This window comes from Lampetra fluviatilis, chromosome 30 (assembly GCF_964198595.1).
Source record: "Lampetra fluviatilis chromosome 30, kcLamFluv1.1, whole genome shotgun sequence".
NCBI classification, from domain to species: domain Eukaryota; kingdom Metazoa; phylum Chordata; class Hyperoartia; order Petromyzontiformes; family Petromyzontidae; genus Lampetra; species Lampetra fluviatilis.
Window position 1 is genome coordinate 3,768,776 of NC_136304.1, and position 576,716 is coordinate 4,345,491.

The 576,716-nt window shown below is 51.4% G+C and overlaps 6 protein-coding genes, 1 long non-coding RNA gene and 2 other non-coding genes across 13 annotated transcripts; 7 read left to right on the forward strand and 2 right to left on the reverse strand.

Moving 5' to 3' along the window:
• Positions 1 to 7,443: 7,443 nt before the first annotated feature.
• LOC144943348 (homeobox protein SIX6-like) lies at positions 7,444 to 35,829 on the reverse strand. The gene is made up of 2 exons (XM_078870723.1): positions 35,258 to 35,829; positions 7,444 to 7,690 (listed from the first exon to the last, which is right to left on the reverse strand). Exons 1-2 carry the CDS (start codon positions 35,827 to 35,829, stop codon positions 7,444 to 7,446), a joined length of 819 nt encoding a protein of 272 aa, XP_078726849.1.
• A 121,871-nt stretch (positions 35,830 to 157,700) lies between these two features.
• Positions 157,701 to 157,782, forward strand: TRNAS-GCU (transfer RNA serine (anticodon GCU)). Its single transcript has one exon. It is a non-coding gene; the product is annotated as a tRNA-Ser (tRNA).
• Positions 157,783 to 179,562: 21,780 nt separating this feature from the next.
• On the forward strand, positions 179,563 to 201,604 carry LOC144943141 (reticulon-1-A-like). Of its 2 annotated transcripts, XM_078870351.1 has the most exons (8): positions 179,563 to 180,146; positions 188,262 to 188,297; positions 194,160 to 194,367; positions 195,416 to 195,554; positions 197,490 to 197,559; positions 197,775 to 197,821; positions 198,578 to 198,636; positions 200,307 to 201,604. In XM_078870351.1, exons 1-8 carry the CDS (start codon positions 179,927 to 179,929, stop codon positions 200,347 to 200,349), a joined length of 822 nt encoding a protein of 273 aa, XP_078726477.1. In that variant the 5' UTR covers positions 179,563 to 179,926; the 3' UTR covers positions 200,350 to 201,604. The 2 variants fall into 2 exon arrangements, with proteins under 2 accessions (XP_078726477.1, XP_078726479.1); XM_078870353.1 differs by lacking the exon at positions 188,262 to 188,297 and having other exon boundaries at positions 179,565 to 180,146.
• A 15,518-nt stretch (positions 201,605 to 217,122) lies between these two features.
• Positions 217,123 to 404,548, forward strand: LOC144943143 (echinoderm microtubule-associated protein-like 6). 4 transcript variants are annotated; one of them, XM_078870355.1, is made up of 43 exons: positions 217,124 to 217,810; positions 281,566 to 281,725; positions 283,344 to 283,442; positions 287,817 to 287,885; positions 291,599 to 291,784; positions 302,790 to 302,925; positions 310,306 to 310,507; positions 311,036 to 311,173; positions 322,812 to 322,981; positions 323,636 to 323,917; positions 325,577 to 325,822; positions 335,722 to 335,883; positions 339,655 to 339,761; positions 340,630 to 340,748; positions 342,102 to 342,288; positions 343,141 to 343,246; positions 347,145 to 347,238; positions 351,417 to 351,517; positions 352,717 to 352,919; positions 359,609 to 359,720; positions 363,948 to 364,075; positions 366,349 to 366,490; positions 367,859 to 368,011; positions 368,919 to 369,050; positions 369,812 to 369,900; positions 371,106 to 371,282; positions 374,578 to 374,779; positions 375,910 to 376,039; positions 377,229 to 377,307; positions 378,318 to 378,447; positions 381,345 to 381,443; positions 384,754 to 384,774; positions 390,634 to 390,807; positions 391,331 to 391,539; positions 392,696 to 392,853; positions 393,320 to 393,434; positions 394,214 to 394,402; positions 395,052 to 395,224; positions 395,783 to 395,945; positions 396,538 to 396,641; positions 398,292 to 398,445; positions 398,810 to 398,910; positions 400,260 to 404,548. In XM_078870355.1, exons 1-43 carry the CDS (start codon positions 217,614 to 217,616, stop codon positions 400,282 to 400,284), a joined length of 6,123 nt encoding a protein of 2,040 aa, XP_078726481.1. In that variant the 5' UTR covers positions 217,124 to 217,613; the 3' UTR covers positions 400,285 to 404,548. The 4 variants fall into 4 exon arrangements, with proteins under 4 accessions (XP_078726484.1, XP_078726481.1, XP_078726482.1 ...); XM_078870356.1 differs by lacking the exon at positions 384,754 to 384,774; XM_078870357.1 differs by lacking the exons at positions 281,566 to 281,725; positions 283,344 to 283,442; positions 287,817 to 287,885; positions 291,599 to 291,784.
• A 7,950-nt stretch (positions 404,549 to 412,498) lies between these two features.
• Positions 412,499 to 426,744, forward strand: LOC144943349 (calpain-8-like). Its single transcript, XM_078870724.1, has 12 exons — positions 412,499 to 412,675; positions 413,306 to 413,375; positions 414,622 to 414,740; positions 417,300 to 417,433; positions 418,028 to 418,199; positions 418,783 to 418,866; positions 419,690 to 419,775; positions 421,426 to 421,503; positions 422,705 to 422,856; positions 423,800 to 423,999; positions 425,675 to 425,887; positions 426,715 to 426,744. The coding sequence occupies exons 1-12, from the start codon at positions 412,499 to 412,501 to the stop codon at positions 426,742 to 426,744; spliced, it is 1,515 nt and encodes a 504-aa protein (XP_078726850.1).
• A 586-nt stretch (positions 426,745 to 427,330) lies between these two features.
• LOC144943301 (uncharacterized) lies at positions 427,331 to 428,976 on the forward strand. The gene is made up of 3 exons (XR_013639483.1): positions 427,331 to 427,403; positions 428,527 to 428,572; positions 428,923 to 428,976. It is a non-coding gene; the product is annotated as an uncharacterized LOC144943301 (long non-coding RNA).
• A 957-nt stretch (positions 428,977 to 429,933) lies between these two features.
• Positions 429,934 to 434,049, forward strand: LOC144943350 (calpain-1 catalytic subunit-like). The gene is made up of 5 exons (XM_078870725.1): positions 429,934 to 429,984; positions 430,358 to 430,436; positions 431,520 to 431,636; positions 433,071 to 433,126; positions 433,816 to 434,049. The coding sequence occupies exons 1-5, from the start codon at positions 429,934 to 429,936 to the stop codon at positions 433,873 to 433,875; spliced, it is 363 nt and encodes a 120-aa protein (XP_078726851.1). The 3' UTR covers positions 433,876 to 434,049.
• A 25,927-nt stretch (positions 434,050 to 459,976) lies between these two features.
• LOC144943142 (uncharacterized) lies at positions 459,977 to 469,193 on the forward strand. The gene is made up of 4 exons (XM_078870354.1): positions 459,977 to 460,188; positions 462,356 to 462,473; positions 466,619 to 466,901; positions 467,531 to 469,193. The coding sequence occupies exons 2-4, from the start codon at positions 462,396 to 462,398 to the stop codon at positions 467,605 to 467,607; spliced, it is 438 nt and encodes a 145-aa protein (XP_078726480.1). The 5' UTR covers positions 459,977 to 460,188; positions 462,356 to 462,395; the 3' UTR covers positions 467,608 to 469,193.
• Positions 469,194 to 523,762: 54,569 nt separating this feature from the next.
• On the reverse strand, positions 523,763 to 523,868 carry LOC144943367 (U6 spliceosomal RNA). Its single transcript, XR_013639493.1, has one exon. It is a non-coding gene; the product is annotated as a U6 spliceosomal RNA (small nuclear RNA).
• Between the last annotated feature and the right edge of the window lie 52,848 nt (positions 523,869 to 576,716).

The window sequence follows — 576,716 nt, forward strand, 5'->3', positions numbered from 1 at the left end:
CATATACACACACACACACGCTCGCGCACGCAAATACACACGCACACACGCATATACACACACACACATACACACACGCGCGCGCACGCAAATACACACGCACACACGCATATACACACGAATACATACACGCATATACACACACACACACATACACACACGCTCGCGCACGCAAATACACACGCACACACGCACGCATACACACATACACACATACACACACGCGCGCGCACGCAAATACACACGCACACACACGCATATACACACACGCATATACACACGGACACACACACACGTATATACACACGGACACACACACACGCATATACACATGGACACACACACGCGCGCGCCCGTATTCTCTCATCTGCCCGGTTATAGGACGCATCCCTCGCGTTGGGTTTTTAAATCGCTGGAAGAACGATCGCGTCGCATTCCGGAGAATACGGTAGTTGAGCGCAGATGTTCAGTTTGTTTTTCGAGGCATTGGATGGGTTGGCTGAAAGGTTACTACGCAAGACGTTTTTTTTATATTTCGGTCAAATCGCCTTATATTGCTTCTGGCTTGTTTTTGTGACAATTTGAATACGGTACAATTATCCACACTGCATGCCTGGTTCATCTCACTTGGAGCTGTCTGAAATATAACATTGCAGGCATTAGAAGTGTCACCGCCAAAGGCAAAGATAACGATCCCCCGTATAGCCTTAACAGACTGTTGGGGAAAGTGCTGTTCAGCGAGCGCTTATGGAGGGGGGCACGGCACCACGCCCGTCCGCCTTTGTCTCCCGAGTGTCGATGTTTATAACACCGCACCAGATACTCATTTGACCTAGAGGCGGCCTAGGATCGGTTCAAATGATTATTGGTCGTGAGCGGGTATCGAACTCGGGTCGCCGGGTTCGTAGCGCAGTTCGCCATCACCACCAAGACTAGACAAAGACCCCCCGTGTAGCCTTAACAGACTGTAGGGGCAAGTGCCGTTAGCGAGCACCTATGAAGGCCGGAGCGGTACACGAGGGGGAGGGCGGCCAGGATCACGCCCGACCGCCTTTGTCTCCCCAGTGGCGATGTTTGCACACCGCGCCAGGTACTCATTTAAGGCTGAGTCGACCCAGGGAAGGCCCAGGACCGGTTCAGATAATCGTCACCGGTGTTGGCCGTGAGCGGGAATCGAGTCCGGGTTACCGGGTTCATAGCGCAGCGCGCTAACCGCTACACTACCGCTCCCCACCACCATCATCACCACCATCACCACCACCATCATCACCACCACCACCATCACCACCACCATCATCACCACCACGATCATCACCACCACCATCATCACCACCACCATAATCACCACCATCACCACCACCATCATCACCACCACCACCATCACCACCACCATCACCACCACCATCACCATCATCACCACTACAAACCAGCAGCAGCTGCTTTGACGAAGTCGTCCCTTCTCGCGGCCGTCGCCATCCTATCACGGCCCTTGCGATGTCACTCACAATCGATCTCACTCCAGCGCACGAGGCGATCTCATCGCTCCATCTCCGCGGGATGGGGGTGGGGGGGTGTGGGGGTGTGGGGAGCGGGGGATAGCGGTCTCGCTCAGGGGCCGGTAGCCTGCATCTCTAGAGCCGCGTGCGGCTCTTTAAGGGCCGTTTCGTGACCCTTGTTCATTAACGACCGCCACCGTCTCGCATTCATCGCCACAGTGAATCGCGGCTCTTGAAATATTGAGTTGTTTATTTTCGATTTAAAGCTTTCGTGACTGCAGGGATTCATCTTCTTGGTTCTTTCGGTAAAGTCACGTAGAAGGGAAATAATAAAATAATAAAACATTATAAAATACAGTACAATGCTCACGACGTTTCGGCCACAACGCAAGCAGCCGTCCTCAGGTGAAGACCAGGTCTGTCGGAAAGACAGCGTCTGTTCTTCACCTGAGGACGGCTGCTTGGCGTTGTGGCCGAAACGTCGTGAGAATTGTATTTTATTATGTTTTATTTTTATTATTTTATTATTTCCCTTCTACGTGACTTTACCGAAAGAACAAATACGTTGTTTTTTTTCGTTTGTTTTTTACAAAATTCTAACATCGAACTCCCAAAGTTCTCTCCGTCGGCTAACCGCTCCGTCGCCAGCTTGACGCACAGGCCAGCAGCTGCGTGCATCCTGCCCACATCTCACTTCGCTTCTCTCGCGCACTCAACACGGACACTCGTGCGCGCGTGCCCCTTACTCCTCATTGCACCGTCGCTCCTCTTCGCACCGAGTCCGACTTGGATGGCCAGGCGACAGCCGCAGAAACCCCACCCCCCCCTTCCCCACACGTATTCACTCGCTCGCGAAGACGAGAGAACGAGTCGGAGGCGCGAGAAGGATGAGCCACAGGCGAGCGGGGGGAGGCAGCAGCCAGCCAGCCAGCCAATCGGCGCTACCAACGATTGCCCAAGCTTCACGGTTCTCGATATGTTAAGCTATTTTTTTCCATCCACAGTGATATTCATGAGTGTGTACGCATGTGGGATAAAACCGGAGCACCCGGAAAGAGAAAAAAAATCACTCGCGCTTGCGAGAGGGCAAGGAGCTATTGCGTACAGATGGAACATCTTGTGAGTGAAACATTGGCCGTAGCGCATTCTCGTGGCAAGCAGGGTGATGGTGACCGGCTTGGAAATGTTCAAGAGGTCTGCGTGAACGTTGCGAATTATCCCGAAACGGCCTGACGCGAACGTATTCGAGTGACCGCTCAACGTATTCCATCTTCTCTTCATCAACGTCCTCGGCTTTACCTCCTCGCCTAATCATTGGGGAGGTCGTAACGAAACAGGTGGACTTCTCCACAAATCTGGCTGTGTCGCCTGATGAAGCTAGTTGTAATTACTGGCGAAACGTCGTACTCAGATTGCAAATGTTGTGGCTTGGCTCTGCAACACACAGGTGGTGCTGTGCTAGTGACGAATTGGCCACGTTCTGTTTACGTGACAACCCTTACTAGTTGGCTGTGTCGGGTGGTAGGGGCGGGTTTAACAACACATTGATATTCACGTGATCTAACCCAAAAAAAACTATATTATGGAAAAAAAGCGTTTTGGAGGTTCGGGAGTGAACGTCACACAAAGCATCGTGTGCACGCGTGCGACTGGATGCAAATGTGAGTCGGTGCACGCCGCACGCGCCCGATGTTTGTTAAACACGTCCAAGTAATAGAGATTATCTGGCGTGTACGCGCGCGCGTGTGTGTGTGTGTGTCTACGTGGGTGTCTTAATTGTGGGGAGCGGTAGTGTAGCGGTTAGAGCGCTGTGCTATGAACCCGGCGACCCGAGTTCGATTCCCGCTCACGGCCAACACCAGTGACGATTTTCTGAACCGGTCCTGGGCCTCCCCTAGGTCGACTCAGCCTCAAATGAGTACCTGGTGCGGTGTGTAAACATCGCCACCGGGGAGACAAAGGCGGTCGGGCGTGGTGCTGGCCAGCCACCCCCTCGTGTGCCGTGCTAGCCTTCATAGGTGCTCGCTAACAGCACTTGCCCCTACATTCTGTTAAGGCTATATGGGGGAGCTTTATCTTTGTCTTAATTGTAATCGGTACCGCCGTTCCATCCTCAATGCTGTATATATATTTAGATGTAGATAGTAAAGGCATAGATAAATATCCCCCGTATAGCATTAATGGTCTGTTGGGCCAAGTGCTCTCAAGTATCTGTTCAGGCCGGGTGGGTGGCCAGCACCACGCCCAGCCGCATTTGTCTTCCCTCGTGGCGATGTTAACTCATCGCACTCGGTACTCATTTGAGGCTGAGTCGACCCTTGGGGGTCGCTGCGTTCGTCGCTGCCGCTCGCCACACGCCGTGTTGGCGAGCACCGTGAAGTATCCTGAGTGCGAGTGTGCTAACCACTGGGCCACCGCTCCGTCCATCATTTGTTAACCCGTAAAAAACTCTAAGCTATTTTTTCATGTTACCAGGTATCGCCCACTCAGCTATATCGCTCTTTTCAGAAGCGACCTGGCCACTAGTGAAAGCTCAACGAAGTGGCTTATCGCGTGGAACAGTAGAGCAGCCGCATCACTCTAAACGCGCGTGGTCGATTCTAAATGTGGAGGGGAAAGCCGGAGAGACCCAGTGAGGAATCCACGCGACCACCGGGAAGAGAGGCACCGCAAACTCGGGATCGAACCCACGCCCTCCTGTACACCAGGCGAGAGAGGGAGTAGACATCTCATCGCCACCGTTAAAGCTCACATCATCTTAATTCAGCAACAATAAAACAGTGGGGGGGGGGGGGGGGGAGAAGGGGGCGGCGGGGGCGGGGCGGTTACCAATCGTACGCTGCTTTATTGTTGTAACACAACACACGGTGGAGGGGACACGGTTTTCACTCACGCGAGAGAATCAACTTCAGCGGACCAAACAAGAGAATCGTCGTGAATGCCTGCGTCTGTGTGTAGACGAGCAGTCCTCGCGGTGTCTTCATGGACAGACACTGCTAACAGACGGACCGGGGAGTCTTACCCCCGCCACCAACACCGATGCGTCTTGAGTTCGACTTGACGTCGCTCGCCCTTCGCGAACGACAACCTGCCCACGTGCTGCGGTGACGTCACAACAGATCCCCTACCGCGCCGCAGCCAATCGCATCGGCAGGTTTAACACAGCCATTGTGCGTTGTGGCTGTTGTTGTTGTGGTTGCTGTGGTTGCTGTTGTTGCTGCTGCTGTTGCTGCTGCTGCTGATGTGCAGCGTGGATGAATAAAGAGTTGAACGCCGTTATGGTACCCTGCTGATGGAACCCACACGAGTCGAAACCTGTCCATGGGGTTTGCTTGGTTAATCAAATGCAGCTTCGGTGAAATCACGGCAGTGTGGGTGGTAGCCAAGCGTGGAGACACACAAGGGCGGAGTTCGCTTTTGTTGCTTACGTCAGATCCAATTTTTAATTTAACATAGAAGGGTAGGGAATGCGTGTCTCCATTGTGTCAATATGCGTGTCGTTTATGTGTAGATTACGTTGTGCGTGTCAGTGTGCATGTGTGGTGCTGCGTAAGGGGAGCGGTAACCACTACATTACCCGAGTTCGATTCCCGCTCACGGCCGACAACAGTGACGATTATCTGAACCGGTCCTGGGCCTCCCCTAGGTCGACTCAGCCTCAAATGAGTACCTGGTGCGGTGTGTAAACATCGTCACTGGGGAGACAAAGGCGGCCAAGCGTGGTGCTGGCCACGCACCCCCCTCGTGTGCCGTGCCGGCCTTCACAGGTGCTCGCTAACGGCACTTGCCCCAACAGTCTGTTAAGGCTACACGGGAGATCTTTGTCTTTGCGTGTGTGAGCGTGTATGCACGTGCGTGTGTTGTATGTGCCGTGGTATATATATGTGTGTGCGCGCGCGTGTGTTCTGGTGTGTGTATCTTATGCTTCTGTGTGTATAGTGCCACCCATCTCCTTCATGGATGCTCGTTAACAGCACTTTCCCGAACAATTTAAGGTTATACGGGTGATCTTTGTCTTTGTATGTATATGTCCGTACGCGTGTTTGTGTAGTTGTGTGTTGTTGTTGTGTGTGTGTGCGTGTGTATGTGAATAGTGGGAGTGCAGCTACGAACCCGGCGACCCATTCACGGTCCACCAACACCAGTCACGATTATCTGAACCAGTTCTGGGCCTCTCCTAGGTCGACTCAGCCTGAAATGAGTACCTGGTGCGATGTGTGAAATAATCGCCGCGTGGTGATGACCACCCACCCCCTCGTGCGCCACGGTGCCGGCCTTCATAAGGTGTTCGCGAACAGCACTTGCCCCAACAGTCTGTTAAATGCTATACGGGGGATCTTTGTCTTTGCGTGTGTATATTTGTATGTATGTATGTATGCGTGTGTATGTGTGAATACATGTATACAGAATAACACAAGAATTACGAAAGTATATAATTTGACGTCACACTTATTCGTGTATTTCGAAGTGGGCATTTTAGTACTCCGTTGTACGCGTACGTGTGTAAGAGGTGTATTTGTATGTGTACGTGCGTGTATGTGCCACTGGGGATACAAAGACGGCCGGGTGTGGTGCTGACCACCCACCACCTCATGTGCCTTTCATACCCTCATAGCTGCTTGCTTACAGCACTTGCCCCAGCAGGGAATCTTTGCCTTTGTGTATATATATACACATTTATAATTGTGTATGTGTGTACGCATGTGTGTTGACGGACTCGTATACGCATGTAAACATATGCACGTATTCTTTATGTGTGATTCTGTTACAAGCCGCAGTGCGCATCTGATATAATGCATACGGAGGTCTTCCAGATTAAACAGAACTCAACTATAATCATAGCAATTGGTTTATAAAAGAAGAAAAGATAAACAATTATTGTAACAGCGTTTGTAGAGTAGTCATACTGAATATATATTAAAAACGAACCGGGTTGCATGCAGGACGCCTCTGATAAATTCCAAATTAATTCATTCATCCAGTTAATCATTCACGTCTCGAGAGGCCGTCGCTCGCATCAATCTTCGGTTGCTTTCGTTCACGAACGACTCAAAAGTTCTTTCATGGACACAAACACTAATAGAGTCTATAGGGCGGAACATACACCACATTGCCATATATATACTCTCATACACGATGCAAGGTCCTGACACATTACAATTATAACGTAGTTCTACTGTCCGTTCTACACAACGAATCGTATTGTCATCTTCCTCTTCCGTTGTCTACATTAATCGCGTCTCCTTCTTCTCCCGCAGTCGCATTGTTTGCTATAAACAATTGTAGTTGAATATCAACAGCCGTCATACGTGCGCGCGTGTCTGTGTGCTGTGTAAATGATGAAACGTGACTGCCAGAAAGCATAATCATGCTCGCTTCAGATGAGTAAGTGGACAACGTGTTTCCGAGGATCCAGGTCAGAACACCGAGGGAGATGGAGCGAGATCTTGGCGAGGCTCTCATCTTCTGCACGCAATCACTTCCGGTTTCGCCAGACTCAATTTATACACAACCCTTCGCCAATCAGAGGGATAGGGGTTACACATCCATCACCCCGTTCACTCTATATATATACTGTACGTAAGAGCGAGAGAGTCCGTATTTTCTATTATATTTAACTTTCCTATAGCTGTTTGCTCTTTCGATTATGCAGTAGTTTTTGTTGTTGTTGTTTTTAAACAATTATAATTACATATATATGTGCCCCCCAGCTCCTCCCACCCGCCCATACGTCCATTCCTCTGCGCAGGGTATAATTCGAGTCGGGTCATTCCGAGCTTCGCAACCAAAAAAAAACCCCAATCCGTGCCCGGCATACCACATCCAGTATAGCTTTCGCTATGTGGGCCCGTGGCTACCAAGTCCACCGCATTCCCGCCCGCCCATCCCATGACTGCGTCCTCTTTCATCATCATCTTCTTCCCACCACCCCCCTTTTCTCACGGCCTCAGATGTCGGGCTCGCTGGAGTCGCTGTCCGCCCTCGACGCCGCCGAGGGCAGAGCCTCGTCCCTCTCGCTGAGACCCGACAGGCTTGCACGGGGACTCGGCCGCGGGCTCACGGCCGAGCCGCCGACGCCGCCGCCGCCTCCACCCCGGGGACCCCAACTCGGCGGGGGGCTTCGCTCGCCGGGTGACTCGGCCCGCTCGGGCAGGAAGCGCGCCACGCTGTGGGTCACCGTCTGCTGCTGTAACCTGCGAACGAGGGGGGGGGGGGAGGGACAGGGCAGGGGGGTAACGCAAGCGAGAGCGGATGATTAGAACGCGGCTTAAAAAAAAGGTTTCGCAGCTCGTTAAAACGGCGCTTGCCCCCCCTCCCCTCCCCCCCAATGTATTTTTGTTGGCACGGTTCGGCTCGGCACAAATAAATAAATAAATAGAAATCCCTTCGCTGATTTCGGCACGGAGCCGGCCAGGGCTCGCAAGAGCAGCAGCAGCGGCGGCGGCGGCGGCTTTTAGTTGCCCATCGGACAAAGGCGGCGGTCACCGCACCTTCGTGCGCGCTCAGATGCGCTTGTGCGGCCGTCTGGAACGCTCTTCCTTCCGATATTAGGAGGCCGCTGGATTCATGGCACTTTACAATCCAGATTGAAAACTCACGTCTTGAGAAATGCTTTTTGTGTTTAGTTTTGTTGTCCTTCCGCTCCTCCGATTAGCACGGTTGGCAACGTACGGTGCGAAAGAAGTTCAACGTGCGTGCGAACAAGGTGTGCCTCTACACGGGGGAATCTCTGTCTTTGTGTGTTTTGTAGGTGTATGTAAATGGTGGTTCGTGACTGCACTTGCCCCACCAGTCTGTTAATGCTATACGGGTGCCCATTGTCTCTGTATAGTTAAGTGGGGAGCGGCAGTCTATAGCCGTTAGCACAGCGCGTTATAAACCCGGTGACCCGCGTTCGTGTGTATGTGTGTGTATGTGTGTGGATGTGTGTATGTGTGTGTGTATGTGTGTGTGTATGTGTGTGAATGTGTGTATGTGTGTGTGTATGTGTGTGTGTATGTGTGTGTGTGTGTTCGTGTGTGTGTGTGCGTTCGTGTGTGTGTGTGTATGTGTGTATATGTGTGTGTGCGCGTTCGTGTGTGTGTGCGCGTTCATGTGTGTGTGTGTGCGCGTTCGTGTGTGTGTGTGCGAGTTCGTGTGTGTGTGTGCGCGTTCGTGTGTGCGCGTTCGTGTGTGTGTGTGCGAGTTCGTGTGTGTGTGTGCGCGTTCGTGTGTGTGTGTGCGCGTTCGTGTGTGTGTGTGTGCGCGTTCGTGTGTGTGTGCGCGTTCGTGTGTATGTGTGTACGCGTTCGTGTGTGTGTATGTGTGTGCGCGTTCTTGTGTATGTGTGTGTATGTGTGTGTATGTGTGTATGTGTGTGTATGTGTGTGTGTATGTGTGTGTATGTGTGTATGTGTGTGTATGTGTGTGTATGTGTGTGTTTGTGTGTGTATATGTGTGTGTATGTGTATTTGTGTATGTGTGTGCCCATTCGATTCACGTCCATGGCCAACGTCAGTGGCTAATATTTGAACTGGTCCCTATGTCTCATCTAGATCAACTCGGCCTTAAATGAGTACCTTGTGCCGGTGTGTAAACATAGAACTATTAAGTCCTTCATCCAGCAGTGGATTGAGCATGGCTGATGAGGATGATGACGGTGAGTTAGACAAAGACGGCCGGGCGTGCGTAGTGCTGGCCACCCCCCCCCCCCTCCCCCCTCGTGTGCCGTGCCGGCCTTCATAGGCGCTACTCGCGAACATTACTTGCCCCAACAGTCTGCTGAAGGTTATACGGGGGACCTTTGTATTATTGTCTTTGCAGGGAAGAGTGCAGAGACTGACCATAGCGGCAACTCGCCACTCGCGAACGTCAACGTGCCCACGAGGAGCTCTCATTATCATCGTCATCATAGGGAACACAAAGATAAAGGTTCAGCCCTGCAGTTTCTCTGCTGTCGCCACTGCTGACCGTAGGGACTCCACTCAAGGGAGGCTTTGGAGAAGCCGTATTGAAGCTATCTCGTTTGCCTACTCTTCCACGCTGCACGGCAGGTCGTCTTGCGTACAGGTGAGAGAATCCACGATTTACTCCATCGCGCGCAACCTAGCGATCTCCTGGCGTGCTCCGCTCATACGTCCTTGTGGGCAACTGCCGCGCAGGAAATCGAACCGGCGACACGTAATCGTTGCAAATCGAGCGTTCTAACAATCACACGACAGCAGCAGCAGCAGCAAACAGCACCACCACCATCATCGTCGACATCGCCACCACCACCACAGGTGTAAGTCACGCGCGTGCAGGCGTGCGGTGACTATAACAACAATAATAGTTTACTTGTTTATCCGCGAGAGTCGCGTGACTCTTTATCAAGAGGGTCCTTCTGCTGCATTGGGGTTTGTTTTTTAATGTGAAGATGTTTTCATTCAGTTAATGACGAGTGAAGCGTATCATTGTTATGGCACACGTGTGGAGGAAACAGGAGCACCCGGAGAAAACCCACGCCTTGCGCGACGGGGGCAACACTGTATCCCCGTACAGATGGGAACAGATGGAGATTAGTCCACGTGTGCCGTAGCGCCTTCTCCTGGCGAGACAGGAGTATGGCACCTCCTCCTCCTCGGCCCCCTCGCCAAGGGAGATTCACAGCAGCATTTGTGCGTGCGATCCACCGACCCTCGCCTCGGCAGTTGCTGGAGCAAAACCTAACAACAACAACAACAAAAAATCCCACCGAACTATATTTATTTCACCAGGTAAGGCTCACTGAGCTACGTAGCTCGTTTTCAGAAGCGACCTGGCCACAAATGACAGCTCAGCGAAGCGGCTCATCGCGTGGCAATTTCTAGCAGCCAGATACTCCGAACGCGTCGTTTCGAAATGTGGAGGGCGACAACTGGAGGAACCGGAGAAAAATCAACGCGACCGTGGGGAGAGAGAGACACGCAAACTCCAAATATACAGCAGGCGTCAGGGTCGGGATAGAACCCACGACCTCCTGTATACCAGGCGAAGGAATTAACATCTCCTAGCCACCATGATGATGGTGAGAGAGAGAGACACGCAAACTCCAAATATACAGCAGGCGTCTGGGTCGGGATCGAACCCACGACCTACTGTATACCAGGCGAAGTAATTAACATCTCCTAGCCACCGTGTCCACGGACCTCGCCACCACGACACAACGTGCAGGTGCAATAAATGCCCGTCTTTGGTAACTCCACATTTACACAACCTGATATCATCATCACCATCAGCCGTGCTCAATCAACTGCTGGATAAAGATGGTTCCCCTCCCGTCCCCCACCCGAGCCGTTGCCACCTCTCGTGGTCCGCGATTCAACAACAGCAACAACATCATCAGCAGCGGTCGTAATTCGCCACTTCAAGTGACGGCGGCATCGCTGAGGCGCGCTCGCTGTTGAGGTCATCTCAAGTGTCAGCGACCGAGATGGGTGGCCGATTTGCAGCAACTGCCCAGGTGGCGATGGGAACACTCCACGTAGCAGCAGCAGCAGCAGCTTGCGCGAGCGAGCGAGCGGGGTTTCATCGCCAACGCGCAACTCCGCGTGGTCGCGAAGTCCGCCCTGGTGCGTTCAGCTTCCTTTTGGCTGCCGCCACCAACTCCTGCGGGTTCGTCTCGAGCACGTGGCCTGCCCAAGTCCGCTTCGCTTTTCTCAACGGGCAAAACAAAAATGACTCTGACGACGACGATTCATCGCTGGGGGTTCAGGGGTGGTGAGGAGAGAGGCACGGTGCAGTGGTCAGCCCTACGCACTACGAGCCGGGGCCACTTGAGTTGGATACTCGGCCGCGGATAATGTCGGTGGCGAGTGAAAACTTGACCCGGTCTTGGGTGGTCCCCTCGACTAACGCGAGTTGACTAGAATGGTGAAGTATGGTCCAACAACCCTCGCGACCCACACAGCTTGGATAAGACGTTATTATCCAGCAGTGGAACGACAAAGGGTTATTTGACGTCATACATAATATATTATAATTGTATTTGTAATCTAGTCGCGATAAAAAATATACAATTATAGCACGGATGCCATCGGGAGTTGATGACCTCAAGGGGGCAGATTGACACCCCCTGCACGGCATGTTCTGCACGTGATAAGTAACAATTACAACTTGCTGCCACAGCATGCGTGCATAAGACATTTACTACGATAATGAGCCAAGAATGTCTGTGTGTCCCGCGCGTGACGTCACTCCACGTCGGCCAGCCCCCCTCATTAATATTCATGAACAGGTGACGTCCTCCACGTGGACCTCCCCCCCCCCCCTCATTAATTATCATGAGCGGGTGACGTCACTCCACATGTAGCACCCCCCCCCCTCATTAATACTCATGAACAGGTGACGTCACTCCACATGGACCTCCTCCCCTCATTAATAATCATGAGTGGGTGACGTCACTCCACATCGAAAAGCCCCCCACATTAATAAATCATGAACAGGTGACGTCTTCCAAATAGACACACCCCCCCCCAGCCATTAATATTAATTAGCGGCTGACGTCACTCCACATGGGGGGGGCGAGGCGCCTCGTCCCCCCTCCTCAGCGTCAACTCACAACCCTCACTACAAAGGCAGAACCCTCACGTCACGTGATCTCCGTAACGCTGTTGAGACATCGGAGTAAAAAGGACGTCGTGATGAACAAGGGATTACAACCTTTAAATTATATAGGTCTGTGTCACCGCGCCTTTACAAATTGCACACGAATTGATGCAATGAATATCACGTCGCGGTCTGCTTTTCTCTTGCAAGTTTCAGATTTACTGCAATACACTCGTTCTTGGACGGGCACAAGGCTCGTGTGTGTATATATCATGTCACGTGCATTGGCTGCAAGTCAACGGAGGCACCACTGGCTTCAGTAGTCGCGATTAAAGCACCCATCTCGTTTCCCACGCGGTGTCCACACACACTCGCAGTCTTGATACAATGGACTTGCGATGTGTGTTGAACTTCGTTCGCACCGTACGTAGCCAACCGTGTTAATCGGAGGTGCGGGGAGCACGCATGTGAAGGCAGGCACATGCTCATTTCATACAACACATGAATGACGTATGTGTAACATGGAGAGCATATGCACTTGCCCCAACACTCTTGTAAGGATATACGGGGGGTCTGTGTCTTTGCATGGCTGTGGGTTAGTCTCGACGTGCCTCGAACTCAAACGAACGTGATTTCACGACATCATCATCATCGTCATCATCGTCGTCAGCCATGGTTCATCCACTGCTGGACGAAGAGCCGTCTCTTACGGTCTCGGGGTAGCAATAATCCACAGAGCTCTCCGGCACGCGCTCGGCATTCCATCGCTCCATCTCCGCGATGGACGTGAATCTCGGGCGCGTTTTTCGTCTCTCGACCATCGGCAATCGCCATCCCTTCTGGCGGCGTCTTCCTCTGACCCAGCCCGCACCTCCGATTAGCACGCTTGCCCACGTACGGTGCGAAAGAAGTTCAACATGCGTGCAACATAACGTAGCCCGCCAACGTCTCCTCACGGTCCAGAACTATGTCTCTCAACCTGTGTGTGTGGCCTCAAGGTGCACATAGCCTGGCACAAGCGTCGTGGTGACATCACCGCCACTTAGTGGCGAATGGCGGTTGTTGTTGTTGTTGTGTGTGTGTGCGTGCTCGCTATCACATTTGTTCCCTTGGTCTCTCAGTGCAATTCTTTGCGGACTTTTCAGACTGTGTTGAGTGGCCCCACTGGATTCAGCTAGGGCAGGGGTCGGCAACCTACGGCTCCGGAGCCGCATGCGGCTCTTTACGGGCTGCTTCTGGACGATATGTACGTATGTACAGTATGTACTCAGATGCATTGCGGCTCTTGAAATACTGAATTTTGTACCGAATTGGAAAGAAATGGCTCTTCTTGTTATTTTGGTTGCCGACCCCTGAGCTAGGGGATCGACAGTCGTTGAGAAGATCTGGACACAGCCCCCCATCGGTGAGCTCCTCGGGAGAGGCGAGGCTGCGACGGCCGGGTCGTGTAGCGCACCGCGTGCCGTTGTAACGTAGCCTACGCTGCATGAACTGCATTTGTTCACGGACAATGTGTGTCCAAGAATTAATTTCTCACTAGTTAAACAAAGCCTCTTGTACTGCTGCTGCTGCTGCGTTGGCGGTGGCGCATTAGCACGATAAACAACAACATCATTGAACAAGTTTGTCAATAACACGGTGGCTTAACAAGTGAATAAATACACTTCTAATCCACCACGTTTCATATTATTGTACGTAATAAGTTGTCTGTGCCGTGAAGTAGGCCCATTGCCCGAAACTTCGATCGTTATGAATAATGTTCCTTTGAAGGCAGTGCGTCATTGACCATTGCGTTTGTTTTGTGTTCATTGAAATATATAAATATATATATTCCGAGCTCAGTCTCGGACAACTCCGCGTGAGGTTATTCCCTGTGCGTGTATGTTCAACATACATGTCACATGTATGTTTGCGAGACGTATCAGGCTGCTATTACACACGAACTACACACGTGCTCATACTTGTGATGAGTACAGTTGTACTCTGACCGTAGCACACGTGTGTGAGAGAGAGAGAGAGACGTGGGGAGCGGTGGTGCAGCAGTTAGCGCACTGCACGACGAACCCGACGACCCGAGTTCGACTCCCGCTCGCGGCCAACATCAGACGAACACGCGAACCGGTTCTGGGCCTCCCCTAGGTTCGACTCAGCCTCAAATTACAGATCGCACCAGGTCGGAAACATCGCCACTGGGGAGACTAAGGCGGTCGGACGTGGTCACTGACCACCCACCCCCTACACGTGCGCACTGGGGATACAAAGACGGCCGGGAGCAGTGACGTCCGTACCGCCCTTTCCGTGCGCCATGCCCCGCCGGCCTTCATAGGTGCTACTCGCTAACAGCACTTGCTCCGACGGTCTGTGCAGGCTATAGGGGGGACCTTTGTCTTTGGTATGTCTGGCTGCAGGCCACTATCTGTGAACGCACTAACAAGTGCATTTCATACGCACGACTTTCACCGCACTTATGTCGACATAAGTCACGTGTCTTATGTCGACATAAGTCACGTGTCTTATGTCTACACTTCTGACGCTCCATGATCACAAACCTGAGCTCGTCTGACATCAGTGGCGAGTCGATATCTGAGCAAAGGTTGAATACCCACCTACCCACCCACCCACGCACCATTCACTGCACCAATCTGAAATAACCTGCGTGGTGAAGTATGGCCAAAACAACAACAACAACAACCCCCTCCCATTCCTCCATCCCCCCGCATTGAGCAGCGTGGTGAAGTATGGTCGAACACCTCACGTGGCCGACAGAGCAATGGGAGGCCTCCATCCAGCAATGTATTTACAAAGGGGTTGTAGAGTGTTGTGATTGCGTAGTGTACACACACAATAGCACACCGCCGTGAGACAGCGCGCGTGTATGTAACACAAGACAACGACCCCCCTGATAGCCATAACCGACTTTAGGGCCAAGTGCGGTGAGCGAGAAGCTCCTATCAAGGCCGGCACCGCATCCGAGGGGGTGGTGTGGTCAACACCACGCCCGGTCGCCTTTGTCTCCCCAGTGGCGATGCTTACACACCGCACTGGGTACTCATTTGAGGCTGAGTCGACCTAGGGGTGGTCCAGGATCGTCACGAATGTGACGATTATTTGAACGGATGTGCACATGAAGGTTTGTCCCTCTGCAGCATCTCGGCACGCCTTTATCCACGCACAAAGCATCACCATCATCGCACACGACACATTCTCAACAGAAGACGGAGGCTTGTGTTGCCTCCGAAACGTCGTGATTTTCATTTAATTTTTATTTTACTTTTATTAATTCTTTTACCTACGTGAATTTACCGAAAAAACCTAAGAATATAAGATGGCTTCTCGTTCAACACAGGCTGCCACGCGCAGCGTTTAACATATCATCATCAATCCTGACCTATCCACTGCTGGAGGGAACACCCCCCCCCCCGACACCACACCCCCCGACACCACCCCACCTCTCTCACAGTCTTGCTGTGCCATTGCTCCACTCGCGCGATGGGATCCGTCCTCTCGGGGCGGCGCGTTTCTCTCCTTCGTCTCGAACCGAGCGGCCATCAACCAGCCCCCCCAGGTGACGACGGCCTAGGTCACCCACACCCGCGTCCTCGCATTCACGACAATAAACTATGTTTGTTTTTATTTCACCAGCTAAGTGCCATTGATCTAAGCGGCGCTCACAAATGAGAGCTCAACGGAGTGGCTCGTCATCATGCGGCCAAATGTGTCGCAGCAAAATTCGCCAAGCGCACGTTGGTTCTGAATGTGGAGGGGGGGGGGGGACCCGGAGGACCTGGGGTAGATAAAAAACATAGAAACAAAATTTACGCCTTCGACTCGCGCGTGTTCTCTAATCCACGTGGATCGTCGCCTTCCCGCCTCTCGGTGTTCTTCAACGCCACTTGTAACTAAGTCAGATGTAAAAATTTTATCTAAAGCTTTTGTGACTGCAGGGATTCATATTCTTAGTTCTTTCGGTAAAGTCACGTAGAAGGGAAATAATAAATTAATATTAATAATAAACAATAAAAAAAACATCATCAGGTGTGGATTTCACACCTGAAGATGGTTGCTTGTGTTGCAGTCGAAAGGTCGTGAGAATTTTTACTGTTTTATTTTTATTATTTTATTATTTTCCTTCTACGTGACTTTACCGAAAGAACCAAGAATAATAAGTCAGATGTCTTTGGTTGCATTCTCTCACTCTCAATGTCCGCGCTGCTGATCGTCCGTGCCGAAGCACATGTGACGCACATTGCATGCAAAACGTTGCTCATCAGGGCGCATTGCTATGTCCAGTTAATATATACAACAGTCGTCGTGTAGGTACGCGTGTGTTATATTACCATTCCGTGTGGGTGTTCAAGAATGCCTTTGTCATGTATCGACACGTCTACACAAAAACAAAAAGACGTCTCGCACCTTCGTCCACAACACCGTGGCCTTAGAATGAACAATGTATCGATGATAGGGGACGTTTCGGGTAACGGCCCTTATTCATAGCAGATTATACTTGCATACATAGGCACGCACACAGGTCTGTGAGTGGAGCGGTAGGCGGCAATGCGGCAATGGGTGCGCTCCACGGTGAAGTTTGGGTCCCGTCGCTGGAATGTGGGGCCGTCCATAAATGACGTCACGCGATTTTGGACGATTTTTGACTCCCCCCCCACTTCGTCACACGGCATCACAAAAAGTCAGACCCCACCTCAAATATGACGTCACAAAGATGTGGCGCTGCACTCTGATGTTGTAGGAGAAAACATGTATTTGAAAGTATATTTAATTAAGTAGAACGTGTTGTCTATATTTATTTAAAGTTGCGCATTTTGATGTGACGTCACATTTCTCACCCCCCCCTCGTCACACATTGTCACAAATGTCTGACCCCCCCCTCCCCCAGGTGCGTGACGTCATTTATGGACGGCCCCTGTCTCCCCGTGTGTGTGATGATTCATTCCGACTGCGCCTGACAGCGTTGACAAATGCTCACGAGTGAAAATTGGCCAACCAACTGGGTGTAGCGGGACTAACCTCACGACGACACTCGTGTTGAACAGTTCGCAACGCGCACGCCTGAAGGGCGTACACACATATATATGTATCTCGTGCGTGCGCGTGTGAACATCGCCACTGGGGAGACAAAGGCGGTCGGGCGTGCTGCTGGTCACCAACCCTCCACGTGTGCCGTGCCGGCCTTCATAGGCGCTACTCGCTAACAGCACTTGCCCCAACAGGCTGTCGAAGGCTATACGGGGGGATCTTTGTCTTTGTAATGAGCATGATTTGGAGAAGCGTTCCGCTGTTACAACTTTCAACTTCATTCAAATGCACACAGCTGAGAGCCGTGGATCTACACGTGATTATAGCTTGTGTGTATCTACTGTTCACGAATGGAGCGGTAACGCAGTGGTGGGGGGGGGGGGCGGTGGGGGGTTGAGGGCGGGGCTAGGGGGGTTAATGGGGGGGGGGGGCTGGGGGGGTTAATGGGGAGGGGGCTGGGGGGATTGATGGCGGGGCTAGGGGAGGTTAATGGGGGGGGCTGGGGGGTTAATGGGGGGGGGCTGGGGGGGTTGAGGGCGGGGCTAGGGGAGGTTAATGGGGGGGGCTGGGGGGGTTAATGGGGGGGGCTGGGGGGTTGAGGGCGGGGCTAGGGGGGTTAATGGTGGGGCTTGGGGGGGCTAATGGGGGGGCTGGGGGGGTTAATGGGGGGGGGGGGCTGGGGGAGTTGAGGGCGGGGCTAGGGGGGTTAATGGGGGGGGCTGGGGGGGTTAATGGGGGGGGGGCTGGGGGGTTGAGGGCGGGGCTAGGGGGGTCAATGGGGGGGGGAGGGGGGCTGGGGGGGTTGAGGGCGGGGCTAGGGGGGTATCCAACTCCTTGCCCAGACCTCACGCTAGCCAGGCTGCCCCACACCGTAGAGCCGAGCTCGTGTTCTTCTTTTCCGCGGAGGCTCTGCTGTGGCCACCGCGAAGTCTGCGAGGCCACGGGTTTGACGAGTCGCCGGTCTGCGCGTCTCGCTGTGCGAGTGCGGGTCACCAACCCAGAGCAGACCACGGCAACAGAAAATCACGACGCAATGCCCCGATCCACAAATACGAAGGGAGAGACTTGGCAGCGACACGCTGCTCCTGCTCACGCCCTTAACTGAATGGGACATTGCAGCGTGTTGCTCTGCGTCCGTTACATCAGCCGTACGACAACAATAACAACAACAATAACAACAAGAAGAAGAGGAGAAGTGACGATGCCCGGCTTGTTATGGAGCAGGCAGGCGTGGTCCTTGCAGTCATCATCGCCGCGATTCGGGATCCAACTCAGGGTGTCCTCCCCCAGTAGTGACAGGGAACTCTTCCCAACCGCGACCACTTCCTCTGTCTCGCAAGCCTGTTCGCGCCTGCCGTTCATGTATATTCATATTTGTGTGTATTTATAAAATATATTAAGAGTAATCATATGTACGTCTGATGGTGCTCGGGGAGGGGTAGCGTAGTGGTCGGCTGCGCGCTGCGCTACGAACCCGGCCACCCGAGTTCGATTCCCGCTCACGGGCCTACACCACCAGTGGCGATTATTAGAACCGGTCCTGGACCTCCCCTAGGTCGACTCAGCCTCGAATGAGTATCTGGTTCGGTGTGCAAACCATTCACCTCCTCGTGTGCGGTGGCGGCCTTCATAGGTGCTCGTGAACAGCACTTGCCCCAACCGTCTGTTGAGGCTGCATGGGGCATCTTTGCCTTTGGTATATTGACGTCGCGCGATCGCTAGACGGCATCGGCTTGGAGAGGCCTTCATCCAGCAGCGGATTGACCATGGCTGATGACAATGATGATGACTCTCTTAGTAATTTACTCAACGTGTGTATCCCATCTTCTCAAACTCTTCTCTTCGATCCGAACCCCTTGCGAGGTGCGCTAATCGCTGCGCCACCGCTCCTAACTTTCAACGTTTTATTGATATAGCACATACATACATGCAGCCTATAGTACACATATGCACGGTACCGTGTTGGCTGTGCCGTACGCACGCGTGACCCCTGCACAGCATATGTGGTTTGTATTTGCTGTAGGCAATCTGTAGGTCACGTGTGCATTCGTAAGTTTTTGTTGATGGGTACCTTCTCGGGCAGGAATAAAGTTCCACGCCACTCCGAGTCTCGCGCTTAACACTCACGCACAGACACCGATGGCGATCATCAGTGAACCGAGTAACTCGCCTTCCCTCGAGTGTGACGCTGAAATCCATAGCGAAGCAATCGGTTATTATAATTATAATGATTGTGTATATCCTCACTTTGAAAGGCTTGCTTGATGCACTATATATTGCAAAAGAGTCCATACAAACGTCCGGTTATATACGGACGCTATTACACATATTACAAAAAAACATTTGGATACAACGCAGCACAATACGCATTGCTCCGAAATATGTAGGCACCATTGGTGATTGAGAAAAAATAAATTTTCTTAAAGATTTCTACTTAAGATGCGTAAACGTGAGAGTGCTAGGTTCGTCAGAGATGTGCATTTTTGAATAGTTGCAGAGATCGGCTTACATGTAATTGTCATCTGTTAATTACAGTCCACGCCTCTCTATTAGAGCAGATTTCCCACACGGCCGAACGCAATCAGCAGTCACGTCGTGACACGGTCGGACACAGCAGTGGTGGCGGTGGTGGTGGTAGTGGTGGCGGTGGTGTAGTGGTGGTGGTGTTGTGGTGGTAGTGGTGGCGGTAGTAGTGGCGGTGGTGGTGTTAGCAGTGGTGCTGTGGTGTAGTGGTGGTGCTGTGGTGGTGGTGGTAGTGGTGGCGGTGGTGGTGTTAGCGGTGATGCGGTGGTGGTGGTAGTGGTGGCGGTGGTGTGGTGGTGGTGCTGTGGTAGTGGTGGTAGTGGTGGCGGTGGTGGTGTTAGCGGTGGTGCTGTGGTGGTGGTAGTGGTGGCGGTGGTGTAGTGGTGGTGCTGTGGTAGTGGTGGCGGTGGTGGTGTTAGCGGTGATGCGGTGGTGGTGGTAGTGGTGGCGGTGGTGTGGTGGTGGTGCTGTGGTAGTGGTGGTAGTGGTGGCGGTGGTGGTGTTAGCGGTGATGCGGTGGTGGTGGTAGTGGTGGCGGTGGTGTGGTGGTGGTGGTGCTGTGGTAGTGGTGGCGGTGGTGTGGTGGTGGTGGTGCTGTGGTGGTAGTGGTGGCGGTGGTGTGGTGGTGGTGCTGCGGTGGTGGTGCTGTGGTGGTGGTAGTGGTGGCGGTGGTGGTTGTGGCAGCGGTAGCGGTTAACGTTCTGCGCTACGAACCCGGCGTCTCGAGTTGGATTCCCGCTCACGGCCAATAACGATGGCGACTACTTGAACCGGTCGTGGGCCTCCCCTAGGTCGACTTAGCTTTAAATGAGTACCTGGTGCCACCCACCCCTTAGGATTATTCTGTATAATTGTTTTTATTTTATTTTGCATTGTAGCTAGTCATCATTACCATCACGATTAGCGTCATCATTATCATCATCATCATCATCGTCATCATCGGCTATGCTCGATCCACTGCTGGATGACGCTCTTCCCAATGTCATCGCCACCTCTCACGTGCCCTGCACCATTGACAATCGCCCCCCCGCAGTTCGTACACAAACATACATCTACACTCTTAGGTTTTTTCGGTAAAGTCACGTAGGTAAAAAATAAAATGAAAATTAATAAAAGTAATAATAGAAATAAATTAAAATAATAAAATACTTTTATTAATTTAAATTGTATTTTTTACCGACGTGACTTTACCGAAAAAACCTAAGAGTATGAATCCTTGCAGTCACGAAAGCTTCAAATCTTGAACATACATTTGTCTGTCTGTTCTTCAACCTGATGTATTTGTTCGTGTCTTAACCCGCACCTCCGATTAGCAACGGTTGGCTTCGTTGCGGGGCGAAGGAGGTTCAACATACATGTGCCCGCGTGACCCCAGGGTCTGCATTGCACAGCAACACGCGTCTACTGGCAGATGTCCCGCGATGTGCACGCACGCACGGGGAACGGGGGAGTTACCGAGTGTCGATTCATCGCGACCTCGTCCCGTCGGGCACACGGTAAACCATAAAAATTAATGAATAATCTGACGGAAAATGTTACTTTTGCATTTTCCGTCAAGGTGAGAATCTGGTCCCCTTCCAGTTCAACGTGCTCTCGCATGCAGGTTATGAATATACAATTAATAATAACGATGATGATGCTCTTGATTGAAGATTACACTTTTGTATGAAATAATGACGACCGCGATGTATTTCTTTGCTCAAATAAAGTTCCATGAACACAAATACTACACTCGATTCGGCAAAGTCCATTGTATGTTATGATGATAATGATGATGATTTCTGGAGTCATAACCCCGAATGAACTTCGTCAAATATTCACGATAGCTGTCGAGTTTTGCCAGAGTCGCCGATCAAACAAAAACAATCTATAAACGGTGTCTCCAGCATCAAGACTGTTATCGCTTCTCGCAATATATTCCACTTCGTATGATGCACGAACAGACGAAAATATTACGGTGCCGTGGTGGTGAGATGTTATCTCCCTCGCCTGGTATGCAGGAGGACGAAGGTCCGATCGTGACTCTAACGGCTGCTGCTGTATATTTGGAGTTTGCGTGCCTCTCTCCCCACGGTCGCGTGGATTTTTCTCCGGGTCCTCCGGCTTTTTTTAAAATTCCCCTTTACATTTAGAATCAACATCACGCGTTGAGATTATTTGGCTGCTGCGAATTTCCACGCGATAATAAGCCACTTCGTTGAGCTATCATTCGTGGCCAGGTCACTTCTGAAAAAAAGAGCTGTATAGCTCAGCGGGCCTTATCTGGTAAAAAAAAAAGAGTTTAGTTTATAGTTTAGTCTAAAACTATTTTATAGTTCAATAGTGGAGATCCGTGCGGGTGGATGGCATCAGCAGGCGGTCACCCAACATCGGGCGAACAGGAACTCGTCAGCGGCAATGGTAATAATATAAAATATCAGCAACAGCAAGAGTAAACAACAACAATATTAACACCAGCAGCAACAACAACAGCAAATGCGGAAATAATGAACTCCAGAAAGTAATAGCGGTGGAGCAACAACAGCAGAAACAAACAACAACGATGACAACAGCAGCAACATCAACAAATAATAATAACAGCAGTGGAGCAACAACAGCAGCAGCAGCAATAACAAATAACAATAATAGCAACATCAATAACAGCGGCAACAACAATACATCAGCAACAATCAATAACAATAATGACAAGATCAGCAACAGCGATAGCAAATAAAAGAAACATCTGCAACAACAGCAGCGGCAACAATAACAACAGCAGCAGCAACAACAATAACAGCAACATAAATAACAACAACAATGACAACATCAGCAGCATCAACAATAATTAACAACAGCAACAACAACAGCAGCAGCAGCAACAACAATAACAGCAACATAAATAACAACAACAATGACAACATCAGCAGCATCAACAATAATTAACAACAGCAACAACAGCAGCAGCAGCAACAACAATAACAGCAACATAAATAACAACAACAATGACAATATCAGCAGCATCAACAATAATTAACAACAGCAACAACAGCAGCATCAGCAACAACAATAACAGCAACATAAATAACAACAACAATGACAACATCAGCAGCATCAACAATAATTAACAACAGCAACAACAGCAGCAGCAGCAACAACAATAACAGCAACATAAATAACAACAACAATGACAACATCAGCAGCATCAACAATAATTAACAACAGCAACAACAGCAGCAGCAGCAACAACAATAACAGCAACATAAATAACAACAACAATGACAACATCAGCAGCATCAACAATAATTAACAACAGCAACAACAGCAGCAGCAGCAACAACAATAACAGCAACATAAATAACAACAACAAACAACAACAATGACAACATCAGCAGCATCAGCAACAATTAACAACAACAGCAACAACAACAGCAGCAGCAGCAATCATCACACTCCACGTGGATCGGGAATTGAGCCGTGAACGCGGAGTTGACGCATTGGCAGGGCGAGGGTCAATGGTCGCCTGCAGCTGATCGTGAATGTTTCAACCTTTCTGTTGATCCACTGCTGGATGAAGGCCTCTGTCACACGCCGTGTGGGCGACACGGGCGGAGGAGGGAAGGGGTGGTTGTTGTTGTTGTTGTTTAACCGTACTTCACCAACACAGTGCACGGTTTTACTGTGGCAAGAGTGCTCCACTCACGCAAAGTCAACGATTCCCCGTATAGTCTCGAGCAGACTGTTGGGGCAAGTGCTGTGAGCGAGTCGCAATCACCTGTGGCAGTCAGAGCGATGGCTTTGTGGGCAGGGTGTCTCTTGATTGAGGAGGAGCGAGGGACGCGCTGGGGTGGCTTTGAGTGAAAGTGGTTGCAGGTGTGTGTGGGGTTTAGATCAGTTTGGGAGCACCAGTGATTTGACTCGTGAGCACGCCGTGATAATTAATTTGGAGGGAAAGAAACCCGAGGGTGTGACTCAATTAAAGGGCCCATCGCGGAGGCTGTGGGGGCGGAGATTCTATTCCGCTCCTTATCCTCCTCCTCGAAGGGACCGCTGTGCTGGTAGACGTGAGGCTATTGCCGACCACGGAGAGAAACCCGCTCCTCGTCCACGACCCGGGAGCCAGCCGTGTTGGTGGTGGGTCAGCGCCACAACCATCGCCTTGGAGTCCAGCCTAGGACTGATAACCACTTGCTTGGCCGGTGGGCGCGATCTACCGGGACTCTGCAATGGACTGCTCGTCCATTCACCAGTGGGTCGTCTCCGCAACCATCGCTTTTGGAGCCAGTGGGTGGGTCGGCACGTGGAACCACACCCGCTGCTGTCGTGAAGGGAACTCCTCGTGAGGACCGCGGGGGGTGATCCTCTGAGGAGGTGAGATCCTCTGAGGAGGTGAGATCCTCTGAGGAGGTGAGATCCTCTGAGGAGGTGAGATCCTCTGAGGAGGGGCGATCCTCTGAGGAGGGGCGATCCTCTGAGGAGGGGCGATCCTCTGAGGAGGGGCGATCCTCTGAGGAGGTGAGATCCTCTGAGGAGGTGAGATCCTCTGAGGAGGTGAGATCCCCTGAGGAGGTGAGATCCTCTGAGGAGGTGAGATCCTCTGAGGAGGTGAGATCCTCTGAGGAGGTGAGATCCTCTGAGGAGGTGAGATCCTCTGAGGAGGGGCGATCCTCTGAGGAGGGGCGATCCTCTGAGGAGGGGCGATCCTCTGAGGAGGGGCGATCCTCTGAGGAGGGGCGATCCTCTGAGGAGGGGCGATCCTCTGAGGAGGGGCGATCCTCTGAGGAGGGGCGATCCTCTGAGGAGGGGCGATCCTCTGAGGAGGGGCGATCCTCTGAGGAGGGGCGATCCTCTGAGGAGGGGCGATCCTCTGAGGAGGGGCGATCCTCTGAGGAGGTGAGATCCTCTGAGGAGGTGAGATCCTCTGAGGAGGTGAGATCCTCTGAGGAGGTGAGATCCTCTGAGGAGGTGAGATCCTCTGAGGAGGTGAGATCCTCTGAGGAGGTGAGATCCTCTGAGGAGGTGAGATCCTCTGAGGAGGTGAGATCCTCTGAGGAGGTGAGATCCTCTGAGGAGGTGAGATCCTCTGAGGAGGTGAGATCCTCTGAGGAGGTGAGATCCTCTGAGGAGGTGAGATCCTCTGAGGAGGTGAGATCCTCTGAGGAGGTGAGATCCTCTGAGGAGGTGAGATCCTCTGAGGAGGTGAGATCCTCTGAGGAGGTGAGATCCTCTGAGGAGGTGAGATCCTCTGAGGAGGTGAGATCCTCTGAGGAGGTGAGATCCTCTGAGGAGGTGGTGCCTGGGACGTTTTGTTTGGCCCTGTCCAGAGCCAGGCTGATGCTTCGTGCGTGCCTTCGGGGGTTTTTCTGCAGCTTTATCCCATCGGCGTTCGTGGTGGTGGAGGAGATCTGTGAAGCCGTGCTCGTCTGTGTGACTGTGGTGTTTGTTGTGCTGTTGCGGGGGCCCATTTGGGTTGGTGTAATTGCTCGTGATGCGTGCACTTCTCTGGAGAAGCGGCAGGCCTGTTTACCGTTTGACAATTTTAAACTTGTATAGAATTTTAATTCTAAGTAAACACTATAAATCTGGAGTATACCTGCAGTGGTCTTTGTTTAATTCCGCACACGATCATTTGTGGCGTCGCGTGTAACGGGGCCCCACCATCATCTAAACCACAGCGATGCTAGCTGGGGTTGTGGGTATAGACTGAAACCCTCTAAAGCATGTCCCGAAAGGACGCACTGTCAGCACTTATGAAGACCGGGACTACACACGAGGGGGTGGTTAACATCACGCCCTGCTGCCTTTTGTCTCCCTCGTGATTACACACCGTACCAGGTACTAATTTTTGAGGCCGAGTCAACCTAGAGGAGGCCCAGGACCGGTACAGATACTCCTCCGCTGGTGTTGGCTCTGAGCGGGAATCTAACGCAGGCTTTGTACTGCAATGTGCTAACTGCTGCACCACCACTCTAAAACACACACCTGTGTGCAAAGCAACCGATTGAATGTGATCTCTTTTCAGGCCACAGTGGTGGCGTTGACGAATTTGTTGCTTGAAACGTTGCAAACGCAGCAGCGGCATCGCCAAAAGTAATTTAACCACGAGTGATATAAACGATTACATTTTTGCTTTTCAAAGTTAAACTTTACGTGACTCCAATGTGACTTTTGGGTAAACATTGGCAATGTGCATAATTATATATACAATTGTGAACGCTCAGTGTTTTTGCACGCTTAAACTATTTACTTAAAATTAAATTCATTATTGTGATGGAGGCAGTGCACAAACAACGCACACTCGTCTGACAATGTTGCCGTGAAATATAGAAAAATATATTGACGACGTTTTGGACAATGGGCCTTCATTAGAGCTCGTCAACCACAAGCCGTAAAGAACTGTAAACAATGTCATGTGAAGAAGGTGAAAGCGCCCAAAACATCACCCTTCAACATAGTTTACTTTTAAAGCTACTGCGTTGTTGACACGCAAGCGCGTTGAAGGGTTTTTTGTTAACAGACAACATTTTTTTTTTATAACTTTCGCACAGCTCTTGGTTAAGCCAGCTCTGCTGAGCACGGCTGCTACGGTGGCTAGGAGATGTGAACTCCCTCGCCTAGTAGACCGGAGGTCGTGGGTTCGATTCTGACCCAGTAGACGCTTGTATATTCGAAGTTCGTGCGTGTCTCTCCCTGCGTTCGCGTGGATTTTTCTCCGGGTCCTCCGGTTTTTGTTTTTTTGCCTCCTTTAGAATCGACATCACGCGTTTCGAGTATTTGCCTGCCATGAAAACTGCCACGTGATGAGTTCACCCTTTCGTTGAGCTATCGTTTGTGACAGTCGGGTTGCTTCTGAAAAGAGCTGCCTAGGTCAGTGAGCCTCACGTGGTACAAGAGTAAAAAGAACGTGTATTAATGTAAACTTGTAACAGCGCGATTCACTAGCTGCGTGGAGTGAATGTGACAATGTACGCGTGGTGCTGGCCACCCACCCCCCCTACCTCGTGCATCGTGCCGGCCTTAATGGGTGCGGCTTACTAACGGTAACTTGCCCCAACAGTCGGAAGGCTACACGGGGCATCTTTGTCTTTGTGCACCTCGTGTACGCAACTCCTCTGTTTGCGGGCTTAGTCCGCTTACTATCGGCTTTAGCGTCACACTCTTCCGCTAAAGTAACACAAACTATCAAAGGCTATGAGGCCGACAATCTTTGTATTTAATCGAGCATATATACGTGTATACAGTCTATATATGTGTTTACTGTTCCTTAGATGTTACGTAAATCCATTGTGCCTATTCAGCATATGATTGGACATATACCACATATACTTTGTGACAGATATACGATGCATGTGAAATTACTATAAATCACAATTGTATGTATATGATATCATAACGCGTACATGTGGATTTTCATAACAAAGGTCTTGGGGGTATTTCAAACGGCAAAATACAAGCCTTACCCTATCGGACAGTAATTAACAATGGATCAAAATTTATCAAAGGCTACATATTAATAGCCCAATCACTCTTTTGTGTAATATAGTGCGCGTTCGCCCTGTGTGTGTGTGTCTGTGCGTATAAATGGGGGAGCGGTGGTGTAGCGGTTAGCGCTGCGCTACGAACCTGACGACCCGGGTTCGATTCTCGCTCACGGCCAACACCGGTGACGATTATCTGAACCGGTCCTGGGCCTCCCCTATGTGGACTCGGCCTCAAATGAGTACCTGGTGCGGTGTGTAAACATCGCCACTAATGGAGACAAAGGCGGCCGGGCGTGGTGTCGGCCACCCACCCCCTCGTGTGCCGTGCCGGCCTTCATAGGTGCTACTCGCGAACAGCACTTTTCCCCAAAAATATTTTAAAATGCTGTACGAGGGGATCTTTGTGGAACACCAAGTTTTAAATTATATAACAAATAATAACAGTGTTATTCATAAACGCATGATAAAATTATTTTAAAATAAATATATCCGCCAGACGTGTTGTGCAGACCTCTATACGGTATTAACTATGCAATCACTATTCATCATATATAGACACGGAAAAAAACATTGACACGCACAACATGAGCACATCTCGTGCACTATGTATGACCATATGCTTGTAATAATAATAATCACAATGATATCATGCTTTAGGAGGGCCCTGCATTTGTGTAACGCTGGGCAGAATGCCTGCAACTTTAATACTAACAGACTGAAGAATGAACGTGGAAGCTATCATTTATTTACTGGGCCACTGTGGCTCGTACATGTTTTTGTACAGCATTGTTTTATTTATCCGCACGTTACGTACGGACGTGATTGCAGCATTTTATTTTTATGTTTTTTTTTGTTATTGCCGCTGCTGTTGTCGAATGCAGTACTGTGCTGTAGAGTAGGGGGTGGAGTGGTGGGACAGCGGTTAGCGCACTGCGCTACACAAACCCAAGCTTGTGTTTGGTTCCTCACAGTGACAGCGAACATCGGTGGTGAGTGATATCTGAATCGCTCCTCGTCAACCCAAAAATAAACTTTTATATTTTAACAGTTAAGGCCAACTGAGCTGTTCCAGCTCTTTTTTTGTTTTGAAGCGACCTCGCCGTCACAAATGATAGCTCAACGAAAGTGGCTTATCACGTTGGAAACAGAATTAGCAGCACAAATACTCTACAACGCGTGATGTCGATTCCAAATGTGGAGGGGGGAAAACCCGGAGGACCCGGAGAAACAATCCGGGCGACCACGTGGAGAGAGACACACGCAAACTCGAAATATATACAGCAGCAGGCGTCGGGGGTCTGGATCGGACCCACGTGCTCCTGCATACCTGGCGAGGTAGTCAACATCTCCTAGCCACCGCGGCTCGCACTAACCAGTATGGTGAAGTATGGTCAGACGGAACCCACCTGTGCTTGATACGGCCTCATTCGAGCAATAGATTTTGACAAACGGCTGCTGTACACGATGTTGATTATTATGAATAACATATTTAAAAAATACCGCTCGGTTGGTATGATGTCTTCTACTTAGGCATGCATCTGTCCCGTCTGGTCAAAGGTACGGAAGTCCACCGCGGAGATGGAACGGGGGAAGGGGGGTGGACTCGTGTCCAGGAGTTGCTGCTGGGTGGATCTACGCTGCATCGCGTGGCCGTGCCGGATATCGGCGAGATCCTTCACCGAGCAGTGGATTGACCATGGCCGCTGAGGATGTGTTTGTATGCGTTCGTTTCATTCGTACGGACGAGTGTGTAAAAGTGGGAACGCAATGTACACACAGGCTACGGCTGTGTACACACTATTGTGTGTGTGTGTATATATAATTCATATACGTGAAAAGTGGAAACGCTGTGCAAACACTAATGTGTATGTGTGTGTGTATAATTTATACATTGTATGCATATAAAATGGAAGCACTGTGTAAACACACGACGGGTGTGTAAACACACGACGGGTGTGTAAACACGAGTGTGTGTGTGAACTCGTATGTGGGGCGCGGTAGCGTCGTTTACGCAGTGAGTAGCGCACCGCGCTACGAACGCGGCTAGAGGGCCACCGTTAACATCGGCGGCGAGTGATACCTGACCCGATTTCTGAGCCTCCCCTAGGTCGACTCGGCCTTCAAACGAGCACCTGGCTTCGGCGCGAAGACGTCCGCATGTGGAAAGACAAAGACGGCCCGGGTGTGGTGACGTCCATAGCACCCTTTCCCCGCGAGCCATGCCCCGGCCTTCAACAAACAGTTCCGCCTGCAGCGCGTACGGCTACGTGATGATCTTTGCATGCAATTTTGATACCACATGCATTTAACATTGAGACAGTGTGTAAAGAGGCCACGGGTGTGTGTGTGTATATAATTCATACGGGGTACGGTATTGTTGTGGTTAGTGCGCTGGGGTACAAGCCCGGCGACCCGAGCTCGTTCCTGGGCTTCCCCTAAGTCGACTCGGCCTCAAACAATTTCCTGGCGCAATGTGTAAACATCGCCACGAGGGAGACAAAGGCGGCCGGGCGTGGTGCTGGCCCAACCACCCCACCGTGTGTCACAGTGCCGACCTTCATCGGTGCTACTCGCTCACAGCCCTTGCCCCAACAGTCTGTTCAGGCTATGCGGGGGATCTTTGCTATCTCCTGTCAAGGTTTTGTGGCTTGGTTGAGAAGTTGAGATCGTGGTCTGGGATGTGTATGTAGGACCTCATGGATTCAAGAGCCGAATGGCTCATGGCTATACCAAATACATGAAAACTGAAACTGAAAACCGATTCACTTCTTAGTTGTCATAACGTGTATTGTTCGTGCTTTTTGTTTTGCTTTAATTTCTTTAACAATATATATTTTCCTGATTTTGCTTGGTAGGAGGTGTTTCCATTTGCTTGGTAATGGCCGTAAATGGGATTTGATCCTCATAAATAATGAACGTAGAGCGTCATGGGATGTTATTAGCATAAATGACGCTATATAAAATGAAAGTATTATGAGTAAGTATTATATAATTCATACGCTCTGTGAACATACCGCGGAGGCGCGTGCGTGTGTAGACACGCGCGCACGTGTGTGTGTGTGTGTATCTAACCCATACTTCACACGGCTTGTCAGCGCGGCTTGGTGAATGCGCGATTCTCGAAAGGGCCAAACAACAACAATCCCAAGTCTCGCCGTGGGCCCTGCAGCCTCGGGCGCCTGCTGCTTGCTCTGCTGTGGAGCGGTGGTCGCCCCAACCCCAAGCGCTGTCCAGGCTCAGCACCTGCTTGGCTTCCGAGATGGGACGAGATTCAAATTTGGAGATACGCAACTGTGCATCCCAACCCTTATCAACTCTTCCATCTCTCACTGGCCTCGCTGTGTTTGTGCTATGATCAAGGGCCATAGCCCGAAACGTCACGGATTATATATATTGTTTTATTATAAAGCCACCGAATTGCTGAAGAGTGAGTTGAGTTTTTGTACAAAAGTACGTGTGTGTTTGTATATTTAATATTAATGGGAGAACGGTGGCGCAGCAGTTGTCGCGTCGCGCTACGAACCTGGCTACCCGAGTTCGATTCCCGCTCACGGCCAACACCAGTGACGAACATCTGAACCAGTCCTGGTCCTCCTCTAGGTCGACTCAGCCTCATGAGTACCTGGTGCGGTACGTAAACATATCGCCACGGGGGAGACAAAGACGGCCGGGCGTGGTGCTGGTCACAAACACCCTCGTGTGCCATGCCGGCCTTCAAAGGTGCTACTCGCTAACAGCACTTGTCCCAACAGTCTGTTGAGGCTAAACGGGGTATTTTGTTTTACTTTATTTTTGTATCATTAAAATACACAGCTGTTTGTGGCTGAGACGTATTTAACTAGCATCGGCTTTAGCGTCACACGCAAGGAATTGAACTATGGAAGAAAATAATCAGATTTTATTTTCAGCAAATTCATCGCAATCGAATTCGTGCAATGTTGAAGAAAAGTTCCGTATATTAGTTTATTGTTTTCTCGATTATAAAAAAGAAATCTTCATATCGATCTAGCAGCACCCGAACAAAAATCTCCAGGTCCAAACGTCAATAGTCCCAAATATATTAGAGGATCTGATTTTGACAATTTTGGGATTTATTTAAAGTCGAGTTAAAATCATAGGTTGTGCGATAGATATCCCTTTATATAATATGCTTGGCCTCTTTATATATAAGTGCGCGCCATATACATATATACAGTAAACACGCAAATAATATAAGTGCGCGTATTTAAAATGTATCTTTGCCATAAAGAAAACCACGTGTATTTACGGTATATACTTATAAATTACATGATAACATTTTATGAAAATACATTGAGCTATTTATCAGCATTAATGTTAGAATCAGCCAGGCCACGCGTGTGCAAACACCATCGCTCATGTCTGATGCACGGGTGCTATATATGCGACTTTGCGAAGTAAACCACTCACCAACGTGAATTGGAAGCGTTCTAGAGGTGATTCAACGCAAGACATTTCGACGCAATAGTTTTTGTGCAAATTATATTCTTCAACATTTTTTTGTTTTGTATATTATAGTCGTAAGAAAACAAGTGTCCGTTTTATTTTATTTTTATTTTATTATGTTTTATTTTTATTATGTTATTATTTCCCTTCTATGTGACTTTACCGAAAGAACCAAGAATATGAATCCCTGCAGTCACGAAAGCTTTAAATCGAAATTTAAGTGTCCGTTTGTGTTTTCCTTTTAATATGACGAACCCCAAAAAGAAATTACAAATTTAATCGAAAGGAGATAATTTCCACTCCCCACTAAAAATGTTTTACCAAAATGTTAATGCATGTTTTTATTTTATAGACCTACGCTTATTAACGTTTGGGTCTGGTCGTTTAGAATGAGGCCGAGTCCAAATTCGGTTTATATATCAGACGTTCCATGAACTCGTGATGCCGCTCCGCGTGTTTTAAAGGTTGTGACGATGACGCCGATATTAGGAAGTGGGTGAAGCCCATGTCCCGACATTAGGACCATTGGCCGAAACGTCTATTACGCAACCCCGTTATAAGTTTGTATACATCCAAAGACAAAGATCCTCTTTCATATCCTGGGCAGGTTGTTGGGGCAAGTGATGTTGGCGAGCGGCGCCTATGAAGGTCGCCACACACGAGGATGGTGAGTGGCCAGCACCGCACCCGGCCGCCTTTGTCTCCCCAGTGCTGATTATGTTTTACACACCGCACCAGGTACTCATTTAAGGCTGAGTCGACCATGTGCATATATACACATATACACACACACAACAATATCCACTGTTGTATTATAGTAAAACACACACACATTGCTTCCGGCACTAACCAGCAAGGTGAAGTATGTCCACTTAACCGCCAACACCATCACGGAGTGATGCGTGTACGCCTCATCCAGCAGTGGATTAACAATCGGGCGATGTTCTACAGCGGGCAGCTGCTACGCGAAGCCGCGGCCCCCCTGAGTTTGACTCCCACCCAGACGCAAGGGAGCGTACAATGTGCAAGTGCGCACACAACGCATTGAGTGGTAAGCTGCACGTTAAACTAACGCGAGGTGTCAGACTGCGCGAAAGTCACCCGTGTATGCGCACAACTGCGCGTGTGTGTATGCATCTACATAATTAATCATACTATATATTAATGCGCGCAATGTTTGCGTGGTTAATGTATGCCACGTGTATATAAATGCATACACTGTAAACATGCTCTCTGAATGCCATTTTTATGTCACGGCGTGAACACGTGTGTTCAATCACTGTCGTGTACGTGTACATATATGTAACATATATCATATATACACATATATACAAGTACTGTAGGTATATATATAAAGTATGTCAATGTTTAATGCGTAACTAGCGCTGTCGTGTAGACGTTACACTTACCCCGACTTCGTAAAGTGCACGCGTGGGTTTGTAAACATGGCACGAGGAGCGGTGGCGCAGTGATTAGCGCCACTGCAACGACAAACGCGGCCAGACTTTATTTAGAGTCACCGGCTATGTGTGCCCCCACCGAATATTCACGAAGCCCCCCCTGCCCAGCGTGGTGAAGTATGGTCAAACGGCCTCCATAAAGCGGGCGTGGCGTGGGGAAGCAATCACCCAGCAGTGGATTGACTTTGGGCTGTAAATAACAATTATTGCGAGTGTGCTGGATGTAAAATTGTATCATTGTATGGAACGATGACAGTTTAATGTGCATAGCTACTATTGTGTGTGTGTATATAGGGATATGTGTATACACAATTGTGTACATCGGGAAAAATATATATACAATTGTGTATATCGGGATACAATTTTGGAGGAGCGGTTCGTGCACTGCGCGATAAACCCGGCGAGCCGAGTTCGATTGCAGCTCACTATCAACATTGCTGACGACTATGTGAGACGGTCCTGGGCCTCCCCTATGTCAGCTCGGCCTTAAACGAGTACCTGGCACGTTGTGTAAACGTCGCCACTGGAAAGACAAAGGCGGCCGGGCCTGGTGCTCGCTAACAGCCCTTGCCCCAATAGTCTGTTGAGGCTACACGGGGATTATTTGTATTTTATTGTACATACAATTAATTTTATATATATAAACGTAATAGAAGCTGTTACTATATATGTATCAACTGTCCACATGTGTACACGCACAATACTCTTAGTACATATATATATATATTTCTAAAGAGTATACGCACACAACGGACAGTATACACAGTATTGTATATACATTCACATAAAATGTCTAGACACGCATTTGCAATCATTATGATACGCGCATGTAATAACATTCCGCGTAGTTGTAAACACGAATGTCCATATAGGAAACATACAAGTGACGTTCTGAACCAGGTATGTACATACAAACCTGTGCTGTGCACACGGTACACACCGTATACAACTGACGTGTGTCGCACGCACGCCGAATTTTGTCGAAAAAGAACGCACGGGCCACGTGCGCGCAACGAGTTGTCTCGTGCACGCGCGCAAACATTCATGCTAACAGGTAGGTAGAGAACACGCAGTGAACAACGCGTTGCGATTCTAGATTTGAAGCTTTCGTGACTGCAAGGATTCATATTCTTAGGTTTTTTTTCGGTAAAGTCACGTAGGTAAAAAATTTAAATTAATAAAAGTAAAATAAAAAATAAAATAAAAATCACGACGTTTCGGAGGCAACACAAGCCTCCGTCTTCAGGTGGAACCGTCACAGCACGATAGCTGTATCTTGATACAACGCGTTGCGACTTAATACATGCAATGGTGAAGTCGCCCCCGAATAAATTGCCTCGCCGTAGTTGAACCCAAACAAAATAAATCGACGGCGCGCGCGTGGTCCACACACGAATCGCGTTGCGCAATAGACGATCGAGTCAAAGTTGCTCGCGACTTTCGCGTGCTGTAGGGGGGTGGGGGCGTTGGACCCCGAACTCAGCAACTCCGCAACCCCGACTCGTGCACCCGTCACCCCGTACCCAAGCGCGCAACGTGACCACCACGGGAGCATCGGTTTTTTTGGGGGGTTTGACACCGCGATTCGCTCCGATACTCATGCCCGCTCACCGCCCGCCTGATCGCGAGGTTTTCTCAGCTGGTTAAACAAACAAACAAAAAGTAATAACACTGGAAACTTCGTGCGCGTGTGTAAAAAAACTAAAACACAAAGAATAATCACGTTAACGCGCGCGTTGCGATTCAACACCGTGCAAAAAAATACGGCCACGCGCATTTTGTTGTTGTTGTAAAAGGCCCACTTATCCAAAAAACATGCCCAGCGTCGCGACAACATTGGGCATGTAATTCAAACCGTTGGACCAACATTGGCCCGACAACGTCGGGTACCCGAACGTTGCTGCCACAACGTTATCCCAACGTTGGTGCCACAACGTTGCTTCTTCCAACGTTAACCCACAACATTTACCCGGCGCGCGCTTGTCGCAAACAACACCTGGCCGCGCGAAAACAACGTCGGTCCCCTAACGTTGGCCCACAACGTTGCCCCAACGTTCGCCCACAACGTTGCCCCAACGTTCGCCCACAACGTTGCCCCAACGTTCGCCCACAACGTTGCCCCACCGTTTGCCCACAACGTTGGCCCACGACGTTTACGTGGCGCACGCTTGTCAACAGTCGTACAACCACAACACTCGCTGCGCCGCGAAAGCACCGACACACGGACACGCACAAAGCCACCCCCCGCCCCCCCCCCGTGGACGCAAGGCACTCGCACCTGTTCTTGGCCGCCGCCGCACGATCCCTCTGCCGCCGATTCTTGAACCAGTTGCCGACCTGCGTCGGGGTGAGTCCCGTGGCCTGGGCCAGCTCCCGCTTCTTGGCCGGGTTCGGGTACGGGTCCTGCAGGTACCACTCCCGTAGCAGGCTGCGCGTTCGCTCCTTGAAGCAGTGCGTCTTCTGCTCGCCGTCCCAGATCGTGCGCGGCAACGGGAACTTCTTGCGCACGCGGTATTTGTCCACGGGCCCCAGCGGGCGGCCACGGAGCCTCTCGGCCTCGAGGTAGTGCGCCTCGAGCCACATGGCCTGCAGCTTGGCGTGCGACGCCTTGGAGAACTTGTGCCCCTCCAGGATGGCGTACAGGTCGCGGTAGTTGCCCGCGTGGAACGCGACCACGGCTCTGGCTCGTAGGACGGCCTCCTGACGATTGAGGGCCTCCCAGGCGCCGGGTGCCACGGGCAGGGACCAGAGGAAGCGGCCCAGGCGCTCGATGTCGCCGCTTTCTTCCAGAGTCTCGCACACGCTGGCAACCTGCTGGGGGCTAAAGCTCAGCGTCGGTAGCGCGAACATTGGGCGTCGATTTCTTGTTGGTGTGCGTAATCGTTGTTGTTGTTTGTTGTTGGTGTTGGTGTTGGTGGTGGCGACTTTGGTGGTGGTCGTGTTAGTAGGGCATGCACGCTATTGTCGGGATGACTTCCCCCAAAGCTCAAGCCTGGCTGCTGCTGTTGCTCCTGACGATGATGGAGGATGCAGAGCGGACGTGGCCGCCGCCGCTGCTGCTGATGGCGTTGATGGTGGTGTTGATGGTGCTGATGGTGTTGATGGTGGTGTTGATGGTGCCGATGCTAACAGAGAGTCGAGCGCGCGCGCGGCGGCCGACGCTGACCAACAGCCGTTCTCGGCACCGTCCCCTATAACGGCGACAATGCGTCACAGGGAGGCGTGCGATAATGATGATGATGATGATAATGGCTCCTCCCGCGAGGGCAGTGAGCTCGCCGATTGCACGAAAAATGCGCAAACTTTTACGCTGGCATCTCATCTCATATCAGAGGCCCGTATCTCTTCCTCTCTCCCTCCCACCCTCGCGCGCTCTCCCTCCCTCCCTCTCTCTATCGCTCGCTCGCTCGCTCTTTCCCGTCTCCTCCACACACACTCTCTCCCCCTCTCTCGCTCTCCCCAAACAGCGTCGCTGTTTCCGTACGACGCTGCCCCTTAAACGCTTTAACGCGCGTCTCTCCATTGGCTCGCAGTGCCATTTCGGGCTGGTTGTCGTGGAGACGCTGTCAATCAAATCCTCCTATACCCCGCCCTGCCCCCACAACCTCGGTCCCGCTCCTCCCCACCTTAACATCCCATCACCACCGCCACCACCACCATCATCATCATCAGGAGCGCCACCTCCCGCGATGCCGCTGCCAATCAAATTTCCCGACGCGCGCATCCATAACTCGGGGCCTTGGGCGACACAAGCGCGCGTCATCAATGATTATGAGCACCACAACAAGGACAAGGACGACAACAACAACAACGACGACGACAACAACACCGCCGAGAGCGACAATGGTCGCATTGTTCACGTTAAGCGTAGACCGCTGGGGCAAAATCTGTCCCCGATCGTAACGCGCTCGCCAAGTTTTAATGGGTATTTATGCCCGCGTTCACACGCCGCGCGCGAACGATTGTTTGTACAGAGTCGCTACTTAAAGGCTGTTCACACACGCGCACACACACAAGACAAAGATCATCCGTAGAGCCTGAACAGACTTTTGGGGCGAGTAGCCGTTCGCGAGCAGCACCTACGATGAATGCCGCACGCGAGGCGGTGGGTGTGCCAGCACTGTGGCAGGCCGCCTTTGTCTTTCTCGCTGAGTCGACCTAGGGGAGATAATCGTCACTGGTGTTTGACCGTGCGAGCGGGAATCGAACTTGGGTGGCGCGGTTCGTAGCGCGGTGGGTGCCGCCACTCCCCAGACGCACGTACAAGCGCGGCAACACGTGCCGCAGATACGTGCAGCGTTAAGGGTGCGTGCCAATGCTGTTCGTGTACAAGATGTGTGCACATGCAGTGAGTGTACTCCTTGAATACGAGCCCAACCACTTTCCACGTGCGTCTACACCAATGCATGAGCCGTTTGGGAATATATTTGAATGTTTAATGACTGGCGCTGATCGTACTCCATAAGGCGAATACAGTTCTGATCGTCATCATCGTCGTCGTAATGACACGCGTGGACCTTTAACCATTTGACTGATTATGATGTCAGCTGTATGTCGTAAACATTCGCTCGTTGTTTCCGCGGTCTAACAAAAAAATAACTATCAATAACAATAATAGCTCGCATAATACATTGCTTTTTAATTATACAATTGTGCTTTAGCGCACACGGACATGCGTTGATCACAATTTAATATACACAATTACATCCTCCCTACGTGCGCGAAAATTCTTTGGAAACGTTTACTTATATCGAATTGGTGTTTTAGAACAATATGTAAGTCAAGCGTCACGGGACTTCGGCCGCTGTTCATTGCCTTTAGCGTCGCACTCTCGCTGAGTTTGGTTAATTGGGGATGCTGCTGCTGCTGCTGTATTGGCATTGGTGTAGAAGCACAAACAATAACAACAATAAGAACAATAGCAACGACAAAAACTGCTTCCACGTTACGCGCCGCACGCGTCCGATGATTGGTAAACACGCCCGGTCCCTTTCCCCCCACCGTCAAGTTGAAGACGCTCATTCACATTGACGACAGCAACACACACTCAACACATTCGTTAATTACGCAGTGGACTTCAAATTCATAATTGAAACAAAGTAGACAATAGGTGACGTTTCGGGTAATGCCCCTTCTTCACAGCACGCAGAGGGGTGAGAGTGGCAGAGTGAGTGAAGCCAATCAATCAAACCCAACACCCGCTCACGTGCATTGTTAGGGACCCGATGCTAAAATGAGTTGGTTTGGTTATTCTATCCATCATCGAGGATGTTTTGGGTTAGATCGCGTATGATGGATGATATTGGTCAAATTACTATTTGATTTTGATTTCATTTTCTACGTGACTTTACCGAATGAACCAAAGAGTAATTATTGCAGTCACGAAAGCATCGAATCTAGCTTGTGTAACAACTTACACCCGTCACTCACTCGACCAAAAGGGCCGCCTACATGATTGTGATGTGTCGTGATGCGTGCGATCACATCGCTGGGGAAATATAATGGCTCGCTAAAGGTTCACCGCATTATCGCAAAGCGGCGCAAATCGGCGACATTTAAACTAAAAAAATTACATGCAACGCGAGTATAGCAACGTTCTAGACTCTATGCACGACAGCGTAATCGTAACACTCTATGACTCAGTGATTTTTATACTCTAGACTCTATCCGTGACTCAGAAATCGTAATACTCAATAAATTATCCGTGACTCAGCAATCGTAAGGCTCTCGGCTCTATCCGTGACTCAGCAATAAGAACACTCTACATTCTAGAGAGCCTAGGACGACATCCGTGACTCAGCAATAGAATGGCCAGTGTTTGCGTGACTCAGCGAACGCATGGCGATAGATTTGTGGCGAGGCTCCAAAGCTCGCTGGCCTGCGAGGTAACCAGGCAGTACAGCAAGGAAGGGGTCGTGAATTAACCCGTCTGGATAACAATACATTACATCATTGGTACTTTTACGAAGAACACGGAGACATAGCCAGATACATCGCGTAGATTTACATGACGTGCGTTATTTAAAAAAAACACATACGAACACGTGGATACTGCACGTTTACGCACGTGCATCTATATATCACGGGCATATGCACGGATACATCGCACACATGCTTGCTACGCTAAGACATGCATTCGTGCGTTCAATGATAGGACAATTATCCTCCTCGTAGCCTTGCGCAGACTGTTGGGGCAAGTACTGTGAGCGAGTGTGTCGGTGGCCAGTACCACGCGCAGCCGCCTTTGTCTCCCTCGTGGCAATGTCCATACACTCCACCAGGTACTCAATTGAGGCTGATCGTGAATGGGAATCGAACTCGGGGTCGCCGGGCTTCGTAGCGCAGCACGCGAACCGCTACGACACCGCTCCCCCACGCATACGCACAGACGGCATCGCAACGTACGCACATCAACATACGCGCGCGTTATCACGAGCCGCGCGTCCGTTCGTCACGAACGCGCGTGATCACGGAGGCCGCGGGCTCTGGGGGTTGAGGGCGCGCGCGCGTGAATCAGTCGCCCGTCGCGTCTCCGCTCGCTCTCGCCACGGCGACCCGCGGCTCCTATCGCCCGCGCGCATCCACAGGGACCCGGCGCGCGCTATCGCTGTGCGCTTGGCGCGCAAGCCTCTGAATTGCCCGTGCCGGTCATAGGAGGCCTCCTGCTACCGCTACTGACGCACGTGGGTCATCTGTTGCGCTGTAAAATCTATAGCGGCTCGTTCACGCTCTGCGCCCTTGTCCGATCGTTGGCGCGACTACACTTAGCCTAAGAGCTCTGGGAGGCGATTTTTTTTTTTTGGGGGGGGGGGGGGGGGTGTGGGTGGTTTGCACGGCGTGTTGTTCTACGTTCCGCTCACGCGTGTCTCCCTCGATTATACGCAGGAGCGTTGCCGGCTGCTGCCGCTGTTGGTGATTGACGTAGGGCAGAGACGTGGCGCTCGTAGTATGCACGCCAATGCATTACATCGGCCGGCCTCCATCATCGAAACGTCGGGCACCATGTCGAACAACACTGGGGTGCAAATCACGAAGACACACCTTCTGTGGACTTCAGTGTGCACTGGGCTGGGTTCGAGACAAAGGCGGCCGGGCGTGGTGTTGGCCACCCACCCCCTCGTGTATCGTACCGGCCGAATTAATAGGTGCCGGCTAACAGCACAAGCCCCAACAGTCTGTTAAATGCTATACTGGGGATCTTTGTCTTGTTTGAGTGTTGCTGTGTAAACATGTACGTGCACACGTGTATTGAAGTACATGCAATGTCTGTGTATGTGTCTTAGTGTAAACATGTATATGTACATGTGTATTCAAGTACATGCAATGTTTGTGTATGTGTCTTAGTGTAAACATGTGTGTGTACACGTGTTGTTGAAAGTACATGCAATGTCTGTATATGTGTCTTAGTGTAAACATGTATGTGTACACGTGTTGTTGAAAGTACATGCAATGTCTGTGTATGTGTCTTTGTGTAAACATGTACGTCCACACGTGTATTCAAGTACATGCAATGTCTGTGTATGTGTCTTAGTGTAAACATGTATGTGTACACGTGTATTCAAGTACATGCAATGTCTGTGTATGTGTCTTAGTGTAAACATGTACGTGTACACGTGTATTCAAGTACATGCAATGTCTGTGTATGTGTCTTAGTGTAAACATGTACGTGTACACGTGTTGTCAAGTACATGCAATGTCTGTGTATGTGTCTTAGTGTAAACATGTATGTGTACACGTGTTGTCAAGTACATGCAATGTCTGTGTATGTGTCTTAGTGTAAACATGTATGTGTACACGTGTATTCAAGTACATGCAATGTCTGTGTATGTGTCTTAGTGTAAACATGTATGTGTACACGTGTATTCAAGTACATGCAATGTCTGTGTATGTGTCTTTGTGTAAACATGTATGTGTGTATGCATGTATACACGTGTGTGAATGTGAATAGTGTGAATGGATACGTGCACTGCAGTGATAACTCGTGTACGCTCGCATGCATAGGGTATGCCATATTTGGAAGAAATACTATTATTTCATAAATAACATTTCGTTAATAGATACACTGAGTATGGGTGCTCTGCATATACCTATATCTATTAATAATAATATGATTTAATACATTCTATTACGTTATTATCTGTATGCCTGTGAAATAATTTAAACCAATTTCTGCTTTATATTATCGTTATCACGATTTACTCGAGATGCGGACGAACTGACTTTAAACCAAACACGTTCACGGCAAGAAGTGCTCACGGGTTTTATGCAGACTGAGAATCATGATTTAGACTGAAGGAGAAATATCCGATGAGCTACAAATCTCTTTTCACAGATGTCCAAGTAGAGTGCGGATGAGCGAGTTACAAGAGCAATAAAAACACAAAACGATAGGCGTGCAAAACAGAGAAAAGGGTGAGCGAATCATAAATAAAAACATTACTAAAATATATAACTACAAATTACTGAAGTGTAAATTGCGTACAAAGAGGTGGCTCTTGGTTAAACGAGCATTGCCACGGACCATTAGACCCCGTGCACCCGATTGCCGAATAATGTATTGCCCCTAGCGAAGATAATGTTTGCTATCTGCGCGTGGTTAAAGTTCCACGCCTTTTGGCACGTAAGCCTCTATAACCATCACCAGCCAGTGTTTAATGTCGGCCGGAAATCAGAAATCACGGTCCGAGAAGAACTTGATCACAACATTAATGTACCCTGATATGTCCCAGTGTGTGTGTGTATATAGACATCTATTCATAGGGCTACAGGAATATAGGGTACAATAATATAGGATTGTTTACGGATAGACGCCACCTTGTACGTCGGTGGTAATTCCTAATGCCGATAATCCCGACAAGCCAGATAACCGCAGCAGCTTTCCGGAAAATATCGCGGGATAAATTCAGCGACAATCGTCGCGTGTACGGGCGACTCTCTCTCTCTCTCTGACTCACCCTACTTCGCACATCCGCGTCGTCATTTGAATTCACAGCCTTTTAGCAATCCACTGCTAGATGAGGCGTGCCCGCGTTGTAACCGTCTTGGGGGGGTGGAGGGATGTTTGTTTGACCATACTTCACCATGCTTGGTCAGTGTTGTGTTGGTGAATAAAGTATGGGAGGAGGAGGGGGTGGGCAGGAGTGTATTTTAGCACTGCTCGCCACTAACGTTAGCCGTGACTGGGATTCGACCCAGCGTCAAAGCTGCTTCTTATCGCAGTGCGCTAACCACGATGCTCCCACTGCCTCCCCATACACCGTTAGCGTCTTTACAATCACGTGTCTACAATTACACGTGTCTACAATTACACGTGCGTGCGTGCGTGCGCGTGTGTAAGGCAGATGCGTATTTATTTATTTATTAGGTTGGTAGCCAGCTGGCCAGGATTGGACCAAGATGTTCCCCCACTTTTACCCGGGCAACCGGAGAGCCAAACCTTATCACTCACGCAACGAACGATCTGCGTACACATTTAATAACGCGCCAGTAAAACACAACAACATCTATTCATGGAAGGAAAAAAAAACATTACATTTCAATGTTGTTGTTAATCTTGTCAATGATTCTCATGTCGACCGGGACACTGTTCCAGTAGCCAGCCGAGCGGCTAATTTTCGGCAAGAGCATTAGAAGCCAGGGGTTCAAACAGCCGCCAGATTTGACGCAGTAGGGGATTTGAATCGATATCCGTAGTTTTCCTAGAGATGCAATTTTACCCCTAAAACAGGGGTTTATTATTATGCGCGGAACGACACGCGTTCATTCAATGGCCGCAAACGCCTCGATATATAGAGGACCGCAGAGCTGGGGCAACTGTTGACGCCGACTCACTGCCTGGCTCCTGCTGCTGCCTTCACGTTTGTATGCGATCCGTCCTCTCACCGCTGAGCCTTTCTCTCTCTCTCTACGAGAGCGAGCGATTACTCTCTGGCCGCGCATTACAAGCTAACATAATCATTATTGTACAAATGACTGCGTTTGAGCAAACTAGAATACGTAACGGTGACGGAATATGAACTGTTTTTTTGTGTATATCAGGAAGTTAACGAATCTCGCATCGTTTCGGTGAACTGCATTGGTCGCCTACTTATATCTGACGCACACGCATTTCTGCATGTTCAAATGTCGGCGTAAATGGCCCCTTTGTCAATCCACTGCTGGATGAAGGCCTCCCCATGCTCTGTCGGTCATGTAGGAATTGCGTGACCATGCCTCGCCACGCTGGTCAGTGCGGGTTGGTGAACAAGGTAATGAGAAACTTCCTAAGACATCACTCGCTACTGCTGCTAGCCGTGGTCGGGAGTCGAACTCCAAGCACCACGCCACTGTTTCACCACACGCATTGCTATCGGACGCAGAAGAAATCTAAATGTCAATATTTAACCGAAAAAAAATACAATTCACAACTCTGTGAATCCACTGGTAGATGAAAGCCTTCATACGCTTTGTGTTTGATCATTTGCGTTGTTTGACCATACTTCACCACGTTGGTCAATGTGGGTCGGTGAACATATAGGATATATCTGACAGCGCTATAGAGAATCCTGCTTAGACATTGCTTATCTATGAAGGTGGCATATAGGTTAATTTTCGAACGTAAGAGGGGACACGTCCATTGGTGTATATGACGTGCATGGAATATTCCTTAAGGGGTTGTCGGCTGTGGCGATGGGTTGGGAGCTCTACTATATCCATATGCTAAGTGATTCCTATATACATATAAAAGTATGCCGCAGTCCCGCTGAATCCGTCAACATGTATATCCTCCTCCATCCATGAGCGAGACGGCGTCGTGAGTCTGTAAACGGGGTCCAGTATTTGGCTCCTAAAAATCTGAACATTTCTCTGCCCGCCAACGCAGGCCGTGAGCTGCAGAGCTGGTGTAAACAGTTGGATTGAATGTCGTTGCCGCTACGTGCGTGCATAAAAACAACAGAGCCAGGCGACTTCTGCGCATGCAGGCGTTCATACCCATCTGCCGTGTGTGGGGAGCGGTAGTGTAGTAGCGGTTAGCGCGCTGCGCTATGAACCCGGCGACCCGGGTTCGATTCCCGCTCACGGCCAACACCCAGTGACGATTATCTGAACCGGTCCTGGGCCTCCCCTCGGTCGACTCAGCCTCAAATGAGTACCTGGTGCGGTGTTGTAAACATCGCCACTGGGGAGACAAAGGCGGCCGGGCGTGGTTTTGGCCACCCACCTCCTCGCGTACCGTTCTGGCCTTCATAGGTGCTCGCAAACAGCACTTACCCCAACAGTTTTATGATATACGTGAGATCTTTGTCTTTAATATACGTTCACAAAGATTGTGTATACTCTTAAGATAACGTACTAAACTTGCTTGTTTGCCCGTCCTAGGACGGAAGCTGTGATATTTTCGAAAAATTTGAGCAGAGTATAATTGTATCGTGTAAATTTAATGGCAGCGAATCTTGCACGTCATCAAATACTTCACTGCATTTCACTGTAGCACTGTATTAATGGCAGTGATTCTTGCACGAAACTATGTAACTGATCTTCAATTTGTTCAAATTCACTGCTCTGATACATTATTTTCTTCTGCTTTCGGTCGCTGCGTTTGAAATAAATTGGAATTCGTTACGATACCTGGAAAATCACCGAGAAATGTCTATTTTACCATAATGTAGAAGCATAAATTAGACTTACCTTATGTCTCGAGTGCTGAATAAATAAAGACACCAAATCCACTTTGTTGCTGCGTAGAATTATTTATTATATTCACTTTCAATGAACGTCAAACTTAAAGCGAATTTGCGAAAAAAAATATTTCCGCTCGACCTTTGCGTGCGTAAAAATCCACCCGCTCATGAATATTAATGAGAGGGGCGGCATGTGGAGTGACGTCACGCACGTTGCACACAGACATGTTTTGGCTCATTATAGTAATGTTAGAGACATCGTTCCGAGTGTTGAGCAAAGAGTGATCATATGACCAGGAAGGATATTTGACAGGCATCGATAGAAGCGATGGTAGCCGGTTGGTCGAGACTAACAATGGAGCGCAGCCAAATGAAAGACGGGAGCTCACTCCAGAGGACGGCACCATGAAATCAGACCCCGTGCGCTGGAAAGGATGGATTGCTTAGGTACGTCGCAAGACCTCAAGAGATAGCGAAAGCTGGGTGAGGGGGTGGGGGGCTTTATCCACCAGTGAATAGATCATGGTTGCTGCGGATGTTGTTGATGATTATAAGTCTGGGAAGGTTGTCTCAGTGTGTCTGTTTGGCGTTTTTGCATTCGCGGATCAGCAGCATTGACTGTGGGCCACGACGGGGCGGGTGGGTAGTGCAGTTGGTGTCAGTGTGTGCTCGCTTAGAGCACTTGCCCAGACAGTCTCTTAAGGCTATACGGGGGATCTTTGTCTGTGCCGGGGAGCGGTACTGAATTGGTTAGCGCACTTGCGGGGCGCCATGTCTGACTGGACCGTGGGGTTGATTCCCCGGCGGTGCACACACCCAATGAAGATTCACCCAATGCGCGATGGCAGATGGACTCGGCGTGACACACGTGACCAATAAAACCAATACGCAAGGCGAGACCCGCAACAACGGCTCAAATGCACGGCAAACACCAACACTCGGCACGAGACAAGTGCTGCTCGTTATCGCCCATCCCCACGCGAGTCGCCACCGCTCCATCCAAATGGGCAAAAATGAAGCCGCGCCAGCCTCCCCCGACTTTCCGCACACATTCCACGCCTTGCACAGAAACCAGACACACCATGCCATATAGCCTTGTTCGCACCTTTATTTAGCACAAACCCTTGGAAGCAGTCTAGTCGGTGCGACCCGAGTAGAGCAAGAGAAAGCCTCCTGTAACGGCTGCCTACACACCCAGCCGACCAAGCGTCCCTTGCTCGTACCTGCAACCACTGGCACGAATGCTGCGAGCGGCGAAGCGAGGACTCGCGCAAGATGCCCACCGCAAAGAACCGAGGCAAGACGGCCCCCCCTCCTCCTTCACAGGTCTCACCTTTTATCTCCAACTTAAAAGAACCTGGCATCATGTTTTATTGCGTGGCCAATCACGCATCTACCTGTGGCCACATCCAGTTGCCTTTCATCTCCCCCGACCGATTATCTGTGCTTTTCCCAAACCGACTCATCGCGGCTGACCCGGTAATATTTTTGCGCCAAAGTCCAATACACTATTTAGCCAATTGAGGGGCAGATGCAAGTTGGGTTAGCGGGTGTGCAATCTCACCGAATCCCTTCACAAACCGACGATAATAGCTTACCAGTCCCAGGAACGACCTTATCTCTGCCATTGTTTGGCAGTACTCAGAGCTCACGAGCGAGGCCATCGCTGCAGTGTCAAGCAGGATCGGGATGCTCACCCCGTTCACCTGCCCTTCCACTAGCGACATCGTTGTCGACATTCCTGCCACCGACTGCCGCAGCCAGTCGCCTGCAGTCGCCGCGTCCTCGGGCGGCGCTGCAGGCAGCTGTGCGGGTGTGGACACTCGCTCGACGTTATTTTCGTCCATTTGTGTCGGGACCACGTCAAATGCACCCCGAGATGGTCCATTGTCTAGGGGGCGTTGGCGTTTAAATCCGACACTTGCCTCGCGTGGGTGATCTGGGTACATTCTCGCACAGGTAGAATGCACGGGGTGGGGGTGTGTGGTAGTTCTGCGCCTATGCCCCCATCCCCTCCCAATGCGCATCTGTTCAAACTCCGTCTCCAATTGAGACACTCGCCCGGCGAGCCCCCCCCCCCACCATGGAGTGTAGTCCTCCCACCTCGGATGGACTCCCTCCCACTGCGAACTGGAGCTTAGTCACAGTCCTGTGCAATTGGGTCATACTGCCCACGACCTCTGCCCGAAATGCTCCTATCCCGGTCTCCAAGCCCGTCACCCATCCTGGGGTCTCCCTTGGCCCCCCCTCCTTATGGCCCTGGTGGGCTCCTCCTCTTCCTCCTCCGGAAGGATGTTTGCAATGGCCCGCTCCAGTCCCGAATCTCGGACCTGCGCGCGCTCGCATAACAATCTCTCGCACACGCACACACACGCTCGCTCTACAAGGGTGTCAAATGGGAGCATCGGGCAGTTCGCATCTGGCTGCGACCCACACCGTGCTGGTCAAGTACCGCTTGACCTTCTCAGGAGGCCAGATCGTCAATGATCTCGGCGTCGTACCCCGGATGCACGCTCTGCGTTAGCGAGCGCACGTCCTCGGCGCAACGGCAGAGGTCGTCCTCACCGGGCTTGGCAGCGGCTCGCACTCAACGCCGCTTCCGCCTCTTCCACGTCGCACGCGCCGAAGCATCGGCCCAGGCAGTGCGGGATGTGGCCCCAATGCGATCGGGCGGTTGCGGGTAGTGCCTCCACAAAGTTCTGTGGAGGCACTACCAAATGCATGTTTTGGCTGCTGCTGCAGCGCTTGAGCGTCTGACCAGCCATTAATCTCCCTCGCATACGGGACGTTCCGAGCAAATGACCTTATCGTTGCTTGGCCCCCCACTGATGACACCCCCCTCTCTCTCTTGAGTGCACGGGGAATCATGCCGCTTCTAACATCATTACATCGGGGGCTTCATGTCCGACTCGACCGTGGGGTTAATTCCGATGTACCCAATGCACGACGGCAGATGATGCACAGACTCGGTGCCAAACGCGTGACCAACACCAGCAACACGCAGCGCGAGACGCAGCGACCAGCAGCCCACACAAAGAGGCTCGGTGCGAACACTCGGCGCGACAAACGCGGGGTTCGTGATCGCCCGTCCCCGCGTCGGTCCTCGCTGCTCCCTCCCTCCCACTCCGCTGCGCACACCACCCCGGGGGCGACACCACGCACGCCAATGCGCCAACTCAGAGCGTTGTGCTGCGCCGTCCCCCCTCTCACACTCACGACTTGCACAGTGCGCAATACACACACGCGACTTTCACAGTACACGACTTGCAGAGTACACACACACGCACCACAAACTTGCAAGTACGTACACTCACTCCACGCCTTTCACAGTACACACACACACAGGTACCACGACTTGCACAGCAACCGGACACACCACCACGCTGTTATACGGCCTCGCCGACGCTCTTATTTCAGGCACAAACTAGTCCACTAAACAGCAGGCCCGACTGCCTACACACCCCCACAAGAGCAAACTGTTACCTCTCGTGCCCGCAATCGCTTTGCCTCGCGCGGTCGCTACGAACGAAGGCGATGACTGCCGGACGAAGAGAACAATGGAGACAAGATGGCGCCTGTCGGCACGCGCCTCACCTTTTATCACCAACCCCCACTCACAACTTCAAAGGACGCCGCCCACGTGACGCCGCTGAGCCAATCGCGCAGCCTTACCTGTGGCCACATCCGGGGTATTTCATCCCACGCGGGAGCCGTGGTTGCCTTTCATCTTTCCGTGCCCCACCCCACCTGACCCATTGTCTTCGATTCACCACGCCCACCCATCCACACCACGCCCACCAGACACGCCCCGCCCTGCCCTCCCCCTACCACCTGACCCGTTGTCTCCGCTTTGCCCCGCCCACACCCCCACCTGCCCCCACCCGCCCCCACCCACATCCCTGTCTCACCTTCTCACTCTGTTTGGCGAACAATAGAATTGACAATAGAGGCGTTTTGTTTTGTTTTTGGGTTAGATCGCGTAAATATATAAATGTGTCGTTAAACCCGCCACCACCCGACACAGGCAATTAGTGAGGGTTGTCACGTAAACAGAACGTGGAGAGCAAAGCGACGACATTTAAAATCTCTGGTCTGTGTTGCGCTGCTGTAATGCGATCAAAGGTGACATTTGAAATAAAAGTGGACACTTGGAGGTGGGCGTGTCTCTTGCCCATACATGGTGTTATGACGTCGAAAGGGGGCGTCTCTTCGGTACGGAACGAGAGTATAGATATTTATATTCTTAGTTTTTTTTGGTCAAGTCACGTAGGTAAAAAAATAAGAAATAAAATTAATAAAAGTAAAATAAAAAATAAAATTAAAATCACGACGTTTCGGAGGCAACACAAGCTTCCGTCTTCAGGTGGAACCGTCACAGCACGCTTGCTGTATCAAGTAAGAGAAATTCCAAGAAAACCGTCCTTGTATATATACTGGTTGAGGGTGGGAGGAGCCAAGGCAGGCCCCTGGATATTATTATTATACTGGTAGGAACGAAGTGGACCAGACCACCAATAGATTAATGTGTCCGTCCGTCCGTCCATGTATCAAAATCGCCCCCTACTGCAAACACTTGGCATGACCCTGTCCGACAAGATGGCCGCCCGCTCCCCCTGCGATCTGTGAATTAAACAAGATGGCCGTCGCTTCCGGCGCCTCACGGCGAAACTTTGTGATCGACTGACTATGGGCGAACTCATTTATTCTGGTGGGTGAACAGTGGCGGGGAGGGGTGGAGGAGGAATTGATGATAAAAACAAACTTGCACCATCGTTACAGCTGCCGCGACGAGAGATGTGGGAGGAGAAGCGGCGACCGCTGCCTTGCAAGTGAGAGGTGCGTGTGTGTGTGTGCGCGTGTGTGCGCGTGCGTGTGTGTATGTGTGTGCGTGTGTGTGTGCGTGTGTATGCGCGTGTGTGTGCGTGTGTGTTTGCGTGCGTGTGTGTGCGTGTGTATGCGCGTGTGTGTGCGTGTGTATGCGCGTGTGTGTGCGTGTCTGTGTGTGCGTGTGTGCGTGCGTGTGTGTATATGTGTGACTGTGTGCGTGTGTGTGCGTGCGTGTGTGCGTGTCCGGCCCACTCGAGCGGCGTGATGAATGGGCGCTATTGGGCTTCGGATCGTTATTGACGGCGAACTGGAAGCGTAGCAACACAACTTCATTACGTGTGCGTGTGCGTGCGTGCATGTGTGTGTACGTGTGTGTGTGTGCGTTCGTGTGTGTGCGTGTGTACGTGTATGTGCGTGTGTGCGCGTATGTGCGTGTGTGTGTGCGCGTGTGTGTGCGGTCGATATACCTGTACCGGTATTAGTATTATTCCTACCAGCCCACCCCGCAGGGTCCTGTTTATTGTGAGGTTGGTGCGGCTGAAGGCGCTGCTAGGAATGAGCCTTTGTTGTGTAGACTGGTTGAACTGGGAGGTTCCAAGAGTTGTTAAGGTGCGGCTGCTGTAAAGGTAATTTTTATTTTACTTTTATTAATTTTTTTTACCTAAGTGACTTTACCGAAAAAACCTAAGAATATGAATCCTTGCAGTCACAAAAGCTTCAAATCTAGAACGAGAGTATAGAATCAACAATATGGAATCAACAACATGTAGAATCAATAACGTATATAATCAATAACACGTAGAATCAATCATATGTTGAATCAACAAGATGTAATCTAGAACATGTAGAATAAATAACATTTAATCAACGTTAATAAATAACATTGATTAAAGGTTACGATTTATTCCCCATGATTTAATCAATAACATGTAGAATCAATAGCCAGTAATCAATGCCAACGATTCATTCGTGGATCGAGATGGTCACGTGACGGTCAGGTGGCACGCCTCCCTGTCTTTGATTGGCTGAGCGCCGTTGCATTTTTTTTTATTCCAATCAATTTTTATCGTAGGACCCGTGCTCGATTCCCGCTCGCCAGAACAATATCGTCGACGATCATTATCTGAACCGGCCTCAGTCCTCCCCTAGGTCAACTCGGCCTCAAATGAGTACCTGGCAGCGGTGTGTAAACATCGCCACTCAGGGAGACAAAGGCGGCCGGGCGTGGTGCTGGCCACCCACCCCCTCGTGTGCCGTGCCGGCCTTCGTCGGTGCTCGCTAACAGCACTTGCCCCAACAGCCTCTTGAAGGCTATACGGGGGATCTTTGTCTTTGCAGTGGGGGAGCGGTGGTGCAGCGGTTAGCGCGCCTGCGCTACGAACCCCGGCGACCCGAGTTCGATTCCCTCTCACGGCCAACGCCACTGACGGGTTATCTGTACCGACCTTGGGCTTCTCTCCCCTAGGTCGACTTAGCCTCAAATGGCGCGGTGTGTAAACATCGCCACTTGGGAAGACAAAGGGCGTGGGGGGGTTGCTGCTGCTATGAGCATAATCCCAATAGAGTAATTTTGGAAATTTGACAGATTTGAATGGCGCCAGGAGGTCTTTAACGTGAACCGTGAAGCGAGCGGCGCGTGTTATTATTTATCGCAGCATCGACCGTGGGTATTGCGCTCCGCAGGTATTAAACCAGGGCGGCCGCTAGATTAGAACCGTGAACCTCTTGCAGCAGCAACAACAACGACGGCGGCTAACGAGCGGGTGAACGCGCTCGGGCTTGGCGGGCGCTGCGCAGGATTGTCACATCGCAAATGACTCCCCGACCGGGCTCGGGGAGTCACTCATCCAGCAGTGGATTAGTTTCCGCTTGTAACTCGCCGCACTGTACTCGCTCACTCCTCTCGTGAAGAGAGAGAGAGGGGTGGGGGGGACGACGACGACTCGTAAGGGAGTGAGGATGAGCGACGGAAGAGCAGCAAGGCAGCAGCAGCAGCAGCAGGAGCCACGGTCTGCGGTCCCCAACGTATGAAGGTGTTATCGACCAATTCATGAGTGTTAAAGTGTGGGAGGAAACGGGAGCGCCCGGAGAAAGCTCACTGATGATGGTGATGATCATGACGATCTTCGGCTCTGAATTTATAGATGTACGCGTGTACGATTATTTGCCAATTCACTGCTAGATGAGAGCTTCCGCGCGCTGTGTGGGTCGTGAGGTTTCCATTACCATACTTCACCACGCCGGTCAGTGCGGGTTGGGGAAGGACGTAGAGCATAAACGCGGGGATGATTTAGGGCCCATATAAGTACAGCACAACAATGGATTGTTGATGCCCTATCCTCTGATGCCCGGCTTTGTAGAACCGCAATAAATGTTTAAAAACAGAGTGACCCAAAAGTCAAGATACATCCGATTATTTCATTTATTTTAAGACTGGCATCAAAATAGTTTTTATTGTTTTTTCTTTAAGTTATTATTTTATCTATTACCATCGACTAAGAACCACTGACTGAATTGACACAACAGAACAATAATTGATGAATGTTTCCGAGAGTAACACGGCTGTAATGTTACAGCAAGTCCTGAATTCATTTAAAAATATACTTTATGCGTCCATGAATGATAATGGAAGTCAGTTTTAACGTGTCATAAAATAATTTAAACCCCAATGAAATTTGTTCAAATAAATACAATAACCCCTTGCCAGGTGTGGCCAACTTGAAACAGACCAATTGGCAAAACATTCCCCTTGAGGTCTGCAAAGAGCCTAGTGTGTGTATATTTAAGTGTATATATATTGACAGATGTCGGCACAGCACGGAAAATATTAATTATTCTTTGCTACTACTGTGATAGTGCATTCTACGTTACGCCCGTTCGATAGAGCCACATGTGGCGACATTAAATAGCAGCATGCAGCTCAGGAGAGGGCCATTTGGCCACTGCGACAGGGCCTGTTTTCTGGCTTTTGGCCCACGCTGTATATAGCAGCCTGCTTTGTGTACGGTCGGTGGTATTGGTCCAACCTCTGTATGTACGTATGTTACGTTGAACTTCTTTCGCACCGTACGTAGCCAACCGTGCAAATCGGACGAATGTCCGTAGGGGCTCAAACCAAGCTTGGCTTCCGAGAGCTGACGAGTACCAGGGCGCATTCTGCGTTATTTGGTCAGAGGTCCTCACGTGTCGTTTGTGAAACGCGATAAAGGAATATCGATCGGGCGGATCGGAGAGCGTCCACTTAAAGAGGCAACGCCGCGATTGAACCACAGAGCCACGCAGCATGACAAAGGATCCTCGTGAGAGCCGAAGGAATGATAAAGGCAAGAAATGCGCAGCGGAGGGCTTTCAGTAGTTGTGGTGGTGTCGTTTATTTAACCAGGAGATGAAATGTGGACGACCCCTTCGCGACGCGTGACACACACAGCGTTGCCGCTTGCGCAAGGTCGACCTTCAAAAGTCACGTTGAATCACACGGAGAGAATGTTGAAAGTGCAAATTGAAATGGAACGAATATTCACCCCCGGCGTGTGACAATACTTGAATTGCCATTTTTGAATGAGAGAGGCTAAGTTCAAGACGGTCAAGCCACTGACGGCTGAAAGCCAATCCCACGCGGCGGCGACGGCGTTGTTGTTGTTGTTCGTGGAGGGGAAGGAGGGTGGGTGGGTGGGTGGGGAGGGTTGTTCGACCATATTTCACCACGCTCGTCAATGCTGGTGAGTGACGTGGGACGTGGAGACCAATAGCCGCTTCGGAAATCACTCGCCACTGATGTTCGCCGTGGCCGGAAGTGTAAGACTCATGGAAGCGGGTTCAGAGCGCGGTGCAATGTTTCATGGAGAGTTGTTGTTGTTGTTGTTGGTGTTGGTGTTTATTGTTGTTGCTGCCGTTGCGCTCACGGACACCACGGATCTCCCGTGTAGAATAGCCGGGATCACCCGTGCAAAACATCAAATCAACTCCAATTCAGAAGACGCCACCACTGCACCTCTCGATAGCAACAATAATGCAATGTATTTACCTACGATAGCCCAATTGATTATCAAGCCTCATGGTCCATGAGGGTCTTGCTACCTTTGGGGTTGTTTGTCCAATTCCGTTCTTGGGAGTTTGGCGTCGTGTGTGTGGGGGATGGGAACCCGTGAGGCGCTACACTGTAAACGTTGCACAGGTTGATTCAATAATTATATAATCGATTGATTTTCGGCCCAACCCTCCAACACCAGTGGCGAGATGTTAACTACCTCGCCTGGTATACAGGAGGTCGTGGGTTCGATCCCGACCCTGACGCCTGCTGCTGTATATTTGGAGTTTGCGGTGTCTCTCTCTCGGCGGTCGTTTGGATTTTTTCTCCGGATTCCTCCAGGGTTTCCCATCCACATTTAGAATCAACGTCACGCGTTTAAGAGTATTTGTCTGTGATAAATTGCTACGCGATAAGCCACTTCGTTGGGTTATCATTTGTGGCCAGGTCGCTTTTGAAAAATGAGCTACATTGCTCAGTGGGCTATACCGGGTAAAACAAAAATCAGCCGAAACGTCGTGAGAATAATTTTATTATGTTTTATTTTTATTATTTTATTATTTCCCTTCTACGTGACTTTACCGAAAGAACCAAGAAGATGAATCCCTGCAGTCACGAAAGCTTTAAATCGAAATTCAATCCTCTTGCTTAGCTTCTGAGATATACGACGAGATCTGGCACATTGATAGCCCCCCGTATGTATGCGTCTATACGATTCCAGATGTAAATCTCCATGGGTCCCGACGTCAGACTTAATCACAGGTGGTTGAAATCCGGATTCGAACCCAGGCTCAGTGTCGCTGAGCCAGTATTAGCCAACTCGGTAAATTAAAATAAAAAAGCCACCGGGGTTTACTCAACAGCTGCGTTTATTAAAGCCATTAAATTATGACGTTATGTCCAGTATTAGCACAAATGCAACACAGGTACAGAATGCATCATTACCACGGTCTTGCAACAGAAAATGTCTCGCAAAAAAATCAAACTTTGATGAAAATGGCTCTATACTTCAGAGATTATATGTCCATATGGATGTTGAACTTCTTTTGCGACCGTACGTAGCCAAAACGTGCACAATCGGAGGTGCGGGATACACCATGGCAGCGACTCGAACCCAGTGATCGCACGGACGTGTACGCATACATAAAAAAACAAAGATCCCCCGTATAGCCTTAACAGACTGTAGGGGCAAGTGCTGTTAGCGAGCACCTATAAAGGCCGGCGCGGCACGGCACACGAGGGAGTAGGCGGACAACACCACGCCCGACCGCCTTTGTCTCCCCAGTGGTCATGTTTACACGCCGCACCAGGTACTCATTTGAGGCTGAGTCGACCTAGGGGAGGCTCAGGACCGGTTAAGATAATCGTCATTGGTGTTGACCGTGACCGGTAATCGAACCCGGGTCGCTAAACGCTGTCCGAAGTCTAGACACACACACAGGAACAAATATAAAGATTCCCCGTGTCGCCTTTAAGCACACAGTTGGGTAAAGTCCTGAAGGGTGTGGTGGTACATGTTGTTTATGTCGTTTATTGTGAAAATTCGGTCAGTTCCTATGATCACTGTTACATTGCTTTTATGGCTTTATTTTGGTGATTTCGAAAACGTGTTTTGGTTTGGCCATGTTTGTTTGATGTAGTATGGAGTTAGACTGATGGCCTTAATCTACGTTGTCTTGTGGTTGTTGTTGTTTGACTTGCATCCCACTGGGATTTTTGCACGCAGCGTTGGTGTACGGTGCTTTTTCTGCAATATTTTGCTGTCTTTTCCTGGATTTTCTGTTTGCACTTGGTCACATATTCACTTTAAGATGTTTTCGTGTTCATGTTTTTGTTTCATGTTTTTTGTTTGTTGCGGTTGCACCCGATTCAAGAGCCGAATGGCTCACAGGGCTATACCTAATAAATTAAATGAAAACTGAAACTGTTCTCGTGTCGCATCGCAGACGCTGATTATTTCACACCCCCCCCCCACACCAGAGGTCGCAACCGGGTACCCGATACCCGTACCCTACCCGATACCCGGCTGCCCGTACCCGGCCGGGTACGGGTACCCGTTTGCGACCCTGGTGCGGCCGGGTCCAGGTACGGGTAAGCCGTGAGTCACTGGTGAGTAACCGTTTGTCACTCATTTCGGGTAGGGTACGGGTACGGAACGGGTACCCGTACCCGGCCGGGTACGGGTACGGGTACCCATTTGCGACCCTGGTGCGGCCGGGTACGGGTAAGGAATCAAAACCCGTTTGCGACCTCTGCCCCACACACACACACACTGCTCGCGATGGGCGGCATGCTTTTCTTTTAAAGTTCCATCTCGCCTAAACTTCCCGGGTTCAGATGTTAGGTGGCGCTACGATTATAAAACGCGGCCCGTCGGCATGCGAATAGTCGGCACTCGGATTTCAAATGATGTAATGCGGTTTCATGATTTTTTTGTATCCCTTTACCAATCCATTGCGCAATGAATGCCTCCCCAAGCCGTGTTGTGCCACGGATTGGAGGAGGGGCTACGGGGTGGCGGGGAGGGGGGTGTTTGACCATACTTCACCGCGATGGGTAAGGCGTGTTGTTGTGAGGTTGGGGGGAGCCAAGGAGCGGTTGAGAATCGGGCACAAGGAAGCCGTGATACCCATGCACGCAGTGCGTGATTCGAACGCACGCACACTTAACACGCACACGCGCACAAAAGACAAAGATCCCCCCGATAGCCTGTAAAAGAATCTTGAGGCAAGTATGAAGGCCGGCACGGCACACGAGGGGGGTGAGTGGCCAAGCACCACGCCCGGCCGCCTTTGTCTCCACAGTGGCGACGTTTACACACCGCACCAGGTACTCATTTAAGTCAACCTAGGGGAGAGGCCGATGACGGGGTTGGTAGCGCTAACCACTGCGCCACCGCTCGCCCTCCCCCCCCCACCACACAGAAACATCGCAGACACACCCAAGACAAAGATCCCCCGTATAGCCTGTAACAGACTGTTGGGGCAAGTGCTGTTAGCGAGCACCTTTGAAGGCCGGCACGGCACACGAGGGGTGGGTGGCCACTACCACGCCAGGCCGCCTTTGTCCCCTTAGTAGCGATGTGCTCACATCCCACCATATATATATATGCATTTACGTTGAGCTTCTTTCGCGCCGTACATAGCCAACCGTGCTAAATCGGTGGTGGTCGTTTGAGGCTTAGTCGACTTATGGGAGGCCCAGGACCGGTTCGGATAATCGTCACTGGTGTTGGTGGCCGTGAGAGGGGACTACACACACACACTACACACACACACTACACACACACACTACACACACTACACACACACACTACACACACACACTACACACACTACACACACACACTACACACACACACTACACACACTACACACACACACTACACACACTACACACACACTACACACACACACTACACACACACTACACACACTACACACACACACTACACACACACACTACACACACACTACACACACACACTACACACACACACTACACACACACACTACACACACTACACACACACACTACACACACACACTACACACACACACTACACACACACTACACACACTACACACACACACTACACACACACACTACACACACACTACACACACACACTACACACACACACTACACACACACACTACACACACTACACACACTACACACACACTACACACACACACTACACACACACTACACACACTACACACACACACTACACACACACACTACACACACACTACACACACACACTACACACACACACTACACACACACACTACACACACTACACACACACTACACACACACACTACACACACACTACACACACTACACACACACACTACACACACACACTACACACACACTACACACACACACTACACACACACACTACACACACACACTACACACACTACACACACACACTACACACACACACTACACACACACACTACACACACTACACACACACACTACACACACTACACACACACACTACACACACACACTACACACACTACACACACACACTACACACACACACTACACACACACACTACACACACTACACACACACACTACACACACACACTACACACACTACACACACACACTACACACACACACTACACACACACACTACACACACACTACACACACACACTACACACACTACACACACACACTACACACACTACACACACTACACACACTACACACACACACTACACACACTACACACACACACACTACACACACTACACACTACACACACTACACACACACACTACACACACACACTACACATACACACTACACACACACACTACACACACACTACACACACACACTACACACACTACACACACACTACACACACTACACACACACACTACACACACTACACACACTACACACACTACACACACTACACACACACACTACACACACACTACACACACACACTACACACACACTACACACGCTACACACACACACTACACACACTACACACACACTACACACACACACTACACACACACACACTACACACACACTACACACACACTACACACACACACTACACACACACTACACACACACACTACACACACACTACACACACACACTACACACACACTACACACACACACCACACACACAATACACATACACTACACACACACACTACACACACACTACACACACACACTACACACACACACTACACACACACTACACACACACTACACACACACTACACACACACACACTACACACACACACACTACACACACACACACTACACACACTACACACACACTACACACACACACTACACACACACACAACACACACACACTACACACACACACTACACACACTACACACACACACTACACACACACACTACACACACTACACACACACACTACACACACTACACACACACACTACACACACACTACACACACACTACACACACACACACTACACACACTACACACACTACACACACACTACACACACACACTACACACACTACACACACACACTACACACACTACACACACACACTACACACACACACTACACACACACACTACACACACTACACACACACACTACACACACACACTACACACACTACACACACACACTACACACACACACTACACATACACACTACACACACACACTACACACACACTACACACACACACTACACACACTACACACACACTACACACACTACACACACACACTACACACACTACACACACACACACTACACACACACACTACACACACACTACACACACACACTACACACACACTACACACGCTACACACACACACTACACACACTACACACACACTACACACACACACTACACACACACACTACACACACACTACACACACACTACACACACACACTACACACACACTACACACACACTACACACACTACACACACACTACACACACTATACACACACTACACACACACACACTATACACACACTACACACACACACTACACACACACACTACACACACTACACACACACGCTACACTACACACACACGCATACACTACACACACGTTACACACACACACACTACACACACACACACACTACACACACACACTACACAGTACACACACTACACACACGCTACACACACACACGCTACACACACACACTACACACACACTACACAGTACACACACTACACGCACTACACACACACTACACGCACTACACACACACTATACACACACTACACACACACACGCTACACACACACACTACACACACACGCTACACACACACACGCGCCTGAGTTGATATTCCCTCGCCACCCCACCCCCGCCATCAGTATGAGTTCTAAGTGGAGTGGCATGTCACCTGATTAATTACTATCCAGTTAAAGCGCAGACTTTTAATTCAGACCAGGGTCTAGAATTAAGACTTAATCCCTGGGGCGGCGGGGGGCGACATCTGTGCTCAGAATTACTTTGAGGAGGTCATTGTCGCCTGCCGACCTTTACCTCTGTAAGCCCCTTTGATGGAAGAGGGGTGGGTGGTAATGTGGTAGCCTAAATTAACCCCCTGCACCTATCTGTGAACGAAGCGCGGTTTGTCGCAATTGTACGTTACATCACTTCGTCTTCGTCGTTCTTTCGTACAACTCACGGCGTTGGATGCAGAGGCAACAGACTTCAACTTCACATGCAGGTGGTCACGCCCATGCAGACAACGGCGGCAGGGGCCAGCGGAGTTGTGTCATCGCTGTGACGTCTCCTTCGTATTTGTGGATCGGGGCATTGCGTCGTCATACGCCGTGTACGGTCTGTTCTGGATGATCACAGTCGCACACTGCTGGAGAGGTGTTAATTTTATTTTTCAATTTGAGCATCAGCTATCCCCATCTGCTGCCATGGTTTGAACAGTGGATGCGCTTTTGGGTGGGCCATTAGCTTCGTGGAAGATCCCATGGATATTCGTTGCATCACTACTACACGGGAACAGATAATTAAAAAAAATATAATGCGAGTAGAGGACCCGTCGCTCTGCAACGGGAAATCAGAGACAGCTGTCATTGTGATGCTTTTCACACAACTCTCCTGCACTCGGGAGCCCGACAAGTAATCTGCCTTTTTGCGTAATTGTAAAAAAAATAACGAGATAATATTAGTTGCGATGTTTTGATGTATTTTGAAGAATTTAAACAATATTCTAGCGAAAGAAATGCACTGATAGGAGCGCAAATTGGTGAGTTGGAGCGATGATAAACGACACGTCTTCTGTATGAGTTACTCCGATCTCTTCTGTGTCACGATGTCGGAAGAACGTCTTCATCTCCCGCCGTTTAAACTCCAAGTCAATGTTCATTTATTCCACTCACAAAACCCCGCGCAGCCAGTTACCCAGCTAGCTTCGGTGGCAAGGGCGATCAGCAGCCACTCGCGGGCGTCGTCGTTATTGTGTGTGGGGGAGAGGTTTGGTTAGAAAAGGAGCCCAGCCATGCAGCCAGCCAGCCAGGAGACGCAGATGATTGTTTGAGTTGCTCAAATGAGAATGGAGGATCTTCTTGGTTCTTTCGGTAAAGTCACGTAGAAGGGAAGTAATAAAATAATAAAAATAAAACATAATAAAACAATTCTCACGACGTTTCGGCCACAACGCAAGCAGCCGTCCTCAGGCGAAGAAAGAGAATGGAGGAGTTCCTCATCTCGTGAGCCGACGTTGGGCCGCGCGTGCGTGACAATGCGTGGATCGGAGTTTCTCCCGTGTCGCTCACACCGAATGTCACGTGGCCGGCAGGGTTTTCTCTGGGCGACTTTCCATGGACGTGGGCCGTTGTGGGGGGGGGGGGGCTGCGCCTGGCTGGAACTTTTGTGACGCTTGCCCCTTGTTTGTTTTCGACGGAGGGAGGGATTTTGCGGCCGCGTCATCGTCGTCGTCGTCATCATCGTCATCATCACGGCCATTGTGAGCACGAGGTTTTGTTTAATTGAGTGCCTTACTGTAACTGGCGTACTTACACGTATATACATGCATCATTGAATAACTAGAAACATATCCGTGGAAATGAATATCTATTCAATGCAGTAGCGTCGAATTGAGTGTGTTTTTTCTTTTCTTGTGGAAAGTACTTTTATCAAATATGTATGTTCAAACAAAGTGGGATCATAATTTTACGCGCAAGTGTCATCATGCTCGAGATTTAATCGATACGTGTCTCCACGCAACATGCAGGTACCACCATCATCGCCACGCGAAATTCGCTTCCTCGGTGAGTGTATTGCTGTGCAAGTTTTCGATTTTTTTTACAATTCATTAAAAAAACCCATCATCATCAATATCAACAAACCGACAAACGTCATTTCACAAAGTGGCCATCATCTTCATGAACTCCGCGCTCTCTATTCCTTTCCAATCTCGCTTCCCAGCCCCCCTCTCTAACCCCGTACCACCCCCCCCAACCCCCATACCTCACCAAACCCCCCACCCGCCCCCTGTCCCGACGTACCCCCCCCCCCCTGACCACCCCGACACTCTCAGGTGCTCTCCAACCCCCCCCCCCCCAACGAACCGTTCTACGTAAATATTATTGACGGTGAAGAATGGGCGCAAAGTGTCGAGAGGCCTGCCACTCCCGTGTTGGCCACTGTCAATTGTGAATGGAGTAGCACGCCGCCCCCCCCTCAGCGCGTTACCGTCCGTGGGAGCGAAGGGCGTTACCATTTATATTGGCCAAGTAGGGGGGGGGAGGGAATGGGTTGTTGTTGTTGTTGTTGCTGCTGCTGCTGCAGCGGGCGTGCGGGCGGGGGGGCGAACACAAACAAGCCGTGCCAAAGATCCCCCAGGTAGACTTTAACAGACTTGATACAGCTATCGTGCTGTGACGGTTCCACCTGAAGACGGAAGCGTGTGTTGCCTCCGAAACGTCGTGATTTTTATTTTTTATTTTATTTTTTATTTTACTTTTATTAATTTAAAACATTTTTACCTACGTGACTTTACCGAAAAAAACCTAAGAATATGAATCCTTGCAGTCACGAAAGCTTCAAATCTAGAACTTTAACAGACTGTTGGGGCGAGTTCCGGCCTCGCTGACAGACACCACGGCACCACGCCCGTTCCCGCCCCCTTTGTCTCCCCGGTGCTGATGCTGGGCCACTGTGCCAGCTACGAATTTAAGACTGAGTCGACCTTGGGGAGGCCCAGCTACGGTGCGCATGTTTTCTCCGCTGTTATTGGTCGCGAGCGGACATCGAGCTCGGGTGATGGGTAAACCCGTCCCGAGCGACACAGAGAACACGGATTCATGCGCATACACAAGGTGCGCTCGTGTGTTCATCTGAATCAGCGCCCCCTGTGTCATGTTGAACACGGACGTTCACGCGACGTAGAGCATCGATTCAAATCAACATCCTGTATCTGAATTATTACGTGCGCGCGCGTGTGTGCACGTGTGTGCACACGTGTGTTTACACGTGTACACACACGTGTGTTTACACGTGTGTTTACACGTTTGTGTGTGTGTCCCAGCGGTAGTGTAGCGGTTAGCACACTGCGCTACGAACCCGGCGACCTGAGTTCGATTGCCACTCACGGCCAACACCGGTGATGATTATCAGAACCGGTCCTGGGCCTCCCCTAGGTAGACTCAGCCTACAATGAGTACCTGGTGCGGTGTGTAAACATCGCTACTAGGGATACAAAGGCGGTCCGGCGTGGAGCTGGCCACCCACCCCCTCGTGTGCCGTCCCGGCCTTCATAGGTGCTCGCTAACAGCACTTGCCCCAACAGTCTGTTAAGGCTACACGGGGGATTTTTGTTTTTGTGTCCCACGTACTCAGCCTAGGTCGACTCAAACGAGTACCTGGTGCTGTGTGTAAACATCGCCACTAGGGATACAAAGGCGGTCGGGCGCGGCGCTGCCCATCAGCCCCCGCGTGCAATCGTGCCGGCCCTCCACGCTTGTTTTCGCTTTACTTTTCAGGAACGCATCTACCGCGTTAAACGAGGACTTCCTGTCTTTGTTTGTCTCAGCAGGGGACTGTATTTGGTGACATCAGTGTGGCTCTGTTACCTTACAGAGACGCGGTTTTGGTTGTAGCACGGATGGCGATTCACGGATCTGTGAGACTCTCTCACTCACGCGTGCAGCGTCTGTCAAGTAACACAAACCATCATGTCAACTCCGGTCATCCTCACAGCGGCGTTTGGCGAACCATCGGGCACAGACCCATCGATGCGCTTCTGCGGCCGTCTGGAACGCTCTTCCTTCCGACATTGGGAAGGCACCGGAGCTATTCACTCTTAAAGCTAAATTGGGAACTAATTTGTTTAGAACTGCTTTTTGTGTTTAGTTTGTTGTCCTTCCCCCGCACATCGGATAATGATCACGGTTGGCTACGTACGGTGCGAACGAAGTTCAACACACGTACCGTCTATTATTCTCGACATAGATATATAAATACACTGTAATGTAGCTATATTATCGCAGTGTCGTGTCTCCCAATGCAGCAGCAATCGCCTTCCGTTATCTGTTGTGTATGCGTCCAGGTTTGGCCTCGCTGTGTGCGGTAGTAGACGCATGCCAACAGGAAGGCGCACACATCGAAAACGTACGAGTAGCCAGCTGCCTGCCAAGTAGGACACACATTACACACAGTGCACATACAGTACACACAGTACACACACAGTGCACATACAGTACACATGCAGTACACACACAGTACACACAGTACACACACAGTACACACACAGTACACACACAGTGCACGTGCAGTACACACACAGTACACACAGTACACACACAGTGCACATACAGTACACACAGTACACACACAGTACACACACAGTGCACGTTTAGTACACACACACAGTACACACACAGTACACACACAGTGCACACAGTACACACACAGTACACACAGTACACACACAGTACACACACAGTGCACGTTTAGTACACACACACAGTACACACACAGTGCACACACAGTACACGTACAGTACACACACAATACACACAGAGTACAAACAGTACACACACAGTACACACAGAGTACACATACAGTACACACAGTACACACACAGTGCACACACAGTGCACGTGCAGTACACACACAGTGCACACACAGTACAAACACAGTGCACGTGCAGTACACACACAGTACACACACAGTACACACACAGTACACACACAGTACAAACAGTACACGCACAGTACACACACAGTACACGCGCAGTACACACACAGTACACACAGAGTACACACAAAATACACACAGTACACATGCAGTGCACACAGTACACACACAGTACACATACAGTACAAACAGTACACGCACAGTACACATGCAGTACACACACAGTACACACACAGTACACACAGAGTGCACACACAGTACACATGCAGTACACACAGTACAAGTGCAGTACACACACAGTACACACACAGTGCACACACTACACACACAGTACACGTGCAGTACACACACAGTACACACACAGTGCACACACTACACACACAGTACACGTGCAGTACACACACAGTACACACGCAGTGCACACACACAGTACACACACAGTGCACGTGCAGTACACACGCAGTACACACACAGTACACGCACAGTACACACACACACAGTACACACACACACAACATGTTCTCTATGTTGTATGTATGCTGTATGTTCAACTTATTTCGCACCGTACACAGCCAAGCGTGCTCATGGGAGGTGTGTGCTCGAGGTACCGTGAGAGGCGGCTACGGCTCTCCGCTCACTCACTCCACGACCCTCTGCCCGGTCATGGATCCAGGCAGCAGCAGCAGCAGTAAGCGGTGACTCTCCACAGCTTGACCACGCGTCTCCTCCCTACGGTGCGAAATATGTCCAACGCAATACGTTCAGTGAGTAGCTGGCGCGTTGGGTGAAAATCGGCACTGGAAAGACAAAGGCGGCCGGGCGTGGTGCTGGCCACCCACCCCCCTTCGTGTGCCGTGCCGGCCTTCATAGGTGTTTGCGAACAGCACTTTCCGCAACAGCACGTTAAGGCTATACGGGGTGTGGGGGGATCATTGTATTTGTTTGTGGATCTATCTGTCAAGATTGTAGGAGGGTGTGTTGAGTCGATTATCGGTGTTAATCGCCGGCTACACGCGCAAGTGGAAAGGGGTCCATCAGCTTTCGTGCTTAAGGGCTTGCAAGGCTCCTTACGCACTAACGCGCGTCTATTTCCGCTCTTAATCGCTGACGTTTAGATGTTTGACCCCGGAGTGAAACCGCGAGTGTCCGTTGCGGTTAAGCGGTGACCCGCGTACCGCGCCAGCCGAATTCGATTCCCCACACCGCTCACTGGCTGAGCCTCCCCTAGATCGACTCGGCCGTAAATGAGTGCCGAGTGCGGTGTGTGTGTAGAGAGAACGTGGTCGTAGGCGCGTGGCGCTGGCCACCTTCTCCACTTGCATTAGCATGTTAATGTGAGAGATTAGCATGTTAATGTGAGAGATTAACAACGTGTTAATCTCTCACATTAACATGCTAATCTCTCACATTAACATCACTAGCCCCGCCCACGACGTTTATGACCCTTGGGCTACACCCATTTTAAGCCTTTTAAACAGTCTGCCTCAGCAGCTTTCCCACTCGTTTTTCCTCCTGATGACGATCGCTTGTGTTGTGATCGAAACGTCGTAGTTTTTGGTTTGTTTTATTTTTTATTAATTTGAACCTATCTACGTGACTTTACCGAAAGACACAAGGAATATGAATTCCTGCAGTCACGAAAGCTTTAAGTCAAGATTTAATTTGAGATTGATTCCGAATATATGACATCACGGATATAGGACAGCACGAATATATGACATCACGGATACATGACATCACGGATATATGACATCACAGATATATGACATCACGAATATATGACATCACGGATACATGACATCACGGATATATGACATCACGGATACATGACATCACGGATATATGACATCTCAGATACATGACATCACGGATATATGACATCACGGATACATGACATCACGGATACATGACATCACGGATATATGACATCACGGATACATGACATCACGGATATATGACATCACGGATATATGACATCACGGTAAATGCGGTCAGGTTCGGATATCTACTTTACCATTGATGATGTCAGCCTTGGCCAGGTATCGAACTCAGTTTACCAGCTCGACAGAATAGTGAATTAACCACGCCGCCCCGCCACTCCATTACGTATGAATTACTATCTTTGATAATGACAGTGCATATCATCACAGTTGTTTCTTTTTGTTTGCATTTTGACTGCTTGTGTTGTGGTTATTGCAAACATGATCCCTTGTATAAAGGTGTCAGTTTTTGTACCAGTTGAAAGGGTAAAGACCTATTACTATGGTATGAACATGTCGATTTAATGCATTCGTGACTGCAAGGATTCATCTTCTTGGTTCTTTCGGTAAAGTCACGTAGAAGGGAAATAATAAAAATAAAACATAATAAAATAATATAAAATAATTATTTAATATAATATACTTATTTTATTCTGTTTCATTTTTATTACTTTATTATTTCGGTATGAATATTGTTTTAAGTTCTACGTGTGTCTGTAAGTGTTGCGTATTGCATTGAATTCGGGTGTCCCTGGTCTGGGTTACGCAGTGCAGTGCGCTGACCACTGCACCACCGCTTCCTGATTTCGGTAAAATGCATTTTTTTTTGAAAAATAAATTCACGTTGTTGAAGGTTAAGAGTAACATATTAGTGACTCCAGATGTTTGCGTCGTTGCCCGGATGACGGCGGAGCGTGTTCGTCCGCGTGGAAGAACCGACATGAAAACAGATTTGAGAATTTTCTTGGTTCTTTCGATGAAGTCACGCAGATAGAAAATACAAATTTTAAAATAAAGACAACAAACCCACGACGTTTCGATCGCAACACAAGCGGTCGTCATCAGGAAAAGGGAGAATATGAATTCCTACAGTCACGAAAGTTTTACGATTTGCGCATTTTTCATTTTAGAAAAGATGCATTTTTACTGTTTAACGTAAGGGGATGATGCAAGCACACACACACACACCAACCCTTTCAGCAGTTGTAGTCTAAGGGACATTGTAATGACAACGACAACAATGGGCCGTGCCCGAAGGTCATAAACATTCTCCATGAAAATAAATGTTAAACAGATTATGTTGGTGATGACGCTGCCACTAAGAGCACTTGCCCCAATAGCATGTGGAGGCTATACTGGGTGGGTGGGGGGGTCTTTGTTGATGTTTATTTTGCGAACCAGGACCCCCGCTTCCCATAATCGCTGCTAACCGTGGCTGGAAATCGAACTCAGGTAGCCGAATTCGTGTAGACTATAGCGCACTACCCCGACGGTGTGTAAGCATCGCCACCGGGGAGACAAAGGCGGTCGCGCGTGGTGTTGGCCACCCACCCCCCTTTGTGTGCCGTTCCGGCCTTCATAGGTGGTCCCTGACAGCGCCTTCCACCCAGGGTCTGTTACAAGCTACGCGAGGGATTCTAACACGTCGGCTTTGGCGACCAATATCATCCATAATGTAGGAGGATTTCTCCACAAATCTTGCTGTCCGCCTGATGATGCTCGTTGTAATTACTTGCGAAACGTCCTACTCAGATTGCAAATGTTGTGGATTTACTCTCCAACACACCGGTGTGTGCTGTACTAGTAACGAATTGGCATGTTCTGTTTACGTGACAAACCTCACTAATTGGCTGTGTCGGGCGGTGACGGGTTTAATGACACATTTATATTTACGCGATTTAACCCAAAAAACCTATTATATACGGGGGATCTTTGTCTTTGCTGTTGCTGCTGCGTCGGCAGTGATTTGCACAAAAGCATACCGAACACAAACACAAACGTAACGGACTCGTCAACAAAAGCGTTAAAGTAATAAGAAAATAAATACATATTCACTGCGATGTTTAGGGAAGTGCTTCTTCTTTAGAGCAGAGCTATGACAAATACATGCTTGAGAAACACACGCGCGTGCTTGCATTCGAGAGCAATCTTATTGCAACACGAGCGAGCGATGCAAAAATCCGATAAAAAGTTCTACAAGGGCTTTGGAGAGAGAGAGAGAGAAATAGGTCATGCTTATGACGAATCATAATTACTCACAAGGTCCGAAAATAAAATAAAAAATAAAAACTATGGGCGCCCCGAAAAGTACGTTCCGTGCATTGGTTGGTTGCCCTCGCAACAGGGGCATGGTCAACCCTTTAAGTTCCACGTTTGGTTAAAGTGTCGCGCTAAACACTCCCAACGAAAACCCACGATTTTGTAGGGTGCCATCGGCGAACCGGGTATTTGGCCTCGCCAGAGCCGAAACAAAATCGAACAAAGCCCGTTACCGTGTTGCGATTGGCAATGATAATGCTCGAACTACTGCTCACTGCGGAACATGACTTAATAAATAACAGCTTGTGGAATATTGCGTAACGTCCATTGTTATATGCAATGTGTGACTCACCAACAACGCGCGCGCGCGCGCGATTGATAACACTGGTCAACAACAAAAAACACGTTTGTTTCTGGCCTGGAATTTTGCAGCTGTTTTAGACTAATTTCAGGGTGCTGATTCCAAATCTGATCTCAGATTTGCTCTATCAAATCTAATTTTTATGCTATCGGCATACCCCATTGTCATTGATTTTACCCGAAATTAACTCTGTCACTTATGATTGCAAGTTGTTGCGAGTCAGTGACTGCTTTAGTGTTAAAATATGGTGCTGTATCTTTAGGATAGTGTGTTTATAATATAATTTTATGTAGATATCCACATTTATTTAATATTTTTCTTCTGCAGTTTTTATTGAAAATGCAATATTTGATATCTCAAAAACCTGATGTGATAGGTAAAAACTGATGCCAGATTTGGAATCAGCACCCCAAAATTCCCTTAAAACCGTTGGTATACCTTGTGCCAAAAAAAGTGTGTTGACCAGTGTCATTGGATTCGTTTGAATTGGGTCACGTATAAAGAATGCGTGTGTCGTGAACCCTCCTCCACCCGACACAGGCCGAATTAATACAAGTAGCACGTGCATCAATCGTGGTGGGACTTGGGCTGCTTCAATGGAACACTACCGGTGTGTTCCTGGAGAGTAATTTAATTTAAACAAATATTTGCTCGAGGTTTGAGCTCCTGTTAACAACCTGATGAAGCTGAATGCAGTCTCCCGCTGCAACGTCCGCATCAGTGACACCGGGCGTCAACGCTACGTCTGTTCTTCCCCTAGGTCGACTCGGCCTAAAGTGCAGTAGCCAGTGCGGTGCGGTCCGCACGTTGCGATGTGAAGCGATGTGAAGCGATGTCAGGATCGGCCTCTGTGGAGGAGGCTCGTGAAGGACGCTGCCGGGGCAGTCGGCGGCGATCGTCAACTCACGACAACTGAGTGCGGAGGAGCGATGCTCACAACAACGAGCGGGGGCGAGACTAAAACGAGGCAAACCCTATTCACAGTGGGGAGCATACAACTGGTGCATCTCAGTCGGTTAAAGCCGAACGCCTGGGTCTGTGCCACAACCTCCAGCCAGCGACGTCAAAGTGCACCTCGCATCGTGACATCACCATCAGCTTAGCCCCGAATGGCGGTTGTTGTGTGCATATTGTGTGTGTGCGCGTGAAAATGTGTGTGCATTTGCGTGTGTGCATGTTTTATGTGGAGCAGTGTCTCTGCGATACGATCCCGGCGACCCGGGTTCGATTCCCGCTCACGATCGGCACCAATGACGATTATCTGAACCGGTCCTGGGCCTCCCCTAGGTCGACTCAGCCTCAAAGAGAGTACCTGGTGCAGCGTGTAAACATGACCACTGGGGAGACAAAGGCGGTCGTGCGTGGTGTTGTCCACCCACCCACTCGTGTGCCGTGCCGCGCCGGCCTTCACAGGTGCTCGCTAACAGCACTTGCCTCTACAGTCTGTCGATGCTATACGGGTGATCTTTGTCTTTGTCCTTCGCCTGGCATTGATATGCGTGCGTGTTGCTCGGGTTATATTCGTGCGCCACGGCTGTGAGTACGTTACGTGTCAATTAGCAATGGGAAGACAAAGACAGCCCAGTGTGGTGTCTGGATACACCATGCACGCCTTAATAGGCACTCGCTAACAGCGATTCTCGCAACGACAGTGATTCGTCATCATGTGCGTCCGTGTATGGATGCTTGTCCTATTGATATTCAAAGCGTGGCTTTGGACCTCGATCACATTAGCGTATGTATTACGTGTGTTGCATATGTATGTGCGTTGCATATATATATCTGTATATAGAACTCGTACGCGCATATAAATATTCTGCGTATAGCTCAGACTTGGGGCTGTTACCGAGAACCTATGAAAGTCGGCACTGCACACGAGAGGATGAGTGGCCAGCACCACGCCTGGCCGCCTTTGTCTCCACAATGCCCATGTTTACACACCGCACAATAGGCACTCGTTGAAGTCAACCTTTGGGTGAGGCCCACGAATGGTTCAACTATTCCCCATTGTTGTTGACCGCGAGCGGGAATCCAACCCGTGCCCCCAGATGGGCAAGTGTCGTGGGAGATCATCTATGTGAAGGCCGGGGCTGGGTGTACAGCACACACACAGAGATACAAAGACAAATACAAATATTCCCCGTATAGCCTTCACAGACTGTTGGGGAATGTGCCGTTAGCGAGCAGTCGCACCTATGATGGCAGGAACGGCGGACGAGGGGTGGGTGGCCGACACCACGCCCAGCCGTCTTTGTCTCCCCAGTGGCGATGTTTACACACCGCCCCAGGTACTAATTTGAGGCTGAGTCGACCTAGGGGAGGCCCAGGACCGGTTCAGATAATCGTCACTGATGTTGGCCGTGAGCGGGAATCGAACCAGGGTGGCCAGGTTTGTAGCGCAGCGCAGCGCGCTAACCGCTACATTACCGCTCCCCACGTACACAGACACACACGCACAGACGCACAGATACACACACGCACAGACACACAAAGATCCCCCGTATAGCCTTGACAGACTGTAGGGGCAAGTGCTGTTAGCGAGCACCTATGAAGGCCGGAACGGTACACGAGAGGGTGGGTGGCCAGCACCACGCCCGACCGCCTTTGTCTCCCCAGTGGCGATGTTTACACACCGCACCAGGTACTCATTTAAGGCTGAGTCGACCTAGGGGAGGCCCAGGACCGGTTCAGATAATCGTCACTGGTGTTAGCCATGAGCGGGACTCGAACCCGGGTCGCCAGGTTCATAGCGCAGCGCGCTAACCGCTACACGCACAGACACACACACACAGATACGCACAGACACTCACACAGACACACACACACAGACACACACACACAGACACACACGCACAGACACACATACAGACACACACACACAGACACACACACATACACACACACAGACACACACACAGACACACACACAGACACACACACAGACACACAGACACACACGCACAGACACACATACAGACACACACACACAGACACACACACATACACACACACAGACACACACACAGACACACAGACACACATACAGACACACACAGACACACACACATACACACAGACACACACACAGACACACACACAGACACACACACATACACACACACAGACACACACACACAGACACACACACAGACACACACACATACACACACACACAGACACACACACACAGACAGCGCGGCATGCCGGCAGTGCGCGCTCCGGGCAAATGCGGGACTCGGCTCGCGTGTGAACAGCGCGGTCCCTGCGCGCCTCCGTAATCCGCCTCGGCAATTAACGCGCATTCACAAGTCGCCTTGAAGGTCAGGCTGATTAGCGACATCCGATTCCCAACATCTCTTCGGTACCCACCCACCCCCATCCCGCATTAGCGATAGCGCCCCCATCACTCAGACTACCCCCACCCCCCTCCCCCCATTACAAATATAAAGATCCACCGTATAGCCTTGACGTACTTTTGGGGGCAATGCTGTTGGCGAGAAGCCACCTATGAATGCCGGCGAGGCGGGGCAAGGTGGGGGGGGGGGGGGCTAACACCACGCCCGGTCGCCTTTGTCTCTCCAGCGTCGCTGTTTACACACCGCACCAGGTACTCATATGAGGCTGAGTCGACCTAGGGAACGGCCAGGACCGGTTCAAATATAATCGCCACTTTTGTTGGTCGTGAGCGGGAATGATACTCGGATCGTCAGGGTGCATCGCGCCACAAAAACAGATAAAGATCCCCCGTACAGACTTAACAGACTGTTGGGGCAAGTGCTGTTAGCGAGCACCTACGAAGGCCGGGACTGGACACGTGGGTGTGATGTGGCCAGCGCCACGCCCGGCCGCCTTTGTCTCCCTGGCAGTGAAGCTTACACACCGGACCAGGTACTCGTTTTAGGCCGAGCCGACCTAGCGGAGAGCCAGTCCCAGGATCGATTCCGATAATCGTCACTGCTGTTGGTGGCCGTGAGCGCGAATCGAACTCGGGTCGCCGAGTTCGGAGCGCACCGCAACCCCCCCCCCACCCACATTCCAGCCTTTCCCCCCCCCCATGCCACCAACACACACGTGTTATCTTACCACCCACAAGCCTCGACTTAAGCGCGCGGGAAGTCAAATAATAATAATAATGTCATTATTGGCTGTAGTCGTTGTTGTTGTCGTTGTCCAAGGAATTTTTTTTGGGGAGATCTTCTCGCAACAACGGAGAGAGAACGGAGAGACTTTGACTTTTAAACAACTTTTATTGCCACCAACAGCAACAGCACTGGAGGCGATTCCGATATGAAACACACAAAGTCACCAGCAAACAAACAAACGCTATGAATCAACGCGCTGTGGTGCTAAATGCACCGCGCACAACACGAAAGAAAAGTCACGTGGTGGTGGTGTAGGTGGTCATCGCGCACGCCACGGTGACGAGCGAGCGCTTCAGAAGGTGAACACGAGGGTGCCGTCCACGCTGGTACAGAGGGCTTGAGAGTGAGATAGAGAGAGAGTAAGATAGAGAGATAGTGAGAGAGATGAGAGTGAGAAAGGGTGATGCGTGTTTTCACATGGTCGAACAGGACGAGTGTTCACGCGTGCGGTGTTGCGATGTTGTTCATGCACCACGATGGGCCCTGCTAGGGCAGTCAATGGGGGCAGGACAGTAAAATGTAAACAAACTTGGGGGTTCCTATTCTTGGTTCTTTCGGTAAAGTCACGTAGAAGGGAAATAATAAAATAATACAAATATACAACAATACAAAACTACATTTTTTAATTATTTTATATTTGTATTATTTTATTATCTCCCTATATTTTTTATTGTTTTATATTTGTATTATTTTGTTATTTCCCTTCTACGTGACTTTACCGAAAGAACCAATAATATGAATCCCTGCAGTCACGAAAGCTTTAAATCAAAACTTGTGGGTTGTTTGTTTTGTGGTCGATGCTTCTGTTGCTACGTTGCCTGTTGTGGTCGGGCATGTGCAAGCACAGCTGCTACGACTAACAATAAACAACAACAACAAAACACAACTCAGCACGGTACAGCAAATAGGTTGTCACCGCATGGGTTTATGGGTGATGTTTGGGTAATCTCCCATCTCCTCCTGCTTCCACCGTCATCTCCGTGAATTTGTCGTATTCTCGAACACGCTGTCTCGTGCTAAGGATAGCACTTTCTCAATAAACCAATGGAATTAATCACTCATCTCCATGGACATCGTCAGTTACGGTAAATCCACTGCTGGATGATGACCAACCCCCACTCCCCGGCCAATCCCATCAGTCAGACCTCAGAAGCTCAGCACAGAGCTGAGCCCGGTTGGTACCTGAATGGGAGACACTTCCCAGACGTATCACGTGTTGTGGGATTCCGTCCGCGACGTCGTCAAGCTCTCGTAAGGCAAGCAGTTTATATTCTTGAATCTATCTGTGCGGAGCTCTGAGTGTCAAATCCCCCCGCCCCCGCCCTCTGGTGTGCATGGAGCGTTTTTCCACGAGGGGCCCCCTTGCAAAAAATATTTTCAACCTCAAGGGTTTTTTTTGTTGCTGTTGTTACCTGGTTAAATAAAGGTGATTTAAAAAATCCCAAATGTAGCAGGGCCCTCCTGCAGAAAGGGATCTTAAGGCTTCCGTGGTTTAATAAAATACGCGCCAGCATTAATATTTAGCATTGTTAAACATTTATGAAACGTATTACAAATCGTAAAATTATACTTTGGTCGTACGTACATGTCACAGACCCCCGTGGGGGTTATTTCACCCATACTACACCACGTGGGTCAGGGCGCGCGTGGAGTTAAAGCTGGGATCGCAGCCGCGGCATCATAGAAGCACAGTACAACGATGGGTTTTTGATGCATTGCCCTCGCTCGGCTGCCCACCGCGTCATACAACCTACGGCAAAGCCTGTGCTCTGAAGAAGGGCCATTGCCCGAAACGTCGAGAATTATACGCGTTTTTCTTTTAAGGCGGACGTGTTATTTTTTGTCATGCGTGCTGGTCACTAATTTCACCTCGCGGCAATCACCGTTCATTACCAATGACCCCGTGGCTGGCCGCAGCGGCTTTCCATCGGCTTGAGCGTCACACTCTCACAAAAATGTATCCTTAAAAAAAAAGTATGAAACGCCGAGAGAAAAAAATCTATAAAACGTCATGTTTTATATTCAACGTCCTTCAAACTTTCAGAAAGAAACGTTTCGAAATTTTAACAAAACATATAACTAACAAAAATTATGCCCCCCCCCCCACCCCATTATTCTTTGGATGAGGAGTGGGGTAAATTCGTGAATTGTAATTATCCAATTTTGAGCCACCGCTGATAACACATTCGGGGCTTAATTCATCACCCAGAGATTTCCCGGGTCACTGCTCGACCGCAGGGGGTAGCAGCAGACACGCGACTCGTCGCTACAGCGCGAGACCGAAGGCGTCCGTCGTGGCAAGGCCCCACGGGCCAATGGGCGTCCCCAGGTGGCCTTGAGTGCGGCCCCCCAAAAATACACAAAGAGTGACATCCCCCCCTCCCCCACCTCCATCATCATCATCGTCGTGCTGCTGTCAAACCCGCAATGGTTTCAAATGGTGTGGCGGCTCTCTTTTTTTTACGATAAGTGGAAACAAGAAGATGCTCGGTGTATTCGGCACTTTGCTTCGTTCATCATTTCGTAATTTTTTTTAATAATAAATTTTCTTTATGTAAACCCCCACCTCTCGCTCGCTCTCTCGCTCGCTCTCTCGCTCTCTCTCGCTCTGCACGCAGCCCTTCTCGCAGTCTGACGGCCTCCGACGGGCGGCTCTCACACTGACGATGTCTTATCTCTGAAAACGAACGAAGAACACTGGGCGATTGCGATAGTCCATAAAACGTGGGGTGGGTGAGATCGCGTCTTCGTGACAACTCAAACTGCAGGCTGTTGACACCCTCCGAACGATGTCGCCCGTGTGCCTGTGGGTGACTCTTCTGGGACCGAGTTGAGCGGAGCTCGCGATTCCGAGAGGGCGCTACCGCAATTGGCGCCCATGGGCGATGGCGCACGTGCTCGCCGAGATGCATTTCGTGAATCGCCTCCTCCTCCGTCTCCTCCTTCCAGCTGGGGCCGGTGCTTTCCGCCCGGCAAGTGGAGGCAGGCGGCACTTGCCGGAGCTGCGCCTTCGCCACTCTCTCTCTCTCTCTCCCCCTCTCTCCCTCCCTCTCTACCCCTCTCTCTCTCCCTCTCCCTCTCAAGCCGTCCCCGCCCTCCTGCGCTCCACCCATCAAATTAGCAAAACGTGGATTGCGAAGTTGTTTTTTATTCGAGTCCCACCCCAACCCCCCACCCCCTACCCCTACCCCCCACCCCAACCCCCCACCCCACCCACCCACCCCACGCATCGCCCGTCACTCCAGACCGAGAGGCAGCGCGCTCGTCACGAACGCGGTCTTAAAGCCCAACCCTTGACCCCCCCCCCTTGACAGAGGTCACATTAACCCCATGCAACCTCTAAGCGCGCCCCCCCCTCCTCCTTCTGACCTCCCCTCCCCCCACCCCCTTTCTGTCCCGTTTCCTCCCTCAAGCCTCGACGCGCGGAATATAAAGAGGTACTAAGGAGGACTCGAGCCACGGCTGTTAATGACTGTCAATGCGAGGTCAATGATGTCGTCTGAAACAAAGGCGGTCGGCGGGGGTTGGCGCGGGACCCAATCGCTCCCCCGCCTCCGCCGCTCCTGCAAATTAACTCTCGTCTCGGACCCCCCGCGATGGCCCCAGACCCCACCCCCCACCCCCTACCCTCCACCCCCCACCAGGAGCGAGGCATAACAGCGCCGGAGGCAGCCAATGAGCTCTGGGTCTCGTGTAGTTATTGTGTCGTTTTGGTGACCTTTTAAAGGATAGCAACACAAACCCCTAACGGATTCTCAATGTAAATGTGTATCGCTGTAACTCAGCGCGAGGTCCCCCTCCCCCAGTGACTGTCTTAGACTACCACGTGTAGTCTCACAAAAAACAGAAGAATTACACCCAACAGAGTGATACTGTCATCTGAATATTCGCAGTAATATGAATTATTGAACGAACACAAACAAATTATTTCTTGTTATTTTACCAGGTAAGGCCCACGGAGCTGAATATCTATTTTTCCAGAAGCGACGTAGCCACGATTGATAGTTCAACGAAGTTTGCTTATTACGTGGCAATTTATATCAGCCAAATACTCTAAGCGCATAGAACATGCAAACTCCAAATATATGTCTGCCTGTGGCGTTGTCGCCGCAGCTTGGTGTGTTTGTTTAATTGTGGGGTGGTAGTGTAGTAGTGGTTAGCGCGCTGCGCTACGAACCTGGCGACCCGGGTTCGATTCCCGCTCACGGCTAATACCAATGACGATTATCTAAACCGGTCTTGGGCCTCCGCTAGGTCAGCTCAGCCTCAAATGAGTACCTGGTGCGATGTGTAAACATCGCCACTAGGGAGACAAAGGCGGCCGGGCGTGGTGTTGGCCACCCCCTCGTGTGCCGTGCCGGCCTTTATATAGGTGCTCGCTAACAGCACTTGCCCCTACAGTATGTTAAGGCTACACGGGGGGATCTTTGTCTTTGTGTGTTTAATTGAGCTCTTATCTTGTAGATACACCCCTCTACGCTGCGCGTGTCCCGAGCCCGTCTCATCCCGAGATATAATCTCGAAAAAACTTGGAAGTGTTGAAGCGCACCACCGTAATCGCGCGTCGCAGGCCTCCAGTGAACTCCACAAAACAGACAACATTATACATTGTCTCCGTATATATATTATATTTAAATAATCCACCAACCTATTGACCTTACAGGTCAATGCTGTCCATACCCTAATTGTTCCAGCAGGCAAATTCGGGACCAGTTTCGACTGCTTGGGTCTGTGTACAAGTGTGGATATGAATGAATAATTACATCAACATTTCACATGGAAGTACCTTGGGACTCAATGAGACTCATGGAATCTCAAGGGGACGCGACGGGAGCGAGATGCTAACTACTTCGCCTGGTACGCAGGAGGTCATGGGCTCAACCCTGACGCCTGCTGCATATTTGAAGTGTGATCTCAAGACTCCTTTATCAGTAGGGTCCAGAATCGGGATGTTTGACCAAATTCACGAAAGGGTTTTTTGTAACGTGGGAGCGAACCATCAATGAATACACACAATGGGAATGGAAATGTCCTCTTTAGCCTACAACGAACGATCGAAACAAAACAATACAAACGAGACAATACAAAGGAGAAAATAAATAAACACTATCAGGGAAACGGTAACGAAATGAAAAGAGAGAGTCTACGAACTGATTCCTGGGTCAAACTGTTGACCCGTGGGGGTAGGGGTGGAGAGATGGACACATGGAAAAATCACTACATCGCTAATTTATATCCACCTTACTCTACCGTCCAACTCTTTCTCTCCCCCCACCCCCACGCACCCTCCATCCTCCTGTCCTCCTTAATTCCACCAATTAATGAGCTACTTAAGACACAGTGCTTAATTGGGGCCCTTGTGAATCCGGGGTCGACGAGTACTTTTGCCACAAATAACGGCGCCTCGCTCGCGTACAACCACAAATCCACTGATTTAGAACTCTCAATTCGGGCTCCCTCCCCCCGGCTAGCGCCAACTCCCCCCCTCAGCCCCCCCCCCCCACAACCCCCGCCCCTCAGCCCCCCCTCACCCCCCCCGCCCCCCCCCCTCTTACTCGCTGCAGCCCACGCACGAAGCGCCGCATTCCACTCGTCTCTTACCGCGTGCGCTTAATCCCAATTACGCGACGGTTACCACCGCTACGGGCGGGCAAAGAGCGACGCGGGGTTGCCGCCGCGTGCGGACGGACGGACAGACAAAGATCCCCCGTGTAGCCTCTAGCAGACTGCTAGTGGGGGGGGGGGGGGGGCAGGCAAGTGCTGTCAGCAAGCAGTCGCGAACGGTAGACCAGAGGGTGGAGTTGGGGGTGGCCAGCCCTCATGCCCGACCGATTGGTGGGCTCCGCGGTGGCGATGCTTACTGCATACCGCACCGGGTACCCGTTTGAGGCTGAGTCGACCTAGGGAAGGCCCAGGAACCGGTTCAGGTAATCGTCACCGGTGTTGGTGGCCGATGAGCGGGAATCGAACTCGGGCGGTTGGATTCGTAGGCCAGCGTGATAACCGCAGCGCCACCGCTCCCCACGGACAAAGACAAACAAACACACGGACACAAATGTACAAAGACGGACACACAGACAGACAGAGAGATGAATGCGTGCTGCGTGCATTAAACCAAACTAAAACTGAACATTTTGTAAACATTATTTGACCAGGTAAGGCCCGCTGAGCTGTTTTGCTCTTTTTCAGAAGCGAGCTGGCCACAAACGGTGGCTCAACTAAGTGGCTTACCACGTGGGAAATTATTGCAGCCAAATATTATAAACGCGTGTTGTCGGCTTTCGCGACAAATATCATCCATAATAGAGTTTTTTTTTTATTATATCGCGGAAATAGATTTACTGCGTATTGATGAATGTGGAGGGAAACACCGGAGGAGCCGGGAAACATTCCACGCGACCACGGGGGGTGGGTGAACGTGCAAACTACATACTCTTTGGTTCTGTCGGTAAAGTCACGTAGTTAGAAATAAAATAAATCAAAACACGACTTGTTTTGCCTGATGACGACCGCTTGTGTTGCGATCGAAACGTCGTGATTTGTTTTATTTAATTTTTAACTACGTGACTTTACCGAAAGAACCAAGAGTATGGATTCCTGCAGTCACGAAAGCTTCAAATCAAGATGCAAACTACAAATATACAGCAGCAAGCGTCAGGGTCGGGATCGCACCCACGACCTCCTGCATACCAGGCGAGGCAGTTAACATCTCAGCCGGATGGATACACAGACAGACGAGCGGACCCATAGACAGACAGATATAATCATGGATGGACAGACCAAGCAACAGACGGACGCCACGGCGGAATGGACGATGTCAGATTGTCAGCTCTCGCCACCCTACGTTGTGGTACTGACGTTGGACTCAATATCAACGCACATTCCACACGCCGAGTTCAGAGTTATGATCTTTATTTAGACTGCAGCAGGAGGAGGAATCCGATGAGCTCTGAAGCTTTTGTTTGCAGATGTCCAGTATGGAGCGGGTCAGCAAATGACAACAATAAACAGCAGAAGGTCGAATAGTATTACCCCGTTGTGTATACAATATAGATGTATATATGTAGACCTGCGTTATATCCCCCAACACATGCATTATTGTATTGAACTTGTTAAGCCAACCGCGCTAATCAGAGTTGCGGATTAGTACATTAGCCTGTTTGCTGGTAAGATCAATGAAGGTTGTTGTTGTTATTATAAAGCAGCGTTTGTTATTATAGATAACGTTTCGTGGACACCCCCTAACACACACTAACACACACACTAACACACACACACTAGCACACCAACACACTAGCACACCAACACACTAGCACACCAACACACTAGCACACCAACACACTAGCACACCAACACACTAGCACACCAACACACTAGCACACCAACACACTAGCACACCAACACACTAGCACACCAACACACTAGCACACCAACACACTAGCACACCAACACACTAGCACACCAACACACTAGCACACCAACACACTAGCACACCAACACACTAGCACACCAACACACTAGCACACCAACACACTAGCACACCAACACACTAGCACACCAACACACTAGCACACCAACACACTAGCACACCAACACACTAGCACACCAACACACTAGCACACCAACACACTAGCACACCAACACACTAGCACACCAACACACTAGCACACCAACACACTAGCACACCAACACACTAGCACACCAACACACTAGCACACCAACACACTAGCACACCAACACACTAGCACACCAACACACTAGCACACTAGCACGCCAACACACTAGCACACCAACACACTAGCACACCAACACTAGCACACCAACACACTAGCACACCAACACACTAGCACACCAACACACTAGCACACCAACACACTAACAAAGACAAAGATCCCCCGTATAGCCTTAACAGACTGTAGGGACAAATGCTGTTAGCGAGCAGCTATGAAGGCCGGAACGGTACACGAGGGGGTGGGTGGCCAGCACCACGCCCGACCGCCTTTGTCTCCCCAGTAGCTATGTTTACACACCGCACCAGGTACTCATTTAAGGCTGAGTCGACCTAGGGGAGGCCCGGGACCGGTTCAGATAATCGTCACTGGTGTTGGCCGTGAGCGGGAATCGAACCCGTGTCGCCGGGTTCATAGCGCAGCGCCCTAACCGCTACACTACCGCACCCCTTACACACACTAACACACACACTAACACCCCCCCCCCCCCCCGCGTGTGGCGTCTGCAGTGGCTGAGACCCCTTGACCCGGCGGAGCGCCGCGCTGCGCTCCCCTCGCCCCAGCAAAGCGCCACCGCTCCCCCCCTTACACGGCGGCCCGCGTCGTGTCGCCATGACACGACTCGCACCGCCATTGTCACACGCGCGCGTGCCATTTCACAAATTAAAACACACACACACAGAGAGACAAAGGTCCCCCGTATAGACTCAGCAGAATGTTGGGGCAAGTGCTGCTAGGGAACAGCACCTATGAAGGCCGTTGGTCAACAGCCACGGCCGGCCGCCTTTGTCTCCCCGGTGGCGATGTTTATCACACGCCGCACCAGGTACTCATTTGAGGCTGAGTCGACCTAGGTGAGGCCCACTGCAGAGACACGCGCACACAAAGACCAAAGATTCCCCGTACAGCCTTCATCAAAATGTTTGGGAAAAGTGCTGTTAGCAAGAACCTATGAAGGTCGCCACTGCGCACGAGGGGATGGGTGGCCAACACCACGCCTGGCCGCCTTTGTCTTCCCAGTGGCGATGTTTACTCCACACCGCACCAGGCACTCATTTGAGGCTGAGTCGACCTAGGGGAGGCCCAGGACCGGTTCAGATAATCGTCACTGGGTGTTGGCCGCGAGCGGGAATTCAGAGATCTTCACTCAAAACTGCTCTATAGAGCAGTTTTGAGTGAAGATCTCAATACAAAAGTTGTACACCCATGGCTGCCACTGCTATTCAGTGGCCTGAAATCAAATGTATCGCTCCGGATGACCGCTGCAAAGTATGATCTTGAGTTTTGATTATAGTGTGCTGATCTTTAAAGGTGCATTGAAAATTGTTGATACTCCTACTGATACTCCTGCTGTTATGGAGTGACTCATGCTGCCAGCTATGGCTGCAAAGTTTGGTCGTACATGTGTAATAAACGACTGGACCACGATGTCTGGCTCAGTGTCCTTTATTATTCGGTTCGTGCTGTACACCCACACGGCTGTCTTTACTCCGTAGCTTCTCCACGGTGCTGACTCCAATGTCGGCCCGATCCACAACAGCAGCTCCGCTGCTGTTTCTCTCACACAGCCCCCCTTGGCTGTACTCGCTGCTGCACTTCTCCCTCCGCAGCTCTGACAGCTTCTTGCTCTCTCTCTCTCTCTCCGCAGCTCCTCCTGGCAGCCACACCGCTGCCTCTCACAAGCAGCCCCCTCTCTCTCTCTCTCCGCAGCTTCTCCTGGCAGCCACACCGCTGCCTCTAACACGCAGCCCTCCTGGCTGTCTCCTCTGCAGCTGCACACCACTCCGCAGCTTCCTCTTATCTTCGGGGTTGGCTCCCGATGGCCGTCGGCGCCCCCCCTCTCCACACTCGCCCGCGTGGCCTCACTCTTTTCCGCTCACACCCCGACTGCCTTCCCCTTCCGGTTTACCCGCTTAAGGCCCCGAACCTTCCCCCCACGTCACATGACTCCACCCCCCGTGACGTCACATCCGGAAGGTCGCTTACGCCCGCATTACACCACCCTCCCCCGTAGAAAAATCCCAGCCGACCTCGGCTGACCAATAGCAAATCGTAATGCGGCGAACCGAGCTTCCCCCCCTAAAGGACACTAAGCATACAATGTAACAGCAAGAACAACAACAACAACGCAATTAACATCAACGAACGTACAAAAAGCATGCAACAAATACAACTGTAAGAAAAAAATAACAAGACAACAACAATCAACGAAACGTAAGCGATTTGGAACGTGTGCGGGTCGCCGGCCCGTCCCGGACGGTCGGCGGCCCACTCGCAGAACGGGAACGCGATGAAAGCCGAGGAACGACAGGGGGTAATCCCCCTGTCGCAGCTGGAAGTCCACCGCCGTCCCGTGTCCCTAAAGAGTTAGTCTTGGGCTTGTCCTGTGACCGTGCCCGCAGCTGGGTCGGAAGGGCTGCAGGGCTCGAAGGTCCCGCAGACCTGGCAGGCGTCCTCCGAGCAGGGCCCCTCGTCCCCCGCAATGTCACGGCCGGCCTGTCTGGAACAGGTACGACAGGCGCTCTAGCAAAATCAATGGACGCAGGCAGGGGAGAGTCAGCAGCAACAGACCCCGGCAAGGCAACATTGGGGGATGACGCATCATGTAAGGGAGCAACATATGGTTTCAAGCGCGACGTATGCACAACCCAGCGACGAGACCCAATCTGGACGCGTGCTGACTGTGGGTTGGGAACCGCAATGAGGCGTACGGGACCATGCCAGGGTTTGTGCAATTTCGGCGAGGTCCCCGGACGTACCTGTGGACAATGAAGCCAGGCTAGGTCCCCAACCTTCCAAGGGCACTCCCCCTCAGACCGTCGCGCATATCGCTCGTTCCGTGCCTGGGCTTTGGCCGTAGCCACGCGGGCATTCTCCCGCGCCTCCGTGACTCGGCGAACCGTGTCCTGAATGTATTCAGGAAGTGGTTTCCGAGGTCCCTTCACCCCAGTTCCCAATTGCACATCCACCGGCGGCACGTTTTCCCGACCATACATAAGGTAAAACGGCGAATATCCTGTAGCCGCATGAGGCGTCATCCTGTACGCCGAAAGCACCCCGGGGATGTGCAGATCCCAATCTGATTGTTGTTCACTCACGGTATGGCAAAGCATGGCAGACAATGTCCTGTTCAGCCGTTCAACCATACCATCCGTCTGCGGATGGTATGGGGATGTCCGTACTTTCTTAGTCCCAAGGCCCGCGCACACTTCCGCCAATAATTTAGAAGAGAAATTCCTGCCCTGGTCCGTGAGGAGTCTCTCAGGCGCCCCCTTATCCATAATATACCCAAACAAAAAGGCGTCGGTAATGGCCGCGGCCGACTGATCGGGCAACGGCCAGGCCATCGGCCAACGGGAGAGGTACTCAACCCCTACCAGCAAATATTTATTACCCCTCGCCGATGGTGGAAAAGGTCCCAATATGTCCAGTGCCACCAATTCATTGACTCGAGACACCTGAATCGACTGGAGAGGCGGCACGTAAGGATGTTTCGGCGGCTTACGTTGTGCACACGCAGGGCACGCGCGCACGTGCCCTACGACATCTGTCGCCATGCCGTGCCAAAAATAATGACGTTGCAACGTCAACAAGGTCTTCTGCACCCCTAAATGTAAGAGAGTGTCACAATGGAGGGTTCTAATCAACTCGAACCGCAAGGACGTTGGTACCACCAGGCGCCAACGTTCCTGGAACCCCTCCCGCCACATAAGCAGACCATCTCGGAGAGCGGTTTGCGGCCCCACAGCCGTACTCGGACTCCCATTGTCCTTAGCAGACCGCTTCCGCAAGGACACCAATGACTCATCCATCATCTGTTCCCGGATCCAGACAGACCGCGGCAGATTCAAAACCCCGTCAGCCGGTCCCGGTTCCATCGGAGTGTCCGACTTCTCGACGGCCAACGTGAGCGGCTGAGGGGGGTTTGGAATCGGCGAACACCTATGCGTCCCCGACTCACATTTACAAGGGGCGCGCCGCGGTAATCTGGAAAGTGCGTCAGCGTTCGCATGGCGCACTCCCTTCCGATGTTGAATTTGGAAGGAAAATTCCTGTAGCGTGTCCAACCAACGTGCCAACTGTCCGGATGGCTGGTCAATTTTAAGGGCATATTGCAAGGCCGCATGATCCGTACGCACAATAAAAGAACGACCGTAGAGGTATGGTCGAAATTGCCGTAGGAAAAAAACAACCGCCAATAGTTCTCTGCGAGTGACACAGTAGCGGGTTTCTGCAGGAGACAAGACTCGGCTACCATACGCCACGACACGCTCTACACCCCCTTTAGACTGTGATAACACCGCCCCAATACCTGTGTCACTCGCGTCCGTATCAAGAATGAATGGGTGATCGAAATCGGGATAATCCAATGTTGGGGCCGTGGCCAATAGATCACGCAGACTCCGAAAGGCCGCCTCCTCCGGCTGTCCCCAAACAAACTTCCGTCCTTTACCCGTAAGGAGATGCAAAGGCCTCGCAATCGTCGCAAAACCCGGCACGAATCTTCGGTAATACGAGGCAAATCCCAAAAACCGCCGAACATCCCCCACGGTGGCCGGAGTCGGCCAATCCCGGACGCACGCCGTCTTTTCCGGATCCGTGGACACTCCCTCAGCGCTCACAATGTGCCCCAAATAGCGGACGAACCGTTGCAGTAGGTGACATTTCTTTGGTTTGAATTTCAATTTGGCAGAACGCATCCTCGTGAACACTGTCTCCAGCCGCGTCAAATGTTCATCGAATGTGCGGCTGAAGACAATGATATCGTCCAAATATATAAGACATGTCTCCCACTGCAACCCCGTCAAAACGAGCTCCATCAATCTTTGAAATGTAGCAGGGGCCGCATTCAATCCCATCGGGAGACAGTTGAATTGAAATAACCCCTGCGGCGTACGGAATGCGGTTTTCTCCCGTGAGGACTCGTCAAGGGGAAGCTGCCAAAATCCCGAAGAGAGGTCCAGTGTGGAAAAGAACTTAGCCCCCGACAATGCGTCGAGGGAGTCATCCATACGCGGCAGGGGGTACGCATCTGCCACCGATATCTTATTCAATTTGCGGAAATCAACACAAAATCGCAATTTGCCATCCTTCTTCTTAACCAAGACGACTGGAGCGCCCCATGGGCTGTTAGATGGCGATATAATGTCCGCAGCCAACATGTCTTCCACTGCCCCCCGTACGTGTTCTCGCTCCGCAGGACTCATCCGATGCGAATTTAATCGAATAGGGGCAGCATCGCCCGTCTCAATGTGATGGTAAAGCAAGGAAGTGCGGCCCAAATCCAAATCATCGGAGCTGAACACATCGGAATATGTCAACAACAATTTACGCAGCGCACCACGTTGCTCCATGGACAGGGAAGAATTTTCGTCACATAAATGAGCAACCCAACGATCATCCGAACTCCTTGGCTCGGAAACCCCAGCAACAACTCCCCGGCTATGTGGACAATCATGGGTCGCAAACGCCGTAGTGGCATGTGCCACAACCGTACCGGCCGGGACACGGACGTTTTCTCCCCCCGCATTAAGCACCTGTAAAAACGGTAATTGATCCGGCCGGACGATGGTCTGTGCCCCCACTAACGCCAACCCGGTTGTTATCGTGGCGGACGGTGACAACAAGACCCCTACTGCTCCTAGCCGATCAGGCAGGGGCTTCCGATACCGCAAGGGTATAAGCATCTGTGTACCAGGTGGGATGTCCACAGATGCGACGGACAGCGCCTGCACTTGTACGGCCGAAGCAGGTCGCCCCCAGGGCGACGGCAGAAACGAGATTTGACGGCCCCCCGGCAGTTCAATACAATTCTCATTGATTTTGATCAAAATGGGCATCTTAGCCAAAAAATCGGTGCCTAACAAACAAGGAACCGCCAAAGATCTCGATATCAACACAACACCCGAGGCCGACACATCCCCAATATATATCTTAGCATCCACCTGACCCACGATACCCATGCTACCCCCGTTCGCAGCGACGCACGACCCATAAACCGGACGCACAGCCCCCGACGGAATGCCCAACAGATGGAAAATGACATCCGATATAATAGTCGCAGACGCCCCCGAGTCGACCAAAATGCGCACGTCCACACCTTGTATGGACCCCGGTACAGTGGACGAACCCGTAGCGGCCGCGACAACTCTCCGTGCCAATTTGCGCCACTGCGTAACTGAATGACAAGGCCCCGTCGATGGCCTTTCTTTAACAACAACAATAGGATCGCGCAACACAGGTGGTGGGTGAGGTGGAAAGCCTTGCCGAGTGTCTGGTGCGTGCCGACATGCCTGTTTCGGAGGATCTTTAGCCGACTTGACCGGTGCCGAGGCCTCCTGCTGCGGCGGAGCCGGGAAGCGGGCCCAGCAGTCTCTGGCGTAGTGGCCCCTACGCCCGCAGCGGAAACATTCGGCCTCGTTGCGCCGAAGCGCAGGCCTCGCCTCCTGACGGCCCCGTTCTGGTAGCACCGCGCGCGGTCTCGGCCCGCCGCGTCCCGTCCATGGAGCGGAGGCGGCCGTCAGTTGTTGAGGGCCCCGGTCATCCGGAACATAGACGGCCTGCGCAGGGTTCCACCCCAGCGCATCCCCTTCTTTGACGGGCCCCCCCGTCCACGCCGTCACTTGTTTCCAGCGACGGAGGTTGAATTGCGCATCGAGACACTTAGCAGCCGTCCGGGAAGTTAGCTTCTCATGCCCACACACAGGCATGGGGATCCCTAGATCCCGAGACAGCTCCAACATTTTCCCTAATATGAGAGGCTCGAGCAGGTCCTGTGGCGTCTCAGGATAAGCTGCCATGGCCAGCTCCAGCACCGCACCCCTGAACGCCACGGGCGACTCCTCTGGTGCTCGTTGTCGTTGAGCGAATCGCCGATGCGCATCATCTGGTGGCTCATAAGCATCGGCCATTTCTTATCGGTCGTTATGGACCCCACTTCTGACACCAGTGTAATAAACGACTGGACCACGATGTCTGGCTCAGTGTCCTTTATTATTCGGTTCGTGCTGTACACCCACACGGCTGTCTTTACTCCGTAGCTTCTCCACGGTGCTGACTCCAATGTCGGCCCGATCCACAACAGCAGCTCCGCTGCTGTTTCTCTCACACAGCCCCCCTTGGCTGTACTCGCTGCTGCACTTCTCCCTCCGCAGCTCTGACAGCTTCTTGCTCTCTCTCTCTCTCTCCGCAGCTCCTCCTGGCAGCCACACCGCTGCCTCTCACAAGCAGCCCCCTCTCTCTCTCTCTCCGCAGCTTCTCCTGGCAGCCACACCGCTGCCTCTAACACGCAGCCCTCCTGGCTGTCTCCTCTGCAGCTGCACACCACTCCGCAGCTTCCTCTTATCTTCGGGGTTGGCTCCCGATGGCCGTCGGCGCCCCCCCTCTCCACACTCGCCCGCGTGGCCTCACTCTTTTCCGCTCACACCCCGACTGCCTTCCCCTTCCGGTTTACCCGCTTAAGGCCCCGAACCTTCCCCCCACGTCACATGACTCCACCCCCCGTGACGTCACATCCGGAAGGTCGCTTACGCCCGCATTACACATGTTACGAATATCGTTTATTGTTAAACTTGAATCACGGTTCCTATGATCACTGTTACATTGTTTTTATAGCTTTATTTTGGTGATTTGGAAAACGTTTTGGTTTAGCCATATTTGTTTGTTGTAGTACAGAGTTAGACTGATATAAATTGTCTCATGGTTGTTATTGTTTGACTTACATCCCACTGGGATTTTTGCACACAGCGTTGAAATACGGTGCTTTTTTCTGGAAGACTTTGCTGTTTTTTTCCAGAATTTTTAATCGTAGTCGCTTTAAGATGTTCCTTGTTCATGTTTTGTTTGTTGCGGTTCCACCCGAGTCAAGAGCCGCCTGGCTCACAGGGCTATATACCTAATAAATTTAACTGAAAACTCGGGTGTCCTGATTATCTGAACTCGTTCACGTCATTTCGTGAGTACGTATAGAGGACGGTCATATAGGATTGTTGCTATAGTATTGCTATGGACAGACGTATCTTTGACTAGAGCGGGAGTTGCCTTAACTCCGATTAATCCGCGCTGTAGCCTTACGGGAATAAATGGAGTGAAAGTGTAAGCCCGTGCATACACATTTTGTTGTGACGCGACCATGCAATTTCACATGTGAATTCACAGGGGCGTATACACAAAGACAATGACAAAGATCCCCCGGTTAGCGTTAACATACTGTTAGGGCAAGTGCTGTGAGCGAGCACCTACGAAGACCGGCACGGATACACGAGTGGGTGGGTGGCCAGAACCACGCCTGGCCGCCTTTGTCTCCCCCATGTTAATGTCAACGCACTGCACCAGCTACTTATTTAAAGCTGAGCCAAACATAGGGGAGGTATACTAGAGGTCAGGTTCTGATACGGATCACCACTGATGGTAGCCGTGAGCGGGAATCGAACTCGGGGTACGCGAGTCACAGACAAAAATCAATCCGTTTCGCCTTCACCCACTGTTGGGGCAAATGCTGTTCGCGAGTCACAGACCCACACACACACACACGCACACACGCAGACACGCACACACACGCTCTCACGAAACGATAAATACCTAAATACAGCTTGACAAGTGAAAAGCAAGAGTCGTAGGAATTACTGTATGATTCTCTCTCTCCCTCTCTCTTTTTGCGTCTCACAAAAGAACGGATGCCCAGAAAACAAAGATTGGATTAGCATTTGTCGCCAGTAAGTTCCTAGCAAGCGCACTATGCAGGACCTTAATCCGATTCATACTCCCCTCCCCCTCCACCTCACTCCTTTCTTACGAGAAAGACAAAGATCCCCCACATAGGCTTTACGAGACCATAGGGGCAAGTGCTGTTAGCGAGTAGCACCTATGAAGGCCGGAACGACACACGAGGGGGTTTGATGGCCAGGAACACGCACGCACGCCCGGCCGCCTTTGTCTCCCTAAGTGGCGATGTTTACACACCGTACTCATTTGAGGCCGAGTCCACCTCGGGGAGGCACACAAACTCGCCGTGATAATCCTCATCAGCCATGCTCAATCGACTGCTGGATGAACGACTTCCCAAATCCGTCGCCACCTTTCACGATTCTGCCACGTAACAAAGACAAAGGTCCCCCGTGTAGCCCTTAACGGCCTGTTTGGTGGGGCAAGTGCCTGTTAGAACGAGCACCGACTATGAAGCCGGCACGGCTCACGAGGCGGGTGCTCAACACCACTCCGGGCCGCCTTTGCCTCCCCCCACCCCCTCCCCCAGTGCTGAGGTTTACACCCCGCGTGAGTCACAGAATTCCCAGGACCGGTGCAGATATTCGCCACCGTTTGTTGGCCCGCGAGGAGGAATCGAACTCGGCTCGGCGTCTCCCCCCACCCACCCACGCCGTCTCCCCCCACCACCACCCCCACCACCACCCCCACCACCACCCCCCACCACCGAGTTTACACGCCTAGAGTGCAGGCGCTGGTAAGGATACAAAAACGGGCCGGGAGGGTTCAGCGCGACGCCCCATTGTGGCCACCACACACTGCGCTTCCTGTAGTCGCGTCGCGGCCCCGGGAGATGGACAATACAGAGAGCCCCCCTCGGGGGGGGGGGTGGGACCGCCGGCCGCCACCCCATCACTTGAGTCTCCCTAATTGCTGCGATCCTATTAAATAAATAATAACACGGATCTTGGTGAGTGTGCGCGCGCGCGTGCGTGCGTTGGGGTGTGTCGGGAGCGGTGGTGTAGTGGTTAGCGCTATGCTGCGCTACGAACCCGGCGACCCGGGTTCGATTCCCGCTCACGGCCAACACCAAGTGGCGAGTATCTGAACCGGTCCCGGGGCCTCCCCTAGGTCGACCCAGCCTCAAATGAGTACCTGTGCGGTGTGTAAACATCGTCACCGGGGAGACAAAGGCGGCCGGGCGTGGTGTTGGCCACCCACCCCCTCGTGTGCCGTGCCGGCCTTCATAGGTGTTTGCTAACAGCAGCTGCCCCAGCTGTATGGTAAGGCTATACGGGGGATCTTTGTCTTTTGTGTGTCTGCGATGTGTCTGTGCGGTGGTGGGGGGGGGGTAGCTGAGGGCGAGTGGTGGCGCAGTGGTTAGCGCTACCAACCTCGTCCTGGGCCTCTCCCCTAGGTTGGCTCAGCCTTAAATGACTACCTGGTGCGGTGTGTAAACGTCGCCACTGGTGAGACAAAGGCGGCCGAGCGTGGTGCTGGCCACTCACCCACCTCGTGTGCCGTGCCGGCCTTCATAGGTGCTCGCTAACAGCACTTCTTACCCTGACATTCTGTTAAGGCTACACGGGGGGGGGGGGTGAGGGGGTCGGGATCTTGGTGTTTGTGTGTCGCTCTCTGTACGCATCTGCGTGCTTGTGTCCGCATGTGTGTCCGTCATGTCTATGCTCCCGTGCCCACGTGTGCTTGCGCGAGTATCACTCTCGTGTCCCTGTGTGTGCACGCGCGCCTGCATGTGTACGTGCGCACACGCACATTTACGCGCGTGTGTGCAATGTGTGTCATTGTACGTGCCCCCCCCCCCCCACCCTTTATATTGAAACTCTGCTAGGAGCTCTGAGCGAGCGGATGCTGTCGCCGATTATACACGCAGGTCCTGAGCAAGGAGTTAATCCTGGTGGTCTCGGGGTCATTATTTCAGCAAAATGTCCATTGTGACCCATAATCATTTCGTGTAGGGCGCTGCTTCTTGTGCACCGGTATTCATGGGTCGAGAGAAAGTGCCGCATTATACGCTGTTAGGTGGAGGTGTGTGTGCATAGGGGGGGGGGGGTGGGGGAAGAGGGAGCTTACGGCATGTGTGTGAGACTGCGTGTGTGCGGCCGTGCTGTGGCCTTCATAGGTGCTGCTACTTACGAACAGCACTTGCCCCAACAGCACGTTGAGCCTATACGGGGGATGTGCGTCTTCGTGTGCGCGGTAGTGTTAAGGGCACTGTTGTTCCCGCTCACGGCTAACACCAGCGACGATTCATCTGAACCAGTCCTGGGCCACCCCAACGTCGACTCGGCCTCAAATTAAAACCCGATGCGATCTGTATACATGGCCACGAGGAAGACAAAGGCGCCCTCGACGTGGTGTGCTGTGCCCTCGTGTGCCGTTCCGGTCTTCATAGGTGCCACTCGCTAACGCCACTTTCCCCTAACAGTCTGTTAAAATGCTATACGGGGGATCTTTGTCTTTATCTCTGTGTACATACATATGCGTGTGCGAGTAATAAATACACATGTGTGTGATCGTGTGTACGTGAGTGAGAGATATAACGCGTGCGTTCGGAGGCAAGGCGGGGGTTGAATGGCGGAGGGGGGGGAGTTCTGAACTCAGTATAGGCTCCCGGACGAATGTCCTACTCACACCTTGGCGTGAATAATAGACCCAATGTTAGACAGATGAATTACATCGCATTAGGTGGAGGCACACCCCAAGTCTACAATGGGAAGCGAGAGAGAGGGAGAGAGGTGGGCTGGCGTGTGGGGGGGGTGGCGGTGGAAACGAAAACCCACGCCCCCGTGATTTCCGAACGCAAACACCAACACTGGGCACGCGCACCAACCATTCAATTTATCTGCCTTAAAATGTACACGGACACACGCAATTGTCATTCAGATGCCGCTATTTTAATGGCTACGTTACGTGCGGCGTTCTGCCTCTGCACCACTCCCCCCCCACCACCACCACCAACCCGCCGGAACGAATCGCTTGGGTGGTGACAATGCACGAGGAGGTTCCGCGGTTCCAATCAATCTTCCGCTCGCGGTCTGTAAACGACTGTTCTTACAAATTACTTGCGTTCACTCACAATTGCACGTTCAAAGTCCCCCGGGGTCGATGTTTTTATTTTTATTTTTAACCAAGGTAAGGCTCACTGAGCTACATGGCTCGTTTTCAGAAGCGCCCCGGACTCAAATGATAGCCCAACGAAGTGGCTTATCGTTGTGGAAATGCACTGCAGCCACATCCTATAAACGCGCGTTTCGAAATGTGGAGGGGAAAAGGCCGGAGGAGCCGCAGGAAAAAAAATCCACGCGACCACGTGGAGAGAGAGAGCATGCGTCACGGTCGGAATCGAACCCACGACCTCCTGCAAACCAGGCGAGGTAGTTAACATCTCCCAGCCGCCGTAGGCGCCCTAATTAGGCCATTGTGTGCCGGCATCGGTGTCGACGTTTTCCGCATTACCAAAAAAAGAAATTCTCCCAAATTACTCGATTTGATATATATATTAGATGTTTACATACATATCAATCATCGCCCCTTGCTGGTACACTCATTGCCCCGAGTCACTCGAGACGATGAGACTCCCAGCATGGCCTCTTAAAGTCTCACCTGCTGACACAAAACTTTACATGTATAGTATATACTGTAAATAGAGAATATACACTGTGCACAACGTCTCAACGTAACACAAAAAATTTACCGACTTCCGTTCTGCACTTCCACGTAAATATAATTTCGTCTTGATTTGAACTTGCAGAGCATTATTTTACAGCACACCACGCTTTCCGACCTGATGATGGACGCTTGCGTTGCGCCCGAAACGTCGTGATTTATTTTATTTTATACCTACGTGACTTTACCGAAAGAACCAAAGAGTTTGATTTCGTCCTTCCGATTTCCTCCGGTCCATCTGCACTCGTGGCTTTGCGGTCGCGAGACCCCCTCCCGCCCACCCCGCCCCCCAAAGCAGCAGCAGCGGCACGCGTTCACAACCGGCTTTTGTCTCGCTCCGTGTCGTCAGGCGGGTAACAACGCCCGCTCAGCACATCGTGGCGCGAGAGAGAGAGAGACAGAGTGAGCACACTCCCTCCAAACGAACTCGGGGAAATGTTTTTAAATGTAAAATAATGCTCTGCAAGGTCTACTCTACAACTTCCGTTGGTCCGTTCAACACGCAGGCTTTCGCGACCGATATCGTTCATAATAGAGGTTATTTTTTTCTTTTTGGGTTAGATCGCGTAAATATATAAATGTGTCGTTAAAACCCGCCACCACCCGACAAAGCCAACTAGTAAGGGTTGTCACGTAAACAGACCGTGGCCAATTCGTCACTAGTACAGCACACCCGTTGTGTGTTGGAGAGTCAAGCTACAACATTTACAATCTGAGTACGACGTTTCGCCAGTAATCACAACCAGCTTCATCAGGCGACAGCCAGATTTGTTGGCGCCCCTAGCTACATTTGCTGGACTTCAGGCTGAGCGAGGAATCAACGGTCAGAGCCTTTTGTGTGTGTCGTGTTCAGTTTGTCGGCTTTTTCCCTCGCGCACTGGTCAACAAAATAAAAAATAAAAATTCTGGCCTGGACTTTTGCAGCTGTTTTTGACTAATTTCGGGGTGCTGATTCCAAATCCGATCTCAGATTTGCTCTATCACATCTCATTTTATGCTATCGGCATAACCCATTTTCATTGATTTTATCCGAAATTAAATCTGTCACTTATGATTGCAAGTTGTTGCGAGTCAGTGACTGCTTTAGTGTTAAAATATGGTGCTGTATCTTTAGGATAGTGTGTTTATAATATCATTTTATGTAGATATCCACATTTAATAATTTTCTTCTGCATTTTTTATTGAAAATGCAATATTTGATATCTCAAAAACCTGATGCCAGATTTGGAATCAGCACCCCAAAATTACCATAAAACCGTTGGAATACCTTATGCCAGAAAAGTGTGTTGACCAGTGTTAACATTGGTTGGCTACGTACGGCGCGAAAGAAGTTCAACGTACTACATTGTCACGACACGGGCTCGGTTCTCGGCAACGGCTAACACGTGACTTTACCGAGAGAACCAAGAATATGAATCCCTGCAGTCACGAAAGCTTTAGGTCGAAATTTACCCGGTGGGCGAGTGAAGTTTGAACTGGTGTGGTCATCCACGTCACCAAGCTCGTGCTGACCAAACAACCGACAGACGTGGCGAAACATTGCTCTGCCAGTGGGCTGATCACGAGCTGTAGATTATATCACTCAGGATAATGGATAACAAAAAAATTTAAAGATTTTTTTTTATTTTACCAGGTAAGGCCCACTGAGCTATATAACTATTTTTCAGAAGTGACCTGGCCACAAACGATAGCCCAACGAGTGGATTATCACGTAGAATGTATAGCAGACGAATACGCTCTAAACGCGTGTTTCTAAATGTGAAGGTAAAAAAAAAAACGGAGGACCCGGAGAAAAAAATCCACGCGACCACAGGGAGAGAGACACGCAATCTGCAAATATACAACAGGCGTCAGGGTAGGAGTTGAACCCACGACCTCCTGTATACCAGGCGAGGTAGTTAACATCTCGCCACTGTAAGTCACAGCCCTGTCTGTACCCGTCCTGGATGTATGTCCTCCACACGTCGTTGCGAATCGTCGGTGATTATCTGACCATACTTCGCCAAACGCAGCTCAATTGACGGCTTGCCGTGAAGGAGAAGGTACACAAACAGACACAAAATCCAAACATGCCGCGAGTATAAAAAAAAACACACACACCACTAAAGGAAGATCTTTACTAAATTGTTCAAACAAAAACATCTAAATACAAATACCCCACCGACGACGACGATGACGACGACGAGAGAAAGTGCTGCCACTTAAATAAAAACGCTCCGGAGTCGAATTGCAGACATTAATCCCTGATCCCGTGGAACATTAGGAGAGAGCACGGAGCGAGCGCGCGAGCGCGCGCGTGCGTGCGCGCGCGTGCGCGTGCTTCAGACCCCGTGGCGTCCATGCGCGCGCGACACCGCCGGAGTGCGCGCGCCCGCTCCACCCGACACCACCGCTTGATTACCACGCAAAGCTCGACCCCCCCTTACCCCCCCCCTCACCTCACCCCCCCCCCCCCACCCCCGTTTCATTTATTTTAAAAGGGTCTCCGCTCGCGTGTTTTCTCTCCCGTCATGGATTTACCCTCAACAACAATTATTATTTCTTTGTATTCTAATTTTTTTTTCTCTTCCGCTGCTGTTGCTGTCGCTATAACCCGCACTCTCATTTAGTTGCGGGCGTGTGTGTGTGTGGGGGGGTGGGTGGGTGGTGTTATTGAGTGTGCGCGCTCCCTTTTCTTCCGTCGCATGCTGCAAAAACACGTGGACATAGCCGACACTGGAGAAGTACGTTTTGTAATTCTCTCTCTCTCTTAGTCCCTCCTCCACCGCCCACCAAACCACCCCTATCCCCCCCTCCGCCCCCCAGCAAACACCACGCATCGTCGTCGTCGTTATTATTATTTTGCCCCGAGTGACCGAATTGACTTGAGCGAGTGTGTGCTCATAGGCTGGCTGTGGCTTAGCGTGGCCCCGTGAGATATGTGGTGGGAAATGCGCGAGATTACAAGACGGCCACGCTGGGGGGCTGTTGTACACGTGCGTGATAAGTCGGGCACACGTGTGTGTGCGTGTGTGTGTGTGTCTTTGTTTGTGTGTGTGTGTGTGTGTCTTTGTTCGTGTGTGTGCGTCTTGGTGGGTGTGTCTGTGTGTGTCTTTGTGTTGTGTGTCTTGGTGTGTGTGTGTCTGTGTGTGCATGTGTGTGTGTCTTTGTTTGTGTGCGTGTGTGTGTCTTTGTTTGTGTGTGTCTTTGTTTGTGTGTGCGTCTTGGTGTGCGTGTCTGTGTGTGTTTGTGTTGTGTGTCTTGGTGTGTGTGTCTGTGTGTCTGTGTCTTTGTGTGTGTGTGTGGGTGTGTGTCTTTGTTTGTGTGTGTGCGTATTGGTGTGTGTGTCTGTGTGTGTCTTTGTGTTGTGTGTCTTGGTGTGTATGTCTGTGTGTGTGTCTTTGTGTGTGTGTGTGGGTGTGTGTCTTTGTTTGTGGGTGTGTATCTTTGTTTGTGTGTGTGTGTGCGTCTTGGTGTGTGTGTGTCTTTGTTTGTGTGTATGCGTCTTGGTGTGTGTGTCTGTGTGTGTCTTTGTGTTGTGTGTCTTGGTGTGTATGTCTGTGTGTGTGTGTGTGTCTGTGTGTGCACACCTCTGTGTCTGCGTGGCGCTACGAAGTCGTGTTCACGAGATTGTCGTCATGACTTTCCCATGGTTTGGTGTGGCATGCGCAGAGAGAGAGAGAGAGAGAAACTGGAGTCTAATTGAGTTAGCGGGCCAAAAGTCCATGCGTATACTTGGCGAGGACGGTGTATTACCTCTCCGTCTCACGCACGTATCGTGTTCTTTGTTTGTGCCAAACGGGAGCAGCGAGCCTACGATGAGATGCGAGTGAAATGTGTTTCAAACAATATTGCATGTGCGCGATTGTGATTGGGAGTGTGGGGAGCAGTGGTGCAATGATTCGTGCGCTGCGCTGCAAACCCCGACGACCCGAGTTCGATTCCCGTTCACGAGCAATGTAACAGTGACGATTATCTGAACCGATTATGGGCCTCCCCTGGGTCGACTCAGCCTCGAATGAGTACCTGGTGCGGTGTGTAAACATCGCCACTGGGGAGACAAAGGCGGCCGGGCGTGGTGCTGAACACCCACCTCCTCGTGTGCCGTACCGGCCTTTATAGGTGCTCGCTAACAGCACTTGCCCCTACAGTATGTGAAGGCTATACGGGGGATCTTTGTCGTGTGCGCGAGTGAGTGGAGAGCCGTGCGCATCGATTAGCGCGCCGCGCGCTGCGAGACAAATCGGAGCAAACATCCCTCGGGATCGTTCCTGAAAAGGGAGTCGTGGGACTTATTCTTCTTATTGCTATTATTATGATGACACCCTGTAGGGGCGCCGCGGTGGCGAGATGTTAACGACTTCACCTGGCATACAGGAGGTTGTGAGTTCGATCTCGACCCTGATGCCTGCTGTATATTTAGAGTTTGCTTGTCTTGCTCTCTCTCTCTCTCTCTACCCGTGGTCGCGTCGATTCTTCTCCGGGTACTCCGGTTTAAACCCTCCACATTTAGAATCAACATCACGCGTTGAAGAGTATTTGGCTGCTAGAAATGTCCACGTGATGAGCCACTTCGTTGAGCTAACATTTGTGGCCGGGTCGCTTCTGTGAGTAAAGAATAGAAAATTTTAAATTGAAAAAATAAAATAGTAAAAAATAGAAAATAGATAAAATTAAGAAATACGTAAATGATTTGCTTGTGACGAGGGGAGTCGGCGGGTGCGTGCGTAGCGGGTTGTGCACTGCGCTATTGCAACCCCGAGGGCGCCGAGCTCCATTCGCGGCCGAGTGACTTCTCTGACACTTAAACGGCTCCTGCATTGACACCTTTCCGCGTGAACGGTGTCACTGAGCGTGCTCAAAGTCAGCGCGGTGTGTGACCGAAGACGGCCCGGCAGTGCGCGGGCGGTTTGCTCATTAACAGCGCTCATCGTGCTTTGGTACAAGAGGGTTCATCAGACAGCAGATGAAGTGCGCGCGTGTGTATGCGCGTGTGCGTGCGTGTGTGTGTGTGCGCGTGTGTGTGTGTGCGCGTGTGTGTGTATGCGCGTGTGTGTGTATGCGCGTGTGTGTGTGCGTGCGTGTGTGTGTGCGTGTGTGTGCATGCGCGTGTGTGTGTGCGTGCGTGTGTGTGCGCGTGTGTGTGTGTGCGCGTGTGTGTGTGCGCGTGTGTGTGTGTGCGCGTGTGTGTGTGTGCGCGTGTGTGTGTGCGCGTGTGTGTGTGTGCGCGTGTGTGTCTACGTGCGTGCGTGTGTGTCTACGTGCGGTAGTATAGCGGGAGCGGTGGTGTAGCGGTTAGCGCGCTGCGCTACGAATCCGGTGACACGAGTTCGATGCCCGCTCACGGACAACACCAAGTGACGATTATCTGAACCTGTTCGGGACCTCCCCTAGGTCGACTCAGCCTCAAATGAGTAACTGGTGCGGTGTGTAAACATCGCCACTGGGGAGACAAAGGCGGTCGGGCGTGGTGTTGGCCACCCACCTTCTCGTGTGCCGTTCCGGCCTTCATAGGTGCTCGCTAACAGCACTTGCCCCAACAGTCTGTTCAGGCTATACGTGAGCGGGAATCGAACTCGGGTCGCCAGGTTCGTAGCGCAGCGCGCTAACCGCTACACTACCGCTCCCCACGCACACACACAGACAGCACGCATGCCCGAGTCCACAATAGGTACGCTTGTCCCCTTATAAACCATCTCCGTATAGCCTCTTCCCAGGGCAAGATCGCCACGGTGGATGTTATTAGGAAAACAGGATTAGCGTAAAACGGGAGGAAAATAGCGGTATTAAGGGGCCCTGAACAATTTCCCATCTGTGCGGCCACCCCCGTGGAGAGGCCGCGTAAGAGGGATTACCCAAGAGGGGATTACAGCGAGCCCGCCGGCGGCTGGGTTAAACAGCCCCGGCTATTGCTACGAACTCCGTCAACATTATATCGGTGCGCACGAAGACAAAGATTCCACCCCGTGTCGCCTTGAACGGACCGCTGGCGGAAAGCGCTGCTAGCGAGCGCCTATGAAGGCCGGTGCGATGTGGTCAGCGCCACACTCGGCCGCCTTTGTCTCCCTGGTGGCGATGCAACTTGCAGGGCTGCGCCTCTACCTTCAAACCGATCAGAATCACAAACAGATTATTGTCTTCATACCGGGAGAATCCGATGAGCTAAGAAGCTCGTTTTCACAGATGTCGTCACAACAACAACAACAACTAATTCGAAAAGACAACAGGAGTGCAAAGTAAAGGAAAAGTAAACAAATGATTAACTAAATACAAAGACTATTATATTTGTGTTTGTTATCTTACTTGGTAAAGCCCACTGAGCTATTTTATTATTTTACGGAAGCGACCTGGCCACACATGATAGGCCAACGAAACGGCTCATCACGTGCACATTGTACAGCCGCCAAATACTCGAGACGCACGATTCCGAGTGAGTGACGATGATGAATGAATGAGCGCAACAGCACCACGCGCCGACTTGGGACCGCCGCCGATGCTTCGAGACGGATGCCGCTTGGCCAACAATCGGAGTCGCTCGCGCCACGCGATATTAACGACCACGCGACTGAAATCGACGATCGATCCCGGACTCTCGGATGCGATCGACGCAACGCACGTCTCGCCAGACCATGGGGGGGGGGGGGGGGGGGTCGACGAACCTGCGGATACGGAGCCGCGTGCGACATCATCGCATTGCGGTTCTCGAAATGTCATTGAGTTTTGTAACCGAATTCGAAAGAAACAAAAAACGTCTCTTCTTTTACACTATGAGACCTCCTTTACCAGTGGCAAAATATAATAGTAGCCACTTGTAAAGGAGGTCTCATAGTGTAAATGCTTACTCCGAGCTCTCAATACTCTGATAGTGCACTGTTTTTGAGTTGTACGCCTTTTGGTGTCATCTGGTCCAACACCAATGGAGATTAGGCTCTAAGGAAAGCTGTCTCGGGTGTGGACCAATCAACTTCAAAGACAGTGCATATTATTATCATTATCAGAGTTGTTTCTTTTTGTTTGCATTTTGACTACTTGTGTTGTGGTTATTGCAAACATGATGCCTTGTATAAAGGTGTCAGTTTTGTACCAGTTTAAAGGGTAAAAACCTACTATTATGTCTCTTCTTGTTATGTCGGTTGCCCAAGCCCTGAGCTCGATCCAGACGTCTCACAAGAGGCGGCTCGTTAGTGCCGTGAACGCGGAGTCGGTCGCCCAAGGACAACGAGCGCTCCGTGCCATCACCGATCACCGCGCACGCCTCTCCCCGGCAATGCAAAGAGACGAGAGAGAGATCCCGCTCCGTCTCCCCGTGCGTCGTGCCCGCTCCAGTTAACGATATAATGCGTTGCACTGAGAGTTGTTCGCTGTTATGTGCGAGTGTAAATAGAGTGCCCATTATCAATCGGATGTTGGATGGAGGCCTCCCCACGCCTTGTCGGTCGTGCAGGTTGCTTCACCATACTTCACCACGCTGATCAGTGCTAATTGATGAAGGGGGTGCCCTGCCCAGGACCGGTTCAGACATCGTTGTTGGGGCGAGGAGGGCTGTTAGCGAACATCTCAAGGCCCGCAAGGGCGCAATGACGGGTGATGTGGCTAACACCGTTCTCGACCACCTTTGTCTTTACTGCAACGAACCAGGTACTCATTTATGGCCGAGTCGACCTAAGACACGGCCAACGCAACTTCGAATACCACTCAGTCGTGACGTTCTCCTGGGCCAGCAATCGAAGCTGGGTTCGTCGAGCAGTGCGCTAACCACTGCGCCACCGCTCCACTTCCCCGCTCCTGGTTACCAGTTAATTACGCAAACTCTACTCAGCGTCTCCAGATAATCATCACGCCGGCGGACTCGACCTCATGGGTCGCGATTTGGTTGAACACCTGGCAATGTGGCGACGATCCTTCCTCTGCTGATGAGGCCCAGACGGTCGAAACCGGTCCAGATTGTTTCGTCTGCTTAAACAAATTGCGCTTGATCGTACTGGTCTGCAAAGTCAAATCAGCTGATGGACTACAAACAAACTCTTGCTGTACACGTCACATTCTAATATTCATTGCGCGCCTCTTAATTTACACCTGGAGCGCCGATAAGTGAGAGAGAGAGAAAGAGAGCGAGCGCGTGAGTGGGCCGCAGAGAATAGGAGGAATAGAAGGGGAAGGGAGGTGTGGTAAGTGGTGGGGGGGGGGGGGGGGTTGGAAGGGGGTGGGGGAGTTGGTTTGTGGGGGGCCGGGGACTACATTCCCAGTGCGTACGGAGGTGGTCGCGCCGTGTCGTGCCCGCGCACTCGCGCCTGAGCGCGCCGCTCGCCAATCCGTGAAAATGTCATCGCGAAAGCCAAAATCGCGCCCCTGCGTCGCGACTCTCAGATGGCCTCGAGTCACCACCGCAAAGTCGCGGTGGTGGTGGTGATGATGGTGGTGGTTAGCGTCTGTGCGTTCGCGTTAAATTGCCCGCTGCTATTACACCTCCCCCGTGGCACACACACACACGAGGGCGCGCGCGTGCGTGCGTGTGTGTGTGCGTCTGCGCGCGCACCCAATGATTGTGACTAGTTTACACAGCAAGTGCCATCGCGACTACAATACGGGTGTGCGTGGAGCGCGGAAGAGATTAAATCAATTCGTGTGCAGGTGCTAGGTGGATTATTACATCGCAGCGATCGTGGGAGGTGGGGCCGAACGATTTCGGGCAGGAGGCGGGGGGGGGGCATTCATTCAGCAGTTAATTGACCATGGCTGATGATGCCGATGATGATGATAGCTCTGTCACTTCACTGCTTGATCAAGACCACCACTTACCGTGTCGGTTACGGGGGTATGGGGTGGGGGGGGGTTCGCGTCCACCACCACCACGATGATCTACTGGGCATCTGTGAAACTACTGGACCTGGACACGTGTGAAAAAGAGCTTAATAGCTCATCGGATTTCTCTCGTGTAAATAACTATTCTGTTTATGATACGGCAGATCCACGATGATCATGATCATGTCAGACACCCACGATGGTGCTGATTTTGGTGATGTGACAGATACACCCATCATGGTACTGACATGACACCATGATGAAGATGTTGATGATATATCAGGAATATCCATGAAGGTGATTATGAGAATAAATACTGTATCAGACAGAATCACGAGGATCATGGTGGTGATGCCACACACACTTTTACACAAAGTAAAACTATCACGACAAACTTCACAGTCTGAGGTTCGTTCACCATCAATCAAAGGCAAAGATCCCCCTCAAAGCCTGATAAAACCTTACACTACTGTCTCCCCAGCGCTGATGCCTTTACACACCGCGCCATGCACCCATTTGAGGCCGAGTCGACCTAGGCGAGACCCAGCATCGGGTTCAGACAATCGTCACCGGTAATTGGTGGCCGTGAGCGTGAATGGAACTCTGGTCACCGGGCTTCGTCGCTAACCGCTGCACTACCGCTCCCTGCGTCCGTTCTTCCGTGCGTCCGTTCGTGCTTGCGCGCGCGTCCGTCCGTGCGTCCGTGCTTTCGCGCGTGCGTGCGCGTGCGTGCGAATGACCACGCTCGAGCCAGGGAGACGACATCATCGGCGCGTGTGTCGCGGCCTCGTCTCCGCCGCCCCCCCCCCCACCGCTTTGCTCGCGCACCGCGAGAGATGTCGCCACGCGCTCCGCTCTGCGCCGTGAGCGCGTCGCATGCGATGCGGCGGCGTCCGCCTTCAACTTTGCGGCGCTCCGAGAAGACGCCACTCACGGTCGCGCAGTCGCGCGGAGGAATGGGAATAGACTGGGGGCGGAGCGGGGGGGGGGGGGTCGAGGGAAGGGAGGTGAGAGGGGCGGAGTACGAGGTGGTGGAGGGGGGGTGCAGATGGAGGTATCGTGAGGGTTTGTGGAGATGATGGGTGAAGGGGGGGGGGTGCGTGAAAGAGGTCACACGGCTGTTGCACAGTTTGGGTTTAGAGAGGAATGTCTGTGGGGGGGGGGGCGGGGGAGGAGGTGTGCGAGGACAGCAATCTATGGGGGGTGAGGGGGGGGTGAGGTGTGAGTTTGTGGGAATTACGAAGGTGCTGCTGGTGGTGGTGGTTGCGAGTTGGTGGAGAGAGACAGCGAGAGCGAGTGAGCGACTCAGGCGAGATCGCCGATCGTGTAAACTCACTCACGGGAGACGAAGCGTGGCGCGTCCACCTTGCCCCCCCCGCCTCCACCCTCCCTCGCGTCTGCGGATTTTACGCACACGTGGAGGGACGCACGGACGGACGTGCTGGGTTTTTTTTTTAGTGTGTTGGTTGTTGTTGTCGGTGTTGTCACCTCCGTCGCGACAGGCGTCCCTTTGGCTCAAGTCGAGGCGGCAGCGGCCCCGTCGCCTCGGATGCGACAGCGGGCGAGGCGCGGGGCCCGGAGCTCGACAGACAGCCATCACGCCTCGTCAGGGGCGGCCCGACGCTCGGGGGAGGATGTAGGGGGCGAGATGAGAGAGCACGACCGACCCAAGTCGATCGCATTCCTCCTCGCGTCCCTTCGCTCGCCGGCGATGGGATGGGACGCGCGGGAGCGGACGAGCGGCTGCGACCCGGTGACACGAGGCGGTGGCTGAAGCGAGCGGGTTGCGCTACCCCCCCCCCCCATTCCACCCATCCCCCCCCACATCCCCCCACCCCCCTCCGCTACTCTACTGATCGTCCGGGCTTAGGCGCGCACGCACAAACGAACCTTGTGGCGGTACCCCGGGGTACCATACTAACCCCGGCTCTCGCATAATGTCCGCGATGCAGTCATCTTTAGTCTCTGTTGATGGTGGGCGATGCGGCTATCGACTCATCTGGACGAGCTGTACACGATGCAGCACCACTACGGTGCGTACCGCGAGCGTTCAGGGTTTCGGCGCAATCGCCCTCGCTGCGTTTCGACATCGCGGAGTAGCACTGATGTCGGATTGATTCGTACCCCAGTAGCGGGATTAAGTACATCCCTGGATAAAATAGTGTCCCAGAAATAAAGTATTTAATTGCCTCGGCAGTTTTGTATCATTTTATACCCCGGGCTACCGCCATAAGGATCAGGTGTAAAGACGACGACTCGTCGTTACAGCCTCAACAGACTGTTGAGGGCACATGACGGGGTGGGTGGCCAGCAGCACGGCCGCCCTTTGTCTCCACAGCGGCGATGTTTACTACACACCGCACCAGGTAATAATCTGAGGCTGAGTCGACCTAGGGGAGGCCCAGGGACCGGTGAAGGTAATCTTCACTGGGTGTTGGCCGTGAGCCGGAATCGAACTCGCCCGATTCGTAGCGCTACACCGCCCCTCCCGCTACATTACCGCATTAGGACAAAAAACAAAGACCCCCCGTATAGCCTGCTACAGACTGTTGGGGCAAGTGCTGCTAGCGAGCACCTATAAAGGCCGGCACGGCGCACAAAGGGGGTGGGTGGTCAGCACCACGCCCGGCCGTGCATCGTGACCACCCCCTGCTTGACGGTGGTGGTGGTGGTCACGGCGCGTTGGTTCGAACTCGGGAGGTCGTCGTGGGTTCGTAGCGCATCGCGTCTGACCGCTACCACCGCCGCTCTCCGCACGCACGCGCACGGGACGTGAGCGACACGCGGTTTCTCGCGATCTGACGTTTACGATCATGGAAACATTTGTGCGTCTCGTTTTTTTTTCAAAACCGCGAACAGCGATCGGTCTGCTTCTGGGCGCAGTGTCAGTCAACGCGGTGGCTGGCTGTGACTGCTTGTCCCGACTTGTTAGCGTTACCACGGGAACAATTAAATGATGATGACCGTGGCGATAATCGTATCACGATCATCACAAAGATCCCCCGTTATAGGCTGTAACGGACTGTTGGGGCACGTGTTGTTATCCAGCACCTATGAATTCCGGCACGGCACACGAGGGGGTGGGTGGCCAACACCATGCCCGGCCGCCTTTGTCTCCCCAGCGGTTACGTTTACACACCACGACAAGCACTTAGGGGAGGCCCAGGACGGGGTTTAGATAATCGTCACTGGCGTTCGCCGTTAGGCGGGAATCGAACTCGGGTCGCCGGGATTCGTAGCGCAGCGCAGCTCACCTCTCCACTGCCGCTCCCCATAATACACACGCAAACAAACACGTGCGCATGGAATCGAGTTACACACATCTATGCGTACGAACTAAGGTTGTTGCGCAGGTCTTTGTAGCATCGTTACGCAACCACGTGACAGCAAACGGTTACTGGTTTTGCCGCAGATAAATAAATAAATGTCTCGGCCAAATACAGGCACACGTGGTATCGGTTTTCACTGAGACTATCAGTCCGTACATCCTTTGTACGTGAGCGTCACACCGTTGCCTATCTCCTCCCTCTAGCCAGCCAGCCAGGCAGCAAAACTTTTTTCTTTCTTTCTAATATCGTGTGAAGTACGATGGCGATGATACACGGCCGGGGTGGAGGGTGAGTAAGGTGGACACTGAGCAAATGGCTGACAGCCGTGGCCAGCAATATCTGAGACCGGCGTTGAGTGTCTCGTTTAGGTCGACTCAGCCTTAAACCTGGTGAGTCGTGTCAACAGCAACACCGGAGAGACCAAAAGTTGCTGGTCTCGTCGATTCATCGTGGGCCGTGGCGGTCTTCGTGGGTGCTACTCGTTCACAGCACTTGACCCAAACAGTCTGTTGTGGAACTCTGCGAGATACGTGGCGGTGCAATTGTGGTCGGTCCTCACGTTGCTTGCGCGTACGCCTCGGGGAGCGGTAGTGTAGCGGTGTTCAGCACGCTGCCCTACAAAGCCGAGTGTCGCTCGCGACTAATATCAATGGCAAATATCATAACCGGTGCTGGGCCTGCCCTAGGTCAGCCTGAAAAGCCGACTCGAGTTTGCGTGATGGTGTAAACTCCTTGACGACATGGTCAGGGTATTCGTGGCATGTCCGTTGTGTGAGGCTATACAAGGGATCCATGTCGTTGTATGCGCATTTTCACGTGTATATATCAGCATCAACATCAGGCCTGATCGTATACACTGCTGGATGAAGTCATCCCCATGCCGCAGTCACCTCTCAATGCACCGCAGCTCGCTCCTGCACCCGCACTGATGTTACATCGCTCCGAGCCGTGTCCCCCCTCCCACTCCTTTGACTGCCGCTCCGTCATTGGTCTCGACCACTGCCCACCGCGATCACTCACGGGAAAAGAAGGGCACCCCCATGTCTCCGGACCCTCCGAGGGTTTCTCCTCCACGTGAAAAAAATGCCTTTAAAGTATTCAGAGTAATTTGCTGCTGCTATAAATGTCCACACGATAAGCCACTTCGCTGAGCTGTCATTTGTGGCAGCCAGGTTGCTTCTGTAAAGAAAACAAAGTGAATAGCTCAGTGGGCTTGAACCTGGCAAAATGATGAAACAGACCACAGCTTTGTTTTTTTGGTATAATTTTTGGTGATTTGCTCACCTTATCTCTGCTCCACACTCACGCTGTGTTGTTGTACTGATTTTTGTCGTGACCTTGTGACCCGCTCCTACTGGACGTATGTGAAAAAAGAGCTTAATAGCTCATCGGATTCCTCCGCTCTAAACACATATTCTGATTCTGAACAGTAACGTGGAGCCAAGAGTGTTCCATTGTCATGGACGTACACATCTTGAATGATTTCTCTGTCGTGCGTGTGAGAAATGCATCGTGTGATTGTGTATGCATATATATACTGTATCTAACGTATTATTACGTATATGTGTTAAGTGCGTACACGCATTCATTGATAGACTATAGGGATCACACGTGAGTACGTGTGTGAGAATGTGGATGTACGTATACGTGTGGTGTGCGTATACGAATATACATGTGCGTGTATGTGTGGAAATTTTGGAATCTTTTTCTCTCGCGCGCGCGTGTGTTAGTGCGTTGGCGCTTGCGTGAGCGGATGTCTTTACATCGAGATATTAGCCCGGTTGGCTACGTACGGTGCGAAAAAAGTTCAACATACATATATATGTGTATGTGTACGTGTATATGTACCTTCATAGGTGCTCGCTAACAACACTTGCCCCAACAGTCTCTTAAGGCTATACGTGGATCTTTGTCTTTGTGCTAGCAAGGGGGGGGGGGGGTAGCCCACTGCACTAAGTACCCACGCTTCCTGAGTTTGATTCGCGGATACGGTGCACATCGTGGGGAGTGATAGCTACATCGGCCCCTGGCCTGCCCTAGGTTGACTCAGCCTTAAATAAGTGCCCGTTACAGTGTGGACAGCATCAACACTTGGGGAGACAAAGGCGACCGGGGGTGTGTGTTACTGGCTACACCAACGCCCTCATGCGAGGTGTCGGCCTTCATAGGTGCTCGCAAACAGCACTTGCCCCAAAAGCATGTCACGGCTATACGGGTAAGCTTTGTGTATACGGTAGTGTGTGAGTGTACTGGTGTGTATGTGTGTGTGTCGAGCATTCATATCACGTTTGCTCCATCGCACAACTCAAATGTAATCGCATGTGTCCTGGCCCACGCACGCACGCACGCAAGCACACGCAACGCCAAGACAAAGATGCCCCGTATAGCCTCAACACAATGTTGGGGCAAGTGCTGTTAGCGAACACCTATGAAAGGCCGGCACGGCACCCAACGAAAGTGGATTGGAAGCATCACACCTGACCCCCCGCCCCCGTCCCAGTGCTGATGTTTGCACACCGCACCGGAATACTCATCTAAGGCTGAGTCGACATGTAGGAGAGGCTCTGGACTGTTCAAATATTCTCCACTGTTGTCGGTCATGAGCGGGAATTGAACTCGGGTCGCCGGGATTTGTAGCGCAGTGCGCTCGCTCGTCTCGATATGCGCCCGACACTTATCCAAACTCACATCGCACAAATCCATGCCCATCCTACTGCTGAACTATTTTATTTACCAGGTAAGGCCTACTGAGCTATAGAGATATTTTTAAAATCCTTTATATTAAGTTCACTTGCTTGCTTGCTTGCGCGCTTACGACCGTGCAAATCTTTCGGTCGTTTTTTTAACCCACTTCCCGGGATCCAATCGAGCTGACATTTTGCACACAGACTCGTTGTGCGTGACAATTTATTTGCGTGAAATTTTTTCCCAAAATTTTCCACTTTTTAGGAATTTTTTTTTTTCATATTTAATTTAAAATACCAATGTGATAAAAATGAAACTCTTACTCAAGAAAAACAGAAATGAATAATAAAAAAAAACCGATGCCACGCATATAAAGGATTTATAGTGAAAGACTTTGTTTTTACGGGTTAATTTTTTTTACATGCGACCTGGCCACAAACGATAGCATGAACCAAGTGGCTTATCATGTGGACGTTGATAGAAGCCAACTAATCTACCAGCGTTTTGATCCTAAATGTGGAGGCCTCGGAGAAAAATCCACGCAAGAACATGCAAACTTCAAATATACGGCAGCAGGCGGTCAGGGCCGGTATCGACCCCACGACCTCCTGCACACCAGGCGAGGGAGATAACATCACGTCACATCGACTGAGCCACGCGATGCCGAATGCCCCTGGTAATTTTGTGATAGCGGTCAAGGTGGTGAAGCTGTTTGCGGCCGCTCACGCTGTAGATGATGATAATGACGACGACGCTGATGATGATGATAATTACGACGAAGATTGCCGTGATGCCTATTTCGACGACGTTGAATATGTCTCTGTGCTCGTTGTATTATGATGTGTCTTGAACTCACGATTGTGACGATAGCGATGATGATGATGATGATATCCGTAATAATTTCAACTCATCACGTGCCGTATTCGCACGCTCTCAAAACAAATAGAGAATGGGGGAGTCAAGCAACTAGGCGATTAGCCGGCGACAAATCCGCCTTCCCCAAGCTCTGCGATCCTCTATATACTAAAGTTTCATTGGCCAATTAATGCGTGCTTACGTTGTGGGGAGCACCCGGGGAAAATACACGCGCGTGACGGGGGAAACACCGTGTCCCATACAGGTGATGGAACAGATGGAGTCCACCTTTGTCCACCTTTACTGTACCGCCGTTTCCTGGCGACGCCCACGGCGAAGGGAGTTCCGCAAACATTCGTGCGGTGGTCCACCAACCCCCTCGCCGCCTCTCCAGTGCTGGATTACAGAACCACGTGCATAGCCTCCACCGCTCGTTCAACGATCCGTTAATTCGAACCCGTAACGAAAAGCATTATTATTATTATTATAATTTTGACTTTACCAGCTCGCTCACACACGAGACGTATAAGGAACGTGCGTTCACAAATGTGTCCCTGGTGATGGTAATGATGGATATAGATGATGACATACATACCCATGACGACGATGGTGGTGATGGTAGAATGTACCCGTTAGACGACGACACGTGCCACATAATTGAGCCCCGCTGCGGATAACGCAAGTTAATATAAATACACAATAAATAGACAGACGCAACTCCTCTTTCCAGAATGCCTCTCTCTACGTAGTAATAATAATAATAAAGCAAACGAGGTGCGCATGATGATGACGATGATGATGATGATGATGACGATGATGATGCTGATGACGACGTTCAATGACGACCGCTGATGGCGATGATGCGGACAAAGCGTTGATCATCATCATCATTATCGACCTCATCACCATTATTCGAGAGCAGAAAATCTGGCTGGTCGATGTGATACATGTTGGGGACGTGGTGGGGTGGAGGGGGGTCTTAGCTGGGTAGATAAGTCCGTTTGAAGGGGGTCCTCTCTGCTCGGCCAACGATAAGCTCCGTCAGACTCGTAAGGCTGACTTGGTTAAGCGACAGCACGACCGTAACATTAACCCCACGGGAACTCCAGGGGGCTTAGTGGAGGCGCGCTCTCAGTATGTACACGCCCTATCTTGTTGTTCTTTCTTGCCGCGTATTGATTGTTTTCATTCATTCTTTATTCTCTCGTCTTTAGTTGCTGCTGCTGCTGCAGTAGTAAAACTAAATAATGTGTAAGAAAAAAATTGCACCAGATGGTTCGCCACGCGGTGCGCGAAAACGGCGACCCCGTGGGGATACATTCATCCAGCAGTGGAATTAGAGACAATGGATGATGATAATGATGATAGTGGTGGTGCGAGTGTAGTGATGATGCCTTTATATAGCGGTGTATAAGTAATTCATGACGATGAGGGTGCGGACAAGGCTTCACCCAGCAGTGGATAGACAATGGATGATGATTGTGGAGGAGTGAGGAGGCCGTTATAAAGCAGTGGATAAGTAATGAATGATGATGACGACGATGTGGAGATCTCTCCAATTAGCACGGTTGTCTACGTACGGTGCGAAAGAAGTTTAAAACAAACATGCCTCCATACATTCGTCCAACAGTGGATATACGATGGATGACGATGATAGCGGTGATGTGAGCAGGCGGTTTATATTCCCATGGTCCCTGTGATTCTCGTGGTCGAGGGTTTGTGGAAGCGCCGTTCGGCGATTTACCGAGACACGCGAGTTTCAGGGTCGCCTGGGATGTCGTTCCTTCCAAAGCTCAACAGGGATTTTCTTCCTGAGCGTCACAAAGACAAAGATCCCCTGCATAGCCTGAACAGGCTGTTGGGGCAAGTGCTGTTAGCGAGCACCTATGGAGACCGGCACGGCACACTAGGGGGTGGGTGGCCAACACCACGCCCGGCCGCCTTTGTCTCCCCAGCGGCGATGTTTACACACCGCACCAAGTACTCATTTGAGGCCGAGTCGTCCAATGCAGAGGCCCAGCGCCGGATCGGATATTCGTGCATCTGGCATTGGCCGTGAGCGGGAATCGAACTCGGGAACCCGCTGGGTTCGTAGTTCAGCCGGTGCTCACGGCACTGCGCCACCGCTCCCCATTCAGGTCAGGCAGAGAGACAGACACGCGCACACTCCATCACCCCGCAGAGATCTCTCCAATTATGATGTCGCGTGTGCACCAGGGGATGGGGAGGCAGCCGCTGCGCGCCGCGATAAGAGAAGTCAATTTATAAACAGATTAGCGCCGCTCGCGACCACCACAATCGGAGTGAGACACCCTGCCCCCTCTGTTTGGCGACGCGCGACCGCTTCCAATGCCCCAGCCACACTCCCAGCCACACCGCCCAAACCACCCCACACTCCCAGCCACACCGCCCAGACCCCACACCCCACACCGCCCAGACCCCCCCACACTCCGCCCAGACCCCCCCCCCCACACCGCCCAGATCCCCCCCACACTCCCACCCACACCGCCCAGACCCCTCCCTCACACTCCCACCCACTCCGCCCCCCCACACCCACACCGCCCAGACCACCCCACACTCCCACCCACACCGCCCTGACCACCCCCCACACCCCACACCGCCCAGACACCCTCCCCCCACACTCCCACCCACACCGCCCCCCCACACCGCACACCGCCCAGACCCCCCCCACACCCCACGCCCACACCGCCCAGACCCCCCCACACTCCCACCCACACCGCCCTGACCACCCCCCCACACCCTGCGCCTTCACCACCCAGACCCCCCCCCCACACTCCCACCCACACCGCCCTGACCACCCCCCCACACACCCATACCGCTCCACTCCCACCTCGCAGCTTCACCCCGCGGTCAGAGATGAACAGAAATCCGCGGAAGTTCCAATGCCCTGCCGCCTCTGCCCACCCATCCACGCAACTGCTCGGCACCACCCCCGCAAGTCGGAGATGAACAGATATCCGCGGAAGTTGTAATGTTTAGTCACACACCCACCCGACCAGCAAACCCACCGCCCAACCTCCCCCTCTCTCCCCCGCGCGGTCAGAGATGAACAGAAATCCGCGGAAAGTTCCTGCTCACGTGACTGAGTGAATGGCGTAGATTCTTGCCAGCTTCTCGGAGGGAGAGGCACGCGGAATTTCTCACGATGAATGTCGAGTCCACGCTCATGGGTAGAATGAGAAACAACAACTGTGATGTTATGTTGCTGGCCCCAAACAAGATGATTTTCGATGGTGCGTCCTTAGGCGGAAAAAATTCACTCGATGATCAAGGAAAGTTTTGGTGCTTTAGCATATTTTAGATTTTCCAGTTGTCTGCTCACTGTCTTTTTTTTTTGTTAAAGTATGACACTAAAACCGATAGAGTGTGAGTGAAGCTCGCTTCTGATTCATCATTAACAGCCATGATCAATCCACTGCTGGACGCTAAGAGAACGCGGGTTTTGATGAAGTAACAACCCGAATGATAACAGGCGACGTTTCGCGGAATGTCCCTTCTTCAGAGCCATGGCTCAGGTGCTCCATCCGTCAAAATGTCATTGACTGCAGATGATTGCGAACGCCTTGATCAATAAAATATACACTCCCCACAATTATGTTACGATTTGTACTTTTTAGTTTCTGCTGTCTTCTTCCGCACGGCTGATGTGGATGCAGAGGCAACACACTTCAATTTAACACGTTAGTTTTTAGTATATCATTACAATACCCCCCCCCCCGTCGCCTCAAATCGTTGCACCTGATGAGTTAATGATGACGTCATCCTGCTGCTGCTCTATTTAAGACCGGGAGCAAGGGCAGAGCCTCACCATTATGGCGAATTGCCCGATGATGCTGGATGCAATTACCAGCGAAACGTCGTGCTACTCAAAAAAATTGTAAATATTGTGATTTCACGCTTGAACACACCGGTGGGCTAAAGCAGTGAACTATTTGTCTTTTGTCAACGTGACACTTTTTTGCTGATTGGCCGTGTCGGGTGGTGGAGGGTTACGACACATTTATAAATAACGCGATCTAACCCCGAAAACGTTGATTATGAATAACAGACTTCAACTTCACATGCAGGTGGTCAAGTCCAGACAACGGCGTCAGGAGCCAGCGGAGTTGTGCCATCGCTGTGACGTCTCCTTCGTATTTGTGGATCGGGGCATTGCGTCGTCATACGCCGTGTACGGTCTGTTCTGGATGACCACAGTCGCACTCTGCTGCAGAGTTTAACATTTTCCATTTGTAGCGTCAGGTATCCGCATCTGCTGCCATGGTTTGTGCAGTGGATGCGCTTTAGGGTGGACCATGAGCTTCGTGAAAGAAGATCAAAACCCAGGGATATTTTTTTTATATCTGAAACACTGATTAATGGTGATGGTCCAAACATCCAAAGAGCGTTTCAAGTTCAATTTTGTTGAACGAGCTGAGAACTCACGAGACCAGAGGGACAGCAGTTTCGTGTCGCAAGAGTGACTGGGTCACCAACGTGACGAAGGGAAATTAAAACGAACAAAACAAAAGTGCGGCAATTAATTAAATAGCAATCAGAACACAAACACGAATTTAAAAAAACGCTGCGAGCGACAGTTTTCTGGGTAAATAAAGTGCATTGTTGTAATCACAGTCATCGATTCACGATCACCAATTATCACCCGATTTCAAATGATTCTATTTACCTGCCTGGATAAATACGTGTAAACAAATGGGCACAATTGAGGAATGAATGTCTATCTTCCACCCTCATTTGCTCGGCACCGTGATTTGAGAGAACGGCCGTTTTCTCCCTCCACACCACTCCGCTACCCACAGTCCATTTATATCCACCTCCCTCCATCTCCCCACCTCCCACCACCCACCTCTCTCCATCTCCCCACTCTCACAAACTCCCAAAAACCAAATACGGTCATAGCCCGATCTACGACTCCCCCTTGTACGTCGTATTCGCAGATCCGTCGTCACTTTATTAACACCGCCACTCGATTTGCGTCGCGTCAACCCCACACTTACGTCGCTGACAGCATCGTCCGTCTTTTCTCGTTACCCGTCGCCTCTCAGCCTCCACCACCACCACCATCACCACCACCATTACCATCACCACCTACCCTGTAAATCCCTTTGATTAACGTCGTTTCGCTATTCGTCGTTGCACGTTTCAGGAACGCATCGCCGATGTAAACCGGGGTATTACCGTAATATCCCAGAGATGCCCTCCCTCCCTCTCTCTTATCCTCTCTACTTGCCCCCCCCCCACACATCCCCCCACACACCTCCCCCCCACACCCCCCAAACCCCCCACACTCCCCCCCTCCACTCCACCACCCACCTGCAGCCCCGCCCCTACAACGCTGCGCGGATTAAGCCAGCGTCCTGCCCGGTTCGATGAGAGTCCTCCATTGTGTGAAGAGTGGCGGCTCGCTTAATCCACGTTATTCCGGACGCCTGGGATGGGATGTGGGTGGTGGGGAGTGGTGGTGAGGGGGGGGTGGGTGAGGTGGGAGGGGCGGGGGGTAGTGGGGGGTGGGTGGGTGGGAGGGTCGATGGGGGTGCGCTACGTGTGTGTGTGTTCTGGTGGGGAGCGGTGGTGTAGCGGTTAGCGCTACGCTGCGCTACGAAGCCAGTGGTCGGAGTTCGATTCCCGCTCACGGCCAACACCAGGGGCGACTACCTGAACCGATCCTGGGCCTCCCCTAGGTCGACTCAGCCTCAAATGAGTTCCTAGTGTGGTGTCTAAACATCGCCACTGGGGAGACAAAGGCGGCCGGGCGTGACCCTGGCCACACACCCCCTCGTGTTCGGTGCCTACCTTCACAGGTGCTCGTTAACAGCACTTTCCCCAACAGTCTGTTCAGGCTATCCGGGGGATCTTTGTCTTTGCGGTAGCGGGGGGGGGAGGGAGCGTTAGTGTCACGGTTAGCGCTACGCTGCGCTGCGAGCCCGGCTACCCGAGTTCGATTCCAGCTCACGGCGACCAACAACGGTGACGATTTTGGGCTGTTCCACATTGACTCGCTCACAGGCAACTTGGTCAAGCTCTCCTCGACGCTAGCCGAGGTGGCTTCTGCGAAAGAGCGTCAAAGCAACTCAGCGGGGGGCCGTACCTGGTAACACACAAACGAGTTCAGTTTCGTGTTGAAGTTGTGGGTGCGTCGTATAATCCGCTAGGTGCGCGCTTGAATTGATCGACACCGGGACATCTTAGTTTGGGGGTGCGTTTTACATTCTGGGGAGTCTGATAACACTGGTCAACAAAAGCTGTTTGAGACTAATTTCAGGGTGCTGATTCCAAATCTGATCTCAGATTTGCTCTATCACATCTCATTTTTTATGCTATCGGCATACCCCATTTTCATTGATTTTACCCGAAATTAACTCTGTCACTTATGATTGCAAGTTGTTGCGAGTCAGTGACTGCTTTAGTGTTAAAATATGATGCTGTAGTTTTAGGATAGCGTGTCTATAATATCATTTTATGTAGATACCACATTTATTTAATATTTTCTTCTGCAGTTTTTATTGAAAATTCAATATTTGATATCTCAAAAACCTGACGTGATAGACAAAAACTGATGCCATATTTGGAATCAGCACCCCAAAATTACCTTAAAACCGTTGGAATACCTTATGCCAGAAAAAGTGTGTTAACCAGCGTAATTAACAAACCGAAGAGTCCGTCAGTCCGGTAACATTTAGCAGCGTAGGCCGGCTAGACTTACGGAGAGCCCCAAGTTAATGGAGACACATTATGCGATTAGCGTAATGCAATACATGCGATGGCAACAATAGCGTTTAATCAAATTAGTGGAATAAATTAACACGCCGCGATCTTCCACGGCGGATGACACCGAACGCGTGAAATAAATGCGACGCTAATTCGCGCCAACTAAACCCCTGATCCTCGTCCCGCTATTGTGATGGTTGGCACCATCGCGCGACTTACAACTCTGCAAAAAGCGACCAGAACAAAACAATGGACCGGCGTGAAAGAGTCTGTGTGTGTGTGTGTGTCGATGGGGAGCGGTGGCGCAGTGGTTAGCGTGCTGCGCTATGAACCCGGCGATTACCGTTCACGGCCAACATCGGTGACGATTATCTGATTATCGGAATCAGTCTTGGCCTTCCCCTAGGAGGACTCAGCCTTAAATTAGTTACTTTTGCAGTGTGTCCACATTTCCACTCGGGAGACAAAGGCGGCCGGGCGTGTTTTTTGGCCGCACCACCCCAAAATGTGCCGTGCCGGCCTTCATAGGTGCTGCTCGCTAAAGCGTTACGGGAACTCCGATCATCCTCGCTGCAGCAGCGGTCACCACCTCGCGCGCTTTCAGGTGCGCCTCTGTGACCGTCTGGAACGCTCTTCCTTCCGATATTCGGAAGCCACTTGAACTATGCACTTTTAAATCGTCTAATGAAAAAAAATATTGAGAACAGTTTCTTTACGTGATTCGTATGTTTCCCTTCCACCGCACCTCCGATTCACCCGATTTGGCAACACATGCAGCGAAAGAATTTCAACATACATACATGCATACATCATGAGCCCTTCCGGCCTTCATATGTTGCTCGCTAACAGCACTTGCCCCAACAGTGGCTACGTTGATGACGATGGCGGTAGTTGCGTGTCCGAGCGAGATCACTGAACTCTGCAGACACGGATCAAGCTCCCCACTCTCCCACCACTTCCACTACCACCAACCAACCAACCTCCACCACCACCTCCAACACCACCAACCAACCTCCACCACCACCACCTCCACCACCACCAATCAACCACCACCACCAACCAACCACCACCACCTCCACCACCACCACCACCGCCGCCGCCGCCACCACAACCCCCAATCCTTCGCAGCCGCTCAAGATTACGTGGACACTTCTGGAGACGACAGATTAGTGTTAAGGGACACGGGGCTGGCTGCCGGACCCGGGATCGAGACGGAGGATTGGGGGGGGGGGGCGGCTGCGCGGGTGGGGGATGGGCGGCGGGGGGGGGGAGTAGAAGGAGGGGAATGGGGGTGGGGGAGCCAGAACATCTGGGGAGTTCCAATTTCTTGTGCGTAAATTGACAGGCGGGGGTGAGTGGATTTCAGCGCGGGATGTGTGTATGTTGAACGTCGTTCGCAACCTTACATGGCCAACCATGACTAATCGAAGCTGCTTAGCGCACTGCACTCGAAACAAAACCGCCCTTACCTGAGTTCGATTCTCGCTCACAACCGCCACACTTCAGTGGCGAATGACATCCGAATCCGGTTTTGGAGAGCGTCTTCACCAAGCCAACGTCCCCTAACGACGGACGACGAGGCCTGATCGGGTGTTCATCCAGCAGTGGATTCACAAAGGGTGCTGTTCATTGTATGGAGGAGGGAGTGAGAGAGAGAGAGAGAGAAGCAGAGTGTTGTTGGGTCCATGGGGGAGGAGTGGAGATAGAGACGAGAGAGACATGGGGGGGGGGGGAGGGGGGGGTGAAGGGGGTGGAGGGGGGTGAAGCGAGGCGAGGCACGACGGCTGGAATATGGCTTGGACCGAGAAGAGAGGGCTTGTGGATTTGGCATTAGCGAGACCAGGATAAACAGAATGAGGCCCGCAGATAGCAGATTGGACATGCGCCTCTATACCCTGGGTGGACGGGGGGGGGCGGGCAGGGTGAGAAGGGTTTGAGGGGGGGGGCGAGGCGACAGGAGGAGGCGGTGATATCGGCTTGTTTTACAAGCCCGTCTTCATAATCGCCATCAGCAGCGTCCGTGATTAACACACTGCTGGATGAAGGACTCCAAAAGCACGTTGCCATTCCTCGGCGGCGTTCGCGACATAACGCGACCAGTCAGCCGCCGATGAGACGCGGAAGGTGGACACCGGCCCAGAGGGCGTTCGCGTTGACAAACGCTGCGTGATTATATCGGTGCGGAAAGCCCCCGTCGTCGGCTGATAGGCCATGCACATTTGTGTCTCCGGATGTGGAGTCACGGCCGTGTGTGTTTCGTTACTGGGGGTGCCCACACAAAAGTGGAAGGATGTTGGGGATTATTGTTTTTTTTCTTACGACACAAAACATCCTGAAATGTTCCCACATCTCGCTCGCCCTGGCGTGAGTTGGGTTGGTGCTTGGATCGGAGGCTGCTGCCTCGGAATTCCAGGCAGGTTTTGACTGCGACGTGGCCGTGGACCTTGGCAGCACGGCGGTGATGTGTCGACTCTTCACTGTGCGTGGCTCTGAGGGCGTGCGGTGTGGATTTCCTTTGGCTTCCTCGCACGAAAACACCTGTGCGTTGAACCTCTTTCGCACCGTACGTAGGCAAACCGTGCCCGTCGCAAGTCCCAATGGAGCAGGAGCCTCCGTTTGAAAGGAATCGTGTGACCCATTGAGGCTTTAATCGGTAACAAGAACTCATTATGATCACAGACACATGCAATCATTTACATGTTTCTCACCGTGTTCGATGATGATAGCGATGATGATGATGATCATGATGATAATGACGCCTCTGTGTTCGATAGCGACGATCATGATGATAATGGCGATGATTATGATGAAGATAATGATGATGACGATGATGATGGCGATGACGACGATGATGATTATGACGATGATGACGACAATGATGATGACGACGATGATGATGATGACGATGATGATGACGACGATCATGTGGATGACGACAATGATGATGATGACGAAGATGATGATGAGGATGATGGTGATGATGATGATAACGACGATGGTGATGACGACGACGATGATGATGACGACGATGATGATGACGACAATCATGATGGCGACGATGATGATGATGATGATAACGACGATGGTGATGATGACGACGATGATGGCAACGTGATGCTGATAACCTGCACGACGTTGACGACGCCTTCACCTCCCCCTGGTCCCGTGATTGAGAACCCGTCTGCCGCTCTCGCCAATCGATCCGTGACTCAGCGAGAGGGCGGGGCAGGCGGACAACCCAGGCGCCTATAGCCGCATGTCAGTCAGTCGGCTATTGACGATATCACGAGGGTGGCCATGTTACCGTCTCAACCCTTCACACACACCACCCATCTCCACCCACATCGGGCGCCTCTATGAATCGACGTATCCCACACAAGGACAAAGATCACCCGTGTAGCCATAACAGACTGTTTGGGGCAAGTGCTGTTGTTGCAAGCTTGAGGGTGGCCAGCACCACGCCCGGCTGCCGTTGGCTCCCCAACGACGATGTTCACACATCGTGCCAAGTACTCGTTGAATTTGACCCAGGGGAGGCCCAGGACCGGTCCAGATAACAATTCGACTGGTCCGGGTGACCTTGAGCGCGAATCTAACTCGAGTCTCCGAACTCGGGACACGTAGCGCAGCGCGCTCACCGCTACACCAGCGGTTCTCAAACCCGTGCGTCACGTACCCATCCACATCCCCCAAGCCTGTAAGGTGTGAGCACAGAACTGCGGCGTGGCGACCGTGCAGGAGAAATGGTGAATCAGCGCAGGGAACGTCAGCGCCACATTGCGGCGACACGGATCCACACCGTTACACAAATTGCCTTAGAACACACACAAGACACACAACGTGACACAAAAGCCTCGCCAACATCGCGTTGACAAGGGGCGTGTGTGCGTGATATCTCGTTGTGTTGAGTCCTGAAAAACTTAGCTCCAAATGATCATGAGCGTCGTTATCATTATCATGTAAATAACAAAAAAATTACTGTATCCTTCATATGCCTCTCCACGTTATTTAGTTTAAACATAATCCATGTTCTGGCTCGCCGTTGAGCTATCATTTGTGGCCAGGTCGTTTCTGACAAAAAGCTACATCGCTCAGTGGGCCTGAGCTGATAAATAAAAAAATAGTTTAGCTAACGTTTTTGTTTTACTATCATGTTTTTGAATTGCTTGTGGGTTGTGACGTTCTTATCCGCCCCTGCTGGACATCTGTGAAAAAGAGTTTCATAGCTCATCGGATTCCTCAAATATAATTCAACATTCAGATTCTGAAGACAGTCACGACTGGTGCAAAGGCACGATTTACAAAAAAAAAAAACACACATTGTGGACTTCAAAAAGGAGCAAAAATACACGATAGATAACGTTTCGGGCCATGCCCCTTCTTCATTGCATATTACAGACGGGCAGGGGTGGCAATGAACGTGGCGTGTAATCCACCACTGCGGAGGCGAGGGTTAGTGGCCCGCACAAATGCTGTTGTGAAACTCCCTTGCCCTGGTCGTCGAGGAGGAGGCGTGTATGTATGTAGACCTTCTTTTCCACCGTACTTAGTCAACCGTGCAAATCGGAGGTACCACACCCAAGCTCGCCAGAAGGCAGCGGTACAGCACAAGTGGACTAATCGCCATCCGTTGCCATCTGTACGGGGATAGGGTGTTCCCCCTTCGCGCGCAAGGCGTGGGTTTCCTCCGCATGCTCCGGCTTCCTCCCACACGTGTATCATAATTATCATCGTAATAACGAACACAGCTCGTCATTAATTGCCTAAAAATATATTTACAAAAAGACAAAACCCAACGCAGCAGCGGCAAGACCCTCTGACAGCATCAGGACCATAAGAGTCATACAGCTCAGTGTGGCTCTGCTGGATAAGTAGCTTGGTGGGGGGGGGGGGTGGACCTGGTGGTTTTTTATTGAGGGGGGCATCATACCAAAAAGCTTGAGAAGTACTGGCTTAATACCCCAGCAGGGCGCCTGTGACCACGCGCGCGTGCGCGATGATGATGATGATGATGGTCACGTCCCGCGAGCGCGCGTGCGCGAGACGTCGTAATTGAATATGATTTAATCTGGAGATTAGCGACTGAGACGGGACATCACCGCTGGTGGTGGGAGATGGTGGCTGGCCGCGTGGGGTGGGTATAGGGTGGGAGGATGGGTCGTAGCAGTGGTCGTTGTGGTGGTGGGAGGTTGTGGCTGGCTGGGCTGGCTGGGCTGGGATGGGTAGAGTGGGAGGATGGGTCGTAGCAGTGGTAGTTGCGGTGGTGGGAGGTTGTGGCTGGCTGGGCTGGCCGCGTGGGGTGGGTATAGGGAGGGAGGATGGGTCGTAGCAGTGGTCGTTGTGGTGGTTGTGGTTGTTGTGGTGGTGGTGGTTGTGGTGGTGGTTGTTGTGGTGGTGGTTGTTGTGGTGGTGGTGGTGGTTGTTGTGGTGGTGGTTGTTGTGGTGGTTGTTGTGGTGGTGGTTGTTGTGGTGGTGGTTGTTGTGGTGGTTGTTGTGGTGGTGGTGGCGGTTGTTGTGGTGGTGGAGGTTGTGGCTGGGCGGTAGTGGGGGAGGCGGCGAGGGTCGTCGGGGATGCATGGGGATCAGGGAGGGGGGCAGGTGAGGGATGAGCAATGGAATACTCTATATATATTAGACGACGTTTCAGGCAATGGCCCTACTTCATGGCAGATCTATCGATGTGTTGAACCAGAGCAGATGTCTCGATGCTTCGGCAAAGTGACTTCTATATGTATTTGTATACTCCATAGGGCAGAGTTGTCGACGAATGCGTCGAGTTATTTGTGATGGTGTACGGCTGTCGAGGCGGTATCACGCTGCTGTTGTTGTTGTTGTTGATTCATACCCAGGGCTTCATCGCAACTGGAACTGTCCGGAACGCTGTTCGGGGAATCTACTTTCACAACGAGACATCCATCTCGCCTCTCGTTATCGGGATAGGTGTACTTTGGCACGTGGTATCCACCCATGTCGCGAATAACAGAGGAGTATTATGAATATGATATATATTGAACTCTAGTGATGGTGCCTTACGCCGATAATCACGACTGTAAGCCTGCCGAAGCAGCGTTTCCAAAAAAAAAACATCGAGTGAGAAATTAATTTCTGACCATACCACCTTTGCTTCTCCCCTCCCTCCCTCTCTACCCCCCCTCTGCCCCCCCCTCTCTACCCCCCCCTCTACCCCCCTCTCTACCCCCCCCCTCTCTTTACCCCGCCCCCACCTCCCCTCCCATTAAGCAGCAACGAGCAGTGGCATTTTCATTAGGCGATAAGGCGCGACCGCGAATTAAAAGGGCTGATAGAAACAGCCCTGGAGGGGGGAGGGGGGAGATGATGGGGGTGGGAGGGGGGATTGGGGGGGCAGGATGTTGAGGGAGGGGTAAGAAGTAGGAAGCGTCTCCCACAATCAATTACAAAAGCTCCATCCTACATCATCGTCAGCAGCAGTAGCCATGGTCTATCCACTGATGGATTAAAGCCATCCGCCAACTGTTACTATGCCCCCCCCTCCCCACCACCACCACCACCACATGGGATAAGAGAATAATGTTACGTGTTTGACTTCTTTCGCACCGTACGTAGCCAACCGCGTTAATCGGAGGTGCGGGATCTTGGGTGGCGGGGCGGGAGGAACGGGTGGAACGGTCGCTCAGTGATTAGCGAACTGCGCTCTAAAAAAAACAACTTCGACCTGATTTCGATTCCCGGACACTGCGGCCAAAAGTCAGTGGCGAGTGACATCCGAATCCGGGTTTGGACAGCGTCTTCACCAAGCCACACTGGACCGGCGCGGTGAAGTCGGGTCAATCAACTCCCCTCCAAAACAGGGAAAAGTGCATCTTGCAATCCTTATAATACGGCGCTGTTATAATTTTCTTCAAAATACTATTCTTGAAAAAAAAAGTTTTGCTGGCTGGCTGGCTGGCTGTTAGGACGTCACGTCCGGAGGTAGAATGACGGACGGGCGGTCACGTCCAGAAGGACGTGCGCGTTGCTCGTTGTTTCACTTGAACACACACGGGCATTACAAATTCCATCCGCGGACATTCGCTTTGGGGAGAAAATCACACAGCCTCATTTTAATTCGAACGCTCATGAAGTCGTCTTCAAAAACAAGAGGAGAGGGTGGGGGGGGGGGCATTATTGAGCTATTGTCTCCGCGTCAATCCCGAGTTAATAAACCGCCGGCAGAGTCGGTTAAAATGCGAATTTACAAATGTTTAATTACAATAATAATATATACACTCAAACACCGCTAAAAACAATAGAAAGCACGGAGGTCTGATGGTCTCTGTGGAATTATAAAAAAACAGACGCACACGCGCAGCCTCAAATGTCTCTCACGCAATCAGCCGAGACAATGGACCGACACATACAAAACAATTGGTAATGGGCAGTAAAACAAACAAAACATTTACAAGAAAGATGAGTCTATTATGAATGATGAGTCTATTATGAGCTAGCGAGTGTTTCGTCTCGATAAAGATGAGGCGAGAAGCAGACAGAGAGAGAGAGAATTGAGTGAGCGAGCGGCCAAATAAAGATCGCCCCTCTGCCCACCCACCACCACGACTCTGAATTCAAGCGGCGATCGCGTGGCCGCAGTTATTTGACAGTTCGGGTGATGATTCTCCCTCGTTGAGAAATGGGGGCTTCCTGCACCCTTCACGTGGATCGCCTTTCGTTGTCTGTGTCTCTGAGTCCAAGGCGTAATAGCCCGACTTACGTCTACCCCCTCCCCTCCTATACGTCGTTTCGCAAACACGTTGTCACTTTATTTATACCATTACGTGATTTGCGTCGCCTCAACCCCACACTTACGTCGCTGACACGCATCGTCCGTCCTTTCTCGTTATCCGTCGCCTCTCAGCCTTCGCCTCCACCACCACCGACCCTGTAAATTGGTTTCATTGACGTCTGCATCACAAAGCTTCAGTTTGAACTCTATGCGTTGCCTCCCAACGCATCCCCCCCCCCCCCACCGTGCCTCACTACGTTGACTCTTCGGTCCACAGCGCGCCCAAACACTCACCATGGCCTCTCCCCTCCCTCTATCCCCCGCGACTATATAATTCCTCGTCACAGCCATCTCTGAGACACACTTAAGCGGTTGTGCTTTCGCTACGTTGTCCCCACCTGAAGAAGGACGCTTGTGTTGCGCCCGAAACGTCGTGAGTTTATTTATTTGTTTTCACTTATTTAATTTTATTTTTTACCTACGTAACTTTACCGATAAAACCAAAGAGTATAAATCGTTTCAGTCACGAAAGCTTCAAATTGAGAATTAATTGACGTCGTTTCGATATACGTCGTCGGACCTTTCAGGAACGCATCCCCGACGTAAACCGGTGTTCTGCTGTCGTCCTACTCCCCCGACACCTGCGTGTTACGCGTTACAAGTGGGATATACACACGGATAACAAACTAAAACTCAACACGATTCATAATTAGTTTCGGTTTTGGGTGAGATATAATGCCATTATAATGGCTTAATACCTACATGCCATTATAATGACATCACTGTAGACATGCACGGTCTGAACCGCAAACTACTATAACCATGAATCACAATATCCGTCGTCAAAGTTTATACTTAAAAAAATAAAGCTAAACACGGCGGGAGAACAATATATAATCGATGACGGTTCGGGAAATGTCCCTTCCGCACATATAAAAAAGTGCAATTGCGAGAAATCGTCGCATCTTATATATTTCCGTTTCCCCTTTTTTATGGCAGCGTAATTGCCGAATGTGTTTGGTTAATGGAGAATACGGTGTGGCGGTGATTATAAGAGCAAAATAGGCTCCCTTCGTCTGTCTCGGCTCTCTTTCTCTCTCCATCTCTCTCTAAGTTTAACACAGATAACTATCATCCTTCTTAACACAAGACCACGCGAGAGAGAGAGAGAAGATGCGGTGTCATCTATATCAAAAGTCAGCTACGGTTACATTATAATTTCCGAATATAAAAAAGTCAAAATCAAAACCTCACACAGTTATAAATGTTGGCCTGGAGCCACCACCGATTGTGAACGCGTATCGTTCCTGTGCGTATTTTATAAAGTATATATTTTTTCGAGGCTGAAGCGGAAAGCCTAAATTGAGACACCTTCATTGAAGGAGGGCTTGCTCTGTTAATTGCTTCGCATTGTCGCGTGGGCTCGCACGCGCTCGCGTGTGTGTGTCTTTGCGTGTGTGTGTGTCTTTGCGTGTATGTGTGTCTGCTCGTGTGTGTGTCTTTGCGCGTGTGTCTTTGCGCGTGTGTCTTTGCGCGTGTGTCTTTGCGCGTGTGTGTCTTTGCGCGTGTGTGTGTGTCTTTGCGTGTGTGTGTCTTCGCACGTATGTGTGTCTCTTTGCGTGTGTGTGTGTCTTTGCGCGTGTGTGTGTGTTTTTGCGTATGTGTCTTTGCGCGTGTGTGTCTGCTCGTGTGTGTGTCTGTTCGCGTGTGTGTCTTTGCGTGTCTTTGCGTGTGTGTGTGTGGTCGCTTGTGTGCCGAGTGATGTCAATTATAATGATGTTCTCGAAGGGTTACATACGTTTCATAGATATGACCACTAAACAACAACAAAAAACACTTAACAAATTCGTATATGCACATACTATGAATAAGGGATTTTGCCCAAATCGTCGCCTATTTAATATGTATTTCAAGTCGATTTTTCTCCTTTTAAGGCCATAGTGTTATTGATGAATGTGTTAAGTTTGTTGTTGCTGCTAATTGTTCTTGTGTACCACTGCAAACGAAACAACATCACCAAATAAGTTGTTAAATACGCATAAACCATTGCGACTTACTGAGTGAGCGATGCAAATTCTGACGATGTTTTCTGCAGGAGTCCTAGACATATCTACTACATACAGACGATCTTGGCAGTGAGTGAATGATGTAAGTGTTAATGATGTTCTATAGATAGACGACACACCTCTCATGCACGTAAATCACCGTGATTTACGGAGTGACTTTAATTCAAATGATGTCCTGGAAGGGATTACAAATCTGGAATTTGGTGCAAATATATTCCAACCTATTAGGCAATTAATCGCCGTGCATTGATGTTTTTATTAAAACGGCGAGTTTGCTTGCTTAAACAAAATGCTGCTTAATATTTTTTTGGTTAACTTAACACATTCGTCAAACACTGTGGCCTTAAAAAACATACGTGATATGTCTTCTAATAGGCGACGTTTTAGGCAATTATCCTTCTTCATAACACGAATGATTTATGGTCTAGTCATATACGTGCTGCGAAGAAGGGTCATTGTCCGAAACGTCGCCTATCATATATTTGTTCCCCTATAGAGGCCACAGTGTTATTGACGAACGCGTTGAGATGTTTCTTGTTCGTGCTGATGCGCCACTGCCAACGTAGCAGCAGCAGCAAATCATTTGATGATATTGGTGTGGAACGTCAATAGGCTGATAGACAAAAAAACAATATATACAGTGGGTGTGTATTCATTACAACAATTTTTTTTCATTTTACCCGGTAAGGCCCATTGAGCAATGGAGCTCTTTTTCACAAACAACCTGGCCGCAAATGATAACCCAACGAAGTGGCTGATCACGTGGAAATTGACGGCTGCCATAATAGTATAAACGCGTGATCTTGATTCTAAATATGGAAGGCAAAAACAAGAAGACACATGACCACGGGGAGAACACGCAAACTCCAAATATACCAACGATCTCCTGTATACCAGGCGAGGTAGTTAACATCTCGCCACCGCAGTGTCAAGCAAGTTCACAGCTCATCACAGGAGGACTCGCTTCTTTCTTTCTGGCAATCTTCAGGGTCGGGATCGAACCCACGACCTCCTGTATACCAGGCGAGGAAGTTAGCATCTGCTAGCCACCGTGAGAAGAGGCAGAATTGAGTGTTCTTATTTCAAGAATCTCACGTGATTTTGCCCGAATATTTTCGAGGGACAGAGAGAGAGAGAGAATGCGCGTCTGTGTGTGTGTATATATTCAGTCTGGGTCGTATCAACTCAACATTCCGAGCACCACTTTCCAAAAAAACAAAAACTGGAGACTTCTCGAGACTCGGCGAAGGGGCTTCTCCGTGCAAACAAAGCTCGATTACAGGCGGCGTGCCGAGGGGAGATCCGCTCCTGTTAATGGCAACGGGGCTTCACAGGGCTCAGTGGAGGTAGGAATTACGAGGGAAGGACACGAGACTGTTGCCACAAGCCATAGTTCAGTTGCGCGATAGCTTTAAACATTGTTTTAGGAGCAACGCGGCAGGATAATCCTTACTCAAGAAACTCGATGTTGCTTGCACTGTGAGAATGAGACTCCCTTCCTGCAGTGGGCGAGACGTCAAATACCTTGCCTGGTGTACAGGAGGCTGGGGGTTAGTTTTATTATATATTTTTTATTTTTACGATCAGAGGAAACAAGAAGATGCTCGGTGTAGTCGGCACTTTGCTTCGTTCATCATTTCGTTTTTTTTATGCTTTGCTTTATGTAACCCCCTCTTTTTTAATGAAAGATTTGACAAACGATTTCATTTTTCGATTTAAAGCTTTCGTGACTGCAGGGATTCATCTTTTTTGTTCTTTCGGTAAAGTCACGTAGAATGGAAATAATAAAATAATACTAATAAAACACCTGAGGACGGCTGCTTGCGTTGTGGCCGAAACGCCGTGTTAATTATTTTATTATGTTTTGTTTTTATTATTTTATTATTTCAATTCTACGTGACTTTACCGAAAGAACCAAGAAAACGATTTCATGCTCATTCCCGACCCCAATGGCTGTGTATATTTGGAGTTTGCGTGTCCCTCTCCCCCGTGGTCGCGTGGATTTTCCTCCGGATCCTTCGTTTTCCCCATCCACATTTAGAAACACGCGCTTAGAGTGTTTGGCTGCTGTGGATTTCCACGCGATGAGCCACTTTGTTGAGCTGTCGTTCGTGGCCAGCTCGCTTCCGAAAAAGAGCTGCATAGCTCGGTCGGTCTTACCTGTAAAAAAAACATCATAGTTTAGTTTTCCTCTCAAGATTGAACAGTTCATATCTACGTGTGTATGTATGCTGAACGTCTGTCTCACCGTACGTAGCCAACCGTGATGATCGGTGGTGCGGGAAAGTTCGTGTGTGACTGCGGTGTGCGTGTGCATGTGTGTTCGGGGAAACGGTGGCGCAGTGGTTAGCGCCATGAACCCAGCGATCCGGAGTTAGATTCCCACTCACAACCAATAACAGCGGAAAAATACGTGAACCGGTTTCGGACTTTCCCTAAGTCGACTCAGAATTAAAATAGATGTTGATGTTCGGGTCGCCGGGTTGACTACAGAGTGATCTGAACAAAGGCTGCCATCTCCCACTCCAGCTTTAAATGAGTACCTGGTGCGGTGTGCAAACATCAGCGTTGGGGAGACAAAGGCGGCCGGGCCAGGCCGGTCTTAATAGATTCCCCTTAACAGCACTTGCCCCAACAGTTGTGCGTAGGCTACACAAGGGATCCTTGTCTGTGTACGCTCCGTGCGTGTCTTATTTATTTACACGGGAGGCGAGAGTCGGGATGAGATGGTAGAGAAAGAGAGCGAGAGACACACGGAAGGACGGAATGGAAGAAAGACGAGACGGAGAGAGATCGAGTGAGAGAGAGCGAAGGGACAGAGAGAGAAAGAGAGCGAGAGACACACGGAAGGACGGAATGGAAGGAAGACGAGAGACAGAGATAGAGAGAGAGCGAGCGAGCGAGTAAGAGTGCGAAGGGCGTCGGGTCTTGGTGAGATTGGATGAGCAGCAGTGGCGCGTCGTGATAAAATGAAGGGCAACGATAGGGGGGGGGGGATAACGCGAAAAAAATAGGAGGGGGGGGGGGGAGAAATCCGATTATTCCTCTACGGATCTCATTGCAATCCTGGCGCGCGTGCGCGCGCGCGCTTCTTATGCAAATCACGCGCGTCCTACGCGCAGCTCACACTCAGTCGTGTCCTCGCGCACGCGCACGTGCACGCACACGTGCACGGTGCACACGCGTTGTGGGCATATGCAGACACTGGGCTAGGGCGTTTCGCGTGCGGAATGAGCAACGTGCAGCTGCACAGAAGACAAAGATGTCCCCCCGGTGTCGTCGAAGCCGTCTGTTGGGAGCCAGTGCTGTTAGCGACGAAGTCCGGCAGGGCACACCCCCAACCTGCGATGTTTACACACCGCACCAGGTGATCATTGGAGGCTGAGTCGACCTAGGGGAACACCCAGGAACGATTCAGATAATCGTCAGTGGTGTTGGCCCGCGAGCGCGAATCGAACTCGGGATGCCTGGGTCCGTAGCGCAGCGAATCGCTGCACTACCGCCCCCACACAAAGGTCACCCGTATAGCCTTAACAAGCTGTTGGGGCAAGTGTTCTTAGCGAGCACCTCTGAAGGCCGCGGCACGGGACACGAGGGGGTGGGTGGCCAGCACCACGCCCGGCCGCCTTTGTCTCCCGAGTTAACCGCGATGTTTACACACCGCACCAGGAACTCGTTTAAGGCTGTGTCGACATAGGGGAGGCCCAGGACCGGTTCATAAATTCGTCATAGGTGTTGGCCGTGAGCGGGAATTGAACTCGGGTGGCTGGGGTTGTAACGCAGCGCGCTAACCGCTACACCACCGCTCCCGACTATTCACACGAACGCACAGACACACACACACACGCGCGCACGCGGAGTGACAGACACTGGGACAAAGCAGTTGGGACTAAATTAGGATGCCGACTGTCGCGAGTGAGAGACCTGGGCCTGGCCTCCATTGTTGCCTACTGACCTTCGCGCAAGTGACATCTCTCTCCTCTCTCTCTCTCCTCTCTCTCTCTCTCTATTCTCGTGGATCACCGCCGTGGAGCCGTATTGGCGTGAACCCGGGTAACGCGGCTGGCAGGACCGCCTGGGAAATTGCTTTCTCATTTAATAGCGGACGAAGCGCCTTCGAAAAGGGTGCGGGGAACCGACAAAACCGCGCGCGCGCGCGCGTGTTAAAGACGCACGCACGCGCACGCCGTACAATCGCGCAATTTGTTCGCGCGCGCGTGGAGAACGATCGTACAGACACACGAACACTCAACATTACATGCAAAGCCCCCCCCCCTCGCACTCCTTTATAGCCTAAACAGACTGTTGGGGCAAGTGCTGTTATCGAGCACCTACCAATAAAAGTCAGCACGGCACACGAGGGGCTGGGTGGCCAGGACCACGCCCGACCACCACAACCACCACCACCACCACATACACCACCACCACATACACCACCACCACATACACCACCACATACACCGCCACATACACCACCACCACCACATACACCGCCACCGTCACATACACCACCACATACACCACCATCACATACACCACCACCACATACACCACTACATACACCACCACCACCACACACATTTTGGCAATCGAGGGGAATTGAGTCGGGGGGGACCTTTGGCTCACTACACGGGGCGGCTGGGAGCGGTGTCGGTGTGGGGGGGGGGGGTCTTAGCGGGTTAGGGGGGTTAGGGGGTGAGGGGGGTGAGGGGGTTAGGGGGGTGAGGGATTGGGGACACCGGGGTTCCCTGCCGTATAAGAGTCTCTCAATTTTCTCGGCTTTTGTGCTCAGCGGGCGAAGGTCGCGCGCTGTCGAAACGCCGCTGCTGCGTCATCATCGGCAGCGACAGCTCCCATCCTCATCCCCAAGCAATCATCGCCTTAAAGACAAAGATCCCCCGCGTAGCCGACACGGACCTTTGGGGCAAGTGCCGTTCATGAAGGCCGACACGGTGTGGCCACACGAGGGGGTGGTGTGGCCTGGACCACGCCCGCCCGGCCGCCTTTGTCTCCCGCCGGTGCGATGTTTACTACACACAGCGCACCGGGTACTCATTTGAGGCTAAGTCAACCTAGGGGGAGGCCCAGGACCCATTCAGATAATCGTCGCCTTGTCCAGCTACTCACACACGGACACGCACGCGCAGCCCCCACTCTCAATCCACTGCTGGATGAAGGCGTCCTGCCCACGCCGTGTGTCGGCGGGGTGGGGGGGTGTTTGATTTGGCCATACCTCACCACGCTTGGGTCAGTGCGGGTTGGTGGTAAAGGTTTGGGAGTTGGGGCCCCAAGCGGATTGGTTCAGATGTCACTCGCCCGCTGACGTTAGCCGTAGACATCGAGGCACTGCGATTAGCACGGTGAGCTACGTACGGTGCGAAAGAAGTTCAACATAAGTGCTCCTAAATTTCGATTTAAAGCTTTCGTGACTGCAGGGATTCATCTGCTTGGTCCTTTCGGTAAAGTCACGTAGAAGGGAAATAATAAAATTATAAAATTTAAACATAATAAAATACAATTCTCACATATTTTATTATGTTTTTTTTTATTTTAATTTTATTATTTCCCTTCTACGTGACTTTACCGAAAGAACCAAGAAGATAAGTGCTCCTCACCAGTAGCGTAGCGAGCGTGGGGGCAGGGGGTGCCTTGCCCCCCTCCCCACCCCGGACGGGTAAAGCTAAGCATTGTGACACAGCCCCCCTTGACAGCCAACACGAGATGTGTTTTCAACAAGAGCGCAACAGACCAAAACGCTCATTGAGTGAAGACGGAGAGCCCCTCCGACAGCGTTAAATGTTCGAGACCGTGAGCGAAACGATGCGATCCGGCAACGAGGAGTCGCGATTTTTTTACAATATTCGATTCATATTCTTGGTTTTTTGGTAAAGTCACTTAGATAGAAAATGAAAATTGTATTAAAATTTTTTTTAAATAATTGTAATTTAATTTTTATTTTCTATCTGCGTGAGTCTACCGAAAGAACCACGAATATGAATTCCTGCGGTCACGAAAGTTTTAAATCAAAATATTTGATTCGCGAGCCGAATCACATATCGGGGCCCCAACCGACCGATCGCCGCACCGTCTGGGCCGATGAGGATGTCGTTACCTACGCCACTGCGCCTCGCCATCAGCCGCATACACAGTCCCACGGCGTGGTAGAAGATGATACCGCGGCCACGCGCCGTACATTAGGGGAACGCGCGGGAGAGACTCGGGGCTGTTGCAATGGGGGATCTTCGCCTGTCCGAGGATGAGCACATGGCTCCTTCATAAAGAAATCCTTCCCATGGCAAGTGCGTAAAAGTCGTCTTTAAAAACGTACCGTATAGCCTTCACAGACTCTTGGGGCAAGTGCAGGCACAGAGCACACTTTGCATGCACCTACAACGCACAAAGACAAAGGATCCCCGTGTCGACGCAGAGCTTGCAGGCACGTCTGTTGAACTTCGTTCGCACCGTACGCGCGCTAATCGAGGGTACGGGGGAAGGACAACGATCAATTTAGGCTCCACCCCACCCTGCTTACGCCCCGCCCCCTTGCTCTTTAAACCCCGCCCCTTCCTTCCTGCAGACGCAGGTGGGGTCTGGTTCGGGTGGTGGTGGAGGGGTTGAGGTGGTGGCCACCCGTGTAGCGGCAGGACCCTCCTGCCAAGAAGCGAAGTCATAACAGGAAGACTCAGCGCGGCTTACCTGGATGAATCGCACGCTCAGATGAGTCGAGTAAAATCGTCACCGGGGAGATGAAAAGGCGGCCCCGGCTTGGTGTTGTCCACCCTCTCCCTCGTGTGCCGTGTCGGCCTTATCAGGCGTCGTGTTGTCCACCCTCTCCCTCGTGTGCCGTGCCGACCTTCTTCAGGTTCTTGCTGACTGAACAGCACTTGCCATAACAGTCTGCTGAGTTCTAGATTTGAAGTTTTCGTGACTGCAAGGATGCATACTCGTTGGTTCTTTCGGTAAAGTCACGTAGGTGAAAAAATAATAAAATTAAATTAAAATTAAAATAGAAATAACAAAAATTGTGTTTTTTTTATTAGTCTGCTGAGTCTCTCGGTGTGGGGGGGGGGGTCTATGGGCGTCGTTGTGGAACGGGGTGGGTGGTGTAACACCACCAGCCGTAGGTCGGGTGCGGTTGGTTTTCACGACCACAACCGCTCTGGGAGCCGCATTATTACATAATATGTGCAAAGCTATAATTTAACAGGTTTGTAACGAGTTTAAAAAATAATCCCAAAAGTATGTTATTGAACAAACAAGTCGAGTACACACAAAGGGCATGTGTGGGAACTGACACCAGTGTAGTCACAATGCGAAGTGCAATGATTAACATTGTCACCCACATGTTGTATGTTTAACCTGTCTGTGTGCGCTTTCGATAAACTCCACATCCCTGAGCTCGGGACAAGTTGCGTTCAACAGCCAACAGGGTTGACGTTCAATTATAACAACGTTGCGTTGCGTACGTGTAGGTTTGACTTTGCCGCCACGCGGGGAGAACGCGGGTTCGAACCCAGGTTCTCAGCAGTGTCGCGGCTCTGACCAACCAAGCCAGCGACCCGGTCACCTTCCCGTGGAGGGGAAGTTCGGGGTAGAGCCTGGCTCAACGACGGTCGGGAGTGGGAGAGATAGGAGGTAGGTATCTGATGTGAAATTGCATTGTGAATTGTATTGGAATTCATTCTCCATCAGAGAGGTGTTGACCCACATCCGGCAGAGAAGTGTACGTTAATGTGAAATACGATAAAGTTATCTCTGTGTACTCGCTTCATCTCTTTTTGTTTCCTTTTCATTCACTTATCTCCAGCAGTCCACTCCCTCCCTCCCCTCCCCTCCCCACCTTCCCCTTCACGCCCTCCCTCCTCTGTGCACCTCATTCTCCGTTCCATCCGCTTCCACGGTCTATATGCGTCTCGCTAATCCGCGCGGGATTGCAACCCCGACACATCCATAGGGACTAATTGATTTCTGAGAAAGAAATAGAGCGAGCGAGCGAGCGAGGGAGAAACGCGATCGAGACAAACGCACGGGGGAGATCAAGAAAAAGAGACGTGGGCCGAAGAGCGGGTGGGGGAGGATGAGCGAGAGTGGGTGTGTGGATGGGCAGGTGGTTGAGTGAGCAGTTGAGTAATTGAGTGAGTGCTTGGGTGGGTGAGCAAGGGAGTTGGTGGTTGGGTGAGTGAGTGAGTGGTGAGTGAATGAGTGAGTGAGTGAATAAGGCAGTGGTGAGAGAGTGGACGAGAAATTGAGTTTGTCAGTGGGTGTGTATTTGGTTGAGTGAGTCGTTGGGGCGAGGGTTGGTGAGTGAGTGGCTGGGTCGGTAGGTGGGCGAGTTACTGGATGGGTGGGAGAGTGACTGAGTGGCTGGGTGTGAGTGTGCGAGTGAGTGGCTGGGTGTGAGTGTGCGAGTGAGTGGCTGCGTGAGTGAGTGAGTGAGCGAGTGAGTGAGTGGGGTGAGTGGTTGGGCGGGAGGCTGTGGATTTGAGACAGGTTGTCTCGGCTGCGTGAGATTTGACAGCTAATCTCTGGCGGGCCGGGTACGCTTTGAGGAGCCAAGCCTCTTTACTCTGAAATGATCGATAGAGACCCCGACAAAGTGCCATGTCCGCTCGCTACTCTAATTACTTTTTTGCTTGATCACATCTCCGTTTTATTTATTTTTACACACAGTTTCCTGACCCGCCACACTCGCGTGACGTCAATCTTATCCGTGAACGCTGCCACCCCTCCGGGAACTCCTGCGAATCGAGCGAAACGGTCGCCGCCTTCCCGTTCACCAGGACCTCAGTAACGTCCCTCGGCATCGCCCGGTGTGTGACGCCGCAAGCCACTTTAGAGCAACGCGCTTAGCCCTCAATAATGCGAGTTCAATCCCCGGTGAAGCTCGTCGAGCTGAATCGAGTTCAAGGGGAACTCGCGAAACAAAACACCTCGCGAAGGAGACAACGCAGATGATCCCACTGGGGTTTTGATCTTCCACGACAACTTCTCATTGTCCACCTTAAACCGCATCCACTGCACTAGCCATGGCAGTAGAATGCGGATGCCCGATGCACAAATGGACAATTAAAAACTCTGCAATGTCCGACTGCGGTCATCCAGAACAGAGATCGCGGGAGAACGCAGAAGGACGCAATGCCCGATCCACAAATACGAAGGAGACATCACAGCGATGGTACAACTCCACTGCTGCCGACGCGGTGATCTGACTTGACCACCCGAATGTAAACTGCGTCCACATCTGCCGTACCAAAAACAAGTTGAATGTTATCCGTGCTCTCCGCCACCGCCACCACCACCACCACGGCCCATGCGGTGGTGGCGCGCTGAGTAGATCAGAGGGTTCGCAGAATGTCTGCCGAGGCGCCCCAGGTAATTTCCGCAAGGTTCTGTAGCAAGGCAATTCGCGATTTGGTCTTTTTAAAGATTTGTTTCGTGTGGAGCTCGAAGGGTCAGACTTCGATCCGCGATAACCCCGAAGATATTTTTGGGAGTGGGGTCACAGCGCATTGTGCTGCTACATAAGGACGCATCTAGAGTGGCATCTGCTGCAGGCTTGTTCAGGAGGAAAGCGCTTGTGGTGGTTTGGAAGAATGCTGTCAGTCTCCAGCGGCAGAAGTATGCCTCCAGTCACATTGAATCAGATCTTAGCGTATTGGCAACGCTCTCTAGGTGTGTACCCTGCGCGCAGCAAGGGCTATGCCAATGATGCTCATGGTGAAGTGACAATCCTCGTTATATGCAGGCACACCTCGCCGAACGCTGGGGGTTACGTTCCTGGAAAATGCCGTGTTGAACAAAACCGCGTTCGACGAATACTATACCTCGTCGGTAAAATAGGGTTGCGTTCCTGGGTCCGAAATGATCACCCGCTCCCTCTTTCTTTAGCGAATTCTACTTTATTTCCATCCTAGTTATTACGTCAAAGGATGCCGAGTACCTCTCCATTTCTTGTGTGTGTGTGCGCGCACTCGTTTTCAATTTCGCCTCAACACAAAACCCCCGTCTCAATTGCTCACACGCAGCGCTCGCCCGTTGACACGAGGACGTTTTACGATTCGCCATCGAGGCGTCCGCGTGCGCGACTCGCGTCCTCCACGAGTCGACGGCCACGTGCGCACGTTGCATTGCGCCATTTGTGCGTGTTGAGTGCGTTACGTCATCACACGAAACAACAATCGAAATGGTGAAACACATTCCTGCGGAGGGAGCTGGTAGGAACGTTGGGTTGCTCGGTCAATGGCCAGGGTCAACGGCGGCGTGGTGTGTTCCGCAAATATGGCCGACTGTGAGGGCGGGCACAAGCCGGCGTGAGTAGGTTAAACGTTGAGTTTTATAAGGGCACCACGGGGTGACCAGCCCCTCCCCACCCAGCCCCTCCCCACCCTCCCCACCCAGCCCCTCCCCACCCTCCCCACCCAGCCCCTCCCCACCCTCCCCACCCAGCCCCACCTTCCCCACCCAGCCCCTCCCCACCCTCCCCTCCCCACCCAGCCCCTCCCTCCCCACCCAGCCCCTCCCTGCACGACGGACACAATAATCCCCTGTGGGCTGGTGTAACCAGGAGGTTCCTACCAGTATAAATCGTTCTTGCAGTCGATTCATTCACACCTTCCTTACGTGGCACGACCTGTCGTTGCGGAGGCGATAATTTCAGCAGCGTCAAACCGCGTCAAGCTGAAACATCACTGCAGTGAGCCTGACAAAATAAGTATTATTAAAAAAAACTTTTTTTTAAAACACGCTTTCATGAAATGTACCCTACTCGTAATGGCAGAACTCCACGACTCCAGCAAATGGCCAACGTCAGTTGAGCGTGGACAATTTAAGCCGAAACATAACATATAAAAATCGATGTTTAAAAATATTTTTTTTAAATAGAATATAGTATTGTCATCAGTATGACTTAAGTATACTAAGTTTGCAGTTGATACCACATTGGGAAATGGGTTTAAATTGAGTTACAATATTTGAGGATACGACAACAACAACAGACAAAGTGAGTTCATAGAAAGCGTGTAAAAAGATAGTTAAAATTTTTTTAAATTTTTTATGCTAGAATATGGTATTGTCATCAGTATGGCATAAGTATGCCAAGTTTGCAGTTGATACCACATTGGGAAGTGGCTTAAAATTTAGTTACAAGATTTGAGGATACGACAATGACAACGACAACAGACAGAGTGAGTTAAATAAAAAGCTTGTAAAAATACCTCATTCGGTACACCGTGTAAAGGCTGAACGCGTGTTCGGTAAATCCGCGTTGGGCAAGCTTTTCCTGTACAAGCCTTGAGCAGACAATCGTCAAAACTGCTGCTCCTATGAGACAGCTCCGTGTCTCGCCTTCTAAACCGGTCTGTCGCTACTCGAGATCTCTGCAGAGGTGAACTACATCGTATAACGACTTGTTAAGTGCCTCCAGACATGTTCTTGTGCTTGGGAAATTGCACACGCCGGTTCACCACTGGACTGACGGCCTTTCCGCCTGCCTGTGGTTAGTCCTCCTGGACGTCCGTGAAACTACCTGTGAAAAAAGCGCTTTCTAGCTCATCGGATTCCCCAAGTACGAATACTCACTCTGATAGCGATCGTTCCACGCAGCCGTTGAGTGTTTCCACGGCGGCGCTAAGCAATGCGCCACCGTTCACCCTCGTTTTGTTCTGCGTAAGAAGCAGAGGTCGCAACCGGGTACCCGATACCCGGCCGGGTACGGGTACCCGTATGCGACCCTGGTGCGGCCGGGTAGGCCGTGAGTCACTGTTGAGTAACCGTTTGTCACTCATTTCCCAACGTCTTGTCTCTTCTCACAATTCAAGTTCCTAGAATCAACCCACCCGCGCCTGCAACATGGCTTCATCCCAGAGGTCGCAATCGGGTACCCGATACCCGTACCCTACCCGATACCCGGCCGGGTACGGGTAGCCGGGTATCGGGTAGGGTACGGGTACCCGTTTTCGACCCTGGTGCGGCCGGGTACGGGTACGGGTAAGGATTCCAACCCCGTTTGCGACCTCTGGTAAGAAGTAATAACTCCAATTGTAAGCGAGGCTGCTTTACAGGGTGGTGGGTTGGGGCCATGGGAGGGGGGGGGGTTACGGCTCTGTTATCAGATGCTGCAAAAGCATGACCAATTGCTCCAATCCTAAATAATTCAATTAGGTGCTGGCCCTCCCTCTCTCACTCCCTCTCTCGCCACATCTCGGGGGCATATCAAATTAAAACTTTCATTATTGCCTCGCCCCAAAGCGTCAATTACACGGATGCTCTTAATTGACATGAGATTTGGACCTCCGCTGATTCGCGCCTGCGGGTGGGCAGGTCCCGCGCAATCATCTGCGCGTAAAGTGTATATACATATATAAAGATCCCCCGTATAGCCTTGACAGACTGTAGGGGCAAGTGCTGTTAGCGAGCACCTATGATGGCCGTAACGGTACACAAGGGGGGTGAGTGGCCAGCACCACGCCCGGCCGCCTTTGTCTCCCCAGTGGCGATGTTTTTACACCGCACCAGATACTCATTTGAGGCTGAGTCGACCTAGGGGAGGCCCAGGACCGGTTCAGATAATCGTCACTGCTGTTGGCTCGCCGGGTTTATAGCGCAGCGCGCTGACCGCTACACTATGGCTCCCCACATATATATATATGCATATATAGATACATACAACACACACACGTGTGTGTGTATGTATCTATATGTAATGTAGTAACTCCACGGGAGACGACTTCACGGGTAACACACTCTTTATTTTATCAAACTTGGTTACAGGTGACTAACACCTACTTTGTATCTCGGGTGACAAACACCCACTTCGCTACTTGGCGACTAACGCCCACTGAGTTACTCGGATGACCAACATCCACTTAGTACTCGGGTGACAAACACCCACTTAGCTACTTGGCGACTAACGCCCACTGAGTTACTCGGATGACCAACATCCACTTAGTACTCGGGTGACAAACACCCACTTAGCTACTTGGCGACTAACGCCCACTGAGCTACTCGGATGACCAACATCCTCTTAGCTACTTGGCGACTAACGCCACTGAGCTACTCGGATGACCAACATCCACTTAGTACTCGGGTGACAAACATCCACTTAGCTACTCGGCGACTAACGCCACTGAGCTACTCGGATGACCAACATCCACTTAGCTACTCGGCGACTAACGCCACTGAGCTACTCGGCTTCACTAGGTCTTCAGCTCCGTCTTCGGGTCTTCAACTGGGTAACTCTCCCCGAGTGCTCTCGCGCGTCCCCCTTTATACCCCACCTGCGGACGTCGCTGCGAGCACCCACTTATTCGACCAATCGCCGGGTGCTGGCTACGATCCTCTTTTCCCACATCTCATCGTGCCTCACCACTCACTCCGCGCCGCCTCGTCATCTGTCACTCCCGGCGCGCGCGTCCACACCACGCCCACAACGCGTGCCCAACCCCGCACCCCGCGCCGCCCCGTGATCCATCACTGTCACAGTCGGCGCACGTCAATACCACCACTACATCACCCCCTACCACATAGCTCGCAGCCGCCCCGGCTGCTACAAAAATTACAAACCCTCCCTGTGTGCCCCGTAACACAACACAACAACAAGAACAACAACTAAGCTAACAACACAACACGACGCGAACACCACCATCCGCAACCCTCAACCAATGCCACCGCGACAACAGAACAATATATACAAACCGGCGAGTGACAATAGCAATGTGTATACAAAAAAAATAAATGGAAAATTTTTTTTTTTCTTTCGACTCGTGCAGTGTCCCCTTTTCTTCCGAGCGTCCCTACAACGGGACATTATCCCGGCAGAGGGGAACACCGGGCGAGCTCGGTGTAGAGCACAAAAAAAACCCGTCCTCATGAAAATTGTTGAGACCTAGCCCGAGTCCGCCTTGCCGGTCCGTCGTACGGCACCAGACGCGGTTGAACGTCCGGTGGTGCCGGCGGTTCAGGAAGACATCGGCCAGGCATCGAGGACTCGTGCGTGCCCCGGGGTTCAGGCTCTCGATGGTCAGCAGCCGTCAAGCCCGAGGCACCTGGGGGTGGGTCAGGTGGAGACACGTGAGGATCAGCCTGCGACACCTCCCTCCCCGAGTCGACGGTCACATCACACGCCCGGTCGTCACGGCACAGAACGGGGTCACACGGTGCCGCATAGGGCTTCAGTCGGGAGGGGTGCACATACCAACGGCGTTTCCCCCATTTAATCTGTATACTCTGGGGCCGTGCAACCCGCACAATTTCCACCGGTCCCCTCCAAGGTCTCAACAACTTGGGGGACGTAGCCAACGGTGCATGTGGACAATGCAGCCAGGCCTTATCGCCTGGTTTCCAATCATGCGTATGCACCCTCCGCTCATGCAATTTCTCGTTTGCAATTTGCCGCGACCGCGAATTCAACCTTGCCCCCTCCCGCGCTTCAGTAAATTTGGCGATATTAAATTTGATGTGGTCTGCCAATTTAGATTTTGCACGTGGCTGGGAAATCCCCAGTTGGACGTCCATGGCCGGATCGGCCTCCCGCCCATACATAAGAAAAAAATGGGGAAAACCCTGTCGCCGCATGAGGGGCCATTCGATAGGCCGCGAGTACCCCCGGCACCTGTAAGTCCCAATCAACCTGATCGTCGCAGACCTGTTGGCACAACATAGACGTAATCGTTCTGTTCAGACGCTCAACCATCCCGTCAGTCTGCGGGTGGTAGGGGGAAGTACGCACTTTCTTTGTACCCAACAGGTCGCACACCTCGCGCAACAAAACGCTCGAAAAATTCTTCCCTTGATCCGTCAGCAAGCGTTCGGGGGCGCCCTTGTCCAACACATAACCCTGGACAAAGGCGTCCGCCACCGCCGCAGCCGACTGGTTGGCGAGCGGCCATGCCATAGGCCATCGGGTGAAGTATTCCACGCCAACCAGCAGGAACCTATTTCCCCTTGGTGTAACCGGAAAGGGCCCCAAGATGTCCAACGCTACCAATTCGTTTATACGCGAAACCTGAATGGATTGCAGCGGTGGATTAGCCGCCAATGGTGGCGGTTTCCTTTTGGCGCACTCTACGCATCCCTTAAGAATATTCGCCACGTCGTTACCCATCCCCGGCCAATAATAGTCTCGCTGGATTAGGGCGAGCGTTTTGTGAAAACCCAGATGCATGAGCCGTTCATGAGCTGCCAGAACAATCCTACCCCGCATAGCAACAGGCACCACGAGCACGTGACGCCGGGACATGTTGTCCCACCTCATCAACAGGCCCTGTCTGCACACCCAGGAACCGACCCGCGCCTCCCCTTGTTCGGGAGCGCCAACTTTCCGACGCAGCGTAAGTAGGGAGCTGTCGGACATCTGGAGGCGGCCCCACTCAATGAGGGGCAACGACAACAGCGAATCCCTCCCCGTGGGGGCGTCCTCTCCCGGGGTGTCAGTGGCGGCGAGCGCAACTCCCGGGGCGCCGGCGACCGGGGGTTTGCACCGCGCTGATCCCAACAAACATGTGCAGTCCGTGCACGGCGGCAACCGCGACAAGGCGTCCGCGTTTGAGTGCCGCAACCCTTTTCGGTAAATCGTCGTGAATTGGTAGTCTTGAAGGACCTCCAACCATCGGGACAATTGGCCCGATGGCTGCGCCACGCGCATAGCGTATTGTAGAGCCGCATGGTCCGTCCGGACCGTAAAATGACGGCCGTAAAGATACGGCCTGAATTGCTGTGTAAAAAACACAATGGCTAACAATTCACGACGAGTTACGCAATAGCGTTGTTCTGCGGGGGAAAGAACCCTACTACCGTAGGCGACCACCCGTTCAACCCCCCCGACCAACTGTGAGAGCACCCCCCCGATACCCGTATTGCTGGCGTCCGTGTCAAGCAAAAACGGTTGTGTGAAATCGGGGTAACACAAGGGGGGAGCCTGCACCAAAGCGTCACGGAGGGAGCAGAACGCATCCTCCTCCTCTGCCCCCCAGTGAAACCTCACACCCTTAGCCGTCAAAGCGTGCAGGGGCTTGGCTATGGTGGCAAATTGCTTGACAAAACGACGGTAATAGGAGGCAAAACCAATGAAACTACGAACCTCCGTGACCGAGGTTGGCGTTGGCCATGAGCTGACGCAATGCGTCTTAGCAGGGTCCGTCGAGATCCCTGAACGACTCACGATATGGCCCAAATATCTGACAGATTCCCGAAGCAGAAAACATTTAGCCGGTTTAAATTTTAGCTTAGCGGAACGCATCCTGAGGAACACCGCTCTCAGTCGCTGGAGGTGCTCCTCGAAAGTCCGACTAAAGACGATAATATCGTCAAGATAAATCAAACAGGTATCCCATTGGAGGCCTGACAAAACCAATTCCATGAGTCTCTGGAACGTGGCGGGGGCGGAATGTAAGCCCATGGGCAAACGGTTGAATTCAAAAAGGCCCCCAGGTGTGCGGAAAGCAGTTTTAGGTTTAGACTCGTTATCGAGTGGCAATTGCCAAAATCCAGAAAGCAGATCGAGTGTGGAAAAAAACTGCGCTCCCGCCAAGGCATCCAGCGACTCATCCATCCTGGGGAGCGGATACGCATCCGCCATCGAGATTTTGTTTAAGCGGCGGAAATCGACACAAAACCGCAAGGACCCGTCCTGTTTCTTTACTAGGACAATAGGAGCACCCCACGGACTAGAAGAGGGCGAAATGATATCGGCCGCCAACATATCATTAACCGCCGATTGCACATGTTCCTTCTCGGCCGGGCTGAGCCGGAAAGGATTCTGACGAATAGGGGCCGCGTCCCCTGTAGCTATGTGGTGGCGCAACAGGTCAGTGCAGCCGATATCGTACTTATGTTTGCTGAACACGTCAGCAAACTCAATGAGCAAACCCCTCAATGCTCCCAATTGCACCCCGGACAAGTTAGCAGAACCCGCACACAGCGAGTCCAACCACTCAGTCCCCTCATCACTTTGAGGATGCGACTCGACAGTAAAATCTGCTTGAGCCACGAGCCGTTCCTCAACGGGCAGCGGCGCGGCGTGAGCCAGCACCGTTCCCTGCGCAATTACGGCCGGCCGCGACCCCGTATTCAGGACCATTACGAACGGCTCACTGTCCCCTCTCACCATGGTTTGAGCAACCGCTAAGTCGAGGCCCTTACTGGCTCTGTTTGACGGCCCCAACAGCACCCCCTGTGCCTCCGCACCCACCTCGAGTGGCTTCCTGAACCGAAGGGGTACTAACATTTGCGATCCCGGGGGTACCCGTACAGTGTGAGTCGCCAGCGCCTGCACCGTCGCACAAACCGTGCGCACTTTGATAGGGCTCGACAAGAAGGCAACCCGCCGACCTGACGGAAGCTCTATGCAGGCCTGATCAATAAGAATTTTGATGGGCATTTTTGACAAAAAGTCCGTACCTAGCAAACAGGGAACGGCCAGCGATGATGATACAAAAATAGGGCCCGCTAATTTAATGTCCCCAATGCAAATAGTCGCCCGAATCTGGCCGATGATCCCCAGGGATCCCCCATTCGCCGCATAAAATGGCACGTCTACCGGCAGAAGGGGTCTACTTTGGACGGGAAGGATGTTATAAATAAGGTCCGAGATGATGGTGGCCGACGCACCCGTGTCAACAAGCACCCGGACCTCAACCCCGTCAATGAACCCCGTTACCACGGACGACCCGGCTGACGCAGCCACGATCCTGTGGGCCAATTCGGACCACTCGACTGCTTGCGGGCCGCGTACGGACCCCCCCCGCCGAATTGAACCCCCGGCACCCAGCCGCGAACCCCCCACCGCGAAGCGGCGACCCGAATGTGCCGTGTTTGTGGACCGAACGTGTGAGGTGCCGCGACTTGCCGGGTTTTGTTTGGATGACTTGTGGCCCTGGTCGTCGTCCCGACGTGGTCCTGCGGTGCGCGGACGCGGGGCCCGGCACCCGGCTGCGACGTGACCCCGAAGGCCGCAGTTGTAGCAGACGACGGACGTCGTAGGTTTCGGTTGCTCCAGCTTGCGGGGCGAACGTGTGGGCGAACGACCTCCCGTTCTCCACTCCCCCGGACACGGTGCAGCGAAGGCCCGCTCCTGCACCGCAGCTGGCTGAGGTTCGGCGATCGTGGCGGCCAGTGCCGCATTCCCCGGCCATTTGCAGACGACCCCCGGCTTGCGTTTGAGGACCTCGTACGCGTGAATGCTCGTGGCGATCGCCAGGGAGCAGATCTCCATCTCGTCTGCCACGTTGATGGGGACCCCCAACTCGTGGGCCAACACCAGCAGCTGCTCCGTCACCATGGCGTCCTTCCCCTCCTTATCCATGCGGGGAAAAGCCGCGTCCGCCAAGGCGAGCAGTGCCGTGCGGTAGGCTAGCGTCGTTTCCCCAGCCACCTTCCGCCGATCGTAGAACTGGTGGCGGCACGTGGAGGGCGGCCCGAACACCTTCGCCATCAGGTGTAGTGCGGCCTGGAGCGTAGAGCGGGACGACCTTGCAGCAGATGTGAAGGCTGCAAGCGCGTCGTCGTCAAGCATCGCTGGCAACGCACGCAGGGCAGTGGTGTCGGACCACCCCGACATCTCCTGATGAGCGAGGAACCTTCGTTGGAAGGCTCCCCAGTCGCCCCCATCCGCCTTGAACGCCGACAGCGCGGGCAATCTTTGCTGGAGGACCCGATCGTCGTCGACGTCGGAGAGATTTTCCTGCGCTCCGCTGGAGTTGTGTAAAATGTCGGCTCGGTTGTCAGGCGCAAAATGGAGGGCTCCGGCGCGCGCCGATGACGTGGGCTGCGCTGCGCGGAGGTGTCCGGCCACGTGGCGTCCGTCTTTCCCGCCAATCGGTGGCGGCCCCCCAAAAACGGCGGCAACTTCCAGGCTTTTGGCGCGAAGCGCCCTTTGGCGGGAATCCTCCACCGTCGCTTCCTCCACGACCCCCGCAGCCGTTTTTCCGCTCGCCGGAACGGAGATGTCGGCCAAGACAGCGGCGGCGGCGAGTAGCAACTCCGCCAAGCGGGCGTGCGCGTCCTGGAGGCCGGTGTCGGAGGCAAGCGGAGCGTCGGCCATCACCGCGAAGTGCTGCATCGGCGGCAACTCCTCGTCCTGTACTCCCGAGATCGGTGTCCCCGGTACGCAGTCGTCATCCCGACCTCGCTCGTGGGTACGGGTAGTCTTCCTTGTGTCCATACTTCTTGAAGACAGGTTTACTTCTGACGCCAGTTGTAATGTAGTAACTCCACGGGAGACGACTTCACGGGTAACACACTCTTTATTTTATCAAACTTGGTTACAGGTGACTAACACCTACTTTGTATCTCGGGTGACAAACACCCACTTCGCTACTTGGCGACTAACGCCCACTGAGTTACTCGGATGACCAACATCCACTTAGTACTCGGGTGACAAACACCCACTTAGCTACTTGGCGACTAACGCCCACTGAGTTACTCGGATGACCAACATCCACTTAGTACTCGGGTGACAAACACCCACTTAACTACTTGGCGACTAACGCCCACTGAGCTACTCGGATGACCAACATCCTCTTAGCTACTTGGCGACTAACGCCACTGAGCTACTCGGATGACCAACATCCACTTAGTACTCGGGTGACAAACACCCACTTAGCTACTTGGCGACTAACGCCCACTGAGCTACTCGGATGACCAACATCCACTTAGCTACTCGGCGACTAACGCCACTGAGCTACTCGGATGACCAACATCCACTTAGCTACTCGGCGACTAACGCCACTGAGCTACTCGGCTTCACTAGGTCTTCAGCTCCGTCTTCGGGTCTTCAACTGGGTAACTCTCCCCGAGTGCTCTCGCGCGTCCCCCTTTATACCCCACCTGCGGACGTCGCTGCGAGCACCCACTTATTCGACCAATCGCCGGGCGCTGGCTACGATCCTCTTTTCCCACATCTCATCGTGCCTCACCACTCACGCCGCGCCGCCCTGTCATCTCTCCCTCCCGGCGCGCGCGTCCACACCACGCCCACAACGCGTGCCCAACCCCGCACCCCGCGCCGCCCCGTGATCCATCACTGTCACAGTCGGCGCACGTCAATACCACCACTACATATATATGCATATATAGATACATACACACACACGTGTGTGTGTGAACACGGGAGCGGTTAGCGCTACACTACCGCGCTTTGCTATGAACCCGGCCACCCGAGTTCGATTCCCGCTCACGGCCAACACCAGTGACGATTATCTGAACCGGTCTTGGGCCTCCCCGAGGCCGACTCGGCCTCAAATGAGCACCGAGTGCGGTGTGTGTTAAACATCGCCACTGGGGAGACACTCACCTTCGAATGTCCCCTAGCCACAACCCCGATGTAAGGAGCGTCCTCAGTTTTGCGATGGTTGGACCTAATCCATCAATAAGAAGTTGTTGTTTTTTAGCTTCGTGTGGAAGAAAACCGCAGAAGCCCGGAGAAAACCCCACCCCTCACACTCGGGAGGTGACACACAGTCTCGTCACTGTCACCCAGTGCCGGACGAAGCTAGTGCGGGGCCTGTAGCATATTTTATGAAGGGGCCCTAAATAAATAAAACAACACGTAAATATTAAAACACACATTTTAAACTCACATAGTAAAGTAATTGTATTTTTTTCATTTGCTACACAGCCAGATAATACGACAAACGGCTAACCTTAAACACCCAGTCGTTCATAAAAGTTGAAGGCAGTAGAGTACTATAGTAATAGAGCAAGTGCAGAATCACTGAACCGGAATTGATAGCTTGAACGCATTTAGCGCGGAGCCCTTGAAAGTGCGGGGCCCGTAGGTACACATGTAGCTACTACACATGTAGCTACATATATAGCTACGACACATGTAGCTACTACATATGTAGGTAATTTTGCTACGAGCATGATCCGGCACTGCTGACACCTCTCTTCGCCACCTCGGGCTCTCCACAACTGCAACGCACGAACCCGGTCTAAGGGGCCGTCCATAAATGACGTCACGCGATTTTGGACGATTTCTGACCCCCCCCCCCCCCCTAGTCACACGGCGTCACAAAAAGTCAGACATCCCCCTCAAAAATTACGTCACAAAGCTCTGCCCCCCCCCCCAAACCATATTTCCATTTGGAAAATAAAACATGCTTCAAATTAGTATTGTTATAACAATTCCATATTTATTTTGATGTGACGTCATTTCTCACCCCTCCCCCCTCGTCACACTTCGTCATAAATGTCTGACCCCCACCCCCCCCCCCTAGGTGCGTGACGTCATTTATGGACGACCCCTAAGCGGTGAACTCTCTTAACCGCTATGAACCATTGCATTCACCACAATCAAACTTTGTTATTCTACTTTCAGAAATAAATCGGTGCCAAGCGTTTCCCCTGGCTGGCTGGGCTCCTTTCCACCCCAACAGTAAGTCTGTCTGTCTGTTCGTGGCTGCGACCACAAAGCCACCGTGCCTCCACAGCTCAGGACGCCATCTTGGTAGGGGCACGGTGTGTGTGCGTGGGGGGGGGGATGGAATCGATAAAAGGAAAACCGCATTCGGCCCTGTTAATGGACAAATCGTGTTTAATTTGTACAAAAAAATTATTACAGTTGTTTGCTTTCGATTGCGTATCTTTTTTTATCTTGTTGCAGCAATTTAGGCCTACCTCCACAGCCTGTTTTCCTGAACTTTTAACCGAGATTGGAGTGGACCTGCTCGGCTGACTGCAGTCTCTGCCTCGCACGCCTCACCCCCCTTCGACTCCGGGCGTGGCTAACTTACACGTGGGCTGTGATCGTCAGACGGGAGCAATGTATCCTTCTACGCTATCCAACCATAATTTAACATACGATGTATATATATACACACGCACAATATATGTGTATTGTATATACTCTACTGTCGATTCACTGGTCCCCAAATAAACACACACACATATATATATCGCTTATATCCACGCCTCTAGTCAACGCGGTGTTCGTAAGGCATTTGTTTCACGTTGTACATTCGTGCATCTTGTCACCGCAACTTGACCGAGAACGCATTCAAACATTCTGCACGGTATCCGTGCCGCAGCCTAAAAACACATTACAACATTCTGCACGGTATCCATGCCGGAGCCTAAAACACATCAAGACAATTCTGCACGATATCCGTGCCGCAGCCTGTTCACCCCCCACCTACCCCAACCTCCTCATTCCTGAAAGGATGCTGAGGGACCCCCTGTCCTAAAGCTACCAAGCGTCCCGACAGCTTGTAAAAGGCTACAACAGGGCCCACCGGGTCATTGTTTTACGTTGGCGTCGTAGATAACGACTCGGACGTATTGACTCTCAGCAGGGAGCATTGCGCGCGGAGGAATCTTCACTTGTTCCCAAATCCCCTTTCGTCCAGGGCGCCGCCAAACTCTCTGGGCCACGGAATTCCTTCCCCTCGTTTTCAACTCGACAACAAAGACGCTCACCAGCCCCCCCTCGCCCCTTACCCAACAAGAGTCGCGAGGCCTGTTAGCGATTCACCGCATTGCGTGCGTGCGGCGGTGGCTGAACGAGCGTGGAGGGGTGCATAGGGGTGCCTTGCCACCCCCCCACCTACCCCCCTCTCACCCCCTGGTGGGCAAAGCTCCGAGTTGGGCCCCTTGCCAACCACCATGAGATTTGTGTTGTCGACAAACAAACTTGTGTAATGGTGTGTGTGGTTTCGACAAGGGGAGCCGCGATATGTAATAGCCTCTGGGTGCGACCGTGCGAGACAAATCACAATATTGGGGGGGCACCATATGGCCAATTCCTGCACCCCATTAGCTGACGATGTGGCTACTACGCCACTGGGCGTGCAGGAAAGGATTATTGTCAATGATTGCAAGGTTAACACGCATTTAACCCCCCCCCCCCAAACCTGTCTCTCTCTAGGGATGGAACGGAGGTAGACAGAGACGCAATGCAGACGGGACAAAACAAAGGCGAGGCAGTCAAACGAATTTCCGATGCGTAGGAGAGCAACGTGATCACTCCAGAATGGCTGTCTGGGTGTGCCGCTGTGTGTGTGCGTGTCACCACGTCGTGATGGTGAGAGTCTGGGGAGCGGTAGTGTAGCGGTTAGCGCTACGCTGCGCTACAAACCCGGCGACCCGAGTTCGATTCCCGCTCACGACCAACACCGGTGACGATTATCTGAACCGGTCCCGGGCCACCCCTAGGTCGACTCAGTCTCAAATTAGTACCTGTTAGGCGGTGTGTAAACATCGCCACTGGAGAGACAAAGGCGGACGGGCGTGGTGCTGGCCACGCACCCCCTCGAGTGCCGTGCCGACCTTCATATGTGCTCGCTAACAGCACTTTCCCCAACAGTCTGTTACAGGCTATAACGGAGGAGGAGGCGGCAGCGGGGGGGGGGGGATCTTTGTCCCTCGTGTGTCACCACATTTTACGCAAGGGCGGAGGGAATTCCCCGCGCTTGTAGCGACAGCGGCGCTAACGAGGTCCCCGCTGTGCGGTGGAAGCCACGCGGACCGTCCGATGGGTGCGCGCTGTCAAAACAAACCACTTTAGCCCGGCAGCGTGCGTAGCGAACCCGCGCGCGCGCGTTCAGGCTTCTGTCGCATCCTGTGAGCGGGGTTCAGTCGATGCCTCCGACGCGGCATCGCCAAACGACGCCGTGGCATGTCAAGGCGGCAGTGTCGCGTGAAACTCTCACCCCCACCACCACCACCACCTTAGCCGCCCTGAGTTCGATTGCCGGCCACGGCGAACATGGGTGGCAAAGCGAGTCCTCTGCACAGTTGCTGGACACGTTGACGCCGCCCTTCATCCACTCGCAAAGTAGCGGCGTGGTGAAGTAGGGTTCTCACCACCACAACTGGCGCGGTAGTGAGAAGCCCTTCATCCAGCAGTGGGTCGACAAAGGCCGCTCTGCACGAATGAAGACCTTTCAAAACACAATTCGGCCATGAATGTTTTATTGCTTAACGAACCCGGCGACCCGAGTTCGATTCCCGCTCGCGGTCAACGCTAGTGACGAATACCTGAGCCGGCCCTGGGCCTCCCCTAGGTCGACTCAGCCTCAAACGAGTACCTGGATCGGTGGGTAAATATTGCCACTGGGGGGGATACAAAGGCGGCCGGGCGTAGTGCTGACCAACCCACCCCGTCGTGTGCCGTGTCGGCCTTCATAGGCGCTGCTCGCTAACAGCACTTGCCCCAACAGTCTGTTGACGCTATACGGGGGGATCTTTGTCTTTGTTTGTACGTCCTTGCTCTCAAGGATCTCTCACCCCCCCAAACCACCCCTCCCCTCTCCACCAACCCTCCCCCCACCTCATTATAATTGAAGTCGCGCGCGCCTCCCGAAAAAAAAAATCGCGCGCGCGCCCCCCTGTTTATCTGAGTGTCCGGGATTAGCTGCGCCGATATGGCAACGATTATCATCCGATTTAAACGCCACAACGGCGCTCGCCGCGAATTAAACCCCCCCCCCCCCAATAGATATATAGGAGCGCGTCGAGACAGAGGAGGGTCGAGTCCTCCCTCGGAGCGCACCGCCCGATGGCGGGATATCGGGGAACGCTTTGAGAGTAGCGCTAAACGGTTTTTTCCGTTCTTTGTTTTTTAACACTCACAATCCGTTTTCCATTGGCCACGCTTCGTATCCACTGCCCCGGTGAAGGTCACCCCAGCAGCCATGGTCTGTCCACTGCTGCTGGGTTGATGGTCGCCTCATCGCCGTCATCATCATCATCATGATCGTCGTGTGCGTGGTAATGATGATAGTCACCATTTTCATCATCGTCGTCAGCCATGGCGCATGGCCTATCCACCGTTGGATATAGGCACCCCCCCTCCCCCATAATCCTTCGCAGCATCAGCAGCCCGTCGTCGATGTATCCTCATCCAGCAGTGGATTCACACAATGGCGTGTACGTGTACTCTGCCTGTGTGTGTGCTGTATATGCATCAGCCAGTCATCTCAGTCATCTCAGTCAGTCGACCCGTGGCACCTGGTTCTGCCCCGTGACCTCCTGCCAGCGGGCGTTCGACACTTCACGTGGCCTCAAGGTGCACATGGCCTGGCACAAGCTTCGTGGTGACGTCACCGCCACTTAGTGGCGAATGGCGGTTGTTGTTGTGCTGTATATGATTGTCTTTGTACTCGAGGGTAGGTGCTCGGTGAAAGCACTTGCCCCAACAGTCTGGTAAAGGCTATATGGGAGATCTTTGTCTTTGTACTCGGGGCCCCGTGGCGCAGGAGGTGAGCACACTGAGCTATGAACCGGGGCCACCTAAGTTCTATTCCCGTTCGCGGACAACATTGATGACGGACATCTGAACCGAATCCAGGTGTGCGCCGTGCGTCAATATCGGCCACCGGGGAGACAAACGCGGCCAGGTGTGGTTCTCAGCAGTATGCGCCCGCGAACAGAACTTGCCCCAGCCAGCGTATTTGTACACATCTTCACGTGATCGATACACGTGTGGCCTTTCAGGCTGTCGTGGCAAGTGCTGTTAGCGAGCACCTATTAAAGCAGGCACGGCGCCCAGAGAAGTGGTATAGCCAACAACACACCTGACAGCCTTTGTCTTCCTCCAGCGCTTATTGTGCAGACAACAGGTGTTCAGTTAAGACTGAGCCGACCTAGGGGAGCCTCTGAACCAGTTCAGGTATAATGCGCCATACTCTTTGTTTTTTTCGGTAAAGTCACGTCGGTGAAAATAAAATAACATTAAAATGAACGCAACTAAATTAAATCACGACGTTTCGGGCGCAACACAAGCGTCCGTCTTCAGGTGGGGACAAACTAGAATATAGCGCGCCACTCACGTTAGCTGCGATCGAGAATCGAACTCAGGTGACTGGGGTTCATTGGGCAGTTGCGCTAACCGATGCACCACCGCTCCGCACAACACGATGCAAGCGCACACGCGAACGAGCGACATACGCCAGCGCAAAACAAGTACACGCCAACACACAAACAGATAAAGACAAAGGTGCCCCGTATAGCCTTACCAGACTGTTGGGGCAAGTGCTGTTAGCGAGCACCTATGAAGGCAGGCGCGGCACACGAGGGGGTGGGGGGGTGGTCAGCACCACGCCCGGCCGCATTTGTCTTCACTAGGCCGAGTCGACCTAGGGGGAGGCCCAGGACCGGTTCAGATAATCGTCGCAGCGCGCTAACCGCGACACTCCGCCCTCCCCCCCACGTACATTTGCGTACATTGCACAGAAACACACAAGCGCACAAACCACACTCGCAGCACATTGCACGCGTCCACAGACACACCCACACGTCAAAGCCCTCGCACGCACGCATACATCCATTCACTCACACACCAAGATAAAGGCGACCCATGTCGCCTTAACGGGCTGTTGGGGCAAGGTGCTGTTAGCGAGCACCTACGAAGGCCGGTCACGGTGGCCAGCACTCGGGCCGGAGCAGGCGTAGGTATAGAACATCCACCCACACACTCACACACCCACACACTCACACACCCACACACTCACACACTCACACACCCACACACCCACACACTCACACACCCACACACTCACACACCCACACACTCACACACCCACACACTCACACACCCACACACTCACAGATCCACACACTCACACACCCACACACCCACACACCCACACACTCACACGCCCACACACCCACACACTCACACACCCACACACTCACACACTCACAGATCCACACACTCACACACCCACACACCCGCACACTCACACACCCACACACTCACAGATCCACACACCCACACACCCACACACTCACACACCCACACACCCACACACTCACACACCCACACACCCACACACTCACACACCCACACACTCACACACTCACACACCCACACACCCACACACTCACACACACTCACAGATCCACACACTCACACACCCACACACCCACACACTCACACACCCACACACTCACACACTCACAGATCCACACACCCACACACCCACACACTCACACACCCACACACCCACACACTCACACACCCACACACCCACACACTCACACACCCACACACCCACACACCCACACACCCACACACTCACACACCCACACACTCACACACTCACACACCCACACACCCACACACTCACACACCCACACACTCACACACCCACACACTCACAGATCCACACACTCACACACCCACACACCCACACACTCACACACCCACACACCCACACACTCACACACCCACACACCCACACACTCACACACTCACACACTCACACACCCACACACTCAAACACCCACACACTCACACACTCACAGATCCACACACCCACACACCCACACACTCACACACCCACACACCCACACACCCACACACCCACACACCCACACACCCACACACTCACACACTCACACACCCACACACCCACACACTCACACACCCACACACTCACACACCCACACACTCACAGATCCACACACCCACACACTCACACACTCACACACCCACACACTCACACACTCACACACTCACACACCCACACACCCACACACTCACACACCCACACACTCACACACCCACACACTCACACACCCACACACTCACACACCCACACACCCACACACTCACAGATCCACACACTCACACACCCACACACCCACACACCCACACACCCACACACTCACACACCCACACACTCACACACAGCAAGCCCGCGACGCAGCGCGCGCGCGCGCTCGGCACTTGTGCCGCTCCCATTAGGGCGTGCTGAAGTGTTTTACCTTGCAATTAGGATTAGCAGCAATTATCTCACCCGCCGTTAATGGCCTCCGGGCTCGGGGATTAGGACAATATTGTAGCTGTTTGTCGCGAAGTCCCTCCCTCCCTCCCTCTGACCCCTCCTCCAACCCTCTACCTCCCAAACGCCCCCCACAATCAGACACACTTTCTTCTTATCCATAACCTTCCCACAACCCACCCCCCCCCCAAGATCCTAGCCGCCAGACATTTCGCTTTCGATGCATCCGGTGAATGGAATAATTAATCCACGTATTAATTAGTAGGTCCGCGCGTGTCAAAGGGTTACCGAATTAGAAGTGCGGACGGTTTAAGCGGCAGCCTCGGCCACAGACGCCGCGTGAACGGCGAGGTCGCGGTCCGTGACAAAGGGGGGGGGGGGGTGGTGAGGGTGGGGGGATGAGGGTGAGTGGGGGGGTGAGGGTGAGGAGGGGGGGGTGAGGGGAGGCAAATCCGTGCGTGCGCTTACCTCCCTGGTCGCTCCCGGTTTGATGCGCGATGACGACCTAACTCGCGTTCTTCGTTCAGCGTGAGCGAGCGTCCTGACGATCGTCGGCAGCGACTCGTTAGACCAGCCGAGGGCGCTCCTGGGTGAAACGCCGCATGCCCGCGAACTCCGTGCATCCTCGCAGCGGCCTTCTGGCCAAAGGCGGTCAAGGTGCAGACGCCCCTTCTGCGGCCCTGGCTGGGACGCTCTTCCTGCACATGTTTGGAAGCCGCCGGAGCTGTGCACTTTTAAATCATCTAAATTGAAAACGCAGTTTTGTAGAACTGCTTAATGTGTGTTTGGCTTGTTGTTCACTCCCCCACCGACCCCCGCCGCCGCACCTCCGATTAGCGCGGTTGGCTACGTACGGTGCGAAATAAGTTCAACATGTTCTTGGTTCTTTCGGTAAAGTCACGTAGAATGGAAATAATAAAATAATAAAAATAAAACATAATAATATCACGTCGTTTCGGCCACAACGCAAGCAGCCGTCCTCAGGTAAAGAACAGGTCTGTCGAGATAACAGACTCTGTCTTCTCGACAGACCCGCGTTGTGGCCGAAACGTGAGAATAATTTTATTATGTTTTATTTGTATTATTTTATTATTTCCATTCTACGTGACTTTACCGAACGAACCAAGAAGATGAATTCCTGCAGTCACGAAAGCTTCAAATCCAAATTTAAGTTCAACATGAATACAATGATAATATTGATACTATCATCATGACTGTTGAGCCAGCGGTTTACAATCAAAAAAGTTTAAATCCTTTTGGCGGAGTTAACTCAGCCCATCGCCACTTTGTTTGGATGGTCAACAGTGGTTGTCCTGCTGTGGATGAAATTGCCCCCGCCACAGCAATGTGGAATCGCCACGACTGACCTTAAAACGTAACAAGAGCCCAACCTCATTTTGAGTACGACGATGATGCTGCTGCCGATTATAATTTGATAAAAATGATGAAATTCAGCCACTAATTATAATCGTACCATATCAGGGGGGAGGGGAAGAAACAAGTTTTGCTGGATGGCTGCCTGCCTGGATGCCTGGCGCACGACCAAGGAGGCGTGCGTGACAGTGACGTCAGACGCACGTCTGCGTGATGACGTCACCCGCATCCCACGCGGTGACGTCACGCCTCTCCCTCACCCACGCTTCACGCCCGCATGCGGTAGAGAGATGGGTGGAAGGAACGCGAGGTGAGGCTTTCGCGACCCCAATGTTATTCGTAATAAAGGGGTGGGGGTGAGTTAGATCGCGTAAATATAAATGAGTTTTGGAAACAGGAAGACCTCTTCACAATGCTGGTAAATTGCCTGATGAAGCTGATTGTCGTAAATTACCAGCGTCAACGTGACAGTCCCTCGACTTGTAAATGTTGTGGGTTTACTCTCCAGCGCACACCGGAGTGGTGATGCGGTAGATAATTGGCACGTTGTGGTTACCTTGCACAACCTTTACTAATTGGCTGTGTCGGGTGTGGTGGTGGTGGGTGAACGACACATTTATATGTATGCGATCTAACAACAACAAAAACACCTTCTTGGTTCTTTCGGTAAAATCACGTAGAAGGGAAATAATAAATAATAAAAATAAAACATAATATAATAGTGAGAATTGTATTTTATTATGTTTAATTTTTATTATTTTATTATTTGTCTTCTACGTGACTTTACCGAAAGAACCAAGTAGATGAATCTCTGCAGTAACGAAAGCTTTAAATCGAAATTTAACAAACACACCCTTTAATGATGAGATCAGTGGAGCAAAATCAACCGTTATTGTATGGTACTGACACTATGCTCCCAACGCCTTTGCTACCCCTCCTTCACCAATCAGCACTGATTAAATAAGGCCACAAATAAGGTCAAACTCCAATAACAATTGTAGTTGCAGTAGGAACTTGAATGATTGCACGTCCGTAGGACCTGAAGACGACCGCTTGTGTTGCGATCGAAACGTCGTCGTGTGTTTTTGTTATTTTCTTTGAACCTATCTACGTGACTTTACCGAAAGACCCAAAGAATACGATTTCCTGCAGTCACGAAAGCTTTAAGTCAGAAATATCTCCTTCTTTGCTAAACCCAATTCAAAAATCGAATTGTGACCTCGAATCGTGGATCGTTCGCACCGTCCCATGCACATTATGCAATTTCTACAGCAGTATGAGACCTCCTTTACCAGTGGCAAAATATAGTAATCGGTATTTACCCTTTCAACTGCTACAAAAACTGACACCTTTGTACCAGTTGAAAGGGTATTACTATATTTTGCCACTGGTAAAGGAGGTCTCATAGTGTAAATGCTTACCCCGAGCTCTCAATACTCTGATAGTGCGCTGTTTTTGAGTTGTACGCCTTTTGGCGTCATCTGGTCCAACACCAATGGAGACTAGGCTCTAAGAAAAGCTGTCTCGGGTGTGGACCAATCAACTTCAAGGACAGTGCATATCATTATCATCATCAGAGTTTGACTGGTTATTGCAAACATGGTGCCTTGTATAAAGGTGTCAGTTTTTGTACCAGTTGAAAGGGTAAATACCTATTACTATGTTATACAGCAGTATCACCATCCTAATCATCATCATCAGCAGCAGTAACTATGATCAATCCACTGCTGCTGAGCGACCTATCCGAGCCGTCACCATCACTCACGACCCCGTAATGCCATGCGCCTTGCGCCTGCGCGCGAGATGCCGGTGGCATCGCTCCATGAGCGACAATCGCTAAATGTAGATCGATTTTTTGTTGTTGTTGTTGTATTTTCCATTCCGGCAGAATATCAAGGAGCTTGCTGTGAGAGACGCGTTGAAGGGTAAAACTGCAATTCCATCTCCTCGTGACGCTGCGGAAGGCCGACGGGCGAGTCCTTTCGAGACGGTGCGATGCTGCCACCTGCCGTGTAAACAAACGAACGAAGCATCCGCGAGGACAACCAAGGGTGTTGGTGGTGGCCAGAGGTCGCAACCGGGTACCCGATACCCGTACCCTACCCGATACCCGGCTACCCGTACCCGGCCGGGTACGGGTACGGGTAGTCGTTTGCGAACCTGGTGCGGCCGGGTACGGATACGGGTAGGCCGTGAGTCACTGGCGAGTACGGGTACGGGTAGGGAACGGGTACCCATTTGCGACCCTGGTGCGGCCGGGTACGGGTACGGGTAAGGAATCTAAACCCGTTTGCGACCTCTGGTGGTGGCCCTGTGGCTCTTTAAGGACTGTGCTTCGTGGACGTTGTCGTATTCACGCTGAATTGAGGCTCTTGAAATGTTGTGCGGGGTTTTGTAGCGAATTCGAAAAAAAATGCTGTTCTTGCTCCTGGAGATATGTACAAACGACTGGAGAAAGAGCTTCTCGGCTCATCGGATTCCTCAAGTGTTGATACATATTCTGATTGTGGAGACGGTCACGCCCGTGGTACTGGTCACGGTGACGGCTGTACCGATAGCAGCGATGGACAACCACAAATCACTTTGACTCAACACATTCGTAAACAGCACTTGCATTTAACACGGGGAGTGGATTACAGACGACGTTTCGGACCAGTGGCCCTTTCTTCATAGCACATCAGCTATGTGATGCATGAGGGTCAGTGTCCGAAACGTTGCCTTTTATACTGTATAGCGTAGCCGCGAGAAGGTAAGATTCGTCGATTAAGAAAATGCATTGGTGCTTTGAGCCGTTGACACAAAACGGCATTCGCCGGGACGAGAAATTCACCCCAATTATCTTCTCGAATCATTCGACGGCATCTCTCGGTCACACGCACACACATTAGCGCGCACACGGCGTTTTCTGAGACGAATGCCAATTTAGGGAGCGATGCAGTAGTTTGGTGGGCATGTCCCATGGTGGACATGGGCCATGGTGGGCACTGGGTTCGGCTGCACTCTCCTCTGCTCCCCACAACGTTGCAAGAGTTATTAGTGGCAATGTATATTTGTATATGTGTGTGTGTGTGGCATTAAAAGCTAATTACGTGATAATGTACTCAGTTATCGCGCAATCAACTTGCATCATTAATGATATAATTCAATCGCTCTGGAAAGCCTCGCCGAAGGTCTCAATAACTTTCTTTTATTCAGGAGGTATCGTGCTGCAATGGAACGTTTTGTCACAAATTTTCATCCATGAGTGCTTTGGCTTCGCGTGGGCAGAAACCGGAGTGCACAGAGAAACCCCACCACGTGGTCAGAAGGGTAGAACAATCTTGATTTGGAGCTTTCGTGACTGCAGGAATCCAAACTCTTTGGTTCTTTCGTTAAAGTCACGGAGGTTAAAAATAAAATAAATCACGACGTTGCTTTCCCACCTGATGACGGACGCTTGTGTTGCGCCCGAAACGTCGTGATTGATTTTATTTTATACCCACGTGACTTTACCGAAAGAACCAAAGAGTATGGTATAACAGCTCAGAGCTCCCACGCAGATTCAATCCGGCAGACAGAACAATTTCTTTGGACGCAGCCCGTGCACGGGGGACGAGGTGGCCGAGTGGTTAAGGCGATGGACTGCTAATCCATTGTGCTCTGCACGCGTGGGTTCGAATCCCACCTTCGTCGCGAGTATTTTTTACGATTTTTTTTTTTTAGTCGCCAACTGATTTCCGACGCAATAACTTACCGCTAAAAAAAACTCTGCACGGATATATTCAAGAAGCTACCGAAGAACGAATGCCATCCTCCCGTTCCAAGCTTGCATACCAAGCCCACAACAACACCTGGTACGCATTCAAAAGTCAGAAGCCATTAATCCAAGTGATGATGATCCAGGCCTAACCGATAATGGCTTCGCTTTCCCAGCGCTAACGAGATCGGGCGCATTCCGAGTGATGTGGTCGCTTCGTTGAAGACGCTGCGCCAGGCAAGTCTGTACCAGTGAGATTAAAATAAACTTTGTAGCTCTTCATAATAAAGTCTTTTGGGTTAGATCGCGTAAGTATAAATGTGTCGCAACCCTCCACCACCAGACACGGCCAATCAGTCAAAAATGTGTCACGTTAACAAAACGCCAATTCGTTACTTCTTCAGTCCACCGGTGTGTTTGATGAGTACTCAAATCTCAAACTCTGGCTCCATGGGACGATGTTTCGCATTTCAAAAGGCCCACCCACGCCTGTCGATCATCGGGGCTATTCGACCATAGTTCACTACGCGGGTCAGTGCGAGTTAGTTCAGTGTAGGCGGGCGGGCGGGCGGGCAGGAGCGGTTTTAGAAATCACTCGCCACTGACGCTCGCCACGGACGACAATTGCTGTACCCTGGTGAATACGTGGAGTTGAGAACGCCGCCGGCTACACGCAATGTCCCAGTCATATCCAAATTGAAGCGCGCATGAAACGTATCTTGTCATTCATATTACAACGCGTATTGTACTTTAATGAAACCCGATTATTCATGTGTTCATTGTTACGCAGTGTGAATGACTGAATGTTGTTTGCGTGTACATTTTAATCGCTTACTGTGTTTCAATCTCACTTTGGGATTTGCCAAAAGCGACGACGCCGACGATAATAGTATCGATGATGATGATAATGATGTTGTTTGTTTATGACGATCGTGATGATCATGACAGCATCGAGTTGTCTTCATCAAGCAGTGGATAAACCATGGCAGCTGCTTCTGCTACTGCTGGTGAGGCCTTCACCCAGCAGTTGATAGACAATGTACGATGACACCTGACAAACGACTTGTGCTGGTAGGAACCTCCTGGTTACACCAGCCTACAGGGGATTATTGTGTCCGTCGTGCAGGGAGGGGCTGGGTGGAGAGGGAGGGGCTGGGTGGGGAGGGAGGGTGGGGAGGGAGGGTGGGGAGGGGCTGGGTGGTGAGGGTGGGGCTGGGTGGGGAGGGTGGGAGGGGTGGGGCTGGGTGGGGCTGGTCACCCCGTAGTGCCCTTATAAAACTCAACGTTTAACCTACTCACGCCGGCTTGTGCCCGTTCTCACAGTCGGGCATATTTGCGGAATACACCACGCCGCCGTTGACCCTGGCCATTGACCGAGCAACCCAACGTTCCTACCAGCTCCCTCCGCAGGAATGTGTTATTCAAAAGTGGATGACGATTATGACGATACATTAATTAATTATGGTGACATAACCAATCGATGATGATATCGGTTGTTGGTGAGCTATATGCACATTTAGACGTGTGAATATTTCGCTACGAGTACTCGCAGATTAGCAAAATAAAATTGCGTTTTTGCCACGTCTCTGTGCGTGCGCTCTGCACGCACGGTATTATGGCGTTTGCTTTTATTTTAATTGTTATCATTCTAATTCCGATCCTCGCGATTCGGGGGACGAGACACGGACACCGCCTTCGCTGCAATGCAATTCAATTACACTTCGATTCAATTACACTTCATCTCTCCCTCCCTGCCTCTCTCCCTCCCTCCGCCGCAGTGATTCAACGGCAAAGGGTGTCACGCCAAGTCACGCAAATCTGCGTGCATCGCAAAGGGCGTCATCGCGTGCTGTTTCGGGGAGGGAGAGGAGGGCAGGGATTGTGGAGGGATGGAGGGAGATGGGGAGGAGGAGGCATTTTTTAATTTGAACTTTCAAACCACACCACCCCCCACCCCCCCCACCACCAAGCACACAAACGCGGTGCATTTAATCTGCTTTTGTTTTGTATTCTTAGTCTTCCGTGCTTTGAGGAAAACGATGCATCACCGCGGCGGTGTTTGTTGGTGGCGGAGGTGGTGGTGCTGTCACTCGATACGGCGCTCGCACGAGACCCACGAATGAATAGCGCAGTAAAACCCGCGGTCACGGAGACGCGGGCAATTCGAGTCGGTTGGCTGGCACTCAGAAAACTAACAGAAGAACATAAACCGCACGGTAGAATTTTAATTATCCGATGCAGACAGAAGTTTTTTTTTCTTCTTTTTTTTCTCTCTCGCGTGTGTTGGTGTTGTTCATTATTAATTTATTTGTCGTGTTGTGCGTGTGTGCGTTTTCTCTCTCTCTCTCCCCCCCTCTTTCTCCCTACATGCGAGCCGGGCCGTGTGTGTGTGTGTGTTTGGGGTGATTGAATATGAGCCACCAAGCTCACCTTTTCATTATCGTGAACAACATTCCGCCCATTGGAGTCTCACACGCACACACACACAGACAAAGGTCCCCGTTATAGCCTTAACAGACTGGGCAAGTGCTGTTAGTGAGCACCTGTTAAAGCTGGCACGTACACATATGCACAAATACGCAGACTCAGAAATATAGGCACAAACACGTCGACCCAACAACAACAAAAACCGCCTTTAAGCACTCAGTGGCAGTGACGTCACCGCGGCCCTTGTGCCAGGCTAGGTGCACTTTGAGGCCCTGTGAAGTGTTGAAGGCCCGCGAGCAGGCGCTCACAAAACAGATCCAGGTGCCACGGGTTGATCGACCGAGATTACGCGCAGACCCACACATAAATAGGCACAAACACATACACCTGGTAAAATATTCGAAAAAGTGTGTTTAGTTTTATTTGTATATATTTCGAAGTGATGTGTTTACCTTCCCTATACTTTGCACTCCGATTGTGGTTTTGCATTGATTGTTGTTGTAACGCTTCGACCCGCCCCTACTCGACAACTGTGCAAAGTGGCTTCATAGCTCATCGGATTCCTCCAGTATAAAAACATACTTTGATTCGGATGACGCTCTCTCTCTCACACGCACACACACACACACGTGTACACCGAGGCCATGAAGTTTACACGGCCCATCATTAGCAGAGCATACAGAGCTCCCCCGGTGGCTTCCGGTCACAATGACCTCTCGCTCGACTCCGCGCGACGAAAACTATTCTCGTAAGCCCCGTGACAGACGTACAACGGAGGCGGCTGCCTCGCAGACTGACAAATTAAATTTCTCGTAGCGCAGACAAAAGGTGAACGTTGCCCTGCCTGATTCTCTGTCTTGCGCCAGGTGTGCGGGATTAGAGATCCTACGATTGCGGGTGGGTGGGTCGCAGAGGTCACGGGACGGTGATTGCCTTCCAATGTCACCGCGCCTCGCCATCGCTTCCTTCCTTCTGCCCGTTCCCACCTGTGTGTGTTTGTGTGTGTGTTGTAAGGAGCGGTAGTGTAGTGGTTAGCGCGCTGCGCTTTTAACCCGGCGACACGGGTTCGATTCCCTGCTCACGGCCAACACCAGTGACGATTATCTGAACTGGTCCTGGGCCTCCCCTAGGTCGACTCAGCCTCAAATGGGGACCTTTTGCGGTGTATAAACATTGCCACTAGGGAGACAAATGCGGTCGGGCGTGGTGCTGGCCACCCACTCCCTCGTGTACCGTTCCGGCCTTCATAGATGCTCGCTAACAGCACTTGCCCCTACAGTCTGTTAAGGCTATATGGGGGATATTTGTTTGTTTTTTGTATGTCGACCTTTCATCGCACGGTACGTGGCCAACCGAGCTAATCGGAGGTTGAACATTCGGAGCAACACTTGACGTGTCTGCTCTTCTGCGCTCATTATAATCATAACAACAACACACTTCCGAACAGCCATTCGCGAACACAAGTCGCATTATACAGCCAGCCCACTGCTGTCAATCCACTGCTGGATGAAGGCCTCCCCAAAGCCGTGCTCAGCGCGCGTTGGTGATGGGGGAGCGGCCCACGATCAGTTGAGACATCACTCCGCCACTGATTCCAGCCACGCGTGGGTATCGAACTCAGTTCGCTCACCCTCTCCCACTCATCCCACTCATCCCACTCATCCCACTCATCCCACTGACTAACCCCCTCCCCCGCCCCACCGTCACGAACACAAATGAGGTTGGACCAGCATCCCCACAGCTCTCCTCTCATCCTCTCCCCATCGATATCCTCTCCCCAAGATGCCCGCGGGGCTATGTTGCGCGCAGCAGACGGGCAGTTAAGCAAAAATCAATTGATTGTACTGTACTTCTATGCTCTCAGCGCCTTCACCAACCCGTGATAACCGGCGTGGTGCGCAGTATGGGTGAATAACCCCCCCCCCTCCGCCCCCATGACCCACATGGCATGGGGAAGGAGGCCTTCATCCAGCAGTGTAGAGACACAAGATCTGCACATTGCGCCACCAGCCAGTGCGTCGCAGTTGAATTGTTTGGGGGTCATGAGCTGTCCGTCGTGTTTTTAAAAAAATCGATGTCGAGGTAGGGACCGGCGTTTCACATCCATACTCGATCCTCTGCTGGAATGAAGGCCTCCGCTGATGTATTGCGGTCCCACGATGGACGCAACGACCCATATGGTACCTGCGTGCCAGCCGGATCTCATGACTCCATCTCCAAGGTGAACGTCCAGTCGGGTGCGTTACTAAAAATAAAAACAAATTAAAATGTTTTTCTATTTTACCAGGTAAGTCCCACTGAGCCCCATAGCTCTTTTCAGAAGCCACCTGGCCACATAATGATTGCCCAACGAAGTGGGTTGTTGTGTTTGACATTGACAGCAGCCGCATACTCCAAGCGCACGTTTCTAAATGTGGAGGCATAAACGAAACGACACGGAGACATCCACTCGGCCACGGGGAGAGAGAGAGAGACACACACAAACTCCAAAATATACAGCAGCAGGCGTCGTCAGGGTCGGGATCGAACCTACGACCTGCATATCAGACGAGGCAGTTAACATCTCGCCACCGCGGCACCATCGTAATGCCTAAAGCCCACGTGTTAAACCGATCGTAATTTATTCTGACCGTGATGTGTCCTGACCAAGCCCGTTTACCTTTTCTTAACCGTGAATGCGATGTCTGTCCACTGCGGCGTGTGTTCGATTACAATCCACGTGTTCCTCTCATTGCACAAAGTCCAAGTACGCGCCTCCTCCATGCTTCTTCATCGATGATTTTTTTGTTCCATTTTTGTTTGCTGTTTGCCCGCCTTTCTGATCCATGTTACATCAGAGAGTACGCGTTCATTATTAATATTGTTAGTTTCCGAGGACAAACTGCGTGTTGGAAACCATTACGTATGCACGCTGTTTTTTTTTTACTGCTTCGGCTATCGGAGATAAAGTACCCAGGGACATGGAACTCTTTTCAATTGCCCCGTGAAATCGAGAAGGATCGGGATTAGAAATGACCAAAAAAAAAAATCCCCCATCCATACTCGGGCCGTGCCGGCTTATTATTTACTACACAACCAGCCTCCCCGTCGTCTCGATTGCATCGTCTCGCATTTCCCCGGCAGATTTGTCATGCCCCAACCCTGCCCCCGCACTCAAACGTAGATTTGACAAATTCTTCCAAGCGCCCACGTCTTGGATTAAATCCGATCTGTAATCCGACCTCCCCCCCCCACCACGCCCCCCCCCCCACCATCCCTCCCCAACTTCTATTGTGTGGGGCCTACGCGGCACGGTTGTACCCGACACAAAACGCACGTTACGCACAGAGCCGCCCGGATTCTTCCCCGATTCTCTTCGTGAAACCGGAGTCGTTCGCGGCGCGCGTCCGACACACACACACATAACAACAACAACAACAAACATGTTCCAACCGCAAAACTAATAAAGCCCCGACCGCCGTGCAAAGGCGGACCTCGCCCGAGTTCGACTCCTGGTTCTGGCTCGCGTGGTGCGTCCGTCAGGAAAGAGTGGACTTGTCCACGGCCTTTCTCTCTCTCTCTTTCTCTGTACCTCGCCGTCATCACCATCATCACGATCCATGGGGCAGAAAGCCCCGGAGTGGTCCCGCTGCACATTTCGTCATTTGTTGTTTCCGTAATCTTCTCTGTCTTGTGCCCAATACGCTCAAATAGTGGGCCACATCTCTCTGGCACCAATCTCTCATGTCGTCGTCGTCGTCTTCTTCGTCGTCTTTCCGGTTCCTTCCATTCTTCCAAACAACACAACTTTAATTGTCCTGTTGTTGCCCATCCTACACGTGTGTCCGAATAGTGCCAGTTGCCTGCTCATCAATCACTGCATGCATCATTAGCTTGTCTTCTGTGCGCAACATTTTTCTTCTACGTTGGTCGCTCTTTGGATTCAGGTTCGGTGCAGCAGAATCCTTCCGCTGCAACATATTTCGAGTGCCAATATTTTTGTCAGTCTTTGTTAATGGCAAAAGCTCGCTGGCATACAAAAGCTGTGCCGAACACGCATGTTTTTAAGATGTTCAGTTTGTTCTTGGAGCTGACTTGCTTGCTTCTCAAGATGTTTTGCCTTTGCGATCCCCGCTATCATGTCTCTCTCTCTCCCTCTAGGTCGACTCAATTGTAAAAAATAAATAGCTGGCGTGTAAACTTCAGCACTGAGGAAGACAAAGGCTGCCGGGCGTCGTCATGGCCACGCCACCGCGTCGTGCCACCTCTCCCCCCCCCGATCCCCGATCCCGAGTCCTTCACCAAATCCGCACTGACCAGAGTGGTGAAGTATGGTCAAACAATCCCCACAACGGACACAGGCTGAGGATACCTTCATCCGAAGTGCTTGCTAAATAGCGTCGTCTTCAACAAGACCGCATTAGTTCGATTCCCGGCAATGGATAATATCGGTGACGAGTTCAAGCAAAATCGGTATTGGTTTCCCCATCCTCCTCCAATCGACCCGCATTGCCCAGGGTGGTGAAGTATGGTCAAACAACCCCAATGACCGGCACCTATCCAGCTGTGGCCCTGAGTCATTCACCTCTCGCTAACCCCGAGACGGCGGCGGGTTCAGATCGCAGTGCGGTCTGAGCCCCGGATTCGAACCCGGCTCTGTCAGAGGTCTCGGACTCGGCGTGGTGCGTTCGGGTATAGACCCGGAGGCGCGTTGGGGAAACGACGCTCATTTGGCAAAGGTGAGCACGCCCGCACCGTGCGTGCTCGTGCCCGATACGCTTCGTGCGACGCGATGTAAACCCGTGCAAGGTTTTAAGCGCGGCGGATTGGGACTTCTACGTGGAGAGAATTCCTTCGGAAATAGCCGACCCCTGTGCGCGCGCTCTGAAATAGGGAGATATGAGACATGTAGGAGCCCATCCCAGCGCGCTCACACGCGCGGGCCTGGGCAGTAGTTAGTGGCCGATAAGGAGAGTACATTATTGAAATTCTATTCGTTCCGAGGAAGGTCCCTATGGCCAATTTTGGGGAGGGGGAATATTTGGCAGACTAAGTGTGGGGAGAGGCACGCATTGCATTCCGAATGCGTGGAGGGTTGTCGCAGTCGTGCTGATCTATTGCTCCCTCTCTCTCTCTGTTGCGCGTTCGGGATGGATACCGCGTGTTGTTCGGCACGATTTTCGACGTTTCGCTCCACGCGCTGGGACGACTTAAGTCGTCGAAATGCGTAACCTTGCGGTTTTCAAAATGGGGTCAACGCCCTTCAAAGCCACGCAGGCGAAGCGCAGACTGCGGCGTGGATACCGTGCAGAAATAAAATACATTTTAACGTACGTGGGGCAACATCAGCGCAACTTTGGGACAAAAAGAAAACACGCATGCACAACGTGAAACAAATGCCCTACTAACACCGCGTTTATCAGAGCCGTGGACGTGTGGCCTCTGTGTATTGTGACCCTTGTGGCCTCAGTTGTGTTTTTGTGGATGTGGGGTTCTTGATTGGATGGGCGACCATGCAAAACCGCCGCACGGTGGCGAGATGTTAACTACCTCGCCTGGCATGCAGAAAGTCGTGAGCTCTACCCAGGGCAGGATTAAGATTTTGTAGGCCCCCTGGGCTACAGGTACTGTGATGCCCCACCCCCAATAATATTTCCAAAAGGAAAACAAAGTTAAAGAAAAATAAAATGTATTTTGACAAGGCTAACAACAAATAAAATGCAGCATTCACAAATGAAATATATTTTCACTTCATCTCTGGAGGCCCCTCCAGCTGGCGGAGGGCCTGGGTTGCAGCCCCTAAAGCCCCCCGTGCCTTAGTCCGGCCCTGGTTCTACCCCGACCGTGACGCCTGCTGTATATTTGGAGTTTGCATGCCTCTCTTCCCGTGGTCGCGCGGATTTTTATCCGGGTCCTCCGGTGTTTTTTCCACTCGATATTGTTGAGCTATCATTTGTGGCCAGGTCGCTTCTGATAAAGAGCTATAAATCCCAGGGAGCCTTACCTGGTGAAATAAAATGTATTTAATGGTTTCATTTCCATGCGTGCTATACCGCCCCCTACTGTTGTATTTGCAATTTTATTTCTAAACCTCGGCTGGATTAACATGCCTGTATTACTAAACGCAGACAATGGAAATCACCGCAGCGGGGTTGCAAAAGCATTGGACCGATATTGATTGCACCGGGACATTTAACTGATAAATCTACGACCACCACCACCATAATCTATAAACATTACACTATCCACCCGGCTCCTTGCTCCCACACAAGCTTGAAATGCGTTTCACCGTGAACGCCACCACCACCACGAGGGTTGCACAGCGAAAACGAAGTGAACTTGTGAACTTGAAGGCTGTCGGAAAAAAACTTTCGTGCAAGTGGAAGGTCCCGTGCTCGTGGCTGTTCGGCTCGTTAGTTCAGGTTATGGGTTGCCCTACTTACTGTACTAAACTATTTTGTTTTTATTTTGCCAGGTAGGGCCCACTGAGCTATACAGCTATTTTTTTCAGAAGCGAACTGGCTATCACAAATGATAGCTCAACGAAGTGGCTTATAATGTGGACATTGAAAGCAGTAAAATACTCTAAACCTGTGATGTTGATTTTAAATATGGAGGGGAAAGAAAAGTAACGCGACCACGGCAGGACAGACACACAAACTCCAAATATACAGGCATCAGGATCGAACCCGCGACCTTCTGTGTACCAGGCGAGTTAGTTAACATCTCTCCACGGCGGCGTTCTATCAGTTGCTGGTTTGCGAATCGATGTGGGGTATAGTTGGCGGCTCGTGGACAGCTAGCTAAATAGAGCTCGAGTGTGGGATAGGGTTTAGTACGAGTAGCTATCTGGACAGCATTAAAGGTAGCGCGGGTAATAGTAGCTACTTTGTTAGCCTTAGAGCTAGTACTACTGGCGAGCTGGTTAGGGTGAGAGGCAGCGCTAGTACTAGTAGCTTGTTAGTTAAGCTTAGGGGAAGAGCTAGTAGAAGGGCTAGCTGGTTAGGGTTAGCAGTCAGGGTCAGTGATAGTAGCTTATTGGTTATTGAGATAGTAAGAAGTGGAAAGCTGGTTAGGGTAAGGAGTGAGGGCTGGCACAGTGCTAGCATTGTGTTGGTGAGGGGTAGAGCTAGTACCAGCGTCAGCAAGCAAGATAACAAGAAGATAATTTGTTTCGAATTCGGTAAAACAAAAACTCACGACTGAATTTCAAGAGCCGCAATTGCACGCGAATACGAGACGACCTCTGAGCGAGTATGAACGTCTGGTTTGGCCACTCGACTTGAGCAGTGCCGGATTAAGCTAGTGCGGGGCCTGTAGCATATGTTATAAAGGGGCCCTAAATAAAAAAATGAAAACACAATTTTTTTTACTTGCAAAGTAAAGTAATTGTATGTTTTCATTTGCTAAACACCCAGTCGTTCGTAAAAGTTGAAGGCGGTATAGTACTATAGTAATAGTGCAGAATCACTGAACCGGAATTGATAGCTTGAAAGCATTTAGCGCGGGGCCCTTGAAAGTGCCGCAGCATGTGTAGCAGCTACTTGTGCTACCAAGCATAATCCGGCACTGGACTGGAGTCGTCGCCTTCTCGGTGTTTCTGCTCCGCGCATCGACGGAGGAGGCCCTTCCTTCCCCGCGAACCGAGCGGAGGCCACGAGGCGGATCTATTGCGGCCTCTTCACTCGGTTAAATGGCTTCATCATCATCGTCGTCATCCTCGCAGCGGCGTTATCATTCACGAAGCGGCTTTTGGCTGCTCGCCATCGAACAAAGATGGTCACAGCGTCGCGCGCGTTCAGATGCGCTTCTGCGGCCGTCTGGAACGCTCTTCCGATATTAGGAAGCCACTGGAGCTTTGCACCTTTAAATACTCCGGATTGAAAAATAATTTCCTTAGAACGGCTTTTGTGTGTTTACTTTGTTGTCCTTCCCCCGCACCTCCGATACGCGCGGTTGTCTGCGTACGGTGCGAAAGAAGTTCAACATAGATACATACGAACGTCATAGCGGGGGGTGGCGGAGGGGCATCGTGCAGCAAATGTTGTCCTCGATCATTCGCCTTGCGTCGCACCAACAGGGGATTTGCCAAACTAAATAAAAACATCTTAATACAGTGGAGGGGTGATGTGGGGGGGGTAGAGAGAAAGAGAGTGGGGGAAGGGGGGGGATGATGGGACGGCGGGGGGGGGTGCAAATAAAATTATTGTGGGGTTGGAATAGAAGCGAGGCGAGGTTGTGTCGGGATGATACCAGAGGATTGGTGTGTGGGGGGGGGGGGGTAGGCGTGGGGGATAGGGGTGGGGGGGTATTGTCTGCGTTTTGATGTGAGTACGAACACAGATTGCATTGGAATATGCATAGGAATTTTAATAAATGCTTTGAGGAGCGGTGGCGCGGTGATTAGGGCATTGGGCTGTAGCTCAACTCCCTCGTTGTGCGTGGTGGGTGTTCTCCGGGTACTCCGGTTTATGTCCGCACGGGAATAACTGTGAGCCTTGAAACTCAGTGATACTTTCTTGGATAAAGGGCATTATAATTGTTATTTCAAAAAGCACCCTTGTCATTTTCCCACGTGTGGAGTCGTGGTGCATTGGTTAGCGCACTGCGCTATGGATTCGGCGAAAATGTTAGCATCATGCGCAAACGCCCACGTACACACAAGAACAGCCGCCATTCGCCACCAAGTGGCAGCGATGTCACCATAGCGCATGTGCCAGGCTAGGTGTACTTTCAGGCCACGTAATCGAACTCGGATGGCCGGGTTCGTAGCGCAGCGCGCTAACCAATGCACTACCGCTCCTTCCCACACGTACACCCACACGCATTCCATGATACAGACATACGCACACGCGCAATATAAATTTAATGCAGTTTGACCCATCCTTGCACTCATGGCCCGAGAACTCGGTAATCCTTGCGCATTAATTTTAGTGGAAACATTTCCGTGATTGGTTTAATGACCTCCCAAAGTTCACATGATGTCTGCGCCAGGGTATTGTCACGTACAAAACAAAGAGAAAGATCCTCCGCATTGCCTGTAACAGACTGTTGGGGCAAGTGCTGTTAGCGAGCAGCACCTACGAAGGCCGGCACGGCACACGAGGGTGTGGGTTGCCAACACCACGCCCGGCCGCCTTTGTCTTCCTAGTGGCGATGTTTACACACCTCACCAAGTACTCATTTGAAGCTAAGTCAACGTAGGGGAGGCCTATGACCAGTTCAGATAATCGTCACTAGTAGCTGGAATCGAACCCGGGTTGCCAAGTTCGTAGCGCAGCGCGCTAACCGCCACAATTCCACTCCCCCATTGTCACATACAGACACGCCCACGCGCGCGCGTACCGTGAATACAAACTAGCGCGCAGTCACACATCTGCGGGTTTTGCACACACACACACACAGACTTTAGATGAATTCATTCGGTGCGTCTCTATTATTTGAGCTCATCTGTCTGTGCGTACATATTTCCGTAATACGACGCACACAGTCCATAGACCGGAGCATATATTGGTAGCACCTGAGGGGAGAAAAACTTTGGTCGTGTCGATCTATTTAAATTACATGGCAAAATAAGTGTTTTAATTTATTTGATAGCACGTGCCCACATTTAAAAAAAATGGTGATCACGCAATTCAGTGGCTATTGGCCGCGTCGAAATATCAGGATCCATTCGAATTGTTTCGCTCCCGGCCATCTCGTGGAGTCTGGGTAATTTGGTCCTTAGCCAGTTAAGTGTGGACTCGCGTGCATTCGACTGACGATGATGTAGAAAGGGGGCTAGAGTTGAAAATTGATTTTCCCGTAAAACAGAGCCCTGATGTAAATTCTCGTTTTTAAAAAGACGAATTATTTGGTGATATTACTGCGTTGGCAGTGGTGCACAACCACTGCCAACAACGACAACGAAACACATTCATCAATCACACTGTGGCCTTAAACGATGAATATATAATTGACGACGTTTCGGGCAATGGCTCTTCATAGCACCTCCGATTAGCACGATTGGCTATGTACAATGTGAAAGAAGTTCAACATACATCCATAGCACATGGGACAATGATGAGCCATGAAGAAGGGCCGTTTCCCGAAACGTTGCCTAGTGTGTAAATATTTTTCAATTTAAAGCAATGATATTGATGTATAATGCTCACGATTTGTTGTTGATATAGCGCCATCCTATACTCCAGGGCATCTCAGGGCCCTTTACATCCCATCTCAATGCATTTGAAAGGGCAGCCCCAGTGGCAGCTGTCCCTATGCGGCACAATGTGACGAAGCACGTGGCCTGCAAACCGGGCATTAGGGTGCCTGTAGGGGGGCGATGCTTGCTATGTGTGATCCAGATTCAGTAGTTTGTGGGTCATTTTCGCGTTGGGAAAATTTGTATTTTGTTACCAGATAGAAGACGGTTTTAAAACATTCAACTCGCTGCTCTCTAACGGTCGTATCTAAGCAGGGTGGTCCAGTCTGGTTTGTAGTTGGATGGGAGTCCACCTCGAATGTAGGTTGTAGCTCAGAGGTGGCCTGGAGATGAATTCTTGAATCCATCTGCACGGAGCTGTGAATCTAATAACGCAGCACACGCGTGACGCGTTTCCCCCGGGTTCTCCGACTTCCTCCCATATGAAGTGAAGCTCCCATTAATCGATGATGGTCCAACATCCCTCCGTGGCAGGACCTTCACGAAAAAATGCCCTTGAGATTTCAGCGGTGGGCTTTTTTTGTGAATCAATGAGGGAGCAATTCGTGCCGACTAATTTAGGGCAATTACGAATCAACGCGTGCTGCAGTTCTGCGGCGATTAGCACACTGCATTGTGAACCCAGAGAGCGACCTGGGTTCGATTCCGGGCCACGGCTAATATCAGTGGCGAGTCATATCTGAACCGGTCATAGGCTCTCGACACCTCTTGCCTGCATCATCAAGCCGCATTGCCCGACGTGGTGAAATATGGTTAACCAATCCCCACGGCTGACACGGCGTTCGGGACTCTGTTCATCCAGCGGTAGATTGACAAAAGGGGGCTGTGTGAAAAGAAATAGGTCTTAATCCACAGGGCTGTTTTCACTGAACCGTGCGTGGTATTTGTCAAAAGGGGGGGGGAGAGACTCTTTAATCTGGTGCATGAGAGATGATGATGATGTTCATTTCCCGCCCAAGTCCAGACGTTCATAACCCTCAACGCATCCCGAAATCTACAGCCATAGCCACGGTAACCAACCCCCTCACTCCTCATCCCCCCGCCCCCATCTCCCACCCAAACACAACACGATTTAATCTCAATGTATGTAAATCCGTGGAGAGAGGAGAAACAAAAAAATCCTAAAATAAATATATATTTTTAGTTTGAAACAAAATCAACCCCCCCAACCCACGTCCCCCCGCCCTCCCTAACCCACCATTACTCTCCAACCAAAATCTCCGGCCGCGTTCACATCGTGGCGCGTGGCAGGGAAATTGTTTCATTATTCTCGCGGAGACATTAAGCGAGTCTTTACGTTTCCAATTTTAATATTGCCAAGGATTACGCAATTTCCTCGCAGAGCGCTCATTTTAATGTTGACCGCTGATTTTTTTTCTTTCTCTCGTCGTCGTCGTCGCTGCTGCTGTTTAATAATTATGATTAAACGTGAATAAATATTCACGAATAAATATTCACGTTTAATAATAACAGCAGCAGCAGCAGCAGAAACAGCGGCGCCAGCAGCAGCCACCGCTCCGCACACTCCTGGCATTACTCGCGCGGCGCGAACGAGCGCCGCGTGATTATATTCCCGCGGTGAATATTAAACTGATCTCCTCCTCCTGCTGCTGCTGTTGCTGCTGCTCAGTGTAATATCACCTTTTGCCTGCCGCTCCGTCTATCCGAGTGTCTGCGTATGTCACGGGGGGCGGGCGGGGGGGATGGGGGTCAGCAACCAAAATAACAAGAAGGGTAATTTTTTTCCCCTTTCGAATTCGGTACAAAATTCAATATTTACATTTTATTTTGCATGAGAATAAATATTCAGTTACATGTTCACGCACATTACGTGACGAAGGAGTCCGAAAAGAGTCACGTCCGGCTCCAAAGTTGCAGGCTGCCGACCCTGGTCTCTGTGAACCAATTCATGGATTGGCCTCAGTCTGACTGTCCGAGTGGCTGTCTATGTTAACCAATTGATGTATTGGCTTCGTGCTGATTGTATGTCTATCCGCGTCTCTGTCTTTCTAAATCAATTGATCGGCCTATGCCGGCCTTTCTGTCTATTCGTGTGTCTGTCTATACGCGTGTCTCCTCGTCTGTCTGTGTCATTAAATTAATGAATTGACTCTCCGACTGTCGTGACGCATAGTTTGTTCGTCATCATGGTGATGGGAAACATTTTCCTTACTGAGGGCCGAATAGGTTTTTTTGTTTGTTCAAATGCAATTCCTTAGTTGGCAGGCCACACATTGGCACACAGCCCTGCCACCAAAGGTGAAACGCAGTGTGTTGGGTTTTGTGTGTATGTGTGTGTGTGCATTTAAACGTTAAGCAAAACGCCAACGATTTAACAGCCGATCAAAGGTCACCCAGCTGGCCGTTACCGCCAAGGTCGTGTCCAGAAGGCCAGTGTTGTTCATTTCCCCCGCACCTTCAATTAACACGGTTTGCTACGTACGGTGCGAAAGAAGTTCAACATACATACGTACAGACAAGCTACGAGACCCGTTTGTTTTAAAAAAAAAATGCCAGCATCAAGATCATGAAAAAACTATAGACTCTGCACTATCCGCCAAGAATGCAGGTGGTGTCAAAGTGTTTACGCATGAAATAGGCACCCATCACAGGGCACCATCAAGTCTGCATTCGCCACACATCGCACTTGTTGTACAACACGCTTATTGATATTGTGCATTGACTTTGTGCCGTTCGCCTTTTGTCGTTGTCCTCTGGCCTAACGCTGGTGATGAGACAAAGCCGTGAAGGGCACCGTCTCTGGTGCAGGCAAATCACTTTCAAAGGCGATGCGTGCATTGCCAGGCATGTTTGTCAGCATGATGTGTGATTGATGTGGACTTGATGCCTTTTAATAGGTCTCGATGTGGCGCTTCGACATCTTAACACCTCCTGTATTCTTGCGGGGAAGGCGAAAGGCTAAAGCCAATGACTTTAAAACATTTAATAATTTCATCAGACGGCCTCATACCGCCTCCTGTTGGTCACGATGGCTGGGGCCGTCTCTGATAAGATATCGCACGTGGCGGGTCGACATCGACTTGTGCCGAATCCACTGCCGAATGAGGGCCTCCCTGGAGGAAAACAAAAATGTTGACCATACTTCACCACGCTGGTCAGTGCGAGTTGATGAAGGCAGAGAGGGAGCATGGACGGGTTTCAGCATCGTGTCGCTGCTGTGTCGGGCAACTGTGAATGTTGATGCACTGCCCTCTGGTGCCCACCAGAAGAACAGCGGTTGTGGTAATTCAGTCACCGAAGTGACATATTGATCAGAAACAGACAGGCACCCATATAGGTTTTACAACATACGCGCGACCCCTCCGTCACGAGCTAAACACCGTGCGTTCTTATCAATTCCAACACTTTCTGTAACTCGTGAGAAGCTCGTGATAGGGAAAAGTGCATGCAGGCTGGAAATAAAGTCAGGGTAATGGTCAGAGGTGTGGACTCGAGTCATGTGACTTGGACTCGAGTCAGACTCGAGTCATGAATTTGATGACTTGCGACTCGACTTGGACTTGCATAACAATGACTTTGTCCCACCTATGAGATGTGGACTCGAGTCATGTGACTTGGACTCGAGTCAGACTCGAGTCATGAATTTAATGACTTGCGACTCGACTTGGACTTGCATAACAATGACTTTGTCCCACCTCTGGTAATGGTACACTACCACAACAAAGGTGATTTCGAGACGCGCAATGCGCGGTGTTGAAGTGTTCTCCCTGTAACGCGGTTGCTTTTGCGCAGATTTAAATTTGCGCGTGTTCGCTCTGATTTCCGTTCTTTTCATTGTCCTCCCCTATTTTATTTTATTTGCTTGGGATTCTGACCCCGTGATATCCGACTGGACATCTGTGATAAATAACTTTATAGCTCGTCGGATTCCTCGAGTATAAATAGCCAGGGGGAACGGACAGCAACTGCTGAGGGGCCGTCCATAAATGACGTCACGCACCTGGGGGGGGGTCAGACATTTGTGACGATGTGTGACGAGGGAGGGGGGGTGTTTGAGAAATGTGACGTCACATCAAAATTCGCAACTTTAAATAAATATGGAATTAAATTTCGATTTAAAGCTTTCGTGACTGCAGGGATTCATCTTGGAATTGTTATAACAACAGTAATTTTGATTAATTTTCATTATTAACTATTTGATTGTTTAAATTTACTAAGGTCACCTTTTATTTATTCCATGAAGGAGCATTTTGCTTCTCCATGGGAGAATGGAGAAGTATGAATTTAGTAAAATTTTTGAATGATTGTTATTAAATATTTAGATTTTAATGATTCTACAAGGGCTTTTCATTACGTGGAATGAATATGTGATTGTTATAAATTGTACTCTCCATTTTGCTTCGTTCTACTACAAAGTTTCAAGTATTTTTTTTATAGTTTGAATTACTTTTAATATTTTATAATTATAAGAGAATTTCAATATCATATTCTGAACATCTGCAGTTTTAGTTAGACGTTGAATATTTTCAAGTGAATTTCTGCTAAATTTAAGCTTTCCAACGCCTTTTTAATACGTGTTTCTCCTACAAAATCAGAGTACAGCGCCACATTAAATACGCACTACAATGACAATAGTTTAAAGCGACTTGAAGCATGTTTTATTTTCAAAATGGAAATATGGTTTGGGGGGGGGGCAGAGCTTTGTGACGTCATATTTGAGGGGGGGGGGTCTGACTTTTTGTGACGCCGTGTGACGAGGGGGGGTCAAAAATCGTCTAAAATCGCGTGACGTCATTTATGGACGGCCCCTGATGCCATCGAATGGATTTCGAAACTCAAACACACAGTCGTGATGTTTTGTCACTTGCTTTTCAAATGGAAAATAAAGTGACAAACGTGGGCTATACAAGTCCAGTAGCACACAGAGAATGTCCAAACACTGTACAAAGACAAGCATGCCTCCTTATAGCCTGAACAGTCTTTTGGGGCAAGTGCTGTCAGCAAGCACCTGTGAAGGCCGGCACGGGACACAAGGAGGTTGGGTGGCCAGCACCACACCCGGCCACCTTTGTCTCCCTAGCGCCGATGTTTACACACCGCACCAGGTACACATTTGAGGCCGAGTCGACCTAGGGGAGGCCCAAGACCAGTTCATATTTGATCGTCACTTGGTCTTGGCCGTGAGCGGGTTTAAAACTCGCAGTGCAGCGCGCTAACCGCTACGCCACCGCTCCCCATCAACACTGTACACACACATAACAACACACAGCGCCTAATCAGCTGTTTTGAGCCACGGCACGTGTGGCGATGTTGGGTCGTTATAGGGAAGTGGCTTCGGCCACGAAGTTCGCAAAACGTGTAACGCGCGTCCACCAAACACTCGACTAATCTCGTGATTGCTCTCCGCACGAATGATTGTGGCATCAGGACACCATTTGATGAACTAACAAAGCACGTCAAGTTATGCGGCAATTAGGGTTATACATACATGTCAATTTTGATTCATGTTGTTTTTTTCTGACTTTATATGAACGAAAAGACACAAATTCGCCAGTTTTCTCATTTAAAATATGTACATTTCAAAATATCACTGTCCTGGTCACAAAAGCAAAGTTTGTGGGGAATGATAGCCATTTTATGTAGTTGTGAGGCATAATCAATTAGGAAATAACACTTCCTACCCAGGAATAAAAAAAATAATTGTTACACAGTGTAATAGATGTATGTACGTTGAACTTATTTCACACAGTACGTAGCCAACCACGCTAATCTGAGATGCGGGGGGAAGAACAAGAAACTAAACACAAAATGTAGTTCTAAATAAATTCCTTTGTTTCTATCCCATCCACCTTCAATAATCAGTGCATATTATCTGTAGTGACCTGTGGAGCAGACACATGGACATTGCAAACGGCAATGGGATACACAAGTTGAAGGGTGCAAAGAAGCCTGGAGTGGAGTACGATCGCATTTCCAGTTAATACTGGTAGGAACGAAGTGAACCAGCCTACAATAGATTATATCGTCCGTCCGTCCGTCCGATGTCCGATTAGGTGTAGCAACATCGCCCCCTACTGCAAACACTTGGCAGGACAATACAAAAACCTTTAGACTCAGTGAGGCTTTCCTGGCTAAACAAGTGTAACATTCCCTTATAATTCCCTGAGATAGTTTTTAATTAAAACATTTAAATTAAAAATTAACTCACAGTGGCCTAAAGCCTACAGCTAGGCCTAAAGCCTAGAACTAGGCCTCAAACTCTCCCTTCGTATCGTACCCCCGCCATTTCATTTTATTATAGCCATTCATTTGTTCGTTCTTACCAGCCCACCCCGCAGGGACCTGTTTTTGTTCAACCAGGTGGCGATAACTCAAGAGACCAGGATGAGTCTCTTTCGCTTGTTTTCTCAAGAAAGCCTCACGGAGTCTCAAGACCTTTTTTCAGGAGGGTCCCTACTGAGTGTTTTTCGCAGGATGGGAGCGATGCTTAGTGGAATCCCAGTTGCATAACTTGCGGGAAATATTTCTATTGCATTTGTTATGTTTGGCCAATACCAGTTACTGCGTGTTTTAATTGCTTCGTATAATTATGAGAGGAAAGCGGAGAGACCAGAGGAAAGCCCGTGCCTGACAGGGGAAGAGCATACAAACCAAGGGTGGCACAGTCGGGTTTTTTACAATCGGGTTTGTCTTTTTATATTAAACCCGATCATCTGAGATTGGGAGAAATCCGGTTTAATGGGTTCTAATTGCACAACCGCACTTCTCAACGATGGGCTTCATCCATTACAAGCTAAGGAACTCACTGGCGCCCACGATTGTGGAGGAGAAGCTCGTGTTCATCACGACCAACCTGCCCGCCGCATTCTACGACTACCCCGTGCCCGACGGCCCCGAGTACGATAGCAGCACCGACGAGGAAGCAGCCTAAGCCTTGGATCAGAGTTTCGTATTCATTAAACCAGGTTTTAATTCCCCGAAATCAGGTTTAATTGTATTATAGAAAAAACCCGATGCCTGCCGCTGGAAAAATCGGGTTTTTTCCACCCATGACGCAAACACGTGCTTGCCACTGTGAGTCACGAGCGTGAACTACTGCGGGCGCCACTCTGCGACTGCTCACTGGAGACGCCTATTGACGAATGGCTGAATTGCAACGCCTATCAGAATCATTACACGATGTAACACGAATCTTGTCCCTGGGTAGGAAGTGTCTTTATTGCTTATGCCTAAAAAGAATAGAAAATGGCTATTGTTCCACAGAAACGTTGCGTTTGTGACCAGGACTTTATGTGAAGGAATGACACAAATGCTCACCGCGTTTTCTCATTGAAAATAAGTACATTTCAAAATATCAGTGTCCTGGTCACAAAAGCAAAGTTTGTGGGGAATAGTAGCCATTTTCTGTACTTTTGAGGTATAAGCAATTAGGAAATAACACTACCCAGGAACAAAAATTACGTTACAGTGTTACCATCAGCACGGTTGACATTTTCGATTTTGGTGGGGTTTTTTTCATTTAAATCTGACCTGCATAGGTCGTAAGGTGCGTCGTTAGGGGCCGTCCATAAATGACGTCACGCACCTGGGGGGGGGGGGTCAGACATTTGTGACGATGTGTGACGAGGGGGGGGGTTTGAGAAATGTGACGTCACATCAAAATGCGCAACTTTAAATATAAACACGCAAAGTGTGCATTACTGTTTGGTTCTTTCGGCAAATTCTAGATTTGAAGCTTTCGTGACTGCAAGGAATCATATTCTTAGGTTTTTTCGGTAAAGTCACGTAGGTAAAACATCAAAATTAATGAAAATAAAATAAAAACAAAAATCACGACGTTTCGGAGGCAACACAAGTCGGTCCCACCTGATGACGGAGACTTGTGTTGCCTCCGAAACGTCGTGATTTTTGTTTTTGTTTTTATTTTATTTTCATTAATTTTGATGTTTTACCTACGTGACTTTACCGAAAAAACCTAAGAATATCTTTCGGCAAAGTCACGTAGATGAAAAATAAAAATAATAAAATGAAATGAATTTAGTTATTTTCATTTTATTTGTCATCTACGTGACTTTACCGAAAGAACCAAAGAGTATGGATCCTTGCATTCACGAAAACTTCAACTCTAGAATGTATTACTGTTGTTACACCTGCAGTGTGTGACTTTACGGAGAGGCGAGGAGCATTAGAACGAGGGAGCATAGAAGTACAGTACTGTAGAGCACAATGGATGTCGTAATACTTTCAGTGTCACGCCAGTAGGCAGGCTTGCTTGAACCAACACTGAACGGGTCAATGGAATGCATTTACAATTGTGTTTTTTCGCTGATGATTTGAGACGAAATATAATTCAGTTCAGTTTATTTATTAATTGACGAACGTCCAAAGATTACGCCTGTAAATATTTTCGAAGAATAATTCACGCCCGCACCAATGCTAATAGGATGACCGCTTGGACATTTTAAATTAAACACTTATTTTGCATTACATGAATGATTCTACGCCGTCGTGAATTCTACGCGACGGCCATAACAGAGTACACGTACTTACTCTTTGGTTTTTTCGGTAAAGTCACGTAGGTAAAAAATTAAAATAAATGAAAACTAAATTAAATCACGACGTTTCGGGCGCAATACAAGCTTCCTTCTTCAGGTGGGGACAACGTAGCGAAATCACAACCCCACCTGAAGAAGGACGCTTGTGTTGCGCCCGAAACGTCGTGATTTAATTGAGTTGTTTTTATAAAAAAAAAAATTACCGACGTGACTTTACCGAAAAAACCAGAGTAAGAATCCTTGCAGTCACGAAAACTTCAAATCTATAAGTAAACGTACTTATTCAGTGTTTTACATTATCTGTGTTTTACATTATCTCTATGTTATATATTATCTCTGTGTTATATTATCTCTGTGTTTAATATTATACTGCAATGCGGAAACGTGAAGAGGTCGTGGCAGCTACAGGAAGCCTTCATCCAGCAGTGGATTAACCACGGCTGACGATGAGGACACCGATGCGGTGGATGACGCATGCGGATCGGCCCCATCCAGCAGTGGATCGAGCAGCGGATCGAGCATGACGATGACGACACCGATGACGCAGCTCGCCGGGGGGGGGGGATGTTGGCCTGTGACGTCACGTCCGCTTGCGACATTTTTTTTCCTCTCCCGAGCCGATTTCATTTCCTGCGGGGCGCGGCGCATCTCTCTTCACACTCCCCTCCCTCTCTCTCACTCGCCTTTGTATCTCCCTCGTGAACCACCACCACCATCACATCATCGCCAACCACCATCGACGTCGCATTCCCGCCTTTGTCGTCCGTGCGATCCCTTTCGACCATTAACATCGACAACAACAATTCTCCATTTCGGTGGCCGCAGCTTTCGTCCGTTTCCATTTTCTTCGCCGCCGCCGCCGCCGCTGCTGCTGTTGTAGAGGAGCCTCATTTCCGTTTCGTTCCAACCTCCCTCGACTAACTTTCACTCCCGGGCACCGACGTCCGGCTCACCATGAGCGACGAGTCGAAGTCTCTGCTCGAACACGACGACGGCGGCGTCGACGTCTCGACCTCTCGCCCAGGAGCAATGGCAGACGGAGCAGCAGCAGCAGCAGCGACGACGACGCCAACGCCGCCGCCAGCCAAGCATGGCGGACACGGAGCCCCGCTCCCCGACTCCACCCGAGTCATCCCCGCCTGCTCCTCTTCCTCCTGCTCCGCTGCTCACGCAGGTAACGGGGAGTCTCGAGAGAAGGGCAGGGTTGCCCTTCTTCCTTCACCCTCTTGCTGCACCGCTCCCTGTTTCATCGCGCGGTGGCACGATGCGATCCCAACCTGGCCCACCAACCCCGCTGTTGCTGTACGCGTTAGGCCGATGCCTTGTCATCCCTTAAAGACAAGGTTCATTATCCGTAACACATTGCCAACCCCTAAAGATCCCCCCCCCCCCTTTGGAATTCACAATCCCACGAAACCCCACTTGTGTATGTTTCTTAGCCGCCCTCCTGACACCTTTTAAAATTCCATCGGGGGGGGGTCCATTGTAACCAATTAACCGTGGCCCCTCATCCCCTTAATTCCTCGTAAGCCACGATCCGTCTGCTGCTGGCTTGCCAACCACGTAAGTCATCCCGTTGGGATGCAATGCAGCAGTGGAGCCATGCGGTGTCCCCCACGCGGTCCGCTTTACCATACCGCGCACAGAGCCCACCTCTCTTTTTACCCCCTTGGGACCTCGTATCCCCAATGAGATTCCTTATTTTTCGCGTCTTATCCCCTTAAGTCGGGTAGCCCCCCCTTATGTATCCCCTTGTGTGCCCCCCTTTCCACCCTGGCCTCCATGATGGGTGGTGACCACGTGTGGTAGACCCAGAGCTGCTATTGTAGTTGTCTAATCTTTAAGTTATACTTTTGTTTATTAATTATCAGTATTAATCTGTCTTTTTCTTCCACGCGGGGATCAACTGAAATCCGGATATTTACAAACTCGACCAAAAAACACTGAATTAATTGACGCAAATGATGAATGTTCGAATATTACACTGTAATCTTAAAAAAAATCAGTCCTACATTTTAAAAGGGGAGATTCGTGCATGCATTCATGTTAATGGGAGGCGGTTTAAATATTTCGTAAAATTAACTAAATAACCATATGATTAGTTATAATAAATATAATTACCATATGTCCTGACTGTATAGGCCCACCCTGTATTTCCCCAAGGTCTCCATTTGATAAAATATTATTTTGGTTTGAATGCACTTAACTAATCGTACATGCAGCGCATCAATGTGTAAATTTTCTTTGTGTTAGTGTGTAGTAGTAGGCCTACGTTTCTCCATGTAAGGTTATGTATCCCATCGTTTGTTTCCCAATCCATGCCTATAGTTCTCTAAGTCTGGGGGGCGGGTTCTGTGTGTGTGCGGTCATTCTATGGCAATGGTTCTTTTTCACCTGGGGGTGCACGCATACCCTAGGGGTGCGAGATGCCCTTTCTGGGGATGCGAGACATGGCCTGATTTTGTTTAGAAGGTAAATCATCGAACACAAATTAAGCACGGGCGCGTAAGTACAACTACCTTGTTTCATCAAACCCTTTGCATTTATTAACAGATTTTTTTTTTTACAATTGATAACCAAAGCAGGTGCAAGGCCGGATTAAAGGTTAAGAACCACTGTTCTATACGCTGCAGCGTATACAACTGTGTTAAGGTCTGTGCGTGTCTAGGCTTATTGGTCTTCGTGTAAGTCTGTGACTTCTTTATGCAAGTACATCTGGGTCACATTGTAAGTCTGTGCGTCTAGGCAGTTGTGTGTTACAGTAAGTCTGGATCTCTCTGTGAGGTGAAGATTTAAGCACGTGTAAGCTGGTTTGCTGTACCTCTTTAATACCAGATCTCTCTTACAAAAGACCACTGTGCAGGTTGTAGATGGTGCTTGCGGGGGTGTTCACGTTTTAGGCGGTGCGGTGAACTCCATTGTTGTACTCTACTTGTATGTTCCCTGCCCCTCCCCTCCGTACCTTTGACCTTTGTCACACAAACCACACGGACCAGCGTGAGGAAGTATGCTCCAGCTTTCCCCGTCACCCTCAGCACAGTGCCTGCACGCCAACATCCGGCAGTGGATTTTGGTGTATTGCACAACGGATAATAATGTAATTATTATCCATAATTATTATATATTATACGTTGTATTGCCATGCGTTCGTTTGAACCCTGCAGCCGCAAGAGTTTTCTAGATTCTAGATTTGAAGCTTTCGTGACTGCAAGGATTCATACTCTTAGTTCTTTTGGTAAAGTCGCGTAGGTAAAAAATGAAATCTGGCTGTGACGGTCCCACCTGATGACGGAGACTTGTGTTGCCTCCGAAACGTCGTGATTTTATTGTTTTATCTTTATTAATTAAAAAAAAATTTTATTTCATTTTTTACCTACGCGACTTTACCGAAAGAACTAAGAGTATAGATTTCTAGATTCCCCACTTGTAAAAAAGGGAATTTGCGATAATTCGGTGAATCACCAGCGGAGTGAATCATTACCCCTCTTCCACGCGCGAGCGAGTACATTCTTCCAGACTTTGTACAACGAGTGAGCAGTTGCACCATAATTCCGCAGCCAGGCGTATCACCCCACACCCGTCCACAAGACCCAGTATGCTCGTCCTTCCACGTGTCCCACTCCTATCCCGGATCAATCTTCAGGTTGTACCCGCCGTCCACGAAGGGCCTTTATGGACTCGCTTCTGCCGACATCTCTCTAATCTCACTGTACTCGCCTCCACGCACTCTCCTATCTCTCCCCTTTCATCTCACTCGACTCTCCTCCACACCCTTGCCCAACCAACCCAAGGCTTTCTGTCAAAGCCCCCCCCACCACCAGTCAACTTTCACTCATTGGGAGGCTGCTCTGTCACCTTTGCTTCCCCCATGATCTAAAACACCCCGATCCACCCCCCCTCCCCCCAGCAGTTGGTGCTGATGGCTTCTTGTGCCTCGATTCAAGTCCAGTTTCCCCCCTTTTTCTTTCTTTCCTCTGCCCATGCTTTCTGGCTGTCCCCTATATTTGCTCTGTAAAAATACATTTTTTCCACGCCCTCCATCCTGTCCGATCTTGAGCTTTCTTCTTCCCGTCCCTGCACCCACCACCGCCACCACGCCCTTCCCTTCCTTCAAGTCGTCAAGTAGCACCATTCATCTGCCTTTTTGTTCTCTTTCCCAGCAGCCTTCCTCCAGACCTTCCTTCGCCAAGCTTTCACCTCTGAGAAATATCCCCCCACCCTTCCCCACCAATCCACATTTGCCCCTTGTTTAGGATTATTATAATGCGACTTCGCCTCCTTAACCTGCACCACAGCCGCCTAATTTGTCTAGTTTCCTCCATTCCATGCTAAAACTGGCATCTCAAGACCCGCCAGTCGTCTTCACGTATTTTTCCCCTGTCCGAGTCGCAAAACATTTTTTTTGGGCAGCTTGTAGGACACGACACTGCGTACCAGAATTCATAATTCTGCGTTGGCAGGGACAGTGGGGTGCGCAAAGCACACACAACCAAGAACTGAACGCATTCTTCACTAACAGCGCCCTGAAGAGGAAAGGAATAAATAGACGTGGTTTCTGGCAAAAGGCCCTGTTCACAGCAGGGAGATACTAAGGGGTTATTTTGACATCACGTGAACACAAATCGCATTGCCCTTCTTTCTATTTGACCGATTTTAGTGGGATGAGTTTGCGTTTTATCCGCACGAATCGATGGCACTTCCTTGAGACTGTTCAACAAACGATGTTCCCCTTCCCGCCCCCCCCAGTGCCGCATGGTGCAGTATCGTGGCCTTGCCAACATTGCAGGCTCTCTCGCGCGAAAGTGCCGAGTCGGCATTTAAACGCCATTCCGTCGGCCGCAGCGGCTGGCAGCTCTCCGCATCGGGGCGGGAATTAACTCGGCACGCAAGCGCGTGCGAGCGTAGGTGCACAGTGCAACGTCTTTAACATTACGCGTGCCGTCCTGGGCCTCCGTGACTGCACTGTGGAGAAAATCTTAGCAAGTCACAGATTTTTTTTAGTAAAAAATGAACATGTTGCATAAGTACACCGGCACTGGGATGAGAATGGTGGCTGGAGTGGGGTCCTGGCCGTGCCAAGGGTTAAAATTCACTTTGCCAGCCTTCAAAGGCCGCCTCAAAAGTCTTGCGTCTACACAATCCGTGTAGATAGATTGCACGGGAGGGAGAGAAAGAGGGTTTTTTTAAGCATTGTACACCGACTGTTGGGGCAAATGCTGTTAGTGAGCGCCTATCAAGGCCCCCGGCACTTTTGGGTGGACTTCGTAAGGTGCAGTGGTTCTCGCTCGACACTGCGAAAGCGACGATCCCAAGTTCCGTTCCTGACCACGCCCAATGGCAGTGGAGAGTGATCGCCCGCAGCAGTGTTTTGGGCCCTCCTCCTCGAAGACTGACGCAGCCTGGTGGGGGGCGAGTATAATATCGGCTCTTGGGAGATGATGGCGGCCGGGCGTGGTGCTGGCCCCACGGCCCTCTTCGTGAACTGCGCCAGCCTTAACACGTGCTCGCTTAACAGCATTTTCCCTTCAACGGTCCATGAATAGTCCTCTGGGGAATTTTTGTCTTTGTTATTTCATGTTTGTGTTATGTTCCGTGAACGAGTCCAGGCAGCCAAAACATCAACGCTATTACCGTTAAGTGTCCAATTATGTTTTCTGTCTCCCGTATTTATGCAACACTCGCGCACATACACACGTATAATTATACATTTAATGACATTTTTTTTTCCCTCGACTATATTGCGATCGTACTATCCGCAGGTCACGTGATGCCACCTCGTGGTCTGCGTCAGGCTGAAGTGCACTGATTGTTCCGCTGGCACTCGTGGTCACACGTCGTCCTGCTCCGCTGCCACACAAAGGCGCTGCTCTTAACGGCCGTCGGCGACGAGACGGCTCACATCGTACAGGGCGATCCATTTATAGATACCCCCTACAAATAGTATTGAGAAATTCCGATAGAAAAATCGAACTTTTATTTTTACTGCCCTCTACATCTCCCCCCCCCCCCCCTACAAATCTCAATTCACTTATTAAATACGTTTCCTCTCTGTGAGATACAGATCCGTAGCTTGGCCAGAGTTTCCATCGGCATTTGAGAAAACGGCAAGTAAGTGGGCCGAGTCTTTTAAGATGCCCAGTGGGTTATCTATAAATGTATCACCCTGTGTATTGCCCTCCCCCACTCCCTTCCCATGTCTGAAACGGTGTCAACAGCACCGTGCCGCGCAGAGCGACGCTTGGTGTAGCTGAGCGACGCCACCGTTGTCGTCGGATACATGCCAGTGAGTGGCACGACCTTTGCCCGATGATTTGATGCGTGTACATGTGCTTGCGATAACTGAACCTAACTGGCAGCCGTTGTGCAGCAGTAGCCAAAAAGGACTTCTGCCCCAATCCTGTAAAGTCTTGATTTTTTTTTCCTTCGTAAATTGTTTAGTTTTTTCACCTTCGCCCAAGTTTTATTCTCGCTGCGCTATCGCCGTCACATCACGTGACACAACCAGATGTGCGTTCCGAACTCCCGAACGGTTTTGCCCCGCCATGTTCGAGAAGGCCCGCAGAGGGAGCCCTCGTAGAACTACTTCCAAGATCCTTCAAAAGTGATGTTTTTTTTTTATCCACTTTAGCGGGGTGCTGCTGCTGCTGCAACGTTCCCACGCACCCTGGCCCAGACGGGGCTGATGGTTGTGCGGCGGTCAAATCAATAATTCATTAGCAGCGCTGGGATTTAGCCAAGTTAAGCTCTCAACCAAATGTAATGACAATGTGTGCGCGTGTTTTGTGCAGTTGGTCCACTGGGCTGGGGCGCCACCGACTCTACGCTTCAGAGTCTGGATTAATCGACGGCGGCCGAAACCCGGCTGCTAACCCACAGACCGCTGGCGGTGCTGATTTGGCGTCAATGACCCCTGAACCCCCACACACATGGCCACTTCTCTACAGTCGCCACATTCGTTTTGTTTTTTTCACAGGCGGACGATCAGATTGTGGAGGAGACCTCGGCAGCGTGTGCACACTTGTTCAAGAGGAACTTTGCTCCCGCGCCGGCTAGGCTAAGCACATTTAACGCTCCCGCGCCTTCGGTTTGTTCAGCAATGAATGCCGCTGGGCGTTTCCTCTTTATTTTGTTGTTTCTCCACGATGTGCATTTCGGGCACTCAAAGATCCCCTGGGCAACGACCTCGTAGGAGATGGAGCGATGATACGACTCGCGTCCATAACTTTGGTGGATAATCGCATCGACGCACTGTGGGAGGTGCTAGAGAGGCTTGGGAAAGCCTACATCCCGGAGTGGATTGACCAAGGCTGGTGACGATTATTATGATGAAAAATGCGATGGCATTATGGGTATAAATCATAAACTGGTATATCTCACTTGGGCATGGCATGTTGGCAAAATTGTGAAGTGTAATTGAGATATAAATGAGTTGTCCACCTGCTAGATGAGTGAGAATTTTATAAGACCTCTTGTCAATGCGCTGCTGGATGAAGGCCTCCCCCATGCCGTTTTGCCCATGGGGGCTGGTTGACCGTACCCTTCTTCACCATGCTGGTCACCACGGGTGGCCGTAACGGGGGGGGGGGGGGCGTCAGAAAGTTTATTGTGTTTATGCCCGTAGTTTATTGTGCCAGTACCTGTACCATGACTGGCACTGATAAAGGAGGAATGCTCGTAATCTACCACGGGGTCTGAAGTGCTCGGACAAACTGACTTTCCGTCCACGCTAGTGTGGTGATGGTGCATACACTTTGATTTATGCGCTCAAACCATCCCGACTCGTTCCATAAATGAGCCCTCTTTTCAAAATGACACTGAACGTTTATTATTATTTTAATGGTCTTGTCGTTCTTGACTGTGACGTTGCCGATCTTGTGACGCTGTGCCCCTCGTTATCACAGGGCTGTCCTAATATATTTTGTTACCTCCTTAGAGCGTCGTTTGGATGAGACAGGAGCTCTCGTGCTCCCTGCATGCCGCCGGGATTTTATAACGCGATGTAAAAATGACGCAAGATTTTTATCTCGCGTGGCTGCTTGCTTTGCTTTCCCCCCCCCACCACCTCCCGGCAGCCGGCATGCACGTGGCAATGTGGGAAGAGAGCTTTGTACAGTGCACTGTAATCACCCGACCGCACCCCGTGCCCAACCACCTGAGGTGCCGTTCGTTGTGTGACGATCGATGTGACGTTTTTGGCAAGGCCGGGCTGGCTGGCGGGCTGGCAGGCGCCGATACCTGGAGGCAAATTTGTTGGACGCAAACGGGCCGACTATTTTGGTCTGCTGACGGGGTTCGTTTCCCCATTGATTGGCGGCCTAATTGTCCTTGCATGGGTGCAAGGTTAGAATAATAGTTGGACACGCTTCGCTGGGTTTTATAGTTTTTGCTTTTTTAAACAAGGAAGCCTGTGTGTGTGTGTGCGTGCATATGGCCTTCATAGGTGCTCGCTCTAACAGCACTTGCCCCAACAATCTGTTAAAGGCTACACGGGGGATCTTTTTGTCTCGTCTTTGTATGATGTTGCTGCAATACGTTGTGTACAGCACATTCTCGTAGCTCTCACTCGCCGGTGCCATTACAATTGCAGTGCATGCTGCGCAAAAAGACACTTGGGATGCACATCGCGAGAAAAAATGAGACGTATTTGTGCAATATGTATTGTTTTTGAGAAGAGACAGGCATAGGTCGAGCATAGGAAGTTTGGAGAGGAGGGGGGAGGGTCAAGCACAGGTGGTTGGTGGGAGAGAGCTCAACTTGCGGAGCAGCAGAGCGACCTCTTGCCGAGCAAAGATTGACCCGTGCCTTCGGCACCAGTCAATCTTGTTGGATGAGGGGGTGCCCGGAGGGGGGGGCAGAGTGCGATGAGTGAGGTTAGGCAGGGGCGCGAGTCTATTGAAGACCTTGAAAGACGGTGGGTGGTGAGTGCCAACATCAACATTTTGTCTGGCGTTCCAATTGGGAGCCAACGACGGGATGGTAGACTCGCCCTTGATGTGGTCTCGTTTACGCCGGGTCGGGGGGGGAGGGGGTTGGAGTGAGGAGTCTGATTGACAGCGCGCGTTTTTGGATGGTCCTCTGAATGCTCCGGTTTTGACGTCGCCGTTCAAAGCCCGTCCGCGTGCGTGTGTCCGAGCGAGCAGCAGGCCTTTCCCCGCCGTTTCGATCCGCGACGCCCCCCCTCTGTGATGGATTGATCCATTCGATCGTCTGTCGTCGTCGGCGTGGCTGTGGGCGCAGTGCGATGTATATTTTTTTACGGCATTGTGTGTGTGTTTTCTCCAATCTGCAGGTTATGCCTGCCTAGCGCAGTGGCTCAAACCGCAAGGTAACGTCGTCAACGATCTTCTTTAGAAAAAAAAAACACCCCCAAGAGATCTGAGCACGGGTTAATTCCCCCCCCCACGTTGAATCTGTTCACTGTCGGTGGGAGGGGTGGCTCGGTGATGATCACACTAATCCAATCCTCACCTCATCCTTGATATTAACGACTCGCTGTAATCCTGATTAGCTCGCGTCTCTCACCAATGTGCACTGTTCGGTCGAGCACAATCTCCGCTCCTACCGTGGTTTCTTTCTCTTTCGAACGTGTTCGTAAATCTCTGACTGCGCTCTTTGTCGCCTTGCCAATTCAAATTGTTTCTGATGCTTTCCTTTCCCAATTGTTGTTTCGTGTTCTCATGCTTATAATGGAACCGCAAAGTGTCGTGTAGATAATCGTAATAATGTATGTACGGTTGAGCTTCTTTCGCACCGCTCGTAGCCAACCGTGCTAATCGGAGGTGCGGGGAAGGACAACAAACTAACTACAAATAATTATAATTACAACCATGCCCAGTGCACATTTGTGTTCGCTTTGCTTAGTCCATTCCACCGTCGTAGCATATTAGGCACTGACGATCAAGGCTTGTAGACGTCAGTCATGATTGTTAGCCTGTTCAAGCGATCGAACGTGATTTTGGAGTCCCCCAAATCGATTCCCAGAGAAACTCAAAAATTCCACGTGAATTTCTTGAGTGACAGCTGACGTGCAATCGCTTTTGTGATGATGACGGTGATGACGATCGTGATGATTCAAAGTGATCTGCTGCTCAAGTGATAGCGTTGAGGCGTTTGCTTGTATCCTATGTACAGCCCTGAGCCAGGTTTGGAAATTTGACTTGTACGTGGGGGAGCGGTGGCAAGTCTCTCCAAAGAACAACCACCACCGTTGACTTCCCCACAAAGTGGTACTCATTTTATGAACCCTCGGAGGAATGATGGGCTGAGTCCCCGAAAGCAGGATTAGAAACTCGCAACCTTCCGGTTGCTGATTTTTTTATACGACGATTCAAAGTGATCTGGTTGCGAGTTTCTCGCCCTGCTGCTGCTGAGCCACTATTTTTAGCAGCTGAAATTTTGACCCCGACCGAGAGAGGGAGAAAAAAAACTTTAAAAAAATACGTGGTGTTCGCACAAGGAGGGAGGCTTTAGTGGCCTTAAGTGGCGACTCGGCTGTGCGGGAACGCCTCGAGCGCATGACCGATTTACGACTCTGGAGGAATGCGATCAGACCTCCCAACGCCGAAATACCGCTCGCCCGAATCGCGGTGGGGGGGAAAAATTATCTAATCCGCCCGTTTGCTGTTCGGGCCACTTCACCGTCGGTAACCACACCCGCACGCACTGGCTGTTTGGAAAGACCTTCACTGGGTCTCTGGAGTTCACTCGCACGGCCCATCTACCCACCCCCCATTCAGCCCGATCGATGGGTCGATTTGCGACTCCGCGTTTGTGTTGCGTGTTTGCCATCGGCAGTCAAATTGGCGTTTCCAAGTTTAAAGTCGCGCCGAGCGTGAACCCGCTTGCGCTTGGAAGTCGGCAGCGGCGGTTGCGCGCCGCACACACGCACGCACTGCATCGTCTCCGCAGCGCACGTCAAGTAGGCTTTCTCACCTCGCTGGCTCACGGCCACGGAACGATATCCCGGTGAACGAAACGGCATCTTCGTTTCACCGCGCCCGCCGCTGCTCGCAACGATGGAACGCGGCTTGCCCGTTGGGACCAATTGATGCTTTCATGGCACACTCCAGATGCACGGGTTCTCGCGGGAAGGGTTACGTCAGCTATTTATTAATTCAGCGTGGCGAGATGTTATTTCCGTCGCCTGGTACGCAGGAGGGGTCGTGGGTTCAATCCCGACCCTGATGCACGCCTGTAGAGTTTGCTTGTTCTCCCTGTGGTCGTGTGGATTTTTCTCCCAGGTCCTCCGGTTTTTCCCCCTCCACATTTAGAATCGAGTATTTGGCTGCTAAACATTTCCATGCGTTAAGCCAACTTCGTGGAGCTAACCTTTGTGACCTGGACGCTTCTGATAGAGACCTATATAGCTCGTTGGACCTTACCTGGTAAAATATAAATAGTTTAATTTGAAACTTCCCTTCCACGTTTAGAATCAACACGCGTTTAGATTATTTGGCTGCTATAAATTTCCGCATGATAAGCCAATTCTCGTTGAGCTCAGTAGGCCTGAGCTGGTTAAATAGTACTCGTAAAAAAATTTCACGAATCAGCCTAATGGAGATGCAGACGCCCTTTAAGTCGCCGTGCCACCTCACCAACAGCTAAGTGTGGTGCCTTTCAGAAGAACATTGCCATGGACGCTGTCGTGCGTGCTCCCTATCCGTTCAGCTTTAGCTTTTTGTCTTCAGTTGCGTCGCCCCTCCCCGCACCCACCTCCGATGAGCACGGTTGGCTACGTACGGTGCGAAAGAAGTTCAACACACGACATAGAAACAGCTTTCCCCTCCCCCCCCGAGGCTGGCCTTCAGCCATTGGACTTGGCCGTGGACATAAGAGCCGTTGTGTAATGCCTTCCGCGAGAAGAAATGTGTTCCTAATGAGTTGCACTCGCTTAACAAGGTTTTCTTAGAGCCACGCTGTTGGCAAGCGCCCTCCTATCCGCAGCCCCTTTATCCGCTACACCTATTGGCTGGCCCCTAGTCGATCGTTGGTAATGACTTATCCGAATTCCGCCATTTCACAGCTTTCTGTGGATACGAGGAGTCGCCCGAATAGTGGTGGGAATATTCATCATCCTGTGAGCCCACGCTCATTCACCGATAACGAGTCGTCCGGAAGTGGTCTCCCAGAAGTGCAAACGATTCGTCCTGATACGAAGGGTCGCGCAGATGTGGCGACCAAAATCCCATCGTGAGCGTTGACCCGCGTGCAACTGAGAAGCAAGGCTCTTTTGCGGATGGGAGGATCTGCCGACAGCAACCCCTTCACACGTCAATGCAGATATTGGGGTGTTACTTAAATGTTCACGAGATGGCCACAGCCCCCACTCCACAACTCTCCACCCCCGGGCCGTGTGGTAGCTTCGTCCGGCTTGGTATCCAGATCCCCCGTGGGGTGCGGCGACATCCCCCCCCCCTCCCCCCCCCCACTGGCAAATTGGAACAATTAAAGCGAATGTGGCGGCGGTGGTGGCGCGGTGAGAAAGTAAACAAACACGTTTATATATTTTTGTTATTTGTGAGCCAACGACCGCACCCTTGGCGCTAATTTGCGGCGGTGACGCCATCCGTTGCCCGCGTCATGCCGTTGTCCAGAGAAGAGAGGCCCGTACGATCGTTTGCGACCTGTGCCCCCCCAACCGACCTGCGTCGCGCGCACGTGGGCGCACGTGGGCACGTCGATGAGCTGTGGGTGGACGTGCCGAGTGCTGTAGCCGGCCGTTGTCACACCGCCTCCCGGCCGATAGACGGGCCGGACGTGTCGTCGTCGGCGACGTCCCAGCGCGAATGGATGGCCACGATTGCCAGGAAGGGTGGAGAGTCGTTCTCTAGAAGAGCCGAGGATTCGTTGGTGCTGCGGTGGAGCGATGTTAGCTTTTAGCCTGGTATACGGGAGGTTGTGGGTTCGATCCTGTATATTTGCAGTTTGCATGCCTCTCTCCCCTTGGTCACGTGGATCTTTCTCCGGGTCCTCCGGTTTTTCCCTCCACATTTATAAACATGCGTTTAGAGTATTTGGCTGTCGTAAATTTCTAAAAGATAAGCCACTTCGTTGAGCTATCATTTGTGGCCAGGTTGCTTCTGAAAAATAAGCTACATAGCTCAGTGGGCCCTCAACCTAGTAAAATAAAAATAGATTTTAGTTTATAGTTTTAGCTGTCACGAGGGCAGTGCTGCCCAGAATTTCCCGGAGGGGCCCAGAGCTGAAGGCCTGGGGCATAATGCCACCACGTGTTGTACGCCGCCCAGGGTCATTTCCCCCCCCTCTCCCACACCTCTGGACGTCCCAGCTTGAGGGCAACGTCGGCGCAAAGGTGCGGACGGCACCTCTGATTAAGCACGGTTGGCTGCGCGCAATGCGAGAAGTTCAGCGTGCATCCACGCGCGAAGCGCCTGCGGCGTGCATGGGATGCGGCTCCAGCGGCGCCTGAAAGCCCGCCGGCGTGCCTGGGGAAGGAGGGACGCGCGGCTCGCGACCATCGCTCGCTCGCACCGGAGCAGCGTGGGGCTGTCCGCCAAACGGACAGAGCCAGTCGAGGGAGAACGAGGGCGGAGAGAGATAACGGGTTCGCTAAGAGAGTGGCGGCGGCCATGGCCACGCGAGAAAACCTCGTCAAGCACAAACCCTTCCCGCCGGGGGTCTCCGTGCGAGCGCGCGTCTCGCGAGCGCGCGTCTCTCGGGCGCGAGGCTGCGCCATCATGGCACGAATCTTCAACGAGATTGGGCCGGCGCGTGGTGACGGATCTTCCAAAGCGTGCGAGCCCGTCAATGCGACGGGACGGTGGCGATTTGCGAGCCGCGGCCCATTTAGTTGTTGCGGCTTGGGATTTTTTGTTTTTCCCTTCCGCCGTGTCGAGAAAGCCGAGACATTAATAATGCACGCTGAACAAGGTGTAGGGCGCACTCTCGCCGGCGATCGTTTGGCCGCCCGCCAGCTCACCCCGCCGGCTCGCGCCGGAAGTCAAAGCGTAATTAACGGCCGCACTTTCACATCGGCGGTGCGTTGGGGGTTCGGAACGGCGGATTTTATATAGGGGCTGTGTTAGCTTGCGTCATTTTCCACACGACCTGCCACAGAGAAATGTAAATTCACATGGTATTTAAAAATATATATTCTGAGCCGTAATTTTCACCTACAATTTAGTCCGACACCAAAATGTTATGTTTCCGCGGTCTATACGTGACCGGACTGAGCCAGCAAACTGGCGGCACTTGACAACCCGGTATAATCGCAACAAGAGCCTTACGCCTCTGGGAGTCTATGGCTCCGTCGGTCATTGGTGAGCATGCCGAGACCATTGTCTGGCTACACTTGAACCACGGTTAATCGCCAACAACCGTAACCCGGATTCAAACCAAGAGTATCGGCGGTGCGAGTTCGGCGCTCTGACCTCTGACCCCCCGCCCCCCATACCCCCGTTCATGAGCCTTCGATCCACGTGGCGACTTCACGATCCACGTGGCGATGTCACGATCCCCCGGAACGCGACGCAGCCCCACGTTACGTTGCGTGCGAGCCCTCCCCCAGTATAGGATAAGCGCAACAGTTTTCCCAACGTTAGCGACGCGTGAACTGCACGCTGCGTGCATTTGACTATTGTTACTTGGCCCGTCGCGTAACCGCCAAGTCATAACAACCGCGGTGGCGGCGGCAACGGTGGGAGCGGCCTTCATCTCGGTCGTTCAACCCGTGGCACCTTGGTAAAATAAAAATAAACTCGTTTAAAAAAGTTTTTTTTTAAATCAACGGTTTTATTAACAAATTCGTTTAACTCACGGTCGAGAAGTACGTCAATGGTGCCTGGGACACGCGGCGCCTGCTTCGTGTGCGAGCCGATTCCACAGTTTAGAGCGTTTTTGACCTACACAAAAATATATATAAATAATAAGTCGTCCATACAAAAATGTAAATTGCTTTAAAATAGCGAATTAATTGATTAATTGATGCCGATTTTAATACGGGCATAAATTGTCGCCAGATCCTGAGTACGTGTGCAAAATGTGGTATTGATTGAACAACGAGAAGTGGGCGGAATTTTGATTACAAGATTTGACCCAGACAAACAGGAATCAAGTTAAGTTAAACCGTTGAAAAAGTAGCTTGTAGTTTAGTTAAAAAACTTTCTGATTCCAGTTTCTCTTGACCCCCCCCCCCCGTCAAACTCCCTCTCCACCACGCCGCCCACAGCCCTGGACCTGCTCTACTGGCGCGACATCAAGACGTCGGCAGCCGTGTTTGGTGGGAGCCTCCTGCTGCTGCTGTCACTCACGCAGTTCAGCGTGGTGAGCGTGCTCGCGTACCTCACCCTGGCCGTGCTCTCCGTCACCATCAGCTACCGCGTCTACAAGTCCGTGCTGCAGGCCGTGCAGAAGACCGAGGATGGCCATCCCTTCCGGTGAGATTGGGAGGGCGGTGGGTTGATTGGGAGGGTGGGGTGGCCTACGCCCGGTTACTATGACAATGTTGACGGCTGCCGTGCGCCGATGTATGCGTGCATGTTGAACTTCTTTCGCGCCGTACGTTGCAAACCTTGCTAAAATCTGGAGGTGTCGGTAACTGACGGTGATGTCCCGATGGTGCCGGGCTTGGGCGCATTTTGAAGAGGCTGCGGGAAGCGTCGGGAAGGCTCCGCCGGTCGAAGGTCGCGGGACAGACCCAGGTGTTACGGGCTAACTGACCGAGACGACTGGCACGCACCTGCGCAAAGACAAAGATCCCCTATTTAGGTCCAGTATGGTGCACCTATGAGGTGGTTTGGCCATCGCCACACCCGGCTGCTTTGTGTCCCCTAGTGGTAGACCTTATCAGGTGCTCCTTTTAAGGGGGAGGCCTATAACTTGCACCGCGAGCTTTCGCGATTGGTAAACGCACCATGCAGGGAGCGACGATTCGTTTTGAGCTCGTGATTTTGGGTGGTGCCTCTGTTCCACGTTACAGAGCGAGTGCCGAGTCGCACTACGATAGGAATCTTACACACACGCGCGAGTGTGTGTGTGCGCGCTTTGAATGCCACGCACTGTTACAGTTAGCATCGCCGCTCGGGAGACAAAGGCGGCCGGGCGTGGTGCTGGCCAACCACGCACCCTCGTGTGCCTTGCCGGCCTTCGTAGGTGCTGCTCGCTCAACAGCACTTGCCCCCAACAGTCTGAAGGCTATAACGGGGGAACTTTGTCTTTGTTCCACACGTCGTCACAGTACACCGATTGCACGTCGCCAGTTAGAAGATTCTACGACCCTTTTGTCAATCCGCTGCTGGATGAGGGCCTCCCCCACGCTGTGCAGGTTGTGGGGGTTATTCAGCCATACTTCCCCACCCCCCCCCCCCACCAACCGCGACGGGTCCGTCGATTTTCTCTTGTGACTCTGCGCGCATCGCGGTGCCTTGGCGGCGTGGGGGTAGCGGACGTTGACCGCGATTGCTGCTGCGCCTTTGCCACCTGCAGGGAGTACCTGGAGGCGGACCTGGCCATGTCCCCCGAGACGGCCCAGAAGTACGTGGACACGGCGCTGGCGCACGTCAACTGCCAGCTGCGCCGCCTGCGCCGCCTCTTCCTGGTGCACGACCTCGTCGACTCCATCAAGGTGCCCGGCGCGAGCGTCACATCGAGCCGTCCGGCATCACCCGGCACCACCAAGCGCCACACCGGATGCCGGCAATAGCGTGGAAGCATGAGAGCGCACCGCTAAACCGGTTTACCCATTCGTCGTCGGTTCTGCCTTTCCTCGTCATCGTTAGCAGTACCAAATCGCTATACCCAAGCTATCTGTATCATCGTTGGTAGCGGTCATATGGCACCGTGAACAATGTCAACGTTCACGGTGATCATCGTCGAGGTAGCCAGGTCGCTGTCGTACCAACCGCGATCCTGGGTTCAGAGCGCGTTGTCAAGCGTAGAAAGGTGATGGTCTCAGCCCGACCATCAGTGGCTGTTACCAAAAGACCATCATGTTCAACTTGGTTCTATAGACGAGTTGGATTCAACAAGAATGACAACGTCGGCTGGATAAACATTACCTTGGTGGACTAAATGTCATTACAAGGGACCCCCAGAGGTAGCTCTGCCATATCTACTTCAGTGGGCTGTTCTCACACACGAATTGCCACACTTTGTTGTGCGAGAGTTCCAAATAAAACGTCGGCATCAGCCATGGTCAGTGCACTGCTGAATGAAGGCTTCCCAAAGCCGATGCGATTTTGAACGATCCCCCCTCTCCCGCTCCAGGCCACCGTGTCGATAGCAACAATTGGGAACAAAATGTAGACATCGATCTTGGCTCTAAGAGCCTCTTTGGACAGAGCTGAGAGCATCGTGTGGTCAAACGTGGTGGTCACGTGGCATGCAGGGCATGATGGGAGCCGCGCCTTTCTGATTATTTATGAGCAAGCATTTGCGTGACGTTTCGCGTTCGGTCCACGAAAGGTGCCCTTCAACGTTTCGGGTGTTGGGTTTTTAGCAGCGGGTGCTGCGCACGGCAAAGACAAAGTCCCCCCCCCCCCCCCCCCCCCCCCCCCGTGTAACCTGAACAGACTTTTGGGGCAAGTGCTGTTAGCGAGTCGCACCTGTGAATGCCGACACGGCACACGAGGGGGTGGGTGGCCAGCACCCGCGCCAGGCCGCCTTTGTCTCCCGAGTGGCGATGTTTACACACTGCACCGGGTACTCGTTTGAGGCCGAGTCGACCGAGGGGAGGCCCAGGGACCGGTCCAGATAATCGGATAACCGTCACCGATGTTGGCCATGAGCGGGGGAATTCGAACTCGGGTCGCCGGTTTCGTAGCGCCAACACTACGCTACCGCTCCCCACACTGCGCCGGGTGAGCACGTGGGAACACGCGCGCACTGTGCGGCTGTGTGCCCGTTGCCCGGCCACCGTAAATCACTTGGGGGCCCCCCGTGAGACGGCGGGGCGGGAAGGGTGCCAGCACGCGCGTCTGGGCGTCTGGGCGGCTGCCACTTTGGTGTCGTGCACGCATGTGGCGAGCCTTGCAATTGAGCCGCTCCAATTTTTTTTATCCTGGCGTGGAAGTCGCCCCCCCCCCCCACTCGTTTAAACTAAAACAAAACTATTTTTATTTTAGCAGGTAAGGCCCACTGAGCTGTGTAGCTCGTTTTCAGAAGCGACCTTGGCTATCACAAGTGAAAGCTCAACGAAGTGGCCGATCATCACGTGGAAATGCATAGCAGTCAAATGCTCTATAAACGCACGTTGGTTTTAAATGTCGAGGGTAAAAAAAACGGAGCACCCGGAGAAATGCAAACTCCAAATATACAGCTGGCGTCAGTCAGGGTTTGGATCGAACCCACGACCTGCATACCAGGCAACCATTGCCGACTTTATAGACTCCTGGGTAAATGACAAGCATCATAATATCAACAATAATTTTGCTGTGAACGTTTAAGCCGAGGTTGAGTTTGCTGCCATTCGCGTTTGGCAGGGTGAGGAGGGAGGGGGGTGGTGGGAGGTGGAGGTGGGGGGTACGTGCTTTGATGGACGGGTGTTCTCCGTTTTCCCCAGTTCGCCGTTGTGCTGTGGCTGCTCACCTACGTGGGTGCCCTCTTCAACGGCCTGACCATCGTCATCCTCGGTAAGGCGGAAGTCCGATCCCGCGTGGAGTGGGGAAAACCTACAAAAAAATAACTAACAGCCTCAAGTTCAATCTGTTGCTTGGATGAGAGTACGTGCATCTTACCTTGCCGTGCTCTCGTATTTGCATTTATATGTCCTGTACAAGGCAGTGTTGATGTGAGGAGTGTGCCGCGTTTTTCATAACGTCCTTTTTCGCCTTTTCTGCGTTCCCAGCTTTGATCGGCGCGTTCACAGTCCCCATGGTCTATGAGAAGTACCAGGTACGTGTGAATTAATATTCTTGAACCCGAGCCGTTCTATACGGATGTGCCTCTGCCCTCTTGTCCGATTGCATCACCGATAAAAACATTTTATCATGAAGGCTGGCCAACCGGCTGTGGTGGCTTTTTGAGGTCGGAGCGCCGAGCTGCGTGACTGCGCACTGAGATATCCTGAGTTCGACTCCAGACAGCCGCTTGTGATTAAGCCCGCACCTGCCCGAGTCATCGATGATTGCACGGGGAAAAAAAACGTTTATTAAAAATTAGTTTTTCCACTTAATTTGGTAGATTCCCCCCGCTTCAGGCCGTAATCCAGCAGTGGATTGACCAAGGGGCAAGGACCTGGAATGGAGGTCGGGGTGCCACGGTGGCGAGACGTTAACTACCTCGTCTGGTATACAGGAAGTCGTGGGTTCCATCCCGACCCTGATGCCTGTATATTTGGAGTTTGCGTGTATCTCTCCCCGTGGTTGCGTAGATTTTTGTCCTATTCCTCTGTTTTTTTTCCCTCCAGATTATTTTGCTGCTATAAATTTCCACGTGATAAGCCGCTTTGTTGACCTATCATTTGTGGCTGAAAATGATCCGTACAGATCAGTGGGATCTTACCTGGTAAAATTTAAATAGTTTAGTTTAATTTATGTGTTTTATTTCTGCCGTTGCCTGCGTCTTTTATTGGGTTTACGTGGCCACTGCGCTAATCCGTTTGTGTCGTCAACCCCACACCCGCCCTCTCGCTCCCCCCCCCCCCCCCAGGTTCAGATCGACCAACATGTGGGGATGGTGCGGAAGCACGTCGGCGCGGTCGTTGAAAAGTGAGTCGCTCGCTCGCCATATCGCGACGGGCACGCGCCCTGCTCACCCCACACGTAGATCCCTGCCCGTGGGTGCTGCCGTGGCGGCGAGATGGTAACTACCTCGCCTGGTATACAGGAGGTCGTGGGTTCGATCCCGACCCTTTGATGCCTGTCGTATATTTGGAGTTTGCGGTGTCTGTCTCCCAGTGGTAGCGTGGATTTTTCTCTGGGTCCTCCCCCTGTTTTTCCCTCCACATTTAGAACCGACGTGCGTTTAGAGTATTTGGCTGCTATAAATCTAATTTGTCACCTGGTTGCTTTTGAAAGAGCTGTAGAGCTCAGTGGGCCTTACCTGGTAAAATAAAATAAAAATTTTAACAGTGGTCAGCACATACTGGCTCAGGTGCTGGCAGTCATCTCAGTCGGTCAACCCATGGCACCTGGGTCTATCCCGTGACCTCCTGCCAGCGAGCCTTCGACACCTCGCGTGGCCTCAAAGTGCGCAAAGCCTGGCACAAGCGCCGTGATGACGTTGCCGCCACTTCGTGGCAAATGTCGATTCGAAAAAAAAACAATAAAATAACTATCGGTACCAAGGCTCCCTCAAGGGCATGCCGGAGGGCATGTGGCACAGTTTTGTGCCAGCTATCCTCGAGTGCGGTCGTGTCGCTACAGTTCTCTGCGGTGAGTACAATGTCTTTTGAAAACAGCGGCGCTACGCCTCTCTAAATAAGCCGCTCGTGCGTTCCGAGATTCAGCGGTGAACGGGACCCCCACCCTGCAACCTGCAGATGTCTCTGAGCGGGAAAGGGTTAATACCTTAATATCCCTGCATCCTAAGAGGGGCAGGCCGCCGCATGCATCGCGCCCGTACCCGTTGCCGACATGCTGCAGTTTATTTGCAGTCTGCTCTTGGGCGAGCGTAAGGTTACACGCCGGCGCAGATGATTGATGGTGGATTCAGGACATCGTGAATAGACCTACCGTGTCTTTAAATACGGTGCCCGACGTGCACTGTAGCGTTCTCACGATGACAATTCAACACGACCTTAATGCTCGTAGCTGGATGAAGGCCACCCCATGTCTCGTCACCCCGTGGGGATTTTCACTGGCCATACTTCGCCGCGCGGGTTGTGGCGAAGGGCGAGCGGGGAGCAGCAACCGGTTCTAGGTGCCGCACTCGCCAGCGGTGTCGTTGCCCCCGTGGCCGGGAATCCAAGCGCTCGTTTCCGGCTCCGTAGCGCGGCACCCAAACTGCTGTTTGCCAACCGCTTGCTACAAATTTGCACGTGATCAGCCACTTCGTTGAGCTGTCTTGTGTGGCCTGGTCGCTTCTGAAAAAGAAGCTCATAACTCAGTTGGGCCCTTACCTGGTAAAATAAAAATAGTTTTTTTTGTTATTTCCTTACCGTTTCCTATACTTTGCACTCCTATCGTAGTTTTGTATTGTTTGCTGCTGTAACGTTCTTACCCGCCTCTAATGGACATCTTTAATAGAAAAAAGATCTTTATAGCTTGTCGGATTCCTCCAGTATAAATCAATATCCTGATGCGATTCTGACATGTTTGCGAATGCGTCGGTCATCGGCAGAATGTTGCACCCCGCTTCTTTTGTGTCCTTGATGCGATGATGAGATGCAAGTGAAATTCACGATTGCGTCTCTCCCCCTCTCTATCATCTTTTGCAGAGTTCAAGCTATGATCCCAGGAGCCAAGCGAAAGCCCGAGTAAAGCTGAAACTAAGAAAAGCGCACATCCGCAGCAGATCGCAGTTGTCTTCTACCGTGCAGCAGTGAGCTTTTAAAACAACAAAAAAGTCAATAAAATAAATCGGCAATGAGTACAATAAACGAAATAAGCAGAGTGGCGTACGTTTGACACGAAAGAAGCGCAGCGTGGCTCTTTGTGTGCGCGCAAATTTAGACCCCCCACTCCCCCCCCCCCCGTCCTCCTCCCCGTGGATTTTGTGAGCAACTTAAAAAGCCGGCGAAGTCGGTCTGTGTGTAAAGATTCCTTTGGTGGCGTCTGTGCCCTTGCCGTGGCAGGGCACGGGCAAGTCTCCGCGTGTGGCACATTTAAAACGCTCTTCTCACCAGATTACACTTTTTTTCTCCCCCCCCCCCCCCCCCGTTTGTGTTTTTGTTTTGCCTTATGAGAATTGTAGCTGTCGAGCTTGTGTGCGTGCGCGCGCGTGTGGGTAACGTTGCATGCCTCTCTAGCGTAGGTATAGGGTAGGTAGGTCGGTTGCAGCACGTACACAGAAGACGATCGCGCTTAACTTTAGCAATCGGCCAGAGCAGGGTCCATACCCGGACAGTCGTTTAAAGCGCCGCGGCAAAGACCGCCCGCACAACTGCTTTGCCCACAATCTGAGCGAGTCGTTGCGGCGGCGGCGGCGGCGGCGGCGACGACGTTGACCGGCGCGTTGTCCGGGCAATCCGCGACCAACCGAGAAGAGACCCGTAGCCCGCAGATTGCGCGTCGTGACGGAATGCGTCAAATTAGCTCCACATTGCCGTAGGAGATCATTTGAATGCTTTGAGTGTCTGCTGCAGGCAACCGGTTGCACGGATGTCCCACGTGTTAGTGGTCCGGTTGCACGCAACCAAGCATGCGCAACCGATTGCTTGGCGGGGGGGGGGGGGTGTGGGACGCGGCCGAAGAGCTTCGCTATCAAAGCGGCAGTGTGTGATTAGTAAAAATCCGGCGGCTCGTGTTTTTCTGTTGTTCGCTCGTCGTGATCGTATCCCCCCTCCCCACCGCTGTGGTTAGTGCCATGAGTCGTGACCACTAGGCTTAGAACGGTAGATTTATTAAGGCTTTAAACACCGTGTGAAACTCCGCTAGCTTCTGATTTGATGTTAGCTCTCTCTCGCGCTCGTCCAGCACAGAGGTGTTTCGGGGTGTGCGTCGACAAATTAGCTGACGAGATCTGGCTCCTGTACCCGCGTTGCGTGTCGCCAATAAATGTTCGTGTCTACCACCGCATTGGGGGTCCCCCCCGCCGCGTGTGTGTTTTGTCGCGTGCGATTCGATCTGCGGTTGACGATTTACGGTCTTGGTTTTAATTCGCGTTTTCCCCCGGATGTATTGCTTAACGGTGCCGACCGATGGTGGGGGGGGGGGCGAGTAAAAACTGTCCAGGATTCGCGTGCGTGGCACGCGCCAGAAATAATTGAAGGCGTCCTTCATTTCAGGCCTCGGTCCGTCGACGCAGTCGTCGCCCACTTAACCGACCTCAAAAAAAGTGGTCAACGGTGGAAAGAAACCGTTATCCTCTTGGCCCATGTTCAAGCGGTCGATTAGATTTTACCCCCACCAGGGTGTCCCCACACCATCAATGCGGTCTATGCATGCGCATGCACGTGCCGCAACTTGCACAACAGCTGTACTTTGCGCAGCTGTTACCAGAGAAACACGTGGCAAGGCAGCGATGTCCTCGTGAAAAATGTTTTTTTTGCGGGTCGGCGAGTGGTGGTGTTCAAGCCTTCCTCACCAGGTGAGAGAACCCATCGACTTCACGGCTCTCTTGCAAGAGAGACCTGGCTTCCAACACCCAAAGACATCGATGGAAGAAATTGCCAACAGATGAAACTTATATCCTATTTGCAGTGGCTTTAACCGCTTGGAACTCGCACTGCGCTGTGAACCTGGTGACCCGAGTTTGATCCCTACCCACAGCGAACAGTGGCAGCAGTGCTGGGCTCCCACCAGACATGCTTTTGTTCATGTCACCAATGTTGGCTTTCATGTTAACAAACATGAATGCGAGTGGGGGCGCGCTATGCTACGAATCCGGAAATCCGAGTTTGATTCCCACACAAGGCCACCAACGCGCCAATGACAATTATCTGAACTGGTCTTGGGCCTCCCCTAGGTGGACTCGGCCTCAAATGAGTACGTGGTTCGGTATATAAACATTGCCATTACGGAGACAAAGGCAGCTGGGCGTGGTGTTGATGACCCACCCCCTCGTGTGCCGTGCCGGCCTTCATAGGTGCTACTCGCTAACAGCACTTTACACGACATTCCGTAAAGGCTATACGGGTGATTTTTGGCTAAGTTGGGCAATTAATCTTGATTAGAAGCTTTCGTGACTGCAGGAATCCATACTCTGGTTCTTTCGGTGAAGTCACGTAGTTATAAAATATATCCCGACGTTTCGGGCGCAACACAAGCGTCCGTCATCAGGTGGGAAAGCTTGGTCTGCTGCCGAGGCAGACTGTTTTAAAAGGCCAATTAACTCTGTTGAAATAATTTAACGAGCTGTTCGTCCTGGATCCTGTAATGGACTGCCTGTTTACAGGAAGAGCACCGATCTGTTAATTAGTTTTCGTGATTGTGAATCCGTTTGGGCCTTACCCTGTGTTTAATTAGTGTCGTCCAATTGCCTCGCGAACGCTGCTGTGCGTTGGACACCCACCCCCTGGTGTGTCGGTGCCGGCCTTCATAGGTGCTACTCGCTAACAGCACTTGCCCCTACAAGTCTGTTCAGCCATAATAGACTTTTTTTTGGGTTAGATCGCATAAATATATAAATGTGTCGTTAAAGCCCGCCACCACCCGACACAGCCAACTAGTAAGGGTTGTCACGTAAACAGAACGTGGCCAATTCGTCACTCGTACAGCACAGCGGTGTGTTGGAGAGCCAAGCCACAACATTTACAATCCGAGTACGACGTTTCGCCAGTAATTACAACTAGCTTCATCAGGCGACAGCCAGATTTGTGGAGAAGTCTTACGGTTTCGTTCCTTATATCGAGGCGGAGATGTGGTGACCACACATATAATCGGAGGGAAAATAACCGCGCGGCATAAAATAAATCAATTAAAACATTGTCCAATCAATATTAAATAAATACAAATTCCAGTCACAAGTTTGTTCGGACAAATTAAAATTAAGTTACAGAAATGTGGTGGCAGTCGCTCCTTTGATTCATGCACGGCAGCAGCAGGAATGAAACGGTTCACAGAGTAATTCAATGATGCAGGGAGAACATCGGACCGTCCATAAATGACGTCACGCACCTGGGGGGGTGGGGGGGAGAAATGTGACGTCACATCAAAATGCGCAACTTTAAATAAATATAGACAACACGTTCTACTTTATTAAATAGACTTTTTAATCAATGTTTTCTCCTACAACATCAGAGTGCAGCGCCACATTAAATACGCACTACAATGACAATAGTTTAAAGAGATTTGAAGCATGTTTTTTTTTGGGGGGGGGGGGGGCAGAGCTTTGTGACGTCATATTTGAGGGGGGTCTGACTTTGTGACGCCGTGTATCCAGGGAGGGGAGGGGGTCAAAAATCGTCCAAAATCGCGTGACGTCTTTGTGACGTCATATTTGAGGGGGGAGGGGGGGTCTGACTTTTTGTGACGTCGTGTGACAAAGGGGGGAGGGGGGGCGTAAAAAATCGTCCAAAATCACGTGACGTCATTTATGGACGGACGGCCCCATAGTACTTTGTTCCCAGGTGCGAGTTGTATCGGGAGACGAATGAGAAGGGACTGCGTGCCTTCTAGAACACTTTAGCAGTCGTGACGTTGACGGACGAGGGTTCGCGCCACGTTGTTTAGATCATTTGCGCTGAGTCGGGTGTGTCCTCAAAGTGGATTGGATGAGAAATTAATTCTGATAATCCACGCAACTGACAACATTAATCATCGTGGAGATGGCGATTACAGATTTACATAAATTACGCGAATATGAGCGTATGGGGAATTAATGTGAGTAGCGTTGCAAAGGGTAATCTGTTTTCAGATCTTTTTCAAATAATTAAAAAATGGTACTGTAATGATAGCAAATTTCTTTTTTGCACAGAAGCCCCGCTGAATATCAAGCCTTCCGAAGGATCTGTCTGGTACGTTGGGGGGCATTTGGCCAATTCCATGAATTAGTTTTTGGCTGCGATTCTAGCCGCCACCATCGTCAGCCGTTCGATGAAAACAAAGAAGAGGTTTTACTCTCTCTGGCAGTAAAACAGGAGTTGTGTTAAGATGCGACAACACGAAACAGAAACCCTTTGCAAGGAATCATGTCTGCATTAACCACATGCACTTGCGGTGAGCATCACTGCCCACTACTACCATCACCTCTCGCAGCAACCTCCACCGTCAACAGTGTGAGTGTGTAAAGCGAGGTGCAAAGATTACTTGGCAGCCCTTTAATACTGGTAGGAACCCACTGGTTCCACCAGCCCACAGGGGATTATTGTGTCCGTCCGTCGTGCAGGGAGGGGCTGGGTGGGGAGAGAGGGGTGGGGCTGGGTGGGGAGGGTGGGGGGTGGGAGGGGTGGGGCTGGGTGGGGAGGGGCTGGTCACCCCGTGGTGCCCTTATAAAACTCAACGTTTAACCTACTCACGCCGGCTTGTGCCCGCACTCACAGTCGGCCATATTTGCGGAATACACCACGCCGCCGTTGGCCCTGGCCATTGACCGAGCAACCCAACGTCCCTACCAGCTCCCTCCGCAGGAATGTGTTTGGTGTAAACCCACCACCAGCACCGTCGTTGTCCTCTACGAGTACCACCACTCCCATCAACATCAGCTGTCCCGCCCATGCTGATGACACTTGGGCTACGCCCATTTCAAACCTTTATAAACAGTTTGCCTTTAGAGGCTTAACCCCCCTTTTCCATGATGACGACCGCTTGTGTTGCGATCGAAACGTCGTCGTGTTTTTTTGTTATTTTCTTTGAACCTATCTACGTGACTTTACCGAAAGACCCAAAGAATATGAATTCCTGCAGTCACGAGAGCTTTAAGTCAAGACACAGGAGGTGTTCAGCTGTTCAGACACCAAATAGACACCTATTGCGAAGCATCGAGTCTGCATTAACCACACAGGCTTGTAGTAAAACATGCATACACACGTGTTTTGACAGAAATGTGTGCGTTGTTCTTGAAACTGCAGGATGTATTTATTTGGCGCCTGTAGTACTGTGGAAAAGGTTCAAGCGTACATTATTATTATCATCATCTTGATACCGGGAAAAATGGGGTCTCGAAAATATTACCCATACGATGAATCTACTGCCGGATGAAGTGCTCGCTCACGCAAGCCGTGAAGAAGACTGCCAAGTTGGGCTTCGAGTCAAATATGAAACGGAAGACGCGGAGAATCCCACCGCCACGTGTATGAAGTTGGTGGGTGTGGGTGGGGGGGGTCACACTCACCACTGCAGCCACGTGGCCACACCTCCGAGCACCACGCCGCATTGTCTCGGCAGCATTGGTTCAGCCACGGGCAAATTATCGGTTACTTGACGCTACCCAACACCGACGCTGGGGATTGGCTTTGTGTTATACTGGTAGGAACCTCCTGGTTACATCAGCCCACAGGGGATTATTGTGTCCGTCCGTCCGTCGTGAATCCAAAAATGGGAGGGGTGGGGCTGGGTGGAGAGGAGAGGGTGTGGAGGGGCTGGGTGGGGAGGGTGGGGAGGGGAGGGTGAGGAGGGGCTGGGTGGGGAGGGTGGGGAGGGGCTGGGTGGGGAGTGTGGGTGGGGGGTGGGAGGAGTGGGACTGGTCACCCCGTGGTGCCCTTATAAAACTCAACGTTTAACCTACTCACGCCGGCTTGTGCCCGCCCTCACAGTCGGGCATATTTGCGTAAATTTGTCGTGAATCCACCTCTACCCGACACAGCCAATTAGAAAGTGTTGTCACCAGTGCCGGATTAAGCTAGTGCGGGTCCTGTAGCATATGTTATAAAGGGGCCCTAAATAAATAATAAATATTTCTAAATATATATATTTGCATAGTGAAGTAATTGTATTTTTCATTTGCTATACAGCCAGATAATACGACATATCGCTAACCTTAAACACCCAGTCGTTCATAAAAGTTGAAGGCAGTATAGTACTATGGTAATATAGCAAGTGCAGAATCATTGAACTGGAACTGATAGCTTTAAAGCATTTAGCGCGGGGCCTTGAAAGTGCGGGGCCCGTAGAAAAATGTAGCGATTTTTGCTACGAGGATAATCCGACTGGTTGTCACGTGGAACAAAAGTTGCCAATTAGTTACGACTTCAGCACCGCCGGTGTGTTGGAGAGCAAACTCACCCCAACTACAATTGGAGTCCGACGTTTCGCTGGTGTTTCCAACGAGCACCATCAGGCGATTTCCAGAATTGTGTGTATTCACTCTGGCCCGAGCGCTGAGCCTACCAAGGCAGTACCACCGATGAGCGCGGTTGGCTACGTTGCGGTGCGAAAGAAGTTCAACATACATACAGTGGCGTGTGCTTTCACAGATGATTGCTGCACGTGCAGTTATGTGACTGTAGGTGGCAGACCGGTACCGTGTGCTGCTAGTGAATCGAATGCACGTGGTGTTTCACATGATCATCGGGACTTTGATCACAGCGTCAATACTCGACGCATAAATCCGTCAATTAGTTTCGATTATTCAAGCTCGCCATACGCGTGTGAGACAATGGGCTATTTAAGATGTACGCAAATCATGTACAAGTGATGAGCATCTTTTTTTTATTATTATGTTTGTTTACCCAGGAAAGTATTTCTGAGTCTCATGGACTTTCTTTCAGGAATGTCCTGCGGGTAGATTTAGTTTCACCTCCTCCAAATGTGGGCCCCGATGCCGCTGGCACGCAATGGTCTACGCTTCCGATTGGCGTCACGCGATCTCGACTCTGCGGATGAGACGCCGAGTATCGCAATCCGTCCAGATCAGTTTGCTTTGTCTTGATTCGATGCTGCTGAAATTCCGGACTCCCAGAAAGCCGTGCGTCTGTTGAGTTGCGTAATACTGGCAGTCCCCGACTCACGAACGGTTTCTGTTCCCGGGACCAGTTCGTAAGTAAAAACTGCTCGTAAGTCGGAGCACTAATTAATTTTAAATATTTTAACGGTTTTTGTCGCTGTTGTTACGTGACAGACGGCGATGTCGTCTGCTCATTTATGTCGGACATTTACTATTGCACGGTTTGCGTTGTAATCCCTCCGAACATGGACGAGTAACGTGCGTTCTCGGTACCAATTAAATCATACGACAGAGGCCCTTTATACAGCCAGGGCAACCAAATTTAGGGGTGGTCCATAAATGACGTCACGCGATTTTGAACGATTTTTGACTCCCCCCTCCCCCCCCCCCGTCGTCACAAAAAGTCAGACCCCCCTCAAATATGACGTCACAAAAAGTACAACACGCTTCAAATCGCTTTAAACTATTGTCATTGTAGTGCGTATTTAATGTGGCGCTGCACTCTGATGTTGTAGGAGAAAACATGTATTAAAAAGTCTATTTAATTAAGCAGAACGTGTTGTCGATATTTATTTAAAGTTGCGCATTTTCATGTGACGTCAGATTTCTCACCCCCCCCCCCCTCGTCACACATCGTCACAAATGTCTGCCTTCCCCCTCCTCCTAGGTGCGTGACGTCATTTATGGACGGCCCCTTGCGACATATACGTTCGACATTAATCTTAACCGCTGCTAATCACAGTACGACAGCCGCTCCTATTCGCAGTGAGAGGTGGTGGTGGTGGTGGTGGTGGAGGGGACCAAACTCCATGACGGTGTACGTCGAGTGGTGAGGCGTAAATCGGGATGTTTGCTGTGGAAGGGGACGGTCGGAGTGGGTGGTAACGGCGATGTCAAATCACATGGGAGCGGCGGTGGGGGGGTTCATTTCAACCGGAGCTCTGCGGGGCTGTGGCTCCGGAAAATACATCTCCCCTAACGCCCACCCCCTTCCCAACTCCTTGCTGTCTAAGGAGGTGGGAGGGGGGCGGTCTGGTGGCCCCTAAATTATGGCATGATGAATGAATCCGTGCACAGGTATAATGACATTTTTGAATCTCATTTATGTTCTCCCTGCGTCATGGAATTAAGCCTCCACCGCCACCACCCCCCCCCCATCCCATCGCGTGCAGCTCTGTGCCTACGAACTGATTGATGATTTGTAATGAATTAGAGTCGCAATGAGACGGTGCAGACCTTTCTGAGTGAACTGGGGGTCGCCCCAACCATAGCTCTACATATTTGTGTGTTTTTTTTTGCTGCACGGCGTTTGGAGATTGGTTTGCATATCATCAGCAGCAGCCATGATCGACCCACTGCTAGATGATCTCCTCCTAGCCGTTGCTATCCCTGCCCATGCAACAAAGATAAAGATCCCCGTATAGCCTTAACAGAACGTAGGGGCAAGTGCTGCTAGCGAGCACCTATCAAGGCCGGCACGGCACACGAGGGGGTGGATGGCCAAACACCACGCTCGGCCACCTTTGTATCCCCAGTGACGACGTTTCCACACCGCACAAAGATACCCATTTAACGCTGAGTTGACCTAGGGGGGAGGCCCTGTCTGGCAAGTGTCCCTCTCGTGCGCAGGTCGGTGCTTGCTGGAAGCGACGTTGGGTGAGATGACAGACGTTGCGCATGGGGCAAGGGGAGCCTCTCTCGCACGCACGGCTCCCATTACCATGGGCGAGACGGACGCGGTATGGCGAGTCGAGATCGGCTAGCCGTGATCGTATTTACCGAGCGCGCGTGTGTTTAGCCCAGCGGCAGGACGGGGGTGGGGGGGGGGGGCAAACGGACGAACAAGAAAAGCCAAACTTGATTTGAAGCTTTCGTGACTGCGGGAAGAGCCACGTCTGGATTTTTTTCGAATTCGGTAAAAAAAATAATGTAAGCCCCACCTCCCCACCCTCGATATTTCACGAGCCGCAATGCAACGTGACTACGTTGATAAACAACATCACATCGATAAATAACGTCACGAAGCGCGGACCTCAAAGACAAAGGACCCCCGTATAGCCTTAACAGAACATCGGGGCAAGCGCTGTTAGCGAGCACCTAAAAAGGCCGGAACGGCACACGAGGGGTGGGTGGCCAGCACCACGCCCGACCGCCTTCGTCTCCCCAGTGGCGATGTTTACACACCGCACCAGGTCACTCATTTGAGGCTGAGTCGACCGTGGCCCACACACACACACAATGTAGCTCGCAGGGCAAGATGTGCCACCGGGCTGCCCGTGGGGGCGGTAGAGGGTTCGGCGCCACGTGCCAGACTTCAGAGGTATTTCCTCCAGCATTGCAGAATCCGCACGGAGATAGCCGGTGGTCCAATTGAAGGGCGCTTTGAATCGCCGCTCATCCAGAGCCTCCCCCCATCCGCACTGCATTTCTGTGCCTCTGATTGGACAAAATGTTCCCATTGGTTGGGAGGCCAAACTTGCACGTGGCCTTACTTCAGGCTGGCTCCAAGCCAGTTGAGGCTGGTGGGGGACCTCAGCTGCGGTGACCGGCAGAGACCATGAGATAATGTGAGGGCATGCTGCAGGAGGGCTCAACAGCTGAGAATTTTCCTCACTTGATGCAGTAATTTTAGCTGTGACGGTCCCACCTGATGACGGAGACTTGTGTTGCCTCCCGAAACGTCGTGATTTATTATTTTATTTTATTTCCATTATTACTTTTATTAACTTTTACCTACGTGACTTTATCGAAACAAACCTGAGAGTATGAATCCTTGCAGTCACGAAAGCTTCAAATCTAGAAGCTGAGAAGAGGTATTCGTTTCGTGTGCTAGTTGTGGTTGTTGCGCAACCACGGCATAAGCGACCAGAATCGTCAATCCCGTGGTTGACTGTTCTTGCAACGAGGAGTGTCTCGGGAGAGCACTGCGATTAAGAGTGTGGGCACAGAGTGCGTAGCTGTGAACCCATCACGGTTTACCCCGTGTTCTTGTACAGGGAAATATAGTTTTCAGGTCCATACGGCGTACAGCCGTTTCAATAGGGCAACACTGTGCTATGTATTACCTTTACACTACAATACCCCCATTAACACTACTTCGGCTACCTTTGTTCTCAAAAACGTATGTAAACTCTTGCTGGTAACAGCTTCTCTTCACAAGGCAGCAGACATCGTGCTGCTCGCAGCAGACATCGCGGCTGTCGCGATTTTCACCTGAAGACGATGGCTTGTGTTGCTATCGAAACGTCGTGATTTATTTTGTTTTATTTCTACCTATGTGACTTACCGACAGAACCAAAGAGCATGGATTTCTGCAGTCACGAAAGCTTCAAATCAAGATTCAACATTGTGTTGTGTCTATTTGTTTGTGTTTCTCCCTCCGTGATGGGACTTTCTAGGATGGACGTTGAGATGTATAAGGGCCACGTGGGTGACCAATGAGGTCTGAATTGGGTCTGTAATAAGGTAGGGGCGCTGACGAGGGGTTGACGGCTGCGTGAGTGTGCGGGGAGGGACTCTGCAAGAGTCGGTACAGGGCAGAGAAGGTCGGCAAACCATGTGGTTTGGGAGCCGTATTTAGTAAGGACCACCGTCTCCTATTCACCACCACCACAGTGCCATAGCGCTTGAAATATTGAGGGGTTGGTTGTTTTTGTTGTTGTTTTACCGAATTCCACAAAAAAAAGGTTCTGATTTTGGTTGCAGACCCCTGGCATAGGGCGATCAGAAGCTGTCGACCCGGCCGACAGACCAACACCGATTCAGAAGCAATCTCTCCACACCGGTGTTACAGTTCCGTCGAACTCTTGATCGACTGCAAGGGCGTCTCTCTGGGAATATGTGGGAGAGAAGTGCTGGCCACCCAACTCCCTCGTGTGCCGTGGGGGCCTTCTTCATCGGTGCTCGCTCACGGCACTTGCCCCAACAGTCTGTTAAGGCTATACGGGGGGATCTTTGTCTTTGGTGTCGCCACAAATGTGGCGCGTCACGATACTTACTCTCTGTGACGTCACTGCTATAGCACGTGGCCTGCGGAGTGACGTGGCTGCGTGACAGGTGGAGTGGGAAATTACGATTGTAGGGAAGTAAAACCGCTGCCACCGCTGCCTTCCTTATGCCAAGATCACATCAGAGACTGGGTCGGCAATCTGCAAGTAGGTTGAGAAATTCAAAATTCGCTAAATGGGTCGCTTAAAAAAAAATCACTAACTCACCCACTTGGTAAAGCCGTCGGCCATTCATTCACAATTCTACTCCGGGATCACGCCATTTGCACATTCAGGCATCCGTTCATATATACTCAACCCAAGCCCAGCCGCTTATCCACTCAAACCTTCACCAACTCATTCATACATTCACTCATTCACATGCTCATATGTCCATTCAATTTTCATACACGCCATCTTCTTCACCTACTCACAATTCCACACGTGTTTGCACTATAACCCACCCCTCCGTGTATCCACTTTAATCATCCCTTAACCCGATTACTCATCCAACCAGCCAAGCGCACAATCACACGTTCTTCCAATCTCCCGTTCTTTCACCCGTACTCGAGATTGAAGACTCATTTCTTTACAACTGCGTTTTGTGTCGATTTTGTTCCTCCACCCGCACCTCCGATGAGCATGGTTGGCTACGTACGGTGTGAACGAGGTTCAACATACATACATACATCTAACTACTGCTCGAGTACCACGTAGAGCAGTGGACGACAATGGACTGATTTATTTACATGTATTCAAATATGGGCACCTTGAGAGAAGTCAAACTAGGAGTGTACGGATGACAGAAATCAATTTCACATAAGGAGGATCCATGAGGTGTCCGTGTGTGTGCCCTGCGTGTGGGGAGCGGTGGTGTAGCGGTTAGCGCGCTGCGTTACGAACCTGGCGACCCGGGTTCGATTCCCGCTCACGGCCAACACCCAGTGACGATTATCTGAATTGGTCTTGGGCCTCCCCTAGGTCGACTCAACCTCAAATTATTACCTGGTGCGGTGTGTAAACATCGCCACTAGGGAGACAAAGGCCGCCGGGCGTGGTGTTGGCCACCCACCCCCTCGTGTGCCGTGTCGGCCTTGATAAGTACTCGCTAACAGCACTTGCCCCAATAGTCAGGTAAGGCTATACGGGGGTTCTTTGCCTTTGTTTGCGCTGCGTGTCTGTTCGCCGCGTTATGTCTCGCGAGATGTGTTAGCACGAGTCGAAAAAGACGAGACATGACTACGTTTGGCAAATCCTATTTTATATTTGAACGTATGCCTTTGTTTTACAAATACGAATTATTTAACGCCGGTCAATCGTCAACGAGCTTTAAATATTTTAAATAATATGATGCCTGTATGAAGTAGGCATCTTCCACGTCGTTTGTTACGCACACAGTCACTACCCCAGGCTACTGGCAACTATTGTTGGAGGCCCTCCCTTCAAGGAACTTACCTCCACATTTCAACTCAAATCTTGATTTAAAGCTTTCGCGACTGCAGGAATTCATACTGCTGGGTCATTCGGTCAAGTCACGTAAATGAAAAATAATAGATCACGACGTTTCGATCGATCGCAACACAAGCAATCGTCTTCACCTGAAGACATTTGTGCAAAAATCCCAGTGCATCCCACTGGGATTTTTGCACACAGCGTTGAAATGCGTTTTTTTTTTCTGGAAGACTTTGCTGTTTTTTAAATCCTTTATATTAAGTTCGCTTGCTTGCTTACGACCGTGCAAATCTTTCGGTCGTTTTTTAACCCACTTCCCGTGATCCAATCGAGCTGACATTTTCCACACAGACTCGTTGTGCGTGACAATTAATGTTCGTGAAAATTTTTATCCAAAATTTTACACATTTTAGAACAAAAATATTATATTTAATTACCAATTGCTTAATGATGCAATGCAATCATCTGACCCATAGGTGGCAGCCATCTCAAGCCAGAGGACGAGAGGATTCTAGCCGCCACGCATGTAAAGGATTTATAGTGAAAAACTTTGTTTTTACGGGTTATACTTGTTCCAGGATTTTTGTCTGTTGCGTGTAGTCACTTTAAGATGTTTCTTGTTCATGTTTTTGTTTTGTTGCGGTTGCACCCGAGTCAAGAGCCGCATGGCTCACAGGGTTATACCCAATAAATGAAAGTGAAACTGAAGACGATTCACCTGAAGACGATTGCGTGTGTTGCGATCAAAACGTCGTGATGTATTATTTTTTATTGACGTGACCTGACCGAAAGACACAAGAGTATTTCGAATCAACTTCACGCGCTTCGAGCATTTGGCTGCTGCAGACATTGGCCACGTGATACGCTACTTTGTTGAGCTATCATTTGTCGCCAGGTCCCTTCTTAAAAAAAAATTAGCTCAATGGTCCTTACCTGGTGACATTAAAACAATATATAGCTCAGTTGAGTTTGTATGTTTGGACTTCCTTCGCACCGTACATAGCCAACCGCGTTTCATCGGAGGCGACGAACAAACTTGCGAGACTTCGTAGACCTGTGGAGGCCGAAAGCAAAATTATTTTTGGAGACGCTGCTGCCGCATTGGCACAAACAACCCAACACATCATAGACCACGTGCGGCCTTGAAGACAATAAACGAGATAACATGTTGGGGCACTGGCCCGTATTCACGCGGATACTCGTGCTTGACTAAGGACCATTGCCCGAAACGTTGCCTTTTATCAATATTTTTTGTTTCTTTTAAGGCCACGGTGTTAGGGACACCCACAGGAGTTGGCGAGAGGTGAGAGCCACCCTCACTTCAACCTGCATGACCCAGCGTGGTGAAGCATGCTCGGTATGACGCACCGAAAAGTGCCGCTGCGATTCTGGTTGCTTTTGGCTCCACCGGCGTTGTTCAATGCAAGGCCCCGCGGTCGCACTGGCGGCCCCTGTAGGCCTTTAGCGCGTCACCTGCCCTGCGGCCCCCGGAGAGGACACAACGAGTGACAACCCCGTCCCATTTGCAGGTGGTGGCGGCCCTCACTCTGACGATGTCTTATCGGCGAAAGTGCCCCCCGCTCGCCACCGCCCCCCTCCTCCTCTGAAAATGAGTGAAGAACACCGGCCCAAGTCGTTCCTCGCATACTGCAGTCTGTGACAGAGAACACGCGGCGTGTTTTGAAAGCGAGGGGAACGCTGCCGTATCGAGCTGCGTCCGCAAGACGGATTGGGATGGAGTCTCACTCGCCACGTCCATCGCTTTTGCTAAAGGTCGCCCTCTCCAGGGTTATTCATCTGGGGGGGGGGGGGGGTTGGTGCCACCGTGCAGAAAGTAAAATCGGTGATAATGAAGGAAACGAATTAAAGCCCTCGGTCAGGCCATCTCTGGACCAAGGCCTCCTCCCCCACGGCGTGTTTGGGCGAGATGTTAACTACCTCGCCTGGTATGCAGGAGGTCGTGGGTTCGATCGCGATTCTGACGACGCCTGCTGTATATTTGGAGTTTGCGTGTCTCTCTCTCTCTCCGTGGTCGCGTGGATTTTTGTCCGGTCCTCTGGTTTTTCCCTCCACGTTTAGAAACACGCGCTTAGAGTATACGGCTGCTATACATTTCCACGTGATAAGCCACTTCGTTGAGCTATCATTTAATTGATTCGCCAGAGCACAATCATTGCAGCAGTGGCTCTGCGACCCTGTTTGGGGTTTTTGCCCCTCCCCCTGTCCTTGCCCCCCCCCGCAGCCCCAACCACCGCCCCCCACCCTAGATCACATGTCCACGCCTCCAGTCGTTGCCCGAAACATCGCCCGTTATATATTTCCTTTTGAAGGCCATCTGGTGTGAATGACGAAAGGGAGGTATCTGTCGTCTGTGCTTGTGCGCCACTTGCAACGCAGCAGCAGCAGCATCGCCAAATATTTGGTCTACTCATGTTCACGAGGGCGTGTTTGTCGTCGCAAAGTGTGCAACATTGGAAATTATCTCGTGCACGTTATCCACGCCGCATCCTTAGCCCCGACCCTGAAAGGCGTTCCTGTGGAGAGAACGGGCTGCATTGCAGTCTTATTCACTCGCTGGCCATTTCGTTGGTTTATAAAAAAAAGCAAGACAGACCTAAACGCACGCTGGGGGTGGGAATGTGAAATTGGGCCGTAATTTTAGTGAACTCTTAGCTGGCTTAGCAATAAACAGATGGAGGAAAGGAGAGAGAGAGAAAGGGCATGCCACCGAACGCATTGCTTCCTCCTACATTATGCAACTCTAACCTTTCTCGAATAGATTAACTGTGTTAATATGAATGATTGTGCGGGAACCCATGGATTATGCATGATCAAGGCAGCAAAGCAGGCGCGGCACCGGGACATTTGACTGATTGACTGTAACGATGCCTTTGCTCATTTGCATGTCTCTAATTAAGTTCTGAATTACTCAGGAATCCCGTTACGCGCTCCGGTTCAACTCGCCACGACTACGGTACTACACAGTACGCACTTCACTCGGTTGATGAGCGAATTGGTAATAGGGTTTAGTACTATACTTATAACCAGAGGTGGCTCTGAAACTTTACAAGGGAACAGTTTCGTTGAATATAAATCTCCTTAACGGGCACAATTCCGGGATGTTGTTATGGCAGTACGAACATATATATTTTTTTTATGGCGGTTCAATTTATAGGCTTATTTCATGGCCAGTTTAAGCACAGAGGTAGGAAGCCTTATATAAGGTCCTGTCGGCTGGAACGTCCCAAAGTTTCAAGCCTTGTATATAGGGCCCTACATTCGCAACAATAGATGCATTCAATGCATTGTGTCTGGTATCAATAGAATACAGCACTGCACCAGTCTTCGGGATTTGCTTCTCCATAGGTTTCAGCGTCACACTCTTCCGGAAAGTTCCAGAAAGATTGGATCGGCAAAAATGTCATCATCAGGGGATGCACATACATTTAAAGACCTCCAGATATCAGCTTAAGTTGATCATGAAAAACATGTTTTTTTGTTTTGCCCATGCCCGCTAATTTGGAGGCATAAAATCAACCGCTGTCCCAGAGTTTTTAAAAACGTTACCAGCACTCCTTAAAAATACTCATTTACAAAACTTACACGTACAGCCGTTTTAACAAGCCACTGCTGGATGGCTTCCCACCCCCCACCCCCACACCGCGCGGGTCGTGGGGGTGGGGGGTTATTTGACCAAAGTACTTAAAACCACTGGTTGTCAGTGTGGGTTGGTTGGTGATGGCGGGCTGCATAGACGTAGGAGCATCGAAGTAGAGTACAACGTTAGATTTTCGTGCACTGCGCTCTGCTGTCCAAATATGCAGCATAGTATTTTTAGGTTTTTTTAATGAAAAAAAGATATATTACGGGGGAAATGGATTTAACATTTTGGTTGTGGGATTTGTCTCGTAAACACTCGACTGCACCCCGCACCCCCTCCAAATTTCAGCTGTAGCCTTTGAAGGATATCATCATCATAAATTACATCTCGACGCTTGATTAATTCCTGATTATATTAATCGATTATGTTTGCCTCGTTTTCATTCTTTCCTTCAACAACCATTGACACACACGTAACATAATTGCGCAGTATAATTCACAGATAATCGAATTCGTGAACATTCGATTAAAATTATTTTCAAATTGAAGCGCGACCACGAACGTTGACACTCGATCGGATAATTGTTGATCCGGCGCAATCGGCCGTGCACCAAACTCAGAAATGTGAGCCGTCGCTTGCTCTCACGGCCGTCGTCCGTCCCGAGTCCCCCTTCTCCCCTCAAGGTGCCCCAATTCCTATTCCCATCCCCATCCGCTACACGCGCACACCACGACCACATCATCAAGCGCGCCGGTCACGTGACGCGCTGCGAGCGCCCGCTGTCCGTGGTGCTGAATCTGTAAAGGCGGCCCGAGGCGGCGTGGGGTCCCATTCGCACGCCGCTCCGACCGCGAGCCGCACAACTACGGGCCGACGCGTAACCCCCCCCCCCCCCACACCAAACGCACACTGCCAACCGTCTCTCTCGTGGTTGTGTCTCAGTGCATCTCTCTCTCGCTTTAGCAGCTGGAGCTGGAGCCATAATGGCGAGGTTTCGCTAAGGACGGGATAGGTGTTGGCAGCGGCGCGCGGGCGGGGGTGGAGAGAAACAGCATTTGCGGCGGTATCATTATCCCTGAGCAGCGGCAGCAAGCAGCAGCAAGCGAGGAGCGACGGACGGACAGACTTGACGCCCCGGGGGGGGGGGGGGGGGGGGGCTGAGGGGTCGCCAAAGCGAGAAGACGACGACGAGGAGGCGAGGGAGTCTTCACTCGGCCGGGCGATGTCTGACAGAACCCCGCCGCTCGGTCAGCTCCGCCTGGAGTGGGTTTACGGGTACCGCGGTCACCAATGCCGCAACAACCTCTACTACACGGCGGCGCGGGAGCTCGTGTACTTTGTGGCCGGTGTCGGGGTGGTGTACAACACTCGCGACCACCGGCAGAAATTCTTTCTCGGCCACACGGACGATATCATCAGGTAGGTGGGTGGTGGTGTTGGTATGAAGTGGACGGACGGCGAGTAGCGGCCTGCGTGTGTGTGTGAAAGAGATAGAGAGGCGTGTGTTTGTATTTTTGTGTGAGGTGCTCGCTAATGACACTTGCCCCAACAGTCTGTGTCAGGCTATACGGGGGATCTTTGTATTATTGCACGGGTGGTGTTTGCAGTTCACGTCAATTGACAGTGGCAGATGTAATTGCCGCCGTACGACACGGCCAATCGTCAGCAAGTGAATTGGAGTACTGTTGTTCTCGAGAGTATTACATCTGGTTACAATTGTGCACGCATAGCCGAGTCGTTGATTCACTCGGTACATCGCTAAAACTGAATAACGGGAGTAAAGTTCTACATGCCTGCAATAAGCGTCGTGATCAATACAAGTATCTCATCGTCATCGAACCCCAATAAGCCGCCTCCAGTGGAGGGTGCCGCTAGCAAATTCGGTTACCGTATACTGTCCAGCAAACCACTGGACAATACACACAGCGTGGTGCAATGTGCTTTTATACAGCGTTCAAATACGCCTGCGTCTCAAGACGCAAACACATATGATGGTGTATTGTGAATACTGTGTACTATGCCATAGCGTGTGATGTAATCGCCTTGTGGAGACTGCTGTACGCTATTAACTTCATCAGCAGCAACAGCAGCAGCTTCTGTTCGCCATAGACGCGAGAATCTGGAGTAACCGGTTGTACGGGGCTGTTCGTGTGTGTCATGAGATTGCTCAGTGCAGAATATAACCCATTTAACGTGCGCGTTAGTTTCACATGGGCAGTGGTAGTCGACCTGTAGACGTTTTCAACGACTGTATAAGTTGACAGCTTGCGTCAAATATTGAGTGCAAACTGCACGCACATCGATTCCCTAGCGATCTCTGTGATTACGACGGTAGCGACCATACGTACTGTATACACAACGCAAATACGAACATCACCCACCCACCCCACCCACTCACCCACCCACTCACTCACCCACTCACTCACCAACTCACTCACTCACCCACCCACTCACTCACTCACCCACTCACTCACTCACTATCCACCCAGCCACTCACCCATCCACCCAGCCACTCATCCACTCACTCACTCACTCACTCATCCACTCACTCACCCACTCACTCACCCATCCACCAAGCCACTCACCCATCCACCCAGCCACTCACCCCATCCACCCAGCCACTCACCCACTCACCCACCCACTCACCCACCCACCCACTCACCCACCCACCCACTCACCCACTCACTCACTCACTCACTCACCCACTCACTCACTCACCCATCCACCCAGCCACTCACCCATCTACCCAGCCACTCACCCACCCAGCCACTCACCCACCCACCCACTCTCTGCCATCGCTGCTTGTGTTTGTACAGCACAGCACACGCGAGTTTGTTAACACGGGGACGCTCGCTTTGATGCGCGCATCGCTGTAATTACCGCATTCACGGTGTTGGTCTTTTTTTTTGGAGCGACGCAATCATCCGTGCAACCTCGCATTCTGCACGGAGGTTTGCCGTTGAGCGTTACTATGATGGATTTATAGCGTGGCGTAAGCGCGACCGTTTCTGAATACGCTCCGCAGCGAGACGGACGCTCGCCTCCTCGAGATAACATGAAGTGGAATCATTTGGATGTACTGGATATATTTATAATAAAACAAAATCCCGAGCGCTGGCAATGAGTGATACAAACGCTACCGGGCTAGGCGGCGAAGGAGACGCCGGCAAAAGTAAAAGTGCCGGTGAAGAAGACACTTCACAGGATGAGAGCGAGGAGGAGGGAGCGGCGGTGGCTACGCACGCGGCCTGTAATCCGGCACTGCGGAGGCAGCGAGGGTTGGCGGATCACCGCTCAGATGTTGCCACGCGTCCTCCCCGCGGGCGGCGTAGAGGCTCGCCACGAGGCGTCGTCACAGCAAAGTGCCGACTCCTCTCTTCACCCATCGCGTCTGTATATACGAGAGTCTGGCGACCGCCTACCCCCCCCCAACTCCTCGCCATACGTGGCGTTTATTTCCGGGTGCTCAGGTTTCCTTCCCGCGTGTTGTACACTCATGCATTGGCTGAAAGCACCTTCATATATAAGGGACCGGCAGAGCTCGGGCAATCGTTGGTAGTGCCCGGCTCACCAGCTGAATGCTGCCCTCCCGGCGTGTCTGTTGCTCATCTTATCGCCTCCCTAGTCGTTGTTTTCCCTCTCTCTGTCTCTCTCTCATCGAGAGTGAGCGAATACTGCGTAGCGCGTTACAAGTTGAAATCTAATATTATTACTACGTGTTTAAGAGACGAGCAGGAGAGGCAGATCGTGAGAGTATTGAAGTTGGTAAAGTTGATCCTGCGCGGGCGGGGGTGGAGGGGGTGGAGGGGGGGGGCGTGCATCTGGCAGGGCAGGTGCGGGCGAAGAGAAGATGCGGGTCGGGCAGGCTCCCAACTCGACAGGTGCGGCGATGATGATACGAGATCTCTCCGTGGGAATATAAAGGCTCGGTGGTGATGTGGGGGGTTGGGTTGCCGTCGGGGTGAGGGGGTGGGGGGGGTGGATGATGTGGGGAGGAGTCCGTCTGTGCCGTGATCTGGGCTTAGGGGCTCTCTTCGCTAAAATGGAGCAGCTCCCATAATCTGTTTCGCTCGCAGAAATCTTGATTTTTGGATCAAAGCCAAGAGCACAGTAGGGAGCTACAAACGAGTAGACCGTGTGTCCGTGTGATCTGCGGAGCGGTTGTGTCGTGGTTAGCGTCTATGCGACATTTTTGCCAGTATCAAGATGATGAAAATATTATAATAATAGTCTTTACCCCCTTCTGGCAATAAAACAGTTGTTAGGATGTAAAAAAAGAAATCAAATAGATACCTTTTGCAAGGCATCGAATTTGCAGAAGACTGTCTATGGTGTAGGCTAATCAGTTGCAATGACAAATGTTTATATTATCCGATCATTTTTGTTTGCATGTTCACCACAAGTCTGCGTGGTAAATGCAGGTTTAATGCCTTTCAATAAGTGTTGTCTATTTGGTGTTTCAACATCTTAACACCTTCAGTTTTATTTCCAGAAATGATAAAGCTTCTTCTTAATTTTTCGTTCACAGTGCTTAGCTCACTGCGCTGTAAGAACCCAGAGGACCCGACGTTTATTCCTGCCGTTCACCCCATAACAGTGGCCAATATTTGACACCGGTTCTGGACCTCGCCTAGGCGATCTCCACCTTAGCTGTGCACCTGGTGCAGTGTGTAAACACCGGCACTGGGGAAACACAGGCGGGAGGGACGTGGTCCTGACCACCCAATCCACTCGGGTGCCGTGGCGGCCTTCACAGGTGCTGCTCGCTATCGGCAGTCACCCCAACAGCCGTTGCGGGCTGCATGGAGCCTTCTTTGTTACGTGTGTCAGTGGTTCATGCATTACACTACGACCCCGACCACCTGCATTTTGATTTCAGGCCACGGTCACCAACAGTGGTGAGTGATATAAGCATATGTTTGACCCTCTCTGGCAACGAAACAGGTGTTAAGATCTTCTTGGTTCTTTCGGTAAAGTCACGTAGAAGGGAAATAATAAAATAATAAAAATAAAACATAATAAAATAGTGAGAATTAGTTTATTATGTTTTATTTTCATTATTTTATTATTTCCCTTCTACGTGACTTTACCGAAAGAACCCAGAAGATGAATCCCTGCAGTCACGAAAGCTTTAAATCGAAATTTAAGGTGTTAAGATGTTTAATCACCAAACAGAAACCTTCCGCAAGGAATCGTCAAAGAGTTTCTGTTTGGTGTTTGAACATTTTAACACAACTGTTTTATTGCCAGAAAGGGTAACACCTATTCTTGTATTTTGATACTGGCAAAGGAGGTCCCACGAGGTGGTGAGTGATATCTGATCATAAGCATCGCCACAGGTGAGAAAGGAAAAGGCGTCTGCCTGGGCGTGGAGTTCACCACATCACAAACATCTACCTTAACAGGTGCTTGCTGACAGAATTCGCCCCAGCAGGTAATATCTGTCCTTGCAATGCCAATGACTGCGCCCGAGATGTCTGTGACCAGGGTTGGACACCCGGTCGTGGGTAATATCGGTGCCAAGTGGTAACTGAACCTGGCTAGGGAACTCCTCTAGGTCGACTCAGCCTTCAATTAGTATCTAATTTGGGGTGTATAACAGTAACATATTCCTGCGGAGGGAGCTAGTAGGAACCTTGGGTTGCTCGGTCAATGGCCAGAGTCAACGGCGGCGTGGTGTATTCCGCAAATATGCCCGACTGTGAGGGCGGGCACAAGCCGGCGTGAGTAGGTTAAACGTTGAGTTTTACAGGTAGGAAAAACAGGTTCCACACTGCCCACCAGGGATTATTTGTCTGTCTGTCGTGCACCAATACGCTGTCCAACCAAGTTCCTACCTGCCCACTCCGAAGGAACGTGTTATAAGGGCACCACGGGGTGACCAGCCCCACCCCACCCAGCCCCACCCCTCCCACCCCCCACCCAGCCCCACCCTCCCCACCAAGCCCCTCCCCAACCTCCCCTCCCCACCCAGCCCCACCATCCCACCCAGCCCCTCCCCACCCTCCCCTCCCCACCCAGCCCCTCCCTCCCCACCCAGCCCCTCCCCACCCTCCCCTCCCCTCTCCACCTACCCATCCCCTCCCTCCCCACCCAGCCCCTCCCTGCACGATGGACACAATAATCCCCTGTGGGCTGGTGTAACATGGAGGTTCCTACCAGTATAGCAATAGCACTGGGAAGATAAAGTCTTGCTCAGCATGGTTTTGGCCACTCCACCCCATCGTGTGTGTTACCTGTTCTATCAGACGCTTGCAGTGGCTGGTGGCACTTGCCACAAATGTTATAAAGATACACCGGGGATTTATTTGTTATCCTTGCGTGTGTGATGGCAGCGTGGTCCGTACAATGTGCTACTCTGGATTCGATTCCCGGATACAGAGACACACCATTGGGCTGCCTTGAGATTTAACATGCCTCGAGTCTCTTGAGTACCGAGCGTCTTGTGATCAACATAAGCGCCGAGTAGACAGACGCAGCCGGGCATGCCTGATTCTGGTACCGCCACTAACTAGATATTTGTCTATCATCATGGTCTATCAACTGCTCGATGAAGCCCCTCCCTGCGCCTTCGCCATCCGTCACAGTCCTGTGATGCCACCACAATCCATCTCACTAATGCGCATGCCTCCAAAATCCAATTCCAATTTGTTAACCTCAGCGTTCACTTGTATATATATATTTATTTTGTTAAATTCCAAAAGCGTTCCCGTTTATTTATTTATTTATTGAAAGACTCGTAATATTTCTACTGCGTGACAGACCGGATAATGTAAGCTATCCTTTATGTAAAGGTGTGCGGTTCATCGCAGCGTGGATTTTCATCACGGACCTCATACACAAATGAGGCGGGGGACCAGTGGCGCAGTCGGTTCTCCGCGCGCCATCGAACCCGGCGATCCAAGTTCGATTCCCCGGCACGGCTAACGTCAGCGGCGGATGACGCCCGACCGATCGCAAGCACCGCTTCACCCACCCGCCCATCGACGAAAGTGCGTCTTGTTTAAATACGGGCAAATATCATAATGATAATCATAATAATCTACAAAAAAATGTTTTTTATTGTTTGACAATGAACGCCGTCGTGTGGTAACTTCGAACGAATCTCAAAGGTTCGCACGGACACATCTGCGCGTGTGGCTTTGCCACGTGCGCACGTGCGCGTGTGTTCACCGATTCGCCAGCCACTCCCAACAAAGCCGGTGTTTATGATCTATTACGCGTGTGTTATCATACCGGCGAGCACGCAGAAATTATAGGGCTCTGTCGCCAGATGATAACAACAGCACGCGCGTAATCGGTGGCTCTTACACTCTCAATTAAACCCTGTCCATCAAATAACAATTACACGTTGGTACAACCCTTTCTTCTTGTACTCCTCCTTCTTCCTTCTTCTTTCTTCTTCATTATTTCACGTACACGTTGGCAGTGACGCCGGTGGAAATGCAGCGTTCGGCGAACCGCGAGCCATATGTTACGTTGCTCTTTGTGTGCACGCCACAACGGCATTATGAAATCCAAACACACACACACACACACAGAGACGCTCTGTTGGTCACCCATGTGCACAGACAGAGAGGTTCCAAGGACACTCGGCGGAATGGGGTGAATGACTTCAAGCGGTGGGACATTGGGGCGATCGACTCCCTCCGCTGTGAACTCATTCCCCAGACATTCGTCTGAAAATCACTCCGCCCATCGCGCGAAAGGAGCTCCAGACTGGATATCGCAATGTGACATAATTTTTGTCGTCGTCGTCATCATCATCGTCGTCGTCATCATCGTCGTCGTCATCATCGTCGTCATCATCGTCGTCGTTGTCGTCGTTGTCATCGTCGTCATCATCGTCGTCATCATCATTATCGTCATCATCGTCGTCGTCACCAGCGTCGTCATTAACATCGTCGTCGTCATCATCGTCGTCATCATCGTCGTCGTTGTCATCGTCGTCATCATCGTCGTCATCATCGTCATCATCATTATCGTCATCATCATCATCATCATCATCATCATCGTCGTCATCGTCGTCATCATCATCGTCATCATCATTATCGTCATCATCATCATCATCGTCGTCATCATCATCGTCGTCATCGTCGTCATCATCATTATCGTCATCATCATCATCGTCGTCATCGTCATCATCATCGTCATCATCATCGTCGCATCATCGTCGTCATCATCATCGTAATCGTCATCATTATCGTCATCATCATCATCATCGTCGTCATCATCGTCATCATCGTTGTCATCATCCATCGTCATCGTCGTCGTCGTCATCGTCGTCGTCATCGTCGTCGTCGTCGTCGTCGTCGTCATCGTCGTCGTCATCGTCGTCGTCATCGTCGTCGTCATCGTCGTCGTCATCGTCGTCGTCATCGTCGTCGTCATCGTCGTCGTCATCGTCGTCGTCATCGTCGTCGTCATCGTCGTCGTCATCGTCAGCGTCATCGTCAGCGTCGTCATCATCACCAGAGATACACACGCGTCAGGCCAACGTTGACCCGTGGTTTGAAACAATTGGTCTCGACGTTGCACGTTTACCGGCTAGCCGTGGAATTTCCGTGTGTGTTGAACGGAGCACTGTTTAAAAATGGGCAAGGCTAGATATAAAGTGTTATGAGTGGTGCGTCTCGTTTATTAGGGTGGCGGTTGTCGTGAGCCTTATATAAGGTCCCGTCGACCGGAACCTCCATTCTCTCTCTCTCTCTCTCCGTGCTCGGTTCGGCGATATCGGGGCTTTGTAACGTCTCCCTCGACGAAGCTAAATCGATCCTGCTCCTGCGGCCCCACACGCGCACACAGATGAAGAACGATGAGCCAGATGAGTTTCCTTTTTCGTTCTCGCGCCGAAAGGAAGAAGAATATCTATCGATTTCGTCAGCGCATCGTTACACCCCCAGGCATCATCTCTGCCACGATCACCATCGTCATTGTACAGTCGTCACCTGCATCAACATCATGAATCAGGCTGCACTACTTGGTGGGAAGCTTTTGCAGCGCTCCTCCGACAGTGGCTGGTTTCCACGATCAATCGCTGGCAAATATCACGACCGGTTCTGGGCCTCCCCCTAGGTCGACTCAACCTGAAATACATACCTGGTGCCCAGTGTAAACAATCATAACTGCGGGGTGGGGGGGGGGAGAGAGAGAGACAAAGGCGTCCGGGCGTAGCGTTGGCCACACCACCAGCCTTCACAGGTGCTCGCTTCAACTCCTTTGGCCCCACAGCGGATTGTTATAGGCTATACAATAATTCGACTGTAGGAACGTGGAATTTTCCACCACGGGCTCAGCACCCCATCGCTGGATGTCCAAGTGACACCGCTTCTGCCGCCGCTGTCTCTATATCAGGCAGCGCCCACGTGCAGCGTCGAAACCCCTAAGCGACGCGCCCTGACAGAGGCTGCATCTCTGTGCCATTCCTGCGATTCTGGCTGGCCGCGACGTTTTGTGTACCGAGGAGGAGGAGGAGCGGGGTAGCCCCGGCTCAGATACAGCCGCGGTGAGTCGGCAACCCCCTGGTGTCCTGAGCGGCAAATGTTCACCTCTGCCGTGCTCAAGACGCGTGTTGAACGCGCTTGGCGTTTGTTTCGGAACAAAACAGAAAAAGCAAGACCCCAAATAACACTTTGTGCAACGTACTCTCAAAAATTAAGCGGCATGTTTTAATGAAGATGTATTGTCTTACGTGCGCGCGTGTGTGAATGCGCAAAATGCTGCGAGTGTCATGCGCGCGAGTAATTAGTGCCGAGTGATGAGCATTTAATTACACGTCCGTGTACGCACGGAGAATTAAAGGGAATTTAATTACTCCTCACTTGGGGCTAAGTACTCATCGGAGCCACTCGCATCAGACGACATTCTCGTACCTTCCTCACGTGTGCCTGCAGTGGGCACAATCAATTATTAATGCCCTTGTCCCAAACAAAAGTTGTACGCAGTGTAAAGACCAGCTGCTGCTGCTGCTGCTGCGACAGATGACACCGTGGCTGCAATAGTCAATCGTCATTCATTTATTGATTTAGCCAGTCGCCACACATTGAAGGAAGCTTCCTGCTCACTCGATTCCCCCCTCCCCGCAACGTTGCTAGGCTGGCTCAGAGTAGGGATTATCGGCGTAAGGCACTACCGCTACCACTTGTGGTAGTGGCACTACCGCTACCACTTGTGGTAGCGGTAGTGCCGGAAGCCTCCTTCAAGTGTCTGGCGACTGCCTAATCAATAAATGAATGACTTTTGACCATTGCAGCTACGGTGGCATCTGTCGCAGCAGCAGCGGTATCACAGGGGGTTGGTCAAGAGATAGCTGCGTGAACCACCACCCCACCCCCGTCTGCGTTAGATGCCGCGAGCGTGGTCCGCTGGAAAGTTCGGATTCCTACCGCGCACGGCGAAATACCACTCCGCGAACTCTTCACTGGAAGAAAGAAGAAAATAAAACCTCCCTCTTCAAATGCAAACTTGAGACTCGGTGAGGCTTTGGTGTATAAACAAAGGGCATTGTCGTCGTCATCATTGTCATCTTCATCATCATCAACTGGATTCATTGAGGTGGTGCACAGATGTTGACAATGCACGCAGTGTCATTGGACTATAGCCAGTTGCTCTGCATCTGCTCTCATTAACAGGGTGGTATAATCAGTATTTAGACTCGTCTGCACGTGTTTTCAGCAGGGGCGCTTTGCGGAAGCAACCTCGGTAGGCACAGCAAGAACTCGACATCGAGTAAAATGCGTGCGTGTTTTTTTATCGTTAATTAATTCCGTTCCAACGTTCGCGTAATTGGAGGTGATGTGTTTGTGCAGCCTTTGCTCGCACGGCGTAATGCGCGTCCATGGCTGCCCACGATCAAAACGTCTCGCAACGGACGGGTCCTTAACCTCAATGTAGAAGATTAATTACTTTTATTTAGTCAGTATTAGGCTTCTTTTGTTGTTGCTTCGGCATTGATTCGTTCGTTCCGACGCGTCCAAGGGAACACGCGGTCAGCGCCAGCCGTGAGCATCGTCGTGTAAACCTTTCGCCAAAAAAAAATTGCGATTTCCTACGAAAGTGTGGCGAATCGTTTAAAGCGAAAGTGACTCGGCTGGACGGGATGGGGTGCCGCTGAGCGACTCAAATCGCTGCAACAGCCGCACATCTGGCAACTTGCCACGGCTGCTCGCAACCCTCGCCACGGGCCGTGCGTGCGTGCCACGGGGGCGATGGCACGGATCGCCTGGCTCCCGCCGGCGAGCTGGGAGGCCGAGACGCCCAGGCAATGCGGAGGCCGAAACCGCACTCGGCTCGTGCGTGGTTGCTGGTGGTGCTGGTAGTGTTGGTGTTTGTGCTGCTGATGCTGGTGGTGGTGGTGCTGGTAGTGGTGGTGCTGCTGGTAGTGGTGGTGGTGCTGGTAGTGGTGGTGCTGCTGGTAGTGGTGGTGCTGCTGGTAGTGGTGGTGCTGCTGGTAGTGGTGCTGCTGCTGGTAGTGGTGGTGCTGCTGGTAGTGGTGGTGCTGCTGGTAGTGGTGGTGCTGCTGGTAGTGGTGCTGCTGCTGCTGGTAGTGGTGCTGCTGGTAGTGGTGGTGCTGCTGGTAGTGGTGGTGCTGCTGGTAGTGGTGCTGCTGCTGGTAGTGGTGGTGCTGCTGGTAGTGGTGGTGCTGCTGGTAGTGGTGCTGCTGGTAGTGGTGCTGGTAGCGGTGGTGGGGATGGTGGTGCCCGTGCCGGTTCCCAGACCGGAGGGGGGGCACTGCGCTGGCTCGGTGCCGCAGCTGGGCTGGGACAGAGAGGGACCCGCGCGCTCTCCTCGGCAGTCTGGAACTCCCCTTACCCCCCCCACCCCACCCGTGTCGTTGGCCCCGACCCCCCCCCCCCACCCTGTGCAGCACGAGAGGTCCAATATCAAAGATGTTATTGTAGTAATAATAATAATAGGAATTGGTTATGGATCGAACTATTATCAACCGGGGATTTCTGTCGAAACCCACGGGTCGATCTGCCCTCGGTGGGAGGTCGCTCATTCTCCTGTGCCCCGCGCTCCGCCCCCATTATCTGGAGCTCTCTTCTCCCAGACATCCGTTCTGTGGACTCCCTTGCTCCCTGTTGCTCAAGTCCAGGCTCAAGACCTCCCGTCTCTGTACAGCGTCCCCGAGATGGTGGGGGAAAGGGGGGGGGGGGTCGCATTCATACGCGACGTGAATCCAGATCGTCTCGTGCAACGCTTATTGTGTTGTGCATTATTAAGCGAAAGTTATTTAATTTTAAATTAAATTGGCATCGTGCACCAGAGTAGACCATGATGACGTCCCAGTGGCGTTGTTTAAACTGGCCCGGTTTAGCACAGCAGCAGCCTGAAAGGCATTGCCCCTCGACCGCTATAATCGCTTTGGTTGGATCGTTGTCTCCCCCCTTGTCTTTGTTGTCTGGAGGAATTATTATCATTTGGTCACGATGTCACCGGAAAAAAAAAGTGTCCGGCAGGAAATGCATAAATAGATAAACAAATAACGATCTGAACAAATACGCGCTGGCAAAAGCCAGCCAGTCAATGGGAAAGTGCTTCTCCATTACGATGTAGTTCTTTGACATTCGCTTCTGTGGGACGTTGTATAGCACGTGGAGGCGGGGGGGGGGTGTTGTACGGCTCTCTCCAAAGCTCGCGGTGGATGCTCCGTCCCAAGACGCGACAACGCCAACAGCACAGCGGGATAAAACTGTCGGAAAAATGGCGGGAAAATGTTTCTTAATTTATAAAAGAAAAAAAACAACGTCAAAATCATAGCCACCATGCACCGCCGATGAATGTGCCCGCGGAGAACCAATCCGGAATAAAAAAAAATATCGCGAAAGAAGTAAAACAAAATATCATCATCATCAATGCTTTGCTAGCGAATCGACGTCGTCGTTTGTGCGAACGGCGGCGGCGGTGGCGAGACGCCGGGAAGGAGCCCCCAGCCCGCTCGGCGGTCGCACCCGGGGTGACGGTGGTGGTGGGTGGTGGTGGCGGCTGGGGGTCAACGCGCTCACCCTTGCGGCGGTGACCTTTGGTTGAGCTCTGTCCGAAGGGAGCCAAATCGTTTTGGGGCGGGGAGGGAGGCGGGGAGGGTGAGGAGAGTCACCCGTTTAGCGCTCGTGATGGGTGCAAGCCAGCGGGTTTTATTTATTAACTGGCCGTGAGCGGGAATCGAACTCGGGTACGCCGGGTTCGAAGGGAAGGGCGCTTACCGCTACACAACCGCACCACGCACACACCGTGCAAGATGTACACACACCGTGCATGTACACACGCACCGTGCATGTACACACGCACCGTGCATGTACACACGCACCGTGCATGTACACACACACACACCGTGCATCATGTACACACATACCGTAAATGTACACCACACACACCGTGCATGTACACACACACCGTGCACGATGTACACACACCGTGCATGTACACCACACACACCGTGCGTGCATACACCCGTGCATGTACACACACCGTGCATGTACACACACACACACTGTGCATGTACACCACACACACCGTGCGTGCATGCACCCGTGCATGTACACACACACCGTGCATGTACACACACACACACTGTGCATGTACACACACACACACACACCTTGCATGTACACACACACACACCGTGCATGCACACACACACACACACTCCGTGCAGGACATGGCATCAGGGATGAAGCCTTTCCGAGTCGCGGTCTCCAATCAACATTCGGGTCCCCCCCCCGCCCCCTTATCGCTAACGCCAGACGCACGGCAATAGACTCGACAGGCGAAATGAAAAATATAAATAGCGTATTTATAACGATATATATACAGTTCTGTATTTTAAATCTGGTGTCAGGGCTGCTTTCTAACTTGAGACGTTTTGATTTATTTTCTATCCGTCCCAGGTGAGATTGGAAGAAGGGAAAAAATTAAATGCTAAGTTTGTTATATCACCCCCCTCCCACCCCCCGCCGTCTTCTTATCAGTTCAGCCTCTTTCTTACGACTCTTAGGTTTTTTCGGTAAAGTCACGTAGGTAAAAAATAAAATTAAAATTCATAACGTTTCTCTTTGCTTGATACAGCAATCGTGCTGTGACGGTTCCACCTGAAGACGGAAGCTTGTGTTGCCTCCGAAACGTCGTGATTTTTTTGATTTTACTTTTATTAATTTAAATTTTATTTTTTACCTACGTGACTTTACCGACAAAAAACCTAAGAGTATGAATCCTTGCAGTCACGAAAGCTTCACATCTACTCTTTCTTACTCCCAGTGCAATCAGACGATTAACTGGACAATAAGACGCTGCGGATAGAACGGCGCACCCCAAATTGGTGTCCCGTGTCGATCAAGCCACGCGCTCATCTGGACACGCGCGCGGCTCGCCAGGTTACCCGCTAACTTCGCTTTAAAACATCGTGGGGGGGGGGGGGGGGGACACGTGGCGTCTCTATGCATCTCGGGTCGTCCTGTACGCGCGTCGGTGCTGGAGGCATTGATCGGGGCGCCTGTGAGATTCAGCGCTTCAATTTGCAGCGTGCCACGTGCTTTTTAATGTCCGTCATCAAAACAAAATCACGAAGAGCCATGAGCTCACTCCACATCGTCATCATCCATTGTCTATCCGTTGCGGGATGAAGACCCCCTCCCCCCACATCATTATTAACATGAGACATGGTCAATCCACTGCTGGATGAGGGTCTACCGCCATCATCATCATCATCCATTCTTTATCCGCTGCCGGATGAAGAGCTCCCCACATCAGATCGTGGGGGTTATTTGGCCATACTTGGCCACGCTGGTCAATGCGGATTGGCGAATGCGACCAGCATGGACGTGAGAGCATAGAAGACGTACAGTACAGGCTGTCGGACGTGGAGCAACATTGTGTACTGTGTGTGTGTGTACTGTGTGTGTGTACTGTGTGTGTACTGTGTGTGTGTACTGTGTGTGTGTACTGTGTGTGTGTGTACTGTGTGTGTGTACTGTGTGTGTGTACTGTGTGTGTGTACTGTGTGTGTGTACTGTGTGTGTGTACTGTGTGTGTGTACTGTGTGTGTGTACTGTGTGCGCTACGTGTGATTTCGCTCTGTGCGCCCCGTTTTTTGGAGCGCATCTACGGCTACCGCACAGAGCTATGGGAAACCCGTGTGTGTGTGATTATATTATACGTATGATATATATATTTTGGAATGCATCTACTACCGCGATGGCAGTTGCTGGCACGTGGTTGGCCTCTGCTGATGCTGTTGCCCGCCACCCAGTCGCCCGCTATCCACACCCCAGCTTTGTCTCAATAACAGATGTCAAGAACCACAACCCACCACCCACCCCCAGACCATCAGCGCCACCACCTTTCGGTCGCGGCGGCCGTCAAAAGTAACGACTTTTTATTTAAACCGCGGTATTTTACGACGTCAGATACAACGCCCGTAAACGCAAAACACCCGGAGACATTTCCCAGCCACGTCGTAAAAGCCCCACCACCCCCATCACACTCCCTGCTGCTGCGACACGCGGTCGTATAGCCATAAGCTACACTCCTCGGTGCCAGCGGAGGAGCTGCGGATGATATAATATTGCTTGTACCGTCATCATCATCGTCGTCGTCGTGATCATTGTCATCGTCATCATTGTGATGAGTCTCTTAGTTGTCTACGTAATCGAGACGATCATTGTCACGGTCTTCATCATGATCATCATCACGAAAGCAACCTTCATTTTCATCGCAGTTGCCATTATCGTCGTTTTCACCATTGTCACTTTCATCATCACCGTCATCGTGGTCATCAAACAATGATGATTCCCATTCGAGAGTAAATGATCGCTCCTCTCATGTGTACCGTCCCGATGGTGATTTTGTGTCATTTGTCTTCTCCGTGCAGTTTCATTCGCTCGTATTCGCCGAACCCGCAGCAGTCAGTCGCTTGGAGCGCAGCAAGTGGCATTTCATTTCCGTAACCTCGTGAACGATCCCAGTCCACCGTACGGAGCCAACCGCGCTAATCGGAGGTGCCGGGGAAGGACAACAGACGAAACACAAAGCAGTTCTCACGAAATGAGTTTTCAATTTAGATTTCAAAGTGCATAGCTACCGGTGGCTTCCTAATATCGGAAGGAAGAGCGTTCCAGACGACCGCATAAGCGCATCTGAACGCGTGCGATGCAGTGAACCGCCTTTGTGCCATGGCCAGACAAAAGCCGCTGCTGCTGCTGCGAGGATGAGCGCAGTTCGCGTGATCGATGGTTTATGCTCCTTGACGAGATCAGCGAGGTTTGGGAGGTTCATTCGTGGCAAGCGCTTTGTGCGTGTAGCGAGCGAGACCTTATCGCGGATTCGTTCGGCAACCGGGTGCCCGCGTGGACCCCTTTGCGCGCAGCTACGCGCGTGAGTTGTGCTTCGTGGCAGCTGTGAATGAGAGCGGGGGTGGAGGGAGGGAGGTGAGGGAGGGAGCGAGGGGAGAGAGGGAGGGTAAGGAGGGGAGGGAGGAAGGGGAAGGAGGGGAGGGGAGAGGAGGGAGGGGAGGGAGGAGATGGAGGGAGGGGAGGGAGGAGATGGAGGGGAGGGAGGGGAGGGAAGAGATGGAGGGAGGGGAGGGAGGAGATGGAGGGGAGGGAGGAGATGGAGGGAGGGGAGAGAAGGGAGGGGAGGGGAGGGGAGGGAGGGGAGGGAGGGGAGGGAGGGGAGGGAGGGATGGATGGGAGGGAGGTAGGGGAGCGGAGGGAGCACTCGCCCCGTCCCCCCGCTACTTATCTCCGGTGCGTGCCGCGTGCCGTGCGCGGCTCAAGATGTTGGCTCGCGGTCAAACAGCTGGCGGATGGCAACGTCCAAACAGCAGCGCGCTCCGTGCCGCGCATGTTGATAATCACGGAGGGCGTGCCGCTCTCGAAGCTATAGAGGTTCCTTGGGGTGCGCTACGAACCCAGCAAACACCCACCCCTACCCCGCTCCCGGCTGCAATGGGCAAAATCATCTGAACCGGCCGTCAAATCGGCACCCAGGCGCGGTGTGTAAACGTCGGCGGTGGGGAGACAAAGGCGGCCCGGGCGCGGTGTAGGCCTTCGGAGGGTGCTCGCTCACGACACTTGGCCCCAACAGCCAGTGTCGGCTACACGGGGTGCCTTTGTCTGAGCGTGATGCGCGCGGGCAAGCAGGAGTTGGTGCTGGGTGAAGATGAACGGGTGCGCTCTCCCGCGCGCTCTCCGTGATTGCTGCCCGGCTGCCCGGTCACGTGTTCGGATCGCGGAGTATCTGTGCGACCCCCATTCCCCCTCTCCCCGTCGCTCCCGCTTTGTACCACACCACTGCTGTTGTGTTTTTATAAAGGAAAACTATTTTGTGTGTGTATATGTAAATACATAAACATGCGTCGTCATCCTCTGAGCGTAACGTTGGCGGTTGAATTTTTACCGAATTATTTAAAAAAAAACGCCTCTTCTTGTTATTATAGTTGCCGACCCCTGGGCTATGCGGTCGGACGTGGAGCAACATTGTGTACTGTGTGTGTGCTGTGTGCTGAGTGTGTATTGTGTGTACTGTGTGTGTATACTGTGTGTGTGTACTCTATGTACTGTGTGTGTATACTGTGTGTGTGCTGTGTGCTGAGTGTGTATTGTGTGTACTGTGTGTGTATACTGTGTGTGTGTACTCTGTGTACTGTGTGTACTCTGCGTACTGTGTAGTGTACTGTGTGTACTGTGGCGTGACGCTCGTGCGCGCCCGTGGGCTCGGCACCGTCTCCTCGTGGCGGCGTGGGACGAGAGCCGCGCGCGCAACCCGGCACAGGTTTTGGGGGGTTGTTTTGTTGTTGTTGTTTTGTTGTTTTGTTGTTGTTGTTGTTTTGTTGTTTTTGTTTGGTTGTTGTTGTGTTGTTGTTGTTTTGTGGTTGTTGTTGTGTTGTTGTTGTTTTGTTGTTGTTGTTTTGTTGTTGTTGTTGTTGTGTTGTTGTTGTTTTGTTATTGTTGTTTTGTTGTTGTTTTGTTGTTGTTGTTTTGGGGTCTCGCGAGGTTATTATTTATTTTTCTTCGCGGCTGAGCATCTCCACGACGTGTGTATATAACACGTTGAACTTCTTTCGCACCGCACGTAGCCAACCGCGCCAAACGGGGGTGCGAGAGATCAAACTAAAGGCAAAAAGCGGAGTGAAGTCTCGCGCCTACCAACACGATCGCCTCGTCCTTCTTTACAAAGCCCCTTCAACGGCTCGGCGGAGCGACACCGTGGGAGCGCAACGCGCCCCACCGAGGAACGCCCTCGCCGGAGATGGAGCCAGCCACTTGAAGTGGGCTCGCGTGCGTGCGTGCGGGCGGTATAGGCGGATCTCCATCGCCGAATCGTGGGGGGAGGTGCCGGTAGATTTGGGGAGCCTTGCGTCCGACGGTGGATTAATGAGGAGCTGATGATGGGAATGGTGACGGTGAGATCGTGGCTTGGGATGAGGAGCGGGTGGCGTTAGTGCAGAGTTGCTAAGAACCTGGCGACTGTATTGCTTCGATTCAATAGGTGCGGCTAACATCGGTGGGGAGAGCGATATCTGAATGTGTCCTTGCCCAGACCCCAGCCCCCCCCTTCCCCACCCCGGCAGTCACAGAAGGGACGGACGTCCACGCTTTAGTTAAAACCCATTTTCGCCGAGTCCCATGCCATCGTCCAGAGGTCTGCTTTCAAACACGGCACTGCCAGGTCAAAGGTGCTCCCCTCTAGAAGCCGATCAGTGAGGCTAAGACGCCTTCAGTGACAGATGGATTGGTCGGCCCTCATGTGACCACGTGGGCCGCGGTTGTGTGGTGCCGTGTCTGGTTCACGGGCCGTGGGTTCCCTGTCCTGGTGCTAAATTAATGAATTCCGTAGATTTCCAGTGGTGCAGATTGTCGGCAAATCTGCTTGCCGACTTTATCTGCGATAAGCTTGGGGAAATCCCTCGATCCTTTGTGGGACTTATGCCTTTTGTCTCTGGTTTATATATAGTCCTGTAACAACTCACCCCGAGGCACCCCCTCCCACGCCACATCGCGACTCAAGTAAAGTGTGACGGACGATACAGCGGTCCGTGATTTGATTCAAGAATCGATTCTTTAAAAGGTAGACGTTTGGAGGGGCACTGTATGTAGGGCTGTGTGTTTGTATGTTGAACTTCTTTAGCACCGCACGTAGCAAACCATGCTAAGCGGAGGTCAAAGACACCAGGACACATCAGAGGCAGAATGAGAAGATGTCCTCATACTATACTGGAATAGTGGGGGGGGGGGGAGATTTTTTAGTTGAACGTTTCAGGTACCTTTCATTGAAGATCTTAAGTGCCCTTTAAATGAGAATTCTATTTACGGAGTTTCATATAAAAAACGTGTTTATAGTATTCCCTCGTTATTCACGATCTTGCTTTGCGCGATTTTGGCTATTCGCGAGTTGCATCTGGAACACGACACCACTGCATCGAGAGAGAGAGAGGGGGAGAGAGACAGCATGCGATTAGATAAAGTGATGCGAGGGAAAGCGATGAGATAAAGAGATGAGAGAGACAGAGAGGAATAGCTTCTCGAAGCTTTAGAAGCATCTGCTGACGGCGGGCTGTACGATATTCGTAGGCGAATATTATATTATCCAATGTTGCCGTTCACGAGCATTTCCGGAACCGATACCCCGCGAATAACGAGGGAGCACTGCATTCATTTCCGGGATAGTGGCACTTTTTTTTACCTCCATGTAATAATACATCTCAGATTCATATGGCATCTCAATGTGACCGAATCTCGACATCAGACAGAAACGGTGGGGCTATTTAATTTTCGTTTTTTTTGTACGGAGGCGATTGAACCAGGTGAGGACTGACGAGACCAGGGTAAGTCTTGGTTTCATACTCTTAGGTTTTCGGTAAAGTCACGTAGGTAAAAATAAAAATAAATAATAGAAATAATAAAAATAATAATAGAAATAAAATAATAAATCACGACGTTTCGGAGGCAACACAAGTCTCCGTCATCAGGTGGGACCGTCACAGCTAAATTTACTGTATCAAAAGCTTCAAATCTAGAATTAAGTCTTGGTTTATTTCGCGACGCCAAACTAAAAGACTCGTTCCTTGATCGGGACCCGAACCCGGTCTGCGATGGTGCTATTATTACTACTACTACTACGCAACTGACAAAAATTGGAACTTTTATTTACTGCACTGGAGATCTGTGAAAAACATTTTTATAGCTCATCGGATTCCCCCAGTCTAAATACCAATTCTGATTCTGTCCCGTGCTGCCTTATACATGTCCCCGGGACAGCTGCCACCTCCGCACCAAGAGGACTATCCTTGGGAAACAACCAGGACAGATGGAAATCCTGAATGTGTATCGCCTTCATTCTCATCATCATCGTCGTCCACCGTGTTCAGTCCACTGCTGGATGAAGGCCTCCCCAAGTCACCCTGCACCGCCTCTCGTGATCTTACGATCGTTAGCGATCCACCCCAGAACGCACAAACTGATTACCGACCGGTAACGTTCAGAGTTAAACGGATTACTCGGTGATGCCGCAGCTGCTGCTGCTGCTGCGTCTGCATCTGTGCGTAACCACAAGGAACAACCAAACAAAAACACACACACGCACACAAACACCGTAACCACACCGTGGCCCCCCCCCCGCGTGATATTCACGAACGCGTCGACGCCTTTGGGATGGGGGAGGTGGTGGGGGTGGTGGGGGGAGCTAGAATGGACGTGGGACGACCTCACCACGCTACGGGTCGGATCGTGAACGGGATGTTTCCCTGGGTGGGGAGGGGGGGGGCGACTCGAATCGGCGTCAAACTGCCCCCCCCCTCCACCACCCCACCCTGCAAATCTCTAGAAACGAAAAGGCGCCGCGTCCCCTCGGCGTAGTGTCAGCAGTCGCTGCTCGCTCGCTCCCCCCACCGCGCGCTCACCCAGCCTCCACAAAATGTATTTACGTCCCCGTTGATGATAATCGCCTTATGGCCCCCCTTCACCCCCCCCCCCATTCCCCGACTCCTTCTCCCCCCCCCAACTTCTTGTCGTTCATGACCATAATTCCTGCAAATGGCGCTAAATATTCACAGCAAATATTACATATTCAAATATTGAAATATTAGATATTGAATATTTAATATTGGAAGCAAGACGCCCCCTCGTCGTGCGTTGCGTTCCACATTTGGAACGTGAGTGATGCTTTGTACATATGTATACATGCACATAGTTCAATGAGTGACTCTTCACGGTGCTCGGGTGTCAGTTGTCGATCGATTTTCATGTTTGCTTGCGTGTCAATATCGCCCTCGATGAAGTAGTTGGCGCACCGGCGCACGTTGCAACGCAACGGTACCGGGGGTGAGGGGGTGGGGGCACATCAACAGGGATGGAAAGAACAGAAACCCAGCCACGAACTCAGCGGCCGACGCCGACTGAGCAAAGTCAACTGCGACCGCGTGCGATAAAAAAATTAACCCGTAAAACAAAGTCTTTCACTATAAATCCTTTATATGCGTGGCGGCTAGAGTCCTTTCGTCCTCTGGCTTGAGATGGCTGCCACCTATGGGTCAGATGATTGCCTGCCACCATTAAGCAATTGGTAATAAAATATAAAACATTTTTTCCTTAAAAGTGTAAAATTTGGGGAAAAAAATTTCACGAAAATAAATTGTCACGCACAACGAGTCTGTGTGCAAAATGTCAGCTCGATTGGATCACGGGAAGTGGGTTGTTGCGTGCGCTGCTGGTCAAGGGCCTCGCCACATCGACGCCCCGCACGACACCTCTCGCGACGCGAGCTCTTGCGGTGACGGCCAAACCCGGCAACCTGCACGTCGAGCGATTTCTTTTTTTCACCGCTCCGTCTCCGTGGCGGTGGTGCTCTTTAAGGACGCGCTCCGTTAAACCACGGCCGGCTTGCCACTCCGCGACTGTTGTTAATCTTGGCCGTGATCGTCGCGATAATTGACAGCACCTTTGTCAATGCACGGCTGGATGAAGGCCCTCCCCTACGTCGTGTCAGTCATAGAGGGGGCCGGGGGGGGTAGTTTGACCATACTTCACCACGCCGGGCAGTATGGGTTGGCGAAGGGCGTAGAAGTGAAAGCATATAAGTACAGCACAGCGGCAGATGTTGTTCGGCACAGCCCCTTCTGTTGCACCTGCGCGTGCTGCGATTAAGGGCAAGTGGGGATCTTTGACGGTGAGATCGACACGCGGTGCTGCCTTAATGCGCGGTTCGTCAATGGGGGGCAGGGGACCAAGGGAGGTTCAGACGTCACTCCCTGCTCACCTTAGCCGTCGCTGGGGGTCAACAGATTTAAACTAAACCGCTAAAGTATTTTATTTTAAATGTTTGACCAGGCATGGCCCACTGAGCTATTTTTTTACAGTTCTTTTTCAGAAGCGATCTGGCTGTAACAAATGATAGCTCGACGAATGTGGCTTATCAACGTGTGGAAATGTGTAGCGGTGGCCAAATATTCTAAACGCGTGACGTTGACTCTGAATGTGGAGGGGAAAACCGGAGGACCCGGAGAAAAATCCACACAACCACGGGGAGAGAGAGAGACACCGCAAACTCCAAATATACAGCAGGCATCAGGGTCGGGATCGAACGCATGACCTCCTGCATACCAGGCGAGGTAGTTAACATCTTCACTACCGTGGCCCATTGTGTGTTAACCGCTGCACCACCGCTCCACTCCATTGAATTACTAATGCAACCCAAATTACAACTGCATTTAAATGAATGAATTCATTAGAAATATTTGATTAGAAAAATACGAATAATCTCTCTTCGAGACAAACCTCCGCCGCACCCCCTCCCGGCAGCTCTGTAGATGTCATGAGGGTAGAGCAGCAAAATACATCGTTGTACTGCACTTCTATGCTCCCATGTCTTTAACTCGCCTGCCAGCGTGGAAACGTATCGTGCCTGACCCTGTGTGTGGGAGGTCCTTCATCCAGCGGTGCATTGAGAATGGCCTGCGATGTAATCGTGAGAAAGTCTGGCTCCCTCGCTCGATACCGTTTCTGAGCGCTGAGACCCTGGGTTGGAATCCAGGTTTCAGCCGCTAATGGTTATCCCGCATTCTCGAGTGAAGTCAGATGACCGTTTAAGCCCTGGTCACCAACGACTGCACAAAACAGTGACATGTTAGTGGCCCCCAATTTGGTAAAAGGGGGTGGTTCTAATGAATCGATTTCACAATTTGTACCGCTAATTCACTTTCGCAGTACAGCAAGCGTAGTGACGTATGATAAAATAGCCCCCCATCCCTTACGAATCACGCGGTTTATAGGGGTGGGGGGTGACACTCATCCAGCAGTGTATCGACAAGACAAGAGCTGCGCTTGTGCAGATTACAGATCGACGCGGGGTGGGGGGGGGGGGTCTGCGTTGGGGCTTGGTGCTGGCGGGCGCGGCGAATTTAAGCTTCGTGAATGAGAGAGCGAAGAAGACTTCAACGTTGGTCAGGATGACGCACGTTGATTGCAACGGCGTCGTCGATCCCGCGCGGTTCGCTGAAACAAAATAAAAAAAACCTCATCGCGGCGGACCTGGCCGTCGTTTTAGAGTTATGCTGTCAATTCTAGATTTGAAGCTTTCGTGACTGCAAGGATTCATATTCTTAGATTTTTTCGGTAAAGTCACGTAGGTAAAAAGATTTAAATTAATAAAAGTAAAATTAAAATAAAATAAAAATCACGACGTTTCGGAGGCAACACAAGCTTCCGTCTTCAGGTGGAACCGTCACAGCACGATTGCTACGATTGCTACAGTCGTGATTTTTATTTTATTTTTATTTTACTTTTATTAATTTGAATATTTTTACCTACGTGACTTCATCGAAAAAAACCTAAGAATATTATGCTGTCAATTTGATTTTTCGTCAACGATGTTTCAGTCTTGTGTCGGACGGCGCTGGGGACGACGCGCACAACGCGAGATCCGTTACCGCAAGGTCGGAGTGGAGCCCGCGTTGGGTTCAGGGGTCAGAGACACTGAGCTGCCAATGCTTAGAAACCTGGGTTCAAATCCAAGTATCGGCCATCAATGTTTAAACTGGCTTCTCGAGTGTAGCGAGTTGGCGGTCTCAGTCTGGTCACCGATTACTGCGCAAGAATACGCATCAAATTGTAATTTAATTGGTCACTAAATATTGATAACTTTGAGCTTGGGTTAGTTAAAAGTATCGGTTTTGATAACCGTGCCACGATCGTTCCTTCGCTGCAGGGCGGGTGGGAAAGTACAGCGACTGCGAGTGTGTGTGACAAGAGGTCACCTGGGTGGATCTCCTGAAGTAGTGCTTTGAAATCTACTTCTGTGGACCATTCTCTACCACACGCATTGCTCACCGTGTGAGCTCCGAATGGACACTGTCGCATGATGTCAAGAGGACAGTTATGATGAAATTGGTAAAAACATATATTAAAGGAAAGGCTAAATATGACTTAAGAGATTTGTTTATTTTTCATGAGTTGCATCTGCAGTGATTAAAGACTTACACTTAATATAGACAGAGAGATAAATAAATACATATTTACTGCTGATAATGTAAAACAATTACAGTTTAAACGTGCTTTACAATTTGACCCTGAAAAGGGGTCATTGGCCAAAACGTGAACGGATCTTTGCAATTTTACATTACAAGGCAGCATAAATGACGAGCAATTAAAAATATTGTGCTTAAATAACGTGTACATTTTGTATTCACAACTTACACAAAAAACAACTTTTATTTCCGCCCCATGTCCTATTCGGTTTTATTTTGCTACAGCATTTAGTACCCATTTGCAGCCCGTATGAATTGTCATATCATTCCTGAGTTGGATGACGAAGAGCAGGAAAGGATTACCGCGGAAATGTAATGGCCATTGGTTCCTGTTTAACAGAAATGATTAATTTTTCCACTTGTGGCTGAACACGTGGTGTGGCTGACTGAAGGCCGGCGTGGCTGTGTGGACATCACCGTGGCTACGCTGAGAGTAGTCTAGCTGACATGGCTGGTACGACCATGCGAAAACTGTTTTGATCGATTTACGACGAATGTAGCTGGCTAAAGATTTCTGTGTCTGGATAATTATCTGTGAAAAAGAGCTTCATAACCCATTCGATTCCACCAGTCTATGTATATTCTGAGTCTAAGACTACTGTGAACTGGCTGAACATTGGCCGTGACTGGATTAAGACGACTGTGGCTGGCTAGAGAGTGCTCTTGGCTGTCTGGAGGGCAGCATCGGGCAGCATCGGGCAGCACAAGCCTCTCGCCCCCCCTCCACGTGACCGTTGCGTCGGAATGTGCCGCACGGATAACCATGAGGGCGCTGACGCCGATCGCGACGCGCGATGGTGTAGACGACATCGCGGTGACGGCGTCACCGCCGCCGCAGACGAGCCGCGTTCGCGTTCAGTTTTCACGAATTCAATAATTCATGGGTTCCACTCCGCCTGGATGAAATGCGAGACCCCCCCACCCCCCACCGCGCCCCCGGCAGAGTGGACGAGTTATTCTGGGGGCCCCCGAGTCGGGCGACCGCGGCTGAGCGTTGCTTACACGACGACTCTGGCGGAGCTCACCGCCATCATCATCATCATCATCGTCGTCGTCGCTGTAATCGTCGTTATTTGTCAAGGAGCGGTGGGTGGAGAGGGAGGGGGAGGGAAGGAGGGAGAGGGAGGGAGAGGGAGGGAGAGGGAGGGAGAGACCCCCCCCCCATCCCCCCTCTTCTATAAGAGCCGCCGGCCATGTGTTGTTGTGTTTTTACTGGAAGGTGAAGGCGCAGCCCCAGCAATTACTTGCTCACGTCACTGCGCGTCGAAAGGGCTGCCTGCCGCTGAGTAGCGGAGAGGCTTCCGCCCGTGCCGCAGGCGTTCCGACGCCTCTTCCGTGTTGGCGGATAAAAAAAAAACGTGTCTCAGAGGAGGATTGGGAGTTGCTCGCACTTTGACTGCACCACCACGCGACCTGACTTCCTTCGAGAGGGCCTTGGGAGAGATAACAGTGCCAGGCAACAATGTGGATTTATATAGAGGTGTAGGAACAAACATTGTTGTACTCTACTTCTATGCCCCCCCCCCCCCACGTCCATGCTACCCACCGCCACAAACTCCCCCCCCCCCCCCGTATAGCCTTAACAGAATGTTGGGGCAAGTGTTGCTAGCGAGCACCTATGAAGGCCGGCACGACACATGAGAGAGTGGGTGGCCAGCACCACACCGGGCCGCCTTTGTCTCCCCAGTGGCGATGTTTACTACACACCGCACCAGGGACTTATTTGAGGCTGAATCAACCTAGGGGAGGCCCAGGATCGGTTGGCCGTGAGTGGGAATCGAACTCGGGCCGCCGGGTTCTTAGCGCAGCGTAGCGCTAACCGCTACACCACCGCTCCCCACCAACCCACACCGATCGGCATGGTGAAGTATGGTCGAATAACTCCTCCCACCCACGACCCGCACATGTGTGGGGGAGACCCTCACTCATCCAGCAGTGGATTGACAAATTGGCCGTTCACGTGGCCGGCCGCGCGTCATCTTGGCGCAGTGACCACAGCGCACATTTTGCTTTGATTATGAAACTGCAGTTCGAAGCTTGATCCCTCACTGGTGACCTGGGGTAGATGTCACCTGACGAGAAGGAAGAGCCGTCTTGAGAGGTGTATACTGGATATGGTGTGCCAGATGCAGATATATATATATATTACTGGGTCACTTGTAACCGAGATCTACGTGTGCGTATGTTGATCTTCTTTCGCACCGTACGCAGCCAACCGTGTTCATAACAGGTGCGAGGTGTTTACGGACCGTCGTCACAGCGCGTCGTTTAAACATCTTCATATGACGTGCTTCAGATCGATGGCCTCGGGCATGCATTGTCTCGAAACGTTGTACTGCACTTTTTCTTACGAGCGATCGTGCTCCGGGTTGTGACGTTCCGGCTGGGTGCCATGCGCCCCACTCCCCTCCACACGCAAGGCCGGACGTGCGATCGATGTGCACGTGAGCGGGGTTGTGTTGTTAGGCGTGAAACACGCGGCAGTGTCGCCTTGCAAGCAAAACAAAGTTCGCGGCGTTTGCTGTTCGTGGGGCTTCTGAACAGTTTTGGATCGCGCCGTGCACCCGACCGCGTCTTCTCTTGTGTCTCCCAGTGTAACTCCAAGCACGCTTTGCTCAATTCCTCTTTATGCACTTTTCAGTAAATGTATATATTTCTGTATTTCTGGACCACATGTCATAGCGGACAGTGCGCAATGATTGAAAACTTTCTTAAGGTTTTAAAAAAAAACATTTTTACTTTTCGTTATCAAGTTTAGCTTCTCTCCCCCCCCCAAAAAAAGGTACTCCCCGCCCTGCTCTTGTAAACCTCACGATTCCATCAGTCAAATATTCTCCTACCTGGTTATTTGGAAGAAATGTAATTATGACAATGATAATGATGATGGTAATGGTGATGAAAAGCTGTCAACTTTTAGGGTCTCCCATCACGGACACTGGTGCCAGCCGGCGTGACGCTGCCTTCGCTGATGGGTCTGTAAGTTGCGGTCTGTCCGCGTTCAAAAAAAATTTCGATTGATTCCTAAGCAGCCTCGGAGGAGCGGCACACATCGGAAAACATCACGCGCGTCAAAGCCGCGTCTCGCTCGGAGCCGCGGGGCCCCGCTCTCAATGTTCAGTGGGGGTTTGCTTGAGCCTCGGCTAGATATATAAATGTGTAATTTTATTTTTATACGACGGGGAATATATAGAAAAAAGATGTAACCGGAGGGGCGTACAACATAGCACGCGCACGCATTTAGACGAGCGGATATTTTTTTGTCCGAGACTCGCTCTCCCTCCCTCTCTCCCTCTCTCTCTGTCGTCTCTCATTGGGGTTAAGACTTGCATTTGGACGACACAAAAAAAACAGAGCCGCGGTTGGGAATGCCACTCGTGTCGCGGGCGGCCGTGCGCGTTGATTGGCGGCGCGCGCGGCGACGCGCAAGCTGCGATGTGGCGCAGGGAGCGCTTTGTCCGAGAGATGCACACACACACAGATACACACACAGAGAGATGCACACACACACAGATGCACACACACAGAGAGATGCACACACACACACACACAGAGACGCACACACACACAGATAGATGCACACACCAACAGATGCACACACACACAGATACACACACACAGATAGATGCACACTCACACACAGATACACACACAGTGAGATGCACACACACACACAGATACACACACACAGATAGATGCACACACACACAGATGCACACACAGAGAGATGCACACACACGCACAGATACACACACACAGAGAGATGCACACACACACACACAGAGACGCACACACACACAGATAGATGCACACACCAACAGATGCACACACACACAGATACACACACACAGATAGATGCACACTCACACACAGATACACACACAGAGAGATGCACACACACACACAGATACACACACACAGATAGATGCACACACACAGATGCACACACACAGAGAGATGCACACACACACACACAGAGACGCACACACACACAGATAGATGCACACACCAACAGATGCACACACACACAGATACACACACACAGATAGATGCACACTCACACACAGATACACACACAGAGAGATGCACACACACACACACAGATAGATGCACACACACACAGATGCACACACAGAGAGATGCACACACGCACAGATACACACACACACAGAGATGTACACACACACAGAGACGCACACACACACAGAAAGATGCACACACCAACAGATGCACACACACACAGATACACACACACAGATAGATGCACACTCACACACAGATACACACACAGAGAGATGCACACACACACACAGATACACACACACACAGATAGATGCACACACACACAGATGCACACACACAGAGATACACGCACAGATAGATGCACACACGCACACACAGAGATGCACACACACAGAGACGCGCGCACACACACACACAGATAGATGCACACAGAGAGAGATGCACACACACAGAGAGAGATGCACACACACACACAGAGATGCACACACACAGATAGATGCACACATACAGAGATGCACACACACACACAGATGCACACACACACGCTAAGAGATGCACAAACACACACAGAGATGCACACACACAGAGATGCACAAACACATACACAACAGCAACAACAACCGCCATTAGCCACTAAGTGGCGGTGACGTCATCACGATGCTTGTGCCAGGCCATGTAAACCTTGAGGCCACGTGAAGTGTCGAACGCCCGCTGGCAGGAGGTCACGGGGCAGACCCAGGTGCCACGGGTCGACTGACTGAGATGACCGAGATGACTAGCTGATGCACCACCTGTGCCCCCTACTGTGCCAATTTGCTGTGCTTTAGCCACCCGGCGCCGAGCTCGTTGTTGTAAGCATCGCTCCTCCATTGTTGTTGGAGGGCGACTGCCTCCAACTGAACAGTAGCGTCCTTCACGAGCCTCCTCCACAGAGGCCGATCTTGACACCGCTGGTACCAGTCATCGGCAATTCCACTCAGCTCCACGTCCTCCTGTACCACATGACTCCATATCTTCTTTAGCCCGTGCCGCGCCCGTTTAGCCCCCTCGATCCGGCCGAACAAAAGCTGTTTAGTCATGCGGTGGCTGGCATGCGGGCTACATGACCCAGCCAACGCAGCCTTGCCTGCCGGAGGAGCTCACCGATGGGACTTTGCCCAGATCTTTCAAGAATATGTGAGCTCCTCACACAATCCAGCCTGGTTAAACCCAGGATGGATCGTAGGCAGGCCAGCCTAAATGTTTCTAACCGGCGAAGATGCTCCATTAGGGGGGTCCACGTTTCGCAAGCGTAGAGAATGGAGAGAATGACTGTGGCCGAGAGGACTGAAGCTTCGTGCAGAGCGACAGACCAGGTAGCTTCCACACAGCGTTACGCAACCCATGAAAAGATATTGCCGCTCGACTGATTCGGAGTGAGACCTCTGTTGTTAAACTGGAGCCGGTCAAAAGCACACTGCCCAGGTATGGGGAACTCTCCACTCTCTCCACAACTGCCCCATCACCGATTGGGAGTTGTGGGGCCGTAGTGTCCGATGGTACAAAATACCCAGGCAGCTACCTGGTCTGTCGCTCCACACGAAGCTTCAGGTCTTCTCAGCCACAGTCATGCCCTCCTTTCTTTACGCTTGCGAAACGTGGACCCCTGCAAATGGAACATCTTCGCCGGTTAGAAACATTTAGGCTGGCCTCCTTACGATCCATCCTGGGTTTAACCAGGCTAGATTATGTGAGCTCGCAAATCCTAGAAGATCTGGGACAAAGTCCCAAAGGTGAGCTCCGGCAGGCAAGGCTGCATTGGCTGGGTCATGTAGCCCCCATGCCCAGCCACCGCATGCCTAAACAGCTTTTGTTCGGCCAGCTAGAGGGGGCAAAACGGGCGCGGCACGGGCTAGAGAAGAGATGGAGTGATGTGGTACAAGAGAATGTGGAGCTGAGTGGACTTGCCGATGACTGGTACCAGCGGTGTCAAGATCGGCCTCTGTGGAGGAGGCTCGTGAAGGACGCTACTGGCCAGTTGGAGGCAGTCGCCCTCCAACAACAACGGAGGGCAGAGGAGCGACGCTCACAACAACGAGCGGAGCGCCGGGCGGCTAAAGCACAGCAAGTTGGCACGTGCCATCTGGAGAGTGGAACAAAGCAAGGTAATAGAAAGGCACTTGAATGTGTATATATATATAGATATATATGGACGGAACACGCGGCCCATCGATCGATCCACTGCTGGTCGTGAACGTGTTGACGCGGAGTGCACGGACGCACTTGCGACTCCCGTCGATTACAACAGACGAGAAGAGCAATCGCCGCTACTCGCTTGGCTCTACTTTTATTGGCAGTCCCTTATCAATCCACCGCGTGGACGAGGTGCCTCCCTACACACAAACACACCCAGTGCCGGACTATCCTTGGTACACATGATGCTACGGGCCCCGCACTTTCAAGGGCCCCGCGCTAAATGCTTTCAAGCTATCAATTCCGGTGCAGTGATTCTGCACTTGCTCTATTACTATAGTACTATACTGCCTTAAACTTTTATGAACGACTGGGTGTTTAAAGTAAGCGATTTGTTGAATTATCTGGCTGTATGGCAAATTTAAAAATACAATGACTTTACTATGCAAGTGAAACAATTTGTGTTTTAATATTTGTTTTATTTTATTTTATTTAGGGCCCCTTTATACCATATCCTCCAGGCTCCGCACTAGCTTCGTTCGGCACTGCACACACCCCATTGCCGTTCATCGGTGGCTGTTTGACCAAACTTCGCCGGGCAGCTCAGTGCGGTGGCGGTGGGCAGCAGTAACCGGCTCGGGCATCGCCAGGCGCGCGACCCAGCCGGCTGCCGCCGGGATTCGTGAACCCCCTCCCCCCCCGGGGCCACGCCGCTCTGCCTCCCAAGGGCGAGCTGCGCGCCGCGTTAATGCGACGCCACAAAAGAACCCCGACAGCGTGGCGCTTTGTCGGCGGCGCGAGCGTGTTGCGTGCTTGCGTGTGGGTGGTGAGTGGGCCGCAGCGCTAATGGTTGCGGCGCCCTCGGATGTCTTTGACGCGTTTGTTTCGCCGAACATTTCATTCCCCGCACCACCCCCCCCGGTGGCGGGTGGAATGCCACGTGGGGGTGAAAGAGGGGGAGCGGTGGCGCAGCGGTTAGCGCGTTTCGCTACGAACTCGCCAACCCCAGTTTTGTTTCCTGGAAGAGCGTGGTTGACGTTGGTGGCGACTGCGGAGATATTTGGGGTGAGGCCTTCATTCAGCAGTGGATTTACGATTCGCACTGGCCACGCGCTGGTCAGTCTGTATGTGGGGTGGGGGAGGGGGGGTATCGGTGAACTTCGCCCACAGGTGCTCGATTCCAGGCCGTGACGAACAGAAGTGGCGGGTGATGTCCTCACCGTCGCCGGCTCCCCACGGTGAAGTCTGGACAGACGACACCCACAAACCACGTGACTTGGAGGCAAGCATTCATCCGGCAGTGGATTGAAAAAGCGGCTGTTTATTAATACTATTAATAATTCTAATTAATCCCACATGCCAGGCCATAGGGGCGCGCATGCGCGTGGCCGGGTTTCAAGATTCAGAATATTTATGTATACTGGAGGAATCCGATGAGCTATGAAGCGCTTTTTTACCCAAGTCCAGTAAACAACAACAACATGCATTGGAAATGTTACTTTGGTGCACAGAGCGCGGCGATTCGCGACGATTTGCCGCGGCTTTTATTTGAAGTGCCTTCGACTTGGTACAAATGTTGATTGTCTGTGGCGTCACCCCACCCCCTACCCCAGTGGCACGACGTTTCGCAACAGGAAGGGTGGGCAGGGTCGTTGCAAGTTGCGGACCCGGAGCACCGGCTGTTGTTGAATCGCTAAACAATTTCGAGATAAATCTTGGAGGGCATTTTCATGGCCGGATGTGTCTCATCACACGCGGCGAGGAAGTGAAATGGCTATCGGGCGGATGAATCGAACCGCTCTTGGCAGTCGCCGGTGATTTGGCACACGCAGGCGTGCGTGATGTGACCACGTGCGCCAATGTACTACGATGCAGTACCAACAACAATAATCATAATACTTTAGTCACGTGATTCACGAATATATTTACACAAGAATGTCAGTGTGTAACGCGCGTCACGTCACTCCACGTCGACCAGCCCCCCTCATTAATAATCATGCACAGGTGACGTCCTCCACATGGACCCGCCCCTCAATAATCATGATCGGGTGACGTCACTCCGCATGGAGACCCCCCCCCAACCATTAATATTCATGAGGTGACGTCACTCCACATCGAACAACCCCCCTCATTAATAATCATGCACAGGTTACGTCCTCCACATGGACCCCCCCTCCCTCAATAATCATGAGTGGGTGACGTCACTCCGCATGGAGAACCCCCCCCCACCATTAATATTCATGAGCAGGTGACGTCACTCCACATAGAACAGCCCCCCTCATTAATAATCATGGACAGGTGACGTCCTCCAAACGCGATCACCGTCATCGCAAACGTCCTCTGATGATTCGTATATACGCCAACATTACCAGCACCACCACCACCAGCACCAGCTGCTGCTGCTGCTGTCGTTGCCCCAATAGTCCTTCGCAACAGCCCGGGTGACGGCAATTAAGCGGTGGCGCACGTGGAGTGGTGACAGGTGGCTGGCTGGCAGAGGCGATGGGCGCGCTCCCACAGATTCCACCCCTGCCGCTTCATCCTACGCACGAACTGGAACGTGTTCTTTTTTTTTTTACGGGGTGTTTTTTTTCTCTTCCATTTCCTCCCGCTAAATGATGGCTCATCGCCGCCCACCCCACCTCCACATCCCCCACGCTACGAGGCTACATTGTTAGGCACCTGTTCAATTACAATTTCATTACGGCCGGGGCTGCACTGCGTGGCGCGGGGCGGGCGGGCATCGCGAGGCCACGATAACCCCGGCAGCGGAGATTTGGGCGAAAGCCCTCTCGTGAATAATTCGCCGACAGTGTCGAATTAGTGAACCCAAATTGGCGAGAGTCGTAGTAGTCATAATAATAATTTAAATCCCCCCCCTACCCCCTGTTGCCACACGTTTCAGTCGAGTGCCGTGGGAGGACCGGTAGTGCGGGGGTTGATGAATCGCACCTGGATGTGATTGTCATGTGGTCTGAGACTGCTAAGGCTGTCGGTGATTGGCAGTACGGCAACTTAGGGGTGCGCTGAGCTCTCCGACGTGTGTCCTCGGGTTGTTTGGCAGTGATGGTCCGACGTTTCGCTCCGTGTGCTGGGAAGCTGCTTCGTCTAACGAGCTGGAAGATTCGTTTCCTGAAAAGGCTATCGGCACGTGCGGCGTAAACGTCGGACATGGTGCAAAACAACCACAACAACCAGACATTTGAGAGATATACAGCACGCGTTTTTTTTACCAATTCAGAGTTGTGTATGTTTGTTGTGGTGAGCGGTCGTGTAGCGGTTCGCGTATTGCGCTACGAACCCGGCGACCCGAGTTCGATTCCCACAAACGGCCAATACCAGTGACGATTATCCGAACCGGTCCTGGGCCTCCCCTACGTCGACTCAGCCTCTATTGACTATCTAGTGGGATGCGCAAAAATAGTGCCACTAGGGAGACAAAGGCGGCCGGGCGTGGTGCTGGCCACCCACCCCCTTTTATGCCGTTCCGGCCGCTTGCTAACATCACTTGCCCAACAGTCTGTTAAAGCTATACTGGGGCATCTTTGTCTATGCATGCTGAATTTCTTTCACACCGTACGTAGCCAACCGTGATAATAATCGGAGGTGCGGGGGAAGGACAACAACCTAAACACAATGTACGCTCAAGTGCAAAGACAAAGATACCCCATATAGACTTCCACCGACTATTGGGAGCAAGTGCCAGCGAGCGGCATTGACCCGACGTGCTACACAGGAATCCCCTGTACAGAGGTTCTTTTGACTCGGAAAAAAATTCCTGGAAAGAATACGTTCAAAATCGGAGAGCTTGGCAATTTGAAATTTGGCAGTGATTAAAACGAAAGCAGATCATCAAAATTGCATTGACGACACATCCCAATGTAGTAAAAGCCTTTGAAAAAACATTTATTGAGACCAAGGAAGAATATTCTGAGTAACGAAAGGTGATCAGTAGCGAGTGTTTGTTGACTCAAATACACAAATGGGTTGAAGGTTACTCTCGTTGAGGTGGAATTGGCGAGAAGGGCCCTCCTGTTCATGAGACCCGGGGAGGCTTTTGTGGCTAAATAGTCATTCAGAGACGTGACACGTCTTAGTTTATCACATTAATTTATATCTGAGTAGCAACACCCCCCCCCCATTACCCAGCTTCGCTCATCTCTCTCTCGTTTAAACCTCCCTCGCTCCACACTCACGCGGCGTTTAATGTTCATCAGCTTGAAGTGGTCGATTGGCTCTGACATGGTGTATGTAGGAGGGGAAATGCTCTTAGAACCAATCACGTCGGCCAAAGTGTCGGCGTGTGTTCAGCACGCCTGGCTGTACTGACGAGTCCCAAAGGGGCGTAAAGAGGAGCTGAACGGCTCAGTGAGGCCTTAACCTGGTCAAATAAACAGTTGCGTGAGTAAGCGCTCCAAATGTCCGTTCTAGCGAATTCCGCTTGCCGTCGTTACGTTGCGCGTAAGAACAAACAGCGGGCGAATGCCCCCCGAAGCTAAGCAGGACCCCCCCCGGTCTGGATTGCGCTCGGATGGGTTACAACGATGCATAATACAGGTTGTCATAGCCTGCGTGGGCTACTTCTAGATTTGAAGCTTTCGTGACTGCAAGGATTCATATTCTTAGGTTTTTTTCGGTAAAGTCACTTAGGTAAAAAATTAAAATTAATAAAAGTAAAATAATAAAATAAAATTATATTTTTATTTTACTTTTATTCATTTTAATTTTTTACCTACGTGACTTTACCGAAAAACCTAAGAATATGAAAATGCGTGGGCTACGTTTAGTGCAGCGAAATCCATTGTTGTACTGTACTCCCGCGGCTACGGTTCCCCCGACGACGCCCAGCCCATCGCGGCACCTCCGATTAGCGCGGTCGGCTACGTGCGGTGCGAAAGAAATTCGACATCGCGTCCATACAAACCCGTAGAGTCCATTGCGGTGAAACTCTGTCGGGCAGCCGCCGTCACAACCCACGCGGTATTCAGGGCCGGGTTGATAGCAGGGGGTGGGTGGGAGCTATACAACAATGAAGAGCGTGCACATACTGAAAGATATCTCTGTAATATCTCTGTAAATCAATAAACATCTAGTGGAAAGCCGTGGCGGTGCCGCGCAGCGCTCCTCCGTGTGACGCCTTACGCAACATCGGCGCTGACAGGCCGCTGTCTCAAGCAGTCAGTCGGCGGATACTCCCGGCATCATCACCCCCCCCCCCCCCCTCGTGCAGCTGCGTCGCACAATGAAGGGTACAATTTGGATTTGTATCGCGTCCTAAAATGCAACGCTCTACTGGACAGCGGTACATGGGCACCCCGGGAGGCTACGTTTATGTTTTAAAAAAAAAGTATTCAATAATGAGGAGACAGTCAAAAAGCAGAGGAAGAGGGGAAGGTGTTCGTTTTAGCGTTTGAATCAGGGGCAGGGAGTTGACAGCACGGATGGCTGAGTGAAGGGAGTTCCAGACTCTAGGTTCCCCTAGGAACCTAGCTGGTGTTGTGTGTGAAAGACAAAACACGTTTTATTTCACCAGGTAAGGCCCACTGAGCTCTGTACAGCTCTTTTTTCAGAAGCGACCTGGCTGCACATGACAACTCGACGAAGTGGCTTATCGCGTGGAACTTTACAGCAACCAAATATTCTAAACGCGCGTTGATGCTAAACGTGGATGGAAAATCCGGAGGACCAGGAGAAAAAAAAGCCACGCGATCACGAGGAGAAAGACATCGCAAACTCCAAATATCGGAATTGAACCCACGACCTCCTGCATACCATGAGTACTGTGGAGTCGAAAGCAGCCACTGCGGTAACGTTGCCCACACCACCTCCTACTGCCTTGTGAAGGCAATAGGTTCTCACTAACAGCAGTTACCCTAGAAACCTCAATGGCTAAACATGCATATGTATGTGTGTGGATTGGAGCTGGCAGACTGTGGTGCATCTGCCAGTCATCTCAGTCAAGCCATGGCACCTGGGTATGTCCCGTGACTTCCTGCCAGCAGGGAGCCTTCCACAATTTCAAGCGGCCCGAAAGTGCACCTAGCCTGGCACAAGCGCCGCTTTGGTTTCACAGCCATTTGGCGGCGATTGACAGCTGCTGCTTTTGTATTGGGCGAGGGCTTCATTCCATCGCTGACGGAGCCTTGACAGTGTATTAAACCAAGCGTGACTTTGACTCATTTCACCCAATTAATTTATATTGCATGTCTGTGCGTAGAAATCTGATGAACACTTATGAATACCCAGGAGGGTTGGTGTGCCACGCAAACTGGAATCGCATTTTCAAAAAAAAAATTCGGAAAACTCTTGACGGGAGCTGCCATGGCATGAACAAAATACGTCACGTTGCTTTTGTATCAAAGGTCAGGACTGTGGTCCAAACGGCTGCGCTTCCTTGAGTGTAAGGAAAAGTAAGTGGGCTAGGGCCGGATGGCCACGTCACGAGAGAGCGATGACAGCTGCTGCCGCTGTCGCTGCTCGAGACGAGCGACGGAATCGCGACCCAAGCGGAACCGGGCCGAGAGGCACGTTCATTGCGGAGATGGAGCGAAGATATCAACTGGCGAGCAGCAACTGGGTGGATGCTCGCGTCGCGAGACCGCGAGGGTGCGCGGCGCCGTCTTACGTAGGCAGGGCTTCATCCAGCAGTGGATAGGTTATAGGGTTTTGATGACGATTGCGCTGCCTTCACTTCTCCTCCGTAGGCGGCTTTCATATGAAACTTATCGCAGGATCCCCCGGGGTCCCATAAGCCCCCGGCTCTCGCATAAACTGCGTTGCGACGTAATGTTACGTCTGTTGAAGGCGAACGACGCAGCGATCTGTTCCTCTCGACGAGCTCTACAGGATGCGCTAATCGAAGTTTCAAAGTTTTGTTTCTTCTGCGCGTTCGTCCTCGCTGCGCTTGGACGACACGACAACAAGAATGATCCGCGCCAGGCGGGTCGCGGCGTTCGTGTGCGCGGTGGGACGGAGTCGCCAAAAATAAATAAATTATTTGCGATTTTTACTCCTGTTTATTCGGGACCCCGGGGTCCCTCTATGAGGTTCATTATGTACTGTATGAATGTTGAACTTTTTTGGCACCGTACGTTTGCCAACCGTGCTTTAATTGGAGGTGCGAGGGAAGGACAACAAACTTAACACAAAAAGGAGTTCTAAAGAAATGAGTTTTCAATCTAGATTTAAAAGTTGCAAAGCTTCCTAATATATGAAGGAAGAGCGTTCCAGACGGCCATAGAATCGCTTCTGGGGACATGCCAGAAGACACAAAGGCAGACATGTACATACACATACGCAGACGATGAAGGAGGGGCAGACACAACCGTGAAGAAAGACGGAGAGGACGTGATAATCTGTGGATCGAGAAGAGAGTACACAGAGAGACGCAAAGAGAGGTGAGACGGAGACACGTGAAGCCAAACAGAAAGACAGGAATAAAAACAAGTGAAAGTGACTCGCAGAGAGACAATTTGACGGACAGATATAGAGGAATGAACAGAGTCGATAATGTCCTGTAATTAATCAATTCCTTTCAGCATTTGGTTCAGATCTTAATGATGGAGCTGTATTCAGGCTCCGTTGTGTTTGTTTAACATGTAGGCTTCCGCGACCAATATTATTCATAACAAAGGTTAGATCGCTTAAATATCAATGTGTCATATTCTTGGTTCTTTCGGTAAAGTCACGTAGAAGGGAAATAATAAAATAATAGAAATGAAAACATTTCTTGCTGTGGATTTCACACCTGATGATGATTGCTTGTGTTGCAGTCGAAACGTCGTGAGAATTTTTATTGTTTTTATATTTATATTATTTTATTTTTTCCCTTCTACGTGATTTACCGAAAGAACCAAGAATATGAATCCCTGCAGTCACGAAAACTTTAAATCAAAAACTATAAATGTGTCGTTAACCCACCACCACCACCACCCGAAACAGCCAATTAGTAAAAAGTTTGTCGCGTAAGAAACGTGCCAATGAATGACTACTTCAGCACCCGGGTGTGTTGGACAGCAAGTCCACAACAATTTGCAATCTCGAGTGCTGTGACGTGTCCCGCGGGTGATTGCAACCAGCCTCGCCAGGATAATTTGGCAGCGTGCTGGAGTAGTAAACGAATTGGCACGTTTCGTTGACGTGACGAGCCTTACTATAACTGCCTGCCACGTGTCGGTCGGTTGTGGGTCAACGACACGTTTCAATTTGCGTGATCTAACACAAATATTACTAAAAGAATCAACCTTTATTATGGATCGGCTGGCTATGTTTATGGGGCGAGCACCTGCCAGGGGTGAAATGTAATTTCTGACAGCGCTGATCTCTGCAGAGGGCACAGTCCGCATCTGTCTGCCTGACTTCTTCCTTTCGCCGATAACCCCTCTTTGGCTTCTGTCCAACAATATATATATTCCCAGGAGCAGCGTTTTTTTTCTTTGTTTGTTTTTTAAACGGTATACAACATATCGCGGCCTTTTGTCATAACGTTGAAAGGGAACGCCAACGTATAATAGCGTCGTTATCGTTGCACTATTGTAGTGTTGCACGTGCACTATTTGGGGGATATTAAGACCTTGATCGGCCTCACAGTGCGGTGCAGGACTTGGCGTTCGGTTAATTCGTTGAAAGAAACGTCCAAATTATTCACATCGACTGCTACTTAAAGTCGCACAAAGACACAGATCACCCCACGCGGTCTTGTCGACTGACGGGGCGAGTGCTGTTAGCGAGCACGTGTCAACGCCGGCACGGTCAGCACGACCACGGCCGGCCGCATTTTGTCTCCCCAGTACCTGGGCAGGAGGGGGTAGCTCTGGGGGTGATTGCTCCCTTCCCTTGGAGACCCCGCGTATTGGTATTGTGCTGATATTTACCAGAGAAAATACATTCAATACATATATATTAATGTTGGGCCCTATTTGAAAAGGATGATAAATGTTGAGACGCCCCATCCCCACCCTGGATCCGTACCCATATTTTATACATCCAACAACGTACTAATTTAAGGCTGAGTTGACCTAGTGGTGGCTCAGAACTGGCTCGGATATCGCTCGCCACCGATGTCGTCCGTGTATGGGAATCGAACTCGTGTTGCTGGGATTTTCGCGCAATGCGATAACCACAGCCCTACGAGCCACACACGCACACACGCACGCGCGTGCAAGCATGTATGCGTTTCACATGTACCTACACACACGCACTTGTGCATACATGCTAAATGTAAATGTCTAATATTTACATTGAGGCGGATGAGCCAGATGCTTGCGTCAGGAGTCGCGGAGCGGTCCATAGCTGTTGTGGTGGTGATGTCTCATTCGTATTTATGAATATGGCATTGAGTCATTGTTCACGTACAGTGCCTTCATAATACAAGTGTACATACAAAGATCACCCGTATAGCCTTAAACAGACTGTTGGGGCAAGTGCTGTTAGCGAGCACCTATGAAGGCCGGCACGGCACACGAGGGGGTGGGTGGTCAGCACCACGCCCGACCGCCTTTGTCTCCCCAGTGGCGTTGTTTTTTAACACACCGCACCAGGCACTCATTTGAGGTCGAGTCGACGTAGGAGAAGACCAGGACCGGTTCGAATAATCGTCACCAGTGTTGGCCGCGAGCGGGAATTTGAACTCGGGTCGCGGGCTTCGTAGCGCAGTGTAGCGCTAAGCGCTAAGTGCTGCGGCTATCCGGTGTGGGACAGTGGTCATCCAGATCAGAGACCGGAGTGCAACGTGTTAGGACGCAATGCCTGGTCGACAAATACGAAGGAGACATCAGGGCGATGCCCTCCGCTACTCCTGCCGCGGTTGTCTGGGCTCAACCACCTGAATGTGAAGTTGCAATTGTCGCTCTGCATCGACATCAGCCGCGGTACGAAAGATGGAGAAGGATCCGATGAAGAGGACCGCTCCCTACGTACAACAACAACGACCGGCATTCGCCACTAAGTGGCGGTGACGTCACCACGACGCTTGTGCCAGGCCATGTGCACCTTGAGGCCACGTACACACACACACACACTCGTGAGCGTCACCCAATGGGCACACATTACACTGGTCAACACACTTTTTCTGGCATAAGGTATTCCAACGGTTGTAAGGTAATTTTGGGGTGCTGATTCCATATTCCTGGCATAAGTTTTTGTCTATCACATCAGGTTTTTGAGATATCAAATATTGCATTTTCAATAAGAACTGCGGAAGAAAAATATTAAATAAATGTGGATATCTACATAAAATGATATTATAAACACACTATCCTAAAAATACAGCACCATATTTTAACACTAAAGCAGTCACTGACTCGCAACAACTTGCAATCATAAGTGACAGAGTTAATTTCGGGTAAAATCAATGAAAATGGGATATGCCGATAGCATAAAAATGAGATGTGATAGAGCAAATCTGAGATCAGATTTGGAATCAGCACCCTGAAATTAGTCTAAAACAGCTGCAAAAGTCTAGGCCAGAAATACAAATCTTTTTTTTTTGTTGACCAGTGTAATCAATGCATAATCAATACATTACGAATGCATTATCAACCTTCATGGAAAGCGCCACAATGGTAAAATGTAGACATCTTACTGATGTTGAAGAGAGCCACAAGTCGGAAATTAGTCTAAAACAGCTGCAAAAGTCCAGGCCATAAAAAATGTTTTTTTTTTTTTGACCAGTGTTAGTAGTGTACTGCGAGGGGGTCAAGGAACCCTTTGGCTTGATTGCGAGCCTGCCAAAGCCGCCTGTCCCCGTGAAGCCGGCCCATATGTGCCGGCTTCTGGCCCATTAAGACGCCAAGTAATACGCGGGCAGTGCGCCTGGCTGTCAGACCCGTGCTCTCATTGTGTCCACGTGAGTTTGTCCTGAAGCGAATTGAAGGTGGCTTATTATTATTATTATGTCGGGTCTGGAGTCCTTGACCGGGGGGGAGGGGAGCGGGGTGGGGGGAGCGGAGAGCGGCTTGCGAAGTGAATTCAGAATTGTCGAGCGCGCATCTGTAATTATTGGGAGGACAGAAGTGGCCATTTCCACGAGGAATTTGCCATGGCAACTGCTGCGTCACGAATTTGGCTCGCAATCAGCTCCCCGCTAATTAGTTCACGCAGCCTCGGAGATGTGGAATATTTGACCTTTCCGGTTTCTCACCCCCCCCCCTCCTCCTCCTCTGCCCCTCCCTCCCCAACATCTCCCACCGAGCCATCGGCTCACCCTCTCCCGAACCTTCTCAACCACGCTCCCTCCACTCCCTCTGCTACTTCTGTTTCCTCGGCCCCTCCAACCGCCCTCTATCCCCTGCTCTCTGTGCGTCGCAATTCCACTGAACCCTCGGCTATCCGGGGTGACAGCGGGAGCGAGCCATGACCCCGAAACAAACACACGGACACTGTCAAACCCATGCGTAACTGAGGCTATCGAAACGCATTTGATCGCCCACCGAGGTGCAAAGACTGTGACGACGCAAATCGTCGTCCGCATTTCATTGCCTCACAGTGGTCGCTTCGCCTGCCGCCGCGATGGAGGTCGCGTCCGCACCGAGCCACGGACCCTCCACAAGTGGGGCAGCAGCTGGTAATTATTAAGCCAAAGCGTGCGTAAAGACATGTTCGGTTTTTTTTCATCTCTCTCTCCGGTTAATAGTGCAAGCCCGATCGTCTACTCGCGAATACTTGGGATAATTGAGTGTGCACTGTGCTCTCGATTATAACCTCAATGCGGCGACGTCACTGGAGTGCGTCTTACATAACGACAAGAGCTCCACTATTTGCGATTTTTTTTAGGTCTGCGTCTCCCAGCTCGTCTTCATTTTGCCGATCGAGCATCGCTGGTGGCCCGTCCCTTGCGCGCGCCTGCGGCTGGAACCTCGAATTTACGAGCGTCGCCCATCATCAATACTCAACGTGCACCTAAGTCCCCCTCCCTCTCCGTATCCCTCTCTCTGTCCCGCGATTATCATATTTCGTTTGATGGTGATGGAAACGCGGGCGGCAACACGCGCGCTCGCGCATCTCATTGCTTCCGCGATGTACAAAACGCTCCCCGCGGAGAAAACCAAAAAAGATCACGATCCACGTCGCTGCCCCGATCTGCCCGTCCTGCTCACTTTCACCGTCGCGACGCGGGCCGGCCTCACGCACCGTTGCCTTCTTGCCGCGTCTCGCTCCCTCTCGGAGCCGAGCCGCGAGCGAGACGTTTTTTCGGAACCCCGGGCCAAGAAGGCCCACTGCGGCGAGATGTTAATTACCTCGCCTGGTATGCAGGATTCATACTCTTAGTTCTTTCGGTAAAGTCACGTAGGTAAAAAATTAAATTAAAATTAATAAAAATAAAAACAATAAAATCACGACGTTTCGGAGGCAACACAAGCTTCCGTCTTCAGGTGAAACTGTCACAGCAAAAAATCTGTATCAAGTGATACAGATTTTTTATTTCATTTTTTACCTACGTGACTTTACCGAAAGAACTAAGAGTATGAATCCTTGCAGTCACGAAAGCTTCAAATCTAGAATTGGTATGCAGGAGGTTGTGGGTTCGATCCCGACCCTGACGCCCGTTGTATGATTTGGAGTTTGCATGTCTCTTTCCCCGTGGTCGCGTGGATGCGTTATAAACATGCGTGGACGAGTATGTGGCTGCTATGCATTTCCACGTGATAAGCCACTTCGTTGAGCTATAATTTGTGGCCAGGTGGCTTTTGAAAAACAGCTCTGTGGCTCAGTGGGCCTTACCTGGTTAAAAAAAATCGTGTTTATTTTAGAAGCCATCCTCGTGTTCGCTGCCCATACCACACACTTGTAAGCTCCCAGCCACAATCACGCCGCTTTCTTAATTCCTGACCATTCGGGCTACGCGTCCGGACTGTGCCCTTCTCGGGAGGAGCACCTGGGGCAGCCTCCCTGCCCCCCAAATATGCCAATTTAGTAAGACAATGTTCTTCACTCATTTTCACAGGGGGGCCCACATTCGCCTGTAATCTATCAGTGTGAGGGCGGGTATTTTCACATTCGTCGGGGGCGGCACTAAAGGCCACCAGGTGGCCGCCAGTACCCCGTGGGCCTTGCGATGTAGAACACTGCAAGAACTTGTGGAAAAGAGACGGTGCGAGTAAGAGGCGGGCGCTTGGCGTGCCGAGCGTGTACGCGAGCTCGCGTACAGCGGCAGGGGATCGGACAGCAGGATCGTCTCCGCCATCTACCCCCCGTTACCCCCCCCCGGGGTCGCGACACCCTCGCCCGGAGACAGCCGCTCGCAGATAACGTCCCCGCGGCTCGTTATCGCGGTGCGGTGCGGTGGGGCGGGTGGCGAGTGGCGAGTGGAGGTTGGGGGAGGTGGAGGACTCCGACCCGTCTCGTCTTCTCGTTCCCCAGCGGCCACGTGGCGGGTGAAAAACACCGGTCAACGCACTTTGTTCTGGCATAAGGTAATTCCAACGGCTTTAAGGTAATTTTGGGGGGTGCTGATTCCAAATCTGGCATCAGTTTTTGCCTATCGCATCAGGTTTTTGAGATATCAAATATTGCATTTTCAATAAAAACTGCGGAAGAAAAATATTAAATAAATGTGGATATCTACATAAAATGATATTATAAACACACTATCCTAAAAATACGGCGCCATATTTTAACACTAAAGCAGTCACTGACTCGCAACAACTTGCAATCATAAGTGACAGAGTTAATTTCGGGTAAAATCAATGAAAATGGGGTATGCCGATAGCATAAAAATGAGATGTGATAGAGCAAATCGGAGATCAGATTTGGAATCAGCACCCTGAAATTAGTCTAGAACGGCTACAAAATTCCAGGCCAGAAAAACATATTTTGTTGTAGTTGGCCAGTGTAATTAGTGAGGATAGCAGCTCGGAGGTTTGCTTGCGTCGGGCGGCTTGGCGGGCGAGTGGGGAGCGCGTCTTGTAGAACACGACTACGTGCCGCACCGGTGGAGTGCAATCATTGCGAGACGCTATTTAGTGGAGCCAGCGTCGGAACGCTCCGCGCGTGCGAGATCGCGTTAACCTGCAGAGATGTTAACTTGGAGATGTTAACTCCCTTGCCTGGTATGCAGGAGGTCGTGGGTTCGATCCCGACCCTGACTCACGTTGTACATTTGGAGTATTGCTGCGTCTCTCTCCCCCGTGGTCTCGTGGATTTTTCTCCGGGTCCTTCGGGTTTTCCATCCACAGTTAGTGTATATGCTGAGAGTATTTGACTGCTATAAATTTCCATGTGATAAGCCACTTCATTGGGCTATAATTTGTGGCCAGGTCGCTTTTGAAAAATAGCTGTATAGCTTCAGGGGATCTTACCTGGTAAAATACAAAATAGTTTATAGTTTAACAGGTTCTTGTTAAAATATAAATGAAGAAATGTGAAAAATGTTGCTGTAAATGAATCTCAAACAATATACAAGAATTATGGAGAAGACGACACGGCCGTTGTGCATTGTGCAAAATAAAAACCGTCAGCAGTTCTCGTCTTAGGTCACCATCGTCAAAATAGTGTCGAGTGAATGTGGCCAACTGGCAGCAGCAGCGATGGACAACTGTGGAACCGGCTTTGTTCTTTGTTCTAATTGGGAACTCATCAGTTCGAGTACTATCACCAGAGCTCGCTGCTGCGAAGCCTGCCTCTGGGAACCCCACACACACGGCTACATTGAATTGTTCGCACGTCGCTAATAAACGACGGTTGCAAGCGAAAAGGGAAACATTAATTTGCATGCCGATGTCAGTAAATAACATCTTGGTGTTTGGGTGTCCTTGTCCGTCAGGCAGCAGAAATACCACGAGTTTAGAAAAATGTTTGGAGGATTAATTTCCATCTCCGTTCACACATTCAGCACAACTGCCATCTGTTTACCCCGTGTCCCATTATTTGTTAATTGTGAAGCCAGTGAAATTACACAGTACCAGCTGCAAGCTTGCAGTCTATAATTCAGTTAAATTTGGGCAGGGGGGTGGGGGCACAGCGCGGTTCAAGATTCGCTTGCCTCACAGCAAGAAACGCCTGGGTTCGATTTCTTGACTCGGGTGCCCCTCTGCGTGGAGCTGGTGTCTTCTCCCCCTATTCTCCAGGGTCTCTGGTTTTTTTCCCATTGCTAAAATTGAAAAAAAAACGCGATGTCTAACTGCTTTCGGCCAAACATCCCAATGCTGAAAGAAATAAAAAAAAACCTGCGTATTATTATGAATTACACACGGCCGCATCGCTGCCTACCCCGTACGTTGTGGCAGGACCCTCCTGGAAAAGTAGTGTCTCGAGACTCGCCGAGTGTTCCGTGGGTAAACAAACGTAATCATCATCATCATCATCACAACAATACATGCCCTGGTATGTGTGACGTGCCGAACAGTACAGTTGTCTTAAGATTTCCCCCTACTCACTATCATCGCGATCATCATAATTGTCGATGTTGCTATGCAATCTCGGTTGGCCCAATATCCCTCGGGCTCCTGCAAATCACAAAAATCTCTCTCCTCCCCACGGGCTAATCGCGTCGCTCCGTCTCCATGGTGATGATCATCCTTCCCCCTCCTTCTTTGTGCTGCCAACCCATCACCAGTATCACCGTCATCATCATCAACACTCATCGTCGTCTGCGTCTGGCCACTATGCGCGTGCTCTGTGCTTTTCTCGAACAGACGACTCGCGTCCCGTGATCCGCGTGTCCGGCTCTCCGCCTCGCGTCTCTCGGTGCGACGCTGAGAGACGCGCGACCCGACACGTTACTTACTTCGGAACACACACAAAACACCTGAAGAGCTTTTCAGATTTTTGTCAGCGTCCATGCGATCGATAAGTCACGCCCAGGTAATGCGCACCAATAATAAAAAAACTTTTGCTCCAGGTACGCCGGTGCGCGGGTTTTCATTATGAAATTTCATATTTATTTTCCAACGCGCTCGCGCGTTTCCCGGTCGTGACCCTACCAACGACACTGAATGCGACGCGTTGTCTCTCGGGACCAAAGTAGACTTCTTTGTAATGTTGCGGGTCGGATCGTGTCGCGTACAATGCCCAATGTGCGTCGCACGCCCTCGTACACCCAACGCTCGCCGAGTAAATGAAGCTGTCGCGTGAACAAAAAACGCGCCACATTTGCATTGCTTCGGCACGCCCGGTGTGTCGAAGGGCACCGCGCACACGCGAACACACGCACGCGCGCCCGCGTAACAAACGCACCCGGCCCACGACGCGCGTGCGCGCGCACGTACAGACAAAGATCCCCAGGATAGCCTTGGCAGACTGTTGGGGCAAGTGCCGTTAGCGAGCACCGATGAAGGCCGGCACGGCACACGAGGAGGTGGGTGGCCAACACCACGCCCGGCCGCCTTTGTCTCCCCAGTGGCGATGTTTATACACCGCACCAGGTACTCATTTGAGGTTGAGTCGACTTAGGGGAGGCCCGGTTAAGATAATCGTCACCGGTGTGGGCCGTCAGCGAGAAATCGAACTCGGGCCGCCGGGTTCGATTAGCGCAGCGTGCTAACCGCTGCACTACCGCTCCCCACGTGCACACGCGCGCGCGCGCGCCGGACGCAGGCATCTCACGAGCATTTCACGTCCACTGGCGCATCCTTCCCGCGCGCTCCCCTGCGCACGGAGGGGTACTCGGCAGATTAGAGTCGGCGCAAGGTTATCCAAGGTCAGGCGCTAATGCGTCCGCGTCGCCCCTGTGTCCGGGGGCCTCGCGCGCCGAAACGGCACCTCGCCGACGTAACGCCGCCGGGCTGTGATGAGAGCCGCGGAGCCCCCGGGGGTTTCAGCCCCGGGGGCTCCGATGAGGACGCATCTCGTCGTTGTTTTAGTTCGCCCGCTTCTCTTGCCGCGCGCGACGGTGTGCGGTGTGTGCGGTGTGTGCGGTGTGCGGTGTGTGCGGTGTGTGCGGTGTGCGGTGTGCGGTGTGTGCAGGGCGAGCGGGCGACTCGAGGTCGTCTCTCGCCGTCTCTGGCTCCCTCCGCCGTCGTGAATTACCCCCCCCGCCCCGACCCCCCCCGCCCCGAGCCCCTGGCCATTGTTCTGCGCGACTCTAGAAACCCTCCTCCCCACCCCCCACTTTCCATTTATCTTTTATATATTCATTTAAATATTTTTTAGAACACAAAATAATTTAAAAATAAATGGGAAAGCCCTTATCGCGGGGCAAGCAAGGACTTTCCGAGGGTGTTAATATATTTTTAAAATTGTGCCCCGCAGCTGACGTTGGAAGAGACTGAGAGAACGAGAGACGCCGAGAGAGAGACACCGAGATAGAGACTGAGAGAGAGACACCGACAGAGACACCGAGAGAGAGACTGAGAGAGACACCGAGATAGAGACTGAGAGAGAGACACCGACAGAGACACCGAGAGAGAGACTGAGAGAGACACCGAGAGAGAGACACCGAGAGAGAGACCGACAGAGAAACACCGACAGAGAGACTGAGAGAAAGAGACTGAGAGAGAGACAGAGAGAGAGAGACCGAGAGAGAGACTGAGAGAGAGACACCGACAGAGAGAAACCGACAGAGAGACCGACAGAGAGTGACACCGACAGATAAACGTTTGACTTTTAAACCACTTTTATTGCTGCCAGCAGCAAAAGCACTGGAGCCGATTTCGATACAAGTCACATCGAATACAGCATCACGTCGCAAAACACTACCCACGGCACGTGGCGCTGCACGTGCCACGCACAACACAAACAGGGCGTCGATACGCACGCCACGCTTGACGAATAAGCTCATTAACAAAGTGAAATTCAGAATGCCGTTTGCGCTGGTGCAGAGGGCTTGACCCCCCCCCCCATCGTTCGATGAACACGAGCGTGTCACCGGCATTGGAGTGGTACACCTCGTGCTCCAGCTGGAGCCGTGCCTTGAGCAGGCCACGGAACATTGGCACCGCAAAGCAGCCACCGCCAGAGAGACCGAGAGGGACTGAGAGAAAGAGACAGAGAGACCGAGAGACTTTGACTTTTAAACAACTTGTATTGACGCCAGCAGCAACAGCACTGGAGGCGATTCCGATATGAATTACACAGTCGCCAGCAAACAAACGCTATAAATCCACGCGCTGTGACGCTAAAAGCACCGCGCACAACACGAAAGAAAAGTCACGTGGTGGTGGTGGTGGTCATCGCGCACGCCACTGTGACGAGCGTGCGCTTCAGAAGGTGAACACGAGGGTGCCGTCCACGCTAGTACAGAGGGCTTTTCCGGCTCCCCAGCGTTCGAAAAAGACGCGCACATCACCGAGAAAGAGACCGAGACAGAGAGACCGAGAGAGAGAGACCGAGAGAAAGAGAGAGACCGAGAGAGAGAGAGACCGAGAGAGAGAGAGAGATTGGGCCCTGGCCGACGTGTTCTTGAGTGACTTAATTAGCGCGCGCTCGCGCCTGTAATGTAATTGGCGCGGTGGTGGAATGGCTTGGGCCTCCGTCCTGACATCTTAATGACTGAAAATAATGTCCTCTTTTTAAAATTATTTTTTTTTTAACATTTTAAAATTAAACCGAGCTACTATGCGCCCCTGCGGAAATTGTACGAGGCGTTGTCGCTCGCTGTGGGATTTAAGTGAGATCCGGAGCGAGGCGTGGGGGGAATGCTGAGCCAGCGGAGAGTAGTGGGAGCTCAATTACGTGGTTCTAAAAAAGATCAGGCGACGATTGTAAGGGCCCCCGCTATTGTTTCTTTTGCTTTTTTAACGGATAACGAGCCGTGCGACTCGTACAGCGATGCCAGCGATTGCTAGAGAGAGAGAGAGAAAAGACTCGACTTCATTCTGATTCGTTTCACGTTAATTGGAAGTCCAGGGTGGCCCAGAATATAACCTAGAAATAATATTCATAGCGATCATCATTTTGTACGTTTGATATTCACGTGGTATCCATTCTTCTATCACAAGGCTCATCACGAACGTGCCGCGTTTCACACACGGGTATCATCAGCGGGTACGATGTTACCCTTTGCTTTTCCGAATAAGGTCATTGCAACTCATTAATTGGCTGAAAACATCTTAATATGTAGTCGATGGCAGAGCTCGGGCTCAACCCCTGGCTGCCTTTCAATTATCGGTTCCTTTAGTGTTGATGCCTCCGCATCAACGCGCTCGGCCACGACACCATCCGAACACTCGCAAAGTGACGCAAGTCTTGTGGGGGGGGGGGGGGCTGGGTGGCGAGACGCGTGTGACCGCTCCATGTGACCCCAGACTTTCAATCTCTCACCGTGACAGTCGCAGCCCGCTAGAAAGCGTACGTGTGCGTGTGTGTCCACGCGCGCTTGCACGCACTCTCTTCCGCGCTGTGCCCCCCCCCCCACCCGCTTTTCAAAGTTGTGCCATCTGTTAGAGGACCTTTCCCGTGACAAGGTAAACGTTTGCAGTGGGAACATTCGCCGTCGAGCCTTTTGATTGATTGGCCCATCTGTGCCGCAAGGAGACAATGTTTTTTAGCAGGTGCCCGGTGCATCGAAGTCAAGTTTGTGAATGCCCCACACGATTGCTCTATCTCGCTCTCTCTCTTCGACTCTTGTCTACCCCCCCCCCCCTCCGCTCCCGGCTCCTGGGCACCGCCGCTCACGTTGTTGTTTTGTTGACCGGATTACCTCTGCGCTCTACCCCCCCCGCAACGCACCCCTACCGACCCCCCCCCCTACCCACCGCTCACTCCATCGTCTGTGTCCCACTGCCCGTTGGTTTTGGCTCCTAATGCGGCCGCCAATTAGGGGGCTCTGAAAGGCAACCACGTGGTCGCCCAGAGAAGGAGTCCCACTTCGATTCTCCTAAAATGTGTGCACTGCGGCCAGTGGCGTCTCTCTCCTCTCGTCCGTAACATATCTCTGCATTTCATCGGCCGGCCTTGACCACTCGATTGACAGCAGTATACCGAACCTAGGGAAGTAAGTATGATCGCGTATTTTTATTTTAACGGATGGCATCGTGAAAACGAGATGCGAGTTTAAAAGAGGTGGCTTGGAAAATTATTTGATCATTTCTCCAAAGTGCTGTGCGGCCGTGTTATTCAATTCCGCGTTTCAGCTTCTCTGCCCGTGCAAAATAATAATACAAATCAGTTATTACGAAGTCCTCGCTTAACGCGTTTTCGCTATACACGGTTCTTCTCCAAGGGAACACTTATCGCGCAGCGTGGAACACGCACCGTTACGACGCGGCGTCTGAGAGGTCGACGATGAACGATACAGCATGTGGAGACATACCCTCATCTCAGTTCTTTATCCCGCCATGAAATGGCTGCAGGCTGATATTCTAGTGCAAATGTGACATGTATCTATTCACAGCCCTCTTAATGTACAAAGTAATTCCTCGCTTAACGAGGTTTCGCTCAACACGGCACTGTTTCAGACACCCGTCTACCGCGTTAAACGAGGGGATCACCGAAGCGATAACCTGCGACCCTTTGCGAGTCATCGCTGCCCGATGCGAGTGTCTCTCCGTGCCCTGGTTGGCCGTGCAGGTTCTTTGACCGTACGTCACCACGAGCTGGCGATGTCCTTCGCCACCGATGGTAGCCACGGACAGGAATCTCTCCCGGGGCTGCCGCCGACCGAGTTCGCGACACAGTTGCAACAGCCACTCTGCCACCGCCGCTCCCCCGTGGGCGATGATTGTAACCCGTAACAAGTTTCCGTAATTCCCGGCTTTATTTCGCCGCGCCGGTGACATTCCTCGGCGGCGTTTAGTTTTAAGTGTCTACGCCGTCGGAAAAGGCACGCGTATCCCCCGTGCCATCTGCGTGCCCAGCCGCAAGCCATATTCTTGTGTCTCGGCGGGAGGCGGGCTGCGCCTACTAATTCAATCAAGTGGCTCATCTCAGCGCTTAATGAAGAGGCACGGAATCGCTTCGGGACGATGCCTTCGCCCACGCCGATCCTCTCGCCCGGTCGCCCATCGCCGCTTTCATCGCCGCGCCTCCTGCGAGCGGACGCGGCTCGAAGTGTGGTCAAGGTCAAATAACACCCCCCCCCCCCCACCGGCCACCACCGCGTGACCCCCAGGTAGCGCGTGGGGGAGGGCATCGTCCAGTGATGGTGACCGTGGGCGCGTGTTCGCGATCGAGTTGCCCGTTTTGGTGTTTTATTTTTTTGCGTCACTCTTCTCAACGAGTCGCGATTCGACACGGAGAGTCGATTCCTTTTTTATTTGTTCGTTCGTTGTTGCTATTGCGGCGGTCATTTGTATATATGGCGTTTGTTGAACTTCTTTTGCACCGTACGTAGCCGACCATGCTAATCGGAGGTGCGGGATAGGGGGGGGGGGGGTAGAACGACAAACTAAACACACCAAAAGACAAACCATCACGTGCGAGGCACTGTACGTGAGGAGAGGCCACAGCGGTGCCGTGGACTTGCGATGCCGGTTCGATCTACCGGCGTGGCAGTAGAAACAGTGGGGCAAATTTATTCAATCACCCCCCTCCCTGCACAATATGGTGGGGAAAAGTGTGGGTACTCCCTTGTATATAATTAATGTATAGCGTAGTGGCATGCTGTTTGCACGAATGGCGCTATATAAAATGTAAGTACTACGACCTCAAAGTGGAAGAGTAGACCAAATACCCTCCCGAGTTCGCTCTAAACGGAGGGCCGTTGGGTCGCTCTCGTGGAGGCCAGCAGTGGCGCGAGTAGGCAATTGCAGGGCTGCACCTTTGCCTTTGCTCATCGACGAATTGATCCATCGTTATAGCCCGTAATGTCCACGCAAGGTCGCCCTTCGCTATCAAGCCATCGCCTCGCAGCGCATGAATTAAAATACACGAGCGCGCGCGCGGGCGGGCGGGCGGGCGGGCGTGTAGTTCTTGACGCAGCGTGACCCCGGTGACCTGGGCTCGAATCCCAGCCGTAGCTAGCATCGGCAGTGGTGGGCCACGCGAACCCCTGCCAGCCCCCTTTAACCAACCCGCGAAGTCCGCTCAAGAAACCCGCCCGTGATCGACGCGGCGTTGACAGAGCCTTCATCCAGCAGCGGAGTGACGAAGAGCTGTGAATGTGTTGCCACGGCTCGGATCGAATTCGCCTCGGCTCGTCTGAACCGAACAGAAGCGCTGACGGGGGAAATGCACGCCTCTTGAGCTTGTGTGTTCGCAACATTCAGTGGGGAGAATTGCATTAGGCGCGGTCTCATCCATTGTGTTGTTTCGCGCACAAAAAGGTCGCTATTCTGACGGGAGTGTCCGAAGCATTAGTGCCACTCAAGTGACAAATGCATTGGCGCCGCGCGGGATCAAGCAAATGGGCCCGCGCGCGCGCGCGCGTGCGTGTGTTCATCCGAGCAACAACGGTAGCAATCGGAAGAGGAATTGAAGCGTTGTCATGATGGCTTCACGCCACGTGTGTGTGTATTCAACAAACAATAACCACGCCGCTTACCGAATCGCCCGGATATACCTGGCACATGGCAACAGGTGTGCTGGACGTGGTGTGCCGTTTTGGCCCCGCCTTCATTTCAGCCGGGCCCCTTCGTGTCGGCAATCTATGGGGCCGTCCATAAATGACGTCACGCGATTTTGGACGATTTTTGACCCCCCCCCCCCCCCCGTTCGTCACACGCGTTGACGATGGCGAGGATGGCGATGTACAGAATGACACGTGGGATAAGCCGCAGGGGCTCACGACTCGCAAAATGGCCACTCTGGCAAGTTCCCGTGCAGACGGAAAACGGCGCTTGGGGGGGGGGGGGGCCCGGGGCGGTTTTGGATGTGAGCGGCGGCGGTGGCGGCGGCTGGGGAGCCGAGCGAAACGGAAGATTGATTAACTGGCGCCGTCAACGCCACCGTCGTGGGCATACGGAGTCCCCAGCCGCTTAGCCAGGGACCGTGAGCGGTAGGAGAGTGGTGAGGATGAGGGGAGGAGGGAGGGAGGAGATACGTGTTTTTCGTGTGATGGGTACGGTGCATGTATGCAAAAGGTTGTACATAGAAGAGGACCTGATGCAGGCAGTGATGAGAAAGAAACTGGCAGTATACATAGGATGGGCAACCACAGGAACATTACAAGTGTTGTTGTTGTTGTTTTGGAAAAATGGAAGGAACCGGAAAGAGAGGGAGACCTCGCAGAGAATGACTTGACGAGAGGAAAGTGGAAACAACTGACGAGATATACAGTAGACATCTACGGGTCATCTGTCCGCGGATCATAATGAAGATGCTGGAGTTCTTTCGCACCGTACGTAGAGCCAACCGTGCTCATCGGAGGTGCTGGGGGGCGGGGCGGGGGGGCAACAAACGAAACGCAAAAAGCAGTTCTCAATAAGAAAAGAGTTTCAAGGCGAAGCAGAATTTTTACGGCTTGGGATCGGAGCGAGAGAGAATTGAATGCGTGAGCGCTGCCGGGCTGCAACGACGCAGTTTCCGTCTGTGGTGCGAGAGGGCCTGCGTCGACCCTTGGGGGTCACGTGCGACCGTTGGCACGTGGCGGGTCGCGTGGCACGTGACACGTGACGGGTCTCGTGCACGTGGCACGTGGCGGGTCACGTGGCACGTGACGAGGAGGGAGCTCGTAGCACGTGGCGGGTCACGTGGCACGTGACGAGGAGGGACCTCGTGGCTCCTCCGTTTCCCCGCGCTCTCGGGATGAGCACCTGCTGACCGGAAGCAGAAACGCAAAGGTGGAGAGAGAGCACGAGGGGACGTATCCGTAACCACGTCTGTCCAGCGGCTGGACGAAGCACCGCGCGACACAAGCGGAGTGACAGCGGCGGTAGTAGTAGCACGGGGCAGTAGCGACTGTTGCAAAATTATCACTGAAGGTCAACGCAACAGAAGTGCAACAGGGCCGACAAGAACCTCGAATCCGGCCCCGCAAATCGGCCAGTTTAAGACTCGATTTAGAATCCCTCATGGACGGAGGAAGGAAAATCCACGATCGCGGAGCCTGGCTCGCTGGAGGCTCCGTCTCCCTAAACATCGACTGCTGGGGGCACGTGCTGTCACAGAGCAACACGTGGAGGCGCGCCTCGGCGTAAATTGGGTCCCTTCACCTATTCGTGGATAGATCATGGCCCGGTGATGATGATGATGATTGGTGACTGGACTCACGCGATCTAAGTCACGAGAAACTGATAACCCAGTTTAACCACGGGCGGCAAAACCTCGGATCTGAACGCATGGGCTCATGAGCTGTCTCGGCTCGGGTGATCGCACCAATCGTCGTCATCACTGAACATCTGTGAAAAAAGAGCTTCACAGCTCATCGGATTTCTCCAGGATAAATAAAGATTCTGGATTATGTCTCTGAACCCACGTGAGCTGTCTGGGAAGCGAGAGAAGGCGGCGTCCCCTTAGTGAACGACATCGCCTCTGAGGCGATGCCCCGCGTTAGATTTAATTGCCTTGGCCTTTATAAATGTCAGCCTTCATCAATGTAACCCTCCCGCTGCCCGTGTGAAGTTGGCACACGGGACGGACCACCTGTTGGTGATACGACCGCGTAGGGATTTCGTGGTCGGGCTCGTACCGCTTCTCTCCTCTGCTGTGTCTTCGGGGGGGTCGTGCTCGCCACGGTGTTGTCTGGCACGACGTCCGACGTTTCGCCTCCAGCGTGCTGCAGGAAACTGAATTCGACCGGCTGTGTGTGGATTCGTGCAATTGCTTGCGACAAGAGAAGTGCCTGCAGCAAACCGCACTAGCGGGGAGACTGGCCTACTATTCCACGCTTGGTCATCACGTCTCGGAAGAGTTTGGAGTAATCCACACTTTACCACACCGCCCCACACTTTAGCCCGCACCTCCGATTAACACGCTTGGCTACGTACGGTGCGAAAGAAGTTCAACATATAACATAGATAGGCCGCCATAGTGGCGAGACGTTAACTACCTCGCCTGAAGGAGATCGTGGGTTCGATCCTGACCGTGACGCCTGTTGTATATTTGGAGTTTGCGGTGTCTCTCTCTCCCCGTGGTCGCGTGGAATTTTCTAAAGCTCCTCCGGTTTTTCCCTCCACATTTAGAAACACGCGTTTAGAGTATTTGGCTGCTGTGAATTCCACGCGATGAGCCACTTCGTTGAGCTATCATTTGTGGCAAGGTCGCTTCTCAAAAAATAGCAATATATAGCTCAGTTGGCCTTATCTGGTAGCATTAAAGAATATAGTTTGGTTTATACACCCACGTGCGTTCTGCGGATCAACTAACTGCGGTGACCGCATGCTGCTGGGTGAACGGAGGCAGGGCGCGGTGGGGGGGGGGGGGTTAATGAACTTGTCCCCAACTTCCAAGGCGGGAGATGGAATCAAACCGGCGACCTCTGAATTGCAAGTCCAGTGATGCGAACCGCCACACCCTGGCTGGCACCATCTTCCATTCGGGGAGTAGAAGAAATCGCTCGGCTTGTTCGAACTGCGAGGAAATCGGCTCGCGACGATGCCTACTGGGATGGCGGGGGAGTTCTTACATCGCAGGACCGCGGGAGATGGCGATGGCTTTGGGAAAGATTTCATCCAGCAGTTGATCCATCATCGTTCGTGAGGCTTTGGCTTCTCGTTGGAAGAAACCGGAATACCCCAGAGACAACCCACCTCACGTGCGAAGAGGTGGTTACTCAAGGCTCTGCACAAATAGATTCAAGAATCCACTCACTGCAACTGCCACTTCCTGGCCATCTTGTCGGCCAAGGTGGCATTGGCAGCTCTTACCAGGCAGACTCCCATCTAAGCACCGAGCCGGCGCAAACCAACTTCGCATTCAAACTATAATGAGGTGGAGCCCATGAATGATTATTTAGGCATAGGCTGGTTTTCATTAAAAGCTATATCTCTATATATCCACCTTAATGTGGTTGTGTTTGCTTTAGACATGGCATACTTTTCCAAATACATTGTTACGCGGCTATTTTATGGTTGTACGTAAAACATTCTAACTACAAATCCATTCTAATGATCCATTTTAAACAGCAAACATTCCAACACGTGTATTTATGGGCTTATTATGCATGTTGTCTGCAAGCTATGCAGATGGGAATATAAATTGAAAATACACTTCAATAATTCTTCGAACGAAATGCAGTGTCACCGCGAAGCATACGCCTGCAATACTAACATTCTTCATAACCCTTGTCATCAACGGCAGCAGTTTCAACATTATCATAGGCATCATCATCTTGATTATCTTCAGCAGCGTAATCACGAATTCATCATTGTTATCTTCAGCACCATCACGACCATCTTCATCAATAACAGCAGCAGCATCAGCGCCAGCATTATAGCAATCACATGTTATTGTGCATACTCACATTTCTCAAATTCTAGACGGAAGATCAAATATTCCGCAGAAATTTAATTGAGTAAATATGAAGATGTTCATTTCTCTTTCTATTCAAAACAATTCATCACCTGTTTAATTTCTCACCACATTAAATATTTAAACAAGCACGCCTTTACTACCATCATATTTTTTACCACATGCTTGCTGAGCACAGACTTAGATGATTATTATGACTCTGGCTACCCATGCAAAACTCAAGATTTGTTTCCAAGAGGGTCCTGCCAAGGTAGTTGCTGTAATAGGTGGTGATGTTCCTGTGTGCATCCACAATTTGGTAACTCGCGGGTAATGTTTCAACATGGGGATATTTTTGGCCATTGTGTGTTTAGCGAAATGATGAAACCGAAAAGCCCGGAGTTACCCCACGCAGAACAGTGGGGGAGATCATACAGACTGCACACGGAAAATTATCCCAGTCAGGAATCGAACAGAGTCCCTTCGTGGGTGTCAGGCACGAGTGTTAGCGCTGTTGCCACCCTGCCACCCCAAGGGCCAATCAAAAATAATTGCAATCGGTGGGTGGTTAGCCCAGGGGTCAGACAGCACAGAGACAGCACCGCTCAGAACCTGAGTTCGAATCTGGGTCGCGGCCGCCTGGGGGGGTTCTTGAGTGCAGCGAGTTGATGGCGGCGAGACGCGTAGAGAGAGAGAAGGGAGGGAGGGAGGGAGACGCCTTCAGACGAACCGCACGTCGTCGATTACACGCGCAGCACTGTACGTGTGTCGTTAATCTTAATTAATCTTTTAATTAGCCCCGCTCATTTGTGCGCGCGTGAGTGTGTGTGCGTGTGTGTGCGTGAGTGTGTGTGTGCGTGCGCGTGTGTGTGCGTGCACGTGTATGTGTGTGCGCGCGTGTGTGTGCGTGAGTGTGTGTGCGTGCGCGTGTGTGTGCGTGCAAGAGTGTGTGTGTGCGCGCGCATGTGCACGTGTGTGTGTGTGCGTGCGCGTGTGTGTGCGTGCACGTGTGTGTGTGCGTGCGCGTGTGTGTGCGTGAGTATGTGTGCGTGCACGTGTGTGTGTGTACGTGTGTGTGTGCGCGCGTGCGTGCGTGCGTGCGCGCGTGTACACGTGTGTGTGTGTTGCGAGCGCCTCTGTTTAATTCGCCATCATTTGAGGACGTGGGTCGAATTCGTTCTGCCGTTGACCGAAGGCGCCTGGAATGCGCGCCGCGACATCGTCAAGGTTTCCTTTGTACGGAAATGCCAATCCGCAAAAACAAAAAATGTGAATACGTGTTGGGGGAAGAAGGTGGGTTTTGGGAAGGGGGGGGGGGGCAAGCCAACATTTTAACGCGATCATCTTTTTGCGCAATCATCGGTGAACTCACGCCAATTAGACAACTGAGCTGGACTTGCGTGTGGCCTGACACCTGGATACGTACCCTCGCTCATCGTCCCTGATCCCCCCACTTCAACACCCCCCGAAGCCACCCGGCCACCTCCCTAATTGTTTCTCTTAAGTGGTATCTTGCTCGGCGCTTTTCTGCTGCGCAAGGTTAAGTACATGACTTGCAAGCGTGGCCGCTGCCATGAGGAGTGCGGGCGTGCAAAGAGCCGCTGCCTAAAAAGAACGGGCCCAATCGTTGACCTGGTTTCTCCTCCAAATCGTTGTCGTCGTCATCATCATCGGCAGCAGCGGCCGTGGTCAATCCACTGCTGGCTTGAAGGCCTCCCCAAGAACGGAGCCGTCTCCCACAATAACGGCGACGCAACGTTCGATCCACTTCAGTGCTTGCGCCAAGAGCCGCTCCGTTTCATTTTTTTCTCTTAAACACGGCAGGCGTGAAGGATTATAATTAAACGTGCCAATGAGAGCCTGCATACTAATGCCCCCCCCCCGGTTTTTCCTGCCAGTATTGGCCAGCCCATTAAATATGGCCTAATGTTTTTTCCGATGCGAAGCATTTAAACTCACCACTCCGCTCTCCGTCGATAGCCGTTCTGCGCTCCGGTCCGCTCCGTCGATTTGTCTCAACACTTCGCCGCTTACTCAGCCCCCCCCCCACCCCCAACCCCAATCCCCGTGCGCACGAAATTGGCGAATGCGCTCGGCCAAACTTTTGGTGACCTTGGCGGGTTCGTCCCCATTGATTCCCGTGGGGGGGGGGGGGGGGGGTCGATGCGAACGTGTTCGGCTGCGATGAGTTGTTTGGCGGATGGGCGACGGTTGTTTTAAAGAATGAAACGCCGTGGAAAGTTCCTTCTTGGCGGATGACTTCCCCCTTGCAAAGCAAGCGGGGGGGGGGGGGCGAGAGGTGGTGGCCCGGGTTAGGGTTGGAGAGGTCAAGAGCGCTGACTTGAGTTGCCAACCGCTGAGGGTCTGGGTTCGCATCCAGGCAACTTGTGTGGAGCGTTGAGTGTCGCCACCTCGTAACGAGGGGAGGGTGTTTTGTTGTTGTTGTTGTTGTTGTTGTTGGGTTTTCGGGTTTCCTACCACAAATTGAGGGAGGACCTTCACTAAAAAAGAGTCTTGAGGATCGCCAGTAAACAAAGAGCATCATTAATATGATCAATTGCGGTACAGGTTTCCCTCGCTTTATGCGGGACTAGTAGATGCGTTCCAAAAATCAGGGCGCACAAATCGAAACCGCACAAGGAGACGGCTGCCTGCCGAGTAATGCACACGGTACACAACACAGTACACACACAGTACACACACAGTACACTACACACAGTACACACACTACACACAGTACACACACAGTACACAACACAGTACACACACACAGTACACACACTACACACAGTACACACACAGCACACACAGTACACACACATCACACACAGTACACTACACACAGTACACACACTTCACACAGTACACACACACAGCACACACAGTACACACACAGCACACACAGGACACACACTACACACAGTTCTCACACAGTACACACAGTACACAACACAGTACACAACACAGTACACACATAGTACACACACAGTTCACTACACACAGTACACACGCAGTACACACAGTACACGCACGGTATATAATGTTGTCCCCCGTCCGACATATCAATTAACCACGTAACAATTTATTGAAACCGCATAATATAGCGTAGCGAATTTCGGGTACCGCATATACATCGCAAAATCGCACAAACCGAACCCGCCTACATCGAGGGAATCCCGCACAATGATCAAATATAATCGTTATCGGCCCCATTTATGTTTTTAAAGCACCGCCGGTGGTGGTGCAACCATACTTCACCACGCTGGTCACTGCAAGTTGCCAAAGGCTGTGGTTGTCCAGGACCGGCTCTGACATTGGTATGAGCCCTTTCTCTCTCTGTGTGTCTCTGTGTCATCTCTCTTTCTGCTTATGTGTCTGTCTATGTGTCTCCGTGTCTGTGTTTTGTCTGTCTCTCAAATTTAGCTATCTTTGAGAGAACGTAATCAACCAGGTAGGGGTGTTGTATATCGTTTGTTTTTGGATATGAATCACAGTTCCTATGGCTTTATTTTGGTGATTTTGAGGACGGTTTGGTCTGGCCATGTTTGTTTGTTGAAGTACAGAGTTTTCCTGATAACTTTAATCTACATTGTCTTATGGTTTTTATTGTTTGAATTGCATCCCACTGGGAATTTTTGCACACAGTGTTGAAATGTGGTATTTTTTTCTGGAAGACTTTGCTGTTTTTTCCAGGATTTTTTGTTGTTGCGTGCAGTCACTTTAAGATGTTTCTTGTTCATGTTTTTGTTTTGTTTGCGGTTGCACCCGAGTCAAGAGCCACATGACTCACAGGGTTATACACCTAATAAATGAAACTGAAAAACTGAAAAAACATCACTCGCTCAGCGATGTCTACCACGGGCCCCGCGTCACTGGCCTGGTAAACCACCGTGCCCAACCATCGCCTTCATCACCTTGACTTGTAACGTTGATCCTTAAGCGTGCGTCGATAGTGCAAGATTGATGTGCAGTTTTATTGCGGGGCTGCTTAGTGTGTTGTTGTCAGGGGCGGTTTCTTCATTAGGGCGATTGGGCGACGCACCACCAATGTCATTCAACCACAGAGTCACGCTAGCCGTCACTGTGCCTCTGGATATAGTCCAATCAGCGTCATGCTACGTTCTGTGGAGTACCGCCTCTTTTTGGGCGATTTCCCTCCAGCTGAGAATCGCCCCGAGTGGCCCCATAGACTTACATTCAAAGATGTTTTTTTTCGAACGGGGGCGCTGCAATGCATTCTCTATGGCTTCCGGGAGGGCTCGCCCTAACGTGCTTACGTCATCATACGTGCTTACGTCATCATACGTAAGCACGTTTCATCCAACAATATTATTTGTCGCCACCTAGTGGAATCTTTAATTAAATAAACATGAGTGGTTTGTTTTAATAGTGAGTATAGAAACAAACAAGATGTATTGTAAGAGTCACTTTATTTTTCATTAATATTAAAGAAGTGAAGTTGCCTTTACATGCTTAAGCTGTTAATTTATCCTTTGCATGGGTGGACCTTATCCTTATCAATCATCCAGGCATTTGCCCCCCCTGAGAGATTTTGCAGGAGCCGCCACTGGTTGTTGTCTTTGTGTGGTTTGGGACTGTTGTTGTTGTTGTATTGCTGCCTTGCCCAAGCTTCGCTGTCGAGTGGAAAGATCTGCAGGAATTGGTATACTTATGCATTTTGAAATTAGAGACGCTATTCATTTTCAGTGACTTGCTTGCCTTTCCTAAACGTTTCACTGCTATGGTGTTTCGTATTTGTTTGTTGTAACTTTCTGACCCGTCCCCCGACTGGACATCAGTGAAAAAAAAGAGCTTCATAGCTAATCGGATTTCTCCAGCATAACTAAATCAATATTCTGAAGTCGGGCCACACCTCGCCACACCAATGAGGCACCGACACATCTCCCCCGAACCTCTCACATTCACAGCGAGACGCACGAACGGCTGGGGAACTCTGGGAAAGCGATAATTAAACACTCGCACAATTGACTAATCAATATTCGCAAGGGATGGCCCATCGGCAGCCTCTGGGCCTCTTTGAGCAACGTGCACCAGATCACAAGTTGATACCAAAAGGCTTCCTTCTCTGGATGTGCGCTGTGTGATTAAAACAAAAACCGGTATTCTTGTTTCAAATCCGCATTGTGCATCTTGTTCCATACTTTCGACGACCAACTGACGTCTCCGAGTTTTGAATCGAGGTGAAATCCTGATTGTGCTGTGGGCGTCGCGTCGCGGGAGGAATTGGCGACGCAAACCCTTTGCGTTAGTTTTTCTAGGGATATCTCGATTTAGACGCTGGGTTTTATTCTATCACTTCGTGACATTTAGTCACGTGTCTTTTTTGTTGTTGCAGAAATGTCAGCTAGGAACGCAACCCCCGATTTTAACATTACGTCCGTGGGACATTAGATTTCGCTTTAAGTAATCTCGAGTGAAGTGGCGTTTCCCAGGAACGCAACCCCCTTTTACGTGTGGCGGGGATCATTCCACATTAGATTCTGACTCCTTTTGTGTGTCCGTTCAACGAACAGTCCGCACCTTCGATGAGCGTCGTTGGCGGCTACACACATTGCGGGGAAGACGTTCAACATACGTACATGATACATTACGGCGGCTCGCACAATAGCTTCACTTAGTGGGCCGGCTTCTGTGCAGCTAGTAGCACGCTCGGTCTATTGTTCCAATTTTCTATTAAACATTGGCAAAAAAAAAATCTTATTTTTCTTTCCGATTTTTTTTCCGTTTCCATTTATTTACCTTCCCCGCACCCCTCCCCGTTTTTTTTTTCCACGCGGAGAAAGGGCCAGAGGGCAACTTGTCTGAAAATCAAATTCATTGTTTTTTTGTCCGGGATGAACAGAACATTGGGAAATTACCCGTGCTCTCGGAGACGCGCGCTGTGGAGGATTTGGCTCGTGAGGCCGCGAGTGTTCGCGCTCAAGGTCCCGACATCTCTCGAGGAAATTGCACGGCGGCCGCGCGACGCTTAGAAAGAATTTAGATTTTTTTTTGCGTGCCAATTTTCGCGAGGCTTCATCGTATTTTTCCGCAATAGTTTCATGGCTTTCCGCTCGGTGTGTGTGTGTGCTGTGTATGGGGAGCGGTGGCACAGCTGGGTAACGCGATGCGCTACGCACACCGGCGACACGAGTTGGATTCCCTCTCACGGCCAACACCAGCAACGATTATCTGAACTGGTCCTGGGCCTCCCCTCAGCCTCAAACTGAGTACCTGGTGCTGTGTGTAAACATCGCCACTGGGGAGACAAAGGCGGTCGGGCGTGGTGCTGGACCACCCAACGCCTCGTGTGCCGTGCCGGCCTCCATAGGTATTACTCGCAAACATCACTTGCCCCAACAGTCAGTTCAGGCTCTATCGGGGATCGTTGTCTTGTTCTGTTTCTACACACAAATATGGAAGTACCCACATTATACCCCGCCACACACGATCGGTCGCTCGTCTGACAGTATTACTTTTGAATGGGGCCGTGTACGCACGCACACATGGGCACACACACACACACGAGTGCATTCAAGCGAGCACCCATCGGAGAACATGTGTGCGCACACACGCACGCGAACCCTGGCATATATTCGCAATTCTCTTTTTTTAATGGGGTCACGCGATCGATGGCGGCTCGTGTGTGTGCGTGTGGTGGGGTAAAATGTGGGTAACCCGCTCCTTGCAAGACGTGTGGTGGGGTAGAACGTGGGTTCCTCCCAGCCCACGGAAAAGTCAACCAAAGATGGTCATCTTCTGATGCTTCTCTCGCGAAGGGTTCATCCCACCAGCGGTGGAGCGAGCGAGGCGTTGCCGGGTTGGGCCTTGTTACCACCGCTGCCTGTTGCAAGGGGCTTTGTAATTGCCTTCGCACAACGTGTGGGTTTCCGCTCCGATACGTATACGTGCGTGTCCAATGTGCTAAGCTGCGTCGTGTTGCGCGCTCAACATTCGCGGTTGCACCTTGCACGAGGGAGCCTCGGTCCCAGCAGGGCATCGCAACAACAACAGAACACGACTGAGCGCGCGCGACAAATGATCTGTGCGGCAGTGTTTTTGATTTATTTTTAGTTGAGCATGCTTTTAAAAAATAAAAATCTTCTCCAATTGGCTGTGATGCAGGATGTCAATTTGACATGTGAGATCATTTTTCATGTCTTGTGTTTTCTTGCGTGTTGGCTGTGTGTTTTGTGTCTGTGTTTTGTGTGTGTCTGTGTGTTTTGACTGTGTGTGTATGCGCGCATATCTGTGGTGTGAGGAGCGATGGCGCCGCTGTCAGCGTACTGCGCTACGAACCTTCCGATCCGAGTTCGATTCACGTTCACAAACAATAACGAACATTTTTGTAATCGATCCTGGTCCTCCTCGAGGTTGACTGAGCCTTAAATGAGTAACTAGTACGGTGTATAAACATCCCTGGTCCTGGATTAACACCACATGGCCGGGCGTGGTGCTGGCCACCCATCCTCTAGTGGGCCGTGCCAGCCTTAATAGGCGCTCGCTAACAACACCATTAGGCCAAAAAGTCTGTTCACCCTTTCTCGTTCCGAGACGACTGCAAGTTGCAGAGTGAGGTCATGTTCACCGCTGGAGAGGTCGCTGTGTTTAAAGACACTGTACTCACCGCAGAGAACTGTAGCGACACGACCGCGCTCTATAATAGCTGGCGCCAAACTGTGCCACTCGCCCTTCCGCGTGGCCTTATGGGAGCCTCAGTACGTCTTCAGGTCGGAAGATATTTTATTTGAGGTTTTCTTCCGATTCCGTTCCGATGACGTGTACGGGTGCGATGGGAGAGAGGAGGGGGGGTCTTTCTTTGTTGCTTGTGTGCGTGTTCCCGTGTACGCGTGCAAGTGCGTGTGTGCACACGTTTGTTCGCAAACACAGCGGTGGTGTAGCGTTCAGCGCAATGCGCTACGAACCTGGCGCCCCGGGTTCGATTCCTACTCACGGCCAACACCAGTGACGATTATCTGAACCGGTCCTGGGCATCCCCTAGGTCGACTCAGTCTCAAATGAGTATCTGATGCAGTGTGTAAACATCGCCACTGGGGAGACAAAGGCTGCCGGGCGCGGTGTTGGCCACCCACCCTCTCGTGTGCTGTGCCGGCCTTCATAGGTGCACGCTAACAGCACTTGCCCCAACAGTCCTTCAATGCTATACGGGGGGATCTTTGTCTTTGTGTGCCACACGTGTGTGCGTCCGTCCACGCGTTCTCCTGTGTGCTCACCACCCCCTCCCCTCCCCCTCCACTGCTAGCCTGGCCCTGCACCCAGACCGCAGCCTCGTCGCTACGGGCCAGGTGGGACGCGACCCGTACATCTGCGTGTGGGACTCGTACAACGTGCAGTCCGTCTCCATCCTCAAGGACGTGCACACGCACGGAGTGGCGTGCCTCGCCTTCGACGTCACGGGACAGGTATCCATCCGCGCACAAACATAGTTCCCAGAGCGGGATCGTTGGTGACGCAGTCGATAGGTGTGTGACGTCGCGAACGCTGCACAGCGAAGGCGGTCGTGCCGTGTGTGCTGGTATTGGCACCGGCACTGCCAATGCAGTAGCAGCAGCATCGTCTGCCTAGTGGGTTAAATGTAAAATCGTTGGCACGCGTGATGGTTGTTGGCGATGTTCCTTCCCCACGTGGCCGCGTTGCCACGTGGGGCTTTGCCCAATTTGGCCATTCGCGAGTAATTTTTCCTTTTGCAATTTCAGAGAAAAAAAAATGTAATTTGGACCGTGTCACCAGCACACTTAGGCCTGCTCAGTTGCGAGGTGTTAACTACCTTGCCTGGTATGTAAGAGGCAGTGGATTTGATCCCGACCCTGATGCCTGCAGTATACTTGGAGTTTGTTCCTTCCGTGGTCACGATGATTTTTCTCCAGGTCCTCCGGTTTTCCCCTCCATATTCAGAAACATGCGTTTAGAGTATTTGGCTGCTATAAATGTCCACGTGATAAGCCACTTCGTTGAACTATAATTTGTGGCCAGGTCGCTTTTGAAAAGGAGCTGTATATCTCAGTGGGCCTTACCTGGTCAAATAAAACATAGTTAATAGTATTTTTCGAACAATGTCACGGGTCCTTTAACGGCTGCCGTAAAGCAGACCGCACGTAGTATTTTTGTTTTAAATCGACGCACACCGCAAGTATTAACCAGGGCGGCCTCTGGCTTCGAACCGCGAACTTCTGCAACAGCTGGCAAACGCGCTACAGCCGCGCCACCACCATGCACCTGCAGCTGCTGCCGCTGCTGCGTTTAAACAAACCATTTTAATTGGAATGTTTCACGGCAATAATGATTTTCGCGAGCCAATTATTGTATTGTTGTGTGAATTAATGAATCTACTCCGGTTGAGTCGTAGGCGTGTTGACAAAAAAAAGAGAAAGATTTCGAAGCGTTAGCGCAGTGATTATTTTGTTTTCATTGGCAAAAAAAATAAATTGCGCAGGTATTTCCGTGAGCCTGTTCTAGTTTTTTTAACGTTAAACTTCATCCGGTGACGGTGGTTGCCGCCATAACAACACGGCTGGCTGAGGAAGGCCACATGGCCTACCGGATTAGCACGGTGGGCTACGTACGGTGGGAAAGAAGTTCAACATATATACAGTCCAGACCACCTCACCCACCATCCCAAATGGACGGCTCAAGAAACCTATTGCGGATTGTGGGATTCTTGCTTTCTCAGTTTAGAACAAAAAGACGCAGATAAATAGATGCGCTGTTCGTAAACAAACAGCCTCTTGGTGAACGTTTCTAGAGAGAAACGGTTCCGTAGTTCTCGTTGTCGTTGGCTCCACCGCAAGCCGCATCTGTGGAAACAAAAGAGCTTCACAGCTCATCGGATTCCTCCAGAATGAACAAGAATTCCGATTCCGACACCTCGTTTTCGTGCGGCGTAAGAAAAAATAATCTGGCGACGATCGCGACGCGTTGCCCCCCCCCCCCCCCCCCCAATAGACGAGCGAGCGACAACGACCGAGAATGCCAGAGGCCTCCCTAACGACCCCCCCACCCCCACTCCCCGTCTCTCATCAGCTGCTCGTGTCCGTCGGCCTCGATGCCAAGAACTCCATCTGCGTGTGGGACTGGAAGCGTGGCAAGCCGATCGCCGCCGCGCCCGGGCACACGGAGAGGGTGCGTGAGCCGCGTGCCGGCAAAACTCTCCCCACAATTCACGCGCAACACGACCGCAGATCGATGGACACAGGGACGGGTTGGGGAATCGAACGCGTGCGTTGCTTGGGTTCGTAGCAGAGGTCGCAACCGGGTACCCGATACCCGTACCCTACCCGATACCTGGCTACCCGTACCCGGCCGGGCACGGATACGGGTAGCCGTTTGCGACCCTGGTGCGGCCGGGTACGGGTAGACCGTGAGTCACTGGTGAGTAACTGTTTGTCACTCATTTCCCAACGTCTTGTCTCTTCTCACAATTCAAGTTCCTAGAATCAACCCACTCGCGCCTGCAACATGGCTTCATCCCAGAGGTCGCAATCACGTACCCGATACCCGTACCCTACCCGTACCCGGCCGGGTAGGGTACGGGTACGGCCGGGTACGGATACCCGTTTGCGACCCTGGTGAGGCCGGGTACGGGTAAGGAATCAAAACCCGTTTGCGACCTCTGGTTCGTAGCGCAGCGCGATAACCGCTACACCGCCGCTCTCCACGATTCACGCACGCGCATCGAGTGACGTATCCCAAGACAGGTGGCTGTGAGCTGGAATCGAACCCGAGCCTCGCCTCAGTTCGGAGCGCAGCGCGCTGATCGCTGTGAATGCTGCGGCAACACCCGCTCTCACTCGTCTCAAACGGTGTTAGACCAGAGGACGCCAAAAGCCTTTTGGCGTCCTGTGGTCTAACAGCTTTCTTTTGAGACGAGGCTCAAAAAGAACGCTGTCTCTGGTGTGGACCAATCAGTTTCAAGGACAATGCATATATTATCAGAGTACGTTTTTTGTTTGCATTCTGACCGCAAGCATTAATTGTAGACATGATTCCTTGTAAAATGCTTCAGTTTGGTGTTTTAACATCTTCACACCTGTTTTGTTGCCAAAAAAGGGGAAAAACCTTTAATCACAATAATATTATTAATTCTAATTTTCTTTTCTTACAATGCGGTAGAGAAGAGGGGGGGGGGCAAGATTGGGCTGAATTGCTACGTCGTAATTGCTTTGGAATTTGTGTTGCCACGGATACCTTGCTGGGTGCATTCTTGCATGCGCGCGTGCGTGCGTTCAAATGAAGCTGATGTTGATTTGTGTGCGGTAGGGACGGGTTTGGCTGAATAGCCCTCACCGTTTTGAAAACCTCCATATTCGCACGTGTGTGTGTGCGCATGTACCTACTCCCCGGCACGTTAACGCGCACACGCACGTTCAAATATTGCCAATTATAATTAGTCAATTAGAACTATACATAAGCAAGCATCACGCATCAACCACTACCGTGAAAACCTGACAGGACCTTCCCCCCGTGTGAATCATTACCGCTGTAAAAATAATAATAATAAACTGAACTGTTATATTCACTAGGTAGATCCCACTGAGCTATGAGCAATTTTTCAGAGGCGAATTAGCCACACGTGCCAGCTCATCAAAGTGGCTGATTATCGTCACCGCACGGGAAGGATTTAGAGCAGCAGCCAAATAATCGAGACGCGTGATGCGTCTAAAGGTAGAGGAGGGCAAAGCCGGAGGAAACCGGAGAAAAATCCACGCGGCCACGGCGGGGAGAGAGAGAACTCGCGGACTCCAAATGTGCAACAGGCATCGTCAGGGTCTGGGATCGAGACCTATGACCTCCTGTGTACTAGGCGAGGGAGGTAACATCCCAAACTCGCCACCATGGTGTCAACAATGAGAACAATATCTTCTGTTGATATGAGGCAGGAGCCCACTGAGTCTGTAAAAGCCCTTTGCATCCGATGAAGACCTGGGTCAAAACAAGCGAACGCATAATAATTGCTCGAGTTACACCAATTATTAAAGCATTAAAAAGTATCGCAAATTAAATATATTTAAAAATGCGGGGGAAATAAAGTACCAGATCAAACGTAACAGCAAAACGGAAGAATAAAGATTAAATTAAAAATTTAACGGAGATTGAATCTAAGGGAAATTAGATTGAACGTGCAAATTAAAATTCTCAACAACAAAAAAGCGACTGAAACGAAGAGCAGATTAAAAGCAAACGGCTGTACGTATTTCATAACACTCGAGTTTCTATGAAAAATAGATTCCTCGGCGTGCAAATTCGACAATTGTAATTCGACGGCACTTACCCGTTCACCCAGTTAACCCTTTCCCATTCCGATGACGTCCGTCGGTTTCTTTTCCCATTCGGAAGCGTCGAGGCCATGCGGGAGGGCGTGTGTCGCAGTCCGGCTGCCGGCTATCATAGAGTGCGTGACCGAGCACCCTTCCAAACCTCCAGATACAAGCCCTTATTATAATTTTTTAGATTTGACGCTTTCGTGACTGCAAGGATTCATACTCTTAGTTTTTTCCGTAAAGTCACGTAGGTAAAAAATGAAATTAAAATTAATAAAAAATAAAATAATAAAAATCCACGACGTTTCGGAGGCAACACAAGTCTCCGTCGACGTATACCTCGTGCTCTCTTTTAGCCCCGCCCCCCCCTCCCAATACGTTCCATTCATTGGCTACCACATTCTGATAAGCCCCCCCCGCCCCCCCCCCCCCTTAACTTGTATTTAAGAACTTGCATCTGGAATCCCTGCCTCACTTGATACAGCAAATCTGGCTGTGACGGTCCCACCTGATGACGGAGACTTGTGTTGCCTCCGAAACGTCGTGATTTGTATTATTTAATTTTTATTAATTTTTATTTCTTTTTTTTTCCTACGTGACTTTACCGAAAAAACTAAGAGTATATAAGCCCTTATTTGCCTATTTCCAAAAAGTTTAATGTTTACAAAATATGACCCTCCTCCACCGCCTCCCCCCCATGCAACCCTCCCAACATCGGTGAAGTTGTGCCTGTGGAACTCTCCAAAACAACATTTTCATAGCCCTCGGCCGAACCACTGATTTTGGGGGGTGTAGAATTATTGCCCCCCCCCTCCCCACCAAAAAAAAATTACTGGAGGGCTAAAGAAAATGCTTTTCAGATGTTTGTAGCAAAGAATTCGAATTCGATATGTATACATAAAATGTTAGTTCTCTAGCCGTTCTAGAACCATTTAGAACGTGATATGTATACAACACATTTTAGTTATCTGGACATTCTAGAACATTCCTACAACATGATAAGGGGGGAGCGATGCTGTGAACTCTGCGGCCCGAGTTCGATTCCCGGCTACGGCTGACATCAGTGGCGAAGGATCGTCCCGTCGGTGTCGTCGGGGTAGAACAACGACCACAACTTGACAAGAGTGCTGGGGAAGAGGGCATCATTCGAGCAGCAGATTGACAAAGGGCAGTGAAGCAAACCAATCACCTTACTCATACAGTCACTCAGTACGATTGTGGATATACAAAGATCCCCCGTATAGCCTTAACAGTCTGCTGGGGCAAGTGCTGTTAGCAAGCACTTATGAAGGCCGGAACGGCACACCAGGGGGTAGTTAGCCAGCACCACGACCATAGTGGCGACGTTTTTACGCAACCAAATCAGGTACTCATTTTAGGCTGAGCCGACCTAGGGGAGGCCCAGGACTGGTAAAGATAATCGTCACTGGTGTTGGCCGTGAGCGGGAATCCAACTCGGCTCGCCAGGTTCGTAGCGGAGCGTGCTCACCTCTACACTACCGCTCCCAACAGCAACAACCTCTAACCTCTACAAAACAACACAACAACAAGATTATAAACACACACACACGCACTTACAAACATATTGCAGCCTGTTGAAGAGCGACGGTCACGTTTTAATTTAGGTACAAGCGCCAAAGGTGCAATTCCGCCGAGGCGTTTGGCCCTCACCACTTTAAGAAGACCTCCTTAAACGATGGCGTCACCTGTCAAGGTCTCTCTGCGGAAACTCGCTTGGAAGTCGGATTAGATTTGGTATTTTCCGGCGCAAATCTGATCATGATTTAAATTACGTTTTCGCGAAAGAGTGAGAAAAAAAAAAGATTCGACGACGGACGCGTCAACGAAAGTGATGGGAAAAAATGAAATCCGCGGTGCCATCGGCGTCTGTTCGGATCACGACGTGTCGCGGATTGTGCAGGAAGATAATGAAACTTCCCTTTCTCCGAAATGTAGCAGCGGCTGATTGCGTGAACGCGGTTTTTAAGCTAATTGTTGGGGGTGCGATGAAAGCGACAGCGATCTGAGCGGTTCGATCTCAGACGCTGGGGGAGATCGGTGGGGGGGAGCTGGGGGAGGGCGGTGGGGGGGGAGCTGGTACAAACCATCGCGCTCGTTGCTTCTTTCGTGTATCTTGTCAAAAATAATAGGCTTGCGTTTTGTTAAAAATACATATGTACGGCAAGATGGTTTGAGTGCGTGCGAACATGTGAAACTTGTGGAATTTTTCTTGCAGATTTTTGACATATCCTGGGACGCGTACCAGCCGCATCGCCTGGCAAGCTGTGGGGTCAAGCACATCAAGGTAACGGCATGAGGAATACATCCATCCACGCTCTCTACCCACTTGGGGGCACCGCGCTGGCGAGATGTTAACTACCTCGCCTGGTTATACAGGAGGTCATGAGTTCGATCCCGACCTGACGCGCGCTGTATATTATTTCGAGTTTGTGGTGTCTCTCTCCCCGTGGCTGTGTGGATTTCTCTCCGGGTCCTCCAAACTTTCCTTCCACATTGAGAATTAACGTGCCGTACATTTCCACGTGATAATCCACTTAATTGAGCTATCATCTATCACCTGGTCGCCTCTGAAAAAGTGCTTTAAAAGTCAGTGCGCTTTACCTGGTAAAATAAAAAATAAATGTAAAAGCTTAAAATAGTTTTAAATGAAGGCCGATTCATGGTACGGTTGGTTTGGTTCCAATGTTCAAAGCCCCATGCAGCTGTGTCTATAATATGTCTACCGTCTATTTTTTTGTCAATGGTAATCGTGCCTGGGTAGCACATGTCACGAAGGGAGATGATGGCAGATGATCAATAATAAAAAAAACGGAGTGGGCATCCAAGAATCGGGACGCACCAGCACCGCCATGGAGATGGAGCGATAAAATCAGCTCGTGTGCAGGAGTTTCGCGGTGTTGTTGCTCTGCAAGACTGTGAGAGATGATGATGACCTGGGGGGGGGGGGGGGGTGAATGCCTTCATCCAGCAGCAGTACCTGATTAAGCTAGTACGTGGCCTGTAGCATATGTTATAAAGGGGCCCTAAATGTTTAAAAACACGTAAATATTAAAACACAAATTTGTAACTTGCATAGTAAAGTCATTGTATTTTTTCATTTGCTATACAGCCACATAATGCGTAATATTGCTAACCTCAAACACCCAGTCGTTCGTAAAAGTTGAAGGCAGTATAGTACTATCGCAATAGAGCAAGTGCAGAATCACTGAACCGGAATTGATAGCTTGAAAGCATTTAGCGCGGGGCCCTTGAAATTGCGGGGCCCGTAGCATGTGTCGCTACTTTTGCTCCGAGGATAATCCGGTACTGCCCAGCAGTGGATAGATCACGGCACGGCGTCTGCTGCTGACGACATTTTCAATTACAACAAATGTCGGCGAATGGTCAATTGGCGCGCCCCTTGCACCTGCTGCACGGAATTGGGCGGCCGAGTGGAAAGTCTCCGTGTCCCAACCATTCTCCCGCCTAATTGCGCTGATCATAAGGGGACCTCTCGCCCCTGCTGCTATCCCCGGCCCATTCATGTTCACTTATCAGTGAGCGGCCAGCCATCCTGCTCATCCGCGCGGCTTTTTATAGCACGGCTGCACTTACCTTAAATTTTTTTTTCCTTCGCTACCTTCTCCACCGCCACCACCACCGCCGCCACCGCCATAATTCCCGGCACAGAATCGCGGCGGCTTTTGCCGTTAACCCTTAAAACGGGCGAGGAGAGTCTGGAGCGAGCTGCCAATGAAACGTGGCTGCCCGTTTGGTGTCGCCATGCTGTTGAATGCGGTTGGCTGCTGGCTTCGCTAAAAGTAAACTCAACTATTTTTTGTTAAAATATTTTACCAGGTAAGGCCCACTGAGCTACGTGTAGCTCCTTTTCAGAAGCGACCTGGCCACAAATGATGGCTCGACGAAGTTTGCTTATCGCGTGGAAATGTACAGCAGCCGCCAAATACTCGAAACGCGCGTTGAATTCTAAATGTGGAGGGAAAAATCGAAGGATCCGGACAAAATTCCACGCGGCCATGGGGAGAGACACATATACAGGCGTCAGGAATGTGATCGAACCCACGACCTCCTGTATACCAGGCGAGGTAGTTAAAATCAGGGCCACCGCGGTGCCCCCCTTTGCCATGGCTAAGGGGGGCTTGGCCACGATTTACCAAGGGCACTCACTGAGCCACGATTTGCCAGCTCGCGTCATCACTCAAGCACGGCGGGCAGGGCGAGACCTCTCGACACGAGGGCACCGTCGTCAGAGCCGGTCGGTCGTGGAACACAACGGGCATGGCCCACTGCTCGCGTTCGTTCAGCTGTGGCCATGTAATGGAGCGCGTGGTTCCGACAAGCGCGCCACCACCACCCCCCCTTCCCCCCACCCCACCCACACAAATTCACATCTCTACGAATAATATGTAGGAGCGAATTGTGTTAATTGACAGAACACGTAATTACAAAAATGAACGTCAATGGCATTCAATATATATATATTTCGCACAAAGGCTAATGAAGGCGAAACTAAAACTTTAATTGGAGTTTGTTTGTCATCTCGCTAAGAAATGTCTCCGAGCCTCGGCAGATGGCTGCGCTCCGACGTGCAAATTGCACGTCGGAGAGTCAGCGACCGCTTCGGCAAGTGTGGTGTCTCCACGGTTCTCCGCGTACGGTCACGTCAGTGCCGCATTATCCTCGTTGCAAAAGTAGCTACATATGTAGCTACGGGCCCCGCACTTTCAAGGGCCCCGCGCTAAATGCTTTCAAGCTATCGATTCCGGTTCAGTGATTCTGCACTTGCTCTATCACTATAGTAATCTACTGCCTTCAGCTTTTACGAACGACTGGGTGTTTAAGGTTAGAGATTTGTCGTATTATCTGGCTGTATAGCAAATGAAAAAATACAATCACTTTACTATGCAATTTAAAAAAATGTGTGTTTCAATATATTTTTAGGGCCCTTTTGTAACATATGCTACAGCCCCCCGCACGAGCTTAATCCGGCACTGGACCACGTCACATCGCCCTCCAGCGCTCACCACCGTCGTTAGCTTTTTTCTTCTTCTTGGTTCTTTCGGTAAAGTCACGTAGAATGGAAATAATAAAATAGTCGCTCCAAGCCTGGAGTGTGTCATTCAGACTGTCTACTCGACAGACATGCTCTCCACCTGAGAACGGCTGCTTGCGTTGTGGCCGAAACGTCGTGAGAATTATTTTATTATGTTTTATTTTTATTATTTCCATTCTACGTGACTTTACCGAAAGAACCAAGAAAATGAATCCCTGCAGTCACGAAAGCTTTAAACCGTCGTTAGCGTCGTCGTGGAGAATGTGAATAATATTTTTTTTTGCGTCGACCCGCGCCGCCCCTCCGCCGTGTCGCACAAGAGAGAGGGTCACTTGCCCGCCGCAAGATCGGCGATTCGTCAGCAGCAGCAGTGGCAGCGTTGATTTCGAGCGAGCCTGACTCTGCCGATGGGACACTGTTTGTCGAACACCGGTTCAGAGTTCGGTTGCCTTGAATCGATGCGACTGAAATTTCGCAGAAGGCTGGGAGTGCGTCTGGAGAGACCACGATAGCTCATATGGTATTATTTTTATTATTACTTTTAAAAACAAATTAATTTCACCACGTAAGGCCCCACGGAGCTATATAGCTCTCTTTCAGACGCGATCTGGCTGTGACATATGATAGCCCAGCGAGAAGCGGCTTATCACGTGGAATCGCAGCCAACTACTATTAAACGCATGTTTCTAAATGCGGAGGGAAAAACCGGAGCACCCGGAGAAAAATCCACGCGACCACAGGGAGAACCCGAAAACTCCGAAAATATAGACGTCAAGGTTGGGATCGAACCCACGACTTCCTGCATACCAGGCGAAGTAGTTAACATCTCGCCACCGCGGCGCCCATTAAACCCAAGCGTCGGGCATTCGGGCTAATGCGAAGTGCTCGCTCGTAAATAAAGATTGACTGGGTGACCCCTTTGACCTCTTCTCCTCCCGCCCAAGTTCTGGACGATGTGCGGGAACGCCCTGACGCCTAAACGCGGGGTGTTTGGCAAGGCGGGCGACCTGCAGACCATCCTGTGCCTGGCGTGCGCCCGCGACGACCTCACCTACTCGGGCGCCCTCAACGGCGATGTGTACGTGTGGAAGGGCGTGACGCTCGCCCGCACCGTGCAGGCCGCGCACGCGGTATGCTCGCTCGCTCACAGGCCCACTCACCCGCTCGCTCACTCGCTCACAGGCCCACTCACTCACTCGCTCACAGGCACACTCACCCGCTTGCTCACTCGTTCACAGGCCCACTCGCTCGCTCGCTCACAAGCCCACTCACCCGCTCGCTCACAGGCACACTCACCCGCTCGCTCACAGGCCCACTCACTCACTCGCTCACAGGCACACTCACCCGCTTGCTCACTCGCTCACAGGCCCACTCGCTCGCTCGCTCACAGGCCCACTCACCCGCTCGCTCACAGGCACACTCACCCGCTCGCTCACAGGCACACTCACCCGCTTGCTCACTCGTTCACAGGCCCACTCGCTCGCTCGCTCACAAGCCCACTCACCCGCTCGCTCACAGGCCCACTCACCCACTCGCTCACAGGCACACTCACCCACTCGCTCACAGGCACACTCACCCGCTTGCTCACTCGTTCACAGGCCCACTCGCTCGCTCGCTCACAAGCCCACTCACCCGCTCGCTCACAGGCACACTCACCCGCTCGCTCACAGGCCCACTCACTCACTCGCTCACAGGCACACTCACCCGCTTGCTCACTCGCTCACAGGCCCACTCGCTCGCTCACAGGCCCACTCACCCGCTCGCTCACAGGCACACTCACCCGCTCGCTCACAGGCCCACTCACCCGCTCGCTCACAGGCACACTCACCCGCTCGCTCGCTCACTCACAGGCCCGCTCGCTCGCTCACAGGCACACTCACCCACTCGCTCGCTCACAGGCCCGCTCGCTCGCTCACAGAACCACTCACCCGCTCGCTCGCTCACTCACAGGCCCGCTCGCTCGCTCACAGGCCCACTCACCCGCTCGCTCACAGGCACACTCACCCGCTCGCTCACTCGCTCACAGGCCCACTCACTCACTCGCTCACAGGATCACCTGCACACTCGCTCACAGGCCCACTCACCCGCTCGCTCGCTCGCTCACAGGCCCACTCGCTCACTCGCTCCCAGGCCCACTCACTCGCTCACAGGCACACTCACCTGCACACTCGCTCACAGGCCCACTCACCTGCACACTCGCTCACAGGCACACTCACTCACTCGCTCACAGGCCCACTCACCCGCTTGCTCACTCGCTCACAGGCACACTCACCCGCTCGCTCACTCGCTCACAGGCCCACTCACTCACTCACAGGCCCACTCACCCATTCGCTCACTCGCTCACAGGCCCACTCACCTGCACACTCGCTCACACTCACTCGCTCGCTCACTCGCTCACAGGCACACTCACCCGCTTGCTCATTCGCTCACAGGCTCACTCACCGGCACACTCGCTTACAGGCCCACTCACCCTTTGATTCATTCCCAGGCCCACTCACCTACTCTCGTACCATTGCTACACCAGTAAGAAGAGTGAACTTGCTTGGGGGGTCAAAGGGACATAAACTAAAAAAAAATATTTTACCTGGTAAAACCCATTGGGTTAAATAGCTATTTTCCAGAAGCGACCTGGTCACTAATGATAGTCCAACGAAGTGGCATATGTGGAAATCTAAAGCAACCAAAAGACACTCGCTCACAGGCCTACTGACCCACACACAGGCCCACTCACAGATCCATACACGCACACTCGCTCACAGGCCCACTCACCCACTCACCAACTCAGACAAACACAGGGCCACTGACCCACACACAGGCCCACTGACCCACACACAGGTCCCACTCACCCACACTCGCCCACAGGTCCACTCACTTGAGTTCGGGAGTTGTGCTCATGTTCAATGATGACTCTGAACCAGTAGAGGACATTCCACATTGCCATGCACGTGGTTGATCTTCCATGGGAATCGCTGTTGACACCACAAAGTTATTTTGCTTTTATCGACCCTGGATGGATAATGGGATCGATTCGATAGATCGATCTGTTTGTTATTGCTCTGCCGCTAATCTGGATAATATAATCTTAACAATGGTAACAATTGAATGGCCACTAACTTAAACTTAACTTAGAGACCCTTTGTAAATCCATTGGTGGACAGGAAGAGCTCTGCGCTCCGCGTCGGATTTATTTATTTGACTCTTGAATTGAATCGTAGTCCAGAATTTGCATTAATTTGCTGGCGTGATAAATAGTTTCTTGTTTGGCAAAATCGTAACAACGAACTGAGACACCGAATACGCCTTTGCAAGCGGTACCTGGGGTGAAACGTGGGCGAGTGGAGATATTTAAATGGTGGAAGGGGGTGGGGGCGGAGAGGACATTATAACATAGGAAGCTTAAGCAGCGTCAAAATACAACCGAAAGTGCTCCAGATGATTTACGTGACGTCCTTCAACACCTACATTTGGGTTGTTTTTGTTCGCAGCATCTCCTAAATGCAGCAATTTCTACCGCTGTAATCAGAATAATAATAATTGAAAACAAAAAACGCCACGCGGAATTTTACGCGAAAGTCGTTCACAGCGGGGATAATGGAGCAGCTGCAGAGCGAGTGTGCGGCACTTATCACGAGCGCGTTGTCAAAGCTGCAGGGATTTCATGAAACATTCTTAATTACAGCAGCAGCAGTGGCAGCAGCAACAACAACAACAATGCAACAGAGGGATGGGCCGTTTCTGTGAAAGGGTAGCCTGCCATGCCAGCATGTCTCCAGTGGAGCCCTCTTCTTCGCGTAACCATCGCCGATTCGTTTTCTGGAGGCGGTGGGGGGTGGGGGTGATGGTTGTGCCTGCGTGCCGTTGGTTACGATGTCCGACGTTCGGCCTGCGCGTGTCCGGGGCTTCTCGAGGAAGTGGAGCGGTTGGCACCGGACATTGTGAAGCACGGGGGTGGCGACTGCCCCGTGGGTTATTCGCAGCGGCGCTCTGCGGCACGCCGGCGTGGCTGGTCGCACGTCACGTGCCGGAGCCGTTCAAGTTCAAGTTCATTTATTAGGTATAGAGCCCTGTGAGCCATTCGGCTCTTGAATCGGGTGCAACCGCAACAAACAAAAAACAAAAACATGAACAAAAAAACATCTTAAAGCGAATATGTGACTGAGTGCAAACAGAAAATCCAATAAAAGACAGCAAAATATGGCGGAAAAAACACCGTACACCAACGCTAGCAGTGCGGAAGAGAGTGAACCTGGGTGGAGGGTCAAAGGGACGTAACAGCTTTAAACGAAACTGTGTTTTATTTTTGTATTACACCAGGTAAAAGCCCCACTGAGCGATATAGCACTTATCACGTGGAAATGCATGGCAGACAAATATTCGAAACGCGTGACGCTGATTCTAAATGTGGAGAGAAAAAACGGAGGACCCAGTGAAAAATCCACACGACCACGGGGAGAGAGGCACGCAAACTCCAAATATAAAGCCAGGCGTCAAGGTCGAGATCGAACCCAAATCCTGCTGTATACCAGGCGAGGTAGTTAACATCTCACCACCGCGGTGGTAAGGGGGGGGGGGCACATTTAGCGGTGCGTAGCCCACCTCAGCAGCCGCCTCGTGCCAGCCCTGGTTGCGGGACCCACCGTTAGAAGAGCGACCGGGACACAGCATGGCGCAAATGAAGCGGGCAGTGACAAACCCATCTCTTGATGCGGCGGCTGGCATTGGCAGCATGGCAGTAGGAGGGGGTGGTGGTGGAGGAGGGCGGCGGTGGTGGTGGTGGTGTGGGAGGAGGGGGGTGGGGTGATGGAGGCGACCGATGAAAAAGAATAGCGTGGCGTTGGATGTGGAATTCTGATTGCCTCCTTGCGCCGGGCTTGACTGACCTCTGTTAAGAAACCCCAACCCCCCCCACCCTCGCTCCATCCCGCTCCGCCTGCCCATCCGGTTAGAGCCGCTCGCTGGCACGGGTCTGGCCTGTGTATCATTCTCGTATTCGCCGGTCCGTTAAGGGGCCCATTGCTTGGTTTAAACGCGCACAATCAATGCCACTGATCTCCTCCCTCGCTCAACTTAACCCTGACCCCATTAGAGAGAAGCATGGTCCCAGCAGCCTATGAGCAATTTTTCCTATCGTTGTCATGATTTTAAATGTTATTTCTAGCCCTGTCAATTTTCCAAAGCCACAAAGCCGCCCCGGTGGCGATGTAATGGCTCGGACACCGGATTTGCAGTCCAAGAGGCGACGGTGCGACTGGGTGGTGAGTTCAGCAGTTCCACTGCTGGATTATATTTTTTCTGCCTGAGGACGACCGCTTGTGTTGCGATCGAAACGTCGTGATTTCTTTTCTTTTATACCTATACGTGAATTTACCGAAAGAACCAAAGAGTAACCTCTCCTTGTATACAGGAGGTCGTGGGTTCGATCCCGACCTTGACGCCTGCTGTATATTTGGAGTTGGAATGTTCTCCCCGTGGGCTTTTTTTCCAGACCCTCCGCTTTTCCCCTCCACATTTAGAAACAACACGCGCTCAGAGTGGGTGGCTGCTCTAACATTTCCACGCGATAAGCCACTTCGATGAGCGGTCATTTGTGGGCCAGCTCGCTTCTGAAAGAAATAATTATACGGCTCAGTGGGCCTTACCTGGTAGAATAAAAACACAAAATAGTTTCGTATAGTTTAGACTCCATCTCCCGGCGCTGGGGTCGAAATCGATGGTGCAAGTTTTATTTTGTTTTAAATCCTCCCCACCGCCTCCGTCCACTCGAAGCAGGAGTTTGGCGTTGTGTGGTGGGGTAACGCGTGGGTTAACACCCACCCCGACCGAAATGTCTTTGGCGCGCCCCTTGCCGCCAGCATGGGCCCGAGGAGGCGTTTGCGTGTCCGCGTCTCTTCTGCCCGCTTTTGTTTGCGGAGCCGCGCTTCGGATGACGCTGACGGCGCTTGTCACGTCTGCGCCTGAGAATCCTCCTCTCGTGCGTGCACACACGTGTGTGTGTGTGCACGTGTGTGTGTGTGTGCAAGCGCACGCGTGTGTGTGTGTGCACGCACACGTGTGCGTGTGTGTGCCGCGTCGATGTCGCTGAACGATAATTGTTCCGCTTAAAGCGTCGCAATCATCACAAATTACAGGGCGCCGACCGGTATAAGTTTTCTTCGCGCGTAACCTTCACCTCGCGAGCTCGTATCCGTCTAATGAATTGTGCAAACGATCGGCTGTTGGATTGATGGGGAGTCCGTATATCGTGTTTGCGTAAAATGTACAGCGGTGTTTTTTTTTTCTTCAAGGGATTGATTTCCCCGCCCCCTTTCCTCCTCCCCTTCACTCCCCACCCCCGATTCCCGCAGTTATATGTCAATTGTGTTATCGACATCACATCACGAGACAAAGGAATTCCCGTTTGTCACTCGTGCAGACAGCAGTGTATCACCTTGTGCCTGAGAACGGCCTTGGAAGATGACGTTATTACGAATACACTTGTGAATTCACTTCCACAGGTCTATCCTACGGCATACGTGAGTGCATGCATTTTCATATTCCCTGAAAATGTATGTTGAACTTCGTTTGCACCGTACATAGCCAAATGTGCTAATCGGAGGTGCGAGGAAGGAAAACAATCTAAACACATGAATCAGTTCTCAATAAACGACTTTCAAACTAGGTTTGCTTTTATAAGTGCATAGCTCCAAGTGGCTTCCTAATGTAATAAATGACTGGACCACGATGTCTGTCCCAGTGTCCTTTATTATTCGGTTCGTGCTGTACACCCACACGGCTGTCTTTACTCTGTAGCTTCTCCACGGTGCTGACTCCAATGTCGGCCCGATCCACAACAGCAGCTCCGCTGCTGTTTCTCTCACACAGCCCCCCTTGGCTGTACTCTCTGCTGCTCTTCTCCCTCCGCAGCTCTCACAGCTTCTTGCCCTCTCTCTCTCTCTCCGCAGCTCCTCCTGGCAGCCACACCGCTGCCTCTAACAAGCAGCCCCCTCTTTCTCTCTCTCCGCAGCTCCTCCTGGCAGCCACACCGCTGCCTCTAACACGCAGCCCTCCTGGCTGTCTCCTCCCCAGCTGCACACCACTCCGCAGCTTCCTCTTATCTTCGGGGTTGGCTCCCGATCGCCGTCGGCGCCCCCCCTCTCCACACTTGCCCGCGTGGCCTCACTCTTTTCCGCTCGCACCCCGACTACCTTCCCCTTCCGGTTTACCCGCTTAAAGCCCCGAACCTTACCCCCACGTCACATGACTCCACCCCCCGTGACGTCACCTCCGGAAGGTCGCTTACGCCCGCATTACACCACCCTCCCCCGTAGAAAAATCCCAGCCGACCTCGGCTGACCAATAGCAAATCGTAATGCGGCGAACCGAGCTTCCCCCCCTAAAGGACACTAAGCATATAATGTAACAGCAAGAACAACAACAACGCAATCAACATCAACGATCGTACAAAAGCATGCAATAAATACAACTGTAAGAAAAAAAATAACAAGACAGCAACAATCAACGAAACGTAAGCGATTTGGAACGTGTGCGGGTCGCCGGCCCGTCCCGGACGGTCGGCGGCCCACTCGCAGAACGGGAACGCGATGAAAGTCGAGGAACGACAGGGGGTAATCCCCCTGTCGCAGCTGGAAGTCCACCGCCGTCCCGTGTCTCTAAAGAGTTAGTCTTGGGCTTGTCCTGTGACCGTGCCCGCAGCTGGGTCGGAAGGGCTGCAGGGCTCGAAGGTCCCGCAGACCTGGCAGGCGTCCTCCGAGCAGGGCCCCTCGTCCCCCGCAATGTCACGGCCGGCCTGTCTGGAACAGGTACGACAGGCGCTCTAGCGAGATCAATGGACGCAGGCAGGGGAGAGTCAGCAGCAACAGACCCCGGCAAGGCAATATTGGGGGATGACGCATCATGTAAGGGAGCAACATATGGTTTCAAGCGCGACGTATGCACAACCCAGCGACGAGACCCAATCTGGACGCGTGCTGTCTGTGGGTTGGGAACCGCAATGAGGTGTACGGGACCATGCCAGGGTTTGTGCAATTTCGGCGAGGTCCCCGGACGTACCTGTGGACAATGAAGCCAGGCTAGGTCCCCAACCTTCCAAGGGCACTCCCCCTCAGACCGTCGCGCATATCGCTCGTTCCGGGCCTGGGCTTTGGCCGTAGCCACGCGGGCATTCTCCCGCGCCTCCGTGACTCGGCGAACCGTGTCCTGGATGTATTCAGGAAGTGGTTTCCGAGGTCCCTTCACCCCAGTTCCCAATTGCACATCCACCGGCGGCACGTTTTCCCGACCATACATAAGGTAAAACGGCGAATATCCTGTAGCCGCATGAGGCGTCATCCTGTACGCCGAAAGCACCCCGGGGATGTGCAGATCCCAATCTGATTGTTGTTCACTCACGGTATGGCAAAGCATGGCAGACAATGTCCTGTTCAGCCGTTCAACCATACCATCCGTCTGCGGATGGTATGGGGATGTCCGTACTTTCTTAGTCCCAAGGCCCGCGCACACTTCCGCCAATAATTTAGAAGAGAAATTCCTGCCCTGGTCCGTGAGGAGTCTCTCAGGCGCCCCCTTATCCATAATATACCCAAACAAAAAGGCGTCGGTAATGGCCGCGGCCGACTGATCGGGCAACGGCCAGGCCATCGGCCAACGGGAGAGGTACTCAACCCCTACCAGCAAATATTTATTACCCCTCGCCGATGGTGGAAAAGGTCCCAATATGTCCAGTGCCACCAATTCATTGACTCGAGACACCTGAATCGACTGGAGAGGCGGCACGTAAGGATGTTTCGGCGGCTTACGTTGTGCACACGCAGGGCACGCGCGCACGTGCCCTACGACATCTGTCGCCATGCCGTGCCAAAAATAATGACGTTGCAACGTCAACAAGGTCTTCTGCACCCCTAAATGTAAGAGAGTGTCACAATGGAGGGTTCTAATCAACTCGAACCGCAAGGACGTTGGTACCACCAGGCGCCAACGTTCCTGGAACCCCTCCCGCCACATAAGCAGACCATCTCGGAGAGCGGTTTGCGGCCCCACAGCCGTACTCGGACTCCCATTGTCCTTAGCAGACCGCTTCCGCAAGGACACCAATGACTCATCCATCATCTGTTCCCGGATCCAGACAGACCGCGGCAGATTCAAAACCCCGTCAGCCGGTCCCGGTTCCATCGGAGTGTCCGACTTCTCGACGGCCCCGTTCTGGTAGCACCGCGCGCGGTCTCGGCCCGCCGCGTCCCGTCCATGGAGCGGAGGCGGCCGTCAGTTGTTGAGGGCCCCGGTCATCCGGAACATAGACGGCCTGCGCAGGGTTCCATCCCAGCGCATCCCCATCTTTGACGGGCCCCCCCGTCCACGCCGTCACTTGTTTCCAGCGACGGAGGTTGAATTGCGCATCGAGACACTTAGCAGCCATCCGGGAAGTTAGCTTCTCATGCCCACACACAGGCATGGGGATCCCTAGATCCCGAGACAGCTCCAACATTTTCCCTAATATGAGAGGCTCAAGCAGGTCCTGTGGCGTCTCAGGATAAGCTGCCATGGCCAGCTCCAGCACCGCACCCCTGAACGCCACGGGCGACTCCTCTGGTGCTCGTTGTCGTTGAGCGAATCGCCGATGCGCATCATCTGGTGGCTCATAAGCATCGGCCATTTCTTGAAAAACACCACGTAAAGTTGCCTTCTTATCGGTCGCTATGGAACGGAAGAATCGGACAGATTCGTCGTCCAGGAGAGTCGGCAACACCTCCAAAGCCTCCGCATCGGTCCATCTTGCTGTGCGTACCGCCGCCAAGAAGCGGCAGGCGAACGCGCTCCAGTCCCCACCGACGGAAAATTCTTTAACTGTTGTAAGGTGGCGACTCCGACTCCTCTTCCCGCCGTCTTCCAATGGTGGTGGTTGTGATGGCAAATTCAAAATGGCGTCGGCCCGCGGCGTGGCCAAGATGGCGGTTTGGCGCCACGGAGCGCGCAAAATGGCGGCCTCTTGCCGCGTGGGCAATGGCGGCGGCAGGACAGGCAACGTGGCGGCCCGCGGAGCACCACTTGCATCATCCATCGTCCCTGGCGCGACGAGATGGCATAGATGCGCCAGGACGTCCTGAAGTGCCTCCAGTTGTACCGCCATCGCTTGCCATCGTTGATCCGCGTCTGATGATGTCGACGGACCCGCCACCGCGCCAACATCCTCCACACCCGTTCCCGTGGTCGCCTCAGCCTGGCTCTCCTCCACCACCCCAACAGGATCCGTGGTTGGAGGGAGTTCGTCGTCGTCGGACGAAGAAGCCGATGCAGGCGCCGGATTAACTTTCTTCCTCACTTGTTTCGACATGCCGTTGCACTTCCGACACCAGTGTAATAAATGACTGGACCACGATGTCTGTCCCAGTGTCCTTTATTATTCGGTTCGTGCTGTACACCCACACGGCTGTCTTTACTCTGTAGCTTCTCCACGGTGCTGACTCCAATGTCGGCCCGATCCACAACAGCAGCTCCGCTGCTGTTTCTCTCACACAGCCCCCCTTGGCTGTACTCTCTGCTGCTCTTCTCCCTCCGCAGCTCTCACAGCTTCTTGCCCTCTCTCTCTCTCTCCGCAGCTCCTCCTGGCAGCCACACCGCTGCCTCTAACAAGCAGCCCCCTCTCTCTCTCTCTCCGCAGCTCCTCCTGGCAGCCACACCGCTGCCTCTAACACGCAGCCCTCCTGGCTGTCTCCTCCCCAGCTGCACACCACTCCGCAGCTTCCTCTTATCTTCGGGGTTGGCTCCCGATCGCCGTCGGCGCCCCCCCTCTCCACACTTGCCCGCGTGGCCTCACTCTTTTCCGCTCGCACCCCGACTACCTTCCCCTTCCGGTTTACCCGCTTAAAGCCCCGAACCTTACCCCCACGTCACATGACTCCACCCCCCGTGACGTCACCTCCGGAAGGTCGCTTACGCCCGCATTACACTAACATGGGAAGGAAGAGCGTTCCAGACGGCCGCACAAGCGCATCTGAAAACGAACGATGCAGTGACCGTCTTCCCGTCAGCTAACCAATAGCCGCTGCGAGAATGTGATATCGCATATTCATCTCATACTTTATCTCGTTTGTACAATTTTGCCAACGCCATTACCCCTATAATGCACACGCATAATTTGCATTGAATTTTAATTAACGTAAATAATTGAGTCTCACGCGCACGATTCCACACGTGCATCTCGAGCGTAAGAATTGGAATTCAGCCGATTAATCTATGCATTGTTACGTTACATTTTTTCATACGGCGGTATTAAAATGTATTTTTTGTTTTTATACTTTATCTGCTGGTGTTGTCATTGGTGTGGCTGAGCTGAGACCACGTTTGCTTACGGTGCAGCGGAATTGTGGGTTTTGAAATATAATTCTTCGTGCACATTTTCTTTTTCATCCGGGTGCGAAAACATGTTTTTTTTTAATCTCCATAAAAAAATTACGTGCCGTTAATTTTCTCCATCAATGCTTTTGTTTATTTGTTTTGTTTGCCACGCACGTAATGCGTGTGCCGCTCATCGTACTCTGGGGCTGCATCGCTATCGCCAGCTGTGCGAACAACAACACGAATAACAACACGAATAACAACACGAACAACAACACGAACAACAACACGAACAACAACCAAATGTCGAATGCAAAGGAGGAATATTCGAAAAATCTGGTGAACACCAGCAATCGTCAAGGTGGATGTTGTCGTCACCCCCAGATGACGACAACGATAACACAACACAACTTGACGCGCTCAGCCTGATGGCTATTCTTTGCGTTGTGATCGAAACGTCGTAGTTTTTGTTATTTTCTATGAACCAATCTACGTGACTTTACCGAAAGACCCAAAGAATATGAATTCCAGCAGTCACGAAAGCTCTCAGTCAAGATTCAACCCGATGGCGTCGATAGCGGCCAAAATATATTACCAGCGTGTAATAAAATGTACCTGCAAATATCTCGATTGGGATTGTACACGGCAAGAACGCCCCCCCCCCTACCTAACAGGCACTTACTGCCAAAACGTGGCAGAACCCCATCCCGAACAAAGCATTGAAGCTTGCCGTGGGTGTATCAGCGTGCTTAGTGGTCGTGATAATAGGCTATCGTCGTACCCGTGTGTCCGCGCGTTGCACAGTCGGCGATCTTCAGCTTGTACGCGTGCGAGGAGGGATTCGCCAGCGGAGGACGCGACGGCTGCGTGAGGCTCTGGGACACCGACTTCAAGCCGATCACGACCATCGACCTGGCCGAGAGCGACCAGGGCTACAAAGGTAACGGCACGCACGGAGCGACAAATACACACAGACTGACGTGGAGACAGGCTGACATGCAGAGAGGCACACGCGCACACACGCACATTGACACACAGACCGGGAGACAGACAGACGTAGAGACAGGCTGACATGCAGAGAGGCACACGCGCACACACACGCACATTGACACACCGCAGACAGACCGAGAGACAGACAGACGCAAGCAGACAGAGGCTTTGTGCCGTGAGAACATTTGAAGAGCTAATAAGTCACTTTTCAAGGGAGTCCAGTCGAGTCGGGTGGTGGGGGGTGGGGGGCTAAACCGGACTGAGCCCCCCCCCGCCCCCCACTCCTGCTGCAGGTTCATCCACTCCTTGTAAACTATTCTCGTCAATCTTGATTTGAAGCTTTCGTGACTGCAGGAATCCATACTCTTTGGTTCTTTCGGTAAAGTCATCTGATGACGGACGCTTGTGTTGCGACCGAAACTTCGTGCTCTCTTATTCTTTTTCCTATCTACGTGACTTTACCGAAAGAACCAGAGAATAAAATCGTCAAGGCACCAATGATTCGTGCCGTGTTCACCGCTTCCAATCGTCGTCTGGCGCGTTGTCTCTCTCGCGAGTGCCTCTCCCGTCGCCAACAATCTCGCCCACGCTCCGGGCTCCTCCACCCCCCGCCGTTTAAACCCCCCAGCAGCAAGCGCGCCACGTCGCTTGTCGTCTCGCGCGTTTGTTTCGTCTTAGCGGCGCCACGGTGGCGAGATGGTGACTGCCTCGCCCGGTATGCACAGGAGGTCGTGACCCCGACGCCTGTATAGTTGGAGTTTGCGTGGTCTCTCTCTCTCCCCGTGGTCGCGTGGATTTTTCTCCAGGTCCTCCGGGTTTTTCCTTCCACATTGTGTGGAAGAGTTTTTGGCTGCTATACATGTCCACGTGATCAGCCACTTTGTTGGGCTGTAATTTGTGGCCATGTCGCTTCTGAAAACGAGCTGTTCAACTCAGTGAGCCTTACCCGGTACGAAAATAAAATATATAATTTAGTTTATAGTTTTAGGTTATTTTAACTTGCGTGTAGTGCCTTGCGGTATGAAAGGCGTATCAATAAAGATTATTATGATTTATTCTGCCTCATTTTTACCGTTTTGTTCGCTCCACTAGCCGTAACGTAAGGATTTCATATCGCTTGCATCAACCGTAAAACAACCAATTCGCGTGTGTTGACTTTGAGCTTCTTTCGCACCGTCCATATCCGACCGTGCTTCTCAGAGGTGCGGAGGATAGCACACGTCGCAAACGCAGGGTTCAATTCCCAACTAGGACTTCCTGTAGAGTTTGTATGTGCTCCCCCACAGTACTGGATTAAGTTAGTGCGGGGCCTGTAGTATATGTTTTAAAGGGGCGCTAAATAAAAAAAAACATAAATATTAAAACACAATTTTTTTACTTGCATAGTAAAGTCATTGTATTTTTTCATTTGCTATACAGCCAGATAAATACGACAAATCGCTAACCTTAAACACCCCATCGTTCATAAAAAAAAGTTGAAAGCAGTGTAGTACTATAGAAATAGAGCAAGTGCAGAATCACTGAACCGGAATTGATAGCTTGAAAGCATTTAGCGCGGGACCCTTGAAAGTTCGGGGCCCGTAGCGTGTGTAGCTACTTTTGCTACGAGGATGATCTGACACTGCTCCCCTCCCTGTCCTTAATGGGTTCGCTCAGCAGGCGACTGCCACCCGATTAAAAGCGAGCGATTCGACGCGCGAGTCACGAATGCAGGGGCAGTTTGAACGTTTGTTGAATCACAGCTTGGGAGCATCTTTCACGGACCCTAGTGTCGAGCAACTTCAACTTCTTTGACCCCATGACCTTGGGCGAGGCGATGTTCGGCGGTGATGCAGCGGCGCGCGACGATTTGAAATTGTTTGAAGCGATCGATGACGAAAAGTCGTGCGTTGGCACGCAACAAAAATAATTTATAGATTTTTTCGTATTATTATTATTACGTGGCGAGACAAACAAAACAAAAACATCGCTCCGGCTTCAGATGTTTAAAGTGCCATCTCCTCTCGGGGCTCGTTTGTCTTTGTCACGGTGTTCGTCTCGCACGGACCGCACCGTCAAATGTTCATCGACGATTATGCAGCTCGCTCGTTATCATTTTTCTTTCCCCCAACTCCCTCCCTCCCCTCCCGCGTTTGTTTCCAATTAAGAAAGTTTGGAGCCTCGCTCGGTTTTAAAAATACAGTCTCCGCCTGCCGTGTCACGGTTAAACATCGTATCTGGCGACACGTCTTAGTATTCGGCCTAATTAAAATAAATTACCACTGCTCCGTAAATAGCAACGTATAAAAAAATTGGCGTATGAAATGTTATGTTTTTCCTGCATTCTATCGCTTTGGGACCCCCGCCGCCGCCTCAACACCCCCAAACCACCCCCCCAACCACCCCCCACCACTCCCCCCACCACCACCGCCACCACCCCCCCCACCATCCCCCACCACCCCCACCCCCACCCTCACCACCCCCAACACCTCCACCACCCCCCCAACCACCCTCCCCACCACTCCCCCCACCACCCCCACCCCCCCAACCCCCCATCACCCTCCCACCACCCCCCACCACCCCCAACACCTCCACCACCCCCCCAACCACCCCCCTCCACCACTCCCCCCACCCCCCACCACCCCCACCACCCCCCCAACTCCCCCCACCACCCCCCACCACACCACCACCCTCACTACACCCCCACCACCCCCCACCACCCTTACCACCCCCACCACCCCTGTCCTCCCACCACTGCCCTCTCCATGTCCGAACGCGCGAGTAGCTCTCGAACCAACGCCGCCGACAGCCTCCACGAGACGTCTCGTCCGTCGTTGTCCGTCGTTGTCTTCCGGCCTCCGGCTGCCCGTCCCCCGTGTGTTTGCGTTGTTTATTCCGTTACCATTCCTCCTCCTCTTCTACCTCTTCGCATCGCTCGCTCGCGCGATCAACGCAGCGACCTCTGGCCCCTGCAGGGATTAACGTCGCGTGAACCCAATCACATACAACACATAGGACTCGAAAACTCCCTCCCTCCTTCCCTCCCTCCCTCGCTCTCATCGATTGTTAGGCACGCGATCACGCGCGTGTATTGTTAGCTTCAGGATCGATACTAATGGCAGAATTGACGCCTCTAACTGGAATAGTGGCTGGATGTGTGTGTTCCTGTCTCTCTCGCGCGAGCTAGCAACGTACGCGCGCGTGTCCGTCTTGATCCTGCGTGCGATTCAAGCCGATGGACTTTAAAAGCCGCGCGCCGCTAAACGAAGGCGATTTTTTTGTTGTCGCTGCTGCTGCTGCTGCTGTTGTTGTTGTTGCCGTTGCTGTTGTTGCTGCTCTCGTTCGCCCACGGCTCTCTTCGCTGTGCGAGCGCTCCGACACGCGGCGCGGCAACCCTCTCGATGTGGCCGGCATCGATGAACGCCGCAGGTCGTCACCGCAGACTCACGCCCGTTGTGATTGCCACCCTCTTCCGTTCGCGTTCTTACTTTGAGCAACGGCAGTCGGCCCGATATGCCCTCGGTGTTTCTCTTGTAAGCAAACTTGTAGTTGTGCGACGATCCGTCTAAAAGCAATCTGCCCCAGGGGATTTGTGTATTTAACGTTGAGCGATGTTTGCGCAATCTTCACAATTGCTCACGTGACACCGTGGTTTTTGTGCTGATTATTGTTTGCTTCATCCGCTGTACTTGAATGAATTTGTTTTCCATTTCGTCATTTCTGGTGCACCCCAGGTCACTCGACACTAAACCGGCTTCTCAAATGTAGCGTGTTCATGGTTTCAACCTGGTTACCAATGTCTGCATAAATAATAAGTCGTAATACAATTTTTCTCTTTTTTTCCCTTCAAGTAAATCTCAGCTATGAGAATGTAAACAATGTAATGGGCGCTGCCGTAGCGAGATGTTAACTACCTCGCCTGATATGCAGGAGGTCGTGGATTCGATCCCGACCCTGACGCCTGCTGCTGTATATTTGGAGTTTGCGTGTCTCTCTCTCCCCGTGGTCGTGTGGGTTTTTCTCCACGTCCTCCGATGTTTCCCTCTGCATTTAGAAGCATGCGTTTAGAGTATTCGGCTGCTATAAATGTCCACATGATAAGCTACTTCGTTGAGCTATCATTTGTATGAACGTACGTATGTTGAACTTCTTTCGCACTGTACGTAGCCAACCATTGCTAATCAATGGGCCTTACCTGGTAAAATAAAAAAAAATAGTTTAATGTCATATTCTTGGTTCTTTCGGTAAAGTCACGTAGAAGGGATATAATAAAATAATCTAAATATTAAAAAAAAAAGCTCACGACGTTTTGATTGCAACACAAGCAATCATCATCAGATGTGAAATCCACAGCAACCTCCTCGCATCCCAACCAAAATTTTCTTGCTGTGGATTTCACACCTGATGATGATTGCTTGTGTTGCAGTCGAAACGTCGTGATAATTTTTTTTATATTATTTTATTATTTCCCTTTTACGTGACTTTACCGAAAGAACTAAGAATATGAATCCCTGCAGTCACGGAAGCTTTAAATCAAAATTTAGTTTAATGTCAGTTGCTAATTGGCGAACGCGTTAAGTCGTGAGTAGATGGTCCTATCTCGTTCAGCGATTACAAAGTTAAAATCCATCGCATGAGTCATTCCTTTTTCGTTTCGTCCAGCGTAGCTCTTCTGCGAGCAATGCAGCGTACAGGCATCATCGATTGACGAATTGCCGTGCATATGATTTGCTCTCATCATGAGAGATAATTTCTGCAGATGTAGAAGCACTGCGCACGAGTGCTGTATTTTTTTTGGGCCGCACCCATTTAATGGGGCACTTTGTTCTGTTTGTTTACGGTAAAACGAGAAGCCCATGCCCTTAAACAAAAATGAAGAATTCGAATATTGCGCACACAACAAAAAGCCATTACAATGACGAATGCGGTGCACACGAGACGCTAAATCCTCGTCTATTTTTAGCCACACCTACTGTCTCGTGACGTTCATTTATTACAGTAATTTATTTTTTTCACAGATCCACTCTCCCCACGCGCTAAAGCACAACCGATAGTCCGTGGAGACAGCTTCTTCTCTCCCTCCTCTCCTCCTCCTCCTGCTGCTCCTTCACTCCCTCCGTCCCTCCTCCACCCTCCTCCCCTCCCCCCTCTATCTGCTCCTCCTCCCATCCATCCCTCTCATCATTCTCCTCCTCTCTCGCCTCATCATCCGTCTCCCACGTCCTCCTCTTCCTCTCCTTCCCTGCTCCACCCCAACCTCCTCGCATCCCAACCCCCTTGCCCCCCCGTGCGTCTGCCGTTCGCTCGCCCACGGTGTGACGCAGGGTGACTCTGAACCATGGATAGCTAGCATGGGCCCCACACGGTTTTTTAAGATTGAGGAGGGCTTTTAACAACATCGAGGAGAAATGCGATTTAATTCCATATCGATGCTCTGATTTTACGATGTTCATTATAAGACAATGATATATACCGATATATAAAACCGCAAACGCGTCGCTGTGGAGAACATAGCGTGAAGTGTTACGGATAGTTTCAACGAACTCGTTTCGCAATATCTATCGGGGACTGCGTCATTGCCTATAAACAGTTGTCAGTTCGTCAGCATTGGTTGCAGCAAGCCTGACTTCTGATGAGACACTGCATGTCGAAACTGGTGCAGAGGCGTTTGATGTTGAACAAATGTTGCTGATATTTAACTAAACTATAAACTTAACTTTTTTTTTTTGAGCAGGTAAGGCCCACTGAGCTATATCTACATCTTTTTCAGAAGCGACTTGGCCACAAATGATAGCTCGACGAAGAGTGGCTTATCACGTGACAATTTATAACAGATAAATAATCTAAGCTCTTTGCATATGGAAATGTGAATTTTACCACAACTCAATCTATCGGTGCCAAGGTGAGTCTACGGGTGTTCATGCAAGTCGATCAATCTCCGTTAGTCTGCGTGGAAAATCTTGTCTCCATGCAACTCCATGGATCTCTATGCATGCCAATACGGGTCTCTAAGTCTACGGCTCTCTATGCATGTCTATGAGTCTCTAAGTCTACGGGTCTCTATGCAAGTCATTGGTGCTGTGGCCGAGACGACCGACTCGCTACACTTGGGAACCCCGTTTAATCAAAGGCAACTGCCGCTCGGATTTTAATGCAGCGTCTCAGCGGGTCCCTGCCCGGCACGTGGCCGCCTCCTCCTCCTCCTCCGCCGCGTCTCCCCGTCACAGCTTCACTTTCTCCGCGCTCGCCGGCTCATTTATGCCGGCCTCGCGTAGCGGCACCATGGTGCTTCGCCCGCCTCTTGCTGCCACGCGATCACCTCGATTGGGGGGGTAGTGGGGTGGTTGCAATAAAAAAAACACGACGCCGTACGGCTCCCGCAGCAGCAATGCTCGACTCGATTCCGCGCACGCGTCTAATCGGATTAGAGCGTCTCCTAACGGAGGGCGTGTTGCTCCTTTGAATTGTGTCACCCCCCCCCCCCCCCCCGTTTTCACTTAGAAACTTTCGTGGTTCCCGTCCCCGTGTCTCCCCCCCCCCGCGCGCAAGGACTTTCCAGAAGCGTTGCTTAATGCGTGCGTTGGCATCTTCCCCCCTCCCCTCCCTCCCCCCTTAGTGCCTGAAACTCTTGCCTCTGAGCTTTCTTGCCCGTATCGAGGCTTCTTTAACAGTGGCGTCTCAAGGGGGTACGGAGCCTTGCAATCACCGAACCGACGCGCTTTACAACGTCCTATGTGTGTTCGTGGTTGTATGTGTGTGTGTCTGCGAGCGAACCCAGGGTCAAATGCTGCATACAGATAATGTGCTCAACAGCACGCTATATTAGATGCTCCCAAATCGCGCTGTCTCCCTGTCCCTCTACCTTTCTGTCTCCTGATCTCCACGGCTGTCTGTCTCCCCATCGATCTCCCCATCGATCGCTCTTCTTATCCCGACCTCCGCATCTCATTATCTCCCACGTATTTCCATCTCCCCGTCATCTCCCGAATCTCCCCGTCTCTTCGTCTCCCCCCCCCCCCCCACGTCGCCCATCGTCTCCCCGTCCCCTCCCATCTTCCCGTCACAACTCCGTGTCTCTCCACCTCATTCCCCCATTGTCTACCGCGATCATCATCATCATCTCCCTCCCCCACCCATCCAAACCTCCCGCTTCCTCACCCTCTCCTGCCACCCCTCCACCCATATACCCCCCCCCACCCACCCAGGCCTGTCTCTCCACCTCTCCCATTCCCCCATCGTCTCCCGCGATCATCATCATCTCCCCCATCCAAATGTACGATCCTCCCACATCCTTACCCCCCACCTACCAACCTGCAACCCCCGCCCCTCCCGGCCCCCTCCCCCCCCCCAGGGCTCTCCGTACGCAGCGTGTGCTGGAGGAGCGACCGCATCGCCGTGGGCACGCAGGACAGCGAGATCCTGGAGGTGGCGGTGCGCGAGCGCGACTCGCCGCTGCTCGTCATGCAGGGCCACTGCGAGGGGGAGCTCTGGGCCCTCGCCGTGCACCCCGCCAAGCCGCTCGCCGTCACGGGCAGTGACGACCGCTCCGTCAGGCACGGACCCTGCTGACCCCCCCCCTTCTCTCCACACACCCCCCGCGCTCCTCACCCCCCACCCCAGGACTCCCCCCCCACCCCCCCACCGCTTCCTCACCAGCCTCTAGCCCACTCCGCTCTTCGTCAACGAATCAAGCAAGGAGTTTGACTGGTGATGCAGAGCCGGATTATGACATGCTGGGGCCCTAAGCTATGTCAAGCTTAAGAGGTTCTGTCGTATTATTTTTTCAAAATGTGTATTATTGGAACAGAAAGGGCAATGGAAATATAAATATGAAAGCTTTGTAATTGCATATTTTGTTGAAACTGAAACCATTTTAATTTTGCTAGGTAAGGCCCACTGAACTCTTTTTTTAGAAATCACCTGGCCACAAATGACATCTCAACTAAGTGGCTTATCACGTGGACACTCATAGCGGCAAAATATTTACGGTTAATTATTTAATTTATTTGTCTAAATATGGAGGTAAAAACCATCACACGGTGGCCTCCCTATAACCCCCCCACCCCTACCCACCCACCCAGGCTATGGAGCCTTGCCGACCACGCGCTCATCGCTCGCTGCAACATGGAGGAGGCGGTGAGGTCGGCGGCGTTCAGCCCCGACGGCACGCAGCTGGCGCTCGGCATGAAGGACGGATCCTTCACCGTGCTCAGAGTCAGGTGAGAGCGCGCCCCCCCCCTCACCCCCCCCCCCCCGATGGTTACCTGCCCCCCCCCCCCTCGGCCCCCACCGACGGTGCCACCTCAAAGGAGCTGCGGGAAGTGGCTCCGAAAGGGATCGAGCTACCGACGGGGATACATTAACACTAAACTATTTCAATTGTAATCTTTTTTTTTATTTTACCAGGTAAGGCCCACTGAGCTATGCAGATATTTTTCTGAAGTTAACGTGGCCACAAATGATAGCTCAATAAAGTGGATTATTAAGTGGAAATTTAGAGCAGTAAAATACTCTAAATGTGTTGTTTCTAAATGTGGAGGGAAAAACCGGAGGACCCGAGAAAAATCCACGCGACCACGGGGAGAACATGCAAACTGCAAATATCCAGGCGTCAGGGTCGTGATTGAACCTACGACCTCCTGTATACCAGGCGAGGTAGTTAACATTTTGCCACCGCGATTCCATTCACGATCTCGCGGCCCTGCCTCCGGCAAGACCTGCCCACATTTACTTAGCCACGCCCACCCAACCACTATCACTACTCACAGCGAATTGCCTTGCTCCTCCTGATCCGGGCCCTACCGACTGCTCATAGGCCCCACCCACTGCTCATGTAGCTCCACCCACTTCTCGAGTCGCCCCGCCCACTGCTCAGGTTGCCCCGCCCCCTACTCAGGGTAGCTCTGCCCTTTGCCCGCATCATGAGTTCAGTAAGAGGCCAGAGATTGGGAACCAAATGCTGATTTTCACAAATCCTTCGCAACGACCGTGGCAGGCTTCTGAAAACACGGGTGTTGTCCCAGCTAAACCGAAACGTTTGATAGCCTCATTTAAAAGGACGTATGCAAGGTTGCCACATTGACATAATGGGTGAGCATGGCAAGGCTTTCATCCAGCAGTGGATCTTTACAGACCAGTGAAATCCTAAGAGTGACATTTTTTTTTATTTACCCAGGAAAGCATCACCCGAGTGTTTTTTCACCAATCAGGTCCTGTGCTGTGGAGGTTTGGCTATGTTCATCCGGAGTGTTTTACAGTGTCAATTCCACAAGCCAGGGACAGCCCTCTTCATTGGTAAGCTGCTGAGGGGACAGCCCTCTTCATTGTTAAGCTGCTGAGGGCCCAGGCTGCCTCACGGCCAAATCTTTCATTGGTTTCTCATTCATTTAGTTATTCATAAATATATCATCCATCACATTAACTAGCAACGCATCGATACATGGGCATTTACTGCCCTTTGTCAATCTCACCGCTGGATCAGGGGCCTCCACATGTCACGTGCATTTTGGGGCTTATCTGACGATACTTCACTACGCTGGTCATTTTGAGTGAAGGCGGAGAGTGTCCATGTTGGAGCACAGTGAAGTACAATTTTGAACATTTCCTGAACTGCCCGCTGCAGACAACGTATTTCCGCAACAGCCTGCGACTCCTGATCTGTGCATGGTGGTCGCCCAACAACACGCGATCCAGGCTTCAACTTGGCTTCCAAGAGTCGGCTATATTGGGCACAATCCAGGTGATTTGGTAATTAAATAATGCCCTAAGTTTACTCGTCTTTATTTTTCCAGGAGAGCCTCACTGAGGCTTGACACATTTTTCAAGAGGTCCCTGCATTGGAATGTTCAGCCAAATTTATTAACCCTTTTCCGTTCCTAGACATCTGCAAGTTGCAGGGTGGGTTCCTATTCGCCGCTGAATCTCGGTAACACGTAAGCGGTTCAGCGTTAATTTTATTTGGAGAGGCGTAGCGCCGCTATTTTTAAGACCTTGTACTCACTGCAGAGAACTGTAGCAACGCGACCACACTTTACGAAGCTGGTGCCAAACTATGCCACACGCCTTCCCGCACGCCCTTGTGGGAGCCTCGGTACCCATCAAGTTATTTTATTTTAAGTATTTTTCGTTCACTGAAGAAAAACTTATGACGTACACACACGTCATCGGAACGGGGAAGGGTTAATGAGCGTTTGGCTTCGTGTGGGAAGAATTTTGGGAATCTGGAGAAAATTCACCATGGATATGAAGGGGTAATTCTCAAAGCTCCATGCAGAGACATTCAATAATCTATTGCTATACTGCCATGTCCTTACCATCTTGCCTGGTAAGTGTCTCTAAGGTGACAGCCGTTCTCTGCATTAAGTATTCCTTCAACACAGTACTGTTGCACGCTGCATTTAAGTGCAGCCCCATTTGCAAGACCCAAGTTATTGTGATGAGGAAAGAGAAACTGCCCTTCTGTAAATTATCGGGCGTGTGGGAATTCACAAACGCTGCAAAACGGATCGCTTAGGTGTTTGTGTGAGGATCTCGCGCGCCACCAAATTGAAACCGAATTCAATTTATAAACCTCGGCACAATCCGTGCACCCAACCCATCTGTCCTAAAATGCTGTCCATCAATCTCTCATTCCCCACCCGCCTATACCATCACCTTCAAGAGCCTCCCTCCCTCCATCTCCCTCCCTCCCACCCTGCCTGCCCACACCCCCACCACAGCTCTTACACGCCGCGTAGATAACGCAGAAGACGAACACGCAGCAAAGTGTGCTTTGTCGTAGGACGGTGGAAGAGGAGGCCAAGAGGATTCGCTCTGGAGGAATTCTCTCGAGCTCTCGCTTCAGGGAGGCAGGCGTTGGGGGGGGGGGGCGCATTAGGGAGGCGGGGGTTAGGGGGGCTTTAGGGAGGCGGGGGTTAAGGGGGCTTTAGGGAGGCAAGGGTTGCGGGGGGGGGGGGTTTCTTTTGGCAGCAGTTGAGGGGCGCTGTCCTTACCGCACGCGCCACCGATGGTAGAACACCGCTCAGCCATCACGCTTCACCATTGCGCCACTCGGTATAACCTTGCGCCAACCGGTGAGGCTCTCGCGACGTCACCACTTATTTTCGTTGTTTCTTTTTCTCTCCCCCCATCCCAACACCCCCCGCCCTCCCGCCCGCCTCAACGGCTCTCGAAACAATTTTTCAAAACTCGGGACGCGAGCAGCAGAACTAATTTCGCTCTCAAGATTGAGAGATTTATTTCCACGTCATTAAACACAAACTCGCTACCCCCCCCTCCGCCCCCCCCCCGTCCCTGCTTCTCCCCACCTCACAAAACCCGACTCGGCACTCTCGGCCGCGCCATTAACTCTTCTTCCATCGGGGAACGAGCAGCTGAGAGCAGTAGGGATGGGAGAGTGGGTTGGGGGGTGGTGATGAGATGGGAGAGTGGGTTAGGTGGGGGCTGGGTGGGGATGGGAGAGTGGGTTGGGGGGTGGGGATGGGAGAGTGGGTTAGGGGGGGGCTGGGTGGGGATGGGAGAGTGGGTTGGGGGGTGGGGATGGGAGTGTGGGTTGGGGGGTGGGGATGGGAGAGTGGGTTAGGGGGGGCTGGGTGGGGATAGGAGAGTGGGTTAGGGGGGGGGGCTGGGTGAGGATGGGAGAGTGGGTTAGGGGGGGGGGCTGGGTGGGGATGGGAGAGTGGATTGGGGGGTGGGGATAGGAGAGTGGGTTAGGGGGGGGGGGGTCTGGTTGGGGATGGGAGAGCACGAGACGGTGGAAGATGAATGTAAGTTTCTCTCCCCAACCTCTCGTCCTCTCTGTCTTCCCGATGTGCCGAGGAGCGTGAGTCATGGAGCTTCTCTCCGACGCCCGCGACGCTTCATCACTGCTCGAGCAACATACGCGAGCTTGCCCTGCCGTGCTTCCCACTCAGTGTGTGCCCAACATTTGCTGGCGGCACATACGCGCGCTTATTTCCTGGGATATTATAACGGAACGACCGCCAAATCTCTCGCCATTCATTGAAATTCGATTCAAGGATCGGTTCTTCTTTTGAAATGTTGCAGTTATTGTAGCGGCCCCTATTAGCTGGCGGGGGTCAACGTTAACCTTATATGAATTAATAAAAAGGGCAATGATTGTTACACACGTGAGTGCAGAGGTGCGTTGATCGATTGAGAGCCACCGATAAACCACAACACCTTGCTGACCTCGTCAAGGAGCCTACAACCATCATCACCTGAACTCCGGTTATCCCTGCAGGAGCAGCAGCAGCTGTTGGCTGGCCATTAGACAAAGACGGTCACCACACTGCGCGCTTTCAGATGCGCTACCGCGTCCGTCTGGAACGCTCTTCCTTCCGATATTAGGAAGCGACTAGAGCTATGCACTTTAAAATAATCTAGATTGTAACTGCTTTTTGTGTTTAGTTTATTGTCCGGGAATCAAACTCGGTTCACGCGGTTTTACAGCACAGGGTAATGTTAACTACTGCACCACCACCTCCACCCATTATTTGAGTTGGCCGTACGTAGATTTATATCACAGAATAAAAACAAGCAAGTGGGTTTCTGCATCACAGTAACACCAGCTGTGTGAATCACCTCCAGGTGAATACACAAAAACCAACCTACATTTGAATGCATGCTTAGAGATATCGTGAGTCATAAACGGCATTGTATTTTTTTTATTTCGAGGCCGGCGTGAGGTGCATTTCTACATCTGCGGATCGTGAGAGACGGGTGGACAGCTTGGGAAAGCCTTCATCCAGCAGTGGATTGACCAAGGCCCACTTTGTTGATGATGAAGATGATAATTACTCCAAGAATGTGACCTCAGAATCACCTTTTTTCTTACGTCTGTCTGCGGTTTGGGTTCCACGGGCGGTGCAGAGCTCGTGCCAGAGAACGCTGTCGCGATAGCCAGATGAAGCTCTCAGTTTAACGCGTGTGCTTTCGCGACCAATTTTATCCATAATAACCTTTTTTTTTGCGTGGTTTAATCACGAGCAAAACGTCGCCTTCGAATTGTAAATGTTTTACTCTCCAACACACCGGCGTGTTGAAGTGGTCCCCAATTGCCACGTTCTGTTCACGCGACAAACCTCACTAATTGGCTGCGTCGGGTGGTGGCAGGGTTTAACGACACATTTGCATTTACACGATCTAACCCAAGAACGCAACCTTTATTATAGATGGAGCTATGTCAGGCAAAGGTGACGCGGGGGTGGTGGGGGGGGGGCGGTCCAGAGAGGGGTGGCGGCTATAGAGGGGGGCGGCAGTTGTGGGCATGAATGATGGAGTCACGGTGCAATCGCTTTAACAACGAGCATACTGCCCGAAGCTCCGAAGCCATTACTGACGGCTCATCCCGCTATTAATTCACGAGAGGAGACAACGCGATGCAATGCTCCCGCTAGCGCAACCGCGTCTGGCCTCGTGCCTTTCAGACGCGCAAAATTGAATCACGTCCCCCTCTATTCCCAGCCCTGCAATTTTTTGCCCGTTGTTAAGAGCGAATGAGATGAAGATTTCAGACGTGCGACGAGGGGTGGGGGGGGGGGCGCGTGCCGCCCGCTCGTCGCTAATCGGCCGCGTTCGGTGCGGTATTTTTTTTCTGAATGCGTTTTCAATGAATTCGGCTCCTGTGGCGTAATTAGCAAGTGGGGGGGGGGGTCCCTCCGTTTTTCGCCGGCCCCTTGCGACGCTGGAGAACTGGCGACTGAACACGCAAAAAAAAATGATCTAAAAAAAAAACAAGGAGCCTTGCGGAGATTGCTAAGTATTAAACATTGTGACAGGCCCCACAAGACCACATATGTCTGCTTCGAAGCAGGGCAATAGAATATATTTCTTTGGAAATTACATTCCGATTGTGCGAGACGGAGAGAGTGCACGAGCGGTGTGGTTGTCGGTTTTTCAGGAGCGGTGGCATAGTGGTTCGCATCGCTGCGTTACGAACCCGGCGATCCCGGGTTCGATTCCTGCGCACGGTCGACACCAGTGACGGTTATCTGAACCGGTCCCGGGCCTCCCCTAGGTCGACTCAGCTTCAAATGAGTACCTGGTGGGGTGTGTAGTAAACATCGTTACTAGGGAGACAAAGGCGGCCGGGCGTGGTGGTGGCCACTCACCCCCTCGTGTGCCGAGCTTGCCTTCAAAGGTGCTCGCTAAGAGCACTTGCCCCTACAGTCTGCAACAGGCTATAGGGGGAGGGTCTTTGTTCGTAGATCTGTGTGGGGGGGAGAGCTGTGGCATGATGAGAGCACTGTCATATGAACCCGGCGACCTGGCTTCTATTCTCTGCCGAGGCTAATATCAGAGGCAGTTTTCCAAATTGGTCCGGGCCTCCCAGGAATCACAGCTGATGTCTTGCTCAAGTTCGGATGGAGTCGGTGCACGTCTTCCCTGTACAGCCTTGAGCCAGTGGTGACAATTCCACATTCCTGGGGCAAGTCTCTCCATAGGGTAGCCGCTGTTGACTTACCTCCAAAGCGTTACCCATTCTATCAACACCCAACCGGGAATTGAATTCGCAACCTTCCGATTGCGAGCCGCTCGCTCGTACTGCTGAGCAACCTGTCTGGATGACCCCCAGGTCGACCTGGCCTTAGTTTAGTACCTGGCGCAGTGTGTACCCATCAGTACTAGGGAGACAAAAGCGGTCGGGCGTGGTGCTGGTCACACAACCCCCTCGTGCGCCGCGCCGGCCTTCATAGTTGCCGCTCGTAGCACTTGCCCCAACAGTTTGTACGGCTGTTCGTGGGGGGTTTTTTAGTCTTTATATTTCTGTGTATTTCTTTTCGTACCTTTTTCTTTAAAAATATGTACGCATTGGAGCGCAAACTGATGCTTTTTGCGAACCCGGCCAAGAGATATTAAGCATTTAGCCATTCGTTTACACGTATTTCTGCACTTGTGCATGGCAATACGTTCAAGAACTGAATGCCAATGTTTAGGTCTGCTGGTCACGACGAGAGGGTATCCTCCGGTTTTTGTTACTGCTCTGTTGCTAAACTACATTTGTTTTATGTTACCAGGTAAGGCCCACTGAGCTATGTGGCTCTTTTGCAGAAGCGACCTGGACACAAATGACAGCTTTAACGAAGTGGCTTTTCACGTGGACACTTATAGCAGCCAAATACTCTAAACGCGTGATTCTAAACGTGGAGGTATAAACTGAGGCACTTGTGAAAAATCCACACGGCCACGGGGAGAGAGAAACCACTAACTCCAAATATACAGCCGTCAGTCGAGATCGAGCCCATGACCTCCTGTATACTAGGCGAGGTAGTTAACATTTCGCCCCCAACTGAAGGAGCGCAGACTACAGGTGTGTACTCTGTGGGATGCATGGCCACAGTTGCACAACCGTGTCGTGTCTTTACTTTTCCAATTAAAAATAGCCAATTGGGATGGGACGTAATGCTTATGCTGTGGGTGGGGCACGGGTCCCTGACGTGAACATATGGACTCACACACGCAAGCAAAGCACGCACATCCAGCTTCGAGCCAAATTCCAAGAAATCGTCTTGGAGATAATGCGAAGCCCGAGAAAGCGATTGTGGAACAGGTGTGGTAATTATATTTGTGTGGGGTTATGTGGAGTTGAATTAACCGACAGTTTTTCTCCTGTTGCCAATTTCAGTCATGTCCTTGAGCAAATTGCATCATCCGTACAATGATCAGCCACGATCAATCTGCCTCTGGATGATTGGAGCGGTGGTGCAGTGGTTCGTGCAACGCGCGAAAAATATAGAAACCTGAGTTTGATTCCTGGACATAGCTAAAGTCAGGTGGCAAGTGGTATCTGAACCGGTCCTGGGCTTCCCTATTTAACCAACCTGAACTTAACCAGCGTGGTGAAGTATAGCTAAACTAACTGACATGGCGTCGGGAGGCCTTCATCCAGCAGAGACTGCTCAGAGACTCAACACTGCCCCGTAGACTCAACAATGCGCATAGACTCAACACTGCCCCATAGACTCAACAATGCGCATAGACTCAACACTGCCCCGTAGACTCAACTCTGCCCATATACTCAATACAGCCCCATATACTCAACACTGCCCCATAGACTCAACACTGCCCATAGACTCAACACTGCCCCATAGACTCAACACTTCCCCATAGACTCAACACTTCCCCATAGGCTCAACACTGCCCCATATACTCAACACTGCCCATAGACTCAACACTGCCCCGTAGACTCAACACTGCCCCGTAGACTCAACACTGCCCATAGACTCAACACTGCCCCATAGACTCAACACTTCCCCATAGACTCAACACTTCCCCATAGACTCAACACTGCCCCATAGACTCAACACTTCCCCATAGACTCAACACTTCCCCATAGACTCAACACTGCCCCATAGACTCAACACTGCCCATAGACTCAACACTGCCCCATAGACTCAACACTTCCCCATAGACTCAACACTGCCCATAGACTCAACACTGCCCCATAGACTCAACACTTACCCATAGACTCAACACTGCCCATAGACTCAACACTTCCCCATAGACTCAACACTTCCCCATAGACTCAACACTGCCCATAGACTCAACACTGCCCCATAGACTCAACACTTCCCCATAGACTCAACACTGCCCATAGACTCAACACTGCCCCATAGACTCAACACTTCCCCATAGACTCAACACTGCCCATAGACTCAACACTGCCCATAGACTCAACACTGCCCCATAGACTCAACACTTCCCCATAGACTCAACACTTCCCCATAGGCTCAACACTGCCCCATATACTCAACACTGCCCATAGACTCAACACTGCCCCGTAGACTCAACACTGCCCCGTAGACTCAACACTGCCCATATACATTAAGCAGTCCCCGTCAACCTCCTTTCGCTACGTTTTAAAGCCTCGCCTCTTCTCCATTGCCCATTCTCTTCCCTGCCCTGTTGTGACCCCCCACGTGGCCTCTGTTACGGTCACTCATTCCTCGGCCCTTGCACTGCCCCTGCCATCTAATCCATTCTATTTTTTTTTGTCATCGCTCTGAAACTATGTTACAGAGCGCCTTGAGATAAGGCGCTCCCTCGTATGAATACGAATCAAGATAAATGTTTTGAGACGCGGCGATTCGTCGCCCCATCTCTGTTTTATACACGAGGATGCCCCGCACCGAGCCTCAATTCCTTTCCGAGATACCAGTGCCACCAGCTGCGCGCCTAGGCCTGCTCGGCTTGTGCCCTGCGCGGTGGCGAATTCTAAATCTCGCCCCGTGTGTTGGTGTGGGGAGGGGTGGCCACGGAACAATAAAAAACAACGAAACGTCAATGTGTACGAAGCGACGCGTCGCGGTTTGCGTGCGTGCGTTCATCTGGGCGGGCGGCAACGGCTGGACATTGACACGAAACGTGGTGGGCCCTGCCTGCTTGCTTGCTTGCGTATTTTCTAATTTTTTTTAGTCTTTGCGCGAGCCAAATTAACGCGGCTTACGATCGCATCGACGCTCCTGCGGCAATGCCGTTTTGGACGGCACGTTATCCACGCGCATGTTGTCCGTGTGCGGTTATTCATTTATATTCCCTTTGTTTTTTTATCGACGCAATTTACCCCACCGCCCCCACCGTTCCCCCCTCCCGCCCACCCCATTCCCCCATCCATCCGTCCGTGTTTTTCTTTTTATAAACCGCTGATGCGGCATGAAGGCCATCAAAAGCCTAAAAGCCACTCCACGGCACGCGGCGACTGGTCTGTAATTGCCGACCGGGGGAGGGGGGGGGGCGCTGGTCGCCCCTGAGTGGTTGTTGACTCTCCTCGTATCGACGACGACGACGCCGCTTCCTTCAGAACGAAAGGGCTCGCGGGGCGGCTCCCGCGAAGTGTCCTCATGACCGACAACCTCACCACCCACCCGCTCTCACCACACCCACCCTCACCACACCCAAGACACCCGCCCTCATCACACCCGCCCTCACCACAACCACCCTCACCAGACCCACCCTCACCACACCCGCCCTCACCACACCCGCCCTCACCAGACCCACCCTCACCACAACCACCCTCACCAGACCCACCCTCACCACACCCTCCCTCACCACAACCACCCTCACCACACCCGCCCTCACCACACCCTCCCTCACCACAACCACCCTCACCACACCCGCCCTCACCACACCCACCCTCACCACACCCTCCCTCACCACAACCACCCTCACCACACCCGCCCTCACCACACCCACCCTCACCACACCCTCCCTCACCACAACCACCCTCACCACACCCACCCTCACCAGACCCACCCTCATCAGACCCACCCTCACCACACCCTCCCTCACCACAACCACCCTCACCACACCCACCCTCACCACACCCGCACTCACCACACCCGCCCGGCAATTTTCCACCCCCGAGTTCCGTCCGCCGCGAGCGGCCGTCGCTGGTGGGAAAAACAAAAACCCGGCGGGTGGAGTTGGCGCGGGGTGGGGGAGGTGAGGGGGTGGGGGGAGGTGCGGGAGGTGGGGGGAGTGGGGGAGGTGGGGGGTGGAGGGGGTGGAGGAGGTGGGGGGGGGTGCGGGAGGTGGGGGAGGTGGGTGGGGTGGGAGGGAGGTGGGAGGGAGGTGGGGGGGACCTTCGGAGCGCTCGACCCCAGGGCGCCGCACCTCTTCCACCACCCCGCCCACGACACGCGTGCGCTCTCTCGCCGCCGATTGATTTCCACTGCGCGCCTTCAGCGGCCGCTCCGCTCTGCTCGGCTTGGCCGTTGCCCCTCAGCTTCACGCGCGCGCGAGCTGCGGGGAGCGGTAGCTGGGTCGGTTAGCGCTGCGCTACGAACCCGGGGACCCGAGTTCGATTGCCCGCTCACGGCCAACGCCCTTGACGATTTTCTAAACCGGTCCTGGGCCTCCCCTAGGTCGACTCGGCCTCGAGCGGTGTGTAAACATCGCCGCTCGGGACACAAAGGGGTCCCGGGCGTGGAGCTGGCCACCCGCCCCCTCGTGCTCCTTGGCGGCCTTAATGGCCAGTGAGGGCTATAGGGGGCGACCTGTCTGTCGTTGGTATGGAAAACGCGTGGGGAGTGCTGACGTATCGGTCAGCGCCGCCGCGCTATGAGCCCGGTGACCTGGGTTTCATTCCCCTCTGCCAAGGGCAACATCAGCGACGCATATCAGAATCGCTTCCTGGGGCCTCCCCTATGTCGGTTCGACCTGAAGTGACTACTTGGTGCGGTTTGTCAAGCCGAGCGCAGGTGCACCGTTAAGGGCCTCCAAAGGCTGCTCGACAAAAGCAGCACTTGCTCCCGCAAATCCGTAACCCTGTATTGGGATCTCTGCATGCGCCGTGAACTACATGGGACCTCGGCGGAGGCCTCGTGTTATGCCATCGGCCGTGCCCGTACAGTGCTCGCCGAGCTTGCATTGGCTTCCGGTTGCTGCCCGAATAAGTGATGAGATCGCACTCACTACACACAAAGTGCTTTCCACGAACGAGCCACAGTGCCTTGCTCATCTCGTCAAGGGGCACAAACCACCGTCACGCGCATTCCGGTCATCCTCGCAGCAGCGACTTTTGGCTGACCATCGAACAAAGACGGTCACCGCACCACCGCGCGCTTTCAATATGCGCTTCTGCGGCCGTCTGGAACGCTCTTCCTCCCGATATTAGGAAGCGACTGGAGCTATGCACGTTTAAATCATCTCGATTGAAAACTCATCTCTTCAGAACTGCTTTTTTGCGTGTAGTTTGTTGTCCTTCCGCCCGCACGGTGCGAAACAAGTTCAGCATACCGACATCGTCGGGACATGATCACTACCCGGCTCCCTGCTGGACGTCTGCTGGAAATAAAAAGAAAGAGCTTCATAGCTCATCGGATTCTTCTCTCCCCCCCCCCCCGCCCGCCCTACCAGGGACATGTCGGAGGTGGTGCACGTTCGCGAGCGCAAGGACCCGGTCCACGTGCTGCGCTTCTCACCCGACGGCGCGTACTTAGCCGCGGCGTCGGCGGAGGGCGGCGTGGACGTCTACTCGACGTCGCAGCGCTACAAGAAGGTCGGCGAGTGCTCGCCGGCACCCGCGGGTGAGGAGGCCGTGGCTCGGCACATGGGGAAGGAGCGGGCAGAGCGGACGAACACGTGCGCGGGAGAACGGCGGGCGAGTGAAAGGCATCGTGTTTGGCGGCGGGCGTGGACAGGACGCGTCGTGAGAAAGGCATCGGAGACTGGCAACGGATGCGGATCGAGCGTGCGGGAGTGAGGACGGATTATTGCGTCGCGAGACGCGCGAGAGACGACGACGGCTTGGGAAGGCCTTCATCCAGCAGTGGATAGACCGCGGCTGACGACGAGAACGGTTGTCACTCACAGCGCCCTCGTTGTGCAAATGTGGCCTTTTCTGCCCGTTCGAATAACGGAACGCTCGGAATACGGGCGACACAAAGGCCTCCTCCCTTCGATTTTCTCTTCAGCTCCACGAGGCGGACCAACGCCTCCATGGCAACAACTGCGTTCTTGTTCTTGGTTCTTTCGGTAAAGTCACGTAGAAGGGAAATAATAAAATAAAAATAAATAAATCTGAATTTATTATTCAATAATAAAATAAAAAAAATAAAACAGATTTTATTATTTTATTATTTCCCTTCTACATGACTTTACCGAAAGAACCAAGGAGATGAATCCCTGCAGTCACGGAAGCTTTAAATCGAAATTTCACTGCGTTCGTGTTCTCGCCGCAGGCGCCTGCTCGCTGCAGGGGGCCGTGGGGGCGTCCGGAGTTCCGCTCGACGGCGGGATGGCCCTGGGGCCAGCGGCCGTGACACCGGGCGCCGTGGTGGCGATAGGTCTCGGCGGGCCGGCTGTCGGTGGTGGTGGGGGCGGTGGTGGCGTTGGCAGCGGTGGTGGTGGTTTGGCTGTGCCGGGCGGCCCGGCTGTGGTGGTGCACATGGACTGGACGTTGGACGGCCGGTTCCTGCACACGAACGACACCAGCGGGCACCGCGCCGTCTTCAGGATGCCCTGTGAGTGGGCCATGCACCGCCGGGCATCAACAATCGATTGACGGTTCATCCTTAAGTGGGACATGCGCGTGGAGTTGTTTTGTGGTTGTGGGTGCTTTTATATTGTTTGTGTATTACTTTTGGTTTTTGGCTGTTTCGTGGGAATGAAAAAATAAGTAAATAGCTCTGGGTAAATAACGATGATGATGGTGATGATGATAAAATAACGACTGACAATGGCAATGTTTAATGCCCACCATCGTCAAGATTAGCTGGGACTCATCCCTGACTACCTCTCCCATCTCATCTCCCTCATCTCACTCTACTACGCTCTACGCACTCTCCTACCTCTCCCCTCTCATCCCGCTCCACTCCCCTCCACGCACTCTCCTACCTCTCCCCTCTCATCTCACTCTACTCCCCTCCACGCACTCTTCTACCTCTCCCCTCTCATCCCACTCCACTCCCCTCCACGCACTCTCCTGCCTCTCCCCTCTCATCTCACTCCACTCCTCTCCACGCACTCTCCTACCTCTCCCCTCTCATCTCACTCCACTCCTCTCCACGCACTCTCCTACCTCTCTCCTCTCATCTCACTCGACTCCCCTCCACGCACTCTCCTACCTCTCCCCTCTCATCTCCCTCCACTCCTCTCCACGCACTCTCCTACCTCTCCCCTCTCATCCCGCTCCACTCCTCTCCACGCACTCTCCTACCTCTCCCCTCTCATCTCACTCCACTCCCCTCCACGCACTCTCCTACCTCTCCCCTCTCATCTCCCTCCACTCCTCTCCACACACATTCCGCTCCAGGAACTAAGGCTTTCAATCGAAGGTCCTATTCATTCAACCATTGCTCAGTAGAATGTCACTAATTATCCTCCACTACCCCCAAGGTCTGGAACTCCATCCCCCCAATCGTCCCTGCTGTCCACTCCCTGCCCAGGTCCCAAACTAAACAACGTCCTTTGCCCTCTACCTACGGCTGACCACTTTTCAACGGCAAATCAATACCACCCGCACCCCCACTCCCCGCGTTACCGCCGTACGCATGTGTAGTACCGTTGAGGACGCGTGGACACCCGAGTAGAGGCACACGTATTTATTTCACAACAGTCACTGGGGACATACAGTACTGGAGGGGGTATCGGCCCCCTCACCCGGATAGCTGGGAACACACGGCTAGCTACCCCTAGCCTGCCTCCTAATCCTCCAAATACTGGGCTAGGGGAGGCTGTCTGGCCCGACACTGGTCAGTCGGGCTACGGTACCCGGAGTCCCAGAGTCCTGGCTCTGGTTCACGGGACCACGCCGCTGGCTCGGTCCTGCGCGGCCCTGACAAGGGCGGCGTCCCAGGGGAGTCCAGGGCTCTAGCTAGACGATCTTCGGTCTTCACTGGTTTAGCTTTAACATTCTGCCCCGAGCCCTCTGACACATCCCCCTTTATACTCAACCCCCGCTGAGGGGTGGGGCCCCGGGCTGCCTGGTGCGGACGTCGTTGAGAGCACCCCCCCCCCGTGCACTCACGTAGCCCCGCCCACTGTGTTTGTTTCCCATAAGCTGCCATGCATAACGGCTCTCTCTCTAACACCCCTACACATACAGCTCCTCCGTAACACCCCTACACATGCACGCTGCGTTGGCGTTTCGGTGACGTTCGCCCGTGTCCCGCGGCCGCAAGTCGGCAAGGTGCTGACGGAGAAGGAGGAGCTGGAGGTGAGCCCGTGGGTGTCCTGGACGTGCCCGTACGGCATCGAGGTGGCCGGGGTCCACCCCAAGTACGGCGGCGGTGGCGGCTCCGTTGGCGGTGGCTGCGGTGCGGGCACCAACGTGAGCACGCTGGACGCCAACATCGCCGGAGGGGTCCTCGGGGCGGGCGACGAACAGGGCCTCGTGCGGCTCTACCGCTTCCCCAGCTTCAAACGCGGTGCGGCGGTCACGCATGTCACACGCGTGTCACACGCATGTCACAAGCATGTCACACGCATGTCGCACGCGTGCGGCACGCGGGCGGCGCGGGCATGACACGGGCACGTGACATGGGCGCGTCACGGGCACGACACGTGCATACACACATGTCGCACGCATGATACAAGCATGCCGACCGTGGAATATATTGCAAGGCCCCCGCCGATGCCCATAGCATACGTCACACTCGAGTCACACGCCTGCAACACGCGTGTAGCGCGCACGTGACACACACGTGACACTGCGTGTGACATTGTACACGCGTGCAACACGTGATATACACGTCACGTACGCACGTGGCACATGCACGACACGCGTGTTTGACATTGCTCTTTCACTCTACATGTGACCGACTGCCTCCGTGTACGGAATCTCAGAATACGGCCACGTTTGTAGGTGTAAACATTGCGGTTTACATGTTTTGAAGCAAAAACATCCTAATTGTGTTGTGTTTATCCTATTCGTATATGTGTTGTACGTCATGGGTTCACGTGACCTCTCGCAGCCACTAGTGGCTGCTGCATTCACCGCAACGTCGCCACAACGTAAGCAACAACAAAAGATAATCGATTGTTGAGGCAACCGCGACCCTGAATGGGGATAATTCATCAAATGAGAGCGTAGGCCAAATGCTCCAAACGCCTCTCAGAGACAGACAATATTTCACACATTTACGCGTGTTATTTAAATAAAAAGTCTCAAACGACATTAGCGTAAATTTCGATTTAAAGCTTTCGTAACTGCAGGGATTCATCTTCTTGGTTCTTTCGGTAAAGTCACGTAGAAGGGAAGTAATAAAATAATAAAAATAAAACATTAAATTTCGATGAAAAGCTTTCGTGACTGCAGGGATTCATCTTCTTGGTTCTTTCGGTAAAGTCACGTAGAAGGGAAGTAATAAAATAATAAAAATAAAACAATAAAATAATTACATTTCGATTTAAAGCTTTCGTGACTGAAGGGATTCATCTTATTGGTTCTTTCGGTAAAGTCACGTAGAAGGGAAGTAATAAAATAATAAAAATAAAACATTAAATTTCGATGAAAAGCTTTCGTGACTGCAGGGATTCATCTTCTTGGCTCTTTCGGTAAAGTCACGTAGAAGGGAAGTAATAAAATAATAAAAATAAAACAATAAAATAATTACATTTCGATTTAAAGCTTTCGTGACTGCAGGGATTCATCTTCTTGGTTCTTTCGGTAAAGTCACGTAGAAGGGAAGTAATAAAATAATACAAATAAAACATATTAAATTTCGATGTAAAGCTTTCGTGACTGCAGGGATTCATCTTCTTGGTTCTTTCGGTAAAGTCACGTAGAAGGGAAGTAATAAAACAATAAAAATAAAACAATAAAATAATTACATTTCGATTTAAAGCTTTCGTGACTGCAGGGATTCATCTTCTTGGTTCTTTCGGTAAAGTCACATAGAAAGAAATTAATAAAATAATAAAAATAAAACATAATAAAATAATTATTTTATTATGTTTTATTTTTATTAAGTCACGTAGAAAGAAATTAATAAAATAAAAATAATTATAATAAAAATTTTTTATTATGTTTTATTTTTATTATTTTATTAATTTCTTTATACGTGACTTTACCGAAAGAACCAAGAAGACATTAACGTCGTTTGAGAATTGCTCCGCGTTGCTAATTATAATATCCTCGCAATGGGAGCAAATGACCTGTCGTGCGTAGCGCTTCCACCCGCGGCGTCAAGTGGCGACTCCGATGAAGAGACGAAGTGAGGGGGGGGGTGGAATAAAAACCGGCAGTGCCGCATTCCGCCAAGGACGCGGGGTGAGGAAGCGGCGCCTAACGTTTTCGCGACATGGGGACTGTGCGTCGTCGTCGTCGTCGTCGTCGTCATCATCATCACCGTCATGGTCGTCATCATCATCATCGTCATCATCATCATCATCGTCGTCGTCGGCATCATCATCATCGTCGTCATCATCATCATCATCATCGTCGTCGTCATCGTCATCGTCGTCATCATCATCATCGTCGTCATCATCACCATCATCGTCGTCATCATCATCATCGTCATCGTCGTCATCAGCATCGTCGTCGTCATCATCGTCGTCGTCAGCGTCGTCGTTACGCTTGTGTCATTACGCGGTCGAGGCTGCTGAACGGACATTATTTGCCACGTTGGGGGGTTTGCGAGCGTGCATCGTTGAGGAGGGGTTCATCGGGCGAGGGTGGAACCCCGGGGCGCCTCAGCCGGTCTCGGCCGGCAACTGTCCCGAAACGTCGATTCCGCAATATTTTTGGGAGCCAAGGCACATCGCAAACCCCCCCCACCCTCCCACGCCCTGACTGTGTGTCGGCGTCGTCGCGATGCTGCGGTGCTGAGCGAGTGCCGTGGTGTGACTTGTGTGTGATGATAATGTGTGTGCATGGCGTGTGTGTGATGCTGTGTGCGATGCTGCGTGGTGCAGTGGTGTGGTGCAGTGCTGTGGCGTGCACGATGATGTGTGGTCCTGTGCGGTGGTGCTGTGCGGTGCGCTGGTATGTGTGGTGCTGTGTGATGTGGTGGTGCATGTTGTGTTATGTGTGTGGTGCAGTGGTTCTGCGTGGCGCTGTGCTCTGTGGTGCGGTGGTGGCGTGCGGCAGCGTGGTAAATATTTGTTCGCGTTTCCCGTCCTCCTTGAATGACAGCACTGCACTCGAATTGAAAACTTCCTTGTCCTGAAGATGAACGCCGTCTGTGATCACAAGGGACGCACAGACGCCTGCGACCACAAATCACGTGACCGCACGCGTGACATCGGCGTTCCCGGAGCGAGAAATGAAACATCGCGTCGAGCTTTAGCATCGTCGGTGGGAAAACTTGAATCGAATCACGGAAATCCACATTCCGCTGCGCCCCAAAGGAGCCAATGATCATCACCTTGCGTCGTCACCCGCCGCGACGCTTCGATATGAAAAAAACGAAATCGGCCGTCGAACAAAAACAGGGGAGCGACAATGAAGAGCTTGCAACATTCGCAAAGCAGCGGAGGGCAGCGAGAGAGAGAGGCTCGTTGCCTAGAATCGCATCGAGACAGAAAGAGACAGAGAGAGGTGGGGGGGGGGGAGCGGACAAACACGTGGATCAGCAAAGGGAGCCACCACAAATCAGCGACGTCGTATTGACCGTTAATAAACGTAAGTGGGGCTTGAGTCGTTAGGAAGGATGATGGCGGGCGGTCGATAATGACGACGACGACGACGCGGGCGTGGCACGTGGCACGTGCTGCGTTGCTGGCGTGCAGAGCTCGACGTCGAATCGTGAGCACGTGACATCGCAGGGTGCCATCACGTGGTCATCCGCAGCTGGGCCCATTGCAATGCAATGCAGTTGTCGCAGCGTTGCAAACGATGTCTGCAGCGGGTGACCCTGCTGGTGACCCGCTAAGCAGGTCGGGACTAAGTCGTTTCGACTGATTTGCCGATGGGGTCAAGGTGACTGCGATGAACGAGGCTGGACCTGCACCCGAATGGCAATCTCTGCGGGTACCCGCGGGCGATCCGTGGGGAACCCGCTGGTACCAGCAGGTGGTCTGTGGGTAACCCGCTGGTACCAGCAGGTGATCTGTGGGTAACCCGCTGGTATCCGCGCTGATGCAGGATTCCTCATCGCGGCGTTCGGCAGCCAGACGGTCAGGTTGGTGCGACACTAAAAGAGGTGGCCGCACTGTAGTTGCGTTATCCCGCTGGAGTGGGGGGCGGGGGCAGGAGGTGGTAGGGTGGGGGGCAGTTCAGACTCTCTCAAGGGCCCTCGCTCGTAATTTCGCCCCGCGATAATAAATTACGGGGGGGGGCTCGCCGCTCCGCGCTCTTGAGAGATTGCACGAGCTGACGGTGACGGGCATCCAGCACAGGGAGCAGAATCGATGGGAGAGTGGCTGAGCGAGCGAAGAGGTGTGAGAGAGTGGGGGGGGAGGAGGGAGGGGCGGGGGGAAAGACGCTCAGGGTGAGACGAGAAAGGGGGGCGGGGATTGAGGAAATCGGAAGGGAGATGGGGGGGAGGTAGAGAGGGAGTTGGAGAGGCGAGGGGGAAGGGGAGGAGGAGACACGAGTGGAAAAACGGGGAGATAGAGAGGGGGGGGGGGAGGCAGAGAGGAGGGGGATTAGGAAGCAGCTACCCCGTGCTTCGTCTGCACGGTTCCGTTAGGAGCCGTTCCCGAGCCGTGCCGTGCTGTGCCTTTGTTGGTTCCAGCTCAATTATCTGTCCCGTCACCTTAGGCCGTCGTGGTGTATTGTACCGACAAGTGGCAGTGAGTGATGTTTTGTTTATATTAATAATACTGTCATGTATTTATATGCCAATGTTACATTTAAGCTGATCGATGAACACAACTATTCGAACGTGGCAAGGGGGCGAAAAACAACCCTACTAATAATACAAACGAGGCGGTAAAAACAAGACAAATAAAATACATCGTTGGATTGAACCGCGGCTCTCAATCACGGCGATTCGTGAAACCTCCTTGGGTTGGGCGTTGGGTTTCGGGTTGTCGGGGCTCGTTCGCCCGCCGGTGATCTTCGTAATTACATTCATTCGGTCACTCGTCTCAGAAGCGCCTTGCACGCGCCATGCAGTGGCGGCATCTGTTTCATTAAACGGACGCGTCGCCTGGATGCGCCTCGAGCTCCCGTCATTCCGCCAGTGCGCGCGTCTCTCGCGATGACAATAACTTCAGGTGTTGTGCGCGACGACGTGCAAATGAATCAAATGATTGGCTCGCCGGGTAAGCTACTTTACTCGCGTTTAAACCCTCGTGTTACATCCAGGACTCAAGATGACATTTGCTTTGTTGATTACGGTGAGAGAGAGAGAGAGCGGAATTAATCGGAAGATCGCGTGGATCGGCGGAGGGACGTCGTTTTGACCTTTTGGGGTAAAAAAATAATCAAAGTTGGGCCCTGGGCAGGACGCGTCACTCGATGACCGCTCACTGCGTCGCGCGGCGCTTTCAGACGCGCTTCTGCGGCCGTCTGGAACGCTCTTCCTTCCGATATTAGGAAGACACTTGGAGAAATGCACTTTTATTTCATCTAGATTGAAACCTAACTTCTTTCGAACTGCTGTTTGTGTTTAGTTTTGTTGTCCTTCCCTGTTACCAGGTAAGGCCCAGTGAGCTAAATGGCTCTTTTTTTCCAGAAGCGACCGGTCTACAAACGAAGTGGCTTATCACGTGGACATGTATAGCAGCCAAACACTCTAAACGCACGTTGATTCTAAGCGTAGAGGGAAAACCCGGAGGACCTGGAGAAAAATGCACGTGACCACGGGGAGAGAGAGAACATGCAAACTCCAAATATACAGCAGGCGTCAGGGTCGGGATAGATCCCGCCGCCTGCATACCAGGCGAGACAGTTAACATCTCACCACCGTGGCGCCCTCATGGAGTTCACATGGAGTGCTCTTACCAATAACACCCGGTTAACCCAGCAGCATTTGCTTCACAAGCGCGATTCTGCTACTGAGACCCAGAAGGTCAAAACCGGTCCAGAGTTAGCCTCAAACAAATGCTCCCGGATCATATCTGGTCTAGAAAGCCGATCGGCTGATGGGCCGCGCCATCGTTTGTGTTTCCGCGTGGTGACACTCGCACAAACCGGGCTGTACGTGTTGTCGCTCTCCGCGTGTTCTCACGACGCCCGCCGTGCACTTCCCTAACACGTTTCTTTTTTTACAAATTGCATGTTATAAAATATATACCCCGAGGCCTGTTCGGATCCGATCGCGCCCGCCAGGTTACGGCAACGGTTGGTGGCTCTGCCCTGAGCTTGGCTTTATTGGGTTCGTTCCGATTCAATCGTAGCTCTTTCATCGCCACCCCCCCCTCCCCCCGGGGTTTCTCCTTGCGCCGCTGTCAAAGTTCTTCGCTCGAAAGCCGCAACGCCGCGCAATCGCCTGCGGTGCCTTTTTTGCTTTCACGCAGTGTCACAGGCGTCGGCGCTTGGGTGGAAAAAACCCGATTTTTCCAGCGGCAGGCATCGGGTTTTTTCTTTAATACAATTAAACCCGATTTCGGGGAATTAAAACCTGGTTTAAAGAATACGAAACTCTGATCCAAGGCTTAGGCTGCTTCCTCGTCGGTGCTGCTATCGTAGTCGGGGCCGTCGGGCACGGGGTAGCCGTAGAATGCGGCGTGCAGGTTGGTCTTGATGAACACGAGCTTCTCCTCCACAATCGTGGGTGCCAGTGAGTTCCTTCGCTTGGAATGGATGAAGCCCATCGTTGAGAAGTGCGGTTCTGCTAATTAGAACCAATTAAACCGGATTTCTCCCAATCTAAAATGATCGGGTTTAATATAAAAAGACAATCAAACCCGATTGTAAAACAACCCGACTGTGCCACCCTTGCGTCGGTGAGCGGCTGGCCAATTCACGGACGACGTCGTTCCCACGTTCGTCCGTCCGACTGCTGAGCCGTTAGCAAACCTCGTGGATGTTCGCCGTCTGATTCTATTGGAATCCAATTCCTACTAGGGACGGGCTTTGTGTGCGCATGATGAAAGCTCATTCGTCAGGGGCTCTTTTCCACCTTGAACACCCCGTGCTGTGATTTACAATCGGAGCACAAATCACCGTCGTGTGCTCCGTGTGCCGAGCCGCGTTCCGGCCAGGCTGAGAAGTAGCGCTATCGGTTAGAAACAATTTTGGTGAAACAATGTTTGTTGCACAAAATACGTTATTATCACCACGTTCACAAGTCGTTAACATAAATCATTGATGGTCATCATCGTGATAAGCAGCCGGCACGATCGAGAACCCGGGTTCAATGCCAGGTTGTTTTCGGTGGCGTTTGACTAAATCAGAATCTCAGGTGCAGTGAGTTGATCTCAGCTTGGTCACCAATGGAGTGCGCTTGCCATTTAACGAATACCCGTCAAGTAAATTTTGGATGTTTTACTTACATTTCGCAAAAAATTCCACTTCTTAGAATGAATGACGTTGGGTTGACTGCCATGTGGTAAACATCCCTTTGGCAGGAAGCCAAGTGGGGTTCAGCGGTCAATTGGAAAAGATCTAAGAAGTGGTTCTGTGACATCCATTACCATGGCCCGTTCTCTGACTAGGGCCACTGCTCTCTGAGGTTTTAGAATTTTGGAATAAAATTGAAAGACAGAAAAAAAACTCGAAACAAGGCCTACATTGAAGTCCATCAGCCGGGGTTTGTCCCTGCCAGCCGCACCACAACGAGTCCACCTCCCGCTTTGAATTTGGAGCCCTGCGTGAGTGCATGGGCTTCGTGATATTGACAACTCCCACGGTGAGAATTGATCAAAGGTGGTCGGGGTGCGGTGGGGAGGTGCAAGAAAGCTTAGATTTCCAGGGTGAACATAATCAATATTTATTGGGAGAGCCATTGCCCAAAGCTTTGCCTATTATATATTTTCGCTTATTAAGGCCACACACATTGTTATTGAGGAACGTGTTAAGTTTTATTCTTAATTGTGCATTTGCACCACTGCCAACGCAGCATCATCACCAATTAAATCATTGTTGAAACGGTTTAATTATATGAACAGAACCCATTATTTGCTCTTCGTTCGCGATTGCTATTACTTTTTCTTCTTCCTCCTCCTCCTACGCGCTTTGTGAACGACGCGACCACGAGTCAAAGCACGGCTCCGGAGGCTCAGCGCCGTCCCACCGATTCATCGCGGGCAACTCGGCCGCTTCAAACAAACAAACGACGGCGGCCCCCGCGGGACACCCCTCGTTCGCTCCGCAAGACTTTCAAAGTTCATTTATTAGGTATAGCCCTGTGAGCCATCCGGCTCTTGAATCGGGTGCAACCGCAACGAACAAAAAAACATGAACAAGAAAACATCTTAAAGTGACTATGTGCAAACAGAAAATCCAAGAAAAGACAGCAAAATATTGCAGAAAAATCGCCGTACACCAACCCTGTGCAAATATCCCAGTGGGATGCAAGTCAAACAACAACAACTTTGACCGATGATATCGACGATGGCTTGGGGAGGCTGTCATCCAGCAGTGGATTCATCGTGGCTGACGATGGCGGTACATACTGGATAGATATAAACTATCGGGGGGGGGCATCTTAAGATTTACGCAGGAAAGGTTTATTGAGCTTCACGACTACTTTTCAGGAGGGTCATGTCTTTGGGATGTTTGGCTAAACCCATATTAATCAGCCTTGGCAAGCGGGATGCAACAAGAGTGCCCGGGTTCTAGCCCACCATGGATACGAGGAGGGGAATACTTAGAGCGCCACACAGATGGATTAAACATTCACGAACGCACTGCCATCTCTTGCAATACTTTGTGGCTCTCTGATGGTGTTGTTTGTCGGCTTGAACTGCCCACTGTTGGGCGTGATGTCGGGGCGTTTCGCCTTGTTCTTGCCAGGAGCTTCTTCGATGCTGGGAGCTTAGGGATGTGGTGCAAAACGTCGGTACATAGTACCGGTGCACACCTGAAACGCTCGTCGCGGGGGGGGGGAGCTCCTACAGCGCGAACCGCACCCCCCCCCCCCCCCCGCGGCGTTAGCGGCAGCAGCCTACCTACCCAGTCATGTCGGATCGTTCATTACCCCCTCGCTTGCGTGAGAGCTCACACGCGTCTCGGCAGAGGGGGTGGCCCAGCGTCGCGCAGTCGCGAGCCGCCGCGAGCCACGTTGTAGGCAACCGCGTGCCCGTTCTCCCCGTTTCAGCCTCGCCACGATCATTTACCAGCAAAGGAGCGGCGGAGCCGTGGAGGAGAATGCGTCAAATTAAACCCGAGGAAGAAGAACAGAAAGTATGCGCCGCCCGCCGTAGATTATCACCGCTCTCACACGGCGCAGACCGCCGCGCGTGTGGGATTAATGGCAATCGATTGGCCCGGTAACTTCCCCTGATGAGATTTCATTAATTGTCTGGGAAGGAAACAATCGCTGTGCTAGATTTTAATTTGGATAACTGTGAGCAGCTTTCTACGCCCGCCCACGACCCACACCTCTCATAATCTCTGTGGGGTTCCCCCGAGTGCTTAAGAAACTTGGGCTAAGTAAGTTAATTGTTCACAAAACCTAATTGGCCAACCAGCACTTTCTGTACTTTAATTGTAAAGGTACCCTTGGTGGCATTGCATCATCGTAACACATTTTCCCGTGTCCTAATCTTTATATTTTTTTAAATTTTACTAGCTAAGGGTCAGTGAGCTGTAAAGCTCTTTTTCAAAAGCAACCTGGCCACAAACGATAGCCCAACGAAGTGGCTTATCGCGTGTTTCTAAATGCGGAGAGATTAACCGGAGGTCCTGGAGAAAAATCCACGCGACCACGGGAAGAGAGAGAGAGAACATTCAAACTACAAATATGCAGGTGTCAGGGTCGGGATCGAACCCACGACTTCCTGCGTACCAGGCGAGGTAGTTAACATCTCGCCACCGCGGTGCCCCTGGGTAAGGGTTAATCACCCACCCGGAGTGCACCCAACGCCTGTGATGTCGGTGGTGAGTGATGTCCCGAACTGGTCCAGGGCCGCACTGCTTATGTGATGTGGATTCTCTCCGTTCTCGTGACGCGATGATGACAACGTCGCAATTGGGATGGGAATTGGGAAGTAGACTTAAATACACATTGAATGCAAATGCCCTTACTGTTGATGTTGTTGCTACTGTTGTTGTTTTTGTTGTGATTTGGTAGTCGATGTAGTCGTATTGTTGTTGATTTCATCGTCGTCAGCCGATGATGATGATGATAACGTCTTCGACGTCACTTTTATTGTCACTGCCGACGATGCTGTCACGTGTTGCCACTGTTGTTGACGCTGATGACGACGACGATGTCACTGTGGGCGATGATGTCATTGACGCCGTCGCTGTCGCCGCCCGTCTTCGCGACAGGAGCCAAGTTCCGCAAGTACGTGGGCCACTCGGCGCCGGTGACGTGCGCCCGCTGGTCGCAGGACAGCGCGTGGCTCGTGAGCATCGGCGGCACGGACCACTCGCTCTTCCAGTGGCGCTTCATCCCCGAGGGCGTGCCCGTGTCCGACGCCCCGCCGCAGGGTACGCCCTTCACCGTACCCACGCATCATCATCATCATCAACAGTAGCAGCAGCAGCATCATGGTCCATCGGCAGATAGCCCCTCGTAGGTGTCCACTGCGCATTTTGTTATTCGGACGTCGTCACGTGCGTTGGATTGCCGTCCTTTTTTCGCGGCCGACGTATCGTCACCCTTTCGCCCGAACCTGCTGCTTTATCTCCAGGCTTGGGACTGTCTCAGATACCCGCTTGGATTGAACCCAAGTCAGCAGTCATGACAGAGGGCACGTGACGTACGAGCAAGGCCGGCGCGTCTCTCGGGGTTTTACCCGCCGGGTAGTCTTTTCTCCATAAACTCGGGGCTTGTTAAAGGTGTCCCTTTTGGGAGATGTGATAACTCACTGGCGGATCCCTTCGCCAAGAAAAAAAATATTCTGTCCGCGCGACGACCGAGTTCACATTTTTCACGAAAAATGCTAAACCCATAAACCGGTCACCATGTACCGTACCGCGGCGGCTTGCTTAGAGCACGCAGTAATTCAGGTCCCATAAACGTCTCAACGGAAATGTCACGAAATCAGCGTCCCGATCGTATTCAAGAAATCGCTTACACTTTTTTTTTCCAACATCCATATTATGCTGCCTTGTGCCATCCGCCTCGTTGAGCGATCGGCTTGCATTGGAATATAATTTGCGTGCAATTTACCTAATTCCTAAATAATGGATTCAGACGCACGATTTTGTGAGTGCAGCGTGAAGGCCAACGGGCCAACGGAGACTCTAGCGCGTTTGTTTATGCGCCGTGGACACGAAAAGGAGTTTTGGTTGTGATTGTTTGTTCTCTGCTTATGAGGGTGGTGGTGGTGGTGGCTACAAAGACAAAGTGGGGAGCGGTGGTGCAACGGTTTACACAACGCTGCACTACGAACCCGGCGACCCGAGTTCGGTTCCCGCTCGCGGCCAACACCGGCAACGATTGGCTGAACCGGTCCTGGGCTTCCTCTAGGTCGACTCTGCCACAAATGAGTACCTGGTAGCGATGTGTTAACATCGCCACTGGGGAGACAAAGGCGGCCGGGCGTGGCGCTGGCCACCCACCCCTTCGTGTGCTGTGCCGGCCTTGATAGGTGCTGCTCGCTAACAGCGCTTGGTCCCAACCATCTGTTAAGGCTACACGGGGGATCTTTGTCTGTTTGGTGGTGGTGGCTGAGCAGTGGTATTGGTTGGGACATGTGCTCTCGGCTCGCTTTGCGACGTTCATCACTAAATTGGCCTGGGCTGTCACGGAAGCCGGGCCGTGATCGCCACGGAAGCTTCATCTTGCGGCTTAAGAATAAATTGAAGCGGGGAATCATCCGTGCATTGTTTCACAGCCTTGGCTGACCAGCACCATTGTCCAAATATGTATAGTTTGTGGGCAAGATTGGATGCAAAACGCTCTCACAATGGTGTCTCTGTTTTGTGAAATATTTTTCCTTTCACCTTACGCTCATTCTTCTTATTGTCGCGGCAAACGGCTCGATTAAATGTCGCGCCGTGCAGCAGCAGAATGATGAGCATATGCGCGTTGGTATGTGTGTGAGCGCATGCGTTGGCATGTGTGTGTTGCGCGTGCGTTGGTATGTGTGTGTGCGCGTGCGTTTCCGTGTGTGTGCGCGTGCGTTGCAGTGTGTGTGTGTGCGCGTGCGTTGCCGTGTGGGCGAGAAAGAGTGCACACTCGGGAGTCGCAAGGCAACGGGCGCGAGGGTTTCGCGTGCACGTTGCAGAATCATCATCAGAATATTTATTCAGGCTGGAAGAATCCGATGAGCTGTGAACCTCTTTTGCACGGATGTTTTTTTCCGAGCACTTACTGCAATTTCCAAGAAAAAATCACCTTCCATTGCGCGGTGCGACCCCCGTAACGGAATGGAAGCTCCCTTAATTTACCGGCTCACCGTCTTGTTTTTTTATTTAAGTTTGTAATCGATGCCCACGTCGATTTTTTTGGCGCTCCACCGTTCAACCGTGCGCGTGGCCGGGCACCGATGCCAGCACACTCCCGTTGGCCCCGGGCTGCAGCTATTCGTTGGTTAAACTGATGACACGTGCTTTGGAATGGTGAACCCCGTGACCACCACCACCCCCCCCCCCCCCACACACAAATATAGGGAGCTGCTCATCCAGCAGTGGATTGACAATGTATAATATTTATAACACCACGTTTGAGTCGTTTGAGTCTAGACATTATTACCGCTGTATATTCCGTATTGGATGGAATGGTTGGCGCACTGGTTAGGGACCACTGCTATGAACCCGGCGGTCCGAGTTAAATTTACAGCTACGGCTATTATCAGCGGCAAGCGATATCTGAATCATTCCTGGACACCCCCCTCCACCAACTCCCATCCCATCAGCAACCGCCACTCACAGGCCTGGTGATGTATAATCACACAATGCCAATGATTGAGGAAGCCCTGATTCATCAGTGGATTTGCACTATGGATCGGCATGTAAAATCATTATTAACAAGGCTATGCCGAACAAAGGGCGCAAGCGTAACAAGCGAGATAGACGATGCACACTCGAAGGGCACTGCGAACAACATGTCCAGTATAGACGGCACAGAGAGTCTAATCAGTTCTTGAACCAAATCACGACCCATGATCGTGACAACCGATGAAATTGCCCGAGTGCTTCTGCAGTTGTCTGGCTCGTGTGCAATATTACAGCACTTTGTCAGTCCACTCCCAGATGAAATACCTCCCTCCCTACAGGGCGGTGATTGTTTGAGCGCACTTGATCGGTGCGGAACATTTGAATAAAGTGGCCGGCAGAAGTGGAAAGGGTTGCGCCCTCACCGGTACGGAATCCGCGGCTGAGAGGAGAGGGTTTTTGTTGTCGTCGTTGTCCGTCACTTCGCAAAGTGGTCTGGCCGCCATTTAGCCCGAACGGGAGACCGCGCCGTGGATTGTGCTACGGCGCAGCGCGGCGAGTGGCCAAGGTGGGCCGATTCATGGTAAATGCACGCGGCACCTGGTCAGTGTAGTATGTGCAAAATGTGCGTGTCTTTTTTTTTACTGTCACTCTTGCTCGATCGTGCTCGGGTTGTGTGTGCTGATTGTCGCCGTGTCGTGAGTCGAAAGAAACACGTTTGCGTGAAATCCCTGGCAGTGAGCACAGAAGGAGATATGCCAGAACTACATTCGAGTGCAATACTGTTCAGTTTTAGACAGAATCTGCATTCATAGAGCCGTGCAAGACGGCGTGCATGATAAGGCGCGCGTGTGTGTAGATGTGGGGAGAAGTAGTCAGCGCGCTACGCTATGATCTCCGGCTACCCGAGTTCGATTCCCACTCACGGCCAACACCAGCGACGATTTATCTGTACTGTTCCTGGGCCTCCCCTAGGTCGACTCAGCCTCAAATGAGTGCCTGGTGTGGTGTGTAAGCATCAGCACTAGGGAGACAAAGGCGGCCGGGCGTGGTGTTGGCCACCCACCACCTCGTGCGCTGTGCCGGCCTTCAGAGGCACTCGCTAACAGCACTTGCCCTAACAGCCTGTTCAAGACTATACGTGGGGATCTTTTCCGTTGTATATAAATTCTAAATGCTGCCTATATATTTTTTTTGGTAGAGTCACTGGCGATTGGGCTGGGACCATCGGCGTAATGTATCCTCGCTTTAATCAGAAAAAAAAACCGGTGTGCGGTGTGCGTGTGTAAACTCAGGGGTTGGTTGGTGAATGTGCGTCGCTGACACGCGCACCTTGTTCTCTTCCCGTGCCTCCTCTGCTTCCGATGACCCAAACAGAGACGTACACGGAGTCTAACAGCGAGGGCTCCGACTCGGATTTGTCCGACGTTCCGGAACTGGACTCTGACATCGAGCAGGAGATGCAGATCAACTACGAGCGGCACGTGGGTGGAGCTCCCCGCGACGAGCAATTTCACTTCTGCGCCCTGTAGTCCCGATGGGGGGTGGGGATGGGAGCGGTGGGGGAGTGGTTAGCGCACCGCACTACGAGCAATGGAACCTGGGTTAGCCACTGACCTATGACTCACGCCGGCACTAATGCCGCCGGCACGAATGGTAAAAAAAAAAAGTCAAATTGTGTTCCGTGCTGAAATGTACAATTTGGCAGCGCTCGTAAAACATGTTTTTTTAAAGATAATATCAACTTGTAACGCGCCGAGCAACATTCTCTCTTTCTCTCTCTCCGTCATCGTCAGGACAAGATCCAGAAATTCAGAGTGACGGTCCCTCTGACAGTTAATTTGTTTGGCTGTGTCAGGTTGTGCAGGGCACAAATTTGGGCACGCCACTAAGTGACCGAACATTAAACAAATCTGATGAAGTTGAGAGTTATCGTTCGTTGTGAGTGAGTCGACATTAATGCCTTTTCAACTAAATGCTTAATTTCAAAACCAATTAAAAAAAATATTTGGCAAAATAACTGCTCAGTGTGCTTCCATATCATCTGTTGTCCTAACCAAGGTAGTGCCCATTATCCCTAACCCTCTCCTTCACCCAAAGGGGTTCACTGTTGGAAACATATTTGCACTGCAGTATTTGCCCATGCTTCTGAGCAACGCAGTCACACAATTTTTGGTTAAATTAGCATTTTGACTTTTTAGCGTTGTGCTGCGTGCATGCGCGCATGTGTGTGTGCGCGCGTGTACGTGCATTGTGCTGCGTGCGTGTGTGTGCTCGCCCGTGCATTTGTGCGCATGCATTGTGCTGCGTGTGTGCCTGTGTGTACGTGCGTGCGCGTGCGTGCGGGCCCAGATCTACAAGGAGGACCTCCCGCAGCTCCGTCAGCAGAACCGCGAGAAGAAGCGAGCGGCGACGTCTCAGAGGCGCGAGCGGGCGCCCGGCAGCAGCCTGCGCCTGCACTTTGTGCACGGGTGCGTCCCCCGCTCACGCACTCGCGTTCCCCGCTCCGTGTGCGCGTTCCCACAATGTCGCTGAATGTGGAGGGAAAAGCCGGAGGGGCCCCGGAGCAAAAATCCACACCGCAAACTCCAGATATACGGCAGGCGTCAGGGTTGGGATCGAACCCACGACCTCGTGCATACCAGACGGGGTGGATGACATCTCGCCGCCGCGGGACAGTGCGGGTGGGCTTGGGGCAGGCGGCCGTCATGGCTAGGCGGCCAGGTGGCCTTGGTGGAGACCAGCGACGGAGTTGCAGCGCCCACCCTTAAGGGACACGTCTCATCGACGGAGACGGAGCAGTGAAATCGTCTCGAGCGCCGGAGCTCGAATGGGTCGTTACGTCAACGACATCGTGAGCGATTGCGACGTGAGTTAGTGGGGGGCGGCGAGGTATGGGGGGCGAGGTTGGTGCCTTCATCAAGCAGTGGATAAACCGTAGCTGACGACGACGACGCTGCTGCTGCTGATGAGGATGATGATGATGGTGGCGGTTAGCGATGCGCTGTCCTTTGGCTCCACATTTACGAGCTCGCACACTCCGCCGGAGCTCCCGGCCGTCGGGCAGTTCGCTCGCATCGCTGAATAAAAACAAACCTTGAAATGAAACAACAAAACACACAAACACACACACACACTCCTCTGCATGAATTACGTTTCGCGTGGCATACGTTTGGCGAGGGAGGGGTACGACAGTGGCGCAAGTGGATGGGACGCCGGGCTATGAACTCCGGCAAAACCTGAGGTTGATTCTTGACTGTGGGTCAAATTGGTTGTGAGGAATATCTGAACCGGTCCTGAGCTCTCCCTAGGTTGACTCGGCCTTAACTGAATAGCTGGTGTGGTGCGTAAACATCGGCACTGGGGAGATAAAGGCGGCTGGGTGGTGCTTTCTCGCCACACCATCCCCTCGTGTGCCGTGCCGGCCTTCATTGTTGCTCCCGATTATCACGGTTGGCTATGTATGGTGCGAAGGAAGTTCAACATAATACGCATACACTCGCGCCAACGGTTTGTTAAGGCTTACCGGAGGGTAAGCGTGTGTGTGTGTGGGGAACTGTAGCATAGTGGTTAGCGCGCTACGCTACGAACCCACTGACCCGAGTTTGATTCCCACTCACGGCTAACACCAGTGACGGTCCTGGGCCTCCCCTAGGTCGACTCAGCCTCGGGAGACAAAGTCGGCCAGGCATGGTGCTGGTCACCCACCCGACTCCTCGTGTGCCGTGCCGGCCTTCACAGGTGCTCACCGACAGCACTTGCCCCCGACAGTCCGTTAAGGCTTTACGGGGTATCTTTGTCTTTGTGTACGCACGTGCGAGCAGGTACCGCGGTTACGACTGCCGCAACAACCTGTACTACACGCAGACGGGCGAGGTGGTGCACCACGTGGCGGCCGTGGGCATCGTGTACAACCGGCAGCAGCACACGCAGCGCTTCTACCTGGGCCACGATGACGACATCCTCTGCCTCGCCATCCACCCCGCCAAGGACTACATCGCCACCGGGCAGGTCTGCGGGCGCGTCCGTCCATCCGTTCATTTGTCCAGCTGCCTGTCCCTCCGTCCGTCCATCAGTTCGTTTCTCCCCTTGTGTATGAACGTCCATCTGTCCATTCGTCAGTCTGTCCAGGTGATGATGCGACTGGCGGTCCTTCCGGCTGTTCGTCTGTTCGTTTTGTCCAGCTGTCTGTCCCTCCCTCCGTCCGCCCGTCTGTCCGTTTGTCCGTCCGTCATCTGCTAGCCATGGCCTCGTAATCCGCTCCGCCAGTGACAACATCGCCACGGGCCAGGTTGGAGGGCACCTGCTGATGTCGTGGTTGTTGTCCTGTTTGTCCATCCGTACGTTCTTCTGTCTGTCTGACTGTTCTTCTGTCCTTACGTTTTGTTCATCCATTTGTACTTCTAATCGTTCATCCTTCCCGCAGTCCGTTTGGCTCTTTGTCAATCTTTCTGCCCATCTTCATGTCTGTTTGTCTATCAGCTTATACATCTTGTCCGTCCGTCTGTTTGTCCATTTGTAACATCCATTTGTACATCCATCCATTGGTTTGTCCTTCAGTTTGTCCATCTTGTCCATCCACGTGTTTTTTTTTCAGCCCATCTGTCCATTCATCCATCTGTCCATCCCCCTATCCATCTCTTCATCCACCCATCTAGCACTCCATCCACCTCTTCATCCATCCAATCATCTGTCCGCCTGTCCACACACCCGTCCCGCACCATTCGCACGTCCATTTGTCCAACGCGCCCCGAGTCGGTTTTCGCCACCCTTGCTTGCTCGACCCGGTGCGAGCGACAGCGGAGGCTGAGAGACGCGTGGGGGGCGGTGGGGGCGCCGTGCGCCCGGTGTGGTTTGCCGCAGGTGGGGCGCGACGCCGCGGTGCACGTGTGGGACACCGAGACGCTGCGGCCACTCGCCGTGCTCAAGGGGGAGCACCGGCGGGGCGTCTGCGCCGTCGAGTTCTCCGGTACGAGCCGTAGACACGTCACCGCGCCACGTCGGAGCCACGCTCACTCACGCCGAGCCATTTGTACTCGGGGGCATATCTCAATGTGCAACCTGCAACAGATTTTCATCGTATTTGCGGTCAAAGTAATTTCTATGTGTGTGTGTGTATGTATATATTAAATTCTCAAATAGATATTCATCCAATAGGATGGGGGCGTGGGCAGGGGGTGGGGGAGTGGTTTATGTGCAGTCATTGGTGACCGGGCTGGCACCATCAACTCGACGCACGCCGGTTCAATCTCGGGCGACTGAAACCTGGACTCAAACCCATGAACCCCGCCCGGTGGCAGGATCCCCGGCCTGCGCGCGGCTCCACTCTCAACACAGCCCCAGCCTCGCGCCCGCGTCCTGAGCCCAGCTGCCACGTTTTTGAGGGGAGGCCTCGAGAGGGAGGGGATTATCCTAAAGCTCATAATTCCCCGGCAAACGTGATCGCTATTAGCCGCGCACGCGCACACACGCGCGCACACACGCTTGGTGTTGCGCTCCCATGGCCTAATTCACGCGCTGGTTTGGGACGGGAGCTCCGGCAAAGTCGCCGATGTTTGAAGCTAATTTGGCTGTCCCTTTTTCTTTCTTTCTTTTTTCTCTCTCTTGCCAAAGAATCGGCGCAAAAATCTTCGCGGTCAATACAGCTGGCTCAAGTCCCCACCGCCCACACACGGCCCAGTGTCCCAAAACGATCATTCCATACCAGCTTATAGCAGACACTGATGGAAAGTGTGACTGAGCTTCCAGAACCAGGAATATTAAAAAAATTATACTGGTAGGAACCTTCTGGTTCCACCAGCCCACAGGGGATTATTGTGTCCGTCTGTCTGTCGTGCATCCAAAATGGGAGGGGTGGGGCTGGAGGGAGAGGGGAGGGTGGGGAGGGGCTGGGTGGGGAGGGTGGGGCTGGGTGGGGGGTGGGAGGGGTGGGGCTGGGTGGGGAGGAGCTGGTCACCCCGTGGTGCCCTTATAAAACTCAACGTTTAACCTACTCACGCCGGCTTGTGCCCGCCCTCACAGTCGGGCATATTTGCGGAATACACCACGCCGCCGTTGACCCTGGCCATTGACCGAGCAACCCAACGTTCCTACCAGCTCCCTCCGCAGGAATGTGTTGTAAACATTCCGTCGTCAATTCACTGGCGGATGAAGGCCTTCCCAATGCGTTTGTTCGACCATACTTCACCGCGCTGGTCATTTTGGGATGACTGCTAGGGACCGGTTCAAGCATCACTCGCCACTGATGTTAGCCCTGGTCGGGAATCTAACTCAGGTCGCTGGGTTCATAGCGCAGTGTGATGACGTCTTGCGCCCGCCGCTCACCCCTCGTTGTCTTACGCACACAAGCGACACCTCTGTAACCGAAGCGCGCTTCGATTTCTCATCGCGTACGCTTTTTATTCGTGATACGTTTCACGACAGCACGACCGGGAGGCTTGCTACTTTGGCGGTGGTGGCCGGTGATACGGAACACCGTTCGATTTGTGAATGCGAGCATTCACTTCCATCCCCGGTGGCGCACGTTCGTGTGAAGTCGTCGCGTGAAATGCGTTGACTGCTAAGACGCCAATGTGTGCGGATGTAATATAGCGAACGCTGTTTTCAATGCGCACATGACGCGCTTATAAATGTATATATATACGAACAACAAAAATTACCAAATTTTCCATTACAATGTTGCTGCTATCCTCCGATGAGCACTGTTGGCTACGTACGATGCGAAAGAAGTTCAACGTACATACGCGAAATGAACAAATATCCGTGCCGATTTAAAAAAAAAATTTGCAGAGCAGTGCCATCACCCCTGTGTTTATGTTAGATGGCAGCCGGTGCAAGGTGCTACCGCTGAGCTCCTTCTGAGAGCCCTCCGAGAGACATGTTGATTGCGTTGCTAATCAAACCGAAATGTTTACTCTTTAATTCACGGTGCTGTGGTTTCCTCGATTAAAAACGGAAAAACAAATTTTGCTCCGATGCTATTTCGTGCGCTCAGCGGTGACCCAGCTGAGAACCCCGTTGTAGTCGCAGGCTGCTGGATCATGGATTTGACCTCTGACCCACCCGACCGCCTCCACATCCACCCACGTTGCAGCCATCGTCCCGCTTAGCCACAGCGGGTTGAACGAGCTTACCGCTGCAGCTGGAAAGAAAATCCATAATGGAGGTTTTTTTTGGGTTAGATTGCGTAAATATAAATGTGTCATTAAACCGGGCAATTAGTAAGGCTTGTCACGTAAACAGAACGTAGCCAATTCGTTGCTCGTACAGCACACCGGTGTGTTGGAGAGCAAAGCCACACACCCCGGTGACAAACCTTACTAGTTACTAGTACAGCACATCAGTGTGTGCGGATTTGCTCTCCAACACACTGGTGTGCTGTACTAGTGACGAATTTGCACGTTCTGTTTACATGACATCTGTGACACACCTAGTTGGCTGTGTCGGGTGGTGGCGGGTTTAACGACACATTTATATTCACGCGATCCAACCCCAACAAAAAACTATCATGGATGAACGCCTGCGACGGTCTCATTCCCGCAGCCGGTGCCGCCATCGTGTAATCACAAACAACTATTCTCAAATTCACAGCCACAATTCAACGTCACCGTTGCCCTAATCCGTTAGCCGGCCGACCACCTCCATGCGTGTTTGTTTTTATTAGTGACGCTGTGATTATTGTTGTTGTGGGTGAGGGGCGGGTGGGGTTTGATTTTTTTTTTATTCCGTTGGAGCGCAAAAAAACAAATTTAATGTAAGGTGGTGAGCCGGCGTGACTCCGCGAGTAATGACTCTCGTTTGTTATTAAAAGCCCACGCGGCATGCCGTGCGTGATGCGGCGGGCATCACGCAATGCCAAGCACTGCGCTACGAACCCGAGCACCCGAGTTCCATTCCCGACCGTGGTTCACATCGGTCGTGGGGGCCTCCCTTAAGTTAAAGGTGCTGCCCTGCGATTGGACATCTGAGACACACCTGGACATCTGTGACACACCTGGAGATATGAGACACACCTGGACATCTGAGACACACCTGCACATCTGTGACACACCTGGACATCTGTGACACACCTGGACATCTGAGACACACCTGGACATCTGTGACACACCTGGAGATCTGTGACACACCTGGACATCTGTGACACACCTGGAGATCTGTGACACACCTGGACATCTGTGACACACCTGGACATGTGACACACCTGGACATCTGAGACACACCTGTACATCTGAGACACACCTGGACATCTGAGACACACCTGTACATCTGTGACACACCTGGACATCTGTGACACACCTGGACATGTGACACACCTGGACATCTGTGACACACCTGGACATCTGTGAATAATAACTTAGTAGCTCAGCACTGGGGAGACGAGAGGCGGCTGGGCGTGGTTTCCTGGCCACACCACGCCCCCGCTCGTTCGCCCCCTACGTACGTACGTGTGTATGTCGAACTTCTTTCGTGCCGTACGTAGCCGACCGTGCTAATCGGAGGTGCGGTAGGGGGGGGGGGACAACGGGGCGCTCGTGCCAGACGGCTCTTGCCCCCTACGGTCCTAAAGCTTTCGTGACTGCAGGGATTCATCTTCTTAGTTCTTTCGGTAAAGTCACGTAGAAGGGAAATAATAAAATAATAAAAATAAAACATAATAAAATATTCTTATGTTTTATGGTTCATTATTTTATTATTTAAAAAGAAAACATAATAAAATATTATGATGTTTTATTATGTAATATTTTTATTATTTAATTAGTTCCCTTCTATGTGACTTTACCGAAAGAACCAAGAAGATGAAACCGCACGGTCCTGTTGAAGGCTGCGCCGGTTGACCTTCGTCTCTGTTGCGTGTGTCCGTGACGCAGCCGACGGGAAGCGGCTGGTGAGCGTCGGGCTGGACGATGCCCACACCATCGTCGTGTGGGAGTGGAAACGCGGCGAGAAGATTGCGTCGGCCAGGTGACGGGGGGGGGGGCGTTACCTTTTGAGTTTTTTTTCCCACCGTCATTACAGAGCCAAGAATACAGCGGGAACATCAAAGCAAGGGCAAAACTTGAGTGGTACTTTTTTTTGCGACAACTCGCACGTGGCTTGCGCGCACAGTTAATGTAGATTCGATCTCTCTCTCTCTCGTGTAGAGCTGAATGAGCAGCAACTTCCAAGTCCATGTCCAGATTGGTTATAGCCATGAAACGGCTTCTTAAGTTGATGTGCGGTGGATTAATTCAGCGCCACGCGTTTCACATTGCTTCGCCATGTCGGTGTGCATCTCGCGGAGTATGCTAAGCACAAAGACAACAATCCCCCGTATAGCCCTTTAACAGTCTGTTGGGGCGAGTGCTATTAGTGATCACACACACACACACGTACAGAAACACACACAAGACAAAGGTGCTGCAGTTGGACTTTAGACGGATGACACTGTTAGCAAGCACCTAGTACGGCCCATCGTTTTTTATTATTTCCTGCCGTTTGTCAATCCACTGCTGGATGAAGGCCTCTCCCCCCCACGCCACACCACGCTTTGTTTCATCATCACGCTGGACGGTGAAGGTCGGACGTCCAGGAAACCGGTTGGGATGTCACTCACTCGCAACAGGTGTGAGCCGTGCCGAGGCTCTCGAACTCACCTCACCGGAGTTCAGAGTGCAGCGCTCCAACCACTGCGCCCATGTGGCACACGGGCTACTTGTTGACGAGTTACTTGCGAGCTATTTTTTGTTGTTGTACCAGAGAAGGCGCGCTGAGCTGTGCAGCTCTTTTTCAGAAGCGACTTGGCCACAAGGGATAGCTCAACGAAGTGGCTCATCAGGTGCAAATTCATAGCAGCCAAATACTCGAAACAGACGTTGATTCTTAATGTGGAGGGAAAGACAAAAATCCATGCGACCACGGGGAGAATGTACAAAAACTCCAAATGTACATCAGGCGTTAGGGTCGTGAGCTCGCATGCCGGGCGAGGTAGTTAACATCTCACGACCGCGGTGCCCCATATGGATGGCATGCGAGGTGCGGTCTCGGGCAACCGATGGCATGCGTGGTGGAGTTTCCACCACCTCACTCGGCCGGCCACCATTTGCGCTTTCTCTGCTGCAGCCTGAGAAGTGAACGGAGAAAGCCGTGCCCAATCCAGGCTCACCGCAGGAACCGTGACGATCGCCTCCATCCACTTTTGAGACGAGGAGAGAGCGAGTGAGAGGCGGCGGAGCCACGTTTATGAATTCCGCTTGCGTGGGGCAAAAATATCTGTCCCTCCTGAGATGTCCACCCACTGAAATGCTTTCCTCCGACGCCGCATTTTCACTTATTTATTTTGACTCCGCTCGGAGATTTATTTTGGCTGAGTGCTTAATTCGTTTAATGACGCCGCTGGGAAATTACGCCTTGAATTCAAGGGGCCCGGGCAGATTTAGGGCTCGCACGCAGAACGCGCAGCAATGGTTGACTAATAATGCAACCCGCTCGTCCATCGCATGAGCAGCAATTTTTTATAAAAAAAATTACAGCCCTAATTGAAATCAAATTCACCCCAAAATTGCACACTTCGGCTACACAATGGCGTAATGTGTATTGCAATTACACCGGCGTTGAACTACAATTCTGATTGTAAAAATTATCTGCGTAAAGTTTGGGCGAGCGATGGCGTAATGGTCCGCGCGCTGCTCTACGAATCCGGTTGGACCCGAGTTCCATTGGCAGCCGTGGCAACATCGGTTGCGAGCAATATCTGCACCCCCCGCCACCCCCATCCCCCCCCCCCTCACCATGCTCCCGTACTTTACCAATCCTCACTGACCATCGTGGTGAAGTATGGTCAAAATAACGCTAATGACTGGCAAGTGTTGGCGACTCCTTTAGGAAGTGAGTTTGCCGAAGGAACCTCAACAATTTGTGAGATGTTACTGTTTAGTTCAGTGTTCTTCACTAATTTCCAGAGTGGGGGGGGGGGGTACTTTCTCCGATAAGACATCATCAGCGTGAGGGCCGCCACACCATTTGAAGCCGTTGGGGGTTTGACAGCAGCACGATACTGATGATCGGGTTTTTTTCACAATTTGTGTGATTGTCGAGCGCCGCACATCACGGGTCGCCCAGTGGCCCTTGGGGCCCTGCAATGAAGAGCACTGGTACAGACATTCGAAAGCCATCAGAAATGTCACTCGACAATTTACCAAGCATCACCCTTCCTACACCGGTGCAGGAGCCGCAGTAGAGAGCCGTGCAGTCGCTGCTAAATCCACGCCACGTGCCTCGTCCCAGAAGTCGACGGATTATCAGAATCTTTATTTAGACTGGAGGGAAGGAATCCGATGAGGTGTGAAGCTCTTTTGCACAGATGTCCAGTATGGGGCACGGGGTCACCGAGTTACAACGACGGCGACAACAAACGACACAAATCGTTGTTTTGTCGCTGGGATGCCTTGACGGGGGATTTGTCCTCACGATCGGGACCCACGGCGAAGTCGTTGGATCTGGAGACCAAATCTCCGTGACCGGCACGGTCACGCGGGGAGGTCTTCATCCTGCAGTCAATTGTCAAGGAAACGTGGAAATCATTCTTATTTTTGTTATTATTAGTATTATGCTTGCATCGTGCAATTTTGGAGAGTCTCGCACACGGAGCCGTATTGCGGGGGGGGGGGGGGGGTATGCAAACACGCAGCAACCGCGCTTCACTTGACGCCCTAGATCGAAACCTAATTTCTTCAGAACTGCTTTTAGTGTCTAGTTCATTGTCCCCCCCCCTAACCCTCCCCCCGCCCCGGACCTGCCATTAGCACGGTCGGCAATGCACGGCACGAAAAAAGTTCAATGTACATACAAAAGAGTAGTAGGTTTGTACCCTTTAAACTGGTACAAAACTGACACCTTTATACAAGGCATCATGTTTGCAATAACCGCAACACAAGCAGTCAAAATGCATTTTGACTGCTTGTGTCAAAATGCATTTTGACTGCTTGTGTTGCGGTTATTGCAAACATGATGCCTTGTATAAAGGTGTCAGTTTTGTACCAGTTTAAAGGGTACAAACCTACTACTATATTTTGCCACTGGTAAAGGAGGTGTCTCATAGTACATACAACAGAGTTTGAACGTTGGGCACGGGCCCCGTCACGCACCAGCACCACCAGGGTGGGAGCGGAGCACCGACGGACGCCGCCCCCCCCCCCCCCCCCCGTGACAGCTGTCACATCGCGCGGTGCCGTTTCGACGCAAGCGGCCTCGCGCTGAAGGCCAGCGGAGCGTTCGGTTGTTTGCCGTTTGTCTTGCGCTGGTTTGTGTCGTCGTGTGTTTTTTTCTTTCTTCCATGAACGGGTCAGCGGCATCATTGGAGCGGCGGTTATCGACGATTCAACTAATTTATTCGCATATCGACGATTGCTTTAGGTAATCATAGAATCGACATTAGTCTCGTAATTAACACGTATTTTTTTTTTTACATACAGCGAGCGCCTTTGAGATATATCGACGTGGAAGATGCCTTATGAAATAAATATATACAGTTCAATCATTATTATTTTTACATGAAGTAATTCCGCCCCCTGTGGTTCGACAAACGTGTTCTGACCTCTTACATTTCCTTTTGACGTTAGCCGTCTTGAATGTAATTACATTGCTGCAGCCTCAGCGATTGCCGATCTTTCCAGGGGCTCTTACTGGTGGCAACCGTGTGCTCTTCGCCAAAGGCCCGGCCACCAGAGGTCGTATACGGGTTTTGATTCCTTACCCATACCCGTACCCGGCCGCACCAGGGTCGCAAATGGGTACCCGTACCCGTACCCGGCTGGGTACGGGTACCCGTTCCCTACCCGTACCCGTACCCTACCCGAAATGAGTGACAAACGGTTACTCATCAGTGACTCACGGCCTACCGGTACCCGTACCCGTACTCGGCCGCACCAGGGTCGCAAACGGCTACCCGTACCCGGCCGGGTACGGGTAGCCGGGTATCGGGTAGGGTACGGGTATCGGGTACCCGGTTGCGACCTCTGCCGTACACGCTGGCGCTGGTGAATCAGTGTGACTGTTGCCCTGTTACAGCCACGGGCCACCTACGTCTGCATCGCATTCAAATGTATATATACTGTGTGTGTATTTGCTCTCTCTCTTTGTTTATGTCCTGGCCACCACGGCAGGGGTCACAAAGAGAAGATCTTCGTGGCCCGATTCAACCCTCACGACGCCGACAAGCTCGTGACCGTCGGCATTCACCACATCAAATTCTGGCAAGTCACTGGTGAGCTCTCCACCAGGGATGGTGGCCACACGCCACTGGCGGTCAGTCCTGACGTGTGACCGGTTAACGTCACGTGTGCGGGGGATCGGGGGGGGGGGGGGCGGCAAGGGGGGGGGGACCTGTGGACCCAATGCCCCTTGTGTGCGTGAGTTGTGGTCGAATGTCTCAAATGTCCATCAATCTGTCCGGCCGTATCTTGTTGGGTCCTATCTCGTGTCCTCTGACGTTCATCACGCGAGAGTTTTTTGTTCCCTCCCCCAAATGAAATAAGGGTCGTGCGTTGGCAGATACGTCAGGTGTTCCCACCAGGAGGAGTCCGCTAGGACTCGTCGCTCGAGACTAACGACGGAGTGGCTGCCAAAGTTACGGGCGCCGCGGTGGCGAGGTGTTAACTACCTCGCCTGACATGCAGGAGGCCGTGGGTTCGATCCCGACCCTGACACCTGCTGTATATTTGGAGTTTGCCTGTCTCTCTCCCCGTGGTCGCGTGGACTTTTCTCCGGGTAATCCGGTTTTCCCCTCCACATTCAGATTCAACATCACGCGTTGAGAGTGTTTGGCTGCAATTCATTTCCACGCGATAAGCCACTTCGTTGAGCTATCGTTTGCAGCCAGGTCGCTTCTGAAAAAAAAGAGCTGCATAGCTCAGTGGGCCTTACCTGAATAAAATACAAATTGTTTCATCGCTTAGGGACCACACAGAGATGGAACGACACAGATCGCTACGACCGCGTGGGTGTTCGCCGCTGTGCAGCAACGCGGCTCTCCGGCGTTTCGTCCGCGGTTGTGCCGCGGGTTGTTCGGCACGGCGTCCGACGTTTCACTCCACGTAGCAGTGAAAGGGGAACCGAAGGAGCTTCCAGTACATGGGGGGGGGTAGAAACGTCGGGGGAGGATGGGTGGTAGACGGCTTGCCACAACAATGCGCGGAACGACCCCAACAGGTGGCAACTGCCCGCGGACACCTTCAACTGGCAGTGGATAGACCATGGCTCGCAATGCAAGGCAAGGTGCTTTTATCAGAATCTCACGAAGCTCTTCCAGCGCCGAGCGAGGTGAATGCCGACCTGTAGTGGCGCCGACGACCGTGGTGTAGGACGCTCGCCAACAGCGGCATCCCTCAATGAGCAACGGCCGCCCCCGCTCACGACGCCGTTGTGGTGTCGTTCGCGCCCCCACCCCACCCCCCTCCACCGCAGGCGGTGGGCTGACGTCTCGGCGCGGCGACTTCGGGGCGCTGGCGCGGCGCGACACCATGATGTGCGCCGTGTACGGCAAGGCGGAGGACACGGTGTACGCGGGGGCGGCACGCGGGGACGTCTACCTGTGGAAGGGCGCGACGCTGCTGCGCACCGTCAAGGCCCACGACGGGCCCATCTTCAGCATGCACGCCCTGGAGAAGGTGAACCTGGCGCGCCGCATCGCGAGCTCGGCTGACAGGTCGGCTCCTCCCGCTCGCCGCCCTCGCTTAAGTTGACTCGGTATTAAGCGAGTGCTCGGTGCGATGCGTACAAAACCCTGGGGAGACAAAGGCGGCCAGGAGCGGTTGTGGCCACCCAGGCCGCTCGCGTGCCGTGTTGTTGGCCTTCCTTCGTAGGTGCTCGCTAACGGCACTTGTCCCAACCAGCTGTTAAGGCTATACGGGGGGCCTTTGTGTTGTGTGCAGGAGGTCTCCCGTCCTCTTGTGCGGCCCGCATGGTCCGGAACTCCGGTCAGCACAAACTCCACTCCAGCAACCGAGGCTTCCCGTTCTAGTCACGGTGGCGAGATGTTATCTCCCTCGCCTGGTATGCAGGAGGTCGTGGGCTCGATCCCAACCCTGACGCCTGCTGCTGTATATTTGGAGTTTGCATGTTCTCCCCGTGGTCGCGTAGATTTTTCTCCTGGTCCTCTGGTTATTTCCCCTCCCCGGTTAGAATCAACATGCATCTCAGAGTATTTGGTGCTGCTATAAATTCCCACGTGATAAGCCGCTCGGTTGAGACATCGTTTGTGGCCGGGTCGCTTCCCAAAACGAGCCGCATAGCTCAGTGAGAACTTTCCTGGTGAAATAAAAAAAATATTAGTTTAGTTTTAGCTTTAGCCCCCAGACAACTCTTGACTTAAAGCTTTCGTGACTGCAGGAATTTATATTCCTTGGGTCTTTCGGTAAAGTCACGTAGATAGGTTCAAAAAATAACAAAAAACTACGACGTTTCGATCGCAACACAAGCGTCCGTCATCAGCAAGAGGGGAGGGAGGGTCAACTTTAGCTCAGCGGGAGGTCTCGCTGGCTCATCCTTCCTCCACTGTCCTCGCCGTTCTGCAACTCCCTTCACCCGCACCATCTACGCTGTCAACTCCTTGCCCCCACGGGCTCTAAACCTTCTTTGGGGTTATGTGTTTTTTGTTCTTCTTCCTCTGTCTATTTCAACAAACACCCACCCAACGATGCTGCTGCACGGCCCCTTGAGACGCGGCTGCGTCGTGCCGTGTCGTCCCGTCGTCGTTGACCAGCGTCGGACCCCGCGCGAGGCGGCCCAGTCCGGCCGTTGAAACTTTTTTTTTCCATCGAACGGAGCCTCAAAGATTCTTTCTCTGCCAGACAAAAGCGGCACAGCCATCAAACTGTCAGGCGCGGCCTTTTAACGCCGCCGTTTTCAACACAAAAGTGGTCATCATTTGTCAGCAGGCATGCACCTGCAGTGGCCCCTGTCTTACCAGACAATAATGCGTTTGTCAATTTTTCTCTATTTTTTGGGGGGTGGAGGGGGCGTTGGGCTTGGGACAGTGGTGGTGGTGGTGGGTTGGGGCGGGGATAAATGGTGCCAATACGAGATGAGATTCTGTGTTGGTATTGTCATATCTAAATCGGTCAACCGTCCGACAGCCCAAATCGATATTGTGCGTGTCGGGGCTGTCTTCTGCGTGAGACGGGCAAAGTAACTTTGATTGTGGGACGGCGCGCCCCCCCCCCCCACCTCTTTCTCTTACCGAGCGCCTATTAATGGCCTCGGCTGTTATGTCAATAGCCAAACACCTTTGAGGATTGCCCGAGCAAGCGTAACAAAATGATCCACAGCACTTGAAGAAGCACTTTGTTCTGAAAATAACTATTACCGTATTCCTTGGATTATGACGCAACTTTATATTTTTACTGGGGGGGGCCTGCGAATTCGAGCAAAAGTTGTCGGGCGATCGTTGTAATACGGTAGGCGCGCATGCACGTGTGTCTGTGCGCGTGCGTGTGTCTGTGCGCGTGCGTGTGTCTGTGCGTGTCTGTGTCTGTGCGCGTGCCTGTGTCTGTGCGCGTGCGTGTGTCTGTGCGCGTTGCGTGCGTTCAGCGCTACGCTGCGCTACGAACCCGGCGACCCGAGTTCGATTCCCGCTCACGGCCAACGCCGGTGACGATTACCTAAACCGGTACTGGGCCTCCCCTAGGTCGACTCAGCCTCAAATGAGTACCTAGTAGGCGGTGTGTAAACATCGCCACTGGGGAGACAAAGGCGGCCAGGCGTGGTGCTGGCTACCCACCCCCTCGTGTGCTGTACCACTCTTCATAGGTGCTCGCTAACAGCGCTTGCCCCAACAGTCTGTAAAGGCGACACGGGGGGATCTAAGTGATCATTGTCGTTGTGTTTGTGCGTCGGCCCCGGCGTGTGCGTGCGAGTGTGTGTTTTCTTGTGTGTACGTAGGTCTGTGTGTGTGTGTGTGCAGTTCTGTGCGTGTGTGTCTGCAGGTCTGTGCGCATGTCTGTGCGTGTCTGTGTGCAGATTTGAATAACTTAATTGACACTGGCCAGAGGTTTGGGGTGCTTCTTATTTTCCGGAGCGTCTTATAATTCAGGGAACATGCTACACCTTGTGTGTGGTCACACCAATGATCACAATACAAATAACAACAATACGAATTATTTATTCATTTACAAAGTAAAGCCTTCGCTTTCCCAAGAGCACTGTTGCATGCTAGGGGACTCTCTGAGGCTTTTCGTAGAAAAATGCAGAAATATTTTAGTCTGACCATTATCACGCTTGTCAACAATGTATTGCCGTTTGTAAATCCACGGTAGGATGAAGGCCTCCCCCACACCACCGCGTTCGTTGCGGCGATGGTTTGAGCGTTCCTCGTCACGCTGCTCAGTGCGGATTGGCCCTTGTCGGTTGTCACGTGACGATGCATCGTCACGTGACAACCGCATGCACGTACAACGCTCCCTGCGTGTGCGTGGGAATCGATCGTTGTCCGTTCACATACAACGCCAAGTATTCGTACTCTTAGGTTTTTTCGGTTAAAGTCACGTAGGTAAAAAAATAAATAATAAAAAATAAATAATAGAAATAAAATAATAACTCACGACGTTTCGGAGGCAACACATGTCTCCGTCATCAGGTGGGACCGTCACAGATAAAATTTACTGTATTAAGTGAGGCAAAATTCCAAGAGACAAGCTCTTAAATACAAGTTAAGGGTGGAGGAGGGGGGAGGGGCTTATCTGAATGTGGTAGCCAGTGAATGGAACGTGTTGGGGGGGTGGGCGGGGCTAAAAGAGAACAATCGGTGTACCTCGACTTCGGGTTGGCTGACAATCCAAATACAAAAAAGGAGAGGAGAGTACTGTTTAACGCTGGGGATGTCAACACTCAGTAAAGTAGAATAGTACCTGTCAAATAAGATGGTCCAAATATGTGTAGTTAAATGTTTTTTACATGGTTGATAACGTCTTTCCAATGAAGTATGCGTTCAGCAAAGCTTCACTGCGCCCCAGCAGAACGCGCAGCATTCACGGCGATGACAAAATAATAATTTGATTCGCAATCGGTGGCACAGCTGTTCAAGTGTGCATGTGGTGTACACACGCCTGTCAACCCGTACGGTTCAGCCGTATTCTTGTGCATGGAAATTGAGTTTTCAGGTCCGTACGGCGTACAGCCGTTTCAATACGGGGAAAATATGTCTATTTGTTTGTGTTTCTTCCTTGTGATGGGACTTTGTAGGAGGAACGTTGAGATGTATAAGGGGCACGGGGGTGACCAAGAAGGTCTGAATTGGTCTGTTCTAAGGTATTGGCACTGATAAGCGGTTGACAGGTTTGTGTACAACTGCGCTGAGAGAGAACCGGGCACTGGGTTAATCTCCCCTTGCGCATGATGGCAACGACAATGCGTGCAGGTCTGCTGGCGACGACGAGAGAGAGCCCTCGGGAAGAGAGAGCGAGTTCGTGTAAGTTGTGCCGTTCCTCCTCGACTGGAATGAGCTCAAGACCACAGTGGGTGTAACTGCACCGTCCGTAGCGTGGGCGGGCATGGCCAAAGTCGTGGCTGGTGTCTTCAATTATTATCCATTCACGGAGGGGATGCTGCGTGTCGGCCTGCTGGTGATGTTTCCGATGCTGTCGATGGTTCCATCGCCCTTGTCTTCGAGGTGGTGGAGGAGGTGGAATGTCAAGGCCCGGAGGTGCGATGTTTTGGTCTCGAATTAGGTGTCTATTTACGGGCTACGGAGAAGTGGGGAAGGTGGAAAGGGGAGGGGAGGGGAGAGGAGGGGGAGATAATTTAATTCCTTTGTAGCCAGGCTGATGCCAAACCACGGAGAACTGCTGCTCGTGAACCAATCATAAAAATTCGTAGCGGAGGCAAAACAAAAAATAACATAGCATCAATTAAAATGTTTCACCTGGATGAATCCCTTGAGGTGGACTCATGTGGTTTGCGAGAGGTGTCCAGGAGTGTCGATTGGCACGTCCATGGCAAAAACAAAGCACGTGACAGCGACGTGCACCAGCGACGCGCGTGAATTGTCACGCGCCCAATGCCGCCTCTCCAAGCTCGCCGTGTGGCCGTGCCCAGGGCGGTGCGAGGTGTGAGTGGGGCCCAAGGTTGTCGCTCGTTCTAGGGGGCTGCGGTGAGGGTGGGGGGCCCTCTTTGTCTATCCAGTTCCTTGCCCTCGGCTGCTTCACCTCCACCTCTGCCCACAATGCCAAACACTCCATTGCTCTTCAATTCCATTACTTTCGGTTGTTTTTTATATTGTGGATTCGTTATAAAAGTTGAAATACACATTTAAAATGATTGCAACTGTTTGGATTTCGGCCCATAACTGGCAGTCATCGCCAACCTGCTGGTATGACTTTAACGATCAAATTACACGAAAGAATGTTTCTAATTATCGGTACACTTTGATACCCAGAAAGCCTCACAGTAGGTTCCTGCCAAACTTTCGCAGTCCGAGGCAGAGAAATTTGGGGAAAATTTGGACCATGACACCGGCGCACGAATGACCTACTCTTGCGAATCACATGACGGGATATTTAACGTCCGCTGTGAAGAAGACGGCGCGTGGTGTATTTGCATGGTTTTCTACGCCCGCAGTGTTAACCAGGGCGGCACCTGGTTTTGAACCGGCAATCTCTGCGTCAGGCGGTGAAGGCGCTACCAACTGGGCCCCTCGAAATACAAAGGGTACAGCCCTGCAATCCCGTGCCAACGTCACTGCTGGCGGAAGGGCCTCTGCTAGCAATAGCCATAGAGACCCCACACTCGACCGTACTTGGGCCTACTCCTCCAAGCTGGTCGAACGTCTTAGTGGGGGGGGGGGGGGGGGGGGGTCAGCCAATGACCCCCCCCCCACCCCACGGTAATCCGGCTCTGGTTTCGGTGTCCTTCTTCAGGGCGCTGCCGCAATGGGCTAATGGAGACGGACGTTGAATGCTCCAAAACGCTCGCCTCGCTCGCCTCGCTCGCCGACGGGAGACTGCGCGGAGCGTTACGAGCGCCGATAAAATCCAGCCGCCAGCTGGCCGCCCGCCCCGCCCTGGCGCGGCGTGAAACGGGAGGAAGGGATTGGGTTTAAAAAAAAAAAACTTACGAATGTTACGTTTACGGCGTACCTTAATGAGGTTTTAAGAGTGTGTTTTACGGTCAGATTTACTGCCGCCTTCGAGTTTCTGCACGGGTTCATTATGCTCGCGCGCAGGAAATAGCGGTGATGAAACGCCATAAATCGGGATTTGGCGATCGCGAGCGATGGACGGAGCCGTGCGGCGTTTGTGAGACCGTGAATTGCGGTTCGTTTGACGTGACTATCCGGCACGGTTGAGACGCGTGCGCGGTTCCCGATCGGCGTCTGAACATCTTCGTCACTCGTCATTATCCGTGGTCTATCCACTGCTGGTTGGAGGCCTAACCGCGCCATCTCCATCCCTCACGGCCCTGCGATGTCACAGCCCATCTCGCGCCCGTGGGTTTTCACCGGATGTGCTCCGCTTTCCTCCCACGTATACAAAAAAAAACATCAACTGGCTGAAAACATGATAATTGTTTTTTTACCCTTTTATCTGGCAACAAAACTGACACCTTTTTTACATGGAGTCATGTTTGCATAGACCACAATACCTGCAGTCATAATGCAAACAAAAAACACAACTCTGATAATGTATGCACTGTCCTTGAAGTTGATTGGTCCACACCCGAGACAGCTTTCCTTAGAGCCTAGTCTCACTTGGTGTTGGACCAGATGACGCCAAAAGGCGCACGCCTTGTGAGACTAGGCTCTAAGGAAAGCTGTCTCGGGTGTTGACCAATCAACTTCAAGGACAGTGCATATATTATCAGAGTTGTGTTTTTTGTTTGCATTATGACTGCAGGTATTGTGGTCTATGCAAACATGACTCCTTGTAAAAAGGTGTCAGTTTTGTTGCCAGATAAAAGGGTAAAAAACTAATTATCATATTTTTTACTGGCAAATGAGGTTCCAATGGTGGCTGAAAACATCTTCATGTATGGAGGACTGCAGAGCTTCGACAATTGATTGTGGCGCCGACTCACCGGCAGGCTTGCCGCCTCGCGGCTCGTGTCTGATCGTGAGATGGAAGCTTGCCCCGGACGATAACGACCGCTCTGTGTGTAAAACTGAACCGTAATGACATCGTTGCACGAGGAGAAAGGCTTCAACGCCATTGCTTTTTAGCAGCAATGAATGCACCGATTTGAGTAGAGGGGGGCTGAGCTTTTAGCAGCGGGGGGGGCAGCCCCCTCATGCTCCCCCACCCCCCACCCCCCCCCCCACTACTCCGGGGCTGACCTTGTGTGCGCATGGTGTTGTTCCTCTCGCTAGGGGTTCGTCACGGGAGGGAAGGATGGAATCGTCGGACTCTGGGACGACAACTTCGAGCGCTGCCTCAAGACGTACGCCATCAAGAGGTCGTCGCTGGCGCCGGGCTCCAAGGGTAGGCCCTGAGAGCCCTTCGCCTCCTGCCCGTCCGTGTGTCCGGAGAGAGAGAGAGAGAACTCTCGTGTCAAACTTACTCGCGTAGCCCATCTTCCATCGGAGTTTGTGGATGGGCAATCTTCATATCACCGTACAGGAGTAGCCCGCCTTCCATCTTTCCCTGGGACAATCTTCACATGAGCCTGGCGTGTACATCTGCCATATGTGTACAGGAGAGAGATAGTTTTCTTTCTTTATGTGATAATAAAAAAAATATTTCCAAAAATGCTACGGATTCAGCAATAACACCGTGGCTTTAAAATAATGTATAGATAATGTAGTTAACATTTCAGGCAATGGCCATTCTCCCTAGATAACCTGTCATCTTGGTAGAGTACTGTATAGGAGAGAGTCTTCATATGTAGAGCGGATAAGCAGCGCACTCACTGATGCACTCACTCACATACTCACTCGCTCACCCACTCACACACCCACTCACACACCCACTCATCCACTCATTGACGCATCCACTCACACACCCACTCACTCACCCACTCACTAACGCACACACTGACTCGCTTATCCACCCACCCACTCACCCACCCACACACTCACTCGCTCACCCACTCACTCACGCACCCGCTCACACACCCACTCAGGCACTCACTCACGCACCCACTCACGTACCCTTGAATAAACAAATGGTGCTCGAAGCTCATACTGACACAGACACACTCACCCGTGCCATCAATATAATGCATTTTTAACGCTCTGTGGGATTTGTTTAATTATTATATACAAAGCTAAAGGGGAATATAAAAATAGACATGTAGCATCACAACGCATTCGTTTGGCCTCCTGCGGAAATCATCGTAATGCTTAACGAGCCTTGCCCATAGTGCGGCAGTGTAACGTTACGCAACCGCAATAGCCTAAGCCGCCGGACAAATTCGCGGGGGTTGACCCCGTGCGTGGTTGACCCCGTGCGTGGGTTGACCCCGTGCGGCGTTGTTGTCGGCACGTGGCTTGACACGCGCGGTGCCGCTGAGGACCCCCTGCGGCTCGGCCTCGCGCTGCGGGAGTGGTGAATGAGGTCCCAGTTTGGCGAGGGGCGGTCACGTCACTTGTGCGTGTGGGGGGGCAGCGGTTGGCGCGCTGCGCTGCCAAAGCCGGCGACCCCGAGGGTTCGATTATCAGAACCGGTCCTGGGCCTCGCCTAGGTCTACTCAGCCTCAAATGAGTACCTGGTGCGGCGTGTAAACATCGCTACCCGGGAGGTGAAATGCGGCCGGGCGAGGTGCTGGCCACCCATCCCCTCCCCCACTCGTGTGCCCTGATGCCCTTCGTAAGTGCTCGCGAATAGCACTTGCCCCAACAGTCTGTTCAAGGCCATATGGGGGATCTTTATCTGTGTGTATATACTGTATATGCAAAACTCCCTTCTGTGTTTCCACGCAAAATATATTTTAGTCCCACTGGATTTCTGGACCAAATATAACGCAGCAGCATTTTTCGAGATATTATCTCCCTCGCCTGGCACACACGAGGTTGTGGGTTCGATTCCAGATCCTGATGGTACCTATTGTATATTTGGAGTACCGCCTGGTCTCGCCCAGTGGTCACGTGAATTGTTCTCTGGGTCCTGCGGTTTTCACCTCCACATTTTAGCATCAACACGCGTTTAGGTTATTTGGCTGCCACTACAATTCCACACGTGTGGTGAGGACGATACCAGCAACTTCGATGAGCTACCACGTGTGACAAGGCCGCCTCTGAACAACGGCTACGGATTGCCAAGATGTTAACTACAGTACCTCGCCTGGCATGCAGGAAGAGGCCGTGGGTTCGATCTTGACTCTGGCGCATGCGGAGTTCGCGTGCCTGATACACAGGCCGGCTGAATGGCGCTCATCCGGAAAGCCAGTGGATAAAAACACGTTTACGGTGAAGCATTCTGCACAAGAGTTGCGCTCATCTATATTTATTCACTTGCTTCGAGCCGTCCGTGCACCGCAGCGTACGGCAGAGGTCGCAAACGGGTTTTGATTCCTTACCCGTACCCGTACCCGGCCGCACCAGGGTCGCAAATGGGTACCCGTACCCGGCCAGGTACGGGTAGCCGGGTATCGGGTAGGGTACGGGTATCGGGTACCCGATTGCGACCTCTGGCGTACGGTGCGAGCGCCGTGCACGACTCGCCGACTCCGACACATGCCTCGGGGATGACGGTCGCGCGATCGCCTGCCACGCTTCTTTTTTGCGTGGGGGGAAATCTTTTCAAAGCCAATTAACGCATCGGCACCGTCATGCCCCCCCCCCCACTCATCGCAAAAGGGGACACCCCCTGGGGGAGTTGAACATTTTAATTAAGCGCCAGCGTCATCCTGCCCTTTCACCTTGCGGCGGTTGCCTTATTGGATTAACCGCAACCTCAAACCAAAGAGCCTCCGGTGCCTTTCGGACAATACCAATTTGTCGGATGTAATACTGAGCCGGCAGTAAATGGGACTGTTTGGGGGGTGAGGGTGTGGGTGGAGGGGGCTTTAGACTGGGGAGAGAGAGAAAAAACCCTACAGTTGTGGGTCACTTTCGCCTGATAAGACAACATCAGCGTGAGGGGCTCGCCACACATTTGAGACCATTTGGGGTTTCCATAATAGAGGTTTTTTTTTTGGTTGAGAGCGCGAAATTATCAATGTGTCGTTCAACCCGCCACCACCACCCGACACGGCCAATGAGTAAGGTTTGTCACGTGAACAAAACATGCCAATTGGTGCTTTGACAGCAACACGACGATGATAATGATCATGGGGGGGGGGGGTCTTTTCACTCGTGTATTATCGGAGAGCCCGCAGGCCTCGCGAAGAAGAACACTCGACTACGACCATCGTTGGATATTCCCCCACCACCCCGTGCTCCCACTAGCGCCGCACTCCCCAACTCGTGCGCCTACTGGGCAATCTCGTGCAGTCGCATGTCTCCCGGCTTGAAAGCTCTGCAAATGGGCCTTAGGTAGTGAGATCTCTTCACGATTCACCAAGTGCTGGATGGCAAGCTGGGGACACGAAATAATAGGAACGTGAGTCACTCCAGCATGAAATTGCTCATCGATGCTTTACGTTGTTTTGATCATAATGTTTTAGTTTTGTATCGCGTTGTTCTCGTTCATGCAAACCGCATCTCACAGTCGCTGCGGAACGACAGGGAAGCGGGAAGCCAGACGGTTGAGCCGGCGCCAACATTTTTTGCCAAAGCTTTGCGGTCCTCTACATATTATAAGAGGCTTTCAGCCAAATAACGAGTGCTGATCCAATCGATCTTGAATTCGTAAGTAAAACTGCCATCTGCTGGCTGAGATGTGGTAGTGGCGCTTGTCCGTTCACTTCTCATCGGCCGTGCCACTCGAGATGAAATGAATCTGCAATGGATTTAGGGCTGCGTTTCAACTCAAGAATCGATTAATCATGTTTTGCGTCTCGTTTTTATTTTACGATGAACTATAATTTTCCATCAGAAATGATAGCCCAACGAAGTAGCTTGGTGACCACAAAAGCATAGCAGAGGGGAGTTGGTCGCGATAGAGGGGGCACTTAGTGACCACAAAAGCATAGCAGAGGGGAGTTGGTCGTGATAGAGGGGGCACTTAGTGACCACGAAAGCATAGCAGAGGGGAGTTGGTCGTGATAGAGGGGGCACTTGGTGACCACGAAAGCATAGCAGAGGGGAGTTGGTCGTGATAGAGGGGGCACTTAGTGACCACAAAAGCATAGCAGAGGGGAGTTGGTCGCGATAGAGGGGGCACTTAGTGACCACAAAAGCATAGCAGAGGGGAGTTGGTCGTGATAGAGGGGGCACTTAGTGACCACAAAAGCATAGCAGAGGGTAGTTGGTCGTGATAGAGGGGGCACTTAGTGACCACAAAAGCATAGCAGAGGGGAGTTGGTCGTGATAGAGGGGGCACTTAGTGACCACGAAAGCATAGCAGAGTGGAGTTGGTCGCGATAGAGTGGGCACTTAGTGACCACAAAAGCATAGCAGAGGGGAGTTGGTCGCGATAGAGTGGGCACTTAGTGACCACGACAGGGTAGCAGAGGGGAGTTGATCGCGATAGAGGGTGCACTAAGTGACCGCCGTTTGACTGGGCCGCACCTACGAAGGATGGCCGTGGCTCGAGAGAGAGTGTGAGAGCATCGGCGCGTGGAGATCGCGGTCGTGACCCCCTGTCGCTGCGCTCTGCCCGAGCCAGGCCTGCTGCTCGAGGACAACCCGTCCATCCGAGCCATCACGCTGGGCCACGGACACATCCTGGTGGGCACGAAGAACGGCGAGATCCTGGAGGTGGACAAGAGCGGCCCCATGATGCTGCTGGTGCAGGTGGGACCACGGCTTGAGCCTCTGGCATGTGACACCTTCGGCTTTCTCTGCGGATGGGAGCAGTCAGGCCTCTTTGGGAAGGGGTGGGGTGGTGGTTGGGGAGGGGGAGGCTTTTGACTGCGAAACAATACTTTTTGGAATTTGCATGTTTCTCTCTCTCCCCATGGATTTTTCTCCGGGTCCTTCGGGGTTTTCCCTCCACATTTGGAATAGACATGCATTTCAAACTATTTGGCTGCTTTCCACGTGATAAGCCACTTCGTTGGGCTATCAATTGTGGCCATGTTGCTTCTGAAAAATAGCTCTATAGCTCATTGCGCCTTCTATGGTAAAATATAAAAAAGTTTATAGCTTAAAAGATGTACACATTTAGGCAAAGGGGAGGGGGGGGGTGGGGGAGGTACATGTGTAAAAATTTAGGGCTCTAAATTTTGTCATGATAATTTGGGGGGTGGGAGGGAGTGTCTCCCCATCCTCCCATCATCAAAGGGAGTCACTTTGCCTTAGGCCTAGACCAGTGCTGGGGCAACCCAGACGAGTCGGTGGGCCACTCGATCTCCACCTGAGTAGGCCGCAGGCTTGGCATCGTGATCGTGCAATCATCGCGACCCCACGCATCGCCCGAGACACACCGAGACCAGGCCACCACGAGCGACTCCACGGGACGCAGGTTGCCCACCACTCGTGTAGTGTATAGTGTTGTGTAAAGCGTGTAAAGCGTGTGTAGTGTAAAGCGTGTGTAGTGTGTCGTGTAGTGTAAAGCGTGTGTAGTGTGAAGTGTGTAGTGTAAAGCGTGTGTAGTGTATAGTGTAGTGTAAAGCGTGTAAAGCTGTGTGTAGTATGTCGTGTAGTGTAAAGTGTGTAAAGTGTGTGTAGTGTATAGTGCAGTGTAAAGCGTGTGTAGTGTGTCGTGTAGTATAACGTGTGTAAAGTGTGTGTAGTGTATAGTGTAGTGTAAAGTGTGTAAATAGTGTGTAGTTTGTCGTGTAGTGTAAAGTGTGTAAAGTGTGTAGTGTATCGTGTAGTGTAGTATGTAGTATATAAAGTGTAATGTGTAGTGTAGAGCAGCGATGTTCAACCTAGACGAGTCAGTGGGCCACATGAGTGGCCCTCCACGGGGGGGTCAACGGGACCCAGGTTGCCCACCCACTGCGGCCAACATTGTAAAAGGTCAAAATGCAGCCCTACAATTTCTGGCTCTTGCCACTGCTGACAAAAAGGGCCTCCATGACAGAGACAAGTGCAAGGAGCCCCTCTAGAGAGGATTTTGGCCTACTCTTCCACGCGTGCACAATGGTCTTAGCGGAGGCAGGGGTATCCACCTCTCGACCCCATCACACAAGACCTGCCAATCGGCGAACTGTTGCCAACCCACCATTGGAACCTCATTTGCCAGTAAGAAATATGATAATAGTTTTTTTTATCATATTTTGCTAATGGCAAATGAGGTTCCAATGGTGTAAATGCTTACCCCGAGCTTTCATACTCTGATGGTGCATTGTCTTTAAGTTGTGCGCCTTTTGGCGTCATCTGGTCCAACCCATGTGAGACTAGGCTCTAAGGAAAGCTGTCTCGGGTGTGGACCAATCAACTTCAAGGACAGTGCATACATTATCAGAGTTATGTTTTTTGTTTGCATTATGACTGCAGGTATTGTGGTCTATGCAAACATGACTCCTTGTAAAAAAAGGTGTCAGTTTTGTTGCCAGATAGAAGGGTAAAAAAACAATTATCATGTTGCCAACCCGTTTTGCTGCTGCTGGGTGGGCACCGGTGGCATCCCACATTAAATTCACAGCCGTCGCGTGATACCTTGATTTGGGCTCGTCATTTGCAGGTTTCATTATCGTTGGCATGAGCCAAGCCAGTGGGCGCCCGTAGTGTCGATGTGTGCACTCTGCAAGATATGGTTCCGAGAAGCAGACTTCGCAGCAGTGAGCGTTGTGCCGTACCGATAAATCCCAATCAGTGCGGAAACCAGTCCACGGTTGCCTTTGTCTCACTGCTGCCTGTCAGCTGGCCACACGTGCTCAAACATCTTATTTCGACGGTGACCTAAGTCAAGAAGAGGACCACAGTGCAGTTCCTCAGGAACTGCTGATGGTTATCGCGTAATCCACGAGACCGAGCTTTTGGAGTGTTTTTTTTCCGCGTTTCCGCGTGATATTTGAAACTCGATCAGGGCTGCACGCAGGCCGGGCCATCCGCGTCAATCGTTTGTCTCGGCCCCTTGATTGTCATTTATCTTCGTTGTCGTTGACACCGGACCCCAGGGACACATGCAGAGTGAGGTGTGGGGCCTCGCCGCCCACCCCCACCTGCCCATCTGCGCGTCGGTGAGCGACGACAAGACGCTGCGCGTCTGGGACCTCTCGGACAACCACTGCATGCTGGCCGTGCGCAAGCTCAAGAAGGGTACGGCCGCCTCGTTAGGCCTTTCCGCACGTTAACGTCCAAGCAAGGCCTCGCCGAGTCGTCCCCCCCCCCCCCCCCACGAAGCTCCTTTTCAGGAGAGTGCTGCCAAGGCTTTCGCAGGAGGCGGCAGGGGGGGCGATGTCTCTGCCATGATGTGTGATCCACGGTTAGTTGATTTGCAGCAGAGGTCGCAAACGGGTTTTGATTCCTTACCCGTACCCGGCCGGGTACGGGTAGGGTACGGGTATCGGGTACCTGATTGCGACCTCTGATTTGCAGGTTATTATTCAGCATCGCGATGTCTGTCGCTGACATCGATTACGTTGCGTGATGCTCGCTTTCAGCCGTGGGAGGAAAGAGAAGGGAACCGGAGGGAAGCCGTGCAGAGCAGGGGGGAAGCATATAATGCTGTGAGGGCCGCGGGTGTTAGCGCTGCACCACTGTGCCACCCATCATCATTCACCCATCATCATTCACCCATCATCATTCACCCATCATCATTCACCCATCATCATTCACCCGTCATCATTCACCTTCAGTATCACGAAGTGGATTATGCTAACCGATGTTTTTTGTTGATCTCATTTAATGAGTTTCTTTATTATATAAATGAGCTTATTCGGAAGTAATACTTCGTGCTAATTCAAGGCTTTGTCTGTTACCCAATACCTACGAATATGTAAATGTTTACGTGCTGATTTAAAACTGTTCATCAGGAAATATTTTTCTAATGTAATTCTTATCACGCCCAATGGTGTAGAGTGCAGTCTCCAACTCTTATCCACTCTCTCTAACCTCTCTATTTATGAGCTATAAAAAAGGGGCATTGCCCGAAACATCGCCGAGTATTTATTTATTTATTTTTAAGGCCATAGCGTTGTTGATGAACGCGTCGAATTAGTTGTTTTTTTGTTCTCGTCGCCCATTATCAATCCACTGCTGGATGAAGTTCTCCCTCGCCAGGCAGTCGCCCACCTCGCGTGGTCTCGCGATGCAGCGATCCACGCAGCACCTGCGCGTGCGCACGCCGGCTGGGCGGTGGTCTAAACTCTCGACAAAGGAGAGAACGTTCCAGAGATCACATCCACAGCGGAGCACGGGCCGACGACGACAGGTCGCGTCGCCGCAGTCAGATCGATTGTTGCATCGCGCGACTGAGATAGATGGTGATGAGTAGGCCTTCATCCAGCAGTGGATACATCATGTTGATTTCCTGGCTGCAGCTGCATCGTCTGTAACAGCACGGCTCTGACTGCATCACTGTCAACTGCATCCACTGTGACTGCCTGTGTGACCGTCATCCAGGAGTGGGTAGATCCTGAATGACGATGATGACGGCTGAGCCGCCTTTCACCCTGTGCTTCCCAGGTGGCCGCTGCTGCTGCTTCTCATCAGACGGGAAGGCCCTGGCCGTGGGCCTGAACGACGGCAGCTTCCTGGTGGTGAACGCCAACACGCTGGAGGACATGCTGTCCTTCCAGCACCGCCGGGAGATCATCACCGACATCAAGTTCTCACCAGGCTCGTGATGCCGCCATTCCGCGTTTACCGATTCCTCTCCGCCCGTTCCACGTAGCCCAGCCCGTCGTGGTTTCACACCGAAAGACCACCGGGCCATTTGTCACATGGGAGGGTCCGTGCAGATTTATGGGTGGCGTTGTAGCGGGAGTGCAGCGGCAGTGCAGTGGTTATGCAGCGGCAACGCTCGTACCACACGGCGAGAAAGCGCCCTGGGTTCAATTCCCGACTCGGGAGCCTTTCTCCGCGAGGTTTGTGTGCCATGAAGTTGGCAGAACCCTCCTGAGAAAGTGTATCGTGACTCGGTGAGGCTTTTATGGCAAAACCTCATCAGAGAAAATAATAATAGAATGCTAATTGAGTCGTGACACACTGCACACGCCTGATGATCGGTAAACGTTCCACGTGACGATAGCTACATCACTGACCCACGATCGTCTACGTGTCCTAGTCTATCGGCGGTCCTATCGACTAGCAGGGGACCTACAGGAGCTACGTTAGTCTATGAGTCTCTGTATAAGTCTGTGGGTTTAAATGTGAGCATATCGGTCACTGTGTAAGTCTATGGTCCCAGCGGCGCCGTGTACTTGGCATGGGCCATGCTACAAGTAATGAACTCATCTTCTTGGTTCTTTCGGTAAAGAACCAAGAAGATGAATCCCTGCAGTCACCTGCAGTCACGAAAGCTTTTAATCGAAAAGTAAAGAACTGGCTTCAACTGCTCCTTTCCCTCCCCGTTCGTGGCCCGGCACCTCTGGCCCCTCCGGCCAATGGACCCCGGCGCAGTCACACCGCCTGCACACTCGACAGCCACGCCGACGGAACACCCCCTCCCCTCCCCCCCTCGTTCCCGCGGTGCCATCGTGGGGCTCCCTTAACACGTGGCCTCCTCTCTGCGCGTCGTTCGCAGACCCCGGCAAGTATCTGGCGGTGGCGTCGCACGACGGTTTCGTGGACGTCTACCGCGTGCTGAGCAGCAAGCGCGTCGGCACGTGCAAGGGCGCGTCGGGGTGCGTCACCCACCTCGACTGGGACACGAAAGGTGCGCGGCGATCGCCGTCGCCGAAACGGTGCCGAACGCACCGTCGCGCCGCCGCTGCCGGGGCCGCTCACCGCCGCGCCGTTGTCCGCCGTGCCGTGCGAACGGCTCGTTTCGTCGCTCGCTCTCGCCGTAGCGACGCGGGCTATCCCAACGGTGCGGGCTGGTCCCACGTTCGTTTGACCGATCATCGCGTACTTAAGCACCTCGCCGCGGGTAATGGGCGCGTTGCCGGTCACGCAATTCCGTCGCCAGAACCATCACGAGCGTTGCTTCGTAGAACGACAAAGGCCACCCGTACAGCCTTAACAGCCTGTTGGGGCAAGTGCTGTTGGTGAGATAATATGAAGGCCGGCATGGCACACGAGGGGTGGGTGGCCAGCACCACGCCTGGCCGTCTTTGTCTCCTGAGTGGCAATGTTTATACATTGCACCGGGTACTCATTTGAGGCTGTGTCGACTTTGGGGAAGCCCAGGACCAGTTCAGATAATTGTCACTGGCATTTACCGTGATCGGGACTTGAACGGGTTCGAAGTACTCGCTGCACCACCATCACAACCCTCACCAATCCATCATAACCTCGACCCCCCCTCGCCCAGCTCACAACACCACCACCATCACACTCCCACCACCCAAAACGCACCGCTATCCATCGCCACTTCCTATGCACCACCATCCCACCACTCAACCGGAGTTCCCATCGGTCACCGTGATCCCCAGCTGCCGCTCGCCCCACCCGTGCTGTGAACCTCCCCGCCTGCAGGGAAGCTCATTCAGGTGAACACGTCCACCAGGGAGCAGCTGTTTTACGAAGCGCCGCGGGGAAAGCGACAGAACATCCATCCGCACGAGGTACCGTGGGCTAATGTTCCCAAGCGTCCCGGTTTGGCCGGGACAGCCCCGGTGGCTTCAGAATGATCGTTTGTCCGAGTGTCCCAAAGGTTGAGTGAAAATCGGGAATTTGTTCCGAGTGTAAAAATGTCTGGCCTCGTGCTTTACTCACGATGTGGGCAACGGGCGGGGCTACCAGAGTAATAGGCGGAGCTACCTGGGCGGTGGGCGGAGCTACCTGGGCAGTGGGCGGAGCTACCTAGGTGGTGGGCGGAGGGCGGAGCCACCTAGGCGGTGGGCGGAGCTACCTGGGCGGTGGGCGGGAGCTACCTAGGTGGTGGGCGGAGCTACCTAGGTGGTGGGCCGAGCTACCTGGGTGGTGGGCGGAGCTACCTAGGTGGAGGGCGGAGCTACCTGGGTGGTGGGCGGAGCTACCTGGGTGGTGGGTGTGGTTTATTTTATTCTTGGGTAAAATGACACCGTTGCAATCCCAGTATGCACACTTTTGTGTGTGCACGTATGCTGACCGTTCCACCGCGGCAGCATCATGTGTGGATGCGAGGCTCGTGAAGGACGCTACTGGGAAGTTGGAGGCATTCGCCCTCCAACAACAACTGAGGGCAGAGGAGCGACTCTCACAACAACGAGCGGAGATCCGGGCGGGTAAAGCACAGCAAGTTGGCACAGCTGGTGCGTCTGCTAGTCATCTCAGCCAACCCATGGCACCTGGGTCTATCCCGTGACCTCCTTACAGTGAGCCTTAAGACACTTCACGTGGCCTCAAGGTGCACGTAGCCTGGCTCGGGCACCGTGGTGACGTCACCGTCACTTAGTGGCGAATGGCGGGTATTGGTATTGGCGTACGCACGTGTGTGTGTGTGCAGGCCGAGCGGCTTTAGTTTGTTTTATGGACGTGGGCGTGTGTGTGTGTGCGTGTGGAGCTACGCTCACAACAACGAGCGGAGCGCCGGGTTGCAAAAGCACAGCAAGTTGGCACAGTAGGGGGCACAGGTGGTGCATCAGCCAGTCATCTCAATCAGTCGATCCGTGGCACCTACTGGGTCTGCCCCGTGACCTCCTGCCAGCGGGCGTTCGACACTTCACGTGGCCTCAAGTTGCACATGGCCTGGCACAAGCGTCGTGGTGACGTCACCGCCACTTAGTGGCGAATGGCGGTTGTTGTTGTTGTTGGACGTGTGTGTGTGTGTGTACTCGCGTGGGTGCAGGCCGAGCGGCTGGAGTTTGCGTCGTGGACGTGCGTGCTGGGCCCCACGTGCGAGGGCGTGTGGGCGGCTCACAGCGACGGCGCGGACGTGAACGCGGCGAGCCTGTCGCGCGACCGCTCCATCCTCGCCACGGCCGACGACTTCGGATTCATCAAACTCTTCCAGTACCCGGTCAAGGTGCCTGCTCTCATCACCATCGTCGTCATCGTAGTTAGCCGGGGTCTGTCCACTGCTGACTGAAGGTGTCCCCAGGGCTCGCGCACCACGGCTCTCCCGTGTAATATAGCCGGGCAACTGGCGAAACGGAGCTACCGTGCTTGTCGAAAATCAAATGAGCTCAGACGTTCTATTCCGAACCTGCCAAGTTTCCTTTCCTAGCCCCCTCGATCCAGTGCACGTGTCCCCCACCCATTAAAACCTTCGCCCGGTGACGTCAACAGCGGTTCCCTGCCTGCCACATTCCATGCCTCCCAAGATGCTTACCCTCGTCGTCGTCGTTATCTCGCCGGCCATAAGATATCCCGCTGCTGGATGAATGTCTTCCCCGAGCTCTCGTTATTTTGGTCCCGGTCCTGCGCTGCGACGAAGTTGTCGAGCTCCCGCACGCGAGCCAATTTCCTTGCTCCACATCCACGGTGGACGTCCTCTCCGTGAGCTCCCATTGGCCGCATCTCAATCGTCTTATCTAGGTGAGGTCACTCGGGAGGTCGTGGGACAGCCCCCACCTTTGGCAATTCCGCATTGCCATGGCAGGGGCAATGACAGAATAAGCTGTTGTCACCGTGAGCGTATATACATATTCTCACTGTTGATGAATAATGCTGTGAGTGTTGCCATTATAGTGATACTTTTGTTATTATGGTGGTTTGCAGCGGTCCGCACACTGCGCGGATACCTAAGTTGGATTCCTAGCCATGGCTAACTCCAGTAACATCTGAGCCGGGCATATAACTCCCGCCTTTCAACGACCCGCACTGACCAGTGTAGCAAAGTCTGTGCAAACAACCCCCACAATGTTGGACTTCTTTACACTTTGTCAGTATCAAAGTGTAAAGACGACTTCGACGCACTCGTCCTGGGAAGGATTTCTTTATGAAGGAGCCACGTGCTCTCCCTCGGACAGGCGAAGACGCCCACTGCAACAGCCCCGAGTCTCTCCCGCGCAATTCCCACGCCCCTATCCCGTGGCCACGCCCCTGTCTCGTGACCACGCCCCTGTCTCGTGGCCACGCCCCTATTCCCGAACTCTCTCGCTGGCCCGAGACCACTCGCTCTACAGGTTGACTCTATTGTCATTACAAAAGTATGAAAAAATAAGAATAGGTTTCATCCTTGCTGGAAGGCTTAACCTATTCTTGTTTTGGCAAAAATGTCCCATTTTGTCGCTGTTCATCCCGAGCTGTAAATGCCCTGACAGTGGCATTGTCCTTGTGCTGTTCGCCTTTCGGCGTTCTCTGGTCTCGCACTGGTGAGACTAGGCCCTAAAGAAGGCTGTCTCTGGAGAAGACCAATCAGTTCCAAAGACAATGCTTATATTACAAACATGCTCTTATAATGAATTATCGGAGCATATTTTGTTTGCATGTTCACCACAAGTACCGTGTGTGGTTAATGCAGACTCGATTCCTTGCAAAAGGTTTCTATTTGATATTTGAACATCTTAACACCTCCTGTTTTATTGCCAGAAAGGATAGAACCTATTCTTAGTTTTTCTAGATTCTTTCGCACCGTACGTAGCCAACCGTGCTAGTCGGAGGTGCGGGGAAGGACAACAAACCAGGCCATCAACCAGCATTTACTTAATCATCAGCAGCAGCCATGGTCAATCCACCTCTTGACGATCCCGCGATGCAGACACTTCTCGCATATAAATCCAAGGGTGCCACTGTCGCCCGCGCATTTCATACTACATCAAACTATTCAAACGCGGCTCGTGCGGTCTGCGCCGACACACTCGCCACGTAAAACTCTCCATCCGATCTCTCCCGCGCCACGCGGCGTCGCTAGCTGGCAACTTCTCTCCGAGCGCAAGCCGCCGCCGAACCTTTTGCCCGGCGGGCCGCGGTTAATCAAGCACCGACAAAGCGTGGAAATTAGTCGCTCGTCATTAAGGGGGAATAGCATTAAATAAATGAACAAAAACAACAGTCTAGCAGCTAATGTGGGGGACGGGATCGCAGTCGAACCGCTCCACCCCCCCATCCTCCTCCTCCCAGTGGGGCCGTTTGGCGGCGGATGATTTGACATTGCCTCTCAGGTCGGGAAATGCTGAGCATCGTGGTAGCTTAATTATTAATTGGCGTAATAACGAGAGCCATCTCTGCGCAGCGGGCGAGCGTTTTGCTCCGGGTGGAGTTGTAATGTCTGCTCGGGCTGCCTTTGAACATTTAATATTCGGTGAAGCGCAATGCGCACGCGTGTTTTCGCAGAGATACTGCCAGAGCGAGCTGATTATTGTTGATTTTTAAACCGCAGTTGCTATCGCGTGGCTTTTTCTCCGGATCCTCCGGTTTGTTTCCCTATGGATTCAGAATAAACATGCGTTTAAGAGCATTTGTCTGCTATAAATTTCCACGTGGTTGGGCTGTCATTTGTGGTCAGGTCGCTTCTGAAAAAGAGCTGCATAGCTCAGTGGTCTTAGTAGTAGTAAACCAGAGCACAAGTTGTGTGTTTTGGGGGGCGGCCCTCCTTTTGATTCGTGCATTTAAAGTGAGATGACAGAACAGATATACAGACAGAAGTGATACGTTTGAGAGATGAATTTGCATTTCTCTTTTTATCAGGATTCTATTCCGAGACGACATCCAGGTGTCAACTGCTTTACTTTTGTCCTGAATCGGTGGGCGAGTGTTTGGCCCACTGCAGTTGTATGGCTCATTTTTCAGAAGCGACCTGGCTGTCTAAAATGATAGCTCAACCAAGTGGCTTATCATCACGTGGAATTTTTTAGCGGCCCAAAAAAAATGTGACGTTGATTCTGAATGTCGAGGGAAAAACCGGAAAAAAATCCATGCGACCACGGGGAGAGGGACACGCAAACTCCAAATATACATTTCGATTTAAAGCTTTCGTGACTGCAGGGATTCATCTTCTTGGTTCTTTCGGTAAAGTCACATAGAAGGGAAGTAATAAAATAATAAAAATAAAACATAATAAAATACAATTCTCACGAAGTTTCGGCCACAACGCAAGCAGCCGTCCTCAGCTGACGCTGTATTTCCGACAGACCTGTGCTTCACCTGAGGACGGCTGCTTGCGTTGTGGCCGAAACGTCGTGAGAATTGTATTTTATTATGTTTTATTTTTATTATTTTATTATTTCCAAATATACAGCAGCAGGCGTCAGGGTCGGGATCAAAGCCTACGACCTCCTGCATACCAGACGAGGTAGTTAACCTCTCGCGAGCACTGCAGCCCGGCGCTGCCGTAACCTCCCTCCCATGCCACGTCCCTCCGTGCCGCACGTTTGCAGGGAGCGTACGCGCGGTGCAAGCAGTACGTCGGGCACAGCGGTCAGGTGACCAACGTGCGCTGGGCGTACGACGACAGCCTGCTGCTGAGCGTGGGCGGTGCCGACACGGCGCTGGTGCTGTGGAGCCACGAGCGCGAGCGCACGCGCGACTTCCGCCCGCTCGACAGCGAGGAGTCCGACACCGACTCCGAGGAGGACGGAGGTGCCCCCCGACGTTTTGAAAGCGCCACCGAGCTCGAATCGCTCTGTCTTGTCTTCGTCGGTTGCCGTGGCCGGCTCATGATGTCGTAATGTCTTGGGTGTTTTGTTGATTGTACCCACGTGTAGATACTGTATCGACCGCACCTCCAATTAGCACGGTTGGCTACGTATGGTGCGAAAAAAGTTCAACATATGTACAAGAAGTTCAACATACGTACATGTTGAACTTCTTTCGCGCCATGAGTAGCTAACGGTGCTAATCAGAGGTGCCTATATATGCGATGTAAACCACAAAACGAATTATGAATTGTAATCTTGCTCGTGAGTCTGCGTATGATTGGTTTAAAGCATTAACTGCTCTGTCATGGCTGCCGGTCTCTGCAACATGGGGTCACGAGAACGCTCATGAAAGTAGTGAATTCGGGACCGTAGAGGCAGATACAGAGCAACCTCACAGCACAGTCGAGGACCAAGCAGCCCTGGCCCAACATCAACAACAACCACTAAGCTCCCCAGGGGTAGCCAGGGGCACCATCAATGAGTCTCAGGGGCAGCACCAACGAGCCCCAACGGCACCATCAATGAGTCCCAGGGGCAGCACTAGCGAGCCCCAAGGGCACCATCAACGAGCCCCATGGGCAGCACCATCAATGAGCCCCAGGGGCAGCACCAGCAAGTCCCAGAGGCACCATCAACGAGCCCCAGAGGCACCATCAATGAGCCCCAGGGGCAGCATCAATGAGCCCCACGGGCACCATCAATGAGCCCCAGGGGCAGCACCAACGAGCCCCAGGGGCACCATCAATGAGCCCCAGGGGCACCATCAATGAGCCTCAGGGGCACCATCAATGAGCCCCAGGGGCAGCACCAACGAGCCCCAAGGGCACCATCAACGAGCCCCAGGGGCACCATCAATGAGCCCCAGGGGCAGCACTAACGAGCCCCAAGGGCACCATCAATGAGCCCCAGGGGCAGCACCAACAAGCCCCAGAGGCATCCTCTACGTAGTTCACGTCGTCCGTCACCGACGGCCGACGTGAGCCGGCGCCGGACCGCTCATGCTCCCCGCCGGCTCTTCTTCTCCTTCCTCGTCGATGACGCCCCTGGGGGTGGGTTTCCTCCATCCCGCAGGCTACGACAGCGACGTGGAGCGGGAGCGGGTGAGCGACTACGCGTCGCGCTCGGCGCTCACCAACATCCGCCCCATGGCGGGAGGCGCCAAGCCGCACCTGCAGCCCAAGGAGGCGTCGCCGGACGATCGGTGGGTGTCGCCGGCTTGCACGCGCGAGCGAGCGCTTTCGACGGCGGCGTCGAGCCGCGTTTAAAATGGGAGGCCACGCGTGGTGCTTCTTCTTGTTCGTGGCGGACCAATCGCGGACTCGGCGAGGAGTGGCCCCGATTTGCCGTCCACCTTAGGGACGGACGGCTTTGTTGTTGTTTTTCGATTTAAAGCTTTCGTGACTGCAGGGATTCATCTTCTTGGTTCTTTCGGTAAAGTCACGTAGAAGGGAAGTAATAAAATAATAAAAATAAGACAATAAAATTATTACATTTCGATTTAAAGCTTTCGTGACTGCAGGGATTCATCTTCTTGGTTCTTTCGGTAAAGTCACGTAGAAGGGAAGTAATAAAATAATAAAAATAAAACGTAATACAATTATTCTCACGACGTTTCGGCCACAACGCAAGCAGCCGTCCTCAGGTGAAGAATGAGAAACGTCGTGAGAATAATTTTATTATGTTTTATTTTCATTATTTTATTATGTTTTATTTTTTTTATTTTATTACTTCCCTTCTACGTGACTTTACCAATATCGGCTCTAGTGCCACCTGTTGGTAAAAAACATAGTTGTCGTTATTTAGAAAATGTGTGAAATTGTAAGAGGATGTTGATTACACTTTTGAAATGCACGATTAATCAATGATCCATCCATTCTGTAAATATGCAAAATGCCTTAAAACATCGATTGTTGGACTTTGTACGTCTCATCGTGGAGTTAAACTTAACCCTGGACTGCGGCTGACGGCATAACATGTGTCTTTGGTTGGTCTCTTTGTCCTGTCTTTGTGTTTGTCTCTGTCTTACCATCAATGCTGCTGCCTGTGCGTCTCCTTGCATGTTTGTCTGTCTGTATATCTGTGTTTGTGTGTGTCTGGCTGTCTTTCCGATGCGTCCGTCTGGCCATTGTTTGGTCTGTCTGTGTGAATCTGTGTACATTTGCTCATCTTCTCTCGCTTGGCTGCCTCCCCCGCGGCCTCGCTCTGTGAGTCGATCCTTTGTATGCCAACGCTCTTTTACAGAGGAACCAGGTAGGGTGACACGTGTTAATTATTTTTTCACATACACTCTACTCGCATGAGACAACCGATGATGACGGTGATGGTCATAATGATGATGGTCGTAGCTCTAATAATAATAATAACAGTGCGTGTACCTTGCGTTTCACTAGGCCAGTGCTCAGCCGCTCCCTCGCCATGCCCGACAAGGTGCAGAAGAACAACGTCGGGAAGAAACGCAAACCGATCGAGGTTAGAAACATCTTGCGGTCCTGTCCGCTGGTCCGTGAATAGATTTGGGTGGAATCTCACGCTATTTTTTGCGCTACGTCATGCCTGAAAGCAAAAATAAAGTGTATTCATCTATGAGACCTTTTTTGTCGATATAAAAATTACGGCAAAAAAACGACGAGGCTTTACCCTTTCTGGCGATAACACAGGAGGTGTTAAGATATTCGCTTGTGACCTTTTGTTCGTTTCTTGTCCTCGTCGGCTTGTCCTCGTGAGGGTTGTGGCCACAGCACATTGAGTAGGGTGGTCTTGACCTCCCTCTCCCCGGCGACAGACTCTAGTTCTTCCTGGAGAATTCCCAGGCATTCCCAAGCCAACCGAGCGACATAGTCCCACCAGCGTGTCCTGGGCCGGCCCCAGGGGTCTCCGCTCAGTGCGACGTTGCTGCTGCCCGGTAGAGTTCCAGGGGGAGTCTACCGGGGGGGCATCCTTACCAGGTGCCCGAACCACCTCAACTGGCTCCTCTTTATCCGGAGGAGCAACAGCAGCTCGACTCGGAGGTTCTCCCGGATGAACGAGCTCCTCACCCGATCACGGAGAGTGAGCCCGGCAACCTTGCGGAGAAACCTCATTTTTTCCCCTTGTACCTGCGATCTATTCTTTTCTGTCATTACCCAAAGCTCATGACCATAGGTCAGGATAGCAATTTAGATCGACCAGTAAACCGCGAGCTTTGTTCGAGAACTCAGCTCCCACTGTCAAGGTGTCCAAACACAAAAAAGCATTCGAAAGCGCGCGATGCAGTGACCATCTTTGTTCGATGACTAGCCAAAAGGTGGTGTAAAGTGCAGCCTCCAACTCTGAATATTCACTCCATGATCTCTCCGACCAGTGTAATGATGCGCTGTGCAGAATGCCTATTGCCCGAAAACGTCGCCTGCTACATAGGCCACAGCGCAGCAGCGGCAGCAGAAGCGGAACATCGCGACGCTGCCCCATCCATCTCCCATCTCCCCCCCGCCCCCAACTAGGACCTCACGCTGGAGCACGTGTTCGGCTACCGCGGCTTCGACTGCCGCAACAACCTTCACTACCTGAACGACGGGGCCGACATCGTCTACCACACGGCGTCCGTGGCCATCGTGCACAACCTCGCCACGGGTACGCGCCAGAGGTCGCAAACGGGTTTTGATTCCTTACCCGTACCCGTACCCGGCCGCACCAGGGTCGCAAACGGGTACCCGTACTCGTACCCAGCCGTACCCGTACCCTACCCGTACCCGGCCAGGTACGGGTAGGGTACGGGTATCGGGTACCTGATTGCGACCTCTGGGATGACGCCATGTTGCAGGCGCGGCAGTGGCGGCTCCTGAAAAATCTCTCAGGGGGGGCAAATGTTTGGATGATTGATAAGGATAAGGTCCACCCATGCAATGGATAAATTAACAGCTTAAGCATGTAAAGGCAACTTCACTTCTTTAATATTAATGAAAAATAAAGTGACTCTTACAATACATCTCCTTGTTTACTCACTATTATTACACTGCTTACATCACATTACTCGCTTAATACACTGCTTACTTATACTGAAATATTGCTCTTCTCTCTTTCAAAGTAGCAAAGTGATCAATTACTCTCTCATTGAAAGCAGGCATGTTCCTGACTAGTTCCCTCTCCATGGAAAGCATAGCCATTGCATTCAGACGTTCCTGTCCCATTACATTTCTCAGGAATGTCTTGATTCTCTTTAAGGTTGAGAAACACCTCTCAGCTTCAGCAGTTGTCATGGGAGTGGTTATGAGGATGTTCAACAGAGCAACAGTCTCTGAAAAAGTATCCTGGAGGTTGTACTTCAGCAAAACCTGGTACAGCGCTAGTGCACCACAGCAGCCCTTGAATTCTAGACTCTCATAAATGACAGACAGTTCAGTCTTCAGCTTCGCCTTATTTAACATAGGGTATGTCCTGACAGTGATGTTCAGAGCCTCAACAGGGAACGTATGGCCATGCTGTTGAAACATCTCTCCTTGTAGCAGCGTGGCACTTACAAGGTGGTCGGTAAAGGAGAACCTTTCTATGGTGTGCAATATAGTATATAATTTACTGTTGGGTTTGTCTATGGCAGTATATAGTAGGGTGTAGACTCGTGTGATGTAAGATAATAAAGTTTAGATGCAAGCATATTTTTTTTTTTACGACGTAGAATTGTAATGTATTACTTACTGTTAGTAACTCAACGTATTGTAGAGTATATTTAGTATACTGATGATAATATGTAGTTTATACTTTAGTTGTTTACGTGGTGGTTTTAGTTACTGCAGCTACATACTATTAACACTCCTTCCCTTCATTAATGCTACCCTTATCCCCTCCCTTTGATGCTGCTAATCCTGCATAATGCACGGGCATATGCAGTACTAGTCACATACCTGCATTTCCCATAAATATGCTAAATTCCTCTTGATATTTCATATTCTTTTGTTAAGGCTCCCCCTTTCTTCCCCCCTTCCAACCCAGCTTATATACATGCTCCAAGCACGTGTGCTGTTTCATTCAGACGCTGTCGCCTCGACAGACCTGGTTTTCACCTGAGGACGGCTACTTGTGTTGTGGCCGAAACGTCGTGAGAATTATTTTATTATGTTTTATTTTATTATTTTATTACTTCCCTTCTACGTGACTTTACCGAAAGAACCAAGAAGATGAATTCCTGCAGTCACGAAAGCTTTAAATCGAAATTCCACTAGGTGGCGAAATTTGTCTACTGAAACGTGCGAGACGTATGATGACGTAAGCACGTTAGTGCGAGCCCTCCCGGAAGCCATAGAGAATGCATTGCAGCGCCCGCCTTTCGAAAAAAATCATCTTTGAATGTAAGTCTATGGGACCACTCTGGGCGATTCTCAGCTGGAGTGAAATCGCCCAAAAAGAGGCGGTACTCCACAGAACGTGACATGACGCTGATTGGACTATATCCAGAGGCACAGTAACGGCTAGCATAGCTCTGGTTGAATGAGATTGTTAATGTGATTGAAAAAGTCCCTTTCACACATTGGTGGTGCGTCGCCCAATCGCCCTAATGAAGAAACCGCCCCTGAGGCGCGGGTGGGTTGATTCTAGGAACTTGAATTGTGAGAAGAGACAAGACGTTGGGAAATGAGTGACAAACGGTTACTCACCAATGACTCACGGCCTACCCGTACCCGTACCCGGCCGCACCAGGGTCGCAAACGGGTACCCGTACCTGTACCCGGCCGGGTACAGGTAGCCGGGTATCGGGTAGGGTACGGGTATCGGGTACCCGGTTGCGACCTCTGGTACGCGCGCACGCACGAGTCCACGCACGTGGACGTTGAACTTCTCTCGCACCGTACGTAGCCAACCGTGCTAATCGGAGGCGCGTGGGAAGGACAACAGGTTTGGCTGACCACGCCTCGCCACCGCTGTGGCGAGATGTTAGCTACCTCGCCTGGGTTCGAGCCGCACCCTGATGCGTGCATATTTGGAGTTTGCCATGTCTCTTTTCTCGTGGTCACGTGGATTTGTCTCTGGGTCCTCCGGTTTTTCCTTCCACAAATAGACCTTTAATGGTTTTAATGTTACTCACTGTATGATATTGATGTTAGTGGTGGCTGGATTTAAAATATATATTAATATATATATATTTAATTAACACCTTGGCCCAAACTATAGTGTTCCAAGATACACACATTATTATTTACATTTTATTGTTATTGCGATCAAAATCAGCCATGTACATCCTCATTTAAAGTATAAAAAATACAATACATCTAAAACTATTAAGAAATCAATTGTCAATAAAATATATATAAACCAAGATATGCTTTATTTTAAATGTAAACAGAGCTATGTTTAGAGTGTTTGGCTGCTAGAAATTTCCACGCGATAAGCCACTTCGTTGACCTCTCATTTGTGGGCCAGGTCACTTCTGAAGAAGAGCTACAGAGCTCTGTGAGCCCCTTCCTGGTCAAACGAAAATTGTTTCAATAGTTATTAGGTGACGGAGTGATTGACCCGCGTGCTCTACTGTCGCCCAGGTTCCCAGAGCTTCTACCTCGAGCACACAGACGACATCCTCTGCCTGACCGTCAACCAGCATCCCAAGTTCAAGAACGTTGTAGCCACCGGGCAGATCGGTACGACCCACACCCTCTGTGGCACCACGCACATCTCGGCCCCGATCGCTTTTTAAATCCTTTATATTAAGTTCACTTGCTTGCTTGCTTGCGCGCTTACGACCGTGCAAATCTTTTGGTCGTTTTTTAACCCACTTCCCGTGATCCAAGCGAGCTGACATTTTGCACACAGACTCGTTGTGCGTGACAATTTATTTTCGTGAACATTTTTTTCCAAAATTTTCCACTTTTTAGGAAAAAAAAAAATTCATATTTAATTTAAAATACCAATGTGATAAAAATGAAACTCTTACTCAAGAAAAACAGAAATGAATAATAAAATTAATTAAACCGATGCCACGCATATTAAGGATTTATAGTGAAAAACTTTGTTTTTACGGGTTAATTTTTTTTTCTCTGCCACCCCATCCGCCCGTCCCCCACCCCCCGGCCTTGAAGTCGGCCTCCCTCGTCACGTCGTTGATTGGTTCGTTGGGAAACGTTCGCAGGGCGGCGAGTCAACCGCTGCTGAAGCAGACTTCTCAGAACTGCCAATTAAACCCAGCCAGCTGGGGTGGTGATGGTGGTGGTTAGCTCACGGCCCCCTGAACCCCCTCCCCCCGCGCGTGACCCCGAGTTTAACGACCGGCCACGGCTAACGTGAGTGGTGAGCAATATCTGAAGCGGTTTCTGGCTCCTGCCCACTTCACCAAACTTGTAGCCAATTCTCAAACAACCCGCATCGTGAAGGGTGTGATGAGGAGGAGGCCTTCATCCAGAAGTGGATTGACAAAGGGCTGTAAACGATTATATTTTACCAACGACTCAGGTTATTGCATTGATAAGAACACAAATATTAACAATTGTGCTCTAGTTGCATAACATAACAAGCCGTTACCAAATTAACTTTCACAATGAACAACAGGTTAATATATATAATAAAAAAAAACCTGATTACCGTCACCGAATAAGAAAGAATCTTCTTGACATTTCAGCCGAATGACCTTCAAAAAATAAATAATGAGAGATGCACGGCACGAGAGAGAGAGCAGAGACGGCCTTGATTATACGGGGGGGGGGTGGCGAAGGTTTGTGCTTGGTGGTGGGTACGGTTAATACGGGCGCACGGTCGGCGAAGTGGTTGGGCGATGTCGGCCTCAGCGGAGACGACGTGAGTCTCCCGCTCAAGCCGCTGATTGTCTCGCCGAAGAGCGCCGAGTCTCCAGAGTGTGAGCGCTTCTGATAAAGGGCACGCGGGATCTTACCGCTGTGGGATTAATGCAACGGTTTAATTAAGCAGACCCGTTGGAGGAGAGGGAAATCGCCATATTGAACCTAATCTTACCAAGTTGGTTTCATTTCGGAAGCAAGGAAGGGCCGAGCCTAGCGAGTGCTCGGATGGGCTTATAACTGGAACAAAACAGGTGCTATAGGCTGCCGCGGGGCTACGTTGCCAGCAGTGGGCAGCGCAGCAGGTTCCACAGCTGCACTGCACCATGCGAGTAGCGCGTACGGTACACACGCGCAATGTTGTCCCGAGTCCGACCGCATAGCCTCACGTAGCGTGAATTCGAACTGCACGTAGAGAACTTTGTGCTCGAAATAGATTAGCCCAGGGGGTAGGTAACCAAAACAACGAGAAGAGACATTCTTTTTCTGATTCGGTAAAAAAAATATACGATATTTCAAGAGCCGCAATGCACGGTGGTGGTGGTGGTGAACGCGAGACGGTGGTGGCCCTTAATAAACAACGGCCACGAAGCGGTCTCTAAAGAGCCGCACGCTGCTCCGGAGCCGCAGGCTGCCGACCCCTGGGTCAGCCGTAGAGACGGCGCAAAATCGCACCAAGCGAACCCGCGTGGAGCGATGGAAAGCCGACATCTGTCTCAAGCGTTCCGTGCGGTTCAACCCACGTCACGCTCGTGAAGGAGGCCACGGCTCGGGTCATTTCCATCGCCCGGCTTCATATAAGTTCGATGCTTGTGCTATTGGGCCTAGTCACATGTTAACTGCGCGTGTGCGTGCGGATATATTGCGTGGGGAGCGGTCGTGTAGCGGTTAGCGCGCCACGCTACAAACCCGGCGACCCGAGTTTGATTCCCGCTCACGGCCGACACCAGCGCCGATTATCTGAACCTGTTCCTCCCCTGGGTCGACTCGGCCTAAATTGAGTGTGAAAAAAAACGGCCACTGTGGAGACAAAGGCGTGGTGGTGGCCACCCACCCCCTCGTGCGCCGTGCCGGCCTTCATAGGTGCTCGCTAAAAGCACTTGCCCCAACAGCAGTCTGTTCAGGCTACACGAGGGGATCTTTGTTTATATTGTGCGCTTCATTGGCCAAGTACCGGGCAGAAACGAGCGAGTGCGATGGGAGGTCGTCGTGTTCCGACGTGCGTCGCCGGTGCTGCCACTCGCCCCTCCCCCCCCCGCTGGCCCTGCCACCAACCGGGGCCCCCACCGATCGCGACATCGCACACCCCCGCTTCTGCCGTGTCCATGTTAGCCCCCCCCCTCCCCCACTACCCCCCCACTACTCCATCGCCGCCCGCCCCCCACGTGGCGGTGACGTGGCCCATGGGTAGAGGTCGACGACTCGAATCCAGTGGCCGCCCCGATTAATACTGCGGGAGCAGGAGCAGCCATAACAGTCCCACGAGCCGTCTGCTTCGCGGGGGACGTGAAAGATCCCCCGACGTCATTCGCCAGAGTGGGCGTCTTTTGCATAAATTGGATAATTACACCGCATGTTACGTAATTGGGGTTATACACACAGCAGCAGCAATCGTCAACCCCCGTGCTGGTAGACCGATGCTCCCGGTCGCTCATGCAAATGAGACTCTCCTGCTATCTTGAGTTCTCACCTGGTTGAGTAAAATAAACTGAACTAACTTAACGTAACCCCCCCCCCTTCCCCCGTGACAATGTCGTATGCACTGCCGTCCCCGCCCCACCCTTCCCACCCCCGCTGGCTCCCCGCTCGATCTGTGACTCGAGAATCTCATTAATGTGCTCCCCCCCCCCGCTCTCCTGCTGATCATTTCCCTTTCCTCGCTTCTATCGCGGAACCTCTCGCACCGCCCCGTGCCGCTCCATCCCCATCAACCATCATCCCGCCCTTTTGACCTTCAACCCCGTGAACCTCTCCCTTGCACCGCCTGGACCCATTTCCTCGATTGCCCCTGAACTACTCTGGCCACGCCCTTCTCCCCTACCCCCCCCCCCTCCTTAACGTGTGACCCCCCCCTCCCCATCGCCATGCTCTCTTGCCCCCTCTCTCTACGCTCACCTCGCATCCCCATTTCGATGCTGTGCCGTCGCTTTCCGCTGTGCAGGTGATATCACTGACATGGCAGGTAAGAGCTTTCGTGGCTTGCTCGTGGACCCACGCCCGTTGATTGCTATGCATTTTCACGCTCGGTTGCGCCGCGCGGCTGAAGGGTCCAATTTTTTGAGAATTGTGTTCAATAAATTTACGCAACCCTAAAAATAAGCGCAATGGCCACGTTCATTTGTGGATAAACGCCTGTGAATGCGCGTCCTGGGATAGTCTGTCGTGAGTTTGAAAGTTTTGTTCAATAGAAAAACGACTTTAAAGCAATGGTCAAGTGAGCCCAAGATGCGCAGGGCAGGTGCGTTGTTAGAGTTAAATACGCGCTCGTTTTTATGGTTGCAAATTTGCTTTGAACAAATTCTTGGTTCGTAAGCCCGTGTATTGACTTTGATACCTTGACGTCTTTGACGTTAAACAAACGATTGAACACATATATAAAAAAAAAACTACGATTGTACGTGGCAAAATCTACAGAATACAATTAAATCATGGACTCCCATTCGGAAGGCCCTCAAACACTGAGACCATCCAATCAATCCGTTCTGGTAAAGCTGTGACCCTTCGTTGTGGCTTCGCAGGGAGGCCAGAGAGGTCGAGTATGTCTATGCGCTACGAAGAAAGATCATTTGTTCCAAACATCACCGATGTTATATATATATAATTGCTCTTTTAAGGCCGCCACGGTGTTTCTGACGCAGGGAACGCGTGCTCACGCACCACCGCCCAACGCAGCGGCGTCGCCCAGCGATTTATTCAATCGGAAAGCAGCGTGGGTTTTTCCCCGTCTCGGCCGTTTGCTCATGTACGCGTTTTGGGCTCCTCCGTAAGCCGTTCGCATTCCTCGTTGGACCTCGGTGGCGATCGCCCTGCGCCCAGAGCCAGGCGGTGCTGAGGCCAAGCGAGATGTGATGTGCGAGACCGGACCTCAATCTCCGATCGACTGCGCGTTCAAATCCCACGTCCGATTTCAATTCGGTTCCCCAGCTATTTGGAAGCCTTTCCCATCATAAAGGCTGTTTAATAATGTGCTATATAATGTTGATTTAAAGCTTTCGTGACTGCAGGGATTCATGTTCTTGGTTCTTTCGGTAAAGTCACGTAGAAGGGAAACAATGAAATAATAAAAATATCAAACAATAAAATGATCACGACGTTTCCATTGCAACACAAGCAATCATCATCATCAGGTGTGAAACAGTAAGAAAATTTGAAGAAAAAAAACGCTACTTCTTTCAAATTTTCTTGCTGTGGTTTTCACACCTGATGACGATTGCTTGTGTTGCAATCGAAACGTCGTGAGAATTGTATTGTTTTATATTTTTATTATTGTATTCTTTCCCTTCTACGTGACTTTACCGAAAGAACCAAGAATATGTGCTAGATAACGTTGATAGAAAAATATTAGTGGAAAGAAAACAAAAGGTAACAATGCACTTGCGATCACTTTCCTGGGACGTCTTGGTCACTCCTAATGAGGGCCTGGATGGACGGACGGACGCATCTTCTAATATCTGCCTCACGCTCCTTGCGGACCAGATTTTCAAAGAGCCGGTGACGTTCAGTTTTTTCGGACGGTCCGGTCGAACTCGCGCCCATCACTTTGTTGCGGCTATAGAGTTAGCGAGCGACGGATTCCGTCAGCCTGTCACGCCTTTGAAAATTTGGTTTGGCCAGAGGAGCGTTGTTGTTTTATTTTCCAATTATTATTTATATAACATTTCAATGCACGTTGTACCAAGCAAGCATGAGTCTCTGTGAACTGCTGGTCCAACGGTAGGATGATTGTTTTGGTCTCATTCATTATTAATTGGGGCCTTTTGAATGATTGTCTTCATTATCAAAGTCTCTTCAATGCACCGGCCTATAGAATGTTTCCCCACATGGCTTAGTATAGCTGCCAACGTGGCTCCAGTCCAGCTGGGAGGTACATCTCATCCGAGCTTTGTGGCTTGCCAACACAGCTGCCCGTTCATTCATTTTTTAAAATGTAGGTTTCGCTTCCTGCCCCCCTCCCCCCCCGTCCTCCCACAGTAATATTACACTTTTTCAATCGACATCACTTAATGCGGCAAAGGAATCTCCATGCATAACTCTGCAGCGAGCAATGCAGCACGCTCCTTGGAAGATGACACCACGTAACAACTTCTGAGATCGCTTCAGTTGCAGGCCTGTTTATCCGTGCTCGGGGCAAGCCTTTTAATAAGTGCTCGCACACTGCCTCCCTGAACACATTGTCGGCGACATCACTGATTCCGGTCTTCAGGCCTTCGAATGCCGAGCACATGGACATGTTCCTAACTTCCACCGTTCCACCGCTCGCCTTGTCGGGACTGAGTCTTTGAGCTGCAGTGAAGCAATGACTATCCCGATTAGAGGCACTGATTATCCCGATTAGATGTCTGATTTGGCTGTTGTTCACAATTTCACCCAAAAACACAAAACTAAAATTGCTCGTCCCACTCGTCTCCGTGGATCTTCGTCTCGTTTCGCGTGCGGCAACAAAATCATCGCTGAACGCTCCCTGTGCACGCCCGGCACACCGCGAGAGTACTCCTCGGCGCAAAGTAAAACCGGGACCGGCTCGCAGCTCCCGACTCGGACTGGAGCCGTGTGCGCTGCGGGCGATGTAGAGTGGGGGGGCCGGCACTGCTGCACGTGTGACGTCGTCGTCGTCGTTGTCACGGCGTGGACTAGGCGCCGAGTCCACGCGAGTGACGGCCGACAGCCCCCCCCCCCCTCCCCACGTGCCGTCTGCACGCCGCTGTCGCAGTCGTCCTTTAGCTAGCGCCAATAGTTTAAACAAAAAATGATAGTGATTTGCGTTGTGGCTCGATGAGAAATCCGGACAAATGCTTGTTTGTTGATGAATAGGTATGTAAGGATTAGACGTATATTCACTGATGACGTAACATTATTTTGGCTCGCGATACACACACACCGAATCGTGCATGTACGAACTTTTATTTCTTTTAGTTTCGGCAAATTATATGCTAATGTTAACATTTAGGAGAACGGTTTGGAAAAAACTTTGCAAACAGGAGAAATAACGAGTGCCATTTAAATTGGAAGCAATTATGCCGATTTTTCAATTTAACCGCTGGGTCGGTGAATCAACACTCGCCTATTGCCCGTGCGTGCCGTGTGCTCTTAAAGTGCGACCAACATCTGCAAGAGTGAGCCTCCGTGGATTCGTCTGGATTCATGATCATATCCACGGAGAAGGGGGGCCGCCTCTTATCCCTGTCGGTCTTTTCCGCAAATCCCATTTACCAGTAGGAATATTGCAGGTTGAGAGGGCCGCAGGTAACGTGGGTTCCATGGCCGCATCTTTCCTTCTCTACCGCGCGGACATCGGCCCGTTTGCTCTCGCCTGGTCGTCTACAATGTCCTGTGCTTGTGGCCGATTCGGAGAAAACAACAACGCATGCCCCGCGCGCCAATGGGGTTGATCGTGAGTCCACAAGCGGCAGAGGCTTTGCCCCTCGTCTCGATTTGGACTCGTGCCAGTGAAGAGCAAGCCAGCGGTAGGTTTCGGTAATCGCCGTTCAGCGACCGTCTCATCGACACCACGATGCGAGATGGTCGTATTTCGATGTCTACCAGTTCATCCACCTGCCGACTAGCCCACCAGCCAACCTGTCTACCAGTTCATGCGTACACTTTCCCCCCAATTTTATTTCACCGATTGTGTTATCGGCATCATACCACGAGGTGAGATATGCCTTCTGATCTTTCGCGGGGCAGTCCAGTACTCCCTTGCGAGAGACCGGTCCAGAGAGGTAGATATCACATAACTACCTCTGAGATCCCTCTAAAGTGAAAGAGGCGGTAACACTTTCCCACTCACCCTGCTACAGAAAGCAATGTTCATCACATGGCGGCCAATCTGATCAATCTTCATGCTCGGTGCTGAAATGTGGCCAAATTAAGTTCCCGAAACCAAGTTTATTGACCTCATAGTTGTTTTCTCATCTTTCTCTGCGGTCCGGGCTGAGACCATCCACTCACTGCACTTGAGAACCCAGTTCAACGCGGATGCGAGCAATGTCTGCTCGACACACGCGAGCAAGGAGATCGTAGACAGCGGCGTGGTCTTGTCTAAGGCGGGGGGGGGGGGGGGCGAGCGGGCGGCGAGGGGTTGGCGAGCTGAAGACGAATATTTTTTTCCACTGGAGGAATCCGAAGAACTGTGAAGCTCTTTTTTCTCAGGTGTCCAATCGATGAATTCACCGTGCCATTCCTTGTCCTGGCTAACATCTCTGAGACGTCGATGAACGGAACGATTCGGTGCGTTGTCTGTGTAGCGTGGGCTTCTGAATCGGGCGCGGTTGTACCGAATCGCACCGCATCTTACTACCTCCCTAATCATCGCAGGGTCCTTCAACATAACTTCGATGGCAATAGGACATCAGTGGAATGTGCATGCGTGTTTGTATATTTGAACACACACACATACATATATATATACCTGTGGGGCAGTCAGCCATTTGTGAAACCAGATATTGAAAAATGCACAGGCCGTGTTTCATTTCAATCTTGCCACATTTTATAGTCCAGTAGAGTACGCCGTAGCTACAATATACATATATCCCATAATACGATTGATTTTGAATGAAGTGACTATAAGATTTATTTTAATAAGTACAAAGTTTGTTATATCACGGCAAGGTGAGCATTCTATTTGGTGACACTGTGTTGGTACAGTGGTGCAAGAAGCACAAAAAAACAAAAACAACTAACTCCAAACGTTCGTCAATAAGACTGCGTGGGCCTTGGAAGATAAAATGTAAATTCGGCGACGTTTCGGGCAACGGCCCTTTTCCATGACCCATTGGCGAGGTTTCCCACAATGGGCCAAGTTTTAATATCCAAGTTCTCAAACGGTACTGACCGCCACCTCGTACGTAGACGCTCGATCCGGTATGTGCGTGCATGGCATGGGGCATATGCTCATTCAACACGAATGGTCAAATTCGACGCTGACTTTGCATCGTCTGGACTACGCGTGTGTGACGTAGTGTCTGCGGTGGCAGCACCAGCAGTGGCGTTGGAACGTATCTATGAATGTGCGTGTGTTTGTCTTGCGTGCAATCGCGTGCATGTACCTGTGTGTGTGTGTGGGCCTTAACGTGCACATAGCCTGGCACAAGCGCCGTGGTGACGTCACCGCCACTTATTGGCGAAGGGCGGTTGTAGTTATGGGACCTTCATAGGTGTTCACCAACAGCACTTGCCCCAACAGTCTGTCAAGGCTATACGGGGAGATCTTTGTCTTTGTGTAAGGGGAGCGGTGGTGTGGCGGTTAGCGCGCTGCGCTACGAACCCGTCGACCCGAGTAAAATTCTCGCTCACGGCCAACACAAGTGATGATAATCGGAACTATTCCTGGGCCTCCCCTAGTTCGACTCAGCCTGAAGTGAGTACCTAGTGCGGTGTGTAAGCATCGTCACTGGGGAGACAAAGGCGGCCGGGCGTGGTGCTGGCCACCGACCCCCTTGTGTAACGTGCTGACCTTCATAGGTGCTCGCTAACACACTCGACGGGGGATCTTTGCGTGTACACGTGTGCATGTCCGTGTACGTGTTCAATTGCAAGCCATCGAACACAGACGACCACCGTGTCGCATGCTTTCATACGCGCTTCTGCGGCCGTCTGGAATGCTCTGCCTTCTGACATTAGGAATCCACTAGAGCTGTGCACTTTAAAATCTAAATTGAAAACTACAATTTACTTAGAGCTGCTTTTTGTAGAGTTCGTTGTCCTTCCCCCGCACCTCCGATTGGCACGGTAGGTGGCGTACGGCGCGAAGGAAGTTCAACGTACGTGAAGACACGCGTGCGCACGTGTGTAAGCTCGCGCGCGCGTGCGTGCGTGCGCGCAGGTGCCGTGCCGAGTGTGCACGTGTGGGACGCCACCTCCAAGCAGACGCTGGCCGTGCTGCGCTGCGGCCACGCGCGCGCGGTCTGTGGCGTGGGGTTCAGCGCCACGGGGCGGCTCCTCGTCAGCGTCGGCGCCGACCCCGAGCACACGCTCACCGTGTGGCGCTGGCAGGAGGGTGAGAGACAGCCCCCCCCCCCCACACACCTCACACGGGCGATCGATACGCTACAATCACACCTCGATACGCTACAAACACGTGCAATCGATACGCTACAACCGCAACTCAGATTTGCACGGTTGGCACACTCAAGCTACCACTAAACTGTAGCTCTTTTTGAGAAGCGACCTGGCCACAAATGATAGCTCAACAAAGTGGCTCATCGCGTGGAAATTTATAGAATCCGCCAAATACTCCAAACGCGGGAAGAGAGACACGCAAACTCCAAATATACAGCAGGCGTCAGGGACGGGAACGACCCCACGACCTCCTGTAGCAGAATCAGAATCTTTATTTATACTGGAGGAATCCGACGAACTATGCAGCTCTCGTTCACAGATGTCCAGTTGGGGGCACTGCATCAGAACATCACATTAACAAACGAGATATGAGTGCAAAGTATAGAAAGGGTAAACAAATACATATACACTCACGCACGTCAAACTAAACAATTTTGTTTCGTATCTCACCTCTCCGCTAGGCGCGCGAGTGTCGAGCCGAGGGGGTCACAGCGAGCGGGTGTTCGCCGCCGAGTTCCGCCCGGACTCGGACTCGCAACTCGTCACCGCCGGCGTCAAGAGCGTCAAGTTCTGGACGCTGGCGGGCGGGGTCCTGCTCGCCAAGAAGGGCGTCCTGGGGCCCGTCGAGGGCGCCCGCGTGCAGACGATGCTGTCGCTCGCCTTTGGGGCTGTGAGTGTAGCGACAGCCGCCGTGGGGATTACCGGCGGGGGGGGGTGGGGGGGGTGGGGGGGGGGGTGGTGGGGGGGTGGTGGGAGGGGTGGGGGGGGTGGTGGGGGATGGTGGGGGGGTGAGGGAGGCATGGTGGGGGTGGTGGCGGGGTTGGGGGGGGGGTGTAGGCGTGGTGGTGGGGGTAGTGGAAGCGTGGTGGTGGGGGTGGTGGGGGGGTGGTGGAGGGGTGGGGGGGGTAGTGGGGGGGGGTGGTGGTGGGGTGGGGGTGATGGGGGGGGGGGGTGGTGGGGGCGTGTTCGGGGTGGGGGGGTGGTGGGGGGGTTGGGGGGGGGTGGTGGAGCGGTGGTGGGTGGGGTAGTGGGTGGGTAGTGGGGGGGGGGGTGGAGGGGTGGTGGGGGGGTGGGGGGGATGGTGGGGGGGGTCAGTGACTGTGGGGTCGATGATGAAGCACGGGGAGTTCGTAATCGTGGAATGGTTATTTTGGGGCATGCGGGAAAATGTAATCTTGACATGTCAAAGATCACATCAGGGTGACTTACCATGGAGAGTTAGGTAATATAATTCACTTTAGGGTGGCTAGGTGGCTCAGCACGTTCATAATGGCCGTGTCAGAGACAGTGAGCCAGCACCGCTGAGATTCTGAGTTCAAATTCCAGGTCTGAGTGTCACGTGATTAAACCGCGTTCTCAAGTGCAGAGGTGGTGGTCTTAGCACGGTCGCAAATCAACCGCGTAGAGCCAAAACGCGCGATCAATACAGCTGCGTTGGGCAAGGTTTTTTACATTTGACAAATCTTAACTGTAGCTACACAACTAAACCCAAAGCATGTCTCCCGGACAAGTGACCTAACATCGGTGATGTTACATGGTGCAGATGATGGGGAGGGGGGGGCGGGGGCACAATGCGGGCAATTCGATCTCCGTGCTCGAGTGTCACGTCCAAAGGAACTCTCAGTTGTGCGTCAACGGTGTTTCATCTCCTGTCCAACCGCTGATGATGACTGTAACGCCTCTCTGTGCCTGACCCCCACGTCCCACCCTCTTTCTTACCCATCCCTCTCCTCCACACACCTCCCACTCTACCTCATCCCAATCTCTTTCCAATTGCTCCACACCCCCTCCACGCACCCCCCCCCCCCCCACCCCGTGACCCGCAGAACAGCCTGACGTTCACGGGCTCGCTGAGCGGCGACGTGTACGTGTGGCGCGAGCACGTGCTGGTGCGCCTGGTGGCGCGCGCGCACACGGGCCCCGTGTTCTCCATGTACACGACGCTCAAGGACGGCCTCATCGTCACCGGGGGGAAGGAGCGCCCGTGAGTCGAGTGTGCGACGGTCCGCTCGGCCTGCAGGCCAGCCGGCCAGCCGGCTAGCCGGCCGGTCCGCCAGCCGGCCTGTCTACGAGTTCATGCACTGGTCTGCTAGTCAACCTGAGCACCATTTCATCCACGTCTCTACTAGTCGATCAGCCAGCCTAATCTTAACTGCCCATTGCCCCGCTCACACTTGGGAACCCGCTTTAGTCACGCGCACCTGAAACCCAGGTGCCGACTCGCTGCCTCTGTGCCCCGTGAGCCACCTGGCCACCAACGCCCCACCTTTCAGCAGCCGGCCTTGAGCGGCGTTCCCAAAGGGCACGGGAACGAACCCCCGTCGGTCCGTGCCTCCGGTCTCCCACCGCTCCCAACGCGTCGGTCCGTTCCGCGGTTCGGCCCCCGTTGCCCGTTCTCTCGCGTCCATCCCCGACTCTGGCCCCGTCGCCTGTCGCCCCCCTCCATCAAGGAGCAAAGAGGGCGGCGCCGTCAAGCTGTGGGACCAGGAGATGAAACGCTGCCGAGCCTTCCAGCTGGAGACCGGGCAGCTCCTGGACTGCGTACGCTCCGTCTGCCGGGGAAAGGTAACAACGTTCCCGATTTCATCGCCAATCGGAAATCTGCCAATAATAGCCCCTTTTTGACAATCAGGCCTCTAGATTTACGCGTGCCTCTGTGTGTGTGTGTATGTTTTGTTGGTGTATATGGATGTATGCGTTTAGGGAGCCTCACTAGGTGCTCGCTAACAGCACTTGCCCTAATCGTCTACACAGCTATAAGGGGGGAACTTCGACTCTTTATTTGAGCGGTGGTATAGTGGTTAGCGCACTGTACTACAAAACCAGAGACCTGAATTCGACTCCTGGTCGTGGCCAAAATCAGCGGCGAGCGATATCCGAAAACCAGTCCTGGGCCCTGGCCTAGGTCGGCTCGCCCTGAAATGAGTTTCCGGTGTGGTGCGTGAACGTCACCGTGCGGGTGTTTAAAGCTCGGCCGAGCGAGAAAAAACGAAAAAAAACGAAAATACTATAAATAAAAAACTGAAAAAATACCGCAAAACCATAAAAAATTGCGTAAATACCCCAAAACCACTAACAACTGAAAAAATTACCCCAAAACCACTAAAAACCGAAAAATACCAAAAAAACACGAAAAAAAAAAATAAAACGAAAAAAACTATGAATAAAAATAAAAAACTTTAAAAATACCGCAAAACCATAAAAAATTGGGTAAATACCCCAAAACCACTCATTCTTTCACGGGGCCACGCCAGCCTACGTGGGCCCGCAACGCTCGCCCCAGCGGTCGACGCGAGGCCACACCCGCGATCGTCGCCTTGCCGCGTGCCCGCGTGCGTGCTCAGGGCAAGATCCTGGTGGGCACACGCGACGGTGACATCATCGAGGTCGGCGAGAAGAACGCGGCCTCCAACATCCTGATGAGCGGGCACACGCGCGGCCCCATCTGGGGGCTGGCGGCCCACCCGTCGCGCGACGCCGCCGTGTCGGCCAGTGACGACGGCACCGTGCGCATGTGGGACATCGCGGACAAGGTGCGGTGGGTGCCCTGGGGGGGTGGGGGGGAGGTTGGGGGCACACGCACAGCGTGGGGTGGGCACTGTGATATACGATCGGAGTGGGCTGGGAGCGAATCGTCGACCGATCATGCAGATGTTTGCCAATCAAACAAAACGGGGGGGGGGGGGGGGTGGGCGTTTCACACGACGCTCCACTCACCAGTTGGATGACTTTGCTGGCTAATGAATCGACACGGTGATTAACCATCGATGAATTGATACTCTGACGTGGCTGTCGGATCGGCTGCGAGCAGAATGGAGACCGTAGACACCGATTCGGGGTTCACGAGACCGGCAGGACGCGTCCGACGCACATTGCCATTTCACTCACGCGACGATGCGACTTTAATAACAATTACACGGGTCAAACACAGAACTCGGCTTCCGATCCCTGACACCGTTGGAGCCCTGCAGTCGATGAGAGCGACGTCCCCTGTTCAAGTTCCCCCTCTCCTTAGCCTGGCGCCTGGCCTCCTCCAACCCGCGGGTCTCGGTGCAGTCATACTGCCTGCACACTCGATAGTCGTGCCACTGACTCCACTAACTCCCACAAACCTGCCCCCCACCGCCGCCCCCCCCCACCACCCCTCGTCGCCCCCCCCCCACCCCCCCTCGTCGCCCCCAGCGGCCCGTCAACAAGGTGAGCCTCGGGCAGGCGGCGCGCTCGGCGGCGTACAGCCCCGACGGCGACATGGTGGCCATCGGCCTGGAGAACGGCGAGTTCATCCTCCTGGTGGTGGCCTCCATGAAGGTGTGGGGCAAGAAGCGCGACCGCAAGTCGGCCGTGCAGGACATCAGGTGAGCGAGCCGGGGAGCGTGGGGCGAGCCGGGGAGCGTGGGGCGAGCCGGGGAGCGTGGGGCGAGCCGGGGAGCGTGGGGCGAGCCGGGGAGCGTGGGTCGAGCCGGGGAGCGTGGGTCAAGCCGGGGAGCGTGGGTCAAGCCGGGGAGCGTGGGGCGAGCCGGGGAGCGTGGGTCGAGCCGGGGAGCGTGGGTCAAGCCGGGGAGCGTGGGTCAAGCCGGGGAGCGTGGGGCGAGCCGGGGAGCGTGGGTCAAGCCGGGGAGCGTGGGTCAAGCCGGGGAGCGTGGGTCGAGTCGGGGAGCATGGGTCCAGCCGGGGAGCGGTCCCGCTCAGCGGTTTGGCGCGCTGCGCACATGCCTGGCTCCCGTTCCCGGCCGCGGCCAACGTCGGTAGCGAATGTCTGAACCCCTTTTTTGGGGGGAGGCGGTCGGCCTCGGCGTGGTGCCGGCCCCACCACCGGCCCAGCGCTGCACCGGCTCACGTAAACGGCACGAGCCCCAGCCGCCCGTGACGTCGCCTTTGCCTGCGCGTGTGCGTCTGCGCGAGCGCGGAGCCAGGTTCAGCCCCGACTCGCGCTACCTGGCCGTCGGTTCGTGCGACTGCGCCGTCGACTTCTACGACCTCTCCCAGGGCCCCTCGCTGGCGCGCGTCGGCTACTGCCGCGACGTGCCCAGCTTCGTCATCCAGCTCGACTTCTCCGCCGACGGCCGCTACATCCAGGTGAGCTCCGTGCCCCCGGCCGCGTGGGGAGGCCGGGGAGGGGGGGGGAGACTCTGATTGGCGCGGTTGGCTACGTACGGTGCGAAAGAAGCTCAACGTACGTACGTGAGCAGAGTGTTGGGGCGAGCGCTGTTAAGCGAGCGCCTTGCGAAGGCCGGCCACGGTACACGAAGGGGGTGGGTGGCCAGCACCACGCCCCGGCCGCCTTTGTGTTCCTAGCGGCGATGTTTACACACCGCACCAGATACACATTTGAGGCTGAGTCGACCTAGGGGAGGCCCAGGACCGGTTCAAATACTCGCCACCGGTGCTGGCCGTGAGCGGGAATCGAATTCGGGTCGCCGGTTTCAAAGCGTAGCGCGCTAACCGCTACACCACCGCTCCCCACAAGTTCAACGGACATGCGCAAGTCCGCTGGGGGCGGCTCGTAGCTCGCTCAGCCCCCTAGGTCAACTCGGCCCCGACGGTCGATGGCGGCGCCGTTGAGTTGTCCCGACGCCCCGCGTGTTGACGGTGTGCTGCCCGCCCACCCGCCCCCCGCCCTCCCCCCGCCCCCCCCCGCCCTCCCCCCGCCGTGGGCACGCTGCACCAGGTCTCGACGGGTGCGTACCGGCGCGTCGTGTACGAGGTGCCGACAGGGAAACCCGTGCCAGAGCAGACCGTAGTCGACCGCATCACCTGGGCGTCCTGGACCTGGTACGTGTGTGTCTGTGTGTGTGTCTATGTGTGTGTCAGTGTGAGTGTCTGTGTGTGTGTGTCTGTGTGTGTGTGCGTGTGTCTGTGTGTGTGTCTGTGTGCGTGTGTCTGTGTGTGTGTCTGTGTGTGTGTCTGTGTGTGTGTGTGTGGGGAGCGGTGGTGTAGCGGTTAGCGCGCTGCGCTTTGAAACCGGCGACCCGAATTCGATTTGAGTCTATCAGAACCGGTCCTGGGCCTCCCCTAGGTAGACTCAGCATCAAATAAGTACCTGGTGCGGTGTGTAAACATCGCCGCTGGGGAGACAAATGCCTAATTAGGTACGCATGTTAAACTTCTTTCGCACCGTACGTAGCCAACCGCGCTTATCGGTGGTGCGGGGGCAGTGCGGGGAAAGACAACAACACTAAACACAACAAAAGCATGATAATTGGTTCTTTACCCTTCTATCTGGCAACAAAACTGACACCTTTTTTTACAAGGAGTCATGTTTGCATAGACCGCAATACCTGCAGTCATAATACAAACAAAAGAACATAACTCTGATAATGTGCACTGTCCTTAAAGTTGATTGATCCACACCCGAGACAGCTTTCCTTAGAGCCTAGTCTCATATGGGTTGGACCAGATGACGCCAAAAGGCGCACAACTCAAAGACAATGCACCATCAGAGTATGAGAGCTCGGGGCAAGCATCTACACTATGGGAACCTCATTTGCCAGTAAAAATATGATAATTGGTTCTTTACCCTTCTATCTGGCAACAAAACTGACACCTTTTTTTACAAGGAGTCATGTTTGCATAGACCGCAATACCTGCAGTCATAATAAAAACAAAAGAACATAACTCTGATAATGTGCACTGTCCTTAAAGTTGATTGATCCACACCCGAGACAGCTTTCCTTAGAGCCTAGTCTCATATGGGTTGGACCAGATGACGCCAAAAGGCGCACAACTCAAAGACAATGCACCATCAGAGTATGAGAGCTCGGGGCAAGCATCTACACTATGGGAACCTCATTTGCCAGTAAAAATATGATAATTGGTTCTTTACCCTTCTATCTGGCAACAAAACTGACACCTTTTTTTACAAGGAGTCATGTTTGCATAGACCGCAATACCTGCAGTCATAATACAAACAAAAGAACATAACTCTCATAATGTGCACTGTCCTTAAAGTTGATTGATCCACACCCGAGACAGCTTTCCTTAGAGCCTAGTCTCATATGGGTTGGACCAGATGACGCCAAAAGGCGCACAACTCAAAGACAATGCACCATCAGAGTATGAGAGCTCGGGGCAAGCATCTACACTATGGGAACCTCATTTGCCAGTAAAAATATGATAATTGGTTCTTTACCCTTCTATCTGGCAACAAAACTGACACCTTTTTTTACACATTATCAGAGTTATGTTCTTTTGTTTGTATTATGACTGCAGGTATTGCGGTCTATGCAAACATGACTCCTTGTAAAAAAAGGTGTCAGTTTTGTTGCCAGATAGAAGGGTAAAGAACCAATTATCATATTTTTACTGGCAAATGAGGTTCCCATAGTGACAACAAAAGCAGTTCTAAAGACATTAGTTTTAGGCTACATGGTGGGGGAGGGGGGGGAAATCCTTTGTCTTTGTCCGCGTGCGATGACCGAGCAGCACACAGGGTGAGGAGGTGCTCGGAATTTGGCCGCGCAACGCCGAGAAGTGCAACGTGAACTGCGCGAGCGTCTCCCACTCGGGCCTCACCGTCGCCACCGGCGACGACTTCGGCCTCGTCAAACTCTTCGACTTCCCGTGCCAAGAGCGATTCGTGAGCTCCCGCGTCGCGTCACGCCCCCCCCACCCGCCCCCCGCGCGCTCGCGTTCGCTCCGCGCGACGTTGTCCCGACGTTTCTTCCTGGCCGCGCGTGCCGGGCTCGCGTTCTCGTCCAGAGCGGGACGACGTCGACCGGGATCATCGGGGAACCTCGCAATGTTCGCGCCGAACCCACGTGGCTCACGTCCGCGTGCCGGGAGCGTGTTCGGGAAAAAGCCGCTGCGTCGTAGAGAGCCGCCGCGCGGCAGCACGAACGCGACAACCCACGCGGTCGTACGTCAGCATCCAATTATCGGCTCGTTGAAACCACCGACGGCGCGGTTACGCGAGGTCGCCGTGCCGCTGTCTCCGTGTGCAGACGAAACACAAGCGGTTTACCGGCCACTCGCTGCACGTGACGGCCGTGCGCTTCTCCCAGGGAGATCGATTCCTGCTCACGGCAGGAGGCCAGGACAGCAGGTACCCTCGTCCACAAAAATAACCCCCCTTCCCCGAGCACCGAGCCAACTCGCCACCTATTAACGCCGGTAGGGAGCATTCTGTTCTACCTCCGTGTGGATTGACAACAGCAGATTAAAGACGTCGCTGTAGATTTGTTATCCACGCCACTTGTCTGCTCCGAAGCAGAGCGGATCTCGTCCATTCCCCCTTCAAAGGAGTGAAGGCAGCAGCAGCGGAGTGTTTCCAATGTGGCCGATGGTTTGAGATTTGTGGCCACACTCGCAGGGCACTGGAGCATGAGTGGGTGGTGTGCCCAGCACCACGCCTGCCGATGTTCACACACCGCACCAGCTACTCACTTAAGGCTGAGTTGACCTAGGGATGGCCTTGATTCGAGTTAATTAAGATATCACCACTCATCCGCTGATGTTAAGCGGGACTGGGAAGTGGGATTGCCGGGTTCATAGCGCAGTGCGATGATCACCCCACTTGCTGTACTGCCATCTACAGGCCATCTCACTCGCAGCACAGTGCTCTTGAGAGTTCGACAACAGTCCAGTGATCCGCCGACCTCTGCCTGCAAAGTGATGGGTTCGACACGCACTGCCACGCGTGTCCTGTACGCTATAGCTGCGGGATAGGATTATTGAGGGTTTAATTCACTGGATGCAGGTGCTAGCCTTTGTGTACAGAAGTACCCTTCTTTCTTCGTATTCAAAGTAGTCATTGATATTATTATCATCAGCTTTCTCTTTCGCTTAGATTGTATCGTTACTTGTGAGTGTAGTTTTACTTTTATGTACAGCGCTTTGAGATGCTTCGACATGAAAGGCACTTTATAAAATGCAGGTTGTTTTTATTATTACATGGAGGTGGAACAATGGCAGTGTTTTCCGCACTGCGTTATGAAACCGCCAACCTGAGATGGATCCCGGGTCACAGTTCACATCGGTGTGCGAGTGATACCTGAGCAGTTCCTGCCCCCCCCCACCCACCCACCCACTACCCATCACCAACCCGCACTGACCAGCGTGGTGAGGTATGGTCAAACAACTCCCATGACCCGCATGGCACGGAGAGGCTGTCATCCAGCAGTGGACTGACAATTTGCTGAAATGTAATCATGTACATATATTTTTTCATTATTATTAAAACTATTCACTGGACCTGATTCGGTTTTCCCGCGGATTCCGCGCACATTCACTCGGCGATGTAAAGCAGTTCATCTCCGGCGTGGCGTGGACGAGTTCCGAGACATCCTGCGTGCCTTTTTTTTACCTACGTGACTTTACCGAAAAAACCTAAGAATATGAATCCTGCGTGCCCATTTCCCCCCCCGCCCTCTGTCTCTCTCTCTCTCCACGCAGCGTGTTCGTGTGGAAGTGCCAATGATCGTCGTGCGATGGGGGAGCTCGGAAGACGGGGTGCGAAGCTGCCCCCGCCGCTCCCTGGGGGCCCACCGCTGCGGGGAAGGAAAGAAGGAAGGAGCGGTGGCGCTTATGCCATCCTTGCCGGAGCGCGGCACACGCGTGTTTGTGGGTTCCGTGCGGCGCTCGATGGATACATTTTTGGCTGACGCCGATCGAAGTGTCTTGGCTCCTGATCGATGGGTTCGGTTCAACCCTCCGTCGAAGGGCTGCCGCGGCAAATGCGTGCTCGGGTCGCGGCTCTGGCGGGTGTCGTTAAGCCATTGAGCCTGCTTTCGAAAGCCCTTGGATTGGCGGTGGGATGAACGGGTCCGCTGTTTGCGGTAAGACTCGGCGGTTACGGAGGCTTGCGATCGCAGGTGAAGCGAAACTCTCCGCGATTTCACGAGCCGCGCGGACTGACGTGTAGCGATGCCTACGGACGTTGCATCGATCGCAGAAGCTCGAGCAGGTTCGAGCCTGGTGAGCACGGGGAGCGTTGACCACCAGGGGCTTGCCAGGTGTTGTAGGCTCAGGCTGCAAAGTGGCCAGGAGATGGCAGTGTTGAGTGTCACCACTGAGCACGCTTGGTGGGTTCTCCTCCGGATACGCTGGTTTTCTGCCACGTGAAGCCAAACACACAATAATGCAGCAGCACCCCACCTAAACAAGCCCTGAAACTCACGGAGGCTTCAATGGCTAAATCTTTGGCATTGTTACAGAGGCGCCCGCCGTGTTTGGCTGGCGAGTGTCACTGCTGTCCATCCCAACTATGTCAAGGTCAGTTCTCGAACGCGAGAAATTCATCCCACACCCACTGGCCTCGGGAGGGGGCGAGCTCTCGCCCATCGTCTCGATTGCGCGCCGACATCGGCCTCTGCCCCAGTTCTTTTCCGCGTAACATTTCCGCTTGGGGGAAAGTCGTTAATGAATTGCACGGATGTGGGCCACAGCATAATTATGTACGACCTGGGTACGTACGGCCTGCGCACGGCCTGGTAACGTACGGCCTGCGCACGGCCTAGGCTGGCCAATGCTTTTACCCCTTTTCCGTTGGCACCTTCCGAGCGCCACCCTAGCCACAAAGCCCTCGGCAGTGTAACGGGTGGTTTTGCGCCCACCGGCTATTTTGCTGGAGCCGAGCCAGAACACAAACCCTGAAGCTGTGGCCTCACAATACATTCTGAATCTTTGGCTCAGTGCCAATAGGGGGTGGGGGCAGGGCTGACGACGCATCTGTATCGTGTGTGACGTCGGTCAGTACGCCGTGAGGACAACGGCGTCACGGCGTCGTTGCCCACGCGGCGCGGGTTTGCGCTGTGGGAAAAGGGGTTTTTCGTGGTCTGAAGTTTGGATAAGAATCGTCGGTCCTCCGATGTATGTGCCTGTGGTGATGCTGCTGCTCCTGCTGCTGCTGCAGCCATTTCTTGATGGCAAGACGCAGCTGCGTGGAGACGCAGCTGTGTGGAGACGCAGCACGTTGCTGCCGATGCGACCGCCGCCGTCGCCTCGACGTTTTTGCGAAGCGCGGAGGGTTTAGCGCGGCCGTGTAAAATATCGTAGTCCCTTCGTCCAATGGACCCGTGTACATACGACTCAATGAGGCGCAGCGGTAACGCTACCAAACGTCCCAGTTCGGCCGGGACAGTTTCGGTGGTTTCAGAAAGTGTGTCCAGGTGTTCTCGAAGCTTTAATGAAAATCGGGATTTTGTACCCCGGTTTAACATTTGGGGATATTGTGCTCCTTACTCATGATTTAGGGCGAAGGGCAGAGCTACATGTGGAGTGGGTGGGGCTACCTGGGTAGTGGGCGGGGCTACCCGAGCAGTGGGCAGGGCCAACGTCAGAGTGGGGCTGGGCCATTTGCTGTGAGCAGGGCTAGTGGTTGGGTGGGCGTAGCTATGTAAAAGGAGGCGGGGCGTGAAAGTGGAGGAGGCTCCCAGAAATGTGGGCAGCTTGACGCGGCGGTTGGCTTGAGGCACGTGTCAATAAGTCAATGGCAGTGTTGTGTACTTGTACGTGACCTGTGCATAGTTAATATTCGTGTACGAGAGCGGCTGTGAGTGCGTGCACGCGCGCCCGTGTGCAAGTGTACATTCAATGAATGGTGGATGTCGTTCACCTGAATTTATATCAGTAAATGCCGAAAGTTGCTTTAATTGGGACTGCGTGAAAGACCGTGTGTGAAGTAAGGGCAAGCTGCATGAGTGTTGAAGATCTCACCGGATACTGACCCAGCCTATCTAGACTCAATCATCTGTGGGTAAAAACAACAAAAAACACAACCCCAAAACTACAATCGCGAGTGTTGTTAATAATCGTATCACAGTACCATGTATTATTATCATTTACAGCAGGATAAGTGGAGAATGTGTGTGCGCGTGTGGATCATTTTGCCCTGTGTGGCCTTAGCGTAAACGTCAACTCCATCTCGCCATGCCGTTCGTACAGATTCGGTGTTAATTAACGGCGTCTCGGTCGATCATTTTCTTTCTCTTTTCCATCCTCCGATCTCAACATCCTGCACCGGACACAACAGCCCGTTTGGCTTGCCAGTCATCGTTATTGCAGCCTGGTGAAAATACACGGGGACTTGATTGCAATTGAACTTCGTGGATGTTGTTTATGTTAGTGTACATATTACGTATCCATCGGTTTGGTGCTATTGTGCTGCGGGCTCTCATTTACCGATTCGTTCGTGTACTCAATTGAGGCTAATGGATATTATTTTAGTCCTTTAACCTACCGGGGCGAGGTTGATGTTAAATATAAACCGCTGCAGTCATTTTATCTCCGTGGGTTGTCGCAAAGTAAAATGTCTTTTTTTATTTGTTGCTAAGACAAAGACACCGCTCGTTATCGCGTGGTGGTAACGCAGGCAAGCGAAGCAGTGCCAGGAGACTCGGTTCATCACCTTTAGCCACGATCCAGCCACCGCTGGATGAAGGCTTCCCCACAGCCGTCGGCATCTCTCTCGCGCGTGGTCTTGCGGTGCGCCAATCCATCCCGTGCGCCCGTGCGCCCGAGATGTGATTTCAATCCTCCATCTCCGCGGTAGGCGTCCTCTCGCCTATAATAAGAGGACCGCTTTTTTTTTCTTTGCTCCTCTTATCTTCACTTGGGCGCACGTAATGGGATAGGATGACGTAGTTCCACTAGGCCACGTCCAGGTCAATTACGCAATTAAGTGCGGATGATAGGACGGTGGCTTTGCAGCCACTCCTGGCTTGCGCCTGTTATCCTTGCAAAAGCGCAGTTGACAGGAATAAGGAACTGAAAATACGGATATGAGGAATTTTCTCTTGTCGATTCAGTGGGCCGCGTAAAATTAGAAATAGCGGGCAATAGAGTAGCGCGGCGTTCTTCATTGCAAGGCCGGCGGGGGGAGGGGGGGGGCACTGGTGGCCCGTGGTGACCTTTCATGCGGCCCCCAACAATACACAAAGAGTGAAAACGCTCCCATCACCCTCGTCATCGTGCTGCTGTCAAACCCCCCCAATGGTTTCAAAGGTTCGGCGGACCCTCGCTCACACTGACGACGTCTCATCATGAAGAACGCCGGTGTAGCGGATAAGGGGGAGTTTCACGGCCCATCAGTCGCGTTTGTATCATTGTTTGTTTGTTTGTTTTAAGTCGGCATGCCAAAGTTTACTATGCACTAAACTTGTACCAGTTCACTGTGCTCCCTGTGCGTGGCGTGGGCCGAGTTGTGGATGCGGTTGCCATGCACTTTCCAACCGTTCCATCCTTCGTGGCTTCAACGTGACACAACTTGTTTGCACATGCGCGCGCATACGTAATACGTGTAACACACATGTGCACCAAAATGACTACATAATACGTACCGTAGATATGCATTACTCCGCATGCACGCACGCACACGCGCGCGCGAGTACAAACGTGCACTCGCAGTGTAGCGTGGTCGGAAAGGGTCCTGAGACAAGAAATACGCCGCGCCCCCCACTTCCCGATCTCTTCATAGCTCAAACCCTGGGCCCTCCCATCCCGTGGGCGTTGGCGCAGTTGCACCGCCTACACACTCTCAATAGCTACGCCGCTGCTCACGTACTCGGACACATTAAATAAAAAAGATGCATTCAACACCGGTGCAATATAATCTTTCAGTCATTTTTCGGCTTCATTACGTTTCGAACTGTGGGACTCGACACTATCGTCAGCTATTGTTTTGTTGTTGCTATATTTGAATTATTGCGATCGTACTTTTTAACTCAATAAACCAGAGACGTGTTTTTTTTATTTTGCTTATCGTGTTTCCCCACGGTGTCACCACAAATGAAATAACCGCGGGCGTGTCCCCCTTCAAATTATGACATCTCAGTATTTCTGTTTGGAACAAAAGATGTTGAATTTGATTCAAATGCCGAGCGCTGGTGTTGCTTTCATCTCGCGGTTTACAACTTCAATGTCGGAATTGGGGTCACGGCGGAGATGGATCCGTCACGGCAACTCGACCGCGAAATCCGCCAAATCGGTGATTTTTTTTTATTCCCAATTTACTAAACCCGTTTTGGTTTGTCTTCGCGTGCTGTTCAAATCAGATTTGCGCTGCCCGATGCAGCAGAAGCTTGATATAATTTTATAGTCATTAAATTCAGGAATTTTTTTTGCTATTTTTTTAACGTATATATATTTTTTTTGCTGTACACAAAAGCAAAGGCCCGCCGCTGAACATTGAGCGACAAAAATAGATACATTTTCTCATTTACGTAATTACAATTTATGATTTTATTCACTCAGCATGTTGCCCCGGATGTGTTTTCGGGTTGTGCTGAATGTATGGCTGTGTTCGTCAGATCCTGAAGAAGCTTCCGGCACGTGGGGCGAAACGTCGGACATCGTGCCGAACAACGCGGCCACGATTCATGCCCAAATACCACGTTTGGAGAGTTAAAATTAAGCATTTTGATTTAAAACATTGTTCAAATAGTTTTGTTTTTGGTTTACCATTCAATTGAACTAAATTGAGCTGAAATTTCACTCACTGAAATGCACACGCGCACACGTATATAAAGATATACTCCACACGTGAATAATATACGTAACTTCTTTTATATATATGGAATCTAAAGATATATAACACCTGGCAATGTATATAGTAATGTGTACACGCCACACAACATGTACATACATAAGTGCGGTATCTCAATTGTGTCTGCAATGTTGTACATACGTCTTGTAAATAATCTACGAATGAACGGTCATGCATGTACGCGTTACTGGTGAGGCGCACACGGCTATGTGTCCTCCATCCATCGGTACGAGCATCACTACATCGCGCAAATTGTTACAAGGCGTGCACGCGTCTCTACGTTTGTCATGTGCGGAGCCTCAGATGAGAGAATATCTGGTGCGGTGTGCAGTCAACGTCGGCACTACGGAGAGACAAAGGGGGCCGGGCGTGGTGCTGGCCACCCACGCCCTCGTGTGCCGTGCCGGCCTTCATGGGTGCTCCTGAACAGCACTTAGCCCTCGCAGGCTATACGGGAGATATTTGTTGTGCGTCGCCAAGTACCTGTATACATGCAGCGTGTACCAGACGCGAATGAGTCCCACTGACGTTTAGGCGTGCGCAGTTTACATACATACACGCGGCTATACACATTGGCTTGGCCACACGGTTAGTGGCGTGCTGCAGTGTTAATGCTGTGCAGTGCATTACACTGAATGCAAATGTCTCGCACACACACAGAGCGAGAGAGAGAGAGACAAAAGCTACGGCTGAGTAAAACAGAGGCAGTGGGGAGCCACCTCAGATTTAATCGTTTGTGAAAATCACATTTCAACCTCGAGGCTGCTGTACGCCAACACAGGCGCTAGGGTGCAGTCTTGATCAGAGTTGCGCGGCACGGCGCACTTGGCCACGAATTTGAATCGACAATCTCACGTCCCCGCGTGTATTGCAACACTGTTGGAGCGAGGCCCAGCTGAAATATAACATCCGTGAGATTATTTCATTGCACTTAAGAGGAACCACAGAAATGCAATCACACTTTTTTTTGTGACTTCGAAATTGATCATTTTCATCCCATCCCATGGGTGAATTCAAACCACATAGAAGTGAATTTAAACCACATGGGTGAATTCAAAACGCATATGAGTGAATTTAAACCACGTGGGTTAATTCAAACCGCATATGAGTTAATTCAAACCGCATATGCGTGAATTTAAACCAAATGGGTGAATTTAAACCGCATATGAGTGAATTCAACCCGCATATGGGTGAATTTAAACCAAATGGGTGAATTTAAACCGCATATGAGAGAATTCAACCCGCATATGGGTGAATTTAAACCAAATGGGTGAATTTAAACCGCATATGAGTGAATTCAACCCGCATATGAGTGAATTCAAACCGCACAGCGAATTCCCTGAAGAAATATGTTCATCCCATATATGCGAAATCGCACAAACTGAACCCGCATAGAACAAGAGAAGCCCTGCATATCCCATTCTCGCATTGTATAACCACAGGGTGGCCTCTTTCGTACATGTCTGTATGCTCGTGGGTGCGCGTGTTGACACTTTTGTGAGTAAAGTACGAAAGATAAACCCGTTAATTTCCCCAAAAGCCTCTCTCGTAATTTATCGATGTACGCCCCACAAACTCAACGTGAGATGTAGCTTTTTTTTTCTTAATGACGTATAATTGTACACCGGTCATGCGCGACATTGGATGGCGTTTAATAATCTATACGACCTCATATAAAAATCGAATCGGAACGTTCGTCGGCTGATCGAACGTAAATATGTATATGCGCATACGAGTGTGTAAAATGCCATTTCACAAGTACTATACAGTTCTGTAAGAGTCAGCGGTGTTTTAAATTGCTCTCGCAATGAAGGTCTGGGATTATTACGGCCAATTATAAGGCATTGCGTTTTTTTGTTGAATTAACTTACCACTTTGTGGAGAGGTCATTTCCAAGTGTAGGGTCTGAGTTGCAACACTGGTTGGCATCACACGGTTGTTATTATTTACGATCCGATTTACATCAGGGTGGGACCGGTGGCACTCTGGATCGCGAGCGACTTTCCTGCAGGGAAGAAGCGGCAGATCCCAGCGAGAATCGAGCGGCGATATCCACGCGAGCCAGCTCGGGATTGGTGCTCGCTGGGATTCTGAGCCCAGTTTTCACTTCCACAATCAATCAATGAGTGTTTAGATTTCGATTTAAAGCTTTCGTGACTGCAGGGATTCATCTTCTTGGTTCTTTCGGTAAAATCACGTAGAAGGAAAAAAAAATATATAATAAAATAATTTTCTTATGTTTCGTTTTTATTTCATTACTATTTTATTATTTCCCTTCTACGTGACTTTACCGAAAGAACCAAGAAAATGAGTGTTCAATATAATTTGCCGACAGTTTGAGGTCGTTGAACAAAATGATGCACATGGTGTTTAGCGCAGGGGTCGGAAACCAGAACATCAAGAAGAACCATTTTTTTCGAATTCGGTAAAAAAAAATCTGTATTTTAAAAGCTGCAATGCACTGTGGTGGTGAATACGAGACGGTGGTGGTCCTTAATAAACGATGTCACGAAGCGGTCCTTAAAGAGCCGCAGTTTGCCGACCCCTGGTATAGCGTGTAGATCTTAAGCCTTCTAAACCTCCACATCTCCACCATGTAGGGCTATCCGTGTGCCCCCCCCCCCCCCCCATGTCTTCAAACTAAAACGGAACTATTACATCTAACGCCGTGACGTCAAAGCGCGCCCCCCCCCCCAAATCGCGGGGCCCGGGGCGGTCGGACCGATTCGCCGTACTCTAGGGATGGCTCTGCCACCTTGCCAATGGCGTCCCACATCATCATTAGTCCACTACACATGGACCTGAGCAAAATTTGGTACCACCTAAGGAAGCAAGCACATATTTAGTCGTACCCGTTCTTTTTTTTTTAATACGGCCACTACGAGTGAATTACACGATGACACCACTCGTTTGAATTGGTCACACAATTCATTGTCATTGGCCGCGTAAAGGAATTGGAATCGCTAAAGTTCTGCCACTTGAGATGGTACAGACGAGTGAAATATCTGGTCGAAATCGAGCGTGCGCCGTCGAAGAGCAATCAAGCTTGTTCGGTTTAACACAAAGATACAAACCCATTAGGGGCACGTTGCTAACATTTCACGCATGCAGTTCAAACTGCCGTCTTTAATTTTGTTTCATAGTGGTTGATGCGCGTGTGGACGCCCTGTATTTTATATGCACTCACGGCGAATGACATTTGAACATGTTCGCTGTTATCTACTGCCTGACACAAGGTTGGAGCTGAGAATTAAAATTATCCTGAACCACCCGACCTTGCCTCCGACCCCACATTTCAAGGGCAGCACCTATTAATATATGGCGGTGGTGGCGGTGGTGGTGGTGATGGCGGTGGTGGTGGCAGCGGCGGCGGTGGCGGCGGTGGTGGCGGTGGTGGCGGTGGCGGCGGTGGTGGTGGTGGCGGTGGTGGTGGCAGTGGCAGTGGCGGTGGCGGCGGTGGTGGCGGTGGCGGTGGTGGCGGCGGTGGTGGTGGTGATGGCGGTGGCAGTGGCAGTGGCGGCGGCGGTGGCGGCGGTGGTGGCGGTGGCGGTGGTGGCGGTGGTGGTGGTGGTGGCTGTGGTGGTGGCGGTGGTGGTGGTGGTGGCTGTGGTGGTGGTGGTGGTGGTGGTTGTGGTGGTTGTGGTGGTGGTTGTGGTGTTTGGCCCGTGGCTTGTCGCTGTCCCACTGCGAGGCGGTTGTTGCGTGGCGTGTGACGCGAACCGTCTCTGCCAAACGGCACGTCAAATACAAGTTTTATTTTAAGCTAATTCGCAAACAAACAGACACACAAAAAGCGTCATTTGTATCGTTAATATTAACACGCCGCGTTATTCGTGTGCCTTAAAGTGTCGCCTGTCATAGCGATGGTGAATTTCTACCGCTTGCTCAAGTTGGTGGCAACGGTTGTTTGCGACACGGGGCATTGAATCGTTGGTGTCAACAACCAACGGCAGGTACGAGGGTAACTTGTGATACGAAGTTAGATGATGTGTTAACGTACTTCACATTAAAGCTGGCGGAATGTACGCACATGTAGGATGGACAACAGCAGGGACATCAAAAGTGTTGTTGTTGTTGTTGTTTTTCGTAAATATGTAAGGAACCGGAAAGAGAGGAAGACCTCGCAGAGAAATTACTTGACGAAGACATCGTAAGAGATCAGTGCCAGAAGGACGTGGCCACTACTTGAGCCACATTGGCACAAGACGGAGGAAAGTGGAAACAAATGACGAAATGTGCAGTGGACACCTACGGGGCTACCTGCCAATGGATCGTGGTGATCATGGATGATGATTAATGGTTATGCCAAACAGGCAGCCGCACCTGGGTTCGAATCTGGGTTTCAACTCTGCACGGTTAACCCAGGGGTCTCAAGTGTAGAGAGTGGATGGTTGTCTCAGCCTTGGCCACCAGTAACAGCGCAAAACTACCCTATAACGGTGTAGTTTGTGACTTAATCTGGCTAAACTCTACCTGTAACCGAGAGATACATTGTTTTAAAACGATGTGAAAATCCGTTGGAACTAAAAGTTGTATTTCCGGTACGGCCTGGCGATATTCACCGATTAAAACCTTCATTCACATCGGTAACATTTACTTTTGATGACCATTGTTCAGTTTTCACAAAGCACTGCACCCTGGCTCACGCTTGCCTCTCTATATGCCACAATTCCGCTACAGATTTGCCTTCGATGGTTTGCCTTAGGTGAGGGTCGGCCACATGCGGCTTCCGGAAGCCGCACGTGGCTCTTTAAGGACTGTGCTTCGTGACGTTGTTGATCAACATCGTATCGCGGCTCTTGTGATATGTTGCCAACACCTGCCCGAGGTGTACATAACTCCGATGTTTGGGTTTTTCCCCCCCTACAGTTATACTCTATTACGTTGATTATTCACACATAATAGCGGCCTCGCAGTTCGCACGCCCGTGACGTGTGTGGGCAGAGCGGTACGTGAACGCAAGGCACCAATTACATCGGCAAATGGCCCGCTGTCATGGGATTCGTGAGCCAGAAATTTGCATGCAAAACGGATCCCTCAATTATGAGTCAAGAGGTGACTAGGCATGGTCATCATCATCATCGATCCACTGCTGGATTAAGGCCGTCGACATCTCTCAGGGTCTTTGTGATGCAACATTCCATCCAGCGCACGAGTAGGTCTCATTGCTGCAGCTCCGTTTCTGTTCCCTGTATGGTAGTCCATGGGCCACAGGAGAAATCGGTGCCACTTCAGGTAGCCAAACTTCAGTCGCACCCACTTATTGATAAGGTGAAATGCGATTGAGTTACTGGATAACGCCCACTCACTTCAGGTGGTTCTCACACAAGTCGCCGTTATTCGCCACGTAAGGCGATTCGAACCACTGTTCTTCTGCCTCGTCTGGTGGTACCGACGAGCGAAACACCTGATCCGGACTCATGGACGATAACAACCTTTTATTGCCTGGCGCCATCTAACACCGACACAGTATCGCAAAATAATGTTTTGTATTTTGTTTGTTTAAAAAAAGAAACCCCAAAGTCACTCATCTCTGATACTGCACCCGCATGAGTGCTGTTCGTCGCTGGACCCTGGGCGTTTTTGAGCCTGTGCTCAGCAACGGTAGCTATAAATAACGACGTCAATGTTTATCAAGGTGCTGTCGTGTAAGGCCGTAAGCTTCCAATTACAAGCAATTTTTTTACGCCTGCTCTTAATCGCGATGCGAATTGCGCAAACTCACGCGTGTCCTGCGGCGTGATGACTCATCTAATTGCCTCGCTAGCGATTACAAGGGGGCCAGTCACGTGTGCTGACGCTGACGGACCAATTAACCTAATTGCGCAGATCAATTAAAGCCAGAAGGTGGGTGAGGAGAGGGGGGGGGTCATCTCTGATCCTATTTGGCACGATCATTCGACCGACACAGCCATCCATCGCAAGCGACATGGCTGTACATGGCCCACACCGATAGCCAAACTGCAGCGAGTCTGCATATTGTGAGTATTTACATAAATACACCCATACGTAGGTGAGGTTCGTTGAACCAGGTGAGAACTCTAGACGCCAGGGCCGTCTCGTTTACAACGGCGACCTGGGACATAGCCGCCCTCGAGAGGGGCACGCGAACAGCACTTGCTCCAACAGTCTGTGAAGAGACGACACGGCGAGCTTTGGTTTGTTGTGTCGCTGTGTCGTCTACACGCGGCGCGGCGTGACGAGGCCTTCGTCCAGCAGTGGAGCTACAAAGGGGCCGTAAGTAATCATTTGACTCGTTACGCACGCCGCACGCCACAGGGACCACGCCGCTTCTGCACCACCGATGTCAAACACGCGCAGATTTGCGGTGTAACCCAATGGGGGTTTTAATGTCTCGCCGAAGAGGGGTTTTTTTTGGTAGTTTTGCCGCTTCGCTGCTCGACTGGAGTGCGCGTCGCACCTGACTCTTGATTAGCGAGAGGGACATTGCACGTTGGTGTGCCGAGTACCCCACTTCTTCTTATTCTTTACCAGGGCTCGCAGATCCCGATGAATGTCAGCCCTTGCTGAATAACTCGTGGCCATGGACAGGGGGGGGGGGGGGGGGGGCAGTGTCCATTTTTTTGTGTCAACGAAAGTTCTCGCAGTGACGAAGATATTCGTCAGAATGGGAATGTTTGTTGATACTGGAGGAATCCGATGAGCTATGAAGCTCTTCTCTCTCACACATGTCCAGTAGACGTGTGTCTATATTTTTGTAATCTCCGAGCGTGACGACAGCAAAATACTCTAAACGCATGCTTCTAAATGCGGATGGAAAAATCGGAGGACCTGGAGAAAAATCCACACGACCACTGGGAGAGAGACACGCAAACTCCAAATATACAGCAGGCGTTCGTGTCGGAATCGAACCCACGATCTGCTGTATACAATGCGAGGTAGTTAACATCTCGCCACTGTGGCGCCCCAACACTTACCACCACTTTTCCGAACTCAAAAATTAGACGCAGCACACGAAATGCTTGACTGCTTTAGTTCATTAGATCAAGCGGTCGGGTAACAAATATAATCCGAAGACTTTACGAAAACCCCGCAGGCTGTAGTTGCGCGAGACGACGACTGACTCAAATCAAAGTAAAAGCAACTGACTAACCCTGGCTTGACGCTCGCCGAGGGCCAGTGTGCGACCATGGAAGAGGGATCTGCAGAACGACCCGCAAGTCACCTGGAGCAGGACTTTGAGATCTTGAGACGCGCGTGCCTCGGCCGGGGAGAGCTCTTCGAAGACGACGCCTTCCCACCCGGACCAGAAGCACTGGGCTCATTGGATGCCGACGCGGAGAATATCCACTGGCTCAGGCCGCAGGTAATAATCGCCGTAGCATAGATGTGTATACTATAAGAGGGAAAAAACGTGTTCCCGCCTGGATTCAATGTCTGCCTGGCTGGCACGCGGTGGTGACGTCAACCGCACTCCACGGCGTTGAGCTCCGGCCGTGGATTCCGCGCAAATGCGATAGAGGAGAGGGGTAGAGTGGTGTCAGGGGTGGAGGAGTGACAGGGGTAGAGGGGGTGGAGGGGCGAGAGGGGTAGAGGGGTAGAGGGGCGAGAGGGGTAGAGGAGTGACAGGGGTGGAGGGGCGAGAGGGGTAGAGGGGCGAGAGGGGTGGAGGGGTAGAGGGGTGGAGGGGTAGAGGGGTAGAGGGGGTCGAGGGGTAGAGGGGTAGAGGGGTGGAGGGGCGAGAAGAGTCGAGGGGGTAGAGGGGCAATAGGGGTAGAGGGGTGGAGGCGTGACAGGGGTGGAGGGGCGAGAGGGGTAGAGGGGTAGAGAGGGTAGAGGGGTAGAGGGGGTAGAGGGGGTCGATGGGGTCGAGGGGTAGAGGGGTCGAGGGGGGCGAGAGGGGTAGAGGGGGTCGAGGGGCGAGAGGGGTAGAGGGGAGTGTTCCCCTTGACGCTGACACGTGCGTGTCCCTGTGTCTGTGTGCGACACTGGCCAGGAGATATGCCCCACGCCGCGGTTCATTGCTGAAGGGGCAACTACCAGCGACATCTGCCAGGGCGAGCTCTGTAAGCACCACGGGGGCCACTGCAAGGCCCCCACACTGAAAAATGACGTCACGCACCTAGGGGGGGGGGGGGTCAGACATTTGTGACGATGTGTGACGAGAGGGGGGGGAGGTTGAGAAATGTGACGTCACATCAAAATGCGCAACTTTAAATAAATATAGACAACACGTTCTACTTAATTAAATAGACTTTTAATAAATGTTTTCTCTTACAACGTTAGAGTGCAGCGCAACATTAAATACGCACTACAATGACAATAGTTTGAAGCGATTTGAAGCGTGTTTTATTTTCTAAATGGAAATATTTTTTTTGGGGGGGGGGGTAGAGCTTTGTGACGTCATATTTGAGGGGGGAGTCTGACTTTTTGTGACGCCGTGTGACGAGGGGGGGGGATCAAAAATCGTCCAAAATCGCGTGACGTCATTTATGGACGGCCCCTTATCGGGCGAAAGTGGCCGCCCCCTCTGGAAACGAGTGATGATCAACTGCTGTCGGACGTTTCCGATGAGCAGCAAGGGGCTGTTTGGAAGATGTTACGACGCTGGCCACGACACTACCGCTCGCCACACACACAGACAGAGGCAAATATCCGAATCGGAATCTTTGTTTAGACTGCACGAGGAATCCGATGAGCTATGAAGCTCTTGATGTTTTACAGGCTTCCAGTCGGGGTTGGTCAGAAAGTCACAACAACAACAAACGATAAAAAAACCGATAGGAGTGCAAAGTATGGGGAAGGTACATAAGTCGCGAAAATAAATACAAATAAATGAAGTATATTAGTACAATTTGCGTAAGTGCATCAATTCCTGCCGATTTTTCAACACCAAATGTAAGCTTGGACAGGGCAGCAAAACAACAAATCCCTCTGCAATAGCCATAGCAGACTGTCGGGACAAGTGCTGTTTGCGAGCGCCTACTTGCTGTACTGCCACCCCTGGTGTGTGTGGTGTAGCGGTGAGCGCACTGCGCTACGAACCCCGGGGGAACCCGAGTTCGATTCCCGCTCACGGCCAACACCAGTGACCATTATCTGGACCTCCACTAGGTCAACTCGGCCTCAAATGAGTACCCGGTGCGGTGTGTAAACATCGCCACTGGGGAGACAAAGGCGGCCGGGCGTGGTGCTGGCAACCCACCCCCTCGCGTGCCACAGTGCCGGCCTTCATAGGTGCTCGCTAACAGCACTTTCCCTCGACGAGTCTGCCAAGGCTATTTACGGGAAATCTTTGTGTCTTTGTTGCAGGGGACTGCTGGCTCCTGGCTGCCCTCTCCTCTCTCACGATGTACCGCCGCCTCTTCGCCCACGTGGTGCCCGAGGGGCAGCACTTTGGAGCGTCCTACTGCGGCATCTTCCGTTTCCGAGTACGTGCAAATTGATTCCTCGCTCGAACGCATCCAAGTGGTGGTTGCAGTCAGTGCCGGATTATCCCTAGTGGCAAAAGTAGCTCCATTATGCTACGGGACCCGCACTTTCAAGGGGGCCCGCGCTAAATGCTTTCAAGCTATCAATTCCGGTTCAGTGATTCTGCACTCGCTCTATTACTATAGTACTATTCCGCCTTAAACTTTTATGAACGACTGGGTGTTTTAGGTTAGCGATTTGTCGTATTATCTGGCTGTATAGCAAATGAATAAATACAATTACTTTACTATGCAAGTTCTAAATTTGTGTGTTTAATATTTACGTGTTTTATTTTAATTAGGACCCCTTTGTAACATATGCTACAGGCCCCGCACTAGCTTAGTCCGGCACTGGTTGCAGTCGCAGTGGATGCGTTCGCCAGAAAAGAGTGCCGCGTTCGGCGACAAAAAAAAAACCCGATTTCCCCCATCAAAGATGTGACGATGAAGTTTGGCGAGATAGCGATGTGTCACGAGGCACACGCAGTGGGATGGCGGGACAACAAACCGAGGGCACGCCACCGCGTTACTCTATCAGTCTGCGTCACTGCGTCATCCCATGTACTCTATCGCTGTACCGCTCAGCTGTGCAGCTCAAGAAAAGTGTTCGTCTTTTTCGATTTAAAGCTTTCGTGACTGCAGGGATTCATCTTCTTGGTTCTTTCGGTAAAGTCACGTAGAAGGGAAATAATACAATAATAAAAATAAAACATAATAAAATAATTCTCACGACGTTTCGGCCACAACGCAAGCAGCCGTCCTCAGGTGAAGAACAGGTCTGTCGGAAAGACAGACGAAACGTCGTGAGAATTATTTTATTATGCTTAATTTTTATTATTTTATTATTTCCCTTCTACGTGACTTTACCGAAAGAACCAAGAAGAAAAAAGTGTTTGTTGTTGACCGCTTAGAAACCGCGTTATAACGGGCGCGTTGCGCGTTATAACAGTACACATTTAACGTTATAACGACGCTCGTTCCGCAAATATAACGATACGCGTTCCGAGTCCTAACGGACAAGCGGATTTCTTGTCGTTGTTGCAAATGTTGTATTAGTTATCCTTGTACTACATTCGGTCATTGCGTTACAATGAGCATTACGGGGGTGGGGTGGGGGTGGGGTTTGTAAGGGCCGTGTGTGTATCGGTGTGCAGTCGCCTCAATGAATGGGTGTTCCCGTCCCGTGACAATTAGGCGGCTTTATGAGCACATTTCATCGCATCATCTGCAATCATGTATGTGTGTAGGACTTCCTTCTCACCGTACGTAGCCGAGCGTGCTAATCGCTGCACTCGGTGTGTCTTTGTTTGTTGTACGCCGTGTTTGTTGTGTGTTGGGGGGTGCTCCTGTGAACGTCTGGAGCAGTGCGTGACGCAATGGTTAGCGAACCTAGGTTCGATTCCCGGCCACGGCTGACGTGTGTGTGTGTTGAACTTCTTTGGCGCCGTACGTAGCCAACCGTGCTAATCACTCGCTCACATCGGTAGCGAACCGGTCGCGAACCCTCTCCTCGTCACCCACTCAGCCTTAAATAACTTGCTCGGCATGGTGTCAACACATCAGCACTGGGGCCACATCGCAGCATGCCTCGCCGTAGGTGTTCGCAAGCAGAACTTGTCCCAACAGTCTCTAAAGCGGAGGGGGAGGGGAGACCTTTGTCTTCACGAGTTGTGTGTTTGTGTTGCCACGTGTTTGCTGAATGTTCAGGGGGCGACCATAAATGACGTCACGCACCTGGGGGGGGGGTGTCAGACATTTGTGACGATGTGTGAAATGTGACGTCACATCAAAATGCGTAACTTTAAATAAATACAGTATAGACAACACGTTCTACTTAATTGAATAGACTTTTTAATAAATGTTTTCTCCTAGAACGTCAGAGTGCAGCGCCACATTAAAAACGCACTCCAATGACAATAGTTTGAAGCGATTTGAAGCACGTTTTATTTTTTGTGGGGGGGGGACAGCTTTGTGACGTCATATTTGAGGGGGGGGTCTGACTTTTTGTGACTCCGTGTGACGAGGGGGGGGGGGTCAAAAATCGTCCAAAATCGCGTGACGTCATTTATGGACGGCCCCTCATGTGTGTTTTTATATTCGTGTCTGTGTGTCTTTGTGCACGTGTGCGATTCCGCACTCGGCTGCCTGCCACACGCGCCACCGCTCCCCCAGTGTGGGGATCGGTGGCGCAGCAGTTAGCGCGCTGCTTCTACGAACCGATTCCTGCTCACGGCCAACACCAGCGACGATTCTCTGAACCGGTCCTGGGCACCCCTGCCCCCCTAGGTTAACCTGTGTGTAAACATCAACACACCGCGGGGAGACAAAGGCGGCTGGGACGTGGCTTTAGCCACACACTCGCCTCGTGTTCGCCGGACTTCGCAGGCGCGACTCGCTTAACAACGCCCCCGCACCTCCGATTAGCGCGGCTGGATACGTACGGTGCGAAAGACGTTCACCCAACACAGCCTTTTGAAGGCTACGGGGGGGGGGGGGATCGTTGTCTTTTGTTTGTCGCAGTTCTGGCAGTACGGCCGCTGGGTGGAGGTGGTGGTGGACGACCGGCTACCCACGCAGCACGGCAAACTCGTGTACGCCTCCTCCAGCGCCAGGCACGAGTTCTGGAGCGCTCTGCTCGAGAAGGCTTACGCCAAGTGAGACGCACACCAAGGCGAAGATTGCCCCCCACCGCAAAACCACCCACCCACCCAACGCCCCTTCCACGTGTCGCCTGGAACAATCGCCCGATGAAGCTCTGCTTGTGATCACCGGCGGCTACGTCGTACTCGACTCGTGCATGAATGTTGTGTGTTTTTACTCTTCGGCACACCCGGGTGCACGAGGCGAGGTAGTTACGTGGTTTTTCGAACGCTGTGTTGAATATGTTTCATTGTAATTAGTAAGCTCAGTTTGATTGATTTGAACAATCTGTTTTGTATTTACGTTGTTCTTTCTTGGGGGGGGGGTGTTTTTTTTTATATAAGTCCTCTTGAGTTTCCAACCTCACCTACACATTTTTGTTGTTACTTTGTTATTTAGTTGTTGTCGTTGTTGCACTGTTTGTCGTTCGCTTGTCTCTCTCTGTTGTTTTGTGCGAACAAACATCTGTTTTGTTGGCGAGCGTGAAGAGGGAGGGAGTTGATTTGGCGAGGGTGCCACTCAAGACGCTCGCGGTCGTCACCTCGACCTTGGTCCACAATGTCCCCCCACCAACCCCCACACCCCACCACCCCCCACCCGGGTCGCAGGGTGAACGGCTCCTACGCCGGCCTGCGGACGGGCAAGATCGTCGAGGCCATGGAGGACTTCACGGGCGGCCTCGGCGAGTCGCACCCCGTGAGCCCCGGCGACTCGACCCGCCTCTGGAGCGCCGTGCGCTCCGCCCTCGCCGCCAAAGCGCTCGTCGCCTGCTTCCTCAAGGTGCGGCGGTGGCGGTCTCGGTGATTCTCCCCTCGTTTAGACCGGCAGGAGGCAGGCAGGCGGCAGGCAGGCAGCAGGCAGGAGGCAGGCGGCGGCGGTGCTTTGGTCCGGCGATTCGTTGATTCCTGGACGCGGCCCACGCAGTTTGCGCGAACGTCGAACTTATTTCGCACCGTGCGGAGCCAGCCGCGCTGAGCGGAGGTGCCGAACTGATGATCGCGGTTCATAATGGAGGGTTTTGTTGGGTTATATATTTCTATTTACGCGATTTAACCCCCAAAAAAACCTCTTATGGATGATATTGGTCGCGAAAGCCTACAATGTCAAAATGATGATCGTGGTGTCGATGGTTGATGCATCTTGACAATTCACCTGCGTTCGACGATGCGATTGTGCGGATGATGTGGCCGTTTGATGATGATTCACCTGTGATCTATGACGATGAAACTAGCAATTATTATTTACCCGCGCCAGATGATGACGACAATTATATCAATATGGCAATGATAATAATCGTCACCTGTGGCAGGTGATGATAATTGATGATGATAATTGATGATGATGATGATGACGATGTCGACAGTCCAAAGACCCGGCCCAGGTGGGTCGGGTGAACTCGGAGGGCCTGGTGATGGGTCATGCGTACGCGGTGCTGGGTGTCGACTCGGTGAGCTCATGAGCACGCACATAAACACTCACACGCGCCTAAACACTCACCACCTAAACACTCACCGCCTAAACACTCACGCGCATAAACACTCACATGCACATAAACACTCACACGCACATAAACACTCACCACCTAAACACTCACCGCCTAAACACTCACGCGCATAAACACTCACATGCACATAAACACTCACACGCACATAAACGCTCACATGCACATAAACACTCACACGCACATAAACACGCGCGCGCCTAAACACTCACCACCCAAACACTCACACGCGCCTAAACACTCGCACGTGACCACGCTCGCAGTCATCGCCAATCCACTGCTGGACGAAGGCCTCGCTGCGCATGCATGGGGTGCATTACGATCATTCCACCACAACTCGCCAAGGCTGGCCGGTGCGTGCTGGCGAAGCCTGTGAGCGTAGACGTGGAAGCATAGACGTACAGCACAACGATCCAAATTTCGATTTAGACTCTGTCTCCTCGACAGACCTGCTTTCCACCTGAGGACGGCTGCTTGCGTTGCGGCCGAAACGTCGTGAGAATTATTGCATTATGTTTTATTTTTATTTTTTATTATTTCCATTCTACTTGACTTTACCGAAAGAACCAAGAAGACACAACGATCCACTTTGCTCTCCAGCCCCTCCGCTGACGACGTAAGCCCCTCGGCAGCCCACGGCGCCGGTAAAAGTCTGTGACGGAGGCAGCCCGTGCACGCGATAGCGAGGCCCTCTCGGGCCGCGGCACGGAGCGGCGCAGCGTGGCGTGACTAACGAGCGGCGTCCCTGACCCCGCCGACGCGCGTCCAGGTGACGGTGAACGGCAGCAGAGTTCGCCTGCTGAGGCTACGGAACCCCTGGGGCTATCAGGAGTACAGCGGCTCCTGGAACGACTGGTGGGATGCCATCACGTGTCGCCCCCCACCCCACCCCCGTCTCACTGTCTCCATCCCTGTCTCACTCCCCCCCCCTCTCTCACTCCCCTTCCCTCTCTTCCTTTCTCTCACTCCCCCCCTCTCTCACTCCCCCTCTCTCACTCCCCTTCCCTCTCTTCCTTTCTCTCACTCCCTCCCTCTCTCCCTCCCTGTCTCACTCCCCCCCTGTCTCTGTCTCCCTCACAGACTCCGATTTTAATGTTATTGACTTTTTTTTTATCCCGAATCGTGATTATTGATATCGGTGCGAAATAAGTTATAGAGACATACATACAGACATACATACAGGCAGCCATACAGACAAACAGACATGCATACATACAGACATACAGACAGACAGACATACAGACAGACATACATACAGACAGACATACAGACCGACAGACAGACATACATACAGACATGCAGGCAGGCAGGCAGGCAGACAGACAGACAGACACACATACAGACAGACATACATACAGACAGGCAGGCAGGCAGACAGACAGACAGACAGACACACATACAGACATACATACAGAAAGACATACAGACATACATACAGTCAGACATACAGACAGACATACAGACAGACATACAGACAGACATTGCTGAGGGGTGGGGGCGGTGTGTGGTAGGGGGGGGGGGGAATTATGTTGTCCTTGTTCATATAAAGAGTATGATGCTGTTGTTTTTGTATAATTTTCTAATGATGATGATGACGACGGTTGTGCAAGTGGTTTTGTTTGAGCACATGGAGAGCAAAGGCGCCGTGCGACCACGTGGTCGCCTCCTAATTACCCGTCGGGTCATTCCTCACTTTTGTAAAACACTCGCGCGTGAAGAATGCTAAAATATCGATTTGAATATATTACAGACGAAGAGCTTATCGCAGCCAATATCACCATTCAGAGTTGATCGTTTTTGGATTCGCGCGCGTAACGATCTGACTAAATCTGTGTCGTAAGACCCTCCACCACCCCACCCAACCAACCCAATGCATTGAGCAGACCCCTTCCGTGACCTCCTTCCGTTCCTCTCTTAAAGCCTCAACCATTCTCCATCGCCCATTCTCTTCCTCTTCGCTCCCACCGCCCCTCCACTCCTTCCCATCCCTTCTCTAAACCCGCCTCTATTGGGGGTCATCCAATCCTGCACGCCCCTGCCCTCTCGATCATTTCTTTGTTCGTAGCGTTGTGTTTTTTTAAATTATGTTAAGCGCCTCGATCAAAGTCGCCATCTAAACACAACGTAAGGTACTAATAGGGGTTTTTCCCTTTTTTCTGGCAACAAAACTGACACCTTTCGCAAGGAATCATGTTTACATTAACCACAATACTTGCAGTCAAAATGCAAACAAAAACAACACTCTGATCATTTATGCACTGTCCTTGAAACTCATTGGTCCACACCAGTGACAGCTTTCATTAGAGCCTAGTCTCATACGGTGTTCGACCAGATGACGCCACAAGGCGCACAGTTCAAAGACAACACACTATCAGAGTAATGGGAGCTCGGAGAAAGCATCTACATTATGAGGCCTCCTTTGCCAGTACAACAATTTACTAATAGGGTTTTCCCCTTTTTTTCTGGCAACAAAACTGCCCTGCTCGCTGTGCTGTCTCGCCGCAGCTCTCCGGAGTGGAACGCGGTGTCCTGCGAAGAGAAGCAGAGGTTGAGGCTTCAACGAGAAGAGGACGGGGAGTTTTGGTGACCACCAGACACCACTTTATTGCCCTGTCCCCACGCAATTATTCCCCCACTCCACCGCTCGCCCTCATTACAAACAAGGCACGCGTGATTATTATTCATTAATTTATCCGTTGTTCCCCCCGTGGGATTTTGTTTTACTTCATTTGGTGGGGTGAGGTTATCATTAGCCTGCAAAGCTTGTAATAGGGGTTTATTTTAAATGTCTGTTTGTAGCGCTGTACAGCACATTGTGACCTCCGGTGTGAAAGGTGCATTGCAAGTGTTCTTTATTTTCTTCTTTTTCATCATTATTATTTGCGCACACTCCATCAAATGAAAAACTGCAAGGACATTACGCAATGTCGTCTAGAATACTTGAGGTCCAAATCACCGTCGTTCAGTGGAGAGATGATGTAGCCCAGGGGATGGGTAAAAAGGAAAAGGCGCTTTGCCCAGGGACCCAACCACCTCCGTAAGGACACATATTGTGTAATTAGACCTTTTTTGGCGGTATCAAAGTATTAAAAATAAGAATATGTTGCTAGAAATAAAACTAATAAAATACCATTTTATTTTATTTGTAAAAGACATTTTATTTGTAAAACAAAAAAAAATGGATTAATTTTATTTCATTTCTAATTACGCAAACTTTACCGAAATAACCACAGAGTATGGATTCCTGCAGTCACGAAAGCTTCAAATCAAGATTTTAAAATATGTTCTACCCTTTCTGGCAGTAAAAAAAAATGTGAAAAGATGTTCAAACACCATTAACCTTTTGCAAGGAATCAAATACTACATTAACCACAGACAGTACTTGTTGCGAACATGCAAACAAAGCATGCTCTTATATCATAATATATGCATTGGCTTTTAAAAACTAAAGAAGGCTGTCTTTGGCGTAGGCCAATTAGTTTCAAAGGCAATGCATATATTATAAGAGCATGGTTTGTTTGGATGTTCACTTCAAGTACCGTGTGGTTCATGCAGACTTAATTCCTTGCAAAAGTAGTCATCTATTTGGTGTTTGAACATTCGAACACCTCCTGTTTTATTGCTAGAAAGGTTAAAACCTATTCTTACACGTGCTGTACTTTGAAAGTTAAATTGTACGACAATTGAGAAAAAAAAGTTTTGCTGGCTGTCTGGCGGGCGGGCAGTCAAGCGCACTTGCACACATCTACGCGATGACGTGACCCACGCGCCGCTCCGTGTGCAGGATGTCCTGGTGCGACTTCGCGCACTGCTTCAGTAACGTGGAGATCTGCAGCCTGAGCCCGCACGGAGGAGGTGCCACTGGGTGGGCCCTCGCCACGCACGAGGGCCGATGGGTGCCAGGGTGCACCGCGGGGGGATGTCGCAAGTTTGAGGGCGAGTGCCATCGTCGTCGTCGCCATCATAATTTTCATTGTCATCATCATTGCCTTTGCCACCACCACCATCATCATCGTCGTCGTCGCCATCATCATTTTCATCGTCATCATCATTGCTTTCGCCACCACCACCATCATCATCATCATCATCGTCGTCGTCATCAGCGCTGCCACTATTTTCGTCGTCGTCGTCACCGTCATTGTCATCGTTCATCATCACGATCGTTATTTTCAGCGTCATCATTGTCTTCACCGTCAAGATCATCTTCATTGTCACTATTGTTCTCGTCATCAGAATCATCATAGTCTAAAGTACTAGCCGCAGCATGCAGTGCTTGAGCACGTGGTGATCATGACGATGATCGTAACAGAGGGGCAGCAGTTCAACATGGCAACTGGTGCATGTGAGATGGTGACACCTTGGGCAGGCCTTGATCCGGCAGTGGATATATCATGGCCGATGATGATGCATGTAGGTATGCGTTAACAGCTTCAAATGAATACCTGGTGCGGTGGGTAAAAACATCGCCACTCATGTGCCGTGCCGGACTTCATAGGTGCTACTCGCTAACAGCATTTGCCCCAACAGTCTCTTACAGGCTATACGGGGGATCTTTGCCTTATTAACATGTGGGGAGCGGTAGTGTAACGGTTGGCGTGCTGCGCGACGAACCCGGTGACCCATCATCAGTGACGATTACCTGAAGCGGTCTTGGGCCTCCCCTAGGTCGACTCGGCCTCAAATGAGTACCTGGAGCAGTGTGTAAACATCGCCACTGGGGAGACAAAGGCGGCCGTGCATGTGCTGGCCATCCGCCCCCTCGTGTTAGCGAGCGTGGTGCTCGCTAACAGCACTTGCCCCAAAAATATGCGATGGCTACACGGGGGACATTTGTCTTTATGCGTTAACGTGTAGATTCCACGTGGTGTTTGCCATCCAGGCACGTTCTGGACGAACCCACAGTTCCGTCTGACCCTGTGCGAGGAGGATGACGACGACTCCGATGATGACGAGGATGGGTTGGAGGGCCGTGGCGACGTCACGTGCACGGTGGTGGTCGCGCTGATGCAGAAGAACCGGCGCGTGCTCAAGCGCGGAGCGCGCTCCACGTTCCTGCACATCGGCTTCAGCATCTACAGCGTGAGTGGGGCTCTGCGCGTTCGTAACGTGTACCCAGAGACGTGGGTGCACTATTGTTTTATATTAGCACGTTCACAGTGTGCACCCAGAAACACGGCTGTGCTATTATTGCATACGGCAGATTCACAACGGGCACCCAGAAACATGGGTCTGCTAGTATTGTATAAAGCGCATTTCCAATATGCACCCAGAAACATGGGTGCACTGTCAATGTATATGGCACATTCATAATGTGTACACATAAACGTGGGTGCACTATTGTATGACGCAAATTCACAAAGACTACCCAGACACATTTCTACATATATGCACTTCCGTATATTAGCACGTCCGCACGGTGTATCCAGAAACATGGGTGCACTTCGAAAACTATACAAAGAGCAATCATCGCCCTCTCTACTACAAAACACTCAGCAGGACCCTCCTGAAACAGAATTGAGACGGCGTTTTTCATGGGCAGCAAGCATAATAATCATACGGTATTAATAATTTGGTTTTGTTTCTTTTGCAGATTCCTCCAGAGGCAAGTCAAGTGCACGCTTCGTATGTGGTTTTGTAATGATCGCGAGCGAGCGGATGAATAACGGCCAGCTCGTGTATGACCGTTCGCGTTTGATTTGTAGTGTGGGGCACGACTTTGTATTGCAATGGATTGCAGAGGATTATGGAGTTGTATGTAGATGGTTGAGTAGTGGGTGAGTCGGTTTGTGTTGGAAACAAATTGCAGAGGTTTGATTTGTGAGACGTAACTAAATAGTGTACTTGTAATAAACGTATGGTTTCAAATTCTGAATAATTATCAATGCCTACCTTATTGTAGACCAATTCAGACGGTATTGATCACCCCGTGCCCTAATCTCAACCTTCATCCCACAAAGTCCCATCTCAAGGGAGAAACAAACAAATATACGTACAAAAAACGACATTCACAATTTTTTACAATGTGGATTTGCTCTGCAACACACCAGTGTGCTGAACTAGTAACGAATTGCCACGTTCTGTTTACGTAACAAACCTTACTAATTGGCTGTGTCAGGTGGTGGCGGGTCTAACGACACATTTATATATTTACGCGATCTAACCCAAAATAAGTCATATTTAAAAATACTTTTTTCAAAACACGCTTTAATGAAATGTACCGTACGAGTAATGGCAGAACTCCACGACTCCTGGAAGTGGCCCCGAAGCTTGCCACAACGTAAGGGGGCCGTGGTGATTTACAGCCAACGTCAGTTGAGCGTGGACAATTAGACCCAAGCCAAAACATAATATATAAAAAATATTGTTTTAAAATATATGTTTTAGATTTTTTCATGATAGAATATTAGTCGTGTCATCAGTATGACATAAGTATACCAAGTTTTCAGTCGATAGCACATTGGGAAGTGGGTAAAATTGAGTTACAATATTTTTTGAGTCTACGACAACAGACAGAGTGAGTTAAATAAAAGCGTGTAATAAAAACAACTGCATTTTGGATGATATTGTCAGCGAAGGCCTCCGACGCGGTGCTAAACAGCTTCCAATTCGTTGCCATTCGACTGCTTCAGGAGTTGCCGCGTGGATTTATTTCCGATCGCCGCTGAACGATCCGACTCGCCGTTCGTTCACCACACGTTGCAACCGCCTGCCTTGCACGTCTGTAAAACTCGCCCTCCGCCACCCACGTGCGCAGCTGCAGTCCGTCCCGGGCCGCCTGCCCGCCACGTTCTTCGCGGCGGCACGACGCGTCCACGAGAGCCGCGCGTTTGCGAACGCGCGCGAGGTGACGGCGCGCATCGTGCTGCCCCGGGGACCCTACGTGCTCGTGCCCTCCACCTACCGGCCCGGCGAGCCCGGCGACTTCTTCCTGCGCACCTTCGCCAAGCGCGACAACCGCTCCTGGCGAGTGCCGGGGTTCCCATGGGGGGGGGGGGGGGGTGGTGGGTATGTGGAAGGGGGGGGGGGATCTCATCGCGAGCGACGAGGTCGCACGACGCTTCGGGGCACGACGCAAACGCAGGCGCTGCGCGAGCGGTGGAAGTCGCGGTGGTTTACACCATTGGTACCTCATTTGCCAGTAAAAAATATGATAATTGGTTTTTTACCCTTTTATCTGGCAACAAAACTGACACCTTTTTTTACGAGGAGTCATGTTTGCATAGACCACAATACCTGCAGTCATAATGCAAACAAAAACCATAACTCTGATAATGTATGCACTGTCCTTGAAATTGATTGGTCCACACCCGAGACAGCTTTCCTTAGAGCCTAGTCTCACATGGGTTGGACCAGATGACGCCAAAAGGCGCACAACTCAAAGACAATGCCTCCTCGTAAAAAAGGTGTCAGTTTTGTTGCCAGATAAAAGGGTAAAAAAACATTTATCGCGGTGGTTTGTTGGCTGTGACCATCGCGCGGCGCGCTCGGATGCGCTTCCGCGGCCGTCTGGAACGCTCTTCCTTCCGATGTTAGGAAGCTACCGGAGATATTAGGAGGGTCACTGGGAGTTTTGTTACGTTTAAATCTAGATTTAAAACTCTTATATTGAGAACTCGTTTTTTCTGCTTGTCGTCCTCTCCCCCCTCCCCCCACACCTCCTATTACCACGGTGGGCTACATGGGAAAGAAGTTCAACATGTATACATACGTAGCAGCGAAACGTAATTCCATGCTGTTGTCGCGTCGCGTGTGACCCATGGTTATTCGGTGTCTCTCTCGGACCGGACTTCCCAGGTGTATGGAGGCACCAGACTGCACCTTTGACCCAACGGTGAGTCGCGCATCGGGCTGTGCACGTGCCTTCTCTCAACGCCACGTTTACACCGATCCTTGGTCAGTCATTTGGGTTGCCGTGCCCATCTCGTGAGTAGTTCATCACCGTCATCATCATTATCTTCATGAGCCGAGGTCTATCCACTGCTGGATGATGGACCCTCCCACTCCGTCGCGATCACTCGTGCACTACCACGCACGAACTAACTTCGTCGCTCCATCTCCGCAGTGGTGGGGAAGCAGTTAGCGAGCTGCGCTATGAACCTGGCCACCCGAGTTCGATTCCCGCTCAAGGCAAATACCAGTGACGATTATCTGAAATGGTCCTAGGCTTCCGCTAGGTCGACTCAGCCTCAAATGAGTACCTAGTGTTGTGTGTAAACATCGCCACTGGGGAGACAAAGGCGGCCGGGCGTGGTGTTAGCCACCAACCCCCTCCTGTACCGTGCCAGCCTTCATATGTGCTCGCTAACAACACTTGCCCCAACAGTCTGTTAAGACTATACGGGGGGCTCTTTGTCTTTGATGGTGGTGCCAACCGGTGACACATCTGCTCCTGACCCGTCTCTGGTGCCCAGGTCGTGTTCGCGGCACCGCCGGCACGTCGCGGGGAACCTATCGAGCACCTCTTCTCCACGTTCACGAGAGACGTGCGTTCCACGCTCCAGGCCACGCGCGGTGGGAGCCCCCCTTCGTCACACTCCACTCTGCGCCGGGGCGCGCCCAGCATCCAGCTTTTCTCTGCGCACAGACCCGCCGTTTCTACCTATTCTATTCTATTTTGGATTGATAAAGCACCTTAAGCTAAAGGCGCTTGGCAATGTCTCCATTCAGACGCTGTCGCCTCGACAGACCTGGTTTTCACCTGAGGACGGCTGCTTGCGTTGTGGCCGAAACGTCGTGAGAATTGTTTTATTATGTTTTATTTTTATTATTGTATTACTTCCCTTCTACGTGACTTTACCGAAAGAACCAAGAAGATGAATCCCTGCAGTCACGAAAGCTTTACATCGAAAAATGTCTGCATACTACGGTGCAAAATGGCAAAATAAGGGAAGGATGGGTGGGGTAGCTAACGCCGTTAGTGATCGGGTTTGGACAAGGAATGAGATGTGACAGCAGGGGAAGGAGGCGATGGTGCAGGGGGTTGAAGGAGGAATGGAAGGATGAGACTGATAGAAGCCTCATCCACTATCACATTCATGATGCCTAAGAGTCATCGTGAGTGTGTCATTGAACCCGACACCACCCAACATAGCCAATCAATTACCAAGGTTTTGTCACGTAAACAAAACGTGCCAATTAGTGCCTACTCCAGCACACCGGCGTGTTGGAGAGTACAACCACAACATCTACAATTTGAGTTCGAGGTTTCGTTGGTGATTACAACCAGCTTCATCAGGCGGTGTGCCAGAATTGTGACGTTTGCAATTGGCTGTGTCTGGTTGTGGTGGCTTAATGACACATTTATATCTAGGGGATCGAACCCAAAATAAAATATAACATTTATCATGAATAATATTGGTCGAGAAAGCCGAATAGTACGTGTTTAAACTCAGGATCATTGATGGGTGAAGATAAAGGAGCGGCCGTGCAACTCCCCACTCACGCCACTGCGGGCGGAAAGGCCTCCACTAGAGGGAGCTTTAGAGCGCCCCCTTGTAACGGGCAATTGGCCTACTCTTCCACGCCGACCAGGCGTCTTTGAAGAGATGATTATTATTATTGATTCGATATGAATGTTCAGGACTGTGTCGGCGCATCTCTCCGCAGGGGAAGACCATCGCCGCTCCCGACTTTGTGGCTCTCTTCAACATCAGTAAGATGTCTACATTTGACCATTGTGGCGCTTTCCATGAAGGTTGATAATGCATTCGTAATGTATTGATTGTGCATTGATTGCGTATTGATTGCATTGATAATTATACATTGTGTATTGTTTGCGCATTGATTGCGCATTCATTGTGCATCGATTGTGCATTGATTGCGCATTGATTGAATTGATTATACATTGTGTCTTGATTGCGTATTGATTGTGCATTTATTGCGCATTGATTGCCCATCGATTGCGCATCGATTGCATTGATTGTGCTGGATGTTTGCAATGCGCGATTCCGCCTCCACCGACTCATCTGAGCTCCGCGTCGATCGCTTTTTTCTCTCCTGCAGAGCACACGGGCCCCGCGCGCCTCGACGCGCGTTCGTGCGGCGCGCTGATGCCAGACGTGGTATCCTTTGTCTCGGCCCAGCGAGCGACTTCAACAAAGCTCAGTGGATGGGTCCCCTTCCTCCCTCCCTCTCTCTCCGTTACCTTGCCGAGCCCTATGAGCAATGCTCTAAGTGAGCTGGCGTCAACAATCGCCCAAGCCCTGCAGTCCTCTTGTAGAGTGAGGCGTTGTCGGCCACTTAGTGAGCGTGTACGCGCCAGTGGAGACACGGGCACCCGGAAAAACCTCACGGCGTGCGAGGGGGCAACACTCAATCCCGTACAGATGCAACAGGTGGAGTCCACGTCTTTGCTGGCCAGGGTACGGTGGCAGCGCGATGCTAGAGGGAAGGCAGCTCCGCAACATCTGCGTGATCCGCCAACCCCTCACATCGACAGTGCTGCGTTACAGGCTTGCCCTGCCTCCAACGCCACCTGGCTATCTATGCCTGCATTGTTGAGCAGGATACGACGCACGGACTCAAAGCTGGGATTTACCACCGGTGTCTACTCTTGCTCCTTACGCTGGTATTTAAATCTCTTCATGGCCTTGCCCCACCATTACCTCGCTTCCCTCGTCTCGTTTCACGTCTCCTCCCGCTCCCTCCGCTCTCAATCTCTGTCCCTCACCGTCCCGCCCCCCTCTCCTTGTGCACAATCACCGTTTACCGCTCCTTTTCCCTACTTGCCACCCTTGCACTGGAACAAACTTCCCCTCCACACGAAGCGAGAAGCACCCCTCCCCCTGTCGAGTTTCCGCTCCTGCCTGGCCCCATCCTTCATCCCTCCATCCCTTGGCACCTCCGTAATTCTGATACCCACTAACCGCCCTCCCCAAAACCCCATCACTTTTAGTTACCCTGCTTGTACCGCTCATAACCCTTTGTAAAGCGCCTTGGATAAAAGCGCTATGCAAATATAACATTGGATTAAACCTTAATCTCGGATGCATTCAGCTCGGAGGCAAAGACGAAATGGACATTGCCGAGACCAAGACGTTTGCTGCCCAGATAAAGAAACTGCAGGTAAATGGCCATTACTTTTAAAAATAATCTCATCACTTGCATTTTTTTGCGTAATTCATGTTTGCGATAGATAGACCAACACACCTTCTAGACGTGAGCAACTCGCTCAATCACTGCCAAAAAAGCTTTGTCACGGCGACATTCAAACGACGCGTAATATCTATCCATTCGTGACGTGCCATGATTTTCTCGTTGCGTAAATCCTTTGCCCGCAAACGAGACGGACGTTCCAATATGCGACGTAACGACATTTTATTTTCCCAAGACAGACGAGACGCGATTGTCGCGGCCGTCACGGCGTCAATTGCAGGGGGCGCCTGCAACATTTTCACCTTCGGCGGCGGCTCACGCCCGCGCTTCGCTTTCCCCGCAGGACGTGTTCGTGGCGTTCGACAGGGACGGCTCGGGCGCCATGTCCTCCTACGAGCTGGGCCAAGCGCTCGAGAACTCGGGTAAGTCTTCTTGGTTCTTTCGGTAAAGTCACGTAGAAGGGAAGTAATAAAATAACTTTACCGAAAGAACCAAGAAGATGAATCCCTGCAGTCACGAAAGCTTTAAATCGAAACTCGGGTAAGGCCGGCGAGGGTAGTCCAGGCGGTGCAACTGCACCGGGCCCCACACGGACTGCTGGAGGGACATAGACACCCGAGTCACCAGATAGGAATAAAGTGGACGGTGGCGGTGGTGGGGGTTGTGGGGGGGGGGCCCACATCGCATTCCTTACACCAGGGCCCATGCCAACCACAGTACCGTACAACACCTCTGGGTTACACTGTGGCAGATGTGGAGTAGCTAAGTGTTACAGTTAACACCTGTCCAGGTACTGGACAGTCCAGGAGTGCGCTCCGGGTGGCAGGGCTCGCTTTGTACCGAGATCTGCGACCAGGGTTGCTGTTGCCAAAACCCCGTCACATCCCATCATTGGACTTTTTGGCTACTTTTTGTTTGCGACAGATGGACGGGCTTCTCTGGAGCTGCTTCCAAGTCGGAGGGGCCTTCCGCCTAGCGGTGACGTGTGCAACGCGGTTAAGACCGCGCGGATTAGATAACGACGGTTTTTGTTTTAATCTGCCCGGGGTTTGGTTTGCAGTTGGTAAAGGTTGTGAGACAACCCAGCTTCGTGAGACGACGTAGATGCAAACTTGCACCTGCGATCAATCGCACCGCACTGCTGTTTGCGAGCGCCTACTTGCTGTACTGCCACCCCTGGTGTGTGCGTGGTGTGGCGGTGAGCGCACTGCGCTACGAACCCCGGGGGAACCCGAGTTCGAGTCCTGCTCACAGCCAACACCAGTGACCATTATCTGGACCGGTCCTGGGTCTCCACTAGGTAAACTCGGCCTCAAATGACTACCTGGTGCGGTATGTAAACATCGCCACTGGGGAGACAAAGGCGGCCGGGCGTGGTGCTTGCTACACCCACCGCCTCGTGTGCCGCGCCGGCCTTCGTCGGCGCTGCTTGCCGACAGCCACTTGCCCCAACGGTCCGTCAGGGCTACACGGGGGACCTTTGCCCTTTGTTTCCTCGCCGGCAGGCTTCCGTCTCCGCTGGCGCGTGTACGAGCGAGTGTGGGAGCGTTTCGCCGGCGCCGACCGTGCCCTGGACTTCACCGAGTTTGCCGTCTGCGTCGCCGCGCTCCGCCGGCTCTTCGGTGAAGTCACCGCGGGAGCGGCGAACGCCGCCGCCGCGAGCACCTGTCTTGTCTCGTCGTTTTCGTCGTCGGTTTTTGTTGTTGTTGTTGTTGTAGGCGTGCGCGCGTGTACACCGGCACTATAACGGTGCGCGTTCCGCGTTGCGCGACCAGCGTTCTCTCGTGCAAGAACCGCGTAATCGCGAAAACGCGTCGTGTGAGCACCACGCGTTAAGCGCGGACCTGCCGTATCCAAAAAGTGTCCACGATTTTACCCCGATCGTGCCATGGGCATTATGCGGCGAGATCAGGAGTCCATTCGGAGCTCTAGCACAGCAGTGCATCATCACGCCCTGTTGTTGAGAGAAAGGCCCGTGGAAGCAGATATTGCAGAACTACCTTTGAGATGCATTCAAGTGGCACAACATGCGCTAGGGGGCAGCACTCTCCCATTCACTTTCACACTGAGAGCAATCAAGGGACCTCCCTTGTCACTATCAACATATGAGGTCCCATGATGTAGCTGCTCACCCCGAGCTCTCAATGCCCTGAGAGTGGCATTGTCCTTGTGCTGTTCGCCTCTTGGCGTCCTCGGGTCTAACACCGTTTTGAGACGAGGCTCTAAAGAAAGCTGTCTCTGGTGTGGACCAATCGGTTTCAAAGACAATCCATATATTACCCGAGCATGTTTTATTTTGTTTGCATGTTCACCACAAGTATATGTGCTTCATGCAGACATGATTCCTTGCAAAAGGTTTCTGTTTGGTGTTTAAACATCTTAACACAACTGTTTTATTCCACCATTGTAACCTCATTTGCCAGTTAAAAACATTATTGGTTTTTACCCTTTAATCTGGCAACAAAACTGACACTCTTTTTTACAAGGAGTCATGTTTGCATAGACCACAATACCTGCAGTCATAATGCAAACAAAAAACATAACTCTGATAATAATATGCACTGTCCTTGAAGTTGATTGGTCCACACCCGAGACAGCTTTCCTTAGAGCCTAGTCTCACGTGGTGTTGGGCCAAACTGTTTTATTGCCCGAAAGCGTAAAACCTATTCTCATTCTAAGAGTAATGCCCGTTGCACGACAGTCTGGCCGATATGTTTAATTCTCAAGTTTGCCAATTGAAGTGCAGAGCGACCATGTATGATGTGTCGGTGGGCTGAGACCATCAACTTGGAGAATCAGGTTTAATCACGGGCGGATGAAACCCGGATACACACCGAGGAATCTAGCGATGCGACAATCAGTGTCTCTGACAGCTGAACCACCAAGCCACCTGGACATTAATCAATGTCAGTGACTTTTATTTGATTAATCGATTCGCATAGGCTATGCTTAAGAACATACACACCGAGATTCGCATGTTTCCATGCTCCCTATAGCTACCGGTGTTGTTAACAAGTTTATTTTGTATACGTTTGAAATGCGACGATGCATTACAGGGACCTACGAAGCACAAGCAAAGGCCGGTGGGGACCACTTCCCGGACATAAACGAGGTACGGCAGCTTGCCCCGCACGCGCGCTCACTCGGAATGCGGCAAGTCCTCGCCTTGACGCGCGGCGTTCACACCACAACGCGTTTTCGCTCCAACGCGGTTGTCCCGCGGGGGAACAGTCGGAACAACGCAGAACGCACCGCGGTTATAACGCGGTATCTGAGCGGTTTGGTTACGAACTACTTTTTTGAGCTGCGCGGCTGAGCGCTACAGCGGCGTATCCTCGGTTGTTTGTCTCGCCATCTCGCTGCGTGTCCGTAGTAGTGCATCATATCTCGCCGAACGTTATCGCTACATTATTTATGGGGAAATTGTTATCGCTGAAGGCATATTTCCACGAACGCGGCACTTTACAGGAATGCATCTACCACCGCCGCCGCCACGCTAAACGAGGACTTGCCGTATCGCTGTTGTTCGACACGGTGTCCGACGTTTCGCTCCGCGTAGCTGGGAAGCCTCTTCAAGGATCTAACGCCGGAGTGCGCCGGGCAGCTTGTGAATTCGGTTCCTGAAGAAGCCTTGCCGAGCGAAACGTCGGACACCGGCGTAGACGCAACCGTGGCGAGCGCTTGGACGGTGGCGAGTGGCGGCCAAGAATTGACTTCGAGAAATTGCTCACCGGCCCTTGTCGCTGTCTACTCCCTCTTCTCCTTCTCTCTCTGCCGTGTGCCCTCTCCCTCGCGTCGCAGTGGCTCCTACAGCACGGGGACCTCGAGGGAGGCACGGGAGGAGAGCGCCATCCGGCGTGACCGGCGACGGTGGACGAAGAGCCACGGGCAGAAGGCGATTTAAAATATAAGAGTTTTAAAATATATATCTGTATAGCGGGGATGTGACGACGAATATATTTGGAGATCCGAATCAGTTCTAACGTGGGTGTGCACGCCCCCCGCAATGTGACCTCGGGTCGTTACTGCCAGAGCTCAGTGAGATCTGCGGTTCCCCGAGCCGACTGCAAACAACTGAAACCCACTTCACAGCTAAGTCGCACGAGCGGTTATCCGTAGCGCCAGGGTATTTAAAAACAAAATCTTACAATGCAGAATTTTTTTTGCCCGAACAGACAATGATGTGGGCGCGGATAACTTTTGCAGGCTACACCGTAACGATGCTCGTTTGTAAGCGGAATCCCATTCCTATTCCGAGAAGCGGCAATACAACAGCAGCAGGGACGCTCTTCCCGTGAGTGGCTGTTCCCACCGCAAGTGAGGAGAGAGGCGGCTGTGTCCGTATCCTACTGCAGCCGCTTCGGGGGATGTATTTTTCATCTGTGGCGGCGATATATTAACTACTTCGCCTGATATGCAGGGCGTCATGGGTTTGACCCCTGACCCATATGCCTGTATATTTGGAGTTTTCATGTATCTCTCTCTCTCTCTCCGGGTCCTCCGGTGTTTTCCCTCCACATTAAGAATCAACACGCGGCTGCTGCTATACATTTCCACGTGATAAGCCACTTCGTTGAGCTATTATTTGTGGCCAGGTCGCTTCTGAAACAGCGCTCTATAGCTCAGTGGGCCTTACCTGGTCAATAAATAAAAATATCTATAGGTCATTAACTTCGTGTTCCGGCCGATTTCGTCTCCGGAATGAAATCGGCCAGATATCCTGACGCCGTCTTTATTAGTCCACGGAGCGCCGTTGCGTGTAGAGAAGAGCACAACAACTAGGACATTTATTTGGGAAAAGTTTGCTCCTGTTTGAAAGCGAATGCAATTCGTGTAATTCAGGGCTACTTGCTCTAGGTGGCGACGCGACACGTGCAGAGGAGCTGCACGAACGCCTAGAACTTCCTTTCCGGAGGGCAATCGGTGGGCACGCTTTTTTTTCTTTGTTTTTTTTTCTTTGTGACGATGCAAAATGCTTTTGTTATTTTTTTGTAAGTCACTTTCATTCTTCATGTCACCGCCCGACGGCGAGAGTTGCCCTGCGCCAGTCGGCGCTCGCAACCGGCGTGGTGAAGAAGGCACGGCTAGTTGCGGAGATGGGGGCCGCGTCTGAAACGCGACCCCCAAAATTTATGTTGCAGAGCGAAAGGGGCAATTGGTCACGCGCGGAGGAAGAGAGGAAAGGGTCTCTGTGTACGTCTGTGGGGTTCGATTTGAGTCGTTGGGTCCCTCATGTGAGTCCCTTGAATCCGAATGTGGACACTGTCCATTTGTTTTAGTTAAGACGAAAACCCCCCAAAAAGTGCACGCAATACAGATTCAGAATCGGAGTGAGAACATGTATTTATACAGGAGGAATCCGATGAGCTATAAAGCTCTTTTCCCCACAGATGTCCAATAAGGATAGCATTGCAGAGTTAACTAGCATAGCAAAACAAATTACCGGGATAGCATTGCAGAGTTTCAATCCTCCTTCAACCAAGAGGAGGGTCCTGCAGTGGGATGCTTGGCTAATTCCTTTTTTAAATTAGCGATTTCCATCCGGAAGAGGGGAGTTGGCACTGCCGTGCACGGGTTCGATTCCCACTCACAGTCAACACCCGTGACGATGATCTGTTCCGGTCCTGGGCCTCTCCTAGGTCGGCTCGTCCTCAAATTAGTACCGTGGTGCGGTGTGTAAACATCGCCACTGCGGAGACAAAGGCGGCCCGTGCGTGATGCTGTCCACCCACCCCTTCGTGTGCCGTGCCGGCCTTCATAGGCGCTGCTACTGGCGAACAGTGCTTGGGTCGCAACAAAGGGGCCAATTCACAGTCGTCGTCCCCCTCCGCCCTGCCACCACCCCCCCCCCCCCCCCGTTTGAGTAAAGTTGCAGGCAAGCTGGCTCTAGGAGTTGCACGAAGTTCAGTTCATTTATTAGGTAAAGCCCTGTGAGCCATTCGGCTCTTGAATCGGGTGCAACCGCAACAAACAAAAAACATGAACAGGAAACATCTTAAAGTGACTATGTGCAAACAGAAAACCCAGGAAAAGACGGCAATATATTGCAGAAAAAGCACCGTACACCAACGCTGTGTGCAAAAATCCCAGTGGGATGCAAGTCAAACAACAACAACCACAAGACAACTTAGATTAAGGCCATCAGTCTAACTCCGTACTACAACAAACAAACTTGACCAAACCAAAAAAACTTTTCGAAATCACCAAAATAAAGCCATAAAAGCAATGAAACAGTGATCATAGGAACGGTGACCGAATTTGTTCCGATCCTGGGCGTGATGCACCAAACCGATGCCTTCACCGAGTGTTAACATCCACAGTGTTTAACAGTAATCTCTTCATTGTTCTTTGATCACCGCTCGCCACGTTTCCATTCATTGTGTTGAGCACTACGTGATGTCTTTGATCACCGCTCGCCCTCCGTCCCGGCGCGTCTCCATTCATTGTGTTGAGCACTGCGTGCAGTCTTTGATCGCCGCTCGCCCTCCGTCCCGACACGTCTCCATTCATTGTGTTGAGCACTGCGTGCAGTCTTTGATCACCGCTCCTCCTCCCTCCCGATACGTTTCCATTCATTGGCTACCACAGCCTGATAAGCTCCCCCCCCTCTCCACCTCCCTTCAACTTGCTTATAAGGGATTACATCTTGAATCATTGCTTCACTTGATGCAGCTAATTCGGCTGTGACGGTCCCACCTGATGACGGAGACTTGTGTTGCCTCCGAAACGTCGTGAATTTTATTTTTGTTTTGTTTTATTTTACTTTCATTAATTTTAATGTTTTTACCTACGTGACTTTACCGAAAAAACCTGAGAATATAAACCGATGCCTCTGCAATCCCCGGATCGCAGATGTGAGTCACCAACTTCGTGCGGATCCATTAACGCCGTTTGTTTGCGAGCGCGCGCCACAAGTGCGATACCATTTTCGTAGGGCATTCCGTGTACTCGTTTGTCCATCTTGTTTGACTTTCCAAACCCTCGATATGCACCCGATTTAACGGCGCTTGTGGGACCAATTCTAAGCCGATTGAAAATGCGGCGATGATGCCCCGATTGCATTGTGCGCGCGCACGCGTTCCTGCGTGCCTGCCTGCCTGTGTGTGTGATTTCATGAATCGATGTTCTGTTGATGGGTCAGGGTTTAGTGCACTAGAAAACGATCTTTTTCGATTTAAAGCTTTCGTGACTGCAGGGATTCATCTTCTTGGTTCTTTCGGTAAAGTCACGTAGAAGGGAAATAATAAAATAATAAAAATAAAACATAATAAAATAATTCTCACGACGTTTCGGCCACAACGCAAGCAGCCGTCCTCATGTGAAGACCAGGTCTGTCGGGGAGACAGCGTCCCTTCCACGTGACTTTACCGAAATAACCAAGAAGATAGAAAACGATCGTTATACACCTGGGTGCAATCCCCGGTCGTCTTGTGTGTACGAGACCACGGCAGCGATTTGCAAGAGTTTTGATATTCGTATCCGAACTTAAGTCTCAACCAACCCCTAGGTTGACCCAGCCCCAAAATGTGGGGCCGATTTATTTTTAGCAACTCAGAGAGAAACGCGTGGCGCGAGCTTGGTGCGTGATGAATCGAACCTCACTCGTCTGCCGTGCCGACCCTTAATAGGTGCTCGCTAAGAGCACTCGCATCAGCGGGCTGTTGGGACGAGAATGTGGATCTTTGTCGTGGGTTTTTGCTCAAAACTCATTTCATGGGCGCATCGATCGAGAAGGGGCACCGAATAAATGCGTCTTTAAAACGTATAAAATGAAAATAAAGTTATCAACTATCTTGGGGACTTGGTTCATTGGCACTGTATATGTAAAAAGAAAAGTAGCTTGTCATTAGCACTGCCCTACAGCAGATAAAACACATGCATAATGTGTAGGAAAGTTTTGCTCCGTTCTGCATGTTACGTACACACGCGTATGAAGACACAGTACACATAACAGCACGCAGATACATAAACACACTGACACACAACAGCGACAATGATCGCCACCTGTGGTACAGGAGGGGCTAGTGAGGTTAGCACCACGCCCCCGATTGCCTTGCATATTTTCCATTTACTCGTGCTGGTACACCGCACCAGGTACTCATTTAAGGCTGAGCAAACCTAGGGGGAGGCACAGCACATATACCACGTGGAAACGGCGCTGCCAGTGGCCGGGAATTCGAACCCAGATCGCCGGGTTCCTAGCGAGTTTTGCGAACTAATCCGCCACCATCCGATGCGTGTGACTGTTTAAGGAAATTTCCCTTCTGTCTGAAATGTTACACTCGTGGTGATCCACAGCCTCCTGTCAATCCATTGTTGGATGAAGACCTTCCGATCCCGTGTCCTGCGTATTAACTATCCATTCCTGATCCACAATGGGCAGTGCTCGTTGATGAATTGCGGGGAATTTCCATGACTGGTTGAGATATCCCTTGCCAACGACGTGAGCCACGGCCTGGATTCAAACCCAGGTCACCGGGTTCCTAGCACTGGGCACTAACGACTGCTCCCACTAAACGTCAGCCCGATGCGCTTACGCAAGGAACTGTTTATTATCGAAAAGTATTGGGTTTTCTTTCGGGTTATTATTTGTGATTATTACCATCGCTTCATTGGGCACGCGCCCGATTCACATGCTCTGCCGAATAGGAATTTTCCGTTTGTGAAATAGCGTTTGTGTAATCCACTCGAAAAGTGTATATCTCTTTGGGTCAAGTTGCCCTCATTGAAAGTATCATTGTTGCGTGGTGTTGAATCAACAAGGACAAAGATTCCCCGTGTAGCATCTACAGACTCTTGGGGCAAGTGCTGTTAGCGAGCACTTATGAGGGCCGGGGGTGATTGTGGTCAGCACCACGCCAATCTGCTCCAGTGCTAATACTCATACACGGCACCAGATACTCGTTGAAGGCTAACTCGACCTAGGAGAGACCCGGGACCGATTCAAATATCGGTCACCGCTGATGGTGGCCATCGTGGCCCGGAATAGAACTGAATATCTAGGTTGATAGTTGGAGTGCGCTAACCACTGCGCCACCGCTCCACACCCCCCCCCCCCCCCCCTCCTTGACCGTGTGGACAGTTTACAGACAATACGGTGACTTGACCACGGAAAGACCAAGGAATTGGGTTCGGATATTATCGCGTTGATGTTAGTCGCGGTTTCGAATCGAACCCCGGGTTCCTTGCGCAGTGCGCAAACCATTTGCCACTGAAACCGCCCTAAATAACACGACCCAGCTACGTGCATTCCACCCAGCTCGCCAAGCCCCCCCCCCCTCTCTCTGTTCGCCTCGTAATCGGATCACAGAGGCCGGCGCGATGCATCTGCTGATTGTTTGACCCGCATGGAACATGGGCAGCGTCCTGCTCAGGATGTTCCGTCGCGTTCGGTTTGTTGTAACCCGACGAATGTTTCCAACCTCCACCACCCACACCTCCCCCCCCACCCCTTTTGACAATTAAGCTGACTTAACGTGCCTCTCGCTCTGAAAGTATCCTCTTTGCACTATCACCGTCGGTCAATGCCGGATTATCCTAGAAGCAAAAGTAGCTACACGCGCTTCGGGTCCCGCACTTTTAAGGGCCCCGCGCTAAATGCTTTCAAGCTCTCAATTCCGGTTAAGTGATTCTGCACTCGCTCTATTACTATAGTACTATACCGCCTTCAACTTTTATGAACGACTGCGTATTTAAGGTTAGCGATTTGTCGTATTATCTTGCTGTATAGCAAATGAAAAAAAATTGTTTTTAATATTTATGTGTTTACTTATTTATTTTAGGGCCCCTTTATAGCATAATGCTACAGGCTCCGCACTAGCTTAATCCGGCACTGCCGTCGGTACAGATGACGGCGGAGGCTACGCCCTGGCTCTCCTGTTTAACTCGCAGCAGCTATCATCATCATCAGCAGCAGCAGCAGACATAGTCAGTCCGCTGCCGGATGAAAGTCGCAGCCATTTGTCGCCATCGCGTGATGCAGCAGTCTACCAAAGACGAAGATTCCTGAGTATATCCTTAACGGACTGCTGGGAAAAGTACTTGTAACGAGCACCGATATTAAACCCGGCACGGCACACAACCGAGGATCCGCGGCAGCCTTTGTCTCCCCAATGTCGAAGCTTACACACCGCTACAAGGTGCTCATTTGATGCTGAGTCGACCTAGGGGAGGCCCAGGACCTAGCACGTCATTTTTTTTTTATCGCTCGGGCGCGTTCCACCCCTTTGGCTGCCGCTCCGTCATTAGCCTCGATCGAGGGCCATCGTCCACTCGCAGTCTGTGACGCGTCCTGCATGTTGCCGTCGGCCTTGCGCGTGTTTCTCTGAACGCACGCATTCCTCCGCCTCCGCCTCCTCCTCGTCCCGTCTCTCCGGGCGCCTTTCTCGATGTTGACGTCGAAAGTTGTTGAATGGGCGCGCGCTCACCCCCTGACTCGCGATGCAGAAACGGGGCCGCTGGCGACAACGGCGACGATGAAAGGGGGACGGAGACTGGAAGGAAGGCGGGTGGGGGTGGGGGGGTGCACAGAAGCGTGGAAAAATGCAAGCCGCGAATCAAGAGTCGCGGAAATAGTTATTTTTATTTAGTAACTAGGGCACAGCTCGTTGAGAACAAATGATTACTTTCTAAGGGAGACCTTTCTGCAACATACACCGCAGTACAGCAACGAAATGAAATGAAATCGAAAAAAATATATAATCACAAGTTTTTTTCGTATATATATATAAAAAAAAAAATTGTTCTACGAAATTTTCCATCGGTGAAAATGTCAGGGCAGAGAATTATTTCCAGTCAGGACCCTCGCAGCGTCGCGCCGCGTTACAGAACGGCCCACGGAAGGAGATACCACAGAGCTACATCCGAGTCCCGAGTCGCGCGCATGAAACGCCCTCCTTTTGAAACATCACAATCCGTGTGTGAAGTACGAAGCCTTCTCACTTAGGTGGGGCAGAGATTCACATCGTGGTTGGTGGCGATCGAGATATGGCTCATTCACACACACACACCGAATGGATGAGACTTTCACCCCACGGTGTTTTTTTGCACAACCAGCTACCCCGGACCACTTCTCGGGCAGGAGAGACACTCTCAGACTCGGCCTATTTACGCTGCTAAGGCCCCGTTGAGCTAAGCAGCTCTTTTACAAGGACACGATCACAGCCAAAGACCCTCCTCTCTCTCTATTCGCACGCCGGCAAACATTTGCCTTTCCTTCCGATGCTCTTAGGTTGTTTCGGTAAAGTCACGTAGGGAAAAATAAATAAATAATAATTCTTACAAAAATGTTAGAAATAATAATGTAAATACAATTATAAATCACGACGTTTCGGAGGCAACACAAGTCTCCGTCATTAACTTAATACAGTAAATTCAGCTGTGACGGTCCCACCTGATGACGGAGACTTGTAATGCCTCCAAAACGTCGTGATTTATGATTTTATTTCTATTATTATTTATATTATTGTTAATGATGTATTTTTGTAGTATTTATTTATTTATTTTCACCTACGTGACTTTACCGAAAAAACCTAAGAGTATGAATCCTTGCAGTCACGAAAGCTTCACATCTAGAATTTCCTTCCGATGTTTGGTGAAAACGCATGCAATAGCGAATCCACCATCGCGATGCATTATTGCATCCACTTCTTAATATTCTCTCTCTCTCTGTCCCCCCGTGGTCGTATGAATTTTTTTCTCCGGGTCCTCCCGTGATTCCCTGCACTTTTAGACACATGCGTTTAAAGCATTTGGCTGCTATAAATGTCCACGTGATGATAAGCCACTCCGTTGAGCTGTCGTTTGTGACCAGGTCGAGTTTGAAAAAGAGCGATGTAGCTTAGTGGGCCTGACCTGGGTAAAATAAAAAAATATCTACATATAGTTTTAGTAGTTTCAATTCAGTCCCAGTTGTTTGATCACCACTCACACTCACGCCGCACCTATTGCCAGACAGTGGAAAACCCGAGGTGGAATCTGTCGATTCACAGAAGGAGTCGGAGTGTCACAGAGGACGCGGTGGCAGCAGAATGACTTAAATAAATAATTAAATAAAGATCATCGGTGGAATTTTCCGAGACGCCCGTTACGTGCAGCAAAGTCACCACCGCTCTCTTTCCTCGAAACCCGACACGCGCTGAGAAATCCATTCAACTATGCGACCGTCATAGAGGTATTTTTGTGGGTTCAATCGCGTTAATTTCAATGTCACTAAACCCGCCAGCACCCGACGCTGCCACTTAAGTTAGGTTTGTTACGTAAAAAAAAGTGCCAACTAGTGACTACGTAAGCACACCGTTGTGTTAATGAGTGTCGGGTGGTGGCAGGTTTAACGACACATCTATATCTATGCGATCTAACCCACACAAAAACCTTTATTGTGGATAATATTTATCTCGAAAGCTGACGCGTTAAAGTAACCGATTTACATGGACCGTTAGGTTTAAGGGCACGTGCATTGATTCTGAATCGTGTGATCATTGGCGAGTTCTGCTGCAGCTGGTATGCGTACCGTACAGCCGAATGGAGCGAGCGAGATGGAACCAACGGGACGGGACATACGATGGCTTACACCACAAATGAGAGAGTGCGAATTTTTACAAGTGAGTCGATCCTTTCATGCAATTGTTACATTTCCATCACATCGCAGGGGCGGGTTCGTGAATTGTTGCACCCCTAATATTTACCCACAGTGCCTGATACCGAGTGCAATCGTTCTCTTAATCCATCCACCATATGCCATACAGCACGGTTGGCTACGTAGGGTGTGAAAGAAGTTCCACATACATAGCCTGTGCAGATTTCTATTTTATGTTTGCCTACTACCTATGCCGTTGGAGGACACTAGAATGCCATGACTCGTGGCAAAACATCGCTTTGGGTGTTTTTTTTCAGGGGCACCCAGAGGTCAGCAACCAAGAGGAAACCTAAAACCAGATGGTGGTGCTGATGTTGAGACGGTGAGAGTGGCCCTTGAAGGATATGTCGTCTGTGTTTCGAGGGGAAGAGCTCCAGCCAGATGGCGGTGGTAGTGATGAGACACTGAAGGTTGGGTGTCAACTTGGAAACCAACCGCGGGATCTGGCAGAAGGAAGGAAGCGACGGCGAGGTTTGGTGGCATCGGCATTGGCCGCGATGACCTCCTGACCTTGACATCAGCACTCGAGTGCGGGGCCGGGTGTGTGGAAAAAAAAAGCGCTCGCAGCGGCCAGTAACTGTAAGAGAGAACCCAGTGGAAAATGTGATGGCAGATTTTGTGAGTGAGTGTTGTGTGTGTGTGTGTTATGGGTGGGGGGTGGTGGGGTGACGTGTGTGTAGGGGTTGGAGAGACGAGCAGTGGGGAGCAGGATAAGTGCCTCTGAGATAGGAAAATGAGTTACAAAAAAAGAACGCCACGCGTTCCAGGCGATGAAGATTGTCGAGCAATACGCGATAGGCGTGCCGGTTGCGTAAGTGCGGCGGCGGCGGCGAGGCGCACACAAAGGCGCTAAATATAAAGGCAGGTGTCATCGGGAGGGGATGGGGGGGAACCATAAAAAAGCCCAGCCTGGAACCGTCGCCTCGCCAAACTTCTGCCACTGCTCAGCCGTCATCCTTCAAATCTCAACGAGCTCAATGTCAGCTGCGGATCACGGCAAATACCAGCGAGCAGATAGGGAAGACGCCCCCACCACTCCTCATGCACCACCTTCTCTCCTCCCTCCCCACCTCCTCCCCCAACCCCTCCCTCTCTCCTACCCCAACCCCTCCCCACCTCCTCCCCCACCTCCCCACCTCCTTCCCCACCTCCTCCCCTACCCCTCCCCACCTCCTCCCCAACCCCTCCCCTCCCTCCCCACCTCCTTCCCCACCCCCTCCCTCCCTCCCCACCTCTTCCCCCACCCCCTCCCCTCCCTCCCCACTTCCTCCCCCACCCCCTTCCCTCCCTCCCTACCTCTTCCCCCACCCCCTCCCCACCTCCTCCCCCACTCCCTCCCCTCCCTCCCCACCTCCTCCCACAACCCCTCCCCTCCCTCCCCAACCCCTTCCCTCCCTCTCCACCTCCTCCCCCACCCCCTCCCCACCTCCTCCCCCACCCCCTCCCCTCCCTCGCCACCTCCTCCCCCACCCCCTCCCCACCTCCTCCCCCACCCCCTCCCCTCCCTCCCCTCCCTCCCCACCTCCCCCTCCCTCGCCACCTCCTCCCCCACCCCTCCCTTCTTCCCACCCTCCCCCACGTACGAAGAGAGGTCCGGGTAAATGAAATCACAGCGCGCATTTAAGACGCGAAAGAAAACAACAACAACAACAAGGCACAGTTAATTACATAATGTCTCGATGGCTGGCTCGGAAAACGAGGCGAGCAAATCGTATTTGGTTGTCAAGGCGAAATCGTCGACCTCCCCACGTGGTGCGGTGGTGCTTGAGGGTGGTGTGCCCCCAACCGATGAGTTCGATCCCCCGCCTGTGGCTTTTGACAGTCGAGCCGCACACGATGGATTCTGGTTCAGAGTGACTTTGGCGCAGGTCCAACTTGGCCCCAAGACCTACGCAGAGACCCTAAGTCTCGATCTTTCTATTCGTTTCATGCATCTCGTTTTTAAATCTCCCCGATTGTATCCCGATTTGCGCCATGAGACAAAGCGTCGATATTCGATCACTCGCGGTGCAGTGACGCCTCTCCGTGTCCGGGCTACGGTCCACAGAAGCAGAACTCTTTAAACAACCTCTGATGCGCACACTCGGAGGAAGAATATTCCCACCCGCACTTTTCTCTCTCTCTCTCTATCTCTCTGCATTCCCACCTACTGAGAGCAAATGTCTCGTGATATGACGGCCAAACCGATACCTTTTTAAATCCTTTATATTAAGTTCGCTTGCTTGCTTACTTGCTTGCGTGCTTGCGTGCTTGCTTGCTTGCTTACGACCGTGCAAATCTTTCGGTCGTTTTTTAACCCACTTCCCGTGATCCAATCGAGCTGACATTTTCCACACAGACTCGTTGTGCGTGACAATTTATTTTCGTGAATTTTTTTTCTCCAAAATTGTACACTGTTTAGGGAATTTTTTTTTAATATTTAATTACCAATTGCTTAATGCTGGCAGACAATCATCTGACCCATAGGTGGCAGCCATCTCAAGCCAGAGGACGAGAAGACTCTAGCCGCCACGCATATAAAGGATTTAGAGTGAAAAACTTTGTTTTTACGGGTTCATTTTTTATATATTTCAATTCTCAAAGTAGGAATTTAGCCAGATTGAGTGAAGATGCACATTTAATATCACGGGGGAATTTTGTTGTTGTTGTTATTGTTTGAACGCAGTCGTCGGTGACGGGACTGAGGCCGGTAAACTCCCTTCACTTTAGAAGCCGGTCCAATCGCAACGCGGCGGCCGAAACCCGGAGTCGAACCCAGGCTAAACCAGAAGGCCGTCATCGCTGCCCTCTTGACCTCGGAGGCACCCAACCAACGGCGCAGTTGTACATCTCTGGTCAAGCTGGCCACGTGACGAAACCATTCCTTTGATGTCTCACGTTGAGTGGGGGGGGAGGGTTCAGTGGTCAGCACCAGGTAAAGCTATTGTATTGACCCCTGCCCGAATGGTTGCGCAGCTCAGCACTGTGTGCGTATATATACCTGGCGGTAATGGGTACAACACCCCCCTTCCCCAGGTCTGAAATTGGAAGGGGGGTGGGATGTTTGCCTGCACTCAGCTGGTACCGCAGCCTATAATAAGTACGCGGCCGAAAAGTCTATATTGGACGTACAGTGTTTACGTAAGAGAGTCGAATATCTGTACACGGACTTTGCTTGCACACCGGCAGTGTTCCACCTCATTCAAACAGCTGTTCTCCCACCCCTCCCCCCCACATCAGCACCTGCCTTAATAGCTCTCCGGCCCTCCCTCCCCTCTCTCTCTCTCTCTGTCTCTCAATCGTTCGTGGAATTTCTGATAAGATTTTCCCGGTGCCTTATCAGGAGAGGCGTCTTACCTCGAGGGTGAGCCGGCGGGCGGGCGGGCGCTGCCGACAACCGACCGAGTTCAATTGATCACAGATTCAATCCCTGCCACTTGGTTAGTTCAGTAGGTTTCGGGCAAATTGCGTCACTCACCGAAGCAGTCCCCTCTCACGTAGAGGGGGCATTGAAGGCTCGGTCACGGCGTCATTCGGATCGCTAGAGAATTTACTCGTTTGCCATGGTTACAGAACGACGTGTTTTTATTTTAAATGTGTGTATTTATACATGTTGAACTCTTTTCGCATCGTACGTAGCCAACCGCGCTAATCGGAGGTGCGGGGTAAGGACAACAAACCAAACACAAAAAGCAGTTCTAAAGAAATGAGTTTTCAATCGAGATTATTTAAAAGTGCCATAGCTCCAGTGGCTTCCTAATATCGGAAGGAAGAGCGTTCCAGACGGCCGCAGAAGCACATCTGAAAGCGCGCGATGGTGCGGTGACCGCCGTCTTTGTTATGATCAAATTCTCACGTGGCGGGCCAAATCCGAGGAGAACATCGGACATTATTTAGCGAAGGAGGAACGATGTTGACTCTCTGCCAGCAGTTATATGGATTGTCACAATGCAGGCGCACGCTTCAACGCAATAACCGATTCCCTATAAGACATTATGGAGAGACTACTCATGGATCCAGAGGCTACTCGAACCCATTAGACACAACGTACAGCATACGAACGCACATATATACACGCCAATAGATTCAAAAGCACACACGTATCGTGATTTTCAGAATCACTCACGAACCGATGCAACGCGACCGTGGAGTCATTACCCAGCCACGTCAAGCCCGTCGGGGAAAGCGGCCGTGCGCGGAGCTGTCGGTAGGACACCCGACAGCTGTAATTTGCGTTACGCGTCGATTTAAATTTGTCCAACGGAGCTCTTGGCGCACGTGTTTATCTTTCCCCCTGGCTGACGTGCCTTCTTGCATTGTGACAGCACCGCACGCTCCCACGTGTCGGATCAGCCTCCCTCTCTCTCTCACTCTCTCTCTGTGTCCCTCTCTCACTCTCTCTCTGTGTCCCTCTCTCTCTCTCTTTACGATCAAAGGAACAATAAGATTCTAGATTTCTAGATTTGAAGCTTTCGTGACTGCAAGGATTCATATTCTTAGGTTTTCTCGGTAAAGTCACGTAGGTAAACAATTTAAATTAATAAAAGTAAAATTAAAATACAAATCACGACAAGAAGATGCTCGGTGTAATCGGCACTTTGCTTCGTTCATCATTTCGTTTTTTTTAATGCTTTGCTTTACGTAACCCCCCCCCCCCTTTTTTTTAAATAACAGATTTAACAAAAGATTTTCGCTCTGCTCTCCTTACCCCTTCCTTCTCTCTCTACCCCCCTCTCTGCCCCCCCCCCTCTCTCTGTACCCCCTCTCTTCCTACTCCATGTCGCTCATTCTCTCGCTCTCTCGCTCACTCTCTTTTTTTTAACTACGACAAGTGCTGCATCTGCACGCAGCCCTTCTCGCAGTCCAACGGCCTCCGACGGGTAGCTCATATCTGCATGCAGAGCTCTCCGTCATCTGCCACCGAGCACACGGCCTCCTCCATCGCCCACTGCTCCTTGAAGGCCGGCGCGGCGTGGGTCAGCCGCGCATGGCGGAACTCCAGCCACACCCTGGCTCCGACCAGAGCGCGGAAAATGCTCAGGCTGCTGGCCGAACGTTTCCCCTCCAGCGCCACCTTCCTCGCCCTGTATATGGCGAGCTTGGCGTAGCTGGCGAGCACGTTGACCAGCCCACTCTCCCTCTCTCTCTGTGCTGCGTCAAGGTGCTACATTCCCGGGACCTGCCTGACCTACCGGACACAAAGTGGAGAGACCATTTCTCTCCCCTCATTGCGGCCGCCCCTCAGTGGAAACAAATGTACAAGTCTCCCCCGTAGCCAAACGCTGCGGTGACCTCCAGTGGAGGTTGGCACACTGCACGTGGCCATCGGCCGTGTGGCTCAGCCGAATCTCGCCAGGGGTAACAGACTTGTGCATTTCCTGCGGTGCCAGGGAGGATCTGCCCCACCGGTACTTACACTGCCAGCGGCTCAAACCAATGTTCCGTCTTTTGGGGGACATTTTCAGGAAACTGGGGGTACCCTTCTACAACAGCAGCTTCGTATATGGGGTGCCTTACCTGGCTAACAAGCGCCATGACCTCGCCAACTTCGCCTGTGCTCAGGCGAAGATGGCGGTGTACAGAACGAGAAGAAGATGCTGCAAGGTGACACTGACGGCTGCTCTGTGCTTCCAGTGTTCAGAGGCCTGCTCAAGGCGCGGCTCTGGCTGGAGCACGCATACCACATACATGTCGGTGATGTGCACGTCTTCTTCGAACGCTGGGAAGCCGGAAAAGCCCCTCTCTGTACCAGCGTGGACGGCACCCTCGTGTTCACCTTCTGAAGCGCTCGCTCGTCACCGTGGCGTGCGCAATGACCACCACAACCACATGACTTTTCTTCGTGTTGTGCGCGGTGCATTCAGCGCCAAAGCGCGTGGTTTTGTAGCGTTTATTTTCATTTGTTTGCTGGGGACTGCGTATTACATATCGAAATTCGCCTCCGATGCTGTTGCTGCTGGCGGCAATAAAAGTTGTCTAAAAGTCAAAGTCTCTCTCTGTCCCTCTCTCCCTGTCCCTCTCTCTCTTTCCACGTGGACCGATCATCCTGGCACTCGTGCCCCAATAAGGAAGCTATTGCCGCCACCACCATCAACCACCATCGGTCGGTAGGTAACAAGGCTGGCAACAGAAGAGACGGCATTATTTGACCGCTGGAAACTTGGAGCGCTCATCAGTCAACCGTTAGAGGGGGGGGGGGGTGTGCTGGGCTCGTTAAATTGTCCGTGGCACGCGTCGGCTGGAAGCCGGTCAGCACTCGTGGTCCGCTAACCACGGACCCTCATGGCACCCTCGGTCTCGTCGCCAGGGATGTCGAAACATCGTGGACAATGGTGTGCAGCATTCATTCGTCCACGCGTCGGGCGCTCACTCATCACAGGGCCGGCTGGCCAAGCCACAGCAGCGCCTTGGTTTTATATGCGAGGTGCTTCTTTGTCCGCGGACCTTCGACTTTCCGAAAAATATTATCCCAGCGACATTTGCTTAAGCAGGAAAATCACTGGAGCGGTTTCAAGCTTTTGGGGGTGGAGGAGCGGGGGGGGGGGATCTGTGTGAGACCTGCTGCTGATGAGACCCAAAAATTCGAAACCATTTCAGAGCTCGTTATAGTTTGTCTGCGAGCAAATCATCGCCCTAAAGGTGCCCAGTTGCATCACAACTGTGACGCTGATCAGACTTTGAACCTGGCTAGTACTTTATACGTATGTATGGTTGAACTTATATCACGCCATACGTAGACAACCGTGCTTATCGGAGGTTCTGGGGGGGGTGGGAGGTCAACAATCTAACGACAGAAGGAGAAAAAAACTTTATGTGTTTTGTTTGCATTATGACTGCAGGTATTGTGGTCTATGCAAACATGACTCCTCGTAAAAAAGGTGTCAGTTTTGTTTCCAGATAAAAGGGTAAAAAACCAATTATCAAGAAAAAAACTGTTCTAAAGAAGCGACTTTTAAATCTCGATTTCAATCTGTGAGGTCACTCGGGTGACCGCGAGGCCCTTACTAGGGGTTTTGTAAGCATCTACGCTGCGAGGTGGCTAAGCGGAGGGCATTTCTTACTTGTCACTCCCCCGCCTCGCACGCGCGGTGGATTCATCTCCGGGCTCTCTGGGTTTTCTTCCCAAGCGACGCCAAAACACTCGCGAAATGGAAATGGAGCAAAACGATCTCAACGCAGCAGGAACCTCCTGACTGAAACAGAGGGACTGACCACTGACTTCAGTGAAGCAACCACTGCTCTACTCGTGACGCAATCATACCTATCAACCTCCTATCAGTGCCTAACTTATTACAGACCATCTTCTTGGTTCTTTCGGTAAAGTCACGTAGAAGGGAAATAATAAAATAATAAAAATACAACAATCATTTTATTATGTTTTATTTTTATTATTTTATTATTTTCCTTCTACGTGACTTTACCGAAAGAACCAAGAAGATGAATCCCTGCAGTCACGAAAGCTTTAAATCGAAATTATTACAGACCAATTCAGACCTTCGTGATCACCCAGTGCCCTTACAAATCTCAACGTTCATCCTACAAAGTCCCATCACAAGGGAGAAACACAAACAAATAGACACATTTTTTTGCCCGTATTGAAAAGGCTGTACGCCGTATGGACCTGAATTCTCTATTTCCCTGTTAAAGAATAACGATAAACCGTATGGTTTGACAGGTGTTGCGTAATTATCTGGCTCAACTACTTCAATGCAACATTATTGTTGCTGCTGCTGCTGTTGTTGTTGTTTTTCACCGTCAACAGCCATTGTGGAGTGAGTTATCGGTCGTTCAGACGAAGGGCACCGAATATGCCCCGTCCGTGAACTTCACGCGGCAGGGCCACTTAAGGCAACGCGTACAGCTCAATAGGCCCCACCATAACATCCCAATGATGAACGGCTCGTGGGGAAAGAGACGCTCTGTGGCTCGCCAAGCGATGCTCCCCCTCCCCCACCCCCCTTTGGAGTCTCTCTACTCGATGTTCGGCCGGTGCTGGAGAACGTCAATGAGTGTGTGAGGTCGCCCTCGTTAAATCCGAGGACACGCCGGCCTCACTCAGCGTGCGTGCGTTAGGAACGCTCGCCTCGCCTCTCTCTCATCACGCTCGCCTCGTTCAACGCTTCCCGATGATGACGTCTGCGGCGTTAATTGCACGACCGTTGGTGTATTTTCCACGTCAACAACAACAACATCATCATCGCCTATGCGCCATGCTCTGTCCACGGCTGGACAGGGCATGCCTCATTGCTGCGCTTTGTTTTACTGTCCCCCGCCCCGTCCCGCTCCCGTCAAACCGTCGCGTTTTCGCCCGGTCTCAAGCGATGCGATGCGACGTTTGATGCGCAAGTCGGCGTCTGGTATCCGAGCGCCGCACTGCACACAACGCCGTGGGCATGTTGAGCCTTTGTCAGGAGGGGAGGTCAGTCCTAGGCAGTTCACTCTGCGCCGGTTGATTAGTTGCTTTGGGGGTGATTTTATATTTGCTTCATTGCTGCGCTTGGATTTGTATTTGTTTTCGTTGTTTTGTGAGCCGGGGTCACTCTTCTTGCAAGCGTGGTTTTTTTTTGCGTGTGTTCCCGGATCTGTCGTGGTTTGTGTACGCAATGTGATTTACTCACTTCGTGACACCTAAACTATTTTTGTTTGACGAATGTAAAATAGACACATTGTAACTCCCATGTCTTAATTGTCCCGTGAAAGGTTTCAGATTGTGTCTTTCGAATTTGATTTGCTTACGCGCTGGATTTAGTTTTCTGTTTTTCCGACTGCGTCTGATCCCCGAGGGATCTGAGTAATAGTTCAATACGTGCAGCACTTACTCTATTCACTGCTGGATGAAGGCCTCACACACCATGTCGATCGTGGGGGGTTTGACTGCACTCCCAAATGAGTTTGTGTACCGAATTGTTGTTTTTTTGCGATTAATCAGGGTCCCACGGCTGAGATGGAGCACCCTTGCCGATGACGTCTGGTAACTCAGCAGCATATCATTGCTGTGACCAATTGCCAAATCGTGCTTCGAGTGAATGCGTTGGTGGAGACAATTGCTGGCAGATCCGCCTGCCATAAAATTACCTGTCCATGAGAGACGGCCTATGGGAGCCCCAAAAGTTGAAAGGGTTTGTATTTTGGGAATTCGACAGCAAAAGCCAGGACTTGTAATTCCACAGTGGCGCAACGGAACTCGATTTAACGTGGTGCCCTTTTAAATAAAATCCTATCAAGATTAGCAGACTCTTTTGAAAGGCGAGATGCGGGAGTGTGTCCTACTTCCAAGTTGCTCACAGAAAAAAATACCCTTTGTACAATTCGGATGCGATGGACGATGTGTACACGTCGGGATTTTGGGGGCTGTGACGCCATCCGCTGTGTGACGCAAAGTGACGAAATCTCGCGAGATTTGGCGGGGCTGTCGCCGTGTGACAGGGCCTTCAAATGGCTGGTCGATCAAATGGCGGAAACAATGTGGTAACACTGTAGCTGACCGCAGAGGTTACTGGGCAGCTCTAAGTGAGAAGTGAATCAGTCAATTCCGTGAAAACGATTCCTCGTTAGCATGGGACAGCCACCTTGGAGACGACTCCGACTTAGCCTCAGTTGACCGGATAACTCTTGAAGTTTTAGTTGTCCATAAAATCGAGTTAATTTTTTTTTTTAAAGAGAGTGGCATTTCCACGATTTGATATGCCAAGTTATTCGAGTTGTCACGTGAGTGGGTCGGCCTGGGTGGGTCACGTGTGCAGATTGGGTGAGGGCCGATCGTCGAGACAGGCATTGGGGTGGTCTCCGTGACTCGGGAGACCAGGTGGAAGAGAAGACCTCGGAGCAATGGCGAGGCACTGTCGGGCAAGATCTTGGAGGTCAGCGTGGATGCGACATCAAATGGCTTTGGCCACGATGACTTCTTGGCATTGCCGACGTGCTTTGAGCAGTGTCCCTAGAAATGCGCTAATTGTTAAATTAAATGTAAAGTTGAATGGTTCCGCTGCCGACAACGTTACATGTCTGGTGATGTGTTTTGTGTATTTTACCAGGTAAGGCCCACTGAGCTATACGGCAATTTTTCAGAAGCGACCTGGCCACAAATGATAGCTCACACGAAGTGGCTTATCGTGTGGAAATGTATAGCAGCCGCATACTCTCTAAACGCGTGATGTTGATTCTAAATGTGGAGGGAATAACCGGAGGACCCGGTGAAAAATCCACGCGACCACGGGGGGAGAGGCACGCAAACTCCAAACATACAACAGGCGTCAGGGTCGGGATCGATCCCACGACCTCCTGCATACCAGGCGATGTCGTTAACATCTCACCACCAGCAACGCCCCGTGGCCGCTCGGCTCGAATTCCCAGCGACTGAGCCCCGGTGAAGCGAAGCATCGACCCGGATCATTTCGCGCTGCGGTCCAGAAATTTTGGATGGAACTCAAAAGTTCAAACTCGAATTCTGGTGCCTCGTAGCAACGCTTGCTCCCGTCGAGCTGTGATGAGACACTCCGCCGCACCGCCGCGAAATGTCATTCAGCCCCTGTTAAACCACTGCCGATCGATTTTCTTCTTGAGTCACCGACGGAGGGACGAGTATCAAAAAAACAAGACCTATTGATCACTCACGCAGCACGCGTTTCGGAATCGGAACGCACGTGACGTCAGAAAGGAAGCTGCTACCTCGCAACTCTCCGGAGGTCCCACGTCACCTATTTAATGACACTTTTTTTTTCCCCCAGTTACGTTTCAAAGTTGTGCTGCTGTCAGCATCATGTCGTCATCCGATGAAGACACTTCCCGTTCGGAACTATATGCGTCATCGCCCAGCGCTAGAGATCGGCCAGTGGAAGATTCTTCCATTCTTCCATCCTCGGCTGTGTGGTGACACATTCTCATACCTCGCATTATATCGACAGATATTTTCGTCACATTTAATGGGGGGGGGGAGTGAGTTTCAGTGGAATAATTTGGTTAATGGGCTGAGACCATCTGCCGGACATACCGGTTTAATCATAGGTGGCCGATATCCGGATTCGAACCCAGGTCTTAAACGTTGCCGTGGGACCCTGATATCGCTGTAAAGATGAAGCGTCGAATCAAATTAAGGCAGGGCCGTGTGTGTGTACGTGTGTCTCAAAGTAACGTGGCACGCGTTTCATTATAATCATCGCGCAGTGTTTAACGTGGCCTTGAGATTGGTCAACTCTGTTGTACGAGGTCAAAGGCCACAGAAAACACTGCAGGGCGTCACGGTGGCGAGATGTGAACTACCTCGCCTGGTCTACACAGGAGGTCGTGGGTTCCATCCCGACCCTGACGCCTGCTGTAGATTTGGAGTTTTCGGTCTCTCTCTCTCTCAGTGGTCGCGCCAATTTTTCTCCGCGTCATCCGGTTTTTCCCGTCACGTTCAGAAACACGCGGTCGGAGTATTTGGCTCCTGCAATACGTTTCCACGTGATAAGCCACTTCGTCGATCTATCATTTGTGGCCGGGTCACTTCCCGAAAGAGAGCCACATCGCTCAGTGGGCCTTAGCTGGTCAAATGAAACGTTGTTTAGTTTACGGTTCAGTTTAGATTCGGCAGGAATTGAAACTGAAGTTTCGCTGGCCTCCACTAGAAGACGCTGTGGCTCTGGGTTTGACAAATGACCGTCAAAGCGTCGGGTGTGGAAAATGACAACGGGTGGAATTATAATGGTGACATCGCGGTTTAATGGCTGCATCGCACGAATCTCAGCATCTCAGTTCCGTGTAAACTTGCATGCAAACATCCCTTGGGGTAGAGCGGTTGGGACGGCAGTTTAGTGCCTGGAACGATGATACCCGTCCATCCAAGGAGTTCGAGTCTTGGTCATCATTGGCAAGTGATGTCAGAACGAGTCCTGTCTCCCCCACCACCCTTACCACCTGCCACCCCCACCCACAACCAGCCGCCGCTTCACCAATCCGTACTGACCAGCGTGGTGAAGTATGGTCAAAATAAACCAATCAAGACCGACATGGCGTAGAAGAGGTCTTCATCCATTGGTGGATTTGGAGTGGCTGGAATGTATCGAGTACAGCGTTGCACGACCACGTCACAACGTGATAAACGGGAGAGACAAACAACTGCAGTATTTATATATTTTTAAAAACATATATTGTTATTATCGAAGCAAATCCTGTAGCCAGAATGCCATCAAATAGTCAATTTGTCGCCATCAAATTGTTTAAATGTATTTACTTTATATTCTTGGTTATTTCGGTACATTACTTTACCCAAAAAACCAAGAATATGAATCCCTGCAGTCACGAAAGCTTTAAATCAAAATGTATTTACTTTGTTACACGGATGCCGCTGTCGGTTTCCCGGCTGTTTTACAAGCGGGATCCGTGGTGCGCGAACACGGGGACAACGAAGACTAAAACATTGCGGAGAACGAGCACAGCGGGGTCCTGAAGGAATTTGCAGCAGCAGCAACAAATATTTCGATTTAAAGCTTTCGTGACTGCAGGGGTTCATCTTCTTGGTTCTTTCGGTAAAGTCACGTAGAAGGGAAGTAATAAAATAATAGAAACAAAACATAACAAAATAATATAATTCTCACGACGTTTCGGCCACAACGCAAGCAGCCGTCCTCAGCGTATATATAAGCTTATATATACGCTCCAAGCTTGGTGGTGTTTCATTCCTCACCTGAGGACGGCTGCTTGCGTTGTGGCCGAAACGTCGTGAGAATTATATTATTTTGTTATTTTTTGTTTTTATTATTGTATTACTTCCCTTCTACGTGACTTTACCGAAAGAACCAAGAAGATGAACAACAAAAATAATCATCGTACGAGTCATTTAACGGTCGTAAACGAAACGCACGCGAATATATAACAACAACAGCAACTACAAATCACGTTGGTGGGTACAGATGCAAGTAAGACCTCTGTTTATAGAACTTTGCTTCGAACCAACGGATAGCCCCAACCTGCCTGGCGTTCGGGATATCCGTTTAGCCGCTCTTCGTTTCAAACTTAATTTGGAGCTTTCGTGACTGCAGGAATTACTCTTTTCGTTTCCACACAATGGCACTGGCTACTACCACACAGCCCCAACCGTGGTCTCGCCACAAGTTGCCACACCGGTTGGTGATGGGCAACAGGCAGCAGTGTGGAGGGTTGGGTTTGTTGGAGGTTTCGAACACCAGTGTTTACCATGCAGGAGATGCTACACGATCTCCCGTCGCGCCCGTAGAAGCGACGACGCACGCTTATTCAAACTAAACAACAACAACAACAAAGCTCTCCACCCTCTCGCTCACCCCCCGGCAGTATAAATGGGCAACACCGCGGTTACTCGGTCGGCAGGTCGCGCGTGCGGTGGGCTAACATCTGGGGTCCTCCTTGAATGGGATCCGGACACTCCGTGGAAGATGCGGGACACTGTCTGCACCAAATGGAGCATTAACGAGAGTCCAACGTGAGACTGGCGGTGCGACATGTCGTGAACGATCGCACCGAGCGGGTAATACCGGTAGGAACCACCTGGTTCCACCAGCCCACAGGGGATTATTGTGTGCGTCCGTCCGTCATGCATCCAAAAATGGGAGGGGCTGGGTGGAGAGGGGAGGGTGGGGAGGGGCTGGGTGGGGAGGGTGGGCAGGGGCAGGGGTGGGGAGGGGAGGGTGGGGAGGGGCTGGGTGGGGAGGGTGGGCAGGGGCAGGGGTGGGGAGGGGAGGGTGGGGAGGGGCAGGGGTGGGGAGGGTGGGGAGGGGCAGGGGTGGGGAGGGGCAGGGGTGGGGAGGGTGGGGAGGGGCTGGTTGGGGAGGTGCTGGTCACCCCGTGGTGCCCTTATAAAACTCAACGTTTAACCTACTCACGCTGGCTTGTGCCCGCCCCCACAGTCGGCCATATTTTCGGAATACACCACGCCGCCGTTGACCATTGACCGAGCAACCCAACGTTCCTACCAGCTCCCTCCGCAGGAATGTGTTATAGTGTAGCGAATTTCGGGTACACATGTTAACCGTGTTTCAACGGCGACCGGAAACAAATGCACGCGGCTCCCTCCTGAAGCGGTCGAACGGGATTTCAAATCTCGGCATCAATTTGTCATCTGTTGCAATCCCCAGAAATGCCACACGGAGGAGGAGGAGGGGTAAGAAGGAGACGAAGAGGACTCATGCATCCACTCGAGACGCTCCGGCCAGCGTGCAGGATCTGACCAAACACTCTCTCTTGGAGGGGCTCTCTCTCTAAAGTGCATCAATAATAAAGGAGGGCCACCTTTACGTCAACAGTGGTTTCACCTTCACCATTGTACGGCCACCACCTTGGTTCCAACAAACTGGCCAGACCGGGCTCGTGATAAGCGAACCGACGAGCGATTGGGTTCATTGACACCAGCGATTCGTTCACCACGCAGCTGGTCTACGCCATGCAAATGCAGGGTGAGTCATTACGCGGAAACTGTGAGTAACACTCGGTGCTATTGCACACGTGTCTGTGGATAATTGCGCGATGAGCCAAGGGAAAGAACAACCGAAGAAACGTGAATGTTGTCAGCTGATGTCCGACGGAAAGGGTGAGTGTGTGTGTGTGTACTTTAATTGCGCGTTTATGGCGTAAGCATTACTCTTACCTAACCCGACTGGCGCGGGTGGGCCGGCCCGCTGTGGAGATGGAGCCGTGAAATTATTTTTTTTTTGCCGTTACATCGCAAAGACAGTGAGAGATGGCGACGGCTTGGGGAAGACCTTCATCCAGCAGTGGATTGATCTTGGCTGCAGATGAATCCTTTCGACGGAGGGGTGTTTTTTTTTCGTTATAAATTATGTCAATACATGTTATTGCCATGTTAATATGTGATCATTCAAAGCTGCCGTGATGCTTGTTGTAGGCATACTGATTACAGTCACTGTAACAGTATTGTATATAAAAAATAAAATGATAACGTAGTTGAACTCCCAAACGCGCTGGACTGGAAGTTGGTCAGGTGGTGGCAGTACAGCAAGGATGGGTTAGTGAACTCTTTTTTATGGGAGCCCTCTGAGCAGCATTATCCCCTCGTGTGTGTGTGTGGGGGGGGGGGGGCTTTCTCCGGTTTCTCTGGGAATTCGCCAAACATCAAAACGTAGCAGAGCTCTCCTGAAGGGAGTGAAAACCCGTGATATGTCCTCATTCGACATCGCATTCTGAAATCTCTGAACTCTAGCGCAGGGTCCTTCACTCATTTTCAGAGAGAAGGGGACACTTTCGCCGATAAGACATCATCGGTGTGAGAGCCGCCGCACCATTTGACAACATTGGAGGGCTTGACAGCAGCACGATGATGATGGGGGGGGGGGGTCACCAATTTGTGTTGTCAGGGCCACGCAATAAAGGCCACCAGGGGCCGCCAGTTGCCTGCGGGCCTTGTGATGAAGAACGTCGCTCTTAACCGAGACGCTAAACTCCCAACGGTACTCATGAATAAGTACACAGCCATATATAAATATATATTATACATATAAATATATTATCTTTAGCCATCAGCAATTGATCCTTTCGGACTAATGAGAACATATCATTCAAGAAGAATGTGTTTAATTACGCTCACAAAAAAAACTTTAACAAATATGCAGCCACGAAAGCTTCGAATCTAGTTTAAATGTTTTTTTTATTTTCTTGGTTCTTTCGGTAAAGTCACGTAGAAGGGAAATAATAAAATAATAAAAATAAAACATAATTAAATACAATTCTCACGACGTGTCGGCCACAACGCAAGCAGCCGTGACTTTACCGAAAGAATCAAGAAGATGAATCTCTGCAGTCACAAAAACTTTAAATCGAAATGTTTTTTCTTATTAAATAAAAAAATATTTTTAAAACACATCCAACAGCCTGGTCAAGTATGGTCAAAGTTCAATGACCGACGGAGCGTTGGGAGACCTTCATTCGGCAGTGGCTTGACAATGTGACAGTATACATATTTTTTATTTGTTCAAAATCATGCACGTACATACACGCTCTTTAAGCACTCGGATACATGTGCGCATTCTTGTTCAACAAGAGGTGTGAACATCGTTGAGATTTGTCTTGTCTTTTTTTTAAGTACTATCTGCTGTGCCACATGGTTCAGAAACACGGCCATTGGCGATGCGTCGTTAACTTAAAACTTGAACCGGGGACCTGTCTGGATTGGAACTCCGAGCGGCGCTCGGCATTTAAACCTTGACGTAAGGCTCAAGTTGAGTTTGTCAGAAACAGTTGACGACTCGAGAAACCAGGAGGGTGTCATCCGCGACAGTGGTGAGCTGGGGCACCAAAAATTACAAAAGCAACAGAAGAAATAAAAGGCGGCGCAATGAAGTCGTTAGAAGTCAGAAGACAAACACATTTTAACAAAAATCGCATGAGTGTGCCCATGGAGTACGGCCATTGTCCGAAACGTCCCCGTTAAAATAAATATTTAAAATGTCACAGTGTTGTTGACGGATTGAGTTAGTTGTTGTTTGTTGACGGTGCTTGTGCATCACTGCCAACGTAGCAGGATCATCACCAACATGAAAACAATATTTTATTTTACCAAGTGTGAGGATTGAGTTAGTTGTTGTTTGTTGACGGTGCTTGTGCATCACTGCCAACGTAGCAGGATCATCACCAACATGAAAACAATATTTTATTTTACCAAGTGTAAGGCCCACTGAGCTATACATCGGTTTATTTTCAGAAGCGCCCTGGCCACAAATGATAGCTCAACGAAGTGGCTTATCACGCGGAAATGTACAGCAGCCAACCAAATACTCTCTAAATGCACGTTTCTAAATGTGGAGGGAGAAAACTTGACGCGACCACAGGCAGAGAGAAGAGAGACACGCAAACTCCAAATACACAGCAGGCAGGCGTCCAGGGGTCGGGATCGAACCTACGACCTCTTGTATACCAGGCGAGGTAGTTAACATCTCCTAGCCACCGTAATGACGGTGAGAGATAGAGACGCGCAAACTCCACGTATACAGCAGGCAGGCAGGCGGCAGGCGTCAGGGTCGGGATCGAACCTCCGACCTCTTGTATACCTGGCCAGGTCGTTAACATCTTACGGCGCAACACGGAAAGAATATCGCGAGACAAGCGAGGCGTTCATTGCACGCGGCGGTTGTGTTGGTTGGGTTGAGGTTAAATCCACGCGAGATTATGTAACTATACTGGACGCGAACAAAATGCCCAAGCCATGAAATAAAAAAAATTGGGTCTAACCGCCCCGCCTCCCTCCCCCACTCCCCTCCACTTCTACCCTCCCCCCACCACCCTGGGAGCCGCATTTAGAATTTGCCGGTGACGTGGGGTGATGTAGAGAGGGGCGGGTGCTGACGGCACGGCGGCCGGCGAGTATATAAGGCGGTGTCCGTGGGCGAGAAGCGAGCAGTTTGCCACTCCGCTTCGGGTGTTCAGTGGCTCGATAACTTGGTGCATTATCAAAAGAGATAACTCCAAGCTCCCCCCCTCCCCCGCCGTGCTCACTCACTCGCTTGCTAACCCATCCCACCCGCGGATCCTCACTCCCGACAGAGAAAACGTGCCCTTGTGGAGTTTACTGAGCAACAAGCAAAGCTCACCCGGTGAGTATGCGTGCTGTGCTGTGTGCTTGCTGGTCGACTAGGCTTCGAATGGGTGCCCCGCTGCCGTGTGTAGACTTCGCCACTGGGGAGACAAAGGCGGTCGGGCGTGGCGGTGGCCAACCCACAGCCCCCTCGTGTAGCCGTGCCGGCCTGCGTAGGTGCTCGCTAACATCACTTTGCCCCCAACACTCTTGTTAAAGGCGATGTGGGAGATCTCTGAGCGCTGGTGTTCTTTGTTCAGCGTCACCACTGGGGAGACAAAGGCGGCCGGGCCGTGGTGCTAACATGAGCGCACGTGGTCTCATCACCCTACCCCCACCCCCAGTGCCGTGCTCGCCCTCCTGTTAATAGGAGCTCGCTAACAGCAGTTGCCACCCCCCCCCCAAACAGCCTGTTGGTGGCAGGAGTTGTGAGGCTGCAGAGGGCGCGTGGAACACTCTGCGTTTGTCCGGCGCCGTTCTCGTCCGACGATTTATCTAGCTCTCGCTCGGGCACTTATAAAGAACAGGACACGATGTCTTCTGGGTTTACGATTATATCCACGGCGCGAGATTTCCACAGGTGATGCAAGATTTAAGTGGCGAGTACAAATGTGGTCTCTTTGATTGAGAGAATTTTCATACCGTAATTTTCTTTTTTTGAAAGTAACATGTTTCAATGATGTTATTCTAGAACGGTTGGTAGAAAGGGCGATATGCGTTTGACACGAATACATGCGGGGCAGTGATTGTAAGCAAGTACCCTTAAGGAAAATCAAAAGTCAAAACGGCTGTCAGTCAAACGATGGCCAACGGCACGTGACGGGCGCGGAGTTCGCTTTTCGATTCGTCCCATTTCGGCAGTGCCACCCCCAAAATGTTCTTCGCATCGCTCCAAGCCTCGTGCTAAACACTCGCACACATTACCGCCACCATCGGTGAACCGAGAAATTCGCCCCCTTCCGTGGAGTCGTGACGCTAAACGCCGGCAGAGAGCAGGCAGAGAGCCACGCGATCGTTCCCGCTGTGACTTCGCGTTCGTTGTTCAGCGCAGTCGATGCCCTCTCCCTTTGGCCTGGCTCCAGTCGGGAGTGGGGTGTGGGTAGGCAGTCTCGCACAAAACGGAAGCTTGTAAAAATCTTAACCGAAAAAAAAGACGGATCGTTCCGTCGAAGGACGGTGGACTCTTTCGCGCCGTACGTAGCCAGCCGTGCCAATCGAGGTGGGGTGGTCGTTGTCTGTGGGTTAAACGCGCTCTAGAGCGAGAGACACTGATCGCTGCACGTGTTCCACCTGCAGGGTTATAGTGGCGGGCGGGGTGGGGGGCACGTGGTCTTGCGATTGTGCAGCTTAACGAGGCCGCAATTGCAACCTCCGTTGTGATTGGTAACTCGTGGGAGCTCTTTTTGTCGAGGCTAAAATAAATGTACGGTGTTGTACGATCAGGTTTTTTTTATCTTCCGCATTGTTGGTGAACGTGAAAATTGTGATGATGGTGATGATTGTGGTGGCGATTATGGAGACGGATTTAGAGGCAGAGGGGTCCGTTTCAAACAAAACTATTCGGGCGGAAAAGGTGAATCGCCAACCGCGTGTGAATAATATGACGTGAAGAATTTGACTTGTTCCTGGCTGCCAACTGTTAGCCCGGAGGGAAATCATCTCGTACACTTCCATATTTAGAATCTTGCCTCTGTTTTTAGTTTTGCGTTCGAATGTGTACAGGCTCGTGTTTTGAAATGGACGTGTTTTTAAATTATTATTCTCCGTTCGTCCGTATTTGAATCTGCGTAGAAATGTTTGCCTGTCCTCTTTGTATGGACTCTGAATATAGTTTGTGGTGATTATTGATGACAATGGGGGGGGGGTGATATTGATGATGGCATCGCTCATACAGCATTGATGAAACTACACCATCAATATCAAACATCCTCTGTGGGCAGTAATACCACCACTACGGCCATGTCGCTTTTCGCTGTTGTAGCCGCATGGGCCCTCTGATGTGCGTTCGGGTTTGCTCCGCGTGGCGTTCGGCGATAGATCTGACGTTTCGCTCCACGTGGCTGCTGCTGCTGTTGCTGCTGTTGCTGAGAGATCCGTCAGCTCTTGAAAGACAAGCTGGCTGTGCCTGTCATCCCGAGCCGCTGTGTGACCTGGGTCCGTGTTGCATGTTTGCCCGCGTGCTCCAGCTCACACAGTACACCTGTCCCCGGCATCGCCACTGGGAGAATGACCGAGCTGATGATGAGCCAATCCGCCATGGAAGACCTGAGCTTCAAGACCCGCGATGCGCGCCTCCCATTCCAGGTGAGGCCCCCTCGGTCGTTGAATGTTTGCGAGTGCCTATTAAGCGCGGCAGCGCGTAACATAATGGGAGAGAGTGGGGTGGGGGGTGTACGCGTGTCTGTTAATTGTTATGTTTGCGCGTGGCTATGCCGAATGAAATATATTCAAAATACATCGAGTGCATATTTCGATTTCAAGCTTTCGTGACTGCAGGGATTCATCTTCTTGGTTCTTTCGGTAAAGTCACGTAGAATGGAAACAATAAAAATAATAAAATAAAACATAATAAAATAATTCTCACGACGTTTCGGCCACAACGCAAGCAGCCGTCATCAGGTGAAGACCAGGTGACGCTGTCTCCCCCGACAGACCTGGTCTTCACCTGATGACGGCTGCTTGCGTTGTGGCCGAAACGTCGTGAGAATTATTTTATTATGTTTTATTTTATTATTTTTATTGTTTCCATTCTACGTGACTTTACCGAAAGAACCAAGAAGAATACATCGAGTGCAGTTTAGAAGTCGCAAGTTTGGGGGGGGGGGGTGAGTAGCCGTACCCGAGGCAGGAGTTAAACAGAGCTGGTAGGGATGGTAGCAGCGTCATTTAATGAACAGACGAAAAGCGCAAACTTGTAACCAACCCGAGCGCATTTGGATCATCCGAGTTCAATTGCCAGCCCATAGCGAGGATGTGTGGCTTGCGATATCCGAGTCGGTCTTGACTCACCCCTACTCGCTTTACCAAGCCGCACGCCGCAGCGTGGTGAAGTACGGTCAACCATCCACTCCACCCTTTAATCGGCACGGGAAGACGAGCCTTTCCAACCAGCAGTGGATAGAGACGGACGAAGGGCTAGTGAGTTATAATATAATTAATAATTAAACGGCCCCTGGCTCTGAGCCACTTTTCTCTTAACCCGCCCGCCCCCCTATCGCGTGTCACTTCGGAAAAAAAAAGTTTTGCCTAGCAACTCGGATAGAATTACATCACCCGCGCATTGACTCTTTCCCAAAAACAAAAAAAAACCCTCTCCTGCTTTGCCTCCTCTTTCCAATTTCCCCGGAGATTGCTTGGAATTTTTATTTTAGTTTTCCAATTAATCTATGGCCTCGGTAACGCTGACTGTACACAAAGGGCATTATTATAATGTCCCAAGCAAGCAAGCAAGCCCATAGGCCGTGCCGTTAATGACTCAAATGTTCCAACGCTGCCGCAATCCACAGGGATAGACATCCGTGGAAGCCTAACCCTTTCTCAAGCGGATGGATATTTGATTTGTGTATATTATTATTCTTTGCAACAAAAAAAAAACACAAGCCCCGAGCTGGGAAGAGAGACGTTTCTATAAACGACAACGTGTGAAATATACGGTGCGTAAAAATAGAATGTGCTCCCAAAAGTCGCCCAAGCCTCAAGGCAGCTTCCGCGGATTTTTACGCTGTCAGATTAATGGGATGTGTATATATAGGCTTATACTGTATATGGAAAAAACGGTCTCGTCTCATGAAATGTGAACTCCTGCGTTGACTAATGAACCAACGATAGGAAAAAAAACGTTGATTGACCACACGCACCTCGAATCACCAGTCATCACCACCACCGCCACCATCGTTATCATCATCATCCCTATCATCATCATATCCACGACCTCCATGATCATCAATCACCTCCACGACAATAATCTCACCATCAATATTATCATCGTCCGTCATCTTCGTATTCAATACATTATCTTCTCCCCTTTAATCGACACCATCGATCAAAAACTCTTATCAATTAGCGCCATTACCATCACAATCCCAGAATTGTTGGTGCCTTACGTGAGCGAGGAGCGGTGGGAGGAGGATGGCTTTTTGCGCGCAATAGGGGTGGGTTAAATGTGTGACTGAAACCCGAGATGTTCTCTGTTGGTAAGTGAGTTTTGTCGACGCAGCAAGTTTGGCACAAAGGTAAACCTAGTCCATGATAGCTCATGACTCGGACTCCAAAAGCCGTCCCCGTACCGAACACGGAGGCAGTTAATGCGTCACCGAGTGGAACTTTTCAACGGCAGCTCAATCGGCCCCCTCTCTCCGAACGCCGGCCCGGATCTTTTCCACGCGTCGAACAGCGCGCCGCGCTATCGGCGTGCCCCCCCCCCACACACGTTACAAACCCGACCGGCCAATGACTGGCTGACGATGCGTAAGACGGATTAGCCAACTGCTAATGGAACTGCTAATGGAATGGCTAACGGTGGTGAGGGGGGGGGTTGGGTGAGAGGGTGGTGAGGTAGGGGGGGGGCTTTGTCCAATGGAAATAAAACGTTTGACGGAGGGCAGAAGTTTGGCCATACTTCACCATGCCGGTCATTGTGGTTTGGTGAAGGAAGGAGGGAGGAGTGGGAATTGTGGGGCGGGGAGGGACGCGACCGGTTCCGACTTTTGACTCGCCACTGATGTTAGCCGTGGCCGGAAGTTGAACTCGGGTCGCTGGATTCAGAGTGCGGCCCAGCTGAACCCCCCCCCCCGCCGTTCCACCTCTCCACCCAGCGGGAATGACACCGATCCAGAATTCTCTCGATGCGGCAATATTTGCCGGAAAACATCGTGCCGCAAATCCCCATGGCGGCGACGAACTTCGACTGCCGGCTAGTGGCGGCGAGACCGGCGTCCTTCGCCCATCCAAATCTTTCTCGGCCACCGAGGGACGCCCTTACTCGACGACCTCCCCCGCATCTCTGTGCCACAGTCGGCGCGAGTTTCACGTCGCAGCCACGGCTATCGTCGGTGGCGAATTGTATCCGAGCCGGCCTTTTTGCGCCGCACCTCCTTCGCCGTCCCCGCACCGACCGCCGTGAAGTGTACCAAAACACACGCCGCACCCGCCTGCACCATAATCCACACGACGTGGACGACGCGAGGGTTCGCCCGCCCATCCTGTCGCTTTCTCGACGACCCCTCGTCCGAATGTCCGAGCGAGGGCGGGCAGCCACAGACGGTCGGGCTTTCCGATTACACAATCTGCGTCCCCTCTGTAATCCCCGCGCGGCGTCCCTTGTTCGACCTCTTCGTGGCGTCACGGACGGCGGCGGCGATGCCAGCTCGCGCGGGCGATAAATCTCCACCGAGCTATGCCGATTATGTAAGCGGGGGGCGACTGCCATCGCTCGGGAAGAGGGGGAGAGAGTGAGGGAGCGGTGGGAAGGAAGGACATCAGGGGTCGGTTACATGAAACAACCGAATTAAATGCCGACGACAGGCAGTAGCGTGCTCGTGACATTTCGATCGTCCCTCCTTTGGGGACGTCGGTGTTTTCCGCAGCATCACATGCCACGGTTTCCAGCACTCATCGCACGAGAGTCCGGTGCCCCGCTGGGTTTGCAGTTTTGCTCGGCTCCACGCGGGGTCGGTGGGTCGGTTGGTGGGTGGGTGGAGACCAAAGACGGAGGTGTTTATTCGTTGTCTAGCTGGAGAAGCACCCCGGGCACGAGGAGTGGAACGTCGGACATGGCGCCAAACCGCGCGCAGTACAGCCCGAAAGCTCTGCGGAGAGATTTGCGCGTCGGTCGGTGGCTCTGCAGAGTCTCTGTGTCTCCTGATGCCTCACTTTAGATGATGGCAAAAGTCAATGGTACGGTGGACGGATGTCACTCGCCATTGATGTTGCACCATGACCAGGGATTTAACTCTGGTTGCTGAGTTCCATAGTTCACCACCCCGCCACCTCCCATCCTCACGACCCCACACAGCAAAAGGAATTTTTCCGCGGAGGGGACTGCAATTTTTTTTTATCATGAAGATAGAATAATAAATTGCTTAATAAGCAACTGCCAGCATTGCACCTTGCACGAGTCGGACGTCATATTCATTCCAATTGCTGGACCCACATCCAGTAGCTCAGAGGGGGTAGAAAAGCGATTTAAATTTGGGGGTGGGGCTGGGTGGGGCTCGTTGGGACTCGGTTTGTGCGTACCGGGCAACTGTTGCCACTCTCTTAGTTTTGTTCTGCGACGTGCACACCGACGGTGGAGTGGCGGAGCGTCACGTGACACTGGCGGCACCACGGCAGGACCGCCACCTATTGGACCCTCGTGTTCGGCGAGGGTAGAGCCGGCCACTAAAGAATCCGCCCCCACCCCCTCTCTCTCCTCCTCCCCGCACCGTGTCCCGGCATCGTCGCGGCAGATCTTCCCGGACCCGTACGACACGTACGACGGCTACTGCCTAAGCACCAAGGGCCGCCTGCCCTCCATCGTGGTGGAGCCCATCGACGGCGGCGAGGTGGAGAGCGGCGAGCTGCGCTGGCCGCCCGAGGGCATGCTGCTGTCCGAGGAGGAGTATGAGGAGGAGGAAGAGGAGGAAGAGGAGGAGGAGGACGCCTTCCCCTCGGCCAGGGACGACCTCGCCAGGGACAGGGAGGAGGACGCGGCCGCCGTGGCGGCCAGGGCGCACTGGGATCGCGTGGAAGGTGAGCGGCGGGCGGCTGTGCCGTGTCCGTGCCGTGTCCGTGCCGTGTCCGTGCCGTGTCCGTGCCGTGTCCGTGCCGTGTTCGTGCCGTGTCCGTGCCGTGTCCGTGCCGTGTCCGTGCCGTGTCCGTGCCGTGCGTCGCGAGCGAGCGATTTCGCGCAGCGGGGATGAGCTCTTGGGATCGCGACCCGGTTCGGCAAAGTCTCGGATGAGTCAGGAGACTTTTTTTGTCTTTGGAATCGGGTTCTGAATTAAAGTTTGGAAAACAAATGTATCGACCCATCCTGCCCCTTCGCCTGCCCTCAGGTCAATGTATAAATACACAAGCTAATGTAATATATACAATTACCAAACAACTGTATCGACAAAATAACTGTATCGACTCAAAACAAAAGCTTCATTGTTATTTTTTTTTATCAGCAGCAGTTGCAGTAATTCTCTGTCCCCTATTGGACAATCGACCCCCTATTGCATAAGCGTGCGATGCTGCAATGTATAGAGGGAAGAACGCTAACAACGCATATTGAATGTCGAAAGCGTCTCAATTCCACTGACTCTCCAGACGCCGTCCCGATGTTTTGCTGACTGTCGCGGTGCCTGTCCCCTACTTTGCCCACCAACCCACTCCAGGGGTCATCGCGTCGGTGGACAAGGAGCGGGAGTCGCCCCCCAACAGCGGCGGGCCGTCCACGCCGGTGGAGAAGTAACGCCGCTCGCGCCGGACGACGGCGGCGCGGCAGGATGTGCCGGCGGCGGCGGCGGCGGCTGCGGCAGTCGGCGGCAGTCGACTTGGATCCGGAGTTTTCGTTTTCGACCGTCCGTCCGTTCGCCTCCTGTCGCTGGCACGGGGTGGAAGAGGGCGGGGGGGGGGAGGGGGGCAGGGGAGGCGGGGGCGCTGCTGCCCACCTCTGCTCTGTGCCACGTCTCACCAGCGTTTTGTTTTTCCCCGAGCGAGTCGCCCGCTCACTCGGGCCGTGGATTGGCAGCCGTGCGCGAACGGGAGAGAGATGGCCCGGTGGACTTGACTCGAGGGAGCGGCGCGTTGTTGCATCGCCGCGTTGCGCTGTTGTTGCGCGCGCGAGCCGCGGCCTCTCGTTGTCGTCGTGAGCGGAACTTTGTTCTGTGAGAGAAACGAAGAAGAGGGCGGCGCTTCCAAGCATCGTCGTAGCGATGGCGGCGGCGCGACGGGTGCTTCGCGCTCGTCCGCCACGCGACCGCGTGGCCGCGCGTTCTCTCCGGGTGTTGTTTTTTCTCTTCGTCGCGTACGCGGATAAACGATCCTTTTATTCTTAGGAGACCAAAATGAGCGAGGCTTTGGTGGCGGTCAGGCTCGGCGGTGTAGAGGCCTGTTTGCGTTTTCGAGGGTGTGGTATTCTAGAACAAGCTAAAAACAAGCAATTTAGAATTAGGCGATTTTTAGATTTAGTTAAAAAAACAGCTATAATTTACAGTTGTCCTCTCGAAGTTTTGCAGAAAAATTACATTTTGTCTAAAGAGTAAACTTGTTCAAGGTATGTACAACAACCCCCCCCCCTCCCGCACTCCACGCCGGTGATAAGTTTACTGACGTAGCGTGCAAGTCTTCTTCTCGTTCGGTGGGACAACAACCCTAACCCTAGCACCCGTAGAGCAGTAACAACTCCTGTAGGTCGTCGACAGAAGACGTGCACAGTATTTATTGAATCTTCCCCAGGGGAGGGGAGGGGGGGGTGTCTAACCCCCTTTCTCATTGTCGTGTGTTGGATCATTGTGCACATCGACCACTGTCTTCGGGAGATCGTTTGCGGTAGCGTGGACCCGATTTCTAACCGCCGAGGGTTTGAGTTTGTTGTTTTTGGAAGTGGTTGTACAAAAAGTAGAAACAAAATAACCCTAACGTTGTGTATGCACATTACACGCTAATCTTGTGTCTTTTTTTATTTTATTAAAGAAGCACAACCAGCCTTAAATAAAAAAAAGCAATATTGTATAGTTCTGTAAAGGCTGATGTTTGAACTGTAATGAACTAAGTTAACACGGAGTGGCAAGGGATGTTACGGTGCAGTGCGATGGTGAATTGGACTGCTCTGTCCGTTCTCTTTTTCCTTCCTGTTGGGGGATGTTTATTTTCTCTTTATACTGTAAACGAAGTTGTGTCTTTTACCGATGCAATATTTTTCGATATGCGTCTCTCCCCGTGTTTGTTGTTGTTTGTTTGTTGTTGTTGTTGTGGTGTTCCCCTGGGGGGGGGGTGGGGTGGAGAAGTGTAAGTTTGTTGTTGTTGTTGTTTTGGAATAAATTAATAACCCGTCGACGCGCTCGTCTCTGCCATTCGTGTCGTGCGGCGCGATTGGTGGGTGGTTGTCTCCACGCGTTTCGTCCCTCTTGCAAATTAATTGTACGCACACTGAGATTCCCAGTCGACTGAAGGAAAAAAATTTATACAATAAAAAAAACTATATAAAAAAAAATTCATACAATTAAAGTTCGTTTGGAAGAAAAAAACATCTACAGGATTGGTGATAAAATAATTACACGTCCTTCCCAAAAAACAAAACACTAAGTCTTATTGGTTCTTTCGGTAAAGTCACGTAGAAGGGAAGTAATAAAATTATAAAAATAAAACACAATAAAATAATTCTCACGAAGTTTCGGCCACAACGCAAGCAGCCGTCCTCAGGTGAAAACCAGGTCCGTCGAGGCGACAGAGTCTGAATGAATCATTCATTCAGACTCTGTACACAGAATATGCCAATTCTTTACTAACCCAAAAAAAACTTACGGATGTTAATGGTCGCGAAAGCCTACGTGTTTAAATTGTATTCATATATTTTTATATTTAAAAAGGCGTTCTTCCCGCATCATATTGTAAGCCGTGGTGATGACAGTTACATCGGGGGGGAGGAGGGGTGGGGGCTATCTTTGATCTTGCTAATGTGTCACTCGGGTCGCCTTGCCAAACTCACCTTTTATTTTTTCAACTGCCCTCTAGGCCTACGTGCTTTCACCCAATTCTAATCGCTGCACATAGCGTGTCCCTCAAGCCGTGGTGACCTTTGCTTCATCGTTGATATGAAAACGACTTTTAAAGTTTGCATTTTGTTTATTTTTCCCCGCAAATGACCAATAGTTCCTTGCAAGAGGGGTGGGTGGGGGTGGTGGAAAAAGAGCCGGGGGGAATTACCGAAGTTGCACCCAGTGATTTAAACTGAACGTTAAAAAAATTAACCCGTAAAAACAAAGTTTTTCACTATAAATCCTTTATATGCGTGGCGGCTAGAGTCCTCTCGTCCTCTGGCTTGAGATGGCTGCCACCTATGGGTCAGATGATTGCCTGCCACCATTAAGCAATTGGTAATTAAATATCATTTATTTTTTCCTAAAAAGTGTAAAATTTTGGAAACATGTTTTCACGAAAATAAATTGTCACGCACAACGAGTCTGTGTGCAAAATGTCAGCTCGATTGGATCACGGGAAGTGGGTTAAAAAACGACCGAAATATTTGCACGGTCGTAAGCGCGCAAGCAAGCAAGCAAGTGAACTTAATATAAAGGATTTAAAAACAAGCCCACGCTGGTGACATCCTCTTTCGTGAAACTGCGACCGGTTGTGAGCCGGTGTCGTAGCCAAGACTGCCTCGCGTTTTATGTTTACCGTTACGTGACCAGCTTTCCTCTCCCAATCTCATTTGTATTCACGCCATCCCAGCGAAGTCTCAAATTCAGATTCATTGCATGCCTTCTTACCGAAAAATCTGATCGCCACCGAGAGACCGACGCACATTCTAATTGTTATACCTCTAGAGACGAACGTTATAGTAGCGAGATATATTTCCACGCGCCATGACCTTCCTCACACATGTCGGTGATTATGGTCTGATGTCACTCCAGAGCTGTGCATTACAGATACACTCAGTCGCATGCAATTGTTCAAATTTGCCTCTGCGCTTCATTTGCGAGCTCGTACCTAATAATTGTAATTCTAATTTCCCCCATTCAATCTGTTGTTTCCTCATTATATGTCCGTAAAATAGAACTTACCTTTCTCTAATTATTCTTTAGAGTCATGTCTGCGCTTAGCCTAAAGTAATAAATGAGTCTAGTGCTAACTAATTGCGCGTATCAGTGAACAAAGTGGTTTGCCTTTTGAGGAGTATGATACCGATGCAAACAGAAATCGGGCAAAGCCTTTCATTTCGAGTTGCTGGAGTACAACACATACAGTTATCAGCAAATGTTACTAAAAGACCCTTGCAAGTGTTGTCCATGACTTAACACTGGAGACCAGATTGAGATTAAGTCCACACAGTCTCCAGCTGTTAACCGATAGCATGCACACTACACAAACAAACAAAATATAAAGATCCCCCCTCCCCCTATAGCCTTTCACAGACTGTTGGGGCAAGTGCTGTTCGCGAGCACCTATGAAGGCCGGTACTGTGGCCAGCACCACGCCCGGCCGTCTTTGTCTCCCCAGTGACGTTTGCACACCGCACCATGTACTCATTTGAGGCTGAGTCGACCTAGCGGGAGGCCCAGGACCGGTTCAAATAATCGTCACTAATGGTCACTCACAAGCACGCACATTGGCACACACATTGACACGTACGCACACACTTTCACACATTCACACACAACGATTCCTTGACACGTTCACAACTTGACACAATCGCACGTGCATTTCACACATTTACACACAATTCGCGCGTACACATCCAGCCGCACATTTCACAAATTCACGCACACTCAAATTCACACACACGCAGACAGTTACACATTCACGCAAGACTTCCATTTGCATGCACATTCACCCGCATTTTCATCACACGCACGCACAGACAAATATCCCCCGTATAGCCTTAACATTCTGTTGGGGCAAGTGCTGTTAGCAAGCACCTATTAAGGCCGGAACGGCACATGAAGGATGGGTGGGGGGGAGGGAGGTAGCCGCCTTTGTCTCCCCCGTGTTGCTGTTAACACACTTATTTGAGGCCAAGTCGACCTAGGGCGAGCCCCAGGACCGGTTTACATAATCGTCGCTGGTGTTGGCCGCGAGCAGAGTGTAGCGCAGCATGCAGGCTGACCACTGCGCTCACCGCACCCCATACATTCACACGAACTGATCGATTCGTCTATTCCAGGGCTTCTCAACCTGGGGGTGCACGCACCCCCAGGTTGCGAGATATGGCCACATTTTTTTAGAAGGCAAATAATCGGAAACGCAAATTAAGCACTGGGCAAGCAAGTAGACAACTACCTAGTTTCATCAAAACCTATGCATTCGTAAACGTTATTACACGTTAATTCTAGATTTTAATCTTTCGTGACTGCAAGGATTCATACTCTTAGTTCTTTCGGTAAAGTCACGTAGGTAAAACATGAAATTAATAAAAAAAAAATCACCCCTTTTTCTCCATCAAGTGTTTTCTTGTTATTACACGTTTTAACGATTCAGAACCATGGGCTGCTGTCAAGGTTAAGAACCACACTGGTCTATGCACACGCACGCACGCGATGCACTTCATCTGCAGCACCCCCTCGGCTCGAGTTTAGCAGCAGCGGCAGCAGCAGCGCCAAGCGCCACTTGGAATTTGCTCGCTATCAGCGGCCAACACCTCGCTCGGGGCGCAGTTTTCCAACCGCAAGCTTTGCGGTCGCTCGCTTGAAATGACGGAAATTACGGCAGATTTGTCAGTATTTGTTTGCACACATCATGTTCAGTCGAGCCAGCCACCGCACCCTCTGCCCGCACGGCATACAGTGCACGGCTATGTCACGAGTTGAGTCTTCTGTGCACTTGCCCCAACAGTCTGTCAAGGCTACACGGGGATACTTTGTTTTTTGTGTGTGTGTGGGTACAACAACGGAATAAATCGTAGCCTTGAACGTTGCAGGTCACACTTCGGCCACGTGGCTCAGGTTGCGAGGTCAAATCCTGGTGGGAGTGGAGGATGTTTGACTCAGCCCATCATTCCTCTGGGTAGGTGGGGGGTCGATAAAAGAATCACTATTTTGTGGGGAAGTCAACGGTGGTTATCCTACTACGGATCGAATGCCTCAATGCTTAATTGAGGCGGCAAGCCCCTTTGACGTTGACAGTTTCGGTTTCGATTCCAGGGCCCCCCCTGATTATCCCAGCAAATGTCGTGTCACGTACGCACGTTCAGCGTAGTTCTTGCCGTGCGTAGCCAACGGTGCTAATCGGAGTTGTGGGTGGGGGACCATAGTAATAGTCATAACCATAATACTACGAGTGGTGTGCTTCAGTGGACGTTAAAGACCCTTCGTCGTCGTCAGTCGCAATGGGTTAAAGGTCATTGCGTGCCCGTGTCAGGGTCCAAATGTGTTCAATTCGAAACTTACCCCGCAAATGACTCAATTGGGATTATGCACACAGCAGTGAGCATCGCCTCCTGCTGGCAGACTAAGACCCAAAGGTCATTCTTAAAATTGAGACTCATCCTGGTCTCTTGGGTGTTCTCAACTGGTTAAACAACATGTTGTTTGTGCGCGTGCGCAGTGTACAGTGGCGAATATCTTAACCGGTCCTGGGCCTCCCCTAGGTCTACTCAGCCTCAAATGTGTTCCTCGTGCGGTGTGTAAACATCGCCACTGGGAAAGCAAAGGTGGCCGGGCGTGAGTTGCTGGCCACCCACCCACTCGTGTGCCGTGCCGACCTTCATAGGTGCACGCTAACAGCACTTGCCCCAAAAGTGCGTTAAGGCTACACGGGGGATCTTTGTCTTTGTGCAGGGCCACCAATAGCGGAGGGCACAGGAGGGGACATTTGGTCTCTGGGCCTCAGACGAAAGAGGCCCTCGCAACGAGGCATGTGGATGGTGGAATCAAGGGGGCCCGCATGGCATTCTGCCCCAGGCCTCCAGGAGCCTCTGGGTGCCCCTTGGAGTTTGTGTTGTCCTTATATCCACCCACCTCTGTCCGCCCAGCAATTTATAAATGGGTACACCACAGTTAGAATAACGGTGGGCGGTATAATGTAGGTACTCTCACCTCTTCAAAGACGTCTAGCCAGCATTCGAAGAGTAGGCCAAATGCCCACGAGAATGCCTCTGTTTTTTTAAATAGCTCGCTCCGTCTAGCGGAGACAATTTCGCTAGCAGTGGCGAAGGAAATTGCAAAGCTGCGCCTTTATCTTTTACATGCTGGGCCCTCTGTGGTACTCAACCCACACTAGCCAGCGTGGTAAAGTATGGTCAATCAGCCCCCTTCATCCAGAAGTGAATTGACACAGGGCTGTGTAAAGTACGATTATTATTATTTTTATTAAATGTAACAACTTTCCTAGCTGATCATTACAATTAGCTTGTCTTTGTGCGTGCGTGCGCACAATGCAGAGGATAATATTGGAACTGAACAATTAAGCAATTAGCGATTCACAAACCGGATTGACAGCATGCACAATTTTGAGTGCAAACGTTTGAAGACTAATATATGTATCCATATTAGTGCACGGGCCAGAGCAGAAATTGATAACACTTGATGGAGCAAAAGGGGTTTTATTTTTTGTCCGACCGATGTGCTTGTGTGGCCAATCAGAGCAAATTATCTGACAAACCCCCACGCATTTCAAGTGGTCATCACGTAATTCACCGTCGTTGACCACGTAAGGCAATTGGAGCCACGAAAGCTCCACCACCTCAGGTGGTACCGACAAGTAGGCCTCGGCAAGGTAAGGTAAAAGTGTAAAAACAACGAGCCTACCTTTACCCCCTACCTTTTACCTTACCACAATACAATCACTCTACCCTACCTTTAACCCTTTAGCAGGTAAGGTAAAAGGCAACGAGCCTACCTTTTACCCTACCCTTTACCCTTGGCATGTCGACACCTTTACCCTTTACCTTTACCCTTTTACCCGGTAGAAAGGGTAAATTTCCTTACCTTGCCGAGGCCTACCGACAAGTGAGATACCCGGCATGGGCTCGTGGAAGAAAACTAATCTATTCTGCGTGGCGTCCCACTTTGCTCTGTGTTCATTTTCACCTTAGTTGTTTGGAGTTGAGGGTGGCGAAGTTTCGGCTAATTGGACCCACACCTTGATACTGTATCTTCCCCTATTCAATCCACTGCTAGACGAAGACCTCCCCGACACCCAGTCTGTCGCGAGAGTTTATTTGACCATACTTGACCACGCTGGTCATTGCCGGTTTGGTGAATTCTCCTCCTTCTCTCATGCATATGGCAAGTCGGTGTAAACTAGACGTCAGAGGTTGAGTGTCTCTGTGCGAGCCGTGTGGACAATAGCTTGGGGGAGTGGGCGCGAACGACGCCTGCGCCAGTCCGCCGGAGAGCCGGCCTCTTAGAATGCGGTTGTTCAAGATGTATGGCCCATTGTGCGGTGATGTTTGGCAGCGGCCACTGTGAGAAGGCGGGGCGGGGCGGGTGTCATCTTTAGCGTCCCACGTGTGGAAGCGACGTCCGCAAGCAGCAGCAGTGACCAAAAAAAGTCGCCGTTCTGAAGCCGTCTATGCCATGGGTGGAAAAAAACCCGATTTTTCCAGCGGCAGGCATCGGGGTTTTTCTTTAATACAATTAAACCCAATTTCGGGGAATTAAAACCTGGTTTAATGAATACGAAGCTCTGATCCAAGGCTTAGGCTGCTTCCTCGTCGGTGCTGCTATCGTACTCGGGGCCGTCGGGCACGGGGTAGTCGTAGAATGCGGCGGGCAGGTTGGTCTTGATGAACACGAGCTTCTCCTCCACAATCGTGGGCACCAGTGAGTTTCTTAGCTTGGAATGGATGAAGCCCATCGTTGAGAAGTGCGGTTCTGCAATTAGAGCCAATTAAACCGGATTTCTCCCAATCTCACATGATCGGGTTTAATATAAAAAGACAATTAAACCCGATTGTAAAAAACCCGACTGTGCCACCCTTGGTCTATGCAGCTACCGTAGTTTCTCGTGGCAGAACAAAGAAGCCACGTGGAGCATCGGTGGGGTGGGGTGGGGGCGGGTGTCCTCGAATCTTGGCAGAACTCCCCGCGGTGTGAATGCGGTGGCCCAGAATCGATCCATTGCCCCGCGTGCTTCAGCCTCGCGTGACGACGCGTGCGGCCGATTCATTGCTTTGCAGGACCCCGGCGTGCGTTAGCAAGCGGCTGACAGCAGCAATACCGCCCTCAAATGCGACTCATCTTGTCCGACGGTTGTAATTACACGTGAAGCAGGAATGATCTCCTCGCCTCCCGACTCGCTCTAACTGGAAGCCGCACGAGGAGGTGTGAGGCCGCGATGACGGTGGTTGAAGAGACAATCGTTAAACCGGTAACCGAATTTAGAGTCACGAACTGCTTACCGTTTGCGGTAGATTGCAATGAATGAATGCACGGATTGGCACGCACGAACATACAAGTGACCACGTGGTAAATGATGCCTCCTGTTCATGGAGCGTGATGTCTGAACTTGCCCCTGGGCCTCACTTTATCAACTCGCGTTAGCCAGCGTGGGGAAGTATGGTCAAGTAACCTCCCCCCCCCCCCCCCACGACACGATCGCGGGGAGGGAGCCCCTCATGATCCATAAGTTGATTGACAAATCTGTACACGAACCTGTAAACTCGTATTCATTAAGAAGCGAGCACATTTGTTGCATATGATGCCAATATTCACAATCATGCGTTACAATCTGTTCCGCCACATCTCGCACCAATTCTGCCGTGAGCTTTTCTGTGACCATACTTCACCACGCTGGTCAGTGCCGGTTGGTAAGGAGTGACGTTGACCGTTTTCGGAAATGGAACTCGGATTGCCAGTCTTAACAGCGCAGTGCGCTCACCACTGTCCCGCCGCTCTGAATCGTGGCATGTGGCCCGAGCTGCGTGAGAAAAGCACGCGGCTTCTGGCGCTCGCTCCAGCCTGCATCAGTGTGTGTCTTTGTTACACGTCGGGGGAGGGGGGGGTTAGTAGGGAGTGGTGGCGCAGTGGTTAGCGCACTGCGCTACAAACCCAGCGAGCAGATTTCGAGTCCCGATCACGACCTATAACAGCAGTGCATATTTGAGCCGGTCCTGAGCCTCCTCTAAGTCGACTCAGCCTCAAATGAGTACCTGTTGTGATGCGTAAACCTCGCCACTGGTGACCGAGCGTGGTGCTGGCAACCCACCCCCTCGTGTGCCGTGCCGGCCTTCATAGGTGCTGCTACTCGCTAACAGCACTTGCTCAAAAAGTCTGGTGAGACTATAGGGGGATCTTTGTCTGTGTGTGTGTTACGAGTGGGGCTGTTGGGGAGCGCTAGTGTAGTGGTTAGCACACGGTGCTACCGGCCACCCGAGTCCTATTATCCCCGCTCGTGTCCCTCCCAGAGGGCGACTCACAATATTTGAGTTTGTAAACATCAGCACTGGGAAGACAAAGACGGCCGGGAGTTTCGTTGGCCACACCACCCCTTCTTGTGCCATGCCATGCTGGCCCTCTTAATAGCTTCTCGCTAATGGCACGTACCCCAACAGCATGTTAAAGATTTTACGGGGAGGTCTTTGTCGTTGTTTAATAAATTCAGTATATGCATGTGTGCATGTGAAAGAGTAGAGGGCACGGGTGGTGCATTAGCCAGTCATTTCGGTCAGTCAACCTATGACATCTGGGTCTGTCCCGTGACTTCCTGCCAGCGGGCGTCCGACACTTCACGTGGCCTTAAAGTGCACATAGCCTGGCACAACCAGCACTTAGTGGCGAATGGCGGTCGTTGTTGTTGTTGTTGTGAAAGACATTGGACCGAATATGATTGCAAGCCATGCACAACGAACAGGTGACAATTGCACAAATTGTTACTCCCGGTCAAGGCCGCGCCACTCTCGATAAAAGGCGATACGAGCTCGTTGGCTTTGTCCCCAGCCCTGTGGTTTTTGTTTCTATGCCAACTTTTGTTATCGGAATTTCCTCCCGTTCGCTCAGTTCGGCGTTTCGCTGAATATTCCGAGAAAGGTATTGCTCGCCACGGGTGGAAATTTGTATTTACAAGCCTCTCCGGTTTGATATACTTTTTTTGGTGGGGGGGGTGGGGTGTTTACCGAGGGTTGCGACCACAATCCATTGGTTCATCGTTTGCACGTGAACTTTAAAGAATGCTATTTATTGACAAAGATAATTCTACAAAAGCTGAAACGGTGCGCACAGAAGAGATGATAACAAGATAACATCGATTAGCTGGGACCTGTTAAGTGGCTTCTTGGGCAGGACACGTAGCTAGGTAGGAGTATGGCTAGCAGAGTTTCCAGACTCACGATGGGAGTGGTGGCCAAACGGAGGGAATCAAACTTCAGAGAACTCCATCACGGAAGACGGAGCGGTGTGAGGCTGCCGATTTGAAACACTTTTGCCGGATAACGAATTCAAACCCGAATGGTACCGGTTTGTTGCGTAGGCTTTCACGACCAGACAGCTGTGCTCTTGTTGACAGCCTGATGATGCTGGATGTGACCTCTGGCGAAACGTCGGACAAAATTGTCACATGTTTGCTTGCTTTTAAATATTCTGCTTGTTTACTGAAAAACTAAATTTGGTCACGTGGCAACTTCATTTGATTGGCTGTGTTGCTGGGTGGTCGAGCGTTCTATATTGTTTATGTCATTGGACCCACACGATCTACGACAAAATAAACGAACTATTAATCAAATAATTATGTTCATAACAAAAGAAATTGAGTTTGAAAAAATGTCGACGCTTTTTTTTCCATCGTTACACGGCATTCTATGGGTCTTTCGGTAAAGTCACGTAGATAGAAAAATAATAAAATAAAAAATATATCTATAAAATCGTTACACGGGTAAAGAGGCTCACAAATCGTCAGCCTAACGACTAACGCGGTAGGGCAGGAGAGTTCCCGAACTAAATATCGTGATCTGACACCCATACCACAGTCAGAGTAGAACCGATAAACAAAACTGTAAACATTTTGAAGAACGCAAGCGATGCGTATGGGACAGCAGCCAGCCCCTTGTTGTTCTACTGGTTAGGCCTCAAGTCCACGCTGGGCTGTAACCACAGGCTTGGATATAACCACAGGCGGATATACCAACACAACACCATTTGGATCTATGTAGCGGCATTTAAATGGGCCCGCATCTCAAGACGCTAAACAGCAACTTATTTTACAGAGAGAAAGGCAGTCTCTCTCTGAATCTATGGGTCTCTTTGTGAGTCTATGACTCTTTGTAGGAGTTTAAGGCTCTCTGTGGGAGTCTATGGATCCATATGGGAGTCTATGAGTCTCTGTGGGAGTCCATGGGTGTCTGTGGGAGTGTATTGGTCGATGTGGGAATATATGGTTCTATGTGAGTCTATGGGCCTCTGTGTGAGTCTATGGGCCTCTCTGTGTGTCCATGTGTGAGTTTCAGGGTCGCTTTGGGAGTCTATGGGCCTGTACAGCAGGAGTGGGCACATTCGCTTTATAGAGAGCAAGAGGCAGTCACTCATGAGCAAAGGACAACACAAGCGCAAGGGATTCAGCCGCGCGTAAAAACGATCTCGTAAAAACGTTGGCGTCGTTAAAACTTATGGCAGCCAACGAGGCACGCGGTATGGAAGAAGAGACATCATAAAGCGGGTTGGTGGCCCTGAGAGTCACGTTTCAGAGGTGCGAATCTGGCAGGCGTCTCTGCGTAAAAGAGGGACTTTGCTTCAAACGTTGATTTGCTCGAAAAATGTAAAACAATATTTTTTTTTATTTTACAGCGCCTTTGATGTTGAAAATTGGTGTCAGGTTTTCCATCCTAAAAGTAATTTTCAGGGGAGAAAGTAGTTTGTTTTCCGTCATAAAAGTTGTGTACTGCGTAATCTTGGTGTGTGTTTGGAGCTGTGTTAGCCTTGTTTAATGATCGACAAACACATGATGATGACGATGGTGGTGATGATGGTGGTGTTCGTCTTGAAGGTGGTGATAGTGGTGTTTGTGTTGGTGGTATTGGCGGTGATGGTGATGACAGTGGTGTTAGTTTTTGGTAATTCGTGTTGATGTTGCTGTTATATTCTATTCGGAAGACTCTATAATTACGTAAAGTGCCACTTTGTTCCTCTAACTCCCTCCCATAGCCTCAGAAGTGACTCCTTATTGCAGTTTAAAAAATCTATTTGTTAAAGCTTTGGTTAAAAAACAAAAAAACATATCCATGTGACTGCTCCACGTTTATGGAATACCCTCGCTGCTCATCTTCTTCTTTGTTTCCTGCCTTCACTCCCCTTCTTTCCTTCCCTCTTAGACCAGAACGCGCGCGGCTTACTGGCACCTGTGCCTAACATCGTTTATTTCTGGCACCGCTTCTTCCCACGTACTTGCACTCTGTGTTAGAAATTCGCATTTGTCTTGTCAATAGCCGCAAAGTAACATCGTGTGCTACTTGTGCGGTATTCCTCAAGGGCCCTGTCGGACTCGTTTCTCTGCTGCAATGTCGATGGTTTTGTTCGTGTCTTTGTTGCTGCTGCTGCTGCAGCTGCTGCTGTGCTTACGCAGTACCACGGATCTCCCGTGTAAAATAGCCAGGCAACTGGCCAAACGGGATCGTCCGTGCAACAAATCAAAAAGCAGCTTAAACATCAACAGAGAGTAGTCCTGCATTGTGATGTAGGCTATGTTTTTAAGCTACGGGAGGAAGCCAGGAAGCCTCTATTGTAACACGCGTGCAGAACAAGGTGAGAAAACATACAAATGCCATAGCTTACAAAACGATGACATAATGGAAGGATGTAGTTGCCAGCAATTGAGAAACGAGTGACAGAGATAGAGGGTGGTAATTGGGGATTACGAAAGGGTAGCGGAGGGGAGGGAAGAGAAAGAGAATAGCTGACGACAGAGAAGAGGTGATGCTTTAAGAGAGGAGCGGAAAAGGGTTGAGGAGGGAGACTGCTTCATGTACGGGGCAGTGTTGAGTCTATGGGGCAGTGCTGAGTCTATGGGGCAATGTTGAGTCTATGGGTCAGTGTTTAGTCTATGGGGCAGTTTTGAGTCTATGGGGCAGTGTTGAGTCTATGGGGCAGTGCTGAGTCTATGGAGCAGTGCTGAGTCAATGGGACAGTGTTGAGTCTATGGGGCAGTGCTGATGAATGTAAAGGGGAGGTTTATTCCAGTGGAGGAGTGCAAGGAGGGAGAATGAACGAAACACCGGATTGGGCACTCGCCAAAGTAGGGACCGAGAGAGACGGAGAAGATTGTGAACGCAGAGGACGCGTGGAGGGGACACGGAAGTGGGGACGGTTGAGGACTGCGCCAGAGGCCTTCACCGGCAGAAGAGCGATCGCGGCCTCCGATACCGACGAAGACTTCCAATCGAAATTTGTCTTTGCCAACAGTCGCTCGTTCGTCGCGCTACACGGCCAACTCGCAGTCCCGCCCTACCCCCCCCCCCCCAGTGCACGACGCGTACCTCTCGCATCTCTCGAAGGGGCGCGTAGCAAACGGCTTATCTTTTATTTACGAATTTTCATTTATAGACGGAAACGCGCCGTCGCCTGCGCACGTGGCGCACAGGGAAGCGCGCGCGCGCCGGAAGAGCCGCCGGTGATTCGTCCCGGGAACAGAGAGTGACTTCAGCGAATTTCGGCGCTCGATAGTCCTGCGTTGTCTCGAGTTGAACTTTGAGGGCAGCGACGTGGAGGGGTGACCGAGTTCGATTCCCGGTCACGGGGGGGGGGGGCTTTGTGGACTCTGGACAAGTTACCGCACGCAAACTTGCTGCCTCCTTTTGAAATGCACTTTGCGTATCCAGTGATCAGACGGTTATGCGCACGATACGGGCATAGGGGAAAGGCGCAGCCCTGCAACGGCTCGCTCAAGCCACTGCTGGCGGAAGGCCATCCCATTCTAGGAGGCTCTAGAAGAGAGAGCCCCCACCCCCACCCCCCTTGAGAGGGTGGTTTTGTCCGCTCTTTGATGCTCACTTTTTTTCAGGTGGGATCCGCATTCACAAACGTTTGGACCATTCCGTGAAATTCGGGGGCGCGCCGAAAATGTTTCGCCGTGCAGCGGTGGCTTCTGCGCGTGGCTGCCCGTGCTGGCCAGCTCTGCGGAGGCAGCGAGGGTTGGCGGATCGCACGTAGATCTTGTACAACCGTTTGAAGCAAGCCTCACTGCCGATGCGCGGCAATTGCACGGATGCCGAAACCGATCCGGAGTTTTTTTTTTCTCTCTGGAATAAAAACAACGCCCGCTGAAATTACATTTTATTGTTGGTAACACAAATTAAACAAGTTTCGGCCAGTCCGCGGCTGTGGAGGGCTGAACCTTTTAACTGTAACGTGCACGAATCAAAAAGCACTGATCCATAACACAACCAACGATTCGATGTATGTATTGTGAGCTTAAGACGCTACGTCGATTGATTCATCTATGCCATCACCAAGCGCCTGCTAGTGTTGTGCGTGGGTCGGGTGGTGTAATATGTCATATGTCGTTGGACTCTTAGGGACCGCCCATAAATGACGTCACAACGCGTCACAAAGTCAGACCCCCCCTCAAATATGACGTCACAAAGCTCTGCCCCCCCCCTCAAAAAAATAAAACATGCTTCAAATCGCTTTAAACTATTGTCATTGTAGTGCGTATTTAATGTGGCGCTGCACTCTGATGTTGTAGGAGAAAACATTTATTGAAAAGTATATTTAATTAAGTAGACCGTGTTCTCTATATTTATTTAAAGTTTCGCATTTTGATGTGACGTCACATTTCTCAACCCCCCCTCGTCACACATCGTCACAAATGTCTGACCCCCCCCAGGTGCGTGACGTCATTTATGGACGGCCCCTTAATCAACATGGGCGGTGTTATTTAGCTGTCTTTCAGAAGGAACATGGTCACAAATGATTGCTCAACGCGTGGAAATTCATCGCAGCAAAATGCTCTTAACGCGTGTTTCTAAATTCGTTGCACCAGGGCCCAAGCAGTCCAGGCTATATGACCACTGCCTGGAGTCACGTATTAAACGTTATACGCTACATGTAAGAAAATGTCATCGTCCGCGTAGAGTTTCCTATCTCGGGATTTTATAAGATAGACCCATGAAGTTGCCTATTTCTGGATGGGGCATCGGGTGCACGCACACTGTGGAAAATCCGTGAGCATCGATGTTCTTCGCCTGGGCAGACTTTACGAGGGCATGTCAGGGCAGCACATGTGTCATCGCTGGCTGCGCGTGCACGTGTGCGCACGTGTGTGCACGTGTGCGTGCGTGCGTGTCTCTGTTAAGCGGTAGTGTCGTGGTGAGCGCGCTGCGCGACGAACCCGGCGACCCGAGTTCGATTCCCGCTCACGACCAAAAACGGCGGTAGACATTTCGACCGGCCCTGGGCTTCCCCTAGGTCGACTCGGCTCGTAAATGATTACCGGCTGTATCAAATATCGGCACGGGGGAGTCAAAGGTGGCCGTGCGGTGTTGCTGGCCACCCAACCACCACGTTTGCCGTGCCGGTATCGATCGGCGTTCGCTAGCAGCACTTGAGCCTAAACAGCCTACCTCGCATCAACTGGACATCTGTGAAAAAGAGCTACTTATCTCATCGGATTTCGCAAGGATAAATAAAGATTATGATTCTAAGTCTGTTAAAGGCTATACGTGGGGGAGTGGCGGGGAGGGGGGGAAATATTTTTCTTTAATGTGTGTGTGTGTTCTGTGAGCTGCCACACCGGGCACACACTTGCAGATAAATTCTTTCCTAGCCCGGCTGCGGACAGCTGTGGAAGGCATCCAAAGCGGTGCCCCCCCCCAACTCCCCCGGGGTTATGCGAAGCGCGTGCCAATCATTACCCCGGGAAGGTTGAAGCTGATGAACTCATTTTACACTTCGCACGCACGCAATATCGCCGGGGCTTGGCGTTCACACGCCGCCCGCACGGAGCGTGCCACCTGTTCCCCCCCCCCCCCCCCCGCTGAATGTACCAACAAAGCTTTTTTTTAGTTTTTGGATGGGCAGTTGTTGTTCGCGAGTGGGCCACAAGAGCCTCTCCCGGGCCTCTCTCCCGGCCTTCTTCTGCCAGCGGTGGCATGAGCAGGCATTTGCAGGGCTGCACCTCGACCGAATTGGCCTGTTTGTTGACTCGCTTGTGATCGGCACGACAAGATGCGTAAACTCACAAACGGAATCCTCAACACGGGCATGTATATACGGGCCTGTACGCAAAAAGACAAAGATCCCACATATATATTTAAAAGGCTGTTGGGGCAAGGCTAGCGAGCACCTATGAAGGCCTGAACGGCACCCGAGGAGGAGGTTAGGTGGCCAAAAAACCACGCCCGGACCGCCTTTATCTTCTTCTCAGCGCTGAAATGTACACGGCGCACCAGGTACTCATTTGAGGCTGAGTCGACCTAGGAGAGGTCGAGGACCTGTTCAGATATTCGCAACCGATGTTAGCCAAGTCCAGCAATCAAACTCCGGTCGCTGGATTTGTAGCGCAGCCTGCTAACCACTACACTACCGCTCCCCAAACTATTAACAGCAACAAAAGTTGCCGTTCGCCACGAAGTGGTGATATGTATGTTGTACGTATGTTGAACTTCTTTCGCACCGTACGTAGCCAACCGTACTAATCGGAGGTGCCGTCACCTCGATGCCTGCGCTCGGCTATGTGCACTTTAAGAGCACGTGCAGTGCCGAAGGCTCGCGGACAGGAGGTCAAGGGACAAGCCCTCGAGCCAAGGGTTGACTGAGATGACTAAAAATACCTCACCTGTAATCCCCACTGTGCCAACTTGCTGCGTTTTATTCGCCCGGCTCTCAGCTCGTTGTTGTGAGCGTTGCCCCTCTGTCCTCCGTTGTGGCTGGAGAGCGATTGCCTCTTCAATTATCCACTAGCGTCCTTCACGAGCCTCCTCCGCAGAGGTCGATCTGGACACCGCTGGTACCGGTCATCCGAAACCGCATCAGTCCATCTCTTCTCTCGCCCGTGCCGCACCCCTTTAGCCTCCTCCGTCCAACAAACAGAAGCTGCTTGGGTATGCGGTGACTGGGCATGCGGGCTACATCATCCAGGCAACGCAGCCTCGCCTGCCGGAGGAGCTCACCGATGGGAGGGTGTCCAGATCTTTCAAGGATCTGACTGGCAACCACCGCCCGTCGGTGGTGGCCAGTGGGTAAGACTGTGGTGTGCTGTGATCAATGCCACTTGGGGGGGGGGGTGATGTTTATAATCATCAGCTGCTCCCCTCGTTGCGCTCGCAGCCACAGCAGTGGCCAACGGGGGGCTCTGAACGGGTTCGAGAGGCTCTTGAGCTCACAGACCCCCAGACAACCACCATCACCACCAAATACAGGAGCGCTTTCTTGCGAGGGCACACAGTGTACACGCTATACAGTTACATGGAGCAAATAACGTTCAGTCGCATTGCTGAACACTGAGTCTCACCCACCCATATCGCATTGCAATCAAGTGCAGTTCAACCTCTGGCTCACGGCCACTCCAAAAGAGAATAATAGCGTTGAGGTGGCCGGGTGGCTCAGAGGTCAGCACTCTGAGCTGCCACTGCTGAGGTCCTGGGTTTGACTCCAGGCCTGTGTTGAAACCGGATTGTCAAGTGTGGTTAGTTGATGGTCTCAGCCTTCTCACACAAAAAAACCCATCCCATTGTTGGCTAAATTGCAGCTTCTTAGATATAACAAAATATCGATGGGTCTGCCACGTGCCAAACCTTACAGTGACCAGAAGTCACTTGGAGGAATGCCAGCAGTAGCTCTGCGTTGTCCACTTCCGCGGGACCGTTCTCTGGCACGACACGATGCACTTGCTCCGCGAGTGTTCTCAGCGGGTTTCTTCGCCTCATTGCGTGGCTCCGCTTGCTCAGATCAGGATGAACATTTCCTGGAATTCGACTTCAAATCTATTTAAGGATAAAAAAAGGAAATGGCATTGCCTCGAGGCTCCGCAACCTTGCGTGACTTTCCCCTGCCAGCCAGTGGCCTTTAAGCGCTGCCAATGTCATAATTCGCGGTTTGATGGAATTGGCACAACGATAAATTAGGGTAGTCAAAGTATGCCGGCAGGATTGTGTTATTTGTAGCAACGTGAAACAAGCCTCTGGCCCCTCGTTAGTGAAGTATGTTCGAATAACCCCCATGGCTGACACAGCATGGAAGAGGGCTTCATCCAGCATTGTTCTGGAATAAAGATACTCTGTAATGAATACCCGTTGTGTTTTAAGTGAGCTGAAGATGGCCACCACTGGAGACGTAATACTGCATGCACTAAATTTCGATTTAAAGCTTTTGTGACTGCAGGGATTCATCTTCTTGGTTCTTTCGGTAAAGTCACGTAGAAGGGAAATAATAAAATAATAAAAATAAAACATCATAAAATAATTCTCACGACGTTTCGGCCACAACGCAAGCAGCCGTCCTCAGGTGAAGAACAGGTCTGTCGGAAAGACAGCGTCTGAATGAAACACCACCAGATATGGGATATCTGCATTTTCCATGAATATGCTAAATTCCTCTTGATATGCAAATTATTTTGTCAAGGCGCTCTTCCCCCTCCAACCCAGCTTAAATATACGCTCCAAGCCTGGTGGTGTTTCATTCAGACACTGTCTTTCCGACAGACCTGTTCTTCACCTGAGGACGGCTGCTTGCGTTGTGGCCGAAACGTCGTGAGAATTATTTTACAATGTTTTATTTTTATTATTTCCCTTCTACGTGACTTTACCGAAAGAACCAAGAAGAACTGCATGCACTGTGCCTTCACTATTTGATTCGGATTCAAAAGCCATTCTCTTGCCCTTGCTGGCCCCCCTGTGGACATGTAAGGTGCCTTGCAGAACGTGCCTTTATTTTAGAACAGAGATCGGAAGGCAGAGCTGCTGGCGTCTGTAGCTGAAGCTTAACAAGCGCTCCCCACCTCAGCCACCCAACCACCCGTAACTGCCCTCCCCCAAAAATTAGATAAATGTAGCTGTAAAGTGTCCACAGGTTGATAATTGTTTTTTTACCCTTTTATCTGGCAACAAAACTGACACCTTTTTTAAGAGGAGTCATGTTTGCATAGACCACAATACCTGCAGTCATAATGCAAACAAAAAACCTAACTCTTATAATGTATGCACTGTCCTTGAAGTTGATTGGTCCACACCCGAGACAGCTTTCCTTAGAGCCTAGTCTCACATGGTGTTGGATCAGATGACGCCAACCCCATGTGAGACTAGGCTCTAAGGAAAGCTGTCTCGGGTGTGGACCAATCAACTTCAAGGACAGTGCATACATTATCAGAGTTATGTTTTTTTTTGCATTATGACTGCAGGTATTGTGGTCTATGCAAACATGACTCCTCGTAAAAAAGGTGTCAGTTTTGTTGCCAGATAAAAGGATAAAAAAACAATTATCATATTTTTTACTGCCAAATGAGGTTGCAATGGTGTCCACAGGTTGGTGAGCTGGCGTCACCGAGACTCTGGGTTCGAAGACGGGTGGCCTCGGCCACTTGTGCTGAGTCGAGCTGATCGAGTGCAGCGAGTTGATGATGGTGTCAGTCCACTCGTCGGTGATTGATTTCAGGAGGTCGTCGCTAATTTCGGCGTTTCACTTCGCGCGCGTCCCGTTCCGTGTTTTTGACCGGGGTCTTCTTTGCGGGATTCACACTCGCACACAAAGACAAATATCTTTCCCCCGCCACCCCGCGTAGCCTCTAACAGACTGTTGGTGGCCAGTGTTGTTAGCGAGCTCCTACGAAGGCCGGCACGGCTACGCGAGGGGGTGTGGTGTCATCAGAACCACGTGTGGCCGCTTTCGTCTCCCCGACGACACTCATGATGTGTCCACACCGCATCAGGTCCAAGACTCGTTTAAGGCCGAATCTAACCTTGTGAGCGGGGATGAAACTCGGGTCGCCGGGTTCGTAGCGCAGCGCGTTAACCACTGCGCCACGATTCAGCCCACACACCAAGACAAAAATCCCCCTGTACAGCCTTAACCGACTTTTGGGGCAAGTGCTGTTAGCGAGTAGCACCTATCAAGGCCGGAACGGCACGCGAGGGTGTTGGTGGCCAGCATCACGCCCGGCCAACTTTGTCTCCCTCGAGGCGATGTTTACACACCGCACCAGCTACTCATTCGATGCCGAGTCGACCTAGGGGAGGCCCAGGGACGGGTTCATACAATAGTTACTGGCTGTTGGCCGTGCGCGCGGAAACGAACTCGGGTCGCCGGGTTCGTCGCGCAGCGCGCTAACCACTGCGCCACCGCTCCCCCCCCCCACACACTCATTCCTGGCACGTGCCAGACACGGCTCGCGCGTGCACGCGCGCGCTCTGTGCCAGCGGCGCTGCGAGGCGGAGCGGCGTGAGGGGAGGGCGAGGAGGAGGGGGGGGATGGGGCTGGTGATGTAATCCGGTTTGGGCAGTGAGTGAGGAGCGTTGTGCGTGTGCGCGCGCGCTAACTTGGCGAATTGGGATCACATGGCAGGAAACGAATAACGAGAGCGATGGAAGCGGCTCGCGAGAGCGTGATCGCTGTTTGTCTCTGACCGCAAGTTCTGTGTGCGTGCGTCTGCCTCGTGTGGTAGGGGGCCGTCCATAAATGACGTCACGCGATTTTGGACGATTTTTGACCCCCCCCTCCCCCTCGTCACACGGCGTCACAAAAAGTCAGACCCCCCCTCAAATATGACGTCACAAAGCTTTGCCCCCACCCCCAAACCATATTTCCATTTTTAAAATGAAACATGCTTCAAATCGCTTTAATCTATTGTCATTGTAGTGCATATTTAGTGTGGCGCTGCACTCTGATGTTGTGGAAGTGTTGGTATAACAATTCTATAATTATTTAAAGTTGCACATTTTTACCTGACGTCACACATCGTGACCTCCACCCCCCCTAGGTGCGTGACGTCATTTATGGACGGCCCCTAGTGAGTGCGTGTAAGGGAGCGTAAGTGTAGCGGCTAGCGCGCCGCGCTACGAACTCGGCAACCCGAGTTCGACTCCCGTTCACGGTCAACGCCGATGACGATTATCTGAACCGCTCCTGAGTCTCCCCTATGTCTACTCAGCCTCAAATGAGTACCTGGCGCGGTGCGTAAAAATCACCGCTGGAGAGACACCCCCTCGTGTGCCGTGGCGGCCTTCATAGGTGCTGCAACTCGCGAAGAGCACTTGGCCCCAACAGTCTGTCAAAAGCTTACGGCGCGGGGGATTGGGCATCTTTCTCGGTGTGTGCATCTGCATGTGCGCACTTGCATCTAACACCCACCAGCCCGGGTCTGTCTACTGCCGCCGCATGAGGGGCCGCCCACATCCCCCCTTCGCCGTGTCCCACTCCCGGACAAAGACCAGCCGCTTTTCACTGCGCGCCAGCTGATTGTCTCTCCACCCCCACATCCGTGCGCGTGCACTCTCTCCCGCGCGCGTGCACTCTCTCCCGCGCGCGTGCACTCTCTCCCGCGCGCGTGCACTCTCTCCCGCGCGCGTGCACTCTCTCCCGCGCGCGTGCACGCTCTCCCGCGCGCGTGCACTCTCTCCCGCGCGCGTGCACGCTCTCCCGTGCGCGTGCACTCTCTCCCGTGCGCGTGAACTCTCCCGCGCGCGTGCACTCTCCCGTGCGCGTGCACTTTCCCGTGCGCGTGCACACTCTCCCGTGCGCGTGCACTCTCTCCCGTGCGCGTGAACTCTCCCGCGCGCGTGCACTCTCCCGTGCGCGTGCACTCTGCCGTGCGCGTGCACACTCTCCCGTGCGCGTGCACTCTCTCCCGTGCGCGTGCACTCTCTCCCGTGCGCGTGCACTCTCCCGTGCGCGTGCACACTCTCCCGTGCGCGTGCACTCTCTCCCGCGCGCGTGCACGCTCTCCCGTGCGCGTGCACTCTCTCGTGCGCGTGCACTATCTCCCGCGCGCGTGCACTCTCTCCCGTGCGCGTGCACTCTCCTGTGCATTCTCCCGTGCGCGTGCACTCTCTCGTGCGCGTGCACTCTCTCTCGTGCGCGTGCACTATCTCGCTAGCCGCACAGTGACACTTCTGAGACGTTGGCTTAGGAGATTGCATTTCTCTATCCGCAGGAACACCAATCGCGCGCTCTGTTTTGTTTGCATAAATCCACAGAGGGAATTGATTTCATGGGGGGGGGCGGGGGTTATACTTTCCCCCCCCCCTCCAGGTCGCCAAGTTACGCGCGTACTGCAATCTTCCGTGATCAGTGCATGGATAACTCTTGCTCCGGGAGTTGAAGCTTCGCCCCCTGCATGGGATAACAGCTGTGGGCTTACAGATACAACTTCGCCTCGTTTCATGCATACGTAATGCCATGCACAAAAGGTTAAAGATCCCCCCCAGTGTAGCATGAAACAAACTGTTGGGGGTGAAAGTGCCGTCAGCGAGCAACCTGCGAAGGCCGGTACGGTACACGGGTCGTCACCACGCCTGGCCGCCTTTGTCTCCACTAATGCGATGTTCATACCCACCACACCAGGTATACTCGTTTAACGCTGAGTCGACCTAGGAGGGGGTTGGGGGCCCAGGACCGGTTCAGATAGCCCTCACTGATGTTGGCTGTGAGCATGGATCGGACTCGGGGTCGCTGGGTTTGAAGTGCGGTGCGCTAACCACGGCTCACCGCTCCCCCACCATTGCGTATCAACACTCGTACTAAGCTCCATGCAATGACATGCATGCTTACAGGCACGCGGGTATGTACATGCTGACATGTATATAGATACATCATGATGTGTACTCGGCTGACATGTGAAGCGTGGAATGCTTGCTGACAGCAGGTCACAGGATAGATCCAGACGTGTTACAGCAGTATGTCAATGTGTTTGGTAAACCCATGACACATGTTGAGATAACCTATAGTAACTGTTAGCATGTCACTATGTCAGTGACATGCATGCCACCTGGGTTAACTGTCATTATGTTGAGTTAACCGATGGTAACTATAAGCATGTCACTGTCAGTTAATCCATGACATCTGGGTTAGCTGTCAGTATTGTGAAGTTAATGCACGGTAAGTGTTAGCATGTCACTTTGTCAATTAATCCACGACACGTGGGTTAACTGTGAGCGTGTCGAGTTAACCCATATAATCCACGTAGCACTTGCGCACAATCCGATTTCATCGCTACGTCGCCCTGGTGGTTGACGTCCTCTGGGGCGCATTCCCTCCTTTAGCCGCAGTTCCATCGTTAGTCTCGACCTCGGGCCATCATTTAGCAGCTTTTGGCTCAGCCATCGAACAAAGGCGGTTCGCTGCGTCGTCCGCTTTCAGATGCGCTTCTGCGGCCGTCCGGAACGCTTTCCCTTCTGGTATTAGGAAGCCACTTGGAGCTGTGCACTTTGAAATCTAGATCGCGAAAACAATATTATTGTGTCTTTTAGCTTGTTGTTCTTCCCCCGGCACCTCCGATTACCACGATTGGCTAAGTACGGTGCAAACGAAGTTCAACATACCGTGCATCCGTTCCAGACAAATGCCCTGCATGCCCAAGAAACCACCTGCAGCACTATCCTGCGCAAGGGCGCCTTCGGTCGATGAGACGTCTCTCATTTGCACGTGTTCTCTGATCCGTGTGTGTCCCTCTTCCCACATCTCGGTATAATTCCTTGCGTGAATCTCTCCCCATTTCCTCTTTGTGCCATCGTCACTTTTCTCTTCCGACTGTTCCCTCTTTGCCCGAGTCCGTGTGCTCGGCGAAACCGTTGAGACATTTTAGTTTTTATTTTGGGAGTTTTGGGAAAATATAAAATAAAAAATTCAAAGGACGAATGCAACGCGCGGCTGTCAAGTCTCGCGCGCTGGAACGCCACGAGTTTGAGAATCCTGGCACGGCGAGAGGTAACAAGTTCAAGGTGATGTGAATCAATAATGTCCTGCTTATGTAATGTTACATTAGCTTTGCTCGCATCCAATGTGTGCTTCTGTCTGCATGCGTGTTGAACTTTTTGTTCGCACCGAGCAACCGTGCTAATCGGAGGTGCGGGTGGAAGGACAAGAAAATTCATCGCAAAAAGCAGTCTTGAAGAAATGAGTTTTCTGTCTCGCAGTCACTCACCGTGCGCCACGCGCACACTCACGAGATGCGCACCACTGCATCGCACCCAGCCGGTCACCGTTGAGATGATCGCTCTCGCCAGACACTCACCCTTACCAGCAGACACTGGCACACCCCCCCCCCCCAGACACTCGCGACGCACCATGAGACGAGCCCCAGCCCCCGTTGATTTGCCCCATTGTCACGACAGGAGGCATCTGGGCCCGGCCATTGTTTGCCAAAACATCGGACGAAGGGCACGGCACATTGGCACACGTAGGACTTGAGGCTCTTGGATGTGGCAACAACAACAACAACAACGACAACGCGATACGCTGTGATCCAGCTCGGACAAAAGACACTGATCCCCCCCCCCAACCTTGGCTTACAATAAGCGGACAAGAAAGCTTCCTCCCTGCGTCTGTTCCCTCCGCGTATCAACAAATCGACGCTTTGTTCACAGTTCACACTTCCCCGCGAGGCACGCGCGGCCTCCTGGGGGTGACAACCCCAGCGACACGGGGTCCAGGGCGAGCAACCTGTGGGCCGGTTTCGACACGCGGGGTTCTCACCAGCATTCAGACCCCCCCCCACCCCACCCACAATCATCTTGGTTAGACTTACGGAGACATGGCTGTGAGCCAGACCCTATTAAGGCCGGCAAGGAAGGCATCCAATGAGATGGTGTGGTCATTGTGGGTGCGATTATTCGCTTACTCCGCCTCCCTCGCCTCCCCCCCGATCTCACCGCTCCATCTCCGTTGCGGGCGTCCTATCGAGCGTGTTCTCTACTTTGGTTGCCACTCTGCTGTTACTCTCGTATGTATGTGTGTGTGTACGTACGTACGTTGGACTTCTTTCGCACCGTACGTAGCCAAACGCGCTAATTGGGGGTACGGGGGAAGGACAACAAACTCAACACACACAAAAACTGTTCTAGAGAAACGAGTTATCAATCTCAAGAAGCGAGTTTTCAATCTCAAGAAACGAGTTTTAAATCTCAAGAAACGAGTTATCGATCTCAAGAAACGAGTTATCGATCTCAAGAAACGAGTTATCAATCTAAAGAAACGAGTTATCAATGTAATGAAACGAGTTTTCAATCTCAAGAAATTAGTTATCAATCTAAAGAAGCGAATTTTAAATCTAAAGAATCGAGTTTTCAATCTCAAGAAACGAGTTATCGATCTCAAGAAACGAGTTATCGATCTCAAGAAACGAATTATCAATCTAAAGAAACGAGTTATCAATGTAATGAAACGAGTTTTCAATCTCAAGAAATTATTTATCAATCTAAAGAAGCGAGTTTTAAACCTAAAGAAGCGAGTTTTCAATCTAAAGAAGCGAGTTTTAAATCTAAAGAAGCGAGTTTTCAATCTAAAGAAGCGAGTTTTCAACCTCAAAAAACGACCACCGCTGGCACGATCCCTTCGCGCCATGTCTTACCCTGCCCCCAATCCCGCTTTCAGGTCATTCTCGCCGACATTGCTGTCTCGAACTTGTCTGTGTGTCTGTGTGTCTCTGCGTGTGTCTGTGTGTGTGTTCTCTCGTCCACGTGTGGGGAGCGGTGGTGTAGCGGTTAGCGCGCTGCGCTATGAACCTGGCGACCCGGGTTCGATTCCCGCTCACGGCCAACACCAGTGACGATTATCTGAACCAGTCCCGGGCCTCCCTTAGGTCGACTCAGCCTCAAATGAGTACCTGGTGCGATGTGCAAACATCGCCACTAGGGAGACAAAGGCGGCCGGGCGTGGTGTTGGCCACCCCCTCCCCCTCGTGTGCCGTGCCGGCCTTCATAGGTGCTCGCTAACAACACTTGCCCCAACAGTTTGTTAAGGCTATACAGTGGATCTTTGTCTCATCCACGTGTTCCTGCCTCTTCGTCTCCCTCACAGTGGCACGCATGCGCACCTCCTACTTGGTTTTGTTCATCCTTTGCCACCGTTGTCTTCGTCAATATCCACGTTCGATTTGAGTCGATTTTTATTCCATAATTCGTTTGATGTTTTACGGTCCTAGGCATTGCCTGGGGTGTTATTGGTAGCGTTCTGACTGAGCTCACTTGTGTGTTTCCCCGTCAGCCAAGGAGATGTCCCGAGCTTTGTGTGTTTCCCGATTGCCTCGTTGGAGACCAATGCGGCAGGGTTCCAATTCCAGTTACCACCACCGTTGCACGCACACACACAAACAAAGACAAAGATCCCTCGTGTAGCCTTAACATACTATTGGGGCAAGTGCGGTTAGCGAGCACCTACGAAGGCCGGGCACGACACACGAGTGGGTGGGTGGCCAGCACCACGCCCGGCCGCCTTTGTCTCCCTAATGGCGATATTTACGCATCGCAGCAGGTACTTACTTGAGGCTCAGTCAACTTAGGGGAGGCCCGGGACCGGTTCAGATAATCGTCACTGGCGCCGCGCGCTAAACGCTCCGATAGCGCTCCCCCCATGCATACACACGCACACACACGCACACACACACATACACGCATACACACACACACACGCGCGCACACACGCACGCACACAAACGCACGCGTCTCTCGTTCCATTCATAAACTCACAATCTCCCGTCGGGCAACAGCGACTCATTAACGAGTCCACGGTGTAGGCCGAGAGGGCTCGGGGATATTGGAGCGCAAAGTCAACGCGACGATAAATAATTAAATAATTACATATTTAACTCGCCGCTTTGTTGCAGTCACGCGGCAACTCCTGAAACGGGGGCCGCGCGTGATTTCACCTCTGTCATGAAATGTTATTCGGTGTACGTATGCTGAACTTCTTTCGCATCGTACTTAGCCAACCGTTTTAATCGAAGGTGCGGCGGGGGGGGGGGGAGGACATCAAACTTATCGCAAAAAATAAACGTTCTAAAGACAGTCGCTTTCAATCGAGGCGTAAAGAGTGCACAGCTTCCCTTTAGGGTCCTCGTAGACAGCACGGAGTTTGTGGCCATGCGCGTGGCTTTGAAATCCAGCGCCTTGTGGAGGCAGCGAGGGTCGGTGGATCGCACGAACGTTGTGAAAGATCCCTTCCCGCTTCCCGTGGGCGTCGAGGTGCCCATACCCTGCCTACGTGACTTTACCGAAAAAACCTAAGTCACGAAAGCTTCAAATCTAGAATCAGGAGAAGGAGGTTCATCAGAGAGCGAGGCATGTGTAGTCGTCAGCTGTTCCCTCTGTAGGGGATACATCATTGTCCCCTCACCACGTGTGGGGGGTTTTCTCTCTCTCTCTCTGTCTGTCCACGTGCTCCGGGGGTGTCCTCTCACCACGTATAGCCTGCGAACGCTGATCATACAGTTGGCTGGAAACATCTCAAAGTGAAATGAAAAGCGAATGCAGCAGGAATCTCCTGAACAAAAAAAGTCATTGGACTCGGTGCGGCTCTCTTGGATAAATAAATAAACAATTCTTATGAGGGCGGAATTAATACATTAAATAAATACATCCCTTTTTTATTCTCCCTATGAAACATTATTGACGTCCTTCAGTCTAATTCGCTTTCCAGACCAATATTCACCATCACCATCAGCAGCATCATCACCAGCACCATCACCAGCCGCAGCAGCACCAGCCATGCTCTATCCACTGCTGGATGAAAACCTCTCCCGGTGCCATCGCCTGAAGACGGAAGCTTGTGTTGCCTCCGAAACGTCGTGATCTAATTTATTTAAATTTTTTACCTACGTGACTTTTACCGAAAAAACAAAGAGTATGAATCCTTGCAGTCACGAAAACTTCAAATATAGAATTAGTGCCACAACGGTTTTCGCCATTCCGCGATCCACCTCGCTCCGACGCAGCAGCCACGTTTCGCCGCTCCGTCTCCCCGGCGGGCGTCCTCAATTTGTCTGCCATTGTACGGTGCGCAAGAAGTTTCGACATGCAATACCGTCGTACATACACACCCCGGCAACAGTCTCAACCGTTGGCCATCGTTTTCCAACAGCATTTGTCTTAAGCAAGCGAACACCGGCATTGCACTCACGATGCTTAACTCATGGCACGTGCAGGGCGGTGGCCGTAGTGGTTCCTACGTCACGCGACAAATCCCACAATCCCCGAGTTTGATACCTGGCTAGTAGGGCTCGCATTTAACATCGGTGGCGAGTGATGTCTTCATCGGCCCTACTCGGGTTTGTCCACCTTTCTTCTTGCACAGAACCAACCCGTGACATGAACTGTGCAGTTTTATGCAATGAAGTTTGATACAGGGCCCGTACCGTATCTCTGTACGAATCAATTCCTGCCACCTGAACACGGAAGTCGATAACCTGTACTGGTTATAATCAGGAACAGGTGGCAACCCTAGGTCCTGCCCCCCGCCCTCTCGCATCCCCCCCCCACTTCCCAGCCCACCGCCCCTCACAATCTATTAAACAGACTTGACTCTGGTGATGGGAGCCAGAAGGTCGGGACCAGTCCACAGTTTGCTTACTTAAACAAATGCTGCCGCTTAACATACGTGTGGAAGGCGTAGAGGCCAATAGACTAAACAGACACGCTACGTTTCATCTGTACGCAGAGTTTAAAGAATGACCATCAATTGTTTAAAGTCGTGCATTTCACAGGATCATCTACTGCGCTGCTCATATAATAACATACTCAAATCACGATAATAATCATAATATCAACCAACACCTGATTTTCCATCGGCCTGGTTTTTCCCAGACCTCGAGTTGACGGGCAACGCAAACCGGTTAAATCTGTGGCGTTTCCGTGACCTTCCCAAGTGGCTTGAGTCATCGGGTGCGAGTGTGGAAGGCCTATCCCACATTCCGGCTTGGGGCGGTGTTCTTAATGGCAAGGGCCCCGCCGGCCACTGACGGCTCCTGGTGGCCTTTAGTGCGGCACCTGGACGTGCGGGCCCCCAACAAGACACACAGAGTGATAACACCACCCCATCATCATCATCGTCGTCGTCGTGCAGCTGTCAACCCGCCAATGGTTTCAAATACGTGGCGGGCCCTCACTCACACACTGATGATGGCTTATTGGCGAAAGTGCCCGCACCCACCGCCCACACCTCTGAAAATGAGTGAAGAACACTGGCCTAGGCCGTGCCAAGCAATGGTCCAGGAGAATGTGAACTCGTGCCCGAAATGGCTGTCAACTCGCGAGGTGTCTCTAAAGCGATGGAGAAATTAATTAAACGTGGCGTGGTGGGCAGGGAGACAATTCGAGTGTGCGCGCGATCGCGAGTCGGGTGGCCACCGCTTCCGTTGTTGATCCCACCTGGCGGCATGTCTCTGAGTCGGCCTCGGTCTACGATCGAAACCGTTGCGGTATCCTGGAGTAAAGTTCAGCAACAGCAACAACAAAAAACTAAACGGTCCCAGAACTCGGCACAAATCAATTCCTGCCACCCGAACACAGACGCCGATTTTCGGACTAGTCCGGGTCAAATGTGGACAGGTGGCAACGCTAGTTGCGTGCTTCACAGAAGCAGGTAATGATAGGTGAAGGAAGTATAGAAGGTGAAAAGGTCCAAAACATTGAATTGGAGATTGTGTGAGCAGTGATTAAAGTTGACGGTGGAGTCGAGTGTTTGATATGATCACGGAGTTCGGGCCAACGGAGATGTGAGACAGCTGATAAATCAATCATCAACATCCTCATCATCATCAGCCACTGCTGGATGAATGCCTCCCCACGTTGCCGCCAGATTTCACTATCATATGCCGTAATAATCCACGGAGCACGAGAACAGCTGATTTCATTACTCCACCTCCGGTTGACTACGAAAGGAGTCCACCATACGTACGAGCTGTGCGGTACGTTCCATTCCTTGACTGCTGCTCCCTTATTAGTCTTGACCATTGACCATCGTCGCTTCTAGACGTGCCGCGTCCTGCCCAAGCCCACGCTAATCTGTTCCTAACAGTTTGGATGATGTCATGAACCTGCGTATTATTATTATTATGACGGCCACAACACCAGAGGCGATAACAGTAACATCGAAATTATTTTCTCTTTTTTTGGAGAGGGCCCCAAAAAGAATGCCAGAGCATTTGCGTGTTCTCATCCCGCCGGCAGCCTCGTTGGCAAAATAACTCGGCAAGGGTTCTGACGGATCACCTTGCGAGAGGCCTCCGCTATCAATTAACATTCCTCTCGCTCCGAGTCGGCTAGCCCACCCAGCCAGGGCTTTCAAACGCCGCGCCTCTGAAGCGGCCGCTTGTTCTGCTCGCTGACATGGAAACATTCCTGTGCCGCCCGTAGGAATGTCACAGTCAGATCAGTGCACCAGAGAACACTGTTTACTCGATCATTATTTTAACTTTACTTTCTGTGTGGGGGGGGGGGCTGTTGGATAGTGGTGCGCCAGGATATTTTAAAAAAAATTATTCTCGTTCCGAGCATCTGCATTCAATCACTCCCCGATAGAAAGCGTGGCTACTCTGCGTTTTGGTTCGGAGCTATAAAAAGAGCTGGAATGAGCTCGTAAAAGACACTTTCCACACCAAATTGGGTAAAGTCTTTTGATGTTTTCTGAATTCCTCTCCTGGCCGTGCCGTGCCATGCCTGGCTCCCGCCTCGCGCTTCGAGTGGCGGTGCCCAGCCACTACCAAACCGGGCTTTGGCAAGGCCCTCTAAGGCCGCGCGCCTTTTGGGTTCAATAAACGATTTATTTAGCAAAATGTTGTTCTTGTTCCTCCTTTGCCAACATTTTTGCCATTTCTAAAAAAAAACAGGCAAGTGTGTTAATTTTTTTTTGCTATACTCGAAGTCTGCGGGGGAAATAAAAAAAGGTACAGAAATGCTTTCATGATGTTTGCTTGCCTCCCCCACGGTAGAATCAATAGCGGGGCACTACCAGCGGCTGCTGTGTACGTTATATAGGCCAGTGGGGCATTAAGCAGAAATAAATGCTCTTTGAACATTTATTTTACAACCAATTTGTTTGATATATTTTTGATTGTTCCCCCCACCAAATTTCGTTTAAAGTGTGCCATCTGCGTCACGTCTCGAGACAAAGTGTCCATTTTGTGACACGTGCGGTTAGTCGACAGCGCGGCGCTCATTGAGCAGTGTCGGAGAACGGCCCGTGGAATGAGATGTCGTAGAACTACTTCTCAGATCCCCCTGCAAGTGACTTTTCAAATCGGAAAAACGAGGCGTTTCTACACGGAAATGCGTGTTGCATAGCAATCAAAAACTTGTTTAACACGTAGACTTTCGCGAACAAAAATCTCGATTATGAATCAAAAACCTGTAAATATACAAAGCTCTGAGAAGCTGGAATATATCCACAGTGAGTGAACAAACACGATATTATGTTCTGGGTTTTTATTTTGCGTAGTCATTGGTGACCAGGCTGCGACCGCAAACTAGCCACACTCGAGAACCGAGTTTAATTGTGGAAATGTCCGTATATTTTTGTTTCACATGATCTCGTTAAAACACATTTTTTTTTATTGCTGATTGTTTACCCAGGGTCCCGGGAAAGCATCACAGCGTCTCAACACTCAATTATAGGAGGCTACTGCATTTGGTTGCAACTTAGCCATTCCACAGCATTGTGATTTGGGCCGAAGTGATGACAGCCAGGCCTCTGGCACTTTGACAAATTGCCCTTTTGCATTTCATGCACATTCATCAAAGGCCGTTAATGCCCTGAGCGGAGTCAACTGTCAGCAGGCGATTTTTCTGAGCTTCCTCGGCCGCTGCTAATTTGATTCACGGCAGATTGCTCTTCTACCTAGTTTCCCAGAGCCGATGTTAGTTGACACGTGAATTTCGGCCGCTCGGATTCTTTCACTTTTCCGTAGCTGCCAAACCCTATTTTCACCCCCCCCCCACCTCACTAACTGCCGACCCAGAGGCCAGTGTGCCGTAGCATTGGTTGGCTCTGATACAAGGAATGGAAAAGGAATGCGATTTAATGTTGGCCGATGAGCTTAAGTGATGATATCTCCAAGGAGAGAGTTGTACAACAAGGGTGGCGTTGTGTTGAAGTCTCTAGATTTTTGCTTCATATGGCGCAGTAAAGATCCCGTACCCTGACTCCTGTTGTATATTTGAAGTTTTCGTGTCTCTCTCCCCGCGGTCGCGTGGATTTTTCTTCGGGTCCTCCGGTTTTTCCCTCCACATTTAGAATCAACATAGCGTGGTTGGCATGTGCCCTGGTGCAAGGAATTAACCAGAGCTCCAATTTCCCCACCATTCCCCCCCCCCCTTCCAATCTTCATAGCCGGGTGTCTGGTCCCATCCGACCCGTGGGCCCTGGTGCAGTTGCACCGCCTGCGCACTCGATCGCTGCTCCACTGCCAGAGAGGTCAAATGAGGTCAAAGTGGAAGCGGCCGCATGGCTCGGTGGAATCGGAGCGTTGAGCCGGCACCGGCGAGAACCGGGATTTGAATCCGTTCTGCTTGTTCCGATCGCCTGTTGGCAGCACGTGCCGTTCGTTGATATCGAACAGCAGCCGTGGTTCTGCTGACCCGTCAGAAACTATGGGAAGGCACAGAACGCTCACACGCCAACGCACGCACAAGCAGCGCGAACCGAGGCTTTGCCATTAGTCTACGACGACGACGACAACAACATCTTTCACCCGGCCTCATCTTGCCCGGAGCGGGGTGCCATAGGCGAGCAGACGCAGGCGGTGCATGGGAGCCATCGCGTGAATTCTTCCCGCACCCTGCACGCTCACGGGAATCGCCTGTGAACCCGTAAGCCTGGAATGCGCCCTGTCTCGTCAGACGTCGGGAAGCTCACGCAGCCGTTGAGCCCTGGAGGGTTATCGGATGGGTGGCCCACGCATGCGTACAATCGGGTTTTGTGGGGCTGCATTGTGGGCAGCTTAGAGCAATGCGGACGACTACACAGTACGTCCTCTTACCTGCGAACAGTTCCCACCTCGTACCTACGAACAGCTGCCACCTCGTAGCTACGAACAGCTGCCACCTCGTACCTACGAACAGCTCCCACCTCGTACCTACGAACAGCTGCCACCTCGTACCTACGAACAGCTCCCACCTCGTAGCTACGAACAGCTGCCACCTCGTAGCTACGAACAGCTCCCACCTCGTACCTACGAACAGCTGCCACCTCGTAGCTACGGACAGCTCCCACCTCGTAGCTACGAACAGCTGCCACCTCGTACCTACGAACAGCTGCCACCTCGTACCTACGAACAGCTGCCACCTCGTAGCTACGAACAGCTGCCACCTCGTACCTTCGAGCTGGGAAATGTTTGCTCCGAGACTGCCCGGCGTTAAGGACACCGTTTAAAAAAGAAAAATAAACACAATCAATTAATAGTTTTGTTGCAACAAGGGGCGGTGACGGGGCCCGGCGGCCGCCCTGATTAATACGGCCGGTGTTTTAACCGCAACATTACGCGCCGTCTGATTAGCAGTGGATGTTACAGATCCAGTGACGCAATTCACAATGAATCATGCGCCGCGGGTGTGCCGGCGTCATGTGGTCCAAATGAACCAAATTTGACAACGTTTTCCCTACAAAATTACTCAATTGGGAATCTACAAAACCACAACAATTGCACCTCCCCCCTTCCACCACCAAATGTGAAAGCACGGCGGGACACCTCGTGAAAAAGGCATGAGATCCGGGTGAGGTTTGTGCTGAGTAAGCGAGCTGAGCGACCGTATCGTTAAATCGGCAAGGGTGTGGATGGAACGGTACAGACGAGACAAGAGGCTGCATGTCCAGGCCAATGGCGAAGGCGGAGGAGGAGGAGGAGAGGAGTTTCGATTTAAAGCTTTCGTGACTGCAGGGATTCATCTTCTTGGTTCTTTCGGTAAAGTCACGTAGAAGGGAAATAATAAAATAATAAAAATAAAGCATAATAAAATAATTCTCACGATGTTTCGGCCACAACGCAAGCAGCCGTCATCAGGTGAAGAACAGGTCTGTCGGGAAGACAGCGTCTGAATGACGCTGTCTTCCCTTAATGACGCTGTCTTCCCGACAGGCCTGTGCTTCACCTGAGGACGGCTGCTTGCGTTGTGGCCGAAACGTCGTGAGAATTATTTTATGATGTTTTATTTTATGATGTTTTATTTTTATTATTTTATTAATTTTCTTCTACGTGACTTTACTGAAAGAACCAAGAAAAGGAGAGGAGTTGTTCTGGCATCAGCGTGGGGAGGTTGAGACGCACGGTCATGGCTCGGGTCCGTGTCGGGGTTCGTGCACTCACGAGTGAGCCGTCGCCCCTCCCTGTGTGTCCACGTCGCCACTCTGCGGTTTAATTGTGTTTGTTTTTTCCAGAGGAGACCCCCCCCCCACTCACGCTCCCCCTACCAGCTCTTACTTCCCATTGACTGTTCGTCAACGCCTCCCATCAGCCACGTGGATGTGCGGTGTGGAGTGGTTACGAACCCGGCGATCCGAGATCGATTCCCGCTCGCGGTTAACCGACGCCAGTGACGATTGTCGGAATCGGTCCTGGGCCACCCCTAGGTCCACTAAACCGCAAATGAGTACCTGGCGCGGTGTGTAGACATCGCCACTGGGGAGACAAAGGCGGCGGGGCATGGTGCTGGCCACCCATCCTCTCGTGTGCTGTGCCGGTCTCATAGGTGCTTGCTGACAGAACTTGCCCCAACAGTCTGTTCAAGGCAATACGGGGGATTTTTGTCTTTGTATCAGTAAAATTGTGACCCAAATCGGATCACAAAATCGTGACATTGCATTGTTATTGAACTTCTTTCGCACCGTACGTAGCCAGCCGTGCTAATTGGAGGTTCGGGAGAAGGAAAACAAACTAAACACAAAAAGCGGCTCTAAATAAATTAGTTTTCAATTTATAACATTTAAAAGTGCATAGCTCCAGTGGCTTCCGAATATCGAAAGCGAGAGCGTTCCAGACTGCCGCAGAAGCGCATTCGAAAGCGCGCGATGCGGTGACCGTGTTTTGTTCGATGGCCAGCCAAACACAACATCGTAGTGTGCGTGCGGAGACACAGGAACGCAGACGACAGAACACGTAGCCAACTCTCGACCGGAGCGACGCTGCATCAGAACCCGCGAGTGGAGAGACCGACACCACCACCACCACCACTCGAAGGCACGATGTGTGGGCTCACGAGCCGTACATTGCGGGAGTAACTGATACACTGGCCAGATGTTTGGGATAAACAAAACATCCGAGTCAGATTTGGCACGGTACGTAAAATACAGGAATTAATATCTGGTACAAAAGATGTACGACCGAAGCTATCAACAGAAGGTGTGTACAGGATTAACTGCACGTGTGGAAAATGTTATGTTGGGCAAACAGGACGAATGATCAGCACGAGACTAAAAGAACATCAGATAAATATTATCCCAAATACAACTGTCAGCAGTAGCAGAACACGCGTGCCAACAAGGACAATCAATTGATTTTTTTTAATGTTGAAGTTCTGTGCAAAGCTAGCTACTACTGGCCAAGACTAATTAGAGAATACATCGAAATTGAAAGAAATAAAACACATTCCTGCGGAGGGAGCTGGTAGGAACGTTGGGTTGCTCGTCAATGGCCAGGGTCAACGGTGGCGTGGTGTATTCCGCAAATATGGCCGACTGTGAGGGCGGGCACAAGCCGGCGTGAGGAGGTTAAACGTTGAGTTTTATAAGGGCACCACGGGGTGACCAGCCCCTCCCCACCAAGCCCCACCCCTCCCACCCCTCACCCAACCCCATCCACCCTCCAAACCCAGCCCCTCCCCACCCTCCCCACCCAGCCCCTCCCCACCCTCCCCACCCAGCCCCTCCCTACCCTCCCCTCCCCACCCAGCCCCACCCTTTCCACCCAGCCCCTCCCCATCCCCACCCTCCCCTCCCCACCCAGCCCCTCCCTCCCCACCCAGCCCCTCCCCACCTTCCCCTCTCCACCCAGCCCCACCCCTCCCATTTTTGGATGCACGACGGACGGACACAATAATCCCCTGTAGGCTGGTGGAATCAGGAGGTTACTACCAGTAAAAATAATTTAACCGTTCGGATAGCTACCGCCTTCGTGCTGCATGAAGCGAATCATCAAATAATTCATTATTTAAATGCATGCCTATAAAGGGCACCATACATCAATTGGGATTACCGCTGGTACGGCTATTTTAATACACACAATAGACAAGATCAAAGGGCTCGCAGAATGCGCATGCATAATGTACATTGACTCATTAATCTCCCCCCCCCCCCCCACACTTTGTGCAAGAGCGTGGAAGTGTTGTCACCACATCTCCGCCTCAATATAAGGAACGAAACAGGTGGACTTCTCCACAAATCTAGCTGTCGCCTGATGAAGCTAGTTGTAATTACTGGCCAAACGCCGCACTCAGATTATAAATGTTGTGGCTTGGCTCTCCAACACACCGGTGGTGCTGTACTAGTGACGAATTGGCCACGTTCTGTTTACGTGACAACCCTTACTAGTCGGCTGTGTCGGGTGGTGGCGGGTTTGAACGACACATTTATATTTGTACGCGTTCTAACCCACCAAAAAAACTCTTATGGCTCAATATTCACGTATAGAGTTTCACAAAGAATATAGCCACGCTCCCGAGAGAGAGAGAGAGAGGTGGTGGGGAATAATGAGATTGAATCGTGAACGGAGCGCATTGCAACGGTCCTTACTTTGTGATCGCAAAAAAATCTACACATAAACAACAACGCAGCGTAACCCAATTCCGTCCACGCGATGTTCTGCGCCACTCGACCTCTCTGACCCCTGACAGTCTCGAGGGTGAATGCTTCCCTCTCGCTCGCGGGATAATAATTGGGCCCCGGTGAAGGGCGCGGCTCGCTGTGGTGTCAATCCACGGCTAGATTCATAACGAGGGACAGTGTGGGGGGGAGAAGGCTTTGGACTTAATAGCTAGGCTCAAAAAGCTTGCTTAGCTTCCGAGATCCGACAAGATTAGTTGCGCTCCGAGGTGATTTGACCGAATGTAAATCACCTACAGTAAAGCGACAACACCACTTAAACGTAAACTAAACTGAAAACTAAACTATTTTTTTTATTTTTTTTACCAGGTAAGGGCCCAGTGAGTTATGTAGCTCTTCTTCAGACGCGACTTGGCCACAAATCTCGACGAAGTGGCTTATCATGTGAAAATATAAAGCAGCCAAATACTCTAAACGCATGCTTCTAAATGTGTCGGGAAAAAAGATCGGAGGAACTGCAAACTCCAACTATACAGCAGCAGGCGTCAGGGTCGCGATGGAACCCACGACCTCCTGCACACCAAGCGAGATAGTTAACATCTCGCCACCGACAGCTTTAATCTCGTAGCTACACACGGAGGTCGTGTGTCCTGAGCTGTCCCGCGTGACCGCGCGCCTTTCCGCGATGAGATTGTGGGTGCGCGTTTATCGCAGTGGCTTCGTGACTTTTCAGAATCGTGACAATTTCGCCGAGATTGTGCAAGTGGTGATGGATTGTAGCATCATCACATTTGTGATGTGCAACCGACACAAACGTACTCCAATTCCACCCCTCCTCTCCGTTTGCCCCACTCGACCTGTGACACCCGCAGTCTCACAGACAAGCGGTCTCTTTATTTCGTCTTCTTCTGGATTCTGGGTAATAATTGGGTCTTGGTGAAGCATTGGAGGGGGAACAAACAGGGTCTCGGTCCAGGGCTGGGCTCGTAATGGCAAATGGTAAGAAGGCATATAAGGCCGCGTTGCTTTTTGTGGCCTCGTAAATGGGTTTGGGTTATTTTTTTGGGAAGTCGGAACACTCGTGGCTTGACGATGTGGACACACTCTTCCGGCTGCAATGCAGCACCTTGTCATCGTGCCGACTGGGGGTGCAACAACGTCTTGTGGGGTCTCCTCGTGATTCATCAACACGGCAGATGTCAGAATCGTCAGAGTCAGCATCTTTATTTCGACTCGAGGGAGAAATCCGATGAGCTATGAAGCGCTTTGTTCACAGCCGTCGAGTATGGGGCGGGTCAGCAACTTACAACAGCAAACAATACAACAACAACGAAACGATCGGCGTGCAAAATAGAGAAAATGGTAAGCGAGTCGCTGAATATAAATAAAACATTGATAAATTAATAAGCATAATGGTTCGAGATCACACCAAGAAAAGACCGCATAGCAGTACTCCCTCAATAAAATGGTACATTAACATTGAACTGCCCATGCTACACAGGTGATGATCAACGTTACCAATCACGTTTACAAAACGTGACTGCTGTATCCAGCACCGATCTTCTGCTTCAGGATATAGTTTTGTTAGTATGCTGTCTAACATGCCACGGGACATCGTCGGTGAGTCGGCGCATGGACTAATATGTTACATTCTGCATGGACATCACGTCGGATATCATGTCGAGCAACGCGTAAAGAGATAAGCGCAGAGTTATTGCTGGGCACTGGTGGCTTACGAATGTAATCTGTAATCCGGTATTGTGGAGGTAGCGAGGAGTTGGTGGATCACGGCCGTGTTGCGAAGCCTTGCTCCATCAGGCGAAGGTGGCACAGGAAATCGTGGGCTGATATCGCCTTGTCCTTGTGTATGGGATCGAGTGTTGCCCCATCGCACACGTGGGTTTTCTCCGGGTGCTCCGTTAGCCAAGAGGACTCCAGAGCTTGGAGTGGGGTGAGGGTGTGGGGTGGAGTTTGGTTCCGGCTCACCACCTAGCCCTCGCCTTCCCCACTTGTCTGTGGCTCTTCGTGGCCTCGGGAGTGGGTTTCTGTCTTCGAGAGCGAGCGAAATACCTGCGTGCATCGGCGCCTTTACAAGCTGGAATTGTCGTTGTTGTAATTAGACAGATGGAGGAGGCCTTAGGACGGGAGAACAGTGCGAGGGGGTCAAAGAGAGTTCACTTCGAGTCGAACAAGAACATTGCCAGATAAAAGGGTAAAAAAACAATTGTCATATTTTGCTACTGGCAAATGAGGTTCCAATAGTGTAAATGCTTACCCTGAGGTCTAATACTCTGATGGTGCATTGTCTTTGAGTTGTGCGCCTTTTGGCGTCATCTGGTCCAACACCATGTGAGACTAGGCTCTAAGGAAAGCTGTCTCGGGTGTGGACCAATCAATTTCAAGGACAGTGCATATTATTATCAGAGTTGTGTGTTTTTTGTTTGCATTATGACTGCAGGTATTGTGGTCAATGCAAACATGACTCCTTGTAAAAAAGGTGTCAGTTTTGTTGCCAGATAAAAGGGTAAAAAAACAATTATCAATTGCTCTGCAGTTCTCTATACATTAAGATGTTTTCATGCCACGTAGTGAGCGTTTATACTCCATGCGGGAGGAAACCGGAGCATCTTGAGAACCCCCACGCATCCCATACAAAAGAAATAGACGATGATTATCACTGGTCAACAAAAAAACAATTTTTTTTCCGGCCTGGACTTTTGCAGCTGTTTTAGACTAATTTCAGGGTGCTGATTCCAAATCTGATCTCAGATTTGCTCTATCAAATCTCATTTTTATGCTATCGGCATACCCCATTTTCATTGATTTTACCCGAAATTAACTCTGTCACTTATGATTGCAAGTTGTTGCGAGTCAGTGACTGCTTTAGTGTTAAAATATGGTGCTGTATTTTTAGGATAGTGTGTGTATAATATAATTTTATGTAAATATCCACATTTATTTAATATTTTTCTTCTGCAGTTTTTATTGAAAATGCAATATCTCAAAAACCTGACAAAAACTGATGCCAGATTTGTAATCAGCACCCCAAAATTACCTTAAAACCGTTGGAATACTTTATGCCAGAAAAAGTGTGTTGACCAGTGTTATCAGTCCACGCTTTGCTGCACTGCATTCTGCTGGCGTGTGATGGGTAATTACACTTCGATGCTCACTGGAAGGGAGTGCTCGCGATATTTTGCAATTTGTCCAATCCACCAAACCCCCTTGTTGCCTCCGCAGTGCTGGATCATTGGCCACGTGCATGAATACAATCAAACCTCGGCCAGCCACCGCTCCAGCCCCCGTGTATGTATGTTGAACTTCTTTCGCACCGTACGTGGACAACCGTGATAAACGAAGGTGCGGGGAAGGACAATAAACTGGACACAGAAAGACGTTCTAAAGTGCTCGGATTGTAAATGTTGTGGCTTGGCTCTCCAACACACCGGTGGTGCTGTGCTAGTAACCAATTGGCGCGTTCTGTTTACGTGACAAACATTTACTAATTGGCTGTGTCGGGTGGTGGCGGGTTTAACGACACATTTATATATTTACTGATCTAACCAAAACAACCCTGTATTATGGAGTTGTAAATAAATTTGTTTTCAATCTAGACGATTTAAAAGTGCATAGCTCCAGTCGCTTCCTAACATCGGAAGGAAGAGCGTTCCAGACGGCCGCAGAAGCGCATCTGAAAGCGCGTGATGCGGTGGCCGCCGTCTTTGTTCGATGGCCAGCAGCCAAACGCCACTGCTGCGAGGATGACCGGAGTTTGCCTGATGGTTTATGCTCCTTGCAGTGACATGGAAGCAGCTGATCTGTATTAAGATGGAACAATAAATAAGCAGACATTAACGTCCCCTCTCCCATGGTTCTCTCCACGTAAACAAAAATATATATATCGGTTTTCTGTTTTTTACACATCCCATTCATCAAAGATATAAATGTTGAGAATAGTCCACCGTTGACAGAATAATAACGCAGGTCGCAAAACTACATTTCAACCAACAGACGAAAACGTGTGAAGAGCTACGCAGCCTCTGTGCATTATGCAAAAACCTTCAGCAGTTCCACAGCTTAACACAATGCCACAGCTTAACACAATGCCTTTCTTCTTATTATGTTTTATTTGTATTCTTTTATTATTTCCATTCTACGTGACTTTACCGAAAGAACCAAGAAGATGAATCCCTGCAGTCACGAAAGCTTGAAATCGAAAAATGCCTTTCTTGTTTAGGAAGTGCTCATGGGTTTTTGCATAATGCGCAGAAGCCGTGTGCTTTTTAATTTTACACAATATGTGTGTGTGTGTGTTGCGTGATCCACATTCCATTGGTCACACTCCCTTCTGGAAGGGCATTTTTGCTTTCGCAAAGAAAACTCTCTGGAGCAAGGTGTCAACATTCAGTGCCTCGTCAGCAGAGTGGCGTTTTGCTTTGAATCGACGCTCGTGAACGCGTTCAGAAAGACACCGCGTTCGCCAGCATGGGGTTGAACGGGTGGCTATTTCCACACGCAATACATTGGGACCCGTATCTAACAAAGAGGGCCCCTTGGCCGATTAGCATCTGGCAGTTTACCAGCATCGATTTAAGCAAACATGACTCCTTCTGCCGATGAGACCCAATGCAGTTGTGTATCTCGAAACCGCTCCAGAGTTTTTTTTCGCGCGTCAAACCAACTTGCTGCTGAAATGACACATTTCCAGAAAGCCACGTGGCTGATATGATGCGTCAAAAGAAGACTGGTTTATTTGTTTTTATTTTTTGACGTTGGAAGGACAATATATATATATGTGTGTGTGTGTGTGTGAACGGAGACGTTATTTATTGTTGTCTGCTGTTACTTGGCGTTCTACCCAAGCGACGGGTGGTGGTTGTGTTGTCAGAAGAATAGCCCGAGCTGCTCACAGCGAGGCCGTGGTAAACATATTGGCGGTGGAGTGGGGGGGGGGATGGAGGGCACCGGAGGGACGGGGCGGGTGGGACACGGCCGCATTTAGAGATGAGAGCGGTAATTGCGAGGCTATCAAACGGGCGCCCTCAATTACCGAGGAAGCAGCTTCTGGCACAGAGGAGCGCGCGCGCGCGCGCGGGTGTGTGTGTGTGTTTGCGCTACAGCAGGTGTACACTCATTAATAACAATAATCATAATATTCTCTCCGCGTTATCATACACACTGCCCCCGTGCCTTTTAAAGGTCAGGTCAGGGGTGTGTTTGCGGTGACCAAAGCAGCGGTGGTGCAGTGGTCATAGCGATGCACTACGAACCCAGTGAGCAGAGTTCGATTCCCGTTTGCGGCCAACACATTGGTGATGAAATATATGAAGCGGTCCTGAGCCTCCCCTAGGTTGACTCAGCCTCAAATGAGTACCTGGTGCGGGGCGTAAACAGGAGTACTTGGGGAGACAAAGGCGGCCAGGCGTGGTACTGGCCACCAACCCCTTCTGTGGTCTTAACCGGACCATGGCCTCTACTCGATTAGTCCGGCTAGCCGATGTTTTACTGTGTTAATTCTAAATGGGGATTTGTTTAATTTCATGTTTAATATTATTTGTATTCGAGTGCTCACCAATTGGTCTGTCTACAGTGCTTACCAATCCAAGAGCTAACAGCAACAATTGACAGCCATGGATGTGCGTGCTATATGTTGCTTACGATCGCGTCCTATAATGCCTACTTTGATGCATGTTATAGCGCTTACGGTTTCTCGTGCTTCCTAATGTTTGCTAGACTGCTTGCTGTAAACCCAACACATTCGCCCCCCCCCCCAAAAAAAAACGATTAGTGTGAAGAAGGGCCATTGCCCGAAACGTCGGCTATGTATGTTTTTTTCCCCCGATATGAGGCCGCGCACAGTGCCGTCATTGACGAATGTGCTGGTGTGGTTTGTTATTTGTGCTTATGCGCCACTGCCAACGCAGCAGCGGCAACGGCATCGCCCTGACATCGGTGGTTTCTGACACCACAGGACCACGAGGGACTTTGACGGATTCGGGAGGCTGTCATCCAGCAGCGGATCGATCGTGGCCGACGACAATGACGATGAGCTCGAGAGCGTTGTTCTCGGCATATTGTCCGACGTTTCAACTCCCCGTGCCTTGGAGCTCCTGCGGACGGTCGAGCGCTCAGTTGAATTCATCTCTCGCCGGGTTCGAGCGTCAACCACCGGCAACAATGACAACGCGGGGTAGGAGCGGAAAACGCAGCGGGGGGGGGGGGGCTGCAGCGGCGTAACCCGCGAACACCTACGCAGCAATATTCTTAGGTTTTTTTTTTCGGTAAAGTCACGTAGATAAAAATTAAAAATTAAAATTAATAAAAGTAAAATAAAAAATAAAATAAAAATCACGACGTTTCGGAGGCAACACAAGCTTCCGTCTTCAGGTGGAACCGTCACAGCACGCTTGCTGTATCAAGTCAGAGAAATTCCAAGAAAACAGTCCTTGTGTATATACTGGTTGAGGGTGGGAGGAGCCAAGGTGGACCCTGAATATAATTTGTGTGAGGTTCGGTGCGGCTGAAGCACGCTGCTAGGAATGAGCCTTTGTTGTGTAAACTAGGTGCGGCTGATGTACGCAGCAACCCCACAGAGGCCCGAGATGAATGAGCCCTCCCTCTGGTCAGATGTTTGCTTTGGGTCTGTTGGCCCAATCGAGCAAACAAAAGCCCCTGCAAGCAATCGAGTCAGTGGTTCATCCTTGGACCTCGTTACGGGATGCCATCATCGGTCAATGTCTACGACCTGGCTGCCCGGTTGTGCGGTATGGGTATGGACAATAGGAAATTAGAGATATCCGTTTGCCTGGTAAGTAAGGTTGAGTTGGGCTTGGGCAGGACACGTCGCGGCCACGTTGTCCTGAGTAATAATAATAATGGCCATCGGCAATGAGAATCATCAGAATGTTTTATTTTTATACTGGAGGAATCCGAAGAGCTATAAAGCTCTTTATCACAGATGTCCAGGAAGGGGTGGGTCAGAACGTTACAACAACACACAATCTAACACATATATATGAGTGCCAAGTATAGGAAAGGTAAACAACTAACTTAGAAATATCCAAATAAATCTAAGCAATTTTTTTTTATCTCACCAGGCAAAGCCCACTGAATTCCGCTCACGACCACGAACCACCAGTCACGATTACCTGAACCGGTCCTGGGCCTCCTCTAGGTCGACTTTGCCTCAAATGAGTACCTGGTGCGGGGTGTAAATATCACCAGTCGGGAGACAAAGGCGATCGGCCGTGGCGCTGGCCACCCACCGCCTCGTGTGCCTTGCCGGTATTCATAGGTGCCCGCTGACAGCACTTGCCCCAACAGTCTGTTAAAGCTATGCGGGGGATCTTTGCCTCTGTTTCTTTCCGTGCGTTTTGCTATAAATGTACATGGGGAGCGGGAGGGGGCGGAGGAGAGAGAGAGAGGGGGGGGGGGCTGCCTCTGTGAATTGCCCAGCTCGGATCTCCCCCCCCCCCCATCCCCGCCACACCGAGGGATTGCGAGGCAGTGTAGCAGCAGCGGCAGTGGCGGCATTGGCGGTGAACGCGCGCAACGAGCCAAAAATACCCCCCCCCCCGCTCCTCCCCCGCAAGCAAGCTCGCGTCCGCCAAGCACAGCGCTAAGCGGATTTAGAGCGCGCGCCGTTCGCAAGCCATCGCTTGTGCCTCTCGCCTCGAGCACACAGACAAAGGTTCTCCCAGGTAGTGTTGAACAGCATTTCGCGACGTGGAACAAATGCCTCGCTAATGTAAGGCTACTAAATATAGTGATGCGTGAAACGAATGCCCCGCTTGAAGCCGCATTGACTCAAGGCCCTGGACGCGTGACCGCTCTCTCTCTCTCTCTCTCCCTCTCTGTGTATTGTGTGGCCTTAGTTACCTGGTGGGTGGTGTCCACGGGGGATCAGTGGGTTTGATTCGTTGAGAACCACCACTGCGGTCGCGGGCAGGTGGTTGGTGCTGCAACCGCAAAGGCCTTTTTTGAACTACTCCCAATTCTTGTTTTGGGGATAATTAAGAGGCGATCAGATTCACCTTCTTAGGGTTTATTGGGTTTGACAACGCAGGGTTTGAGAGAGGGCAATTACCAGCTTTGATTCCGCCGATGAGCCCACACAAGGAGTGGCACCGGCACAGAATGCGTACGTTCGTGAACACATACTGTTGATGAACAGAAGTCTGGACTGCCAATAGGCTGTTGGACTAAAGATTTGTTTGGGTCTTTTTGTCCACGTGGCATTGCCACTAAAAAAGGAGCTCAATTATTGAATTGAGCACCTGTTAAGGATGACACGGCGGCACGTGGCGTGGAGCGGTGTGGTGAGCGACACAGTGGAAATGTGACACACACACGCGCAGTGGAAATGTCGCTCAGACACACACACGCAGACGCACTTGTGTCGGGTTGCATAAAAATAAACCCTTAAGCGGAATTTCCTTATCATTTGTATGCGTGTTGAACCTCTTCCGCACCGTGCGTAGCCAAGCGCGATAATCGGAGGTACAATTCATCCTTAGCTTGGGCAGAAGCGGGCCGACGATCACTGCCATCGTCATCGTTATCTAGAAAGCTACGCAGGAGGATTGGAGCCTGGTTGATATTGTTGATGAGAGACAGGCCGGTAATACCAGCCGTGTGTTGTCAGCTGGCCAAGCCCCGCCGTCACGTTCTGGCCATCCTACCAGTGACCCAAGAGACATATATATTCAGTGAGAGATTCAAGCCCTCCCTGCCACTTTATGACATTTTGGCCAGATTTTGTTCGCAGCGGAAGCCGGGGGCTCGGGTGCATTCCGGTGCCTTTGCGCGGCCAGAAATCGAACTCAAGTCAACCGCGTTGCTGCCCCCCCCCTCCTCCTCCATTCCCGTGTCGCTCTCGCTCATCGAATTGTAAGGGTTCGCAGGTCAACTTGCAGGACACACAGGAAGCCTAGTGTTCGCACGGAACGGAGCGATGGACGCGGCCGCTTTAGAGATGAGTGCGGCGAGCGGGTTCACAGTGGCCACGTCGGATCAACTCCCCGGCTTGGCTGAGAGACTCGGGTTAGATCCCGGGCTCCGGCGACGAAGCCGGATTCTCAAGGTCACGCGCTGGGTTTTGATAGTTTAGGTTTTTTGGGGGCTTTCTGTCGCCAAACACTGCGCAACCAACAACAACAAGAGCAACAAAACCTGCAGCGCGTGTTTTGTTTGTTTGTTTTTGTCGCTAATCTAAGCAGCGGTGACGCGATGATCAACGCGCTGCGCTATGAACCCTGCGAGCTAAGATTGATCCCTGGCCGCAGTTGACACCACGGTTGACACCAATGGCCAGGGATGTCTGACCCCCGTTATCGGCCACCCTCCTTCACAAAACCTGTCCTCGGCCAGAGTGGTCAAGTATGAAGAAGAAAAAATAAACCCTCATCATTTATATAGTGTGATGAGGCCTCCTTCATCCAGCAGTGGATCTAAAAAGGGCTGCATGCATCGTTATGAGAGAGTTGTTTAATTACATACGGTGATACCACTTTACATTAATCGCGGACCACAATGAGAGAAAAACAATTAGTGAATAAAATCGTGATCCCAGAATGGTGACAATTCATTGAATCGTGACATTTGAGTCGTACTAATAATAACTTTCCAATTCGAACTTTGTTTTTTTTACTTAACCAGGTGCTTATAAATCAAGAGACCAGGATTCAATCAAATTTTCAAGAGGGACATGGGTCGGCAAAGTGGCAAATGCCAACAAAAAATGTATTTGGGTCATCATCACGCCATTCCGAAAGCGCTGGAGGTTTTATCGCGAAGCGGCTCCGATTTGTGCGCCTTTGTGAAAATATTTCCATGGTGACCGCTGCAGATACCCACCGACTTGCTCGCCTTTAGTTTATTGTCCCACCTCCGCGCGCCTCCGATTCGCGCTGTTGGCTACGCACGGTGCGAAAGAAGTATAACATACATATATACAAAGACAAATATAGCCCGTATAGGCACGTGATGGTCCGCTGGGGCAAGTGATTGCTCCCCACTGATGTTCTCTGCGGATGGGAATTGATCACGAGGTCAGAGTGAAGTGCCACAGCCTGCTGGGCTGTTGCTGTTGCTGCTCCAAGTAGCCACACGTGCCGACAACGAACAACACGATTACCCCCACTTACACACACACACACGTATACATATATATAGATACAAAGACCCCCCGTGTAGCCTTCAATAGGCTGTTGGGGTAAGTGCTGTTCGTGAGCATCTATGAAGGCCGGCACGGCACACGGGGGGCGGGTGGGTTGCCAGCACCACGCCCGGCCGCCTTTGTCTCCCGAGTGGCGATGTTTGTTCACACCGCACTAAATGCCCATTCAACGTCGAGTCAACCTAGGGGAGACCCAGAACCGGCTCAGATAATCGTCACTTGGTGTTGGCCGTGAGCGGAACTCGAGCTGGGGTCGCCGGGTTCGTAGTGCACTGCGCTACCCACTACACTACCTGCTCCCCCACACACAAGCGCAGATACTGTCCCCATGCGCAGGCGCGTACAGCTACAGAAAAGAATGCGCAAACATTTACCGTAGATTAGACATAGACGGCGAGCCATCTTACACATGCACACAATTATGTACACACGCACGCCAAAACAAAGATCCATCACACACACACGCACACTGGTTCCGAATGTAAACGCACGCATACTACACACGATGAAGATACCTGTACATACACACACAAATACAATACAATCGTCACTCACAAATATTTACGTGTACACACACACAAACCAGTGTTCGTCTACAACCACACTCACAAAGACAGATCTTCGCACACGCAAATATTTAGATGCATACACAAATACCCGAAGACAAAAGCAAGACAAAGATCCCCCGTATAGCCTTAACGTGCTGTTCGGGCAAGAGCGGTTAGCGACCACCTATGAAGGCCGGCACGGCACCACGCCTGACCGCATTTGCCTTATCAGTAGCGATTCTTACACACCGCACCAAGTACACATTTGAGGCTTAGTCGACCTAGAAGAGGCCCAAGACCCATTTCAGAGAATCGTCCCTGGTGTTGGCCGTGAGAGGGAATCGAACTTGGATCGCCAGGTTCGTAGCGCAGCGCGCTAACCAATACACCACCACTCCCCACAAACGCGTGGACACACACACACGACAAAGATCCCCCGTATAAGCTTAACAGACTGTTGGGGCAAGTGCTGTTAGCGAGCACCTATGAAGGCTGGAACAGCACACGAGGGGGTGGGTGGCCAGCAACATGCCCGACCGCCTTTGTCTCCCAAGTGGCGATGTTTACACACCGCACCAGGTACTCATTTTAGGCTGAGTCGACCTAGGGGAGATCCGGGACCGGTTCAGATAATCGTCACTGATGTTGGCCGTGAGCGGGAATCGAACTCGTGTCGCCGAGTTCATAGCGCAGCGCGCTAACCGCTACACTATCGCTCCCACACACACACACACACACGTGGACACACACGTGGACACGCGCGTCTTGCAATCAGCGAAATTGCTCGCCACATGGTGTCCCATGTCCCTCTGCAGTGGAGCGCATCGTGGGGAGAGAGCTGCGACGGATTCAACGATGCAGGGAACACATCCCGCCCGCGTTCGCTCGGACAGTCCTCGGCCAGGACTCTCATGCCGCGCTCCCTCCGCTCCAAATACCATCCATCGGATTTTTCATCATCATCATCATCAGTCATGGTCACTCCACTGCTGGATGAAGGACTCTATTCAAACCGCTGCCAGCCAGGCAACCTCGTGTCGCGGTGCTGTGATCCAATTAATCCACCCACCACCCGCGCACGACTTGGTTTGACATCTGTGAAACAGAGCTTTGTAGCTCATCGGATTCCTCCAGTGTAAGCAGAGATTCTGATTTAATCCGCCGTACACGTCCATCTGGGACGCGTTCCATTCCATGGCTGTGCTTTGATTTCATTGGCAGGACTTCAACACTCACCCAGTTCTTCTTGATTCTTTCGGTAAAGTCACGTAGAATGGAAATAATAAAATAATAAAAATAAAACATAATAAAATAATTCTCACGACGTTTCGGCCACAACGCAAGCAGCCGTCCTCAGGTGAAGAACAGGTCTGTCGAGAAGACAGAGTCACCCAGTGTTTTCCGAGCTGTTGGGTGTCGACTGAAGTAGATGCCACGTGATAAGCGGCTCGAGTCATAGCGAGCGGTGTACTGGATGTGATGCGCACGGAAATATTTTCCCGGTCGGTGGTAAGATCTGTACACTGGAGTAGCAGGAAGCTACCACGTGGTTCGTAGCCACAACCATAGCGAGAGGTGCGGTGTGCCGAGTGCTGAAACATGTTCCGGGTGAGCGACCCAGACACACCCAGCTGAAACTACGCCCTGATAATTAATAGCGGTGTCACGATGATTCGATTTATTGACATCGATGCTTAAGGGTCGTGGTACCCGCGTCATCGTGTGCATTAAGAATCGATGTTCACGGGCTGTGCACAGAATGGCACAGGGAATGTTAAATGAAGGCTACTGGATCGAGAGGGGGGAAAATAAACCTCTATTAACGCAACATAATTTAATGAAAATCAATTCAGATAAGATGGTACAAAATGTGACAATTTTTTGTTTACTTTGTTTTGATTGAATCTCAATGCTGAATCCCAACTATCGAATCACTGCGAGGACAAATTGTGTGCACCACAATTAAGTGGTTATGCATTTGTTTCACAAGCTAAACAATTAACTTTAACCACCCCATGTCTGATTAGTGGAATGCATTTTTTACAGAAGCATTTCCACATTCAGATATAACATAGATAACTAACGTTACCCCTCCCGAGCGTATCTTTTAGGACACACACACATCATGTGCTATGTGCCCTGGGCTCTTTGAGATAACATTTGAAAGCTCTGGTAAATGAGAAAATAAAGACTTCAAAGTTCCAGCTACGCGGCGCTTCGCGCTCTGTTGACGAATTCAAACGGACTGGAAGTGATATCGCAAATGATGTCACTCGATTGCTAGAATGGTGATCCCATGAATACCTTTAAAATCCTACGTATTTTTTTTTATTTCATTAATGAAGCTTCAAAGTTGCGTCTGACAGCCAAAGTCATGCAGCCTCGGTGTGTGTCCGAGATGTGTCGATTTCGTGCACATTCCGGGGCGATCTGGATATTGGAACATACACAGTGGGTTAAAAGTCAGAACGCAGGGTAATTTCATTTATATAACACTGGTATTAAAACAATGTAATTGTGTTTTTTAAGTTAATATCTACCGACTATAATCATGAATATCTATTTATCTTTTTCGCTTTCAAATTACATTAAAAAATTTAATTCAATTTTACGGAAGACGAATGAGTTCAATTCGTTTCATGTCAACTAAAGAAGGCAGTTGTATAATCTTCAAACAAAAAATCCTAAATTATTTTCAAAAAATAATTCATGCATTCACGAATGTAAATGGGAGTCAGTTTGAACATGTGTTAAAATAAATTAAATAACCCTTATGTGATTTGTAACAGACTAAACATAATCACCCAATGGTGTCCTGACTTTGGGGCCAATCTGTGTTCTTTCATTCCGTCTGTTTACAATACGTCCCGGCGTGGGGTTATGTGTAAATAATTTGTTGTTGTTGTTGTTGTTGTTTGCTCCTTATCAGCTTGCATATTCCTACCATGGAATGTCCAGGGCTGTGGTCGCCCTTGTACAGAGCAGCTCAGCTCAATGAGCCCTCGGCAGCTGAGCTCAAGCCAAGAGTCTCGTCTCTACCTCTGCATGTTGAACTTCTTTTGCACCGTACGTAGCCAACCGCGCTAATCGGAGGTGCAGGGGAAGGACAACAAACTCAACACACAACGCAGTTCTAAAGAAGTGAGTTTCCAATCGTGATGATTTAAAATTGCGTAGCTCCAGTAGCTTCCTAATATCGGAAGCGAGAGCGTTCCAGACGGCCACAGAAGCGCATGTGGAAACGCGCGGTGAGGTGGCCGCCGCCTTTGTTCGATGGCGAGCAGCCAAAATCGGCGTGATGATTTATGCTCCTGCAGTGGCGTTGCTGTACGATCCGTTGTGCGGTGACCCTAACGAACGGAGTGCCGTGAAGGTTGTCCAAATAGACTGCACTGAAAATGAATGGAAGTTGTATAAACGTAGCGGCAGTCGTGCGTACGCTGTGGGTTGTAAAGCCAAATTTGTTTTATCAATCCACTGCTGGATGAGGGCCTCCCCCATGCGCGCCTTGCGGGTCGTGGAGGTCGTTGTAACCATACTTCACCCCGCTGGTCAGTGCGGGTTGCTGAAGGCGAGGTGCAAATACTCGTGGGCACAGGAAGCATTGAGCGCCGCTGCTCAATGCTGCCCACAGCTCCCATGAGTTCCTGGTCATGAAAACCAACGATGGCTCAACCATCGAACAACGACGGTCACTGCATCGCGCGCTTTCAGACGCGCTTCTGCGGCCGCCTGGAACGCTCTTGCTTACGATATTGGGAAACCACTGGAGCGATGGCACTTTTCAATCATCATGTAGATTGAAAACTCTATTCTTTAGAACTGCTTTTTAGTGTTTAGTCTGTTGTGTCTTCCCCCGCACCTCCGATTAGCGCGGTTGGCTACGTACGGTGCGAAATAGGTTCAACGTACATACTACGCAGGCCTGAACGCAGCTTGGCTTCGGAGATCCGTTGAGATCAGGCGCATTACGGGCTATAAAAAACCAACGCTAATGTTTCATTGTTTACGTGAATGGTGAATGATGGTGGATTAACCGAAGCGCATTGCCCGCGTGTATTTGCATGTTCTTCCTCGCCGCTGCATAACTCACGCACTATGTAAGACGACAGAGTGGAGTGGTTCGATTGAATGCGGAAAGAGAGAGGCGTGTTTGTTTTGAGCCAGGTGTCATGCTAAATATAAAACCAGACGTCAGAGGAGCTTGACTTTAGACAAAGCAACTATACCATGATAATAATAATCCTCGGGCCTTTGACTTTGCATGCACGGTGACCTGCGTCTCTGTGTGCGGAGGAGTCCGCGTGGTGGTTAGCGTGCCGCGCTATAAAACCTCGCCACGCGAGTTCGATTCCGGGCCCTCATCTACCGCCAGTGGCGAGTGATATCAGAACGCGCTCATGCCCTCCACCACCCAACCACACACACACACACCCCATCCGCCGCACCCACTTCATGGTCAAACTCTCCCAGTGACCAACATGGCACGGAGAGGCCTTCACCCAGCCACGTGACTCATTGTAATCTGTTCAGCGCCTTGGGGGCCGTCCATAAATGACGTCACGCACCTAGTGGGGGGGGGGGGGTTGTCGGACATTTGTGACGATGTGTGACGAGGGGGGAAGGGTTTGAGAAATGTGACGTCATATCAAAATGCGTAACTTTCAATAAATATAGACAAAACGTTCTACTTAATTAAATAGACTTTTTAATAAATGTATTCACCTACAACATCAGAGTGCAGCGCCACATTAAATACGCACTACAATGACAATAGTTAAAGCGATTTGAAGCATGTTCGATTTGGGGGGGGGGCAGAGCTTTGTGACGTTATATTTGAGGGGGGTCTGACTTTTTGTGACGCCGTGTGACGAAGGGGGGGGGGGGTCAAAAATCGTCCAAAATCGCGTGACGTCATTTATGGACGGCCCGTTGGTTTAAGGCGCAAGATAAAATAAAAAGTAAGATGAGATAGTCTTTGTGACGTCATCCTCGTAGCTGAGGCTCGGGACCCACGAAAGGGCCCATTACCTATTGGTCTCGATCTTCTCCGCTTCTCATTGGATAGTCCAAACAACTTACTCTTTCCCTCGTGACATTTTCGCGTTGTGTTTTGTTACAGATGTGTTGTTAATGAAATAATACATGAACAGCCCAAGGGCGTGTTTCACTTTTGTGAAAATAAAATGACCGTCTTGTTTTTTTTTGTAGTCCGTCGGCCTGTGGGCATTTAGGGTCAAAGTCCTCCACGAGCATCTGGCCGGGCAGACGCCGATAAAGGAGAAAGCAAATAAGAACGGCATGTGCCTGGTAGGGTGGAGGAGGGCACCTTTAAAAACAATGGAATGTGTTTTTTTTTTTATACCACGCGTAGCTTTGTTACTAGAGTAGTAGATTGCGCGCACGAATGTTATCATAATTGTAATAATAACAACAATGATGTTGGCAATCATTTACCTGCAGAATGGCCTCATTTGGCCTCAAGACGATTGCTGGGAAGGGTCCCGCTACTTTGGGATGTTTGGCCGATCCCGTCGATGAGCGTTTGGCTTCGTGTGGAAGATTCTCAGAATAACCCCGGAGAAAGTCGAGCACACGTATATCCCCGCTCGTTGATTTATTTTTGACAATAATTGTTTTCTTTGCATACATCTATATCCCTGAAAACCTTGACTGTCAAGATCCAATTTCCCCACTTTACTAGATCGAACCCACGACCTCCTGTAAACCAGGCGAGGTAGTTAACATCTCTTAGCCACCGTGATGATTATGAGAGAGAGAGAGACACGCAAACTGCACATATACAGCAGGTGTCAGGGTCAGGATCGAACCCACGACCTCCTGTATACCAGGCGAGGTAGTTAACATCTCCTAGCCACCGTGATGATGATGAGAGAGAGAGACACGCAAACTGCACATATACAGCAGGTGTCAGGGTCAGGATCGAACCCACGACCTCCTGTATACCAGGCGAGGTAGTTAACATCTCCTAGCCACCATGATGATGATGAGAGAGACACGCAAACTGCACATATACAGCAGGTGTCAGGGTCAGGATCGAACCCACGACCTCCTGTATACCAGGCGAGATAGTTAACATCTCGTAATCACCGTGGCGCCCTTCCCCGAGGTAGAGGAATACATAAGTGGGGGGGGGGGGGGACGATATTCATTCATATTTATACACCGGCTCCATTAATTATTGATGCAAAGGAATTGCAAATTGTGATTATTATTTCGTGTTCGACTTAACCCGTTAAATATCGGTCGTCGTGGGACTGGCAGCCAGGAGATTTGGTCGCTTCTGAAGAAGAAGAAGCTAATAGCTCAGTGGGCAGTATGTGTGTGTGTGTGTGTTTAACTTCTTTCGTACCGTACGTAGCCAACCGTGCTCATCGGCGGTGGGGGAGGGGGTAAATTTATCTTTATTTGGTAAGATACAATTATTTGGTAAGATACAAAAATAGCTTAGTTTCATTTGTATATATTTTGTTTAAGTTGTTTGTATACCTTTACCATCCTCTGCACTCCCATCGTTTTTTACGTATTATTTGTTATTGTAACATTCTGACCTGCGCCCCGACTGGACACCTGCGAAAAAACAAGAGAAAGAGCTTCACATCTCATCGGATTCCTCCAGTCCAGATCAACATTCCCATCCCGAATTCCTGCAGCGTCGCCTCCAGCGCAAGCGAGCGGCTTCGTGTGGCGCTTCGCGTGACGCTTCGCGTGGCGCTTCGCGTGACTCTTTGTGTGACGCTTCGCGTGACGCTTCGCGTGACGCTTCGCGTGGCGCTTCGCGTGACGCTTCGCGTGACACTTTGTGTGACGCTTTGCGTGATGCTTCGTGTGACGCTTCGTGTGACGCTTTGTGTGACGCTTTGTCGTCACAGACCCCCCCCCTCCCATGACCCTCCCCCCCCTCCCCGTGCTAAGCCAGCCGAGTAATTTTTCCGCGAGCCATGCCAAGGCGCGCTGTCGCCGCTCTTTCCGCCTGACGGACGCCGCGAAATCAAAGGGAAGGTACCGCGGCGATGCCAGGGTAGACGTCGCACATCGCCAGCGACGTTACCCTCCCCTCCAGCACCGCCTCCTCCAAACATTCACTCGCGTCCAGGATGAATGGAATGGCATGTAGAGCCTGCTGCTGCTACTGCTGCAAGTGCTGCCGCTGCTACTGCTGCCACTGCTGCTGCTGCCACTGCTGCTGCTGCCACTGCTGCAAGTGCTGCTGTTGCTGCTGCTGCTGCTGCCCCTGCTGCTGCTGCCACTGCTGCTGCTGCCACTGCTGCAAGTGCTGCTGTTGCTGCTGTTGCTGCTGCTGCTAATGATGTTGATACTGCTGCTGCTAATGCTGCTGTCACATCTGTTGCTAATGCTGCTTGTACTGCTGTTGTTGCTTGTGCTAATGCTGTTGTCACATCTGTTGCCAATGCTGTTGCTATTACTGCTGTCACTGCTGTTGTTGCTTATGCTAATGCTGCTGTTACATCTGTTGATAATGCTGCTGCTGCTGTTGCTGCTGCTGTTGCTGCTGCTGTTGCTGCTGCTGTTGTTGCTGATGCTATGGCTGCTGTCACATCTGTTGATAATGCTGCTGCTGTTGCTGCTGCTACTACTGTTGTTGCTGCTGATAATGCTGCTGCTGTTCCATCTGTTGATAATGCTGCTGCTGAAGCCAAACACTTAACAACAACGTCCAGTCATTTTGTTGTTGTTGTTGTTGTCAGTCCGTAACTCGTGAATTGTTCCACGATGTAACATTTGAGAAACAGGAAGAAGATGACGAAGAAGCAGAAGCACATGTGCGGGTTGGTGACATCACGCGTTGACTGTTAAGACGAGTAAAGTGGCCTTGCGCGGGACGCGTGGCGAAAGGGGGGAAGCGGTGGAGGCTCCGCACGGAGTGACGGTCAAGCGGGAAGGGCCACGCGAAGAGATGGAGCGATGAAATCATCCCCGGAGCGAAGCTGCTGCGTGGATATTTGCAGCGCGGCACCGCGTGGAACGGTTGGCGGCAGTCAGTTTTTGGCGGAAAGTCTTCATCCAGCAGCGGATAGATGATGGTATACATTAAAGATCCGCGCGTGTGTGTGACACTTATGCGCACGTGTTTCACTGGCCCAGGTTGTTCCGTGCTCTGTACCCCCCCCCCCTGCTAACCCCCCTTATCTTGCCCTTCAGCCCACAAAACAACTAAAGACTTCCATGACGCGTTCGTAAACGACTTCTATTCAAATGAAAAAAAAAGACGTGCGTTCTCAATACGCCGACAAAGAAGCTCACGATCGAGGGTACGGCTAAGCCTGCGTCGGTTGTCGTGACTCTACGCCCTGGTACCCCCCCCCCCAACAACAACAACAACAGCAGCAACAACAACAACAACAGCAGCAACAACAAAAACAACAAAAGTAAAGAGGACAAGCCCTCTGCCTAACCACGCGTGTCCCGCGAGAGAATTGAATGCGTTGGCTCATACGCGGCGGCGAGCAACGCATTCTGGCCGCACACTTCTGTCGACGGTGATGCGTGTTCCCGTTTTGGCCGATGAGTTTTACGCGATGGGGTATCTCGGACGACAGAGAGAGAGAGATAGATAGCGAGGGAGAATGTGCGTGTCATCCTTGCGCCGAGACCATGCTAATCTTCGCTGTATCGTTCCAATTTTAGTATATGTACTGGCGGAGCGAGATAGCGAGAGACAGAGAGAGAGTGAGAGAGATAGCGAGAGACAGAGAGAGATAGCGAGAGTTACACGAGGGATGGGTAAGCGCAGCAGACGTGTTGGACTTCAGCGGCTTGAGCTATCGAGTGCGTAGGCGGTGCAACTGCGGCAAGGGCCACACATGGGTCAGAGCGGACCGAGCGCTCGTCTGAGATTCAGAAGGACGAAATCCGCAACCCCCCCCACCCCCTTCCAAAAAATATCACAATCCACAACAAGATACAGATTTATCGGTCCCTAATTACCGGCGAAACATCACAGTACTCGCATAGTAAATGTTGTGGGTTTACTCTCCAACACGCAAGCGGGGTGCTGTGAACTCGTAACGAATTGGCGTGTTTTGTTTACGTGACGATCCTTACTAATTGGCGGGTTTAACGACACATTTTACATTTACATCTGAGCAATAATATTGGTCGCGAAAGCCTACTACGTGTTGAACAGATGTACACGTCCTTGGAATGTCGTCGAATAATGTGTGGACGATACTGGATACTAAGCGACACGTGAAGCCAATTACAATCGCGGCCGTGTTTTTATCCAGGAGCAAGAGTTTTAAAAAAGCACAATGCGTCAATTCGGATCAGACGATGCCAGTGATGGTCATTAAGGAGCAATTTTTTTTGTTATGGTTATAAAAAGTTAAAAGCATTTTCCATTAGATTTCATTTCAAATAAACAAATTATTTGACCTACTTCTCAATAACAAAAAAAACATTTACGTTTGTTGGCCTACTACATGGAAGTTGGGTGGTGAGGTGTGGGTACGCCCACCTCTTGCAAGACTCCGGCCTTGCAAGGAAGAGTTAGCCAAACGCCCTCTCACCTTAGAGGGCCCCTCTAGCGCTCACTCGAGACGAGACCCTTCTGCTAGCAGTGGCCCGAGTAAGACATTGCAGGGCTGAACCTTTACCTCGACGATGAGGGTCTGACCGGTCAAGTATGAGCACAGCCGTAATGCGATACAACGAAATGATGACATCGTCCTGCCACTCCCCACAGTGGCCCGTACAGATGCCAAACACGCCAGACAAAGACATTGCGTGGCTGGCGAATCACCATTCATAAATTGAAGGTGAGATAGAGACGCGTACACACAAGCGCACGCGCGCACGTTCGGCCAAACACAATTGCAACACCCTCCTCATTCAAACTTGATTTGGAGCTTTCGTGACTGCAGGAATTACTCTTGGGTTCTTTCGGTAAAAGTCACGTAGAAATAAAGAATAAATTAAATAATAGCATACGACGTTTCGATTGCAACACAAGCAATCGTCATCAGGTACAAGTGAAAGAGAAAACAAATCTAGTAAACTTAGAAATACAATGCAATACAACACAGAGAGTCGGCTAACACAACAGTCAACACCCTACCTGGTTGATTACGTTCTCCCAAAGATTGCTACATTTGAGAGAGAGACAAACACAGACACGGAGACACACAGACAGACACACAAGCAGAGAGAGACAGCACAGAGACACACACAGAGAGACGCACACATAGGCACACAGAGACTATCATCATTGCGCGTCATGATCCATCCACTGCAGGATGAACGCCTCCCCCCCAAAAAAAAAAAGCCGTCGCCATCTCTCGCGGTGTCACGATACAACGAGCCATCGAGCGCGCCTGCAAACGAGCCCATTTCATCGCTCCATCTCCGCGGTGGAGGTGCTCTGGAGCGCACGTGTTCCTCTTTCGTTTGGGCTGCCACTCTCGTCTTCGTCATCTTCGTCATCGTCATCCTCGACTCGTCATCCTCGACTCGTCTTCCTCATCCTCGACTTCGTCTTCGTCATCCTCGACCCGTCTACGTCATCCTCGACCTGTCTACGTCATCCTCGACCCGTCTTCCTCATCCTCGACCTGTCTACGTCATCATCGACTTCGTCTTCCTCATCCTTGACCCGTCTACGTCATCCTCGACCTGTCTACGTCATCCTCGACCCGTCTACGTCATCCTCGACCCGTCTTCCTCATCCTCGACCTGTCTACGTCATCCTCGACTTCGTCTTCCTCATCCTCGACCTGTCTACGTCATCCTCGACTTCGTCTTCGTCACCTTCCACCCAAAGCGGCCGTCGTCAGCCTCTGTGGCCGTGACGCGTCGTGCCCAAGCCCCCCCCCCCCGCGACTTACGATGTCGCCCGACATCTCTAAAGCTGCAGGTGCTTCCCAAGGTCGCGCTCTTGCGTAATGCGACGATCACAGTCGATCGAGCCCCCCCGCCTGCTTCAGCAAGACGCGCCGCATTCACATCTCCCACCGCTCCTCGCGTCGCTCTGGAGCGCGCGTGCTCCTCCTTAATTTTGGCTGCCACTCTCGTCTTCGTCATCCTCGACTTCGTCTTCGCGTCGCGAGGAGCGGTGGGACGGCTCAGCGCCCTTGGTCGATACGCGTTGTCGTGGCGGGCGATTTGCGTGTACGTGTACGGACTTCTTTCGCGCCGTACGTAGCCAGCCGCGCTAGTCGGAGGTGCGGGAGAAGGACGACACACTAAACACAGGAAGCAGCTCTCAGAGAAATGAGTGTTCCATCTAAATTTGAAAGTTGCACAGATCCAGCGGCTTCCTAACATCGGAAGGAAGAGCCTTCCAGATGGCCGCAGAAGCGCATCTGCAAGTGCGTGATTTGTTGATCGAATCGCGCGCTGTGAGATGACCGGAATTCGCGTAATGGTTTACGCTCTTTGACAAGATCAGCAAGGATATACACACTGAATACATGTTCTTCATTGGGCACATTATATATCATACGTTGCTTGGAACGAGTTAAATAAAAACAATTATGCATGCTAAAGAAGACAGCTTTGTATGTTTAAGTCCTAAATTAATCACGAAAGATCATTCTTGTTGGAGGAAACCGGAGCACCCAATTTAACAGCGATTTCGACGAGAGAGTTCGTGAAGAGTATTTGTTTGCGCACACAGCGCTGCCTTAATGATCAGCTGCCCCTCTCTCGTCGCGCGGTCAGTGACTGCGCGCCCACGTGACAAGCAAACATGCCGGGCAAGGATTACTTTAAGAAGCAATGGAACCCAGACGCGGACGCATTCTGCCGCTTCACCCCCATTGCACCTACGTCCAAAAATTCCTTCAAAGTTTACATCTCCGAATTTACATGCGTGTTCTATTAGCCCTAGTTTAATTTAGGGTTTGGTCACTCCCCCCCACCCCCACCATCCATTACCCAGGTGAATCAAGAGTTGACCGAATCGCATCCACGGGGCGATGAGAATTCCTCTCGACACTCGAACGAGCCCCGGGCTTGTTTCCACCTCTGCCCACCGCCGCCGCCGCCGTTCGCGCGCTGTCGCCGTCGTCGTCAAACTCCTCGAATTCGACGCGGAGTTTTTGTTTGTTTGTTTGTTTTGTCTCCAAGCAAAGAGTTTCCAGAACCTAACCGAGATAAAAATAGAGGATGGCCGCAAATGGACGTCCAAAGGAGGTTTGGAACATTACACAAAACTGGGGGGGGGGGGGGGGTTGGGGTGTCGGCCTAAGGTGAACCTTGATCGTGGTTTGGGGGTAGATGGGGTAAAGTGGGGGGGGGAGGGGGGGGGGTTGATTCGGGGGTCAAGGCTCCCCCGTGGAAATCGAACCCGATACTCGCACCCTGCCCGTGAACATATTCAGAGGGGTTCGTGCCAACCGACAGTCCTGACGTGTCGCTATAGAATCACTCCGCCCTGCGTTTGCACCGAAGTCCGCGCGCGTGTCTGTGTGTGTGTCTGTGTGTGTGTCTGTGTTTGTGTCTGTGTGTGTGTCTGTGTGTGTCTGTGTGTGTGTCTGTGTGTGTGTGTGTCTCTGTGTGTGTGTCTGTGTGTCCGCGTGCGTGTCTGTGTGTGTGTCTGTGTGTGTGTCTGTGTGTCTGTGTGCGTGTCTGTGTGTGTGTGTCTGTGTGTGTGTCTGTATGTGTGTGTGGGGAGCGGTAGTGTGGCGGTTAGCGCGCTATGAACCCGGCGCGCCCCAAGTTTGATTTCCGCTAACGGCTAACACCAGTGGCGATTATCTGAACCGGTCCTGGGACTCTCCTAGGTCGACTTAGCCTCAAATTAGTACCTTGTCCAATGTGTAAACATGGCCACTAGGGAGACAAAGGTGGTCGGGGCTGGTGCTGGTCACCCACCCCTTTGTGTGCCTTTATAGGTGCTCGCTAACAGCACTTGCCCCAACAGTCTGTTAAGGCTATCAGGGGGACATTTGTCTTTGTTGTGTGCGTGCAAGTGAGTAAGTGAGTGAGACAGAGAAGTGAATGTTTATGAGAGAGTGACAGCGAGAGAAGTGAGAGTGTGTGTGTGTGAGATAGTGAAAGAGAAATAGAGAATTGAGGTGTGTGTGTGTGAGATAGTGAAAGAGAAATAGAGAAGTGAGGTGTGTGTGTGTGCGTGTGGTGCTCGCCACCAACCCCCTCGGTTGCCTTAGAGTACTTGCGCCGAGGTCTGTTGAGGCTATACGGGGGATCTTTGTCTTTGTATGGGAGAGAAGAGTCTATGCGTGTGTGTGGGAGATGGGGCGGTAGTGTAGTCAGCGCGCTGCGCTACGAACCTGGCGACCCAGGTTCGATTCCCGCTCACGGCCAACACACAGTGACGATTATCTGAACGGATCCTGGGCCTCTCCTAGGTCGACTCAGCCTCAAATGAGTACCTGGTGCGGTGTGTAAACATCGCCACTGGGGAGACAAAGGCGGTCGGGCGTGGTGCTGGCCACCCACCCCTCGTGTGCCGTGATGGCCTTCACAGGTGCTCGCTAACAGCACTTGCCCCAACGGTCTGTTAAGGCTATACGGGGGATCTTCGTCTTTGTGTTCAGTTGGCATTGTGGGGAGCACAAGTGGGGCTTCTGCCAGTCATCTAAGGCAGTCCGTCCATGGCACGTGAGTCGTTCTCGTGACCTCCTGTCACGACACTTCACGGGCATCAAGGCGCAGCTGGACTGGGACAAATCACGCGTTGACGCCATCGCTATTTAGTAGCGAATGTTAGTTGTTGAACAAAGGTGGTGTCATATTAATTGTTGTTGAGTCAAAGTGGTATCATAGTAGTGCTTTTTGTTGTTGTTGAGTAAAAGTGGTGTCGTAGTAGTTGTTGTTGTTGAGTAAAAGTGGTGTCGTCGTAGTTGCCGCACTGTGCTAAGAACCCGAACTGATTCTGGGCCTCCCCTAGGTCAACTCGGCCTTAAATGAGTACCAGGTGCGGTGTGAAAATATCAGTTTAGGGGGGGGGGGAGACAAAAGTGGCCGGACGTGGCCTAGACCACACCACCCCCTTCGGATGGCGTGCCGGCTTTCATAGTGGAGCCAAGAACAGCACTTTGCCCGAACATGTATAATGAGGCTCTATGGAGGATCTTCATATTTGTATTTGTTTCAGGCTGGTTTGCGTGCGCTGTGCTGTATAAACTCGGCGACCTGGGTTTGATTTCAAACCGTGGACATCACCTGGCTTGAGTCTCCCCCTGGCTCGCTCGGTGCGTCGATCATAGGGGAGGACAAAATCCACCTGTGCCAAGCCGTGAGTGTTACCCCCCCCCACCCCCTCGTATGCACGGTGGGGGGTGGGGGGTGGTGTTCTCTGGATACGCCGGTTTCCTGTCACGTGGCCAAAATATTCATTGAGAGAATTGGCAAAGCCATATCACAATGCACGACCCTCCTAAAAATAGCCTTTGGTAAATCATCGTTAAATAATTGGCGACACTTATTCGCTGCTACTAAAGTTTTTACACAGCAAAGTTGGGTTTCATGAATGGCTGGAGGAGAGGGGTGGGGGCAGAAGCGGTCCAGATATCACTCGCCACTGATATTGGCCTTGGCCAGCAGTCGAACTCATACGACCACGTTCGCAGCACGGCGCGTTAACCACTCGGGCAAAGCACTCGCGCTACGATACTGGATATTCGACTAAATGTTGTGGGGGGAGGGGGTCTGTGTATGTGTGTGTGTATTTGTGATTTGTGGGTGTCTGTGGGTGTCTGTGGGTGTGTCGTCTTTGTCTGTGGGTGTCTGTGGTTGTGTCGTCTTTGTCTGTGGGTGTCTGTGGTTGTGTCGTCTTTGTGTGTGGGTGTCTGTGGGTGTCTGTGGGTGTGTCGTCTTTGTCTGTGGGTGTCTGTGGTTGTGTCGTCTTTGTGTGTGGGTGTCTGTGGGTGTCTGTGGGTGTGTCGTCTTTGTGTGTGGGTGTCTGTGGGTGTGTCGTCTTTGTCTGTGGGTGTCTGTGGGTGTCTGTGGGTGTCTGTGGGTGTGTTGTCTTTGTGTGTGGGTGTCTGTGGGTGTCTGTGGGTGTATGTGGGTGTCTGTGGGTGTGTCGTCTTTGTGTGTGGGTGTCTGTGGGTGTCTGTGGGTGTCTGTGGGTGTCTGTGGGTGTGTCGTCTTTGTGTGTGGCCCTGGGGGAGCCGGAGTGTAATGGCTTGCGGACTGCGCTACGAACCCGGCGACCTGAGATTGACTCCCGCTCACGGCCAACATCAGCGACGAATGTTGGAGCCGTTGATGGTGTTTCCCCTGAGTACCTGGTGCGGTGTGTAAAAAAAAGCATCAGCATTGGGGAGACAAAGGCGTTCGGACGTGGTTTCAAGCCACACCAAGCCCCCTTATGCGCCGTATTGGCCTTCATGTGTGCAGGGTAATGCGAAATGCACTTTCCCAACAACATTCTGTTTAGGGTGTACGGTGGGGCGGGGGATCTTTGTCTTTGTGTGCGCGTGTGTGTGGTCTGTGGGGGTCTGGGTATGCGTGTGTGTGTACGTATGGGATGGGGGTGGAGCGGTGGTGTAGCGGTTAGCGCGCTGTACTACAAACCCGGCCACCCGAGGTTGATTCCCGCACACGGCCAACGCCAAGTGACGATTATCTGAACCGGCCCTGGGCCTCCCCTAGGTCGACTCAGCCTCAAATGAGTACCTGGTGCGGTGTGTAAACATCGCCACTGGGAGACAAAGGCGGCCGGACGTGCTGCTAGCCACCCACCCCCTCGTGTGCCGTTCCGGCAGCACTTGCCCCAACATTCTGTTAAGGCTATACGGGGGATCTTTGTCTCTTTTTTGTATGGGGTGGGAAAGGGTGGGGTGGGGTCTGGCTGTCTGGCTGTGTTTGTTCCCCATGTCACACTTGACGTCGTTTCATTTTTAGTTTCCCTCCGAAGGGAGATATCACAACCCCTCCGTGGAGCTCGAAGCGTGCCATGTGTCAGTGCCTGCGCGCTGCTGAGCACGTGGAGCAGACGCGCTGTCAGCGAGTGCCTATTAAGGCGTGAGCCGTCAAGCTTGCGGCGACGCTGCCGCCTTTGCATGCGGCTAAACGGTGGCTTAGGAGATGTTAACTCCCTCGCCTGGTATGCAAGGAGGACGTGGGTTCGATCCCGACACCTGACGCCTGTTGTAGATTTGGAGTGTGCGTGTCTCTCTCTCTCTCCTCCCGTATGATCGCGTGGTGTTTTCCTCCGGGTCTTCCGGGTTTTTCCCTCCACACTTAGAAACACGTGCGTGGAGTATTTAGACCTCCTGAACATTTCCACGTGATAAGCCACTCCGTTGGAACTATCATTTGTGGCCAGGTCGCTTCTGAAAAAAAAACACTCCAGCTCAAAGGGCCTTGCCTGGTAACATTAAAGAGTTTCCCCTGTGCTGACATTCACACACCACGCCACTCATACCAAGTGCTCGCTAATTACGTTGGCTGAATTGACCTAAAGATGAGCTTCAGGTTAGTATTTTGATCCCAGTCTCTAACGATAACGACGACGACGATGAAATACGCGTGACCTGAAGTCGAACTTGTGTCAAATTGTCTACGCGGCTGAATATTTCACTTTTGAGATTCAGCGCTTTCCGTGGGACATACGCAAGCGCACGCGTCACCAGGCAGGCAAAAGATGCGGGCAGCATAGCGCACATCCGCCTTTGTCTCCCCTGCGTACCAGCATCCACATACCACCGTACCAGGCACGACTCTTTCTGTTTCAGGTTGAGGTTACCGAGCTGCGGATTGCTATCTGCCGTGATGTCAAGCATTGCTACGCATGGCCTGCAGTCAAACTCGTGTGAAGAGTCTATTCAGCTGAAGATATGACTTTTTATGATTCAGCATTTTCCATCAGACATGCACACACACGAGCAGTTGTGCATCTGTGTGTGTGCGCCTCATTGCATCTGCGGCTGTATCTGTCACTGTAGCCGCCTTCGGCTGCCACGGTTCTGAGAAGCGTAAAATGTAGTGGCTTCTCTTCTGCAAGCCACATCGACTGTCCGATGATGAAGATGATGACAACGATGACGACGATGATGACGATGACGACGACGATGATGATGACGATGATGACGATGATGATGATTATGACGATGATGATAATGATGATGATGATGACGATGACGATGATAATGATGACGACGATGATGATGATGACGATGATGATGATGACGATGATGATGATGACGATGATGACGACGATGATGATGATGACGATGATGATGATGATGACGATGATGATGATGACGATGATGACGATGATGATGACGACGATGATGATGATGACGATGATGATGATGACGATGACGATGATGATGATGACGACGATGATGATGATGACGACGACGACAACGATGATGATGATGACGATGATGACGACGATGATGATGACAATGCCGCCATTTGCGGTGTTCTCTGCCGCACGCCATATCCCGCCCTTGGCCCATGCTATATTGTTAATTGACTTCATTACTGCCGACTCCTACCGACGAACGACGGCGAGGTGGCATTGCGCCGCCGCGGTTCAAGGTTAATTGCGGCTGAGCCAGAATTGTTTTTTTTTGTTATCTCTCTCTCCCTCTCTCATCCCCCACCCCACCCCTCTCTCTCCCTCTCTCTGTTGAGGCTGTAATGGAAATGCTGGGCTCACACACACACGTGCGTGTGCGTGAGCTCGCGTGTGTGTGATCGTTGTATTTGATGGGGTGGGGGGAGGTGGCGAGGGGAGGGGTTTCTATTCAATCCGACGTGAATAAACATCGGGTCACCATATGCTTCACTTTATCCGACTCGACATTCAACGGCACGCGCTCGGACGCTTCGTCGGCGGAGATGATGATTGTCGAATTTCCATACCGGGAGCAAGCCCCCCCCCCCCCTCAATTGATAAAAGAGCCAAGGATGGGGCTGCTTGCGGATTTTTCGTTGACCCGGTTGAGTTGCCCGCAACTGACAGCTCTCCTTTTGTGAGCGGTTGATGCGACGTAATAAGCTCCGAGTCTTATCGGATCAACGTTCAATAGCGCACAACAGCCAAAAAGTGAGCCGTGAAGGGCAAACGACGAGGGATGGGGGGGGGGGGTTTGCTCGTGTTGAAGCTGGAGGGAGCATTTCACGCTCGCTGTAGGTGACGCGGCGATAATGCACCGCGCGGGGAGGGTTGAGGCCCTCGGTTCGTGGCGGTTCGGAGAGGGAGAGAGGGAGGGAGCTGAAGCGAGCATTTGTTCACGGTGGTGGTGGTGGTGATGAGATGTTAATGGTTGATCATGATTGTGTCGATTATCATTCCTCATGATGATCATGATGATGATGATGATTATTATGATGGATGATGAAAGCAATGATGAATGATGATCATTATGATGATGATGATCGTTATAATAGATGATGATTATAATTACCATTATGACAATGATTATTATGATTATTTAACGATGATGATGATGATGATGATCGATATGATGAATGATGATGACTTTACGATGATCGCCATGATTATTATGATGCTAATTATTATGGCGAGGCTCATGATTATAAGGATGATGATTACGATCATCATGATTGATAACAATTATGAGGATTTTTATGAATCTGATTATGCTGATGGCTGTGATGACGACGAAGACAATGAATGACCTCGGGGAGACTCCTGCCAGATCCAGATCCCAATCGCCATCGGTGATGCGCATGACCTTTAGTCGAAATCGCGTGCAAAGTCTCTATGGTTGAATATTTTTCACTTTTGCAATGCAGCAGTTTCCATGAGTCACACGCGCACACAACAACAACAACAACCGCCTTTCACCACTAAGTGGCGGTGACGTCACCACGACGCTTGTGCCAGGCCATGTGCACCTTGAGGCCACGTGAAGTGTCGAACGCCCGCTGGCAGGAGGTCACGGGGCAGACCCAGGTGCCACGGGTCGACTGACCGAGATGACCGAGATGACTGGCTGATGCACCACCTGTGCCCCCTACTGTACCAACTTGCTGTGCTTTAGCCACCCGGCGCTCCGCTCGTTGTTGTGAGCGTCGCTCCTCCGCCCTCCGTTGTTGTTGGAGGGCGACTGCCTCCAACTGCCCAGTAGCGTCCTTCACGAGCCTCCTCCACTGAGGCCGATCTTGACACCGCTGGTACCAGTCATCGGCAAGTCCACTCAGCTCCACATTCTCCTGTACCACATCACTCCATCTCTTCTCTAGCCCGTGCCGCGCCCGTTTAGCCCCCTCGATCCGGCCGAACAAAAGCTGTTTAGGCATGAGGTGGCTGGGCATGCGGGCTACATGACCCAGCCAACGCAGCCTTGCCTGCCGGAGGAGCTCACTGATGGGACTTTGCCCAGATCTTTCAAGGACTTGTGAGCTCCTCACACAATCCAGCCTGGTTAAACCCAGGATGGATCGTAGGCAGGCCAGCCTAAATGTTTCCAACCGGCGAAGATGCTCCACTAGGGGGGTCCACGTTTCGCAAGCGTAGAGAAGGGAGGGAATGACTGTGGCCGAGAAGACCTGAAGCTTCGTGCGGAGCGACAGACCAGGTATCTTCCACACAGCGTTACGCAACCGATGAAAAGATATTGCCGCTCGACTGATTCGGAGTGAGACCTCTGCTGATAAACTGGAGCCGGTCATAAGCACACTGCCCAGGTATGGGAAACTCTCCACTCTCTCCACAACTGCCCCATCACCAATTGGGAGTTGTGGGGGTGGAGTGTCCGATGGTACAAAATACCCAGGCAGGTGCTTAGTTTTGGTGGGGCTGATGGTAAGGCCCCACCTCTTAGTGGCATGCTCCAGTCTCAGCAGCAGCGTCTCCAACTCCTCTTCTGAATGAGCAGCTATTACCAAATCATCGGCATACATAACGTGGTTGACCAATAGGGAGCCATCCCTTGATCGCACCCGGGCGTCGATCAGCCTCCCATTATATCTGTACCAAATGGAAATTCCCCCGGTACAGCTATTGAAGGCTTCACGAACTACGCAGTCGAAATAGATGTTAAATAATGTGGGAGCCAGAGGACATCCCTGTCGCACCCCAAGGTGTACAGGGAAAGGCTCCGACTCCCGGCCACGTAGTTTTACCCGGGCCCGCTCACCATCATGAAGGTCCTTAATGATCGTGAGCAGAGGGTCAGGGACTCCAAAAGCACGAAGAACAACCCAGAGCCCAGTCCTACTGATGGTATCATAGGCCTTGACCAGGTCAATAAAGCAGAGATGTAGGTCTTTTTGGAATTCCCTACACCTCTGCTGTAGCAGACGGACAGAAAATATGGCATCTGTGCAGGACCGCCCTTTCCTGAAACCGCATTGGGGCTCCGCAAGCCTCTCCTCAGCGTGCCTAGCAAGGCGATGTTGAATAATCCTTGCCAGGACCTTACCCGGCACACTGAGGAGTGAGATGCCCCTGTAGTTGTTACAGTCGGTACGGTCCCCCTTCTTAAAGAGGGGGACCACCAGGGCATCCTTCCAGTCCTGCGGAACCCGTCCAGTGGTCCAGACTGTTGTTATGATGTCATATAGGGCAGTCTGTGCACAAACGCCACCCTCCCTCAGCATTTCGCTTGGGAGATCATCTCTGCCCGGTGCCTTCCCTGGTCTCAGACTCCGGATCGCCCTCAGTACTTCCTCAACAGCTGGCACCTCAGCCAGCCACTCACAGGGGGTGACCTCTTCCAATATTTGAGGCACCGCAGCCTCAGCAGGGTTATCCCCACTTTGTGCCATGATGTTTTCCTGGCTGAGAGATTTTCCCTCCCCCAGGACCTCACAGAAATGCTCAGCAAATCTGCAAACCTGTTCCTGGGGGTCGGAGATTGGATCACCGTTTTTTCCTCTAATGATTGTAATAGGTGTGGCGCTGCAGGTTACTTTTTTGATGGAGTTAAATAGTGATTTGTGATCGCGGGCCACTGAGGCAGACTCCATCTCCTCAGCAACCCGCGACCACCACCCATCCTTACAGCGCCTTACGGCTCTCCGAACCTCCGAGCGAAGGCTGCGGTAAACCTCCTCATTCTCTGACGTGGGATGCTGTAGGCGATGAGAGTGGGCCTGTCGCTTTTTCTCAATTAACCTGAACACCTCCTCTGTCAGCCAGTGTTTCTGGGGAGGTCTGGACCGCGTACCCAAAGCAGCCATTGCAGCTGCATGAGTCACAGTCTTAAACCTCGCCCATTTACCCTCGACATCAGGTGGAGTGGGCGACGATGCCAACCCCAGCTGCAAGCGATGATGAAATTCTCGCTTGCAACTTTCATCAGCTAACTGAGACCAGGCCACTTTTGGTTTGAATGGGGTCCTGGGTGTACACCGACCACCGGAGTGAAAAAATGGCAGGCGCATCTTACAGATGACTAGTCGATGGTCAGAGGGCAGATCAGCTCCACGGTAGGTCCTGGTGTCAAGGACATGGGCTCGCATCCGCTGGTCCGTCACTATGTAGTCCAGCAGATGTTCTTGCTTGGACCCGGCATGTATCCATGATGTTGTGTGGATGCGCCGATGCCGGAAGAGCGTGTTGGTAATTACAAGCCCATGGGCTGCACAAAAATCTAGCAGCCTCCTACCGTTATTATTGAGCTGATCTGGCCCATGCCTTCCAATCACTCCAGACCAGGTGCCAGCATCATGACCAACTCGGGCATTGAAGTCACCCAACAAGATGACTCTGTCCCGAGTGGCCACTTTAGCCAGCACCTGTGACACGCGCACACACACGCACACACACGCGCACACACACGCACACACACGCGCACACATACGCACACACGCGCACACACGCGCGCGTGTATTTGTGCATCTGTTTGAATGTCTCGTTAACATGCTCGTAACGATGTTGAATCATCATCATCATTGTCGTCAACATTACGATGATGATTTTCCTTTTAAGAAAAAAATGAAGAGTGGTCACATAAGCGCTGGTGAGTCGTCGATGATGATGCTGACGCTGATGATGATGTGTCTACATCGTCATTGCCGTGAGCGGTAGGTTGAAAATGGTGTTTACAATGACGTTGTTGACTCATTATCATTTCTACATCATCAGCATTATCATCATCAGCATCTACACAGCTACAGAATACGATGTCATTTCAATTCATGGGTCACTTTACTAATTGTACGGAAATTTACGTGAATGATAAGGGTGGATATTTCGACATTAGATTACATTTTTTTTCACAAATACTCTTAATTAACAGTGCAATGATGATGATGTATTTTGTCACAATGTTGACTCATCATGACCATTATCGTCATCAGTATCATCGCCGTCATCAGGACCATTTCACTGGCGGTGCAACATTTGTACCACACTGCATGGGGGAAACGATCCACCGGATCCCTCCCCACCAAATGAACAAGCACGTACTGTACGTGTCTTTTCTAAAATGCTAATAATAGTTTTATTCATAGTTATCAGTGGTGCAAAGGTGATGTTTAACCTACGCGTTGACTCATCCGTGTCAACATCATCATCATCCGCACTTTCGATTAGCACGGTTGTTTACGGTGCGAAAGAAGTTCAACTTACATTCGTATATCAGCAGCAGCAACAGCTTTCAACTAGCTACGAATTTTTTTTCGATTTAAAGCTTTCGTGACTGCAGGGATTAATCTTCTTCGTTCTTTCGGTAAAATCACGTAGAAGGGAAATAATAAAATAATAAAAATAAAACATAATAAAATAATTCTCACGACGTTTCGGCCACAACGCAAGCAGCCATCCTTAGGTGAAGAACAGGTCTGTCGGAAAGACAGCGTTCAGACGCTGTCTTTCCGACAGACCTGTTCTTCAGACGCTATCTTTCCCACAGACCTGTTCTTCACCTGAGGACGGCTGCTTGCGTTGTGGCCGACACGTCGTGAGAATTTTTTTATTATGTTTTATTATTCTTTTATGATTTCCCTTCTACGTGACTTTACCGAAAGAACCAAGAAGATAGTTACGTATTATTATGTACAGTACAGTACTTGCAATTTATGGTAATATGTCTCATATCGCTCAACGATGTTACAAAAATAGATGTCGTTGTAGATGTTCGCGGTTCTATTCCAGCGGCCGCTCTGGTTATTACTGCGGGTGCGTGATAGCAATGATCGTACTCCACGCCCCGTCTCCTTCACTCACAGCGGACGTTACAAATCCGCTGAGGTCATTCACAGGAGTAGGTCATTGTGTGCCAAATAACGAAAATAATTCCGCAAATTGCTCAATTTGGATTCTATGCACACACACACAGCAGCAGCAGAAATGATCGCCCCCTGCTGGCAAGATTGATGCCCCAGGTCGCCCTTACACAATGACACTCATCCAGGTCTCTTGAGTTGTGACCGCGTGATTACACACACAACAACAACAACAACAAAACACCCCACGTTCACTCTCTCAGCGTGCACAATTACAAAATGCGTTGATCGCCACGTTAACTCGTTTCCGAATGCAACAGCACCGATTTGGCCACGGGATGTTTACTTGGGATGGATGGAAAACTTTTTTTTGTTACGGCTGCAACGTAATCCGACAGCGGTGTGGATAAAAATGGAATCGGAAAAATGCAAAGTAATTATTGAAATAATTGCTCCTAGATTGCAACAAACTGGGGGAAATGCAAATCTAGCGACGGTTTATTTGCCCCATTAACATCGTTCTCGAGTCCAGCGAGACACCCGAACCCCGGGCATTAAGAGGAGTAAATATTTATTCCGAACACATACAGGCAGCCACACAGCTCGCATTTAAATCACCGCTAAGCTGTCACACAGGCGACGCACACACACACACAGACGCGCGCGCGCGCACGTGATGGAAAGGCGCAAACACACTCAATAAAATTACCCCCCCCACACACCTCCGCGCCGTATAGCCTTGAACAGGCTGTGGAGCGAGTAGCACCTATGAAGTCCAGCGTGGCAGAAGTTTGGGGGGATGGGTGGGGAGCTGTAACACCACGCCCGATGGTGCTTTACACACAGCGCCAGGTGCTCATTTACGGCTGAGTCGATCTAGGCGATGGACGAAGACCGTTTCAAGATATTCGTCACCGATGCTAGCCGTGGTTGGGAATCGAACTCGGGTGGGCGGCGTCTCGTAGTGCGGTGCGTTAACCATGACGGCACCGCTCCCCACACACAAGTTCTCTCGCTCACACACACGGACACAAAGACAAAGATCCTCCGTATAGCCTTACTAGACTGTTTGGGGCAAGTGCTGTTAGCGAGCACCTATGAAGGCCGGCACACAGCACACAAGAGGGTGGGTGGCCAGCACCACGCTAGACCGCCTTTGTCTCCCCAGTGGCGATGTTCATACATCGCACCAGAAACACATTCGAGGCTGAGTCGACCTAGGGGAGGCCCAGGACCGGTTCAGGTAATCCTCACTGGTGTTGGCCCTGAGCGGAAATCGAACTTGGGTCGCCGGGTTTGTAGCGCAGCGCGCTAACTGCTACACCACCGCTCTCCACATACACGTGGACACACACACACGAGTCGAACCCAGCGCCACACACACACATATACACGCGCTCAAACACTCGTATACACACACGCACACGTGCGCGCACAAGCGGAAGCAGCTCTCAAAACAGGCTTCTCCTGTTCGCATGAGAGGAAACAGCAGCAGCAGCAGGAGATGGTGGTACATCGTGCCACGCAGTGCTCCACCTGGTTACTTTAGTGCGCTCTCTCTCTCTATCACACACACTCAGTGTCCAACACACACACACTCAGTGTATATCACACACACAGTGTCCAATAACAACAACCGCAATTCGCCATTGTGGCGGTGACGTCACCACGACGCTTGTGCCAGGCCGTGTGCACCTTGAGGCCACGTGAAGTGTCGAATGCCCGCTAGCAGGAGGTCACGGGGCAGACCCAGGTGCCACGGGTCGACTGACTGAGATGACCGAGATGACTGGCTGATTCACCACCTGTGCTCCCTACTGTGCCAACTTGCTGTGCTTTATCCACCCGGCCGTCCGCTCGTTGTTGTGAGCGTCGCTCCTCCGCCCTCCGTTGTTGCTGGAGGGCGACTGCCTCCAACTGCCCAGTAGCGTCCTTCACGAGCCTCCTCCACAGAGGCCGATCTTTACACCGCTGGTACCAGTCATCGACAAGTCCACTCAGCTCCACGTCCTCTTGTACCACATCACTCCATCTCTTCTCTAGCCTATGCCGCGCCCGTTTAGCCCCCTCGATCCGCCCGAACAAAAGCTGTTTAGGCATTCGGTGGCTGGGCATGCGGGCTACATGACCCAGCCAACGCAGCCTTGCCTGCCGGAGGAGCTCACCGATGGGACTTTGCCCAGATCTTTCAAGGATTTGTGAGCTCCTCACACAATCCAGCCTGATTAAATCCAGGATGGATCGTAGTCAGGCCAGCCTAAATGTTTCCAACCGACAAAGATGCTCCATTAGGAGGGGTCCAGGTTTTGCAAGCGTAGAGAAGGGAGGGAATGACTGTGGCCGAGAAGACTTGAAGTTTCGTGCGGAGCGACAGACCAGGTAGCTTCCACACAGCGTTACGCAACCGATGAAAAGATATTGCCGCTCGACTGATTCGGAGTGAGACCTCTGCTGTTAAACTGGAGCCGGTCATCAGACACACACACAGACACACACACACACGGACACACACATAGACACACACACATAGACACACACAGAGACACATACAGAGACACACAGACACACACACAGACACACACAGACACACACAGACAGAGACACATACAGATACACACAGACACACACACAGAGACACAGACACAGACACACAGACACACACACCGACACACACACAGACACACACACACAGACACACACAGACACACACACCGACACACACACACGTGTTCGCACGGCAGAGTGTGCTCTGGCAATGGGTGGGATTATCTCGTTGCCGACTGTCGTCAGGAATCCGCGAGACCTTCGCGTGAATGAGCAGCGCGCTACCGTGGTCCTTAAAGTTGCTCGGCCGTGACCAAAGCATTTTCTGAGAAGGCGGTGCTTCTGAAATGAGTATCCCAACAACAACAACAATAGTCGTAAATAATGGAATGCATTTATCCAGTAAAGCCTCTGTAAGCCTCGCGACTCTCTGGTTTATGAGGGGCTTATGCAGGCTGCTTCAAAAAAATGTTCACACTTCTGAGCATTGGCAACAATAACCACAATAAATGTGCCGACTCCGGGCTCTGGAAACCACCTGGAGAAGATTCCAGGCACGTGTTGACAATGATGGCGAACAAGTGGAGACTCTTTGACGTGTTGAAGCTATTAGCATTACATTTGTTATCATGTTACAGTGGATTATCCGTTCTTTTTCCATTAAAAACGATAGTCCCATGTAAGTGTTAATATTTTTTAAGCACCCTGTATTTGGGATGTGGGTCCAGTTTCATGAGAACCACCGTTACCGGTATCTAATAAACTCTGTGTGGGATGAGAGGCAACAAGGGTGCCCACTGTAAACTCACTCACGCGCACCCTCAACTCCGCACAGATCGATTCAACAATCAGTTGTTGTACTACCATCTCATGGCCACCTCGCAGCCTAAAGCTACAACACTCTGGTATTCCAGGGGCAGTCTCCCACCAACATTGGGTAGAAGAAGACGATCCCGAGGTATCGGAATAGGAGAGAACCAGGGGGTCATTGCATCGTCTTGACTAGTGAATGATAACACTGGTCAACACACTTTTTCTGGCAAAAGGTATTCCAACGGTTTTAAGGTAATTTTGGGGTGCTGATTCCAAATCTGGCATCAGTTTTTGTCTATCACATCAGGTTTTTTAGATATCAAATATTGCATTTTCAATAAAAACTGCAGAAGAAAAATATTAAATAAATGTGGATATCTATATAAAATTATAAACACACTATCCTAAAAATACAGCACCATATTTTAACACTAAAGCAGTCACTGACTCGCAAAAACTTGCAATCATAAGTGGCAGAGTTAATTTCGGGTAAAATCAATGAAAATGGGGTATGCCGATAGCATAAAATGATGTGATAGAGCAAATCTGAGATCAGATTTGGAATTAGCACCCTGAAATTAGTCTAAAACAGCTGCAAAAGTCCAGGCCAGAATGTTTTTTTTGACCAGTGTTATCTATTGTTACTGACACAAACAAAGGGGCCGTTGAATGTTGCTAGAAGACGAGAAATAGTTCCCAGGAAGGTCAGCAGCGGTCAACAAGAGGATGATCCTGTGACTGGCCAGTAACCACGCCAAGTCGCCTCTGTCTCCCAAGTGGCGATGTTCGCACACAGCACCACCTACTCATTTGAGGCTGAGTCGACTTTGGGGAGGCCCAGGACCGATTCGGATAATCGTCACTCGTGCTTCGCCGTGAGCAGTGCGCTAACCACTGCGCCACCGCTCCCTTAGACACGCGTGCGCACACGGACAAAGACCCCCCACTCCCGTGTAGCCTACACACACTTCTGGTGTAAGCGCCGCTAGCGACCACCTTTGGGGTGTCGTGAGGCCAGCACCACGCCCGGCCGCCTTTGTCTCTCCCGCCCCCCTCCCCCCAATTACAGGTGGCAACACGAAGCGCTAACCAACTCCCCGGCCCCGCTTTATCCGCTGAGATCCGACGCGATGGGGCGCAGGGCGGTTGCTGTTTGTGCAATGATTTAGCTGTGATGTTGGGACGGAAGTGTCCGTGTCAACAAAACATCGCTCAGGCGAGCTCAGCCAGAGCCTGGGAGGTGATCATTGACCCACGCACGCGCGTGGAACGCGGGGGGCTTAGCTGCCCCTTGCAGCCCCCCCCTTCCTCCGCCCCCTTCCGCCCCCCCCCCCTTGCCTCGCCCCCACCCCCCTCACCCCCACGCCGTTGGTGTATTTTTAACGAAGGATGTGAGCATTACATTTTAGGATCGGCGAAATTCCTTCGCCGTAAACTTTTCCACGCACTTTAAGCGGCGTGCCCTTTACTCCGGGGGGGGGGGTGGGGGCAGTCTGTGACTGACCCACACCCCCCGCCCCCACAGCCCCCGTCCTCGACAGATCTGGCACTGTGGAGGGAGCAGCTAGGGTTGGTGAATCACACACACACAGACACACACACAGACAACAACAACAACCGCCATTCGCCACTAAGTGGCGGTGACGTCACCACGACGCTTGTGCCAGGCCATGTGCACCTTGAGGCCACGTGAAGTGTCGAACGCCCGCTGGCAGGAGGTCACGGGGCAGACCCAGGTGCCACGGGTCGACTGACCGATATGACCGAGATGACTGGCTGATGCACCACCTGTGCCCCCTACTGTGCCAACTTGCACAGACACGCACACACATGTCGCGAAGCTCCATTCCCGTGTGTTTCGAGGAGCGTGACGAGCGTGGATCACCCCACGCCCCCCCCCTGGTGGCCAAAGCCACGAGTTGGGCCCCCCCCTCCCCATCCCTCGACAACCACCATAAGATATGTTGTCAACAACAGTGTCAACGAACAAAGCAACTTATGCAATGATGTGATTTAGGCAAGAGCAGTCAGCCGCGATCGATCACAGCCTAGGTGTCACCGTGCGAGACAAAAATGGGGCTGGGTGGGGAGTAGCAGGTCACCCCGTTGTTCCCTTATAAAACTCAACGTTTAACCTACTCACGCCGGATTGTGCCCGCCTTCACAGTCGGCCACATTTGTGGAATACACCACGCCGCCGTTGACCCTGGCCATTGACCGAGCAACCCAACGTTCCTACCAGCTCCCTCCGCAGGACAATGTGTTACCGTAGACTGCGTAAGCGCTTGGGGGAAGGACAGCAGTGGTGCTAGCCCATGGGCCGACAACCTGCGTTTCCAGAGCCGCCTGTGGCTCTTCAAGGACCGCTCCGTGACCGTTGTTTATTAAGGACCGCCACCGTCTCGTGTTCACCACCACAGTGCATTGCGGCTCTTGAAATATCGATTTTTCATTTTTTACCGAATTCTAAATGTATGCCTCTTCTTGTTACTTTGATTGCCGGCCACCTGTGCTAGGCCAATGAGGACCCGAAGTGACGTCCTGTTCAAACGACCACCAAGGCATTGGTCCTCATCCCAGCCCTGCGCCAGTGGTGGCAATTCCACGTATCTATGGCGGAGGGGAGCCTACCACTAGTGGCTTCCTTGTAAATTGGCGCTTATCTTATCAATCCGGGGGTGGCGAAGAGCCGAGTCAACCCCAAAGCATGAATTTAACTCGTAACATTTCCATTGAGAGCCACTCGCTCGGACGTTGAACCATAATTACGTTAAATAATTAAGCTAATACCGTAGACTAATTACAATAAAACATGACATTTTAATGGTGTTTATGAGCTGTTTATTTACTTTTTTTTACAAGAAGCTTTGTTCCCTCTGATATTTGGTGCACGCCCTATATTTACTGTGAGTCCGGGGAGAGGAGGGTTGGGAAGGAGGGGGAAGTGGTGGCGTGAGCTACTTGGGTCCCTGAGCTTTTGGAGTGCCACGGTGGCCTCGCCTAGTATACAGGGGATCTTGGGTTCGATCCTGACCCTGACGCATGTATGGTCGCGTGGATTTTTCTCCGCGTCCTCGGTTTTTTTTCCCTCCACACATTTGGAATCGACGTGCGTTTAGAGTAGCCGGCTGCTATGAATTGCCAAACGATGAGAAGCCACTTCGTTGAGTTGTCATTTGTGGCGAGGTCGCTTCTGAAACAGAAAAGATCTGTATTGCTCAGTGGACATTACCTGGCAACGTAAAAACTTGTTTCAATAGTTTTGCTTCGGTCGAATTATGCTGAGAGCCCAACTGATGGGTGGTGAACACAGCGGTCGCTAAAAATGTGCGGGCACATTCCCCAGAAATTTGTTTTTCCTGCGCTTGGCACGGCAGACGAGAATTATTCTTATTAGGGTTTTATTTTTAATATGCCAGTGTTTTTGTTTAAACCGAAGAGGGGGTGGGGGTGGGGGGAACTTACATTCCAGCGTCGTCTCACACGAGAAAAAGAAACGAAATGTTTATTCTGGGAAATTAATTACATAAATGTGTTTTGTTTGCTTATATTTTTTGATTGCCATTTTCTTTGGTCACTCTAATAAAATACTCACACGGAACTATTTTTTTTCTTTTTTAAGATTCAAGCTGCCCTCTTGTTTTCATTCTGCGTCGCAGTTCGCAGCTCTAATCAAGGCTGGAATTTATGAAAATGAATGAATGGAACCTGACTTCTCCCTCATTCCTCCCTCCTTCCCTCCTTCACTCCACTTAGACATCTCCTTGCAATAATGATAATAACGTTTAATTTGACATCACGTCGTTCATACAAATCGCATCTCAAATACACTGAGAAACCACAGACAAGCTATGACCCAACGCCAACAATTGTCCGAGCTCTGCAGCCCTACACATATGAAGATGGCATCGGCCAATAAATACGTGTTCATGTGTAGTGTAATAGCGCCGGCTGGTGGACAGCAACGTAAACTGGGACAGACAGTGCACACGCCGGTGAGGGTGAGCACGCGTGTGTTGGCAGGGCGGAGGAACTAGGGCAAGGGTTACGGAGTGCCCCGTCTGGAGGCCCCTATAACCTGCTAGTGGGTTCGAAAAGGAAGGCGTGGTCAGGGCCGAGCCAGGCCGCGCTGGGAGCATAAAAGGAGCCGAGGGCGGGTGGTTTGAGGCTGCCGGTTCTGGGAGTGGACTCGTCTCGTCGCGGCTGTCGTCTCGTCGCCGTCCTCGCTAAACGTCTCCGCTAGACACTGCACAACGAAGGATAGAAGTTGAGTATCTCAGTCAGCACCGTCAGTGTTAGACGGCTAATGTTGTGTACAGGCTAGGCGAAGCTACTGTGAAGAGTGTGTGGACGAGACCATGGACGTTGTTCAATAAAGCTGCCTCCTACAAACCTGATCTCCGAATCGTTGACACTGCACGTGCATGTGGCAGGAAACCGGAGCACCCAGAGAATACCCCATGCATGCGAGGGGGCAACACTTCTATCCCAGACAGAAGTGAGAGATGACGTCAGTCCACACTTTGCTGCACGGCGTTCTCCCGGCTAGCCAGGGCGTGGCGCCTCCTCGACACCCACGGGAAGGGAGTTTCGCGCCGCTTGTGCGTGATCCACCAACCCTCGCCTCCACAGCGCTGCGGTCACCAGAGACGCGCGTAGCTACCGCCATTAGTCTCGGTTCAGCTCTCCGCGTGTTGTTCGAGAAGACGTCAGACGTTTTGTTACAGGAGCTTCTTCAGAAGCTGCCCGCACGTGGAGAGTAATAAACATTGGACATTGTGCCGATGAACGCGCGGTGCAGGCGCAGAGCTACACAGCTCCACCGAGACAAAAGCCACGCGGTGTGTACGTCTGGCAGGAATCCAAGAACTAATATCTTCAATATCTAACGAGGGACGTGGCTAATTTCTGTGGGTGTGGGTGGGGGGTGCGGAGGTGGGGTAGGTGTCCTGCGCGTGAAGATATCTGAAAATGCATTCGCGATCATTTACACACAGACACACAGAGGCCCGCCGCTAGCCGCTTACCCTTGCGCCATCGTCATCGTCGTCATTGTCGTCATCGTCGTCGTCGTCATCGTTGTCATTATCGTCGTCATCATCGTCGTCGTCGTTATCGCCCGTGGCACATGGCGCAATTCTGAGAGTCGCCATTACTACCCTGCTCGGCGGTGCTGCGGGGGTTGTGGCGGTCTTAGCGCACTGCGCGATGAACCCGACCACCTGAGTTCGATGCCCAATCGCGGCCAACGTCGTTGACGAGTGATACCCGAACGGCTCCTGGACCCTCCACCCTTCACCGACCCCGCACTGACCAACAGAGTGAAGTATGGGTCATCAAACCCCCAAGGCCGTCGTCCAGAAGTGGGTTGACATCGTCATCGTCGTCTGGCTCATTAGCTACGATGGGGCTAAATACATTTCCACGAAGTTCTTTCTTTAGCCGGTGTAGCGTTGCTTGGCCCAATCTCGATCCTTTTCTCGCCTAGATTTTTGGATTGAGAGAAACATATGGCAGTGTATTAGTATTATTGTTGTTACAATTTTGTAGTGAGATATGACATGGTTAGGAAAACACAGTTGCCGCAACTGGGTGGGACACGTGTGCAGGACGTGGGGGGAGGCGGTTGACGAGACAGGCATTGGAGTGGTCTCCACGAATACAGCGACCAAGGAGAAGACAAAAGGTCATGAAGTGGTGGGAGACAGGGCAGATCTATTGACCCCTGTGAGCCTCTGTATGAGACTGTGGGTCTTTGTATGACTCTGTGGGTCTCTGTATGAGTCTGTGGCTCTGTGTGAGTCTGTGGGTATCTGTGTACGTCTGTGGGTATCTGTGTGAGCCTGTAAGTCTCTATATGAGTCTGTGGGAGACTATGAGTCTCTATGTGACTTTGTGAGTCTCTGTGTGAGACCGTGAGTCTCTGTGTGAGCCTATGGGTCTCTGGGTGAGTCTATGGGTCTTTGTGTCAGTATGTGGGTCTCTGGGTGAGTCTATGGGTCGATGTTAGAAAGCGCTGGCAGCAGGGTTTAGTGGTGGCACCAACGAATTTGGTCACGATGGCATCTTGATCTTGAGTGAGGGTTGGAAGCATTGATAAAGGGGCTGTCGATTATTATTCTTAAAGACTAATTTATCAACGTTTTGCTGTCGGATCGCGAGGGTCCCTGATAGCTGCACGTATGACACGTATGACACGTCTCCTGCTCGCTCCACCTCTCAATTACCTCCATCTTGGTGACATCGCCACTCGCACTCCGGGGCAGTGATGGGGAGTGGGAGGAGGAGGTCAGAGCTGCGAACATTTGCGGCGTTAAACAGAAGTAGGAAAAAAAAACCCCCAATGTCAGCCTTTTAGGCCGCGAATGCAGATTATCACCTGCCACATTAAACCAAGTCCCCCCGCATTTAGAGAATAATTTGTAGATTTCAATTCCGCTCCGTCCCTTGAATCTGTCCTCTAACCCCCACTTTCCCACATCCCACGCACCCCCACGATTCCACGAAAAAATTCACATCCCAATGAGATGATGTCTCCATCTCAGCTTGCGTTCGTTCTCTCGAGCCGCCTACGTGGTGCGGGGCTTAATAATTTATCACCGAATATTTCCCGGCGTTGCTGCTCGGATTGAAGTCGGTGGCACGTGGCTTAGTAGCCTCAGATATAGCGATATGTATACTAGACGTGGTGTGCCGGGGTTCTGGAATATGTGGGGGGTTTTCCCCCTGGTCAGCGACCCGGATGAGCCTGGCTGAATTGAAGCCCTGGTCAAGGTCCTTTGGTGGAGTAGTGGCGCAACGGTTAGCGCACTGTGTTATGACCTCGACGATCTGAGTTCAATTCCCAGCCACGGCAAACATCAGTGTCGAGTGACGTCTGTTACAGGTCCTGGACAACCCAACGCTGATACGTGCACCAACCTGCGCTGCTAGCGTGGTGAAGTATGGTGAAACAACTGCCCCACGATCAACTAAGGCATAGGGAGGCCCCTTCACCCAACAGTTGATCGACAAATAACTGTAAAAACCCCAACAAAAACGATATGGTCCTGTGCAACAAAAACACGCGCGGAGCTCCAAAATAGAATCACGAGTAGTGTTCGTTAGTTTGACAAAACATTTGTTTTATAGTAATTTCCCTGTAATGCGACTGGCCGCGTAAATGTCTGGCAGGTCAATCGCTCCCATCTGGTTTGTTGGAATTCGCCAAAATCTTGAGCTTTGGGGGATTAGGAGGAGGAGGAGGGGGGGGGTGGGGTTGTTGTTTCCAGCTCATTCATTGGCGCAGGCGCAGAGGTCGTGCAAGTGCAGTCGTGCACGAGAGCAAGACGATGCACGGGGCTCAGGTGGGGGTGACGTTGGAGCAGGAGGAGGAGTAGGAACTGGAGGAGGGGGTGGACCTGTCAAATTGCACCTCGCTTAGAGAGTTCCAAAAAAAAACGGCCACGGTTCGGGGGTTATCTCAGCCAATCATCCCCTCCGTGGTCGACAAAACGCGGTGCCGCTCTCGTGCGGAAGTCAGCGGTGGTCGTCCTGTTAATGAATGTGGAATTTCCTACCACTGCCTCTGGGGCTATAAGCGGCGGGTGAGTGATCCGCCAATGCTCGTTTGAGCAACAGGAGATTACTTTGGCTTTTCTTTATTATTTGGCGCGGTGGGAGAGGGTGGTTGTGGGGGAGGGGTGTGTGCTCGCTATGCTATGCACGTGGCCTCTAATCCAGCACTTTGGAAGTGTCGGGGATTGGTGGATCACACGAAAGTTGCGAAATTCCCTTCTATGGGCGTCAAGGAGAGGGCCGTACCCTGGCTCGCCAGGAGAATGCAGCATGACAAAATGTGGCCTCCATCTGTTCCATCTGGCCGGCATAGAGTGTTGCTTCGTCACATGCTTTGGGGTTTTTCTCCTGTTAAATCCCTCGGCTGGTTTACAGGAGGTGGTGGGTTCGATCCCGACCCTGACGCCTGCTGTATATTTGTAGTTTGCATGTTCTCTCTCCCCGTGGTGGCGTGGATCTTTCTCCAGATCCTCCGGGTTTTCCCTCCACGTTACGAATCAACGTCATGCACTCAGCGTATTCGGCTGCTATAAATGTACACGCAATAAGAAACTTCGTTCAGCTATCATTTGTGGCCAGGCCGCTTCTGAAAGAAAGCTGCATAGCTCGGTGGGCCTTACCTGGTCAAATAAAAGTAGTTAGTTTTTTACGTTTTCTCTCACAAGTTCAAGTTCAAGTTTATTTATGAGGTATAGCCCTGTGAACTATTCGGCTCTTGAATTGGGTACAACCGCAACAAACAAAAAACAAAAACATGAACAAAAACATCTTAAAGTGAATATGTGACTGAGTGCAAACAGAAAACCCAAGAAAAGACAGCAAAATATTGCAGAAAGGAAACGGGCCAAGAACACCTTAATACACAGAGGACTGCAGAGCTTTGTGGCGAATTTAGCGACGGTTCACCGCCTGGCTGCTGCTGATGCTGCTGCCTTCCTGCTCGTCTGTGGTTCCTCCTCCTCGTGCCTCTGCGTCGTCCTCTCTCTCTCGCTCTCTGACAGCGAGCGAACCCCGTGCGGCAGAGGGGTGTTGTGGGGGTGGCGTTTCGAGTTGAAATTATTTGTATGCCATAGAACCCATCGATCTTTGCGATATTGCTGCAGCGCTCCAGTCACTCGTGATTAGAATGTAGCTCGCTCTCACAAAAGTCAGTTCGCCAGACATCAATGGGTGTTTCATAAACGCACGGCGCCTGCCATAGCAGAGACTGTACGTTGCTCCTAGTTAAAATAATAACTTTTCACCCTTTAATCTTAATTTGGAGCTTTCGTGACTGCAGGGATTACTCTTTGGTTCTTTCGGTAAAGTCACGTATAAAGATAAAATAATAAATTAAATAATAGCATACTACAACGTTTCGATTGCAACACAAGCAATCATCATCAGGTATAAAAGAAATAGCAACAAAAATCTAACCAGAAAACTATAGACAGACATATAAGCAGACAGATATCACAAAGATACACAGAGAAAGAACACGTATCGGCACAAAGAGAGAGAGATCGTCTCTGTGACGAGGCCTTAAATAGAGAGAGGGGGGCGGGGGCGGAGAGAGGGAGGGGGCAAAGAAAAAATTAGCATGTCATTGAGTACAACGACGTGTGGTACGGTACACAAGCTTGAAAATTACGAAGACTCTTAGGTTTTTTCGGTTAAGTCACGTAGGTAAAAATAAATAATACAAATAATAGAAATAATAATAGAAATAAACTAAAAAATCGCTGTAACGTGTCGCAACCCAGGCAACAATAACGTCTCTGAATTACGCAACCAGGGGAAGCGGAGGAGGGGGAGTGACTGTCTAGGATGGAGGTTAAAGGTCAAACTGCACGGTGGCAACTGGACACGTGGCGTTGGCGCCTCGTCGCCCTTTGCCCGCACCTCCGATGAGCACAGTTGGCTAAGTACGGTGCGTAAAAAGTCTAACATACAGCACTTACCCCCAACAGTCTGTTAAGGCTACACTGGGGACCTTTGTCTCTGAAATTATACTGGTAGGAACCTCCTGGTTACACCAGCCCACAGGGGATTATTGTGTCCGTCCGTCCGTCGTGCATCCAAAAATGGGAGGGGTGGGGTTGGGTGGAGAGGGGAGGGTGGGGAGGGGCTGGGTGGGGAGGGTGGGGAGGGGCTGGGTAGGGAGGGGAGGGAGGGGCTGGGTTGGGAGGGTGGGGCTGGGTGGGGGGTGGGAGGGGTGGGGCTGGGTGGGGAGGGGCTGGTCACCCCGTGGTGCCCTTATAAAACTCAACGTTTAACCTACTCACGCCGGCTTGTGCCCGCCCTCACAGTCGGCCATATTTGCGGAATACATCAAGCTGCCGTTGACCTTGGCCATTGACCGAGCAACCCAACGTTCCTACCAGCTCCCTCCGCAGGAATGTGTTTTCGCACCGTACGTAGCCAACCGTGCGAACCGGAGGGAAGGACAACAAATTACTAAATACAAAAAAATAATTGACATCACTCGATCCAGAAGAAGGTTATGCATTCGATGCGCTGCGGTAAAATTGGTCCGTGGGGAGTTTTTTTTTAGTAACGGTCTCCTCGTTTCTTTTTTTAAGTTTCCGCTTCATAAACATCGGCGGTTGTTTTTGGTTGTTGTTTCAAATGAGACGCGAGGTTGATTGAGTGTCCCGTTTGCGCGTTCCAATTGTGGAGAACCCATTTCCTGGCCTCGAGAGTTAAACTCGGCACGCGCGTTACGAAATGAGCTGAGGCTTGCCTCGCTCGAGAGAAGGATATAAACAACAACAAAAAAGTTAGGAATTAGATATCTAAAAACCTGAACGCACTCGTAGATAGCGATGCGGTCTTGAAACATATACAGTACTAGGCGACGTTTCGGCAAGGTCCCTCTTCTTCATAGGATAACGTTGCCTATTAAACTTTATTTTCCTTTTGCAGGCCACAGCGTTATTAAGAAAAATGTTGAGCTGCGTTTATTTTATTTGTTGTGTGTGCTTGCGCACCACTGCCAAATAAATAAATAGATTTATTTTAGATTGTATATAAACCCGATATGGTTTAATCCTAATATATAACAATCTCACTGTAAACGCTTGCGCAATCTCCATCACATTCAAATGAACATGGCTGAATAACCTGCAATTTACATTTAAAACCAACAACTATTTTCTTTGAGCCTATCTACGTGACTTTAACGAAAGACCCAATAATATGAATTCCTGCAGTCACGAAAGCTTCAAGTCAAGATTTAATCATAACCCTAATGGCCTATTAACTTTGTATAAAAGACGCAGTGGCCGTACTTGCGAGGTTCACTGACTCGGCGAAAGGTAATGCACGCAAGTTCGAGACAGCGCATGAAGTCTCTTCAACGCTTGCCAGAAAGGTCCTGATGATAAACGTGGCAGTCCGCACACTCCACCTCCATCCACGCCGCACACGCCCTGCCAACCACAACCTCCTAACACATCTTCTTGGTTCTTTCGGTAAAGTCACGTAGAAGGGAAATAATAAAATAATAAAAATTCAACATAATAAAATAATTATCAAGACGTTTCGGCCACACCGCAAGCAGCCGTCCTCAGGTCAAGAACAGGTCTGTCGGAAAGACAGCGTCTGAATGAAACACGACCAGGCTTGGCAGCGTATATTTAATCTGGGTTGGAGGGGGAAGAGCGCCTTGACAAAGGGATTTGCATATCGAGAGGAATTTTGCATATTTATGGAAAAATGCAGATATGGGATTAGTCACAAGTGGAATGCGTAGGAGGTGGGCAGGGCGTTTCAAAGTCATATTATTTCGCACCGCTGAGTGGACAGAGGCGGCAGGGGTGCGGACGGTCGGTGTTTAACAAAGTTACCCCCCCCCCCTTTGTATCTACTTCCTCGCCTGGGATATCTCATCGAAGCGGTGACCTCTGGCATGGGATCGCACAAGGTCCCAGTGATCTGAGCATCGCGCCGTCGTAGTAGCGACGACGGCAGCTTTACGAATGCATCGCTTGCTTTTTTCACCCCTCTCACGGGGGTCATGGCGTGCACGAAACTCGTTCGTGATAGCGAAGCCGTGGCGAAACCCCCCGCCCCTACTCCAGCCGTAACCCCCATCCACCCACCCCCATCCACCGTCACTCGTTCGTCGCGGTGTCGGTGAAAGGCGACACTTGGCGTGCCTCGTCCGTCTGGAATGTCAGTCTCTCTTTGTGTCGTCCCTCTCGTGTTCCGCCTGCTGGAACAACGCTGCGACCGAACAAACCCCACCCCCCTCTACCCCCCCCCCTCCATCCTGCACGACACATGACGGGATGTGGTTAGCGGGAGCAGTGACACAGCACGTGACGCAGCGAGTGTCACAGCACTGTCACAACAGTGGCACGGCAGTGATACTGCAAGTGTTACAGTAGAGACACAGCAAGTGACACAGCATGGGGGAGATGTGGCACCAACAACGGCAACATCGTCGTCACCACCCATCACAACCATCGTCGTCGTAGGCCAACGTTTTGATTCGTATTTTTTTCATATGAGGCCACGTCCAATAAACGTGGAATGTGGGGCCAAACATTTCCAAGCACAGGCCCAACGTTGACCCAACGTTGCGTTTTTACTGGGGTAATGGTGTGACCATATCGGGTGGTTGAGAGTCCCCAATGATGCAGATTTGGTCAGATCATTATGGAGCCTAACCCCAAAAAATCGGTGATGAATTATCATCATCATCTTGATCGCGGTGTCATCATCATCATCGTTGTTGTAATCGTTGTGAGACGCTGTCCCACTTACGATCGTCATGACAATTCATGATGATTGCAATTATCGCCATCACATATAGTAGCAGCAGATGCAGCTACATCGGAAGTATAATTATCATCATCATGTCATCATAATAAATCATCATCATCATCATCAGCAGCAGCAGCAGCAGCAGCGGCATCATCCTCCTCTTGGTCGTCAACATCACGAAGCTGTAATTCTCACGAACAATCCCACGTCAGCGCAGTATGGTAGTCACCGTGTAGCGTGAGCATTGGTGACTAGACTGGTGCTGATGAGTCCTCATAACGGTGAAACCGGTTCCACAACTGCCTATCACCGGGTCGGTCACATTCGCTCAAATGACATTACTCGTGACCTACGGCAAGAAGGACACGTGCCACTGCTTCAGGACATTACTGTGGTGGGGGGGGGGTTGCAAAAGTCAAATGAGTGGCAGTGTGCTTTTTACGCATTTTTCTGCCTTGTTTGACACGTATCGTTGTCATCATCATCGTCATCGTCACGACCATCGCCATCATGAACAGCAAGCATCATCATCGTCAGCAGAAGCAGCAGCAGCAGCGCACTGCTACATTTCGTGGCAGCGAGTGGCGTGGTGCGTTTGTGTTGTCACGCTCTGAGCGCGTCGAGCGGTGAACGCGTGCCAGGCACGCGTTGTCATTCACTCGCTGATGGCTCGTTTAGGCCAAGCGGCATCACGCGTGACTCGTGTTGCATACTCGAGAACCATGCTCCTCAAAGTATCGAGCGAAAACAAACGTAAGAATGCACGTGGCATTAAATATTAAAGGAACCCAATTATCGCGAGCAGCATCGACAGCGTCAAATTTACAATCCATTCATTATCATCATCACCACCAGCATCTTCGTCAATAAATCAATCCATCATAATCCATATTCATCCTAATTACCGTCACCACCATCATCAACAACAGCCGCAATTCGCCACTAAGTGATGGTGTCGTCACCACAGAGTTTGTACCAGGCTAGGTGAACTTTCTTCTTTGTTCTTTCGGAAAAGTCACATAGAAGGGAAATAATACAATAATAATAAAAACCACAATATTTATTTATTTATTATGTTTTATTTTAAAATAATAAAAAGAAAACATAATATTTTATTTTGTTTTATATTTATTATTGTATTATTTCCCTTCTACGTGACTTTACCGAAATAACCAAGAAGATGAATCCCTGCAGTCACGAAAGCTTTAAATCGAAATAGGTAAATTTTGTCACTGCGTCAAGTGTGGAAGGCTTGCTGATGGCAACGGGGTCACGGGACAGACCCAGGTGCAATGAGTTGACTGCTGTGCAAGGCGAGGTGCAGGAGGTCACGGAACAATCCAAGGTGCCACGAGTTGAACCACCGAGATGGCTGGCAGATGCAACACCTATGCTCGTCACTGCGCCAACTTGCTGCGTTTTATCCGCCCGACGCTTCGCTAGTTGTTGTGAGCGTCGTTCCTCCATTCTCAACATCACCACCACCATCATCGTACATTTAGCGTTGTCACCATCATCATCATCCATCCACCATCACTATCGCAAGTCATCACACTCTGCTCAATATTCCCTTTATGTTGTCCGCATGGGGAGAGACAAAGGTGGTTGTGAGTGTGGTGCTGACCGTGGCGGTAGTGCAGCGGGTAGCGCGCTGCGCTACCAACCCGACAACCCGAGTTGCTAATCCCGCTCACGGCGAAGAGCAGTGACGATTATTTCAACCGGTCATGGGCCTCCCCTAGGTCGACTCAACCTCAAATGAGTACCTGGTGCGTTGTGTAAACATCATCACTGGGGAGACAAAGGCGGTCGGGCGTGGTACTGGTCACCCACCCCATCGTGTGCTGTGCCAGCCTTCATTGGTGCTCTCTAACAGCACTTGCCCCAACAGTCTGTTACAGGCTATACGGGGGATCTTTGTCTTTGGTTCATCACCTCATGATCCTCCTCCTCCTCCATCTCCTCCCGAGTAATATCAATATTATTCCACTTTTATTGTTGTTCAAAAGGTCGTAGTTTTTGTACACATTGGACAATTTGAGGCATTTACATGAGCAAAACTCGAGAGTGCCACGTTATATAGTTTTTTAGCAGCTAAAACAAATAGCTGTTAAACATTAATATTGTTTGATCGGTGCCATCGTGATCACATTGGGTATCGCAGTGGTGCGCATCGTTTGTATAATCCCTGCTGCCGCCTCTTCGTGAGTTAATTTTATTTCTCTCTTTCTGATTGAATCTTACAAGCGAGGCGCTCTTGCCTGCCTCACGCGGCAAAGACAAAGATCCCCCGTGTAGCCTCAACAGACTCTGTGGGTTCTAGATTTGAAGCTTTCGTGACTGCAAGGATTCATACTGTTAGGTTTTTTCGGTAAAGTCACGTAGGTAAAAAAATGAATAATAAATAATTTAAATATTAGAAATAATAATTATTTGAATTTAAAAAATAATAACAAAAAAATAGAAATAATAAAATTTCTTTTATTTCTATTATTTTTTATTTTTTACCTACGTGACCTTACCGAAAAAACCTAAGAGTATAGACTCTGTGGGGCAAGCGCTTTGAGCTAGCGCAGGACACGTGGGGGCGAGTGGCCAGCACCACACCCGGCCGCCTTTGTCTCCCCAACGCCGATGTTTACACATCACACCAGGTATTCATTTGAGGCCGAGTCGACCTAGGTGAGACCCAGGACCGCTGCTGTGAGCGGGAATTTAACTCGGGTGGCCGGATTGTTAACGCAGCTTCAATGTGCCACCTCTCCCCACATGTTCAAATATCAACATCCCCCGTATCGCCTTAGCAAAGTGTAGGAGCAAGTGTCATTAGCGAGCACGGATGAAGGCCGACATGGCACACGAGGAGGTGTGTGACCAGCACAACACGCCTAGCCGCCTTTGTCTCCCTAGTGACGATGTTTACACGGCGCACCAGGTACCCATTTGAGGCCGAGTCGACCTAAGGGAGGCGCGCAGGACCGTCATCTAGACATACGCGCACACAGATGATCGTAACTGCCACCGTAATTTATCTGCACAATAAAACAATATTAACGACGTAAATTGCCATTTGTCAACTCGTATATCAGCAGGTGCGGCTAACGAAAATAAAAATAAAATGAGAAGAAGAATTACAACAAGAACAACAGGAAGACGCAAATAAAATATATCACGGGCTGTAAAAATAACCCCTATTTGCTGCAGGTCGCGGAGCGAAGATCATCGTCTCTGTGGCAACCGTGCTGTTACCATAGCAACGCATGCGGGCAACGGTTGCCAGGGCAACGCTGATGTCACACCATCACCCAGCCACCTCCCTCCCCACTCCCCCCATCCTGTCTCCCTCACCACTCCACGCTCCCTAGGCAACGTCCCCAGCTCCCTTCCCTCCAAAGACAAAGGTCCCCTCCCCGCCCCCCGTGTAGCCTTAACAGACTGCAGGGGCAAGTGCTGTTAGCGAGCACCTATGAAGGCCGGAACAGCAGACGAGAGGATGGGGTGGTCAGCACCACGCCGGGCCGCCTTTGTCTCCCCAGTGGCGATGTTTGCTACACACCGCACCGGTTGTACTCACTTGAGGCTGAGTCGACCTAAGGGTAGGCCCAGGGCCGGTTCAGATACTCGTCACTGGCGTGTGCGGCCGTGAGCGGGAATCGAACTCGGGTCGCCGGGTTCGTAGCGCAGCGTAGCGTTAACCGCTGCACCACCGCTCCTTCACTCCACCCTCTCCTTCACCCTCACCTTCACACCCCCCCCCCTCTCCCCACGTTATCCCCCCCCTCTCCTCCGTCCTACCCTAGGGGTATCCGCCTTATCGACCCCGTATTGTGATGTCTCACCCGTGACATTTAAAAATGATGGAATATTAAGAGAGAGTGGTGGGGGGGGGGTGAAGAGGGGGGTTATAGCTCCGCCGTGGAGATGGAGCGATGGAATCGGATTGCGTGCAGGTCGCTAAGGTGGACTGTGACATCGCAGGAGCTGTTAGAGATCGCGATGATCTTTGCGAGGCGTTCATTCAGCAGTGAATCGATCTTGGTTGACGATGATAATGATGAAGGGATTCTGAGCGCTGTTGCCCTACCGCATGGTAAATCATGAAGTGCACCTGGAATTGTAGTGCGTGTCACAGCAGCTTGGGCTGTAGCCATTCGTATTCATATTAATATGAGAATAATATGAACCACTATTAATCCCGCAAAGCTGCAATGGGGGCTCGTGACTTCTGTTCAAGAGGGTCCTGCGTTGGCGCGTTTTGACAATAATTTGTCAAGAGCTTGCCATTAGTGACACAGCAAGTGACACAGCAAGCGTCAAAATAAGTGTCACAGCAGTGACCCAGGACTGTCACAGCAAGTGGCACCGATGGATGTTAAGAATCCAGTGCTTTACTGGGACCTCTCCAAACCACTTTGCAGCCTGTCTCCTACCCGAGCATTGTACGAACCAGGTTCGACCCGAACTTACCTTCTGACATCTTGACGGTATCACTGAAACACGTCCCGATGAGCATGTGCAGAGTGAGGGCCAGCACAACGCTGACCAGCCCCCCTAATGTCACCCAGGTGCGTACGTAGCAGCCCCCGACTGGTTACTAACTTAAAGGCTGAGCTAACCTAAACGGAAGACTGTAACATCGCGCCCCTTTACAATGCGCTAACCAATGCGCCACCGCTCGCCCCCATTCCTCGCGTCCACCTCCACAGCCCCCACCGCTTGTCCAAACAATGAATTGACCACAAGGACAAAGGCCTCCGTTATCACTCTTTCGTCCTTTCGGTAAAGTGACGTAGAAAGAAATAATACATTAAATACTAGCATACGACGTTTCGATTGCAACACAAGCAATCATCATCAGGTACAAATGAAAGAGAAAACAAACCGAGTAAACTTAGAAATACAATGCAATACAACACAGAAAGTCGGCTAACATAACAGTCAACACCACACCTGGTTGATTACGTTCTTCCAAAGATTGCTAAATTTGAGAGAGAGACAAAACACAGACACGGAGACACAGACAGACACACAAGCAGAGAGAGACAACACAAAGAGAGACACACACATAGGCACACAGAGAACCAACGCCTCTGTGTCGAGGCCTTAAGTAGAGAGAGAGAGGGGAGCAGAGAGAGAGGGGGGGGTAGATAAATTAGCATGTCAATGAGAGATTTTGTCGCTTCAAGAAAACCTTTCAGGCAATGTACTTTGTTCAGCGAGCACCTATGAAGGCCGGCACAGCCCACGACGGGACGCGTGGCCACCACCACGACCGACCTCAGTGGCGATGTTTACACACCGCACCAGGTACTCATTTGAGGCTGAGTCGACCTAGCGGTGGCCCATGATCGGTTGAGATAATCGTCACTGGCGTTGACCGTGAGCTGGAATCGAATTTCTGATGGCTGGAGTTCGTAGCACAGCGCGCAAACTGTTACACCACCCCCACACACACGCACACACTCGCACACGCACACACACATGCACACCCACACACACCCACACACATACAGCCACACACACCCACACACAGCCACACACACACCCACACACCAACACACCCACCCACACGCGCACACCCACACACAGCCACACACACACACACACCCACACACACACACCCACACACAGCCACACACACACCCACACACACACACACCCACCCACACACACACACCCACACACAGCCACACACACACCCACACACCGACCCACACGCGCACACGCTGACAACGGGCGAAGGAAGGACGACGCTGGGCATATTGAAGGAAAGACGACACTCTCGTCATATTGAAGGAAAACAGCACACCCGTCATATTGAAGGGGGCGCGCGGACGGCTCGACGGGGCTGATTGCACGTGACCAGACCCGCCTCGAGCACGCGCATTAAATAAATATATAATTAAATACATCCGTCCAATGGGAAGCGTGAGAGCGACCACACACGCACAAGCATTCACAACCGTTGCAGTCAATTGTCGTGATGTTAAGTTTACGAAGAGGGTGGTTTTTTTTTATAATTATATTTTTGTAAAAAATTCACTCGGAATATAATATCCTACTCAGCTGCTTCCTCTCTCTCTCTCCCTCTCTCTGGGATTTCTCTCCCACGTCGCTGCTCGTCAGCGCTCGGCTGGGTGGCATCCGTGATGCTTTCAGAGAAGTCGCTTTGCAACAAAACAAAGAATTCCTGGCACCTGTTTGTCAAAAAAAAACAAAGGACTTTGATTCTCGGCTTAGTTTGTCTTACCGTTTCCCTTCAGATTTGAAGTTTTCGTGACTGCAAGGTTCCATACTCTTTGTTTTTTTCGGTAAAGTCACGTAGGTAAAAAATTAAATAAATTTAAATGAAAACAGCTAAATTAAGACAAATCACGACGTTTCGAAGGCGACACAAGCCTCCGTCATCAGGTGGCTGCTCCAGCAAAATCCATCTCTGCCGCACGCACACGCGTTCGCTATTTCTCCGCTATGAAGAAGGGCCAATGTCTCCCAAGACGTCTCCCATCGCTCTCATGCTTTCCTCTGTAAGGCCCACGGTGTTAATTGATCATCCCGTTGGTTCGGTGACTCGCGTTGATGATTACACACCGCACTAGGCACTAATTTAAGGCTGAGTCGACCTATGGGAGGCCCAGGACCGGTTCAGATAATCACCGATGGTGTTCGGAGCCGAGTTTGTTGCGCAGTACGCTACCCGCTACACTACCACTCCCCACATACACGGCAATTTTTTAATAAAAAAAATGTATATCACTCAAAGTAATGGTTTGTGTTTGCTCGTTGTTCTTCCTTGCTTTCTTTGTTTCTCCGGCCATGGCATCGACAATGGGAACAGTCGCAACAGCATCACACGGGTCGCATCTCACAATCTCGACACCACTGGGACACGTTTTTATTTTAAATGTGATATCAGCTCCACTCAAGCGGGTGTCAAAGCATTTGTAGACAACATTGTTTTAATGCAAAGACAATGAAGGAGTGTTTCAGTAAAAGCCGTGACAAAATAGTGGGTCTCGCACACCTAGGGGGCCGTCCATAAATGACGTCACGCACCTAGGGGGGGGGGGAGAGTCAGACATTTGTGACGATGTGTGACGAGGGGGGGGATTGAGAAATGTGACGTCACATCAAAATGCGCAACTTTCAATAACTATAGACAGCACGTTCTACTTAATTAAATAGACTTTTTTTTTTAATAAATGTTTTCTCCTACAACATCAGAGTACAGCGCCACATTAAATACGCACTACAATGACAATAGTTTAAAGCGATTTGATGCAAGTTTTATTTTGGGTGGGGGGGCAGAGCTTTGTGACGTCATATTTGAGGGGGGGTTTGGACCTTTCGTGACGCCATGTGACGAGGGGGGGGGGTCAAAAATCGTCCAAAATCGCGTGACGTCATTTATGGACGTGCTGTGTGTACCGTACGTTGAACTTCTTTCGCACCGTACGTAGTCAAGCGTGCTCGTCCGAGGTGGCCACGAGCGTGCGCTCAGAATTTATTCGTGAACAGACGAATCGAACACGCGGCATCCCGTGGCCTCGATTCACGTGTCGGCAACAACAAAACCCCTTTGCCGTTTGTACCACAACTTGTTTTTTCTTTGCTTGTTTCCATGTTCATTGGCAGTTTAGGCAAATCGCCCGTGTCATGAGTTTCATTACCGGTTTTTAAAACCCCTACACGGCGCGATATGATGGGGGGGAGGGGGGGTGTTGGAACGCCAAATGTGCGGCCAGCAGATTCCATCACCGCAGTCGGTCCCATTCGTCAGTTTAACACGTTGTCGCAGGCTTTCGCGACCAATGTAATTCATAACAAAGATGTTTGGGTTCGATCGCGCAAGTATAAATGTGTCGTAACCCTCCACCAGCCGACACAGCCAATTTGGTAAGGGATTTGTCACGTGAACAAAACGCCAACTTTTTACTACTTCAGCCCATCGGTGTGTTGGAGAGTAAATCCACGGCATTTACAATTTGAGTTGCACCGCGACGTTTCGCTGGTAATTACATCCAGCATCATCGGGCGATTTGTCAGAATAGTGAAGCAGTCCACCTGCTCCCGGTCTTAAATAGAGCGGCAGGACGACGTCCATGCGTCTCGTCCACCCGTCACGACCCCTTGATGACGCCGCTCTTCGATTTCCCATTCGCAATGTTGGGAATGGGAGCGGTGGCGGTCACCAAGGGAACTATGAATTCAGCAGGCCCTGGGTGACATCGGTGATTTCTGTACCGGACCTGGTTGGCTGCCTTCAGCGATCTCTGTCGACCAGCGTGGTGAAGTATGGTCAAACAGCCGACACGGCATGGGAGTGGCATTCATCCAACAGTGGAATAACAAAGGGCCGATTAAAAAAAATATACTATTTTTCTATGACTCAATTTGAAATGTGTAATTGTCAATATGCGATCAGATCTCTAGACGCTGCTGTACAAAAATGCAAAGCACGCACGTTGCAAGAAGTTGGTGTGGGGGGGGGGGATTGATCATTAAAGTGTTGTTGTTGTTGTTGCGCTCAAGCGAGAGAATTAAGTAGAGTGAGGAAATTGGGAATTAAATTTCGGTTATGATTAAGACATTGGGACGGATGGACACAGTCAGAGGCAGAGTAGACAAGGAAGGCCTTAGGCCTGTACATTATACAGCGATGGAAGCGGGGGTGGGGGAGTTCCAGACTATGAGGGCAGCAGCAGAGAAGAAGAGACCTCCCATTAAGTGAAATATGACCGTAGCCTTGCCTGCAGGTTGTTAGACTGAAACCCTAACCGATTTCGACAGAAGACTGGCAAGTTTTTAAGTAATTAAACGAATTAACAAAAAATGTATATATAATAATAATAGTAATTCAAACCCTATGTCAACCCACCGCTGGATTAAGGCCTCCCCATGCTGTGTTGGCAATGGGCATTGTCTGACCGTACTTCGCGACGCTGGTCAGTGCGGGATGGTGAATCGGGACAGCCCAGGATCGGTTGAGGTATCACTCGACACTAACATTAAGCCGAGGCTGCGCATCGAACTTGGGTCGTTGGGATCGTCAATTTAAAACCCCAATTGTATTTGTGAACACACGTCCGGTTTGGCCATTTCGTGAAGCGCTCTTGTCCGGCTCGTGAGTCTTACCGAACTATTTCAGGCAGTGCTGTTTCGGTGGTGACAACGTTGGTGGAGCATTGCCAGTTATCAAACTTAAATTCCTATCCGGGCCCCATTGCGTCGTACAATCCGCAAATAGCGCAAGGTCTCCAACTTTAATAAAATTCACTCCGTCTTTGCCGCGCGCACACGCGCTCGCTATCTCTCCGCTATGAAGAAGGGCCAATGCCTCCCAAGACGTCTCCCATCGCTCTCATGCTTTCCTCTGTTAGGGCCACGGTATTTATTGATCATCCCGTTGGTTCGGTGACTCGCGTTGAGCACGTGTACCGGTCACGTGAACGTCACGTCACAACAGCCGTGCAACAGCCGATGAAGATAGCTAGCAGCGCGCGCGACACGAATAATAATTTAGTTTTTTGGGGGGTTAAATCGCGTAAATATTTAAATGTGTCGTTAATCCCGCCACCACCCGACACAGCCAACGCGTAAAGCTGTAAATGTTGTGGCTTGGCTCTCCAACACACCGGTGTGCTGTACTAGTAACGAATTGGCCACGTTCTGTTTACTTGACAACCCTTACTAGTTGTAGTAGTTGGCTGTGTCGGGTGGTGGCGGGTATTAACGACACATTTATATATGTACGCGATCTAACCCAAAACAAAACCTCTATTATGGATGATATTGGTCGCGAAAGCTTCCCACGTGGTATACTGATGCCTTCTCGTTATTTGAACTGTGGCATTGACGGAGAGTTTTTTTGTGAATGCTCTCAGGTCGAGGGTACTCACTGTGTGGCTCGGACATTGCGCTCAGCTCATAAATATTCATCAAAGCTGTGTTGTAACAACAACAGAAACAACAACAACATCAAAAAACCGACACTGCTCGTCTTGTTTAGCTAAGTCCAGCTTGACGCTGCTTCCTTCTCAAGGATTTGCTGGATGCAAACCGCGGCAAGGGGGGATGGGCTTGGAGGAGGGAGGGGGTGATTAAAGGCTGTGTGATGTGCGGCGCTTGCATGTTGTTAAGTGACACAGAACAGAATCTTGGAATGAATTGTATTAGGCTGGCTGATGCTGTGTGTTGTGTGTGTGCGACTGTGTGTGTGGGGAGCGGGAGTGTAGCGGTTAGCGTGCTGCGCTACGAACCTGGCGACCCTGGTTCGATTCCCGCTCACGGCCAACGCCAGTGACGATTATCTGAACGGTTCCTGGGCCTCCCCTAGGTCGACTCAGCCTGAAATTAGTACTTGGTGCCGGTGTGTTGGCCACCTCCTCGTGTTCTGTGCCGGCCTTCATGGGTGCTCGCTTACAGCACTTGCCCCAACAGTCTGTCTTCAGGCTATACGGGGGATCTTTGTCTTTTGTGTGTGACTGTGTTGGGCATTGAGAGCGGTGGTGTTAGTGGTTATAGTACAGCGATAAGAATCCAGCGACCTGGGTTGGATTCCCACTCAACGTCTAACATCGGTGTCTGAAAACCGGCTCTGGCCTTCCTCTTGGTCCACTCAGGCATAAACCATTAACTTGGAGCAGGTGTGTAAACCCGTCAACACTGGGGGAGACAAAGGCATCCGGGCGTGATAATATAATAATCCATCCACAACCGCCGTTCCATCTCCAACGTGTGCGCCTTGGCGGCCCTTCACAAGATGCTTGTTGACAGCACTTGCCCGCAACAGCCTGTGCGAGGCTACGCGGGGGATCTTTGTCTGTGCGCGCGCGTGCGTGCGCGCGCGTGCGTGACTGTGCGCGTGTCCGTGGGCGTGCGTGTAAACCCCCCCCCCCCCCAGGGTCACATGATGGAAAAAATTACGAACATTTTTCCAAGCGGGCCTTACGGGCGCACTGAACTTTGTGTCGCGGCGCAGCGGGAGGCACGCAACACGCAGGCGCACACGTGCGCGCGCACGTTCACTCACTCACTCACACGTACACACTCACACACGTACACACACACACGTACACACACACACGCACGTACACACACGTACGCACACACGTACACACACACGGACCATACGCACGTACACACACACACGCACACACACGTACACACACACACGTACACATACTCACACGTACACACACACACGTACACACACGCACGTACACACACACACGTACACACACACGTACACACACACGGACCATACGCACGTACACACATACACGTACACACACACGTACACACACACACGCACGTACACACACACGGACCATAACTACAATTGCCTGTCTTAAACAGGATGTTTTCTCACAGGTTCACTTAGACAATTAAGTTAAAACAAGACGAAGATCCTCCCCTCCCCCGTATAGGCTTCAAACGGACTCTAGGGACAATCGCTGTCAGCGAGCACCTATTAAGGTCGGCACGGCACACGAGGTGGTGGGTGGCCAGCACCACGCCCGGCCCCCTTTGTCTCCCTCGTGGCGATGTTTACACACCGCGCCAAGCACGTACTCATTTGAGGCTGAGTCGACCTAAGGGAGGCCCAGGAACGGCTCGGGTCATTGTCACCAGTGGTGTCCGTGAGCGGGAATCGAACCTCGAGACCGCCGGGTTCGGAGCGCAGCGCGCTAACCACTGCGCCACCGCTCACCATACACACAGGCACATACGTACGTGCGCACGCACACACACACGAGACCACAGCTACAATTACCTGTCTTAAACAGGATGTGTTCGCACAGGTCGACTCAAGACAATTAAGTTAATACACACACGTGTGCACACTTTGTACAAAAAATAGAGACAAATACACCCCGCACCGTGTTGGAGTCAAGGCGCTGCTTGCGAGCAATTACGAAGGCCGGGGTGGCACTGCACACGTGGCAGTGAGGTGGTCAAAACCACGCTCGGCCGCCTTTGTCTCCCCAGTGCGATGAGATCACCCAGCGGTGCTTATGTTTTCCACATCGTACCAGGTACTCATTTAAGGCTGAGTTTACCCGGAGGAGGCTCTGAACTGCTACAGATAATTGCGCACTTAATGTTAGCTAGCCGTGGTTTGGAATTGAACCCAGGTGGCGCACTACGACGTGACCGCTCCCCACACACACACCCTACACATAACCTACACACACTCTACACACACACCCTACACATAACCTACACACACTCTACACACACACCCTACACATAACCTACACACACTCTACACACACACACCCTACACATAACCTACACACACTCTACACACACACCCTACACATAACCTACACACACTCTACACACACACACACCCTACACATAACCTACACACACTCTACACACACACCCTACACATACCCTACACACACTCTACACACACACCCTACACATAACCTACACACACTCTACACACACACCCTACACATAACCTACACACACTCTACACACACACACCCGACACATAACATACACACACTCTACACACACACACCCGACACATAACATACACACACTCTACACACACACCCTACACATAACCTACACACACTCTACACACACACCCTACACATAACCTACACACACTCTACACACACACACCCGACACATAACATACACACACTCTACACACACACCCTACACATAACCTACACACACTCTACACACACACCCTACACATAACCTACACACACTCTACACACACACCCTACACATAACCTACACACACTCTACACACACACACCCTACACATAACCTACACACACTCTACACACACACCCTACACATAACCTACACACACTCTACACACACACACCCTACACATAACCTACACACACTCTACACACACACACCCTACACATAACCTACACACACTCTACACACACACCCTACACATAACCTACACACACTCTACACACACACCCTACACATAACCTACACACTCTACACACACACCCTACACATAACCTCCACACACTCTACACACACACACACCCTACACATAACCTCCACACACTCTACACACACACACACCCTACACATAACCTACACACACTCTATACACACACACCCTACACATAACCTACACACACTCTACACACACACACCCGACACATAACCTACACACACTCTACACACACACACCCTACACATAACCTACACACACTCTACACACACACACCCTGCACATAACCTACACACACTCTACACACACACCCTACACATAACCTCCACACACTCTACACACACACCCTACACATAACCTCCACACACTCTACACACACACCCTACACATAACCTACACACACTCTACACACACACCCTACACATAACCTCCACACACTCTACACACACACCCTACACATAACCTACACACACTCTACACACACACCCTACACATAACCTCCACACACTCTACACACACACACACCCTACACATAACCTACACACACTCTACACACACACACCCTACACATAACCTACACACACTCTACACACACACACCCGACACATAACCTACACACACTCTACACACACACACCCTACACATAACCTACACACACTCTACACACACACCCTACACATAACCTACACACACTCTACACACACACACACACCGACACATAACCTACACACACTCTACACACACACACCCTACACATAACCTACACACACTCTACACACACACCCTACACATAACCTACACACACTCTACACACACACACACACCCTACACATAACCTACACACACTCTACACACACACACCCTACACATAACCTACACACACTCTACACACACACACCCTACACATAACCTACACACACTCTACACACACACCCTACACATAACCTACACACACTCTACACACACACACCCTACACATAACCTACACACACTCTACACACACACCCTACACATAACCTACACACACTCTACACACACACCCTACACATAACCTACACACACTCTACACACACACCCTACACATAACCTACACACACTCTACACACACACACCCTACACATAACCTACACACACTCTACACACACACACCCTACACATAACCTCCACACACTCTACACACACACCCTACACATAACCTACACACACTCTACACACACACCCTACACATAACCTACACACACTCTACACACACACCCTACACATAACCTACACACACTCTACACACACACACCCTACACATAACCTACACACACTCTACACACACACACCCTACACATAACCTACACACACTCTACACACACACACCCTACACATAACCTACACACACTCTACACACACACCCTACACATAACCTACACACACTCTACACACACACCCTACACATAACCTACACACACTCTACACACACACACCCTACACATAACCTACACACACTCTACACACACACACCCGACACATAACATACACACACTCTACACACACACCCTACACATAACCTACACACACTCTACACACACACACCCTACACATAACCTACACACACTCTACACACACGCGCGCGCGAGCGTGTGTGCGCATACGTACAACATACATGGTCAAAGGTCTCTTTGTCTACCTATGAAACATTGGGAGTTTGGGACAACTGCTTTTACTGGTTTCAAAGACACAAATATCCATCCATCGACCTGTTTAGACGAGCGCTGTTTGCGAGCGCCTATTGAAGACAGCGCGACACATGGGGGGAGGAGGGGGGCTGTGGCCAGCACCAATGCAAGCCTGGCCACCTTTCTATCTCCAATCTTCGTACGTTCTCTTCAGAAGGAGTCCGTGGTTTAAGCTCCTTTAGTCCGATCCACTTCGATCTCCCTCTCCCTCCCGCCTCTCCCGCCGTTGCCCCACCCCTCCTCACCTGATAACGCCACGCTCCATAATAGGGTTTTGGGCCCAGTCATTCGGGAAGAATGCGGCTTGGCATGGCCTTCCTCAGCAGTGTTTACAGTTGACACCATCACCGGATGCAATGCGGGACGTGTCTCAGATTCTCCATCACCGTCAATCATCATCGTCATCATCATCATCATAAGTCACTCTTGCAAATGAGACCATTTTGCTCTCTGGAGTTCTCAAAATAATTCCATGCTAAAAAGTGTACAAAGGGGCACGTGCCACTCTGCGGATTTTCGAAGCGAAAGACGCGCGCCGCGTTTCGAACAGCGTCGGTTGGGAAACCCGTATACCTAAAAACGGAGGACAATCGATCGATCGATCGATCTTCATTTTACATGCCAATATCTCCCTCAATAAAGTGGGCATCGGTGCATAGTACAACGGGCACGGGTGCCGGGCACAGAGGGAATGGAGCAACAGGGGATGAAACCAGAAACCCGTGACGCCCGCGGCGGCGGACAGAGTAAATTGCAACCGCGCGCAACGAATCGAAAGAGAAAATTAAGTTGTAAATTTAAAAATATTTTTTATAGAAAAAGTAAAGAGACCGGTTTTTTCCCCTTATTTTATGCGAAGGCGAAGTCTGAATGGGTTTGTGTCTTGCACAGGCCACGGGATTGACGGTCAATCGAGAGGGAGTTGACGCGGGACGGTTCCGAAAAAAACTCAGGACATGCGGCAAACCCCGTAGGGCGGATTGCGCACGTTTTAAAGTTGCGCACTTGCGAATGAACGCCTTTGAAACGGAGTCTGGCTGGCAAAACCTGTAACCTGATAAAAAAAGGAGGGACAGTCCTTTAGAAAACCGGAACCGGGTGACAACCCCTCGGGTGAATTGTTCCGTTTTAAAGTTGTGTAATTGTGGAAATTGCGCCGTCAGTAGACGTCGCGCGGACGTCAGCAATCAAACGTGGCGGGGAGGGGAGGGGGCGGAGAGAGGGTGGGAGGGGGGTGACTCCACCTCGATTTCCATCATGAAAAATTCACGGCTCCTCGGCAGCCGCCGCCGTTGGAAGTGATTGTAATTGCGGCGTCGCGCCAAGGCGAACTTGCACCCATTTAGAATACCCCCTCCCTCGATTACACGGAGTAAGTAACACGGCCATTCCAGACCCCCACGTGGCAATTCTAGCCCATCATTCTCATGCGGAAACAAAACAAAGATCTCCCACTATTGCCTGAAACAGACTGTTGGGTCAAGTGCTGTTAGCGAGCACCTATGAAGGCCGGCACAGCACACGACGGGGTGGGGTGGCCAACACCACACCCGGCCGCCTTTGTCTCCCCAGTGGCGATGTTTACACACCGCACCAGGTACTCATTTGAGGCTGAGTCGACCTAGGGGGAGGCCCAGCACCGGTTCAGATAATAGTCGCTGGTGTTGGCCGTGAGCGGGAATCGAACTCGGGCCGCCGGGTTCGTAGCGCAGCGTAGCGCTAACCGCTACACTACCGCTCCCCACACACGCACACACAGCAGTTGTAGAAGCAGTCGTCAACATCGCGTGTTTACAAAAGGAACAAGTTATCCATGAATAATAATAATAACAACAAATTGTCCTCTTTTAAAATGAACATTCGAGGCAGGACTCATCTATTGTTGACAGCTCTGAGCCATTGGAGGAAATTCCACATTGCTATGGCGGTGGGGGCGGGGCGTTTATAATCATAGGACAACCGACGTTTATTTCGCCAACAAAGCGGTGCTCGTTTTAATCACCGCCGCAGCGATGATGGGCTGAGCCAATTTTTCCCCAAACTGGCTTCGAACTCGCCACCGGCGGATTGCGAGTCCGTCGCTGTCGCGCCGAGAGAGCCACGGAGCCAGGAAATCGACTTCATTACCACCACACTGCACACCATGCAGTCGTACTAATCACGTCGGCCTTGTTCAACTTAAACAGCGTCTCGTTAGCGTTAGTTATTTAGTTATGTGTTTACTTATTCATAGCCCAAGCTGTAATTGTGGAACTTGCGCCGTCAGTAGACGTCGCGCGGACGTCAGCAATCAAAAAAATCTGGTGCATCGGCCAGTCATCTTTCAGGCAGTCGACCCCATGGCGCCTGGCTCTGTACCCCGTGAGCTCCTGCCAGCAGCGAGTCTTTCCGACGACGCTTCACGTGGCCCTCGGAGTGTACCTGGGCCTGGCCTGGCCTGGGCGCCGTGGTGACGTCGCCGCCACTTAGCGGCGAGTGATTTGGAATTGTCGCGTGCGTTAAAGGCGAACCTGAAGCCGCTCGAGTTCAATTCGCCCGGCCACGGGGGAAAAAAAGGCGGTGACCAATTGTCATTGGCACCTGTCCCGAGCCTCCCCTAGGTCAGCACGCGTGCGGCATGTTCGACTTCGGCAAGAGGGAGACAAAGGTGGCCGAAGCAGCTAGCAGCACTTGCTCGAACAGTTTAAGGGCTTGAGAGGCCACGCGTTGTGTGCGTGTCGGTTTCTTTGCGTCCCGTGACCTCCTGCCAGCGAGCCTTCGACACTTCGCGTGACGGCCTCAAAGTGCACCTAGCCTGGCACGAGCGCGGTGGTGACGTCCCCGCCACTTAGTGACGAATGGCGACTGTTGTTGTTGTTTCTTTGCGTGCGAGCTTAACACCTTCCGTAGGATGATTTGGCATGAAATCACTCAGTTTCGTCACGTGGTGGTCTGAAACTTGATCGGGAACACAAAGGTATCCACGCTTGCATGATGATGGCAGCTGCCAACCAATTGCTTGCTATGCGGATCTTTTCAGCAACAACAAAAAGGTGCTCACTAAAAGCAACGAGCCCCAGGAGTCTAAGCAAAGCTAACAATTGGGGTGTGTGTGTGGCTTTGTGAACCTTTGACCTTTGCTATGAATTCGACGCGTGTTGATAGTGTGAGAGTGGAAAAAAAAAGATCTGGTAAACTAAATATTTTAAAGTTTGCTCACTGTTAAGAGAATGACTCACAGATGAGCGGGTGTACGTGTTAACAAAAAAAAAATACATTTGCTTATTCTCACTGCCGAGCAATGTCATCCAACCAGCACGTGATACGCACGGAACACGGCAGGTGGTTCGTTATAACGAGGCGAGGCATTTGCCCAGATTGGGAATTTTTTCTGTACTATTTGGAAATGCCTGCTGCGATGCGCAGTTGAAGGTCTACCTCGCCTGGTATGCATGAGGTCGTGGGCTAGATCCCGACCCTGACGCCTGCTGCATGAATGGAGTTTGCGTGTCTCTCTCCCCGTGGTCGCGTGGGTTTTTCCCCGGGTCATCCGATTTTTTCCCTCCACATTTAGAGTCAACATGCCTTTAGAGTATTTGGCTGCTATAAATTTCCGCATGATAAGCCACTTCCATAATAGAGGTTATTTGGGTTAGATCGCGTAAATATATCAATGTGTTGTTAAAACCCGCCACCACCCGACACAGCCAACTAGTAAGGGTTGTCAAATAAACAGAACGTGGCCAATTCGTCACTAGTACAGCACACCGGTGTGTTGGAGAGCCAAGCCACCACATTTACAATCTGGGTACGACGTTTCGCCAGTAATTACAACTAGCTTCATTAGGCGACAGCCAGATTTGTGGAAAAAGTCCACCTGTTTCGTTCCTTATATCGAGGCGTAGATGTGGTGACCACACTTCTACGCTCTTGCGCAAAGTGGGGGGGGGATTACTGAGTCAACGCACATGACGCATTATGCGCATTCTGCGAACCCTTTGATCTTGTCCTTCCTGTCCATTGTGCGTATTAAAATAGCCGTACCAACGGTAATCCCTATTGAAGTATGCTCCCCTTTGTAGGCATGCATTTAAACAATGTATTATTTGATGATTCGCTTCCACGCAGCACTTAAGCGGTAGCTATCCGGACGGTTAAAATTATTTTCATTTCTTACGATTTCGATAGATTATCTAATTAGTCTTGGCCAGTAGTAGCTAGTTTTGCACAGAATTTCAACATTCTCAAAATCAATTGAGTGTCCTTGTTGGCACGCGTGTTCTGCTACTGCTGACAGATGTATTTGGGAGTATTTAATATTTCTCTGATGTTATTTTAGTCTCGTGGTGATCATTCTTCCTGTTTGCCCAATTTAACATTTATATATTTACGCCATCTAACCCAAAAACCTCAATCATGGATGATATTGGTCGCGAAAGCCTCTTAAGTGTTCAAATAAGCCACTTCGTTGAGCTATTGTTCTGAAAAAGAGCTATCTAGCTTAGTGGGCCTTACCTGGTCAAAAAAACCCATAGTAATAGAACAGTAGCTATTTATTATTTTCTATAATAGAAATCCAACAGTCAGTTTATCTTGGGTTATGGCCCATTGAGCTAAGCAGCTCCCTTGAAATGGTAAATCAGACGACAAGGTCGGCCCTGTTAGTCACTCTTTTATCATTCACTTTTTAATTATTACGTCAATTTTGTCTCGTAGTGGGTACCCACTCACCGACCATTTCCACTTCGGCAAAAACAATATATTCTTTGGGCTCGCTGAAGTATGTCCATGGCTGTTAATGATAAACTTTGAATCTACACGACATAAAAACGCAACCACGCTTCAACATGCTTTGCAGAAATAGCGGGGGACACAAGTGTTTGGGGGGGGGGGGAGGCATCTTTTATTATGTTTTTACTTTACACGGACAAAGATACAAAGGCACAGCAGCGCAGGAAAAGAGGACGGTCTTGATCCAAGCCTCGGACAACGAGTCGACAGCACGGACGACAAAGGGGCGGGGGGGGGCAGGGAGTTTCAGAATATAGGCACAGCAGCGGAGAAGAAGCGACATCCCACTACGTGAAGGTTGACCGCAGGCTGACTTGGCTACGACAACCCACAACCACTACGGTCGGCTACGTTGGCGGTGACACGCATGTGGTCCAATCTGTGCTATTGTTCATGCACGCGATTACCCTTCGGCAGACGTGAACCGCGATTCGCGAGGAATTAGCGGCGTGGGCACGAAAGCAAGGAAGGCGTGCACCCACGTGCATTCATTTACGCGTTTGCTTGCTTGCTTATTTGTTAACTTTTGATTCGCTTTCCCACCCATCGGAATCGAAGGCATTGAAGACGACGACGACAACAACAAAATACTTAAGTTCATGACATTACGGGAGTGATGCTCTTAGGTTTTTTCGGTAAAGTCACGTAGGTAAAAAATAAAATTAGTAAAAGTAATAATAGAAATAAAATAAAATAATAAATCACGACGTTTCGGAGGCAACACAAGTCTCCGTCATCAGGTGGGGCCGTCACAGCTCCGAAACGTCGTGAATTATTATTTTATTTTATTTCTATTATTACTTTTAGTAATTTTATTTTTTTACCTACGTGACTTTACCGAAAAAACATAAGAGTATGAATCCTTGCAGACACGAAAGCTTCAAATCTAGAATTACGGGAGTGGCATGATCCGTGCGCTGCGCTTTGAGGGCATCTTTGCGTTGGAGGGAAGAGTTGCTGTGCCTATCGATCGACAAACACGGGCAGATGGAATCTCCCCCCCCCCCCGTCCGTTGCTCTTCTAAACACCGGCGCTGTAAAATCCGTTAACGCGGCCGCCTTTGTTAAATCACCCGCGTTGATCTGCTCGGCGGCCCGCTGCTCTCGTCGATTGTAAAGGCCCTTCCCTCTTTCGCTGGCTCCTTGTGGCCAGATAAGACGCCGCGTCTGAAGGAGCTCCGATTCGCGGATCCGGCGGCGTCAACTTTACTCACCCCCCCCCGCCTCCCCACCTAGGCCTCATCACCCTCTCTGCATCTATCAATAATAACGATTTCAACGTTTGTAGCGCGACGCACGGAGGCAATTTTGCTCGCTCTCAAAGAGAGACACGCACACGGAGAGAGTGACTCAAGCTGAGCACAATGAAGGGCGCCAGGAGGCGGTGACGCAGACGAGCGGGGAAGGCAGCAGCGGCCACGCGGTCAAAGGAGCCGGCGCCAGCAAGTGCCCAGGCTCTGCGGTCCTCTACACATTAAGGTGTTTTCAGCCAATTAACGTGTGTTCATACATGTAGTGGGGAGAAGGAGCACCCGTAGAAACGCCAGGGGGGGCCTAACCTGTAACAGACCAAGAGTCAAAAAAGTACCCATGAGTTCTGCAAAGAGACACGTTTTCGGCACAGCACGGGAGACATTAATTATTATTTGCTATTGTGGTAGTATGTGCTACCTTACACCCCTTCGATCGAGCCGCGTGTGGTGGATTAAAGAACCACATGCGGCTCGGCAGACGCCAGTTGGCCACCGCTGTCTCTCTCCTCGTGGTCGCGTGGATTTGTCTCTGGGTCCTTCATTTTTTCCCTCATTTAAAAACACGCGTTTATGGTATTTGGCTGCTATAAATGTGCACGTGATAAGCCACTTCGTTGAACTATCATTTCTGGTCAGGTCGCTTCTGAAAAAGAGCGATATGGCTCAGTTGGCCTTATATGGCGAAATTAAAAAAAAATGTGTTTAGTTTCAATTTACTATTTAATCTACGCAACTATTCCAAGCACGTGGAACGAGTGGAGTCCACGTGAGCCTCCTGGTGAGCCAGCGTACGGCTCCTGCTCGACCCCCCACGGTTAAGAAAGTTTCTCAACCTCCGTGCGGTGATCCACCGACCCTCGCCTCCAGAGTGCTGGAGTACAGGCCACGTGCACAGCCACCACCGCCGCTCGGCATGACGATACGAGAAGTCACGTCGGATGCGCAGCCACGGTTTTAAAGTTTGGTGGGGTCCTGCTGGCGAATGGTTCTCGGTGGCTGTTGGTTAGCTCACATCTTAACACGAGTTTCTACCGGACCCTAGTTATAGACGGCGCCTTGGTGGCGAGATGTTAACTACCTCGCCTGATGTACAGGAGGTCGTGGGTTCAATTCCAACCCTGACGCCTGCTGTATATGTGGAGTTTGCGTGTCTCTTTCTCTCTCATCATCATCATGGTGGCTAGGAGATGTTAACTACCTCGCCTGATATACAGGAGGTCGTGGGTTCAATTCCAACCGTGACGCCTGCTGTATATGTGGAGTTTGCGTGTCTCTCTCTCATCATCATCATGGTGGCTAGGAGATGTTAACTACCTCGCCTGATATACAGGAGGTCGTGGGTTCAATTCCAACCGTGACGCCTGCTGTATATGTGGAGTTTGCGTGTCTCTTTCTCTCTCATCATCATCATGGTGGCTAGGAGATGTTAACTACCTCGCCTGATATACAGGAGGTCGTGGGTTCAATTCCAACCGTGACGCCTGCTGTATATGTGGAGTTTGCGTGTCTCTCTCTCATCATCATCATGGTGGCTAGGAGATGTTAACTACCTCGCCTGATATACAGGAGGTCGTGGGTTCAATTCCAACCGTGACGCCTGCTGTATATGTGGAGTTTGCGTGTCTCTTTCTCTCTCATCATCATCATGGTGGCTAGGAGATGTTAACTACCTCGCCTGATATACAGGAGGTCGTGGGTTCAATTCCAACCCTGACGCCTGCTGTATATGTGGAGTTTGCGTGTCTCTCTCTCATCATCATCATGGTGGCTAGGAGATGTTAACTACCTCGCCTGATATACAGGAGGTCGTGGGTTCAATTCCAACCGTGACGCCTGCTGTATATGTGGAGTTTGCGTGTCTCTTTCTCTCTCATCATCATCATGGTGGCTAGGAGATGTTAACTACCTCGCCTGATATACAGGAGGTCGTGGGTTCAATTCCAACCGTGACGCCTGCTGTATATGTGGAGTTTGCGTGTCTCTCTCTCATCATCATCATGGTGGCTAGGAGATGTTAACTACCTCGCCTGATATACAGGAGGTCGTGGGTTCAATTCCAACCGTGACGCCTGCTGTATATG

Bases quoted from the DNA above. Each gene is read 5' to 3' on its own strand.
- LOC144943141 (XM_078870351.1), top strand. From the start codon at position 179,927: ATGAGCGACGAGTCGAAGTCTCTGCTCGAACACGACGACGGCGGCGTC. The intron at 194,368-195,415 runs GTGAGATTGGGA...TGCCACCTGCAG, and splicing joins GAGGATGGCCATCCCTTCCG to GGAGTACCTGGAGGCGGACC. The intron at 197,822-198,577 runs GTACGTGTGAAT...CCCCCCCCCCAG, and splicing joins TGGTCTATGAGAAGTACCAG to GTTCAGATCGACCAACATGT.
- LOC144943349 (XM_078870724.1), top strand. From the start codon at position 412,499: ATGGAAGAGGGATCTGCAGAACGACCCGCAAGTCACCTGGAGCAGGAC. The intron at 418,867-419,689 runs GTGAGCTCATGA...ACGCGCGTCCAG, and splicing joins CGGTGCTGGGTGTCGACTCG to GTGACGGTGAACGGCAGCAG. The intron at 424,000-425,674 runs GTGAGTGGGGCT...CCACGTGCGCAG, and splicing joins TCGGCTTCAGCATCTACAGC to CTGCAGTCCGTCCCGGGCCG.
- LOC144943143 (XM_078870355.1), top strand. From the start codon at position 217,614: ATGTCTGACAGAACCCCGCCGCTCGGTCAGCTCCGCCTGGAGTGGGTT. The intron at 352,920-359,608 runs GTGAACCTGGCG...TCCTCTCGCTAG, and splicing joins GCATGCACGCCCTGGAGAAG to GGGTTCGTCACGGGAGGGAA. The intron at 390,808-391,330 runs GTGAGAGACAGC...CCTCTCCGCTAG, and splicing joins CGTGTGGCGCTGGCAGGAGG to GCGCGCGAGTGTCGAGCCGA.
- LOC144943142 (XM_078870354.1), top strand. From the start codon at position 462,396: ATGACCGAGCTGATGATGAGCCAATCCGCCATGGAAGACCTGAGCTTC. The intron at 462,474-466,618 runs GTGAGGCCCCCT...TCGTCGCGGCAG, and splicing joins ATGCGCGCCTCCCATTCCAG to ATCTTCCCGGACCCGTACGA. The intron at 466,902-467,530 runs GTGAGCGGCGGG...AACCCACTCCAG, and splicing joins GCACTGGGATCGCGTGGAAG to GGGTCATCGCGTCGGTGGAC.
- LOC144943348 (XM_078870723.1), bottom strand. From the start codon at position 35,829: ATGTTCGCGCTACCGACGCTGAGCTTTAGCCCCCAGCAGGTTGCCAGC. The intron at 7,691-35,257 runs GTGCGAGTGCCT...CCTCGTTCGCAG, and splicing joins GCGGCGGCGGCCAAGAACAG to GTTACAGCAGCAGACGGTGA.
- LOC144943350 (XM_078870725.1), top strand. From the start codon at position 429,934: ATGGACATTGCCGAGACCAAGACGTTTGCTGCCCAGATAAAGAAACTG. The intron at 429,985-430,357 runs GTAAATGGCCAT...CTTTCCCCGCAG, and splicing joins CCCAGATAAAGAAACTGCAG to GACGTGTTCGTGGCGTTCGA. The intron at 433,127-433,815 runs GTACGGCAGCTT...CTCGCGTCGCAG, and splicing joins ACTTCCCGGACATAAACGAG to TGGCTCCTACAGCACGGGGA.